The sequence below is a fragment of the Trematomus bernacchii genome, unplaced genomic scaffold, assembly GCF_902827165.1.
Source record: "Trematomus bernacchii unplaced genomic scaffold, fTreBer1.1, whole genome shotgun sequence".
NCBI lineage: Eukaryota > Metazoa > Chordata > Actinopteri > Perciformes > Nototheniidae > Trematomus > Trematomus bernacchii.
The window spans coordinates 2,472,672-3,042,671 of NW_022987609.1; the positions used below are offsets into that span (position 1 = coordinate 2,472,672).

The 570,000-nt window shown below is 39.5% G+C and overlaps 15 protein-coding genes and 2 long non-coding RNA genes across 31 annotated transcripts; 13 read left to right on the forward strand and 4 right to left on the reverse strand.

Annotated features, from left to right (window-relative positions):
• Positions 1-35,206: 35,206 nt before the first annotated feature.
• On the forward strand, positions 35,207-38,701 carry LOC117483479 (3-hydroxyacyl-CoA dehydrogenase type-2-like). The gene is given in 6 exon segments (XM_034131838.1): positions 35,207-35,317; positions 36,072-36,236; positions 37,047-37,175; positions 37,260-37,368; positions 38,269-38,343; positions 38,346-38,701. Coding segments are annotated over 6 exon segments (687 nt in total). The 5' UTR covers positions 35,207-35,221; the 3' UTR covers positions 38,459-38,701.
• Positions 38,702-158,193: 119,492 nt separating this feature from the next.
• Positions 158,194-219,806, forward strand: LOC117483432. 2 transcript variants are annotated; one of them, XM_034131774.1, is made up of 7 exons: positions 158,194-158,346; positions 182,185-182,538; positions 189,120-189,284; positions 189,359-189,457; positions 218,726-218,763; positions 218,845-218,953; positions 219,697-219,806. In XM_034131774.1, the coding sequence occupies exons 1-7, from the start codon at positions 158,307-158,309 to the stop codon at positions 219,699-219,701; spliced, it is 810 nt and encodes a 269-aa protein (XP_033987665.1). In that variant the 5' UTR covers positions 158,194-158,306; the 3' UTR covers positions 219,702-219,806. The 2 variants fall into 2 exon arrangements, with proteins under 2 accessions (XP_033987665.1, XP_033987664.1); XM_034131773.1 differs by lacking the exons at positions 182,185-182,538; positions 189,120-189,284; positions 189,359-189,457; ... (1 more) ...; positions 218,845-218,953; positions 219,697-219,806 and adding exons at positions 159,817-160,164; positions 160,444-160,599; positions 160,673-160,765; ... (1 more) ...; positions 162,674-162,835; positions 163,354-163,745 and having other exon boundaries at positions 158,225-158,346.
• LOC117483430 lies at positions 191,945-204,355 on the forward strand. 2 transcript variants are annotated; one of them, XM_034131770.1, is made up of 8 exons: positions 191,945-191,991; positions 193,034-193,185; positions 201,491-201,683; positions 201,955-202,206; positions 202,280-202,372; positions 203,208-203,245; positions 203,334-203,495; positions 204,019-204,355. In XM_034131770.1, the coding sequence occupies exons 1-8, from the start codon at positions 191,952-191,954 to the stop codon at positions 204,217-204,219; spliced, it is 1,131 nt and encodes a 376-aa protein (XP_033987661.1). In that variant the 5' UTR covers positions 191,945-191,951; the 3' UTR covers positions 204,220-204,355. The 2 variants fall into 2 exon arrangements, with proteins under 2 accessions (XP_033987661.1, XP_033987662.1); XM_034131771.1 differs by lacking the exons at positions 191,945-191,991; positions 193,034-193,185 and adding an exon at positions 199,753-199,819 and having other exon boundaries at positions 201,339-201,683.
• LOC117483435 lies at positions 206,802-208,465 on the forward strand. Its single transcript, XR_004555982.1, has 4 exons — positions 206,802-206,891; positions 207,172-207,502; positions 208,251-208,288; positions 208,380-208,465. It is a non-coding gene; the product is annotated as an uncharacterized LOC117483435 (long non-coding RNA).
• A 1,770-nt stretch (positions 219,807-221,576) lies between the features above and the next one.
• On the forward strand, positions 221,577-257,424 carry LOC117483427 (CMRF35-like molecule 9). Of its 9 annotated transcripts, none has more exons than XR_004555979.1 (9): positions 221,577-221,662; positions 222,719-223,063; positions 223,414-223,758; positions 239,657-239,892; positions 245,084-245,108; positions 245,182-245,280; positions 245,355-245,392; positions 245,474-245,580; positions 245,937-246,531. XR_004555979.1 is itself a non-coding variant. In XM_034131764.1 (9 exons), exons 1-9 carry the CDS (start codon positions 221,623-221,625, stop codon positions 257,218-257,220), a joined length of 1,242 nt encoding a protein of 413 aa, XP_033987655.1. In that variant the 5' UTR covers positions 221,577-221,622; the 3' UTR covers positions 257,221-257,424. The 9 variants fall into 9 exon arrangements, 6 of the variants coding, with proteins under 6 accessions (XP_033987655.1, XP_033987656.1, XP_033987657.1 ...); XR_004555980.1 differs by lacking the exon at positions 239,657-239,892 and adding an exon at positions 244,382-244,552 and having other exon boundaries at positions 223,414-223,596; positions 244,980-245,108; XM_034131764.1 differs by lacking the exons at positions 245,474-245,580; positions 245,937-246,531 and adding exons at positions 256,748-256,856; positions 257,216-257,424.
• Positions 257,425-261,680: 4,256 nt separating this feature from the next.
• On the forward strand, positions 261,681-268,009 carry LOC117483431 (polycystic kidney disease protein 1-like 3). Its single transcript, XM_034131772.1, has 7 exons — positions 261,681-261,749; positions 263,268-263,618; positions 263,899-264,111; positions 264,185-264,277; positions 266,867-266,904; positions 266,995-267,156; positions 267,657-268,009. The coding sequence occupies exons 1-7, from the start codon at positions 261,710-261,712 to the stop codon at positions 267,852-267,854; spliced, it is 1,095 nt and encodes a 364-aa protein (XP_033987663.1). The 5' UTR covers positions 261,681-261,709; the 3' UTR covers positions 267,855-268,009.
• Positions 268,010-269,213: 1,204 nt separating this feature from the next.
• LOC117483411 lies at positions 269,214-282,776 on the forward strand. The gene is made up of 9 exons (XM_034131741.1): positions 269,214-269,254; positions 270,151-270,507; positions 270,771-270,935; positions 271,009-271,101; positions 272,494-272,531; positions 272,623-272,784; positions 276,363-276,462; positions 280,728-281,075; positions 282,592-282,776. Exons 1-9 carry the CDS (start codon positions 269,215-269,217, stop codon positions 282,774-282,776), a joined length of 1,488 nt encoding a protein of 495 aa, XP_033987632.1. The 5' UTR covers position 269,214.
• A 26-nt stretch (positions 282,777-282,802) lies between these two features.
• Positions 282,803-293,014, forward strand: LOC117483436. The gene is made up of 3 exons (XR_004555983.1): positions 282,803-282,898; positions 291,223-291,260; positions 292,928-293,014. It is a non-coding gene; the product is annotated as an uncharacterized LOC117483436 (long non-coding RNA).
• Positions 293,015-295,340: 2,326 nt separating this feature from the next.
• Positions 295,341-298,530, forward strand: LOC117483433 (CMRF35-like molecule 8). Of its 3 annotated transcripts, none has more exons than XM_034131775.1 (6): positions 295,341-295,602; positions 296,069-296,188; positions 296,262-296,360; positions 296,435-296,472; positions 296,554-296,662; positions 297,019-298,530. In XM_034131775.1, exons 1-6 carry the CDS (start codon positions 295,371-295,373, stop codon positions 297,021-297,023), a joined length of 603 nt encoding a protein of 200 aa, XP_033987666.1. In that variant the 5' UTR covers positions 295,341-295,370; the 3' UTR covers positions 297,024-298,530. The 3 variants fall into 3 exon arrangements, with proteins under 3 accessions (XP_033987666.1, XP_033987667.1, XP_033987668.1); XM_034131776.1 differs by having other exon boundaries at positions 296,069-296,182; XM_034131777.1 differs by lacking the exon at positions 297,019-298,530 and having other exon boundaries at positions 296,564-296,623.
• Positions 298,531-303,005: 4,475 nt separating this feature from the next.
• Positions 303,006-336,450, reverse strand: cables2b (Cdk5 and Abl enzyme substrate 2b). The gene is made up of 10 exons (XM_034131837.1): positions 335,760-336,450; positions 316,833-316,928; positions 310,419-310,496; positions 308,300-308,408; positions 307,326-307,494; positions 305,398-305,495; positions 304,801-304,907; positions 304,500-304,619; positions 304,260-304,344; positions 303,006-303,228 (listed from the first exon to the last, which is right to left on the reverse strand). The coding sequence occupies exons 1-10, from the start codon at positions 336,341-336,343 to the stop codon at positions 303,088-303,090; spliced, it is 1,587 nt and encodes a 528-aa protein (XP_033987728.1). The 5' UTR covers positions 336,344-336,450; the 3' UTR covers positions 303,006-303,087.
• A 2,405-nt stretch (positions 336,451-338,855) lies between these two features.
• On the reverse strand, positions 338,856-351,290 carry ccm2l (CCM2 like scaffold protein). The gene is made up of 12 exons (XM_034131931.1): positions 351,044-351,290; positions 348,929-349,096; positions 348,753-348,836; positions 347,755-347,938; positions 345,217-345,453; positions 344,770-345,137; positions 343,014-343,143; positions 342,410-342,473; positions 341,762-341,918; positions 341,090-341,228; positions 339,705-339,852; positions 338,856-339,101 (listed from the first exon to the last, which is right to left on the reverse strand). Exons 1-12 carry the CDS (start codon positions 351,071-351,073, stop codon positions 338,966-338,968), a joined length of 1,845 nt encoding a protein of 614 aa, XP_033987822.1. The 5' UTR covers positions 351,074-351,290; the 3' UTR covers positions 338,856-338,965.
• A 7,748-nt stretch (positions 351,291-359,038) lies between these two features.
• xkr7 (XK, Kell blood group complex subunit-related family, member 7) lies at positions 359,039-422,080 on the reverse strand. The gene is made up of 4 exons (XM_034131857.1): positions 421,485-422,080; positions 364,890-365,089; positions 360,983-361,202; positions 359,039-360,477 (listed from the first exon to the last, which is right to left on the reverse strand). Exons 1-4 carry the CDS (start codon positions 422,078-422,080, stop codon positions 359,670-359,672), a joined length of 1,824 nt encoding a protein of 607 aa, XP_033987748.1. The 3' UTR covers positions 359,039-359,669.
• Positions 422,081-449,597: 27,517 nt separating this feature from the next.
• On the forward strand, positions 449,598-451,668 carry LOC117483388 (galactose-specific lectin nattectin-like). The gene is made up of 7 exons (XM_034131718.1): positions 449,598-449,689; positions 449,898-449,963; positions 450,112-450,130; positions 450,291-450,382; positions 450,473-450,607; positions 451,036-451,147; positions 451,355-451,668. The coding sequence occupies exons 2-7, from the start codon at positions 449,898-449,900 to the stop codon at positions 451,423-451,425; spliced, it is 495 nt and encodes a 164-aa protein (XP_033987609.1). The 5' UTR covers positions 449,598-449,689; the 3' UTR covers positions 451,426-451,668.
• Positions 451,669-462,025: 10,357 nt separating this feature from the next.
• On the forward strand, positions 462,026-483,195 carry LOC117483392 (galactose-specific lectin nattectin-like). Its single transcript, XM_034131723.1, has 7 exons — positions 462,026-462,079; positions 481,428-481,493; positions 481,642-481,660; positions 481,821-481,909; positions 482,000-482,134; positions 482,563-482,674; positions 482,882-483,195. Exons 2-7 carry the CDS (start codon positions 481,428-481,430, stop codon positions 482,950-482,952), a joined length of 492 nt encoding a protein of 163 aa, XP_033987614.1. The 5' UTR covers positions 462,026-462,079; the 3' UTR covers positions 482,953-483,195.
• An 8,136-nt stretch (positions 483,196-491,331) lies between these two features.
• On the forward strand, positions 491,332-509,479 carry LOC117483390 (galactose-specific lectin nattectin-like). Of its 3 annotated transcripts, none has more exons than XM_034131721.1 (7): positions 491,332-491,429; positions 494,943-495,008; positions 495,157-495,175; positions 495,336-495,424; positions 495,515-495,649; positions 496,053-496,164; positions 496,338-496,651. In XM_034131721.1, exons 2-7 carry the CDS (start codon positions 494,943-494,945, stop codon positions 496,406-496,408), a joined length of 492 nt encoding a protein of 163 aa, XP_033987612.1. In that variant the 5' UTR covers positions 491,332-491,429; the 3' UTR covers positions 496,409-496,651. The 3 variants fall into 3 exon arrangements, with proteins under 3 accessions (XP_033987612.1, XP_033987613.1, XP_033987611.1); XM_034131722.1 differs by lacking the exons at positions 494,943-495,008; positions 495,157-495,175; positions 495,336-495,424; ... (1 more) ...; positions 496,053-496,164; positions 496,338-496,651 and adding exons at positions 507,713-507,778; positions 507,927-507,945; positions 508,106-508,194; ... (1 more) ...; positions 508,848-508,959; positions 509,166-509,479 and having other exon boundaries at positions 491,376-491,429; XM_034131720.1 differs by lacking the exons at positions 491,332-491,429; positions 494,943-495,008; positions 495,157-495,175; ... (2 more) ...; positions 496,053-496,164; positions 496,338-496,651 and adding exons at positions 507,402-507,498; positions 507,713-507,778; positions 507,927-507,945; ... (2 more) ...; positions 508,848-508,959; positions 509,166-509,479.
• Positions 509,480-536,605: 27,126 nt separating this feature from the next.
• On the forward strand, positions 536,606-538,667 carry LOC117483389 (galactose-specific lectin nattectin-like). Its single transcript, XM_034131719.1, has 7 exons — positions 536,606-536,700; positions 536,915-536,980; positions 537,129-537,147; positions 537,308-537,399; positions 537,490-537,624; positions 538,053-538,164; positions 538,354-538,667. Exons 2-7 carry the CDS (start codon positions 536,915-536,917, stop codon positions 538,422-538,424), a joined length of 495 nt encoding a protein of 164 aa, XP_033987610.1. The 5' UTR covers positions 536,606-536,700; the 3' UTR covers positions 538,425-538,667.
• A 24,694-nt stretch (positions 538,668-563,361) lies between these two features.
• Positions 563,362-569,383, reverse strand: sox18 (SRY-box transcription factor 18). Its single transcript, XM_034131691.1, has 2 exons — positions 568,593-569,383; positions 563,362-566,841 (listed from the first exon to the last, which is right to left on the reverse strand). Exons 1-2 carry the CDS (start codon positions 568,993-568,995, stop codon positions 565,508-565,510), a joined length of 1,737 nt encoding a protein of 578 aa, XP_033987582.1. The 5' UTR covers positions 568,996-569,383; the 3' UTR covers positions 563,362-565,507.
• Positions 569,384-570,000: the final 617 nt, after the last annotated feature.

Genomic DNA, 570,000 nt, shown 5'->3' on the forward strand with positions numbered 1-570,000 from the left:
CACACACACACACACACACACACACACACACACACACACACACACACACACACACACACACACACACACACACACTTATTTCTCAGAAATGCCACACCATGAAAATGAAAGTTAATCTGCTGGAGTTTTTTTGCACTCATCTCGATAAGATATTATCGAATGTTTATTTTACATATATATGTTTTATCAATAAAGTCTACCAGCAGATGAAGTTCTTTAAAGTAAAAACATTTTCAGTTCAAATTTGTCTTAGTCTGAAGCTCATATTTTGGACCGAAATGTTTTCTTATGTTGCAAGCTTGTACCAATGTCCAAAGTTGTCTGATGCCATTAAATGACACAAAAGAAACACCAAATAAAAAATGGCCAACTTCTTGTTGGTTCTTTAGACAAGAGCCCCAAGAGACATTTTTTTAAGTCTACTTTTTATACACGTTCCGTGCAAATATCATGCACGTAGGTCAAACTTGCAGTTACAGCTGCGTCTTTAAAGTTATGTATGGTTCCCTCCCAAAAAAAATCGTGCACCAAATTAAAATGACCATATCAGTAAACTTATTTATCAATGTTAATGCGTTTGCCAAGCAGTCTTAAGTGGGAGGCTGTGGCTCAGTGGGATAATGCACTGAACTTAGTGCGCTGAACTTCGAATCAGGGGATAGTAAGTTCGAGTCCCACTGCAGTCAGCATGTCGTTGTGTCCCTGGGCAAGACACTTCACCCCAAATTGCTCCTGTGGGGATTGTCCACAGTACTGAATATATGTAATGTCTTAAGCCTTTAAATAAGTATTTCCTGTTAGTGGCGAACACAGCGTTCCACAGAAGCACATAAGCTTTGCAATGTAAAGAATGTGAGTGAAACTCAGGGCTCACATGGCAGGTTGGCTGGAGTACAAGAAAAAAAAAAGGCCTTGAAAACCGAAAGGGTAAGAATTCACTTCTTCAGGTCACGCACACCCATGGTACTTTTACATAATGTTTTATCAATAATTTCTACCAGCAGATGAAGTTCTTTAAAATCACAACATTTTCAGTTGAAAATTGTCCTTGTTTGAGAGTTTGCATAACAAATGTTACTCCTCACCTTAATATAGCACAAGATCATATTGGAGCAGAAATGTTGTCTTAAAAATGGCTAAAAATGGCAAAAAAAACACAAAAGAAACACACTAAATGAAAAATGACCAACTTCTTGTGGGTTTTAAGACAAAAGCCCCAATATACTGTTGTGCTGTTTTATTCCAGGAAAGACAAACAACTTCTAAGTTTAACTATTTATTAAAAGAGAGTAAAAGATATATATTATTTGGCCAAGGACTCCGTCAGGTCATAGAAATCACAGCCAGCAAAGCTGTAATCTGTAACCACTATTTCCGTAAAAAGCCCCGAACCGCATGTGTGAATGCATTTTATTATTCAGGGCTCTGCCCGTACATTTATGATTGGTTGAGACTAGAAGGAGAGAACCGTGGTTAGACTTTGGTCTCTCTGGTTGATGCACAGACTTAGACAAAAGTCTCTTGGCAACACGATCTCCAATCAGCATTCGGTGAAGCTCACACACAGGTCAAGGCCGGAGCGACCTCCTGTTCTCAATAACTCTTTGTCTTCTTACAGTGTCTGCACCTGACCTTGCTACATTTATATTGGAAGCTAAAACTTTCTTCTATGACTTTTCCCTTCGTTTCGTATCCAACCGGATTGTGTCTATTCATTTTTTAGTCATAGCAACATCTCATGAGCACAATAAGCATATCATGTAATAATAAGAATCAGTCTTGTAATATTATATAAAAATAGACTCCACAATACTTTTTTAAGTCTATTTCTTATACACATTGTGTGTGAATATCGTGCACGTAGGTCAAACGTACAGTTACGGCTGCTTCTTTAAAGTTATGTGAGGGCCACAAAACAAAACGATCTTGCACCAAACTAAAATAATCATAACAGTAAACTACGTTTATCACTGTCAATGCGTTTGCCAAACATTCTTAAGCCTTTAAAAAAGTATTTCCTGTTAGTGACGAACACAGCGTTCCACAAAAGCACACAAGCTTCGCGATTAAAAAAATGTGAGTGAAACTCAGGGCTCAAATGGCATGTTGGCTGGAATACAAAAAAAAACACGCCCAATGTGCGTGGACGCTATTTCCTGTTAATGGCAAACAAAGCGTTCCACAAAAGAGCACAAGCTTTGCAGTCTGCCAAGGGGTATATCTTAAAGGTAGGGTAGGTAATGGAGAAACCAGCTTGAGTAAGCTAGAATTTGAAAGTACACAACCGAAAAAAATCTGCCCCTTCCTTCAGACTTCCTTATAGAGCCCCTCGTATGACCTGAGAGAGTTACACCTGTCTAGTTGCTTTGTATGAGATAGATACAAAGCAACAACACAGAGACAAAAAGTAACAAGTGATCCAAAAAGATGGGAAAACAACTACAAACGGTCACAGTGAGACAGATGTGAAGAGCACATAGGATGGTATTAACATAGAATAGCTGGGGTGATTGTCATCTCCAAATAATCTTAAATTGGGTCGCATATGATTTGTTAGAAAATGTAATCTTCGCATTCAATAAAATATTTCGGCACATTTCATCATCCAGATGAGACCCAAAATCTACCCCTGAGGTTGTTTCACTTATACTAAAGCTTGTTGTTCATCATAAATATAACTTATACATTGCTTCCTTTAACCTGTTAAGCCCTGAGCCTGTTTTTCAGGTCTCAGGCTTGAAAATGACATTCCCAGAACAAATGACAATAACTTCCCTTCTAAAAGGGTTAAATTAATAATCTTTTTTTTCAAAATAATGATAAACCTGTGAGTTGGATGTAGAAAAGTCAGAATCAATATAGATGTTTTTTATTTTAAAGAATATTCAGATTTTACATAGTAAAAAACTGTAAATGATAGTGTCTGTCCAAAAATTATGTTTTACTTATAGTGAAAACTACCCTTGGATGATGATAAGGTAGACTAAAAGCTTTAGGAATCCAAAGTACAACATATAATAAGTACCCTGTATCATGATTGATGCAAAACAAGTGACATTTGACCTTTTTAGAGAGGTTTAGCCAAAAACACCCACTTCTGGGGTCATTTGGGTGAAAATGTTTTTTTTCTTCATATCTCTGGAACCCATTGGTCGATTTTGATGGTTGACACCTCTTTCTGACCGTTAGAGCCAATAGAATCGAAGGGGGAGTCCCCCACACACAAACGTTTTGAAGAGAAAATGTGGGGGCTTCGCACTTAATTTTCCATCAGAGTGAACCTATCTCTAGCTTTGACATCTGGAAACGGAAAAGCAGTTTTAATGCTTATGGATTATCAGAAATCATTTAAAAGGGACACAGACACATTAGATTAACCTATGGATTTACTTCAGCAGCGTTTGTATCGTTTTAATGCCATTGAAGACCACTTTGGAGAGACTACAGAGCCAAGGTAAAAATGTTAGCATTTTTAGCTACCTAGCGTCACCTGTTTTGATGTCTGTTTTTGCTTATAACGTCGCAAATACGTATAATTCAGTGGTAATGTCGGTGTCAATCGAATCTGTGTCACCTCACGATGTGAAACGATGTGTTGGATGTGGTGAAAAGATAAATAATAAGGTTTTGTGAGTGATTTTCTGTGCAGTAAGGTGTTAGCAATAGCCGCGTTCACACCAAGTACTTTGCCGTATTTAGTGCCGGCACTCAGAGCCCCGGCACTTATGACCCCAGGGCATTTAGTACAGATCGCGTTCACACCGGAGTACTTTTCCCTGAGGGAAGATTACGTAAATGAGCCGCTGACGTCACTTTGTCTTCTTCTGCTTTGGGTTTACTGGCAGGCAGCAAACAACTTCACGGCGTATACTGCCACCCGGAGTCCCCGGCCGGAAGTCCCCGGAGTTGGGGACTGGCTTCAGTAGAAGCTGCTGGGACTCCCAGCAGCTTCTACTGAAGCCTTCCGAGTAAATCGCCAGAACGCCGACACGTCCTCACCTCCACCGCTCCCATGTTTTGTTTTGTGTTGCCATAAGTTAGTCTCTCTGCGTTTGTGCGCTGGGCGAATGCTAATGCTAATAATGCTAATGCGAGGATAATAAAATGGCGGCTCTACAAAACATTTCAGAGTTGTACAGGCGTGGTTTGCAATTCGCCCAACCAACCAGAACTGGGGCACTTTTTTCCCCCAGGAAAGTACGATCTCTCAGCAGGCACTAAAAATGGGGGTAAAAGTTCCCGAGATTAAGTGCTCTTTTTGGTGTGAACGCGACATAAGGGGTACTAACGGAACTAAACGCGAAAAGTACGGTGAAAAGTACTCCGGTGTGAACGCGGCTATTTTTCGCTCGTTGCTAATTCAGAAGCTCAGTGTTAGCATTGTGGGTTTTCTTTTGAAAAAAAAAAAAATGATCAGTTAGATGAGTTTCTTCCCGTTACATGGATATAAAACATTCATAGTTTTATTAAATGAACATGCCCTCAGACACTGTTTCTTGCAAGATGTTGCGGCAGTGCCCCGGTACCGGGGGTCTCTCGGGCTTAACAGGTTAAAGTTATGTGAGGGCCACAAAACAAAACGATCTTGCACCAAACTAAAATAATCATAACAGTAAACTACGTTTATCACTGTCAATGCGTTTGCCAAACATTCTTAAGCCTTTAAAAAAGTATTTCCTGTTAGTGACGAACACAGCGTTCCGCAAAAGCGCACAAGCTTCGCGATTAAAAAAATGTGAGTGAAACTCAGGGCTCAAATGGCATGTTGGCTGCAGTACAAAAAAAACACGCCCAATGTGCGTGGACGCTATTTCCTGTTAATGGCAAACAAAGCGTTCCACAAAAGAGCACAAGCTTTGCAGTCTGCCAAGGGGTATATCTTAAAGGTAGGGTAGGTAATGGAGAAACCAGCTCGAGTAAGCAAGAATTTGAAAGTACACAACCGAAAAAAATCTGCCCCTTCCTTCAGACTTCCTTAAAGAGCCCCTCCTCCAACACACACGAATGTGCACATGACCAATGAGGGCACGAGATAAGTGTGTGAACGAGATGGAAGGCTGACAGGCAGGTAGGCCATCCAGTGGGTTGAAAAGTTTAAGGTAGCAGTACACGTTTTGGTTTCCTTAGAACAACTAAAATACATTTAAAAAACGTGCAAAAGTCCTATTGCAATTTCAAAGGCTGTCCGAAATAGAAATGATAATTTATATACTATGATGATTGTGAAATATGCGGAAAATATTTCATTTCTATTTCATTGTAATGACCTTGTGACTCAAAATCAGTGCAGAATTGTATTATTACACTGGAGAAGTAGGACACACACCTCTTTTTATTGGAATTTGGTTCATTGTAATTCGTTTTTTAAGGTTTTTGGTCGACAAACACTAATAGCTATTCATGTAACAACATTCATTGTTTGTTCACTATAGAATTGGAGGTGGACTAAAAAAAAAAAAATGGTCTCTTATTTTTCCAGTGTAGTAACAAAATCTGGTATGGATTTGGAGACACTGGGTAAGATTACATGTAAGGTATTGAACTGAACTCATGATCTCAATAATTAAGATGAGTTGTCGTATGACCTGAGAGAGTTACACCTGTCTAGTTGCTTTGTATGAGATAGATACAAAGCAACAACACAGAGACAAAAAGTAACAAGTGATCCAAAAAGATGGGAAAACAACTACAAACGGTCACAGTGAGACAGATGTGAAGAGCACATAGGATGGTATTAACATAGAATAGCTGGGGTGATTGTCATCTCTAAATAATCTTAAATTGGGTCGCATATGATTTGTTAGAAAATGTAATCTTCGCATTCAATAAAATGTTTCGGCACATTTCATCATCCAGATGAGACCCAAAATCTACCCCTGAGGTTGTTTCACTTATACTAAAGCTTGTTGTTCATCATAAATATAACTTATACATTGCTTCCTTTAACCTGTTAAGCCCTGAGCCTGTTTTTCAGGTCTCAGGCTCGAAAATGACATTCCCAGAACAAATTACCATATCTTCCCTTCTAAAAGGGTTAAATTAATAATCTTTTTTCTCAAAGTAATGATAAACCTGTGAGTTGGATGTAGAAAAGTCAGAATCAATATAGATGTTTTTTATTTTAAAGAAAATTCAGATTTTACATAGTAAAAAACTGTAAATTATAGTGTCCGTCCTAACATTTTTTTTTACTTATAGTGAAAACTACCCTTGGATGATGGTAAGGTAGACTAAAAGCTTTAGGAATCCAAAGTACAACATATAATAAGTACCCTGTATCAAGACTGATGCAAAACAAGTGACATTTTGACCTTTTTAGAGAGGTTTAGCCAAAAACACTCCACCTCTGAGGTGATTTGGGTGAAAATGTTTTTTTTTCATATCTCTGGAACCCATTGGTCGATTTTGATGGTTGACACCTCTTTCTGACCGTTAGAGCCAATAGAATCGAAGGGGGAGTCCCCCACACACACTCATTGTGAAACAAAAAGGTGGGGGCTTTGCGCATGTCATTTTGCATTAGAGTGAAGCTACAGTCTAGCTCTGACATCTAGAAACGTAAAAGCATGGATTATCCGTTTTATTGCTCATGGATTATCAGAAACCATTTCAAAGGGACACAGACACATTGGATTAACCTATGGATTAACTTCAGCAGCGTTTTTATCGTTTTAATGCCATTGAAAACCACTTTGGAGAGACTACAGAGCCAAGGTAACCATGTTAGCATTTTTAGCTACCTAGCGTCACCTGTTTTGATGTCTGTGTTTGTTTATAACGTCGCAAATTCGTATAATTCAGTGATAATGAGGGTACCCATCGATTCTGTGTAACCTCACGATGTGAATCTGTGTCATGGATGTGGAGAAAAGATAAATAATAAGGTTTTGTTAGTGATTTTCGGTGCAGTAATCTGTTAGCATTTTTCGCTCATTGCTAATTCAGAGGCTCAGTGTTAGCATTGTGGGTTTTCTTTTGAAAAAAAAAAAAAAAATGATCAGTTAGATGAGTTTCTTCCCGTTACATGGATATAAAACATTCATAGTTTATTAAATGAACATGCCCTCAGACACTGTTTCCTGCAAGATGTTGCGGCAGTGCCCCGGTACCGGGGTCTCTCGGGCTTAACAGGTTAAAAATAAGCTTTTAATGATAAATGTTTACATTTATTTAAGTTCAAACCACTCTAAACACAGGCGAGCAGCAGCAACATGAACGCAGCAGCAGCAGCAGCATTAGCGAGGCAGAGGCAGGCAGATCTGGCAGCTTAAATAGAGCGGCAAGTTTAGGCGAATGTGTTTGGTTGGTTGTAACGGTACGTCCACACGGCAGCGTTGTGTTGAAGCTTGCCGGTGGGCGTGTCTGGCGTGCGACCAACAACCAATCACATTAATCTCCCGCCCCGGACACACAAGCACACGGTTTGATTGGCTTGAGCTTGTACTGGCATATGATCTGATTGGCGGGCACTTCCGTCGACGCTTGAAAAGTTGAACTTTTCTCAACTTTTGAAGCGAGCAACGGAGTTAAAGCGATGCGACGGAACCACAATGCAGTACGGCAAAGCGTGACGTCACCCCATTCAATGTGAATGGGAAGCGTCTCCGTTGAATCACGTGACGCTGCCGTGTGGACGTACCGTAAGAGGGACGAGGCGCGTCACGTGTAAATGTATCATTAGTGCTCGAGTTGACTGTCTGAACTAGCTCGCAGGCTTTGTGCCATTTGTGAGGCCAAGTGATTAACTCTTCAAATTTCCATTCACAAATGGGGCGAAGCCTGTGAGCTAGTTCAGGCAGTCAACTTGAGCACCAATGATACATTAACACGTGACGCACCTCGTCCCTCTTACAACCAACCAAACACATTCTCCTAAACATGCCGCTCTATTTAAGCTGCCAGGTCTTCCTGCCTCTGCCTCGCTATCCTGCTGCTGCCACTGCTGTGTTCACTTGCTATTGCTGCGTTCATGTTCATGTTCCAGCTGCTGTGTTTCATGTTGCTGCTGCTTGCCTGACCCACCACCACCCCAGCTCCACCCCAGCTTCCACCTGTAGGCTCGGGGGATAGTTATCTAATCATCACTCAATGTTCTTTGTAAATCTGTGGAGTGATGAGGCCCGAGCCTAGACGCCAAACTCAAACTATATGCTGCTATAATAAACATATTAAGAAACACGTGAGTTGCCGGACTGAACTGGGTTTAAATTCATTTTTATCGTGTCATCAAAAGAATAACAGGCTAAGAAACATGAATCCATTAGTAGCCAACTGAATGTGCCCCAATACATCTAAGCATTTTATATTTCCAAGTCGTTATGCCCAGTGGCGTTTTTATATGTACAAAAGTGGTGGGGCACAAAAAACTTAGATGTCTATATATAAGCTTCTGCAGTGACGTGCAGTGAGGTTCATGGCTGGTGAGGCACTGGCACTGACTCTTCAGGTTTACAAATATTATATTTTGACCTAAACCAAAATATAATATTATTTTCAAAAGCTTTTTTTTGTCTGATGCTTCGATTAATTTTAAACAGACAGTTCAACAAAAGGATACCCAAAAAATGTAATTTTATCATTTAAATATTGAATTGTTCTCTCTTAGTAAGATCCCATTTTCAATAAAATGGCGGTCTTACCTTGACTTGAAGATGAAGTCCATTTTCCTATCCTTCTGGACAAACATTTCTATTACTTTTTTGTAAAAGTTCTCCTTATCTTCTTGTAGTTTCAAAAGTCTATCATAAATCTAATCCATAGATTTATGATAAAAAAATTATAAAAGTAGGGTAGACATGTGGATGTTATCCGGCTGAACAAAACGTGCATTTATCTAACAGGTACGTTTCCCACAGATCTTATTTCCAGCTATTTTCTAAAATCCTCTGGAGAAATCTCATTGCTTTTTTGTGCTTACTTCCTGGTTTTAGGACGCGCCACTGCAGCTCTCTCGTCTCCTCTTCACACAGCACACTTTTCGCGGGACACGTACTTACAGCCAATCAGCTCTGAATGATTTGAGATGACGTATGGTGGGGATGGTAGCTCCGTGCCCCTCTGGTCATTATTTTTTTACCACACACATTACATTACAAAATACTCTGAGCATGCGCAGTGTAGTTTTTAGAGTCACGTTCACTTCACAGCGAGAGGAAGGGGCATAATCAGGTTTTGTCCCACATGGCTCTAAACAGCTCAATAGGCACACACTGTGACTGTAGACACACTAATTAGAAGAACACAGACTAAAACAGCAATGTACAGACGAATCAGATGATTAAACATGATCTTAAAATATATTTTATATATTTTTTTATTTATTTTTTTGCATTTTTGTAATCATTATTTGTAATACTTTCTGCTGACACTAGGTGGGGCTGTGCCCCTAATGACCAGTCGCCACTGGTTATGCCAAGGATTTCCCATAAACATATTATTCATCTTAGTAATAGCTGGGACTGAGGACATGGGATTACTCAGAAACAGCAGAGCATCATATGCATACAGAGACATCTCTTGTATGTTTTCTTTGGTTGGACACCAGCAACTAAAGTACTAGATCAGATGATCTTGGCTCCATTAGGGGAGAGTGGGGTAAGATGAGCCAATTTTTACTTAAAGGGGACCTATCATGCAAAATGCACTTTTGTACGTCTTTTATACATGAATATGTGTCCCCGGTGTTCCAGGGAACTCACCAAGTGTCAGAAAACACAACCCTCTCTATTTTCCTCCATACCCAAATCTCTAAAAACGGGGCTGCAACGGATGTGATAAAAACTGATCCAGATTTGAACACGTTACTGACGTCAGGACGGTGGCGCTACGGCTATTGGGCCAACTCTCCAGGGGAATGTGGGGTTGGGCACATAAGGGGGGGAACACATCTAGAGTATATGTGTGTGTGTGTGTGTGTTTGTGTGTGTTCGTGTTCGTGTGTGTGTGTTTGTGTGTGTGTGTGTGTGTGTGTGTGTGTGTGTGTGTGTGTGTGTGTGTGTGTGTGTGTGTGTGTGTTTGTGTTTTATCTGATGGTTACTAATTCCTTTTCTTTATGGCGGTCTTGTTTGACCGGGAACACCATGGGTGTTACAAAGTTGACTAAATCATCCAAAATTCAATGAAAGTGGTGATCAGCAATTGTATATGTTCAAATGTCTACTGTGAAGGATATCATAAAGCCTTAATGCAATCGAATGTAAAACAAAAAAGTTATGATTGATGAAAGTAGTAAATCGGTCAGATTTGACCCGAAGACAACAGGAGGGTTAAATACCCAATTTAGTATAATTAACACTTAAACACATCAGCCCGCTAAAGTTGAAATCAACTAACTGTTAATCCTAAATATAGTATATTTCTTCGAGTGAAGAATGCACTTAAAGATGATGTTGCGTACCTGCCATCCTCACGGTTTATTATTCTCTCTGAAAAAGAAAGAGGAAATGTTGGCAGCAGATTAGAGAGAGTGTTTCTCTGTGGGAACCACCTTGTGAGCCTCTCTGCTCACACAGGGTTCAAAGAGTGACGGAAAGAGCAGGGTTTGGGTTTAACACAGGCGTTTATTAGCACCAACACAAAGTGTACAACACGGGTTGCAAAACGTTGCCCGTGTGGGCTCCTCCACAGGTCCTTCGGCGACCTCCCAGGATCCTGCCTACTGCAAGACAGACCAGAACCAGGTTACCACATGCTTTTATTCAGTGATTGATTACCTGATTCCGATCAGCTGTCTGGCCTCCGGCCGAGCCACTCCCTTCACACCAGCAGCCGGCGCCCTAACCACACCCCGCTGCCACATACCCCCACCGCCCGACTCAGGCCGGGACCCCGCCGGCCGCAAGCTGACTCCCCCCCCCCTCCGCCGAGCGAGAGAGGAAATCAGCCACGACCATCTGGTTACCCGGCCTGTGGATCACCTTGAAGTTGAAAGGCTGTAGCGCCAGATACCGGGCGTTGGCATCCTTCATGCGGTGGAGCCACTGGAGCGGGGCATGGTCCGACCAGAGGGTGAAAGGGCGCCCCAGGAGGTAGTACCGCAGGGCGCCGACCGCCCACCGTATGGCGAGGCACTCCTTTTCCACCGTACTGTAGTTCACCTCCCTTTGGGCGAGCTTACGGCTAATGTACAGTACGGGGCGGTCGACCCCCTCCACCTGCTGGGACAAAACGGCCCCCACCCCACTGTTCGAGGTGTCGGTCTGCAACACAAAAGGGAGAGAGAAGTCAGGAGAATACAGAAGCGGCTTACCACAGAGGGCTTTTTTAACCCTCTCAAACGCCAGCTGACACCGCTCCGTCCACTGGACCGGATCTGAAGCACCCTTTCGGGTCAGGTCGGTCAGGGGACTGGTCAGCTCCGAAAAGGACGGGATGAACCGCCTGTAGTAGCCGGCCAGCCCCATGAACCTCCTGACCTCTTTTTTCGTCTTGGGCGCCAGACAGGCTGAAATGGCGGTTGTGTTCTCTATCTGTGGCCGCACCTGCCCGCCGCCCAAGTGGTACCCCAGATACCGTACCTCCCTCCGTCCAACCGCACACTTCTTCGGGTTGGCCGTGAGCCCCGCCTGTCTCAGGGACTCGAGCACTGCCCCCACCTGCTGCATATGCTGCTCCCATGTCTCACTGTGAATGATGACATCATCCAAGTAAGCAGCAGCATATGCAGAGTGGGGACGCAGCACCCGGTCCATGAGCCGCTGGAAAGTGGCTGGAGCTCCGAACAACCCGAAAGGAAGTGTGACAAATTGGTATAAGCCCTACGGAGTGGAGAAGGCCGTTTTTTCCTTAGACTCTGGAGAAAGGGGAATCTGCCAATAGCCCTTGGTTAAATCCAGCGTCGTGTAAAAGCGAGCAGTGCCTAGCCGATCCAGGAGTTCGTCGACCCGGGGCATTGGATAAGCATCGAATTTGGACACCTCGTTCACCCTGCGGTAGTCCACACAGAACCGGATTGACCCGTCGGACTTACGTACCAGCACGACGGGGCAACACCAGTCACTGGTGGACTCTTCTATCACTCCCATCTCTAGCATAGCCTGAAGCTCCGCCTGAACAATTTTCCTCTTGTGTTCAGGCAGCCGATAGGGCCGTGAACGAATGGCCACGCCCGGGGGCGTTTCTATGCGGTGGTGTATGAGAGAGGTGCGCCCTGGCAGCGGGGAGAACACATCGGCAAACTGCCTTTGCAACGAAGCAACGTCTGCTCTCTGGCCCGGTGCGAGATTGTCGCCACAACAGACCGGGGCTAATTTGTTGCTTTTAATGACCTCCGGTCCCAACTCATCTCTCTCAATCACCGTGGTGACCAGAGAAACAGACGCCACCTCCCTCCATGCTTTCAGGAGGTTAAGGTGGTAAATCTGTGTTGCTCCCCCCCTGTCAGAACGCACCACCTCATAATCTACGTCCCCCACTCGTCGTGTGACCACGAAGGGTCCTTGCCACTTGGCGAGTAGTTTAGAGCTAGAGGATGGGAGTAATACAAGCACTTTATCTCCCGGTGAAAATTGTCTCAGTTTCGACCCTCTGTTGTACAGGCGCTGCTGACGTTCCTGAGCCTGGAGCAAATTCTCCCGTGATATCTGCCCCAGTGAGTGGAGTTTTGCTCGCAGGTCCATAACGTACTGTATTTCGTTTTTACTGGTGCTTGGACCCTCCTCCCAGTTTTCCTTAACTAGGTCCAAAACACCCCGGGGCTTCCTGCCAAATAAGAGCTCAAAGGGAGAAAATCCCGTGGAGGACTGGGGCACCTCCCGCACTGCAAACAACAGAGGATCTAGCCATTTATCCCAATTACGACTATCTTCGTGAACGAACTTACGAACCATGTTCTTTAGTGTTTTATTAAACCGTTCCACCAGGCCGTCGGTCTGAGGATGGTAAACACTAGTCCGTATTGAATGGACGCCCAATAGTTCATACAGCTCGCGTAGTGTGCGTGACATAAACTGTGTGCCCTGGTCAGTCAGGATCTCTTTCGGGATCCCGACTCGGGAGATAATGTGAAACAGTGCCTGTGCGACGCTCTTTGCAGAGATATTACGCAGCGGCACTGCCTCGGGATATCGCGTGGCATAATCCACTAGGACCAGTACAAAGCGATATCCCCGTGCACTCCGGTCTAATGGCCCGATGAGGTCCATACCAACTCTCTCAAAAGGCACCTCAATCAATGGTAACGGGCGCAAAGGCGCCCTGGGGGTGGCCGGCGGGTTAACCAGCTGACATTCACGGCAAGATGCACACCACCGCTTCACATCTGCGCGAATGCCCGGCCAATAAAATCGGGCCATTATCCGGTGTAGTGATTTGTCGTACCCTAGGTGACCTGACATGGGGTTATAATGAGCCGCCTGGAAAACCATTTCCCGACGGCTTTTTGGCACCAACAACTGGGTATTTATATCTCCTGTCTGTGTGTCACGGCTCACACGATACAGCCTGTCCCTAACCACCGTAAAGTGTGGGTGAGTGAGTGCTGCGTTTGGGTGTAGCTGGGAGCCATCAATACTCACCACCTGGTCGAAGGCGTGCTGAAGGGTCTCGTCCCTCGACTGTTCGAGGGGGAAATCCTCCAAAGGAAACACCAGCGGGGCCAGAGGGACCTCCGCGGCCCCCTCCGTGTCCGTTTCCCCCTCGACGTCGTCAGCCGCCTCCGACTCTCCACTAAACACAGCACCCAACTCACATTTCCCTGCCGTCCGTGAACGCACCCCCATAGCCCCCGCTAGCTTAGCAAACCCCGGCCAATTCGTTCCCAAAATCAGAGGGTGCGTAAGGCGAGTGCTAACTCCAGCCCTGACTCTATGCTTTTTTCCCTTATAAGAAATTTCCAGCGTCACCTCCGGGTACTGGTGTGTACCCCCCTGTATACATACCGGTATACGGTACGTCCCTTCCAAATCGGGGGAGGCAACTGGCGGTCCCGCAACCCGGACCAGCTGTCCGACCTCCATCAGAGGACACTCCCGTCGGAAGTGGCCGGGCTGCCCGCACCGCCAGCAATCCAGCCCTGGCGTCTGAGGAGCCCCCCGTGGTGCCGGACGACCAGAAGCGTAGGCCGGACCCTGGGGAGAGATAAAAACAGGAGGGTAAGGTAGGGCTTGGGGGTGAAGTGTCGGGGCTGCGGGGTTGGGCCCGTGTGGTGGTGGTGGAGGAAGGGCAGCTGCTCCAGGAAATCTCCTCCTCGGGGCTGGGATGGGTCTGCCCGCTGAGACAGCCGGTGGTCGGGGCTCCTCTTTCACGCTCCGCCGGGGAAGCGAGAGGTGGTCCTCCGCGAGGACGACGGCTGCTTCCAGGTTGGCGGGGCGATGGCACTGGACCCAATTCGCCGTTGAAGATGGCAGGCCGGCGATTAACTGCTCCAGCGCCACCTGCCCGACGACTTCCTCCGCCGAGCGCACCCCCGGCTGGAGCCAGCGGCTCGCTGCATCCAGAAGCTGTTGCGCGTATGAGAAGGGCCGGTCAGCGTCCTCGAAGGGGAGTGCCCGGAACCGGCGGCGATGTCCCTCTGGCGTGCTGCCAAGCCGGTCCAGGATGGCCTTCCTCAGATATCGGTACACATGCCGAGAGGCAGCGGGCAGGCTGTGGGCGGCTAACTGCGCACCCCCAGATAGCAGGGGCAATAGCCGCGCTGCCCACTCCTCCTCCGGCCACCCGCACGCCGCCGCTGTGCCCTCAAAGATGTCCAGGTATGCCTCCGGATCGTCGTGTGCCGTCAATTTCTGGAGGGCAATCGAAGGCGGTCGGGCCGGGTTGGTCGCGGGATCGGCCTCCCGGGCGGCCGGACGCTGCAGCAGCTCCCGTAGGAGGGCCCGGTCCTCGCGCTGGCTCGAGGCGATCCCGAGCAGAGCCTCGCTCTGCTGTCGCTGCAAGGCTGTGGTGGTCTCCTGCATGTGGGCAAGACGTTGGAGGGCCTGACCCAGCGGGGATTCTCCTTCCGACATGAGTCCCTGTTCAGGCGCCACTGTGAGCCTCTCTGCTCACACAGGGTTCAAAGAGTGACGGAAAGAGCAGGGTTTGGGTTTAACACAGGCGTTTATTAGCACCAACACAAAGTGTACAACACGGGTTGCAAAACGTTGCCCGTGTGGGCTCCTCCACAGGTCCTTCGGCGACCTCCCAGGATCCTGCCTACTGCAAGACAGACCAGAACCAGGTTACCACATGCTTTTATTCAGTGATTGATTACCTGATTCCGATCAGCTGTCTGGCCTCCGGCCGAGCCACTCCCTTCACACCAGCAGCCGGCGCCCTAACCACACCCCGCTGCCACACACCTCAACTGGAAACATACTGTTAGTCATGGAAATTAAAATATTATATTAGGTGAAAAATGTTTGTATTCAGTTCTGAATTAGATGCAAACAGCAAACGTATAAATCACAAATTGGTTTATATCATGAGCTATAAATCCTATAAAGCATGTATACATGTTGTTTGCATAATAAACTTGACTAAATAGATAACTTACCTGAAGGAGTCTGCTCGATGTGAAGGAGCTCTGTGTCAACGAGTGAGCAAGAAGTGAACTGGGAGCATGAAACTAATGTCTTTATAAAGAGCTGAAAATGAAAGTGAGTGGACATTTAGTGGGTGGGGTCATAATTAACCGTCCTCCATCCGAAACACAGATATCAAAAAGATTGAAAAAGATAAGTGCATAAAAACAGATAGCAAACAGCCATAGTATGATTCCTGAAAACACAACGTAGGGTCTTTAAAGCAATATAGCCCAACTGACCTTCCTATATTTAGTTTTTGCCTTTAATAAAATGAGTCGATCTCCTCCCTGTGTAACAGAAAGCAAAAGAAAAAAAAACCCGCTTTAGAGAACATTTTTATGATCTTCCAAAAGGGTGGATTTATGTGTTCAATGGTAAATTATTTGCTTAACAAAGACACACAAAATGTATTGTAAAACAAATCAAGCTATTTATATAGTTAATATATTTACATTTACCACCCAAGATGGTCATCATTTTCTCCTGAGTGAAATGTATAAAAAGGAAAAGCTGAATAACCTTTTCTAGTGCATTATAGAGAACATTGACTTTCATATATTCGCTTTTATTTTATTAATTTTTTGTAATTAACTTTCAAATTCAAGACATGTATAGGGAAAGTTGAATGTTAACGTTGCATGATGTTGACTGTGTGTGTGTGTGTGTGTGTGTGTGTGTGTGTGTGTGTGTGTGTGTGTGTGTGTGTGTGTGTGTAGGTCTGTGTGTGTGTAGGTCTGTGTGTGTGTGTGTGTGTGTGTGTGTGTGTGTGTGTGCGCAGCCCTACAAATGAACTGAGATTTCCACACAAATGATCTTTAACAAGTGTGCAGAGCAATGTTGATTTAAAATAGCAATTTGAAGGTCGGAAAAAATGTTTTGTATATATTAATAATTTAAGATTTCAATTAATTCCAGTTTATTTCTGTAGTACTTTCTGTAGTGTCATATATATATATTATGTGTGCCCCAAAGACACACTATGAAATGTAATATGATTCATTAAAACTCTCTGTAATAGACCAATCTATCACCCAAACAGAAACACAAAGACATAGGTTAGTATATTAAAAGTTGTGCAAAAGAAGAAAATAAACTATGTTAGTAAAGCAAAAAGATGTTTTCCTTCATAAGAATGTATTTTATTTCGAGAGCATAACACTTTTAAAATTGGACATACTGTAACTGTAAGCTGTAACTGTAAGCAGGGCCGTATCCAGGATTTGCTAAATACCGAGGTCCAAACATGCTAGGGGGGTTCGGGGGTGTACTCCCCCGTGATTTGGGGGATTTTCATGATCTAGTTAGGTGCTTTTTAAGTCCTGTGGGGGGTCACAAATGGATAATATATTGATTTCAAACCATGTGAGTGGGCTGCAGCATAAATTATTTTGAAAGTGTAATGCATAAGAATCAGTTGATTGTTACTATGAATGATCTGGACATGCAGAAGAGGCTAAAATGATCCCAAAACATTGTCAACATTCATTTTCCATGCCTCTCTCCTTTCCATAACCTGCAGCCTCTCTTCCATCTTCTTTAGTCTCTCTGTCTTCTTCCTGTTCGTTACTCTCTCTGTCCTCTACTCTTTCTCTTTGTTCAATCTCTCCCTCGTTGTTCACTTTATGCTCCTCCTCACTTGTCGCTCCTGCCAGTGAATTAAAAGCAATTCAGCAATTTAGTTAATTTCACTTGTTTGCATTCTTTTTAAAATAAAAATCTGTTTTGTTTGATTCTCAAAAGAGAACAAAGATGTAAGCAAATTGTGTTTTATACAATTGTATGTTATTATGACATCATAACTGCAATAGATGTATGTTGTTAAAAGTATGCCTATTGTCTATATTGTAAATGAAGATAGATAGATAGATAGATGGATAGATAAATAGATAGATAGATAGATAGATAGATAAATAGATAGATAGATAGATAAATATATAGATAGATAGATGGGGTTATTAAGCCTACATTATTTTGTGTGACTGTACCTGCAGTTCCTCCCTGACTTCCATCACTTTCTCTCTCTCTCTCTTTCTCTCTGCCTGTCCTGTCTCTTCCTTACCAAAGCTGAGCTTCGACTGACGTAGTCTTTTCATTATATCTGAGTCAGTGTAAAAAGAAAACAATACAATGTTATATCTTCAATGTTTTACTCAAATTGAAATGAAAGAAAAGCATTACAACGTTTGTTAAAAGGTAATCCTTCTGACATTGGATGAATGTAATTAACTTTAGCTCTCTAGCTAGTTTATTCACGCAATTTAAACCAAAGTAGCCTATAGCTGCAATATAAGTTAGTGTGCATGTTGTCGGATGTCCACTGACTAACGTAGTGCGTTCACACTGGATCTGCTGCTTCATATGATGTCTTGTGAGGAACAGAAACACAAGCAGCCCACTGGACTCACATCTCTAGACCTCATCACTCCTCCGCTGCTCCGATGCAAGTCCGGGCTGCGGTGGTTTGTTGATACATGTCTTCTTCTTCTGTTTACTTTAATCGAGGCTACATAGTTATGCAGCGCCCCCCATTGTCAGTAAATGGAAGTACTACAAAGAACCCCGTTTAGTGCCGTTATTTCACAAGTTTTTTTATACGCAGCTCGGAAATAATTACCGAGGTCCGGACCTCGGTGACCTCAATGGTGGATACGGCCCTGACTGTAAGTCATAGCTTTTTGGAGTAAAAACTACATTTGACTGAGAACTATTGAAAAAGCAACCCGGTATCACGGCAAGAAGACGTATTGTGTGAAAAGAAATCTAAGATGTTGTTTAATTGCTGATATATTTATGATCCATGTCACGTTTTCAGTTTTGGCGGCAGTGCTTCCTGTTTGTCCAGAAGTCTTCTCATTAGGGCTCTATAAATACAGAACTACGGCAGATATGTAATATTTAATGCAGCCGAACCGTGTATTACAATGCCGTTATGTGATGACTTTCAAAGAGAAAAGCAAGCACACTCGGAATAAAGTATTATTTTATTTAAAAAAAATGTTTTCGGATTTCACATCGCATAAACACCGTTTCCCAACGTGCATTGCGGCTAAACCATCGAAATCACCGAGCTGAGGACCTTGCCTACGTCTGTTTCCGGTATTTTTTATGAAGGATGTATTTTGTTATACACACATTCCTTCACATTTTAATTTTAATTGACATTAAAGTATTTAGTCAGGCCTTCTAAAATGTTTTTAAATATAACTACGGTTCTAGTTGAAGAGTTTGTAAATTAACATGAACCGAAGCTGTTGCCTGGCAACGCAATTGCACAATGTCACGTCCGTTAATTCCACATCCAAACACATGGATTAACATTGATTTAATACATTAATGTAGCCTTTGTTTCTGCTAAAAGAGGTGTCGACCAGCTGGGGCAACAAGAAAATCGGCGAAATCGAGTGTGACTATTACAAAAATAAATCATTATTATATTAATATTGACAATAGGCTTGTTTGAGACAAGCGAGACCTGCGCAGACCTGCGCAATTGCGATCAACGTCTTGCTAGTGCGTTGCATGATGGTTAGTCATTTTGTCCGACTTGCTCTGGAGGCTCGCCTACATGAGACGTTGAAATCTCGCGGGACAAAGACGCCCGCAGACTTGAGAGCGAGGCGCGGCGAGGCGGCACAGTTTCTCTCCACGGGCTGCGGAAGCGAAATGCTTGATGGGAAACGACTCGCTGGTATCTCGAGCTGAGCGCTCATTGGTGGTTTTTACCCCGTGCTGGTGATGAAACTCTCCATTGGCTCGGCAAAAGTGTGTTGTTTTGTGTCAGTTTTACGTCGCCACTTCCATTCACATTTTTCATCATTGTTCCACAATGTTTATCATCATTAAATTAATATCTATATATTTGTATACTAAACTTGCACTGCTTACCGTTGTCATACTTTATATATCTTAGCATATTCATACAACACACTGTTCATACTAGGCTAGGCTACTGTGTATATAGTGTATTCATACCCCTCACTGTTTATTCATCATTCAATTCATTCTATATTTTATTCTGTAGATTGTGTACATTACTTTTCACTTTACTGCTTTATGCACTCCTGGTTAGAAGCTAAACTGCATTTCGTTGTCTCTGTGGAGGAAACTTCTGTGTAGCAATGCATGGAGTCACCGACTCAGGAAGGAGACACGGTGAGAGTTGGAGCTTTGATGTCAAAAACTGATGGGTTTATTCAGAGTATTCGGCCGGAGGATTCACATCACAAATCAAAGAGTCAGAGGTTCTGACTACACGGTAGAGTTGCCACGTCAATTCTGAAGAGCCTCTCTCTATGCTAGACCTTTTAACGGGTTCACAGAGAGAAATCAACATCTCTGAAGGAGTAGACTAAACAGCTGGGAACACTGAGCCACCTGCGTCCGACACTCATGGCCTCAAGGATTTCACATCTTAGAGTCCACAAATACCGATAAAGAAGTGCCTCAGTGTTCTCACAACAATTACCCTTCGTGCCAGACAAGTTGACCGGTCACAAACTGGTGACAACAACACATATGGCACCAATGCCTTTCCTTAAAGGAGATAACAGACGTCAGAGTAGATCATAAAACGTCACAGAGCAAAAGGTTAGATATCTAGAAGAATTATTCCTTAACAGTTCCTCTCTTTTTATCATTTTTGATAACCTTAAAACATTAGTCTAATAATAATTCTGGTCAATACTTAAATCAATAGGCGTCTTCAGATTTGAATGTGGTCTCACCTTACATTCAATTACATCACAAAGTAGAATAAGATTGAAACATTCAATCACAATGATTGATACAGGCAATCATAATAGGAAAAATTATCTCTCATCAGTGTTTGGAGCATCTTTTGTCAATAAGCACAATAATGAACACACATAAAACAAAGATACATAATAGCAAAAATATTTGTTTTAAACTAATATCTTTTATCATTTAAACCATTAGTTAATGTCATTTATCAAACTATAAAATCAAAACCAGCTTGCAGCTTAAAGATTTGCTTTAAGGCAATCACTAGTCAAAAGCATTTAAAACGTAGGATCATAAGAGATCCAGCTAAGGCATACAATTCACAGTGGTGATTTGATCAATCTGTAATCTGCAAAGTTGCAGTGTCCTCAATTTTAGGATTACTTTACGTTTACTTCATTACGCTTTAGCCAAGAGTAAGGCACTTAGTCTTAGTAAAATCAATACATTCATTTTAGTCAAGTACATTGTTCAAAATCTGAAAAGGAAAAGTTAGGCAAATATTCAAAGACTTTTGTAAAAACCTGGAAAGGAAGGATTAAACATTCTTAAAACTTTAATTCATACATTTGTAAATGCTACAACTGATCTGTACCAAATTAAGTCTATCAATTATTCTTATTAGCCATATTTACCTGAACATCTACTTATGGTACTTGGAAAGGGTTCTTCTGTGTTTATCTAATGTTGAATATAGAATATCAATTTCTTTAAATTATACTTCTCTAATTTGAGGATCAAATATGCTACATAATTGTTATATGAATTATTATAAATATTTGTTTTGGGCCAAAACTGAAATTAATCCAGTACTTGAAACATCATTGTAGGTCTGTCTGTGCATGGATAATACATTAAAGAGTAGTGTTGTTAAACCTGATCGCTGGATGATTAAGGATATTAACATTATCTGTGATAATATTAGAAATATCTTATTATTCAATACCTTATAATCTGAAAATATTTATTTATTAATTTTGTTTAGTGTGAAAGTGTAATCTGATCTGACAAAATATATTTATCACCACTATTTAACACATGTCTGGTCATTGGAAATATAAAAAAACAATCATTAATTGTACATCTTTAAACATCTGGTCATTCAATTCAAAGTTCATCTTTGTAAGAGAGCTGGAAGACCATGTCCGTCAGTCTTCCTGACTCGTTCTCCTCCTCCCTTTATGACACCGAGTGTCCGGTGTGTAAAGGCATCCTGATACTGTAGATTAGCACTGAGGTGCTGATTGGCTCAAACTCTTCTTCATCAGAGTGCCATATTTCAACCCCCCAATTGCTCTGCTTTTGTGTGGCTCATTCAGTGAGCACTGTAGCTGACCCCCCAGTGAGACGGAGGCTCACCTGCCTGTATTCCTTCTGCTATCTGCTTGAGTGCAACTGCGTATTCCTGATGCATCCAGGTGGGAGAGGTTAGGAAGACATCAAACTCCTCCAAGAAACATGGAACCTTGTATTATAGAAACCTCTGAAGCCCTCGCTCGTCCTGCAGGGTTGTCTGCTAGAGCCCACCGAGCAGAAAGATGAAGAGAAGAACCCCCTCTTATCAGAAAGGTGAAGAGAAGCATCCCATCTCGAACGACCTCGTGCTTCCTTGCACGTGGCTGGGGGTGCTCTCTGCACCCGGAGAGTGTGACCCTCTCTCTCTGACCCTTGGCCTTGAGAGCTGTCCTAGTTATTGGGTTAACACTTGATAGGGATGTTTTTTTCTGAGTGAAGACAACTCAAAGTAATGGATTAGCACATTATCATTTAATTACAAAAACAGGATAGGCCCCTCAGAATTATTTGGCAGCCTTCCTGACACATGCACATTATCATTTTGAAGGTTTGTGTTAGTCATTGAACATGCAAGAATCATATACTCATCAGTCCATAGCAGAGAAATGTTATTGTAAGTTAAAGGTGAGCTTGTCCCTGTGGATATAACCCCTTCTCAATGATTCTAAATGTATATTAATTCACCATTTACCTTTTGATAAAATATTAGTTTATCAGAAATATTTTGTCTCTTCCATAAAACATAGGTTTGAGAAATAAATTACCCAATATAAAATAACTTACTCAATATAATTGACTCTTCCCTCCCTTTTCTTACATATGGTACATATGAAATAATAACTTAGGAGTCTATTTAAGCATGGTATAGTTTATAATCTATTAATCGAGAAGACTCAGTATCACCTGTGTGCAGCTTACAAAAACCATTGTGAGAAACATATATTATGCAGGAAATTGATACATTTGTTGAAAAACAAAGCATATCTGATTTGGGAGGAAAAGTTTCATCCCTTTAACATCTGAGTTATTACTGAAGGCATAGCATGAATGATATGGGTGTCTGAGGGTGTCCTTACTGAGAAATGTCAAACAAAATCAAAACCTTACATTTGAAAACAGGTTTGCATTCCTCCACTTAAGGTGACGTTATCATTGGAAACAATAAAAGCTAATTGTTTTGATGTAGAATCTATATATTGAATTGTTAGAGCAGAACAGAATGGTTGTATTGTAGCCTGAGTTTTGTGCAGCCTTTAGTTTTACCAGGTGGAAACATTGTCTATATAATGTGAATACATGTAGAACTAGACATTAAGAGACCCCTAACATTAGGCCTATTTGAACAATAGTAGGGGCTTTTACCAGCTCGCCAACTTACAGGTATCATAGCAGTATGAATAGCCTTAAAAACAACCCACTCTGCGGTAACGAGAGTCATGTATCTGAACCAAATGCCCTAAGTGAAGCCGTTAGTCTCATCTGACTGACCCAAGGGTTGGTGCTGGTGTGACAGGGAGGCTTCCAAGTGTTCATAGCAGATGTCATGCTTTCAGTTCATGGCTCAGTGGGGGGGAGCAGACCCATGTGAGACAGTCTCAACGGCTGTAATGTTCAGTTTGAGGAGTGTCATTCTCTCTGGGAGCAGGAAATGGTGTCCATTCTCGGATCAGACCATTAATGTCATGTAGAGCAGCCATAGCATCTCTGTGACTGCACTCAGCCGGACTGCAGCAGGGCAGAACTGGGTGACTTTTAGTGAAGCCGTCCAAGGCCATAGACAAAATCGAACCACGTACTAACAAAAGGGACACAAGGTCATCAATGTCTCTCTTTACCTTTGGCCTAATTGTAAAACAAATTAGTGGAAGAAATGTGGAACACTAATCCATCATCATGTGACATTTAGAGTTAATTTAAATAATTACTTATGGGTTGAAGTCAAATGAACATAAACATTAGAACTAAAGTCAGTCAAAATTGGACGTGCACGGATCAGAATCTAATCAATACACCATTTCCCCAGCTCTGTAATGAAAAGGATATCAAGATTACAGATGGAGCGTCTTATTTTGGACAGTTTAAAACGCGAGGGTCGTGATTGGTTCGTGCACGTTCCGTGATGGCCGGCCGGCCCCCAGTCTGACTTGATACCGCCCCCATGATAAATAAATGTAATTATTGTGAAGCCAGCTGCAATGGATCATTGATCCACCAGGGGGTGCAGTGGGGTTCCACACTGGAGTCATGTGTGGAGTCTTCGACAAACTGGATGTACAGTATGTCTGGTACTAATGTATAGCGGATCTTTGTTAAGATCCATATGTCACGGATAGGATCATAGTCTGTGCTAAATAAGACTTGTAATCATTTACAAAACATCACCATGTTGTTATTTAACAAAATAATGTTGTTTAGTCGAAAAAAACGAACGAGCCGGCTCTCCCGATTTTTAATCCTAATTTAATCATCATCATTGATGTTTATGTTCGCCGAATTGACATGAAATCACTGACAAATATGAATATTCTGTATTCAACTTCATTGAAACGATCAGGATGGGTGTTCTTTTTCCCCACAATGACCAAGTCGCTGCAAATTATAACGAAACATTCTGTATTCCTTGCTTACTTCCTTAAACCTTTTCTCCTCCTTATCTCTTTCATGACTTTTTATTTAATGCTTTTGAATGTTTTGAAATGATGAATGTACAGTAAGGCATATTAATCATAGATAACACGGCAGGGGCCGTTACAGTTTGTTTTCATCTGATTTCAAATATTTCAAATGTCTGAAGTTAATAAATACATTCTCAGTGTTCAAGTCAATAATAGTCATATAAGAAAAGTACTGATCTAATAACAGAGATTTTATAAGGACTTTTCAATGTTCGACATCGCTCATGTGAAATACAGTAAACTGGATGTTGTGGTGCCGAGAGACGGGAGTCGGAGGCGGGGTATCAAAAGTACAAGCTAAACTTTTATTTAGCATCTGACCCCCCTCTGAGTGAATACCTGTTAACCTGTTAAGCCCTGAGCCTGTTTTTCAGCTTTCAGGCTCGAAAATGCCACTTACACAACAAAGACTATATCTTCACTTCTAAAAGGGGGAAATTAATAATCTTTTTTCTCAAAGCAAGGTTACATCTGTGAGTTGGATGAAGAAGTGTCAGAAATCAATATTGATGTTTTTATTTTAAAATAAATTCATATGGAACATAGTAAAAACATGTAAATTCTATCTCCGCCTAAAAAAAAACCATTACAGATAGTGAAAACCACCCTTGGATGATGGGTTAGTAGACTAAAAGCTTTAGGAATCCAAAGTACAAAATATAATAAGTACCCTGTATCAAGATTGATGCAAAACAAGATAAATTTGACCTTTTTAGAGAGATTTAGAAAAATAAAGTCCAGGCGGACTCACCTCTGGGTAATTTGGGAACCATCAGTTCCATTTGACCTTTTTCACTGTAAAAATCATTTTATTACTTTGAATTATCACTATAGGTATTCATTCCATCCAAATACAACTGTTGTAAAAAAAAATAAAAAAATAAAAAAAATATACAAAATGAAGTTTGACTCCAACTGGAGCAGATTTATTTAAAACTTTACAATTTAGCATGCCATTCCTCGTAAAATTTTTTTTTGGAAGTGAAGCACAGAGGGACCTCACACTTCCTGCAGTACACAGCTGTCTTCACCTTCTTTTTGCCAGCATCATGGCAGTTCCTGCAGTTCTTCCTGATCCGGACATCTTTCCCATAAAACTTGGGCCCGCATGTGGGGGGTGGTGGGGGTGGTGGGGGTGGAGGTGTTCCAAATTCCAACATTTCTGCAGCAAGCTGCTCCCTGAAAGTCTACTGTGTGTGTGGCTTTGTCCTGCTGGGGTCACTCGTCATTTCCCGTGGTGGAATTTCATCATCAGAGTCACAACGCTCCGGGTTCCGTTCTGGCTGCAAGAGGTCCTCGTCGTCTGACTCAGAATCAACAGGTAACATGTCTGCATCGCTGTCAGCATTAGTCACCATTTCCATTGCCTGTAAAGTCGTAAGCATCTCTTTCCTGCAAGCCATTATTACAAGTATAGAGCAAGTATAGCAAAAGTCCTAAACGCCAATCTTGTAGTCTGCTCCGTTATCTGCTGTCCGCTCTGCGCTCTGGGTGCTGCTGCAATTCCTCTTCTTTACGTAGTAAACACTGCGTAGAGTGTGGTGCGTAATGTGTGTGCCGCTGGGATTCACAATTTATACTTTACGCAGGACCATATCTATGGAACCCATTGGTCGATTTGAGTGATTTACACCTTTTTCTTAACCATTAGATCCAATAGAATCCGATGGGCAGTTCCAAAATCTACGTAAACATTACCATTGCGGAGGTAATAGAGAAACAAAGGAAGCACATCTGAAAGTACAAGCCTTGACTGCAAAACTTTATACCCAGTTTATTGCCATAAATATGATGATGTATTATCAGTAAAAAATTCTACGTGACACAGACACATTGGATTAACCTTGAGCGCCGTTTTTATTCCGTTGAACACAACTTTTGATCACAAATCAAAAAAGGTAAGATGTAATTATTGTAATATTTTTGAAACCGGATGTTGTTTACTTTCTCTTTTCTGGCTGAAAGCTCCGCAAATTCGGGGTCGTACAGTGATGACACTACATGTATGGAATATGTGGAGTCTCAGCTTTAATCGGATATCTTGTTTGTGCAGTTACGATAAGTAATAAGGGCATTTTGAGAGTGAGTGCTGTGCAAAACTCCGTTAGCATTAGTTAGCATTTTTTCGCAAAATGCTAATTCTAAGGCTTGGTATTACTCTTGTGTTTCTTTTAGCTAAAATGGTTCATATCTTCAGTTAGCTGAGATTATTATTATTATGAGAGTGCTACACATTAATAGTTTCATAAATTTAAGAAGCCCTGAGACATTATCTAAAAAAAAAAAAGTGGGAGGGGTCCAATGGGGGGATCGCCGGGCTTAAGAGGTTAAAATAATTGTTAACACAATAAAAATGATAACAAGAAAAGTGTTTTATCAAGATGATGGGTTTCCCTAACGCTCAGAGTCGCAACGCGCTCCTACAAGAGATCGTGATAGCACATTCAGGATTAAATATTACCCGATGTGATGTTTGCTCAAAATGAGACATGCTGTATTTACCACTTGTTGCCTTTGCTGCACAGATGGCACGCAAACAAACATGCCTACAGTATATTTTAATAAAGCTAGACTGTCACTGATTGTTGTTAACAGCTTCAGCTAAGAGCATTTAAAATGTGCATCGATTTACAGCTATTGTTCCCTTTAAATCAGTGTTTTAGAATAATTAACTGTTTCATTATTTGCTTTAACATGCCCACATCATTTTTCAGTTTGCACTCCATCCTCATGAGAATCCCTGCAGCACAAATCTACATTCCTGTAAAAAGCTTATGATACTGACTCTCCGTTTCTTGAGGGAGCGATAAGCCAACTATGTGGATTTCCATTTGTAAACGAAATCAAGTGCCAGCACGAAATCCAAAGGAATTATCAAATTAAATAATAACATGTTCAAAGTATCAATAATGTGTAACATTCCCCAGATATTTTAGACACTCTTCCTTACATTTTTAACAAAACAATAACATAAATTGCAAAATAATTACTGTTTTTCACTCCTTTCACTTTTTGATTCTCTTCCAATCTGAGAAAGTCCTTTCATAACGGAGACCTCTAAACAAAGTCTTGGCTTTCAGAATATTAAACTTGTTTCGGCAAATTTAGATGATAAATACAACTATGAAGCTTGTAACGGCATAATTACTTAAGCGGAGAACGGAGTAAGTTAACGTTACAGCAGGCATAACAACAGCCGGTGTTTATTTTATTATAATATATAGTCGTTACTCATTTGTTTTAAAGCTCAATAAGGAAGATTTTAACTTTCACACACGTTGACCGGCAAAAAACTCTGCCCGGTTCACCGACCCCCCTCTGAGTGAATACCTGTTAACTTAATTGTTAACACAATAAAAATGATAACAAGAAAAGTTCATGTTTTATCAAGATGATGCAGTGCATGGTGCAGTGTAAATGGGGGGCTTATATGCATTTGAAAAGCAATATAAATCACACAGTTCGTATACAATAGGCTTTAAAAGCACCATCGATAACCATTGACCTTCTCCTATTCAAACCAAAAGAGAAAATGCAGATATTACACTCTGAAAAGAAAGGGTAGACATATCTGTACTCTTAGTGCCAAGTAGCTAAGCTATTCATTTGCAGAAATGTAAAGTGATCTATCTAAGGTCTATTCATATTCTTGACGGGAAGAGTTAGTATACAATAGGCTTTAAAAGCCTTCTCCAAATCAAACCAAGATATCTTGGGTCAGTCTTTTCTTCCAAAAAGCTGATATTTAATCCTGAATGTGCTATCACGATCTCTTGTAGGAGCGCGTTGCGACTCTGAGCGTTAGGGAAACCCATCATCTTGATAAAACACTTTTCTTGTTATCATTTTTATTGTGTTAACAATTAAGTTAACAGGTATTCACTCAGAGGGGGGTCGGTGAACCGGGCAGAGTTTTTCGCGCCGGTCAACGTGTGTGAAAGTTAAAATCTTCCTTATTGAGCTTTAAAACAAATGAATAACGACTATATATTATAATAAAATAAACACCGGCTGTTGTTATGCCTGCTGTAACGTTAACTTACTCCGTTCTCCGCTTAAGTAATTATGCCGTTACAAGCTTCATAGTTGTATTTATCATCTAAATTTGCCGAAACAAGTTTAATATTCTGAAAGCCAAGACTTTGTTTAGAGGTCTCCGTTATGAAAGGACTTTCTCAGATTGGAAGAGAATCAAAAAGTGAAAGGAGTGAAAAAAAGGAATTATTTTGCAATTTATGTTATTGTTTTGTTTAAAAATGTAAGGAAGAGTGTCTAAAATATCTGGGGAATGTTACACATTATTGATACTTTGAACATGCTTTCCAAAAAGCTTGTGACAAGATGTTAAGTTAACAGGTATTCACTCAGAGGGGGGTCGGTGATTTATTGCTCTTGGGGCATTAAAAACAAGATTTTAACTTTAGTTTTTTATATAATATCTGCATTTTCTCTTGTGAAAAAACTAAGTCTTAGTTTGGCCATAGTTATTTAATATATAGCGCCATCTCCTGGTTAAACCCTGAAATTGGAGAATAGTGGGAGGGCTTTAACATTCCCACATACTGGTCTTTGGCAGGTCTTAGGCAGGTAACTGGGCTGGTAGTAGGCAGGAAGCTGTATGCTGGTGTCCGAAATAAGATGCCCCATCTGTAGGTACATTACAGGAGTGTTAAAACATCCAAACATGCACACTTATCTTATTCTAGTAGAGATTAGAGGACAGGTCTAATGTTGTGAACAAAAATGATCAAGTCAAAGTTATTTTATTTATTTTATCTTATGTACCACATTTAATTTAATAATTAATCTTAAATTACTAATAACTTTAAAGAAGGCAACAATTTACAATGTGGATAAGGTGACTAACTTATCCAAAGTGTGGTGGGGTGTGTGTGGGTGTGTGAACAGCTTGTCTGCCCAAGGTTAAAACATTTGGGACAGCAGTGAGAATGTTATGAGAAACAATTTGTTGCTTAGACTGAACTCGAAAGAAGCTGAGATTAGAAACATTTTTAAATAAATCAAAACACTTGCACCTTAATTAATACATTTGACATTTAGCTTGAGCTGGGTTCAATACTTTCTTTATGGTATTTAAATTGGGCTCAAGTAGAACCTTTACATGGATTTGGCTTGCAACACAAAGTGATACCGATCTCTGTCTGTTATGATTTGAAAGTCTCATGATTTAAAGTGTAGGCCTGTGAAGGAGAGGCCCTTGGAAAACAACATCTATTTTATTTTTTAACTGTAATTACTTATTGTAAAGAGATTGCAACATTATAATTTTTAAAGAATTGCTCAATTCATTTAACACATTTATTATGCACACGTAATGAAAACGTTGATCCTGGCTTAACCAGCGACCTTTACTCTTTTGTTCATAAGCTCGGTTTCAGAAAACTTGTCAGTAGTTTAACAACTATTATAATTTTAGTAATGTCTATGGAGACCAATTGGTTGATACGAGAAATCATTTGAAGCAGTTTAATAAAGAATGTTAAACTATATTTAAAACTGTAATTAAACTTCAACTTATATTAATTATCTGATTCCAGTGGCCAGTTGGAACAGATAATCAACAAAGTTTCCATTTTGCAGCAACAGCGCAAAAGGTTTCAACAATAATTTGTATTATGTTTGAGTCTAGTTCTGTCTTATCAGCTTTGTTTCGGAATGTGTTCAATACATTACGTTTTTTTTCATTATTACCATACAATACATAGATTTAAGAATAATGAAACAAATAATACAACATTGACCTAAAACAGCAGACAGATTTTGCCACCCTGACCTCCTCAAGCAGGTTGTTTACGACCAGCAGTGATGCCTCTTAGGGTCTCAGGGTGCAGGACGGGGCATAGGGTTTATAAAAGGTCACAAACATATCTTAACATAACAGCAATACAATTTAAAATGTATTCTTAAAGTAATATAATCTTATTTTCTTCTTACACCTACAGCGCACACCTTGAACAGTGTGCTTCGTGTTTACATGTTTCTCTGCACACTCAGATGCAGGACATAAAAACACTCTTTTGCTATTTATTTTCATTTTGCAGCACATCTATACTACCAGAATTTTGCTTTACATTTATATATTATTTATTTTTCTCAAGTCATTTACTTTTGGTGAGTTAACTAAAGCTTAGTTTTTTTTACCCTGGCTATGGACTGATTCATTATTAGTTGTTACAAAACATACACAAGACGGCGGTTAGACAAACCAATATAGACCCCCCGATACAAACAATCAGACAAACAAAACATGAACTCGTAATAAACACCAGTGCGTCAGCAACAGCTCATCCAGCTCAATTTAGTCCGAATTCAAGAGGTTTCAGAGGGGGTAGGGAATTATCTCTCAGTGGGGCGCCTTGACTCGCGCTCCCACCCTTGTATACAAGTCTTAGATCAGTGCCTGGCAGCTGTCCAAGAGCAATAACTAGCTATCCTCTTGCGACCCCACTACTCTGGTCTAGTGGTGCTATGCCCCCCCCGATCAGGAGCGCATAGACTTTTTTCTCCGCTACCCTTTCTATCCAAAACTGCACAGTTAACTGTAGTCCTACTCGACCAGCCTATACACAGGCTATCGTGTTCATCCCAACGATGAAACACAGTTTTGTTCTACACTTGCATGCCACTGCCCACCCGTGATCAATTAGCCTATAATGTTATGTATGCACCCCGGACCGGCACCAGCTCCTCCAGCAATGTAGGGAGCTGTGTCGCATCAGGTAATGCACGCACCTCGCACTTGCCAGCTCGTCGTAAACGGCCACAAGCCACGAGAGTGCCTTTGAAACCATCTTGTTTTTAATAGAGACGGCGGTGGTGTGAGTTAAAGCTATAGACAAAAGCTGTGACTTTCTCCCTCTTTAGTGCACTTCACCAGCCACGCAGATACGGGGAGGCATTTTACATCTCTGCGACTGCCTGTGCGGTACATATGCCCGAGCAGCAAAACATCTCTGCTACTGCCTGTGCGGCACATATGTCACGAGCAGCACACACAGAGGACACACACCCCCGGAGCCGCAGCTGGAACCGTGTTTTTTTTAGAGGCGATAGGGGTAATATCGCTGAAACCCCCAGAATTTCGGCGATTTGTTCACAACAAATCTCTATTTTGCTTTCACACAGAAGTTCCACTTTACAGATGCCCTCATTAAGGTCTTTTTAAACATCTCTGCGACTGCCTGTGCGGCACATATGCCCCGAGCAGCAAAACATCTCTGCTACTGCCTGTGCGGCACATATGTCCTGAGCAGCACACACAGAGGAAATCAGCCAGGTCAGCGTCCCTGGATGATCCCCTGGGGTTAATAGCCCCAAATGTTCACTAACCAAAACGAAACACAGCCGCTCTGCCTTCACAGATAATTTTAGGATACCGTCAATCACAGATTCTGGTAAGGCAATGTCCAAATGTAGATTTGAAATCACACTTACCAGTTCTGAAGATCTGTTGGTATCCTGCCGACAACGCCAATTTGTGGAGGAAACTTCTGTGTAGCAATGCATGGAGTCACCGACTTAGGAAGGAGACACGGTGAGAGTTGGAGCTTTGATGTCAAACACTGATGGGTTTATTCAGAGTATTCGGATTCACATCACAAATCAAAGAGTCAGAGGTTCTGACTACACGGTAGAGTTGCCACGTCAATTCTGAAGAGCCCTCTCTCTATGCTAGACCTTTTAACGGGTTCACAGAGAGAAATCAACATCTCTGAAGGAGTAGACTAAACAGCTGGGAACACTGAGCCACCTGCGTCCGACACTCATGGCCTCAAGGATTTCACATCTTAGAGTCCACAAATACCGATAAAGAAATGCCTCAGTGTTCTCACAACAATTACCCTTCGTGCCAGACAAGTTGACCGGTCACAAACTGGTGACAACAACACATATGGCACCAATGCCTTTCCTTAAAGGAGATAACAGACGTCAGAGTAGATCATAAAACGTCACAGAGCAAAAGGTTAGATATCTAGAAGAATTATTCCTTAACAGTCTCAGTACCTGTAATCTGTGCAATAACAATAAAGTTGAATCTAATCTTGAGCAGGAACAAATATATTTACTTAGTACATATCTGACATTAACGATTAAACACATTTGCCCATTCTTTATCAATCAATCAATCAATCAATGTTTATTTATATAGACCAATATCACAAATGTTACATTTGTCTCAGTGGACTTCACAGTTTGTACAGAATATCAGTATGACAATACGACACCCTCTGTCCTTACGTTTCACATCATACAAGGAAAAACTTCCAGAGAAAACCCCACAGTTTTAAAGGGGAAATGGGAGAAACCTCAGGGAGAGCAACAGAGGAGGGATCCCTCTCCCAGGACGGACAGACGTGCAATAGATGCCGTGTGCATTTATAAATGCAAACCGAGTCAAGCCGAGTCCGGAGGGTGGCGGTATGCACCTGAAAGTTGTTTGAAATCCGCCAAAAAACCGAGAGAAGAAGAAGAAGAAGCCGACTCCGAGGGTGTTTCTCAATCGCGAGTACGCTTGCTGGTAGCACATGTCTGCCGAGCATCTTGCTTCAGAAGCGAGTCAAGAATACTTCCTGGCATTCGTAAAACAAAGTGTGGAACACGCTAGCAAGTGTGCAGGTGTGCGTCATATGAGAGGCCCTGCCTTACATCTTCCGCCACAGATTTGGGGAAATTGGTCCGTGTGCAAAGCATTGTGGGGATTTTAAGACCGCGGAGTCTACTCATGTGCAGCCTCGATATTTCTCCAAACGGAGTACGCCGGGCTCGGTAGATTTCCAAGTATGCTGGAGATTGGAACAGTACTTCGGCGGCACTCGATGACGTAGTATGCTTGAAATAGTGGCTCTGAAGCAGCTTTACTCGCGATTGAGAAACACCCAGAGGGTTGCGGTCGAATACTCCAAAAAAACAGCTCCTAAGTTCTAACCCTATCGTCTATTCCTTGACCTCGGAGTGAAACGTCACGGGGTTAAGGGATAGTGGATAGGAGAATTCAAAAGGATTTAGGAGAAGAGACTGCGGTACTTTAGGGAATCCGACTGCACTTTCACTATCTGACGTGTTTATGATGCGCCAGCCGAGGTCCTAAATGTGCGCCTGCTGCTGTGGGGAAACTATGGAAACTACAGTTTTCTATACAGCGGACTACAACATGGATGTTTAATAAGAACGAGGGACTACTGTAAACTCATCTAGAGACTCTGCACCGTGCTCTGATGCTGTTGTTTTATGCTTTATGAACGGGGACAACAGAGAAACATATTCTTCATGACCAAAGTTGGAATTGAAATAAAAAAAGGAAAGTGAAACTTATGTCACCGTCTCCCTCCGGTCCACATTAATACAAATGATCCCAATACGTATGATTGTATGAAAAGATCTTAAAATCAATACAATGTATTTATTATAAACGTTAGTCCTTAACATCTATCACTGTGTATATCACCATTCAAACATCTTTTAAAAGTGAACAAACCCCACACAGCTCAGTAAAGACTGTGAAATATTGACTTTATTTGATCATTTCAGTAAAAACTAACGTTCATATTTCTCTTTTTGATTATAATACTGATGAACGTTCAAAACAAAGCACTTTGGCAACTTACCACATACGTTTTAAAATGCTTAATAAGCACCGTAACTTTCATGATATCATTTCTCGTTCATAATCGGTTGTTTCCGTGAACGGCCGACTGTTGTGTGACGGCAAATGCCGCGGCCGCAAGGCATTGTGGGGCAGCATTTTCTCCTCTCCTTTCGGTTAGGGAGGTCCAGTGGTTCCTAAGCTAAAGGAGGTTATAAAGGAAGTTTGAAACCTCCTTTCCTTTTAATTTAGAGAATTCGAACGGCACTTATCATGGCTGCCACTGAGGGACTTCCGGGTCATTTCACTCCGTCAGGAAGGTTCCTAAGCTAAATGGACTATTCGACCGCAACCCGGCTCGAGATCGCTAGAATTTGAAAATACACAACCGGAGAAAATCTGCCACTTCCTTATAGAGCCCCTCCTCCAACACACACTAACGCGCACATGACCAATGAGGTCACGAGATAAGTTTGTGCACAGATGGAAGGCTGACAGGCAGGTAGGCCATCCAGTTATTTTAGCCGGGCCGGCTAAAATGATTGGTCGTACTATTTACAGTATTACGGCTTCCACAGATGACATTTTTTTAATGGATTTTTTGTCATTGCTATCGGGATGTTAAGAGCATTCCATGGAATATAACAAAAAGTGTATCTCGAGCCGGTTTTCCTCAAACTTACCTACCCTACCTTTAATATATAAACAACACTTTCAAGATATGAATATCCATTCATCTCTCTTTTCTATAATTATTTATTTGGTGAAACATTATTTAGACTTACTTAAAATATAGAGTACATTTTCAAGCTTTGAAATCATGTACATTTGCCTTATGAAATGAGTAAAAAAGAGATTTAATGAACACAATGTTGGAGTTTTTCCTCATTTTTCAAGCAGAATATCAAATATATGCGCTAAGGTGAAGTGTTAAAAATATCTGACGTGAAAAACATTGAATCATCATCCAAGATATGCATACAGGTGAAGTGTAGACATTTTTACAAGACGTTAAACAAACAAAACATTAGCATTTTCCCCCCCGTTTTTCATGAATCCTCACTATTAATAAGTGACTTTCGATATGATGAAAACTGAATTAGTATTTCTGTATTAGATTTAAAGAATTTAGACCAAATGTTGGATTAAAAACGTCAAATATTCTTTGGTCACAAATGTGTGAATTTAATCATTGCGTTCCTTTTTTCACCCGTCTTCCTCAGTGACCCGTATTTTTCCATATTTTTTCCTAATGATTTTTTTAAAATTTCTTGTGTTTCCTATATCTTCAACCCCCCTTCTCCCGCTGGTCCCTCCATGTGCATGCTGGGTAGGGTATGGTGGGTCTGGTGACGGGCGGTGCGTCGGGTTTGGGCCGGGCCACCGTGGAGCATCTGATCCAGATGGGAGCGTCCGCTGTGATCCTGGACCTGCCCTCCTCTGACGGAGCAGCCCTGGCAGCCAGTCTGGGGGCCCGCTGTGCCTTCGCTCCTGCTGACGTGAGGCCAAAACTTACCAGAAACAATCATTCATTCAAAATCAAAATGCATTTACAATACCATTCAAGTCCTGAGTATTGTTTACATACTTTAAAAATGGTCTGGAGGTGGAATTCAAATGTTAGACTCTTCCTCTGGCAAGAAAAACGACTATATAGAGTGATAGATACATTGTGTATGTTTGTATTAACAGCTATTGCTGAACATTTAATTAATGGTTATTTTAAAACAGTCATTGATTTCATTCATATTTTTATTAATAAAATACGTTTTAATTGCCTCGCAGAACTAGGTTTTTTGCCATGTAGGTTCACGAATACGAAGAATTTGCTTTGGTGTAAAATGGTGCATACATAAAGGGGATTAAAAAGGACTGTTATAACATTTGACAAGAAATATATAAATATTCAAAACAGTATGAGAAATTACACTTAAAAAAAAAAAAAAAATATGTGCAATATATCAGAATTAAAAAGTGGAAGGGCTATGCATTGCATTAATACTGAGTTTTTACGCTCAGCAGAGGGCGCTCACACAACATCCAACACTGTGTGTGTGTGTGCGTGTGCGTGTGTGTGTGTGTGTGTGTGTGTGTGTGTGTGTGTGTGTGTGTGTGTGTGACCTGTTTTTGTTCACAGTTGCTTGCATAAAAATGAAACCAACAAATGTACTTCTTCTTTTGATGCATTTAAACTGTATATATTTACACATGTGTGGTGGGTGATATTAATCTCAGGCTTGATTGAATTGTCAGGTGACGTCGGAGGAAGAGGTGCAGTCGGCCGTGTCTCTGGCCACAGAGAAGTTTGGGAAGCTGGACCTCGCGGTGAACTGTGCCGGCATCGCTGTCGCCATGAAAACGTACAACTTCAACAAGAAGACCGCACACAGCCTGAAGGACTTCCAGCGCGTGATCAATGTAAGATGTACGCAAGGAAGGGATGCATTTAACATAAGTAAAAAGAAAAGTTATATTTCTATTACCCTTTCAGTCGTGGAATGTAGTTAGGTAGATTTACTAAAGCACATTCAAGGTTTATGTAACGTTATACCTCTACTACACTACATGTAGTGGAGACATATTGTACATACTATATTCTACCCTTCTCTCCAGTGAAAAACCTTTATTTTACAAATTTGGTCATTTGAAAAATGTTGCTAAATTGAAGGACAAATGTTTCTGAAATCTCCTGTTGTTTATTTATTTAAATAAACTATAAAAATATAAAAAAATTATAATTTTAGGTTGGAAATTTATCACAGACAACAGGGCTGTTTTTCTATATGATGACCTTTTATAAGACAATAATCCATTACTGCCAGAATGCTCCTTTCCCTATCTTCAGGCTATCGTCAAAGAAAGCTGGATGGTTTGATTCTTTATCCACATTTGATAAATAAAAAAGCCACCACATTATTAAATAAAACGAATAAATACACCATGGTAAAAACATATAGTGCAGTTCTTTTTTTATAAATGAGTGAACCTAATCAACTATTGAAAGAGCCGGAAACATTATCAAATTGTAAGAACTGAAGTGTATATTGCAGATAAGCAGTGGTATTACAGCAGAAATGTATTATGGTCTGTATTGCATGTGTTGGTCTTGTGGCTTTGAATGCAGGACTTTACTATTAGTGAGGCATCTCAAAGTGTTATAAATACTATCACTTGACTAATATCTGAATACTTCCTCCTTCACTAGACTTCTCTTTGTGTTCCCTGCAGGTGAACATTGGAGGAACCTTTAATGTGATCCGTCTGGCGGTGGGGGAGATGGGGAAGAACGAGCCTGATGCCGATGGACACCGAGGCTGCATCATCAACACAGCCAGTGTGGCAGCCTTTGACGGACAGGTACTATCAAACACACACGTCAAATAAATGACTTTGTGTTCGCTCCGATTCTCCTCTTTATTTTGCTCTCCCTCTTCTCTCCAGGTCGGCCAAGCAGCATATTCAGCTTCTAAAGGCGGCATCGTTGGAATGACCCTCCCCATCGCACGAGATCTGGCCCCCATGGGCATCAGAGTCATCACCATAGCACCTGGTTAGTGTAAAATGAAGGTTTGGTTAGAAGTCATGTATTGCTGCCGATTCAGTATCGTTAAAGAGACCCTATTATGCTTTAGGGATTTCCCTTTCCTGTAGTGTGTTATATGTTTCTGTGCATGTAAATGGTCTGCAAAGACTAACATCCTAAAGTTCCCTCCAGAGGGAGTTTCTCTCCCACACTCCCCTCCTGCCTGAAAGGCCTCCATTGGACTCATTTGTTTACTTCAGGAACATAGTGACATCACTATGTAACACTCACACTTCTATAGAGTGGTGCAGGGATGAAGTATTTTTGTAGTAAGCTGCGCATGGGTTCCCTCGACAAAAAAGCAGTAGGATTTCTCCATAGGATTTTTGAATATTGTAAAAAATAAAATCTGTGGAAAACGAACCTGTTTGATAAATGCACGTTTTGTTCAGCCGGATAATCTCCACATGTCTACCCTACCCTTTATAATTTTCGAACCATAAATCTAATCAATAGATTTATGATAGATAGATTTATGATTCGAAAATTATAAAAGTAGTAGCCTACGGAGAAATCCCATTGCTTTTTTGTCGTTGGAACCCATCCGCAGCTTACTTCCTGGTCGGCCTACACAAATACGTCATCCTGCACCACTATTGGCTAGTGCTTCAATACATTGTTCTTGATAGGATAAGGGGCGGGACATCTTTTAAGCAGCTAACCAATCGGAGCAGACTTGGCTCTGGTTTCAGATTAAGGGTGAAAAGAGGTAGTATGAGAAACATTTCTCATACTACCTTTTTGAACATGTATACTTATGTTTTAATGTTCAAAAAGGTCTTAATTTGATCTAATCACAAAGATCACTGATTTTAAACTGACATTTTCTTGGATACTAAAACATGTTCTCTCTTTTTTTTCTTCCAGGTCTGTTTTCCACGCCCCTCCTGGCCGGTCTTCCAGAGAAGGTGCGCTCCTTCCTCGCACGCCAGGTGCCCTTCCCCCCCGCCTGGGAGACCCCGCTGAGTTTGCCCACCTGGTGACGTCCCTGGCGGAGAACCCAATGATCAACGGCGAGGTGATCAGGCTGGACGGAGCCATCCGCATGCAGCCCTGAGATCAGGAGAACATTATTACGTCCGAGTGTCATTGTGTGTTTCTGCCTCGTGCAATTCTGTTGTAGAAAGCTTTCTATAGGACATATAAACTGAATGAACAACTAATTTCTATCATCTTTGCATGTGAGAATGTGTGTAATAAATGTCTGTACATCATTCACATCAATGCAGTACTTTATGAACTTTGGTTGTTTTGTAAACTAATCGAGATAATAAAAAAACCTCAGATGGGTTTGATCTAATGCAAAGTTTCTGTTCTTAATCCTCAAAGATGACATGTTATATTCGCCTACAACGTCTTCTAAATCATACTGATATCACACATTTGCTTAAAATGTAATTTTAGGAGCATTTAATTCAATCCGGGGAAGAATGTATGAGAGTTGCTTATTTAGCATTTTCCATCTTATACTTATTTAAATGTAAGTTAAACAGGTTGTGTACAATCCCCTTGGTGAATGGAGGTACTTGTATGTCTCTGATCTGCATTTCAAGATTTTTTTTTAATCCAACCCTGATTTAAGCGCTGATATTGGGGACGAGAAAACCAAATATTTAAGTTATTAAAATTCAGTGAAGCTCAGTAATGTTGTTTACTGCAGTCTAATATATTGATTTTGATTTGACACGGTTATAGTTTATTTTTCTTCCTTTTTGAGAGGTATTCAAAAGTTCTAAAAGTCATTACATTTCTTCTTTGATAGTGCAGATACCCCGAAGACCCTTTCTGAAGCCAATTGCCCCCCATGTGCTTTTTCAACCAATACAAACATAAAGCTATGGCTGCATTATGTGAAGTTGGCATGTCTGGATTTCAGGTGAATTATCTGATCATCACACCTCTAAAATAATTCAGGGTCCTAAATTGGCATTTTACCTTTTACAAATAAATGACTACTATATGATAAGTAAAAACATATAACATTATTAAAGTAAATGCTTACATTAACACAAAGCTGTGTATGGATTTCTTTAACAGCTAGCATAACAGTTTGTGAACAAAGTCTGCTTCTTATATTATACTGACATCCTCCTGCTAATTATCCATACTAGTTGAAGATGATTACATAAAGAGAGTCATATACTGCAACACAGATACTGTAAGTGACGGTTGCAACGTGTTAACAAAAAATGATGTCACTGATTTCCTTTTGCTTTTTGTCTTAATAAGCATATTATTTTTAAAATATGTATTGTTTAACAATACCATTATAGCTTTATTGTTTATACAACAGTATAGTATTTATAAGGAGTAAAAAAACATTGCTTGAGTGTCAGAGAAGTTTATTGTCAACAAGCCAAGATGAAGTTGATTGGAAGGCATTACATGATGTTGTTGGCAGGAAAAGGAACAATCATATTTGCACTGTAGTTTCATAAAGGTTCCTAATGTCATTATTATATCAGTGTTTTTCATTACATTTAGCTTATGTTATATTAAAGCAGTACACATCTATTATTAAACAATGCTTAATCTGCAGTGAAGTCATACATTTGCACAAGCAAGTCTTAATTATAATTGCGTCAAATAATTGGAACAGAGAGCACAATCATAAAGAGATGCATTTGTCATAAACTTGTCAACACATTCTACCATAATTCAAATTCAATCCCAGTGCCGAACAGAGAAAAGCCCATTTTACGGCCAACAGAGATGCCACAGCCCAGCAACTTTCCCTCTACACTACCAGCACCAACACTGACACCGGTGTCTACTGACAGACCGACTTTAGCTGTCAAAGGACCAGCAGAGGCTGAAGCACTGCCCAGTCCTGCTCTGGCGAAGAGTTCGGCACTGAGAGTCCCTGCAGAGGCCACCGCTCCGACGCTGGCATTGGGCCCTTTGGCCTCAGCTTCAAAAATGCTCCATTCAGCTCGTGCACGACCCACTCCTACAGATGCTGTGGCTCCGGCCTTGGGGATACGTTTACGAGGTTTATTCTCAAATCCAACTGCATACGTGTCGGTATCTGCATAGGTACCTTTAGCAAAAGCATCAGCAGGCCGGTCAAACGTGTTGATGATCTCCAATATTCCAGCTTCATAAACGTCAGCAACCTCTTTCACAACTGCATGAACAAAGAGACATGCATTTCATCTTTATGTTATATAGACGAAACACATATTCAAATATAAGTTCAGATGCTCTTTATGCTTTTAGCGTTACAACATTTACAATATTAACACGTCCTAGCTTTTTGGAGTAAAAACTACATTTGACTGAGAACTATTGAAAAAGACAGAGTGATTCGTTATTTACGTATTAAGGCAAGTACATCTTTCAAACTCCACAAAGTCACATGACATTTTTTTTAATATTTAAAAATCTCCAGATTATTAGACTTAATTAATTGTATGTCTCAGATGAAATGCAATGTTCTTTGTGCAGTGAGTAGTGCTCTTGAATGCAGCTCAACCCTGTGCTCCCTTGAGATCAGCGCACTAATGGACTGAGCCCCCTCCTCTCTCTGTAAGCCTGCCACCCCATTAACTGGCTTCACCCCACCTTAGTTTTGGTTTCTTTTCTTGTACAGACTTTTAATGTTACATCGGTCCTTTATGCCCTTTTAACCCTTGTCTTCGTTCCCCCCCCCCCCCCTTACTTTGGTGTTCGCGGTCAAATTTGACCGGTCCTGTTTTAACTGATAACTAATTATATTAACACAAAAACCATTAATCACCACCAAATTTCATTTAACACCCTTTCAAACTGTAAATATTGTATCAGACTACTGGTATACATGAAAAACTGCAGTAAATATACAAAGAATAGACACTGAACATGTATTGAGTGTGCCAGGTGTGATACATGTGGGGGGATGGGCACATAAGGGGGGGGGGAACACATCTAGAGTATGTGTGTGTGTGTATGTGTGTGTGTGTGTGTGTGTGTGTGTGTGTGTGTGTGTGTGTGTGTGTGTGTGTGTGTGTGTGTGTGTGTGTGTGTGTGTGTGTGTGTGCGTGCGTGCGTGTGTGTGTGTGTTTGCAGGCAGGTGTGATATAGATTTAAATGTGTATTATTGTATAATGGTGTAGTTGCATAGATACTACTAGACTCTATGTTTGTGATGTTGCGACTGACAAAGCATACATCTAGCACCTGTTTCCTCTGCAACAACTGAAGGATTATCGCTCTGCCAGTTCCAGTTATAACAAAACCTTTAGTTTTTCAGCAGTTGGGTTATTTTTATCTGGTGTCATGGATTGACTTTTTTGTGTGAGAAATAAATAGAATCTTGCATCTGTGTTTAAAGTTAAAGGTAGGGTAGGTAAGTTTGAGAAACCGGCTCGAGATACACTTTTTGTTATATTCCATGGAATGCTCTTAACATCCCGATAGCAATGAATATCTTCAGTGCTTTGACAAAAAATCCATAAAAAAATGTCATCTGTGGAAGCCGTAGTACTGTAAAAAGCACGACCAATCATTTTAGCCGGCCCGGCTAAAATAACTGGATGGCCTACCTGCCTGTCAGCCTTCCATCTGTGCACAAACTTATCTCATGCCCTCATTGGTCATGTGCGCGTTCGTGTGTGTTGGAGGAGGGGCTCTGTAAGGAAGTGGCAGATTTTTTCCGGCTGTGTATTTTCAAATTTTAGCGCACTCGAGTTGGTTTCTCCAAAATTACCTACCCCACCTTTAATGTAACAAGTCAAGAGAAAACAGTTGCTACAATTTTTGGGTGAGAAATTGTTTCTGTGTCAGTGTGTGTGTGTGTGTGTGTGTGTGTGTGTGTGTTACCTGGTTCCTCATTTATGGTTTTACAAGTCCTCTTCCTGCGGAATACCAGCACAGACAGTGATGACACGATGACCAGGACGACCAGAGTCAGAGACACATACAGGATCACACCTGTGGTACAAGTTACAGTTACTAGTAAAGTATAACATCTAACACGAAGAGACCCCATAATCCATTTGGTTATTAGGTTATCTTTAGGTGAAGACAACAGGTGAACAGTATTTGCCATATACCTACTGTAGAAATAGAGTACATCTTTTAAAAGCTGGGAATATGATTTAAGGTGAAGCATTTTAAAATCTGATTTGTAATTTGTGTACTCGATGCCAACAGAAATGTACAGATTGTGATTGTAGAAAAAGCATAGAACATTATGATGGAAGAATGTGATGGCCATTCTCATGCTTTTTTATATCTCATAAGTTGTTGAAACGTTATATAGTAATAAACACAGTGTGTGGATGGTTTAAGGGGAGGCTGGTAAAGATGTGGAGCTTTTTCTTAAACAATGCTAAGTGTGTGTGTGTGTGTGTGTGTGTGTGTGTGTGTGTGTGTGTGTGTGTGTGTGTGTGTGTGTGTGTGTGTGTGTGTGTGTGTGTGTGTGTGTGTGTGTGTGTGTGTGTGTGTGTGTGTGTGTGTGTGTGTGTGTGTGTGTGTGTGTGTGTGTGTGTGTGTGTGTTCTGATCCGGATGGTTACTAATTCCTTTTCTTTATGGAGGTCTTGTTTGACCGGGAACACCATGGGTGTTACAAAGTTGACTAAATCATCCAAAATTCAATGAAAGTGGTGATCAGCAATTGTATATGTTCAAATGTCTACTGTGAAGGATATCATAAAGCCTTAATGCAATCGAATGTAAAACAAAAAAGTTATGATTAATGAAAGTAGTAAATCGGTCAGATTTGACCGGAAGACAACAGGAGGGTTAAAAACCCAATTTAGTATGATTAACACTTAAACACATCAGCCCGCTAAAGTTGAAATCAACTAACTGTTAATCCTAAATATAGTATATTTCTTCGAGTGAAGAATGCACTTAAAGAGGATGTTGCGTACCTGCCATCCTCACGGTTTATTATTCTCTCTGAAAAAGAAAGAGGAAATGTTGGCAGCAGATTAGAGAGTGTTTCTCTGTGGGAACCACCTCAACTGGAAACATAATGTTAGTCATGGAAATTAAAATATTATTTTAGGTGAAAAATGTTTGTATCCAGTTCTGAATTAGATGCAAACAGCAAACGTATAAATCACAAATTGGTTTATATCATGAGCTATAAATCCTATAAAGCATGTATACATGTTGTTTGCATAATAAACTTGACTAAATAGATAACTTACCTGAAGGAGTCGGCTCGATGTGAAGGAGCTCTGTGTCAACGAGGGAGCAGAAGTGAACTGGGAGCATGAAACTAATGTCTTTATAAAGAGCTGAAAATGAAAGTGAGTGGACATTAGGGTGGGTCATAATTAACTCTCCACCATCCAAAACACAGATATCAAAAAGATTGAAAAAGATAAGTGCATAAAAACAGATAGCAAACAGCCATAGTATGATTCCTGAAAACATAATGCAGGGTCTTTAAAGCAATATAGCCCAACTGACCTTCCTATATTTAGTTTTTGCCTTTAATAAAATTAGTCGATCTCCTCCCTGTGTAACAGAAAGCAAAAGAGAAAAAAACCCGCTTTAGAGAACATTTTTATGATCTTCCAAAAGGGTGGATTTAGGTGTTCAATGGTAAATTATTTGCTTAACAAAGACACACAAAATGTATTGTAAAACAAATCAAGCTATTTATATAGTTAATATATTTACATTTACCACCCAAGATGGTCATAATTTTCTCCTGAGTGAGATGTATAAAAAGGAAAAGCTGAATAACCTTTTCTAGTGCATTATAGAGAACATTGACTTTCATATATTCGCTTTTACTTTATTAATTTTTCGTAATTATCTTTCAAATTCAAGACATGTATAGGGAAAGTTGAATGTTAACGTTGCATGATGTTGACTATAACACATGACCTTTAACCTTTGATATTATCCCTAACACTAAATCCGAACACATTTGCTTCCTAATGTTGGACAGTACTTTAAAGTAAATACATTCAAAGGGCCCTGTTATGATGTTTGGGGGCTTTCCCTTTCCTGTAGTGTGTTATATAGGTTTTTGAGCATGTCAATGGTCTGCAAAGGCTAAAATCCTAAAGTTCCCCCCCTGCCTGCCTGAAACAACTCCACTGGACTTCTTGGTTTACTTATGTAACACAGTGACCTAATTATGTAACACGGGTGCTTTTATACTTTTATACACATTGTATGTGATAGGCTTAGGGGCGGAACATCTCTAAGCAGGTTGACCAATCACAACAGAGCCGGCCAGCTAACCAATCAGAGCAGACTGGGCTCTGGTTTCAGACATAGGGTGAAAAGAGGTGCTGCAGCACAGGCAGTGTGAGACAAATAGAGCTTTTTGAACATTAAAGCATGGAGACATGTCACAGTAGAGACACTACATATTAATATGAACCTTAAAATGATCATTATACGGACCTGTTTAAAATCTTTCCAGTGAACAGAAGCTGAAAAACCAAGAAATAAGAGTGTGATATGATTGTTAAAATAAACTGTTGAAGTGAAAGTCAAGACTGGACTATTGCAACGCTCTGTATGTGGGTATGGACCAGGCCTCAATTAAACGCCTGCAGCTAGTCCAAAACGCAGCTGCACATTTGCTGACTGGCCACAAAAAGCGTGACCACATCACCCCAATTCTGGCATCACTATACTGGCTTCCAGTTCGGTTCAGAATTGATTTTAAAATCCTTTTATTTGTTTTTAAAGCACTAAATGGGCTGGCTCCGGCCTATATAGCTGAACTCCTCCAGCGCTACACCCCAGCCAGAGCTTTAAGGTCTGCTGACCAGCTGTTGCTGGTAGTGCCCAAGACCAGGCTTAAAACCCGAGGGCACCGAGCCTTCGCAGCAGCTGGCCCTAGGCTCTGGAACACTCTGCCCCTCCATGTGAGGTCGGCCCAGACCCTAGGGGTTTTTAAATCTACACTAAAAACACACTTCTTCTCCCTGGCCTTCTAGTTAGAGCGGAGCACGACTCCTGACTTTTCCTTGTGTTTTTTATATTTTTTTATATATATCTGTTGTAATTTATTGTCTTTTATTGTGATTGTGGTAATGTGTTTTTATTACATGTACAGCACTTTGGCTCGACCAAAAATCGCTTTTAAATGTGCTTTATAAATAAAACTTGATTTGAAACCTTTTTTTCAAAGGTACTTTTTTGCAGCACCGACAGTTACAGTAAACTAAAAGTGAAAGCAAACATTTCTCCTCCGTGCAGTGTGTGTGTGTGTGTGTGTGTGTGTGTGTGTGTGTGTGTGTGTGTGTGTGTGTGTGTGTGTGTGTGTGTGTGTGTGTGTGTGTGTGTGTGTGGGTGTGTGTGTGTGTGTGTGTGTGTGTGTGTGTGCATGAGGCTGAGTTATGATCGGTCATAATAACACAGAATTTGGTGATAGTTTACAGTGAGATTTACTCACATACTTTGGCCATACTCGCGCAGCCCTACAAATGAACTGAGATTTCCACACAAATGATCTTTAGCAAGTGTGCAGAGCAATGTTGATTTAAAATAGCAATTTGAAGGTTGGATATTTGTAAACATTTGTTGTGTATATATTAATAATTTAAGATGTAAATTCATTCCAGTTTATTTGTAATACTTTCTGTAGTGTCATATATATATATTATGTGTGCCCCAAAGACACACCATGAAATGTAATATCATTAATTAAAACTCTCTGTAATAGACCAATCTATCACCCAAACAGAAACACAAGGACATGGGTTAGTATATTAAAAGTTGTGCAAAAGAAGAAAATAAACTATGTTAGTAAAGCAAGAAGATGTTTTCCTTCATAAGAATTTATTTTATTTTGAGAGCATAACACTTTTAAAATTGGACATACTGTAACTCTAAGCCCATATCATCTTATTAAAATAAAAAAAATAACCGTAGATCCGGCCCAACTCACAGTTGTTGTTAACTCTGATGAATGACTTCTGGGAAATTGAAGGCTTTACTTTAAGCCTGTAGCTGCATGAAGTGTAGTACCATGTTCACCCTGTTGCTTTTGCCTGCAGCATTTCATCATTTGCTCTAAACACAAAGGTGAGCTGATGGAAATGTCATCAGTTTTACAGAAATGTGTTCCTTAACTGTAGTGTCAGACTTCTTAAAAGTACAATTATTCAAAACATAAAACCATTGAGATTCAAGTAGTGAAATAAATCATAAAAAACATGAAATACAAAAAAACAGTGCTCAGCTTTGTATTAATGTAAGCCGTCTGCAGCATATACTGCATTTACATATTTATGCTAATTATCTGTACTATTTCCAGATGATGACATATGACAAAGTTACAACTTGTTTTTTATAGAAAAAAGTGATGGTTGAAATAAATTAAAGAATACATAACATTTCCCTGACTTTTGATTTTTGTCTCATTGAGCAAAGTTTTCCCTCAAATATGTATTGTTTTACAATAACATTATAGCTTTATTGATTTATACGACAATATAGTGTTCATTGTACAAAACTGCAACAGTTTTATTAACCTTTTTGTGTCTAGGATCAACATTAGATTGTATCCGCAAGCTGCAGGATGTTTTTTTTTACAAGAGCTCAGAATGAAACTGAAAGTAGGTGGAGTCCCTACTCTGTTAAAAACAACTTTTATTAATGCTTGTTCCAACTGTAAAGTAGCAAGTGATTACATTGGGACAGTAGACCATGCCTTTTAAAGAAAGCAAATGTGAAAATAAAACCTAAATTATAGGTTTTCTTATCTTCTAAAAAGGTGAATTTACATGTTGGATGGTAAACTTTCCTCCACAGAGACACACAGATGGACAAAACATGTCATGTAAAACAAATTCAACTTTTTATATATTTAAAAAGAAAGCCACCCAAGATGGCCATGACTTTCAGAAAGTGGAGTATGACTAAACCCTTTCTGGCAATAATAAAAAGCATTGATTTTGATCATTAATAATCTTTAAAATGTTAGAAATATGGAAAAGTGTAATTTTCGGAGTGTATTTCTGACTGCCCTCCGGTGTTCACACCTGTGGAGCACATTTAGATAAGATAAGATTCACTTTATTGATCCCAATTTAGGAATTTTCAGAAATAGACCATTCTACATGAAAAGTACTTTTAATCGAGGTTGCGGTCCAAACATCATACTTTTTCCTAACTTTTAGTACGTACAGAAGCTGCACTTACAAAGTACGTACTGTTGCATGCAATATGCATACAATTTCCAATATGGCTCTATAATATTAGAGCTAAAAGATGGGTGTGGCCTTAACAAATGAATGGTTAGTAGGGGAGTAGGATGTCGGTAAGGGGGCATTGGCATCTTAACTTTACGACCTGACTCGATTAATCCTGGGTGATCCCATAGGAAAACGTTCAGTAGTCTTCGTTTCTCTTCAGTTTCATAGTGAAGCCTAAATGGTTTCACGAAGCCAACAAGGGAACCTTAAAACTGTGTTATCAAAGATATTAAAAAGTACCTGCAGCTGGTGCAGCTGTTCCCTCCGTCTGCTGCTGATGGGTGGGGGTTTCAGGGGAAGATGATGAGGATGTGAAACTTCTTATGGCGCGCTATGCATGGGGCCCCCTTGAGCGGTTTCCCCGAAGCCCTCTGCAGCAGAGGAAGTGGCACTCCCCTGTCTGTCTTCCTCTTTCTGATATTTGGCATACTGTAAACACACGCACACACTTTACTGTACAGTATTTTATTCTGTTTATTTTTACAGGGACAATGCACACCAATCAACAATATTGATCATTCGAGCAAATGAGCCATCATTGTAAATGTGCCATGTTACAACCGTCCCAGGTGGTCCGTGTTACAACCGTCCCAGGACCACCAGTCATGTTTTCACCCCCTGTGAACCTGCCTGATTGCTAGCTTGAGCCATATTTAGCTAATTATATGTTTAGCTTACAAAACAGTGATTCTAATTATACTAGTTTGGATTCCTAGACATTTGACCTCAAGACAGTATCCAAAAAGTGGGGGGGTACTTTACTGGCATTGATCCGGACCAGTGACCTTGTATAAAGTTCACAAGTGGACCTTTAATAAAAAGTTTGATTACCCCTGCTCTATTCTACCCTTCTCTTCAGAGAAAAACCTGTATTTTACAGATTTGGTCATTTGAAAAATTGAAGGACACATTTTTCTTCGTGGGTTAAGTGAAATCTCCTATTGTTTATTTATATAAATAAACTATAACAAATAATTTTAGGCTGGAAATTAATCACAAAGCTGACAACAGGGCTGATTTTCTATATGAGGACCTTTTTTAAGATTATAATCCATTACTGCCAGAATGCTCCTTTCATTATCTTCGTCAAAGAAAGCTGGATGGTTTGATTCTTTATCCACATTTGATAAATAAAAAAGCCACCACATTATTAAATAAAACAAATAAATACACCATGGTAAAAACATATAGTGCAGTTCTTTTTTTATAAATGAGTGAACCTAATCAACTATTGAAAGAGCCGGAAACATTATCAAATTGTAAGAACTGAAGTGTATATTGCAGATAAGCAGTGGTATTACAGCAGAAATGTATTATGGTCTGTATTGCGTGTGTTGGTCTTGTGGTTTTGAATGCAGGACTTTACTAGTAGTGGGGCATCTCAAAGTGTTATAAATACTATCACTTGACTAAATATCTGAATACTTCCTCCTTCACTAGACTTCTCTTTGTGTTCCCTGCAGGTGAACATTGGAGGAACCTTTAATGTGATCCGTCTGGCGGTGGGGGAGGTGGGGGAGATGGGGAAGAACGAGCCTGATGCCGATGGACACCGAGGCTGCATCATCAACACAGCCAGCGTGGCAGCCTTTGACGGACAGGTACTATCAAACACACACATCAAATAAATGACTTAGTGTTCGCTCCGATTCTCCTCTTTATTTTGCTCTCCCTCTTCTCTCCAGGTCGGCCAAGCAGCATATTCAGCTTCTAAAGGCGGCATCGTTGGAATGACCCTCCCCATCGCACGAGATCTGGCCCCCATGGGCATCAGAGTCATCACCATAGCACCTGGTTAGTGTAAAATGAAGGTTTGGTTAGAAGTCATGTATTGCTGCCGATTCAGTATCATTAAAGAGGCCCTATTATGCTTTAGGGATTTCCCTTTCCTGTAGTGTGTTATATGTTTCTGTGCATGTAAATGGTCTGCAAAGACTAACATCCTAAAGTTCCCTCCAGAGGGAGTTTCTCTCCCACACTCCCCTCCTGCCTGAAAGGCCTCCATTGGACTCCTTTGTTTACTTCAGGAACATAGTGACATCACTATGTAACACTCACACTTCTATAGAGTGGTGCAGGGATGAAGTATTTTTGTAGTAAGCTGCGCATGGGTTCCCTCGACAAAAAAGCAATAGGATTTCTCCATAGGATTTTTGAATATTGTAAAAAATAAGATCTGTGGAAAACAAACCTGTTTGATAAATGCACGTTTTGTTCAGCCGGATAATCTCCACATGTCTACCCTTTATAATCTTCTAATCATAAATCTAATCAATAGATTTATGATTAGAAAATTATGAAAGTAGTAGCCTACGGAGAAATCCCATTGCTTTTTTGTCGAGGGAACCCATCCGCAGCTTACTTCCGGGTCGGCCTACACAAATACGTCATCCCTGCACCACTCTATTGGCTTCAATACATTGTTCTTGATAGGATAAGGGGCGGGACATCTTTTAAGCAGCTAACCAATCGGAGCAGACTTGGCTCTGGTTTCAGACAGGGTGAAAAGAGCATGTATACTTATGTTTTAATGTTCAAAAAGGTCTTAATTTGATCTAATCACAAAGATCACTGATTTTAAACTGACATTTTCTTGGATTATAAAACATGTTCTCTCTTTTTTTTCTTCCAGGTCTGTTTTCCACGCCCCTCCTGGCCGGTCTTCCAGAGAAGGTGCGCTCCTTCCTCGCACGCCAGGTGCCCTTCCCCCCCCGCCTGGGAGACCCCGCTGAGTTTGCCCACCTGGTGACGTCCCTGGCGGAGAACCCAATGATCAACGGCGAGGTGATCAGGCTGGACGGAGCCATCCGCATGCAGCCCTGAGATCAGGAGAACATTATTACGTCCGAGTGTCATTGTGTGTTTCTGCCTCGTGCAATTCTGTTGTAGAAAGCTTTCTATAGGACATATAAACTGAATGAACTAATTTGTATCATCTTTGCGTGTAAGAATGTGTGTAATAAATGTCTGTACATCATTCAGATCAATGCAGTACTTTATGAACTTTGGTTGTTTTGTAAACTAATCGAGATAATAAAAAAACCTCAGATGGGTTTGATCTAATGCAAAGTTTCTGTTCTTAATCCTCAAAGATGACATGTTATATTCGCCTACAACGTCTTCTAAATCATACTGATATCACACATTTGCTTAAAATGTAATTTTAGGAGCATTTAATTCAATCCGGGGAAGAATGTATGAGAGTTGCTTATTTAGCATTTTCCATCTTATACTTATTTAAATGCAAGTTAAACAGGTTGTGTACAATCCCCTTGGTGAATGGAGGTACTTGTATGTCTCTGATCTGCATTTCAAGATTTTTTTTTTAATCCAACCCTGATTTAAGCGCTGATATTGGGGACGAGAAAACCAAATATTTAAGTTATTAAAATTCAGTGAAGCTCAGTAATGTTCTTTACTGCAGTCTAATATATTGATTTTGATTTGACACGGTTATAGTTTATTTTTCTTCCTTTTTGAGAGGTATTCAAAAGTTCTAAAAGTCATTACATTTCTTCTTTGATAGTGCAGATACCCCGAAGACCCTTTCTTAAGCCAATTGCCCCCCATGTGCTTTTTCAACCAATACAAACATAAAGCTATGGCTGCATTATGTGAAGTTGGCATGTCTGGATTTCAGGTGAATTATCTGATCATCACACCTCTAAAATAATTCAGGGTCCTAAATTGGCATTTTACCTTTTACAAATAAATGACTACTATATGATAAGTAAAAACATATAACATTATTAAAGTAAATGCTTACATTAACACAAAGCTGTGTATTGATTTCTTTAACAGCTAGCATAACAGTTTGTGAACAAAGTCTGCTTCTTATATTATACTGACATCCTCCTGCTAATTATCCATACTAGTTGAAGATGATTACATAAAGAGAGTCATATACTGCAACACAGATACTGTAAGTGACGGGTGCAACGTGTTAACAAAAAATGATGTCACTGATTTCCTTTTGCTTTTTGTCTTAATAAGCATATTATTTTAAAATATGTATTGTTTAACAATACCATTATAGCTTTATTGTTTATACAACAGTATAGTATTTATAAGCTTGAGTGTCAGAGAAGTTTATTGTCAACAAGCCAAGATGAAGTTGATTGGAAGGCAGTGACGTTACATGATGTTGTTGGCAGGAAAAGGAACAATCATATTTGCACTGTAGTTTCATAAAGGTTCCTAATGTCATTATTATATCAGTGGTTTTCATTACATTTAGCTTATGTTATATTAAAGCAGTACACATCTATTATTAGATCGCCAAAGCGATCTAATGTTCAAGATGGCGCCTGTGTCGGCTCGCCGCTCGCTCAGCTCTCTACCTTTAGCTATCCTGTTTTTGTTTTATGTTTGTCAGAATGTCTCTGCTCTGCTCGTTTATGATCGCCAAGCTCTCCTCCACCTCAGACCCTCACTGGAGTTGATATTGCTGCCCAAACCTACGTCTGGCAACCATAAATTGTCCCCCCCCCCTCTACTGTCGGATATTCCCACCTACCTGCGCCGGTCGCCCTGCATCCTGCCTCGCCGAAAGCGCTTTCGACGACGGGGAAAGCGTGGTGGTGCACTGGTCCATCTTAAGGCATACCTGACGGCTTCTTCTGTGAATTATCCACGCCTCGGATGTCATGGCCCTCCCGCTGCACGCCATGTGAGGGATCGGTGGATTCGCCCCGTTTTTCCGGAGCTGCGGACTCTGCTGTGCCCACTGGCAGCTCCTCCTGCCCGACTGACTGCTCCCGGCCCGCGCGGCGTTCAACACGCACATCTTCGTCAGCTGAGACGCACTACACCTTCGGCAAGCCCGGAGCGAAAACTTTGCATGGCTTTGCTAAATGCTAGGTCAATAGCAAACAAAACGTTCCTGCTAAACGACTTCTTCACCTCTCGTGAACTGGATTTTATGTTCCTGACGGAGACCTGGGTCCACGCTGGCGAGTATACACCGTTCTCTGAACTTCTTCCTCCTGACTGTACATTCTTCAGCTCCCCCTGTGCCACTGGCCATGGTGGGGACATAGCATCAGTGTTTAGAGCTAGCCTCCAATGCCGAATGCTTCACCCTGTAACTAGCTATGCCAGCTTTGAGTTGCAGCTTTTTGAACTGAACCCGGCCTCGCCTATACTCTGCGCAGTCATGTATCGTCCGCCAAAGTGTAATAAGGATTTCATAAATGACTTTTCTGACTTTCTGTCCGGGATCATGGTGAAATATGATCGTGTTTTGATCTCCGGAGACTTCAATGTCCATGTGTGTTGCGAGTCCAAACCTCTGGTTAGGGACTTTTTAAATCTCCTTGATTCTTTTGGTCTCGTTCAGTCCGTGGCTGGCCCAACACACGAAAAAGGACACACTTTGGACTTAGTATTATCGTTTGGACTGTCTGTATCTGTGGATGAAATATGTGCAGCAACGCGTATCTCAGACCATTTACCGGTTCTGTTTACAACCTACATCCCTTCCGCAGGAGTCGAATCACGTGCCCCGGCGCGTCGTCTGCGTTCGATTAACCCCTTGACTGCCTCACAGTTCTCTGATGTTTTTAATGCTTCTCCGATCTGTAAATTAGATGTGAACTGTGCTTTTAATGCTGATGAGCTTATCTCCATGTTTGACTCGATATGCACACTAATACTGGATTCTGTTGCTCCTTTTACGCTTAGACGCACCAAAGTTCTATCAGAGCCGTGGCTCAATGACTGTACTCACGCTCTCAGACGCGCTTGCAGGCGTGCAGAGAGAAAATGGAAAAAGGATAAACTCCATGTCTCCCTAGAAATCCTTCGTGCTTGCCTTTCTGACTACCAGACAGCAGTCAAAGCAGCCAAAACAGAGCACATTTCTCTGTTAATCTCCAAAAACAGCCATAAACCTCAGGTTCTTTTTAATGTCCTCAACTCTATCATTAATCCCTGTGATGTTTCTTCTATTGTCCCATCGACTACTCTCTGTGATAAGTTTCTTACATTTTTTATTGAAAAGGTATCTGCTCTTAGGCTAGCCCACACTAGTGCTACCCCAGATCCTGCTCCTTTTCTGTGCCCTGCTGTCCTCGACCACTTTGAGCCTGTATCCCTCTCTTCTCTCTCGGATGTAGTCAAGCACCTGCGGCCGACAAACTGCACCTCAGACAGCATTCCCTCTCGCCTTCTCAGAGATGTTTTTGATTCAGTTGGAGCAAGGATTTTATTACTTTTAAACACCTCTCTTACCTCAGGATGTGTCCCAGCTGCCTTCAAACATGCCGTGGTTAAGCCACTCCTTAAAAAGAAAAATCTCGACCCCTCCATTCTCGCAAATTTTAGGCCCATCTCCCAGCTACCTTTTTTATCAAAAGCCCTGGAGCGAGTAGTCTACGCCCAGCTGCAGTCTTTTTTAACCATCCATGGAATCCATGAAAAGTTTCAGTCTGGCTTCAAACCCATGCACAGCACCGAAACAGCCCTTTTAAGAGTTTTTAATGATCTGCTCCTAGCCGCCGACTCAGGTAGCCCAGCTGTCTTGGTGCTGTTAGACCTGACAGCTGCCTTTGACACTGTGGACCATAGCATCCTGTTGTCACGGCTTGAACAGTCCGCTGGCATCACAGGCTCTGCCCTTGCATGGTTCAGGTCCTACCTGACAGACCGTAGCTTCTCAGTGCAGCTAGGTGCCTTCTCCTCTGCCAAAGCCCCTCTTACCTGTGGGGTTCCCCAAGGCTCGATTCTGGGCCCCATCCTTTTTCTACTGTACATACTGCCCCTAGGTTCAATTCTCACAAAACATAACATTCCCTTCCACTGCTACGCCGACGATGTACAGATCTATCTGCCTCCCAAAGCAAATGTCACACACTCACTACAGCAGTTGATGGACTGCTTAGCAGAGATAAAATCCTGGCTGAGCAAAAACTTTCTCAACCTCAACGAGAGCAAGACTGAGGTCATCTTTTTTGGACCGCAACCTCCAGCCTCTCCGGTTGATATTCTGGGCTCCATCAAAAAAAACATCCTCCCCTCGGTCATGAACCTTGGAGTGACCTTCACTAGCACTTTTAAATTCGACAAGCAGGTCAGCACCGTAGTAAAATCCTGCTTTTTTAAAATAAGACTATTGGCCAAAACCAAGTCGTATTTATCTTTTAATGACTTAGAAAGGGTTATTAACGCCTTTGTAACCTCGAGACTGGACTATTGTAACGCTCTGTATGTGGGTATGGACCAGGCCTCAATTAAACGCCTACAGCTAGTCCAAAACGCTGCTGCACATTTGCTGACTGGCCACAAAAAGCGTGACCACATCACCCCTATTCTGGCCTCACTACACTGGCTTCCAGTTCGGTTCAGAATTGATTTTAAAATCCTTTTATTTGTTTTTAAAGCACTAAATGGGCTGGCCCCGGCCTATATAGCTGAACTGCTCCAGCGCTACACCCCAGCCAGAGCTTTAAGGTCTGCTGACCAGCTGCTGCTGGTAGTGCCCAAGACCAGGCTCAAAACCCGAGGGCACCGAGCCTTCGCAGTTGCTGGCCCTAGGCTCTGGAACACTCTGCCCCTCCATGTGAGGTCGGCCCAGACCCTTGGGGTTTTTAAATCTAAACTAAAAACACACTTCTTCTCTCTGGCTTTCTAGTTAGAGCGGAGCACGACTCCTGACTTTTCCGTGTGTTTTATTTTTATTTTGTTTTTAAGATATATCGGTTGTAATTTATTGTCGTTTATTGTGAATGTAGTAATGTGTTTTTATACATGTACAGCACTTTGGCTCGACCAAACATCGCTTTTAAATGTGCTATATAAATAAAACCTGATTTGATTTGATTTGATTATTAAACAATGCTTCATCTGCAGTGAAGTCATACATTTGTCTTAATTATAATTGCGTCAAATAATTGGAACAGAGAGCACAATCATAAAGAGATGCATTTGTCATAAACTTGTCAACACATTCTACCATCAATTAAATTCAATCCCAGTGCCGAACAGAGAAAAGCCAGTTTTACGGCCAACAGAGAAGCCACAGCCCAGCAGCTTTAACTCTACTTGTGTAAGACTAACACTGACACCGGTGTCTACTGACAGACCGACTGTAAATGTCAAAGGACCAGCAGTGGATGGAATACTGCCCAGTCCTACTCTGGCGAAGACTTCGGCACTGGGAAACCCTGTAGAGGCCACCGCTCGGAAGCTGGCATTGGGCCCTTGAATTGGTCCAACAATGACCAATTCAGCTCCTGCATGACCCACTCCTGCAGATGCTGTGGCTCCGTCCTTGGGGATACGTTTACCAGGTTTATTCTCAAGTCCAACTGCATACGTGTCGGTATCTGCATAGGCACCTTTAGCAAAAGCATTACCAGGCCGGTCAAACGTGTCGATCATCTCCTCTATTCCAGAATCATAAACGTTGGCACCCCCTTTCAAAACTGCATGAACAAAGAGACATGCATTTCATCTTTATGTTATATAGACGAAACACATATTCAAATATAAGTTCAGATGCTCTTTATGCTCTCAGCGTTACAACATTTACAATATTAACACGTCATAGCTTTTTCCAGTAAAAACTACATTTGACTGAGTACTATTGAAAAAGACAGTGATTCGTTATTTACGTATTAAAGGTAGGGTAGGTAAGTTTGAGAAACCGGCTCGAGATACACTTTTTGTTATATTCCATGGAATGCTCTTAACATCCCGATAGCAATGAATATCTTAAGCGCTTTGACAAAAAATCCATAAAAAAATTTCATCTGTGGAAGCCGTAGTACTGTAAAAAGTACGACCAATCATTTTAGCCGGCCCGGCAGATTTTCTCCGGTTGTGTATTTTCAAATTCTAGCGATCTCGAGCTGGTTTCTCAAACTTACCTACCCTACCTTTAAGGCAAGTAAATCTTTCAAACTCCACAAAGTCACATGACATTTATTTTAATATTTAAAAATCTCCAGATTATTAGACTTAATTAATTGTATGTCTCCGATGAAATGCAATGTTCTTTGTGCAGTGAGTAGTGCTCTTGAATGCAGCTCAACCCTGTGCTCCCTTGAGACGAAGATCAGGTAATGCTCTTTTCAAAAGCTAAAAAGACACCAGAGCCTGTTTTAGATATTGTAACTATGCAAGGAATAAAACTTGAAGTGGTTACCTGTTACACATACCTTGGTATCTGGCTTGATGACTGTCTCTCTTTTAAACTTCATGTCAATAACCTGCTTAAAAAGCTGAGGGTTAGGCTAGGTTTCTTCTACAGGAACAAGTCCTGTTTCTCGCTCGAGGCCAGGAAAAGGCTAGTCACTGTGACCTTTTTACCTGTGCTAGACTATGGTGATTTGATTTATATGAATGCACCTGCCAATTGCCTGATCAAGTTAGATGCTGCGTATCACAGTGCTCTGAGAGTTGTGACAAACTGTAAAGTATTAACCCATCACTGTACCCTGTATGCAAGGGCTGGTTTGCCTTCACTAACCGTACGGAGGCTCAGTCACTGGTACATTTTTATATACAAAGCCATGTTAGGGAAACTTCCATCCTACATCTGCTCCCAGATCTCACGGCGAATTGTAAGTGGCTACTGCCTGAGATCGCATGCTGTGGTTTTATTAAATGTGCCAACTGCTAGGACTGTCTTAGGGAAGATAGCTTTTAGATGCGCAGCTCCACTGTCTTGGAATAGTCTGCAAATTAAATGGAAACTGAGCAATCTGGTGTCACTAAATGTTTTTAAAGCTCGGTTGGATGCTACTCAATTGGAAACTGTTGGTACCTGTTCATGTGGATAGTTATGTAAATTGTGACCCCTGTAATGATGCTGTATGATGTCCTTTTTGTTGTTGTTTTATGTTTTATGTTTTTATGTGTCATGTGGAACCTACTTGAGCAGGTCTCCCTTGAAAAAGAGATCAATGATCTCAATGGGATACACCTGGATAAATAAAGGTTTGAAAAAATCAGTGCACTAATAGACTGAGCCCCCTCCTCTCTCTGTGGTGAGTAGGGCACTTAAGCCTGCCACCCCATTAACTGGCTTCACCCCACCTTAGTTTTGGTTTCTTTTCTTGTACAGACTTTTAATGTTACATCTGTCCTTTATCCCCTTTTAAACACCCAATTTAGTATGATTAACACTTAAACACATCAGCCCGCCACATTAGTTTGACTAAAGTCAGAAATCAACTGTTAATCCTAAATATAGTATATTTCTTCGAGTGAAGAATGCACTTAAAGAGGATGTTGCGTACCTGCCATCCTCACGGTTTATTATTCTCTCTGAAAAAGAAAAAGGAAATGTTGGCAGCAGATTAGAGATCGTGTTTCTCTGTGGGAACCATCTCAACTGGAAATATAATGTTAGTAATGGAAATTAAAATATTATATTAGGTGAACACATTTTAGTATTCAGTTCTGAATTAGATGCAAACAGCAAAAGTATAGATCACAAATTGGTTTATATCATGAGCTATAAATCCTATAAAGCATGTATACATTTTGTTTGCATAATAAACTTGACTAAATAGATAACTTACCTGAAGGAGTCTGCTCGATGTGAAGGAGCTCTGTGTCAACGAGTGAGCAAGAAGGCAAGGCAAGGCAAGGCAAGTTTATTTATATAGCACCTTTCAACACAAGGTAATTCAAAGTGCTTTACAAAAATGGAAGACATTTTAAAAATGGCATTTAAAATCAGTCATTAAAAAGGAAAGATAATAAAATAAACATTAAAAGAAAAAATACATGGATAAAAGTTAAAAGTTACAGTGCAGTTTAAGATGTGAATAGTTCAATTAAAAGCAGCGGCAAAAAGAAAAGTCTTCAGCCTGGATTTAAAAGTAGTAAGAGTTGCAGCGGACCTGCAGGTTTCTGGGAGTTTGTTCCAGATATTCGGAGCATAATAACTGAATGCTGCTTTACCATGTTTAGTTCTGACTCTGGGGACAGAAAGCTGACCAGTCCCTGAAGACCTGAGGGTTCTGGATGGTTCATAATTTAGCAGTAGGTCAGACATGTATTTTGGGCCTAAACCATTCAAAGCTTTATAAACCAGCAACAATATTTTGAAATCTATTCTTTGACACACAGGAAGCCAGTGTAAAGACTTCAGAACAGGAGTGATGTGATCCACTTTCTTAGTGTTAGTGAGGACTCGAGCAGCGGCGTTCTGAATTAGCTGCAGCTTTCTAATAGATGTTTTAGTGAGGCCTGTAAAGACACCATTGCAGTAGTCGAGTCTACTAAAGATAAAAGCATGGACAAGTTTTTCCAAATCCTGCTGTGACATTAGTCCTTTAATCCTAGATATGTTCTTTAGGTGATAGTAGGCTGATTTAGTAACTGTTTTAATGTGACTGTTGAAACTCAGGTCAGAGTCCATGACTACACCTAGATTTCTGGCTTTATCTGTTGTTTTGAACATTGCAGACTGAAGCTCAGCGCTAACTTTTATACGTTCTGCCTTGGCTCCAAAAACCATTACCTCAGTTTTATCTTTGTTTAATTGGAGAAAGTTCTGACACATCCAGTCATTGATTTGTTCAATGCACTTACTCAGTGTTTGAATTGGAGCATAATCTCCTGGTGAAATTGTTACGTAAATTTGTGTGTCATCCGCATAGCTATGGTAACTTATTTTGTTGTTTTTCATTATCTGAGCCAGTGGTAGCATGTAGATGTTAAAGAGAAGAGGCCCCAAGATGGAGCCTTGAGGTACCCCACATGTCATATTTGTCAACTCAGATGTGTATTTACCTATAGAAATAAAGTTTTTTCTGTCCTTTAAGTAGGACTCAAACCAATTTAGAACTGTTGCCGAAAGTCCCACCCAGTTTTCTAGTCGGTCTAGTAATATGTTGTGGTCAACAGTGTCAAATGCAGCACTGAGATCTAATAATACTAACACTGAAGTTCTGCCACTGTCTGTGTTTAAGTGGATGTCATTGAAGACCTTTACAAGAGCAGTCTCAGTGCTGTGGTTTGGACGAAATCCTGACTGGAACACATCCAAACAGTTATTTAAATGCAAGAAGTTACTCAACTGTTGAAATACTACTTTTTCAATGATTTTACCTAGAAATGGCAGGTTTGATATTGGCCTGTAATTGTTCATTACTGAGGCATCTAGATTATTCTTTTTTAAGAGCGGTTTAATGACTGCAGTTTTCAGGGCCTCTGGAAAAATACCTGAGTGAAGAGATGTGTTTACTATATGAAGTAGATCTGAGGCCATGCAAGGAAAAACATCTTTGAAAAATCCTGTTGGAATAATATCAAGGCAGCAGGAGGAGGATTTCAGAAGTTGAATAATGTCCTCTAAGTTTTTACCATTAATCTGATGGAATTGTGTCATGGTGTTTGAATTGATATTAGGTGGACATAGGGACAAAACATTTGCTGTACCTGATGCAGAGGCACTGACTGCTTGTCTAATTTTCTGAATTTTGTCAGTGAAGAAGGAGGCAAAATCATTGCACGCCCTGGTGGATAGAAATTCAGAGGCTACTGACACTGGGGGGTTAGTTAGTCTGTCTACGGTAGCAAACAAGGCACGTGCGTTGTTTTTGTTTTTGGTAATGATGTCAGAGAAGAAAGACTGTCGTGCGTTTTTCAATTCCAAATTATAAAGGCCAAGTCTCTCTTTATAGATTTCAAAGTGAACCTGGAGATTTGTTTTTCGCCACCTACCCTACTTTTCGACACTCTCTTTTTTCTGTTCTCACGGTCATGGCCTTTCTCCATGGAGATATTTTCTTGCTAATCACTTCCTTTACCTTAGTTGGAGCAATGGTATCTATAACATTTTTAATTTTTGAATTAAAATGATCTACTAGCTCATTTACTGAGATGTTAGCAGGGGCAAGTGTGGATGAGAAATTATGAGTAAACATTTCCCTAGTATTTTCAGTTAAATATCGCTTTGTGGTTACCTCTTTCTGAACATTTTTGTGAACAGAAATAGAGCTCTCAAAGAAAACACAGGAATGATCAGAGAGTGCAACATCAGTCACCACAACCTTTGAGATATTCAGACCCTTTGAGATAATTAAGTCCAGAGTGTGCCCCTTATTGTGCGTGGGCTCCGCCACATGCTGAGTCAGTCCATAGTTATCAAGAACACAAAACAGTTCTTTAGCCCCTCTGTCCTGGGGGTTGTCAACATGGATGTTAAAATCACCAACAATGACTAAACGGTCAAAGTCAATACACACTATAGACAGCAGTTCAGTAAAATCATCAAAAAAGCTTGCACAGTATTTGGGTGGTCTATAGATATTTAGGAACAGAGCTCGAGAGGAGCATTTCAGCTGAAGGGCCACATATTCAAAAGAAGCAAAGTCCCCATAAGATGTCTTCCTGCATTGAAGGGAATCATTGAACAAAATAGCAACTCCACCTCCTTTCTTATGCATTCTTTCCTGACTCATAAAACTAAAGTTGGGAGGGGTTGATTCGATAAGAACAGCTGCACTGTTATTTTGTTCAATCCAAGTTTCCGTTAAAAACATAAAATCGAGATTGTGCTCAGTGATAAAATCATTGATTAAAAATGTTTTTCCTGCCAAAGACCTGACATTTAATAAAGCTAGTTTAAGTTTGTTAAATACACTATCAGTAAAAAAAATTGTGACAAGCTGTGGCTGACATGGAATCACTGCTAAATTTGATAACCTCACACAAACGTTTGAGCACTTCCTGTTTCTAAGCTGATTTACCGCTCTTAATCTATTACCTATCAACACAGATATCGGCAAAGCTACTGGCAGGCAGGGCCCTGGCATGTGCTGGAAAGAGTTGAGAGTGCCATATGCCCTTGAGCCTGGACCCAGCACATATCAGTAAAAGTTTGTTGCGTTTTGTACACACACATCCTTATCAGGCTTCGGAGACTGCAGATGCTTTCTTGAAGGGATGGGAGGTGGTTGACATAGGCACAGTGATGAAGACGGGGGAACTGGGAGCATGAAACCAATGTCTTTATAAAGAGCTGAAAATAAAAGTGAGTTGACATTTAGTGGGTGGGGTCATAATTCCTCCACTATCCGAAACACAATAAAAAAGATAAGTAAATAAGATAGCAAACAGTCATATGATTCCTGAAAACACAACGTAAGGTCTTTAAAGCAATATATCCCAACTGACCTTCCTGTATTTTGTTTTTGCCTATAATGAAACGAGTCAATGATCTCCTCCCTGTGTAACAGAAAGCATGTTACGACCCTGGGTCATTTGTGTGCATATTTTTCCCTCCTGTGTCTGTGTGTGTGTGTGCAAGCAAGTGGTGCCCGTTAGCTGATTAGCTACCTTCTGCATGCTGATTGGTCCACCTGAGGAGACGGGAGCATATTAAGCTGCAGCCGTGCAGTTCCTCGGCCGCTCTCTCTGACTCGACTTCTCCTACTCCCAACACTGTTGCGCATTTATATCTGTCCCGTTGTGCTTTGTTCGCACTTTGACCGTATACCTTGTCCTTCTCTTCTTGCTGTGAGACTTGAGAAAGTAAGCTACTTTACCTGTCTTAGCAGGCACGCTTTATTTTTACTCAGGAGTGCAAAACCCTTTTCTTTGGTTAATTCGTTTTCTCCTGTTTAATGTTAGAGTAGGTAAGAAGCCTGTACGTTTATTTTTGTCTCATTCGTTAGGTAAGATTGTTTTGTTAAAAGGTTTGTTTGTTTTGTGGTTTTGTTACTCCTGTGTGTGTGTGTGTGTATAATTTTGGGTAATTCAAATGACCAAACGCTTACTCTGTCTTGGCGTCCATGTTCTTGGGAGTGGGAAAAGTGGGGAGAGTGCAACTCTGTGCTGCGCCTAGGTTCCCATAGATCTGGGCGTAACAAGCAAAAGAGAATAAAAACAGCTTTTGAGAACATTTTTATGATCTTCTAAAAGGGTGGATTTAGGTGTTCGATGGTAAATTATTTGCTTAACAGAGACACACAAAATGTTATCTAAAACAAATCAAACTATTTATATAGTTAATATATTTATATTTAAAAAGGAAACTACCCAAGGTGGTTATGAAAAAAAAAAGCTGAATAACTTAAACCTTTTCTAGTGCATTATAGAGAACATTGAATTATGTAATTATGTTTTAAATTCAAGATATTTCTAAGGGAAAGTTTAATGTTAACGTTGCATGATGTTGACTATAACACACAACCTTTAACCTTTGATATTATCCCTTACACTAAATATGAACACATTTGCTTCCTAATGTTGGACAGGGGACCTATCATGCTAAATGCACTTTTTTTATGTCTTTTATACATAAATATGTGTCCCCGGTGTGTCAGGGAACTCACAAAGTATCAGAAAATAAAACCCTCTCTCTTTTCCTCCGTACCCAAATCTCTGAAAATGGGGGTGCAACGGAGCTGATCCAGATTTCACTATCAGAAAGTTGCTATCAAAAACAATTCCCAACTGTTTTGGACGTAATATGGTCTTTGTTCACATTAGCATCGCTAACACTCAGAGCTAACCTGTACTGGAGAGAGTTTGTGTAAAAAAGCAGGAAATAAAAAAAGGAATTAACCTTGTGGTAAACCTGAGAGAGAAAAAGCATTTGAGCTCCATACTGTTTCAGAAATATTCCTTGATGTGGTTTAGAACATGATGGCGTTTAATCACGAGAGCATTTAGCTGAGTATCTCGTAGAATTCTGAGCAGGCACAGGGGCCTGTTATGTTGTTTGGGGGCTTTCCCTTTCCTGTAGTGTGTTGTAGGTTGTTGTGCATGTAAATGGTCTGCAAAGGCTGAAATCCTAAAGTTCCCTCCAGAGGGAGTTTCTCTCCCACACACAGTGGAGGTGCTGAATACTAATATGAACATGAAAAAACTAATATGAACATGGAAATGATCATCATAGTAAAATCTTTCCAGTGAAACCAAAGACGGTCAGTTGGACAGCTGCAGTCTGCTGCAGACTTTCTGTGTGTTTCTTTCAATCGTGGTTTTCTGTGCTAATATTGAAAATGTAGCCTCACTTTAGCTAACTCAGTATACCATTTATACAACACATAAGATAAAAGCTCATGAATATTGTATTTTGATCCTGCAGGATTTTGTGATTTGCTCTCTGCTTCATCAAAGCTAAAACAGAAGCTGAACAACCATGAAAATAAGAGTATGATATGATTGTTAAAAGAAGTGTTGAACTTAAGCCTTTTTTTCAATTGTACTTTTTGCAGCACCGACAGTTACAGTAAACTAAAAGTGAAAGCAAACATTTCTGGGAAAGTGAAGACCACAATAAGCCTGTGGCTGCAGTAGTACTTGGCTCAGTGTGTTTGTTGGTATGCTTTTGCATAAAACATTTGCTAATTAGCAGGTAATACAACATGTTAGTTATGAACCAAATAACTTTGAAAATGGTATAAATTATGGCAAGAGTTTTAAATGTTCAAATCACCCTGAGGACGCCATGAATGTGACTTCAAATTCATGGAAATCCTTTTTCAAAAACTTAAAAGACATTTCGGCTAGTTCTGTTTCAATCTTTGTGTGGCACAGTTGACCTTTCTGTATCTTGTTATTGCTTTAAATAACACAAATCAATAATCTCCCTAAAGTATAAACGTAATTCAGTCAGACAACTCACGTGTTTCTTTAACATGTTTATTAGAAGCAGCATATAGTTGAGTTTGGCGTCTAGGCTCGGGCATCATCACTCCACAGATATACATAGCACGATGAGTGATGATTAAATAACTAATCCCCCGAGCCTACAGGTGGAAGCGGGGGTGGAAGCTGGGGTCGTGGTGGGGCAGGCAAGCAGCAGCGACGTAGAGTAGCTGCAGCAAAGCAGCAGCAAGCAATGCATGGAGAGAGATCTGGCAGGTTAAATAGAGCGGCATATTAAGGAGACTCTGTTTGGTTGGTTGTAGAGTGGCAAGGGGCGTTATGTATGAATGCAGCATAAGTGCTCGAGTTGACTGTCTGAACTAGCTCGCAGGCTTCGCCCCGTACAGTAAATGAAACTCTGTATAGTTTTATGCTGAAAAGGGTTGTTTGAGGTGTTCAATTATAACACATTATCTGGACGAGCCTGTAGCTGCATGAAGTGTAGTACCATGTTCACCCTGTTGCTTTTGCCTGCAACATTTCATAATTTGCTCTAAACACAAAGGTGAGCTGATGGAAATGTCATCAGTTTTGCAGAAATGTGTTCCTAAACTGTAGTGTCAGACTTCTTAAAAGTACAATGATTCAAAACATAAAACAATTCAGATTCAATTTTGCCTTTTTGTACTTTAAGTACATTTTGATGCTGAAATCAGGACTTTTACTTGTGTCGGAGTATATTAAGACCATAACATATGTACTCTTACTCAAGCAAAGGAGCCGAGTACTTCTTCCAACACTGACTGTACTGGTACTGACATGTACTTTACTTGAGTGAAGACTGAATATGAAGACATTTGCTTCTTTAAAACTGGACGTTTTTTCAAAGCAATACATCTGTACATTTTACATAGATGTACCTATTTGACAGGCACAGGTATTACATGTCAAAGTCTCTTGGGCTTATTGTCTAAACCTGATGTTTTTCTAAGTGCACTTAGTCAGCAGGATGTAAATATTTCTGCTAATTATCCAAACTTGTTCAAGATGATTACATACTGTATTACACATTTACAAAATAAATGTATAGAAAAACATGTAATTTATTTGTCGTATTTCTGATCATACATATTGTTACTGTTTTGGTTCCCATTTAAATATGTAACACTATTTATTATTTTTATTTTAAATCAAATGCACCTGTTTTAGATAATATATTAATTTTGATAATTTGTAGGTTGGTTGTTTTTTGTATAATTATTGTATTGTTCTTGTGTATTTTATTATATTAACTAGCTATTTATTGTTATTTATTACAGTCAAATACTGTTATGAACACTCTACAATGTATTTATTGTGGTAGTTACCAGAATACATGACACAATGAATCTTTGTAATATATTGATGTCCTCTGGTTTAAATAATCATACCAGTATTTATATGTATGCTGGTCACTTGGAATCCTGGTAAGCTTCCAGCATGGTATATTTAATACTATTATTAAACATAAGCTGGTGATAGGTGTATGCTGGTGACCAACATACAAGCATACAATGCTGGTCACCACTATAGAATGCTTAATATTTGCATTGTATTAATATTTGCACATTTCAATTTTTGTAAAATTTGTATTGAACATTTATTGACACTTTTCAAATGTATGGCATGATTACAGACACTGTTTACCACCTTTCAGCTATTGTGTAAGCACGTAGAAGCATGTCACACAGTATGATCACAAATACATAAACTCTGTTAAAAATCTGTTTTATTCAAAAGTACAGGCTGCATGTGTTCTCAGCCTTGGAGAAACTTGACATGTTTTGGTACATGTGTCTGAACCTCTCTTTAGTGGTTCATTAATAAAACAGATATTTCAACATGTGCCTACTTTGTTCATGTACTGTTGAGGTTAATTTCAGTCGTTGTGTGCTATGATGTATTTACAAAGTGTGAAGAGGAGGCAACTTTAGAATAGGGAAACTGTTCAGGTCAATTAGAGTCAAACTACTAGCCTATTGGTTATGAACAAGACTTCACTTTAAAATAGGGAACATATTCTTAGATAGAAATACCTAATTAGAGTCAAACTACTAGCTTATTGGTTACTTCACTTTAAAATAGGGAACATGTTCTTAGATATAAATACCTAATTTTGAGTTATTTAGACCCAATTAACACTTATAGTTTCATGTCTTGTTACATAATAATAGATCATATTTGTTAAGTGTTATTATGGCAGAATTACTATTCTTGTGGTACTACTGCCTTATTAGGCCCATATTGAGCAGAGCATATTAAGACCAAAACTCATGTACTACAACAACTTCCTTACTTGCAATAAATAAGCACTAATTAGAGGGTTATTGAGGAAAAACTCTCAATTAATGGCTTATTTCTTGTAGAATATGGTCATGTAGAATAAGGCATTAATAAGTGTTTTATAATGACTAATAAAGAGCCAATATACTGCTAATATGTTAATTAACAACTAGTTGATGGTTAATTTTTGTACCTTAATATAAAGTGTTACGCTGTTTTTTTAGAGTGTATTTAGTCAGCAGGATATTTGAAAGTGGACCTATCATGCTATATTTGAATAATACAGTGTAGGACCATACCTATATAAGGCATATTTATACTTTTTTTTTTTTCAAACTACCAAACAGATCATGCATTTTAGCCATGCCTCATTTTGCTCAATTTGACATTTTTTAGCTCTGGATTTGCAAGGGCAGATTCAGTGAGAACAGCACCATCTAGTGGCCTGGCATATGTACTACAGCGTCTCTAGCGCTTTCGAACGGCAATGGCCGTGGCTGTCTCCTCCTGATTGGTGGAGTTGGCCCAATAGCCGTAGCGCCACTGTCCTGACGTCAGGACAGTGTTCAAATCTGGATCAGTTTTTATCAGATCCGTTGCAGCCCCTTTTTTTAGAGATTTGGGTATGGAGGAAAATAGAGAGGGTTGTGTTTTCTGACACTTGGTGAGTTCCCTGGAACACCGGGGACACATATTCATGTATACAACACGTACAAAAGTGCATTTTGCATGATAGGTCCCCTTTAAATGTAAATATTTCTGCTAATTATCCAAACTTTTTCAAGATGATTACATATTTAACATTTACAAAAAAAAATCTATAGAAAAGAATGACAGTTGCAATATATTAAAAAATACATTACATTTCCCTGATTTACTTTAGCTTTTTATCTCAATGAGTATATCATTCTTAAAATATGTATTGTTTTACAATAATATTATTGTTACATTTGTTTATACTATAATACCATCTTACCACCAAGTACCATCTTATCTTATTATTATATTATACATTTATAATTTACTGTGCAAAACTGCAACAGTTCTATTCACTTTTTTGTGTCTAGGATCAACATTAGATTGTATCCGCAAGCTGCAGGATGTTTTGTAAAACACACAAAAAAGTACGAGTGAAAAACAATGCTCGAGTGTCAGAGAAGTTTATTTCAACAAACAATGATGAAGTTGATTGGAAGACATAACATGATGTTGTTGGCAGGAAAAGGAACAATCACACTGTATTTTCAACAAATGTTCCAAAATGTCACTTTTATATCACTCTTAGTTATATTCAAGCAGTACACATCTCTTATTAAAGATTACAATGTTTCATCCGCAGTGAAGACATACATTTTCATTAGCAAGTCTGAATTAAACCGCTTCAAGTTTCCAAAACACCTCAACTTTGTATTGGTTGGATAAGAGAGCCGAATCACAAAGAGATGCATTTGTCATAAACTTGTCTTTACGGTCTACCATAATTTAAATTCAAACCCAGTGCCGAACAGAGAAACGCCCATTTTACGGCCAACAGAGATGCCTGTTCCCAGCACCTTTGCCTCTACACTACCAGCACTAACACCAACACCGGTGTCTGCTGACAGACCGACTGTAGCTTTCAAAGGACCAGCAGAGGCTGAAGCACTGCCCAGTCCTGCTCTGACGAAGGCTGCAGAGGCTCCTACTCCGGTGCTGGCATTGGGCCCTTTGGCCTCAGCTCCAAAAATGCCCCATTCAGCTCCTGCAGATGCGGAAAAACCGGCCTTGGGGTTACATTAATCAAGTTTATCCTCAAGTCCATCTTTATGTTATATAGACGAAACACATATTCAAATATAAGTTCACATGCTCTTTATGCTCTCAGCGTTTACATTTACAATATTAACACGTCATAGCTTTTTGGAGTAAAAACTACATTTGACTGAGAACTATTGAAAAAGACAGTGATTCGTTATTTACGTATTAAGGCAAGTACATCTTTCAAACTCCACAAAGTCACATGACATTTATTTTAATATTTAAAAATCTCCAGATTATTAGACTTAATTAATTGTATGTCTCCGATGAAATGCAATGTTCTTTGTGCAGTGAGTAGTGCTCTTGAATTCAGCTCAACCCTGTGCTCCCTTCAGACGAAGATCAGCGTGCTAATAGACTGAGCCCCCTCCTCTCTCTGTGGTGAGTAGGGCACTTAAGCCTGCCACCCCATTAACTGGCTTCACCCCACCTTAGTTTTGGTTTCTTTTCTTGTACAGACTTTTAATGTTATATCGGTCCTTTATCCCCTTTTAAACACCCAATTTAGTATGATTAACACTTAAACACATCAGCCCGCCACATTAGTTTTGCCAGGCCGGTCAAACGTGTCGATCATGTTCACTATTCCAGATGGATCATAGGAAACATGAACAAAGAGACATGCATTTAATCGTTATGTTATATAGACGAAACACATATTCAAATATAAGTTCAGATGCTCTTTATGCTCTCAGCGTTACAACATTTACAATATGAACACGTCATAGCTTTTTGGAGTAAAAACTACATTTGACTGAGAACTATTGAAAAAGACAGAGTGATTCGTTATTTACGTATTAAGGCAATTACACCCTCCCTGTCTTCGTTCCCCCCCTTACTTTGGTGTTCGCGTTCAAATTGGACCGGTCCTATTTTAACTGCTATTATATTAACACAAAAACCATTAATCATCACCAAATGTCATTTAACACCCTTTCAAACTGTAAATATTGTATCAGACTACTGGTATACATGAAAAACTGCAGTAAATATACAAAGAATAGACACTGAACATGTATTGCGTGTGCCAGGTGTGATCCATGTGGGGGGATGGGCACATAAGGGGTGGGGAACACATCTAGAGTATGTGTGTGTGTGTGTGTGTGTGTGTTTGTGTGTGTTCGTGTTCGTGTTCGTGTGTGTGTGTGTGTGTGTGTGTGTGTGTGTGTGTGTGTGTGTGTGTGTGTGTGTGTGTGTGTGTGTGTGTGTGTGTGTGTGTGTGTGTGTGTGTGTGTGTGTGTGTGTGTTTTATCTGATCCGGATGGTTACTAATTCCTTTTCTTTATGGCGGTCTTTTTTGACCGGGAACACCATGGGTGTTACAAAGTTGACTAAATCATCCAAAATTCAATAAAAGTGGTGATCAGCAATTGTATATGTTCAAATGTCTACTGTGAAGGATATCATAAAGCCTTAATGCAATCGAATGTAAAACAAAAAAGTTATGATTGATGAAAGTAGTAAATCGGTCAGATTTGACCCGAAGACAACAGGAGGGTTAAATACCCAATTTAGTATAATTAACACTTAAACACATCAGCCCGCTAAAGTTGAAATCAATTAACTGTTAATCCTAAATATAGTATATTTCTTCGAGTGAAGAATGCACTTAAAGACGATGTTGCGTACCTGCCATCCTCACGGTTTATTATTCTCTCTGAAAAGAAAGAGGAAATGTTGGCAGCAGATTAGAGATCGTGTTTCTCTGTGGGAACCATCTCAACTGGAAACATAATGTTAGTCATGGAAATTAAAATATTATTTTAGGTGAAAAATGTAGTATTCAGTTCTGAATTAGATGCAAACAGCAAACGTATAAATCAAAAATTGGTTTATATCATGAGCTATAAATCCTAACATAAAGCATGTATACATTTCATTTGCATCATAAACTTGACTAAATAGATAACTTACCTGAAGGAGTCTGCTCGATGTGAAGGAGCTCTGTGTCAACGAGTGAGCAAGAAGTGAACTGGGAGCATGAAACTAATGTCTTTATAAAGAGCTGAAAATGAAAGTGAGTTGACATTAGGGTGGGGTCATAATTAACCGTCCTCCATCCGAAACACAGATATCAAAAAGATTGAAAAAGATAAGTGCATAAAAACAGATAGCAAACAGTCATAGTATGATTCGTGAAAACATAATGCAGGGTCTTTTTTTTAAAGCAATATAGCCCAACTGACCTTCCTATATTTAGTTTTTGCCTTTAATAAAATGAGTCGATCTCCTCCCTGTGTAACAGAAAGCAAAAGAGAAAAAAAAACGCTTTAGAGAACATTTTCAATTCAAGACATGTATAGGGAAAGTTGAATGTTAACGTTGCATGATGTTGACTATAACACATGACCTTTAACCTTTGATATTATCCCTAACACTAAATTCGAACACATTTGCTTCCTAATGTTGGACAGTACTTTAAAGTAAATACATTCAAAGGGCCCTGTTATGATGTTTGGGGGTTTTCCCTTTCCTGTAGTGTGTTATATAGGTTTTTGAGCATGTCAATGGTCTGCAAAGGCTAAAATCCTAAAGTTCCCCCCCTGCCTGCCTGAAACAACTCCACTGGACTTCTTGGTTTACTTATGTAACACAGTGACCTAATTATGTAACACGGGTGCTTTTATACTTTTATACACATTGTATGTGATAGGCTTAGGGGCGGAACATCTCTAAGCAGGTTGACCAATCACAACAGAGCCGGCCAGCTAACCAATCAGAGCAGACTGGGCTCTGGTTTCAGACATAGGGTGAAAAGAGGTGCTGCAGCACAGGCAGTGTGAGAAAAATAGAGCTTTTTGAACATTAAAGCATGGAGACATGTCACAGTAGAGACACTACATATTAATATGAACCTTAAAATGATCATTATAGGGACCTGTTTAAAATCTTTCCAGTGAACAGAAGCTGAAAAACCAAGAAATAAGAGTGTGATATGATTGTTAAAATAAACTGTTGAAGTGAAACCTTTTTTTCAAAGGTACTTTTTTGCAGCACCGACAGTTACAGTAAACTAAAAGTGAAAGCAAACATTTCTCCTCTGTGCAGTGTGTGTGTGTGTGTGTGTGTGTGTGTGTGTGTGTGTGTGTGTGTGTGTGTGTGTGTGTGTGTGTGTGTGTGTGTGTGTGTGCATGAGGCTGAGTTATGATCGGTCATAATAACACAGAATTTGGTGATAGTTTACAGTGAGATTTACTCACATACTTTGGTCATACTCGCGCAGCCCTACAAATGAACTGAGATTTCCACACAAATGATCTTTAACAAGTGTGCAGAGCAATGTTGATTTAAAATAGCAATTTGCAGGTCGGATATTTGTAAAAAAAAATTGTGTATATATTAATAATTTAAAATGTCAATTAATTCCAGTTTATTTCTGTAGTACTTTCTGTAGTGTCATATATATATTATGTGTGCCTCAAAGACACACTAGGAAATGTAATATCATTCATTAAAACTCTCTGTAATAGACCAATCTATCACCTAAACAGAAACACAAGGACATAGGTTAGTAGGCTATATTAAAAGTTGTGCAAAAGAAGAAAATAAACTATGTTAGTAAAGCAAGAAGATGTTTTCCTTCATAAGAATGTATTTTATTTCGAGAGCATAACACTTTTAAAATTGGACATACTGTAACTGTAAGCTGTAACTGTAAGTCATAGCTTTTTGGAGTAAAAACTACATTTGACTGAGAACTATTGAAAAAGCAACCCGGTATCACGGCAAGAAGACGTATTGTGTGAAAAGAAATCTAAGATGTTGTTTAATTGCTGATATATTTATGATCCACGTCACGTTTTCAGTTTTGGCGGCAGTTCTTCCTGTTTGTCCAGAAGTCTTCTCATCAGGGCTCTATAAATAGAGAACTACGGCAGATATGTAATATTTAATGCAGCCGAACCGTGTATTACAATGCCGTTATGTGATGACTTTCAAAGAGAAAAGCAAGCACTCTCGGAATAAAGTATTATTTTATTTAAAAAAAATGTTTTCGGATTTCACATCGCATAAACACCATTTCCCAACGTGCATTGCGGCTAAACCATCGAATCACCGAGCTGAGGACCTTGCCTACGTCTGTTTCCGGTATTTTTTATGACGGATGTATTTGGTTATACACACATTTCTTCACATTTTAATTTTAATTGACATTAAAGTATTTTGTGAGGCCTTCTAAAATGTTTTTAAATATAACTACGGTTCTAGTTGAAGAGTTTGTAAATTAACATGAACCGAAGCTGTTGCCTGGCAACGCAATTGCACAACGTCACGTCCGTTAATTCCACATCCAAACACATGGATTAACATCGATTTAATACATTAATGGAGCCTTTGTTTCTGCTAAAAGAGGTGTCGACCAGCTGGGGCAACAAGAAAATCGGCGAAATCGAGTGTGACTATTACAAAATAAATCATTATTATATTAATATTGACAATAACAACCGACCGTCGGGGTAGCATTTGCTTGTCATTTCCGGGTATATCTCCACTGGTTGGGCCATGTTAACTATAGAGTGGCGAAGTCACGCCCATCTACTTCCGCCCCATGGGACCTTATTTCGGAAAAATAATGTATTGAAGTCAATGGAGAGAAAAAACTTATCTTTCGATCCCGTTTGAATTGTGCCATGAATTACACATATGATGTTTGTCAATCTTAAAAAATCATTTCCATGTCAAAAAAGTCACAGTTTGTCGTAAAACTGTTGAAATATAAGACTATGAAAAATACGTAACTAGAATGACTACAAATCCCAGAGTCGCGTAAGTGATGTCACAATTGTTTTCCTCCACTGAGATAAGAGATAGCTAAGATCAGCGCCATATAGATATAATCTATCTATATGGCGCTGGCTAAAATAAGATAACTTTAACAAGATGCCTGTGTGCTTAGTACCAGGTTGTTATTATACCAGCAATGGGTCTTGCTCGTTCTTTCGCTTCCCGTCTGATGAAAGGACCAGGAGTACTCTGGATCAAGCTAGCTAGTAGCTAGCACATTAGTTAGCATTACAGCCTTGTCATTTTTATTAGCCTTAACATGAAGTAACATTAAGTAACCCACAATGTTAAACAGTAAGAGTAGTAGTCATATTTCGTGAACCCTTTGAAGAGTACTGTCACCGGTGTGATCATTCTATAATACACAATTTAAGCCCGGGGGAGAAATGCTAACGCTAGCGATCTTCTCTACTTCATGCTATCTGCACAAATGGTTGACATTAAACATTAAAACGACCAGGCAGTTCAGAGAGAATCAAAGGAAGGCAGGCAGGCAGCTTTGCATGACATTCTTCAGGACGTGTTTCATTGTGGTGATAGTGAGGGAAGTCAATCGTTTTGTTGACAAGACAGTAGTGACGGCCATCTTGGTGACGTGTGTTGTTGACCAGAGATGTAGTTCATTGAGCGTTTCACACAAACAAATGTGTTACTTCACAGTTTTACGACACATTTTTTTTTTTTTGACTTGCAAAATGATCTTTTAAATTGACAAACATCATATGTGTAATTCGTGGCACAATTCAAACGGGATCGAAAGATAATCTTTCTCTCTCCATTGACTTCAATACATAATTTTTCCGAAATAAGGTCCCATGGAGGTCCACCGGAAGGGGAGGGACTTCGCCACTCTATACCGTGTAACTGTCACGTTTGAAGGGACGAAATCGGGACATCTTCACGTCTCCCAGCATGGTAAATCGTCACATGTTCACGTCTTGCCGTGATACCGGGTTGTGAAAAAGACAGAGTGATTTGTTATTTACGTATGAAGGCAAGTTAATCTTTCAAACTCCACAAAGTCACAGGAAAAAAAGTTCTTAGATTGATAGATTTATTAATTTTATTTCTCAAATGAAATGCAATGTTCTTTGTTTGACTAAAGTCAGAAATCAACTGACTGTTAATCCTAAATATAGTATATTTATTTGAGTGAAGAATGCACTTATAGACGATGCTGCGTACCTGCCATCCTCACGGTTTATTATTCTCTCTGAAAAAGAAAGAGGAAATGTTGGCAGCAGATTAGAGATCGTGTTTCTCTGTGGGAACCACCTCAACTGGAAATATAATGTTAGTCATGGAAATTAAATTATTATATTAGGTGAAAAAATGTAGTATTCAGTTCTGAATTAGATGCAAACAGCAAACGTATAAATCACAAATTGGCTTATATCATGAGCTATAAATCCTAACATAAAGCATGTATACATGTTGTTTGCATAATAAACTTTACTAAATAGATAACTTACCTGAAGGAGTCGATGTGAAGGAGCTCTGTGTCAACGAGTGAGCAAGAAGTGAACTGAGAGCATGAAACTAATGTCTTTATAAAGAGCTGAAAATAAAAGTGAGTTGACATTAGGGTGGGGTCATAATTAACCGTCCTCCATCCGAAACACAGATATCAAAAAGATTGAAAAAGATAAGTGCATAAAAACAGATAGCAAACAGTCATAGTATGATTCCTGAAAACATAATGCAGGGTCTTTTTTTTAAAGCAATATAGCCCAACTGACCTTCCTATATTTAGTTTTTGCCTTTAATAAAATGAGTCGATCTCCTCCCTGTGTAACAGAAAGCAAAAGAGAAAAAAACCCGCTTTAGAGAACATTTTTATGATCTTCTAAACGGGTGGATTTAGGTGTTCAATGGTAAATGATTTGCTTAACAAAGACACACAAAATGTATTGTAAAACAAATCAAGCTATTTATATAGTTGTGAGTGAGATGTATAAAAAGGAAAAGCTGAATAACTTTTTCTAGTGCATTATAGAGAACATTGACTTTCATATATTCGCAGAAAAAGCATAGCATCTCTCCGGCAGAAACAGGAAATGCCGTAACTGTATGTAACAACGGTTTCAAATCAGCATCTCTTAGACAAAAAATGTAAATTAATAACTCAAATAAAACTCCAAACATCTTTCATTGTGTTACTTTTTTGTAAAGATCTTTTAGTTTTAAACCTGATGTTTATAAGCTTCTTAGTTTTTGCAACAGTCTGTAAATATACACAACTTTATAATAAAATGCACACATTTACCTTTTTCTAGACTAAACACAGGTACGATCCTAAGAAAAATATGAGGTTATCATGAGGTTGTTAACATCGCAATTTATCAGTGGATGTTTGCTGGAACTACTTGTAAACAGCGTGTATCCTGACGGACACACACCGATGCAGACTCGCTGTTTGAGGGCTTGATAGCCCACTCCCCCTCCACACCGCTCCACACGTGTTGGTTTGGAACAGCACTTAATGTGGCGGACCCTCCGCGCGAACGCGCAAACGGAGGGGTAGTGTGTAGGGGTAGGGTGTAGGGGTCGGTTTGGGATTGGGCCTTATACACTTTGTATGTGATAGGCTTAGGGGCGGAACATCTCTAAGGAGGTTGACCAATCACAACAGAGCCGGCCAGCTAACCAATCAGAGCAGACTGGGCTCTGGTTTCAGACATAGGGTGAAAAGAGGTGCTGCAGCACAGGCAGTGTGAGAAAAATAGAGCTTTTTGAACATTAAAGCATGGAGACATGTCACAGTAGAGACACTACATATTAATATGAACCTTAAAATGATCATTATAGGGACCTGTTTAAAATCTTTCCAGTGAACAGAAGCTGAAAAACCAAGAAATAAGAGTGTGATATGATTGTTAAAATAAACTGTTGAAGTGAAACCTTTTTTTCAAAGGTACTTTTTTGCAGCACCGACAGTTACAGTAAACTAAAAGGGAAAGCAAACATTTATCCTCCGTGTGTGTGTGTGTGTGTGTGTGTGTGTGTGTGTGTGTGTGTGTGTGTGTGTGTGTGTGTGTGTGTGTGTGTGTTGTGTGTGTGTGTGTGTGTGTGTGTGTGTGTGCATGAGGCTGAGTTATGATCGGTCATAATAATACAGAATTTGGTGATAGTTTACAGTGAGATTTACTCACATACTTTGGCCATACTCGCGCAGCCCTACAAATGAACTGAGATTTCCACACAAATGATCTTTAGCAAGTGTGCAGAGCAATGTTGATTTAAAATAGCAATTTGAAGGTTGGATATTTGTAAACATTTTTTGTGTATATATTAATAATTTAAGATGTCAATTAATTCCAGTTTATTTGTAATACTTTCTGTAGTGTCATATATATATTATGTGTGCCCCAAAGACACACCATGAAATGTAATATCATTAATTAAAACTCTCTGTAATAGACCAATCTATCACCCAAACAGAAACACATGGACATAGGTTAGTATATTAAAAGTTGTGCAAAAGAAGAAAATAAACTATGTTAGTAAAGAAAAGATGTTTTCCTTCATAAGAATTTATTTTATTTCGAGAGCATAACACTTTTAAAATTGGACATACTGTAACTCTAAGCAGGGCTGGACTGGCCATCTGGCATACCGGGCATTTTCCCGGTGGGCCGACGTGCCTTTTGGGCTGACACGTAATTTTTTTTTTTTTCTGAAGTCCCGGCCCATAAGACGGGTAGATTGGCCCTCTGTTTAAAAGTTTTTAGTAATTGACACTGGGCCGGCCCAATCAAATCTTTAATCACCTCCCCCTTTGGGCCGCTCGGTGAGCATCATCAAATCACGCCCCCAGGAGGTGAGCCGGCCGTTGAAGCCAAACTGCCTTTTTTTTCGAGATATTGGTGGTGAGGAAGATGATGAGAGGGAGAGAGATCAGCGCGAGTGAGGAGAGGGAGGAGAACTCGCGGTAAGCAGAAGCTAAGAAAATTAGGAAAATATTATTATTAAGGTTATGATACTCTGTAGTTCTGGAACCCATTAATATCCCCTTGATGAAGCACTAATAAGACAAATATTATAAGAGAAACATTCGTTAGCCTACGAGCTAGTAAGCTGGCTTTTTTAGGTTTTCCCTGGCAAGTTAAAATATAGCTTAATGGGACTCTGATACGTTGTCTCATTGAAAAAATGTCATTATTTTGTTAACCACCATTCATGAACAATTACTGTCAGCTGGCAGCTTGTTTTGTTTAGTTTATTTACTTATGTGGTTATAAGGGCAACAGTGGTCTTTTGGGACCTGAAAAAAATGTTATAGTCAGCTTTTTGTGGTAGTTTTGATTGACAATATATAGAATGAATAATATAGAAATATAAAAAAAAATTGAGGCACACATGTAGTTTTGACCATTAACTGTGTGGTATTGTTATGTCAATGCCTATTTGTATGGACCTCTATCAGGGACCAAAGAGGTCACCTGCATCCTTTTTGACTCTCCCAAAGCCCCCCAACGACACTCACACATGCAAACACACACACACACACACACACACACACACACACACACACACACACACACACACACACACACACACACACACACACACACACACACACACACACACACACACACACACACACACACACACACACACACACACACACACACACACACACACACACACACACCACACACAAACTCCCACCCCGAGGAATGGACGCTGGACATAGTGCCCCTCTCCACAACAAGCATTAATTTTAGTTATTTCAGTCTAGTATATAAGTTACTTTGTGTGTACAGTATATATATACAGTATATATATCTTGCTAGTTGTGTACTTTTGTAATTTATGTGGGATTTCTGTCAAATGTTGCTTCAACTCTCTTTGTACATTTAAATCTCTCTTTCAAACCTATTCTCAGGAAAAAAAATAAAGACAGTGGATAGTATTTTTGGTTAAGCCTGTGTTCCTTCAGTTCTGTGTGCTCTGTGAGGTTCTGAGAAACCAGCCGCCTAAGACTTGCACTATAGCCCCTTGCGTGCGTCAATCAATCAATCACATTTTATTTATATAGCCCAATATCACAAATTACAATTTGTCTCAGAGGGCTTCACAGTGTGTACAGGTACGACATCCTCTGTCCTTAGACCCTTGCAGCGCTCAAGGAAAAACTCCCCAAAACAGACCCCACAATTAACAGTGGAAAGTAGGAAGAAACCTCTGTGAGAGCAACAGAAGAGGGATCCCTCTCCCAGGACGGACAGACGTGCAATAGGTGTTGTGTGTACAGATGAAAAAGGCAATACAATTACAGCGATTCAAAAAAGGATGGAAAAATTAAATGAAAGCATCAATGTATATAAAAAAGATGCCGTCGACTCATCCTGTAGACTCATCTGGTCCTATCTCTATTGTGTTGTCATAGAAAGGGGAGGCAGGGCACTATAGGGTCCCCCCCCCCCTAAATTCACTAGAAGTCATCATTTAAGGGGTTATTTTAAAAACTTTTCTTCTGGGGGGGGCATACCCCCCCAGACCCCCCTATTAGTGCTCGGTCACTGTTCGCTTTGTGAGAGGGTTTGAAGGTCTAATTTCTAATGATTGATAGTTACACATACTTGTGGTATGTATTAGTTTTGTTTGCCCCTGGTACGTAAAAAGGATAATAATAGCGTTTTTTTAAATTATACTGAGTTATTCTTCTTGTCAGGAACCGCTACTATTCGTTTGTTTTATGGATTTGGGCCGGTCTGGGTCTAAATGCCAGGGCCGATTTGCTGTCCCAGTCCAGCCATGACTCTAAGCCCATATCATCTTATTAAAATAAAAAAAAGAACCGTAGATCCGGCCCAACTCACAGTTGTTGTTAACTCTGATGAATGACTTCTGGGAAATTGAAGGCTTTACTTTAAGCCTGTAGCTGCATGAAGTGTAGTACCATGTTCACCCTGTTGCTTTTGCCTGCAACATTTCATAATTTGCTCTAAACACAAAGGTGAGCTGATGGAAATGTCATCAGTTTTACAGAAATGTGTTCCTTAACTGTTGTGTCAGACTTCTTAAAATTACAATTATTCAAAACATAAAACCATTGAGATTCAAGTAGTGACATAAATCATAAAAAACATGAAATACAAAAAAACAGTGCACAGCTTTGTATTAATGTAAGCAGTCTGCAGCATATACTGCATTTACATATTTATGCTAATTATCTATACTATTTCCAGATGATGACATATGACAAAGTTACAACTTGTTTTTTATAGAAAAAAGTGATGGTTGAAATAAATTAAAGAATACATAACATTTCCCTGACTTTTGATTTTTGTAATGTTAAACGAAGACACATGCTGTTAAAAACAACTTTTATTAATGCTTTTTCCAACTGTAAAGTAGCAAGTGATTACATTGGGACAGTAGACCATGCCTTTTAAAGAAAGCAAATGTGAAAATAAAACCTAAATGATATGTTTTCTCATCTTCTAAAAAGGTGAATTTACGTATTGGATGGTAAACTTTCCTCCACAGAGACACACAGATGGACAAAACATGTCATGTAAAACAAATTCAACTTTTTATATATTTAAAAAGAAAGCCACCCAAGATGGTCATGACTTTCAGAAAGTGAAGTATGACTAAACCCTTTCTGGCAATAATACAAAGCAATGATTGTAATGTATTGAATGTGTTTTTAAATGAATATTTCTTCATAATAATCTTTAAAATGTTAGACATATGGAAAAGTGTAATTTTCGGAGTGTATTTTGGACATTTTAAGGCTCCGTACTTTAAAAAACGCCTGCTTATCTGATCAATTTTACATTTGGTCAGTACCTTCTTAAGACCCTGAGGATCAATAGTTTTCTGACTGCCCTCCGGTGTTCACACCTGTGAAGCACATTTAGATAAGATAAGATTTACTTTATTGATCCCAATTTAGGAATTTTCAGAAATAGGCCATTCTACATGAAAAGTAGCTACTTTTAATCGAGGTTGCGGTCCAAATATACTTTTTCCTAACTTTTAGTACATACAGAAGCTGCACTTACAAAGTACGTACTGTTGCATGCAATATGCATACCATTTTCAATATGGCCCCTTATTTTTACCCATTTTTTTTTATATATGTGCTGCGTAAAGGATTGTGAGTAAGAATAGAGGGGAAAGCATTATGGGCTAGAATACTGCAAAATGATACTGGATACATCCTGATAGTTTTGGTTCACTCATTCGACATACTTAATCTTTATTCTGGCATAATAAATGCAAGTATGGGTGTTGGGACGCAGGGTGAGGATAAGGTTAATACTAATGACTTTGTGGATGCAGGAATTTCCCTTGTAACAGACATTAGTCACTCAGGATCTGCGACTGAAATAGAAAGAGTTGCAGTGACTCACTTTTCTTCCATTTGTGGAGGAGAAACACGACACCACTTAACTTAACTTAACAAATAAGGTCAATTAGTGTAGTGTTTTTTTCCCCACAACATCTCAGCAATCGTGGCATCGCAGCAATTGAGGCATTCATTTAAATGTTTTATATATTCAAGTTTCCAAAAGGATGAATCCTCACTGACTTTCCTCTAGCGCCACCATGAGGTTCACATTTATGTTGTTTATTTTTTGTTATCATTTTATGGATGAAATGAACCCAATAGCACCACCACCAGGTCCAAAGTTATGGGTGAACGTTGCTGCATCGACAAAGAGCGATGGATAATAATCTGGGAAAATTCTTCTTAACCAAGGGTTACACACACATTTAGAGACAATAGCCTAAGCACGAGAAACTAGTCATATAAAAGACTTGAAATTGTGACGTCTCTAAGTTCACAGATGCAACACACCTGTTTTTGAATATAAAGTATTAGTTTATTTCCAAACTTTATAACTTGCGTGATCAAATGCGTTTTGCTGCTCCAGAAAAAACTTGATATGCTGGCAAAGGGGGCAAAATGCCTCGTTTGATCGTAAACACTTTTTGTTGTTGTTTTTTTAATTTATTTATTCAAGAACATATGAACACCATATATTTTGTTTACAACATTAGAGGTAGACATTTTTTATTAATGGATATTTTAAAACAGGGATTGATTTCATTCGTTTTTCCACAAGAAATATAAATATTCAAAACAGAATGAGACATTACTCTTAACATTTTGCTTTCATGTGCAATATATCAGAATTTAGAAAGTGGAAGGGCTATGCATTGCATTGCTACTGAAATTACTGAGTTTTTTTTACGCTCAGCAGAGGGCGCTCACACAATGTCCAACTCTGTGTGTGTGTGTGTGTGTGTGTGTTCCAAAATTCAAGCTCCAAATGTATGAAGATTTATGCCAGACCTGTTTTTGTTCACAGTTGCTTGCATAAAAATGGAACCAACAAATGTACTTCTTCTTTTGATGCATTTAAACTGTATATATTTACACATGTGTGGTGGGTGATATTAATCTCAGGCTTGATTGAATTGTCAGGTGACGTCGGAGGAAGAGGGTGATGGGAATTATGGCTCTTTGAAGGGAGCCGGATCTTATGGCTCCCTTCCTTTCAAAGAGCAGTTCAAAAGAGCCGTTCAAAAGAGCCGTTTTTTAAAAGGGGGCGGGGTTACTAGGTTTATCTGCGAAATAATCACCAGGATAATGATTGACTGTATTGCCAGACCTAATGTTAATAATCGGCATTGTAAACATGACACAAGGTGTATTTATAAGGAGTAAAAAAACATTGCTTGAGTGTCAGAGAAGTTTATTGTCAACAAGCCAAGATGAAGTTGATTGGAAGGCATTACATGATGTTGTTGGCAGGAAAAGGAACAATCATATTTGCACTGTAGTTTCATAAAGGTTCCTAATGTCATTATTATATCAGTGTTTTTCATTACATTTAGCTTATGTTATATTAAAGCAGTACACATCTATTATTAAACAATGCTTCATCTGCAGTGAAGTCATACATTTGCACAAGCAAGTCTTAATTATAATTGCGTCAAATAATTGGAACAGAGAGCACAATCATAAAGAGATGCATTTGTCATAAACTTGTCAACACATTCTACCATCAATTAAATTCAATCCCAGTGCCGAACAGAGAAAAGCCCGTTTTACGGCCAACAGAGAAGCCACAGCCCAGCAGCTTTAACTCTACTTGTGTAAGACTAACACTGACACCGGTGTCTACTGACAGACCGACTGTACATGTCAAAGGACCAGCAGTGGATGGAATACTGCCCAGTCCTACTCTGGCGAAGACTTCGGCACTGGGAAACCCTGTAGAGGCCACCGCTCGGAAGCTGGCATTGGGCCCTTGAATTGGTCCAACAATGACCAATTCAGCTCCTGCATGACCCACTCCTGCAGATGCTGTGGCTCCGTCCTTGGGGATACGTTTACCAGGTTTATTCTCAAGTCCAACTGCATACGTGTCGGTATCTGCATAGGCACCTTTAGCAAAAGCATTACCAGGCCGGTCAAACGTGTCGATCATCTCCTCTATTCCAGAATCATAAACGTCGGCACCCTCTTTCAAAACTGCATGAACAAAGAGACATGCATTTCATTTTTATGTTATATAGACGAAACACATATTCAAATATAAGTTAAGATGCTCTTTATGCTCTCAGCGTTACAACATTTACAATATTAACACGTTATAGCTTTTTCCAGTAAAAACTACATTTGAGAACTGAAGACTGAGAACTATTGAAAAAGACAGTGATTCGTTATTTACGTATTAAAGGTACTGTAGGGTAGGTAAGTTTGAGAAACCGGCTCGAGATACACTTTTTGTTATATTCCATGGAATGCTCTAAACATCCCGATAGCAATGAATATCTTAAGTGCTTTGACAAAAAATCCATAAAAAAATGTCATCTGTGGAAGCCGTAGTACTGTAAAAAGTACGACCAATCATTTTAGCCGGCCCGGCTAAAATAACTGGATGGCCTACCTGCCTGTCAGCCTTCCATCTGTGCACAAACGTATCTCGTGCCCTCATTGGTCATGTGCGCGTTCAAGTGTGTTGGAGGAGGGGCTCTGTAAGGAACTGGCAGATTTTCTCCGGTTGTATATTTTCAAATTCTCGCGATCTCGAGCTGGTTTCTCAAACTTACCTACCCTACCTTTAAGGCAAGTAAATTTTTCAAACTCCACAAAGTCACATGACATTTCTTTTAATATTTAAAAATCTCCAGATTATTAGACTTAATTAATTGTATGTCTCAGATGAAATGCAATGTTCTTTGTGCAGTGAGTAGTGCTCTTGAATGCAGCTCAACCCTGTGCTCCCTTGAGACGAAGATCAGGTAATGCTCTTTTCAAAAGCTAAAAAGACACCAGAGCCTGTTTTAGATATTGTAACTATGCAAGGAATAAAACTTGAAGTGGTTACCTGTTACAAATACCTTGGTATCTGGCTTGATGATTGTCTCTCTTTTAAACTTCAGGTCAATAACCTGCTTAAAAAGCTGAGGGTTAGGCTAGGTTTCTTCTACAGGAACAAGTCCTGTTTCTCGCTTGAGGCCAGGAAAATGCTAGTCACTGTGACCTTTTGACCTGTGCTGGACTACGGTGATTTGTTTTATATGAATGCACCTGCCAATTGCCTGATCAAGTTAGATGCTGCGTATCACAGTGCACTGAGATTTGGGACAAACTGTAAAGCATTAACTCATCACTGTACCCTGTATGCAAGGGCTGGTTTGCCTTCGCTAACCATTCACTGGTACATTTTTACATACAAAGCCATGTTAGGGAAACTTCCATCCTACATCTGCTCCCTGATCTCACGGCGAATTGGAAGTGGCTACTGCCTGAGATCGCATGCTGTGGTTTTATTAAATGTGCCAACTGCTAGGACTGTCTTAGGGAAGATAGCTTTTAGATGCGCAGCTCCACTGTCCTGGAATAGTCTGCAATTGAAATGGAAACTGAGCAATCTGGTGCCACTAAATGTTCTTAAGCTCGGTTGGATGCTACTCAATCGGAAGCTGTTGGTACCTGTTCATGTGGATAGTTATGTAAATTGTGACCCCTGTAATGATGCTGTATGATGTCCTTTTGTTGTTCTGTTTATGTTTTTATGTTTCATGTGGAACCTACTTGAGCAGGTCTCCCTTGAAAAAGAGATCAATGATCTCAATGGGATACACCTGGATAAATAAAGGTTTATGCCACCCCATTAACTGGCTTCACCCCACCTTAGTTTTGGTTTCTTTTCTTGTACAGACTTTTAATGTTACATCTGTCCTTTATCCCCTTTTAAACACCCAATTTAGTATGATTAACACTTAAACACATCAGCCCGCCACATTTGTTTGACTAAAGTCAGAAATCAACTGTTAATCCTAAATATAGTATATTTCTTCGAGTGAAGAATGCACTTAAAGATGATATTGCGTACCTGCCATTCTCACGGTTTATTATTCTCTCTGAAAAGAAAAGGGAAATGTTGGCAGCAGATTACAGAGTGTTTCTCTGTGGGAACCACCTCAACTGGAAATATAATGTTAGTAATGTAAATTAAAATATTATATTAGGTGAACACATTTTAGTATTCAGTTCTGAATTAGATGCAAACAGCAAAAGTATAGATCACAAATTGGTTTATATCATGAGCTATAAATCCTATAAAGCATGTATACATTTTGTTTGCATAATAAACTTGACTAAATAGATAACTTACCTGAAGGAGTCTGCTCGATGTGAAGGAGCTCTGTGTCAACGAGTGAGCAAGAAGTGAACTGGGAGCATGAAACTAATGTCTTTATAAAGAGCTGAAAATAAAAGTGAGTTGACATTTAGTGGGTGGGGTCATAATTCCTCCACTATCCGAAACACAATAAAAAAGATAAGTAAATAAGATAGCAAACAGTCATATGATTCCTGAAAACACAACGTAAGGTCTTTAAAGCAATATATCCCAACTGACCTTCCTGTATTTTGTTTTTGCCTATAATAAAACGAGTCAATGATCTCCTCCCTGTGTAACAGAAAGCATGCTACGACCCTGGGTCGTTAGGTCATTTGTGTGTATATTTTTCCCTCCTCCTGTGTCTGTGTGTGTGTGTGCAAGCAGGTGGTGCCCGTTAGCTGATTAGCTACCATCTGCATGCTGATTGGTCCACCTGAGGAGACGGGAGCATATTAAGCTGCAGCCGTGCAGTTCCTCGGCCGCTCTCTCTGACTCGACTTCTCCTACTCCCAACACTGTTGCGCATTTATATCTGTCCCGTTGTGCTTTGTTCGCACTTTGACCGTATACCTTGTCCTTCTCTTCTTGCTGTGAGACTTGAGAAAGTAAGCTACTTTACCTGTCTTAGCAGGCACGCTTTATTTTTACTCAGGAGTGCAAAACCCTTTTCTTTGGTTAATTCGTTTTCTCCTGTTTAATGTTAGAGTAGGTAAGAAGCCTGTACGTTTATTTTTGTCTCATTCGTTAGGTAAGATTGTTTTGTTAAAAGGTTTGTTTGTTTTGTGGTTTTGTTACTCCTGTGTGTGTATAATTTTGGGTAATTCAAATTACCAAACGCTTACTCTGTCTTGGCGTCCATGTTCTTGGGAGTGGGAAAAGTGGGGAGAGTGCAACTCTGTGCTGCGCCTAGGTTCCCATAGATCTGGGCGTAACAAGCAAAAGAGAATAAAAACAGCTTTTGAGAACATTTTTATGATCTTCTAAAAGGGTGGATTTAGGTGTTCGATGGTAAATTATTTGCTTAACAGAGACACACAAAATGTTATCTAAAACAAATCAAACTATTTATATAGTTAATATATTTATATTTAAAAAGGAAACTACCCAAGGTGGTCATGAAAAAAAAAGCTGAATAACTTAAACCTTTTCTAGTGCATTATAGAGAACATTGAATTATGTAATTATGTTTTAAATTCAAGATATTTCTAAGGGAAAGTTTAATGTTAACGTTGCATGATGTTGACTATAACACACGACCTTTAACCTTTGATATTATCCCTTACACTAAATATGAACACATTTGCTTCATAATGTTGGACAGGGGACCTATCATGCTAAATGCACTTTTTTTTATGTCTTTTATACATAAATATGTGTCCCCGGTGTGTCAGGGAACTCACAAAGTATCAGAAAATATAACCCTCTCTCTTTTCCTCCGTACCCAAATCTCTGAAAATGGGGGTACAACGGAGCTGATCCAGATTTCACTATCAGAAAGTTGCTATCAAAAACAATTCCTGTTTTGGACGTAATATGGTCTTTGTTTACATTAGCATCGCTAACACTCAGAGCTAACCTGTACTGGAGAGAGTTTGTGTAAAAAAGCAGGAAATAAAAAAAGGAAGTAACCTTGTGGTAAACCTGAGAGAGAAAAAGCATTTGAGCTCCATACTGTTTCAGAAATATTCCTTGATGTGGTTTAGAACATGATGGCGTTTAATCACGGGAGCATTTAGCTGAGTATCTCGTAGAATTCTGAGCAGGCACAAGCTCCCCCTCCTCTTTTTTTTGTTTCCAAGCTAAGGACCCCGAACATGCAGTTCTCTAACAGGGCTGAAACAGAGGGATATGAGGGATTTCTAAAATGCATCATCTGTTTGGTATTTTGAGCAAAACACATCATAGACATGTTTTTTTATATATTTGTATATATCTGAGACCCATAATATATGCCTAAAAATAGCATGATAGGAGATCTTTAAAGTGGAACATTCAAAGGGCCCTGTTATGTTGTTTGGGGGCTTTCCCTTTCCTGTAGTGTGTTATAGGTTGTTGTGCATGTAAATGGTCTGCAAAGGCTAAAATCCTAAAGTTCCCTCCAGAGGGAGTTTCTCTCCCACACACAGTAGAGGTGCTGAATACTAATATGAACATGAAAAAACGAATATGAACATGGAAATGATCATCATAGGGACCTGTGTAAAATCTTTCCAGTGAAACCAAAGACGGTCAGTTTACAGCTGCAGTCTGCTGCAGACTTTCTGTGTGTTTCTTTCAATCGTGGTTTTCTGTGCTAATATTGAAAATGTAGCCTCACTTTAGCTAACTCTACGTTAGTATATGTTGGTAGTGCGTGAGGCCATATGTACAGATATGTACATGGGACATGAAAACAGTGCATCTCATATTGACAAAAATAAACCTCGCTAACCGAGTTTTCCAAATCACTCTAAAAATAAGCCGTTGTGATACACGTGTAGACAACATCTGCAGAATCATAAATGATCATTACATTGGGGTCATTAAACCATTATTTCGCTAAGATAAAAAACATTAAAGTTTTGGATTTTAGTGTAATTCACAAATGTTCCACCAGATGGTGCCACACACACCCATGGGTATATTAGTGTTTAAAGCCGTGGGAAATGTTTTAATTCAACAGGAGAGGGTAATTCAATTGTTACCCATGGAACAGGGCTGCAAACATGGCTATATGAGTGTTAAAATGCTGTCAAACTGTTTTAATTCAGTCACAATTGTCGTTTTTTGGCGGTGTACATTGGACTCAATAAACATACAGAGTTATGGACATAAATGTGTCAGTATAGACGGGATAATGTACATATTAATAATATTTAATTAGTTAAATGTACAATGAGCTAAAAACAGCAGAATAACTGCTGTTAGCAGGGTCTCAGAGACCCATAGACCCAGAGACCCAGGGTACAGCACCTCACTGTCTTACCCATAAAACAGGGCTCTGATCAGGGCTAAAGTAATGTTAGAAACTGGTGAATCTGTTTAAATGCAGGCAGCAGACTCACTGCTTTTAGCAGGGTCTCAGAGAGCCAGAGTGCCAGGGTACAGCACATCGCTGTCTTACCCAGAAAACAGGGCTCTGATCAGGGCTAAAGTCATGTTAGAAACTGGTGAATCTGTTTAAATGCAGGCAGCAGACTCACTTCTTTTAGCAGGGTCTCAGAGAGCCAGAGTGCCAGGGTACAGCACATCGCTGTCTTACCCAGAAAACAGGGCTCTGATCAGGGCTAAAGTCATGTTAGAAACTGGTGAATCTGTTTAAATGCAGGCAGCAGACTCACTGCTTTTAGCAGGGTCTCAGAGAGCCAGAGTGCCAGGGTACAGCACATCGCTTTCTTACCCATAAAACAGGGCTCTGATCAGGGCTAAAGTCATGTTAGAAACTGGTGAATCTGTTTAAATGCAGGCAGCAGACTCACTGCTTTTAGCAGGGTCTCAGAGAGCCAGAGTGCCAGGGTACAGCACATCGCTTTCTTACCCAGAAAACAGGGCTCTGATCAGGGCTAAAGTCATGTTAGAAACTGGTGAATCTGTTTAAATGCAGGCAGCAGACTCACTGCTTTTAGCAGGGTCTCAGAGAGCCAGAGTGCCAGGGTACAGCACATCGCTTTCTTACCCAGAAAACAGGGCTCTGATCAGGGCTAAAGTCATGTTAGAAACTGGTGAATCTGTTTAAATGCAGGCAGCAGACTCACTTCTTTTAGCAGGGTCTCAGAGAGCCAGAGTGCCAGGGTACAGCACATCGCTGTCTTACCCAGAAAACAGGGCTCTGATCAGGGCTAAAGTCATGTTAGAAACTGGTGAATCTGTTTAAATGCAGGCAGCAGACTCACTTCTTTTAGCAGGGTCTCAGAGAGCCAGAGTGCCAGGGTACAGCACATCGCTTTCTTACCCAGAAAACAGGGCTCTGATCAGGGCTAAAGTCATGTTAGAAACTGGTGAATCTGTTTAAATGCAGGCAGCAGACTCACTTCTTTTAGCAGGGTCTCAGAGAGCCAGAGTGCCAGGGTACAGCACATCGCTGTCTTACCCATAAAACAGGGCTCTGATCAGGGCTAAAGTCATGTTAGAACTGGTGAATCTGTTTAAATGCAGGCAGCAGACTCACTTCTTTTAGCAGGGTCTCAGAGAGCCAGAGTGCCAGGGTACAGCACATCGCTTTCTTACCCAGAAAACAGGGCTCTGATCAGGGCTAAAGTCATGTTAGAAACTGGTGAATCTGTTTAAATGCAGGCAGCAGACTCACTGCTTTTAGCAGGGTCTCAGAGAGCCAGAGTGCCAGGGTACAGCACATCGCTTTCTTACCCAGAAAACAGGGCTCTGATCAGGGCTAAAGTCATGTTAGAAACTGGTGAATCTGTTTAAATGCAGGCAGCAGACTCACTGCTTTTAGCAGGGTCTCAGAGAGCCAGAGTGCCAGGGTACAGCACATCGCTTTCTTACCCATAAAACAGGGCTCTGATCAGGGCTAAAGTCATGTTAGAAACTGGTGAATCTGTTTAAATGCAGGCAGCAGACTCACTTCTTTTAGCAGGGTCTCAGAGAGCCAGAGTGCCAGGGTACAGCACATCGCTTTCTTACCCAGAAAACAGGGCTCTGATCAGGGCTAAAGTCATGTTAGAAACTGGTGAATCTGTTTAAATGCAGGCAGCAGACTCACTTCTTTTAGCAGGGTCTCAGAGAGCCAGAGTGCCAGGGTACAGCACATCGCTTTCTTACCCAGTAAACAGGGCTCTGATCAGGGCTAAAGTCATGTTAGAAACTGGTGAATCTGTTTAAATGCAGGCAGCAGACTCACTGCTTTTAGCAGGGTCTCAGAGAGCCAGAGTGCCAGGGTACAGCACATCGCTTTCTTACCCATAAAACAGGGCTCTGATCAGGGCTAAAGTCATGTTAGAAACTGGTGAATCTGTTTAAATGCAGGCAGCAGACTCACTGCTTTTAGCAGGGTCTCAGAGAGCCAGAGTGCCAGGGTACAGCACATCGCTTTCTTAACCAGAAAACAGGGCTCTGATCAGGGCTAAAGTAATGTTATAAACTGGTGAATCTGTTTAAATGAAGGCAGCAGACTCACTTCTTTTAGCAGGGTCTCAGAGAGCCAGAGTGCCAGCGTACAGCACATCGCTGTCTTACCCAGAAAACAGGGCTCTGATCAGGGCTAAAGTCATGTTAGAAACTGGTGAATCTGTTTAAATGCAGGCACCTGCATTCACACCTCCAGGGCGGAGACCGGGAAAACCAACTCTATTTGCCCGCTCACAGAGCCCCGAAGGACGGACTAGAGACCTCCAGCACCAGTCTGTTTATTTCACACCTCCAGGGCGGAGACCGGGAAAATCACCTCTCATTGCCCGCTCACAGAGCCCCGAAGGACGGACTAATGACCACCAGCGTGTGCCCCTAACAGTGGCACCTCCATAACATTGCACACCGTGAGTCCCCGGGCCCCCGCAGTTAAGCACTCCCCCACGGACTAAACCCAGATATTCACACCCTCCAGAATCTCGTGCCCCTGGTAAGACTAACAAGGGGTGGATTTTGTGGTGGTCTACCGTCCGCCCTTAAGCATCCAACTGCGGACTCCTGACACTCAGACACTTTTCATATTTTTAGGTTACCAAGGGCACGCTTGTCTGGCAGTTATGCACATGGGGTTTTGTCCAAGGCAGTGTGCTTAAGTCAGGGGGCCCGGGGACTCAAGGTGCGCATGGCAGGCCGCCTATGAGCGGCCAAAATGTTTTAATTAACTCGTTATTGTCGTTTTTAGACAGTGTACATTGGACGACATAAACATCCGGAGTTATGGACATAAACGTGTCAGTATAGACAGAACAATGTACATATTAATCATATTTAATTTATTAAATGTACAATAAACTAAAAACAGCAGAATCACTGTTTTAAGCAGCATATCACACTTCCAGGCAGACATACACACACCCAGGGGGGGAAGAGAACACATTGACCCATGAATAAGTGTCTGAATCATGGGCACATTAGTGTTTAAAGTCGGGGAACTGTTTTAATTCAGGACCAGGCTGAAAAGATAACACATTTACCCCGCTAAAGTGTTCAAAACATGGGTATATTAGTGCTCAAACTCGATTAAACTGTTTTAATTGCGGAGGTTTTACGTTTTGGTTCACTCGTCTCACACACCCAGAGTGTTAACAACATTTTTTACAAATTTTATAAATTAGTCTAGAGCTCCATCTATTGTAATTTGAGTGTATTACACGTCTGTCCATGGAACGCGAGTTTTGCGCCATTTGAGTGGAGTAAACTGATATGCAGCTGGAGTAACATGTACATTGAGACGCATTGGGACATATCATCGTCACTTTCAATGTTAACCTTGTACATATGAGGCACAATATGCTTACTCAAGCAAAGGAGCCGAGTACTTCTTCCAACACTGACTGTACTGGTACTGACATGTACTTTACTTGAGTGAAGACTGAATATGAAGACATTTGCTTCTTTAAAGCTGGACGTTTTTTCAAAGCAATACATCTGTACATTTTACATAGATGTACCTATTTGACAGGCACAGGTATTACATGTCAAAGTCTCTTGGGCTTATTGTCTAAACCTGATGTTTTTCTAAGTGCACTTAGTCAGCAGGATGTAAATATTTCTGCTAATTATCCAAACTTGTTCAAGATGATTACATACTGTATTACACATTTACAAAAAAAATGTATAGAAAAACATGTAATTTATTTGTCGTATTTCTGATCATACATATTGTTACTGTTTTGGTTCCCATTTAAATATTTAACACTATTTATTCTTTTTATTTTAAATCAAATGCACCTGTTTTAGATAATATATTTATTTTGATAATTTGTAGGTTGGTTGTTTTTTGTATAATTATTGTATTGTTCTTGTGTATTTTATTATATAACATACTGTTATGAACACTATACAATGTATTTATTGTGGTAGTTACCAGAATACATGACACAATCAATCTTTGTGATATATTGATGTCCTCTGGTTTAAATAATCATATCAGTATTTATATGTATGCTGGTCACTTGGAATCCTGGTAAGCTTCCAGCATGACACGAAGGGCTCTTAAGAACTCAGATGCTCGATTCCATTGCTTTGTAATATGCTTTATTATTAAGATCACAAAGCTTTTCAATATGTCTTCTAGGATCTACTAGAACAATCCATAGATTCTCTAGGTTCGACTAGGTAATGATAACAGGTCTCCGGTAACAGGCATGGATCTGACGATGAGACAAGACGAACCAACACAAGACAAAGGGAGAGAAGGACTATATATACACACACACACACACATTAGGTAATGAGGCACAGGTGGACACAATCAGGGGCGGGAACAACAATCAGTCTGACCGGTGACACACAAAGACAGGAAGTGCAGACACCTGGAAAGATAGAGTAGAGTCATATCAAAATAAGACAGATAGACAAACACTAAAAACAGAACAACTAACAGGATACTAGTGCTAAAACCTTACAGTACCCCCCCCTTTTACGGACGACTCCAGACGTCCCTGAAACCTGAGACCGTAGTCTGTCAAAATCCGTGATCAGAGTTTTGTCGACAATGAAGCTGCCCGGGATCCAGCATCTTTCCTCTAGTCCATACCCTACCCAGTCGACCAGGAACTGTCTCCCTCTACCCCGCTTTCTTTCTGACAGTATCTTTTCCACTGTATAGACGATACCTCCGTCGATGACCCGAGGAGGTGGAGGTGGTGTGGAGGAGGGAACCAGTCTACTCTCTAAAACTGGTTTCAGCTTGCTGACATGGAACGTGGGGTGGACCTTGAGGGACTTTGGGAGACATAGGCGAACAGCAACAGGATTAATAACCTTTGAAATGGGAAATGGACCAACGAACCGGGGAGCCAGTTTCCTGGAGGCGACATGAAGATGAAGGTCCTTGGTGGACAACCACACTCGTTGTCCGACCTTGTATCTAGGAGATGGACGTCGTTTTCGGTACTCTTCATGCGGGTCGCACTTCTCTGCAGCATCTGGCGAACTCCCTTCCATACCCGGCGACAGCGGCGAACCAGAGCATGTGCTGATGGTACGGTAACTTCCTGCTCGAGCTCCGGGAACAATGGAGGCTGGTATCCATGGACACATTGGAAAGGAGAGATTCCGGTGGCTGATGTGGGTAAGGTATTGTGTGCATACTCAACCCAGATCAGATGTTTGCTCCAGGTGGTAGGCTTCTGGGACACCAGGCATCTCAGACATGTCTCCATTTCCTGATTCATCCTCTCCGCTTGGCCGTTTGACTGGGGATGGTATCCGGATGTCAGGCTCACAGTGGCTTGGATCAGGCGACAAAACTCCCTCCAGAAACGTGAAACGAATTGTGGGCCTCGGTCTGAAACGACATCACTTGGGAAACCATGTATACGAAAAACATGGGACAACATGGCCTGTGCTGTTTCTTTGGCAGTAGGTAATTTGGACATGGGGATGAGATGTACCATCTTGGAAAAACGATCAATGACTGTGAGTACTGTGGTATTACCTGCCGAAGGTGGAAATCCTGTCACAAAGTCCAACGCAATGTGCGACCATGGTCTGTGGGGAATGGGCAGAGGTTGGAGAAGACCTGCCGCAGCTTGACGAGATGTCTTGTTTCTAGCACACACAGGACAAGCTGCCACATACTCTGCAACATCCTTCCACATAGCAGGCCACCAGAATCTGTGTTTCACCATAAAAAGGGTCCTCTTGGTTCCAGGATGACAGGAAAGAACAGATGTATGGGCCCAATGAATCACCTGAGAACGAAGTGTCCTAGGAACAAACAGGCGATTCTGAGGACAACCTCTATGGACAGGATTCTCTCCATTAGCCTGTTTAACTTTTGCTTCAATGGGCCAGGTCACACTCCCGATCACCCGGTCTGACCGCAGAATGGGTTCTGGAGTCTTGGGAACTGGCTCAGGATCAAAAACTCTGGAGAGAGCGTCCGGTTTCCCGTTCTTTGAACCAGGTCGATAAGACAGAGTGAAGCTAAATCTGTTAAAGAATAAAGCCCACCTGGCTTGTCTGGAGTTCAAACGCTTTACCCTCCTGATGTACTGCAAGTTTTTATGATCTGTCCATACCAGGAAATCCTGCTCCGCTCCCTCCAACCAGTGCCGCCACTCCTCCAAAGCAATCTTCACAGCCAACAGTTCCCGATTTCCCACGTCGTAATTCCTCTCAGCAGAAGATAGCTTACGGGAGATAGGCACACGGATGAAGTTTATTGTCCCCCGCTGACATCTGAGACAGTATAGCTCCAACGCCATCGTTAGAGGCGTCTACTTCCACCACAAACTGTCGGTTGCGATCAGGTACAGTCAGGATAGGAGCTGTGGTAAACCTCCTCTTCAGATCCATGAAGGATTTCTCTGCCTGTGGATTCCACACAAACTGAACATGGGGAGAGGTAAGGGAATGGAGAGGAGAGGCAATGGCACTGAAATTGCGTATGAAACGTCTGTAAAAGTTAGCAAACCCCAAGAATTGCTGAACCTTCTTTCTGGAGTTTGGCGTAGGCCGATTTGCCACGTCGCTGACCTTTGCTGGGTCCATTTCCATTTTGTTAGGGGAAATCACAAAGCCCAAAAATGACACTGAGTTGACATGAAACTCACATTTTTCGACTTTCACAAACAAATGATTAGCCAGGAGTCTTTGAAGAACAAGGTGAACATGGTTAACATGAGTATTCTCATCTGGAGAAAAGATGAGAATATCATCGAGATATACAAAACAGAAAACATTCAGGAAATCTCTTAACACATCATTAATGAGAGCTTGGAAAACAGCAGGTGCATTACAAAGTCCAAAAGGCATCACCAAATATTCGTAATGTCCCGTAGGTGTATAGAAACCTGTTTTCCACTCATCCCCCTCCCGGATGCGCACAAGGTGATAAGCATTCCTTAAGTCAAGCTTGGTGAATATCTTAGCTCCTTGTAATAGTTCAAATGCCGTAGAGATGAGTGGAAGGGGATATCTGTTCTTAACCGTGATCTGATTTAGCGGACTATAATCAATACAGGGCCTCAATGTCCCGTCCTTTTTCCCCACGAAAAAGAAACCTGCCGCTGCTGGGGATGAAGATGTCCGAATCAAACCAGTTTTGAGTGAATAATCGATATATTCCTTCATGGCCTCCCTTTCTGGCCCAGAAAGAGAGTACAGCCGTCCCTTGGGAATAGTAGAGCCCGACAGAAGTTCTATGGGACAATCGTACGGTCTATGGGGAGGCAATGAAGTAGCTCGTGTCTTGTTAAACACCTCCTTAATGTCTGAATAGCACCCAGGAACTTTAGACAAATCAGGAAAGTCAGAATGTTTAGAAAAAGTGTCACTGTTATTACCTGACCCCTGCTTAAAGTTACTAGATCTGTTACTCAACCCTGTTTCACTGGTTAAACATGAACGAGAGCACTCAACCCCCCACCCTTTCACCTTTCCTGTCTGCCAGTCAACGTGAGGGTTGTGTTTAACAAGCCAAGGGTACCCCAAAATGAGAGGATGTTGAGCAGAGTTAAATAAATGAAAACTAATTTGCTCTCGATGTTCCTGATCTATGACTAATACCATGGGCTCAATGCGATGAGTAACTGTACATAAAAGGCGGCCGTCCAAAGCACTAGCCTCTAAGGGCTGATCTAAAAGTACAACCTTTAAATTCAAACTTTTTGCCAGCTCCCAGTCTAACAAGCTCTCATCAGCCCCAGAATCGACTAATGCATCCTGAGTCATAGTCTTATCCCCAAGTTTGATTTGTACCTGCATTAATTTTCTGACTGGAGAGTCGAAGGAAGTCACTCGGCTCACCAGCGTCTTCCTTCCTGCTGATGAGCCTGATCTTTTGCCGAACAGGCTGCCGAAACATGACCCTGCTGGCCGCAGTAGAAGCACCGCCGCTCCCGTAGACGGCGCTGACGTTCCTCCGGCGTGAGTCTGGCTCTTCCGAGCTGCATCTGTTCCTCCGCGGCGATAGGGGGCGCTGGTCGCTCTGGAGATGAAGTCTGGGAATTCCTCTGCCAAGTGTAGTATTCCCTCGGTAACTCCCGTCTGAAAGGTGGAGTGGATACTGTATTCCTTCTCTTTTCCCGCTGTCTATCAGCTAGACGTTGATCAACCCGGATAGCCATGGCGATGAGCGAGTCCAAATCTTCAGGCAGCTGTAATGGAGCTAACTGATCCTTTATGGGATCCGCTAACCCATGCAGGAAAGCATCAAAGAGAGCCGCCGAGTTCCACCCACTCTCCGCTGCCAGAGTACGGAAATCAATTGCGTAATCCGCCACTCTCCTCTGCCGCTGCTTAATGTTCACCAGGGCTCTCGCTGACTCTCTCCCGGGTGATGTCTGATCAAAAATCTTGCTCATGGTATCCAAGAACAGTCTTACTGACTGACAAACAGGCGAGTACCGGGACCACTCCGCTGTTGCCCAGGCTTCCGCTCTACCCGTCAGATGAGACACAATAAAAGCTACCTTAGCTTGATCGGTGGGAAATGCTGCGGGCTGGTGTTTGAAGTGGAGATCGCACTGTACCAGGAAGGGACGACAGTTTCCAGAGTCTCCGGAGAATTTCTCCGGCGAAGCGAGGCGGATCGTAGGCGAATGCATGGGTACTTGAACGGGGATATCAGCAGACCCGACCCTCGCTGAACCGGAAAACTCTGCCGCAGGAACACCAGGATTTGCCACAAGGTGAGTCAGTATGTCACGCATCTTTTCAGCCAGTAGATTTATTTCTGTTGACACCGTAGCTTGAAAGTTGTCTTGACGAGCATGTAAATCCTGGACCCCTTGGTTAATAGCTGACAGCTGTCTCTCATGTTGATGAAGGAGTGTACCCTGCGCCTGCAGGGCCGTTCTTACTGTTGTAGAATCGGCTGAGTCCATCTTGTTTGGTTGGTTGGTTCTGACACGAAGGGCTCTTAAGAACTCAGATGCTCGATTCCATTGCTTTGTAATATGCTTTATTATTAAGATCACAAAGCTTTTCAATATGTCTTCTAGGATCTACTGGAACAATCCATAGATTCTCTAGGTTCGACTAGGTAATGATAACAGGTCTCCGGTAACAGGCATGGATCTGACGATGAGACAAGACGAACCAACACAAGACAAAGGGAGAGAAGGACTATATATACACACACACACACACACACATTAGGTAATGAGGCACAGGTGGACACAATCAGGGGCGGGAACAACAATCAGTCTGACCGGTGACACACAATGACAGGAAGTGCAGACACCTGGAAAGATAGAGTAGAGTCATATCAAAATAAGACAGATAGACAAACACTAAAAACAGAACAACTAACAGGATACTAGTGCTAAAACCTTACACAGCATGGTATATTTAATACTATTATTAAACATATGCTGGTGATAGGTGTATGCTGGTGACCAACATACAAGCATACAATGCTGGTCACCACTATAGAATGCTTAATATTTGCATTGTATTCATATTTGCACATTTCAATTTTTGTAAAATTTGTATTGAACATTTATTGACACTTTTCAAATGTATGGCATGATTACAGACACTGTTTACCACCTTTCAGCTATTGTGTAAGCACGTAGAAGCATGTCACACAGTATGATCACAAATACATAAACTCTGTTTAAAAATCTTTTTTTTGTTAAAAAGTACAGGCTGCATGTGTTCTCAGCCTTGGAGAAACTTGACATGTTTTGGTACATGTGTCTGAACCTCTCTTTAGTGGTTCATTAATAAAACAGATATTTCAACGTGTGGCGTGTGCCTACTTTGTTCATATACTGTTGAGGTTAATTTCAGTAGTTGTGTGCTATGATGTATTTACAAAGTGTGAAGAGGAGGCAACTTTAGAATAGGGAACCTGTTCAGGTCAATTAGAGTCAAACTACTAGCGTATTGGTTATGAACAAGACTTCACTTTAAAATAGGGAACATATTCTTAGATAGAAATACCTAATTAGAGGCAAACTACTAGCTTATTGGTTATGAACAAGACTTCACTTTAAAATAGGGAACATGTTCTTAGATATAAATACCTAATTTTGAGTTATTTAGACACAATTAACACTTATAGTTTCATGTCTTGTTACATAAGAATAGATCATATTTGTTAAGTGTTATTATGGCAGAATTACTATTCTTGTGGTACTACTGCTTTATTAGGCCCATATCAGAGCATATTAAGACCAAAACTCATGTACAACAACTTCCTTACTTGCAATAAATAAGCACTAATTAGAGGGTTATTGAGGAAAAACTCTCAACTAATGGCTTATTACTTGTAGAATATGGTCATGTAGAATAAGGCATTAATAAGTGTTTTATAATGACTAATAAAGAGCCAATATACTGCTAATATGCATGTTAATTAACAACTAGTTGATGGTTAATTTGTGTACCTTAATAGAAAGTGTTACCGATGTTTTTTTAAAGTGTATTTAGTCAGCAGAATATTTTAAATGTAAATATTTCTGCTAATTATCCAAACCTTTTCAAGATGATTACATATTTAACATTTACAAAAAAAAATGTATAGAAAAAAACGACAGTTGCAATATGTTAAAAAATACATTACATTTCCCAGATTTACTTTTGCTTTTTGTCTCAATGAGTATATTATTCTTAAAATATGTATTGTTTTACAATAAAATTGTTGTTACATTTGTTTATACTATACTATTATATTATACATTTATAATTTACTGTGCAAAACTGCAACAGTTCTATTAACTTTTTTGTGTCAAGGATCAACATTAGATTGTATCCGCAGGCTGCAGGATGTTTTGTAAAACACACAAAAAAGTACGAGTGAAAAACAATGCTCAAGTGTCAGAGAAGTTTATTTCAACAAACAATGATGAAGTTGATTGGAAGACATAACATGATGTTGTTGGCAGGAAAAGGAACAATCACACTGTATTTTCAACAAATGTTCGAAAATGTCACTTTTATATCACTCTTAGTTATATTCAAGCAGTACACATCTCTTATTAAAGATTACAATGTTTCATCCGCAGTGAAGAGATACATTTTCATTAGCAAGTCTGAGTTAAACCGCTTCAAGTTTCCAAAACACCTCAACTTTGTATTGGTTGGATAAGAGAGCCGAATCACAAAGAGATGCATTTGTCATAAACTTGTCTTTACGGTCTACCATAAATTAAATTCAATCCCAGTGCCGAACAGAGAAATGCCCATTTTACGGCCAAAGGTGAAGCCTGTTCCCAGAAACTTTGCCTCTAGTTGTGTAGCACCAACAGTGACCCCGGTGTCTACTGACAGACCGACTGTAGCTTTCAAAGGACCAGCAGCGGCTGAAGCACTGGCCACTTCTGCTCTGGCGAAGGCTGAAGCACTGAGAGTCCCTGCAGAGGCTCCTAGTCCGGCGCTGGCATTGGGCCCTTTGGCCTCAGCTTCACAAATGCTCCATTCACTTCGTGCATGACCCACTCCTGCAGATGCGGAAATTCCGGCCTTGGGGATACGTTTACCAGGTTTATCCTCAAGTCCATCTGCATACTTGTTGGTACCTGCATAGGCACCTTTAGCAAAAGCTTTGCCAGGCCGGTCAAACGTATCGATCATCTCCACTATTCCAGATGGACCAGAAGAAATTGAGGCAGCTGCATGAACAAAGAGACATACATTTAATCTTTATGTTATATAGACGAAACACATATTCAAATATAAGTTCAGATGCTCTTTATGCTCTCAGCGTTACAACATTTACAATATTAACACGTCATAGCTTTTTGGAGTAAAAACTACATTTGACTGAGAACTATTGGAAAAGACAGTGATTCGTTATTTACGTATTAAAGGTAGGGTAGGTAAGTTTGAGAAACCGGCTCGAGATACACTTTTTGTTATATTCCATGGAATGCTCTTAACATCCCGATAGCAATGAATATCTTAAGTGCTTTGACAAAAAATCCATAAAAAAATGTCATCTGTGGAAGCCGTAATACTGTAAAAAGCACGACCAATCATTTTAGCCGGCCCGGCTAAAATAACTGGATGAGCTACCTGCCTGTCAGCCTTGTGTGTGTGTGTGTGTGTGTGTGTGTGTGTGTGTGTGTGTGTGGTGTGTGTGTGTGTGTGTGTGTGTGTGTGTGTGTGTGTGTGTGTGGTGTGTGTGTGTGTGTGTGTGTGTGTGCGTGCATGCGGGGGGGGGGGGGGTGGGTGGGTGGGTGGGTGGGTGTTTGTGTTTGTGTTTTATCTGATCCGGATGGTTACTAACACAATGGTTACAAAGTTGGCTAAATCATCCAAAATTCAATGCAAGTGGTGATCAGCAATTTTATATGTTCAACTGTGAAGGATATCATAAAGCCTTAATGCAATCGGATGTAAAACAAAAAAGTTATGATTGATGAAAGTAGTAAATCGGTCAGATTTGACCTGAAGACAACAGGAGGGTTAAACACCCAATTTAGTATAATCAACACTTAAACACATCAGCCCGCCACATTAGTTTGACAAAAGTCAGAAATCAACTGTTAATCCTAAATATAGTATATTTCTTCGAGTGAAGAATGCACTTAAAGAGGATGTTGCGTACCTGCCATCCTCACGGTTTATTATTCTCTCTGAAAAAGAAAGAGGAAATGTTGGCAGCAGATTAGAGATCGTGTTTCTCTGTGGGAACCACCTCAACTGGAAACATAATGTTAGTCATGGAAATTAAAATATTATATTAGATGAAAAAATGTAGTATTCAGTTCTGAATTAGATGCAAACGTATGAATCACAAATTGGTTTATATCATGAGCTATAAATCCTAACATAAAGCATGTATACATGTTGTTTGCATCATAAACTTGACTAAATAGATAACTTACCTGAAGGAGTCTGCTCGATGTGAAGGAGCTCTGTGTCAACGAGTGAGCAAGAAGTGAACTGGGAGCATGAAACCAATGTCTTTATAAAGAGCTGAAAATGAAAGTGAGTTGACATTTAGTGGGTGGGTTCATAATTAACCGTCCACCATCCGAAACACAATAACAAAGATAAGTAAATGAGATAGCAAACAGCCATAGTATGATTCCTGAAAACACAACGTAGGGTCTTTAAAGCAATATATCCCAACTGACCTTCCTATATTTAGTTTTTGCCTATAATATACCATCATACTATGTGCAATATGTGCTATATGTGCAATATATACATTATATACATATGTCATTAATAACTGTGTAATATATACCTGGCTGCTAAATCCTAAGAACTGTTACAGGATTTGTATTTTGGAAAGTATTTTTTCTTTTACTTTTATTTTTTATATTATATTTTTTATTATATCGTAACTTAGTACTTTTTTCTAACATAGGTAACATTAAGCTGTCTGTGGCTCTTTCCTGCTGTAACGATGCAAATTTCCCCTCTGTGGGACTAATAAAGATATTCTGATTCTGATTCTGATTCTGATTCTGATTAATAAAATGAGTCTATCTCCTCCCTGTGTAACAGAAAGCAAAAGAAAAAAAACAGCTTTAGAGAAAAATGTTATGATCTTCTGAATAACTTAAACCTTTTCTCGTGCATTATAGAGAACATTGAATTATGTAATTATGTTTTAAATTCAAGATATTTCTAAGGGAAAGTTTAATGTTAACGTTGCATGATGTTGACTATAACACACGACCTTTAACCTTTGATATTATCCCTTACACTAAATATGAACACATTTGCTTCCTAATGTTGGACAGGGGACTTATCATGCTAAATGCACTTTTTTAATGTCTTTTATACATAAATATGTGTCCCCGGTGTGTCAGGGAACTCACAAAGTATCAGAAAATAAAACCCTCTCTCTTTTCCTCCGTACCTAAATCTCTAAAAACGGGGGTACAACGGAGCTGATCCAGATTTGCGTCCGATATGACTTAATATCGGAAATGTGGACCCACGGCACTATCAGAAAGTTGCTATCAGAAACAATGCCCGACTGTTTTGGAATAGAAATACGTGAATGAGTAAAGACGGTCTTCCTGGTTGAACTTGCGCTGAGCTTCATTTCAATCAGGAGAGACGGTTTTGATGTAATAATACATATTAGTCAGTACCTTCTTAAGACCCTGAGGATCAATAGTTTTCTGACTGCCCTCCGGTGTTCACACCTGTGGAGCACATTTAGATAAGATAAGATTTACTTTATTGATCCCAATTTAGGAATTTTCAGAAATAGACCATTCTACATGAAAAGTACTTTTAATCGAGGTTGCGGTCCAAACATCATACTTTTTCCTAACTTTTAGTACGTACAGAAGCTGCACTTACAAAGTACGTACTGTTGCATGCAATATGCATACAATTTTCAATATGGCTCTATAATATTAGAGCTAAAAGATGGGTGTGGCCTTAACAAATGAATGGTTAGTAGGGGAGTAGGATGTCGGTAAGGGGGCATTGGCATCTTAACTTTACGACCTGACTCGATTAATCCTGGGTGATCCCATAGGAAAACGTTCAGTCGTCTTCGTTTCTCTTCAGTTTCATAGTGAAGCCTAAATGGTTTCACGAAGCCAACAAGGGAACCTTAAAACTGTGTTATCAAAGATATTAAAAAGTACCTGCAGCTGGTGCAGCTGTTCCCTCCGTCTGCTGCTGATGGGTGGGGGTTTCAGGGGAAGATGATGAGGATTGAAACTTCTTATGGCGCGCTATGCATGGGGCCCCCTTGAGCGGTTTCCCCGAAGCCCTCTGCAGCAGAGGAAGTGGCACTCCCCTGTCTGTCTTCCTCTTTCTGATATTTGGCATACTGTAAACACACGCACACACTTTACTATACAGTAATTTATTCTGTTTATTTTTACAGGGACAATGCACACCAATCAACAATATTGATCATTCGAGCAAATGAGCAAATGACCCCCCTAGCATGTTTGGACCTCGGTATTTAGGAAATCCTGGATACGGCCCTGGTCACAAGTGCACGCCAAAGGACCCTGACCAAGCATCGCTTGAGTTTCTCTCCCACACACAGCAGAGGTGCTGAATACTAATATGAACATGGAAATGATCATTCAACAACCAACTATACCCGGTCCTGCCAAACCACTAGACCACCATCCTGTTACACGGAGCCCGTTTCTTAAACCATGTTAAATGTGTGTGTGCGTGTGTGTGTGTGTGTGTGTGTGTGTGTGTGTGTGTGTGTGTGTGCGTGCGTGCGTGCGTGCGTGCGTGCGTGCGTGCGTGCGTGCGTGCGTGCGTGCGTGCGTGCGTGCGTGCGTGTGTGCGCGCGTGCATGAGGCTGAGTTATGATCGGTCATAATAACACAGAATTTGGTGATAGTTTACAGTGAGATTTACTCACATACTTTGGCCATACTCGCGCAGCCCTACAAATGAACTGAGATTTCCACACAAATGATCTTTAGCAAGTGTGCAGAGCAATGTTGATTTAAAATAGCAATTTGAAGGTTGGATATTTGTAAACATTTTTTGTGTATATATTAATAATTTAAGATGTCAATTAATTCCAGTTTATTTGTAATACTTTCTGTAGTGTCATATATATATTATGTGTGCCCCAAAGACACACTATGAAATGTAATATCATTAATTAAAACTCTCTGTAATAGACCAATCTATCACCCAAACAGAAACACATGGACATAGGTTAGTATATTAAAAGTTGTGCAAAAGAAGAAAATAAACTATGTTAGTAAAGCAAGAAGATGTTTTCCTTCATAAGAATTTATTTTATTTTGAGAGCATAACACTTTTAAAATTGGACATACTGTAACTCTAAGCCCATATCATCTTATTAAAATAAAAAAAATAACCGTAGATCCGGCCCAACTCACAGTTGTTGTTAACTCTGATGAATGACTTCTGGGAAATTGAAGGCTTTACTTTAAGCCTGCAGCTGCATGAAGTGTAGTACCATGTTCACCCTGTTGCTTTTGCCTGCAGCATTTCATAATTTCGAGCAAATGAGCCATCATTGTAAATGTGCCATGTTACAACCGTCCCAGGTGGTCCGTGGTACAACCGTCCCAGGACCACCAGTCATGTTTTCACCCCCTGTGAACCTGCCTGATTGCTAGCTTGAGCCATATTTAGCTAATTATATGTTTAGCTTACAAAACAGTGATTCTAATAATACTAGTTTGGATTCCTAGACATTTGACCTCAAGACAGTATCCAAAAAGTGGGGGGGTACTTTACTGGCATTGATCCGGACCAGTGACCTTGTATAAAGTTCACAAGTGGACCTTCAATAAAAAAGTTTGAGTACCCCTGCTCTATTCTACCCTTCTCTTCAGAGAAAAACCTGTATTTTACAGATTTGGTCATTTGAAAAATTGAAGGACACATTTTTCTTCGTGGGTTAAGTGAAATCTCCTATTGTTTATTTATTTAAATAAACTATAACAAATAATTTTAGGCTGGAAATTAATCACAAAGCTGACAACAGGGCTGATTTTCTATATGAGGACCTTTTTTAAGATTATAATCCATTACTGCCAGAATGCTCCTTCCATTATCTTCGTCAAAGAAAGCTGGATGGTTTGATTCTTTATCCACATTTGATAAATAAAAAATCCACCACATTATTAAATAAAACAAATAAATACACCATGGTAAAAACATATAGTGCAGTTCTTTTTTTATAAATGAGTGAACCTAATCAACTATTGAAAGAGCCGGAAACATTATCAAATTGTAAATAAATTGTAGGAACTGAAGTGTATATTGCAGATAAGCAGTGGTATTACAGCAGAAATGTATTATGGTCTGTATTGCGTGTGTTGGTCTTGTGGTTTTGAATGCAGGACTTTACTATTAGTGAGGCATCTCAAAGTGTTATAAATACTATCACTTGACTAATATCTGAATACTTCCTCCTTCACTAGACTTCTCTTTGTGTTCCCTGCAGGTGAACATTGGAGGAACCTTTAATGTGATCCGTCTGGCGGTGGGGGAGATGGGGAAGAACGAGCCTGATGCCGATGGACACCGAGGCTGCATCATCAACACAGCCAGCGTGGCAGCCTTTGACGGACAGGTACTATCAAACACACACGTCAAATAAATGACTTAGTGTTCGCTCCGATTCTCCTCTTTATTTTGCTCTCCCTCTTCTCTCCAGGTCGGCCAAGCAGCATATTCAGCTTCTAAAGGCGGCATCGTTGGAATGACCCTCCCCATCGCACGAGATCTGGCCCCCATGGGCGTCAGAGTCATCACCATAGCACCTGGTTAGTGTAAAATTAAGGTTTGGTTAGAAGTCTTGTATTGCTGCCGATTCAGTATCGTTAAAGAGGCCCTATTATGCCCTCATTCTGGATGAGCTGCAGAGGTCGGATGGCACATGCAGGTAGACCAGCCAGGAGGGAGTTGCAGTAGTCTAGTGTGATGGGGAACTCACAAAGTATCAGAAAATAAAACCCTCTCTCTTTTCCTCCGTACCCAAATCTCTAAAAACGGGGGTACAACGGAGCTGATCCAGATTTGCGTCCGATATGACTTAATATCGGAAATGTGGACCCACGGCACTATCAGAAAGTTGCTATCAGAAACAATGCCCGACTGTTTTGGACGTAATATGGTCTTTGTTTACATTAGCAAGCCTCACTAACACTCAGAGCTAACCTGTACTGGAGAGAGTTTGTGTAAAAAAGCAGGAAATAAAGAAAGGAACTCACCTTGTGGTAAAACCACAAGAGAAAAAGCATTTGAGCTCCATACTGTTTCAGAAATAATCCTTGATGTGGTTTGGAACATGATATGGCATTTAATCACGGCAGCATTTAGCTGTATCTCGTATAATTCTGAGCAGGCATTAGCTAAGGACCCCGAACCTGCAGTTCTCTAACAGGGCTGAAATAGAGGGATATGAGGGATTTCTAAAATGCATCATCTGTTTGGTATTTTGAGCAAAACACATCATTGACATGTTTTTTATATGCTGAATTGCTTTGAATTCACTGGCAGGAGCGACAAGTGAGGAGTGAGCAAAAAGTGAACAACGAGGGAGAGATTGATCAAAGAGAAAGATTAGAGGACAGAGAGACTAAAGAAGATGGAAGAGAGGGTGCAGGTTATGGAAAGGAGAGAGACATGGAAAATGAATGTTGACAATGTTTTGTGATAATTTTAGCCTCTTCTGCATGTCCAGATCATTTATAGTAACAATTAACTGATTCAAAATAATTTATGCTGCAGCCCACTGACATGGTTTGAAATCGATATATTATCCAATTTGTGACCCCCCACAGGACTTTAAAAGCACCTAACTAGATCATGAAAATCCCGGAAATCTCGGGGGAGTATCCCGAACCCCCCTAGCATGTTTGGACCTCGGTATTTAGGAAATCCTGGATACGGCCCTGGTCACAACTACACGCCAAAGGACCCTGACCAAGCGTCGCTTGAGTTTCTCTCCCACACACAGCAGAGGTGCTGAATACTAATATGAACATGGAAATGATCATTCAACAACCAACTATACCAGGTCCTTCCAAACCACTAGACCACCATCCTGTTACACGGAGCCCGTTTCTTAAACCATGTTAAATGTATGTGTGCGTGTGTGTGTGTGTGTGTGTGTGTGTGTGTGTGTGTGTGTGTGTGTGTGTGTGTGTGTGTGTGTGTGTGTGTGTGTGTGTGTGTGTGTGTGCGTGCGTGCATGCGTGCATGCATGCGTGCGTGTGTGTGTATGAGGCTGAGTTATGATCGGTCATAATAACACAGAATTTGGTGATAGTTTACAGTGAGATTTACTCACATACTTTGGCCATACTCGCGCAGCCCTACAAATGAACTGAGATTTCCACACAAATGATCTTTAGCAAGTGTGTGTAAAATAGCAATTTGAAATACTTTCTGTAGTGTCATATATATGCCCCAAAGACACACTATGAAATTAAAACTCTCTGTAATGGACCAATCTATCACCCAAACAGAAACACATGGACATAGGTTAGTATATTAAAAGTTGTGCAAAAGAAGAAAATAAACTATGTTAGTAAAGCAAGAAGATGTTTTCCTTCATAAGAATTTATTTTATTTCGAGAGCATAACACTTATCAAATTGGACATACTGTAACTCTAAGCCCATATCATCTTATTAAAATAAAAAAAATAACCGTAGATCCGGCCCAACTCACAGTTGTTGTTAACTCTGATGAATGACTTCTGGGAAATTGAAGGCTTTACTTTAAGCCTGCAGCTGCATGAAGTGTAGTACCATGTTCACCCTGTTGCTTTTGCCTGCAGCATTTCATAATTTGCTCTAAACACAAAGGTGAGCTGATGGAAATGTCATCAGTTTTACAGAAATGTGTTCCTTAACTGTAATGTCAGACTTCTTAAAAGTACAATTATTCAAAACATAAAACCATTAAGATTCAAGTAGTGACATAAATCATAAAAAACATTAAATACAAAAAAACAGTGCACAGCTTTGTATTAATGTAAGCCGTCTGCAGCATATACTGCATTTACATATTTATGCTAATTATCTATACTATTTCCAGATGATGACATATGACAAAGTTACAACTTGTTTTTTATAGAAAAAAGTGATGGTTGAAATAAATTAAAGAATACATAACATTTCCCTGACTTTTGATTTTTGTCTCATTGAGCAAAGTTTTCCCTCAAATATGTATTGTTTTACAATAACATTATAGCTTTATTGATTTATACGACAATATAGTGTTCATTGTACAAAACTGCAACAGTTTTATTAACCTTTTTGTGTCTAGGATCAACATTAGATTGTATCCGCAAGCTGCAGGATGTTTTTTTTTACAAGAGCTCAGAATGAAACTGAAAGTAGGTGGGGTCCCTACTTTGGGGGATTTCCACCAATATCCTAGTAATGTTAAACGAAGAGACACATGCTGTTAAAAACAACTTTTATTAATGCTTTTTCCAACTGTAAAGTAGCAAGTGATTACATTGGGACAGTAGACCATGCCTTTTAAAGAAAGCAAATGTGAAAATAAAACCTAAATTATAGGTTTTCTCATCTTCTAAAAAGGTGAATTTACATGTTGGATGGTAAACTTTCCTCCACAGAGACACACAGATGGACAAAACATGTCATGTAAAACAAATTCAACTTTTTATATATTTAAAAAGAAAGCCACCCAAGATGGCCATGACTTTCAGAAAGTGGAGTATGACTAAACCCTTTCTGGCAATAATAAAAAGCAATGATTTTGATCATTAATAATCTTTAAAATGTTAGAAATATGGAAAAGTGTAATTTTCGGAGTGTATTTCTGACTGCCCTCCGGTGTTCACACCTGTGGAGCACATTTAGATAAGATAAGATTCACTTTATTGATCCCAATTTAGGAATTTTCAGAAATAGACCATTCTACATGAAAAGTACTTTTAATCGAGGTTGCGGTCCAAACATCATACTTTTTCCTAACTTTTAGTACGTACAGAAGCTGCACTTACAAAGTACGTACTGTTGCATGCAATATGCATACAATTTCCAATATGGCTCTATAATATTAGAGCTAAAAGATGGGTGTGGCCTTAACAAATGAATGGTTAGTAGGGGAGTAGGATGTCGGTAAGGGGGCATTGGCATCTTAACTTTACGACCTGACTCGATTAATCCTGGGTGATCCCATAGGAAAATGTTCAGTCGTCTTCGTTTCTCTTCAGTTTCATAGTGAAGCCTAAATGGTTTCACGAAGCCAACAAGGGAACCTTAAAACTGTGTTATCAAAGATATTAAAAAGTACCTGCAGCTGGTGCAGCTGTTCCCTCCGTCTGCTGCTGATGGGTGGGGGTTTCAGGGGAAGATGATGAGGATGTGAAACTTCTTATGGCGCGCTATGCATGGGGCCCCCTTGAGCGGTTTCCCCGAAGCCCTCTGCAGCAGAGGAAGTGGCACTCCCCTGTCTGTCTTCCTCTTTCTGATATTTGGCATACTGTAAACACACGCACACACTTTACTGTACAGTAATTTATTCTGTTTATTTTTACAGGGACAATGCACACCAATCAACAATATTGATCATTCGAGCAAATGAGCAAATGACCCCCCCTAGCATGTTTGGACCTCGGTATTTAGGAAATCCTGGATACGGTCCTGGTCACAACTACACGCCAAAGGACCCTGACCAAGCATCGCTTGAGTTTCTCTCCCACACACAGCAGAGGTGCTGAATACTAATATGAACATGGAAATGATCATTCAACAACCAACTATACCAGGTCCTGCCAAACCACTAGACCACCATCCTGTTACACGGAGCCCGTTTCTTAAACCATGTTAAATGTGTGTGTGCGTGTGTGTGTGTGTGTGCGTGTGTGTGTGTGTGTGTGTGTGTGTGTGTGTGTGTGTGTGTGTGTGTGTGTGTGTGTGTGCGTGCGTGCGTGCGTGCGTGCGTGCATGCGTGCGTGTGTGTGTATGAGGCTGAGTTATGATCGGTCATAACACAGAATTTGGTGATAGTTTACAGTGAGATTTACTCACATACTTTGGCCATACTCGCGCAGCCCTACAAATGAACTGAGATTTCCACACAAATGATCTTTAGCAAGTGTGCAGAGCAATGTTGATTTAAAATAACAATTTGAAGGTTGGATATTTGTAAACATTTTTTGTGTATATATTAATAATTTAAGATGTAAATTCATTCCAGTTTATTTGTAATACTTTCTAGTGTCATATATATATTATGTGTGCCCCAAAGACACACTATGAAATGTAATATCATTAATTAAAACTCTCTGTAATAGACCAATCTATCACCCAAACAGAAACACATGGACATAGGTTAGTATATTAAAAGTTGTGCAAAAGAAGAAAATAAACTATGTTAGTAAAGCAAGAAGATGTTTTCCTTCATAAGAATTTATTTTATTTTGAGAGCATAACACTTTTAAAATTGGATATACTGTAACTCTAAGCCCATATCATCTTATTAAAATAAAAAAAATAACCGTAGATCCGGCCCAACTCACAGTTGTTGTTAACTCTGATGAATGACTTCTGGGAAATTGAAGGCTTTACTTTAAGCCTGTAGCTGCATGAAGTGTAGTACCATGTTCACCCTGTTGCTTTTGCCTGCAGCATTTCATCATTTGCTCTAAACACAAAGGTGAGCTGAGAAATGTCATCAGTTTTGCAGAAATGTGTTCCTAAACTGTTGTGTCAGACTTCTTAAAAGTACAATTATTCAAAACATAAAACCATTGAGATTCAAGTAGTGACATAAATCATAAAAAACATGAAATACAAAAAAAAAGTGCACAGCTTTGTATTAATGTAAGCCGTCTGCAGCATATACTGCATTTACATATTTATGCTAATTATCTATACTATTTCCAGATGATGACATATGACAAAGTTACAACTTGTTTTTTATAGAAAAAAGTGATGGTTGAAATAAATTAAAGAATACATAACATTTCCCTGACTTTTGATTTTTGTAATGTTAAACGAAGAGACACATGCTGTTAAAAACAACTTTTATTAATGCTTTTTCCAACTGTAAAGTAGCAAGTGATTACATTGGGACAGTAGACCATGCCTTTTAAAGAAAGCAAATGTGAAAATAAAACCTAAATGATATTTTTTCTCATCTTCTAAAAAGATGAATTTACGTGTTGGATGGTAAACTTTCCTCCACAGAGACACACAGATGGACAAAACATGTCATGTAAAACAAATTCAACTTTTTATATATTTAAAAAGAAAGCCACCCAAGATGGTCATGACTTTCAGAAAGTGAAGTATGACTAAACCCTTTCTGGCAATAATACAAAGCAATGATTTTAATGTATTGAATGTGTTTTTAAATGAATATTTCTTCATAATAATCTTTCAAATTTTAGACATATGGAAAAGTGTAATTTTCGGAGTGTATTTTGGACATTTTAAGGCTCCGTACTTTAAAAAACGCCTGCTTATCTGATCAATTTTACATTTGGTCAGTACCTTCTTAAGACCCTGAGGATCAATAGTTTTCTGACTGCCCTCCGGTGTTCACACCTGTGAAGCACATTTAGATGAGATAAGATTTACTTTATTGATCCCAATTTAGGAATTTTCAGAAATAGGCCATTCTACATGATAAGTACTTTTAATATCATACTTTTTCCTAACTTTTAGTACATACAGAAGCTGCACTTACAAAGTACGTACTGTTGCATGCAATATGCATACCATTTTCAATATGGCCCCTTATTTTTACCCATTTCTTTTATATATGTGCTGCGTAAAGGATTGTGAGTAAGAATAGAGGGGAAAGCATTATGGGCTAGAATACTGCAAAATGATACTGGATACATCCTGATAGTTTTGGTTCACTCATTCGACATACTTAATCTTTATTCTGGCATAATAAATGCAAGTATGGGTGTTGGGACGCAGGGTGAGGATAAGGTTAATACTAATGACTTTGTGGATGCAGGAATTTCCCTTGTAACAGACATTAGTCACTCAGGATCTGCGACTGAAATAGAAAGAGTTGCAGTGACACACTTTTCTTCCATTTGTGGAGGAGAAACACGACGACATCAAACAGCACAACCACAGTGACAATCAGAGGCGGACGTAACCTGGGCCAGAGAGATGGGTTATTTAAGATTAAATAAGAAGTTTAAATGTAATTATACTGCGGTTAACTTAACTTAACAAATAATGCCAATTAGTATAGTGTTTTTTCCCCCACAACATCTCAGCAATCATGGCATCGCAGCAATTGAGGCATTCATTTAAATGTTTTATATATTCACGTTTCCAAAAGGAAGAATCCTCACTGACTTTCCTCTAGCGCCACCATGAGGTTCACATTTATGTTGTTTATTTTTTGTTATCATTTTATGGATGAAATGAACCCAATAGCACCACCACCAGGTCCAAAGTTATGGGTGAACGTTGCTGCATCGACAAAGAGCGATGGATAATAATCTGGGGAAATTCTTCTTAACCAAGGGTTACACACACATTTAGAGACAATAGCCTAAGCACGATAAACTAGTCATATAAAAGACTTGAAATCATGACGTCTCTAAGTTCACAGATGCAACACACCTGTTTTTGAATATAAAGTATTAGTTTATTTCCAAACTTTATAACTTGCGTGATCAAATGCGTTTTGCTGCTCCAGAAAAAACTTGATATGCTGGCAAAGGGGGCAAAATGCCTCGTTTGATCGTAAACACTTTTTGTTGTTTTTTTAATTTATTTATTCAAGAACATATGAACACCATATATTTTGTTTACAACATTAGAGGTAGACATTTTTTATTAATGGATATTTTAAAACAGGGATTGATTTCATTCGTTTTTTCCACAAGAAATATAAATATTCAAAACAGAATGAGACATTACTCTTAACATTTTGTTTACATGTGCAATATATCAGAATTTAGAAAGTGGAAGGGCTATGCATTGCATTGCTACTGAAATTACTGAGTTCTTTTTACGCTCAGCAGAGGGCGCTCACACAATGTCCAACTCTGTGTGTGTGTGTGTGTGTGTGTGTGTTCCAAAATTCAAGCTCCAAATGTATGAAGATTTATGCCAGACCTGTTTTTGTTCACAGTTGCTTGCATAAAAATGAAACCAACAAATGTACTTCTTCTTTTGATGCATTTAAACTGTATATATTTACACATGTGTGGTGGGTGATATTAATCTCAGGCTTGATTGAATTGTCAGGTGACGTCGGAGGAAGAGGGTGATGGGAATTATGGCTCTTTGAAGGGAGCCGGATCTTATGGCTCCGTTCCTTTCAAAGAGCAGTTCAAAAGAGCCGTTCAAAAGAGCCGTTTTTTAAAAGGGGGCGGGGTTACTAGGTTTATCTGCGAAATAATCACCAGGATAATGATTGACTGTATTGCCAGACCTAATGTTAATAATCGGCATTGTAAACATGACACAAGGTGTATTTATAAGGAGTAAAAAAACATTGCTTGAGTGTCAGAGAAGTTTATTGTCAACAAGCCAAGATGAAGTTGATTGGAAGGCATTACATGATGTTGTTGGCAGGAAAAGGAACAATCATATTTGCACTGTAGTTTCATAAAGGTTCCTAATGTCATTATTATATCAGTGTTTTTTATTACATTTAGCTTATGTTATATTAAAGCAGTACACATCTATTATTAAACAATGCTTCATCTGCAGTGAAGTCATACATTTGCACAAGCAAGTCTTAATTATAATTGCGTCAAATAATTGGAACAGAGAGCACAATCATAAAGAGATGCATTTGTCATAAACTTGTCAACACATTCTACCATCAATTAAATTCAATCCCAGTGCCGAACAGAGAAAAGCCCGTTTTACGGCCAACAGAGAAGCCACAGCCCAGCAGCTTTAACTCTACTTGTGTAAGACTAACACTGACACCGGTGTCTACTGACAGACCAACTGTAAATGTCAAAGGACCAGCAGTGGATGGAATACTGCCCAGTCCTACTCTGGCGAAGACTTCGGCACTGGGAAACCCTGTAGAGGCCACCGCTCGGAAGCTGGCATTGGGCCCTTGAATTGGTCCAACAATGACCAATTCAGCTCCTGCATGACCCACTCCTGCAGATGCTGTGGCTCCGTCCTTGGGGATACGTTTACCAGGTTTATTCTCAAGTCCAACTGCATACGTGTCGGTATCTGCATAGGCACCTTTAGCAAAAGCATTACCAGGCCGGTCAAACGTGTCGATCATCTCCTCTATTCCAGAATCATAAACGTCGGCACCCTCTTTCAAAACTGCATGAACAAAGAGACATGCATTTCATTTTTATGTTATATAGACGAAACACATATTCAAATATAAGTTAAGATGCTCTTTATGCTCTCAGCGTTACAACATTTACAATATTAACACGTTATAGCTTTTTCCAGTAAAAACTACATTTGAGAACTGAAGACTGAGAACTATTGAAAAAGACAGTGATTCGTTATTTACGTATTAAAGGTAGGGTAGGTAAGTTTGAGAAACCGGCTCGAGATACACTTTTTGTTATATTCCATGGAATGCTCTAAACATCCCGATAGCAATGAATATCTTAAGTGCTTGGACAAAAAATCCATAAAAAACATTCATCTGTGGAAGCCGTAGTACTGTAAAAAGTACGACCAATCATTTTAGCCGGCCCGGCTAAAATAACTGGATGGCCTACCTGCCTGTCAGCCTTCCATCTGTGCACAAACGTATCTCGTGCCCTCATTGGTCATGTGCGCGTTCGAGTGTGTTGGAGGAGGGGCTCTGTAAGGAACTGGCAGATTTTCTCCGGTTGTGTATTTTCAAATTCTCGCGATCTCGAGCTGGTTTCTCAAACTTACCTACCCTACCTTTAAGGCAAGTAAATCTTTCAAACTCCACAAAGTCACATGACATTTCTTTAAATATTTAAAAATCTCCAGATTATTAGACTTAATTAATTGTATGTCTCAGATGAAATGCAATGTTCTTTGTGCAGTGAGTAGTGCTCTTGAATGCAGCTCAACCCTGTGCTCCCTTGAGACGAAGATCAGGTAATGCTCTTTTCAAAAGCTAAAAAGACACCAGAGCCTGTTTTAGATATTGTAACTATGCAAGGAATAAAACTTGAAGTGGTTACCTGTTACACATACCTTGGTATCTGGCTTGATGATTGTCTCTCTTTTAAACTTCAGGTCAATAACCTGCTTAAAAAGCTGAGGGTTAGGCTAGGTTTCTTCTACAGGAACAAGTCCTGTTTCTCGCTTGAGGCCAGGAAAATGCTAGTCACTGTGACCTTTTGACCTGTGCTGGACTATGGTGATTTGTTTTATATGAATGCACCTGCCAATTGCCTGGTCAAGTTAGATGCTGCGTATCACAGTGCACTGAGATTTGTGACAAACTGTAAAGCATTAACTCATCACTGTACCCTGTATGCAAGGGCTGGTTTGCCTTCGCTAACCATTCACTGGTACATTTTTATATACAAAGCCATGTTAGGGAAACTTCCATCCTACATCTGCTCCCTGATCTCACGTCGAATTGTAAGTGGCTACTGCCTGAGATCGCATGCTGTGGTTTTATTAAATGTGCCAACTGCTAGGACTGTCTTAGGGAAGATAGCTTTTAGATGCGCAACTCCACTGTCCTGGAATAGTCTGCAATTGAAATGGAAACTGAGCAATCTGGTGCCACTAAATGTTCTTAAAGCTCGGTTGGATGCTACTCAATCGGAAGCTGTTGGTACCTGTTCATGTGGATAGTTATGTAAATTGTGACCCCTGTAATGATGCTGTATGATGTCCTTTTGTTGTTCTGTTTATGTTTTTATGTTTCATGTGGAACCTACTTGAGCAGGTCTCCCTTGAAAAAGAGATCAATGATCTCAATGGGATACACCTGGATAAATAAAGGTTTATGCCACCCCATTAACTGGCTTCACCCCACCTTAGTTTTGGTTTCTTTTCTTGTACAGACTTTTAATGTTACATCTGTCCTTTATCCCCTTTTAAACACCCAATGTACCTGCCATCCTCACGGTTTATTATTTTCTCTGAAAAAGAAAAAGGAAATGTTGGCAGCAGATTAGAGATCGTGTTTCTCTGTGGGAACCATCTCAACTGGAAATATAATGTTAGTCATGGAAATTAAAATATTATATTAGGTGAACACATTTTAGTATTCAGTTCTGAATTAGATGCAAACAGCAAAAGTATAGATCACAAATTGGTTTATATCATGAGCTATAAATCCTATAAAGCATGTATACATTTTGTTTGCATAATAAACTTGACTAAATAGATAACTTACCTGAAGGAGTCTGCTCGATGTGAAGGAGCTCTGTGTCAACGAGTGAGCAAGAAGTGAACTGGGAGCATGAAACCAATGTCTTTATAAAGAGCTGAAAATAAAAGTGAGTTGACATTTAGTGGGTGGGGTCATAATTCCTCTGCTATCCGAAACACAATAAAAAAGATAAGTAAATAAGATAGCAAACAGTCATATGATTCCTGAAAACACAACGTAAGGTCTTTAAAGCAATATATCCCAACTGACCTTCCTGTATTTTGTTTTTGCCTAAAACGAGTCAATGATCTCCTCCCTGTGTAACAGAAAGCATGTTACGACCCTGGGTCATTTGTGTGTATATTTTTCCCTCCTGTGTCTGTGTGTGTGTGTGCAAGCAGGTGGTGCCCATTAGCTGATTAGCTACCTTCTGCATGCTGATTGGTCCACCTGAGGAGACGGGAGCATATTAAGCTGCAGCCGTGCAGTTCCTCGGCCGGTCTCTCTGACTCGACTTCTCCTACTCCCAACACTGTTGCGCATTTATATCTGTCCCGTTGTGCTTTGTTCGCACTTTGACCGTATACCTTGTCCTTCTCTTCTTGCTGTGAGACTTGAGAAAGTAAGCTACTTTACCTGTTTTAGCAGGCACGCTTTATTTTTACTCAGGAGTGCAAAACCCTTTTCTTTGGTTAATTCGTTTTCTCCTGTTTAATGTTAGATTAGGTAAGAAGCCTGTACGTTTATTTTTGTCTCATTCGTTAGGTAAGATTGTTTTGTTAAAAGGTTTGTTTGTTTTGTGGTTTTGTTACTCCTGTGTGTGTATAATTTCGGGTAATTCAAATTACCAAACGCTTACTCTGTCTTGGCGTCCATGTTCTTGGGAGTGGGAAAAGTGGGGAGAGTGCAACTTTGTGCTGCGCCTAGGTTCCCCTAGATCTGGGCGTAACAAGCAAAAGAGAATAAAAACAGCTTTTGAGAACATTTTTATGATCTTCTAAAAGGGTGGATTTAGGTGTTCGATGGTAAATTATTTGCTTAACAGAGACACACAAAATGTTATCTAAAACAAATCAAACTATTTATATTTAAAAAGGAAACTACCCAAGGTGGTCATGAAAAAAAAAAGAAGCTGAATAACTTAAACCTTTTCTAGTGCATTATAGAGAACATTGAATTATGTAATTATGTTTTAAATTCAAGATATTTCTAAGGGAAAGTTTAATGTTAACGTTGCATGATGTTGACTATAACACACAACCTTTAACCTTTGATATTATCCCTTACACTAAATATGAACACATTTGCTTCATAATGTTGGACAGGGGACCTATCATGCTAAATGCACTTTTTTTATGTCTTTTATACATAAATATGTGTCCCCGGTGTGTCAGGGAACTCACAAAGTATCAGAAAATAAAACCCTCTCTCTTTTCCTCCGGACCCAAATCTCTGAAAATGGGGGTACAACGGAGCTGATCCAGATTTCACTATCAGAAAGTTGCTATCAAAAACAATTCCCAACTGTTTTGGACGTAATATGGTCTTTGTTCACATTAGCATCGCTAACACTCAGAGCTAACCTGTACTGGAGAGAGTATGTGTAAAAAGGCAGGAAATAAAAAAAGGCACTCAACTTGTGGTAAACCTGAGAGAGAAAAAGCATTTGAGCTCCATACTGTTTCAGAAATATTCCTTGATATGGTTTGGAACATGATATGGCATTTAGTCACGGGAGCATTTAGCTGAGTATCTCGTAGAATTCAGAGCAGGCACAAGCTCCCCATCCTCCTTTTATTTGTTTCCAAGCTAAGGACCCCGAACCTGCATTTCTCTAACAGGGCTGAAACAGAGGGATATGAGGGATTTCTAAAATGCATCATCTGTTTGGTATTTTGAGCAAAACACATCATAGACATGTTTTTTATATATCTTTATATATCTGAGACCCATAATATATGCCTAAAAATAGCAGGATAGGAGATCTTTAAAGTGGATTATTCAAAGGGCCCTGTTATGTTGTTTGGGGGCTTTCCCTTTCCTGTAGTGTGTTGTAGGTTGTTGTGCATGTAAATGGTCTGCAAAGGCTAAAATCCTAAAGTTCCCTCCAGAGGGAGTTTCTCTCCCACACACAGTGGAGGTGCTGAATACTAATATGAACATGAAAAAACTAATATGAACATGGAAATGATCATCATAGTAAAATCTTTCCAGTGAAACCAAAGACGGTCAGTTGGACAGCTGCAGTCTGCTGCAGACTTTCTGTGTGTTTCTTTCAATCGTGGTTTTCTGTGCTAATATTGAAAATGTAGCCTCGCTTTAGCTAACTCAGTATACCATTTATACAACACATAAGATAAAAGCTCATGAATATTGTATTTTGATCCTGCAGGATTTTGTGATTTGCTCTCTGCTTCATCAAAGCTAGAACAGAAGCTGAACAACCACGAAATAAGAGTATGATATGATTGTTAAAAGAAGTGTTGAAGTTAAGCCTTTTTTTCAATTGTACTTTTTGCAGCACCGACAGTTACAGTAAACTAAAAGTGAAAGCAAACATTTCTGGGAAAGTGAAGACCACAATAAGCCTGTGGCTGCAGTAGTACTTGGCTCAGTGTGTTTGTTGGTATGCTTTTGCATAAAACATTTGCTAATTAGCAGGTAATACAACATGTTAGTTATGAACCAAATAACTTTGAAAATGGTATAAATTATGGCAAGAGTTTTAAATGTTCAAATCATCCTGAGGACGCCATGAATGTGACTTCAAATTCATGGAAATCCTTTTTCAAAAACTTAAAAGACATTTCGGCTAGTTCTGTTTCACAGTTGGCACAGTTGACCTTTCTGTATCTTGTTATTGCTTTAAATAACACAAATCAATAATCTCCCTAAAGTATAAACGTAATTCAGTCAGACAACTCACGTGTTTCTTTAACATGTTTATTAGAAGCAGCATATAGTTGAGTTTGGCGTCTAGGCTCGGGCATCATCACTCCACAGATATACATAGCACGATGAGTGATGATTAAATAACTAACCCCCCGAGCCTACAGGTGGAAGCGGGGGTGGAAGCTGGGGTGGAAGCTGGGGTGGAAGCTGGGGTGGAAGCTGGGGTGGAAGCGGGGGTGGTGGTGGGGCAGGCAAGCAGCAGCGACGTAGAGTAGCTGCAGCAAAGCAGCAGCAAGCAATGCATGGAGAGATATCTGGCAGGTTAAATAGAGCGGCATATTAAGGAGACTCTGTTTGGTTGGTTGTAGAGTGGCAAGGGGCGTTATGTATGAATGCAGCATAAGTGCTCGAGTTGACATGTACTTTACTTGAGTGAAGACTGAATATGAAGATATTTGCTTCTTTAAAGCTGGACGTTTTTTCAAAGCAATAAATCTGTACATTTTACATAGATGTACCTATTTGACAGGCACAGGTATTACATGTCAAAGTCTCTTGGCCTTATTGTCTAAACCTGATGTTTTTCTAAGTGCACTTAGTCAGCAGGATGTAAATATTTCTGCTAATTATCCAAACTTGTTCAAGATGATTACATACTGTATTACACATTTACAAAACAAATGTATAGAAAAACATGTAATTTATTTGTCGTATTTCTGATCATACATATTGTTACTGTTTTAGTTCCCATTTAAATATTTAACACTATTTATTCTTTTTATTTTAAATCAAATGCACCTGTTTTAGATAATATATTTATTTTGATAATTTGTAGGTTGGTTGTTTTTTGTATAATTATTGTATTGTTCTTGTGTATTTTATTATATTAACTAGCTATTTATTGTTATTTATTACAGTCAAATACTGTTATGAACACTATACAATGTATTTATTGTGGTAGTTACCAGAATACATGACACAATGAATCTTTGTAATATATTGATGTCCTCTGGTTTAAATAATCATACCAGTATTTATATGTATGCTGGTCACTTGGAATCCTGGTAAGCTTCCAGCATGGTATATTTAATACTATTATTAAACATAAGCTGGTGATAGGTGTATGCTGGTGAGCAGCATACAAGCATACAATGCTGGTCACCACTATAGAATGCTTAATATTTGCATTGTATTAATATTTGCACATTTCAATTTTTGTAAAATTTGTATTGAACATTTATTGACACTTTTCAAATGTATGGCATGATTACAGACACTGTTTACCACCTTTCAGCTATTGTGTAAGCACGTAGAAGCATGTCACACAGTATGATCACAAATACATAAACTCTGTTAAAAATCTTTTTTTGTTAAAAAGTACAGGCTGCATGTGTTCTCAGCCTTGGAGAAACTTGACATGTTTTGGTACATGTGTCTGAACCTCTCTTTAGTGGTTCATTAATAAAACAGATATTTCAACGTGTGCCGTGTGCCTACTTTGTTCATGTACTGTTGAGGTTAATTTCAGTAGTTGTGTGCTATGATCAGTGGCGACTGGTCATTAGGGGCAGGTGGGGCACAGCCCCACCTAGTGTCAGCAGAAAGTATTACACATAATGATTACAAAAAATGGAAAGAGATGCAAAAAAAGAAATTAAAAAATATATAAAATATATTTTAAGGTCATGTTTAATCATCTGATTCGTCTGTACATTGCTGTTTTAGTCTGTGTTCTTCTAATTAGTGTCTACAGTGCCGTTTTGAGCCATGTGGGACAAAACCTGATCATGCCCCACCCTTTCACTGTCAAAGTGAACGGTGACTGTAAAAACTACACTGCGCATGCTCAGAGTATTTTTCAATGTAATGTGTGTGGCAAAAAAAAAAACACCATTGGGGCACAGAGCTGCCATCCCCACCATACGTCATCTCACATCATTCAGAGCTGATTGGCTGTAAGTACGTGTGCCGCGAAAAGTGTGGTGTGTGAAGAGCATGGATGTATAATAAGAGGAGACGAGAGCTGCAGTGACGCGTCCTAAAACCAGGAAGTAAGCTGCAAAAAAGCAATGAGGTTTCTCCATAGGATTTTAGAAAATAGCTTAAAATAAGATCTGTGGGAAACGTACCTGTTAGATAAATGCACGTTTTGTTCAGCCGGATAATATCCACGTCTACCCTACTTTTATAATTTTCGAATCATAAATCTATCGATTAGATTTATGATAGACTTTTGAAACTACAAGAAGATAAGGAGGACTTTTACAAAAAAGTTATAGAATTTTTTGTCCAGAAGGATAGGCAAATGGACTTCATCTTCAAGTCAAGGTAAGACCACAATTTTTTGAAAATGGGATCTTACTTAGAGAGAACAATTCAATATTACATTCAATTACATTTTTTGGGTATCCTTTTGTTGAACTGTCTGTTTAAAATTAATCGAAGCATCAGACAAAAAAAGCTTTTGAAAATAATATTATATTTTGGTTTAGGTCAAAATATAATATTTGTAAACCTGAAGAGTCAGTGCCAGTGCCTCACCAGCCATGAACGTCACTGCACGTCACTGCAGAAGCTTATATATAGACATCTAAGTTTTTTGTGCCCCACCACTTTTGTACATATAAAAACGCCACTGGCTATGATGTATTTACAAAGTGTGAAGAGGAGGCAACTTTAGAATAGGGAACCTGTTCAGGTCAATTAGAGTCAAACTACTAGCGTATTGGTTATGAACAAGACTTCACTTTAAAATAGGAAACATATTCTTAGATAGAAATACCTAATTAGAGGCAAACTAATAGCTTATTGGTTATGAACAAGACTTCACTTTAAAATAGGGAACATGTTCTTAGATATAAATACCTAATTTTGAGTTATTTAGACACAATTAACACTTATAGTTTCATGTCTTGTTACATAAGAATAGATCATATTTGTTAAGTGTTATTATGGGAGAATTACTATTCTTGTGGTACTACTGCTTTATTAGGCCCATATCAGAGCATATTAAGACCAAAACTCATGTACTACAACAACTTCCTTACTTGCAATAAATAAGCACTAATTAGAGGGTTATTGAGGAAAAACTCTCAACTAATGGCTTATTACTTGTAGAATATGGTCATGTAGAATAAGGCATTAATAAGTGTTTTATAATGACTAATAAAGAGCCAATATACTGCTAATATGCATGTTAATTAACAACTAGTTGATGGTTAATTTGTGTACCTTAATAGAACGTGTTACCGATGTTTTTTTAAAGTGTATTTAGTCAGCAGAATATTTTAAATGTAAATATTTCTGCTAATTATCCAAACTTTTTCAAGATGATTACATATTTAACATTTACAAAAAAAAATGTATAGAAAAAAACAACAGTTGCAATATGTTAAAAAATACATTACATTTCCCAGATTTACTTTTGCTTTTTGTCTCAATGAGTATATTATTCTTAAAATATGTATTGTTTTACAATAACATTATTGTTACATTTGTTTATACTATACTATTATATTATACATTTATAATTTACTGTGCAAAACTGCAACAGTTCTATTAACTTTTTTGTGTCAAGGATCAACATTAGATTGTATCCGCAGGCTGCAGGATGTTTTGTAAAACACACAAAAAAGTACGAGTGAAAAACAATGCTCGAGTGTCAGAGAAGTTTATTTCAACAAACAATGATGAAGTTGATTGGAAGACATAACATGATGTTGTTGGCAGGAAAAGGAACAATCACACTGTATTTTCAACAAATGTTCGAAAATGTCACTTTTACATCACTCTTAGTTATATTCAAGCAGTACACATCTCTTATTAAAGATTACAATGTTTCATCCGCAGTGAAGACATACATTTTCATTAGCAAGTCTGAATTAAACCGCTTCAAGTTTCCAAAACACCTCAACTTTGTATTGGTTGGATAAGAGAGCCGAATCACAAAGAGATGCATTTGTCATAAACTTGTCTTTACGGTCTACCATAAATTAAATTCAAACCCAGTGCCGAACAGAGAAACGCCCATTGTACGGCCAACAGAGAAGCCTGTTCCCAGAACCCTTGCCTCTAGTTGTGCAAGACCAACAGTGACCCCGGTGTCTGCTGACAGACCGACTTTAGCTTTCAAAGGACCAGCAGCGGCTGAAGCACTGGCCACTTCTGCTCTGGCGAAGGCTGAAGCACTGAGAGACGCTGCAGAGGCTCCTAGTCCGGCGCTGGCATTGGGCCCTTTGGCCTCAGCTTCACAAATGCTCCATTCACCTCGTGCATGACCCACTCCTGCAGATGCGGAAATTCCAGCCTTGGGGATACGTTTACCAGGTTTATCCTCAAGTCCATCTGCATACTTTTTGGTACCTGCATAGGCACCTTTAGCAAAAGCTTTGCCAGGCCGGTCAAACGTATCGATCATCTCCACTATTCCAGATGGACCAGAAGAAATTGAGGCAGCTGCATGAACAAAGAGACATGCATTTAATCTTTATGTTATATAGACGAAACACATATTCAAATATAAGTTCAGATGCTCTTTATGCTCTCAGCGTTACAACATTTACAATATTAACACGTCATAGCTTTTTGGAGTAAAAACTACATTTGACTGAGAACTATTGAAAAAGACAGTGATTCGTTATTTACGTATTAAAGGTAGGGTAGGTAAGTTTGAGAAACCGGCTCGAGATACATTTTTGTTATATTCCATGGAATGCTCTTATCATCCCGATAGCAATGAATATCTTAAGTGCTTTGACAAAAAATCCATAAAAAAATGTCATCTGTGGAAGCCGTAGTACTGTAAAAAGCACGACCAATCATTTTAGCCGGCTCGGCTAAAATAACTGGATGAGCTACCTGCCTGTCAGCCTTGTGTGTGTGTGTGTGTGTGTGTGTGTGTGTGTGTGTGTGTGTGTGTGTGTGTGTGTGTGTGTGTGTGTGTGTGTGTGTGTGTGTGTGTGTGTGTGTGTGTGTGTGTGTGTGTGTGTGTGTGTGTGTGTGTGTGTGTGTGTGTGTGTGTGTGTGTGTGTGTGTGTGTGTGTGTGTGTTATCTGATCCGGATGGTTACTAACACAATGGTTACAAAGTTGGCTAAATCATCCAAAATTCAATGCAAGTGGTGATCAGCAATTTTATATGTTCAACTGTGATGGATATCATAAAGCCTTAATGCAATCGGATGTAAAACAAAAAAGTTATGATTGATGAAAGTAGTAAATCGGTCAGATTTGACCTGAAGACAACAGGAGGGTTAAACACCCAATTTAGTATAATCAACACTTAAACACATCAGCCCGCCACATTTGTTTGACAAAAGTCAGAAATCAACTGTTAATCCTAAATATAGTATATTTCTTCGAGTGAAGAATGCACTTAAAGACGATGCTGCGTACCTGCCATCCTCACAGTTTATTATTCTCTCTGAAAAAGAAAGAGGAAATGTTGGCAGCAGATTAGAGATCGTGTTTCTCTGTGGGAACCACCTCAACTGGAAACATAATGTTAGTCATGGAAATTAAAATATTATATTAGATGAAAAAATGTAGTATTCAGTTCTGAATTAGATGCAAACAGCAAACGTATAAATCACAAATTGGTTTATATCATGAGCTATAAATCCTATAAAGCATGTATACATGTTGTTTGCATAATAAACTTGACTAAATAGATAACTTACCTGAAGGAGTGTTACGTGCCGCAGTTGGTGCTTGTGTGTGCTTTTGTGTGTGTGTCTCTCTCTCTCTCCCTGATTGTCTCCAGGTGCTCCCAATCCCCAATCAGGGCCTCCTTAAAGGACCTGAGGAAGGCTGCAGTGGCCTCGCTCCTTCTCCTCTGTCTCTGTGTGAGGCCTGTGTTTTTGTGAAGTGTTAGGAGATGTGCTCCAGTTTGTTCGTGTATGGTTTATTTTGGTTTGCTTTGCAAGTTGGCTGGTGAGCCCTTTTTTTATCCATTAAAACCTCACTTTGTGGCTTTATAGCTCAGTTTCCTCTCCTTTTTTCTCTCTCCCGGTTATTTCATATGTTGTTACTAGTGATGACGAGATGAAGCCTCATGAAGCTTTGAAGCTTTCCAGCAAATCGGTTCGCTAAAAGGTTCATCTCATGAAGCTTCATCATGGGCTTCATGTGCTCACAAGACCCCCTGTTGGTGAACAGGTGTAAAACAGCCACATATTATTTGTAATCTTTGACATACTAAAAATACTGGAAATAATGATACAAAAAGGTAAAAGATGTCAAATGTATTTGTCATCCTGTATGAACAGAATTTTACACCAGTAAGTGTTTTAAAATGACTGTATATAATAATAAAAACAATGTGTCAATATAGTATCTTGTTGTTACATCTATACATAAATAAATGTAAATGTCTGCTGCCTTCTATAAAGACAAAAGAAGCAATATATGTTCGAAAACTGGAAAAGAACAAGTGTTTTCCTCTCACAAGGATCACACATCTTGAATCGAATCCCATGGCTTTTTATCTGTCAGAAGCTCGCGCCAAGATCTGAATCGCTTCCTGAAGCAGTCACGTGGTATCGACAAACGAGGCTTCGTTTGTCATCGATGACGTCACTGGCCCCCAAATGATACAAGCCTCGACACAGGCTTCACAGAAAGCTTCGGCGATTACTCGACACACGCTCCGAAGCCTCGGCTTCATCTCGTCATCACTAGTTGTTACTTCCCTCTGGTTCCCCTAGCCCAGTAGAAAACGTAACATGGGGGCTCGTCCGACCTTTGAGACAAAGAGTGAGTATTTGTTTGTTGTTTAGTGTGATTGTGTTTGGTGGTGAGCAGTAGTGTGTGTGTATATAAGTGTAGCATTGGCTGAAGTCTCTTACTGTTGAACAGCTTCCTCAGTTTAGATAGGGGAGTGTCTAGCTGGGCTGAATCAGTCTTTCCTTCAGGCACTCATTTATTATTTTGCCTTTTTTATTTTCGGGGTAATCCTGGGTGGGGATTTAGTCCCTGTTGGGGGCAGGCGTTTCAGGGTTTCGGCCGCTGATGTTTGCCTTTAAAGTCGCCTCGAGCCCGGCACGCTCCAGAAGATAGTTAGGTAAATTGTGGTAGGCAGGATCTGGGGAAGTTTGTTATTTGGAAGACTAGAGTCAATTTTTGTGTAGCATCAGATATATTTGCCTGTTGAGTGAGGTGATTTAATTGTAGCTGGCGAGTAGTTGCAAATTAGTTTGTGTGTTTAGTATGGCCTCCCTTGTGTTGGGTGAGTCCTCTCATACTGGTTCTAAATTAGATGCCAGGTTGAAAGTGAGGTTAGCTCGTCTACAGTGGGAGAAGGAGGAGCGTGAGCGAGATTTTCAGCTCAGGAGGGAGCTGGAGATCAGAAAGTTGGATGCAGACACAGCTTTCAGGATGCGTCAGCTAGAGCTGCAGACAGGTTCAGTGGGGTTCTCTTCGGGTACACAACCATTGTCAGGTTCTGATGCTCCTTTTGATGTTGGTAACAACATTCAGCTGGTTCCAGTATTTTGTGAGTCTGAAGTTGAGTCATACTTTGTTGTGTTTGAGCGCATTGCTGCTGCTTTGCACTGGCCCAAAGATGTGTGGGCCATACTGTTACAGTGCAAGTTAGTTGGTAAGGCTCAGATGGTTTGCTCTTCTCTTCCTGTTGAAGATAGTATTGTGTACGAAAAAGTTAAATGCGCTATTCTCAAAGTGTATGAGCTTGTGCCTGAGGCTTATAGACAGCGTTTTCGTGGCCTAAAGAAAACACCTGGCCAAACTTTTGTAGACTTTGCAATAGAGAAGAGAAAGCTATTCAACGGATGGTGTAAGGCATCAAAGGCTGACGACTTAACTTCAGTTTGTGATCTCATAGTGCTGGAGGAGTTTAAAAACTGTGTCCCAGAACATACTGTTTTAAATGAATGAAAAATAACCTCCTTGCAGCAGGCTGCCACCATGGCGGATGAGCTGGTGTTAATGCACAGTGGTGTTTTGGCTCAGAGCGATTCTCCTCATCGTGTTGGTTTCCGGAAAGCTTGTAACAGGCGTGCCACACATGCTCACTCTGTTTCTCTTCCAGGACCCAAGAAAAAGAGATTGTGTTTCTTTTGTCTTGACCCTGGTCATCTAGTGGCAGAGTGTGTAGCTCGGAAGAAGCAGGTGGCAGCTTCCAAGCGGTCTGTGGAAAAGCCAAGAGACCAGCACCCAGTTGAGATGCGACAGAGTGGTGAGTTCCCGTCTCTGAAGCGGTGGGTGTGGACCTGGCTCAGAGCAATGGGGATCTGTGTTCAGTGAGTGATGTGTGTATTCCATGTGATGTGTGTGTTCCATGTGTTGCTCCGGTGTTGGCTGCTTGTGGGCAGTATAACGTGTGTTTTATGGGGGGGGTGTTACGTGCCGCAGTTGGTGCTTTTGTGCGTGTGTCTCTCTCTCTCCCTGATTGTCTCCAGGTCCAGCCTCTCCCCAGGTGCTCCCAATCCCCAATCAGGGCCTCCTTAAAGGACCTGAGGAAGGCTGCAGTGGCCTCGCTCCTTCTCCTCTGGCTGCATGTGTGCAGCATGTCTCTGTCTCTGTGTGAGGCCTGTGTTTTTGTGAAGTGTTAGGAGATGTGCTCCAGTTTGTTCGTGTATGGTTTATTTTGGTTTGCTTTGCAAGTTGGCTGGTGGGCCCTTTTTTTATCCATTAAAACCTCACTTTGTGGCTTTATAGCTCAGTTTCCTCTCCTTTTTTCTCCTTTGTAGTTACTTCCCTCTGGTTCCCCTAGCCCAGTAGAGAACGTAACAAGGAGTCTGCTCGATGTGAAGGAGCTCTGTGTCAACGAGTGAGCAAGAAGTGAACTGGGAGCATGAAACTAATGTCTTTATAAAGAGCTGAAAATAAAAGTGAGTGGACCCATTAATTGGAGAGTTAATTATGATATAATCATAATTAACTCTCCACCATCCGAAACACAGATATCAAAAAGATTGAAAAAGATAAGTGCATAAAAACAGATAGCAAACAGTCATAGTATGATTCCTGAAAACATAATGCAGGGTCTTTAAAGCAATATAGCCCAACTGACCTTCCTATATTTAGTTTTTGCCTTTAATAAAATGAGTCGATCTCCTCCCTGTGTAACAGAAAGCAAAAGAGAAAAAAAAACGCTTTAGAGAACATTTTTATGATCTTCCAAAAGGGTGGATTTATGTGTTCAATGGTAAATTATTTGCTTAACAAAGACACATAAAATGTATTGTAAAACAAATCAAGGTATTTATATAGTTAATATATTTACATTTACCACCCAAGATGGTCATCATTTTCTCCTGAGTGAGATGTATAAAAAGGAAAAGCTGAATAACCTTTTCTAGTGCATTATAGAGAACATTGACTTTCATATATTCGCTTTTACTTTATGAATTTTTCGTAATTATCTTTCAAATTCAAGACATGTATAGGGAAAGTTGAATGTTAACGTTGCATGATGTTGACTATAACACATGACCTTTAACCTTTGATATTATCCCTAACACTAAAGCCGAACACATTTGCTTCCTAATGTTGGACAGTACTTTAAAGTAAATACATTCAAAGGGCCCTGTTATGATGTTTGGGGGCTTTCCCTTTCCTGTAGTGTGTTATATAGGTTTTTGAGCATGTCAATGGTCTGCAAAGGCTGAAATCCTAAAGTTCCCCCCCTGCCTGCCTGAAACAACTCCACTGGACTTCTTGGTTTACTTATGTAACACAGTGACCTAATTATGTAACACGGCTGCTTTCATACACAAACATTTCTCCTCCGTGCACTTGTCTCTGGAGCCCGGGCAGTGCTGCAGCTCCAAGGCAGAGACACGTTCAACAATGGGTCTGGTTTTCTTAAACAATGCTAAATGTGTGTGTGTGTGTGTGCATGAGGCTGAGTTATGATCGGTCATAATAACACAGAATTTGGTGATAGTTTACAGTGAGATTTACTCACATACTTTGGTCATACTCGCGCAGCCCTACAAATGAACTGAGATTTCCACACAAATTATCTTTAACAAGTGTGCAGAGCAATGTTGATTTAAAATAGCAATTTGAAGGTTGGATATTTGTAAACATTTATTGTGTATATATTAATAATCTAAAATGTCAATTAATTCCAGTTTATTTTTAATACTTTCTGTAGTGTCATATATATATTATGTGTGCCCCAAAGACACACCATGAAATGTAATATCATTAATTAAAACTCTCTGTAATAGACCAATCTATCACCCAAACAGAAACACATGGACATAGGTTAGTATATTAAAAGTTGTGCAAAAGAAGAAAATAAACTATGTTAGTAAAGCAAGAAGATGTTTTCCTTCATAAGAATTTATTTTATTTCGAGAGCATAACACTTTTAAAATTGGACATACTGTAACTCTAAGCCCATATCATTTTATTAAAATTTAAAAAAAAAACGTAGATCCGGCCCAACTCACAGTTGTTAACTCTGATGAATGACTTCTGGGAAATTGAAGGCTTTACTTTAAGCCTGTAGCTGCATGAAGTGTAGTACCATGTTCACCCTGTTGCTTTTGCCTGCAGCATTTCATCATTTGCTCTAAACACAAAGGTGAGCTGATGGAAATGTCATCAGTTTTACAGAAATGTGTTCCTTAACTGTAGTGTCAGACTTCTTAAAAGTACAATTATTCAAAACATAAAACCATTGAGATTCAAGTAGTGACATAAATCATAAAAAACATGAAATACAAAAAAACAGTGCACAGCTTTGTATTAATGTAAGCCGTCTGCAGCATATACTGCATTTACATATTTATGCTAATTATCTATACTATTTCCAGATGATGACATGACAAAGTTACAACTTGTTTTTTATAGGAAAAAGTGATGGTTGAAATAAGTTATAAAATACATAACATTTCCCTGACTTACTTTAGATTTGTGTCTCATTGAGCAAAGTATTCCCTTAAATATGTATTGTTTTACAATAACACTATAGCTTTATACAACAATATAGTGGTTATCGTGCAAAAATGCAACAGTTTTATTAACCTTTTGGTGTCGAGGATCAACATTAGATTGTATCCGCAAGCTGCAGGATGTTTTGTAAAACACATCAGCAAATAAGGAGCAAAAAACATGGCTCGAGTGTCAGAGAATTTTATTTTCAACAAACAATGATGAAGTGGATTGGAAGGCAGTGACATGATGTTGTTGGCAGGAAAAGGAACAATAATTTTGCACTGTATTTTCAGTTCATTATCTATAATCTCACTATTATTTCACTCTTTGTTATATTAAAGCATTTGTCATAAACTTCTCAACACATTCTACCATAAATTAAATTCAAACCCACTGCCGCCCACAGACAAGCCAATTTTACGGCCCAAGGAGAGGCCTGTTCCCAGAAACTGTGCCTCTACACCATCAACACCAACACCAACACCGGTGTCTGCTGACAGACCGAGTTTAGCTTTCAAAGGACCAGCAGTGGCTGAAACACTGAGCAGTTCTGCTCTGGTGAAGACTCCAACTCCCTTTGCAGAGCACATCACTGCGGCGCTGGCACTGGGCAGTTTGGCCTCAGCTTTAACTTTGCCGGCAGTAACTGAATAACTGGCCACTTCTGCATTGACGAAGACTGCATCTCCCTCTGCAGAGGACACCGCTCCGGTGCCGATATTGGGCCCTTTGACCTCAGCTCCAACATTGCCATCTTTAACTCGTACATGACCCAATCCTGCAGATAGTGTCCCACCAGATTCATCCTCAAGAATGCAGATATCTACATAGGCACCTCTTTCAAAATACTCCGTGGTCACAACTGCATGCAAAAAGAGACATACAATTAATATTTTGTTTATTATACATGAAACGCATATTCAAATAATTTCAGATGCTCTTTATGCTCTTAGTGTTACAACATTTTTACAAATATGAACACGTTACTCCTGAAATGTCATTGTAACCAACAGCTTTTTGGAGTAAAAACTACATTTGACTGACAGCTATTTCAATGACACAATGATTCGTTATTTATGTATGAAGGCAAGTTCATCTTTTAAACTCCACAAAGTCACAGGAAAACAAGTTATTTTATTTAAAAATCTCCAGATTGATAGATTTATTAATGTTATGTTTCCAATGAAATGCAATGTTCTTTGTTTGACTAAAGTCAGAAATCAACTAACTGTTAATCCTAAATATAGTATATTTCTTCGAGTGAAGAATGCACTTAAAGAGGATGCTGCGTACCTGCCATCCTCACGGTTTATTATTCTCTCTGAAAAAGAAAGAGGAAATGTTGGCAGCAGATTAGAGAGTGTTTCTCTGTGGGAACCATCTCAACTGGAAATATAATGTTAGTCATGTAAATTAAAATATTATATTAGGTGAACATTTTTAGTATTCAGTTCTGAATTAGATGCAAACAGCAAACTTATAAATCACAAATTGGTTTATATCATGAGCTATAAATCCTAACATAAAGCATGTATACATGTTGTTTGCATAATAAACTTGACTAAATAGATAACTTACTTGAAGGAGTGTTACGTGCCGCAGTTGGTGCTTGTGTGTGCTTTTGTGTGTGTGTCTCTCTCTCTCCCTGATTGTCTCCAGGTGCAGCCTCTCCCCCAGGTGCTCCCAATCCCCAATCAGGGCCTCCTTAAAGGACCTGAGGAAGGCTGCAGTGGCCTCGCTCCTTCTCCTCTGGCTGCATGTGTGCAGCATGTCTCTGTCTCTGTCTCTGTGTGAGGCCTGTGTTTTTGTGAAGTGTTAGGAGATGTGCTCCAGTTTGTTCGTGTATGGTTTATTTTGGTTTGCTTTGCAAGTTGGTTGGTGAGCCCTTTTTTTATCCAATAAAACCTCACTTTGTGGCTTTATAGCTCAGTTTCCTCTCCTTTTTTCTCTCTCCCGGTTATTTCATATGTTGTTACTTCCCTCTGGTTCCCCTAGCCCAGTAGAAAACGTAACATGGGGGCTCGTCCGACCTTTGAGACAAAGAGTGAGTATTTGTTTGTTGTTTAGTGTGATTGTGTTTGGTGGTGAGCAGTAGTGTGTGTGTATATAAGTGTAGCATTGGCTGAAGTCTCTTACTGTTGAACAGCTTCCTCAGTTTAGATAGGGGAGTGTCTAGCTGGGCTGAATCAGTCTTTCCTTCAGGCACTCATTTATTATTTTGCCTTTTTTATTTTCGGGGTAATCCTGGGTGGGGATTTAGTCCCTGTTGGGGGCAGGCGTTTCAGGGTTTCGGCCGCTGATGTTTGCCTTTAAAGTCGCCTCGAGCCCGGCACGCTCCAGAAGATAGTTAGGTAAATTGTGGTAGGCAGGATCTGGGGAAGTTTGTTATTTGGAAGACTAGAGTCAATTTTTGTGTAGCATCAGATATATTTGCCTGTTGAGTGAGGTGATTTAATTGTAGCTGGCGAGTAGTTGCAAATTAGTTTGTGTGTTTAGTATGGCCTCCCTTGTGTTGGGTGAGTCCTCTCATACTGGTTCTAAATTAGATGCCAGGTTGAAAGTGAGGTTAGCTCGTCTACAGTGGAAGGAGGAGCGTGAGCGAGATTTTCAGGAGGGAGCTGGAGATCAGAAAGTTGGATGCAGACACAGCTTTCAGGATGCGTCAGCTAGAGCTGCAGACAGGTTCAGTGGGGTTCTCTTCGGGTACACAACTATTGTCAGGTTCTGATGCTCCTTTTGATGTTGGTAACAACATTCAGCTGGTTCCAGTATTTCGTGAGTCTGAAGTTGAGTCATACTTTGTTGTGTTTGAGCGCATTGCTGCTGCTTTGCACTGGCCCAAAGATGTGTGGGCCATACTGTTACAGTGCAAGTTAGTTGGTAAGGCTCAGATGGTTTGCTCTTCTCTTCCTGTTGAAGATAGTATTGTGTACGAAAAAGTTAAATGCACTATTCTCAAAGTGTATGAGCTTGTGCCTGAGGCTTATAGACAGCGTTTTCGTGGCCTAAAGAAAACACCTGGCCAAACTTTTGTAGACTTTGCAATGGAGAAGAGAAAGCTATTCAACGGATGGTGTAAGGCATCAAAGGCTGACGACTTAACTTCAGTTTGTGATCTCATAGTGCTGGAGGAGTTTAAAAACTGTGTCCCAGAACATACTGTTTTAAATGAATGAAAAATAACCTCCTTGCAGCAGGCTGCCACCATGGCGGATGAGCTGGTGTTAATGCACAGTGGTGTTTTGGCTCAGAGCGATTCTCCTCATCGTGTTGGTTTCCGGAAAGCTTGTAACAGGCGTGCCACACATGCTCACTCTGTTTCTCTTCCAGGACCCAAGAAAAAGAGATTGTGTTTCTTTTGTCTTGACCCTGGTCATCTAGTGGCAGAGTGTGTAGCTCGGAAGAAGCAGGTGGCAGCTTCCAAGCGGTCTGTGGAAAAGCCAAGAGACCAGCACCCAGTTGAGATGTGACAGAGTGGTGAGTTGCAGTTAAGTTCTGCGTCCGTCTGTGACAGTACTGTGGGTGTGGGTGTTCCCGTTTCTGAAGCGGTGGGTGTGGACCTGGCTCAGAGCAATGGGGATCTGTGTTCAGTGAGTGATGTGTGTATTCCATGTGATGTGTGTTCCATGTGTTGCTCCGGTGTTGGCTGCTTGTGGGCAGTATAACGTGTGTTTTATGTGGGGGGGTGTTACGTGCCGCAGTTGGTGCTTTTGTGTGTGTGTCTCTCTCTCTCCCTGATTGTCTCCAGGTGCAGCCTCTCTCCCTGATTGTCTCCAGGTGCAGCCTCTCCCCCAGGTGCTCCCAATCAGGGCCTCCTTAAAGGACCTGAGGAAGGTTGCAGTAGCCTCGCTCCTTCTCCTCTGGCTGCATGTGTGTAGCATGTCTCTGTCTCTGTCTCTGTCTCTGTCTCTGTGTGAGGCCTGTGTTTTTGTGAAGTGTTAGGAGATGTGCTCCAGTTTGTTCGTGTATGGTTTATTTTGGTTTGCTTTGCAAGTTGGCTGGTGGGCCCTTTTTTTATCCATTAAAACCTCACTTTGTGGCTTTATAGCTCAGTTTCCTCTCCTTTTTTCTCTCTCCTGGTTATTTCATATGTTGTTACTTCCCTCTGGTTCCCCTAGCCCAGTAGAGAACGTAACAAGGAGTCTGCTCGATGTGAAGGAGCTCTGTGTCAACGAGTGAGCAAGAAGTGAACTGGGAGCATGAAACTAATGTCTTTATCAAGAGCTGAAAATAAAAGTGAGTGGACCCATTAATTGGAGAGTTAATTATGATATAATCATAATTAACTCTCCACTATCCGAAACACAGATATCAAAAAGATTGAAAAAGATAAGTGCATAAAAACAGATAGCAAACAGTCATAGTATGATTCCTGAAAACATAATGCAGGGTCTTTAAAGCAATATAGCCCAACTGACCTTCCTATATTTAGTTTTTGCCTTTAATAAAATGAGTCGATCTCCTCGTGTAACAGAAAGCAAAAGAGAAAAAAAAGGCTTTCGAGAACATTTTTATGATCTTCCAAAAGGGTGGATTTATGTGTTCAATGGTAAATTATTTGCTTAACAAAGACACACAAAATGTATTGTAAAACAAATCAAACTATTTATATAGTTTATATATTTACATTTACCACCCAAGATGGTCATCATTTTCTCCTGAGTGAGATGTATAAAAAGGAAAAGCTGAATAACCTTTTCTAGTGCATTATAGAGAACATTGACTTTCATATATTCGCTTTTATTTTATTTTTTCGTAATTATCTTTCAAATTCAAGACATGTATAGGGAAAGTTGAATGTTAACGTTGCATGATGTTGACTATAACACATGACCTTTAACCTTTGATATTATCCCTAACACTAAATTCGAACACATTTGCTTCCTAATGTTGGACAGTACTTTAAAGTAAATACATTCAAAGGGCCCTGTTATGATGTTTGGGGGCTTTCCCTTTCCTGTAGTGTGTTATATAGGTTTTTGAGCATGTCAATGGTCTGCAAAGGCTAAAATCCTAAAGTTCCCCCCCTGCCTGCCTGAAACAACTCCACTGGACTTCTTGGTTTACTTATGTAACACAGTGACCTAATTATGTAACACGGGTGCTTTCATACACAAACATTTCTCCTCCGTGCACTTGTCTCTGGAGCCCGGGCAGTGCTGCAGCTCCAAGGCAGAGACACGTTCAACAATGGGTCTGGTTTTCTTAAACAATGCTAAATGTGTTTGTGTGTGCATGAGGCTGAGTTATGATCGGTCATAATAACACAGAATTTGGTGATAGTTTACAGTGAGATTTACTCACATACTTTGGTCATACTCGCGCAGCCCTACAAATGAACTGAGATTTCCACACAAATGATCTTTAGCAAGTGTGCAGAGCAATGTTGATTTAAAATAGCAATTTGAAGGTTGGATATTTGTAAACATTTTTTGTGTATATATTAATTTAAGATGTCAATTAATTCCAGTTTATTTGTAATACTTTCTGTAGTGTCATATATATATTATGTGTGCCCCAAAGACACACCATGAAATGTAATATTAATTAAAACTCTCTGTAATAGACCAATCTATCACCCAAACAGAAACACATGGACATAGGTTAGTATATTAAAAGTTGTGCAAAAGAAGAAAATAAACTATGTTAGTAAAGCAAGAAGATGTTTTCCTTCATAATTTATTTTATTTCGAGAGCATAACACTTTTCAAATTGGACATACTGTAACTCTAAGCCCATATCATTTTATTAAAATAAAAAGAAAAACCGTAGATCCAGCCCAACTCACAGTTGTTATTAACTCTGATGAATGACTTCTGGGAAATTGAAGGCTTTACTTTAAGCCTGCAGCTGCATGAAGTGTAGTACCATGTTCACCCTGTTGCTTTTGCCTGCAGCGTTTCATAATTTGCTCTAAACACAAAGGTGAGCTGATGGAAATGTCATCAGTTTTGCAGAAATGTGTTCCTTAACTGTTGTGTCAGACTTCTTAAAAGTACAATTATTCAAAACATAAAACCATTGAGATTCAAGTAGTGACATAAATCATAAAAAACATGAAATACAAAAAAACAGTGCACAGCTTTGTATTAATGTAAGCCGTCTGCAGCATATACTGCATTTACATATTTATGCTAATTATCTATACTATTTCCAGATGATGACATATGACAAAGTTACAACTTGTTTTTTATAGAAAAAAGTGATGGTTGAAATAAATTAAAGAATACATAACATTTCCCTGACTTTTGATTTTTGTAATGTTAAACGAAGACACATGCTGTTAAAAACAACTTTTATTAATGCTTTTTCCAACTGTAAAGTAGCAAGTGATTACATTGGGACAGTAGACCATGCCTTTTAAAGAAAGCAAATGTGAAAATAAAACCTAAATGATATGTTTTCTCATCTTCTAAAAAGGTGAATTTACGTGTTGGATGGTAAACTTTCCTCCACAGAGACACACAGATGGACAAAACATGTCATGTAAAACAAATTCAACTTTTTATATATTTAAAAAGAAAGCCACCCAAGATGGTCATGACTTTCAGAAAGTGAAGTATGACTAAACCCTTTCTGGCAATAATACAAAGCAATGATTTTAATGTATTGAATGTGTTTTTAAATGAATATTTCTTCATAATAATCTTTATAATGTTAGACATATGGAAAAATGTAATTTTCGGAGTGTATTTTGGACATTTTAAGGCTCCGTACTTTAAAAAACGCCTGCTTATCTGATCAATTTTACATTTGGTCAGTACCTTCTTAAGACCCTGAGGATCAATAGTTTTCTGACTGCCCTCCGGTGTTCACACCTGTGGAGCACATTTAGATAAGATAAGATTTACTTTATTGATCCCAATTTAGGAATTTTCAGAAATAGGCCATTCTACATGAAAAGTAGCTACTTTTAATCGAGGTTGCGGTCCAAATATACTTTTTCCTAACTTTTAGTACATACAGAAGCTGCACTTACAAAGTACGTACTGTTGCATGCAATATCCATACCATTTTCAATATGGCCCCTTATTTTTACCCATTTTTTTTATATATGTGCTGCGTAAAGGATTGTGAGTAAGAATAGAGGGGAAAGCATTATGGGCTAGAATACTGCAAAATGATACTGGATACATCCTGATAGTTTTGGTTCACTCATTGGACATACTTAATCTTTATTCTGGCATAATAAATGCAAGTATGGGTGTTGGGACGCAGGGTAAGGATAAGGTTAATACTAATGACTTTGTGGATGCAGGAATTTCCCTTGTAACAGACATTAGTCACTCAGGATCTGCGACTGAAATAGAAAGAGTTGCAGTGACTCACTTTTCTTCCATTTGTGGAGGAGAAACACGACACCACTTAACTTAACTTAACAAATAATGCCAATTAGTGTAGTGTTTTTTCCCCCACAACATCTCAGCAATCGTGGCATCGCAACAATTGAGGCATTCATTTAAATGTTTTATATATTCAAGTTTCCAAAAGGATGAATCCTCACTGACTTTCCTCTAGCGCCACCATGAGGTTCACATTTATGTTGTTTTTTTTGTTATCATTTTATGGATGAAATGAACCCAATAGCACCACCACCAGGTCCAAAGTTATGGGTGAACGTTGCTGCATCGACAAAGAGCGATGGATAATAATCTGGGGAAATTCTTCTTAACCAAGGGTTACACACACATTTAGAGACAATAGCCTAAGCACGAGAAACTAGTCATATAAAAGACTTGAAATCGTGACGTCTCTAAGTTCACAGATGCAACACACCTGTTTTTGAATATAAAGTATTAGTTTATTTCCAAACTTTATAACTTGCGTGATCAAATGCGTTTTGCTGCTCCAGAAAAAACTTGATTTGCTGGCAAAGGGGGCAAAATGCCTCGTTTGATCGTAAACACTTTTTGTTGTTTTTTTAATTTATTTATTCAAGAACATATGAACACCATATATTTTGTTTACAACATTAGAGGTAGACATTTTTTATTAATGGATATTTTAAAACAGGGATTGATTTCATTCGTTTTTCCACAAGAAATATAAATATTCAAAACAGAATGAGACATTACTCTTAACATTTTGCTTTCATGTGCAATATATCAGAATTTAGAAAGTGGAAGGGCTATGCATTGCATTGCTACTGAAATTACTGAGTTCTTTTTACGCTCAGCAGAGGGCGCTCACACAATGTCCAACTCTGTGTGTGTGTGTGTGTGTGTGTGTGTGTGTGTGTGTGTGTTCCAAAATTCAAGCTCCAAATGTATGAAGATTCATGCCAGACCTGTTTTTGTTCACAGTTGCTTGCATAAAAATGAAACCAACAAATGTACTTCTTCTTTTGATGCATTTAAACTGTATATATTTACACATGTGTGGTGGGTGATATTAATCTCAGGCTTGATTGAATTGTCAGGTGACGTCGGAGGAAGAGGGTGATGGGAATTATGGCTCTTTGAAGGGAGCCGGATCTTATGGCTCCGTTCCTTTCAAAGAGCAGTTCAAAAGAGCCGTTCAAAAGAGCCGTTTTTTAAAAGGGGGCGGGGTTACTAGGTTTATCTGCGAAATAATCACCAGGATAATGATTGACTGTATTGCCAGACCTAATGTTAATAATCGGCATTGTAAACATGACACAAGGTGTATTTATAAGGAGTAAAAAAACATTGCTTGAGTGTCAGAGAAGTTTATTGTCAACAAGCCAAGATGAAGTTGATTGGAAGGCATTACATGATGTTGTTGGCAGGAAAAGGAACAATCATATTTGCACTGTAGTTTCATAAAGGTTCCTAATGTCATTATTATATCAGTGTTTTTTATTACATTTAGCTTATGTTATATTAAAGCAGTACACATCTATTATTAAACAATGCTTCATCTGCAGTGAAGTCATACATTTGCACAAGCAAGTCTTAATTATAATTGCGTCAAATAATTGGAACAGAGAGCACAATCATAAAGAGATGCATTTGTCATAAACTTGTCAACACATTCTACCATCAATTAAATTCAATCCCAGTGCCGAACAGAGAAAAGCCCGTTTTACGGCCAACAGAGAAGCCACAGCCCAGCAGCTTTAACTCTACTTGTGTAAGACTAACACTGACACCGGTGTCTACTGACAGACCAACTGTAAATGTCAAAGGACCAGCAGTGGATGGAATACTGCCCAGTCCTACTCTGGCGAAGACTTCGGCACTGGGAAACCCTGTAGAGGCCACCGCTCGGAAGCTGGCATTGGGCCCTTGAATTGGTCCAACAATGACCAATTCAGCTCCTGCATGACCCACTCCTGCAGATGCTGTGGCTCCGTCCTTGGGGATACGTTTACCAGGTTTATTCTCAAGTCCAACTGCATACGTGTCGGTATCTGCATAGGCACCTTTAGCAAAAGCATTACCAGGCCGGTCAAACGTGTCGATCATCTCCTCTATTCCAGAATCATAAACGTCGGCACCCTCTTTCAAAACTGCATGAACAAAGAGACATGCATTTCATTTTTATGTTATATAGACGAAACACATATTCAAATATAAGTTAAGATGCTCTTTATGCTCTCAGCGTTACAACATTTACAATATTAACACGTTATAGCTTTTTCCAGTAAAAACTACATTTGAGAACTGAAGACTGAGAACTATTGAAAAAGACAGTGATTCGTTATTTACGTATTAAAGGTAGGGTAGGTAAGTTTGAGAAACCGGCTCGAGATACACTTTTTGTTATATTCCATGGAATGCTCTAAACATCCCGATAGCAATGAATATCTTAAGTGCTTTGACAAAAAATCCATAAAAAACATTCATCTGTGGAAGCCGTAGTACTGTAAAAAGTACGACCAATCATTTTAGCCGGCCCGGCTAAAATAACTGGATGGCCTACCTGCCTGTCAGCCTTCCATCTGTGCACAAACGTATCTCGTGCCCTCATTGGTCATGTGCGCGTTCGAGTGTGTTGGAGGAGGGGCTCTGTAAGGAACTGGCAGATTTTCTCCGGTTGTGTATTTTCAAATTCTAGCGATCTCGAGCTGGTTTCTCAAACTTACCTACCCTACCTTTAAGGCAAGTAAATCTTTCAAACTCCACAAAGTCACATGACATTTCTTTAAATATTTAAAAATCTCCAGATTATTAGACTTAATTAATTGTATGTCTCAGATGAAATGCAATGTTCTTTGTGCAGTGAGTAGTGCTCTTGAATGCAGCTCAACCCTGTGCTCCCTTGAGACGAAGATCAGGTAATGCTCTTTTCAAAAGCTAAAAAGACACCAGAGCCTGTTTTAGATATTGTAACTATGCAAGGAATAAAACTTGAAGTGGTTACCTGTTACACATACCTTGGTATCTGGCTTGATGATTGTCTCTCTTTTAAACTTCAGGTCAATAACCTGCTTAAAAAGCTGAGGGTTAGGCTAGGTTTCTTCTACAGGAACAAGTCCTGTTTCTCGCTTGAGGCCAGGAAAATGCTAGTCACTGTGACCTTTTGACCTGTGCTGGACTATGGTGATTTGTTTTATATGAATGCACCTGCCAATTGCCTGGTCAAGTTAGATGCTGCGTATCACAGTGCACTGAGATTTGTGACAAACTGTAAAGCATTAACTCATCACTGTACCCTGTATGCAAGGGCTGGTTTGCCTTCGCTAACCATTCACTGGTACATTTTTATATACAAAGCCATGTTAGGGAAACTTCCATCCTACATCTGCTCCCTGATCTCACGTCGAATTGTAAGTGGCTACTGCCTGAGATCGCATGCTGTGGTTTTATTAAATGTGCCAACTGCTAGGACTGTCTTAGGGAAGATAGCTTTTAGATGCGCAACTCCACTGTCCTGGAATAGTCTGCAATTGAAATGGAAACTGAGCAATCTGGTGCCACTAAATGTTCTTAAAGCTCGGTTGGATGCTACTCAATCGGAAGCTGTTGGTACCTGTTCATGTGGATAGTTATGTAAATTGTGACCCCTGTAATGATGCTGTATGATGTCCTTTTGTTGTTCTGTTTATGTTTTTATGTTTCATGTGGAACCTACTTGAGCAGGTCTCCCTTGAAAAAGAGATCAATGATCTCAATGGGATACACCTGGATAAATAAAGGTTTATGCCACCCCATTAACTGGCTTCACCCCACCTTAGTTTTGGTTTCTTTTCTTGTACAGACTTTTAATGTTACATCTGTCCTTTATCCCCTTTTAAACACCCAATTTAGTATGATTAACACTTAAACACATCAGCCCGCCACATTCGTTTGACTAAAGTCAGAAATCAACTGTTAATCCTAAATATAGTATATTTCTTCGAGTGAAGAATGCACTTAAAGATGATGTTGCGTACCTGCCATTCTCACGGTTTATTATTCTCTCTGAAAAGAAAAGGGAAATGTTGGCAGCAGATTACAGAGTGTTTCTCTGTGGGAACCACCTCAACTGGAAATATAATGTTAGTAATGTAAATTAAAATATTATATTAGGTGAACACATTTTAGTATTCAGTTCTGAATTAGATGCAAACAGCAAAAGTATAGATCACAAATTGGTTTATATCATGAGCTATAAATCCTATAAAGCATGTATACATTTTGTTTGCATAATAAACTTGACTAAATAGATAACTTACCTGAAGGAGTCTGCTCGATGTGAAGGAGCTCTGTGTCAACGAGTGAGCAAGAAGTGAACTGGGAGCATGAAACCAATGTCTTTATAAAGAGCTGAAAATAAAAGTGAGTTGACATTTAGTGGGTGGGGTCATAATTCCTCCACTATCCGAAACACAATAAAAAAGATAAGTAAATAAGATAGCAAACAGTCATATGATTCCTGAAAACACAACGTAAGGTCTTTAAAGCAATATATCCCAACTGACCTTCCTGTATTTTGTTTTTGCCTAAAACGAGTCAATGATCTCCTCCCTGTGTAACAGAAAGCATGTTACGACCCTGGGTCATTTGTGTGTATATTTTTCCCTCCTCCTGTGTCTGTGTGTGTGTGTGCAAGCAGGTGGTGCCCGTTAGCTGATTAGCTACCTTCTGCATGCTGATTGGTCCACCTGAGGAGACGGGAGCATATTAAGCTGCAGCCGTGCAGTTCCTCGTCCACTCTCTCTGACTCGACTTCTCCTACTCCCAACACTGTTGCGCATTTATATCTGTCCCGTTGTGCTTTGTTCGCACTTTGACCATATACCTTGTCCTTCTCTTCTTGCTGTGAGACTTGAGAAAGTAAGCTACTTTACCTGTCTTAGCAGGCACGCTTTATTTTTACTCAGGAGTGCAAAACCCTTTTCTTTGGTTAATTCGTTTTCTCCTGTTTAATGTTAGATTAGGTAAGAAGCCTGTACGTTTATTTTTGTCTCATTCGTTAGGTAAGATTGTTTTGTTAAAAGGTTTGTTTGTTTTGTGGTTTTGTTACTCCTGTGTGTGTATAATTTTGGGTAATTCAAATTACCAAACGCTTACTCTGTCTTGGCGTCCATGTTCTTGGGAGTGGGAAAAGTGGGGAGAGTGCAACTCTGTGCTGCGCCTAAGTTCCCCTAGATCTGGGCGTAACAAGCAAAAGAGAATAAAAACAGCTTTTGAGAACATTTTTATGATTATCTAAAAGGGTGGATTTAGGTGTTCGATGGTAAATTATTTGCTTAACAGAGACACACAAAATGTTATCTAAAACAAATCAAACTATTTATATAGTTAATATATTTATATTTAAAAAGGAAACTACCCAAGGTGGTCATGAAAAAAAAAAGCTGAATAACTTAAACCTTTTCTAGTGCATTATAGAGAACATTGAATTATGTAATTATGTTTTAAATTCAAGATATTTCTAAGGGAAAGTTTAATGTTAACGTTGCATGATGTTGACTATAGCACACAACCTTTAACCTTTGATATTATCCCTTACACTAAATATGAACACATTTGCTTCCTAATGTTGGACAGGGTACCTATCATGCTAAATGCACTTTTTGCATGTCTTTTATACATAAATATGTGTCCCTGGTGTGTCAGGGAACTCACAAAGTATCAGAAAATAAAACCCTCTCTCTTTTCCTCCGTACCCAAATCTCTGAAAATGGGGGTGCAACGGAGCTGATCCAGATTTCACTATCAGAAAGTTGCTATCAAAAACAATTCCCAACTGTTTTGGACGTAATATGGTCTTTGTTTACATTAGCATCGCTAACACTCAGAGCTAACCTGTACTGGAGAGAGTTTGTGTAAAAAAGCAGGAAATAAAAAAAGGAATTAACCTTGTGGTAAACCTGAGAGAGAAAAAGCATTTGAGCTCCATACTGTTTCAGAAATATTCCTTGATGTGGTTTAGAACATGATGGCGTTTAATCACGGGAGCATTTAGCTGTATCTCGTAGAATTCTGAGCAGGCACAGGGGCCTGTTATGTTGTTTGGGGGCTTTCCCTTTCCTGTAGTGTGTTGTAGGTTGTTGTGCATGTAAATGGTCTGCAAAGGCTAAAATCCTAAAGTTCCCTCCAGAGGGAGTTTCTCTCCCACACACAGTGGAGGTGCTGAATACTAATATGAACATGAAAAAACTAATATGAACATGGAAATGATCATCATAGTAAAATCTTTCCAGTGAAACCAAACACGGTCAGTTGGACAGCTGCAGTCTGCTGCAGACTTTCTGTGTGTTTCTTTCAATCGTGGTTTTCTGTGCTAATATTGAAAATGTAGCCTCACTTTAGCTAACTCAGTATACCATTTATACAACACATAAGATAAAAGCTCATGAATATTGTATTTTGATCCTGCAGGATTTTGTGATTTGCTCTCTGCTTCATCAAAGCTAAAACAGAAGCTGAACAACCACGAAATAAGAGTATGATATGATTGTTAAAAGAAGTGTTGAACTTAAGCCTTTTTTTCAATTGTACTTTTTGCAGCACCGACAGTTACAGTAAACTAAAAGTGAAAGCAAACATTTCTGGGAAAGTGAAGACCACAATAAGCCTGTGGCTGCAGTAGTACTTGGCTCAGTGTGTTTTTATGCTTTTGCATAAAACATTTGCTAATTAGCAGGTAATACAACATGTTAGTTATGAACCAAATAACTTTGAAAATGGTATAAATTATGGCAAGAGTTTTAAATGTTCAAATCATCCTGAGGACGCCATGAATGTGACTTCAAATTCATGGAAATCCTTTTTCAAAAACTTAAAAGACATTTCGGCTAGTTCTGTTTCACAGTTGGCACAGTTGACCTTTCTGCATCTTGTTATTGCTTTAAATAACATAAATGAATAATCTCCCTAAAGTATAAACGTAATTCAGTCAGACAACTCACGTGTTTCTTTAACATGTTTAATAGAAGCAGCATATAGTTGAGTTTGGCGTCTCGGCTTGGGCATCATCACTCCACAGATATACATAGCACGATGAGTGATGATTAAATAACTAACCCCCCGAGCCTACAGGTGGAAGCGGGGGTGGAAGCTGGGGTGGTGGTGGGGCAGGCAAGCAGCAGCGACGTAGAGTAGCTGCAGCAAAGCAGCAGCAAGCAATGCATGGAGAGAGATCTGGCAGGTTAAATAGAGCGGCATATTAAGGAGACTCTGTTTGGTTGGTTGTAGAGTGGCAAGGGGCATTATGTATGAATGCAGCATAAGTGCTCGAGTTGACTGCCTGAACTAGCTCGCAGGCTTCGCCCCATACAGTAAATGAAACTCTGTATAGTTTTATGCTGAAAAGGGTTGTTTGAGGTGTTCAATTATAACACATTATCTGGACGAGCCTGTAGCTGCATGAAGTGTAGTACCATGTTCACCCTGTTGCTTTTGCCTGCAACATTTCATAATTTGCTCTAAACACAAAGGTGAGCTGATGGAAATGTCATCAGTTTTGCAGAAATGTGTTCCTAAACTGTAGTGTCAGACTTCTTAAAAGTACAATGATTCAAAACATAAAACAATTCAGATTCAATTTTGCCTTTTTGTACTTTAAGTACATTTTGATGCTGAAATCAGGACTTTTACTTGTGTCGGAGTATATTAAGACCATAACATATGTACTCTTACTCAAGCAAAGGAGCCGAGTACTTCTTCCAACACTGACTGTACTGGTACTGACATGTACTTTACTTGAGTGAAGACTGAATATGAAGACATTTGCTTCTTTAAAGCTGGACGTTTTTTCAAAGCAATACATCTGTACATTTTACATAGATGTACCTATTTGACAGGCACAGGTATTACATGTCAAAGTCTCTTGGGCTTATTGTCTAAACCTGATGTTTTTCTAAGTGCACTTAGTCAGCAGGATGTAAATATTTCTGCTAATTATCCAAACTTGTTCAAGATGATCACATACTGTATTACACATTTACAAAAAAAAAGTATAGAAAAACATGTAATTTATTTGTCGTATTTCTGATCATACATATTGTTACTGTTTTGGTTCCCATTTAAATATTTAACACTATTTATTCTTTTTATTTTAAATCAAATGCACCTGTTTTAGATAATATATTTATTTTGATAATTTGTAGGTTGGTTGTTTTTTGTATAATTATTGTATTGTTCTTGTGTATTTTATTATATTAACTAGCTATTTATTGTTCTTTATTACAGTCAAATACTGTTATGAACACTATACAATGTATTTATTGTGGTAGTTACCAGAATACATGACACAATGAATCTTTGTAATATATTGATGTCCTCTGGTTTAAATAATCATACCAGTATTTATATGTATGCTGGTCACTTGGAATCCTGGTAAGCTTCCAGCATGGTATATTTAATACTATTATTAAACATAAGCTGGTGATAGGTGTATGCTGGTGAGCAGCATACAAGCATACAATGCTGGTCACCACTATAGAATGCTTAATATTTGCATTGTATTAATATTTGCACATTTCAATTTTTGTAAAATTTGTATTGAACATTTATTGACACTTTTCAAATGTATGGCATGATTACAGACACTGTTTACCACCTTTCAGCTATTGTGTAAGCACGTAGAAGCATGTCACACAGTATGATCACAAATACATAAACTCTGTTAAAAATATTTTTTTGTTAAAAAGTACAGGCTGCATGTGTTCTCGGCCTTGGAGAAACTTGACATGTTTTGGTACATGTGTCTGAACCTCTCTTTAGTGGTTCATTAATAAAACAGATATTTCAACGTGTGCCTACTTTGTTCATGTACTGTTGAGGTTAATTTCAGTAGTTGTGTGCTATGATGTATTTACAAAGTGTGAAGAGGAGGCAACTTTAGAATAGGGAACCTGTTCAGGTCAATTTGAGTCAAACTACTAGCTTATTGGTTATGAACAAGACTTCACTTTAAAATAGGGAACATATTCTTAGATAGAAATACCTAATTAGAGTCAAACTACTAGCTTATTGGTTACTTCACTTTAAAATAGGGAACATGTTCTTAGATATAAATACCTAATTTTGAGTTATTTAGACACAATTAACACTTATAGTTTCATGTCTTGTTACATAAGAATAGATCATATTTGTTAAGTGTTATTATGGGAGAATTACTATTCTTGTGGTACTACTGCCTTATTAGGCCCATATTGAGCAGAGCATATTAAGACCAAAACTCATGTACAACAACTTCCTTACTTGCAATAAATAAGCACTAATTAGAGGGTTATTGAGGAAAAACTCTCAACTAATGGCTTATTTCTTGTAGAATATGGTCATGTAGAATAAGGCATTAATAAGTGTTTTATAATGACTAATAAAGAGCCAATATACTGCTAATATGCATGTTAATTAACAACTAGTTGATGGTTAATTTGTGTACCTTAATAGAACATGTTACCGATGTTTTTTTAAAGTGTATTTAGTCAGCAGAATATTTTAAATGTAAATATTTCTGCTAATTATCCAAACTTTTTCAAGATGATTACATATTTAACATTTACAAAAAAAAATGTATAGAAAAAAACTACAGTTGCAATATGTTAAAAAATACATTACATTTCCCAGATTTACTTTTGCTTTTTGTCTCAATGAGTATATTATTCTTAAAATATGTATTGTTTTACAATAACATTATTGTTACATTTGTTTATACTATACTATTATATTATACATTTATAATTTACTGTGCAAAACTGCAACAGTTCTATTAACTTTTTTGTGTCAAGGATCAACATTAGATTGTATCCGCAGGCTGCAGGATGTTTTGTAAAACACACAAAAAAGTACGAGTGAAAAACAATGCTCGAGTGTCAGAGAAGTTTATTTCAACAAACAATGATGAAGTTGATTGGAAGACATAACATGATGTTGTTGGCAGGAAAAGGAACAATCACACTGTATTTTCAACAAATGTTCCAAAATGTCACTTTTATATCACTCTTAGTTATATTCAAGCAGTACACATCTCTTATTAAAGATTACAATGTTTCATCCGCAGTGAAGAGATACATTTTCATTAGCAAGTCTGAATTAAACCGCTTCAAGTTTCCAAAACACCTCAACTTTGTATTGGTTGGATAAGAGAGCCGAATCACAAAGAGATGCATTTGTCATAAACTTGTCTTTACGGTCTACCATAAATTAAAGTCAAACCCAGTGCCGAACACAGTAAAGCCCATTGTACGGCCAAAAGCTAAGCCTGTTCCCAGAAACCTTGCCTCTAGTTGTGCAGCACCAACAGTGACCCCGGTGTCTGCTGACAGACCGACTTTAGCTTTCAAAGGACCAGCAGTGGCTGAAGCACTGGCCAGTTCTGCTCTGGCGAAGGCTGAAGCACTGAGAGACGCTGCAGAGGCTCCTAGTCCGGCGCTGACATTGGGCCCTTTGGCCTCAGCTTCACAAATGCTCCATTCACCTCGTGCATGACCCAGTCCTGCAGATGCGCAAATTCCGGCCTTGGGGATACGTTTACCAGGTTTATCCTCAAGTCCATCTGCATACTTTTTGGTACCTGCATAGGCACCTTTAGCAAAAGCTTTGCCAGGCCGGTCAAACGTATCGATCATCTGCACTATTCCAGATGGACCAGAAGAAATTGAGGCAGTTGCATGAACAAAGAGACATGCATTTAATCTTTATGTTATATAGACGAAACACATATTCAAATATAAGTTCAGATGCTCTTTATGCTCTCAGCGTTACAACATTTACAATATTAACACGTCATAGCTTTTTGGAGTAAAAACTACATTTGACTGAGAACTATTGAAAAAGACAGTGATTCGTTATTTACGTATTAAAGGTAGGGTAGGTAAGTTTGAGAAACCGGCTCGAGATACACTTTTTGTTATGTTCCATGGAATGCTCTTAACATCCCGATAGCAATGAATATCTTAAGTGCTTTGACAAAAAATCCATATGGATCCATGTGGAAGCCGTAGTACTGTAAAAAGCACGACCAATCATTTTAGCCAGCCCGGCTAAAATAACTGGATGAGCTACCTGCCTGTCAGCCGTGGTGTGTGTGTGTGTGTGTGTGTGTGTGTGTGTGTGTGGTGTGTGTGTGTGTGTGTGTGTGTGTGTGTGTGTGTGTGTGTGTGTGTGTGTGTGTGTGTGTGTGTGTGTGTGTGTGTGTGTGTGTGTGTGTGTGTGTGTGTGTGTGTGTGTTTTATCTGATCCGGATGGTTACTAACACCATGGGTGTTACAAAGTTGGCTAAATCATCCAAAATTCAATGCAAGTGGTGATCAGCAATTTTATATGTTCAACTGTGAAGGATATCATAAAGCCTTAATGCAATCGGATGTAAAACAAAAAAGTTATGATTGATGAAAGTAGTAAATCGGTCAGATTTGACCTGAAGACAACAGGAGGGTTAAATACCCAATTTAGTATGATTAACACTTAAACACATCAGCCCACCACATTAGTTTGACAAAAGTCAGAAATCAACTGTTAATCCTAAATATAGTATATTTCTTTGAGTGAAGAATGCACTTAAAGACGATGTTGCGTACCTGCCATCCTCACGGTTTATTATTCTCTCTGAAAAAGAAAAAGGAAATGTTGGCAGCAGATTAGAGATCGTGTTTCTCTGTGGGAACCACCTCAACTGGAAACATAATGTTAGTCATGGAAATTAAAATATTATATTAGTTGAAAACATTTTAGTATTCAGTTCTGAATTAGATGCAAACAGCAAACGTATAAATCACAAATTGGTTTATATCATGAGCTATAAATCCAACACAAAGCATGTATACATGTTGTTTGCATAATAAACTTGACTAAATAGATAACTTACCTGAAGGAGTCTGCTCGATGTGAAGGAGCTCTGTGTCAACGAGTGAGCAAGAAGTGAACTGGGAGCATGAAACTAATGTCTTTATAAAGAGCTGAAAATGAAAGTGAGTGGACATTAGGGTGGGGTCATAATTAACTCTCCTCCATCCAAAACACAATAACAAAGATAAGTAAATGAGATAGCAAACAGCCATAGTATGATTCCTGAAAGCACAACGTAGGGTCTTTAAAGCAATATATCCCAACTGACCTTCCTATATTTAGTTTTTGCCTATAATATACCATCATACTATGTGCAATATGTGCAATATATACATTATATACATATGTCATTAATAACTGTGTAATATATACCTGGCTGCTAAATCCTAAGAACTGTTACAGGATTTGTATTTTGGAAAGTATTTTTTCTTTTACTTTTATTTTTTATATTATATTTTTTCTTATATCGTAACTTAGTACTTTTTTCTAACATAGGTAACATTAAGCTGTCTGTGGCTCTTTCCTGCTGTAACGATTCAAATGTCCCCTCTGTGGGACTAATAAAGATATTCTGATTCTGATTCTGATTCTGATTCTGATTAATAAAATGAGTCTATCTCCTCCCTGTGTAACAGAAAGCAAAAGGAAAAAAAAAACAGCTTTAGAGAAAAATGTTATGATCTTCTAAAAGAGTGGATTTAGGTGTTCGATGGTAAATGATTTGCTTAACAGAGACACACAAAATGTTATGTAAAACAAATCAAACTATTTATATAGTTAATATATTTATATTTAAAAAGGAAACTACCCAAGGTGGTCATGAAAAAAAAAAGCTGAATAACTTAAACCTTTTCTAGTGCATTATAGAGAACATTGAATTATGTAATTATGTTTTAAATTCAAGATATTTCTAAGGGAAAGTTTAATGTTAACGTTGCATGATGTTGACTATAACACACAACCTTTAACCTTTGATATTATCCCTTACACTAAATATGAACACATTTGCTTCCTAATGTTGCACTTTTTGAGGTATTTTATACCTCAAAAAGTGCCCGGTGTGTCGGGGAACTCACGCAGCGTCAGAAAACAAAACCCTCTCTCTTTTCCTCCGTACCCAAATCTCTAAAAACGGAGGTAAAAAGGAGCTGATCAAGATTTGCCTCCGATATGACGTAATATCGGCAATGTGGACCCACGGCACTATCAGAAAGTTGCTATCAGAAACAATGCCCGACTGTTTTGGAAGTAATATGGTCTTTGTTTACATTAGCAAGCCTCACTAACACTCAGAGCTAACCTGTACTGGAGAGAGTTTGTGTAAAAAAGCAGGAAATAAAAAAAGGAACTCACCTTGTGGTAAACCCGAGAGAAAAAGCATTTGAGCTCCATACTGTTTCAGAAATAATCCTTGATGTGGTTTGGAACATGATATGGCATTTAGTCACGGGAGCATTTAGCTGTATCTCGTATAATTCTGATTAGGTACAAGCTCCCCCTCCTCTTTTATTTGTTTCCAAGCTAAGGACATGCATTTCTCTAACAGGGCTGAAACAGAGGGATATGAGGGATTTCTAAAATGCATCATCTGTTTGGTATTTTGAGCAAAACACATCATAGACATGTTTTTTTATATATTTGTATATATCTGAGACCCATAATATATGCCTAAAAATAGCAGGATAGGAGATCTTTAAAGTGGAACATTCAAGGGGCCCTGTTATGTTGTTTGGGGGCTTTCCCTTTCCTGTAGTGTGTTATAGGTTGTTGTGCATGTAAATGGTCTGCAAAAGCTAAAATCCTAAAGTTCCCTCCAGAGGGAGTTTCTCTCCCACACACAGTAGAGGTGCTGAATACTAATATGAACATGAAAAAACTAATATGAACATGGAAATGATCATCATAGGGACCTGTGTAAAATCTTTCCAGTGAAACCAAAGACGGTCAGTTGGACAGCTGCAGTCTGCTGAAGACTTTCTGTGTGTTTCTTTCAATCGTGGTTTTCTGTGCTAATATTGAAACTTTAACCTCACTTTAGCTAACTCAGTATACCATTTATACAACACATAAGATAAAAGCTCATGAATATTGTATTTTGATCCTGTAGGATTTTGTGATTTGCTCTCTGCTTCATCAAAGCTAGAAATACAAGCTGAAAAAACAAGAAATAAGAGTATGATAAGATTGATATCCAAATAACTTTTGAAAATTGTATAAATGATGGCAAGAGTTTTAAATGTTAAAATCATCCTGAGGACGACATGAATGTGATTTCAAATTCATGGCAATCCTTTGACATTTCGGCTAGTTCTGTTTCAAATGTTGTATGGCACGATTGACCTTTCTGTATCTTGTTATTGCTTTAAATAACACAAAAGTATAAGTCTCCCTAAAGTATGAACGTACAAATGAAACTCCATATAACAGTTTGGCTGAGGTTATAACAGTTGGCTGAGGTATTAACTGATAACAAATCATCTGGACAAAATCGTGCCATAAAAAAAAAAGGAATACAATGAATAATATTTTAAAATAAAAACCCGCAAGACAGTCATTACTTTTTCATAAACCGAATAACTTAACCTTTTTAAATGAATGTTAAAGAACATTGTTTTGATTCATTCATTAATTATCTTTTTATTGTCAGACATAAATGAAAGGCGTAATTTATTGTTGCAGGATGTTGACTAAAGCCATTGACTGTTGACCTTTGATTTTATCCCTCATTCCACGAGGAGCTAATAAACAAAGTCAGAAGCTTATTCAGTAAGAATAAAACGTGTTGACCATAAACCTTTTTGAAACAGGTTTATGGAAGGGCGTTTAAAATATACCTTATGCAGTCCTGATAGTTGTTGATAACTCAGATGAATGACTTCTGAGAAATTGAAGGCTTTACTTTAAGCCTGTAGCTGCATGAAGTGTAGTACCATGTTCACCCTGTTGCTTTTGCCTGCAACATTTCATAATTTGCTCTAAACACAAAGGTGAGCTGATGGAAATGTCATCAGATTTGCAGAAATGTGTTCCTAAACTGTAGTGTCAGACTTCTTAAAAGTACATTTATTCAAAACATAAAACCACTAAGATTCAAGTAGTGAAATGAATCATAAAAAACACTGCTTCCATGAATACAAAGCTGTGCACTGTTTTTTTGTATTTAGTCTGCAGCATATACTACATATACACTTACTATTTCCGGATGATGACAAATGACAAAGTTACAAATTGTTTTTTATAGAAAAAAGTGATGGCTGAAATATGTTAAAAAATACATAACATTTCCCTGACTTACTTTTTGTCTCATTGAGCAAAGTATTCCCTTAAATATAAGTATTGTTTTACAATAACATTATAGCTTTATTGATTTATACAACTATATAGTGGTTATTGTGCAAAACTGCAACCCCATGGTACCTTTTAGTTTTCGCCGAAACTATTCCTCTTATTTATTTTTAAATGCACATAGTTAAGTTTACCTTGTCTTTCTAGGACTTTTTTGGTGTCCTCCGCGAACCAGGGTCTTGAAACCAAGACGGCAAAGGTAGGGGACTTTAACCACCTAAGAGGGGACTTCAACCCCACTAATGACTTTACCTTTGGGGGGACTCAACACGAGGCAATTCAAAGTGCTTTACAAAAATGAAAGACATTAAGAAAATGGCATAGTATATTTCTTGGAGTGAAGAATGCACTTATAGACGATGTTGCCTACCTGGCATCCTCACGGTTTATTATTCTCTCTGAAAAAGAAAGAGGAAATGTTGGCAGCAGATTAGAGAGAGTGTTTCTTTGTGGGAATCATAATAATGCTTTTTCCAACTGTAAAGTACACTCTAAAAAGTCATTCAGGGGACCTTTTACCACCACTTAATTAAATGCATGGTTGCAAGATACAAATTTGAATTAATAGATTTAGATAAACATTTTAAGTTGCAAACATTAATTTATAAGTTGTGTTGACGTAATAATGTTGGTAATTACATCAATTTAATATTGTGTGTAATTTAAACTCGGATTTCTGCGTTAATTGACTTAAAACTAAATTCAAGTTGTAGTAAGTAATGCAATTGGCTTGATAACTTAACTCTACACACCTTGAGTTAAGGATTTCAAGTCCACTCCCACTTAACATGCCTGGACAAGTTCTTTCAGGAAGACTGGGTATATATATACATTCACTCCGCAGCTGCATATAATCAGCTCATCACGTGCGTTCTCTTTAACCTATTACATTTCATCTCATTCTGCAGCCAATCACCGTGCTGCAGCCAAACTTTAAAATGGTTCTCCTCTCTCCTGCAGTCAGCTGTGATTTCAGGTTTTCATGCTGCCGCCCGCCTCCTCCCCATCCACCTCCTTTCATCACATCCAGTGCCATGAGAGCTAATCCAAAGACCTCATCACACCTCCTCTTCATCCCATCTCCTCATCAAATCCAGATCTTCAGCATCATCACCAGTGTCTAGACCCCGGGGGGTTCCCAATATGCTCACGGCTGCATTTCCCCCTTTAGATATACGATTTCAGGATCAGGGTCTAATCGCCAAAGACTTAACATTTATCATATGACATGTGTCAATAAATGTTCTTTAAACAAAATGAAGTCTCTCCTGATTGAAATATCATGTGTTGAAATAAACAACTGCAGTTCAAAATAATAAATTGAATTACCCAACATTTTTGTTGTGGAATCAATTAATTTCTTAAAAGGCAAAAACATGAAAAAGCTAAAATAAAAACGATTGAATAAAATATATTTGGAGCAACTTAATTTATAAATGGTTGTCAACTTAAAAACTTGTGTTCACAATGATGGTAATTAAGTATATACAACTTAATTTTTTTTTAAAATAATGTGGTAAAACTAGTTGGAACAACTTGATCTTTGGAGTAATCAACTTAAAAAGTTGTGTTTAAAAACACCTCTGATTGTAGAGGAAAAGCCTTCGCCCCTACAGTAACTGAAATATGTTTGTTGGTTTAACACAATTTCATTAGAAGTTGTCATAACTCAATAAACATCGATGCAAACTGTTGTGTTGATTTTCTTTGTTTCTTTGCATTTGTTTTTAGAGTGTAGCAAGTGAATACATTGGGACTGCAGCCCATGCCTTTTAAAGCTCCCTGTTTAACAGAAATCAAATGTGAAAATAAAAGCTAAATGATATGTTTTCTTATCTTCTAAAAAGGTGAATTTACGTGTTGGATGGTAAACTTTCCTCCACAGAGACACACAGATGGAAAAAACGTGTCTTGTAAAACAAATTCAACTTTTTATATATTTAAAAATATGACTTTCAGAAAGTGGAGTATGACTAAACCCTTTCTGGCAATAATACAAAGCAATGATTTTAATGTACTGAATGTGTTTTTTTAATGAATATTTCTTCATAATACTCTTAATAATTTATAATTTTCTGAGTGTATTTTGGACATTTTAAGGCTCCGTACTTTAAAAAACGCCTGCTTATCTGATCAATTTTACATTTGATCAGTACCTTCTTAAGACCCTGAGGATCAATAGTTTTCTGACTGCCCTCCGGTGTTCACAGCTGTGGAGCACATTTAGATAAGATAAGATTTACTTTATTGATCCCAATTCAATATAAAAAAATAGGCCATTCTACATAAGTACTTTTAATCGAGGTTGCGGTCCAAATATACTTTTTCCTAACTTTTAGTACATACAGAAGCTGCACTTACAAAGTACGTACTGTTGCATGCAATATGCATACCATTTTCAATATGGCCCCTTATTTTTACCCATTTTTTTTATATATGTGCTGCGTAAAGGATTGTGAGTAAGAATAGAGGGGAAAGCATTATGGGCTAGAATACTGCAAAATGCGACTGGATGCATCCTGATAGTTTTGGTTCACTCATTCGACATACTTAATCTTTATTCTGGCATAATAAATGCAAGTATGGGTGTTGGGACGCAGGGTGAGGATAAGGTTAATACTAATGACTTTGTGGATGGAACACGACACCAAACAGCACAACCAGTGACACACACACAACCAGAGGCAGGACGTAACCTGGGCCAGAGAGACGGGTTATTTCAGATTAAATAAGAAGTTTACATTTTATTATACTGCGGTTAACTTAAAAAATAAGGCCAATTAGTGTAGTGTTTTTTTCCCCACAACATCTCAGCAATCGTGGCATTGCAGCAATTGAGGCATTCATTTAAATGTTTTATATATTCATGTTTCCAAAAGGATGAATCCTCACTGACTTTCCTCTAGCGCCACCATGAGGTTCACATGTATGTTCTTTTTAATCATGTTATGGATGAAATGAACCCAATAGCACCATCACCAGGTCCAAAGATGGGATAACAAATGAAAAAAGGGGAAACTAAGGATATATTTCTTAAAGTTTTGATCAAGGAGGAGCTGGATATTTGCTCACCAGAAACTGATGGTTTGAACTGAAGGTAAGACTACGCACTCTGCTACTCCGTGTGTAAGGCTGGTTTGATGAAAAATGTTTTTTATACCGTTTTATTATCAATATGTTTTGTTAGTTTCTTTTTTAAGTCAGTTTTAAAGATTTCCTGTAAATCCACTTTTAATATAGGTCGAAATAGATGGAGGAAAGTAACTTAGAACATTTACTTAAGTAGCCTACTTTACATTTCCACAGCACACATTTCCTCATATAATCTAAAATAGATTTAAGGGAAGATTGGAAACCCAGGCCGTTACAATACATGTGAACTGTTTACGGACATTTTGAATCCAGACTTTTCATTTAAATACTTTTCTGCAGTGTTTCTTTACATTTCAGGTGAATGTTATCACTTAATTCGCAACAATGTACTGTTTAAGATATAAAGAACAGCATTTTCTTGGTGTCATTAGTATTATTACTTCATTGTTTTTTTTCTTTTTTACACCTTTGACATCCTACTTGAATCGAGAAAGGAGCCAACATGTAGGCTACAGTAGGCTTCGTCTTATTTTAATTGAGCTAAAACAGAATTAATGTTGGACCTTTTATTTATAATGTGGACTAGACAAGACTCCATATAAATGTTACTCTGTCAGGGCTGGATGTGTAATATAGCAGCTGTTTGCTAACAACTTCTCCTTCAAGGTGATGTAATGTCAGTGTTGTTTACAAGCTGTTTCTGCTGCCACCAAGCGGCCGAAAGAAGGTATTGCCACAGAAATAGCCTGTCGTATTTGTTGTTGTTGTTCCCATCTCCGACCACATACTGGAAATAAACAATGTGCCTACAGGTACAGTTAATACAAAATGCAAGTTATACAATTAAAACATATCAGTTTCAGCGCTAGACACAAGAAGAAGCTACATTTTCATAATACATTTCGTGACAGGAGGGTTTTACGTTTGCATGAAGCAAGATTTTTTGCATTTTCACAAGACTTGTCTTTGTTTTCAAGAATGTGTTAATCAGATCAGATTAAATTGTATTGATTTTCATCCAGTCTCTTTTCTGTCCCTCTCCCCTCCAAGGTTTTTCCAAAGGGTTTTGGTTGTTTGTGGACCTGTGGTGGTTTTGCTATTTGCTGCTGTATTGCCACTCCACAAAAAGAGAACTAATCATCACTCTGATGGTGAGTAATATATAACACTTTTAATAATAACTGATTCAAGACAGAGAGAAATACTTGAGGCGTTACACTGAGAGCACCAAGACTGAGGGGATTTCTATTTTCTCTTCCTCTCTGTTTGCTGTCACTGTTTGCTTTGAATAGGCTGCCTTTGAACTGTGAAAAATAAAGGAAACAAAAGAGATACAGTGTGACTTCAATGCAGTTTCAAATCATGTTCACTCTCTTCAGACTCATCACTACCAGAAACCCCTTTTACAATTACACAGTGTTTTTGACATGTTTATTGAAAAACATGTGGATTATAGCATATAATGTACCATACAAAAGATTACGCACTCTGTTACTCCATGTTTAAGACTGGTTTGATGACAATGGTTTTTATACCGTTTTATTATCAATATGTTATGTCAGTTTCTTTTTTTAGGCAGTTTTAAAGATTTCCTTTAAATTAACTTTTAGGTCGAAATAGATGGAGGAAAGTAACTTAGAACATTTACTTAAGTACTTTACATTTTCACAGCACACATTGAATAATAACTCATTCAAGACAGAGAGAATTACTTGAGGCGTTACACTGAGAGCACCAAGACTGGGCAGATTTCTATTTTCACTTCCTCTCTGTTTGCGGTCACTGTTTGCTTTTAATAGGCTGCCTTTGAACTGTGAAAAATAAAGGAAACAAAAGAGTTAAAGTGCAAAAACAATGCAGTTTCAGATCATGTTCACTCTCTTCAGATTCATCTCTACCAGAAAGCCCTTTCACAATTACACAGTGTTTTTGGCATGTTTATTAAAAAGTGGATTATAGCATATAATATATGTACACTATAAGCTGCACTGATCAATATTCCTACATCATCATTGGCTCTCTTTTAAAGTGAAACATATCACTCAGACTGACTAACACATAGAGATCTATAGCTCTAGTGTTTTGACAACTTTCAGGTCGTTTAATTTTTCCACAGTACTGGTTTGATCACAGTTTGAGCCTAACTGGTAGACTGAGTGGAGTATTTACTGCCAATAAACCACTTTTTCTGAGTTGTTTGAGGTCAAAAAGGAGCTCAAAGGACATTCATTATTAATACATTAATGTATGTCTGTGTCTGCTGGAGCATAGATGTTTATAGACTAAAAGTGATAATGCTTGAGTGTTGAGATTTTGGCATTTGAACCCAAAACAACAAACAAACGAAATGTATAATATCCTTATTCAACTCAAAATCTTCAGAGTTCGCTCCTTCACTAAAACAGTAGCTTTGGTCAGCTAAGGTTCACAGAAGTAGTGGACATTTTCACAGAGAAAATACATTTCAAAATGTCTACAGAAACCTCTCAAACCACATTGACACACTCCACTTCTCTGTGTGTACTCTCATATGTTCCAAACACTCATATTTTCACCATGACACAATAACACAGCTTCCTCTTATGTATTATCATTTTACATGTTGACAACTTCTGCTTTCATATCCCACAAATACATTTCAAAGAAGGCCTCGACTGTGTTTCCGGTATGTTGTCAATTTGCTGTTAGTCTAGGCCTATATTTATTTTTTTTTCATGTCCAAGCCTCGAGTAAGAAGGACCAATTCTACTGAACTCTCACTCAGACAAAACAAAATATTATTATGTCTACAATCAGATAGAGGTTTCCAGTGAATGCACACAAAAGCACGTCTGTTGATTATATCTGTGCATGATATCATTACCGACTTCTTACCGCACTACACCAGTGATGAAACTAACCAAGTACATTTGCCCAAGTTTTGTACTTAGAATATAAATTCATGTACCATTTCTCACTGAATGGATTCTCTAGACTGAAATACATTTTAATAATTCACGCTGTATGCTGTGATGCTTAATGTTACATTGATTATTTGTTTTTATTGAGGGCAAACATACTTTATACGTATTATTTTGATTCAAATATACTGCAGCAATGGACAATACTCTTAAGAAACACATGACTTGGACAAACGTTGAGCTGACAAAAAATACAAAATTACTCAAATTAGTTAAAAGAGGAATTTGATTGCACTGTAAAGATAAACGTATGCCACTTCATGTTACAAACAAACACAGTTCAAATGTAAATCTCTCTAAAAATGTTCTAGTAAATGACTTGCAGTTAAAAAACTAAAATAAGAAGGGAGGAGAGTTCAGGGCGTGTCGTGTGTTGGGAGGACGGACTCCTCCTTTAGAGAAGTGAACAGTTCCTGCTTTGGCAGCGAAGACGGAAGAAAGCAGCTTTAAATCATCAGAGCCTCAAACATGAACGCCCGTCACTCTTTGATCTGCTTCTTCTTCCTCAGTGAGTACGATCACTTACTGTTCCTGTAAATGTGTCTCTTTTTAACAAGTTATTTTTCTTTCTTATCTTTTTTTTAAATTAACAGTCCGTTAAACTTTATAGTGGACGGTAAACGGCTTCTCTGTTTCCTCACATCTCGTATCAGTTTAACATGTCGTTGGTTTCTGTGGTTACAACAGGACGATATGAGTCACTGTACTGACATACATACTTCTACAATAAGTAAAAGAAGAAATACTTACTTTAACATTCATTAAAACCCAATTTCAGAGTGTATAGATGTTTTACTAATACTGTATATTTTCTACATTTTAATGCTGTTTTAATGATTTTGAGATGTTGAAATTCTAGAATTGTTTATTTCTACTCTTTAATTTATACTTATGTGCAATGCCTTGTTTTGTTTTTTTATGCTGCTGCAACGCAACAATTTCCTCTTATCTTATCTTATTCACATTTTTACAAAGTACAAAAGTATTATGATCCAAATGTACCTGATTTAGTAAAAGTTGGCTTCTTGTTATGCCGAATGTCACATTTCAGAATAATGTGGTTTCATCACTTTAATGTTTAATCTGGTAAAAGTGGAGCTCATTTAAAAATCTCACCAAGGGATCAATAGTTTTATCCATATTTATTAAACTAATAATAATGTATTTGTTGATCATATTTTGTATTTCTAATTTGAGTCTGCAAAGTAACTTAAGTTATCAAATATAGTATAATTAAAGTAAAAGTAGCAGAAAATGAAAATACTCAAGTAATGTACCAGTAGCTCAATATTGCACTTAAGTACACAACTTGAGTAAACGTATTTAGCAACTTTCCACCCCTGGAATTATTTAAATATGTATTTTATTGAGATTACTATTAAGCTTCCTCAATCAGAAATGACCCTATTATCTGAGAGTAACAATTGTTTTTGTTTCTTTTCTTTTCTTCCCATAAATATCAATTTATTATATTTCTTCTGCATTGTTTTCCAAATAAAAATGCATTCCAGTAGTTTTTGTTGTATTTTGGAAGTAACAAATCAGTAATAAATTCACCGGTTGATTCAAGACCCTGTTTACCCTGTTGTGGTTTATTAATAATGACCCTGAACATTATCCCTGACGTATTGTTTATGTTTTGGGTTTGCACCTAATCATAATGTCAGATGTGTGTATCTCTTTGTATTTGCACCCTTTACACTATGGATTGAAAGCAAAGCAATTTCCCTCGGGATAATAAAGTTTATCTTATTTATTCATATTTCTGTTAATATTACAGACTGGTTGAGCTGGGCAGCTCCCAGTGTGACTCTGTGGCTCTGTTAAAGATGTATGTAACTGAAATCAGACTACAGTGTATTACAGGAATCAATCAATCAAAATTGATTTATATATCCCAATATCACACATTTGTCTCAGGGGACTTTACAGTTTGTACAGGAATATAGAAACTATTGACTGCTCTTCTTTCCAACAGCACTGAGGGATGGAAACAGTGGTCTCATTAACGCACAAAACCCCAACCGTACAGAAACTGAAGGAGGAAACATCACAGTTGGATGCTCCTTTTCTTTCTCTGGAGGAAGGAAGCTCTTCTGTAAGGGAAAATGTGAAGAAGGAAACATCCTGGTAGAAACGACCGGAGACTCAGAACAGAGAGGCCGATACAGCATCAGATATGAGGAAGGTTCTCTATTATCTGCAATTCTGTATTCGAGCATCACAAAGCTGACTAAGTCTGACACAGGACCGTACCAATGTGGTCTGGACAGATCTTATCCGCTCCCTGACTCATACCAGGACTTTGAGATCAGAGTTACAGATGGTGAGTTTCTACTGGGAGTTTTGGATTTATCTGTTCACTGACACCTGCTGATGTTTCAAATAACCCAATATGTTTAGTGTTACAGTTATATTTAGAGCTGCATATTTTAAAATGTTCTTTTTTATAAAAAAATAAAACCAGTTCATCTGCTACACATCCAGAACCACTACAAACATTACAGCTAATTTAAATATTGTTGCACAAAACATTAATTACCGCCTTCATTTAACGGAATGATTCTATTTATACATTTATTTAGCATTTCCCTTTGTTTCACAGCTCCAACATCTTCAAAACCAGAAGTGACCCTCCGACCGTTTCCAACATCAGCCTCCACACTGACCACCACTCAGAGTTTAAGCTCCGTACCTTCCTCAGCCTCCCCTGAACGCACCACGCAGCCTCAACTGGGACAGACAGCTCCAGATGATCCGGGTACTTTTAGTTTGTTGTTTGTGTTTATGGACCAGGTAGTATCAGAGTAAACAAAGTCTTCTTCTGCTCTCAGATGTGGTGCTGTACGTTGGTCTGATTCTGCTCGCCATGTTCATCGTATTATCGGTTGCATTGCTGATATTCTGTAGGAAGAGAGCCAGGAAAGGTGAGGCTAAAGGAAACACACGCATCACAATGGCAAAAACAATTGGACCTTTTGCAACTTATTTTGAACACACTGCTCTAAAAGTCAATAATGTTGCTCCATTATTTCCCTTGAAACATCTGTTATATTATGATACAACTATTGATATTTAGATTTAAACATTTGTTATTAGTAATACGCTTTCTCAGGCCCCGCTCACACGGGGCTGTTTGCGTTTATGCACAGTATGCGTATTCAAAAAAGTCTTCCGTTCACATGCATTTGTTTCATTTAACGTGTCTGTTCAAACGAGGCCGCTGGAAACACTGTAGTACATATGCCGGGACTGTAAGTGGCGCTGTAACTTCCGCCAAAATACACCAAAAGCAGCGAAGAAGAGCAGCCCCAGCAGCCCCCGCCGCAATGTTGCCATGGCTACCCTTCTGTTCATGCCCCGCCGTGTATTTAGCAACATGTAGTTCATGTAATTCTCCATGTCCACTTGTTGCTGATGGTTGTGGTAGAGGAGCTGTATATTTTTGCACTAATATCTGTAGCATGGTCAGTAGCAGTAGCACTAGCAGTAGCTACTGACAGGAGGAAGTGTGTGTGGTGATTGCTGGTATTCAGCGGGATATAGTAATTTCCTCAGCATATGGATAAATGCTACGGGGAAGTTAACTGAAAGAAACCGAATCTGTGGATATTGCATCGACCGACGTCTCCGTGGAGAGGACCCGCTCAGAAAAGAGAGATATTCTCTACAAACACCGGGTGAGATCCTCCTTTGTCAATATAATGGATCAATGCATGAAATCTGACTCTGTTTATTTTGTTTAAGGAGTATATTGGGCGTTAACTATTCTGGTTTGCCTTTTATAATATTATTTCATTCAAGAACCCCTTGTGCGTTTAATTAACACAGCTATTTTTGATAGTTGCTACAGCAATGAGCAAGAGAGGTGCTATTTTTTTTTTTTTTCGCTATTTTTTCAGGAAATATTCGTATAGAGGTGATTACACGGACTCGGTTGACCCCCCAGAGCGTTTCGTTTGCAAATCTATCCACCTTGGGACCCGTTATCGTTTGTGGGGTCAGTTTCTATCGGCCTCGTGTAAATAATAGGGCTATACGCAAGAGAAACTATGCAGATACAAGCAGTTTTCTCCTCGTGTAAACGGCGCCTTAATAGCACACTTCTGTGATTTGATTATTTAAATCTGGGCTTTTTTGACAAATGTCGTATAGATCGTTTACTTAAAGATCACTCACTGATTCCGATTGTTTGTCCCTAAAACCTTTTAGTTTTTTTTATTTGTTCTAAATGTTTCAACTTGACTGTTAAGTTTAATGTTTTCTTAAAATGTGTTGTTTAACAGGCTGAGTTTATCCCTGTGTCTGGATCCTCTCTGTTCATGGCACTTCAGTTCCACAGTCAAATTTATAATTAAAAAAATACATGTCTTTGATGCTCCTGAAGACCTCGTCATGTAACTAGGGCTCATTTAGTGTTTACAGCACAGATATGAGGCTGTGGAATTGAAGTGACATGGGGAGAGAAAAAGGGAATTCAGAAACTCTGCTAAACTCAATTTGAATCATTTAGGACAAATACGAAGAAGGAGTCCTTTGGAAAAACAATGTTGATCAGTGGGTTGGTGTTATATACAGGTAGATTCACAGCTCATTCATCTTTTGAGTCTGGTTGCTTTTCAACCCAAAAAGGAGTTCAGGTCTGTCAGCTCAAGTTTTTTCTTATAAAGTTTTGTTTTTGAAGCTCATGAACTGCATTTCTTTCAGAACTACCTTTGGAAACTGAGTATGTTTCTGATACAGAGGTGAGTTTGAGTAAATCTGGGACCTTTCAGATGTATTCATGTTTGTAAAACCAGCTGATATCAATACTAACCTGTTCTCACTTCCTGCAGAATAACCAACTGTATGAGGAGATCAGAGAGGAGGACAGAGGGAGCAGTTCTCCTCCTGTAGAAACATCCACCATTTACTCCTACGCCAAACCAAACCAACCGAACGGAGTCGAATCCACAGACGAGTACAGCTTAGTCACTGCAGCCACTTCTCAGAAGGAAGTAAGTCAGAAGTGTGGGAGGGGTTTAGGTTTTCAGCTACACACACCCTAAATAAACTTGAGAGGTTTTAATTAACAGGTGATGGGTTAGATTTGATCACACGTGACAAAAGCCATCTCTCTATCTCACACTGAAAGACGACAGACAATATGACAAATGAAAACATATTTTATTGTACAGCAGAGGAAACATTTTTATAGAGACACATTTGGTTTTAAACTAACTTAATCTACTTACATGAAGATTGTGTTCATCAAGAGATAAAAGTAACATAAAACAGAAAGAGGAACCAGGCCAGATCACATCTCAATACACAAGCTTCCGTTGATCTTAACAGGAAGTCCTCGGACTGAATGTGGAGGTGTGAGGGGGGAGGAGGAAAAAGTGCCGAATAAAAAAACAGATTTTCGGGTTGATAAAGCAAAAATAGATTTGTACATACAACCAAAAACAAGAAGCAGTACACATCCTGAAATGATGATCATGTGACAAATAAAGTTTTCTTTGTTTTCTTGCAGACTAAAGATGACCCGGGTAATCTCAACTACTCGGAGGTGGATTCTTCCAACAGTGGCGCTGCCCCGCTCCACAGCGCCCCCTGTGGCTACACAGATAACGCCCTCTACTCTGATCCTCGGGTAGCACAGAGCTCCGACGTTAGCCACGCAGAAGACGCTTCACCTGCTCTTTACTCCACTGTTTCTTTACATCAGATGTAGCTTCAAATCTGTCATTTCCAAATGTACTTTCTCAGTGACCGACAGATGAACACAAAGCTGTGTAATTAGGCATTTCAAATGTAATCTGGTAAATAACTTAAAGGTCTCCTATCATGCAAAATGTACTTTTTAATGTCCTTTAGGGATCTCACAAAAGTGTCAGAAAATAAAACCCTCTCTTTTCCTCCGTACCCAAATCTCTAAAAACGGGGGCACAACGGAGCTGATCCAGATTCGCGTCCGATATGGTGTAATATCGGAAATGTGAACCCACGGCCCTATCAGAAACATTGCTATCAGAAACAATGCCCGACTGTTTTGGACGTAAAATGGTCTTTGTTTACATTAGCAATCATCGCTAACACTCAGAGCTAACGCTAGAGAGAGTATGTGTAAAAAAGCAGGACATAAAAAAAGGAACTCACCTTGTGGTATAACCGGCAAAAGAGAAAGCATTTGAGCTCCATACTGTTTCAGAAATAATCCTTGAAGTGGTTTGGAACATGATGGCGTTTAATCACGGCAGCTTTTCTTCTGAGCAGGCATTAGCTCCCCTTCCTCTTTTTTTTTTTTTCAAGCTAAGGACCCAGAATCAGCGTTTCTCTAACAGAGCTGAAACAGAGGGATATGAGGGATTTCTAAAATGCATCATCTGTTTGGTATTTTGAGCAAAACACATCATAGACATGTTTTTTATATATCTTTATATATCTGAGACCCATACATGTATATGCCTAAAAATAGCATGATAGGAGATCTTTAAAAGAACTAAAGTTATTAGAGTTTATTTAAGTTTTTAGATTTAGTTTGAAAATATAAAACCAAAACGCTGTCAAAAAAGTAAATGTATTTAGTTTTTAAAATGTAAAGTATCAGATATTTTTATAAGTTAATGTGTTTCTCTGCATCTGAAGACTTTTGTATATTTTGTTACTGCAGTCAAATGTTGTATTTATTCTGTCTTTTTCATGTATTTATTGTGTTTAATTGATAGCTCTGAGCATTTGAAGAACTGTCAGATTCAAACTTCCCTGTCAATAGCATTTACACATAAATACATAAATGTATATTTTGTTGAAGCTCAGAAAACCTGTAGATTAAATAAAAGAAAATGGACACTCTGGACTCAATGATGGCAAAGTGGTTATTATGACAGCTATACGAATAATTGTACACAAATATGAAATTATTACTGCATTAAGTTACAACCAGGTCCAGTGTTAATGTAAATCCACACATACTTGAACATAATGGAATGAAAAAGTAGAGTTCAGAGTGTTTGGAGGTGGACTCGCATCATTTAGAGAAGTAAAGCAGTTCCTGAAGACAGAAGAGAGGCAGCAGTAAACCATCAGAACCTCAAACATGAACGTCCGGCACACTTTGATCTGCTTCCTCCTCCTCAGTGAGTATTTCTATCAGTCTCTCTTTTGTTTTACTGTTATTGAGCTTTATTTTCTTTATTTAATAACAATCGGTCAACTAAGGTTTGCACTGCATTGTCTTGTCATCATCTCATATCAGTCCAACCACATGTTGGTTTCTGTGGTTAAATATGAAGCTCATAGTTAGTATGAGTGCCTTTTTTAAATGCAGTTTATTACAGGTATTATTTATATCCTCAAAAAAAAGCAATTGGTAATTTGCAGTCAACTATTGTTCTTTTACATTACATTACATTACATTACATTACATTACATTACATGTCATTTGTTAGACGCTTTTATCCAAAGCGACTTACATACATTCAGTACTTTTTGTTTTAAAGTTGCCTTTTCTGTTGTAGAGTAAAGTTATTTTTCTGTCCCTTCAGCCCGAATAACTAGCTTTGTGATACAAATATTAGTTCACTTTATTTGAAGCAGCTAAAGAGGAAGAACTGCAGCAGTAGACATCTTTTAGCGGTCTGTTCACAAACTGAGAGCTGTTGATGTTTTATAAATGCATGTTAAGCATTTCACACTCAGATAGGCAATCAGCAGTGTCATTTTACATGAGAAGTGGTACATTGAAAAATACAACACAAAAGCACGCACACACAGAACATACAGGTTTATACTTCATCACAATAAAACCTTTTTTAAGTTTCTAATCAACATTAAACAGCCTATTTAAAAAAAAATCTCTTCTGCTTTTTAAGTTTGATCTAATATATTCATATTTCTGTTGGATTGAGTTATAACAGACTGGTTGAACTGGGCAGCTCCCAGTAGGATCAATGAATGATTTATGTAACTGTGAAATCAGACTGCAGTGTATTACAGGAATAAAGTTACTATTGACTGAACATCTTTTCAACAGCACTGAGGGATGGAAACGGTGGGCTCACCAACGCACAAAACCTCGACCGTACAGAACCTGAAGGAGGAAACATCACAGTTAGATGCTCCTTTTCTTTCTCTGGAGGAAGGAAGATCTTCTGTAAGGGAAAATGTGAAGAAGGAAACATTCTGGTAGAAACGACTGGAGACTCAGCTCAGAGAGGCCGATACAGCATTGATTATAAGGAAGGAACTTATCCAGTAAGTGAAACAGTTCTGTATGTGAGCATCACAAAGCTGACCAAGTCTGACGCAGGACAGTACCAATGTGGTCTGGAGGACAGACCTTTTATTTTCTTCGACTCATACCAGGACATTGAGATCAGAGTTACAGATGGTGAGTTTTAACCGGGAGTTTTAGATTGATCTGTTCACTGACACCTGCTGATGTTTCAAATAACCCAATATGTTTAGCGTTACAGTTATATTTAGAGCTGCATATTTTAAATGCTCGAATTATTAAAAAAACTGTTAATCTGCTACACATCCAAAAACCACTACAAACATTGGGATATTGTTTCACAAAACATGAATTACCATCTTTATTTAACGGAATCATTTGATTTATTTATTTATTTAGCATTTCCCTTTGTTTCACAGCTCCAACATCTTCAAAACCAGAAGTGACTCTCCGACCATCATCATCAGCCCCATCAGCCTCCACACTGACCCCAACACAGAGTCTGAGCTCCGTACCTTCCTCAGCCTCCCCTGAACGCACCACACAGCCTCAACAGGGACAGACAGTTCTAGCTGGTCACGGTACTTTTAGTTTGTTGTTTGTGTTTATGGACCAGGAAGTGTCAGAGTAAACAAAGTGTTCTTCTGCTCTCAGGTGTGGTGCTGTATGTGCGTCTGACTCTAGTCGTCATGATGTTCCTCGTACTCTCAGCGTCTGTGTTGATATTCTGCAGGAAGAGGGCCAGGAAAGGTGAGGCGACATGAAACCCACAAGCATATAACAAACTAAAATATAACCTTTTCCAACTATTGTGACCACCTGGCTCAAAAACTCTCAATGTTTCTAGATAATGTCCCCTGGTTTATCCACAAAATAAGAACTATTTACATTTAAATTATTTACTTTTATTTCAATGCACTTCATAATTAACTATTTTATCAACTCAATATGCATCTAAATCTAACTTTAGAATTTTTTTGAATGTGATATACACTGCATACAGATCACTGATTCGTTGTTTGTTCGGAAAAAGGCTTGTCGTTTTTTTCTTTTGGTCTAAATGATTAGTCTTGACTGTTTAACTTTATGTTTAATTGTTTGTTTAAACTGAGTTTATGGCCAGTGTTTACCGATGTTTGCCTTTCTATGGTGAATGTGGCTCAGTGGAGGGTGTGCTGGACTTCGAATCATAGAGTAGCAGGTTCGAGTCCCACTGCAGTCAGCATGTCGTTGTGTCCCTGGGCAAGACACTTCACCCCAAATTGCTCCTGTGGGGATTTTCCACAGTATTGAGTATGTAAGTCGCTTTGGATAAAAGCATCTAACAAATTACATGTAAAAATGTAATATACCTGGCACTTTAGTTCCACAGTTACATCTCTTTGTTGCTCCTGAACACACCATTAGTCATGTAACCATTGACATTAGGTGTTGTATTGAGATGTATGAGCAGTTAAAATAAGTTGATCTGCCTTCCCTTACTGCTTGTCTACAGATCCTCCTGTGGAACCTGATTATGGTGTTGACACTGAGGTAAGATGGACATTTATCATGGACATTTCAGATATACTACATTTTCTGAAACCAGCTCATAACAAAACAAATCTATTCTCACTTCCTGCAGGCTAACCAAGTTTATGAAGACGTCAGAGAGGAGGACGGAGGCAGCGGTTCTCCACCTGTATTAATATCTACCATTTACTCCTACACCCAATATATCAAACCAAACGGAGTCGAAACCACAGACGAGTACAGCTTCGTCAATGCAGCCACTTCTCAGAAGAAAGTACGTGTGGGAGGGTTTTAGGTTTTAAGCTTCACACATTTTAGAGGTTATAATTGATAGGTGATGGTTTAGATTTGTTCACAAGCTGTTTCTCCACCTCAAACACAAATACAGCAGTTGATAAATATGGATTGACATTTTTGTTTGTATTAAGCTTTATGACATGGGCTTAGACAAATGGAAAATGTTGTTTCATTGTTAAGAAGAGGAAGTATTTTTGCAGTGGCAGGAAAGAGACAATTGGGGACATTTGCTTAAAGCTCCCATGTCATGCTTTTCCGGTTATTACCCGTCCCCTTGTGTGTTATGAAGTTTTTTATGCATGTAAACGGTGTGCAGAGTCAAAACCCTCAAAGTACACCCTGTAGCGAGTAAAACTCTAACACAAACGCCTCGTTGGAGATACGTCACTGCCCATTTGATTATTCCGGGTACCGCCTGATGTCATGCGGTACCCGGAACGAAATGGACCAATCCCGAAGAGCTATGGCCACACCAGCAGCGGCGTGTTCCTCCTCCAGAGGTTCGAAGAACCGGCATTTCACAGACGAAAGCTTCCAAAACATTGCCCAGTTTGAGGCCGGATATGCACAGCTTGTTTGGACCGTTTGGAGCAGGGGAAGATCTGGGTATACAACCTGTAAGTTTGCATTGTTATTTGTGTATTTATCAAACAAGACTGTTTAAATGTGTAAACTGTGTTGGACTGCTAAGCCATTGACACAGTGCTAACTGTGCTAACTAAGTTGCTAGAGTTTCCATATATCAACTCTAATATCAGCAGATGGCCTTGCATACATGTATCTCATAGCAGGAGAATGTCTGCATTCACACACAAAATACCTATTGACAGTATACTCCGGGTGATTTGCCGTGCGGTCAGTCGCGAAACGTAATTACATTATAGCTGGCGTAGCGTGTATGCAACCGATCTAACACACGGAGCTAGAGCTAGTTTTGGTCGGAAAAACATTTTTGTGATGCTACGTTGCTAGCGTTTAAATATATCAACTACAATGTCAGCAGATGGCCTTACATGTTTGTCATGGCAGGAGAATGTCTGCAGTCACACACACGGAATACTCATACAGTATACTCCGGGTGATTTACCGTACATTGTGACAGTACATATACTGCATGTAGCTAACGAGGCTAGCTGTATGCTAGCGCAAAACAATGTATTCATGCAAGTTACATTGTATGGTAGCAGAATACCCGTATACGATTGCAATTATAAACACGTTATTGCTAGCCTAATATGAACCACTAGCTTTCGTTCATAGTAGTTTTATTACACTGTATTATAGTTGCCTTTCCTCCAAGCTAACGTTCATATCGTGTTAGCTACCAAGGTAAACAAAGCTAGGTTAGCATATTAGCAGGCAAGCTGTTCATTACACAACTAGTACTAACGAATCTAAAACAACTAAGTTTCTCTAATATTTTGTGATTTGCATTTGATTTCGTCCAGCCAGATCCTGGCGGACAATCCATGACGGGGACGGGACTTCTACTACTACTGAGGCCTCGTGCTAAAAGGCACCGCACCGGCTGTGCGCAGGCAAGATGCGAGGAGGAATGGATGATATACCGTGTGTATATATGTATATTTATGTTCATTTTGTACATTTCTAAAAATAAAGTTTAATGGAAATACTTAGTAGGCCTATCCTTTCTTCCCTGAATTCATATATAGCAAACCATGATTTGATTTCTCATCAAACAGTAGTAGTTTATAACGGGTAAAAATAACTTACTCTTTGTTATGAGCGGCTCGTAGGCCACAACGGAAAGACAAGGAGACATACACGAGTTTACAAAACCACGGCACATTTATTGTGGTAAATGCAGAGATAGGTGGTTGAGAGGATCGCAGAGTTAGTCTTCCTGCAGCCGCTTTGGAGAGAGACAGGGGCCGTCGTGTGACTCCGGGCTGCTGGGCTTAATAGCACCTCGGCTCCGGAGGTGTCCGTGATCGTGCTGATTAGCCTCTTCAGCTCCACCCCATCGTAAGACAAAGGCCCTGGGGCCGTCACACTCTTCTATAACAACAGTTAAAAATATATATGTATATAAAATATACGGCTGTACCGACGCCATGATAAGACTGATGTTCCGCTGAGAGCAGCCGGGAAAAGCACTGTTAGACATGGGCGCAGCCTCTCTGGTGGTTGACTAATCAGAACAGAGTGGCCGAGCTGACCAATCGGAGCACACTAGGCTCACAGGGAGGGGGGGGCAAGAGCTCCAACGAGTCGTTTAGTGGAGAAAGTGAATACTGCTGAATACACATGCTTGACAGAGATGCTGTATGCGAAACCAATGTGAGTTTGGAAAATTGCACAGTATAAATCTATTTTAGTATACCTCAACAATGTAATTATGATCAGTGGAAATGGCCATGACATGGGCCCTTTAACCTGTTAAGCCCCAAGCCTGTTTTTCAGGTCTCAGGCTCGAAAATGACATTCCCAGAACAAATGACAATAACTTCCCTTCTAAAAGGGGTAAATTAATAATCTTTTTTCTCAAAGCAATGATAAACCTGTGAGTTGGATGTAGAAAAGTCAGAATCAATATAGATATTTTTTATTTTAAAGTAAATTCAGATTGAACATAGTAAAAAATAAACCATGACTTATAGTGAAAACCACCCTTGAATGATGGGATAGTAGACTAAAAGCTTTAGGAATCCAAACTATAACATATAATAAGTACCCTGTATCAAGATTGATGCAAAACAAGTGACATTTGACCTTTTTAGAGAGGTTTAGCAAAAAAAAAGCCACCTCTGGGGTCATTTGGGTGGAAATGGGTGTATTTGCCGTTTGGTCCCATTGGTCGATTTCGATGATTTGACATCTCTTTTGAACCGTTAGAGCCAATAGAATTGAAGGGGAATGTCCACATACATACACACACACACACACACACACACACACACACACACAAACACACGTTACCATTGAGAAATGAGACGCAGTTTGCCCAAAGCGAAACCTATTTTATGCTCTGAAATCTGAAAACTGAAAAATAGTTTTATTGCTGATGGATTATCAGAAATCCTTTCAAAGTGACAGAGACACATTGGATTAACCTATGGATTAACCTTCAGCAGCGTTTTTATCGTTGTAATGCCATTGAAGACAACTTTTGATCAGAAAACAACAAAGGTAAGACATATTGCTGTGTTGGCTACCTAATGCTACGTGGTGTGATGTCTTTGTTAGCTTCTCATGTCGCAAGTTCAGATCGGTCAGTAATGATACCAATACCTGTCCAATCTGTGCAATCTCAGTTTGCTAATCGATATCTTGTTTTTGCAGATTCGATAAGTAATAAGGGTATTTTAACGTGAGTTCTGTGCTAAGGGTGTTAGCATGTTTTCGCTCAGGGCTAATTCAGATTCTTTGTTATTACCCTTATGTTTCCTTTTGCTAAAAATTGTTAATATCGTCAGGTAGCTGAGTTTCTTCCCGTTAAATGTTTCATATCCATGTAACGGGAAGAAACTCAGCTAACTGATGATATGAACCATTTTTAGCAAAAACAAAACACAAGACTAACGCTGAGCCTCTGAATTAGCCCTGAGCGAAGAAATGCTAACGCCGTTAGCACAGAACTCACGGTATTAAACCCTTATTACTTATCATAAATGCACATCCAACCCATCGATTAGCATCGTGAGATTACATAGATTCGATAGGTATCGGTTTCATCACTCCATGATCAAAACTCGCGACATGAGAAACAAAAAATACATCACAACACGTGGCATTAGGTAGCCAACACGGCAATATGTCTTACCTTTGTTGTTGTCTGATCAAAAGTTGTCTTCAATGGCATTAAAACGATAACAACGCTGCTGAAGGTTAATCCATAGGTCAATCCAGGGGTACTCAAATACAAATCTTAAAGGTCCAAAAAATTCAATAAGACAAAGGTCCGTTTATTACGGTCATTCAAACTTTTAAACAATTGCAACAAGATTCTTAACACGAGGTTGCAAAAACAAAAATAATCTGTATGCAGCAGTTTTCATTGTTATTGTGTCTGTTCTTGATCCCTCAGAGTCGCAGTGTAAGAGCTGCACAGTTATGAATAAAGGCAGCTGCACCCTCTTTCATTCAGCATTCCCATTATTGCTTTATAAATGTCTTGCCCCCTTGTGTGTCCACTGAGGTTCGTCCCAACACATCTTCAACAAACTCCCCCTTTGCCTCATCATAAAAACTCACAAACACCAGCAACTGAGCATTGTCAGTGGTGTCAGTGGACTCATCCACAGCTAAGGAAATGCACTGTGCATTTTTTATTCCATCACAAAGCTGATTAATCAAATCACCAGCCAGTATTTATGTTCTTCTGGTTGCTGTGGAATCTGAGAGGGGGATTTGCTTGATTTAACCTGTTATTTCCTCTTTTTGTTTGCCTTCAAACATGGTCTCCATCACTTCAGTCATGCATTCTTTTATACTTCAGTTATTATCCAGTTGAATGTCCTTACCTACTGGCCTAGTTAAATCAAAGTGGTTACTTTTTTTTGGCTTGGCAGTGTAGTTTTACACACCGTCTTATTTGACTTTCTCAGGACTTAAAACTGTTTTTTGGGGGCAGCCCCCTACAAAGAAAAAAAAATATTTACACACGTAAGGTCATCATCTTAACAGTTGTGTATGCTCATCCGTGAGCAGAGCATCAAGTTGACGAGTCTATTACAGCTGAATGCGGCGATTGCCATTTTGTTCAGCAAAACAACTCACAAAATTAGTAAGATCCAAAGCTTTAGTGCGTTTTGATCAACCCGGTATCACGGCAAGACATGAACATGTGACGATCTACCATGCTGGGAGACGTGAATATGTCACGGTTTCGTCCCTTCAAATGTGACAGTTACACAGTATTGTTAACATGGCCCAACCAGTGGAGAAATACCCGGAGGTGCCAAGCAAATGGTCTACCGCGCCTATTGGTCGGTTTTTATTGTCAAAATTAGATGTTTTTAATTTATTTTTTAATCGTCACACTCGATTTCGCCGATTTTCTTGTTGCCCTAGCTGGTCGACACCTCTTTTAGCAGAAACAAAGGCTACATTAATGTATTAAATCGATGTTAATCCATGTGTGTGGAGGTGTGGATGTGGAATTAACGGACGTGACGTTGTGCGATTGCATTGCCAGGCAACGCAATTTACAAACTCTTCAACTACAACCCTAATTATATTTAAAAACATTTTAGAAGGCCTCACAAAATACTTTAATGTACATTAAAATGTAAATGTGAAGGGATGTGTGTAATGTGGTGATTGATATTATTCACCCACGGATCTATGGGTTGGGGGTATTGTTCCGCACGGACATTTTAGTTAACTGTTGATGTGAAATCCGAAAACATTAAAAAAAAAAAAAAAAAACTTTATTCCGAGCTTGCTTGCTTTTCTCTTTGGAGGTCATCACATAACGGCATTGTAATACACGGTTTGGCTGCATTAAATATGACATATCTGCCGTAGTTCTGTATTTATAGAGCCCTGATTAGAAGACTTCTGGACAAACAGGAAGCACTGCCGCCAAAACTGAAAACGTGACGTGGATCATAAATATATCAGCAATTAAACAACATCTTACATTTCTTTTCACACAATACGTCTCCTTGCAGTATCAATACTAATTCGGCTGACTTTTATATTTGATCCAATTGGTAGATAGGTTATATTTACACCATAACGGTGCACAGCTGATATAAAAGGACTTAAAGGGCCCATGTCATGGCCATTTCCACTGATCATAATTACATTGTTGAGGTATACTAAAATAGATTTATACTGTGCAATTTTCCAAACTCACATTGGTTTCGCATACAGCATCTCTGTCAAGCATGTGTATTCAGCAGTATTCACTTTCTCCACTAAACGACTCGTTGGAGCTCTTGCCCCCCCCTCCCTGTGAGCCTAGTGTGCTCCGATTGGTCAGCTCGGCCACTCGTTCTGATTAGTCAACCACCAGAGAGGCTGCACCCATGTCAGTGCTTTTCCCGGCTGCTCTCAGCGTAACATCAGTCTTATCATGGCGTCGGTACAGCGGTATATTTTATATACATATATATTTTTAACTGTTGTTATAGAAGAGTGTGACGGCCCCAGGGCCTTTGTCTTACGATGGGGTGGAGCTGAAGCGGCTAATCAGCACGATCACGGACACCTCCGGACACTACGGCCCCAGTCTCTCTCCAAAGCGGCTGCAGGAAGACTAACTCTGCGATCCTCTCAACCACCTGTCTCTGCATTTACCACAATAAATGTGCCGTGGTTTTGTAAACTCGTGTATGTCTCCTTGTCTTTCCGTTGTGGCCTACGAGCTACTCTCATAACAAAGAGTAAGTTATTTTTACCCGTTATAAACTACTACTGTTTGATGAGAAATCAAATCATGGTTTGCTATATATGAATTCAGGGAAGAAAGGATAGGCCTACTAAGTATTTCCATTAAACTTTATTTTTAGAAATGTACAAAATGAACATAAATATACATATATACACGGTATATCATCCATTCCTCCTCCTCTTGCCTGCGCACAGCCGGTGCGGTGCGGTGCCTTTTAGCACGAGGCCTCAGTAGTAGTAGAATCCCTTCCCCGTCATGGATTGTCCGCCAGGATCTGGCTGGACGAAATCAAATGCAAATCACAAAATATTAGAGAAACTTAGTTGTTTTAGATTCGTTAGTAGTAGTTGTGTAATGAACAGCTTGCCTGCTAATATGCTAACCTAGCTTTGTTTACCTTGGTAGCTAACACGATATGAACGTTAGCTTGGAGGAAAGGCAACTATAATGCAGTGTAATAAAACTACTATGAACAAAAGCTAGTGGTTCATATTAGGCTAGCAATAACGTGTTTATAATTGCAATCGTATACGGGTATTCTGCTACCATACAATGTAACTTGCATGAATACATTGTTTTGCGCTAGCATACAGCTAGCCTCGTTAGCTACATGCAGTATATGTACGGTCACAATGTACGGTAAACCGGAGTATACTGTATGAGTATTCCGTGTGTGTGACTGCAGACATTCTCCTGCCATGACAAACATGTAAGGCCATCTGCTGACATTGTAGTTGATATATTTAAACGCTAGCAACGTAGCATCACAAAAATGTTTTTCTGACCAAAACTAGCTCTAGCTCCGTGTGTTATATCGCTACGCCAGCTATAATGTAATTACGTTTCGCGACTGACCGGCAAATCACCCGCAGTATACTGTCAATAGGTATTTTGTGTGTGAATGCAGACATTCTCCTGCTATGAGATACATTAGTGATGGGAATTATGGCTCTTTGAAGGGAGCCGGATCTTATGGCTCCGTTCCTTTCAAAGAGCCGTTCAAAAGAGCCGTTCAAAAGAGCCGTTTTTAAAAAAAGGGGGCGGGGTTACTAGGTTTATCTGCGAAATAATCACCAGGATAATGATTGACTGCATTGCCAGACCTAATGTCAATAATCTGCATTGTAAACATGACACAAGGTGGCGCCATATCCATGTCATTCATGTCAGTGAATGTACTTTGAATTTACCCTCTGCATGTGTTAAGTAAATAAAGTTGCCTTGCCTTGAATGAAATTCACGCAACTCTTAATATTAGTAGTGTGTTTTTAAGTGGCGATGGAGATTATTTGTTGACCCTGCTTTAAAGGATATTTTGCCTTTACAAATGGTGCGCTTTATCACTGCCTGGGTTTTGGTTGAAGTGCATCCAAATGCTGCTGCGTTTTCGCGTTTGGCTCATTTTCCATCCGAAAAACACGTCGTCTATCTGTCCAGTACCACTTGTTATGACTTCTCACTCTCGCGTATTCCGTTAAGACCCACCCCACCTAACTCCTCGTGCTGAAACCTACCAATCAGAGTAGGGGCGGGTCTTCACAGAATACGTTTGGGGAACAAAATCAAGCTTTTTAAAAGGCGAGTGAATTTTGGCAGGCAGTGAGTGCGGACCAACTTTGATTGAACGATAAGAAGAACGGCTCTCACCAAGTACGACTCGGTTCCCCTCGTTCGTACCAAAGAGCCGTTCAAAAGAATCGGCTCGTTCGCGACCGACACATCACTAAGATACATGTATGCAAGGCCATCTGCTGATATTAGAGTTGATATATGGAAACTCTAGCAACTTAGTTAGCACAGTTAGCACTGTGTCAATGGCTTAGCAGTCCAACACAGTTTACACATTTAAACAGTCTTGTTTGATAAATACACAAATAACAATGCAAACTTACAGGTTGTATACCCAGATCTTCCCCTGCTCCAAACGGTCCAAACAAGCTGTGCATATCCGGCCTCAAACTGGGCAATGTTTTGGAAGCTTTCGTCTGTGAAATGCCGGTTCTTCGAACCTCTGGAGGAGGAACACGCCGCTGCTGGTGTGGCCATAGCTCTTCGGGATTGGTCCATTTCGTTCCGGGTACCGCATGACATCATGCGGTACCCGGAAGAATCAAATGGGCAGTGACGTATCTCCAACGAGGCGTTTTGGGGAGGTATTTTCTGTGTTAGAGTTTTACACGCTACAGGGTGTACTTTGAGGGTTTTGACTCTGCACACCGTTTACATGCATAAAAACCTTCATAACACACAAGGGGACGGGTAATAACCGGAAAAGCATGACATGGGAGCTTTAAGATATTACTGATTTTCTTTGAATATAAGAATGTAAATACTGAGTTGAGAGAATAGTCAGGGGATTTGGGTGATGGGAGACACATCTATGGATTCAGAATTTCAATAGCTTACTGTTAAATGGTGGATATACCTTTCTGTCTGTGATGTTTTACAAATCAGATATTATAAGTAAAACATGTGAAATAATATAGCAATATCCTGTACAATTATGTGAAAACATGAATAAAACTACACATCTTCAGATGTTATACATACACAAGTGTCCTACACTAATAATACAAAGTTATTATGGCTGTTTGTACCTTGTGTGCACCGCCTAGTGGTTAAAGCACGTTATTGAATTAGTTGTGTATATGATATGTCAATGAACCTTAGAAAATCTTGAAATCTTGAAAGGGATATGCAAAATAGCCATTATATACAGTCTTTAATTAACTATTAGTAGAGAATAACGAGTAATGAATATACTTTATAGGGATCTGCAGATAAATGTTTAGTCTTCTCAAGCACCAACTATCAAATATCTCTCCTGATTGTTGGCACTTGACAATCACCTTTCCCTGAATTTTACTCAGGTGTAACTAAAGCCTGATTTAAGGGTTGTTTATATTTCACATCATTAATCAGAATCTGCAAAGTAACTAAAATAAATGTAGTGGAGTAAAAATACCAGGTTAACCTCAGAATTGTAGTGGAGTAGAATTGCTGTTTTGTTTAGTAATGGATATTGAATATGGAATAAAGGTTTTGACAAGACCTGGTGTGACAATAATCAAAAAGGACATTAAAAGAGCTCCAGATGTTAATGATCTAAACAAAACAGCACACCTGAAATGTATATTTAAATACTTAATTAAGGGCAGTGAATGAGTTTTTTCTGTATGTTTTTCAAATCAGTGTTATACAGTAAGTGTCATAGACAGTGTTACATTGCTATTATTATCCTTAAAATATATGTAAAACAAAACCGCTTATGATCTTTTTATTTGAGTGGTTTACTAATGACAGTTAATTCTGTTTTTGCTATTGATGGTTTCATTTTTGTGAAAAATAATAAAATAATAAAATAATAAAATTCAATAACGTGCTTTAACCACTAGGTGTCCCTTTCTATCAGCTGTGCACCGTTATGGTGTAAATACAGCCTATCTACCAATTGGATCAAATATAAAAGTCAGCCGAATTAGTATTGATACTGCAAGGAGACGTATTGTGTGAAAAGAAATGTAAGATGTTGTTTAATTGCTGATATATTTATGATCCACGTCACGTTTTCAGTTTTGGCGGCAGTGCTTCCTGTTTGTCCAGAAGTCTTCTCATCAGGGCTCTATAAATACAGAACTACGGCAGATATGTCATATTTAATGCAGCCGAACCGTGTATTACAATGCCGTTATGTGATGACCTCCAAAGAGAAAAGCAAGCAAACTCGGAATAAAGTATTATTTTATTTTTAAAAAATGTTTTCGGATTTCACATCAACAGGAGTCCGGTTAACTAAAATGTCCGTGCGGAACAATACCCCCAACCCATAGATCCGTGGGTGAATAATATCAATCACCACATTACACACATCCCTTCACATTTACATTTTAATGTACATTAAAGTATTTTGTGAGGCCTTCTAAAATGTTTTTAAATATAATTAGGGTTGTAGTTGAAGAGTTTGTAAATTGCGTTGCCTGGCAACGCAATCGCACAACGTCACGTCCGTTAATTCCACATCCACACCTCCACACACATGGATTAACATCGATTTAATACATTAATGTAGCCTTTGTTTCTGCTAAAAGAGGTGTCGACCAGCTAGGGCAACAAGAAAATCGGCGAAATCGAGTGTGACGATTACAAAATAAATTAAAAACATCTAATTTTGACAATAAAAACCAACCAATAGGCGCGGTAGACCATTTGCTTGGCACTTCTGGGTATTTCTCCACTGGTTGGGCCATGTTAACAATACCGTGTAACTGTCACGTTTGAAGGGACGAAACCGTGACATATTCACGTCTCCCAGCATGGTAGATCGTCACATGTTCACGTCTTGCCGTGATACCGGGTTGGTTTTGATTCAATGCGGAGTACAGCCAAACTTGACAGTCTCTTCTCTGTCATTGTAGACCGCAAATACCTCATTCCTTCAGTACTTGGGGCTGAATGCTTCTCATTTTGCGCCGTCCTGTTCAAATGAAATCGCCGCCAATCATATTTCCACGCTCGCGCCAGGGCCGGGGGAGGGGTTACAAGACGTGCGTCTTGTGCTGCATTCACTTGCACTCGGACATTAGAGACTTTCTCTCATAAATGTCCGATGAGCCACAACTTTTCTTTCAAAACAAAGCTGCCAACTGGGGTGGCAGCTGGGGTGGCAAGGCCTATTTTTAGGGTGGCAGTTGCCACCCCATGCCACCCCAGTAGGTGAAACCAGGCTACTAGCTACAGTACAGATGCAACTAGATGAGCTGTTAACTCTCGCTCTGACTTTTCTTTTTTTAAACACACACGCATTTTTCCAACCCACATTCCGCAAAGACCCGCCCTACTGTGCCTCTGATTCGCAGACTGTTGGTGGAGGAAAAAAACGCTGACGGGATGCTGAATGTGATTGGACCAATGCGTTGACAGACACACACACAGACAGTGGAACAGTCGTACATACAGAGCGCTGTTTGCAGTGGACATAGCAGAGAATTTTGACTCGTTGCGTTGTGGCGATGTCTCGCAGATAACACAGATAATACAGATAATACAAATGAAAAGTATAATTTGCTCAGAGTCTAGAGACAGTTGTGGTTCGGTCCGGATCCGGACCGGAGTCCGGACTTTGAGGATGCCTGGGTTAACTGATGTGTTTTTAATCAAACTTTACCTCAGTTTATGTTTCATATTTAAAAGGAAAAGCAGGTTTTACCAACAAAACTAAACAAAGAAAGATCTATGTGTACTTTTACATCAAGACAGAAGAGTACCATGAAACAGAAACAGGAACGAGGCCAGTTTGTGCTCAATCCCCAAGCCACAAGCCACAAGCTTCCGTTGATTTGAACAGGAAGTCCTCGGACTGAACGTGAAGGTTTGAGGGGATGTACAGAAATATAGATAGTTTCCATGAAACAATATAGATTTGCAGGTAAAAACTGAATACATGAAGCATTACACATCCTGAAAATGTGCTCACAAAACATGTTGGTAAACTCAAAAACAAGCTCATGTGATAAAGTATACTTTGTTTTCTTGCAGACTAAAGATGACCCGAGTAATCTCAACTACTCTGAGGTGGATTCTTCCAACAGCCCCCTGTGGTGACGCAGATAACGTCCTCTCTGCTCCTCTGGGTGGAAGCGCGCTCTGATGTTAGCCACGCTTCACCTCCTCCGTACTCCACTGTCACTTCAGATGTAGCCAGGGGCGGACTGGCCATCGGGACGTTCGGGACGAATCCCGATGGGCCGGTACTGAAGTGGGCCGGTCGGACGATGTGGGCCGCTCGGATAAGGCACTAGCACCCCCCCCCCGTTAATAATTTACCGAGGTGGGCCGGCGGTACCGAAGTGGGCCGGTCGAGAGTCCCGGGCTGATTTGTAGTCCCAGTCCGCCCCTGGATGTAGCTGTAACTGTTATTGTAATTTATTTGTGGGAATCAACAGTAAACTATCATTCAAAGCTCATATTAGTTAATTGGTTATCTATTTAAAAAATATTCTTCTACAGTGTGTTAGAAAATGTAACACCAAACAGCACTAGCATTAAACATTAAAAGATAACTGATTATTTGTATAATTACATTTTACATTTTATCTGCAGAAATGTATATATTTTTTATTGCAGTTAGATTTTTATATTTATTCTGCATTTATTGCATATTAATATATAGTTGGTGTGATAAGGTGATACCGCTAGTCATCATGAGAACAATAGCTGTAGCATATAAATATGTAAAGATATTTATCCTTGAAACTTTTTTTTTGTATACCTTTTTGCTTTTATAGCATGTGTATAAGTAAAATACATTGAAAACAGGGCAACGAGTCGTGGGCCAGCCTCGCTATGGGTGGCACGCTCCACCAGGTCACCTAGCTAATATTTAACATAATGATCATGACTAAATGATGATTTAACATTGGCCGTTTTCTGGCAGCAATAACCATTATTGTTGTTTCTGCACAACTCACTGAATAATCTTTGTGATTCAAAAAGTTTAACTAAATCAATGAGTTTTAGTTTGTATCATGCAGCGATGAATTTAAATAAGTTATGGTAAGCATGTGAATTATACGCAGAAGAAAAGGGAAATGAACAACATAAAGTAATTCAATATGTTTTTAAGACTAATGCAGACTTCTGAAGAAGAAAGAAATGTATTCACGGATATCTCACAGCATGCATTATGGAGGAGAAAAGGTGCACCAATTTGTAACAGTTAAAGGAATTATCTGTTTTTAATCACAAAATAAAAAATTAGAATCACTAAAAGCTGTGTTTAAAGAATCTTTTTGGAGCCACATTTTTTTTCTCTTTTATTCTCTTAAAACACAAACACTATTAAATAAATGTGAACAACTAGATTTTTGAGGGTGCAAAACTGTCAATGTTTTTATTAATAAATCAATGATGGCCACACATGAGTCATAAGCTAGAGATGTTATAGTAATTCTAACTATTTTTACAAAAGTATTCAATTGATCCTGCAGTAACCTACATCCAGGTGTAGTTTTAATGTAAAATCACACATACACTTGAAGATTCATGTGGGACAAATTAGAGTTCAGAGTGGTGGATGTATTTTGAGCAGAGGGACTGCATCCTTTAGAAAAGTGAAGCACTTCCTGGTTTGTGCAAACAGAAAAGAGGAAGCGGTAAACCATCAGAGGCTCAAACATGAACGTCCGGCACACTTTGATCTGCTTCCTCCTCCTCAGTGAGTACACTAACTAAATATTTCTATCAGTCTCTCTTTTACTTTATTTATTTTTTGTATTTATATTTGGTCAGTTTTAGTTTTCACTGCACTGTCTGGTGAGTGCATCGTCTCATATCAGTCCAAAAACATGTTGTTGGTTTCTGTGGATTAACACAGAGAGTCTTTTTTTTTTAAAGTAGTTCATTACAAATATGAGTTAGTCCCTGAAAATATAAACAAGCCTTTGTGTTTCAGCTCGACAATCTGCAATCAACCATTGTTCTTCTGTGCGGGGTTCTTTGGGTTTATAGTTGCTTTTTGCTGTGTTTAGTCTGTTGATTGGTAACGTTATTTTCTGTTTCATCAGACCGACTGTAGTTGAGTAATAACCACAAGTTGCAACCAAAATAAATCTTAGCAGTAATTTCAGTTCCTCAAGGCCTTTCTTTCATTATTTACACACGCTAACCCACTTTGTTTATTTTATTTAAACCATGAATGAACACTTTGTAATCATGGGAGGGGTAAAAGTAGTAATAAAAGCACCATCTCTCCTCCATTTATAACTATTATAAATCACTTAAACAAATCATTATCAAATTTACTGTAGAATATTACATTTTATAATGTTATCAACATTTTTGGACATTTTAAAATATATTTAAATCTTGATCTTTGGAAATGTGAAGCAGGAGATGTTGTTCATCAGACTGCAGTGTATTACAGGAATATGTTAAATATTCACTGCTCATTTTTTCAACAGCACTGAGGGATGGAAACAGTGGTCTTACCAACGCAAAGATACTGGACCGTACAGAAACTGAAGGAGAAAACATCTCAGTTGGATGCTCCTTTTCTTTCTCTGGAGGAAGGAAAATGTTCTGTAAGGGAAAATGTGAAGAAGGAAACATTCTGGTAGAAACGACCGGAGACTCAGCTCAGAGAGGCCGATACAGCATCAGATATCTGGAAGGATCTTTTCCAGTACTTCCGACAATTCTGTATGTGAGCATCACAGAGCTGACCAAATCTGACGCAGGACGGTACCAATGTGGTATGGACAGATCTGGATCTCTCCCTAACTCATACCGGGACATTTTGATCACAGTTACAGATGGTGAGTTTCTGGGAGCTTTGGATATAACTCCTCCCAGCTGCTGCTGTTTCATATAACCCAACATCTTTAGTGTTACAGTTATATTAAGAGCTGCATATTTTAAAATGCTCCTATTAAAAAACAAAATGTAATCTGCTAAATATCTGATATATACGGAAGAGGATTAGGGCCATATTAATATTTTTTTTAGTTCTGAGAAAAAAAGACAGAATTCGGAATTCTGATTTTTTCACATCCCCAAATGTTTTTTTTCATGTGGCCCTAATCCTCTTCCGTAGGTATTCACCACAAACATTATAGGCTATTTAAAGGGGACCTATCATGAAAAATGCATGTCTTTTATACATGAATATGTGTCCCCGGTGTTCCAGGGAACTCACCCTGTGTCAGAAAACACAACCCTCTCTATTTTCCTCCATACCCAAATCTCTAAAAAAGGGGCTGCAACGGATCTGATAAAAACTGATCCAGATTTGAACACTTTACTGACGTCAGGAAAGTGGCGCTACGGCTATTGGGCCAACTCTCCACCTATCAGGGGAATGTGGGGTTGGGTCACGGCCGGCCATTGCCGCTCGAAAGCGCTGGAGACGCTGTAGTACATATGCCAGGCCTGTAAGTGGCGCTGTAGTCTGCCACAAAAGCAGCGAAGAAGACTTCCCGCGCATGGGGTTACCATGGTTACCCTTCTGTTTATTCTCTGCTGTGGCTTTTTTTCTCCCTCCCCGAGGCAAGCGTTTGCTCCCGCTGCTTTAATTCAATGCAATCCCTCCCCGTCGAGGCAAGCACGGTAATTCTCTCCGGTTAGTCCACCAGCAGATGACAAACACCCACCTCTCCGCCTCTTCCAAGGAACGAGGGGACCGTGCGGCAGAGTTTCAGTTCGGTTTTCTTTCGCCGGTCAAGATGTCCGTTAAAGTTTAAATCTTCCAGACAAAATTTGAAAAGTGCCGGTCAAAGGTCTTCTTTGTTATTTATTGAGCTTTAAAACAAATGAATAACGACTCTATAGGCCTATAATAATATAATAAAACACGGAGGACGGAGATCTATTTTTCTCCCCCTCTTCTGACTTCATCAGAGCACGGCTCCCCTCTCCTGCAGGGGGGCGTGGTCAGCTGCAGCTCACAGAATCAGCCCCGAAGACAGCAAACAGCAAATAGAGCGAAATGAGGCATGATCTGTTTGGTATTTTGAAAACAGAAACGTATAAATATACCTTATATAGGTATGGCCCTACAATATATCATTTACATATAGCACGATAGGTCCACTTTAAATATTGTTTCACCAAACACATGAATTACCTCCTGCATCTAGCTACCGTACGTGATTAGAAATGCTCCGATGCATTTGCAGATACATTTTATTTCAATGACATCTTAGCTTTCTTTGTTCAATCAGTATGTGAAGAAGAAGCCTTCATCACAGTTGGCATAGGGGCATGGTAAAAGGCAAACTGAGGGAAATGCATTAATAACTTTGCTGGACATTGATAAAATAAAACCCAAGTCATTATTTGTTCAAGACAGTTTTATTTGAAGTCATACATAACAATGCTGTGCCAAAGTAACCTGCTTAACCTCTCGTTCAAGGTTGTGAAGTCCAATTAGAGCAACAGAAAACTGCAGCCTTAAGTAGAGGCTCAATCAGTGGAAACACCTGTGCTCAATTGGAGCATACCATGTAGTGCATGGGCACGGGTGACAATTTTCTTCCAAGTGTAAAAGTGTTATTGTTTAAGCTTCTGTGGTCAGAAATGTAGAACATGTTGACCTATTTGATTTATTGTGTTTAATTAGTTTGAACTACATTTTGAATATGTTTGTAGATAAGAATAACAGTAATTAAGGGTATAAATAGTGGATTGTCCTATGGGGAGGGGCTTAACATATATAAACCTCTGGCCACAAGTGTTTTGAGGTTAGTCTGACTGTAGCTGTAGAGCTGGGGTTACGTATTGTAACCCAGCTTCTATGAGTATAGGCGCAGCCCTCTAAGGCTATCGCTATTGGGTAATCCCACTGCACGTGTGCAGCACTGACAGACTTAATCCACGCCCACCTATGACGTGGGCCCCACCTACGGCCTCACTTCCGTATAAATAGGAAGTAGGCCCGACCATCTGCTCCCACGCCAACAGCTTTTCTTCAGCTATTCACGGAGCCAGTGGGGCCCGAACCTTAGAGGGCTGCGCCTATACTCATAGAAGCTGGGTTACAATACGTAACCCCAGTTCTATTTCGTATAAGGCTTCGCCCTCTAAGGCTATCGCTATTGGGTTAAGGGCGAAGCAGGATGTAGTCCACGCCCCACTGGTCCGTCCGTTACCAGGAGCACAAAAAACACACCTACTCAATTTAATAACCCATGTCCATTGCGCCATGCGTAATGGAGCATCACAGTCCCTGGAAATGTAGCATTTAAAATGAATATTCTCCATGAGGGAATGAAGGTGAATACCTGTCGTTATAAAAAGTAGAGACCAAAGTCCCACTTGTTACAACGAAAAAAGAGAGGAAACAGGGCAGCTCTCTGAGTGCCGACAGGCAGGAGAGAGGGCACACAGTTGTGTCCCCGACATTACTCACTCTGACAGGACATTCAGTACTGAGTGTGTCAGAGAGGAATGGGAGACATCCCTCAAATAAAAACGAATAAAAGAACAGGGGGAAGACCAAGATGCAGCAATGCAAATGTCTTCCACTGTCGGTCCTCCGTGCAACACCATAGAGGTTGATACAATTCCTCTGGTGCCGTGCGCTTGATGTTCTCCGGAGGATCCGCCCCAGAGGAGACACAGCCTCACACAGCCAGTGTGACAGGCGTTGTGCAGACAGAGGCTGCCCCATTGAGCGCTCTCTGTAATGCACAAACAGACGCTGGAAACTGCGCAACACAGCCGCGCATGCCGTATAGCATGACATCGCGCGCACGGGACGGAGGAAATGAGATGTGGCTTCCTCCTCTGATGTGTGAGGAGGAGGAAAAAAACCCTCCAAAGTTATCACTCTTGATCTAAAAAAGAGACCTGTGATAATTTTTGGCATAAAAACCAGGCTAGGGCGCAAAACAGCTAAGCTGCCATCTCCTTGGATCTGGAGACATGACGGAGCCACAGAGAGAGCAGACAAATCACTCACCGCTTTTAGCTGATGTCAGAGCCAAGAGCAGAGCTACTTTGACTGACAAGAACTTTTAGGGGGACCTGATCTAAAGGTTCAAATGGAGCTTCTCTCAGTGCGCGTAACACTAAAGCCAAATCCCATTGAGGCGCCAAAGCGCGTGACACAGGTCTGAGTCTCTGTACTCCCCGTAGAAAACGTTTTGTCAGAGGGTGACTAACACCGTGCTGACACCAAACCTATGTGGCAAGATGAAATGGCAGCAGCATATGTTTTGACCTTGCTATAAGCCAGTTCCTGTCCAGCAACAGCTGGAGGAACGACAGCACGTGAGGCAGGGTGACCGTAACGGGGTCCAGGCTTTTCCCTACATGTCAAACGGAACGCTGTCCATTTGGCTGTGTATGATGCTCTGGTGTGTGAAGCAGCTGCGCTGATCATACACCTCCCTGGCGATTTATGTAGGCCGCCGCTGCTTTGTTGTCTGTTCGAATCAACACATGTTGATTGTACCGCAACGGGGCGAAAAAATGCTGGATTACTCTCCATACGGAGAGTAATTCCAGCACGTTTATATGGAGAGACATATGAACCGGCCCCTGTCCCCCCCCTGATGCGACATGCACGTTCCTCAGCCTGCGAGAGATGCGTCTGTGAACACTGCGGTGTGTGACGTCACTCTGCTCAGGGGCACCCCCACTGACAAGACGTGGAGATTTTTCCAATAGGTTAAAACCAAACCCACGGAAGGAGGAATGTACATCATGCGTCTCCTCTGACGCACAGGGTCGATGCGCAGGCGAATAAACCACCTCTGGAGTCTCCTCAAGTGAAGGAGACCCAGGGCGATCACCACGTGACCAGCTGACATCATGTCTAAAAACTGTATCACGGAGAGGGCTGTCACCGCCCCGCGGGGTGTGACGCGCCGGAGGAGAGCTGTCACTTTCTCCCCTCTCCGCTGTGAGAGTCGTGCTCTCATGCGGGCTGAGTTCAATTCCACTCCCAGTTAAATGATAACCTGGGAGGGAAGAAGACAGCTCTTCTTCCATTTGATAATGAAAACCCAGGCTTGACAGATGCTCCAGCACCTGTTTGATCGTCAGCATGGGAAAAGGCCATTCCCTTGTTGAACACTGACAGATCGAGGATGGGTCTCATTCCCCCCGCCCCGTCTCCTTCGGGACCAGAAAATAGCGGGAGTAAAAACCCCTGATTTTCTTCCCCTTGAGGAACCCTGAAAAAGGCTTCCTTTAACAGAGTTCCTGCCGCTCTGCACGGAGCGCGAGACACTGTTCCTGGGATGACAGGGTTCCCTGTTATCCCGTAGAACTGCGGGGGGGAGAGGCGAACTGCAGAGACTACCCTCTGCCCATCCGCCTCTTATCCATCTGTCAACCAATAGGTTTTAAAGACAGCAGATTTATGCAGCGAGCCATGCTGCCTATAACCGAAAGGTTAGGGGCAGCCGGCTTACCCGGTGGGCCTTGCTGCATAATATTAACCATCTGTCCACCAAACACACGCGCCGCCCTCTGAGTAATACTCTGAGAGCGCGCGACATGCTCTGGAAAGTGCTGTAGTTGTCATGGTGACGAGCCACGTCAGAGCCGGCTGCATCTCACACCGGCTCTCACCCTGTCTCTGTTTAGGAGTGTTAAGGCTCGTAAACTGGACATTGAGGCGCGTTCCCGCTCAACCCTGCTGAGGAATGAGCGAGGTGTGTGCAGTGCTATTCACACAGTGCGTAATAACAGCCCTGGGCTCATTACGACCGTGTGTAGTAGGCACATCTGGGACAGAGGAAAAAACCGTGCTGCCTGCTAACCGACAGGTTACTGTAGGAGCATCAGGTTTAAACGTCAAGCCCTGCTATCTAATAACCGCCTGGTTAAATACAGCATGGCTTGTGCCGCGAGCCCTGCTGCCTGCTAACTGACAGGTCACAGCCGGCTCAAACGGCGAGCCCCGCTGTCTGTTAACCGACCGGTTAACCCCAGCTGGCTTATGCACCTCCACACGTTGTATTGCACAGCGGCTCTCATCATGTCTCCGTTTAAGAGAAGGCTCGTAAACCGGACATTGAGGCGCGTTCACGCTCAAACCCGCTTGAGGAATGAGCGGAGGTGTGTGGAGGCATATCTGTGACATAGGAAACAAGCCCGTGCTGTCTAATCAACCGACAGGTTTTTAAAGACAGCCGGTTTGTGCCGCGAGCCCTGCTGCCTAATAACCGATAGGCTATGAGGCAGCCGCTTATACAGCTTTTTTATGTCATCCGGAGGAGAGCTCTCCTGAACCGGGGGAACGGGGAGATCTCATTAGGCGGCTGCCTTTCCGATGATCTCCGGGAGTTCCTGGAGAATACCGCCTATACGGCAGATCTGAGATGGCGGATAGAGGGACCCGGTGACCCGGTGTCAGCCCGGCAGCCGAACCCATAGGCTCGGCTGTCGGGCTGAGAGTCTCCCCCGTCCGGAGGAGAGGGAGGATGGGGCCGGGGGAACCACATGGTGATCCGTGACTGCTGCCCGCCACTCGGATCCAATAAATCAAGGGCTTGATCCACAGAGTAAGACTCCTGGACTAGCCAATCATCCTCAGCCGCAGCCGCGAGAGCGTCCGCTCTCTGCTCTCTGTGGGCCAGAGGGAGACGGACACAATGAGTGCACGACACCTGGGGAGTGAGAGCCGCGTTTGTGTGCTCCCATCCCCGGCAGTACTTACCTGTATCGTCTGTGTAAAGCCGCTTCCTTTCTCCCTGGAGCGAGCCAGCCACAGCCGGTCGTAACTCATATGTCGGGCTGACCCCGAGCCCCCGCCCTGTCTCCCCCGTCCGGAGGAGAGGGAGGATGGGGCCGGGGGAACCCCATGGTGATCCGTGAATGGAGGGGAAGGAGTCGCCTGACTGCTGCCCGCCACTCGGATCCCATAAATCAAGGTCTTGGTCCACGGAGTAAGACTCCTGGACTAGCTAATCATCCTCGGCCGCAGCAGCGAGAGCGTCCTCTCTCCGCTGTCTGTGGGCCAGAGGGCCAGTGCTTCTGCAACGGAGTGCTGAAGAAAAATGGGAGCAGATGGTCGGGCCTACTTCCTATTTATACGGAAGTGAGGCCGTAGGTGGGGCCCACGTCATAGGTGGGCGTGGATTAAGTCTGTCAGTGCTGCACACGTGCAGTGGGATTACCCAATAGCGATAGTCTTAGAGGGCGAAGCCTTATACGAAATAGAACAGAGAGGTACCAGTTATATGTCCTCGACCTGTACGTATATATTGACGTTTGTTTACTTTCTGTAGATCCTTGTTACTTTGTGTTCTTTCAGCATTTTGGCTGTTAATAAAAGCACCTAAGGATACATTTTTTTGTGACTCTAGCCATCTTATTTAATTCCTAGATTTTTCATCTACCCTTTTTGTAACACAGTATCTGATTTGTGTTTTCTTTTTGTGCAAAGCTCCAACATCTTCAAAACCAGAAGTGACTCCCCGACCGTTTCCAACATCATCCCCATCAGCCTCCACACTGACCACCACTCAGAGACTGAGCTTCGTACCTTCCTCAGCCTCCCCTGAACGCACCACACAGCCTCAACAGGGACAGACAGTTCTAGCTTGTCACGGTACTTTTAGTTTGTTGTTTTGTGTTTATGGACCAGGAAGTATCAGAGTAAACAAAGTGTTCTTCTGCTCTCAGGTGTGGTGCTGTATGTGCGTCTGACTCTGGTCGTCATGTTCCTCGTACTCTCAGCGTCTGTGCTGATATTCTGCAGGAAGAGGGCCAGGAAACCCAGAGGTTAGTTTACAGGAAACAAACACGTAACAAAAGCAATCGTTTGGACCTGATCTTCTGGATGTGACTTATTTTAGAAACTGCTGATGAAGTATGTCAATGTCACAGAGGTGAGTTTGAGTAAATCTCAGCATTTGTAATGTTTGTGCAAACAGCTGATATTAATACAAACCTGTCCTCACTTCCTGCAGGCTGACAGAGTGTGAGGAGGTCAGAGAGGACAGAGGGAGCAGATCTCCTCCTGTAGAAATGTCTGTTCTCTCCACTTCCCACTGCAGACACTTCTCAGAAGACAGTAAGCTACTCTGAGATATGACTGAAGCTTTGAGTTCAGAAAACAGTATCTTTGGACTTCAAACGCTAAAATAAGAGTTCAGTCAGACAACTCACATGTTTCTTTATGTTTATTAGAAGCAGCATATAGTTTGAGTTTGGCGTCTAGGCTCGGGCCTCATCACTCCACAGATTTACAAAGAACATTGAGTGATGATTAGATAACTATCCCCCGAGCCTACAGGTGGAAGCTGGGGTGGTGGTGGGGCAGGCAAGCGGCAGCATCAGGAGCATGAACGCAGCAGCAGCATAGCGAGGCAGAGGCAGGAAGACCTGGCAGCTTAAATAGAGCGGCAAGTTAAGGAGAATGTGTTTGGCCGGTTGTAAGAGGGACGAGGTGCGTCACATGTTAATGTATCATTGGTGCTCGAGTTGACTGCCTGAACTAGCTCGCAGGCTTCGCCCCATTAAAGTCAAAGCTTATCATCAGTGTTTGTTTCTCAGTATAACCTGTTGCCTTCTTTTAGAAGTGAAGTTATAGTCATTTGTTCTGGGCATGTCATTTTCGATCCTGAAACCTGAAAAACAGGCTCAGGGCTAAACAGGTTAAGAAACAGGAACCAGTGCAGGGTGGAATTATTTCTAAAGCCACAAGCGCCAGCCACATGCCAAGTTCAGATGTGTGAACAGAGAGAAAGAACTTCCATATAGAAAGAAAGGAGATAAACATTTCACATGAAGCGGCTCCCATGATGAAATCATGATCATTTGACAAAATATAAGAGTAAACTTGAATGGTATAAACCTTTGTTTGTTATCTTGCAGACTGAAGATGACCCGTGTAAACTCACCTGCTTTGAGGAGGATTTGTCCCTCCATGCAGGGCCCTCGCCCCACAGTTCCCCCTGTGGTGATCCAGATAACGTCCTCTACTTCGTCCTTTGGGTAGAAACGAGTTTGGACGGTTTGGACACGCAGAAGACGCTTTTTCTCGAATAATCCTATTTTTTATATATAAAATAAAAAGCAAGTGTCATGTTTGAAGCATCTTTTGGAAGTGTCATTATTTGTATTTTATTAACTACATTAGTGTTTGAACTACAGTAGAAGAAATGAAAACATAAGTGTTGGCAAAAACAAAGTTTAGTGTTAATGTAAAATCACACACAAATTTGAATAAAATGACATGAAAAAGTATACATCGATAATTTACAGAAGTAAAGCAGTTCCTTAAGATATAAAAGAGGCAGCTTTAACCATCAGAGACTCAAACATGAACCTCCTCAGTGAGTTCACACACTTCATATTTCTATCAGTTTCTCTTATTTGACTGTTTTTCTTTATTCATTCAGACGATCACTCAAAATATGCAGCAGATGGGAAACTCATGAGTGGACTCAGTTTTGTCTCACATCAGTCCAGTGTTGATGGTTTATTTGATTACACATGATGTTCAGAGTCTCTTTTCAAATGTAGGTCTTTACAACTTGTACTTGATAGGCTAACGGGCGGGACATCTCTTAGCGCTTGACCAATCACAACAGAGCCGACCAGCTATCAGAATCAGAATACTTTATTAGTCCTACAGAGGGGACATTTACATTGTTACAGCAGAAAAGAGCCAAAGACAGCTTAATGTTACCTAAACATGCATACAAAAACATATAAAAGATAAAAAACAGTTACACAATTTATAAAATACACATCCTGTAACAGTTCTCAGGATTTAGCAGCCAGGGATATATTACACAGTTATTAACGGCATATATATATATTGCACATATTGCACACAGTTGGTGGTTAACAACAAGGAGTGTTATTAGTCTGTGTTGTGGTGTGTGTGTGGGGGGGGGGGGGGTCTACTAGGGGGGTTGTGTGTGTGTGTAACCAATCAGAGCAGACTGGGCTCTGGTTTCAGACAGAGGGTGAAAGGAGGTGCTGCAGCACAGGCAGTATGAGAAAAATAAAGAGCTGTTGGAACATGTAAGCATAGAGACATGTCACAGTAGAGACACTACATACTGATATGAACCTGACAATGAACCCCTTTAAGATATAAACGAGTCTAGTTTTAAGATAACATATACAAACTTGATTATAATGACATGAAGAGTAGAGTTCAGTGTGTGTTGGGGGAGGGGACTCCATCAGTAAAGAAGTAGAGCACTTCCTGGTTTGTGGAGTCAGAAGTGACAGACAGCATTAAACCATCACAACCTCAAACATGAACGTCAGGCACACTTTGATCTGCTTCCTCTTCCTCAGTGAGTACATTAACTAAATATTTCTATCAGTCTCTCTTTACTTTTACTTTATTTCCTTTCTCTATTTATATTTGGTGAGTTAAAGTTTGCACTGCACTGTCTGGTGAGTGCATCGTCTCATATCAGTCCAAAAACCTGTTGTTGGTTTCTGTGGATTAACAGAGTCTATTTAAAAAAAGTAGTTCATTGCAAAAGTTAGTCCCTGAAAATATAAACAAGCCTTTGTGTTTCAGCTTGACAATCTGCAATCAACCATTGTTCTTCTGTGCTGGTTCTTTGGGTTTATAGTTCCTTCTTGCTGGGTTTAGTCTGTTGATTGGTAATGTCATTTTCTGTATCATCAGACCGACTGTAGTTGAGTAATAAACACAAGTTGCAACCAAAATATATCTTAGCAGTAATTTCTGTTCCTCAAGGCCTTTCTTTCATTAACTTTAACTTTGCTAACCCACTTTGTTTATTTTATTTAAACCATTAAACATCTGTGAGCGGCTTAGTTCACAAACTGGAAGCTGTTGATAGAATCGCATACGAAACATTTCACATGCAGAAAGGCGACCAGTCATTTTTGCAAGAACTGCTATGAAATTATAAAACCTTTCTTTTAAAAAACAGCCTTTGCAGACTTTATTATGACATTTTGATACATTTTATTTTGTCCCTGCCGCTGACTATGAAAAAAATAAGCAAAATGCAGCACTGTATTAAATGAAATATTTTTGGCAACCAATAAAAAGCAGGAATTTATTCACCTAAATGAATTGGACAGAGAGTTAATGAACATTTTGTAATCATGGGAGGGGTAAAAGTAGTAATAAAGGCACCATCTCTCCTCCATTTATAACTATTAGAAATCACTTCAAACAAATCATTATCAATTTTACTGCAGAATATTTCATTTGGTAATGTTAACAACATTTCTGGACAATCTAAAATATATTTAAATCTTGATCTTTGGAAATGTGAAGCAGGAAATGTTGTTCATCAGACTGCAGTGTATTACAGGAATATGTTAAATATTGACTGCGCATCTTTCCAACAGCACTGAGGGATGGAAACAGTGGGCTCACCAACGCACAAAACCTCGACCTTACAGGAACTGAAGGAGGAAACATCACAGTTGCATACTCCTTTACTTTCCCTGGAGGAAGGAAGATGTTCTGTAAGGGAAAATGTGAAGAAGGAAACATTCTGGTAGAAACAACCGGAGACTCAGCTCAGAAAGGCAGATACAGCATCAGATATAAGGGAGGAGCTTTTCCAGTACGTGAAACAGTTCTGTATGTGAGCATCACAAAGCTGACCAAGTCTGACGCAGGATCGTACCAATGTGGTCTGTTCAGATCTGCACTTGTCCCTGAGTCATACCAGGACTTTGAGATCAGAGTTACAGATGGTGAGTTTCTACTAGGAGTTTTGATTGATCTGTTCACGAACCTCCGCTGCTGTTCCAAATAACCCAATATGTTTAGTGTTACAGTTATATTAAGAGCTGTATATTTTAAAATGCTCCTATTAAAAAAACTAAACAAAATATAATCTGCTAAATATCTGATATCTACAGAAGAGGATTAGGGCCACCAGAATTCTGAGAAAAAAGTCAGAATTGTCACAGAGGTGAGTTTGAGTAAATCTCAGCATTTGTAATGTTTGTGCAAACAGCTGATATGAAAACAAACCTGTCCTCACTTCCTGCAGGCTGACAGAGAGTGTGAGGAGGTCAGAGAGGAGGACAGAGGCAGCAGATCTCCTCCTGTAGAAATGTCTGTTCTCTCCACTTCCCACTGCAGACACTTCTCAGAAGACAGTAAGCAACTCTGAGATATGACTGAAGCTTTGAGTTCAGAAAACAGTATCTTTGGACTTCAAACGCTAACATAACTAGAGTAAAGTCAAAGTTTAACATCAGTGTTTGTTTCTCAGTATAACCTGTTGCCTTCTTAAGAAACAGGAACCAGTGCAGGGTGGCATTATTTTTAAAGCCACAAGCGATGATAACTCTTTTGAGAAGGAAGTTAAGATGTGTGAACAAAGAGAAAGAACTTCCATATTTCAAAAAAGATGAACATTTCACACGAAGCAGCTCTCAGGCTAAAACGATGATCATGTGAAAAAACATGAAAGTAAACTCTTAAAGGTATCAACTTGTGTTTGTTATCTTGCAGACTGAAGAGGACCCGAGTAAACTCACCTGCTTTGAGGAGGATGTGTCCCTCCGTGCAGGGTCCTCGCCCCACAGCGCCCCCTGTGGTGATCCAGATAACGTCCTCTACTTCGTCCTTTGGGTAGAAACGAGTTTGGACGGTTTGGACACGCAGAAGACGCTTTTTCTCCTCTCTACTCCCCCGTAACTAAATCAGATGTTGCTTCAACTAAATTAATTTGTAGGGTTTTAAATAGTAAACAAAAGCTATTTGGGTTTCACATAGTCTACATTAATAATAATAATAAAGCTTTATTTATATAGCACTTTTCAAAGAACACATGCAGCTCAAAGTGCTTTACAAAATGTCAAGTCAAAGAAAGAAAAGAAAATATTTCCCCTCAGATTATTTGTTAAGAACTTTAAAAGGTACATGCAGCAAAATATAACATGTGATCAGGTTAATCGACACAAGGAGGTAAAATGTATGATAATAAAAATATAATAAAATAAATAATGACAGATCAGACACAAGACAACTAAATCAATGAAACAATATAACATATAAAACCCCACAAAACAAAGTGAACATTTAGGTACAACAGAAAAAAAGAAGAAGATAATGGTTATAAAAATGCCATAATTCTAATAAAGGTTAAAAGGTTAAGAAATAAAAAAGACCAACTTAAAAATAAATATTGCTATTAAAGCATGTTAGATTAATAAAATAAGATTAAATCCTTTAAGACCTATACAATAATGCAGTGCTGCTGTGAACCTGGAAATGTTGAGTACACCAAAGTTTTATGTTAGAAGTGTAAAGTCCCCAGCACATAGAAACGGCCGGGTGCTAACCTGCATATGTTGGGCAATTTGTACATTCAGCAGATGTTGCGTTAACCTGTTTCACGCCTTCCCCCCGGTACCGGGCGGATAAACGCGTCATTTGCAGGAAACAACGTCTAAGGAATCTTAATATTGAATAAAACTATGAATGTGTTATATCCATGTAACGGGAAGAAACTCAGCTAACTGATCTTTTTAATTTTTTTTTTCAAAAAAAACCCACAATGCTAGCACTCAGCCTCTGAATTAGCCTCGATCGAAAAAACGGGACCGACAAAGGCACATAAACTCACTCAGAACTCCCTTATTACTTATCCTAGATGCACAACCAAACACTATTTTTTGGTGTCCTGGAGACACTGAATCTAACGGTGCCCACCTCAACACTCAGTGATAAACATTCGCGACGCTATCAACGAAAGCGTACATCATCACATGTGGAGCCAAGAAGCTAAACATGTAAATATGACTTACCTTGGTCAAAAGTGGTCTTCAATGGCATTAAAACGATAAAAAAACGATGCTGCAGTTAATCCATAGGTTCATCCTATGTGTCTGTGCCTTCTTTGAAATTATTTCTGATAATCCATAAGCAATACAACTGCGTTTTAGTTTCCAAACTCCAGAAGGAGACATTCCTCCAGTTTAGTTTCGCTTTCCACACGCGAAGCGGCAACATTTTTTCTTTACAATGTATGTCTATGTGAGTCTCCTCCTTCGATTCTATTGGCTCTAACGGTCACAAGGGTATGTCAACCAACCAGATCGAGCAAGGGGGGCCAGAGATAGGTCAAATCCACCCAAATGACCCCAGATGGCCCAGTTTTTGGCTAAATCTCTCTAAAAAGGTCAAATTTCACTTGTTTTGCATCAATCTCGATACAGGGTACTTATTATATGTTGTACTTTGGATTCCTAAAGCTTTTAGTCTACTAACCCATCATCCAAGGGTAGTTTTCACTATCTGTAAAAAATAATTTTTGGACGGACACTATAATTTACAGTTTTTTACTATGTAAAATCTGAATTTTCTTTAAAATAAAAAACATTTATATTGATTCTGACACTTCTACATCCAACTCACAGGTTTATCATTACTTTGAGAAAAGATTATTAATTTAACCCTTTTAGAAGGGAAGATATGGTCATTTGTTCTGGGAATGTCATTTTCGAGCCTGAGACCTGAAAAACAGGCTCAGAGTGGAACAGGTTAATAAGCATGAATTACCATTATAGGGGAAACAAGTAAGAAAATGGCTTGGCTGAATTGGACAATTGTGCAGTGGTTTTGGGGTTAATGGAGGAGGCATTTTTCAGGATAAAAAATAGTTGTTTCCATATTTTCACTCCCGGTTGACTGATTTTGATAAATATAGAAAAAGTAATAAAATTACAGTATGTCATATCAATTAAGTAGCAATAATAGTTAATTATGTGTTATTCAAATGTCATAGTATAGAAAATCATAACAAAGTGTTAGAGTACAATACGTACAAATATATTATTACATATCCCTGTTTTTTCTTCAAATTTTGTATTTTAAAAGTTTCTCTTTGATATTATATGTTTTGGCTTTTCCTTTGACACAAATCATCAAGACAAAGTCCTTTCATTTGCAAAAATACTGCAACATCTTGGTTTGTCCTAAAAAATGTCAAAACATTATATATTGTAGTATTTCATAAAAAATACAATAGTTTTAGCATTCGTTTTCATTTTTTTACCTTGTAGGATTGTCATTTTATGCCATAAAAATGTATATTAAGAAATGTTAAGTATGTTATAACGATGTCTTTGCAAATGTTGTGGAAAATGTATTAAAGGGGACCTATCATTCAAAATGCACTTGTGAACGTCTTTTATACATGAATATGTGTCCCCGGTGTGTCAGGGAACTCACCAAGTGTCAGAAAACACAACCCTCTCTCTTTTCCGCCATACCCAAATCTCTAAAAACGGGGCTGCAACGGATCTGATACAGACTGATACAGATTTGAAATTGTTCTGACGTCAGAAACGGGGTGCTCCGCCTATATGGCCAACTCTCCACCTATCAGGGGAATGAGAGGTTGCGTGGCATGGTAACAGCATGGTAACATGACGCTCGTGCCTCGCCCCCCTCCTTTGCAGGGGGGCGTGGTCAGCTGCAGCCCATTTGCCACAGAATCAGCCCTTGCAAAAACAGGGCTGGAATACAGCAAATAGAGCGAAATGAGGCATGGCTAAAATGCATGATCTGTTTGGTATTTTGGAAAAAAAACTTCACAGACATGTTTTATATAGGTATGGCCCTACAATAGATTATTCAAATATAGCATGATAGGTCCACTTTAAACATAAATAAATGTGTAAGCACCGCCTGTGGTGAAACAAGATACATTTAAACTATTCTTCCACAATAATCGCACAATAATTGGGATATAATTTGGGGTTTAAACTATTACAATCATTCAGCATAATTGTCAACAGTTGTCATTAAATATAACTTCCAGACGCTTTCCAATTATAAAGACGCAGACACACGTGAGAGAAAATGACTGGGCAAAAACAATGAATTAGAACAGACGCAGTCATTTCCATAGTTTAATGAAAATAAACTGGACATGAATTGAACATTGGCAGTTTAAACAGTATATGGTCTTCATCTTTTACTAAATGTTACAATAAATATTTCCATCCACTAATCTCCTCCAGCTCTGTGTTGCCATGTTGTGTAACTGACTACACTATAAACAGCTTGGGACAATATGGCCGCTACAAGACACAGCAAACACAAATACATATGAACTACTCTCGTCTAATCTTTGTTGTTTTCAATTATTTCACAACACAAGACATCAACAGCTAAACCCAAAACAGCATAAATAATATTCCCTTTTATTGTCCATACAAAAAAAAATACAGTTTAAAAATGTAAATAACAATGATTAGAAATGGAAGACAAACACTTGGTTAATATTTCCCTTTTACAAACTTACAGTGCTCAAAGAAGAAAACAATGACTTGATAAAAACACAACATGTGAGGTTTAAATAAAGAGCTTGAATTATTGATGTGGCACATTACAGATAAACTCACAGAGGAGGAGGAGGAGGAGGAGGATGAAGGTCAGCTGACAGTATAAAAGCTGCATAGAATCAAAATGACAAATCTCTAATGTAGAGAAGACGACTTTAGGAGATTGTGTGCCGTTCTACTCTCAAGCAGAGCCTTATATTTATCCTTTATAGTGCTTCTTTCAAAGTCTTTCGTATTGCATCAAATGTATTCAAAGGAAGCTCTGTGCTTATTGCCAAAATGTACTTTTCCTTTCAAAGAACAACAGTTTAATATGTGACTCTGCTCTCAGTGCAGATCGTAAAGCATGAGTTCTTCTTCACTTTGTATTCAGAGCAGGAGAGAAAACTGAAAGCGCTGTCTTTAAAATTAATTTAGCAAATGAGCTACAAAACGTGTACATTTAATATTTCTGCATCTTACAAAATGTGCTTCTTCTTAACACAAAAGTTATTTTGGGGCAAACCTTTTTTTTGTGTGTGAACTCCATTAGGCTCTCCTGCTCCAACACTGCAGTTGGTGTTGCTTCACAGTGCAGACAGTCCACAGTGAGTTCATAGAGTAGTCTCTCCATCCTCCTGAAGAAGCTGTTCACTTTTGGCCCTTCAGTGTTAATCAGTGAATTAAGGCTAAAATTAGAATCATCGGTGCCTCACTCCCATCACTCCTGGACATTTACAACACCCGCCTCACCCGCAGAGCACTCAGCATTGTGGGTGACCCCACCCATCCCTCCACCTGCCTCTTCACCCTCCTGCCTTCAGGGAGGAGGTTCCGCAGCCTGAGGTCGAGCACCACCCGACTAAAGAACAGTTTTTTACACCAGGCTGTCAGGAGGCTGAACTCTCTCCCCTCTCTCCCCTCTCTCCCCCATGCCCCCACTGGACTATAACTCCCCACACACTCAGACACTCAATTCCAGCACCAGACACTTTTTTACGCTGCTATCGACAATCTTGCACTATGTACATTCCCTAAGATATTGAAGTGACTGTTATTTTGTATATATTGTTGTGTTTTATCTTAATGTGTGCATATGTGTAAACGTGTCGTTGATTGTATATATAGAGGATATACACATATTTGTATACATATTTGTATTTTGTATTCAGGATGGTTGTGATTATTGTTCTGTCATTCAACAAGTCGTTTTAGATATTATGTTACCAAAATAGCATCCTGAATGTCAACCTAACCATCGTGCCTCTACATTTACTACTAATTTACTCTTAGTTCTTTCCAAAATGTGCTCTATAGACTGAAATACATTTGAATAATTCACGCTATATGCTGTGTTGCTTAATGTTACATTGATTATTTGTTTTTATTGAGGGCAAACATACTTTATACGTATTATTTTGATTCAAAGATACTGCAGCAATGGACAATACTCTGTTCTTAAAAAACACATCATTTACAAAAAAAAAGAATTGCACAAACGTTGAGCTGACAAAAATAATACAAGATTACTAAAATGAGTTAAAAGAGGAATTTGATTGCACTGTAAAGATAAACGTGACATGTATGCCACTTCATGTTACAAACAAACACAGTTCAAATGTAAATCTTCTCTAAATGTTCTAGTAAATGACTTGCAGTTAAAAAACTAAAATAAGAAGGGAGGAGAGTTCAGGGTGTGTCGTGTGTTGGGAGGACGGACTCCATCATTTAGAGAAGTGAACAGTTCCTGCTTTGGCAGCGGAGACGGAAGAAAGCAGCCTTAAATCATCAGAGACTCAAACATGAACGCCCGTCACTCTCTGATCTGCTTCTTCTTCCTCAGTGAGTATGATCACTTACTGTTCCTGTAATTCTGTCTCTTTTTAACAAGTTATTTTTCTTTCTTATCTTTTTTTAAATTAACAGTCCGTTAAACTTTATAGTGGACGGTAAACGGCTTCTCTGTTTCCTCACATCTCGTATCAGTTTAACATGTCGTTGGTTTCTGTGGTTACAACAGGACGATAGGGGTTTGAGTCACTCAGTGGTGAAAGAAGTACTTCTACTATAAGTAAAAGAAGAAATACTTGGTAACATTCATTAAAACCCAATTTCAGAGTGTATAGATGTTTTACTAATACTGTATATTTTCTACATTTTAATGCTGTTTTAATGATTTTGAGATGTTGAAATTCTAGAATTGTTTATTTCTACTCTTTAATTTATACTTATGTGCAATGCCTTGTTTTGTTTTTTTATGCTGCTGCAACGCAACAATTTCCTCTTATCTTATCTTATTCACATTTTTACAAAGTACAAAAGTATTATGATCCAAATGTACCTGATTTAGTAAAAATTGGCTTCTTGTTATGCTGAATGTCACATTTCAGAATAATGTGGTTTCATCACTTTAATGTTTCATCTGGTAAAAGTGGAGCTCATTTAAAAATCTCACCAAGGGATAAAGTTTTATCCATATTTATTAAACTAATAATAATGTATTTGTTGATCATATTTTGTATTTCTAATTTGAGTCTGCAAAGTAACTTAAGTTATCAAATATAGTATAACTAAAGTAAAAGTAGCAGAAAATGAAAATACTCAAGTAATGTACCAGTAGCTCAATATTGCACTTAAGTACACAACTTGAGTAAACATATTTAGTAACTTTCCACTGCTGGAATTACTTAAATATGTCTTTTATTGAAACTACTATTGACCTTCCTCAATCAGAAATGACCCTATTACCTGAGAGACACGATTGTTTCTGTTTCATTTAATTTCTTCCCATAAATATTAGTTTATTATATTTCTGCTGCATTGTTTTCCAAATAAAAATGCATTCCAGTAGTTTTTGTTGTATTTTGGAAGTAACAAATCAGTAATAAATTCACCGGTTGATTCAAGACCCTGTTTACCCTGTTGTGGTTTATTAATAATGACCCTTAACATTATCCCTGACGTATTGTTTATGTTTTGGGTTTGCACCTAATCATAATGTCAGATTTTTTTATCTCATGTTATCCTTTTGTATTTGCACTCTTTACAGTATGGATTGCAACTACTGCAAAGCAATTTTCCTCGGGTTAATAACGTTTATCTTATATATTCATATTTCTGTTAATTAATATGACAGACTGGTTGAGCTGGGCAGCTCCCAGTGTGACTCTGTGGCTCTGTTAATGATTTATGTAACTGGCAAATCAGACTACAGTGTATTACAGGAATCAGTCAATCAAAGTTGATTTATATTGCCCAATATCACACATTTGACATTTGTCCCAGGGGCTTTACAGTTTGTACAGAAATATAGAAACTGTTCAGGAATATAGAAACTATTGATTGCTCTTCTTTCCAACAGCACTGAGGGATGGAAACAGTGGGCTCACCAACGCACAGAACCCCCTCCGTACAGAAACTGAAGGAGAAAACATCACAGTTGCATGCTCCTTTTCTTTCTCTGGAGGAAGGAAGATGTTCTGTAAGGGAAAATGTGAAGAAGGAAACATCCTGGTAGAAACGACCGGAGACTCAGCTCAGAGAGGCAGATACAGCATCAGATATGTGGAAGGGTCTGTATTATCTGTAATTGTGTATGTGAGCATCACAAAGCTGACTAAGTCTGACACAGGACGGTACCAATGTGGTCTGGTCAGATCTCTCCTCTCTGACTCATACCAGGACTTTGAGATCAGTGTTAAAGATGGTGAGTTTCTACTGGCAGTTTTGGATATAACTGTTCGCTGACAGCTGCTGCTGTTTCAAATAACCCAATATGTTCAATGTAACAATTATATTTAGAGCTGCATATTTTAAATGCTCCTTTTATAAAAAAACAGTTAATCTGCCACATATCCGAAAACCACTACAAACATTACAGCTAATTTAAATATTGTTTCACAAAACATTAATTACCGTCTTCATTTAACGGAATGATTCGATTTATACATTTATTTTGCATTTCCTTTTGTGCAAAGCTCCAACCTCTTCAAAACCAGAAGTGACTCCCCGACCTTTTCCAACATCAGCCTCCACACTGACCACCACCCAGAGTCTGAGCTCCGTACCTTCATCAGCCTCCCCTGAATCCACCACCCAGAGTCTGAGCTCCGTACCTTCATCAGCCTCCCCTGAATCCACCACCCAGAGTCTGAGCTCTGTACCTTCCTCAGCCTCCCCTGAATGCATCACGCAGCCTCAACAGGGACAGAGAGATCCAGATGGACCAGGTACTTTTAGATTGTTGTTTGTTTTTATGGACCAGGAAGTATCAGCGTAAACAAAGTATTCTTCTGCTCTCAGGTGTGGTGCTGTACGCTGGTCTGATTCTGCTCGGCATGTTCATCGTATTATCCGTTACATTGCTGATATTCTGCAGGAAGAGAGCCAGGAAAGGTGAGGCTAAAGGAACACACAAGCATCACAAAGGCAAAAACAAATGGACCTTTTGCAACTTATTTTGAACACACTGCTCTAAAAGTCAATAATGTTGCTCCATCGTTTCCCTTGTAACATCTGTGATATTATAACACAACTATTGACATTTAGATTTAAAAATGTGTATTGTTTGATTCAAGTCAACTTGAATACGCTTTCTAAATAGCACACTTCTGTGATTTGATTAATATGTATTTAAATCCTAATTTAAGAAGCTTTTTTGACAAACTGTTGGATAGATCGTTTACTTAAAAATCATTCCGATTGTTTGTTCATAAAGCTTTTTAGTTTTCTTTATTTGTTCTAAATGTTTCAACTTGACTGTTAAGTTGAATCTTTTCTCAAAATGTGTTGTTTAACAGGCTGAGTTTATCCCTGTGTCTGGATCCTCTCTGTTCATGGCACTTCAGTTCCACAGTCAAATTTATAATTAAAAGAATACATGTCTTTGATGCTCCTGAAGACCTCATCTGTCATGTAACCAGGGCTCATTGGATGTTTACAGTACAGATATGAGGCTGTGGAATTGAAGTGACATGGGGAGAGAAAAAGGGAATTCAGAAACTCCGCTAAACTCAATTTGAATCATTTAGGACAAATACGAAGAAGGAGTCTTTTGGAAAAACAATGTTGATCAGTGAGTGGGTGTTCAATACACACAGAGGTAGATTCACAGCTCATTAATCTTTTGAGTCTGGTTGCTTTTTAACCCAAAAAGGAGTTCAGGTCTGTCAGGTCAAGTTTTTTCTTATAAAGTTTTGTTTTTGAAGCTCATGAACTGCATATTTTTCAGAAACTCCTATGGAAACTGAGTATGTTTCTGATGCAGAGGTGAGTTCGAGTAAATCTGGGACATTTCAGATATTCATGTTTGTAAAACCAGCTGATATCAATACTAACCTGTTCTCACTTCCTGCAGAATAACCAACTGTATGAGGAGATCAGAGAGGAGGACAGAGGGAGCAGTTCTCCTCCTGCAGAAACATCCACCATTTACTCCTACGCCAAACTAAACCAACCGAACGGAGTCGAATCCACAGACGAGTACAGCTTAGTCACTGCAGCCACTTCTCAGAAGGAAGTAAGTCAGAAGTGTGGGAGGGGTTTAGGTTTTCAGCTACACACACCCTAAATACACTTGAGAGGTTTTAATTAACCGTTGATGGGTTAGATTTGATCACACGTGACAAAAGCCATCTCTCTATCTCACACTGAAAGACGACAGACGATATGACAAATGAAAACATATTTTATTGTACAGCAGAGGAAACATTTTTAATGAGACACATTTGGTTTTAAACTAACTTAATCTACTTACATGAAGATTGTGTTCATCAAGAGATAAAAGTAACATGAAACAGAAAGAGGAACCAGGCCAGATCACATCTCAATACACAAGCTTCCGTTGATCTTAACAGGAAGTCCTCGGACTGAATGTGGAGGTGTGAGGGGGGGGAGGAGGAGGAAAAAGTGCCATATAAAAAAACAGATTTTCGGGTTGATAAAGCAAAAATAGATTTGTACATACAACCAAAAACAAGAAGCGGTACACATCCTGAAATGATGATCATGTGACAAATAAAGTTTTCTTTGTTTTCTTGCAGACTAAAGATGACCCGGCTAATCTCAACTACTCGGAGGTGGATTCTTCCAACAGTGGCGCTGCCCCGCTCCACAGCGCCCCCTGTGGCTACACAGATAACGCCCTCTACTCAGATCCTCGGGTAGCACAGAGCTCCGACGTTAGCCACGCAGAAGACGCTTCACCTGCTCTTTACTCCACTGTTTCTTTACATCAGATGTAGCTTCAAATCTGTCATTTCCAAATGTACTTTCTCAGTGACCGACTGATGAACACAAAGCTGTGTAATTAGGCATTTAAAATGTAATCTGGTAAATAACTTAAAGGTCTCCTATCATGCAAAATGCACTTTTTAATGTCCTTTAGGGATCTCACAAAGTGTCAGAAAATAAAACCCTCTCTTTTCCTCCGTACCCAAATCTCTAAAAACGGGGGCACAACGGAGCTGATCCAGATTTGCGTCCGATATGATGTAATATCGGAAATGTGGACCCACGGCCCTATCAGAAACATTGCTATCAGAAACAATGCCCGACTGTTTTGGACTTAAAATGGTCTTTGTTTACATTAGCATCGCTAACACTCAGAGCTAACGCTAGAGAGAGTATGTGTAAAAAAGCAGGACATAAAAAAAGGAACTCACCTTGTGGTATAACCGGCAAAAGAGAAAGCATTTGAGCTCCATACTGTTTCAGAAATAATCCTTGAAGTGGTTTGGAACATGATGGCGTTTAATCACGGCAGCTTTTCTTCTGAGCAGGCATTACCTCCCCTTCCTCTTTTTTTTTTTTTTTCAAGCTAAGGACCCAGAATCAGCGTTTCTCTAACAGGGCTGAAACAGAGGGATATGAGGGATTTCTAAAATGCATCATCTGTTTGGTATTTTGAGCAAAACACATCATAGACATGTTTTTTTATATATTTGTATATATCTGAGACCCATAATATATGCCTAAAAATAGCATGATAGGAGATCTTTAAAATAACTAAGTTATTAGAGTTTAGTTAAGTTTTTAGATTTAGTTTGAAAATATAAAACCAAAACGCTGTCAAAAAAGTAAATGTATTTAGTTTTTAAAATGTAAAGTATCAGATATTTTTATAAGTTAATGTGTTTCTCTGCATCTGAAGACTTTTGTATATTTTGTTACTGCAGTCAAATGTTTTATTTATTCTTTTTCATATATTTATTGTGTTTAGTTGATAGCTCTGAGCATTTGAAGAACTGTCAGATTCAAAATTCCCTGTCAATAGCATTTACACATAAATACATACATGTATATTTTGTTGAAGCTCAGAAAACTTGTAGATTAAATAAAAGAAAATGGACACTCTGGACTCAATGATGGCAAAGTGGTTATTATGACAGCTATACGAATAATTGTACACAAATATGAAATTATTACTGCATTAAGTTACAACCAAGTCAAGTTTTAATGTAAATCCACACATACTTGAACACAATGGAATGAAAAAGTAGAGTTCAGAGTGTTTGGAGGTGGACTCGCATCATTTAGAGAAGTAAAGCAGTTCCTGTAGACAGAAGAGAGGCAGCAGTAAACCATCAGAGACTCAAACATGAACGTCAGGCACACTTTGATCTGCTTCCTCCTCCTCAGTGAGTAGTTATATCAGTCTCTCTTTTGTTTTACTGTTATTGAGCTTTATTTTCTTTATTTAATAACAATCGGTCAACTAAGGTTTGCACTGCATTGTCTTGTCATCATCTCATATCAGTCCAACCACATGTTGGTTTCTGTGGTTAAATATGAAGCTCATAGTTAGTATGAGTGCCTTTTTTTAAATGCAGTTTATTACAGGTATTAGTTATATCATCAAAAAAAAGCAATTGGTAATTTGCAGTCAACTATTGTTCTTTTACATTACATTACATTACATTACATTACATTACATGTCATTTGTTAGACGCTTTTATCCAAAGCGACTTACATACATTCAGTACTTTTTGTTTTAAAGTTGCCTTTTCTGTTGTAGAGTAAAGTTATTTTTCTGTCGCTTCAGCCCGAATAACTAGCTTTGTGATACAAATATTAGTTCACTTTATTTGAAGCAGCTAAAGAGGAAGAACTGCAGCAGTACACATCTTTTAGCGGTCTGTTCACAAACTGAGAGCTGTTGATGTTTTATAAATGCATGTTAAGCATTTCACACTCAGATAGGCAATCAGCAGTGTCATTTGACATGAGAAGTGGTACATTGAAAAATACAACACAAAAGCACACACACAAATATATTACTAAATAACAGAACATTCAATACAGGTTTATACTTCATCACAATAAAACATTTGTTCAAGTTTCTAATGAACATTAAACAGCCTATTTAAAAAAAAATCTCTTCTGCTTTTTAAGTTTTATCTAATATTCATATTTCTGTTGGATTGAGTTATAACAGACTGGTTGAACTGGGCAGCTCCCAGTATGAATAATAATAATAGTAATCAATGAATGATTTATGTAACTGTGAAATCAGACTGCAGTGTATTACAGGAATAAAGTTACTATTGACTGAACATCTTTTCAACAGCACTGAGGGATGGAAACAGTGGGCTCACCAACGCACAAAACCTCGACCGTACAGAAACTGAAGGAGCAGACATCACAGTTGCATGCTCCTTTACTTTCTCTGGAGGAAGGAAGATCTTCTGTAAGGGAAAATGTGAAGAAGGAAACATTCTGGTAGAAACGACTGGAGACTCAGCTCAGAGAGGCCGATACAGCATCAGATATGTGGAAGGGTCTCTATTATCTGACTACATTCTGTATGTGAGCATCACAAAGCTGACCAAGTCTGACGCAGGATGGTACCAATGTGGTCTGGACAGATTTTTCCTCCCTGACTCATACCAGGACTTTAAGATCAGAGTTACAGATGGTGAGTTTCTACTTGTAGTTTTGGATTTAACTGTTCACTGACACCTGCTGATGTTTCAAATTACCCAATATGTTCAATGTAACAATTATATTTAGAGCTGCATATTTTAAAATGCTCCTTTTTAAAATTAAAATAAAAGTTCATTTGCTACCCATCTGAAAACCACTACAAACATTACAGCTAATTAAAATATTGTTTCACAAAACATTAATTACCGTATTCATTTAACGGAATGAATCGATTTATTTATTTATATTTTGCATTTCCTTTTGTTTCACAGCTCCAACATCTTCAAAACCAGAAGTGACTCTCCAACCTTTTTCATCATCAGCCCAATCAGCCTCCACACTGACCCCCACACAGAGTCTGAGCTCCAAACCTTCCTCAGCCTCCCCTGAACGCACCACACAGCCTCAACAGGGACAGACAGTTCTAGCTGGTCACGGTACTTTTAGTTTGTTGTTTGTGTTTATGGACCAGGAAGTATCAGAGTAAACAAAGTGTTCTTCTGCTCTCAGGTGTGGTGCTGTATGTGCGTCTGACTCTGGTCGTCATGTTCCTCGTACTCTCAGCGTCTGTGTTGATATTCTGCTGGAAGAGGGCCAGGAAAGGTGAGGCGACATGAAACCCACAGGCATATAACAAACTAAAATATAACCTTTTCCAACTATTGTGACCACCTGGCTCAAAAACTCTCAATGTTTCTAGATAATGTCCCCTGGTTTATCCACAAAATAAGAACTATTTACATTTAAATTATTTACTTTCATTTCAATGCACTTCATAATTAACTATTTTATCAACTCAATATGCATCTAAATCTAACTTTAGAATTTTTTTTAATGTGATATACACTGCATACTGATCACTGATTCGTTGTTTGTTCGGAAAAAGGCTTGTCGTTTTTTTCTTTTGGTCTAAATGATTAGTCTTGACTGTTTAACTTTATTTTTTCTCAAAATTGTTTGTTTAAACTGAGTTTATGGCCAGTGTTTACCGATGTTGGCCTTTCTATGGTGAATGTGGCTCAGTGGATAGTGTGCTGGACTTCGAATCATAGAGTAGCAAGTTTTAGTCCCACTGCAGTCAGCATGTCGTTGTGTCCCGCAAGACACTTCACCCCAAATTGCTCCTGTGGGGATTGTCCACAGTATTGAGTATGTAAGTCGCTTTGGATAAAAGCATCTAACACATTACATGTAATAATGTAATATACATGGCACTTCAGTTCCACAGTTACATCTCTTTGTTGCTCCTGAACACACCATTAGTCATGTAACCATTGACATTAGGTGTCGTATTGAGATGTATGAGCAGTTAAAATAAGTTGATCTGCCTTCCCTTACTGCTTGTCTACAGATCCTCCTGTGGAACCTGAGTATGGTGTTGACACTGAGGTAAGATGGACATTTATCATGGACATTTCAGATATACTACATTTTCTGAAACCAGCTCATAACAAAACAAATCTGTTCTCACTTCCTGCAGGCTAACCAAGTTTATGAAGACGTCAGAGAGGAGGACGGAGGGAGCGGTTCTCCACCTGTATTAATATCTACCATTTACTCCTACGCCCAATATATCAAACCAAATGGAGTCGAAACCACAGACGAGTACAGCTTCGTCAATGCAGCCACTTCTCAGGAGAAAGTAAGTGTGGGAGGGTTTTAGGTTTTAAGCTACACACATTTTAGAGGTTATAATTGATGGGTGGTTTAGATTTGTTCACAAGCTGTTTCTCCACCTCAAACACTGTTAGCAAAATATCACTCGACACCAGGTTGAGAATCAATAATCAGGTACTAATTTATTCTTGCAAGAAGGAGCAGAGTTAAATCACATACAAAGGATATGGTTGAACTCACATACATGGGGTATGTTGCTCACCGGAGCAGCAAAAAACATACATCCAAAATACAGGAGATAACAACAAAGTCGTAAAATCCAGGTGGCACTTGTTGGGTTCAGAATTCCAGAAAAGACAGACAACTTGGGGGGGGGGGGGGGGGGGGGGGGGTGATTTAGTCTATTTATTCCAAAGTCACAGCCACATAAATGAGCACAATAAGCTTATAATGTAATAATAAGAATCAGTCTTTCTAATGTTATATAAAAATAGACTCCACACACTAATATCATCCGCGGGTGTCGGAAAGGTGTCGGGGTCATCTGTGACGTCTTCTGGAAAGCGTCACATACTTCCTTCACGCCTCATAGAAATGAGAGATTTAGAAGACAACAAGTATGTGTCTTCTCATAAATATCAACAACCTGAAATGCCCTGCCTCCTCCTGTCACAAGAAGAGGCAGCTGCAAGGTCATACACAGTGCAGAGTCACACATGATATCAGTGCATTAAAACAACACATAAAGGGGAGACAACAGTATTTGTCCAACAAACACAAATACAGCAGTTGAGAAATATGGATTGACATTTTTGTTTGTATTAAAGGTTTGAGAAACCGGCTCGAGATACACTTTTTGTTATATTCCATGGAATGCTCTTAACATCTCGATAGCAATTAATATCTTAAGTGCTTTGACAACAAATCCATAAAAAAATGTCATCTGTGGAAGCTGTAGTACTGTAAAAAGCACGACCAATCATTTTAGCCGGCCCGGCTAAAATAACTGGATGGCCTACCTGCCTGTCAGCCTTCCATCTGTGCACAAACTTATCTCGTGCCCTCATTGGTCATGTGCGCGTTCGTGTGTAAGGAAGTGGCAGATTTTTTCCGGTTGTGTATTTTCAAATTCTAGCGATCTCGAGCTGGTTGCTCCAAAATTACCTACCCCACCTTTAAGCTTTATGACATGGCCTTAGACACATGGAAAATGTTGTTTCATTGTTAAGAAGAGGAAGTATTTTTTCAGTGGCAGAAAAGAGACGATTGGGGACATTTGCTTAAAGATGTGTTTTTAAACAAACTTTACCTCAGTTTATGTTTCATATTTAAAAGGAAAAGCAGGTTTTACAAACAAAAACTAAACAAAGAAAGATCTATGTGTACTTTTTCATCAAGACAGAAGAGTACCATGAAACAGAAACAGGAACGAGGCCAGTTTGTGATCAAACCCCAAAACCACAAGCTTGAACAGGAAGTTGATTTGAAGGGAGGAAAAAGTGCCGTAAAAAAAAAACAGATTTTCAGTTCGATAAAGCAAAAATAGATAGAGATACAACCAAAAACATGAAGCAGTACACATCCATAAATGATGCTCATGTGACGAATAACGTTGTCTTTGTTTCTTGCAGACTAAAGATGACCCGAGTAATCTCAACTACTCTGAGGTGGATTTTTCCAACAGTGGTGCTGCCTCGCTCCACAGTGACGCAGATAACGTCCTCTCTGCTCCTCGGGGTGGAAGCGCGCTCTGATGTTAGCCACGCTTCACCTCCTCCGTACTCCACTGTCACTTCAGATGTAGCTGTAACTGTTATTGTAATTTATTTGGTGGAATTAACAGCATTAGTTGTTAATCGGTGATACATTTTTTAAATATTGTTTAAAATGTTTACACCCAACAGCACTAACTAATGCGAAAATAAGTAAACATGTTAAGTTTTAACAAGGTTAACAGGAAAGATAAAATATTATTTTTAGAGGTTAATATCATCTGCAAAAATGTGTATATCTTTTTTTATTGCAGTTATATTTTATATTTATTCTGCATTTGTTGCATTAATATATACGTTGATGTGATAAGGTGCTACATCTAGTCATCATGAGAACAATAGTCTTTAACCTGTTTCACGCCTTCCCCCCGGTACCGGGCGGATAAACGCGTCATTTGCAGGAAACAACGTCTAAGGAATCTTAATATTGAATAAAACTATGAATGTGTTATATCCATGTAACGGGAAGAAACTCAGCTAACTGATCTTTTTAATTTTTTTTTTCAAAAAAAACCCACAATGCTAGCACTCAGCCTCTGAATTAGCCTCGATCGAAAAAACGGGACCGACAAAGGCACATAAACTCACTCAGAACTCCCTTATTACTTATCCTAGATGCACAACCAAACACTATTTTTTGGTGTCCTGGAGACACTGAATCTAACGGTGCCCACCTCAACACTCAGTGATAAACATTCGCGACGCTATCAACGAAAGCGTACATCATCACATGTGGAGCCAAGAAGCTCAACATATAAATATGGCTTACCTTGGTCAAAAGTGGTCTTCAATGGCATTAAAACGATAAAAAAACGATGCTGCAGTTAATCCATAGGTTCATCCTATGTGTCTGTGCCTTCTTTGAAATTATTTCTGATAATCCATAAGCAATACAACTGCGTTTTAGTTTCCAAACTCCAGAAGGAGACATTCCTCCAGTTTAGTTTCGCTTTCCACACGCGAAGCGGCAACATTTTTTCTTTACAATGTGTGTCTATGTAGGTATCCTCCTTCGATTCTATTGGCTCTAACGGTCACAAGGGTATGTCAACCAACCAGATCGAGCAAGGGGGGCCAGAGATAGGTCAAATCCACCCAAATGACCCCAGATGGCCCAGTTTTTGGCTAAATCTCTCTAAAAAGGTCAAATTTCACTTGTTTTGCATCAATCTTGATACAGGGTACTTATTATATGTTGTACTTTGGATTCCTAAAGCTTTTAGTCTACTAACCCATCATCCAAGGGTAGTTTTCACTATCTGTAAAAAATAATTTTTGGACGGACACTATAATTTACAGTTTTTTACTATGTAAAATCTGAATTTTCTTTAAAATAAAAAACATTTATATTGATTCTGACACTTCTACATCCAACTCACAGGTTTATCATTACTTTGAGAAAAGATTATTAATTTAACCCTTTTAGAAGGGAAGATATGGTCATTTGTTCTGGGAATGTCATTTTCGAGCCTGAGACCTGAAAAACAGGCTCAGAGTGGAACAGGTTAAGGTGTCCTATCATGCAAAATTCACTTTTTGATGTCTTTTATACATAAATATGTGTCCCCGGTGTGTCAGGCAGTGGCGTCTTTATATGTACAAAAGTGGTGGGGCACAAAAAACTTAGATGTCTATTTATAAGCTTCTGCAGTGACGTGCAGTGAGGTTCATGGCTGGTGAGGCACTGGCACTGACTCTTCAGGTTTACAAATATTATATTTTGACCTAAAAAAGCTTTTTTTGTCTGATGCTTCGATTAATTTTAAACAGACAGTTCAACAAAAGGATACCCAACAAATGTAATTGTATCATTTAAATATTGAATTGTTCTCTCTTAGTAAGATCCCATTTTCAATAAAATTGCGGTCTTACCTTGACTTGAAGATGAAGTCCATTTGCCTATCCTTCTGGACAAAAATCTCCATTACTTTTTTGTAAAAGTCCTCCTTATCTTCTTGTAGTTTCAAAAGTCTATCATGAATCTAATCGACAGATTTATAATTCAAAAATTATAAAAGTAGGGTAGACATGTGGATGTTATCCGGCTGAACAAAACGTGCATTTATCTAACAGGTACGTTTCCCACAGATCTTATTTCGAGCTATTTTCTAAAATCCTATGGAGAAATCTCATTGCTTTTTTGTCGAGGGAAGCCATGCGCAGCTTACTTCCTGGTTTTAGGACGCGTCACTGCAGCTCTCTCGTCTCCTCTTCACACACCACACTTTTTGCGGCACACGTACTTACAGCCAATCAGCTGTGAATTATGTGAGATGACGTATGGTGGGGATGGCAGCTCAGTGCCCCTATGGTCATTATTTTTTTGCCACACACATTAAATAGGAAAATACTCTGAGCATGCGCAGTGTAGTTTTTACAGTCACCATTCACTTAGACAGTGAGAGGGAGGGGCATGATCAGGTTTTGTCCCACATGGCTCTAAACAGCTCAATAGGAACACACTGTAGACACTTATTAGAAGAACACAGACTAAAACAGCAATGTACAGACGAATCAGATGATTAAACATGATCTTAAAATATATTTTATATATTTTTTGATTTATTTTTTGCATTTTTTGTAATCATTATTTGTAATACTTTCTGCTGACACTAGGTGGGGCTGTGCCCCACCTGCCCCTAATGACCAGTCGCCACTGGTGTCAGGGAACTCACAAAGTGTCAGAAAATAAAACCCTCTCTCTTTTCCTCCTAACCCAAATCTCTTAAAACGGGGGTACAACGGAGCTGATCCAGATTTGCGTCCGATGTGAAGTAATATCGGAAATGTGGGCTGGCTTTACACCCACAACCCTATCAGAAACGTTGCTATCAGTAACAATGCGCGACGTGTTTTGGACGTAATATGGTCTTTGTTTACATTAGCAAGCATCGCTAACATTCAGAGCTAACCTGTACTGGAGAGAGTATGTGTAAAAAAGCAGGATATAAAAAAAGGAACTCACCTGGTAACCCCGCAAGAAAAAAAGGATTTGAGCTCCATACTGTTTCAGAAATAATCCTTGAAGTGGTTTGGAACATGATATGGCGTTTAATCACGGCAGAATTTTGCTGTATCTGCAGGCAGAGAGGAGACCTTACTGCTTGCCTTGCCGTTGCCAAAAGGGGGCGTGGCCAGCAGCTACAGTCACAGAGTCAGCAGTTCTCTAATGGGGCATTTCCACCATGGCGTGGAGCGCGGTTTAAGCGTGCCGTGTCGTGCCGGGCCCGTTTTTGGTTGCGCTTCCACTAGGCCTAGTTCCGGCCCGGGGGTACTTTTTCACCTCTTTTCTGGCCCGACAAAATCGTGGTTCTATCGTGGCCAACAAACAGGGCTGAGTCGGGCTGAGTTTGCTAAACTAGAAAGAGAATCGCTGGCAAGGGGGCTACAACTACAACAAGATGAACATATTTGACCGTGATTTAATTGTAATACACGTTTCAAAATGATGCCGAAGTAACAACATACTGATACCGGTTAGTAAAAACCATGAATTAATGCTTTGACAAGTCTGCAGACAGACGGCAGGTGAAAAACCTTTTAAAATCCGTGTTTTCTAAATGGAGATTGGCTAAGCTAACGCAATATATGCTCCGACCGTCCACACTCACAACAACGGCCTATAGACATAAATAAAGCAGCGACTGTATTCGCCATGACACAGGCAGTCTGTGGTTTGTACTTGTTTAACTTTTGTCTAGTTTCTGAACATATATGAGGAGCTGTGAGCTCTGAGTGCTAACAGCTAACGGCTGTGTTGTTTTTCTGGGGTTCTCATTGAAGATGACGTCACGGCTCCGCCTACACTGCGTTACTATAGTAACTACCCCAGTTCCTAAACTGTAATGGAAGCGCAGCATGAAGTGAGCCGGCCATAACAAGGCCCAACGCGGCCTAGCAGTACCGAGCGAGGCCGAGGCCGACCGTGTGGTGGAAATGCGCCATTACAGGGCTGAGGGATGTCTAAAATGCATGATCTGTTTGGTATTTTTAGCAAAACACATCATAGACATGTTTTTTATATATTTTTATACATCTGAGACCCATAATATATGCCTAAAAATAGCATGATAGGAGATTCTTTAGGGTAAAAGAAACTAAACAAAGAAAAGTAATTTGCACATAGATATATAAAGATATGCATCTTCAAAACATTTATTTTGATACCGTATTGCCTTTTATAGCATGTATAGGTAAAATACATTGAAACGGGGCAAAGAGTCATGGGCCAGCCTTGCACGCTCTACCAGTCATTCTGAAAATACCGTCTATTTTTTGGCTGCTGCTTTTGTCTCTCCAGTGTGACCTGAATGTGTTTTACTACACTAAAGCACGTCTTTTTCTGTCTGTGCTAGCTAAGGCGTCCATAATTGAAATATTTAAAGAAATGTATTCTCATATTTTTAACTCTTCTCACACCATCCATTATGGCGGCGCACCAATATGTAACAGTTAAATGAATGATCTGTTATTTATGACAACATAAATAAGAATCAGTAAGAATAATTTCAGAACCTAATGTTATTTTTATTTATTCTCTTAAAACACAAACACTATTAAATACATGTACACAACTAGATGTGTTTCTGAGGGTGCAAACCAGTCAATGTTTTTACTAATAAAACAGAAACATAGGACTCAATGATGGCCACACATGAGTCATTGTAATTATTTTACAAAATGATTACTTAATTCTGCAGTAACCTACATCCAGGTGTAGTTTGAATGTAGAGTTCAGACTGGTGGATGTATTTTGGGCAGAGGGACTGTATCCTTTAGACAGGTGAATCACTTCCTGGTTTGTGCAGACAGAAGAGAGGCATTGATAAACCATAATATCCTCAAACATGAACGTCTGGCACACTTTGATCTGCTTCTTCTTCCTCAGTAAGTATTTCTATCTCTATTGCTTTTACTTTGATTCTATATTTCCTTGTTTCTTTGCAGTCAGTCTTAAAGATTGTGTTTGCATTGTGTTGTTGTTTAGATCATCTCATATCAGTCCAACATGTTGTTGGTTTCTGTGGTTTATCATGTTGGTATGAGTCTGTCAAATGTATGCATGTTAATAAAAAGTATTATCAAGTATCAAATATTCCTATTCTTCCCTGGTTCTATGATTTTTTATTTTGTTGATTCTGTTAAATAGTAAAGTATTATTTCTGTTGCTTCAGCCTATCTGTGGTTGAGTTGAGTGTTAGCTATAAGTTGCTACATAAATATATCTTAGCAGTCATTTCTGTTCCTCAATGGACCCCAGCTTTAGAGCAAGATTTCCAGCAGTAAACATCTGTGAGCTGCTCTGTTCACAAACTGAGAGCTGTTGATATTTAGAAATGCATCCAAAACATTTTACATGCAGAGAAGAAGTCAGTCATATTCACATACAGAGTTTGATATTTAAAATCAAAACATAAAACCTTATGATAAAACATTAAATTATTATTAAAATATTAAAATATTATAATATATATATTGGACCCTGCTGCTGAATAAGATACACAATCTAAAAAGGCAGCACTGTATCAAAAGTCAAAACGTAAAAAGTAGGATTTAAACATGCTGTTAGCTGTTACCATACACACAAGTAAATTTGACCCAGAATTAATGAAAATATAACTATGGGATGAGCAATAGTAGCACTAGTTATAAAAGTACCCTTCTTCCACAAGTTTCAAAATAAAGAAATACACTAAATTATTAAATCTCAATTTAACTGTAGAATATGACATTTTAAAATGTTATAATATTTTTTAACAATCAAAAATGTATAAATTCCTGATCTTTGGGAAAGTGAAGCAGGAGATGTTGTTCATCTGACTGCAGTGTATTACAGGAATAAAGTAACTTCACTGCTCATCTTTTCAACAGCACTGCAGGATGGAAACAGTGGGCTCATCAAAGCACTAAGGTTGCGTTCGAATACTCCAAAAAAACAGCTCCTAAGTTCTAACCCTATCGTCTATTCCTTGACCTCGGAGTGAAACGTCATGGGGTTAAGGGATAGTGGATAGGAGAATTCAAAAGGATTTAGGAGAAGAGACTGCGGCACTTTAGAGAATCCGACTGCACTTTCACTATCCGACGTGTTTATGATGCGCCAGCAGAGGTCATAAATGTGCGCCTGCTGCTGTGGGGAAACTATGGAAACTACAGTTTTCTATACAGCGGACTACAACATGGATGTATAATAAGAACGAGGGACTACTGTAAACTCATCTAGAGACTCTGCACCGTGCTCTGGTGCTGTTGTTTTATGCTTTATGAACGGGGACAACAGAGAAACATATTCTTCATGACCAAAGTTGGAATTGAAATAAAAAAGGAAAGTGAAACTTATGCTCGTCACCCTCTCCCTCCGGTCCACATTAATACAAATGATCCCAATACATATGATTGTATGAAAAGATCTTAAAATCAATACAAATGTATTTATTATAAACGTTAGTCCTTAACATCTATCACTGTGTATATCACCATTCAAACATCTTTTAAAAGTTGAACAAACCCCACACAGCTCAGTAAAGACTGTGAAATGTTGACTTTATTTGATCATTTCAGTAAAAACTAACGTTCATATTTCTCTTTTTGATTATAATACGGATAAACGTTCAAAACAAAGCACTTTGGCAACTTACCACATACGTTTTAAAATGCTTAATAAGCACCGTAACTTTCATGATATAATTTCTCGTTCATAATCGGTTGTTTCCGTGAACGGCCGACTGTTGTGTGACGGCAAATGCTGCGGCCGCAAGACATTGTGGGGCAGCATTTTCTCCTCTCCTTTCGGTTAGGGAGGTCCAGTGGTTCCTAAGCTAAAGGAGGTTATAAAGGAAGTTTGAAACCTCCTTTCCTTTTAATTTAGAGAATTCGAACGGCACTTATCATGGCTGCCACTGAGGGACTTCCGGGTCATTTCACTCCGTTAGGAAGGTTCCTAAGCTAAATGGACTATTCGAATGCAACCTAAGCCTCGACCGTACAGGAAGTGAAGGAGCAGACATCACAGTTGCATGCTCCTTTACTTTCTCTGGAAGAATGTTCTGTAAGGGAAAATGTGAAGAAGGAAACATTCTGGTAGAAACGACCGGAGACTCAGCTCAGAGAGGCCGATACAGCATCAGATATGTGGAAGGGTCTGTATTATCTGACTACATTCTGTATGTGAGCATCACAAAGCTGACCAAGTCTGACGCAGGACGGTACCAATGTGGTCTGGACCGATCTGGATCTCTCCTCGACTCATACCAGGACATTAAGATCAGAGTTACAGATGGTGAGTTTCTACCGGGAGTTTTAGATTTATCTGTTCACGGACCTCTGCTGCTGTTCCAAATAACTGAATATGTTCAGTGTAACATATTATAGTTACAGTGGAGGAAATAAGTATTTGAACGCTTGCAGATTTTGTATTTTCGCCCACTTACAAAGACATTAACAGTCTATCATCTTAATGGTATAGGTTTATTTTAACAGTGAGAACAAGAATATCAAAAAGAAAATCCAGAAATTGACATTATATAAAAGATAAACATTTATTTGCATTTCACTTTGGGAAATAAGTATTTGATCCCCTTGCAAAACATGTGTTAGTACTTGGTGAAGAAACCTTTGTTGGACAGCAAGAGGACAGACGCTTCTTGTAGTTGGTCTCCAGGTTTGTGAACATCTCAGGAAGGATTCTGGTCCACTCCTCTCTGAAGATCTTCTAAAATGATAGACTGTTCATTTCTTTGTAAGAGGGCAAACTTACACAATCTGCAAGGGATCAAATACTTATTTCCTCCACTGTATATTAAGAGCTTCATATTTTAAAATGATCCTATTAAAAAAAACAATAGTTCAACTGCGAAATATCTGATAACCACTAAAAACATTAACAGCTTATTTAAACATTGTTGCACCAAAGACATTAATTACCATGTTGATTTAGCTTTATGATTCGTAATGCTCTGATGCATTTGCAGATACATTTTATTTTGAAGAGATCTTAGTGCAGCGTTCTTTGTCAAATCTGATTTGTGTTTCATTGTGTTTTCTTTGTGTTTCACAGCTCCAACCTCTTTAACATCATCCCCATCAGCCTCCACACTGACCACCACTCAGAGTCTGAGCTCCGTACCTTCCTCAGCCTCCCCTGAACGCACCACGCAGCCTCAACAGGGACCAACAGCTTCAGATGGTCACGGTACTTTTAGTTTGTTGTTTGTGTTTATGGACCAGGAAGTATCAGAGTAAACAAAGTGTTCTTCTGCTCTCAGGTGTGGTGCTGTATGTGAGTCTGACTCTGGTCGTCATGTTCATCGTACTCTCAGCGTCTGTGCTGATATTCTGCTGGAAGAGGGCCAGGAAACCCAGAGGTGAGTTTACAGGAAACAAACACATAACAAAAGCAATCGTTTGGACCTAATCTTCTGAATGTGATGTCTTTTAGAAACTGCTGATGAAGCTGAGTATGTCAATGTCACAGAGGTGAGTTTTAGTAAATCTCAGCATTTGTAATGTTTCTGAAAACAGCTGATATTAATACAAACCTGTCCTCACTTCCTGCAGGCTGACAGAGAGCGTGAGGAGGTCAGAGAGGAGGACAGAGGGAGCAGATCTCCTCCTATAGAAATGTCTGTTCTCTCCACTTCCCACTGCAGACACTTCTCAGAAGACAGTAAGCAAACACTGAGATACGACTGAAGCTTTGAGTTCAGAAAGAAGTATCTTTGGACTTCAAACGCTAACATAACTAGAGTTCAGTCAGACAACTCACGTGTTTCTTTATATGTTTATTAGAAGCAGCATATAGTTTGAGTGTGGCGTCTAGGCTCAGGCCTCATCACTCCACAGATGTACATAGAACATTGAGTGATGATTAGATAACTACCCCCCGAGCCTACAGGTGGAAGCTGGGGTGGAAGCTGGGGTGGTGGTGGGGGCAGGCAAGCAGCAGCATCAGGAGCATGAACGCAGCAGCAGCATAGCGAGGCAGAGGCAGGAAGACCTGGCAGCTTAAATAGAGCGGCAAGTTAAGGAGAATGTGTTTGGTTGGTTGTAAGAGGGACGAGGTGCATCACGTGTTAATGTATCATTGGTGCTCGAGTTGACTGCCTGAACTAGCTCGCAGGCTTCGCCTTCGCCCCATTAAAGTCAAAGCTTATCATCAGTGTTTGTTTCTCAGTATAACCTGTTGCCTTCTTAAGAAACAGGAACCAGTGCAGGGTGGAATTATTTCTAAAGCCACAAGCGCCAGCCACATGCCAAGTTCAGATGTGTGAACAGAGAGAAAGAACTTCCATATAGAAAGAAAGGAGATAAACATTTCACATGAAGCGGCTCCCATGATGAAATCATGATCATTTGACAAAATATAAGAGTAAACTTGAATGGTATAAACTTTTCTTTGTTATCTTGCAGACTGAAGATGACCCGTGTAAACTCACCTGCTTTGAGGAGGATTTGTCCCTCCATGCAGGGCCCTCGCCCCACAGCGCCCCCTGTGGTGATCCAGATAACGTCCTCTACTTCGTCCTTTCGGTAGAAACGAGTTTGGACGATTTGGACACGCAGAAGACGCTTTTTCTCGAATAATCCTATTTTTTTATATATAAAATAAAAAGCAAGTGTCATGTTTGAAGCATCTTTTGGAAGTGTCATTATTTGTATTTATTTTAAGTACATTAGTGTTTGAACTAGAAGAAATGAAAACATAAGTGTTGGCAAAAACGAAGTTTAGTGTTAATGTAAAATCACACACAAATTTGAATAAAATGACATGAAAAAGTATACTGTACATCGATAATTTACAGAAGTAAAGCAGTTCCTTAAGACATACTGTAAGAGAGGCAGCTTTAACCATCAGACTCAAACATGAACCTCCTCAGTGAGTTCACACACTTCATATTTCTATCAGTTTCTCTTATTTTACTGTTTTTCTTTATTCATTCACAGACGATCACTCAAAAATATGCAGCAGATGGGAAACTCATGAGTGGACTCACATTTGGTCTCACATCAGTCCAGTGTTGTTGCTTTATTTGATTACACATGATGTTCAGAGTCTCTTTTCAAATGTAGGTCTTTACAACTTGTACTTGATAGGCTAAGGGGCGGGACATCTCTTAGCGCTTGACCAATCACAACAGAGCCGGCCAGCTATCAGAATCAGAATACCTTTATTAGTCCTACAGAGGGGACATTTACATTGTTACAGCAGAAAAGAGCCAAAGACAGCTTAATGTTACCTAAACATGCATACAAAAACATATTCAAGATAAAAAAAGTTACACAATTTATAAAATACACATCCTGTAACAGTTCTCAGGATTTAGCAGCCAGGGATATATTACACAGTTATTAACGGCATATATATATATATTGCACATATTGCAGACAGTTGGTGGTTAACAACAAGGAGTGTTATTATTAGTCTGTGTTGTTGTGTGTGGGGGTCTATAGGGGGCTTGTTGTGTGTGTGTGTGTGTGTGTGTGTGTGTGTGTGTGTGTGTGTGTGTGTGTGTGTGTGTGTGTGTGTGTGTGTGTGTGTGTGTGTGTAGATAGATAGATAGATAGATAGATCGTACTTTATTGATCCCAAATTGGGAAATTGTTTTTGTTTTTGTTTTGCAGCATATAAGGCATTTTACAATAAAACAAAAATATACAAGAATAGAATAAAATAAGATATAAAATATAAAATATACATGTCAAAATACAAAATAGAAAATATACATACAGATATTATATATATATATACAAATATATATATATTCAAAATATATGGAATTATGGTGTATTAAATATGAAACAGATTATGTGTGAGTAAAATGTACAACGTGGTTTTATTTCTAGAGAAACTATGGAGCAGAGAGTTCTCTTCCAGCCAGAGGTGATTTATTGTACAGTGTTATTGCAGTGTGTGTGTGTGTGTGTGTGTGTGTGTGTGTGTGTGTGTGTGTGTGTGTGTGTGTGTGTGTGTGTGTGTGTGTGTGTGTGTGTGTGTGTAACCAACCACAGCAGACTGGGCTCTGGTTTCAGACAGAGGGTGAAAAGAGGTGCTGCAGTACAGGCAGTATGAGAAAAATAAAGAGCTGTTGGAACATTTAAGCATAGAGACATGTCACAGTAGAGGCACTACATACTGATATGAACCTGAAAAGTAACCCCTTTAAGATATAAACGAGTCTAGTTTTAAGATAAAATATATAAACTTGATTATAATGACATGGAGAGTAGAGTTCAGTGTGTGTTGGGGGAGGGGACTCCATCAGTAAAGAAGTAGAGCACTTCCTGGTTTGTGGAGTCAGAAGTGAGAGACAGCATTAAACCATCACACCCTCAAACATGAACGTCCGGCACACTTTGATCTGCTTCCTCTTCCTCAGTGAGTACATTAACTAAATATTTCTATCAGTCTCTCTTTTACATTTACTTTATTTCCTTTTGCTATTTTATATTTGGTCAGTTTTAGTTTGCACTGCACTGTCTGGTGAGTGCATCGTCTCATATCAGTCCAAAAACCTGTTGTTGGTTTCTGTGGATTAACACAGAGAGTCTATTTAAAAAAGTAGTTCATTACAAAAGTTAGTCCCTGAAAATATAAACAAGCCTTTGTGTTTCAGCTCGACAATCTGCAATCAACCATTGTTCTTCTGTGCTGGTTCTTTGGGTTTATAGTTGCTTCTTGCTGGGTTTAGTCTGTTGATTGGTAACGTTATTTTCTGTTTCATCAGACCGACTGTAGTTGAGTAATAAACACAAGTTGCAACCAAAATATATCTTAGCAGTAATTTCTGTTCCTCAAGGCCTTTCTTTCATTAACTTTACCTTTGCTAACCCACTTTGTTTATTTTATTTAAACCAGTAAACATCTGTGAGCGGCTTAGTTCACAAACTGGAAGCTGTTGATAGAATCGCATACGAAACATTTCTCATGCACAGAGGCGACCAGTCATTTTCAAGAGAACTGCAAAATTATGAAATTATAAAACCTTATTTCTTTTAAAAAACAGCCTTTGCAGACTTTATTATGACATGTTGATACATTTTATTTTGTCCCTGCCGCTGACTATGAAAAAAAGAAGCTAAAATGCAGCACTGTATTAAATGAAATATTTTTGGCAACCAATAAAAAGCAGGATTTTATTCACCTAAATGAATTGGACAGAGAGTTAATGCACATTTTGTAATCGTGGGAGGGGTAAAAGTAGTAATAAAGGCACCGTCTCTCCATGATTTATAAAATGTATAAATCACTTAAAACAAATCATTATCAATTTTACTGCAGAATATTACATTTTATAATGTTATCAACATTTCTGGACAATCTAAAATATATTTAAATCTTGATCTTTGGAAATGTGAAGCAGGAAATGTTGTTCATCAGACTGCAGTGTATTACAGGAATATGTTAAATATTGACTGCACATCTTTTCAACAGCACTGAGGGATGGAAACAGTGGGCTCACCAACGCACAAAACCTCGACCGTACAGAAACTGAAGGAGGAAACATCACAGTTGCATGCTCCTTTTCTTTCTCTGGAGGAAGGAAGATGTTCTGTAAGGGAAAATGTGAAGAAGGAAACATTCTGGTAGAAACGACCGGAGACTCAGCTCAGAGAGGCCGATACAGCATCAGATATGTGGAAGGGTCTCTATTATCTAACGCAATTCTGTATGTGAGCATCACAAAGCTGACCAAGTCTGACGCAGGACGGTACCAATGTGGTCTGGACAGATTTGGAACCGACTCATACCAGGACTTTGAGATCAGAGTTAAAGATGGTGAGTTTCTACTGGGATTTTATAATGTTATCAACATTTCTGGACAATCTAAAATATATTTAAATCTTGATCTTTGGAAATGTGAAGCAGGAAATGTTGTTCAATGTATTGTATACCTGTGGTGTTTATTTTTATTATTGTATTATCTTTGCTTTGTAATGCCTGTTGTAAAATGCCATTATATAATGTGTTTTTACTGTATTTATTCATAAAAAGTCTTTTAATTTGTTTTGTAAAGCACTTTGAATTGTCGCGTACAGAAAAGTACTATATAAATAAACTTGCCTTGCCTTCATCAGACTGCAGTGTATTAAAGGAATATAGTAAATATTCACTCGTCTTTTCAACAGCACTGAGGGATGGAAACAGTGGGCTCACCAACGCACAAAACCCCCTCCGTACAGAAACTGAAGGAGGAAACATCACAGTTGCATGCTCCTTTTCTTTCTCTGGAAAAAGGAAGCTCTTCTGTAAGGGAAAATGTGAAGAAGGAAACATTCTGGTAGAAACGACCGGAGACTCAGAACAGAGAGGCAGATACTGCATCAGATATGTGGGGTCTGTATTATCTGTATATCTGTATGTGAGCATCACAAAGCTGACCAAGTCTGACGCAGGACGGTACCAATGTGGTATGGAGGACAGACCTTTCCTCCCTGACTCATACCAGGACATTGAGATCAGAGTTAAAGATGGTGAGTTTTGATTGATCTGTTCACGAACCTCCGCTGCTGTTCCAAATAACCGAATATGTTTAGTGATACAGTTATATTAAGAGCTGTATATTTTAAAATGCTCCTAATAAAAAACAAAACTAAATATAATCTGCTAAATATCTGATATCTACGGAAGAGGATTAGGGCCACCAGAATTTTTCATGCGGCCCTAAAATCCTCTTCCGTAGATATCCACCACAGACATTATAGGTTATTTAAATATTGTTGCACCAAACACATGAATTACCTCCTGCATCTACTGTAGCTACGGTACATGATTAGAAATGCTCTGATGCATTTGCAGATACATTTTATTTCAATGACATCTTAGCGTTCTTTGTTCAATCAGTATCTGATTTGTGTTTCATTGTGTTTTCTTTTTGTGCACAGCTCCAACATCTTCAAAACCAGAAGTGACTCCCCGACCGTTTCCAACATCAGCCTCCACACTGACCACCACAAAGGGTCTCTTTGTCTCTCAACAGGGACAGACAGCTTCAGATGGTCCAGGTACTTTTAGTTTGTTGTTTTGTGTTTATGGACCAGGAAGTATCAGAGTAAACAAAGTGTTGTTCTGCTCTCAGGTGTGGTGCTGTATGTGCGTCTGACTCTGGTCGTCATGTTCATCGTACTCTCAGCGTCTGTGCTGATATTCTCCTGGAAGAGGGCCAGGAAACCCAGAGGTGAGTTTACAGGAAACAAACACATAACAAAAGCAATCGTTTGGACCTAATCTTCTGAATGTGATGTCTTTTAGAAACTGCTGATGAGGCTGAGTATGTCAATGTCACAGAGGTGAGTTTTAGTAAATCTCAGCATTTGTAATGTTTGTGCAAACAGCTGATATGAATACAAACCTGTCCTCACTTCCTGCAGGCTAACAGAGAGTGTGAGGAGGTCAGAGAGGAGGACAGAGGGAGCAGATCTCCTCCTATAGAAATGTCTGTTCTCTCCACTTCACACTGCAGACACTTCTCAGAAGACAGTAAGCAAACACTGAGATATGACTGAAGGTTTGAGTTCAGAAAACAGTATCTTTGGACTTCAAACGCTAAAATAACTAGAGTAAAGTCAAAGTTTAACATCAGTGTTTGTTTCTCAGTATAACCTGTTGCCTTCTTAAGACACAGGAACCAGTGCAGGGTGGGGTTATTTCTAAAGACAACAGCGATGACTCTTTTGAGAAGGAAGTTAAGATGTGTGAACAAAGAGAAAGAACTTCCATATTTAAAAAAATGAGATAAATTGTTATCTTGCAGACTGAAGAGGACCCGTGTAAACTCACCTGCTTTGAGGAGGATGTGCCCCTCCGTGCAGGGTCCTCGCCCCACAGCGCCCCCTGTGGTGATCCAGATAACGTCCTCTACTTCGTCCTTTGGGTAGAAACGAGTTTGGACACGCAGAAGACGCTTTTTCTCCTCTCTACTCCCCTCTTACTAAATCAGATGCTGCTTCAACTAAATTAATTTGTAGGGTTTTAATTAGTAAACAAAAGCTATTTGGGTTTCACACAGTCTACATTAATAATAATAAAGCTTGATTTATATAACAATTTTCATAGAACACATGCAGCTCAAAGTGCTTTACAAAATGTCAAAAGTCAAAGAAAAAAATTAATAAAAAATATTTCCGCTCAGATTATTTGTTAAGAACTTTAAAAGGTACATGCAGCAAAATATAACATTTTATCAGGTTAATCGACACAAGGAGGTAAAATGTATGATAATACAAATAAAATAAATAATGACAGATCAGACGCAAGACAACTAAATCGATGAAACAATATAAAATATAAAACCCCATAAAACAAAGTGAACATTTAGGTACAACAGAAATAAGAGATAATAGTAATACAAATGCCATAATTCTAATAAAGGTTAAAAGGTTAAGAAATAAAAAAGACCAACGCAAAAATAAATATTGCTATTGAAGCATGTTAGATTAATAAAATAAGATAAAGATCCTTTAAGACCTATACAATAAATAAAACAACATAAAGGTAGGTAAATAATAAAGACTAAAAGAACATTTAAAGTGGGGGTTGCTAATAAAAAGCTAATCTAAAAAGATGTGTCTTTAGCTGGTGTTTATAATACATTTATTTATCAAGTGCTTTTACAGGTTAGTCGAGTTTCCAGCTCACAGAGTGCTGCTGTGAACCTGGAAATGTTGAGTACACCAAAGTTAAAGTGTATATTACGGGTCCCCAGCACATAGAAACTGCCGGGTGCTAACTTGCATATGTTGGGCAATTTGTTCATTCAGCATATGTTGCGTTAATAAGTAGGAATTACCATTATAGCCTATGGGGGAAATAGTTGAACAATTGTTTGGCTGGTTTGGACAATTTTGCAGTGGTTTTGGGGTTAATGGATGAGGCATTCTCAGGATCAAAAATGGCTGTTTCCATATTTTCACTCCCGGTGGACTGATTTTGATAAATATAGAAAAAGTAATATGTCATATCAATTAAGTAGCAATAATAGTTAATTATGTGTTATTCAAATGTAATAGTATAGATAGAATATCATAAAGTGTTAGAGTACAATAAATATATTATTACGTATCCCTGTTTTTTCTTCATATTTTCTATTGTAAAAGTTTCTTTTTGATATTATATGTTTTGGCTTTTCCTTGGACACAAATCATCAAGACATAATACTGCAATACATTTTCGGTATTTCAAATGTTCTGTATGTATAACACATGAAGAATTCTTGACAATAAAGCTGACTTTGAATACTGCAACATCTTGGTTTGTCCTAAAACATTTTAAAACATTATATATTGTAGTATTTCATAAAAAATACAGTTGTTTTAGCATTCGTTTTAATTTTTTACAATGTAGGATTGTCATTTTGCCGTAACATTTGTATTAAGAAATGTTTTAGAGTTAAGTATGTTATAAAGATGTCATTGCAAGCATTGTGGAAAATGTATTAAACATAAAGAAATGTGTAATCACCGCCTGTGGTTAAACAAGATACATTTATAAACTATTCTGCCACAATTATCGCACAATAATTGGGATATAATTTGGGGTTTAATCTGTTACAGTCATTCGGCATAGATTTCTTTTGTTGAGATATTTCATTTTAGAAACTATTTGGCAGCAGATTGGTCAGATGCAATGTTGAAAATGTCCTTACTTTTTTTTGTATACCTTTTTGCCTTTATAGCATGTATAGGTCAAATACATTGAAACAAGGCAAAGAGTCGTGGGCCAGCCTCGCTATGGGTGGCACGCTCCACCAGGTCACCTAGCTAATATTTAACATAATGATCATGACTAAATGATGATTTAACATTGGCCGTTTTCTGGCAGCAATAACCATTATTGTTGTTTCTGCACAACTCACTGAATAATCTTTGTGATTCAAAATGTTTAACTAAATCAATGAGTTTTAGTTTGTATCATGCAGCGATACATTTAAATAAGTTATGGTAAGCATGTGAATTATACGCAGAAGAAAAGGGAAATGAACAACATAAAGTAATTCAATGTTTTTAAGATGCCTTTAAGACTAAGCTGCTCTTACGGGATGAAGATACGTTGAGTAAATTCACAGCGCTCCCTCGGGGTATTCTGAAAATGCCGTCTATTTCTTAGCTGCTGGTTTTGTCTCTCCAGTGTGACCTGAAATGTGTTTTACTAAAGCATGTCTTTTTCTGTTTTGAAATATATTCACAGATTTCTCACAGCATGCATTATGGAGGAGAAAAGGTGCATCAATGTGTAACAGTTAAAGGAATCACAAAATAAAAAATGTGAATCACTAAAAGCTGTGTTTAAAGAATCTTTTTGGAGCCACATTTTTTTTCTCTTTTATTCTCTTAAAACACAAACACTATTAAATAAATGTGAACAACTAGATGTGTTTGTGAGGGTGCAAACCTGTCAATGTTTCTATTAATAAAACAGAAACATAGGACTCAATGATGGCCACATGAGTCATAAGCTAGAGATGTTATAGTAATTCTAACTATTTTTACAAAAGTATTACTTAATCCTGCAGTAACCTACATCCAGGTGTAGTTTAATGTAAAATCACACATACACTTGAAGATTCATGCGGGACAAATTAGAGTTCAGAGTGGTGGATGTATTTTGAGCAGAGGGACTGCATCCTTTAGATTAAGATCAAGCACTTCCTGGTTTGTGCAGACGGAAGAGAGGCAGCGGTAAACCATCAGAACCTCAAACATGAACGTCCGGCACACTTTGATCTGCTTCTTCTTCCTCAGTGAGTATTAACTAAATGTTTCTATCAGTTTCTCTTTTATTTTTACTTTATTTCCTTTTTCAATTTATATTTGGTCAGCTTAAGTTTGCACTGTCTGGTGAGTGCATCATCTCCAAAATAAATCTTAGCAGTCATTTCAGTTCCTCAAGACCTTTCTTTCATTAACTTTATCTTTGCTAACCCACTTTGTTTATTTTTATTTAAACCATTAAACATCTGGGAGCTGCTTAGTTCACAAACTGGAAGCTGTTGATAGAATCGCATCCAAAACATTTCACATGCAGAGAGGCGACCAGTCATTTTTGATACATTTTATTTTGTCCCTGAAGAAGAAGAAGAATTGGTCACACATGCAGAGCACACAGCACACACAGTGAAATGTGTTCTCTGCTTTTAACCCATCCTAGTACCAGGAGTCTAGTACTGGGAGCAGTGGGCAGCTATTGTACAGCGCCCGGGGAGCAATGGGAGTGAGGGGGGAAGGGGGATGTCCGGTGCCTTGCTAAAGGGCATCAAAACTTTTACAATTAGCCAGAGGTGTGGACTCGAGTCACATGACTTGGACTCGAGTCAGACTCGAGTCACCAATTTGATGACTTTGGACTCGACTTGACAAAATCACAAAACACTTGCGACTCGACTTGGACTTGAACACCAATGACTCGGGACTTGACTTGGACTTGAGCCTTCTGACTTGAGGTGACTTGATAATTTAATTCAGAGGTCTCCAACACGCCGATCGCGAGCTGCCGTTAGAAGAGCAGACTCCCGTCGGGGAGAGCAGAATCTCCAGCTGCTGCAACTCTTGCTGAGAATCCATGCAGGCAGGGGCGGGACTTTATTTAGCTGGGCCACCATGCGGCCAATCATGTGAGGACACACTAGGATCATACCATTATGTGAAAGAAGGGTGGGGGGCAGACGCTCCAAAGACAGCAGGTGTAGTGGTACAGGCCAGCTACACAGAGCGACAGGGAGACGGGGAGCCGGATTTAAATGCAAGCGCGTCGGAAAAAGTCAAGAAATTAGCGAAAACCGAAAAAAGAAGCAGCATCTGGCTGCATTTCAATGATATTGGAGAAAGCAAAGCTGAGTGGAGGATTTGTAAAATGAAAATAACCTTCAGAGCAGGGTTTTGTTTTGGTAACCACTCAGGATTTATTGTCAGAGGTGGGAGAAGTTCAGATCTTGTACTTGAGTAAAAGTACCAGAGTGTAGGAATACTCGGTTACAATAAAAAGTCCTGCATTCAAAATGTTACAAGTAAAAGTACAAAAGTATTATCATCAAAATATACTTAAAGTACCACCTGCAGAGGGATCTAGATTCAGGTGTTCTTTTCCCCATAGAGACGCCTCGCTGCACATTATCCCTTGCATAAAAATAGATTGTGGGTCCCTTATAACAGGCTGTACACAGTGGAAATAAACATTCTGGTTACCTCAACATCAGGGATCTTATCAATTAAACTCCTTCTGAATCAAACCATCACGGTAGCCTTACCTTACTTGTTGAGAACACGGCGTGCAAAATATACGGGTCGTGCTGCAGCTAGATTTTCCTGTCCTCTGTTAGAAGGTGTCGGCGACAGACGTGTGAGGAAGAACGGCTTTCCACAGGCTGTTCCATTTTAAGTACTTTATTAATTGTCCAGGGTAGTGAATGGTACATGCAATGGTAATTGGATGGGTGTGGTATCTGTAATATAAAGATAAACAGGTATGAATAAACATGTATCATAGAGGGATAATGACCAGTGACATTGTTACACAGTAAATTAAGTGGATAAAGAAATGGCACAATTAGCTGGCCTATGCTGCCCTCTATTGGCCAAAGGCCGCAACAGAATGGCGATAGAAGTGACACGTTATTACATAAAGTAATTAACTATTATAAACAATCACGCATGAACAACATACAGGAATGCACACAATGAAGTCTCTATAATGACTACAATATAAAGAACACTGCATACATTGGCCCCTGCATCAACTTGGCGTAACATTGTTCATTATGCAGTGTGAGGGAGCATGCCTGGTGCAGCCGCACCTCGTGCTGTCCCATAGTCAGCATGGCAAAGTTAGCGGCTATTGCTAACTGCCTTCTATTGCAGAGTAAGCTCTGTATTATGAACATTAACCCACAAATAACAGAACTAGGTAAGAATATATGCACTTACATTTTCATGCACGCACACGCATGTCCACAACACACAAAATTAACAACACTCTCAATTGTCCGATGCTACTAGTGTCCGTGTGATCCTGCTACGACAACAAGTGCACGTTAGTACTGCAACATGGTTGAAACCATTCGGGCCTATGTTAGGGGGTGCAAGGAATAGTCCAAGTAATGGGGGAGTTTTATACAGCCGCCCCCTAATGTGTGCAGCACATTAGGATCCAGTAAAAATCCCTGTGACTATGATGTATTATCCTCAGCAGGCATCTCCGGCAGTATGATGAGCTTAGCGACCGAACGACGATAGGTGTGCTTTCCTATAGACACGTCTGCCACCCTGATCCTTCCATCAGGGCTCGGCATCACCTGTTTAACCCTGCCTACAGGCCAAAGAGCACGTGGAAGTTGTGCGTCTACAACCATTACCACTTGCCCCACAGTTAAATCCGGAGTGGACTGCTGCCATTTCTGACGCTGCTGCAGGCTTGGGAGGTAACGTTGTGTGAACTGAGTCCAAAACTGGTCTGCGATGACTTGGCTGTGTCTCCATTTACGTCGGCCGAGAAGCTCTCCTGGGCCATATGTTGCCTGAGGGAGAGAGGCATCTCGCCGCCCCATGAGCAGCAGATTTGGAGTAATGGGATCCTCGTCTGCGATGTCAGATGATACGTAGCCGAGTGGCTTTGAATTAAGGATTCCCTCCACCTCGATGAGGACGGTGAGGAGCACTTCCTCTGACACGATCTGACCCTTTAGGATCACCTGGATTGCAGCTTTGACCGATCGAATCTCACGCTCCCAGGTGCCACCGAAGTGTGGAGATAGTGGGGGATTGAAGCGGAAAGTGATACTTTGTTCGCTCAGTTGTTCTTGCAGAGACGGTTCCAGAGCAGCAAAAGCCTCTTGCAGCTCCCGGTTTCCACCTCTGAAGTTTGTACCTTGGTCACTTATTATTTCAAAGGGCTTTCCTCGTCGTGAAATGAAGCGACGCAGGGCCATAAGGAAAGAGTCTGTGTCCATGCTGGCCAGCAGGTCCAGGTGAACACATCTGGTAGTGAGGCATTTGAAGATAATGCCCCAGCGTTTTTCCTGTCGTCTGCCTATTTTGATGCTAAAGGGCCCGAAACAGTCGACACCCGTGGACCAGAATGGCGGCTGGTGCAGACGCAGCCTGGCGGCTGGAAGGTCAGCCATTTTAGGGACGACAGGGTTTCCACGCCATTTTCTGCATTCCAGCCACTGACGTTGATGTTTACGAACTGCCTGTCTGCCTTTCAGTATCCAGTACATCCGTCGCAGCTCTGCAAAGACGCGCTCTGGGCCCGGATGCAGTAGGCGGTGGTCATAATCCTTTATGATGAGCTGGGTGGTAGGATGATCAGGTGACAGCAAGACGGGGTGGAGAGTGTCAGCTGCTAGATTCTCTGCCCTGCGAAGACGTCCGCCTACTCTGATGAGACTCAGACTGGCGTCATATTCTGGTGACAGGTTACTCAGCTTGCTGCTTGTCCTCACTTCCTTCCCGGTTTGTAGAGAATTTACCTCTTCCGGAAAGCTGTCAAGCTGTGCTTGTCTCAGGAGTTGAACTTCGGTGTCTAAGCGCTGTGAGGCTGACATGGATGGGCCGTTGGCTCCGTGTTCCGACTGGTATGTGGTTTGCACCAATTCTGCCCACGTCTGGGGTTGTGCAGTGATAGGCAGAGGGGAAATGTTGACGGCAACGTGAGCGCAGAATGCAGACTTCTTTAACTCACTTTCCTCACTTGTTCTCTGTGAAGGCTGAATAGGCCAACATTCTGGTGCCTGTTTGAGGAAGTCAGGGCCTTGGTTCACCTGACTCGGTGCAGAGAGATCCAGGAGTGTCTTTTCCCCCAGTGTCTCCAAGGCCTCTTTGTCTTGCTTAGATCGAGTGACTTCTCTTTCAGGCCGAAATGGCAGTACATCTAGCTGCCATAGTCTTTCGACGCTGTGTCGCAGGTCTTGAGAGGGAAGAGGGAATGATGAGGTGTGAAGACAGGTGGCTTCAGCGGGCTGATGGAGGAAAGTAGCTGGTCCCTGTATAGCCCAACCAAGCTTTGTTTTTACAGCGACAGGGCTGCCTAGGGGCCCCATCCTGATAGGCGATGTTGGAGTGATAAGCTGTGGGTTGTCTGAGCCTATCAGAAGCATAGGTTGTACACCTTTGAATGCTTTAACTGGAATGTTTCCAAGGTGGGCATACTTCTGCTGTAGAAGATCCATTGGGCAGGATTGCTTACCAAGGTCTAGCTCTTTAGCAGTGAAGGCATGGCTGATGTAATGTCTCACCTGAGGGCATCCTGGTGCTGACACATCAAATGACACAGAGGCTCCCTGCAGCTCAGACACTTCCTGCCTGATAGTGCGAAGTTTGAGGGACTCCTCTGCCCCGTCCAGTTGCAGGTAGTGCACTGCAGATTGGAGAATGATGGTTCTTTCGGACCCATCATCCAGGATAGCATGTGTGGATAGTGTTTTGTCTTTACTGTGGAGTTTCACTGGCACCACCTTTAACATCACTCGGCCAGAGTGTGTGACTTGATCCAAGTAGATGGCGCTGGATACTGTACTCACTGCAAGGACACTTTTATTTGTGCTGGATATAGACTCGTGCAGAATCTGCAGATGCTGATCACCGCAGGTGGCACAAGGTTTCTTCAGAGTGCAGTTGTCAGGTTGATGCCCCCTGCCACACTTCCAGCATCTTTTATTGTCCTTTATCCATGCTGTTATTTGTGTGGATGTCAGCTTGCTGAAGTCCGGGCATGAGCTCAGATAGTGCTCTGTACTACTGCAGAAGGGACAAAAGGGCTTGAAACTTTCCCTTTTCTTGTCTTTAGTTGTCTCTTTCTTCCCAGAAGAAGATGTGTTAGAGTCAGTAAAGCGCTTATCTGGGACTCGATCAGTGCCATAATAAACTGAAGATTGAGGTTTTGAGGGCTTGAATGGTTTCTGCTGCTTGTGCTCTGAATGTGGCTTGTCCGCAGTGTAGCTCTCTGTAGCTCGCCTGGATATCTGGATTGCTTGTGATTTCCTCTCTAACCACACAGCAAGATCAGGGAGTGTGTAGGTGTTAGTAGTGCCACTCTGCAGAATGCCTTTTGTTAAACAATACTCTGCAAAGCTGTCCCTGTATGAGGATGGGAGTTTAGCAAGCAGTCTATCCACATGAGAGCCGCACAAGAGTTCACTTTTAGCTGCTCCATCCAGGCTGTTAAGCAGACCAACAAGGCTATTTACTGACAGAGCAAAGTCCTCAAAGCTCCCTGCATCTCCATATTTCACAGCAGGCGCATTAAGGATGGTGTTTATTTCACCTTGCACTAATTGTCTGGGCTGTCCATAGCGTTGCTGCAGCGCCTGCATGGCCTTGGTGTATGGCATGGGGTCATGGACATACCTCTTGGCTATTTGGAAAGCGCTGGGGAATTTGAGATGATCTAACAGCACTTGGAATTTATAGTCTTCAGACAGGTGATAGTGTGGACCTAATACCCCATCTAGCCCTTTCTTCAGCAGCAGGAAATCACTCTCTTTCCCAGTCGTGAAACTGATTAGCTTGGGCCGCGGAATACCATATGAGGAAGATATGGCCATCTCCATCAAGTTTGGCATATGTGCCGCTGGCTGGGACTGAGTGTGCATAGGCACATTATTATGAACTGGCTGGAGAAAAGAGTTTGGATAGCTAGTAGAGTCATGCAGATGCGTATGGAGAGCTGAGTGCGGAAACGCATACTGTTGGCCAGCCGCCTGACTGGGATGCTGTGATTGGAGAACAGGAGGCTGCCCCAAAGGAAGTGAGTTTATGCTGGGAATCATAGCAGGCCCGTGCCGTGGGTCCTGTATAGGATTTGGATGTGCCTGAGGAGGAGCAGGTTGCCAAACAACAGGAGACGGAGGTGATGGCCATGCAGTTGAATGTGCTGGAGGCTGCTGCTCCCTGTACTGCTGTTGCTGTAGCAGAGGTGGATATGGTAGGCCAGCTGGAGCCGATCCAGGCCGTGGCACCAGAGGGGGATGCATAGCTGGGACAGGCATTTGAGGAGAGGGGACTTGATGTCCTGGGGAAACAAACCCAGGAGGCAGTTGGACTGGAGCTTGTGATGGACTGAGGAGGGATGCTTGATGCTGACGAGGTGGCTGGAAAGAGAAGGAATGTACATTTGGAGGCAATGTGTGGAACACAGCAGGTAATGACTGCATCGAGGTAGGTGATGTAGGTGGAGGCATATCCACACGGCCTTCATCAGTGATGATTGCAGGTCGTCTGATGTCTGAATAGAGGAGAGGCGGACCAACAGCACGTCCAGGCGTAAGCTGGTGAGCATGTGGCGTACCCCTACCGGGCTCCATCGACATCTGTAGTGTGCTCTGTAACATCCTGACCTGCTGCTGTACATCCCATACACACTGTTCCATTCTGCGTAATCTGTCCGTTTCATGGTCTTCTCTCATTTCAGTCCAGCGTCGTTCTGGTGAGGATGTTTGATAGTTCAACCCTGGTTGATAGTCAACGTAGCTGCTTTGTATGTACTCTGACGTAGGGGGAACAAGCCGTTGGGGTGGATGAGCCAGAACATAGTCCTCTAGATGTCCTGGGACCCTGTGGGTCCGTCTAGGACGAGCACCTTGCTCCTCTTCCTCATCATGATGTCGTGATGTCGCCATTAGGAAAAGCTGTCAACACATTCCGGCTCGAAGGACCATTTGTTGAGAACACGGCGTGCAAAATATACGGGTCGTGCTGCAGCTAGATTTTCCTGTCCTCTGTTAGAAGGTGTCGGCGACAGACGTGTGAGGAAGAACGGCTTTCCACAGGCTGTTCCATTTTAAGTACTTTATTAATTGTCCAGGGTAGTGAATGGTACATGTAATGGTAATTGGATGGGTGTGGTATCTGTAATATAAAGATAAACAGGTATGAATAAACATGTATCATAGAGGGATAATGACCAGTGACATTGTTACACAGTAAATTAAGTGGATAAAGAAATGGCACAATTAGCTGGCCTATGCTGCCCTCTATTGGCCAAAGGCCGCAACAGAATGGCGATAGAAGTGACACGTTATTACATAAAGTAATTAACTATTATAAACAATCACGCATGAACAACATACAGGAATGCACACAATGAAGTCTCTATAATGACTACAATATAAAGAACACTGCATACATTGGCCCCTGCATCAACTTGGCGTAACATTGTTCATTATGCAGTGTGAGGGAGCATGCCTGGTGCAGCCGCACCTCGTGCTGTCCCATAGTCAGCATGGCAAAGTTAGCGGCTATTGCTAACTGCCTTCTATTGCAGAGTAAGCTCTGTATTATGAACATTAACCCACAAATAACAGAACTAGGCAAGAATATATGCACTTACATTTTCATGCACGCACACGCATGTCCACAACACACAAAATTAACAACACTCTCAATTGTCCGATGCTACTAGTGTCCGTGTGATCCTGCTACGACAACAAGTGCACGTTAGTACTGCAACATGGTTGAAACCATTCGGGCCTATGTTAGGGGGTGCAAGGAATAGTCCAAGTAATGGGGGAGTTTTATACATTACTGATCCCTCTTACAATAGAAGAAAACACGTTACTTTACCAGCAGAGAGAAAATAGATTATTACAGTATTAATGTGACTAATAAAGAGCAGTTTGATTATTAAGTATTATTCTGTTGATCGATGTCATTACATTTGGTGAAAAGCACATAATGACTTGTTTAAGACTCGTTTTGTCAAAGTTTAGGACTTGGACTTGACTTGAACTTGCCCATCCTGACTTGAGACTTGACTTGGACTTGAGCACAAAGACTTGAGACTTGACTCGGACTTGAGCGCAAAGACTTGAGACTTGACTCGGACTTGCAAAACAATGACTTGGTCCCACCTCTGCAATTAGCAGAGGATGGTTCCTGCCGCTGACTATGAAAAAAAGAAGCAAAATGCAGCACTGTATTAAATGAAATATTTTTGGCAACCAATAAAAAGCAGGATTTTATTCACCTAAATGTATTGGACAGATGAACATTTTGTAATCATGGGAGGGGTAAAAGTAGTAATAAAGGCACCATCTCTCCTCCATTTATAACAATTATAAATCACTTAAAACAAATCATTATCAAATTTACTGCAAAATATTACATTTTATAATGTTATCAACATTTCTGGACAACCTAAAATATATTTAAATCTTGATCTTTGGAAATGTGAAGCAGGAGATGTTGTTCATCAGACTGCAGTGTATGACAGGAATATGTTAAATATTGACTGCACATCTTTTCAACAGCACTGAGGGATGGAAACAGTGGTCTCACCAACGCACAACACCTCGACCGTACAGAAACTGAAGGAGGAAACATCACAGTTGCATGCTCCTTTACTTTCTCTGGAGGAAGGAAGATGTTCTGTAAGGGAAAATGTGAAGAAGGAAACATTCTGGTAGAAACGACCGGAGACTCAGCTCAGAGAGGCAGATACAGCATCAGATATGTGGAAGGGTCTGTATTATCTAACGCAATTCTGTATGTGAGCATCACAAAGCTGACTAAGTCTGATGCAGGACGGTACCAATGTGGTCTGGACAGATCTTTTCCTCTCCCTGACTCATACCAGGACTTTGAGATCAGAGTTACAGATGGTGAGTTTCTGGGAGTTTTGGATATAACTCCTCCCAGTTGCTGCTGTTTCAAATAACCCAACATGTTATACAGTTACCTTTCATGCATGAATTATGAAAGCCTCACTCAGGATTTTTTTTACCAAGTGTTTTTTATTGCTCTTGGGGCATTAAAAACAAGATTTTAACTTTAGTTTTTTTTTATCTAGTTTTTTCAAATTTAGGTCCACTCAGGTGGACATATAAAACATTTTTTGGACAGTTTGCGTTAAAGTCTAAACTGAAAACTTTTACATTTGGAAAAAATGATAAATAAAGATGTGCAAACTTAAAATTACATTATAATAACTTAAAGGGGACCTATCATGCAAAATGCACTTTTGTACGTCTTTTATACATGAATATGTGTCCCCGGTGTTTCAGGGAACTCACCAAGTGTCAGAAAACACAACCCTCTCTATTTTCCTCCATACCCAAATCTCTAAAAAAGGGGCTGCAACGGATCTGATAAAAACTGATCCAGATTTGAACACTGTCCTGACGTCAGGACGGTAGCGCTACGGCTATTGGGCCAACTCCACCAATCAGGAGGAGACAGCCACGGCCATTGCCGTTCGAAAGCGCTGGAGAAGCTGTAGTACATATGCCAGGCCTGTAGGTGGTGCTGTTCTCACAGAATCAGCCCTTGCAGAAACAGGGCTAAAAAAGTGCAAACTGAGCGAAATGAGGCATGGCTAAAATGCATGATCTGTTTGGTATTTTGAAAAAAAAAAAGTATAAATATGCCTTATATAGGTATGGTCCTACACTATATTATTGTAGCATGATAGGTCCACTTTAAGTATATATATTTAAGGCCCAAAAAGATATTGCAAATTAAGTATTTTCAAGAAGAACAGTAGCAGTAACAGTATGAAGTTTAGTTGAAATATAGCCAGTGATGCATGACGTCCACTGTAGTGGACAGGCGAATAATCATGATTTCCTGCAAACATAAAATCAATACTTTGACAATTTATGAATTATATCATTCCTTAGTTGTTACTTGATGTCACCAAATGTTTTATATCTGCAGGGAGCGCTTTCCATGAAAGGATTGGCAGGATATCGGCAGGTGACTTGGTCCATCTGGCTTTCTGTCGTTCATCTTGGTTTAGAGATATTTATCATGCACTTTCACTGACTTTCCACTGAGTGGCAGTGTATGGGATGATGCAATAGGGTCCTATGTAGTGGCTGATGGTGCAACTATGCAAAAAAAAACATGCATATACAAGAAAACACCTTTTGAATAGCTGTCCACTGTAGTGACCTCTATGCGTGAAAGGGTTAAGAGCTGCATATTTTAAAAGGCTCCTATTAAAAAACAAAACAAAATGTAATCTGCCAAATATATGATAACTACGGAAGAGGATTAGGGCCACATGACAAAAAAAATGTGGGGATGTGAAAAATATATAAATTTATTTGTTTTTAGTTCTGAGACAAAAGTCTGAATTCTAGTCGACAAAAAAAAATCGGTTATAAAAAAAATTAAAATTAATTTAGCTCAATGTACTTCCGGGTCAGTTCGGCAACACAGAAATCACAACAATGGAGCGGTTCATCGATTTTTACTTTGAGCTTGGCCTAAAATATAAATAACATCAGTGCTTGGCAATAGGCACGGGTTTCACATAAGTGAAAGACACCTCAAGAGAACACTCAGAGCGAGGGGACATGCACGTCGCAAAGCATACTCTGAGCTGAGTTATTGACAGATTCGAATTTTGCGGATCAATAACTCATGAACATAACGTTGTAAAAATACAAACAACATGACTTTACAGAATAGCAAGGTAGACAACGAGCTACAGAGTCGTTTTTATCAGAACAGTTCGATACGCGCCGTCATCCGAGCTAAACTTCAAGAATTGGTCACAATCTGCAGCTGGAGGAGAGAGAGGAGTGCTTAGGGACCGTCTACAAACTGCAACGCCGAAAATATATACTCATAGAAAATTCATTGCGTTCTTCCGAGTAAATCGCCAGAACGCCGACACCTCCTCATCTCCACCGCTCCCATGTTTTATTTTGTGTTGCCATAAGTTAGTCTCTCTGAGTTTGTGCGCTGGGCGAATGCTAATGCTAATAATGCTAATGCGAGGATAATAAAATGGCGGCTGCACAAAACCTTTTGGGAGTTTTACGGCGCGTGGTTTGCAATCCGCCCAGCCAATCAGACATAGGACCCTTTTTCTCCCACGAAAGTACCTGCTCTCTAGCAGGGACGAAAAACTGACGGAAAAGGGGGTAAAAAGGTTCTCATTAACTAATTTTTGTTCCGGATTTTTTTGGTGTGAACGCAACATTTCGGAACTATATCGGAACTAAAGTGGGAAAAGTACTGCGGTGTGAACGCGCCTATTGAGCTAAATGAAAAGTTTTACGAGAACATTTATTTTTTCAACCAATTTTTTTTTCTTCTCCATGTCCCCTCCATAATATTATAAGAAAAAACAAATCAGAATTCTGACTTTTTCTCCCAAAATATATTTTTTTGTTTTGAGAAAAAAGTCAGGATTCAGAATTCAGATTTTTTTTTCATGTGGCCCTAATCCTCTTCCGTAGATATTCACCACACACATTATAGGTTATTTAAATATTGTTTAAACACATTCATTACCTCCTGCATTTAGCTACCGTACATGATTAGAAATGCTCTGATGCATTTGCAGATACATTTTATTTCAATGACATCTTAGCGTTCTTTGTCCAATCAGTATCTGATTTCTGTTTCATTGTGTTTTCTTTTTGTTTCACAGCTCCAACATCTTCAAAACCAGAAGTGACTCCCCGACCGTTTTCAACATCATCCCCATCAGCCTCCACACTGACCACCACTCAGAGTCTGAGCTCCATACCTTCATCAGCCTCCCCTGAACGCACCACGCAGAGTTTAAGCTCCGTACCTTCATCAGCCTCCCCTGAACGCACCACGCAGAGTTTAAGCTCCGTACCATCATCAGCCTCCCCTGAACGCACCACGCAGCCTCAACAGGGACCAACAGCTTCAGATGGTCACGGTACTTTTAGTTAGTTGTTTGTGTTTATGGACCAGGAAGTATCAGAGTAAACAAAGTGTTCTTCTGCTCTCAGGTGTGGTGCTGTATGTGCGTCTGATTCTGGTCGTCATTTTCATCGTACTCTCAGCATCTGTGCTGATATTCTGCTGGAAGAGGGCCAGGAAACCCAGAGGCGAGTTTACAGGAAACAAACGTATAACAAAAGCAATCGTTTGGACCTAATCTTCTGAATGTGATGTATTTTAGAAACTGCTGATGAGGCTGAGCATGTCAATGTCACAGAGGTGAGTTTGGGTACATCTCAGCATTTTTTATGTTTGTGCAAACAGCTGATATGACAACACATTCTCACTCCCAACTCAGCCTATGTTGACGTTATGTCAGGATCCCTTGGCGTCACTATCAAACGCAGTGGGGGCCCTTTAGCGTCAATATTCAACTATCAGGGAGTCCCCATTGACTTGCATAGAGCTCCCTGAACGTTGGTAATAGACGAGTTGGGATCGCGGAGAAATGCTCTCCGCAGATCCATTCTCACAGTGTTTATCAACCTTTTTCTTACTCAATATCAAGCCACCCTTATTGTTTGTACTTCTTTATTTTAATTGAATAATGTAGGACTTTTGTTGCTGTCAGTTAGGGAGAGAGTGGGGGCTCAGAAAACTGAAATCTGTATTGTTTCATCGTTTTTTCCTTCTAATTTTGTATTCTTTTCTAAACCACACACTGTTATTTGCTCAACAATAAGACACAATTATCCTTGTGTTTATTTATTTGTTTGATTGTATAATGTCGGACTTTTGGAGTCCGTCAGGACCGACAGTCAGAGCAGCTCATTCGAACACAGGAAGCTGTATTTTTAAAATAAGAGTTCATTTTAATATTATGTTTGATAATATATTTTGTATTAACTAGACCACTGGGTCATGTTAAGATCATCTTTTCTGTCGGTTTGGTGTTACAAATATAAAAACAATATATGTGTGTATAATAAAATACATCCATCATAAACTAAACTGGAAACAGCAGTATATTTTATTGTGTTAACACTGTAAACTTGACAGTTTTTTAACCCGCCTAGTGGGTAAAGCACGTTATTGATTTTTTTTGTTGATATGTTATATTCGATGAAAACATACAAATATTAGAGTAGATACACATTAGGGGGAAAGTAGAAGGTCAATGATAGAAATATTGAACAGAAAATATCAAGAAGATACTGTTGTGATCTCTTCAATAAAACAGTTTAGTGCCGGATGTACAAAGATATTAATATGAGGATGTGCAAAACAGACAAACTAATAAGGCTTTATTCAAACATTAAAGAATACTTTAGGTTAAGGTCTTCTTTTAAATAAGAAAAAAGCTTTGGGGGTATCTACAGATAAATATTAAGCCTGACAAAGTACTTAACGTCTAATATATTGCATAGTTTGTTTTGGGACTTGACAATCAACTTTCCTGCAATGTTAACTATGTTGAAGCACTTATTTTAACTGGTATTATACATATTAATTATACTCTTATAAGATGTATGTAGATAGAATAAGAAATGTGCAGAATATGACAATTCAATGATGGAGGTACACACATATCGATAGATGTATTGTAATGCCCTATAACTGACAGCAACAAAAGTCCGACATTATTCAATTAAAATAAAGACGTAAAAAGAATAAGTGTGGCTTGATATTGAGTAAGAAAAAGGTTGATAAACGCTGTGAGAATGGATCTGCCGAGAGCATTTCTCCGCGATCTCAACTCGTCTACTACCAACGTTCAGGGAGCTCTATAGAAGTCTATGGACATCCCGAAAGTTTAAATTTGACGCTAAAGGGCCCCCCCTTGCCTTGAAAGTGACAACAGGGACCCTGACATAACGTCAACATAGGCCGAGTTGGGAGTGAGAATGTGTTGGATATGAATACAAACCTGTCCTCACTTCCTGCAGGCTGACAGAGAGTGTGAGGAGGTCAGAGAGGAGGACAGAGGGAGCAGATCTCCTCCTGTAGAAATGTCTGTTCTCTCCATTTCCCACTACAGACACTTCTCAGAAGACAGTAAGCAACTCTGAGACATCTTTCTTCTTTGTGAGACACATTTAAAAAAAAGTGTTCTAAAAATGGTTAAACATCAGTACATGTTGTAGTATCCTGCTGCCTTCTAAGAAACAGGAACCAAGCCAGTGTAGGGTTATTTTTATAGCCACAAGTTTCAGTTCTTTTGAGGATTAAGTCATTAATGTGACTCAATTGTAAAGCAAGAGAAATGCTGTTTTAAAGTTCCATGTTTAAGAAACCTTTTACATGAAGCAGCTTCAAAGCTGAAATGATGCTCATGTGACAACTCCAAAATCTGTTCAAAACCACAAGCGTTCGATCTTTTGAGAAGGGAGGTCAGATTTGTGAACAGAGAGAAAGAACTTCCATATTCAATTTTATTTTGATTTTGAAAACATTTATTTTATTTCTTGCAGACTGACGATGACTCAAGTAAACCCACCGGCTCAGAGGTTTCCCAACATTACAGCTTCCTCGCTCCACAGCGCCCCCTGTGGTGTGTTTCAAGACTATATTTGATGTGTTCATGTGATAGCTCTAACCATTATCAAAACAATGGCCTGACAAATAGAAAAACCTGTCAGTAGTGATTTACACACACATATGTAAATATATACATTTATTTAAAGATTATTTTTTTAAGAATTTGGCTTTGTGTTACATGTATAGACAGATATATTGAAGAGAGAGGGGATGACATGCAGCAGACATTTCTTCATTGTTCATGCTTTACCTCCTAGCACGACTTATGTGGAAAAAAAGATGCATAACTTTTAAATGATTTATATTAAAGGAATGATTTAAAAAATAAATACAAAATAAACAAATTAAGAAAAATGGTGATGTGTTTAAAGATGTTGTTTATAGCAAGTTTTATAAATACAACATTATGTATTTTTCAAACAAGAAATGTTGTAATTGAAGCTAGTAACCTGGTAGATTTGAAAAAAGAAAGAAAATGGTCTGATTGGACGAAAACGAGTTGATATGATAGTCATACACGTTATTTTACAAAACACTAACACAACATGTTATGATTGACATGAAGTTACAACAAAGTCTATTTACATTTTTTAATGATACACAAAAAATGAACTTATTGGCATGAGAAACTAGAGTTCAGAGTGTTTGGAGGAGGACTCTCATCATTTAGAGAAGTAAAGCAGTTCCTGAAGACAGAAGAGAGACAGCAGTAAACCATCAGACATGAACGTCCGGCACACTTTGATCTGCTTCTTCTTCCTCAGTGAGTAAATTAACTAAATATTTCTATCAGTCTCTCTTTTATTTTTACTTTATTTGTTTTTTGTATTTATATTTAAAGTTTGCACTGCACTGTCTGGTGAGTGCATCGTCTCATATCAGTCCAAAAACCTGTTGTTGGTTTCTGTGGATTAACACAGAGAGTCTCTTTAAAAAAAGTAGTTCATTACAAATATGAGTTAGTCCCTGAAAATAGAAACAAGCCTTTGTGTTTCAGCTCGACAATCTGCAATCAACCATTGTTCTTCTGTACTGCTTCTTTGGGTTTATAGTTGCTTCTTGCTGGGTTTAGTCTGCTGATTGGTAACGTTATTTCCTGTTTCATCAGACCGACTGTTGAGTAATAACCACAAGTTGCAACCAAAATAAATCTTAGCAGTAATTTCAGTTCCTCAAGGCCTTTCTTTCATTAACTTTACCTTTGCTAACCCACTTAGTTCATTTGATTAAAACCAGTAACAAACGCATCATAATGTTTCACATGCAGAGAGGCGACCAGTCATTTTCACGAGAACTGCTAAATTATGAAATTATAAACCTTATTTGCAGACTTTATTATGACATGTTGATACATTTTATTTTGTCCCTGCCGCTGACTATGAATAAAAAAGCTAAAATGCAGCACTGTATTAAATTAAATATTTTTGGCAACCAATAAAAAGCAGGATTTGATTCACCTAAATGTATTGGACAGAGAGTTAATGAACATTTTGTAATCGTGGGAGGGGTAAAAGTAGTAATAAAGGCACCATCTCTCCTCCATTTATAACAATTATAAATCACTTAAAACAAATCATTATCAAATTTACTGCAAAATATTACATTTGATAATGTTAACAACATTTTTGGACAATCTAAAATATATTTAAATCTTAGGAAATGTGAAGCAGGAAATGTTGTTCATCAGACTGCAGTGTATTAAAGGAATATAGTAAATATTCACTCGTCTTTTCAACAGCACTGAGGGATGGAAACAGTGGGCTCACCAACGCACAAAACCTCGACCGTACAGAAACTGAAGGAACAAACTTCACAGTTGCATGCTCCTTTCCTTTCTCTGGAAGAAGGAAGATGTTCTGTAAGGGAAAATGTGAAGAAGGAAACATTCTGGTAGAAACGACCGGAGACTCAGAACAGAGAGGCCGATACAGCATCAGATATGTGGAAGGATCTTTTCCAGTAAGTGAAACAGTTCTGTATATGAGCATCACAAAGCTGACCAAGTCTGACGCAGGACGGTACCAATGTGGTCTGGACAGATCTGTACTTTTCCCTGGCTCACACCAGGACTTTGAGATCAGAGTTAAAGATGGTGAGTTTCTTCCGGGAGTTTTGATTGATCTGTTCACGAACCTCCGCTGCTGTTCCAAATAACCGAATATGTTTAGTGTTACAGTTATATTAAGAGCTGTATATTTTAAAATGCTCCTATTAAAAAACTAAACTAAATATAATCTGCTAAATATCTGATATCTACGGAAGAGGATTAGGGCCACCAGAATTCTGAGAAAAAAGTCAGAATACTGATTTGTTCACATCCCCCCTTTTTCTTTTTCATGTGGCCCTAATCCTCTTCCGTAGATATCCACCACAAACATTATAGGTTATTTAAATATTGTTGCACCAAACACATGTGCTCTGATGCATTTGCAGATACATTTTATTTCAATGACATCTTAGCGTTCTTTGTTCAATCAGTATCTGATTTCTGTTTCATTGGGTTTTCTTTTTGTGCACAGCTCCAACATCTTCAAAACCAGAAGTGACTCCCCGACCGTTTTCAACATCATCCCCATCAGCCTCCACACTGACCACCACAAAGGGTCTCTTTGTCTCTCAACAGGGACAGACAGCTTCAGATGGTCACGGTACTTTTAGTTTGTTGTTTGTGTTTATGGACCAGGAAGTATCAGAGTAAACAAAGTGTTGTTCTGCTCTCAGGTGTGGTGCTGTATGTGCGTCTGACTCTGGTCGTCATGTTCATCGTACTCTCAGCGTCTGTGCTGATATTCTGCTGGAAGAGGGCCAGGAAACCCAGAGGTGAGTTTACAGGAAACAAACACATAACAAAAGCAATCGTTTGGACCTAATCTTCTGAATGTGATGTCTTTTAGAAACTGCTGATGAAGCTGAGTATGTCAATGTCACAGAGGTGAGTTTGAGTAAATCTCAGCATTTGTAATGTTCGTGCAAACAGCTGATATGAATACAAACCTGTCCTCACTTCCTGCAGGCTAACAGAGTGTGAGGAGGTCAGAGAGGAGGACAGAGGCAGCAGATCTCCTCCTATAGAAATGTCTGTTCTCTCCACTTCCCACTGCAGACACTTCTCAGAAGACAGTAAGCAAACACTGAGATATGACTGAAGCTTTGAGTTCAGAAAACAGTATCTTTGGACTTCAAATGCTAAAATAACTAGAGTAAAGTCAAAGTTTAACATCAGCGTTTGTTTCTCAGTATAACCTGTTGCCTTCTTAAGAAACAGGAAACAGTGCAGGGTGGGGTTATTTCTAAAGACAAAAGCGATGACTCTTTTGAGAAGGAAGTTAAGATGTGTGAACAGAGAGAAAGAACTTCCATATTTAAAAAAAGATGAACATTTCACACGAAGCAGCTCTCATGCTTAAACGATGATCATGTGAAAAAACATGAAAGTAAACTCTTAAAGGTATCAACTTTTCTTTGTTATCTTGCAGACTGAAGAGGACCTGTGTAAACTCACCTGCGTAAACTCACCTGCTTTGAGGAGGATGTGTCCCTCCGTGCAGGGTCCTCGCCCCACAGCGCCCCCTGTGGTGATCCAGATAACGTCATCTACTTCGTCCTTTGGGTAGAAACGACTTTGGACACGCAGAAGACGCTTTTTCTCCTCTCTACTCCCCTGTAACTAAATCAGATGCTGCTTCAACTCAATTCATTTGTAGGGTTTTAATTAGTAAACAAAAGCTATTTGGGTTTCACACAGTCTACATTAATAATAATAATAAAGCTTTATTTATATAGCAATTTTCATACAACACATGCAGCTCAAAGTGCTTTACAAAATGTCAAGTCAAAGAAAAAAAAGAAAAATATTTCCCCTCAGATTATTTGTTAAGAACTTTAAAAGGTGCATGCAGCAAAATATAACATTTTATCAGGTTAATAGACACAAGGAGGTAAAATGTATGATAATAAATAAATATTGACAGTTCAGACACAAGACAACTAAATCGATGCAATAATATAAAATATAAAACCCCACAAAACAAAGTGAACATTTTGGTACAACAGAAAAAAAGAAGAAGATAATGGAAATAAAAATGCCATAATTCTAATAAAGGTTAAAAGGTTAAGAAATAAAAAAGACCAACTTAAAAATAAATATGGCTATTGAAGCATGTTAGGTTAATAAAATAAGATTAAATCCTTTAAGACCTATACAATAATACAGTGCTGCTGTGAACCTGGAAATGTTGAGTACACCAAAGTTTTATGTTAGAAGTGTAAAGTACGGGTCCCGACCCCAGCACATAGAAACTGCCGGGTGCTAACTTGCATATGTTGGGCAATTTGTACATTAAGCAGATGTTGCGTTAATAAGCATGAATTACCATTATAGGGGAAACAAGTAAAAAAATGGCTTGGCTGAATTGGACAATTGTGCAGTGGTTTTGGGGTTAATGGAGGAGGCATTTTTCAGGATAAAAAATAGTTGTTTCCATATTTTCACTCCCGGTTGACTGATTTTGATAAATATAGAAAAAGTAATAAAATTACAGTATGTCATATCAATTAAGTAGCAATAATAGTTAATTATGTGTTATTCAAATGTCATAGTATAGAAAATCATAACAAAGTGTTAGAGTACAATACGTACAAATATATTATTACGTATCCCTGTTTTTTCTTCAAATTTTGTATTTTAAAAGTTTCTCTTTGATATTATATGTTTTGGCTTTTCCTTTGACACAAATCATCAAGACAAAGTCCTTTCATTTGCAAAAATACTGCAACATCTTGGTTTGTCCTAAACAATGTCAAAACATTATATATTGTAGTATTTCATAAAAAATACAATTGTTTTAGCATTCGTTTTCATTTTTTTACCTTGTAGGATTGTCATTTTATGCCATAAAAATGTATATTAAGAAATGTTAAGTATGTTATAACGATGTCTTTGCAAACGTTGTGGAAAATGTATTAAAGGGGACCTATCATTCAAAATGCACTTGTGTACGTCTTTTATACATGAATATGTGTCCCCGGTGTTCCAGGGAACTCACCAAGTGTCAGAAAACACAACCCTCTCTATTTTCCTCCATACCCAAATCTCTAAAAACGGGGCTGCAACGGATCTGATACAGACTGATACAGATTTGAAATTGTTCTGACGTCAGAAACGGGGTGCTCCGCCTATATGGCAACTCTCCACCTATCAGGGGAATGAGAGGTTGCCGTGGCATGGTAACAGCATGGTAACATGATGCTCGTGCCTCGCCCCCCTCCTTTGAAGGGGGGCGTGGTCAGCTGCAGCTCATTTGCCACAGAATCAGCCCTTGCAAAAACAGGGCTGGAATACAGCAAATAGAGCGAAATGAGGCATGGCTAAAATGCATGATCTGTTTGGTATTTTGAAAAAAAAACTTCACAGACATGTTTTATATAGGTATGGCCCTACAATATATTATTCAAATATAGCATGATGGGTCCACTTTAAACATAAATAAATGTGTAAGCACCGCCTGTGGTGAAACAAGATACATTTAAACTATTCTGCCACAATTATCGCACAATAATTGGGATATAATTTAGGGTTTAAACTGTTACAGTCATTCAGCATAATTGAGACTTAACTGTCAACAGTTGTCATTAAATATAACTTCCAGACGCTTTCCAATTATAAAGACGCAGACACACGTGAGAGAAAAATAACTGGGCAAAAAGAATGAATTAGAACAGACGCAGTCATTTCCATAGTTTAATGAAAATAAACTGGACATGAATTGAACATTGGCAGTTTAAACAGTTTATGGTCTTCATCTTTTACTAAATGTTACAATAAATATTTCCATCCACTAATCTCCTCCAGCTCTGTGTTGTCATGTTGTGTAACTGACTACACTATAAACAGCTTGGGACAATATGGCCGCTACAAGACACAGCAAACACAACTATACATGAACTACTCTCGTCTAATCTTTGTTGTTTTCAATTATTTCACAAAACAAGACAACAGCTAAACCCAAAACAGCATAAATAATATTCCCTTTTATTGTCCATAAAAAAAAAAATGTAAATAACAACAATGATTAGAAATGGAAGACAAACACTTGGTTAATATTTCCCTTTTACAAACGTACAGTGCTCAAAGAAGAAAATAATGACTTGATAAAAATACAACATGTGAGGTTTAAATAAATGAATTATTGATGTGGCACATTACAGATAAACTCACAGAGGAGGAGGAGGAGGATGATGAAGGTCAGCTGACAGTATAAAAGCTGCATAGAATCAAAATGACAAATCTCTAATGTAGAGAAGACGACTTTAGGAGATTGTGTGCCGTTCTACTCTCAAGCAGAGCCTTATATTTATCCTTTATAGTGCTTCTTTCAAAGTCTTTCGCATTGCATCAAATGTATTCAAAGGAAGCTCTGTGCTTATTGCTAAAATGTACTTTTCCTTTCAAAGAACAACAGTTTAATATGTGACTCTGCTCTCAGTGCAGATCGTAAAGCATGAGTTCTTCTTCACTTTGTATTCAGAGCAGGAGAGAAAACTGAAAGCGCTGTCTTTAAAATTAATTTAGCGAATGAGCTACAAACGTGTACATTTAATATTTCTGCATCTTACAAAATGTGCTTTCTGTGTGCACCCCATTAGGCTCTCCTGCTCCAACACTGCAGTGCAGATGAACCCAGACTCCAAAACACAACACACACTTTAGAGAAACACACACACGAGAGAAAAAACATCAGTGGAAGAACGTTGATGTGAAACCTCAAGAAGAAGAATCATATTTTTAATGATCTTAATTATGTTTGACTGTTTAAAGTATGATTCTTCATCTGGAGGATTAAGAGCAATACATTAACTTCAGTGACTCTGTCAGTTTTTAATATACAATATCATACTTCACACATTTATTGTAGAAAAATATTATTATTACCCATGTACTTATAAGTCATAAAATAAAGAGTCAGGATTGTGAAGCAACGAGGCAAAGTGCAAAAACAACAGAAGCTCCAGAGTGTCGTCTCTCCTCCGATATTAAGAATAGTTTGAGAAGAAAATATACACTTTGTTTTGGATCTTATTTATCTAATATGGAGCAAATACACACACACATCTTGTTAGAGGTCTCTGTTAGGTTAAATATGTGTCCCTTTATGATACAGTACAAAAAATAATGAATAATGTTTGAGTGAAAAGTATTTTTTCTAAGGTATTTAACTTTTTGGTTGGTGTTGCTTCACAGTGCAGACAGTCCACAGTGAGTTCATAGAGTAGTCCCTCTCCGTCCTCCTGAAGAAGCTGTTGTTGCCCTTCAGTGTTAATCAGTGAATTAAGGCTAATATTAGAATAGATGTCGATTATTGTTCCGTCAATCAACAAGTCGTCAAGTAGCTTATGTTGCCAAAATTGCAGCCTGAATGTCAACCTAACCATCGTGCCTCTGCTGCTGCGTGACATCAGCCGAGATGCGTTCAAGAAAATAGATAATAGATGGATCAATAATAATATTTCCACTTCTTTAGCTCTGCATCTGAAGAAGCCTTTAGAACAGGCTTGCAATGCAGACAAAGGGACACAGTGTTTATGCGATCTCAAAGTAGCAAACAAGAACAGATTATCTTTTTTTCAGGATGCCACGGTAACGTCAAACAACACAGGAAGCTATCGCTGCAGCAGAGACAGAGACAACTGTTTCATCTGGAAACTTCTCCTCATCATCACAGCTTTTTAAAAGTGTGCACTGCCTCTCTGCAGCCACTAGAGAGAGCAGCTGTCTCCCTATAGCTCTCAGAACAAGAGAGGAGGAGGGCGACAACATACTGAAGACAAACCAGCAGTCACTATCAGACAGACAGGCGCCCTGAGGCAAGGCACTTCTCAATGTGTGATAAAGTAAAGCAGGCCGATGTGAATCTTCCCTTTCATAAAATCCAGTATGATAAGGGCTCAGCAACATGTCAAAAATATACTCGTATATATGAGAATACGAAATATCGTCTGTTCCTGATTTTAAAGGCTGAATTACATTAAAGCGATGTATTTTTCTGAAGTTATTAGACTGTTCTAGCAACTGATTTTAGCCACTTAGTCATTATATTCACAAAACTGATGATTATTTATCAAAATGTTCCTTATGCATATATACATACATAGATATCGATGTATTTGATCAGGATTATCGTGACTTGATTACTGATTAGATTTTCTCCACAGTATGATCAGGGCAGTGAATAAGGGACTGAGTCATGTTGATGAATCAGGATCATGTTCAGAGAGAGTATGTAAGATCAGGAGTGCTGACGCCATGTCATTAATAACAATCCAAACAACATCCTTCTCCAGCAAGAAGCCGAGAAATGAAAGGAAGGATTGGAAACAGGTGTCACCTCAGAGCTGCAACCTTTCTCCTTATGGCCTGAATTGAACGCCTTTTACTGATTTTACAGCTTTAAAAAAATACAAGGATGTTGGCAATATCTTAGATACAGTTGCTGAATTAACTCAGTAGTAGATATACATGTTGTTATGCAGTTCAATGATTGTCGAATGCCTACAAATGTGTGTTAAGTGACTTTCCGCACATTTCATTGGTGCAACTTCTTAATTATCACAGTCTCACTGACTTTGGGACACAGTGCTTCAGAGGGAGTCAAATCCAAACTTCACACATCTCAATTAAGGAGGGCAAAAATGCGTGTTAGATTTTTTGTTGTTGAGATATTTCATTTTAGAAACTATTTGGCAGCAGATTGGTCGGATGCAATGTTGAAAATGTCCTTAAAAATTCTAGTACTTTTTTTTGTATACCTTTTTGCCTTTATGGCATGTGTATAGGTCAAATACATTGAAACAGGGCAAAGAGTCATGGGCCAGCCTCGCTATGGGTGGCACGCTCCACCAGGTCACCTAGCTAATATTTTACATAATGATCATAACTAAATGATTATTTAACATTGGCAGTTTTCTGCTAGCAATAACCATTATTGTTGTGTCTGCACAACTCACTGAATAATCTTTGTGATTCAAAAAGTTTAACTAAATCAATGAGTTTTAGTTTGTATCATGCAGCGATGAATTTAAATAAGTTATGGTAAGCATGTGAATTATAAGCAGAAGAAAGGGGAAATGAACAACATAAAGTAATTCAATATATTTTTAAGATGCCTTTAAGACTAATGCAGAGACTTCTTCCAGGGTGAAGATAAGTCGAGTAAATTCACAGACTCTCGTCACAGCGCTCCCTCGGGGTATTCTGAAAATGCCGTCTATTTCTTAGCTGCTGCTTTTGTCTCTCCACTTGAAATATTTAAAGAAATGTATTCTCATATTTTTAACTCTTCTCACACCATCCATTATGGAGGTGCACCAATATGTAACATTTAAATTAATTATCTGTTATTTATAGGGTTGCAAAATTCCGGGAATTTTCAAAGCTGGAAACTTTCCTTTCAATTTATGGGAATAAACTGGGAATTTTCAAAATTGAAGGTTGGCTCTTCATAGGGAACTTAAATATAGTTGGGGAAAGTATATTTTAGCATAATCTTGACTAAAACAAACAGATACCAGTACACTTGAATATCCATGCCATAGCACACTGCTTACTGCATGGCTATTGAGACCACACAAAGGTTCGCAACAGGCTCACAAATGTGAGAGTGGAACAACTGGTTGGCATTCGGGCAAACCTAAGGCTCTTTGAGCCTGACACAGAGCCATCCTCAACAAGGCTGGACAGTGACACTGAAGAGGAAGACTCAGAGTTGGATGTTGATGAGGCCCAGGAAGAGCCCGTTGACTGAAAGGGTTTAGCAAAAATGCAGAGGATTGCTTGAAGGAAGGTTTGCATGTTTAATGGGACTTTTTGGAGGGAGAAGGGCTCTTTTCATTTAACATTTTGAATGGGACTTTGTGGGGATTTTTGGATGGGGGGTGCATTTTTGTTCATTTTTTAATGAGTGGGGTTGGGGGGGGATGAGTAATATTTAACTCAACATTCCTGTTTTCGTTCTTCAATGAAACAAATAATTGTTCAATAAAATAATTAAAACTTGTTCTGTTCTACTTAAAAAATAAATAAATAAAAATAATCTGTTGAAATGTTTTTTGTTTAAAGGGGACCTATCATGCAAAATGCACTTTTGTACGTCTTTTATACATGAATATGTGTCCCCGGTGTTCCAGGGAACTCACCAAGTGTCAGAAAACACAACCCTCTCTATTTTCCTTTCTAAGAGTTAGAGAGAGAGAGAGATGCTGAGCTGCACCGTGCAGCGATCAGCTGATACGGAGCATAAAGAGATAGAGCTGTGGTCCGCGGGGCTCGGCCTCCGCCTCCTGTCCTCACAATTCTTATTATTCCCGGGACCGGACAATTGTTATTTGTTCTTACTCTGAACCGAGTTTTGCTTCCCAACCCTACCACTGTGCTACACGTCCCGCCCGCCCCGTAACAGTACAGAAAGCGGCGAGATGCATTTCCTTAGGAATCGACAATCAGAACCGAAACTAACAATTATGGGCGAAAAACGTTACTTGTCCGTCCGATATTATAAATAACACGTCCCGGACGATCGGACGTGTGCGTTTTCGCACACTGCTGAGAGCTGATGTTGCCGCTCGCATAAAGTTAGCTGAAATTAACCAGCTAGATTTCACCGGAAGCTCCGTTACACTCTATATGAAAAATACGTTTATTGCCATAAATGTTATGATGGGTTATCAGTAATCATTTCAAAGTGACACAGAGACATTGGATTAACCTTCAGCAGCATTTATATGTGTTTTAATGACCTTGAACACAACTTTTGATCAGAAAACAGCAAAGGTAAGACGTATTTGCCGTTTTGGCCCCGTAAAGTGGCTTTCGCTGCCGTGAGTTTTGGTCGCACAGTGATGATACTTATACCAGTGGAATCTGTGGAATAACAGCTTTCATATGATATCTAGTTTGTGCAGATAGCATGAAGTATAAAGTATCGCTACCGTGAGTTATGTGCTAAGTGCGTTCAAATGTTTTCGCTGAGTGCTGATTCAGACGCTTGGTGTTAGTCTTGTGTTTCGTTTAGGTAGAAATTGTTCAGTTAGCTGAGTTTCTTCCCGTTAAGTGGGTATGACACATTAATAGGTTGTTAAATGTTAAAGGTCCCATGTCATGCTTTTCCGGTTATTACCCGTCCCCTTGTGTGTTATGTAGCTTTTTATGCATGTAAACGGTCTGCAAAGTCACAAACCCTCAAAGTACACCCTGTAGCGAGTGAAACTCTTAACACATTGTCTCCCATTTTTTTCTTCCGGGAACCAAGTGACGTAACAACGATCCAAATGGACCAATTGGCTCCGCAGATTTCTCAGCCTGGACTCAGCCTGGAACCAGGAAACAACACCAGCAAGCCAGCTCACACTGTCCGCTCCAGCAGCGAGCCCGGCAACGTCCCGCCCACACGGCACCCAGACCCCACGCAGCATTCTCATCTGTCAGTGCTGGTGTCATTTTCTGGTTGCTAACGCCATTGTAACACATAATCACTGATGTTCTGCTGTAACGGTGGTAGACTCATCAGAACAGAGTGGGCGAGCTGACCAATCAGAGCACACTGGGCTCACAGGGAGGGGGGTGCAGGAGCTCCAACAAGCCGTTTAGGACAGAGAGTGAATACACATACTATACAGAGATGCTGTATGAGAAACCAATGTGAGTTTGGAAAATTGCACAATATAAATATATTCTAGTATACCTCAACAATGGTATTATGATCAGTAGAAATGGCCATGACCCTGAGACACAGTTTCGTGAATATTGTTGTGTTTGTCGGCGGGGGCAATCGGGCTTAACAAAAATGTCTGTTCTCTCCACTTCCCACTGCAGCCACTTCTCAGAAGACAGTAAACAACACTGAGATATCTTTCTTCTTTGTGAGACAAATTAAAAAAAATGTGTTCTAAAAATAGTTAACATCAGTGCATGTTGTAGTATCCTGCTGCCTTCTAAGAAACAGGAACCAAGCCAGTGTAAGGTTATTTTTATAACCACAAGTTACAGTGCTTTTTAGGATTAAGTCATTAATGTCACTCAATTGTATCATCATTTCATCATTTAGAGAAGTAAAGCAGTTCCTGAAGACAGAAGAGAGGCAGCAGTAAACCATCAGAGACTCAAACATGAACGTCAGGCACACTTTGATCTGCTTCCTCCTCCTCAGTGAGTACATTAACTAAATATTTCTATCAGTCTCTCTTTTATTTTTACTTTATTTCCTTTCTCAATTTATATTTGGTCAGTTTAAGTTGCATCGTCTCATATCAGTCCAAAAACCTGTGGTTGGTTTCTGTGGATTAACACAGAGAGTCTCTTTTAAAAAAGTAGTTCATTACAAAAGTTAGTCCCTGAAAATAGAAACAAGCCTTTGTGTTTCTGCTCGACAATCTGCAATCAACCATTGTTCTTCTGTGCTGGTTCTTTGGTGTTATAGTTGCTTTTTGCTGGGTTTAGTCTGTTCATTGGTAACGTTATTTCCTGTATCATCAGACCGACTGTAGTTGAGTAATAAACACAAGTTGCTAGAAAAACATATCTTTCAGTTCCTCAAGGCCTTTCTTTCATTATTTGCACTCGCTAACCCACTTAGTTCATTTGATTACAACCAGTAACAATTGCATCACAACATTTCTCATGCAGAGAGGCGACCAGTCATTTTCACGAGAAGTGCAAAATTATGAAATTATAAAACCTTATTTGCAGACTTTATTATGACATTTTGATACATTTTATTTTGTCCCTGCCGTTGACTAAGGAAAGAAAAGCTAAATGTAGCACTGTACCAAAATGAAATATTTTGGCAACCAATAAAAAGTAGAATTACATTCACCTAAATGAATTTCACCCAGAGTTAATGAACACTTTGTAATCATGGGAGGGGTAAAAGTAATAATAAAGGCACCATCCCTCCATGATTTATAAAATAATTAACACCTAAACGAAATCATTCTCCATTTTACTGTAGAATATTACATTTTATAATGTTATCAACATTTTTGGAAAATCTAAAATATATTTAAATCTTGATCTTTGGAAATGTGAAGCAGGAGATGTTGTTCATCAGACTGCAGTGTCTGACAGGAATATAGTAACTTTTGTCTGCTCATCTCTCCAACAGCACTGAGGGATGGAAACAGTGGGCTCACCAACGCACAAATACTCCGTACAGGAACTGAAGGAGGAAACATCAGACTTGCATGCTCCTTTCCTTTCTCTGGAGGAAGGAAGATCTTCTGTAAGGGAAAATGTGAAGAAGGAAACATTCTGGTAGAAACGACCGGAGACTCAGCTCAGAGAGGCAGATACAGCATCCAATATGTGGAAGGGTCTCTATTATCTAATGTAATTATGTATGTGTTCATCACAAAGCTGACCAAGTCTGACGCAGGATTGTACCGATGTGGTCTGGTCAGATCTCTCCTCTCTGACTCACACCAGGACTTTGAGATCAGAGTTACAGATGGTGAGTTTCTACTGGGAGTTTTGGATTTATCTGTTCACGAACCTCCGCTGCTGTTTCAAATAACCGAATATGTTTAGTGTTAGAGTTATATTTAGAGATTCATATTTAAAAAAATGATCCTTTAAAAAAAGAAATATCGGATGAGCACCACAAACATTACAGCTAATTTAAATATTGTTGCACCAAACACATTATTTACCTTCTTGATTTAGCTTTAACATGTGTAATGCTCTGATGCATTTGCAGTTACATTTTATTTCAGTTACGTCTTAGCGTTCTTTGTCAAATCAGTATCTGATTTGTGTTTCATTGTGCTTTCTTTTTGTTTCACAGCTCCAACATCTTTAACATCAGCCTCCACACTGACCCCCACAAAGGGTCTCTTTGTCTCTCAACAGGGACAGACAGCTCCAGCTGGTCACGGTACTTTTAGTTTGTTGTTTCTGTTTATGGACCAGGAAGTATCAGAGTAAACAAAGTGTTCTTCTGCTCTCAGGTGTGGTGCTGTATGTGCGTCTGACTCTGGTCGTCATGTTCATCGTACTCTCAGCGTCTGTGTTGATATTCTGCTGGAAGAGGGCCAGGAAACCCAGAGGTGAGTTTACAGGAAACAAACACATAACAAAAGCAATCGTTTGGACCTAATCTTCTGAATGTGATGTCTTTTAGAAACTGCTGATGAAGCTGAGTATGTCAATGTCACAGAGGTGAGTTTGAGTAAATCTCAGCATTTCTAATGTTCGTGCAAACAGCTGATATGAATACAAACCTGTCCTCACTTCCTGCAGGCTAACAGAGAGTGTGAGGAGGTCAGAGAGGAGGACAGAGGGAGCAGATCTCCTCCTATAGAAATGTCTGTTCTCTCCACTTCCCACTGCAGACACTTCTCAGAAGACAGTAAGCAAACACTGAGATACGACTGAAGCTTTGAGTTCAGAAAACAGTATCTTTGGACTTCAAACGCTAAAATAACTAGAGTAAAGTCAAAGTTTAACATTAGTGTTTGTTTCTTAGTATAACCTGTTGCCTTCTTAAGAAACAGGAACCAGTGTAGGGTGGAATTATTTTTAAAGCCACAAGCGATGATAACTCTTTTGAGAAGGAAGTTAAGATCTGTGAACAGAGAGAAAGAACTTCCATATTTAAAAAAAGATGAACATTTCACATGAAGCAGCTCTCATGCTTAAACGATGATCATGTGAAAAAACATGAAAGTAAACTCTAAAAGGTTTCAACTTTTCTTTGTTATCTTGCAGACTGAAGAGGACCCGAGTAAACTCACCTGCTTTGAGGAGGATGTGTCCCTCCGTGCAGGGTCCTCGCCCCACAGCTCCCCCCTGTGGTGATCCAGATAACGTCCTCTACTTCGTCCTTTGGGTAGAAACGAGTTTGGACGGTTTGGACACGCAGAAGACGCTTTTTCTCCTCTCTACTCCCCTGTTACTAAATCAGATGCTGCTTCAACTCAATTAATTTGTAGGGTTTTAATTAGTAAACAAAAGCTATTTGGGTTTCACACAGTCTTTATTAATAATAATAATAATAATAATAATAAAGCTTTATTTATACAGCAATTTTCATACAACACATGCAGCTCAAAGTGCTTTACAAAATGTCAAGTCAAAGAAAAAAAAGAAAAATATTTCCCCTCAGATTATTTGTTAAGAACTTTAAAAGGTACATGCAGCAAAATATAAAATATTATCAGGTTAATCGACACAAGGAGGTAAAATGTATGATAATAAAAATTAAATAAAATAAATAATGACAGATCAGACACAAGACAACTAAACTGATGAAACAATATAAAATATAAAACCCCACAAAACAAAGTGAACATATAGGTACAACAGAAAAAAAGAAGAAGATAATGGTAATAAAAATGCCATAATTCTAATAAAGGTTAAAAGGTTAAGAAATAAAAAAGACCAACTTAATAAGAAATATTGCTATTGAAGCATGTTAGATTAATAAAATAAGATTAAATCCTTTAAGACCTATACAATAATACAGTGCTGCTGTGAACCTGGAAATGTTGAGTACACCAAAGTTTTATATTAGAAGTGTAAAGTACGGGTCCCCAGAACATAGAAACTGCCGGGTGCTAACCTGCATATGTTGGGCAATTTGTACATTCAGCAGATGTTGCGTTAATAAGCATGAATTACCATTATAGGGGAAACAAGTAAGAAAATGGCTTGGCTGAATTGGACAATTGTGCAGTGGTTTTGGGGTTAATGGAGGAGGCATTTTTCAGGATAAAAAATAGTTGTTTCCATATTTTCACTCCCGGTTGACTGATTTTGATAAATATAGAAAAAGTAATAAAATTACAGTATGTCATATCAATTAAGTAGCAATAATAGTTAATTATGTGTTATTCAAATGTCATAGTATAGAAAATCATAACAAAGTGTTAGAGTACAATACGTACAAATATATTATTACATATCCCTGTTTTTTCTTCAAATTTTGTATTTTAAAAGTTTCTCTTTGATATTATATGTTTTGGCTTTTCCTTTGACACAAATCATCAAGACAAAGTCCTTTCATTTGCAAAAATACTGCAACATCTTGGTTTGTCCTAAAAAATGTCAAAACATTATATATTGTAGTATTTCATAAAAAATACAATAGTTTTAGCATTCGTTTTCATTTTTTTACCTTGTAGGATTGTCATTTTATGCCATAAAAATGTATATTAAGAAATGTTAAGTATGTTATAACGATGTCTTTGCAAATGTTGTGGAAAATGTATTAAAGGGGACCTATCATTCAAAATGCACTTGTGAACGTCTTTTATACATGAATATGTGTCCCCGGTGTGTCAGGGAACTCACCAAGTGTCAGAAAACACAACCCTCTCTCTTTTCCGCCATACCCAAATCTCTAAAAACGGGGCTGCAACGGATCTGATACAGACTGATACAGATTTGAAATTGTTCTGACGTCAGAAACGGGGTGCTCCGCCTATATGGCCAACTCTCCACCTATCAGGGGAATGAGAGGTTGCGTGGCATGGTAACAGCATGGTAACATGACGCTCGTGCCTCGCCCCCCTCCTTTGCAGGGGGGCGTGGTCAGCTGCAGCTCATTTGCCACAGAATCAGCCCTTGCAAAAACAGGGCTGGAATACAGCAAATAGAGCGAAATGAGGCATGGCTAAAATGCATGATCTGTTTGGTATTTTGGAAAAAAAACTTCACAGACATGTTTTATATAGGTATGGCCCTACAATAGATTATTCAAATATAGCATGATAGGTCCACTTTAAACATAAATAAATGTGTAAGCACCGCCTGTGGTGAAACAAGATACATTTAAACTATTCTTCCACAATAATCGCACAATAATTGGGATATAATTTGGGGTTTAAACTGTTACAGTCATTCATCATAATTGAGACTTAACTGTCAACAGTTGTCATTAAATATAACTTCCAGACGCTTTCCAATTATAAAGACGCAGACACACGTGAGAGAAAATGACTGGGCAAAAACAATGAATTAGAACAGACGCAGTCATTTCCATAGTTTAATGAAAATAAACTGGACATGAATTGAACATTGGCAGTTTAAACAGTTTATGGTCTTCATCTTTTACTAAATGTTACAATAAATATTTCCATCCACTAATCTCCTCCAGCTCTGTGTTGTCATGTTGTGTAACTGACTACACTATAAACAGCTTGGGACAATATGGCCGCTACAAGACACAGCAAACACAAATACATATGAACTACTCTCGTCTAATCTTTGTTGTTTTCAATTATTTCACAACACAAGACATCAACAGCTAAACCCAAAACAGCATAAATAATATTCCCTTTTATTGTCCATACAAAAAAAAATACAGTTTAAAAATGTAAATAACAATGATTAGAAATGGAAGACAAACACTTGGTTAATATTTCCCTTTTACAAACTTACAGTGCTCAAAGAAGAAAACAATGACTTGATAAAAACACAACATGTGAGGTTTAAATAAAGAGCTTGAATTATTGATGTGGCACATTACAGATAAACTCACAGAGGAGGAGGAGGAGGAGGAGGATGAAGGTCAGCTGACAGTATAAAAGCTGCATAGAATCAAAATGACAAATCTCTAATGTAGAGAAGACGACTTTAGGAGATTGTGTGCCGTTCTACTCTCAAGCAGAGCCTTATATTTATCCTTTATAGTGCTTCTTTCAAAGTCTTTCGTATTGCATCAAATGTATTCAAAGGAAGCTCTGTGCTTATTGCCAAAATGTACTTTTCCTTTCAAAGAACAACAGTTTAATATGTGACTCTGCTCTCAGTGCAGATCGTAAAGCATGAGTTCTTCTTCACTTTGTATTCAGAGCAGGAGAGAAAACTGAAACCCCTGTCTTTAAAATTAATTTAGCAAATGAGCTACAAAACGTGTACATTTAATATTTCTGCATCTTACAAAATGTGCTTCTTCTTAACACAAAAGTTATTTTGGGGCAAACCTTTTTTTTGTGTGTGAACTCCATTAGGCTCTCCTGCTCCAACACTGCAGTTGGTGTTGCTTCACAGTGCAGACAGTCCACAGTGAGTTCATAGAGTAGTCTCTCCATCCTCCTGAAGAAGCTGTTCACTTTTGGCCCTTCAGTGTTAATCAGTGAATTAAGGCTAAAATTAGAATCATCGGTGCCTCACTCCCATCACTCCTGGACATTTACAACACCCGCCTCACCCGCAGAGCACTCAGCATTGTGGGTGACCCCACCCATCCCTCCACCTGCCTCTTCACCCTCCTGCCTTCAGGGAGGAGGTTCCGCAGCCTGAGGTCGAGCACCACCCGACTAAAGAACAGTTTTTTACACCAGGCTGTCAGGAGGCTGAACTCTCTCCCCTCTCTCCCCTCTCTCCCCCATGCCCCCACTGGACTATAACTCCCCACACACTCAGACACTCAATTCCAGCACCAGACACTTTTTTACGCTGCTATCGACAATCTTGCACTATGTACATTCCCTAAGATATTGAAGTGACTGTTATTTTGTATATATTGTTGTGTTTTATCTTAATGTGTGCATATGTGTAAACGTGTCGTTGATTGTATATATAGAGGATATACACATATTTGTATACATATTTGTATTTTGTATTCAGGATGGTTGTGATTATTGTTCTGTCATTCAACAAGTCGTTTTAGATATTATGTTACCAAAATAGCATCCTGAATGTCAACCTAACCATCGTGCCTCTACATTTACTACTAATTTACTCTTAGTTCTTTCCAAAATGTGCTCTATAGACTGAAATACATTTGAATAATTCACGCTATATGCTGTGTTGCTTAATGTTACATTGATTATTTGTTTTTATTGAGGGCAAACATACTTTATACGTATTATTTTGATTCAAAGATACTGCAGCAATGGACAATACTCTGTTCTTAAAAAACACATCATTTACAAAAAAAAAGAATTGCACAAACGTTGAGCTGACAAAAATAATACAAGATTACTAAAATGAGTTAAAAGAGGAATTTGATTGCACTGTAAAGATAAACGTGACATGTATGCCACTTCATGTTACAAACAAACACAGTTCAAATGTAAATCTTCTCTAAATGTTCTAGTAAATGACTTGCAGTTAAAAAACTAAAATAAGAAGGGAGGAGAGTTCAGGGTGTGTCGTGTGTTGGGAGGACGGACTCCATCATTTAGAGAAGTGAACAGTTCCTGCTTTGGCAGCGGAGACGGAAGAAAGCAGCCTTAAATCATCAGAGACTCAAACATGAACGCCCGTCACTCTCTGATCTGCTTCTTCTTCCTCAGTGAGTATGATCACTTACTGTTCCTGTAATTCTGTCTCTTTTTAACAAGTTATTTTTCTTTCTTATCTTTTTTTAAATTAACAGTCCGTTAAACTTTATAGTGGACGGTAAACGGCTTCTCTGTTTCCTCACATCTCGTATCAGTTTAACATGTCGTTGGTTTCTGTGGTTACAACAGGACGATAGGGGTTTGAGTCACTCAGTGGTGAAAGAAGTACTTCTACTATAAGTAAAAGAAGAAATACTTGGTAACATTCATTAAAACCCAATTTCAGAGTGTATAGATGTTTTACTAATACTGTATATTTTCTACATTTTAATGCTGTTTTAATGATTTTGAGATGTTGAAATTCTAGAATTGTTTATTTCTACTCTTTAATTTATACTTATGTGCAATGCCTTGTTTTGTTTTTTATGCTGCTGCAACGCAACAATTTCCTCTTATCTTATCTTATTCACATTTTTACAAAGTACAAAAGTATTATGATCCAAATGTACCTGATTTAGTAAAAATTGGCTTCTTGTTATGCTGAATGTCACATTTCAGAATAATGTGGTTTCATCACTTTAATGTTTCATCTGGTAAAAGTGGAGCTCATTTAAAAATCTCACCAAGGGATAAAGTTTTATCCATATTTATTAAACTAATAATAATGTATTTGTTGATCATATTTTGTATTTCTAATTTGAGTCTGCAAAGTAACTTAAGTTATCAAATATAGTATAACTAAAGTAAAAGTAGCAGAAAATGAAAATACTCAAGTAATGTACCAGTAGCTCAATATTGCACTTAAGTACACAACTTGAGTAAACATATTTAGTAACTTTCCACTGCTGGAATTACTTAAATATGTCTTTTATTGAAACTACTATTGACCTTCCTCAATCAGAAATGACCCTATTACCTGAGAGACACGATTGTTTCTGTTTCATTTAATTTCTTCCCATAAATATTAGTTTATTATATTTCTGCTGCATTGTTTTCCAAATAAAAATGCATTCCAGTAGTTTTTGTTGTATTTTGGAAGTAACAAATCAGTAATAAATTCACCGGTTGATTCAAGACCCTGTTTACCCTGTTGTGGTTTATTAATAATGACCCTTAACATTATCCCTGACGTATTGTTTATGTTTTGGGTTTGCACCTAATCATAATGTCAGATTTTTTTATCTCATGTTATCCTTTTGTATTTGCACTCTTTACACTATGGATTGCAACTACTGCAAAGCAATTTTCCTCGGGTTAATAACGTTTATCTTATATATTCATATTTCTGTTAATTAATATGACAGACTGGTTGAGCTGGGCAGCTCCCAGTGTGACTCTGTGGCTCTGTTAATGATTTATGTAACTGGCAAATCAGACTACAGTGTATTACAGGAATCAGTCAATCAAAGTTGATTTATATAGCCCAATATCACACATTTGACATTTGTCCCAGGGGCTTTACAGTTTGTACAGAAATATAGAAACTGTTCAGGAATATAGAAACTATTGATTGCTCTTCTTTTCAACAGCACTGCGGGATGGAAACAGTGGGCTCACCAATGCACAGAACCCCCTCCGTACAGAAACTGAAGGAGGAAACATCACAGTTGCATGCTCCTTTTCTTTCTCTGGAGGAAGGAAGATGTTCTGTAAGGGAAAATGTGAAGAAGGAAACATTCTGGTAGAAACGACCGGAGACTCAGCTCAGAGAGGCCGATACAGCATCAGATATGTGGAAGGGTCTGTATTATCTAACGCAATTCTGTATGTGAGCATCACAAAGCTGACTAAGTCTGACCCAGGATTGCACCAATGTGGTCTGGACAGATCTTATCTGCTCCCTGACTCATACCAGGACTTTGAGATCAGAGTTACAGATGGTGAGTTTCTACTGGCAGTTTTGGATTTATCTGTTCACTGACACCTGCTGATGTTTCAAATAACCCAATATGTTTAGTGTTACAGTTATATTTAGAGCTGCATATTTTAAAATGCTCTTTTTTATAAAAAAAAAAACAGTTAACAGTCTGCTACACATCCAGATCCACTACAAATATTACAGCTAATTTAAATATTGTTGCACAAAACATTCATTGCCGTCTTCATTTAACGGAATGATTCGATTTATACATTTATTTTGTATTTCCTTTTGTTTCACAGCTCCAACATCTTCAAAACCAGAAGTGACTCCCCGACCTTTTCCAACATCAGCCCCATCAGCCTCCACACTGACCACCACTCAGAGTCTGAGCTCCGTACCTTCCTCAGCCTCCCCTGAATCCACCACGCAGAGTCTGAGCTCCGTACCTTCCTCAGCCTCCCCTGAACGCACCACGCAGCCTCAACCGGGACAGACAGCTCCAGCTGGCCACGGTACTTTTAGTTTGTTGTTTGTGTTTATGGACCAGGAAGTATCAGAGTAAACAAAGTATTCTTCTGCTCTCAGATGTGGTGCTGTACGTTGGTCTGATTCTGCTCGCCATGTTCATCGTATTATCGGTTGCGTTGCTGATATTCTGCAGGAAGAGAGCCAGGAAAGGTGAGGCTGCAGGAAACACAAGCATCACAATGGCAAAAACAAATGGACCTTTTGCAACTTATTTTGAACACACTGCTCTAAATGTTGCTCCATTATTTCCCTCGAAACATCTGTGATATTATAACACAACTATTGACATTTAGATAAAAAAAATGTTTTGTTGTTTAGGTCAAACTTTAATTAGCTTTCCAAATAGCACACTTCTGTGATCTGATTAATATGTATTTAATTCCTAATTTAAGAAGCTTTTTTGAGAAATGGTTTGCACTGTATAGATCGTTTACTTAAAAAGCAATCACTGATATTGTTTGTTAGTCCGTAAGGCTTTTTAGTTTCTTTATTTGTTGTACATGTTTCAACTTGACTGTTAAGTTTAATGTTTTCTCAAAAGGTGTTGTTTATCAGGCTGAGTTTATCCATGTGTCTGGATCCTCTCTGTTCATGGCACTTCAGTTCCACAGTCAAATTTCTAATTGAAAAAATACATGTCTCTGATGCTCCTGAAGACCTCGTCAGTCATGTAACTATAGGGGTCATTCATTTAGTGTTTGCAGTAAAGATATGAGGCTGTGGAATTGAAGTGACATGGGGAGAAAAAGGGAATTCAGAAACTCCGCTAAACTCAATTTGAATCATTTAGAACAGGGGTATTCAACTAAAATTCAACGAGGTCCAGTTAGAGAAAATCTCGCCATGCAAAGGTCCGGAACATCGAAATATCTAACTTGCTTTATGAATTAGTGTGATATATATTGAAGTAGCCTGTAGCTGTATCAACGTCTGCATGTCATCAACAACTGACTGCCAATCAGATAAAGAAAGTACAATTCAAAAACAACAATATTTATTGTCAATTAACATTGAACTATACAGATATACAGTAAATACTGTGGATATGTGTAATGTTCCTCTCGGGCTGCATTTAAAAATAAAATAGAGAAATAAATAAAATAGCTTTGTTAACCGTTTCACATCATGACTTAACAGTTTCAGACGATTATAGAACATATCAGTCTTTACACATCATAACAATTGAACAGTTTTAAAGTTTCTCTTTCTTTCCCTCTTATATTGCAGTCCCTCACTCACTTTTCTTTAATTCAGTGCGAGAATTGAGCTTGAGCTTGTCCTGCCAGGAGTTTAAATCTGGGCTGAAATGGTGTCAGGGCCATTCTCATACACACATGCAGGTGCTCATTGGTTAGCCTCGGTTAGCCTGCGCTGGAACGATATTTAGTTTTAATTTTGATCCTGGTGGACTGATCATATTGGGCTCTGAGACTGCTTATTTTTTGTGACCTCAGTTCTGACTTGAGAGGGAATGTTTGGTCAAACACTTTGTGTTTTGTCTCATAGTGGCGTTTTGGCACTTTTAATCAGGGTTGGGAGGGTTACTTTGTAAATGTAATCGGTTACTGAATACATGGCTCTGAAAGTAATCCGAATACAGTTACGTGTCTTAAAAAAGTAACGTATTCAGATTACTTTTGGAATACTTTCTTTTTCCATAACAGATGGGTATGTTTTGGTGAACAGGAGACACTTATTTTACTGTTTTAATGGCTTATCAAGAGCACAACTCAAACACAACATCTTTGGGTCATTCTGGACAGCTCCCTCTCATCTGCACCCCACATAAAAAACATCACCAGGACTGCATTATTTGTACTCTCTTAAACCTTTCCTTAGAATATGTTATGAATTGTCAGGTGTCCTTGGGTGCTTTGAAAGGCGCCCCTAAATAGAATGAATTACTATTATTATTTATTATCTGAAACGACGTAATAACTTTTAAAACTGTTTCCAGTCACTTGCCCCATGCATTCAGCAGCAGCAGGCCATTCACTTTGATTTGATCCCGTTATGAAATGTCATCATTTCGACAATAAAGAAATGCTACATAAACGTTATCTTGCACATTTTATCGAACCATCTCCGTTTCTATATATTTTAAAAGAGATCTCTCTCTCTGATCTGCGTGCGGGGGCGGGGCCTCACAGACATGCTGCAGCGTTGTGCAGTGTGCACACAGTTCTGCTGGTAATGAATATTACATTTTATGAGGAAACTTTTCCACCAATAATTCCAAAAAGTATTCCAAAATGTATTCACATTCACCGCTTCTCTCCCTGTATCGCTAATTATTCTATTCACTCACTTTCCTCTCCGCTTCTCTCTGCCGCTCTCTCGTCTCTTCTTCTGTGTTTCTCCCCCTGTATCGCTCACTCGTCTCTTTCGCCCCCTGTCGGCGGCAGTTAAAATAGAATCGCCCCGTCAAAATTGAAATCCCCTATTAATGTATTGATTATAGGTCCGGGTCCGTATAGGTCGGCGTCTGGGTCCGGATCCGGACCGCGGTCCGCCTGTTGCCGACCCCTGATTTAGAACAAATAAGAAGAAGGAGTCCTTTGGAAAAACAATGTTGATCAGTGAGTGGGTGTTAAATACACACAGAGGTAGATTCACAGCTCATTCATCTTTTGAGTCTGGTTGCTTTTTAACCCAAAAAGGAGTTCAGGTCTGCCCAAAATCTTAAGTTTTTTCTTATAAAGTTGTGTTTTTGAAGATCATGAACTGCATTTCTTTCAGAACCTCCTGTGGAAACTGAGTATGTTTCTGATGCAGAGGTGAGTTCGAGTAAATCTGGGACATTTCTGATGTATTCATGTTTGTAAAACCAGCTGATATCAATACTAACCTGTTCTCACTTCCTGCAGAATAACCAACTGTATGAGGAGATCAGAGAGGAGGACAGAGGGAGCAGTTCTCCTCCTGCAGAAACATCCACCATTTACTCCTACGCCAAACCAAACCAACCGAACGGAGTCGAATCCACAGACGAGTACAGCTTAGTCACTGCAGCCACTTCTCAGAAGGAAGTAAGTCAGAAGTGTGGGAGGGGTTTAGGTTTTCAGCTACACACACACTAAATAAACTTGAGAGGTTTTAATTAACAGGTGATGGGTTAGATTTGATCACACGGGACAAAAGCCATCTCTCTATCTCCCACTGAAAGACGACAGATGATATGACAAATGAAAGTGTTTTTTATTGTACAGCAGAGGAAACATTTTGAATAAGACACATTTGGTTTTAAACTAACTTAATCTACTTACATCTATGAAGATTTTGTTCATCAAGAGATAAAAGTAACATAAAACAGAAAGAGGAACCAGGCCAAATCATATCTCAATACACAAGCTTCCGTTGATCTCAACAGGAAGTACTCGGACTGAATGTGGAGGTATGAAGGGGGGGGGGGGGGGGGGGGGGTTGATAAAACAAAAATAGAATTGTACATACAACCAACAACATGAAGCAGTACACATCCTGAAATGATGAACATGTGACAAATAAAGTTTTCTTTGTTTTCTTGCAGACTAAAGATGACCCGGGTAATCTCAACTCGGAGGTGGATTCTTCCAACAGTGGCGCTGCCCCGCTCCACAGCGCCCCCTGTGGCTACACAGATAACGCCCTCTACTCAGATCCTCGGGTAGCACAGATCTCCGACGTTAGCCACGCAGAAGACGCTTCACCTGCTCTTTACTCCACTGTTTCTTTACATCAGATGTAGCTTCAAATCTGTCATTTCCAAATGTACTTTCTCAGTGACCGACTGATGAACACAAAGCTGTGTAATTAGGCATTTCAAATGTCATCTGGTAAATAACTTAAAGGTCTCCTATCATGCAAAATGCACTTTGTAATTTCCTCTAGGGAACTCACAAAGTGTCAGAAAATAAAACCCTCTCTCTTTTCCTCCGTACCCAAATCTCTAAAAATGGGGGCACAACGGAGCTGATCCAGATTTGCGTCCGATATGATGTAATATCGGAAATGTGGACCCACGGCCCTATCAGAAACATTGCTATCAGAAACAATGCCCGACTGTTTTGGACGTAAAATGGTCTTTGTTTACATTAGCATCGCTAACACTCAGAGCTAACGCTAGAGAGAGTATGTGTAAAAAAGCAGGACATAAAAAAAGGAACTCACCTTGTGGTATAACCGGCAAAAGAGAAAGCATTTGAGCTCCATACTGTTTCAGAAATAATCCTTGATGTGGTTTGGAACATGATGGCATTTAATCACGGCAGCTTTTCTTCTGAGCAGGCACAAGCTCTCCCTCCTCTTTTCTTTTTTTCAAGCTAAGGACCCAGAATCAGCGTTTCTCTAACAGAGCTGAAACAGAGGGATATGAGGGATTTCTAAAATGCATCATCTGTTTGGTATTTTGAGCAAAACACATCATAGACATGTTTTTTATATATCTTTATATATCTGAGACCCATACATGTATATGCCTAAAAATAGCATGATAGGAGATCTTTAAAAGAACTAAAGTTATTAGAGTTTATTTAAGTTTTTGATTTAGTTTGAAAATATAAAACCAAACCGCTGTGAAAAAAGTAAATGTATTTCGTTTTTAAAATGTAAAGTATCAGATATTTTTATAAGTTAATGTGTTTCTCTGCATCTGAAGACTTTTTTATATTTTGTTACTGCAGTCAAATGTTGTATTTATTCTGTCTTTTTCATATATTTATTGTGTTTAATTGATAGCTCCGAGCATTTGAAGAACTGTCAATTTCAAAATTCCCTGTCAATAGCATTTACACATAAATACATAAATGTATATTTTGTTGAAGCTTAGAAAACTTGTAGATTAAATAAAAGAGAATGGACACTCTGGACTCAATGATGGCAAAGTGGTTATTATGACAGCTATACGAATAATTGTACACAAATATGAAATTATTACTGCATTAAGTTACAACCAAGTCAAGTTTTAATGTAAATCCACACATACTTGAACACAATGGAATGAAAAAGTAGAGTTCAGAGTGTTTGGAGGTGGACTCGCATCATTTAGAGAAGTAAAGCAGTTCCTGTAGACAGAAGAGAGGCAGCAGTAAACCATCAGAACCTCAAACATGAACGTCAGGCACACTTTGATCTGCTTCCTCCTCCTCAGTGAGTATTTATATCAGTCTCTCTTTTGTTTTACTGTTATTGAGCTTTATTTTCTTTATTTAATAACAATCGGTCAACTAAGGTTTGCACTGCATTGTCTTGTCATCATCTCATATCAGTCCAACCACATGTTGGTTTCTGTGGTTAAATATGAAGCTCATAGTTAGTATGAGTGCCTTTTTTAAATGCAGTTTATTACAGGTATTATTTATATCCTCAAAAAAAAGCAATTGGTAATTTGCAGTCAACTATTGTTCTTTTACATTACATTACATTACATTACATTACATTACATTACATGTCATTTGTTAGACGCTTTTATCCAAAGCGACTAACATACATTCAGTACTTTTTGTTTTATAGTTGCCTTTTCTGTTGTAGAGTAAAGTTATTTTTCTGTCCCTTCAGCCCGAATAACTAGCTTTGTGATACAAATATTAGTTCACTTTATTTGAAGCAGCTAAAGAGGAAGAACTGCAGCAGTACACATCTTTTAGCGGTCTGTTCACAAACTGAGAGCGGTTGATGTTTTATAAATGCATGTTAAGCATTTCACACTCAGATAGGCAATCAGCAGTGTCATTTTACATGAGAAGTGGTACATTGAAAAATACAACACAAAAGCACGCACACACAGAACATACAGGTTTATACTTCATCACAATAAAACCTTTTTTAAGTTTCTAATCAACATTAAACAGCCTATGTTTTAAAAGATCTCTTCTGCTTTTTAAGTTTGATCTAATATATTCATATTTCTGTTGGACTGAGTTATAACAGACTGGTTGAACTGGGCAGCTCCCAGTAGGATCAATGAATGATTTATGTAACTGTGAAATCAGACTGCAGTGTATTACAGGAATAAAGTTACTATTGACTGAACATCTTTTCAACAGCACTGAGGGATGGAAACAGTGGGCTCACCAACGCACAAAACCTCGACCGTACAGAACCTGAAGGAGGAAACATCACAGTTAGATGCTCCTTTTCTTTCTCTGGAGGAAGGAAGATCTTCTGTAAGGGAAAATGTGAAGAAGGAAACATTCTGGTAGAAACGACTGGAGACTCAGCTCAGAGAGGCCGATACAGCATTGATTATAAGGAAGGAACTTATCCAGTAAGTGAAACAGTTCTGTATGTGAGCATCACAAAGCTGACCAAGTCTGACGCAGGACGGTACCAATGTGGTCTGGAGGACAGACCTTTTATTTTCTTCGACTCATACCAGGACATTGAGATCAGAGTTACAGATGGTGAGTTTTAACCGGGAGTTTTAGATTGATCTGTTCACTGACACCTGCTGATGTTTCAAATAACCCAATATGTTTAGCGTTACAGTTATATTTAGAGCTGCATATTTTAAATGCTCGAATTATTAAAAAAACTGTTAATCTGCTACACATCCGAAAACCACTACAAACATTGGGATATTGTTTCACAAAACATCAATTACCGTCTTTATTTAACGGAATCATTTGATTTATTTATTTATTTAGCATTTCCCTTTGTTTCACAGCTCCAACATCTTCAAAACCAGAAGTGACTCCCCGACCGTTTCCAACATCATCCCCATCAGCCTCCACACTGACCACCACTCAGAGACTGAGCTCCGTACCTTCATCAGCCTCCCCTGAACGCACCACACAGCCTCAACAGGGACAGACAGTTCTAGCTGGACACGGTACTTTTAGTTTGTTGTTTGTGTTTATGGACCAGGAAGTATCAGAGTAAACAAAGTGTTCTTCTGCTCTCAGGTGTGGTGCTGTATGTGCGTCTGACTCTGGTCGTCATGTTCCTCGTACTCTCAGCGTCTGTGTTGATATTCTGCTGGAAGAGGGCCAGGAAAGGTGAGGCGACATGAAACCCACAGGCATATAACAAACTAAAATATAACCTTTTCCAACTATTGTGACCACCTGGCTCAAAAACTCTCAATGTTTCTAGATAATGTCCCCTGGTTTATAAACAAAATAAGAACTATTTACATTTAAATTATTTACTTTTACTTTAATGCACTTCATAATTAACTATTTTATCAACTCAATATGCTAATCTAAATCTAACTTTAGAATTTGTTTGAGTGTTATATACACTGCCAACCCAGTCTCACGGCATTTCGTGTTATTAGTCACGAAATTAATTTAATCTATTGATTCGTGTTCACCAACACGATTTTCACCTTTTTTTCGTGTCACACAGAACGATTTTAAATGCAATGTATTTCTATTGGTAGTATGTTTCGTGCCTGCAACACGTCTTTTTGTCCGGTCGGGTCTTGGAAGACCAGAAGCTGTGTGGTTCATAAAAACATGTTCTTACTCAATATCTTACCCTAAGCCTAACCCTATCCCTTTTATTTTAAATTGTATAATGTCTTGTATTGTTTTTTTGCCGTCAGTGAGGAAAATAAATGGGGCTCAGAGCCTCAGAATACTGAAATCTGTATTTTATGTCATCTTTTTTTCCTTCTAATTTGTTATTATTTGGTGCAGGCACGAAACATACTACCAATATAAATACATTGCTTCTAAAATCGTTCTGTGTCAGAATACTTAAATCTGTATTTTTTTTAATGTCTTTTTCCTTCTAATTTGTTATTATTTACATTGCTTTTAAAATCGTTCTGTGTGACACGAAAAAAATGGCGAAATCGTGTTGGTGAACACGAATCAATAGATTAATTTCGTGACTATAACACGAAATGCCGTGAGACTGTGTTGACACTGCATACTGATCACTGATTCGTTGTTTGTTCGGAAAAAGGCTTGTTGTTTTTTTCTTTTGGTCTAAATTTAAATGATTAGTCTTGACTGTTTAATTTAATTTTTTCTCAAAATTGTTTGTTTAAACTGAGTTTATGGCCAGTGTTTACCGATGTTTGCCTTTCTATGGCGAATGTGGCTCAGTGGGTAGTGTGCTGGACTTCGAATCATAGGGTAGCAAGTTTGAGTCCCACTGCAGTCAGCATGTCGTTGTGTCCCTGGGCAAGACACTTCACCCCAAATTGCTCCTGTGGGGATTGCCCACAGTATTGAATGTATGTAAGTCGCTTTGGATAAAAGCGTCTAACAAGTAACATGCAATAATGTAATATACATGGCACTTCAGTTCCACAGTTACATCTCTTTGTTGCTCCTGAACACACCATTAGTCATGTAACCATTGACATTAGGTGTTGTATTGAGATGTATGAGCAGTTATAATAAGTTGATCTGCCTTCCCTTACTGCTTGTCTACAGATCCTCCTGTGGAACCTGAGTATGGTGTTGACACTGAGGTAAGATGGACATTTATCATGGACATTTCAGATATACTACATTTTCTGAAACCAGCTCATAACAAAACAAATCTATTCTCACTTCCTGCAGGCTAACCAAGTTTATGAAGACGTCAGAGAGGAGGACGGAGGGAGCGGTTCTCCACCTGTATTAATATCTACCATTTACTCCTACGCCCAATATATCAAACCAAACGGAGTCGAAACCACAGACGAGTACAGCTTCGTCACTGAAGCCACTTCTCAGGAGAAAGTAAGTGTGGGAGGGTTTTAGGTTTTAAGCTTCACACATTTTAGAGGTTATAATTGATAGGTGATGGTTTAGATTTGTTCACAAGCTGTTTCTCCACCTCAAACACTGTTAGGAAAATATCACTCGACACCAGGTTGAGAATCAATAATCAGGTACTAATTTATTCTTGCAAGAATAAATAGAGTTAAATCACATACAAAGGATAAGGTTGAACTAACACACATGGGGTATGTTGCTCAACGGAGCAGCAAAAAACATACATCCAAAATACAGGAGATAACAACAAAGTCGTAAATCGAGGTGGCACTTGTTGGGTTCAGAATTCCAGAAAAGACAGACAACTTGGGGGGGGGGTGATTTAGTCTATTTATTCCAAAGTCACAGCCACATAAATGAGCACAATAAGCTTATAATGTAATAATAAGAATCAGTCTTTCTAATGTTATATAAAAATAGACTCCACACACTAATATCATCCGCGGGTGTCGGAAAGGTGTCGGGGTCATCTGTGACGTCTTCTGGAAAGCGTCACATACTTCCTTCACGCCTCATAGAAATGAGATATTTAGAAGACGACAAGTATGTGTCTTCTCATAAATATCAACAACCTGAAATGCCCTGCCTCCTCCTATCACAAGAAGAGGCAGCTGCAAGGTCATACACAGTGCAGAGTCACACATGATATCAGTGCATTAAAACAACACATAAAGGGGAGACAACAGTATTTCTCCAACAAACACAAATACAGCAGTTGAGAAATATGGATTGACATTTTTGTTTGTATTAAGCTTTATGACATGGCCTTAGACACATGGAGAATGTTGTTTCATTGTTAACCTCTTAAGCACGGCGGTCCCCCCATTGGACCCCTCCCACCTTTTTGTTTTCGAGATAATGTCTCAGGGCTTCTTAACATTTATGAAACTATTAATGTGTAGCACCATATTAACGGGAAGAATCTCAGCTAACTGAAGATATGAACCATTTTTACCAAAACAAAACACAAGTCTCATAAGAAGCGTCTAAATGACCCCTGAGCGAAAAGATTCTAACGCACTGCGGCACACAATTCAAGATAAAGATACCCTTATTACTTATCGTAGCTGCACATACAATATAGCCTATTAAAGCTGAGACTCCACTGATTATTTAGGTATAGTATCATCACTGAGCGATCCGAACTTGTGACAGGGGAAGCAAACACAGACATCACAACACGTACCTTTACGGAGCTTTTACGGCAGATCATCTCACCGTAGCTGTCAATTAGGTCAAAAGACGTGTTCAATGGCATTCACCTGTTCCACTCTGAGCCTGTTTTTCAGGTCTCAGGCTCGAAAATGACATTCCCAGAACAAATGACCATATCTTCCCTTCTAAAAGGGTTAAATTAATAATCTTTTCTCAAAGTAATGATAAACCTGTGAGTTGGATGTAGAAGTGTCAGAATCAATATAAATGTTTTTTATTTTAAAGAAAATTCAGATTTTACATAGTAAAAAACTGTAAATTATAGTGTCCGTCCAAAAATTATTTTTTACAGATAGTGAAAACTACCCTTGGATGATGGGTTAGTAGACTAAAAGCTTTAGGAATCCAAAGTACAACATATAATAAGTACCCTGTATCAAGATTGATGCAAAACAAGTGAAATTTGACCTTTTTAGAGAGATTTAGCCAAAAACTGGGCCATCTGGGGTCATTTGGGTGGATTTGACCTATCTCTGGCCCCCCTTGCTCGATCTGGTTGGTTGACATACCCTTGTGACCGTTAGAGCCAATAGAATCGAAGGAGGATACTTACATAGACACACATTGTAAAGAAAAAATGTTGCCGCTTCGCGTGTGGAAAGCGAAACTAAACTGGAGGAATGTCTCCTTCTGGAGTTTGGAAACTAAAACGCAGTTGTATTGCTTATGGATTATCAGAAATAATTTCAAAGAAGGCACAGACACATAGGATGAACCTATGGATTAACTGCAGCATCGTTTTTTTATCGTTTTAATGCCATTGAAGACCACTTTTGACCAAGGTAAGTCATATTTACATGTTTAGCTTCTTGGCTCCACATGTGATGATGTACGCTTTCGTTGATAGCGTCGCGAATGTTTATCACTGAGTGTTGAGGTGGGCACCGTTAGATTCAGTGTCTCCAGGACACCAAAAAATAGTGTTTGGTTGTGCATCTAGGATAAGTAATAAGGGAGTTCTGAGTGAGTTTATGTGTCTTTGTCGTCCCGTTTTTTCGATCGAGGCTAATTCAGAGGCTGAGTGCTAGCATTGTGGGTTTTTTTTTGAAAAAAAAAATTAAAAAGATCAGTTAGCTGAGTTTCTTCCCGTTACATGGATATAACACATTCATAGTTTTATTCAATATTAAGATTCCTTAGACGTTGTTTCCTGCAAATGACGCGTTTATCCGCCCGGTACCGGGGGGAAGGCGTGAAACAGGTTAAAACGAAATGCTACAACTGTTGATCCATAGGTTGATAATGTACCTGTTCCTTTTAAAAAATTATTTATAATCCATAATTCCATTTTTTATGTAAAAATCGGAGCGGAAAAGTTAGCTGCTAATGGTAGCCACCAGAGTGTATGCAGCTTCCGGTTTTGGTAACGCGTCACTCTCACTCCTTATTTATTAACGTGTTGGTGTGTATATAACTTTCCCTCGATTCCATTGGCTCTAGCGGTTATAAAGACATTTCATTCATCAGAATCGAGCAAGGGGGGCCAGAGATAGGTCAAATCCACCCAAATGACCCCAGAAGTGGGGTTTTTTGGCTAAATCTCTCTAAAAAGGTCAAATTTCACTTGTTTTGCATCAATCTTGATACAGGGTACTTATTATATGTTGTACTTTGGATTCCTAAAGCTTTTAGTCTACTAACCCATCATCCAAGGGTAGTTTTCACTATAAGTAAAAAAATATTTTTGGACGGACACTATAATTTACAGTTTTTTACTATGTAAAATCTGAATTTTCTTTAAAATAAAAAACATCTATATTGATTCTGACTTTTCTACATCCAACTCACAGGTTTATCATTACTTTGAGAATAAAGATTAATAATTTAACCCTTTTAGAAGGGAAGATATGGTCATTTGTTCTGGGAATGTCATTTTCAAGCCTGAGACCTGAAAAACAGGCTCAGGGCTTAAGAGGTTAAGAAGAGGAAGTATTGGCAGTGTGGCAGAAAAGAGACGATTGGGGACATTTGCTTAAAGATGTGTTTTTAAACAAACTTTACCTCAGTTCATGTTTCATATTTAAAAGGAAAAGCAAGTTTTACAAACAAAAACTAAACAACGAAAGACTAGATCTATGTGTACTTTTTCATCAAGACAGAAGAGTACCATGAAACAGAAACAGGAACGAGGCCAGTTTGTGATCAAACCCCAAAACCACAAGCTTGAACAGGAAGTTGATTTGAAGGGAGGAAAAAGTGCCGTAAAAAAAAACAGATTTTCAGTTCGATAAAGCAAAAATAGATAGAGATACAACCAAAAACATGAAGCAGTACACATCCATAAATGATGGCCATGTGACGAATAACGTTGTCTTTGTTTCTTGCAGACTAAAGATGACCCGAGTAATCTCAACTACTCTGAGCTGGATTCTTCCAACAGTGGCGCCCCCTGTGGTGACGCAGATAACGTCCTCTCTGCTCCTCGGGGTGGAAGCGCGCTCTGATGTTAGCCACGCTTCACCTCCTCCACTGTCACTTCAGATGTAGCTGTAACTGTTAATGTAATTTATTTGGTGGAATTAACAGCATTAGTTGTTAATCGGTGATACATTTTTTAAATATTGTTTAAAATGTTTACACCCAACAGCACTAACTAATGCGAAAATAAGTAAACATGTTACATTTTAACAAGGTTAACAGGAAAGATAAAATATTATTTTTAGAAGTTAATATCATCTGCAAAAATGTGTATATCTTTTTTTATTGGAGTTATATTTTATATTTATTCTGCATTTGTTACATTAATATATAAGTTGATGTGATAAGGTGCTACATCTAGTCATCATGAGAACAATAGCCTTTAAGGTGTCCTATCATGCAAAATTCACTTTTTGATGTCTTTTATACATAAATATGTGTCCCCGGTGTGTCAGGGAACTCACAAAGTGTCAGAAAATGAAACCCTCTCTCTTTTCCTCCGGACCCAAATCTCTTAAAACGGGGGTACAACGGAGCTGATCCAGATTTGCGTCCGATGTGAAGTAATATCGGAAATGTGGGCTGGCTTTACACCCACAGCCCTATCAGAAACGTCGCTATCAGTAACAATGCGCGACGTGTTTTGAACGTAATATGGTCTTTGTTTACATTAGCTAACATTCAGAGCTAACCTGTACTGGAGAGAGTATGTGTAAAAAAGCAGGATATAAAAAAAGGAACTCACCTTGTGGTAAACCCGCAAGAAAAAAAGCATTTGAGCTCCATACTGTTTCAGAAATAATCCTTGAAGTGGTTTGGAACATGATATGGCGTTTAATCACGGCAGAATTTAGCTGTATCTGCAGGCAGAGAGGAGATCTTACTGCTTGCCTTGCCGTTGCCAAAAGGGGGCGTGGCCAGCAGCTACAGTCACTGGGTGTTTCTCAATTGCGAGTACCAGTGGCGTCGCCTGGCCTGGGCATCCGGGGCTTTAGCCCCGAATGTTTTTTCTGTAGCCCCGGACAATTCTCCCTCAATAATATAATACATTAACCGTGCTTTACGTGAACCTCATCATGACACAAGAGAGGACGGCAGCACTGTAATTTCCCGTGTTCAGTGAATGCAACAGAGGCATGACACCAGACCAATCAGAGAGTTGCATGGAAATAAACGTGTGCTTGTGTCATTCAAGCTCGGCTCTGTGTGTGTGTGTGGCAATAGCGCATTTAGTGTGATAGAGAGAGAGAGAGGGAGAGAGGGGGAGAGAGGGACCGGTGTCAGCATGGACCGTGTTGTTAGCATCTGGTTAGCTAGCTGCACTAACGGACATAAGGAGCTGTTTGTTCCACAAGAAGCTGGAGGAGAGTCCTCTCCTCTCGGACTGAGAGACTCAGGTGAGCTAAAGGACTGTCTGAGTGTTTAGATAGTTAACTTTAGTCTAAGTTATCTCAGTGGGTCTCAAACGGTTTGGTCACAAATTATTCAAAAGATTATTTCCGTGGCACACCTTCATATGATCATTATAGTTATTAAAAAAAAGAGAATAAAGGAAAAACAGTTATGAAATACTATATGGCAGTAAAACAAGAATAGAGTTTAAAAGGGGAGTGATTAGTAAAATATCCATAAAGAAAAAGTACATCTGTTTACAGTTCTGCTTCATATGGGTGTTGAGAGAGGTATCCATAGATCTCTTCATGTTGCTCTCAAAGTGCACCAGATTGATGCATTTAACTTCAATATTTAAAAAAAAATCTTCCCGGGGGAGCATCCCCCCGGACCCCCCTAGAGGAGGTGAGCCCCCCACTCATAAAAAATACCACTTTACCCCTGCCTATATGCCTGAGCTGATTATCGAGCCTTCATTGTAACAGTCGCGGGTGTATGTGTGTGCGTGTGGGGAGTGTTGCAGTAAAAAATGCCACTGTAGTGCCGCCGCCACTGTGGGCTAAGCCCCGAATGTTTTCAGGTCCAGGCGATGCCCCTGGCGAGTACGCTTGCTTGGTAGCACATGTCTGCCGAGCATCTTGCTTCAGAAGCGAGTCAAGAATACTTCCTGGCATTCGGAAAACGAAGTGTGGAACACGCTAGCAAGTGTGCAGGTGTGCGTCATATGAGAGGCCCCGCCTTACATCACAGATTTGGGGAAATTGGTCCGTGCGCAAAGCATTGTGGGGATTTTAAGACCGCGAAGTCTACTCATGTGCAGACTCGATATTTCTCCAAACGGAGTACGCCGGGCTCGGTAGATTTCCAAGTATACTGGAGATTGGAACAGTACTTCGGCAGCACTCGATGACGTAGTATGCTTGAAATAGTGGCTCTGAAGCAGCTTTACTCGCGATTGAGAAACACCCACAGAGTCAGCAGTTCTCTAACAGGGCTGAAACAGAGGGATTTGAGGGATGTCTAAAATGCATGATCTGTTTGGTATTTTAAGCAAAACACATCATAGACATGTTTTTTATATATTTTGATATATCTGAGACCCATAATATATGCCTAAAATAGCATGATAGGAGATCTTTAGGGTAAAAGAAACTAAACAAAGAAAAGTAATTTGCACATAGATATATAAAGATATGCATCTTCAAAACATTTATTTTGATACCTTATTGCCTTTTATAGCATGTATAGGTAAAATACATTGAAACGGGGCAAAGAGTCATGGGCCAGCCTTGCACGCGCTACCAGTCATTCTGAAAATACCGTCTATTTTTTGGCTGCTGCGTTTGTCTCTCCAGTGTAAGCACGTCTTTTTCTGTCTGTGCTAGCTAAGGCGTCCATAATTGAAATATTTCAAGAAATGTATTCTCATATTTTTAACTCTTCTCGCACCATCCATTATGGAGGTGCACCAATATGTAACAGTTAAATGAATGATCTGTTATTTATGACAACATAAATAAGAATCAGTAAGAATAATTTCAGAACCTAATGTTATTTTTATTTATTCTCTTAAAACACAAACACTATTAAATACATGTAAACAACTAGATGTGTTTCTGAGGGTGCAAACCAGTCAATGTTTTTACTAATAAAACAGAAACATAGGACTCAATGATGCATGGCCACACATGAGTCATTGTAATTATTTTACAAAATGATTACTTAATTCTGCAGTAACCTACATCCAGGTGTAGTTTGAATGTAGAGTTCAGAGTGGTGGATGTATTTTGGGCAGAGGGACTGTATCCTTTAGACAGGTGAATCACTTCCTGGTTTGTGCAGACAGAAGAGAGGCATTGATAAACCATAATATCCTCAAACATGAACGTCTGGCACACTTTGATCTGCTTCTTCTTCCTCAGTAAGTATTTATATCTCAATTGCTTTTACTTTGATTCTATATTTCCTTGTTTCTTTACAGTCAGTCTTAAAGATTGTGTTGCATTGTGTTGTTGTTTAGATCATCTCATATCAGTCCAACATGTTGTTGGTTTCTGTGGTTTATCATGTTGGTATGAGTCTGTCAAATGTATGCATGTTAATAAAAAGTATTATCAAGTATCAAATATTCCTATTCTTCCCTGGTTCTATGATTTTTTATTTTGTTGATTCTGTTAAATAGTAAAGTATTATTTCTGTTGCTTCAGCCTATCTGTGGTTGAGTTGAGTGTTAGCTATAAGTTGCTACATAAATATATCTTAGCAGTCATTTCTGTTCCTCAATGGACCCCAGCTTTAGAGCAAGATTTCCAGCAGTAAACATCTGTGAGCTGCTCTGTTCACAAACTGAGAGCTGTTGATATTTAGAAATGCATCCAAAACATTTTACATGCAGAGAAGAGGTCAGTCATATTCACATACGGAGTTTGATATTTAAAATCAAAACCTTATGATAAAACATTAAATTATTATTAAAATATATATATTGGACCCTGCTGCTGACTAAGATACACAATCTAAAAAGGCAGCACTGTATCAAAAGTCGAAACGTAAAAAAGTAGGATTTAAACATGCTGTTACCTGTTACAATACACACAAGTCAATTTGACCCAGAATTAATGAAAATATAACTATGGGATGAGCAATAGTAGCACTAGTTATAAAAGTACCCTTCTTCCACAAGTTTCAAAATAAAGAAATACACTAAATTATTAAATCTCTATTTAACTGTAGAATATGACATTTTAAAATGTTATAATATTTTTTAACAATCAAAAATGTATAAATTCCTGATCTTTGGGAAAGTGAAGCAGGAGATGTTGTTCATCAGACTGCAGTGTATTACAGGAATAAAGTAACTTCACTGCTCATCTTTTCAACAGCACTGCAGGATGGAAACAGTGGGCTCATCAAAGCACTAAGCCTCGACCGTACAGGAAGTGAAGGAGCAGACATCACAGTTGCATGCTCCTTTTCTTTCTCTGGAGGAAGGAAGATCTTCTGTAAGGGAAAATGTTACGAAGAAAACATTCTGGTAGAAACGACCGGAGACTCAGCTCAGAGAGGCAGATACAGCATCAGATATGTGGAAGGGTCTCTATTATCTGACTACATTCTGTATGTGAGCATCACAAAGCTGACCAAGTCTGACGCAGGACGGTACCAATGTGGTCTGGACAGATCTTTCCTCCCTGACTCATACCAGGACATTAAGATCAGAGTTACAGATGGTGAGTTTCTACCGGGAGTTTTGGATTGATCTGTTCACGGACCTCTGCTGCTGTTCCAAATAACTGAATATGTTCAGTGTAACTGTTACAAAGTGAGGTGCAGGTGAAAGAACGATACGTGGAAAGAGGGTTTTCTTGCAAAAATAGACAGGCGTTTTATTCTCAGCCTTCCACATTATTCCACAGAAACAAAAACTGCATGCCTGGTGCTGCATTCACCAGCAAGGAACAAACACCAAATGCCCCCTCCCCTCTCTTCCCAACCACATTTATAGGAGACTGCCCGCCTTCCCAATCCAACCTGGCCAATCAGGTCATGGTTCTGAAAGCGGACTGAAGGGTTAAATACAAAATTAAACACTGTGGTCTACATTTAATACAATCCTAAAGGCTTAAGTAAATTCATAATTGCATCAACATAAACATTGTACCTTCAGAAACAACAAGTTCTGCTTAAAACGGATAGTTTTTAACCTAATTGACACTCATAAAATCACTCATTTCCTGACCAATCACGTCCAAGACTCCGCCTACTCATAGGGCACACATAAGGAGTACTTTGGAGGCGTGCTCCCCCTTTGAGCAGTGACACAAAATGGCTTCCAGGTCTGAACAAAGGAAATGGTGATTACTTTGTGATTGTGTGTTTTACAGACTGACAAATTAATCTAGATGCCCTTTACTAGTTTTTCTATGTAAACTGTTTTTATAACTTTAACTGAAATAAAGACAACTCTGAAGAAACATGTACTACCTTTCTTAACAAACAAATTGTTAAGCCAAAATGTTAGTGAGGGAGTGTGTGCGCTTCATCACAGTAACATATTATAGTTACAGTGGAGGAAATAAGTATTTGATCCCTTGCAGATTTTGTATTTTCGCCCACTTACAAAGACATTAACAGTCTATCATCTTAATGGTATAGGTTTATTTTAACAGTGAGAACAAGAATATCAAAAAGAAAATCCAGAAATTGACATTATATAAAAGATAAACATTTATTTGCATTTCACTTTGGGAAATAAGTATTTGATCCCCTTGCAAAACATGTGTTAGTACTTGGTGAAGAAACCTTTGTTGGACAGCAAGAGGACAGACGCTTCTTGTAGTTGGTCTCCAGGTTTGTGAACATCTCAGGAAGGATTCTGGTCCACTCCTCTCTGAAGATCCTCTAAAATTATAGACTGTTCATTTCTTTGTAAGAGGGCAAACTTACACAATCTGCAAGGGACCAAATACTTATTTCCTCCACTGTATATTAAGAGCTTCATATTTAAAAATGATCCTATTAAAAAAAACAATAGTTCAACTGCGAAATATCTGATAACCACTAAAAACATTAACAGCTTATTTAAACATTGTTGCACCAAAGACATTAATTACCATGTTGATTTAGCTTTATGATTCGTAATGCTCTGATGCATTTGCAGATACATTTTATTTTGAAGAGATCTTAGTGCAGCGTTCTTTGTCAAATCTGATTTGTGTTTCATTGTGTTTTCTTTGTGTTTCACAGCTCCAACCTCTTTAACATCATCCCCATCAGCCTCCACACTGACCACCACTCAGAGTCTGAGCTCCGTACCTTCCTCAGCCTCCCCTGAACGCACCACACAGCCTCAACAGGGACAGACAGCTCCAGCTGGTCACGGTACTTTTAGTTTGTTGTTTGTGTTTATGGACCAGGAAGTATCAGAGTAAACAAAGTGTTCTTCTGCTCTCAGGTGTGGTGCTGTATGTGCATCTGACTCTGGTCGTCATGTTCATCGTACTCTCAGCATCTGTGCTGATATTCTGCTGGAAGAGGGCCAGGAAACCCAGAGGTGACTTTACAGGAAACAAACACATAAGAAGCTGGGGTGGTGGTGGGGGCAGGCAACGAGCATCAGGAGCATGAACGCAGCAGCAGCATAGTGAGGCAGAGGCAGGAAGACCTGGCAGCTTAAATAGAGCGGCAAGTTAAGGAGAATGTGTTTGGTTGGTTGTAAGAGGGACGAGGTGCGTCACGTGTTAATGTATCATTGGTGCTCGAGTTGACTGCCTTAACTAGCTCGCAGGCTTCGCCCCATTAAAGTCAAAGTTTAACATTAGTGTTTGTTTCTTAGTATCACCTGTTGCCTTCTTAAGAAACAGGAACCAGTGCAGGGTGGCATTATTTTTAAAGCCAAGCGATGATAACTCTTTTGAGAAGGAAGTTAAGATGTGTGAACAGAGAGAAAGAACTTCCATATTTCAAAAAATATGAACATTTCACACGAAGCAGCTCTCATGCTTAAACGATGATCATGTGAAAAAACATGAAAGTAAACTCTTAATGGTATCAACTTGTGTTTGATATCTTGCAGACTGAAGAGGACCCGAGTAAACTCACCTGCTTTGAGGAGGATGTGCAGGGTCCTCGCCTCACAGCGCCCCCTGTGGTGATCCAGATAACGTCCTCGACTTCGTCCTTTGGGTAGAAACGGGTTCAGACGGTTTGGACATGCAGAAAACGCTTTTTCTCCTCTCTACTCCCCTGTTACTAAATCAGATGCTGCTTCAACTCAATTAATTTGTAGGGTTTTAATTAGTAAACAAAAGCTATTTGGGTTTCACATAGTCTACATGAATAATAATAATAATAAAGCTTCATTTATATAGCACTTTTCATAGAACACATGCAGCTCAAAGTGCTTTACAAAATGACACAAGTCAAAGAAAAAAAAATGTCCCCTCAGATTATTTGTTAAGAACTTTAAAAGGTACATGCAGCAAAATATAACATTTTACCAGGTTAATAGACACAAGGAGGTAAAATGTATGATAATACAAATAAAATAAAATAAATAATGACAGATAAGACGCAAGACAACTAAATCGATGAAACAATATAAAATATAAAACCCCATAAAACAAAGTGAACATATAGGTACAACAGAAAAAAGAAGATAATAGTAATACAAATGCCATAATTCTAATAAAGGTTAAACGATTAAGAAATGAAAAAGACCAACGTAAAAAGAAATATTGCTATTGAAGGATGTTAGATTAATAAAATAAGATAAAATCCATTAAGACCTTTACAATAAATAAAACAACATAAAGGTAGGTAAATAATAAAGACTAAAAGAACATTTAAAGTGGGGGTTGCTAATAAAAAGCTAATCTAAAAAGATGTGTCTTTAGCTGGTGTTTATAATACATTTATTTATCAAGCGCTTTTACAGGTTAGTCGAGTTTCCAGCTCACAGAGTGCTGCTGTGAACCTGGAAATGTTGAGTACACCAAAGTTAAAGTGTATATTACGGGTCCCCAGCACATAGAAACTGCCGGGTGCTAACTTGCATATGTTGGGCAATTTGTTCATTCAGCATATGTTGCGTTAATAAGTAGGAATTACCATTATAGCCTATGGGGGAAATAGTTGAACAATTGTTTGGCTGGTTTGGACAATGTTGCAGTGGTTTTGGGGTTAATGGATGAGGCATTCTCAGGATCAAAAATGGCTGTTTCCATATTTTCACTCCCGGTGGACAGATTTTGATAAATATAGAAAAAGTAATATGTCATAACAATTAAGTAGCAATAATAGTTAATTATGTGTTATTCAAATGTCATAGATATAATATCATAAAGTGTTAGAGTACAATACGTACAAATATATTATTACGTATCCCTGTTTTTTCTTCATATTTTCTATTGTAAAAGTTTCTCTTTGATATTATATGTTTTGGCTTTTCCTTGGACACAAATCATCAAGACATAATACTGCAATACATTTTCGGTATTTCAAATGTTCTGTATGTATAACACATGAAGAATTATTGACAATAAAGCTGACTTTGACTTTGAATACTGCAACATCTTGGTTTGTCCTAAAACATTTTAAAACATTATATTTTGTAGTATTTCATAAAAAATACAGTTGTTTTAGCATTCGCTTTCATTTTTTACAATGTAGGATTGTCATTTTGCCGTAACATTTTTATTAAGACATGTTTTAGAGTTAAGTATGTTATAACGATGTCATTGCAAGCATTGTGGAAAATGTACTGTATTAAACATAAAGAAATGTGTAAACACCGCCTGTGGTTAAACAAGATACATTTATAAACTATTCTGCCACAATTATCGCACAATAATTGGGATATAATTTGGGGTTTAATCTGTTACAGTCATTCGGCATAGATTTTTTGTTGTTGAGATATTTCATTTTAGAAACTATTTGGCAGCAGATTGGTCGGATGCAATGTTGAAAATGTCCTTACTTTTTTTTGTATGCCTTTTTGCCTTCATAGCATGTGATGTGTATAGGTCAAATACATTGAAACAGGGCAAAGAGTCGTGGGCCAGCCTCGCTATGGGTGGCACGCTCCACCAGGTCACCTAGCTAATATTTAACATAATGATCATAACTAAATTATGAATTAACCGTGGCCGTTTTCTGGCAGCAATAACCATTATTGTTGTGTCTGCACAACTCACTGAATAATCTTTGTGATTCAAAAGTTCAACTAAATCAATGAGTTTTAGTTTGTATCATGCAGCGATGAATTTAAATAAGTTATGGTAAGCATGTGAATTATACGCAGAAGAAAAGGGAAATGAACAACATAAAGTAATTCAATATGTTTTTAAGATGCCTTTAAGACTAATGCAGAGACTTCTTCCAGGATGAAGATAAGTCGAGTAAATTCACAGACTCTCGCCACAGCGCTCCCTCTGGGTATTCTGAAAATGCCGTCTATTTCTTAGCTGCTGGTTTTGTCTCTCCAGTGTGACCTGAAATGTGTTTTACTAAAGCACGTCTTTTTCTGTTTTGAAATATTTAAAGAAATGTATTCACAGATTTCTCACAGCATGCATTATGGAGGAGAAAAGTAATCTTTTAGCACCAATTTGTAACAGTTAAAGGAATTATCTGTTTTTAATCACAAAATAAAAAATTAGAATCACTAAAAGCTGTGTTAAAAGAATCTTTTTGGAGCCACATCTTTTTTCTCTTTTATTCTCTTAAAACACAAACACTATTAAATAAATGTGAACAACTAGATGTGTTTTTGAGGGTGCAAACCTGTCAATGTTTTTATTAATAAAACAGAAACATAGGACTCAATGATGGCCACATGAGTCATAAGCTAGAGATGTTATAGTAATTCTAACTATTTTTACAAAAGTATTACTTAATCCTGCAGTAACCTACATCCAGGTGTAGTTTAATGTAAAATCACACATGAACTTGAAGATTCATGCGGGACAAATTAGAGTTCAGAGTGGTGGATGTATTTTGAGCAGAGGGACTGCATCCTTGAGATTAAGATCAAGCACTTCCTGGTTTGTGCAGACGGAAGAGAGGCAGCGGTAAACCATCAGAACCTCAAACATGAACGTCAGGCACACTTTGATCTGCTTCTTCTTCCTCAGTGAGTACATTAACTAAATGTTTCTATCAGTTTCTCTTTTATTTTTACTTTATTAACTTTTTCAATTTATATTTGGTCAGCTTAAGTTTGCACTGTCTGGTGAGTGCATCATCTCCAAAATAAATCTTAGCAGTAATTTCAGTTCCTCAAGACCTTTCTTTCATTAACTTCATATTTGCTAACCCACTTTGTTTATTTTTATTTAGACCATTAAACATCTGGGAGCTGCTTAGTTCACAAACTGGAAGCTGTTGATAGAATCGCATCCAAAACATTTCACATGCAGAGAGGCGACCAGTCATTTTTGATACATTTTATTTTGTCCCTGAAGAAGAAGAAGAATTGGTCACACATGCAGAGCACACAGCACACACAGTGAAATGTGTTCTCTGCTTTTAACCCATCCTAGTACCAGGAGTCTAGTACTGGGAGCAGTGGGCAGCTATTGTACAGCGCCCGGGGAGCGATGGGAGTGAGGGGAGAAGGGGGATGTCCGGTGCCTTGCTCAAGGGCACCAACACTTTTACACTTAGCAGAGGATGGTTCCTGCCGCTGACTATGAATAAAAGAAGCAAAATGCAGCACTGTATTAAATGAAATATTTTTGGCAACCAATAAAAAGCAGGATTTTATTCACCTAAATGAATCTGACCCAGAGTTAATGAACATTTTGTAATCATGTAGTAATAAAGGCACCATCTCTCCTCCATTTATAACAATTATAAATCACTTAAAACAAATCATTATCATATTTACTGCAGAATATTACATTTTATAATGTTATCAACATTTCTGGACAATCTAAAATATATTTAAATCTTGATCTTTGGAAATGTGAAGCAGGAAATGTTGTTCAATGTATTGTATACCTGTGGTGTTTATTTGTATTATTGTATTATCTTTGCTTTGTAATGCCTGTTGTAAAATGCCATTATATAATGTGTTTTTACTGTATTTATTCATAAAAAGTCTTTTAATTTGTTTTGTAAAGCACTTTGAATTGTCGCGTACAGAAAAGTACTGTATAAATAAACTTGCCTTGCCTTCATCAGACTGCAGTGTATTAAAGGAATATAGTAAATATTCACTCGTCTTTTCAACAGCACTGAGGGATGGAAACAGTGGGCTCACCAACGCACAAAACCCCCTCCGTACAGAAACTGAAGGAACAAACATCACAGTTGCATGCTCCTTTACTTTCTCTGGAGGAAGGAAGATGTTCTGTAAGGGAAAATGTGAAGAAGGAAACATTCTGGTAGAAACGACCGGAGACTCAGCTCAGAGAGGCAGATACAGCATCAGATATGTGGAAGGGTCTGTATTATCTAACGCAATTCTGTATGTGAGCATCACAAAGCTGACTAAGTCTGATGCAGGACGGTACCAATGTGGTCTGGACAGATCTTTTCCTCTCCCTGACTCATACCAGGACTTTGAGATCAGAGTTACAGATGGTGAGTTTCTGGGAGTTTTGGATATAACTCCTCCCAGTTGCTGCTGTTTCAAATAACCCAACATGTTATACAGTTACCTTTCATGCATGAATTATGAAAGCCTCACTCAGGATTTTTTTTACCAAGTGTTTTTTATTGCTCTTGGGGCATTAAAAACAAGATTTTAACTTTAGTTTTTTTTTATCTAGTTTTTTCAAATTTAGGTCCACTCAGGTGGACATATAAAACATTTTTTGGACAGTTTGCGTTAAAGTCTAAACTGAAAACTTTTACATTTGGAAAAAATGATAAATAAAGATGTGCAAACTTAAAATTACATTATAATAACTTAAAGGGGACCTATCATGCAAAATGCACTTTTGTACGTCTTTTATACATGAATATGTGTCCCCGGTGTTTCAGGGAACTCACCAAGTGTCAGAAAACACAACCCTCTCTATTTTCCTCCATACCCAAATCTCTAAAAAAGGGTCTGCAACGGATCTGATAAAAACTGATCCAGATTTGAACACTGTCCTGACGTCAGGACGGTAGCGCTACGGCTATTGGGCCAACTCCACCAATCAGGAGGAGACAGCCACGGCCATTGCCGTTCGAAAGCGCTGGAGAAGCTGTAGTACATATGCCAGGCCTGTAGGTGGTGCTGTTCTCACAGAATCAGCCCTTGCAGAAACAGGGCTAAAAAAGTGCAAACTGAGCGAAATGAGGCATGGCTAAAATGCATGATCTGTTTGGTATTTTGAAAAAAAAAAAAGTATAAATATGCCTTATATAGGTATGGTCCTACACTATATTATTGTAGCATGATAGGTCCACTTTAAGTATATATATTTAAGGCCCAAAAAGATATTGCAAATTAAGTATTTTCAAGAAGAACAGTAGCAGTAACAGTATGAAGTTTAGTTGAAATATAGCCAGTGATGCATGACGTCCACTGTAGTGGACAGGCGAATAATCATGATTTCCTGCAAACATAAAATCAATACTTTGACAATTTATGAATTATATCATTCCTTAGTTGTTACTTGATGTCACCAAATGTTTTATATCTGCAGGGAGCACTTTCCATGAAAGGATTGGCAGGATATCGGCAGGTGACTTGGTCCATCTGGCTTTCTGTCGTTCATCTTGGTTTAGAGATATTTATCATGCACTTTCACTGACTTTCCACTGAGTGGCAGTGTATGGGATGATGCAATAGGGTCCTATGTAGTGGCTGATGGTGCAACTATGCAAAAAAAAACATGCATATACAAGAAAACACCTTTTGAATAGCTGTCCACTGTAGTGACCTCTATGCGTGAAAGGGTTAAGAGCTGCATATTTTAAAAGGCTCCTATTAAAAAACAAAACAAAATGTAATCTGCCAAATATATGATAACTACGGAAGAGGATTAGGGCCACATGACAAAAAAAATGTGGGGATGTGAAAAATATATAAATATATTTGTTTTTAGTTCTGAGACAAAAGTCTGAATTCTAGTCGACAAAAAAAAATCGGTTATAAAAAAAATAAAAATTAATTTAGCTCAATGTACTTCCGGGTCAGTTCGGCAACACAGAAATCACAACAATGGAGCGGTTCATCGATTTTTACTTTGAGCTTGGCCTAAAATATAAATAACATCAGTGCTTGGCAATAGGCACGGGTTTCACATAAGTGAAAGACACCTCAAGAGAACACTCAGAGCGAGGGGACATGCACGTCGCAAAGCATACTCTGAGCTGAGTTATTGACAGATTCGAATTTTGCGGATCAATAACTCATGAACATAACGTTGTAAAAATACAAACAACATGACTTTACAGAATAGCAAGGTAGACAACGAGCTACAGAGTCGTTTTTATCAGAACAGTTCGATACGCGCCGTCATCCGAGCTAAACTTCAAGAATTGGTCACAATCTGCAGCTGGAGGAGAGAGAGGAGTGCTTAGGGACCGTCTACAAACTGCAACGCCGAAAATATATACTCATAGAAAATTCATTGCGTTCTTCCGAGTAAATCGCCAGAACGCCGACACCTCCTCATCTCCACCGCTCCCATGTTTTATTTTGTGTTGCCATAAGTTAGTCTCTCTGAGTTTGTGCGCTGGGCGAATGCTAATGCTAATAATGCTAATGCGAGGATAATAAAATGGCGGCTGCACAAAACCTTTTGGGAGTTTTACGGCGCGTGGTTTGCAATCCGCCCAGCCAATCAGACATAGGAACCTTTTTCTCCCACGAAAGTACCTGCTCTCTAGCAGGGACGAAAAACTGACGGAAAAGGGGGTAAAAAGGTTCTCATTAACTAATTTTTGTTCCGGATTTTTTTGGTGTGAACGCAACATTTCGGAACTATATCGGAACTAAAGTGGGAAAAGTACTGCGGTGTGAACGCGCCTATTGAGCTAAATGAAAAGTTTTACGAGAACATTTATTTTTTCAACCAATTTTTTTTTCTTCTCCATGTCCCCTCCATAATATTATAAGAAAAAACAAATCAGAATTCTGACTTTTTCTCCCAAAATATATTTTTTTGTTTTGAGAAAAAAGTCAGGATTCAGAATTCAGATTTTTTTTTCATGTGGCCCTAATCCTCTTCCGTAGATATTCACCACACACATTATAGGTTATTTAAATATTGTTTAAACACATTCATTACCTCCTGCATTTAGCTACCGTACATGATTAAAAATGCTCTGATGCATTTGCAGATACATTTTATTTCAATGACATCTTAGCGTTCTTTGTCCAATCAGTATCTGATTTCTGTTTCATTGTGTTTTCTTTTTGTTTCACAGCTCCAACATCTTCAAAACCAGAAGTGACTCCCCGACCGTTTTCAACATCATCCCCATCAGCCTCCACACTGACCACCACTCAGAGTCTGAGCTCCATACCTTCATCAGCCTCCCCTGAACGCACCACGCAGAGTTTAAGCTCCGTACCTTCATCAGCCTCCCCTGAACGCACCACGCAGAGTTTAAGCTCCGTACCATCATCAGCCTCCCCTGAACGCACCACGCAGCCTCAACAGGGACCAACAGCTTCAGATGGTCACGGTACTTTTAGTTAGTTGTTTGTGTTTATGGACCAGGAAGTATCAGAGTAAACAAAGTGTTCTTCTGCTCTCAGGTGTGGTGCTGTATGTGCGTCTGATTCTGGTCGTCATTTTCATCGTACTCTCAGCATCTGTGCTGATATTCTGCTGGAAGAGGGCCAGGAAACCCAGAGGCGAGTTTACAGGAAACAAACGTATAACAAAAGCAATCGTTTGGACCTAATCTTCTGAATGTGATGTATTTTAGAAACTGCTGATGAGGCTGAGCATGTCAATGTCACAGAGGTGAGTTTGGGTACATCTCAGCATTTTTTATGTTTGTGCAAACAGCTGATATGACAACACATTCTCACTCCCAACTCAGCCTATGTTGACGTTATGTCAGGATCCCTTGGCGTCACTATCAAACGCAGTGGGGGCCCTTTAGCGTCAATATTCAACTATCAGGGAGTCCCCATTGACTTGCATAGAGCTCCCTGAACGTTGGTAATAGACGAGTTGGGATCGCGGAGAAATGCTCTCCGCAGATCCATTCTCACAGTGTTTATCAACCTTTTTCTTACTCAATATCAAGCCACCCTTATTGTTTGTACTTCTTTATTTTAATTGAATAATGTAGGACTTTTGTTGCTGTCAGTTAGGGAGAGAGTGGGGGCTCAGAAAACTGAAATCTGTATTGTTTCATCGTTTTTTCCTTCTAATTTTGTATTCTTTTCTAAACCACACACTGTTATTTGCTCAACAATAAGACACAATTATCCTTGTGTTTATTTATTTGTTTGATTGTATAATGTCGGACTTTTGGAGTCCGTCAGGACCGACAGTCAGAGCAGCTCATTCGAACACAGGAAGCTGTATTTTTAAAATAAGAGTTCATTTTAATATTATGTTTGATAATATATTTTGTATTAACTAGACCACTGGGTCATGTTAAGATCATCTTTTCTGTCGGTTTGGTGTTACAAATATAAAAACAATATATGTGTGTATAATAAAATACATCCATCATAAACTAAACTGGAAACAGCAGTATATTTTATTCTGTTAACACTGTAAACTTGACAGTTTTTTAACCCGCCTAGTGGGTAAAGCACGTTATTGATTTTTTTTGTTGATATGTTATATTCGATGAAAACATACAAATATTAGAGTAGATACACATTAGGGGGAAAGTAGAAGGTCAATGATAGAAATATTGAACAGAAAATATCAAGAAGATACTGTTGTGATCTCTTCAATAAAACAGTTTAGTGCCGGATGTACAAAGATATTAATATGAGGATGTGCAAAACAGACAAACTAATAAGGCTTTATTCAAACATTAAAGAATACTTTAGGTTAAGGTCTTCTTTTAAATAAGAAAAAAGCTTTGGGGGTATCTACAGATACATATTAAGCCTGACAAAGTACTTAACGTCTAATATATTGCATAGTTTGTTTTGGGACTTGACAATCAACTTTCCTGCAATGTTAACTATGTTGAAGCACTTATTTTAACTGGTATTATACATATTAATTATACTCTTATAAGATGTATGTAGATAGAATAAGAAATGTGCAGAATATGACAATTCAATGATGGAGGTACACACATATCGATAGATGTATTGTAATGCCCTATAACTGACAGCAACAAAAGTCCGACATTATTCAATTAAAATAAAGACGTAAAAAGAATAAGTGTGGCTTGATATTGAGTAAGAAAAAGGTTGATAAACGCTGTGAGAATGGATCTGCCGAGAGCATTTCTCCGCGATCTCAACTCGTCTACTACCAACGTTCAGGGAGCTCTATAGAAGTCTATGGACATCCCGAAAGTTTAAATTTGACGCTAAAGGGCCCCCCCTTGCCTTGAAAGTGACAACAGGGACCCTGACATAACGTCAACATAGGCCGAGTTGGGAGTGAGAATGTGTTGGATATGAATACAAACCTGTCCTCACTTCCTGCAGGCTGACAGAGAGTGTGAGGAGGTCAGAGAGGAGGACAGAGGGAGCAGATCTCCTCCTGTAGAAATGTCTGTTCTCTCCATTTCCCACTACAGACACTTCTCAGAAGACAGTAAGCAACTCTGAGACATCTTTCTTCTTTGTGAGACACATTTAAAAAAAAGTGTTCTAAAAATGGTTAAACATCAGTACATGTTGTAGTATCCTGCTGCCTTCTAAGAAACAGGAACCAAGCCAGTGTAGGGTTATTTTTATAGCCACAAGTTTCAGTTCTTTTGAGGATTAAGTCATTAATGTGACTCAATTGTAAAGCAAGAGAAATGCTGTTTTAAAGTTCCATGTTTAAGAAACCTTTTACATGAAGCAGCTTCAAAGCTGAAATGATGCTCATGTGACAACTCCAAAATCTGTTCAAAACCACAAGCGTTCGATCTTTTGAGAAGGGAGGTCAGATTTGTGAACAGAGAGAAAGAACTTCCATATTCAATTTTATTTTGATTTTGAAAACATTTATTTTATTTCTTGCAGACTGACGATGACTCAAGTAAACCCACCGGCTCAGAGGTTTCCCAACATTACAGCTTCCTCGCTCCACAGCGCCCCCTGTGGTGTGTTTCAAGACTATATTTGATGTGTTCATGTGATAGCTCTAACCATTATCAAAACAATGGCCTGACAAATAGAAAAACCTGTCAGTAGTGATTTACACACACATATGTAAATATATACATTTATTTAAAGATTATTTTTTAAGAATTTGGCTTTGTGTTACATGTATAGACAGATATATTGAAGAGAGAGGGGATGACATGCAGCAGACATTTCTTCATTGTTCATGCTTTACCTCCTAGCACGACTTATGTGGAAAAAAAAGATGCATAACTTTTAAATGATTTATATTAAAGGAATGATTTAAAAAATAAATACAAAATAAACAAATTAAGAAAAATGGTGATGTGTTTAAAGATGTTGTTTATAGCAAGTTTTATAAATACAACATTATGTATTTTTCAAACAAGAAATGTTGTAATTGAAGCTAGTAACCTGGTAGATTTGAAAAAAGAAAGAAAATGGTCTGATTGGACGAAAACGAGTTGATATGATAGTCATACACGTTATTTTACAAAACACTAACACAACATGTTATGATTGACATGAAGTTACAACAAAGTCTATTTACATTTTTTAATGATACACAAAAAATGGACTTATTGGCATGAGAAAGTAGAGTTCAGAGTGTTTGGAGGAGGACTCTCATCATTTAGAGAAGTAAAGCAGTTCCTGAAGACAGAAGAGAGACAGCAGTAAACCATCAGACATGAACGTCCGGCACACTTTGATCTGCTTCTTCTTCCTCAGTGAGTAAATTAACTAAATATTTCTATCAGTCTCTCTTTTATTTTTACTTTATTTGTTTTTTGTATTTATATTTAAAGTTTGCACTGCACTGTCTGGTGAGTGCATCGTCTCATATCAGTCCAAAAACCTGTTGTTGGTTTCTGTGGATTAACACAGAGAGTCTCTTTAAAAAAAGTAGTTCATTACAAATATGAGTTAGTCCCTGAAAATAGAAACAAGCCTTTGTGTTTCAGCTCGACAATCTGCAATCAACCATTGTTCTTCTGTACTGCTTCTTTGGGTTTATAGGTGCTTCTTGCTGGGTTTAGTCTGCTGATTGGTAACGTTATTTTCTGTTTCATCAGACCGACTGTTGAGTAATAACCACAAGTTGCAACCAAAATAAATCTTAGCAGTAATTTCAGTTCCTCAAGGCCTTTCTTTCATTAACTTTACCTTTGCTAACCCACTTAGTTCATTTGATTAAAACCAGTAACAAACGCATCATAATGTTTCACATGCAGAGAGGCGACCAGTCATTTTCACGAGAACTGCTAAATTATGAAATTATAAACCTTATTTGCAGACTTTATTATGACATGTTGATACATTTTATTTTGTCCCTGCCGCTGACTATGAATAAAAAAGCTAAAATGCAGCACTGTATTAAATTAAATATGTTTGGCAACCAATAAAAAGCAGGATTTGATTCACCTAAATGTATTGGACAGAGAGTTAATGAACATTTTGTAATCGTGGGAGGGGTAAAAGTAGTAATAAAGGCACCATCTCTCCTCCATTTATAACAATTATAAATCACTTAAAACAAATCATTATCAAATTTACTGCAAAATATTACATTTGATAATGTTAACAACATTTTTGGACAATCTAAAATATATTTAAATCTTAGGAAATGTGAAGCAGGAAATGTTGTTCATCAGACTGCAGTGTATTAAAGGAATATAGTAAATATTCACTCGTCTTTTCAACAGCACTGAGGGATGGAAACAGTGGGCTCACCAATGCACAGAACCCCCTCCGTACAGAAACTGAAGGAACAAACTTCACAGTTGCATGCTCCTTTTCTTTCTCTGGAAGAAGGAAGATGTTCTGTAAGGGAAAATGTGAAGAAGGAAACATTCTGGTAGAAACGACCGGAGACTCAGAACAGAGAGGCAGATACAGCATCAGATATGTGGGGTCTGTATTATCTGTATATCTGTATGTGAGCATCACAAAGCTGACCAAGTCTGACGCAGGACGGTACCAATGTGGTCTGGACAGATCTGTACTTTTCCCTGGCTCACACCAGGACTTTGAGATCAGAGTTAAAGATGGTGAGTTTCTTCCGGGAGTTTTGATTGATCTGTTCACGAACCTCCGCTGCTGTTCCAAATAACCGAATATGTTTAGTGTTACAGTTATATTAAGAGCTTCATATTTTAAAATGCTCCTATTAAAAAACTAAACTAAATATAATCTGCTAAATATCTGATATCTACGGAAGAGGATTAGGGAAACCAGAATTCTGAGAAAAAAGTCAGAATACTGATTTGTTCACATCCCCCCTTTTTCTTTTTCATGTGGCCCTAATCCTCTTCCGTAGATATCCACCACAAACATTATAGGTTATTTAAATATTGTTGCACCAAACACATGAATTACCTCCTGCATCTAGCTACTGTACATGATTAGAAATGCTCTGATGCATTTGCAGATACATTTTATTTCAATGACATCTTAGCGTTCTTTGTTCAATCAGTATCTGATTTCTGTTTCATTGGGTTTTCTTTTTGTGCACAGCTCCAACATCTTCAAAACCAGAAGTGACTCCCCGACCGTTTCCAACATCAGCCTCCACACTGACCACCACAAAGGGTCTCTTTGTCTCTCAACAGGGACAGACAGCTTCAGATGGTCACGGTACTTTTAGTTTGTTGTTTGTGTTTATGGACCAGGAAGTGTCAGAGTAAACAAAGTGTTCTTCTGCTCTCAGGTGTGGTGCTGTATGTGCGTCTGACTCTGGTCGTCATGTTCATCGTACTCTCAGCGTCTGTGCTGATATTCTGCTGGAAGAGGGCCAGGAAACCCAGAGGTGAGTTTACAGGAAACAAACACATAACAAAAGCAATCGTTTGGACCTAATCTTCTGAATGTGATGTCTTTTAGAAACTGCTGATGAAGCTGAGTATGTCAATGTCACAGAGGTGAGTTTGAGTAAATCTCAGCATTTGTAATGTTCGTGCAAACAGCTGATATGAATACAAACCTGTCCTCACTTCCTGCAGGCTAACAGAGAGTGTGAGGAGGTCAGAGAGGAGGACAGAGGCAGCAGATCTCCTCCTATAGAAATGTCTGTTCTCTCCACTTCCCACTGCAGACACTTCTCAGAAGACAGTAAGCAAACACTGAGATACGACTGAAGCTTTGAGTTCAGAAAACAGTATCTTTGGACTTCAAATGCTAAAATAACTAGAGTAAAGTCAAAGTTTAACATCAGCGTTTGTTTCTCAGTATAACCTGTTGCCTTCTTAAGAAACAGGAAACAGTGCAGGGTGGGGTTATTTCTAAAGACAAAAGCGATGACTCTTTTGAGAAGGAAGTTAAGATCTGTGAACAGAGAGAAAGAACTTCCATATTTAAAAAAAGATGAACATTTCACACGAAGCAGCTCTCATGCTTAAACGATGATCATGTGAAAAAACATGAAAGTAAACTCTTAAAGGTATCAACTTTTCTTTGTTATCTTGCAGACTGAAGAGGACCTGTGTAAACTCACCTGCGTAAACTCACCTGCTTTGAGGAGGATGTGTCCCTCCGAGCAGGGTCCTCGCCCCACAGCGCCCCCTGTGGTGATCCAGATAACGTCATCTACTTCGTCCTTTGGGTAGAAACGACTTTGGACACGCAGAAGACGCTTTTTCTCCTCTCTACTCCCCTGTAACTAAATCAGATGCTGCTTCAACTCAATTCATTTGTAGGGTTTTAATTAGTAAACAAAAGCTATTTGGGTTTCACACAGTCTACATTAATAATAATAATAAAGCTTTATTTATATAGCAATTTTCATACAACACATGCAGCTCAAAGTGCTTTACAAAATGTCAAGTCAAAGAAAAAAAAGAAAAATATTTCCCCTCAGATTATTTGTTAAGAACTTTAAAAGGTGCATGCAGCAAAATATAACATTTTATCAGGTTAATAGACACAAGGAGGTAAAATGTATGATAATAAATAAATATTGACAGATCAGACACAAGACAACTAAATCGATGCAATAATATAAAATATAAAACCCCACAAAACAAAGTGAACATTTTGGTACAACAGAAAAAAAGAAGAAGATAATGGAAATAAAAATGCCATAATTCTAATAAAGGTTAAAAGGTTAAGAAATAAAAAAGACCAACTTAAAAATAAATATGGCTATTGAAGCATGTTAGATTAATAAAATAAGATTAAATCCTTTAAGACCTATACAATAATACAGTGCTGCTGTGAACCTGGAAATGTTGAGTACACCAAAGTTTTATGTTAGAAGTGTAAAGTACGGGTCCCGACCCCAGCACATAGAAACTGCCGGGTGCTAACCTGCATATGTTGGGCAATTTGTACATTAAGCAGATGTTGCGTTAATAAGCATGAATTACCATTATAGGGGAAACAAGTAAAAAAATGGCTTGGCTGAATTGGACAATTGTGCAGTGGTTTTGGGGGTAATGGAGGAGGCATTTTTCAGGATAAAAAATAGTTGTTTCCATATTTTCACTCCCGGTTGACTGATTTTGATAAATATAGAAAAAGTAATAAAAGTACAGTATGTCATATCAATTAAGTAGCAATAATAGTTAATTATGTGTTATTCAAATGTCATAGTATAGAAAATCATAACAAAGTGTCAGAGTACAATACGTACAAATATATTATTACGTATCCCTGTTTTTTCTTCAAATTTTGTATTTTAAAAGTTTCTCTTTGATATTATATGTTTTGGCTTTTCCTTTGACACAAATCATCAAGACAAAGTCCTTTCATTTGCAAAAATACTGCAACATCTTGGTTTGTCCTAAACAATGTCAAAACATTATATATTGTAGTATTTCATAAAAAATACAATTGTTTTAGCATTCGTTTTCATTTTTTTACCTTGTAGGATTGTCATTGTATGCCATAAAAATGTATATTAAGAAATGTTAAGTATGTTATAACGATGTCTTTGCAAACGTTGTGGAAAATGTATTAAAGGGGACCTATCATTCAAAATGCACTTGTGTACGTCTTTTATACATGAATATGTGTCCCCGGTGTTCCAGGGAACTCACCAAGTGTCAGAAAACACAACCCTCTCTCTTTTCCTCCATACCCAAATCTCTAAAAACGGGGCTGCAACGGATCTGATACAGACTGATCCAGATTTGAAATTGTTCTGACGTCAGAAACGGGGTGCTCCGCCTATATGGCAACTCTCCACCTATCAGGGGAATGAGAGGTTGCCGTGGCATGGTAACAGCATGGTAACATGATGCTCGTGCCTCGCCCCCCTCCTTTGAAGGGGGGCGTTGTCAGCTGCAGCTCATTTGCCACAGAATCAGCCCTTGCAAAAACAGGGCTGGAATACAGCAAATAGAGCGAAATGAGGCATGGCTAAAATGCATGATCTGTTTGGTATTTTGAAAAAAAAACTTCACAGACATGTTTTATATAGGTATGGCCCTACAATATATTATTCAAATATAGCATGATGGGTCCACTTTAAACATAAATAAATGTGTAAGCACCGCCTGTGGTGAAACAAGATACATTTAAACTATTCTGCCACAATTATCGCACAATAATTGGGATATAATTTGGGGTTTAAACTGTTACAGTCATTCATCATAATTGAGACTTAACTGTCAACAGTTGTCATTAAATATAACTTCCAGACGCTTTCCAATTATAAAGACGCAGACACACGTGAGAGAAAAATAACTGGGCAAAAAGAATGAATTAGAACAGACGCAGTCATTTCCATAGTTTAATGAAAATAAACTGGACATGAATTGAACATTGGCAGTTTAAACAGTTTATGGTCTTCATCTTTTACTAAATGTTACAATAAATATTTCCATCCACTAATCTCCTCCAGCTCTGTGTTGCCATGTTGTGTAACTGACTACACTATAAACAGCTTGGGACAATATGGCCGCTACAAGACACAGCAAACACAACTATACATGAACTACTCTCGTCTAATCTTTGTTGTTTTCAATTATTTCACAAAACAAGACAACAGCTAAACCCAAAACAGCATAAATAATATTCCCTTTTATTGTCCATAAAAAAATACAGTTAAAAAATGTAAATAACAACAATGATTAGAAATGGAAGACAAACACTTGGTTAATATTTCCCTTTTACAAACTTACAGTGCTCAAAGAAGAAAACAATGACTTGATAAAAATACAACATGTGAGGTTTAAATAAATGAATTATTGATGTGGCACATTACAGATAAACTCACAGAGGAGGAGGAGGAGGATGATGAAGGTCAGCTGACAGTATAAAAGCTGCATAGAATCAAAATGACAAATCTCTAATGTAGAGAAGACGACTTTAGGAGATTGTGTGCCGTTCTACTCTCAAGCAGAGCCTTATATTTATCCTTTATAGTGCTTCTTTCAAAGTCTTTCGCATTGCATCAAATGTATTCAAAGGAAGCTCTGTGCTTATTGCTAAAATGTACTTTTCCTTTCAAAGAACAACAGTTTAATATGTGATTCTGCTCTCAGTGCAGATCGTAAAGCATGAGTTCTTCTTCACTTTGTATTTAGAGCAGGAGAGAAAACTGAAAGCGCTGTCTTTAAAATTAATTTAGCGAATGAGCTACAAACGTGTACATTTAATATTTCTGCATCTTACAAAATGTGCTTTCTGTGTGCACCCCATTAGGCTCTCCTGCTCCAACACTGCAGTGCAGATGAACCCAGACTCCAAAACACAACACACACTTTAGAGAAACACACACACGAGAGAAAAAACATCAGTGGAAGAACCTTGATGTGAAACCTCAAGACGAAGAATCATATTTTTAATGATCTTAATTATGTTTGACTGTTTAAAGTATGATTCTTCATCTGGAGGATTAAGAGCAATACATTAACTTCAGTGACTCTGTCAGTTTTTAATATACAATATCATACTTCACACATTTATTGTAGAAAAATATTATTATTACCCATGTACTTATAAGTCATAAAATAAAGAGTCAGGATTGTGAAGCAACGAGGCAAAGTGCAAAAACAACAGAAGCTCCAGAGTGTCGTCTCTCCTCCGATATTAAGAATAGTTTGAGAAGAAAATATACACTTTGTTTTGGATCTTATTTATCTAATATGGAGCAAATACACACACACATCTTGTTAGAGGTCTCTGTTAGGTTAAATATGTGTCCCTTTATGATACAGTACAAAAAATAATGAATAATGTTTGAGTGAAAAGTATTTTTTCTAAGGTATTTAACTTTTTGGTTGGTGTTGCTTCACAGTGCAGACAGTCCACAGTGAGTTCATAGAGTAGTCCCTCTCCGTCCTCCTGAAGAAGCTGTTGTTGCCCTTCAGTGTTAATCAGTGAATTAAGGCTAATATCAGAATAGATGTCGATTATTGTTCCGTCAATCAACAAGTCGTCAAGAAGCTTATGTTGCCAAAATTGCAGCCTGAATGTCAACCTAACCATCGGGCCTCTGCTGCTGCGTGACATCAGCCGAGATGCGTTCAAGAAAATAGATAATAGATGGATCAATAATTATATTTCCACTTCTTTAGCTCTGCATCTGAAGAAGCCTTTAGAACAGGCTTGACATGCAGACAAAGGGACACAGTGTTTATGCGATCTCAAAGTAGCAAACAAGAACAGATTATATTTTTTTCAGGATGTCACGGTAACGTCAAACAACACAGGAAGCTATCGCTGCAGCAGAGACAGCAGTGACGGTTTCATCTGGAAACTTCTCCTCATCATCATCACAGCTTTTTTTAAAGTGTGCACTGCCTCTCTGCAGCCACTAGAGAGAGCAGCTGTCTCCCAGAACAAGAGAGGAGGAGGGCGACAACATACTGAAGACAAACCAGCAGTCACTATCAGACAGACAGGCGCCCTGAGGCAAGGCACTTCTCAATGTGTGATAAAGTAAAGCAGGCCGATGTGAATCTTCCCTTTCATAAAATACAGTATGATAAGGGCTCAGCAACATATCAAAAATATACTCGTATATATGAGAATACGAAATATCGTCTGTTCCTGATTTTAAAGGCTGAATTACATTAAAGCGATGTATTTTTCTGAAGTTATTAGACTGTTCAACTGATTTTAGCCACTTAGTCATTATATTCACAAAACTGATGATTATTTATCAAAATGTTCCTTATGCATATATACATACATAGATATCGATGTATTTGATCAGGATTAACGTGACTTGATTGATGATTAGATTTTCTCCACAGTATGATCAGGGCAGTGAATAAGGGACTGAGTCATGTTGATGAATCAGGATCATGTTCAGAGAGAGTATGTAAGATCAGGAGTGCTGACGCCATGTCATTAATAACAATCCCAACAACATCCTTCTCCAGCAAGAAGCCGAGAAATGAAAGGAAGGATTGGAAACAGGTGTCACCTCAGAGCTGCAACCTTTCTCCTTATGGCCTGAATTTATCGCCTTTTACTGATTTTACAGCTTTAAAAAAATACGAGGATGTTGGCAATATCTTAGATACAGTTGCTGAATTAACTCAGCAGTAGATATACATGTTGTTATGCAGTTCAATGATTGTCGAATGCCTACAAATGTGTGTTAAGTGACTTTCCGCACATTTCATTGGGGCAACTTCTTCATGATCACAGTCTCACTGACTTTGGGCCACAGTGCTTCAGAGGGAGTCAAATCCAAACTTCACACATCTAAAGTAAGGAGGTCGAAAAAGCGTGTTACATTTTTTTTTAAGAGATATTTCATTTTAGAAACTATTTGGCAGCAGATTGGTCGGATGCAATGTTGAAAATGTCCTTAAATCTTCTAGTAAGAATTTGTCTTTCCTAATTGATTTGAAAAACCTGAAGTAAACTTTTACGTATTATTTCGTTGGGCCAAAAGCGGCTCACATCCTCAACTGCAGAGATTTAACAAAACACAGCTTTGTAAAAACTCTACAACAACTCCAATTGAACTTAAATGATCAAATTCTGTTGTACAAGTTTAAACCAGCAACCTTTCAGAGAGCGTGTCCAGCAAAGTCTCCATTACTAAAATCTCTGCTAAGCAAGTAAACCTTAGGAAAAATTAAATAAAAACCATAATGAGTTGAACCCAAGTGCCTTAGTGCCTCTGATCCAGGCATGGTGACGCCCGTCCATTACAGTCAGTGGGTGTTTCTCAATGTCGAGGACGCTTGCTTGGTAGCACATGTCTTCCGAGTCACTTGCTTCAGAAGCGAGGCAAGAATCCTTCCTAGCCTCGGAAAACGAAGAATTGTGGAACAGGCTAACAGGTGTGCAGGTGTGCGTCATATATGCGAGGCCCCGCCTTAAATGGAACGCGATTTCCGCCAAAGATTTGGAAATTGGTCCGTGCGCAAAGCATTGTGGGGATTTTAAGACCGCGGAGTCTACTCATGTGCAGCCTCGAAATTTCTCGCTACGAAGTACGCCGGCCTCGGTAGAATTCCAAGTATGCTGGACATTGGAACAGTCCTTCGGCGGCACTCGATGACGTAGTATGCTTGGAATAGTGGCTCTGGAGCATCCTTCCTCGACATTGAGAAACACCCAGTGTGTCTCTGCTACGCCTGCTTCACCAGCTTCCTGAAATGAGGCATGACTTTGCTCTCAGGGAGGTACAGCGCCATCTCCAGGGCGACCAGGATGGTGAACTCAAAGGTTATGAGCTCCCTCCTGCTGATCCTGAAACGCTCCTCCAGCTTCTGCACACATAGAGAGAGAGACACACATTTATATATTTGTTGATACAGTAGGTACAGTATAACTCGATATAAAATACATTATGTAACAATGGCAGCAGTTAGCAGATATGCTAATATACAATACATCAATATTCCCTAGGAAAGTAAGAAAGATAGAAACCTAACGAGTAACACTACACAAGTACAGATATACAATACATAAGTTAACACAACATGACATAATGGCTCTTTGAGTTTGACTTTGGCAATTCATGTTTTTCGGTTTTATTCGGCTTTAAACTGATGAATGTTGTGCCTTTGATAATTAGTCAAGTGATGCTTCTGTGCTGCCACATTTCATAAAACAGAAGTGCAGTGTCATGTGTTCAGTTTTCTGATCGTAGCATCATTTCTACATTTGACTCTGAAATCCTACAGTTTATTTTAAGGTCTGTTCAAATTAAAATGCACTGGTACCGCCTACAGGTTGTGGCTGTGTAGCTCTTTTGACCTTCTTACGTAACCGTGTTCCTAAAAAGTAGCACAAAACTGTTTAAGCTTTTATACAATTCAAACTACAGTAAGTGGTATTATATATACAGTACTATTAAAAAAAACGAATTTTAGGGTATTTTAATTTGGCGCTGCGCAGTAGCTAAACATATTTTTACACTAATTTGAAAAGTAAATTAAATGCCGTGCTGTAATTACACAGTAAATACAATTGAGTAAATAGAGGTATATAAATGGTAAATTGCACGACTAATAGAAATAAAAAGAGAGAAATATTTAGGAAAATGATCTGCTTATGCGTGTGTGAAGTGAGTCAATAGGTATGAAGGACAGCAGCTGTCAGGCTCTGCAGGAAGTTTTCTGTTCAGGTGAATCAGCCTCACAAACACCTGAGCAGGAGCAACATGAGCTGACAGAGCGCTAACCCCCATGATGTGTGTGTGTGTGTGTGTGTGTGTGTGTCTGTGTGTGTGTGTGTGTGTGTGTGTGTGTGTCTGTGTGTGTGCGTGTGTGTGTGTGTGTGTGGGTGTGTGACTCACATCGATGAGGTGTTTGACCTCCTGTTTCTTGAGGTCACTGCTGATCTTAGCAGCCAGTAGGAGGCAGGCCGCTGACACCAACTTCCTGTGAAACAACAACAGTGATCGGAAACATGAGTTTGACCCTTTCCTGATCTGACATCAAAACAAAGTTGAATCATTTTCACAGGAAACAAGTATAACACAGCTACATTACAACATGCAGTTCTTGTGTTATGTGAGGATCAGATGTTGAGGCACCTGTTCTGTTTATTGAGTCGACCCTGCAGCACCAACTTCTCAAAGTAGACGAAGGACATGGCGATGGTGACGGGCTGCAGGCCGCAGTCCTCCCCCACCACCCTCATCTCTCTCTTCAGACTGAGACACAAACAGTCACAAAGTTACATTTTTGTATAATACAATTCTGTACAGGAATTCTAGCAAAGCGCAGACGGGCTTACAATGCGTACCACAATACATTTAATGTATTCTATTGTTATTTCTAAAACTTTTAGATTCCTTTAAAAAGTATAAAGTCGGTTCATTTCAAATGCTTTACCTGCGTATCTTGCTGAGGGTGAGTTTAATGTGAGGATACTTCTCCTTAAACGTCTCGTTCATGTCTTTCTTCAGATCAGAAGGTTTGACGTATTCTATTACCGTCGTCTGGAGGGTAAAAGATGACACAGACACACACATTGAAACACACACAAACACAAACACCAAGATCAATGGCAGTCATACCTCAGCCATAATCTTCAGTGATGGATTTAACAGTTACGATATAGCGTGTGTGTGCCTGTGTGTGTGTGTGTGTGTGTGTGTGTGTGTGATTCCATGGTTTATAATTCATCTGGAGGGATAAAACTAAGCTCCTGCCTATGGTATAATTATGCTGATGTAAAAAGCTGTGTGTGTGCATGCGTGTGTAAGTGTGTGTCTTTTCTCAGCTGGATTATTCTGTCCTCTGAGGTCTATAATCCTCTCTCCTCCTCCTCTCCTCTCTCTGTCTCCCTCTCCTTCACTTTCTCACTTTGCTCATTGAACACTTGAATGACGGTGTGATTTAGCTCTGAATCTACATTGTCATTATTGGACACAGCTATATAATTAGGTTGAAGCTTATAAAATATATCTTTTCTTAATGTCTTCTTACCATGTAGGAGGCGAAGATCAGCACCCGCTTGTGTTTCCCACACGGCCACTGGGGGTCACTGAGGAGGTTGGGGTCGTAGTCTGTTACATCTTCCAGACCTGAACAACACACACACACACACACACACACACACACACACACACACACATACAGAGTAAAGTCAGTGGAATTACTGTACAATAACATATAAAAATCAGAAATCACAGCAGTCTGTGAGTGGGAGGGGAGTGATGTAGGCACCAGGTTTGACAAAGAAGAGTAGATAAGTGTGAAAAAATAAAATATCTGCTGGTCTGCTTTTTTCCTCAAACTATCATTTTACACAATACAAGTCTATACTTATATAACACCATATGATATTCAAGATGATATGTTTTTTTGCTGTACTGTAATATACAATATATCAAGTTATCCTGTATTACATCTTCATATAAATTAGCCTGAGAAAGCATGGGAAAATAGGAAAATAAATAAATGTATCAATATAATCTGTAGCTATCTAGATACTGCTTGTTTTTTTAACTTTCTGTGTTTAATACTTTGATTGATATTAATATCATAACTCTAGGTGTCAATTATTGTTTATCTTCCCTAAAGAGCTTAGAAGTCCAACACTGAACAAGTTAGGTGGACTATTGAATCTATTGATTGATTAGTATGAATATATCATTGTCTCTTATGACAGATCTCTGCTTCCTTTCTGAGAGCCAGAGAGAAAGATGATCAAAATAATTAAATCAGATATTTCTCAGTGATGTGTTTAGCTTAGCATAAAGACTGAAAGCAGGGGGAAACGCTAGCCTGGCTCCACTTCAAACAAGTCTATAGATACTTTGTATTAAATGTTGTTTTACGATATGGCATTTAATTAATGTAGGAAGTACAATTAAACTTCACATAAAAACCTGGAAGTCCTGACCGCGTGGTGCAATTGAACATTTTACAGTTTCATAACTCAGAACAAAACCTTGTGTGAGCAAACTAACACAGGACATGTGACCACTGCCGCTTCGAGAGCCTGAGAGACTGAAGAAACGTCACAAGACTAAAAATATAAACTGCTATCAACATACACACTAACACACAGACACAGACACACACACACACACACACACACACACACAAGACGCTATTCAGATGTAATTCTGAAACACACTCACAGCTGTGTTGTGTTAATGAACGGTTCTGCATTCTGAGAGGTACAGAGGCTAATAGAGGGCTGTGTCACTGCATGTGTGTGTGTGTGTGTTTGTGTGCATTTATAGATAGCACACACATGAGACACAGCATGTACATACACACATGTTTAAAATATAAAGAAGCCCTTCCAGCACAGCTGTAGATACTCCTTCTTCTTCTTCTCTCTCTGGTCTCATCGCTTCAACCTGTGTTTTTTTTCTCTTCCTCTCTTCACATCCTTCCTCTTCATCTGAATTTTCATTCTTTCTCTCTGCAGTAACAAACACGCCCTTCTGCCTCTAATTCCTGTATCAATAAGGGCTGCACGATATAGGTGTTATGCCAGAAAAATGTTGAACATCGCCAAAATGATATTACTTGCAATATATTAATACAGAGACTTTAGTGTGCTCTGTTCTGGCTTTCTCCTGCATGAACAACTGCATTTTGAATTAAAAACAAAAGGGGGAATTGCAGAACAAAAAATGCATGGAAAATAAATAATAATGTTGTTCTTATACTCTCTTAAAACTAACAAAACCAATAAAACAATATATTGTGCAGTCCTAGCATCAATGTTCTCTTACTAAGTCTAAATGCAATTACCCTATCCACGCCTTGATTTGACTTAAAGAGTTGAAATAAATCCAATGCTAGGGAAACAGTGTGTGTGTGTGTGTGTGTGCGTGCGTGCGTGCGTGCGTGCGTGCGTGCGTGCGTGCGTGCGTGCGTGCGTGTGTGGTTGTTACCTAAGTCAAGTCCCACGGTGCTGTTCAGCCGGCTGGGGGGGGCGCTCCTGCCCGGCATGCTGTGTGTGCTCCTGGAGACGGGGATCTGCAGCGTGAGGTCGCAGGACGACGCCGGCTTCTGCCTCACCAGGGCGTTGGTGGGGTACAGGAACTGGGCGTAGGACACCGACTGAGAAAGATGGAGAAATAGAATAATTAACTACATCTTAAAGGTGGGGTAGGTAAGTTTGAGAAACCGGCTCGAGATCGCTAGAATTTACAGTACTAAGGCTTCCACAGATGACATTTTTTAATGGATTTTTTGGCAAAGCACTTAAGATATTCATTGCTATCGGGATGTTAAGAGCATTCCATGGAATATAACAAAAAGTGTATCTCGAGCCGGTTTCTCAAACTTACCTACCCCACCTTTAAAGGTCACCTATTATGCAAAATCCACTTTTTCATGTCTTTTATACATCAACATGTGTCCCCTCTATGTAAAGAGATTCTGAAAGTTTCAGGAACAAAGATTCGCTCACTTTTTGTCCTGATCCATTTATATAAAAACCTGTCTGAAAATGAGCTGATCAGATTTTGGCCACTTTATGATGTCATAACGATTTGTTGGCTTGTGTAACCATTAGCCAATCACCAACCAAGGTAACCCCCCCCCACCTTATCACCTGAATCTCCTCCTAGAGCACCATTGTGTTCTTTTTAACCAAATATCTCTCAGAGGGGCGTGGGGAGGGGCTCCTTATTTTCATCTAAAGTAACAGACAGAGAATCAGCACTTTTGAAACAGGGCTGAAACAGAGGGGATTATGGGATGCTGCAATGATCTGTTTGGTGTTTGGAGCCAAACACTTCAGAGACATGTTTTGTATTTATCTGAGACCTATAATATATTGATGAAAAACAGTATAATAGGGGACCTTTAACACGTGAAACTCTCTTTGATGATAAAAACATATACGTGTGTGTTGACCCACCCTGCCGTAGGGGTCCAGCTGGAAGCCCTCCAGCCCCGGCAGCATCTCCAGAGTGGTGGAGATGTTCCCCGACGAGTGTCTCCTCCTGGTGTGGTTTAATGTCGGGTCACTGCAGGGAGAAAGATGGTACTTACGATACGATAATACTTTAATGGTCAGATCAAGTCTGACATTTGACTTGCATCACAGCAGCTCCATGTGTAACATCAACACAGACAAATATCAAGACACAATACATGAAAAACAAACAACAAACATTTAACATAACAGCACAATCACTGAGAGAAAACATGCTCAAAGACCCTTTAGCAGGCATTTGATCTGGGATTCAGCTCTGTGTTTACTGTGAGGATTGACTGGAGCACAAAGGAGTGCTTCAGTCTGACCTTAGTGAATCGCGGGACCCTGTATCTCCCATTATATGGTAGCTGTTCATATTCGCTGTTCAGAACATGGTTTGGGTCCGAGATGAGTTGTACTTAAAGGTAGGGTAGGTAAGTTTGAGAAACCGGCTCGAGATACACTTTTTGTTATATTCCATGGAATGCTCTTAACATCCCGATAGCAATGAATATCTTAAGTGCTTTGACAAAAAATCCATAAAAAAATGTCATCTGTGGAAGCCGTAATACTGTAAAAAGCACGACCAATCATTTTAGCCGGCCCGGCTAAAATAACTGGATGGCCTACCTGCCTGTCAGCCTTCCATCTGTGCACAAACTTATCTCGTTCCCTCATTGGTCATGTGCGCGTTCGTGTGTGTTGGAGGAGGGGCTCTGTAAGGAAGTGGCAGATCTTTTCCGGTTGTGTATTTTCAAATTCTAGCGCACTCGAGCTGGTTTCTCCAAAATTACCTATCCCACCTTTAATGTTGTGTTAATTATAACATGTGAGTTTAACTTTATATTTGACGTGAATCTTTACCCTGCTTAACACATCCACACAGATCTTATGCTAGTCTGCTTTTACCTGTCGTTCCTCTATGATGTCACTGTACCGCGCCCATAGTGCTTTAATACTATTGGTTATCTGACAGTACAATAACACTACATTAACAGCGACTAGAGTCGTTCCCGGCAGTAAGTTATCCAGCAGGGATTTACATTTCTAGACTGTTTTGAATGCTAATCCGTTCATTTTGAATATAGTTTATAATATTTTGCGATCTGTTTGATAAATAACAGGCTATAAAGACTAGCAGCACCCATACTCATCTGAGACAGACAGAATGATGCAGATATACATGTTTTTACAAAGTTTTTCCTTCCGCCCGGGACAGAGTTGGACATGTGGTGTCCTGAGAGGGAAAGGTCAAAGGTCACTTCCCAACCACAGCCACATTTACTCTCACAGTCTCAAACCACAGCATCAGAAACAAGATAACACTGGAAATTAGATGCCCGAGCGCACTTCCTCTTCCGACCAGTGTTTCTCACGCTGCCTGAAGAACTGAATGTGTGTGTGCGTAGAAAAGAGATCAAGGAGGAAGTGTACGTGTGTTCATAGTTATCTGTGTGATAATCCTTTTTCCTGTGTATCAATACTTACTATGATGTGCATGTGTGGCGTGAATGTGACGTGATACTAAGCATGCATAAGGGTTCTGGTATCAAAACGTCTGAAATTGTGTGTGTGTGTGAGTGTGTGAGAGTGTGTGTGTGTATACATGATAGAGAGAAAGGGATAAGCAGAAGTTTACATAGCTGTAGTAACATCTGTATTTTCAGCTGTGTGTTAATACAGTATCTGAGTATGTGTGTGTGTGTTAGAGTCAGAGAGAATAGGAAAACATGATTAGTGTGTCTACGGAGACTTGAGCGCTTATCTATGGGGAAGTTTATGTCGGATTATATCAGTGTGTGTGTGTGTGTGTGTGTGTGTGTGTGTGTGTGTGTGTGTGTGTGTGTGTGTGTGTCAGCAGTTTGAAAGCCCTCAGGACAACTGGGGAGCCTCTAATGCACATGGGGAAATCTTGTTGCCCGCTCAACTATCTTCTCTCTCCCTTTTTTTAGTCCGCCTGTGAGGAAATCACATCTCTCCCTCCCCTATCGACGATCTAAAAGTGTGTGTGTATGTGTATATGTGTGTATGTGTGTGTGTGAGTATATGTGTGTATTACCTGAGGTAGAAGCTCTCTCCGTAGGGCAGAACAGAGAAGGCAGCACACAGAGATCTCTTCGCACAGATAAGCACGATCCTGAAAGACGAACAAACATAAGTGGTAACGTTATTATAACATCTGTTCGGTTGACTGCTGAGAAAAAAAAGAATCACTCGGCACATTGCCAAGCTTTTTTATCACACTTTTATAGCCAATTAAACACACAGAAACCAACCAAAGTAGGGCCGTGCTATTAATTAAAGCAACATTACGACTCTCCAACCAACATAAATGTCTTCATTCATCCCATTGATGGAGTAGTTACATAACAGGATAAACACATTTATTTATGTGGAGGCGTGTGGTGCAGTGGGTTGTGTGTTAGTGTTGGGATCAGGGGGTCACAGGTTCAAACCCCACTGCAGTCAGCATGTCGTTGTGTCCCTGGGCAAGACAATTCACCCCAAATTGCTCCTGTGGTGATTGTTCACAGTATTGAGTATGTAAGTCGCTTTGGATAAAAGCGTCTAACAAGTAACATATAATGCAATGTAATTTATAATGTCAAATATTTAGAAAAAATTGCAATATGTGGAATGGAGCACATTTAATTTTACAATTTGAATAAAAACATTATGAATAATTATCTTACAACAATATAATTATGTTGAATGGAGATTATTTTTTTTGTTTACATTTTAATGGCAATACTAATTTTGACACTTATTTAAGGTTATGCATTCAAATCATTATATTGTTTTGATCAAAATGTATTCGATTTAGTTTCAGTTTTGTAATTTTTTTCATTTTACCTTTTATTTTAATCACAATCTCTGCTGTTGTTTTTAATCCACTGACCAGATGTTTGTTTTGGTCGTTTAATAGTGAAAATCTTTTGGTTTTTTCCCAGGTTCACACTCAATAAAAGTGTACTGGAAACATGCGAGACATCTGGCGGTACCTCACAGAGTAATTACGTGAGCATTTATTCACAAGGTGGAAAACATTGAGGAACTGAGCTCTGACAAGAAGTAAAAATGTCAAAACACACACTCGACACGTTCCTAATTGACCCAAGTGTTCCACCTGCACCTTTATCCAGACGCTGCATAATAACAACATGGTTTAATGGAGTTTCGATGGGATAGTGTGCGTGTGTGTGTGTTTTAATTGCGTATCCTCTGGAGTATAAACCCCTGTGAAGAAGAGACTGCACGTTGCTCGCCTGCTTTGTGTCTCAGAGGAACATGTTCACAGTCATTATCTTTGGCTCAGGCACCAAAGAGACTGGGAGGTGATTCGCAGTGTGTGAAAACATAAACACACTTACCCTTGAGTGTATCGTGTTTGTGATGATGAATCATTTATACACACACTCCTTCATATTTATGTATATATACGGTATATGGAACCACTATCAGACCTCATCATTGACCTTGGGTTACCCTGACGGCACTAAACAATAAAAACAGGCCACACATTGAGAGAGAACCGAGGTTAACCAAAGATATAGGGAGGCTGTGGCTCAGTGGGTAGTGTGATGGACTTCGAATCAGGGGATAGCAAGTTTGAGTCCCACTGCAGTCAGCATGTTGTTGTGTCCCTGGGCAAGACACTTCACCCCAAATTGCGCCTGTGGGGATTGTCCACAGTACTCAATGTATGTAAGTTGCTTTGGATAAAAGCATCTAACAAATGACATGTCATGTATTGTAATATAACATCAAGTCAATCTGGAGACTGTCAGAGTGGACAGCAACAGAAGAAGTTGCAGCCAAATCAAACTGCAGTTAATCAGAAGACTGGCAGAGAAAGCAGCAAATCAACCAAAGTAGTTACATAACCTGGATTATACAATATGAGCAAATAAAACCCAAGCTTAAAAAGGAGCAAACCCAAATCGTATAACTAATATGGAGCCTGCACTCTTACACAAGTTGATTGATGCCATTTTTCTTATTAGAGGGGTGCAGTGATGAGATGTTTGCGTACTCCAACCGGGGAGTTAGCAACGCAAGGGGTCCCTCGACAAAAGGCAAAGGGATTTCCTGTTGGATTTTGTAAAAAGGCAGAAAATAAGCTGTGTGTCCAACAAACATTTATATTTTACACATTCTGCTCAGCAGGATAACTTCTAACTATTAACATCACTTTGTGATTTTTGAAGCCTGAATACAATTGACAAAAATAAAAAGCTACGTAATGCTATATATTAACTAGATCACGGTCGAATGGCTGTGCGTCACCAGCGCTGAGTCAAAGGCCTCAGCGTGAAAACGTTTAGTAGTCTCATTAAGTCACTTGTTTAAAACCGCTGTTTCTGTGACACATCAAAGTTATGGACATTCACAAGTGGGATATTTATTGTTGTGTTTTATGTCGTATACACGTGGAAAGCTTAACAAGGCCTTATTTCAAAAGTCAAAGTCAACTTTATTGTCAATCTCAAAATATGTTTGTACACACAGAAAGATCGAAAAAACCAGAGGTATAAAAAAACACACATTAAAATACAAGAACAAACATTTTGTCAGTGGTCTTCTGACCTCAAACACGTTAAAAAACCATTGACTTCAAAGGAACAGGAAAGTGGTCAAATGCTAAGTATTTGCTGGATTATAGGACTCATTACTGCATCACTCTATTTTGTAGGACTGGGATAAGGATATAATTCAAGAACATTTGGGAGGCAGGGTGTGAAAGGGGATCATTTCTTGCTCATATTTATTTTATATTAAAATAGTTGGTAATAAAAAAAGTCCCACTGTTACAGAGTTATAAAGAAGAAAGACAATAGATACAGTTCATTCAAACACTAGATGTTTTTACAGGCATTAAGAGATTCTCCTCACCATACATTTTTAATAAGGATCAAACTGAATGGAGGATTCAATATGCTTTCATCTCAACAGAAAGATGTTGTGGCTGTTATTCAAAATACCAGGAAGTAGAAGAGTTTGATAAACTGATATATAATTAAACAGGAAACTACAAATAAACTAAATGAAGTGCTGTGATTCACACGAGCTGAACATAAGCTTTTCTGCTGGAAATGTGGACATCAATATGAGAAATTCACACACACACACACACACACACACACACACACACACACACACACACACACACACACACACACACACACACACCACACACACACACACACACACACACACACACACACACACACACACACACACACCACACACACACACACACACACACACACACACACACACACACACACACACACACACACACACACACACACACACACACACACACACACCACACACACAACACACACACACACACACACACACACACACACCACACACACCATTTCCCTATGATGCATGGGAAAGTGAAGGGCAGGAAGTCGCCAGGGAGGTCATTGGAAATCATCACAACAGGCCGGCTGGAGGCATGACTCTGCTGGGGATTCTGTCCGCAGCCATTTATGACCACACATTTCATAACAGTGGGGAACCTTAAGGAAAAACACCAGACACATCCCACTGGGAACATGGCCCAAGGGTTGCAACTACTGAGCTAACTGCACACAAATACCAAGAAAATAGGGTCAAACATCCTGAGACATTAAGGGAAAAGTCTTTTGTAATTCAGCTCAACATCCATACACAAAATAATTCAGCATTCACCAACAGGAAACGCTCAGTACACAGGATGTATGATAGAGCAGTGTTATTTTTAACCGTAGGCTGTCTTTGTTCAGTTCTTTAACAGATTAGGCTTTTTGCATCCCAGTCACAACATGTCTAAGTTTGGAATTATTGTTTTTAGTTAGCGTTTTTGTCTGGTCAACGTGACCGGTAAGATTTCAGTTTACCAGATAAATGGGAACATTATGGATAATCAGTATCTGTGTTTATTATTTAGCTTGAAAACAATTGATCAAGAAGGCTTTATAAAGAATGACATCATCAAGACATGTAGATTTATATTTTATAGACAACACACAATTAGAGCTTCAGTTCTCTTTTACTTACTTTTATTTAAATTGTCCAAAAATAACTTAGATTTTTTTTAATTTAGGTGCAGTATTAAAAGTGTTTCCATGTTAGCTAAATGTATTGATATACAGACAATATTCAACGTACTGTACATTCAATTCTACGTGCTACGTTGAAGCTGAAAAACTGCAACAGTCACACTTGATGATCCTTTAAATATCCCCAACAACCCAACATAGCATTCAGACCAGTTTGTGAGGCAGCAGAGCTCTAACATTAAATGTTCTCTGAACGCTGCCCTCTCTTCTGCGTGATGACATGGTGACAAACACCAGCTCTGCCGCTTTCAGCTGCATCTATTCTAAAACAATCTGGACTCCGTCTATAATTATCTGATGAGAATGCCTGCGTTCCTTTGACCCAGAGGTCGGATTTATACACCCTTCAAGGAAGGACGAAAATAGAGAACAATAGAGGAACGATTAGACATCAACACTGTCCAAAAGAGAAACCGGCAGCCTTCCTCTCCACCTGTGGAGTAAAAGCTGCACACTTCTGCATGTCAGCAGAGTCTGTGAAGGTTCATGGTTGAAGACACCGAGGCACAGTGGAAAACTGGAAGTATGAACATTATAACCTTGACATAAATCTTACAAACAATTACCTCAAATAACTACAAATAGAAATTGTGATATTTTAGGTAAGTGAATATGTTTGTGGTTTGATTTCATATTTGGGTAATTTTTTTTATTTGACATGTTCAGGCTAATACAAGAGGGAACATAGGAGAATGTAGCTATAAAACTGCACCTCAGACAGCATTCCCGCTCGCCTTCTCAGAGATGTTTTGGAATCAGTTGGTGCAAGTATTTTATTACTTATAAACACCTCTCTTAGCTCAGGATGTGTCCCAGCTGCCTTCAAACATGCCGTGGTTAAGCCACTACTTAAAAAGAAAAATCTCGACCCCTCCATTCTCGCAAATTTTAGGCCCATCTCCCAGCTACCTTTTTTATCTAAAGCTTTCATCTAAACTTTCTCAACCTCAACGAGAGCAAGACTGAGGTCATCTTTTTTGGACCCCAACCTCCAGCCTCTCCAGTTGATATTCTGGGCTCTCTCAATAAAAACATCCTCCCCTCTGTTATGAACCTTGGAGTGACCTGCACTAGCACTTTTAAATTCGACAAGCAGGTCAGCACCGTAGTCAAATACTGCTTTTTTTAAATAAGAGTATTGGCCAAAACCAAGTCGTATTTATCTTTTAAAGACTTAGAAAGGGTTATTAACGCCTTTGTAACCTCGAGACTGGACTATTGTAACGCTCTGTATGTGGGTATGGACCAGGCCTCAATTAAACGCTTACAGCTAGTCCAAAACGCAGCTGCACGTTTGCTGACTGGCCACAAAAAGCGTGACCACATCACCCCTATTCTGGCCTCACTACACTGGCTTCCAGTTCGGTTCAGAATTGATTTTAAAATCCTTTTATTTGTTTTTAAAGCACTAAATGGGCTGGCTCCGGCCTATATAGCTGAACTCCTCCAGCGCTACACCCCAGCCAGAGCTTTAAGGTCTGCTGACCAGCTGCTGCTGGTAGTGCCCAAGACCAGGCTTAAAACCAGAGGGCACCGAGCCTTCGCAGCAGCTGGCCCTAGGCTCTGGAACACTCTGCCCCTCCATGTGAGGTCGGCCCAGACCCTTGGGGTTTTTAAATCTACACTAAAAACACACTTCTTCTCTCTGGCTTTCTAGTTAGAGCGGAGCACGACTCCTGACTTTTCCCTGTGTTTTTTTTTATATATATCTGTTGTAATTTATTGTCTTTTATTGTGATTGTAGTAATGTGTTTTTATTACATGTACAGCACTTTGGCTCGACCAAAAATCGCTTTTAAATGTGCTTTATAAATAAAACTTGATTTGATTTGATTTGATTTATAAATTCAGTGTTTTAAAAGGATCAGAAATGATAGCAGCAACCCTTATCCTGCACTTTTGCGATTTGTCAAGGAGGAAACAGTGCAGGAGATATTGCAAACTGACAATGCAGGGTCAAAGTCAAAACATATTTTAAAAAACTGCTAAATGTACATATGTAACCAGGTAAATTGCATTAAGAAGGTATTCAATGTTTTTGTTTGTTTGTTTCATTTTATTTTTCCCCTTAATAGGCAGTATACACAATCCTAAGCCAGCTGGCCTGACCTTGCTGTGTTTAGCTGTTTTTCTGTAACTCTACACGCTGCTCAAATGTGTGCTACTTTAACTTCAATTATACATACTGTACAAGATGTATAAATATAAGTTATTGGACCCACCACTTCATTACTCGACTTATCAGAGGATTAGATAAAAATACATTTTGATAATGTTCAAATAACTTATTTTATCTTAAACATTAAACTGATTTTGCTTGTGTGTCCATCTGTAATGTCAGAATGATGAGTGTGTCCCACCTGCTGCCTCTCGTGTCGTACTGTTTCATGTTTTTGATGAAGTGGGTCTTCTTGGTGTGCCGAGGTCTGGGAGAGCCACCAGAGAGGTTACGAGTCCTGCAGAGAGACAGACACACAGAGATTAATGAAGTGTATCACTCTCATTTCAGTCACATTTCAGAAAGATGCTAGAGAAGGCATTTGAGTTAAGCACACACACTTCAATGTAAGCCTGAAATCAAATAAAACATAGTGTCTAAAGCAGAAAATCAGCATACAACGACTCCTCAATCAGAATGGGCACTTTCTTATTACAGGTGTTAGCAACAATACAGGAAATGTGTGTGTGTGTCTTTGTTTGTGTGTGTTTCCCTGCAACTGTCTGCTGAAATCAGGTTGTGACACTCTGTCGAGCTTGTGGATTAAAACAGACCGTGACGTGAAAGCAGGCCAAGGAGCTAAACTCACTGACATCACAGCAGTTAGTTACATAACATTACGGCATCTGCATAGAGACACTCACACACACACACACACACACACACACAGCTTATATGGCACCTCCACAGCCACAAATGTCATGTCATGCATTAGACACACTCCCATTTCTTTACTTATAGCACACATGCATAATCCCAAAGCACATTCTCCACACATACTGTAATTGTGCACACATGTATTACCACCACACACAGAAACACTCTCCTCATATTCTGTAAATGCTTTCAGGAAACCATTTCTGTGACCAACTAAAATGTATCTTATATTTTATATGTGTTGTTTAAATCATCACCACCATACAAGAAGTTGTGCACCCCCCAGAAGCCTTCAGTGCTACATCCAGACATTTGCATAAATATTATATACCAGGTCAAACATTGTTTAACACAAAGCCAGTAAAAAGCATAATTTCCGTCGAATAAGTAACAGTAGATATTACAATCTTATTTTAATAAAACTTCAAGTGGTAATTATATCAATTATTGACTGATTCAATACATATTTTATTTGTATAACTGTACACTGCACAAGGATAAAGACAAACAACCTACATCAAAAAGATGGAGCTATTTTAGGTCATAATAATCCTATTTCTTGTGAAACAAAAACATAAATAAGGTGTAAATAATCACAAAACAGGCAATATAACCTAAATATGGAAATGGGGTTGATTCATTACAGCATGATAACCTAAGTACACATAATATGCAGTGTCATATAACTATATTCATACTATAAAAATAATACATTACTGAGGCACGTGCAATAACACAGCACTTAGATTTAAACAGAACACATCAAAAGTGAATTGGAACCCAAACCCCAGAGGGAACCAGAGGACCTTCTGCTCACACACACACACACACACACACACACACACACACACACACACACACACACACACACACACACACACACACACACACACACACACACACCACACACACACACACACACACACACCACACACACACACACACACACACACACACACACACACACACAACACACACACACACACACACACACACACACCACACACACACACACACACACACACACACACACACACACACACACACACACACACACACACACACACACACACACACACACACACACACACACACACACACACACACACACACACCACACACACACACACACACACACACACACACACACACCACACACCACACACACACACACACACACACACACACACACACACACACACACACACACACACACACACACACACACACACACCACACACACACACACACACACACACACACACACACACACACACACTTTTATTTGTATGGCTGACCTGGTGATTCCAAACCACATTGACTTTAAATCAACACACACCTTTGTCTGTCAGTCAGTCGTTAGTAACCTTAACTCTTCCCCATTTTGCTCTGCCTTTGCTATCATGTGAAATAAAAGTGTTCTCATCATTTTAACAATTTGGCCAGTCACCACTGTATTGTTTGTACCTGATCGTTAGACACTTCAGTATAAAGTTGCGAAAAGTTTTTTGTGGATGTGTACTCATTCTCTTTTAATCATTATTTGTGCAGCGCTTCAGCTTAAAGTTAAGCTTCATTACACTATTACTCATAATATAATACTTTTTGTAGAATGAGATTCCATAAAAAATAGACAAATGATTATACTTCAATCCATATTAATTGTATTTACTTGCACTATTTGTTCTGTTTTATTGTGTTGCACTGTTGGAGGAGCCTGTGACCTAAGATTTTCATCGACAACACTACACTGTAGCTATGTACGTATGACACATAAAAGCCTTGAACCCATAGACTGTATATATAGAGCTTGAACCTTGATGTCTGTTGGCATTAAGAATTTAAAAACCAACATTTTCACTGCAGTCAAAAAACTGTTGTCTCTCCTACTTGCAGCACACAACACCTTCAGGGCTGTCTAGGAACAAAATAACAGCAACGACAATAGATTACATAATCACAGTAACAAAAAGATCTATTCCCTTTTAATTTAAGGGTAATCAAATATGGCGAAGAGTTCTAAATCTTCATTCCTAAACTTTATTATAATCAAAGTTCGGTAGAGCCCTTATCCAACCATCATGCTCTTGTTTCCGAAACACAGAGAGTAACAACAATCCTCATTCTCTGTGGGTCCCTGTCAGCACTAAGGGAAATATGTAAGAAATAGAAGGAAATGTGCTGATGGAAACTACGCACAGCGTGAAATTAAGAAATACATCCTTCAGATCTGGAAATGAACACCACAACACGATGTCAGCAGCATGAGTCAGCTTACTCTGGATAAAAATACAGATGAAAAGTACGCAGACCATTACAGTCTCGACTTCACTTATTATTAGACACTCTAGTATTATTAAAACAATGAAAGTATACACATAAATCTATATATAGTCTTATGATTTTATCTTTTGAAGTTACTGTAGCCATGGTCACTTAATGGAATCTTCTCAGCGTTCCATTTCCACAGAAACCATCATTCCGGAATGTCGTGGAATGTTTCTATTGTGTGGGAATGGAAAGAGCTCATTAGCCAAAAATACCCCGAGCGGATGAAGGTGATCATGATGATGACAGTAGCTGGAGTTTCATGTAAAGACACATATGGCAGATTGAGTTGATAGAGAGTGGCACATTTAGGGTCACATTGGCTCTGAAGTTGGAGTGCCTTTGAGCGTAATGCTGCAGCAACCTGACCTTTTATTTTGACATCCGTAATGTGTTTTGTCTCATTTCGTGCAACCACCCTTACATAAGCAGGAAGTATACAGGGCTGGTTGTTGTTAGGACCTTAGTTATTAGATATTTTGTGCTTTGAGATATATCAGCATATTTGTAAACCAAACATCTGTTATTGATGATCAAATTAAGTCAGCTTTTGCAAATGGGGAATTCTGCTTGAACACAAGCAGCCACAAAAAAACCTCCCCCAAAATAAATGGCGACACATTGGAAAAATGTATTATATAAATCAGGACCTATCTGACCAGATTTAAGTAAACACAGATGAGACATTCAATGCTGACTCTTAGTGCTTGGACCATAGATTGTAAATAAAATCTGTTAGTGTGTGGACTACGGCTTTGAAACCTTGACTTTGTCATTTTGGACGTCACCGTTTTGAGTATTGGCCTTTGCTATCTTGATCTTTTTTTACAACCAAAAGCTTAAAGCTCCCATGTCATGCTTTTCCGGTTATTACCCGTCCCCTTGTGTGTTATGAAGGTTTTTATGCATGTAAACGGTGTGCAGAGTCAAACCCTCAAAGTACACCCTGTAGCGAGTAAAACTCTAACACAGAAAATACCTCCCCAAAACGCCTCGTTGGAGATACGTCACTGCCCATTTGATTCTTCCGGGTACCGCATGATGTCATGCGGTACCCGGAACGAAATGGACCAATCCCGAAGAGCTATGGCCACACCAGCAGCGGCGTGTTCCTCCTCCAGAGGTTCGAAGAACCGGCATTTCACAGACGAAAGCTTCCAAAACATTGCCCAGTTTGAGGCCGGATATGCACAGCTTGTTTGGACCGTTTGGAGCAGGGGAAGATCTGGGTATACAACCTGTAAGTTTGCATTGTTATTTGTGTATTTATCAAACAAGACTGTTTAAATGTGTAAACTGTGTTGGACTGCTAAGCCATTGACACAGTGCTAACTGTGCTAACTAAGTTGCTAGAGTTTCCATATATCAACTCTAATATCAGCAGATGGCCTTGCATACATGTATCTCATAGCAGGAGAATGTCTGCATTCACACACAAAATACCTATTGACAGTATACTCCGGGTGATTTGCCGGTCAGTCGCGAAACGTAATTACATTATAGCTGGCGTAGCGATCTAACACACGGAGCTAGAGCTAGTTTTGGTCAGAAAAACATTTTGTGATGCTACGTTGCTAGCGTTTAAATATATCAACTACAATGTCAGCAGATGGCCTTACATGTTTGTCATGGCAGGAGAATGTCTGCAGTCACACACACGGAATACTCATACAGTATACTGTACTGTGATTTACCGTACATTGTGACCGTACATATACTGCATGTAGCTAACGAGGCTAGCTGTATGCTAGCGCAAAACAATGTATTCATGCAAGTTACATTGTATGGTAGCAGAATACCCGTATACGATTGCAATTATAAACACGTTATTGCTAGCCTAATATGAACCACTAGCTTTTGTTCATAGTAGTTTTATTACACTGCATTATAGTTGCCTTTCCTCCAAGCTAACGTTCATATCGTGTTAGCTACCAAGGTAAACAAAGCTAGGTTAGCATATTAGCAGGCAAGCTGTTCATTACACAACTACTACTAACTAATCTAAAACAACTAAGTTTCTCTAATATTTTGTGATTTGCATTTGATTTCGTCCAGCCAGATCCTGGCGGACAATCCATGACGGGGAAGGGATTCTACTACTACTGAGGGTGCTAAAAGGCACCGCACCGACTGTGCGCAGGCAAGATGCGAGGAGGAGGAATGAATGATATACCGTGTGTATATATGTATATTTATGTTCATTTTGTACATTTCTAAAAATAAAGTTTAATGGAAATACTTAGTAGGCCTATCCTTTCTTCCCTGAATTCATATATAGCAAACCATGATTTGATTTCTCATCAAACAGTAGTAGTTTATAACGGGTAAAAATAACTTACTCTTTGTTATGAGAGTAGCTCGTAGGCCACAACGGAAAGACAAGGAGACATACACGAGTTTACAAAACCACGGCCACATTTATTGTGGTAAATGCAAAGATAGGTGGTTGAGAGGATCGCAGAGTTAGTCTTCCTGCAGCCGCTTTGGAGAGAGACTGTGTCCGGAGGTGTCCGTGATCGTGCTGATTAGCCTCTTCAGCTCCACCCCATCGTAAGACAAAGGCCCTGGGGCCGTCACACTCTTCTATAACAACAGTTAAAAATATATATGTATATAAAATATACCGCTTGTACCGACGCCATGATAAGACTGATGTTACGCTGAGAGCAGCCGGGAAAAGCACTGACATGGGCGCAGCCTCTCTGGTGGTTGACTAATCAGAACGAGTGGCCGAGCTGACCAATCGGAGCACACTAGGCTCACAGGGAGGGGGGGGCAAGAGCTCCAACGAGTCGTTTAGTGGAGAAAGTGAATACTGCTGAATACACATGCTTGACAGAGATGCTGTATGCGAAACCAATGTGAGTTTGGAAAATTGCACAGTATAAATCTATTTTAGTATACCTCAACAATGTAATTATGATCAGTGGAAATGGCCATGACATGGGCCCTTTAACATGTTAAGGTGACTAAATTGTTGTAATTCTGTTTTATAAAAGGCGAACATACAGTACTGTAATACAATTGTAAGATGAAACCAAGCAGACAATACTGTCAATCACAAGGTAGCCACACCCTAAACATACAGAGCTTTAGGGCTATTTTAGACTGAATGGATCCATCATTTACAAAACTAACAGCATTTTTTATTGAAATAGACATTAGACTTAAGACCATAAACTTATTAGGAGTGTGTTTGATTTGGTAATTAATTAGGTGAAAAGCCTTTACTTTTTCTCATAGACTTCTAAACAATCTTCTTCATTTTGCGCCCTGGTTAGTCACCCCCCGTTGTGAAGGCAAGTGTAAAGGCACTTCTACATTGGCTTCCCTTTTCATACCTACAGGTTGATCCCTGGCTCGTACCAAACGCAGCCCCACTCACAAGGTTACAAGACTGAAGACTGAGCAGTGTCCTTCAGTGCTGTACTAATTTCATTTTCCAACTCATCTCATGTCAGCAACAAATCACAATTAGGACATAACAACATGTTGGTTAAGACCAAAAACAAACACCCACACCCCCTTAGGATCATGCAGTTCTTCAGCAGTGACTGACATTCAACAGGATTGGTATATAATAGCAAATGCTACACTGCCTGCTACCTTCGACTTATTTTCTTAGCTTGTATGCTTATGTTGTTAAAACGCTGTAATCATAAACATCAACAAATTCTAGATAAGAGTGCCAGACTTGACGTCAGTGTTTTCCCAGTGTTCCTTGAACCTGTCCCAGTATCTGAGCTGTGGATCTCGGCCTCATTATCTGACCAGTGGCCCTTTTTCCATGAGAACCAGCCTGCTACATCTCTCTGGGATGTTGTGGAAAGTTTCCGTTCTGTGGGAACGGAAAAATCCAGTCTGCTCTGTCCCTCCCGAGCAGGGTGATGATGATTGGTGTACGGATACCCTACTTTTAGACTTGGGAAGATTTAGTAAATATATGACATCATTCTTTAAAAAAATTGTATACCTGTGCCATTAGACTTAAATTCAACGGGCCCAAACTAAAATAGCAAAGCTTTCAACACTGCAGTCACATTAGCTGAGGAACCTTTCCACAAAATGACAACAAAGGACACACAAGGCTTAAGCAGGTAAGAGCTCTGCCTTCCGGAAAATATTGAGGTTGCTTTCCAACAAAGAAAAGCATGAATAAATGTATAATAATAAAAAAAGAAGATATGTTTCTTCCTGAAGGTATAAAGATCATCAATAATACTTACAGTATTTAATTGCAGTACAATTACTTTGACAGTCTAGATCAAAATATAATCAGAAACTATCACAATATATTATTGAACATTAAGCTTGTCGGAAGTAGCTACATTTAGACTTATCGAAGCTACAATAGTATAATAACTTTAAATGCTACTTTGACTTAATTAATAGATCTGAATACTTCCTGCGCCACTGACTAATAGTTCTTGATTTAAATATTAAGGAACACACCACTGCTGTATGTTTCATTATGATTTGAAATTCAGACGGCAATGACTTTCAAACACCAGCTCTATTTAAATTGCACAGGAACCCAGGGCCAGCTGCAGGCCTGTTTTCTGGGGACTGAAGTGATGGAGCTTTCTGGGACGCTGAGTCATTTTATTCAGTTTGAGTCATGAACAACGACTAATAATAGCTTGTGTTGTTTTATCTCAAAATAGGGCCAACATAGTCTGACAGAAAACTGTATGATTAAAATAGTTTGAGATGAAAAACATTTGCTGGATGTTTTTATTCTGTACTTCTATGGCCTGATCTCTCCTGTTCCCCTTTTCTTCTCATGCTGCATTTTCTCTCTGGCTATATTTTATTCTGTCACATAAATCACATCATTTCTCCCTCCCTCGTTTCTAGTCTGTCTCTGTAAATCTGTAACTCTGTTAGTTGCACAGATACAAAATAACCACACTGAACACACATAAACTATTCATACAGACAAATATTTATATAAAAAAAAGAGTGTCTTTAATAAATCTGCCAACATGTATAGCTCAACATGATATTAAGCTGATGTTTGTTGCTGGTATTTGAAGTTTTTCTACTTTTAATATGTAATATGGGTATTAAACAGTTGCTATGAGAGGTATTAAAGGTGGGGTAGGTAATTTTGGAGAAACCGGCTCGAGATCGCTAGAATTTGAAAATACACAACCGGAGAAAATCTGCCACTTCCTTACAGAGCCCCTCCTCCAACACACACGAACGCGCACATGACCAATGAGGGCACGAGATAAGTTTGTGCACAGATGGAAGGCTGACAGGCAGGTAGGCCATCCAGTTATTTTAGCCGGCCCGGCTAAAATGATTGGTCGTGCTTTTTACAGTATTACGGCTTCCACAGATGAATTTTTTTAATGTATTTATTGTCAAAGCATTTAATATATTCATTGCTATCGGGATGTTAAGAGCATTCCATGGAATATAACAAAAAGTGTTTCTGAAATAAATTACATACCCCACCTTTAAGATACAAACAGATATCCTCTACTCCTTAATTTGAGCTAGTCTCAGAATTGTTTCCTGACGATTTCATTAGTCATACTAACAACTCAAACCACAAATATATATGATTTTCATCCTTATTACCTGGACAATTAAAGTGGACTCAAATGCAGAGTTAAATATAAATAAATGATGTCATTGCAACTCTATCATCTGCCTACACTTATGCATTTCTCTTACTCTCTGCTGTGAGCTTCAGATCATGTTAAACCACAGTCTGTCACATCACTACAAAGAAAATGTCAGATTACCCAGGAAGTCTGAAAAACGAATAATGTAATCAGTGCCAATTTCAGATCTGAGCACTTTCTGCATCCTCATCACTCCCTTCCGTTATTGTCTCAAACACATCTCACTTTATTTTTCAATCACAAGAGTTGCGAAAGGCAGCATCCCCATTTGTATTAAGGCTTACTTAAGATGTTTCCAAATCTTTACCCATACTCTGACGTAATTAAACTGGAGTATTGTTGTTTTAGGAAAGTTGAATATCTTACAACCCTATATCTATCCCCCTAACGTGACCATCATAGCATAGACAAGTACCAGGAAAAACGTAAGATCTTCTTTAAAACAAGATATCAATTAAGAGTGACACTATGTTAAGGATCTCCAAACCCAGACACAGCAGCGTGGCGTCATACCAAATATATTCTGTACTGAATAACATCTTTGTCCTTCTGTGTCCTGCTTTGTCCGAAAGGATCAATGATATTTGCTCTAGTTATGTATTGAAGAGCACACTGACAGCAGCTTCCTCCTCACATACAGCCTCCACTGATCAGAGGAAGAGTGGCTTAGCTCAGAATACACACACAGACTTACACACACATACACATACACACTCCTGGCTTTAATCAACACACACTGGCTTAATCTTTCTCTACAGATCTCTTACTGTTTCTTGTCTGTAGGGACAAATCAATATTAATGAAGGTCCTCTACCATGTTTGTTTCAGACACACCTCAAAATGAAATAGGTTGTTTTAGTAGCAAAATGTATGCATTGTTTTACCCACTGTGAACAATTGAAACCCCTTATACACTGAACCAAAACATATTGAGTCTGTCTGCTGTGTTTGAGTTATACACCATGGTTTAAAGTGTAGCAATAGTAGGTTTGACCCTTTTTCAGACCAGCTCACCTTCAGCTGAACCCAGGCTCGGACTACAAGAGTTTTGAATCCATTTATTTGTATACTTTTTTTCATGCATACATGCACGTCGTTTATAGCACAAATATTGTTTTCAAAATCCTCATATTAATGAGGAGGTGACCAATCTAATTTGTTTGATTAGAACTGGTAAAACAGACCTTATTACTCGCTGCTATATAACATGTGCAATATTATTATTATTATTAATAATATGCTATGATAACGTGCAATAAGGTATCTGCCACTACGTTTTATTTTTTGCACTACTAAATACTGGTAATAATAATTACATTAATGATGTGTCCGTCTATGTTTTCTGTAACACACACACACACACACACACACACACACACACACACACACACACACACACACACACACACACACACACACACACACACACACACACACACACACACAACACACACACACACACACACACACACACACACACACACACACACACACACACACACACACACACACACACCACACACACACACACACACACACACACACACACACACACACACACACACACACACACACACACACACACACACACACACCACACACACACACACACACACACCCACACACACACACACACACACACACACACACACACACACACACACACACACACACACACACACACCACACACACACACACACACACACACACACACACACACACACACACAACACACACACACACACACACACACACACACACACACACACACAGTAAGAACAGTCTGTCCTCTCCATAGATTACATGGACTTCACACTGAGACACACACACCGTTTTATATCTTAAATCATCAGATTAAGAGACTCTTCTGCTTCTTCTTAGCAAAAAAAGAAACCTCCTTCATTACACATGAGTCATTTTCTCCGTGTTTCCTTCTTCACATTTATTTCTGAATTAAAACACAAAAAGGCACTTTTTACTGTTGATGTTATTGGTGGCTTTCACACCTAAAATACTTGGTTCAGTTTAAATTAACAAGGTGCTTGGAAGGTTTGGTTTGGGGATGTTTAAAAGATGTCAGTCGCACTGTGGTGCTTCTGTTGTGGTGTGAAAACAACCAGATGGTATATATTGTATAGGTTATGATTTAAGCACAATTTCAAAAGCTAAAGTACTAATAAATCCATCTGCTGCCAGTGAACTGTTCAGGAATCGATGGTATAAACCATCTGTACATATATTTAAGCAACACACAAATGTGAATCAGAAGCAGTTCAAACTCAAATGTGTTTCCAGAGAATTCCCACATTTGAGAGACTTTTTTATTGATAAATGACTTGATTATTTATTGGTGATTATTTTTCTATTGATTGGCTAACATACTGCTGTATCTCTGACCTCTGTGTGACTGACAGACACCAGACTAAGCTGCACCTGCAGAGTGTATCTGTGATGGATCAACATGTATAATCCAGCTCTGTTCACAAAACTATTATAATCCTAATGTGATCAACCTGAGTAAGGTGTTTATGTGACGGACCAGATTAATTCAACCTGGTTAATGGAATTATCAGTTTATCTACAGTAAACACACTGTATCAATATGAAACTAGGTTCAGATGACTTTATTAGAGCAGTAGTGTCTCTTTATCAGCCTGTTGGGGACACTAAAACATCCACAGAGAAAATTATTCTGAAAACTGGATGTGACTGAGTGTGTGTGTGTGTGTGTGTGTGTGTGTGTGTGTGTGTGTGTGTGTGTGTGTGGGGAACAGTGATGTGAGTAGAGCAGAAGTGTCCCTTTATCAGCCTGTTGGGGACACTAAAACATGCACAGAAAAAATTATTCTGAAAACTGGATGTGACTAAGACTGTGTGTGTGTGTGTGTGTGTGTGTGTGTGTGTGTGTGTGTGTGTGTGTGTGTGTGTGTGTGTGTGTGTGTGTGTGTGTGTGTGTGTGTGTGTGTTTGTGTGTGGGTGGGGGGGAACAGTGGTGTGCATCTGGCATCTAACTAGACCACACGAGCACATTGTGTGTATTAATCTTCAGAGACAGGGTCAAACATGGTCATGTTTTTTTGTGTAGATAATCATAAACACATTTTTCGCCTCAGCAGATTAAAACAGTTGGCCTTGGTTAGCTGGAAGCGTTTATGAGCCTCGATGACATCACATATGATCCTTTATGCAAATAGAGTCAACAGAATCATAAAGTGATGCTAACACCTTCTTTGTGTGACTGCCTGTAATAAACCAAAAAAGAAAACAGTCATATCAGTTTAAACAACTTTCCAAAATACTTTCTGAATGATCTGTTTAAGTTAATAGACAGGTGAGGGGGAAATGCGTCTCCTTGATTCAGCCACATTCTAAAAACATAGTGTGTTCTGAGAGAAGAAAAGAAAGGGATGGATCATGTGTGTGTTATGGGTGTGGAGGGAGTGGGGTTCAGCTCTGTTGTCATTAGAAAGGCATGCATATTTATGCACACACCCTGACTAACACACACACCAAGCCATACAGATGATGTCAGTCAGATGTATCTTCTTTGGGTTTGTGTATGTGTGTGTGCGTGCGTGCGTGCGTGCGTGCGTGTGTGTGTGTTTTCGTCCATAGGGTGTGTCTAATCTGTGTTTCATGTTGAATCTGATAAGGGTTCTGCTTCAGGAAACCAGTTCAGTGCAATGTTTCCAACTCGCATTAAATCAGTTTTGACAGTGAGTTTGAGAGAAACAGGGGAAGGAGTTTGACGAAAAATATATGATCAAAATCAAGAGGAAATGTCTCTGCTAATGCATGATTGTTAGACTGCAAAACGACGCTACTATTGCTACTTTAGTAGACAAAATACTGCTTAACAAATACTGAAGCAGTTGTGTGATCACAGAACATGATGCTGGACATTTCAAGGTTGATTTAGCGAGAACATGGTAATGAAAAAGATAATCTGTACAGTGAAATCTGTGGAACCTCTGAAACCTTTGTTGTGTCATAACAGTTGAGCCCATGTGTGAGGTGGAGAGATAAAGAAAAGCTAAAGATAAGGAGAAGAAAAGCAAACATTGCCTTCTTTTGGCACACAGTTCACACACCAGGATGTTTTGTTTTATGAAATCTGAAAACAGGGAAGTAAGATCTGATCAAGTGGCGACTCCAGACGCATCCTAAAGCCAAGTGTGAACAGACTTACTTAAAGCTGTCCAGTGTTGATCAGAGTACAGAAAACGCATGTCAACGTCAACTCTATGTAGTAACTTGCCTACAGTAAATCTTCTGCTGGCAGCAATGAAGTAATAATCAGGGGTAAACAATGTACTCTACATTTCCATTTGTCCGTTTTCAAAAATACCTACTGACCTGAGATGTATGCGACTATAAATGTACAAAAAAATAGAATGAATATGAATTAATGTTCTCACAATAAAATTCAACTGTCTTGCTGTTTTTCCTGCTTTTGTGAAGCTTGTGATGATCTACTCTAGTTCATTTTATAGAGGTTATTTATGAATTATAATTGTATGATTTAGAAATTAGAACTAACTCTACACTGCATTTCATTCTAACATTTAACTTTACTTATTTAAAAAAAATATATATATATCTGATTTAATGTTTATCAGAGATGTGCAAGTCTCCCTTCAGGTGAGAGTGCATTAGATACACTATTTAACGTTTGGGGGTATTAGTTGAGTTAATGCAGCTCAGCAACAATTGAAGCATGGTCTTTATTGTCCATGTAACTGCAGGTAAGACGCTGGAGTGTGTAGGAGCTGGTTCTGGTAAATTAATGATGTGACTAAAGAGGATAATATGCTGGAGATGTTCTGCTTATTATAACACCATCTCAGCCCCTGTAAAACTGTGAGATTTAGTTTCTCATGTGGTCATTATTTACTTAGTAAATCTTAGTCATGCTGACCCAAACTTCTTCTTCCTCTTTCTTTGTTTAGGTTTATCGGACATTAACTGCTCTTACGGTTTCCCCATTGGCAATAAAGGAACCCCTTGAGAGGCTGAGAGAAACCTTGACGCAGACAGAGAAGCTGAAACTAATCCAGCAGACAAGTCTTCTGGGCCTGATGTCATCAGGGGAAATGCCAAATCCTAATTTAAACAGGGAACAACCCTTATTACATCAGTCGAGTCCTCCACAGTCTACGTCACTGAGTCCATGAGGTCATTCGGGGAACACATGAGCGTCGCAGAGGAAGGCCAGCCAAAGTACCTGACCGGGTGTCCTCCCCTGGCTGACAGGTGTGTGTTCCCCTGGCACAGGAGCAGAGCTCTGCGTCAATCACAGACTGAACAGTGCATGGTCACAGATTAACTTTAATCAACCGTCTGCCCATCCAGTCAGTGGCTCATGGTGACAGAGGTCATGTTTTTTGTTGAGTTTGTTGGTTTGTCAGCAGGATTATGAAAACAACTGATGCCTTATTTCCATTAAACTGTTTTACTGTTGAAACAGCCTTGTGGAGGTCTGTGCTTCCCCAGTGCCCTTTCAATATTAACAGTATGTTTCCATGGGGCTCATACTAATGCTGTACAACGCACACTTCTGCACTTTTAATTTGACAGACCAGCTAGTCAATGTGGTAAAAAAATACACAACACAGATATTGGTACAGCTCATCTCATAATCAGTTTAAGTTAGCTTGTGGTACTTCTCTTTTCAATTTGATAGTGTATTACTTTTATGTTTACAATTTATTCTGCGCCAGACAAGGTGGTACAGTTCTGATACAGAGTACTGCAGACTAAGTAACATAATTACCGTTTAAAGATTTGATTTTCAAACATGAAAAGTGGCCAATGCAACTCAATTGTGTATCTCATTGTCTTGTGTTGACACTAAGATGTTCTCTCCTGACCCAAAATGCAGTACCAAAGTGCATGTGTGTGTCCTTTAAAGTGTTTGAGGCTCTTGTCTTCTTCTTGAAACGTCTAAATGTTCACTGTTCAGTTTAGTTGAAACATCACATTGTCCCGAAAATACCCGAGTGCAACAGTGAATAAGAACATCCTGCATGTCTCATGAACTGTGAATTCTCTGCTGTCTCTTTGTAGCACTTCTCTCACACATGAAACCATTACATAACATAACATCACGGGCTTCTTGTAAACTAAACAGCCTTGAAACTGATGGTAATTTGTTGACCTCATTTTAAAGTGCAAAAAAGCAAAAGATGCAGATTTACTCGAGGCGCGGAGGCTCGAAGTTTTGAGCCAATTTGAGTACTTTACCAGCCAAGTGTTCTCACTCTCACAAGAGCATCAGTTAAACAGCTCAACGGTGTGCGGTGCGTGTGTGTGTGCGTGTGTGTGTGTGTGTGTTTATTCGTAGGCTAATGAAGCAGTTGGCTGGCTGATTAGCTGGTTGGTTGTCTGCCGAGCATCTTGCTTCAGAAGCGAGGCAAGAATACTTCCTGGCATTCGGAAAACAAAGAGTGGAACAGGCTAGCAAGTGTGCAGGTGTGCGTCATATGAGAGGCCCCGCCTTACATTTTCCATCACAGATTTGGGGAAATTGGTCCGTGCGCAAAGCATTGTGGGGATTTTAAGACCGCGGAGTCTACTCATGTGCAGCCTCGATATTTCTCCAAACGGAGTACGCCGGGCTCGGTAGATTTCCAAGTATGCTGGAGATTGGAACAGTACTTCGGCGGCACTCGATGACGTAGTATGCTTGAAATAGTGGCTCTGGAGCAGCTTTACTCGCGATTGAGAAACACCCTGAGCCTTGTTTCAGACAGAGAGGCTAAACAGAGCGTGACTGATGATCATATTTGACGACGGCCAAACTCATCACACCAGGAAGTGTGTAGGTGAGGAGAAGGCTGCTGTTAAATTCAGCCACTGCAGTCACAGTCACAGTAACCACAGGAAACAGCCACAGAACGACCTTTAGCTCAAATGCATTCTCAAATCACCTTCACATTTCAAGCAGCTAGCTAGGTCTTGGTGAAAGTCTTATCACCTTAGAGAACTGGGGTCAAAAGTAAATTGGAGTAAAAGTATTTCAACATTAATAAATAAGTATTGCAATGAAAACCAGCTGCTGTAATTATGACAAAACTGAGTCCTTATACCATATTCTTGTTTTATGGAAATTAGCACATTATATTTGAGATTGTTATCCAGAATGTGATTAATGTGAGTCAAACTAATACATCTGCAATGTTGTCGGCCTATATTTCCTGACCACAATTACATTTCTACAGTATATACCAAACCACCATTTCCTTATTTTGTCCGCAAAGATGCAGTCGATGTTTTGTAAAAAAATCGACTTATATATAAATCTATTTATACTTAAATAAATATGACGATCATTCGATGGTTCTTGTTTCTTAAATAAGATAATATCCTGCTTTTACTTCATTTAAATCACTGTATATTGAGCATCTTTGGGATTTTGGAATGTAAGGAAACAAGTCAATTAAAAACTGAAACTGTTTTTTTTTTTAGCATTTTCTGAAATGTTATGCCCTCACCCAATATTTGCTCTGTTCATAAAACCTTTGAAGTTCCTCACACTGAAAATGATCCTTGTCACAAACCAATACATCGTTTTTGAACCACATTCATTAGAAACAATGACAATAACCACCTTGGCATGAATGACTGTAGCATCACATTAACCAGACAAAATTAAGTCTCACAGCAGGAACTGCGGAGGACAGGTGCCGCCGTCCGACTGCTGAGCTTTTAACTGCCGCTAATTACCCGGCCTGTTGTTAGGTGGAAATAGGTTAAGCAGTGTTTATCTCTGCGGGGCTGACATTCTCGGGGTTTGATACGCTGCCAACATGGTGACTAATCTGATCCATCAGCATTCACACAACCACTGCAAGTCTGAACCCCTGCCAGATGGCTACGCTCCATACACACACGCTCTGTTATTACGAAACCACATTTTAACACACTTATTATACAACATTAATGAGTGTTATACTCTTTTTCTGTTGCCTCTTTTTGATCTGAGCCAGCTCATATCTTTATATCTTAGCCTGAATTTCTAATCACAAAAAATACAAAGTAACCTGCAGTAAACACCCAAAGAAAAGATCATGCTGGGTTACTACAGTATGCTACACAAAACAGATGATTTCATTTGGTCTGTTAGTGGTTTTTAACCGCCTCCAGGTTCACTTCCCCTCTACAAGCCACCAGTTACTCTGGCATGCTACTTCTAAAAATTGCGTTTCCTTTTTGACTGCATATACAACCAGGCTCAAAGTTAATACAGAGAGTACGATTGGTTGTATAAAGATGATAGATGTTTAAGATATCAGAAGAGGCCATTCCTTATCTTACCTATTCAAGCAATGTTTAGACTGATGAAATACATGTTTTAGGACCATTTATGGTAGTAAGCTTTGAGAGACTTTTTTGTTAGTCCCTCCTAGGTGTATGTTGTAATGTTACAAAATAATACATATAAATCTAGTACACACATTTTAAATACTATCTGCTTTGTTCAGCACCCCTAATCTCAAGCTTCAGATAGATTATAAGGTTGTCCAATTCCAAATATCTCTGTTATTTCATATAATATGGTATTTTAACTGTTTGTGAATAAACCGAAACTGAGCTGTGGTTTCAAAGAGGGGAAGTGGATTTTACCGCTATAGTGTTTAGCCCAACTATCTTATACATTCTGATGGTACTTTAATGTATTTCTATAAGATACACTTAGAGGGGAATCTGCAAGTAAACTATTATCATTTAAATGAAACACAGAAATAAGCCAAAATGCATATTCTCTTTATCAGTATAACAAATCAACAAGAAATGCAGATATATGATCAGTACAGCCTTAAGTGACCATGGTGCATAGATGTCATATTTGAAATATAAAACACCAACACATAACTGTGAGGTGTATAACACAAAACCATTCTTGGTCTATATTGACACAATAGTCGTAAGTTATGAAATGCATGCATGAAAGTATTTGACTACAACAAAGAGCACTAAAATAATCGGACACATTTGATGATACTGCCAACGTCAATAGTTCCTCAAATGTGATGACTTTTCTAACATAATGAGACATGTTAAAGACTAAAAGATTAATAAAGAATACGACATAATAAAATAAATCAAATAATTGTTTGTTGGACTTTTTCTAAAATAAATACACAATAAAATAACAGACAAATGATTTTAAACGAGACAACGTCTGATCCGAAGAAGAGAACAAGACCATAGAAAATGGCACAGCACTGTAATAACGGTGTTTTACATTCAAAACACAATTAAGTCTTTATTCCACGAGGCTATACCCAGTGGTTTAACCGTTCGGTGTGTCTATCCCATAATTACTGTTTCATTCTGCAAGGACAGCAGCATCGAGGGAAATGAGCACAGGGCAACAAGATCCCCATTTACAAAAGCTGCCATGAATATTTTTCTTGTAGCTATAAAGGTGATCCTGAACCTTTAATAATCCACTCCACCTACCTCCCAAAAATTCAACTGGCATTAGTCATGTAATTCCTAAGATCTTGCCCTTAGCCTTCATGACCTGAGCTTGTGTGGGCTGTAAGACATGCCTACAGTAGATGTTCCCTTTTAGCTCCAGGCAGGCAGGCAACAGTAAGAGTGGGTAATATAGAGGATAAGAAAAGGTATTATTTTATAGAAATGTTGAATCACGACGACGGACACTATTTAACTACACTTAATTAAACCCGACTATGGTTTGATAATGATCCTTGATCTCAAAAGGCACCTTGATTTAAAGCATTCAATCAAGTGTCAAACCGTCCCTCAGCACGTGAATAGGAGTGTTATTCTCTGAACCAGAGTTAAATTAGACCTGACCACCCTGACCCAGTCTAACTTTAGACAGTGGAGGAATGTCACAAGGTACTTTAACACAAGTATTGTACTTAAGTACTATTTTGACATTCTACTTGCATATTTCCTTTATGCTACCTGTACTTCAACTCAAGTACCATTTTCAATTCAGGACTTATACGTGTAATGGAGTATTAGTGTTTCTACTTTTACAAAAAAGTGAAACATCTGAGTACTTCTTACACCACTGCCAAGTGACAGGTGATGTGGGAGCTGATGACAACTGTCTATACCAGAAACTTTTAGGTAACATTGAGACACTCAAACTCATCACAGCTGTTTTAAGACGGGAAAGTACTCAGATCTTGTATTTAAGTAAAAGTAGAAATACCAGAGTGTATGAATACTCTGTTACAAGTAAAAGTCCTGCAATTAAAATGTTACTCAAGTAAAAGTACAAAAGCATAGGCATCAATACTTAAAGTATCGAAAGTCAAAACTCATTATGCAGATTGGTTTAGTTAACATTGAGACATTCAAGCTGCTGTTAGAAGGTGTAAACAAAGTTCAACGAAACAACAGTCTGACTCGGCAGTCAAGCCCACCAGATAAATTGACATAAACAAAGCCGTGTGTCACTCACCTCTGTCGCGGCTCTGAGGACACAGAGTTACAGCTTTGTACCGACAGAAGTGTGGAAGACTTCCGCGGTCCCAGAGGCGACGGCAGGAGGCTGGCGTTGGACGGGGACGCGGAGAGCAGGTTCCCAGGCGAGGGGAGCAGGTTCCCGGCCGAGGGGACCGAGCCTCTGCGGCACTGCAGCAGCCCCTCCGCGCTCCCCACATCGTTAAACCCCGAGTCCGACGGCAGGACTAGGATAGGCGGTATGTTCAATAGTCCTGTCCTCGGTCCCATGGAGGGATTGACGTTCCCGCAGCTCACTGCCGTTGCCAACCTGGAGAATGTTCCGTATCGGCCGCCCATCTCCGGGCACAACCCGGCCGCCGAGTCCGCTCCCTCAAAGTCGGTCTCTTTGTGGCTTCCTCCATGCTCGTCTGAATTACTATGCACTGGCCGTCCGTCCAGTGAGATGTTACTAAGAAATAAAAGAGCTGCTTGTCTCCGACGAGAGTTCTCCCGGTTCCTCCGACTGTGTTCCCTGTTACCGTGCGTCTTTTTGGCCATCATCGCAGCGCTGTGCTGGGGACAGGCAGCAGCCGCCGCCATGGTCTCCGTCCCACGGAGGAAGAGTCAAGTGGAGGATGAGCTCCAGACCTGCAACTGTCAAATCTCTTTTACCCGGCGAGACCACGTTACGCCCTCCTCAGATCTCATTGGTCCAGGAGGGGAACGTGATGACGTATGAAGCTAGATATTTGACACGCTGTAACAAAAATGTACAAAAATGTAAACACACTGATCATACATAGTAAAACGTACAATCATAACATATTTTATTTATTGAATAAAAATATCTTTAAAATGTATTTGAAAAATTACATTTTCTTTTAACAATTTTAAAAGCAATAAAAAACATTTTTTTAAAGCTGAAAACTATGTTTCAAAAATAGCCTACCATTATATGGCCAACATTTTTTTTACATGGGGAAGCCATGTTTTGTTTTTACCACTTTACCACTATCAGGGATTGAAGTAGACACATGTTACCTAGTTGGATAACCAACTGCGATTAGGTTTGGCCTGTATGAATTGCAAGAGGAAAGCCAGGCAATTGGAAAAGGTCATTGTGATTCATTATGAATTGTATTATTCTTTAGATTTGTGACTATATTTGTATTCTTTGAAGTAGTGTTAATATAATTGTTCTGTTTTGCGCAGTGCCTCTGTAAGTCCTGCAGTATCAGGGCTGCCAATGCATTACCTGAGCCATCACTGCAGCTCTAACTGACAGCAGCTTTGTTGAACCCTCAGTGGATTTTCTCTGCACTGATCCCTGCAGTGACACTAGGCTGAGTGGCACCTGGCCAGCTCAGCAGGACGACCACACTGTGAAGTCTGACTGTGATCCTGCTAAATATAACCTGTACACACATCACTGTAATCCCAGTAAACTGAGTTTTGATACTTTACATTCACCTCCTGAACCCTTTCACCTGCAGAGCCTGACATTTAACCACAACTGGAAATCCCAAAGTGACATCATACAATTCAGTTTGATCACACTGGAAAGTATATATTTTTTAAAATGTGCATGATGCTACATGTATGTTTAAACCATCCCTCCCTCCATTATCTGCAGCTCATCATGTAGAGTATGGCAAAGAGGGAGGAGGGGCTTTGTATTCAGGCTCCAAACTATTTCAGGGGAGGCTTGGCTAATTGAAGAAAAAAATAGCATTGCTTATCAAAAGAAAATTGCATAGAACAGCCTAAATGTGGATAGTTAAAGAGATAACTCAGTTGAGAATAATTGTACAGTTTTTTCCACTTCCCCAAATTCAGATTTAACACGTTGCCAGTCAATAAAAGAGATGACAGACAACAATACACACTCACTTTACACCTACGGGCAATTTATAGTCACCAATTAACCAGACCAGAAACCCCAACCTTGCTGTTGATATAAAAAGCTCCATAATAAAGCTTTTCTAGTAACGTTTTTGAGTTGATCTAATCACACACACACGCACAACCTTTGACCTTGAATCAACAAATGGCTGCAGCCTGACAAAAACAATTCTGTCAAAACATATTTAGTATTTTGAATGTATGGGTTGTATCTCGTTATCTTACTGCCTCTTTCTATCGTTTCAACGAGGACTCTCCATGATATATATAATTTACGTAACAGTTTTTAAAAAATAATTTATTTGCAGTGCGTGTGATCCAGATATCCAGGTCACAAGGTTAAAACCAGCTCTTTGTAAAAACCTCTGGCATGTTTACAGTGATGTGTCTGCTGCTGGTCAATTGTACTCTGTTCATGATGAGTTCATTTAAAATCAAATGCACACAGCGTCTAGTGACTCTGTTACATAATGAGGGCGAGCAGACTCAGATGACTCGGGTGAAGCCCATGGGGGAACTGACTCTCCCTCTGTGATGTTCCGTTAAGCTGGCAGAGGAGAAGACCGGGGGGCAACACAGAAGCAGTGCACCATGGGAAGTGGTGATGCTGACGCCAGGATAACGGGTCAATGCAGCATTGGGAGAGAGAGCGGGGGACACAGAGGGAGGGAGATATTTTAGATGTTTTTTTTTAATTTTTTTATCATTACTAACACATCTATCTATCTATCTATCTATCTATCTATCTATCTATCTATCTATCTATCTATCTATCTATCTATCTATCTATCTATCTATCTATCTATCTATCTATCTACTGTATATATCCATGTATCTGGTTCCAAACATTTATTTAAATCCTTTTTGAACTATAAATTCTGCCTCACAATGGAGCTTTTTACTCAGTAGCAAAGAGGGTTATAGATATTTTGTCTTTAATTGCCTCCATGTGGACAGTTTTAGGTATTACAACCACTACAGAACATAACGTATTGTAGCAGATTTGTAAACACTTAATTAAATCATGGTTTATGTGTGAAATCATATAATCTGCCCCTACTGTCTGATACATTGAAAATGAACTGTTTTTGTATTAATTGAGTTTAATTTAATAAATACAGCTTAGTTTTCTTTGTCGTACTGTATTTTCTGTGCATGGAGCAGGAATTGCATATTAAACATCAACATTAAGAAGGGTGCAACTGTCAGACAATTTATATTTACAGTTTATTGCCTATCAATAGAGAACACGAGCTGCCCTGATCTTGCAGAGAGTTTGAAAACGGTCTGAATTTGACTGGGAATCAGAGTCTCCCTCCATCAGAGGTAGTAATCTTCCTCCTCGATGTCTGCGTGTGTGTCCTGGAAGCCGAGCGCCTGGATGTCGTGGGTCATGTCTGTAATGCGTCGGTTGAATTCCTGAGATCCTGAAGCCAGAGAGCCGTTATCATACATGCTGAGGGAACAAAAAAAAACAATTATCTCAATTGTATCTCCCATCTCTAACTACTAAATAATGAAATGTCCAGGTGTGAGAGGGCTTTTGCATCAAAGTAAGAGAAATCAGGACCAAAAGCTATCATTTAACAATAACCCAACATAAAACATAATGTCCCCCAAAAAACGAAACCAAAAGCTTTTGACTAACACGATAATGTCGCTACAAAAAGGGCGATAAAGCAATCAGAATTCATCGTTTTTTGTAAATTGTTAATGGCTAGAACATTACATTGTGAGGACACAGCAACTTTAACCACTATGTTAAAAGACAAACATATGTGTATTTGTCCTTTCACAACACATAAATACAAATAAAGCATAAATAGCTGTAAATCACAGTGGTCACATTTTTATTTTGGCTTTAAATATAAATGCACTGTACTGTCCTCAAACCTTAGGTTGGTGCTGTCTTTTGATAAAAAATCATCAAAGTGCACCATGTAGATAAGCCATGATAGAATGTGAGACAGCAGTTTGTTTGTAGAAATGACCTCAGACCAAACATGACCGAGACTCAAATCTTTCAATAGCGAATCACAACCAATCCTAACCTACATACCCTCTCATGGCCGTAGCCGACGTGTTGCTCATGCTGCGTTTGATGCGTCCGAAGCTGTCGGTTAAAATGCCTCCCTCCCTGATCCCGATGCTCTCCAGGAAACTCTCTAACACCCCGACGTCCTTGTCTGGGATGAAGGGACGCATGCCTGGAAAAACAGGGATAAAGAGTCAGATATTTATTTTCAGTATTTATTCATTCATATATTTATTATTACTTATCTCATTCTGTACTTTTCTCTGCACTTTACTGCATTATGGTTAAAGACTCAACTTCATTTTGTATATCGGTACTAAAAGGTAATATAATCTTAAACTTATAAAAAACGTAGTGATATTCCAAACATGACATTCAATCAATTGTGTAACTCCCATCAGTTGTACAAACTGATGGGAGCACAATGCCTTGTTGTAGGGACCTGAAGGACAGAGACAGAGAATAACATCTGAAGGTTCTTTTTTGTTTTGGAATCTGCTCTAAGAAGACCATGTGTGCCAAGGGATGCACAATACTGTTTTTAGGATTTGGACATTGCTGACTCCTAGTAGTATTTGAAATTGCTCCTGTGGGTATTGTCCACACCACAGTATTGTACGTCGCTTTTGATAAAAGTGTCTAATAAGTAACATGTAATGTAATGTAATGTAAAGCGCGTTGAACACCAGGAAGTGCGCTATATAAATACCATGATATTGTCGGAGACAGAAATGTTAGCCTTTGCAGACCATTTACATGCACAAAATCCTTTTTAACACACAACAGGAAAGGGAACCCAAAAAAAGCATAATAAGTCATACATTTCCACACACATAAACTTATGAAATGAGAATCATGAAGTCTCTGTGCTTCAAAACCTGCTCAGTGACTTTGCTGTTTTTTATTTTCATCCCAACCGTTTAAAATCATTATTACACACCGGCACACTGGGCATTAACAGGGTGTGTGGAGATAAACACCACACATCAACCGCTCTCTCTCACGCTCACTCACAAACAGGAAGTTGTGGTTTCCACAGAGGAAGTGGGTCAGAGCTGAATTTGTTGCGGTAAACACACATACAGTAAACTCATCCACACATAAACACACGTACACACACACACACACACACACACACACACACACACACACACACACACACACACACACACACACACACACACACACACACACACACACACACACACACACATCAATAATATATATAGTTCACACTCATTCTTATCTCTGCAACACAACCAAATAAATAATATAATAAGCAGGTTGTGGCTTTCTGCTGATTTGCAGTCAGTTAATGAGCTCTGTGTGTGTGTGTGTGTGTGTGTTTGTGTGTTTGTGTGTGTGTGTGTGTGTGTGTGTGTGTGTGTGTGTGTGCGTGTGTTTCTCACCCATCAGCAGGAACTTGCGGTTGTCTCCGTAAAGTTGTAGCAGCTCGGAGCAGAAGTGATCGATGTTTGATCCCAGCCTATATTCTCTCAGCAATACCGCAAAGTGCTGCAACTCCACAGGACTCAGCTTATTACGCAGCTAACACACACACACACACACACACACACACACACACACACACACACACACACACACACACACACACACACACACACACACACACACATACACACACACACACACACACACACACACACACCACACACACACACACACACACACACACACACACACACACACACACACACACACACACACACAAACACAAAGTCAATATATTTTTCTTTTTTTTCATTCAAACAGTCAATAAACACAATGTAGCTTGCCATCTGTCCCTGCCTATGAAACCTACTTTAGTTACAGGAAATGGCCCATTAACTCTACTGTAGTAGCTAAAAGGCAAAAAAATCTATTATTAAAATTGACAAATATAAGATAGCTGCAAGCTGCATTTAAAGCCACACTGTGTTAGTATATTACCTTCAAATATATATATATTTTTATCATAAATTAATCCTTGGAGCGAAATGTACTTCGCTTGTTTTTCCTTTGTTGTGGGAGACAAAAGGGAACTTTGGCCACTGAAGCAATGCACACGCACACACACTCACAGTGATCATGTACTCCTGCATCAGCAGCAGGGCGGGGTTAGTGTCTCCTCCGTCACTGGCTTCAGCGAGACTGCGATGGGAGTCCTGCAGCGAGAGAGACGAGCTCTCACTGTATGTCTCACTGTAGTACGGCTCAAAGGCCTCCTGGGAACCATCACTGAGAGAGAGGCAGAAAGGTGGTGGTATAACATCATTATCAAAGAACTATCAGTATCACCTAACATTGAAACAGTAATGGATTGATGGTGATCAAATGTCAGTCACTTAGTCAATATGGACTGTGCTATGTGTCAATTAACTGTCCTCAATATTTGATTTTGAATATTCATTGCCTGTGGACATTGTACCTGTTCAATGTCAACAAAATAATTCAATTTAATTAATCATACAGTTATCAAATAGTCCACTGGGCTTTTTTTGTGAAGTTCCATACATTCCTCCTTAATCACAAAAAAATGGGCCTTCTGCTTTACTTAATAAACATTCTCTGTTTGGGTATTACAACCAAACTAATGACAAGAGAAGTAACTGGATTATCCAATGTAGTTAAAGTTTTCAGGACTGCATTTTAAGATGGAAATGTCCAAATATTTAGGACATTTCATGAATTGAAGACACTGTATTCATCTGAATATGGATGTTACTCACTATGAGCTGCAGCAGCTAAACTCTGGATCATAACTGTAGGACACGTCAGTGAGACAGCTGTCACCTGCACAGAGACAAACACAGACAAACAAAGCATTTCCTTTATACTTTACACCTTCTGATCAAGTTAGCTTTAGTCTTAAGCCTTTTTATCATCCATATAGACACTGCAATGTTCATTAAATGTCGATGCAAACAACATACGGATGATATAAAGAAGCTGACCATAGAAGCCTACCAGTAGTGGAGTAAAAATACAACCTTTTCAGAACATGTGATGTTATTGTTGAATTTTAGGACTTTGGCACACATTGATGTTGGAGACAAAAACAATGTATGACTTGATGACGTGTAGTTGTAGGTCAGGATGCTAATGTAGTATGTGTTACGCTCAACAGACGTCTTAGTCTTTAAGCTAACATGAGCAAAAGAAACTGGAACTTAACAAAACCTCTAATCAGATTATCTGAAAAAGATAAAGAAATGTCTAGCAAAGAGCTCCCATAAAATGAAAATAACTCATAGTACATGACAATTAAAAGAAAAGAGCGAATGTTGAAGTCCCCAAAGGTATATTTCTTTCTTTGTTGTGCTTGTCACTCACTCCTCTGCAGCCAGTATCGGTCCGGCACTGTGTGATGAAAGCCGGCTCTGTCCACACACTCGATGGTCTGATGGCCGTAAATGATCTGGAACATCTGACAGATCAGAGAGCAGTACTCCTCTGCAGCTTCCTGCACAAACACACACACAGACTTGTCATCCCACTGCAATAGTAATCACAATAACAGCTATGTCTTCTGGAATATGTCTTCATTAAATCCTGATTTTCCACCAGCCTTTTGTCTGCTGAGTTAACTACACATGTTTTACTGTGTGAGAAGCTTCACTGCAGTTCCTGCATGGATTGGTCCTTTGTTCAAGTGCACATAAGTGATGAGATTTTACCCAGCAACCCCCTAAAGCCAAGCAGTCTGGGAGACAAAAGGGAACATTGGCCACTGAAGCTATGCACACGCACACACACTCAGACACACACTCACAGTGATCATGTGCTCCTGCATAAGCCAAATTAACAATGAAACTCTTAAGATGCCAATCCAAACAAACTACTGCTCTGAGGACAAGAACACGCACGCATGCACGCACGCACGCACGCACAGAAACACACTTACACAAATACAATGACAAAGCTACTCTGTTGTGATACAACAGGTTATGCAACAACACAAAGTCTCAGTACAAGTGTGTTTGTGTGTGTCTAAAAGTATTGCCACTTCTTTTCAAGGAGCCAAGTGATTAGTGAACCCCACTGTGTTTTGTCACTGTTGTTATTTTTCTCCAGCGAATGTCCACAGTGATGTTATGAACTCAGCAGTTCCATGGGTGGTTTTTGCTTGGAACAGCATTTTACTCCTATTGGATGGATTATTGTCAGTTAGAATCAGTTGCAATGAGGTAATCCCTTCCTTTGCATATAGCATCACCAACAAACAGGTAATTACCCCTTCTTTTACAAAACTAATACCAATAGCGACATTCCCATTATCTTTACTTAAAGTGGACCTATCATGCTATATTTGAATAATATAGTGTAGGACCATACCTATATAAGGCAAATTTTATACTTTTTGTTTTTCAAAATACCAAACAGATCATGCATTTTAGCCATGCCTCATTTTGCTCAATTTGACATTTTTAGCTCTGTTTTTGCAAGGGCAGATTCTGTGAGAACAGCACCATCTACTGGCCTGGCATATGTACTACAGCGTCTCCAGCGCTTTCGAACGGCAATGGCCGTGGCTGTCTCCTCCTGATTGGTGGAGTTGGCCCAATAGCCGTAGCGCCACCGTCCTGACGTCAGGACAGTGTTCAAATCTGGATCAGTTTTTATCAGATCCGTTGCAGCCCCTTTTTTTAGAGATTTGGGTATGGAGGAAAATAGAGAGGGTTGTGTTTTCTGACACTTGGTGAGTTCCCTGGAACACCGGGGACACATATTCATGTATAAAAGACGTACAAAAGTGCATTTTGCATGATAGGTCCCCTTTAAAGTCAAAAGATAAAGTTCAGTGGGCTTTCTTTCCCTTATTTTCAGTTTTTATGCTATAGGCTAAATGTCTACCGGTCCAGCTATAGGTCTATACTTAACACACAAATATGAGTTAAAGTTATGGATGATCTCATCGAACACATAAGGCAAATTTCGCAAAATGTACTATTCCTCAGCTTACTGAAATGTATTGACAGCAAATTTAAGGTCATGGAACATCATTTTTAGCAGGAACTTGAATACAATTGAGTAATAAAGTGAGGTATGAAGTTCTTGTGTAAAGTGACTTTCATCAGCAGTGCCCCACCCTGTTCTCCACGGCCAGGATGACCAGGTTGCAGTAGGCGTCTGGGCAGGGCGTCGGCTCCAGCGGGTTATGGTTCCTCCTCTCCCAGCTGCCATAGCTCTTCCCCCTTTCCCAGCTTCCTGTGCAGGCCTGCCGTCGCTCCCAGCTCCCCCCGGCACCACCTCCCCTCCTCTCCCAGCTCCCACCTCCTCCTCCCCCATGCCTTTTCTCCCAGCTACCTCCACCTCCACCTCCTACTCCCACTCCCCAGCTCCCGCTCATGGGTCTTGCTCTGCGGTTCTCTAAACTCCCTCCTGTTTTACGTGTCTGCTGCCTCCTCTCCCAGCTACCTCCCACTCTCTTCCTCTCTAAACTGCCTCCTCCTCCTCTTTCTCACTCCTCCCTCCTCTTCTCCTCTTCCTCCTCCTCCTCTTTCTCCTCCTCTTTCTCCTCCTCCTCCTCCTCCTCCTCTTTCTCCTCCACCTCCTCCACCCCCCCTCTCCACATTTGGATTTTTGTCGTGGTTACTTCTGGATAATGAAGGCCTCCAGTCGACTCCACAGATTGTGTGCCGTCGCTCCATCGTGCCCCCTGCAGGTCGAGGGTCCGCGTTGGAGCTCATGGTTTGACGTCGGCTGTCTACGCCCGTTGGCTTTTTCCTGTCCAGGCTGTCGTCCCCAGCAACCACTGTGTCCACGTTCAGACCTGTGGGACGAGGGTTCAACATGTGAACACTATCTTTGTCATAGAAAAGCTAGTCCATCCTACCAAACTTTGCCTGTAAAAAAACCAAAAAAAACCTGGAAGAATCCATAAATTAACCGTTTGCTAAAACAGCACCTCAATAACAATTGGTTTCTTTTTTCTTTGTCCTTTAAAACCAAAAGACATAGAGCAAAGATTAAGGAATGGACTGAACTTTGTGTCTTGTTGAGATCTCCATATTAGGTTGAATACTTAAAACGAAAGTTAATTATAATCAAATACAACCCAAAATGAAAATGCTTCATATTTTATGATTTTCTATATTTACAGTATAAACAAAGTGGTTTGTTAAGTTGAGTGTAAGACCTATTATGGTTTATGAGGTGTCACTGATAAGAGAGGAGAGACAGTTTCTTCCCTCTTCCCTCACAGCAGTACACAGGGAGGGGGACTCCTGACTTTTTGGAGAAAGACTGAGGCCCCAAAAAGGTGTTTGTGCCATAGCCGAGAATACTATTTTGCAAGTCCTGCACACTAGAGGCCATGCCCAGTTTCCACAAATATGGGTATGGAGGAGGGGTCTTTAGGTTTTTCTGTCCTGTTTCGAGCATAAAAACACTAGTACAGAGGGAGCAAACGAGAGAGAGAGAGAGAGAGAGAGAGAGAGAGAGAGAGAGAGAGAGAGAGAGAGAGAGAGAGAGAGAGAGAGAGAGAGAGAGAGAGAGAAAGAGAGAGAGAGAGAGGGGGGTTCCCCAGGTATGCTCTCTCCCGGTAAAGCTCTCTCCCTGAGAGCTGGGTTTTCCCTCGGTAAGGTTCTCTCAAACTTGGTAAATATTGCTTACATTTCTGTTTATTGAATGCTGAGTAAATTGTTGGATGAAAGTTTGAAACTGTTAGATTCCACTGACCGTTTACGAGGAACTGCCTCTGAATGTTTTCAGGCTATAGGTGTGAATGTTAGTCCCGCCGATCCGTGAGGAGATTCCTTTGGATTATGTTGGAAGACTTTAATGTCTAAACTATGAATTAAGGTTTCAGATTAGAAAATGACCACAGTATGATATGTTTAGTATGATTGTAATGTTGTAACGAGAGAAGGTACACATCCTGTACAAGTGTGGACCATTTTTCTTCAAATAAACTGATCCCACCTTTTGGATTGGGACAACTTAAAAGACATCTGCGCTCTCCTCTCCTGCTTGAAGGGTAATAAATGCACATTTGCCACACACACTTAGGTAGGGCCACACCTCATTACTGATACCAAAATCCTTCGGGATCGCTTAAACAGATTTAGCGGGTCGTCTGAATTGAAACAGCAGTTCATTGAACCTGGTTCTTCAGGAGTTAATAGAGGTGAGACCTTGCTGATCGTTGGTGGATCTGAGCCAAACAGTAAACTTACATAGACTCAATAACTTCTGTTAGGTCAATTAGTAGGTCTGAGTAATTTGCCGGAATAAATTATCAGGCCTCCCGACCCCAAGAGTCTGTAAGCAAAAGTTAGCATGCAGAGTTGACTATAGCTTACTACAGAAAACTAGCATTACTCTACAAAAGGCAAGGGGCATTCTAGGGGCATTACTAGCAAGATGCTAGTCATATCAGAGCAAAGAGTAATGATGGCGTCTCTGTCCGTTTCAGCATTTGGACGGGGGCAATTTAAGTGTTGCGTTTTAGAAACTCATTGGTGAATCAGGATAAAGAAAACTACTTTCCGTTAGCCAAATTACCTTCATGTTGTAATTAAGTAAGAATATACCCCTGTCTATAGTCAAAGTTATACACTAAAATATTGTGTCAAACTTATTCAAGATTTGGCTACATTCTTTTTTGTCAGCTGAGAAGTAGAAGCATTGTTAAAACATCCTGAGTGCCCATTGATCATAAAGTAAGTGACAGTGATTGGTCCTCAGGTGTGTCCATTGACTGTCACACAAGCAACTAATGCATATCCCCCCCTCCCCATAAGTCAATGTGTTTCAGTCTGAATTGGCGCTTTTTGGCATCAAAACGCCGTTATTAAAGTCTCTCTGGTTTTAGACAGATGATGTTAGCATAGCAACTGAAGCTCATCTGACTGTTTGTTGTTCTGTTCACTTTGCCCCTGCCCCTGCCTCCGACGTAAGCGTGACGTATTTGGTTCTCGGTTCTTAACGGGCAGTCAAGTGAGGCCATTGTTTTGGGGCCAACAGCCGGCCCATGGCGGTGGAAACAGGAAGAACCGGTGCTTGATCGGGCACTAACTCCGAACTGGCCCAGGCTGTGCTTTGGTGGGAAAGGGGCATGTATGGTCCTCACCTGTCTTGAGGACCAGCAGGTGCAGCGCGTCGTCCCTCAGGTAGGAGGCAGCAGCGATCTCATGTGTGGGAATCCTCACCATCAGCTTCTCGTTGTCTCTCCACGTCAGCAGCAGACAGCGCGCAGACAGACTCAGAATACAGTCCTGATCCACGCTGGTCTTCAACGGCAGCACCTTCAACTGCTACTGACCAACACACAGAGACACATGGTCTTAGATTGTTGATTAAGGAAGACTTTGTTAAATCACACTTTGACATGGTCTCACTTGAGTTTTGATGAGTGCTGACATATTCTCTTACACTATTTTATCTGTTTTATTTGTTTTATATCCTCATTTTGCACTGTTGGAGGAGCAGTGACATACGTTTTTCATTGCCATATCTACACTGTAGCTAATGTGCACATGAAAATAAAACCTTGAATTGAATTAAATTACTGTTTAACTAACCTTGGCTGTTGTCAATCACTGCTTATTGATCATTAAGCCTGGGAGAGCTAAGCTTATAATACATGAATGATCCCTTACTTTAGCTGCTAACAGGTACAATTATTTCTTATTAATTCTGGAATATATTGTGTATTCATCACCAACATCACCAGTGACTATTTATAAACTGGTTAATGATTAATGTCAGATAGCATATAGGCCATATATTATTGATTACTTACACCAAAAATGAAGGTAGGTCTATGAATAGGTGCACTAATACAACAGTGATTAAACAGTGATTTTAAATTGGCTTGTCATGATTAACGTCAGTGATTAAGGTTAAATAAAGGGGATAAGTAAGAGCATATTGATTACTTGGTTTATATTAGTTAATATCCATTGATTTTATTTATTAGTTATAGATCAGTGGTTAGTTATTGATAATTGATTGATTGCTAACCCCGGCTGTTTTAAGTTATAGATGCTGTCCATCACTCAGAGGTGTTTAATTATTGATCCCTTACCTCAGCAGTGATTATTTACAGATAAATAATTGATTACTGACCCTGGCTGTGTCGAGGAGTTGCAGCAGCTCGTCTCGGCTCGAGGGGTTCAGTGAAACCGACACCCAGGTCAGGTGACCGAGGAACTGAATTGAGAGGACAAAGGTGAAGCAATTATCAGGAGGTCAATAATGACTTAAGTATGTTCTGATTTATCGTTGCGTATCTCAGGTTCTACCTTGACCTCCTTCTCGATGTAGTCGAAGATCAGCCTCTCAGGGTGGATGAGGTAATCGGGGGGGTAAAGAGGGACGGTGTGCAGCGGGCGCCGGTAAATGCTGCCTCGATCCAGCTGCCTGCGACCAGATTTTGACCAGACAAGCCGCTTAATAGGAGAGACAAAGCTCTGAGGAGAGAGAGAAGAAGAGATAGACTTGGGGACATAGTGGAAGATAGGATAAGACGATATTTAGATATATAAGATAAACAGATGATTTGGTGGATCCAATACTTTGGTTCAAAGTAATATATTTCACAGTAAGTAGAAGGCAACCACGCACACTTGCTTTGTCTCCTTTGTGGTGCAGGGAATGAATTACTCCAGAGGTTCAATATCAAAGAAGTTAATGGAAGTGACATTTCAGTAACATGCCCTTACTTAACACATATAAAACATCTGGCGAAATAAACTAAATCAATGTACTGTAGAGGTGAAATGTGTGTGTGGAAATGTACTTTTACACAACAACTCCTGTCATAATTTTCTTACAATTATCTGTGTAGTGTGTGTTCTACCAGAAACCCAGAATAAAAATATCCAACTAAAATGTAGCATAATAGGCCCCTTTAAATGTTAAGTTTCACTGATTGTAACTCTCCTAAAGTTACTAAATTATTAATATACTGTTTACACACTTTAGTATTCTGGCTTTAACTTTCCAGCAGTCTCGGAAAGGGTGTTTTGGGTTGAATTTAAACTAGAACATCATTCAAAATGTTGAATTGATTTGTATGGCACACATGACTCAGTGTGTGAGTGTGTGAGTGTGTGTGTGTGTGTGTGTGTGTATGTGTGTGTGTGTGTGTGTGTGTGTGTGTGTGTGTTTGTGTGTGTGTTACTGCAGCACGTCCCCTCGGCTGTTCGTAGAGTGATTGACAGGTGAGCAGTGATCTCTGACAGCTCCCTGCTGAGACGCACTGTCAACACAGCACACACTGTTAGACACCTGCTGACTGACACACGCAATCACACATTAATTAACTGTGGCTGGAGGGAATGAGGCGAATGGACATTATCACACATACACACACTGAATAAAAAGAGGAAATTAGTTTGTTATGGAATTTAAACTGTGTCTTGTCTTTCTTTTTGAAGAACAAGGGCAGATTTCTCAAAACGAGGCTGCTTTCTGATGAACATCTCTGGACTCAGCTGAATTTAAATGTAGGACAGAAAATATTTTTAATGAGTTTTGCTCTTCCTCTCGTTCCTGTGAGGTTTTTGAAACAGAAAGAGGTATTTAATTGGATTTTGTGATGAATTATTGTAACAACCTGCGCATGTCAAATAAGTTGCTGTAGAGCTAGTTAATACTGCCGTGTTTGCTTTCTCTTCTTCTTTGTATAACTTACAATTGTTCTCCCTATTTAATAAAGGTTTTTCTTTTAGATGTTATGTGTCTGCTTCTCAAAACTTGAAGCAAGCTGACCACATTTAAGGTTATCATCGGTAATACTGTAGTACAGCATGTGCAGTATGCTGCATGTGTACGTCATCATGCAGAAACCATGTCAGGTCAGGTAAGAAAACATGGCTTGGGAAATCATTTTTAAGAAAAACATTTGTACTTTGAACAAATGATTATGTTTGCATTAGCTCTGGTTCCTTCAAAGGTCACCACAGCCAAGAAGAGTTTACTATTGGTCAAGACTACTCATTTGAATCTCATAGTTTACCAAAACGCAACGCAAAAGATTCACACAGATTTAAATCACCCTCACAAGTGAACACACATGCCAACAGGATGCATTTCAATTAACAGATTTTGCCACAAAATGTTTTAAAATACCTTAAGCTCATTTTATTTTTTTACATAGGATTTCTTGATAGGTTAGGGTCAATTACAGTGAAACTGTTAAATAATCCACTGTGTGCATCTACTCTAGCTTGATTGGTTTATCCTAAGTTACAGTAACATCTAAACATCTACTGCTTCAAAATAATACAATCCCAATGTGCAGTGGGATGATGAAATCGGACTAGACTTCCTCTGGAGAAAGTTTAAGAACAAGTCACCCACTTCCAAATGATGGAAAAGTGGAAAATGCTGAGACAGAACAGAAGAAAGTGTACCTTCTTGGATTTCTTGGGTTCATAGTCCATCACGGTTTGGTCTCCCCTCTGGGTAAGATGAGTCCTGTAACTGCTCACTCTCTTCCTGAATGTATTTATTTTGTTTCAATTTGCCTTTTGATGTCTTTGGGTCTGTCTCTCAGTTTGTTTTTCCATTGTGTCTTCTGTGTCTCCGTCTCTCTCCAATCATGTTATTTAAGCCTCCGTCTCGTCTGCTTCATTCTTGTTCTTTCTGTTTCTACACTGATTGTTCTTTTGAGACCTCTCCTGGGGCAACACACACACAGACACACACACACACACACACACACACACACACACACACACACACACACACACACACACACACACACACACACACACACACACACAAAAGAGAAGGGAACAGGAAGCTGAGGAAGCTCACTTCCTGTCCGAGAGGAAACTCCACCAGAGACTGATAAGGCCCATTCTCTCTCTGCACTGTACTCATGTTCGCTACATAATTTCAGGTGATTGACTTAAAAAATAGTTATGTGTTGTTAACCCTTTTTAATTTGTTGACCAACAATCCCGAAAATGTAGTTTAAAAACGCAAACGACTTTGATTTACTGTTTTACTAAAAGTGGGGTTGTGGAGCTTGTCAATAATCTGTGAATATCAATGGGGAGAAACACTTCTGCGTCTGTTCAGTGGGCCACATAACCAAGTAAACCCAGAAGTTACAAAACTTACTTGGCATATGCAAAGCGAGACATACTTGAATAGTTGCTGACAAACAATTTAAAAACTGATCTACGGCTCTCTGAACAGAACATGTCGTGCTTCAGAAACATGTGAATTCTAGTCACAACACAATCAGTGATTTTGTCATTTAGGAGGATTTACTCTTTGGCACTAAAGGAGTTATTTTTAGAATTTTAAATCTTCAGTTGCAGTAGGCAGGTTTGGCCACAGGAAGGCAGCACTGCGACACAAACTGACTGGAGGAAGAAGAGGAGGAGGAAGAGGAGGAGGAAGAAGGGGGAAATACATATTTCTTCACAGTGGGACACTGATGGAGGCAGACGAGATGACATCAAACATGTGACCTTTCTTACCACACACACACACACACACACACACACACACACACACACACACACACACACACACACACACACACACACACACACACACACACACACACACACACACACACACACACACACACACACACCACACACACACACCTATTGTCAGGGTAACCGCGGTTGGAGGACTTAACGGCTTAACGATCGTCCAGTTACCTTGGCAACGGGAGACAAAGATGGGGCATTTATCTTTTGAACGTTTTTTTTTTCTTTTCCTCTCTCTCTCTATCAAGAAAGTTCTGCTCTTCTCTTGGATCTTCACCAACTCTTAAGTAACAGATAAACTACAATAAAACATGATTTTAATGACATAACACAAATACATGATTCAACAATCAGACCAATTCAGCCAAACTGACAGGCTTGGTATTGTGCATATCATTTTATACATATTTGGGAAAATGCTGTCAAAGCCTATAGCTTTAGCAGTGTTTCCCATGGCAACAGTTAACTGACATCTAAGAGCCAGTGTTGCTCGGAAACAAACTGTCAACGTCAGGGGCAAACTACTAACTGGAGTTTATCCCAATGTATGCAATACGATACAATCTTCTCCTTCAATTTGTTTACACTTTCATGCACTTCTTCAAGATATTTTAGCAACACATCTCTGCGTGATCAGGTCCTATCGCATGATGTCTCAGCTGGCAAGCGTTTTAGCATCTATTGTTATTAAAATAAACCAGTAAGTTCATTTCTACAGTAGTATATTTGTTTCTTGTCTTCTGAAAGTTAGTTTGGCTACACACACATGTCATACTCATACCAAATAAATGCACATACACATCAGTATACATGTACAGTACTCACCTGCTCTTGATGTTCTCGCTCTCTTTGTGCACACACATCAATCAGGCTTGTGTTAACTTCAAAGAACACCAGACCTTAAAAAGTGTTGGCGCTGCGTGAACTCTGTGTGTGTGTGTTTTTGCAAGTGTGTGTATTGGAATATTAGTGAATTTATGCATGTACTTCTGTGTGTGTGTGTGTGTGTGTGTTTGGCACATCAGTGTTAACAGGGAAGCAACATCCTTAAGAGACCGCAAGTCCAAACATATACATGAGGTCTGACACTAGAGGATGTAAACATGGAAGAGATGGCAGGTGGAAGCAGTGAGGAGGAGAAAGTGAGGGAAAAGATGGAGAGGAAAAAATGGAGGAATAAAAGTTGGAAGTAAAAGGGGCTAAGGGGAGATAAAGATCAAATAAGGGGGAGGAAGAAGAACACAGGTGACGAAGGAAGAAGAAGAGGAAGTCCGGTAAAAAGGGATGAAGACTTGAAAGAAGTGAAGGATGGAAAATAAGGAGCAAGGGAGGAACTAATGAAGGTGGAATGCAACAGCAATAGCAGACAGACTAGATGATGCAATAAAACAAAACAAATGTACAATTTGATGGAAATCAAAGGAAGGCATTAGGAAATGACTAAACAAGGAAGGAGGGATGAGACAGATGAATCAAAAAGGATGACAATGAAAAGAATCAAAGATCGAGAGAAATACAGAAATACCATAATGGTTGTGGACGGAGACATAAATAAATAGAAAATATGTGATACAAGAAGTAAGGAGGAATAAAGAACTGAAGGGCTGATGGCAGAATAGTTTAAGGAGGTAGTGAGAGGAAAAACAAGTTAGAACAATTGGGGGAAAAATGAAGAACAAATGGATTAAAGTGTGAGGGACACTCAGCTCTGATCCCCTTCTGCCAGCTAGTCAATGAAAAAAAGAGAAGAAAACAGACTGAAAACAGTGAAATGACAGAAAACAACAACAACAAAAAAACACGTACAGTAGAGGAGAAGAAATATAGAAGAAGGATGGATTGTTGTTTGGTTGCTGGATCTCCAGAGACGCCGGCCAAATAAATACCAAACCCTCAGGATGGATGATGCTGATGCAAGAAAGAGAGATCAAAGGATATTGGTTTGTGTTGTCGCGAAAGGAGGGCTGACAAGAAAGAAGAGAAAGGGGGCGGGACATTCAGAGGAGAAGGTTGGTGGAGCTCCAGCTTCAGTTTCAGCTCCAGCTTCAGTTTCAGCTCCGCCTCGCTCCGGTTTCACACCTGAAACTCCTCGGTACAGTCCAAACATACAGAAAACCATGGTGGGTAACAGAAATGATCCTGTCCCAGTGGAGATATAATGTTGGACAAGAGTGAGGGGGGTTTCTAGAACCTGTTGGATTAAAATTAAGTAACAAAGACAATTCTGAATTTTAGATCAATCTAAGTTTGGCAACTATAGCGCATTGTTTCATGAGTGTAACAATGTCAATCGAGCACCAATAAACTGACGATTCGTACAAATTGTTCTGTCAAGTTTTTGCTCACAGACAGGTAACTGAAAGTGATTGGCTGAGACGCCTGTCAAGCCAACCCCTAAATATCATGCTTTAGGCCTAACAATCAAAACAAGTAATCACTGAAGTGGTAAAACCTTTTCTAAAAAGCATACCTGGACATGCAATAGCTTGATTTATATTGCCTGTTCATTAACATCATGTATTCAATGGTAAAATAATGATATTTTTTTATGTTTAAAATTTAACTATTTTGTTCCTGGAAGTATAAAAACAACATATGTTTTACATTGATAGTCTGCATTGGCATCTTGATTTGTTATGGCACCAAACCTGTTTTCCAGAAATTACAGTTATTCACTTTTCCACAGCATATACACTTTGAAGGAACGAAATGCTGCCCAAAGCATGTTTTTTTTATCAACATAATAACAAAAACAACACATTTACAACACATTTAGTTAATTTTGCAAGTCACGAAATGTGCCAATTGTTTTCCCAATTGCAAATCCTCACACAATACTCCTTTCATTGGATTCAAATGTTACATTATTAAAAGCCAAATAGGTAACAATGTAGTAAACGTACAAGTTCAATTTATTGAGTAATTAGTTACTGTCCCATCTCTGGCCGTGACAGACAACGCAGACACAGCGGTGGATTTCGACGGCTGTTCAGCCATGTTTACTACAGTTTTGTTCCCATCTACAGTTATCAGCACAGCTTGCTGAGTTTTTTTATTTTTTTATAACAGCGTCATAGATATTTTCACCACTGGTTTATTTTTCTGCTCGATCACTCAGAGGATGTTTAAGCAGCATTATCAAAAGAACTTAGAGCACATCCTCATACTGTACATACTGTACATACAATACATACATACAAACCAAAGCACACGTACTCATACATACACATCCTAGTTTAGCGCCACTCTGGTATATACAGATATATAGAATGAGTTAAAAAAAAATCTATTTTCAGTTTTTACATCTTAATATAAGAGTCATACCAAAGACATGGCCACCGAGTGAGTAAACAATAGATAAATAGATATAAAACAAATACAAAAATAAATAAACATAAATACTTGCATCAATTAATAAAAGATGAATTGAGTTTTGAACTCACTTACTTTTTAACATGTTTTTGTTCAAGTTGATATACAGTATAACCAGCGCACCACTTTTAACGGTTATTTTACCTCAACGACAAAGGACTGATTTATTACCCAATCAGAGAAAGAGAAGCTTCGCCCTTGGCCTCAGACTGGGTAGTTCACATATGCATTATCTGTACATTATCATGTTTGACATGACATAATCAGTGTCGACATAGAGGCGTTGTTTTCAGCACCATTAACATTGCAGTGACTGTCACCACTGTACCAACATCCACAAGTTCAGGTAGGACACAACACTGTCAGGATAATACAACTATAATTACCAAGTTATTACCAATATTCATTTTTTATTTGTTATCCTGATTTCTGATATTCCCGTTACCACCAAGCAGAGTCAAAATGACACAACAGTTTCCCATGCGAAGGAGACCCACATCTGTGTGAGGAGAGCTTATATACTGTAGACCTTTTGTCCTTGCCTTCATTGGGAATAACATCCACAAACGTGTTGAGGGACAGAGCGTTTATACACTTGCTTCTAACAATGCATACGTTTGCATGATGGTCACACTGTATACCCAGTGATCCTTTAAAGCATCAATCTGCAAGATGCAATTGGAAACATGAACAGTGCAGGCAGGGCAGCAGGTTTTGAAGACAATCTAAAAGGATATTAACTGTTGAGTAGCATACTTTATTTCATAGCGTAATGACGTTGAACATAAAAAAAAACGTTCAAAGGAGATGTTCTGTGAGCTGGAGAAGATTCACACCTAGCATATACACGTTTTAATTCCCTAGGTAGATTTAAAATCATGTAGGTAAGTTTATGAATAATTATCATGCCCGACCTCAACCCTGCTTGCATCACAGCTGCTTGTTAAAAAGCAAGTATATAAACTGCTCTCAAACCCCGTTTCCAATGCATGGTATGGCTTAATTCGATTCAACTTGACTTTTGGAACCAGGCGTTTTGTTTTTAGTTTTGTAGATCAGCTGTTGTCCGTAGTGACACACGGGAGACTCGTTGAATTTCGATTGAGTGAAAAAAATTGCTATGACGGTACTTTGTTGCAACACGCTAGTGCTGTTTCTTTCAAACCAATCAGTGGTCTGCAATGATGTAACGTCAACTTGTAGTATTGCCGTATGCATGAAACCCCGGCTGAGCTGGTACCAAGTATTGTCTTCAACTTTCCTTATGGCAAACCAAAAATAAGTGAGTGGATACAAGTAGAGCCATACCATATAGTGGAAACACTGCTTAGTGATTTGCTCTTCTCATTAACCTCAAGTACATACGTTTGAAAATGCTTTGCTTGGGAGTCTTTGACACATCCAAATATACATACGCATCATCAGCATAAAAGGGATAATTACACCCGCACTGGATACTGCACTGTTTGAGTTTTGAGATCTTTATGACCCACAAAAGTAAACTACGTTGCCCAAATCATGTTCTTGTTATTCGCCGTCAGGTCGGAGTTGGCGAACAGATTTATACGTGCTTGTTGTTGAGCTAATTTTCTCAGTTTTTACACTTAAAATGTTGATGGTAAGCCTGCACCAAGTTTGAAAAGGGTGAGGGAAGTGTCAACATTTAAGTTGTAATGCCATTTTTAGTCATTGTGCTTGATAGCAGATTGTTATGACTGTGCCATAATCTTTTTGGGATTTGTGCTCGTGTCAGTCAACCCTGAAGTGGTAACCCCCTGAACATTGGCATCTTCTAAATGCTTGATGGTATGTGATGTAAGAATCTTGGTAATTCAGCAACTAAGTTTGATAAACAAATCATTTCATGAACTGAAATCATACACTGTCCATTGCATCTTCAAACGTGTTTAGATGAACATGCTTTTTTGAGATAAAACCAGGATCACATGGGGAATGTAATGTTCTTGGGAGAAATGCTTTTGAGTGCATTGCTAAAAATGCTAACACCTTCTGCTGCCTTTATCTAAAACAATCACAACATTGGTTTAAATGTTTCTGGGATGGACTTAAAGAACTCCCACACCATAACAAATCACAAGTCACCTTAAATGCACAGACTAACGCTAAAGGCTTTTAAAGAAAATAATGTATTTTAGAATAACTTCAAAGAGAGACTGCCAAAGAGAAATCTGATGTGTAATATGAGAGAGGACACATTAGCATTGAGGCTAGTGTTTTGTGTTTTCCTTCACTACTGGTGCTGACCATGCTTGACTTTCTCAGCACCTCCATGTAGCTGCTTCCAAATAGTAACACATTCACACTTTTAAACTTCAACCTCTGAAGTTAGTTGCAGATAAGCTCCACTGAATTAGTTCAAGTTGTGGCTCCTCTCTTCATGGTATCACAACCCTAACCCTTTCAATCACAGTTTAAAAGGAGCAAAGATGGTTTCTCATATCAGTTTTCAGTCAGTTGACAGATGATGTCACTCAAACCTGAATCTGCCAATATCGACGTTGAGTCAAAGGCCTGTATATGGTTTTCGTTTTGTAAACAATGTCACCTCTCAAGAAGCGCAAACCATTGTCAACTTTCTATCTGTAACAACATATAGCAGCTTTTGCCAACTTGCTAGCCTTTAAAAGGCAATCCTGGTTCTTTGCATCTTTGAGCTGTTGTTATCAATTTTCTTGTGTTAACTGCTTACTAGATGAATCCTAGTGTTTTTTGGATGCATCCACGTTTTAACAAACTTTTTCGAGTCCTCAAGGTTTGTTGACATGGTTAAGCTAATTTCATCAGCTTCTGTTCTGTCCAAAAACAAAACACTGGAAAATGTTTTCATAGCATAATGAGGTTGTTCATGATTCCCTTCATACCTCTACATTAAATGTTTTCCAAGAAAAATGGACGACATTTAGACTCTTACGAGTAAATGACGCTTCTTCATCCAAACGTCATTCATCACCTAACTATAGCTTATTATAATAGCTTATATCTGACATCTGTATTTATTCTACTATACATCACAGGCCTGTTTGTGGTGAGTTACAGCATGCCATATGATGGGAGCCATTGCAGAAGTCATCCACTTTACATCCAGTCCAGATTTATTTCCCCAAACAAGTCCTTTCTCAGGTTGTGGGGACAGAGCAGCTGGGATGTAAACAGTAGGACTTTTGCGATGGCTTTTTTTTTCAATCACATATGGATGGGTGACCATTATCACTTGAGGCTTTTTTAGAAACCATATGGACTTGTGAGTCGATATTTAATGGGTTCTCTTGGTGTCATGAGACTAAAGTTAAATGTATGAGAGTACATTTCTCTTTAGACACCACCAACAGAATGCTTGAAGGTTTGTTACCGAAGTTTGCGAGGGACATGCAACCATTTGAAACAGGATGGTACACAAATGTAAAATGTTATCCCTTTCTCCTTGCTAAATAACAAACAATAATCGATACAAAATCTATAGACTCAATTGACATTGAATTAGAAATTTGGAGGTACAAAGAAATCTAGACGCCTTGGCTAAAACTGGGCTAAATGTGGTTGAAACAAGACATCTAAAGCAATATGTTTTGGGTATATATTATATTGGGTAGTGAGCCCCAAATGTAGGTCATTGTCTGAGTTGCCATCAAACCAAATGATTGCATGTCCCGAGCAAAGCCTCTAAAAGTTCCCTGGTAAGTCTCTGTAGGCTCTCTGTGGCCCACGGCTCATGTTCATGCAGCAAACTGTTTCTCAGATATATCAAACTCCACAACTTCATCGCTCTCAAGTCCTTTTACTCCTTGTTCTGACCATGCAGGATGAAACTAAATCTAACATTCCTTGGTCCCAGGATGAGAGATTACATTTCTCACCAAAGATTATCCCAGTTCAGTGTTTCTCCATTTACTTCCTACGACTCATTCATGCTACGTACTCCTGGACTGCGCCCTAAGGGGGAGAGCTTTGGTCCCAGATTGCGCCTCACATTTTACAATCAAGTTTTGACAACCTCTTTTTTGAATGAAGAGTTACCCACCACTCTGTGTGTCCTTTAACATGCTGCTCCTGGCATAGGTTGTCCTGGGATGAGAACTGATCTCTCGGCTGAGCCTTGGTCCCAGACTTCACTTTTAAGTTTAAAGCCCCTGCTGGCTTAGACAGTTGTCTCATATTCTAACACCTCTTTGCTGCCCATCATGCTACACCTGTACTGTATCCTGGGGCTGACGGCTGACGTGGTCTCCAATATCAGAATGGTCTTGCGGAGGCGCCGATCAATAAAGTGTGCATCCCAGGCTGGGTATCGCTTCCTCGGTAGGTCAATCCGGATCACAGGGCCTTCCTGGGCGCGGGATGATGAGGAGGTCCTGTGAAGGAGTGCAGGAGAGGATGAAGGGGAGGGACGTACCTGGAAGACAGGAAGGCAACTGTCCCTGTCTCGGTCCTTGTCTCTCTCCCCTGGAACCGGCTCCCCCGTGTCTTTAGTCCTGGGGAGGGTCCTCGGAGGGCTGGTAATAACCATGTCGGTTTGCGACCCTTGAGATGGGGTGATGCAAGAATCAATCACTCCCACTACGCTTCCCGCACCCACCACACCCTCGTCCACACACCCTCCCCACTGCGAGCCCAGCACTGGCCCATCAGGGTGCAGCCAGCAGTAGTACACCAACATGAAGAAGGTTCCCAGGGCGAAGCTGCAGGCCACCAGGCACACCACCACCAGGGCGGAGGAGTCGGAGGTTTGCTGGCCGCGGTACGTGTACCAGGCGGCGGTCAGCGCCACGTTTTCTGCCAGCGTCACAGAGTAGTAGACGGTCATACGAAAGCGACTCTGGCCCTCTTTGACATTAAACCAGCAGAAGATGTAGATGATGCCCACCACCATGTTGTAGATGATCTCCTCCCACTTGGACATGCAGAAGTCGGTCTCACCTTGGATGATCCAGAAGGTCATGACACACCTGAAAGACAAAACTGTAGTCAGCTCCTGTGATTTTTATAATGACAAGAATAATGTGTTTACTTTGATGTAACTTCAAAAATACTTTTAATGACTTTGAGGTTACACTAGTTTCACAAAGCCAGGCCATTCCTCATCTCAAAGTAGATGAAGTCTTCCTCCAAACATTATTATTTTAGCATTTATTTTTGTTGTTGTTCTTGTGTTTCAACATCAAATAATTGTTCAGTATTTCATAAATTCCATTGCTCTTAAGGCCCCTAATTTGGAAAGAGTCTGCATAAATAAATAATCTCCTACTTCTGCTGGTAAACCTGCTGTTAAGATACAAGATGGCAGATATGTGTTAAATGTCAATTCAGTCAATGTTCGCAGAAAATCATTAACTCATTAACTCAAAGGATAAAAAAAACCTCTGATATCTGTTAAAAATGTGATATAAAGTGTTAATTCTAAACTTGTCATTGTGGACCCAGACTCTTTGCATGAGGTCACTTAGGGCGCACCAGTGGCTGACGATGAATATGCCAAAGTAGAGCTGGAAGACGGAGGCGAAGAGGGCAAAGGCCACAGTCCTCGCCCCGATGGTGAAGAAGTGCCACAGCATCTGGGTGATCACGGCCTTGTAAGACATCGACAGCTTGTCGTCGCGGGAGTCTCGGAGAACCTTCTGGTACGAGGCGATCATCCAGGCCAGAGAGACCAGGGAGGCCGAAGCCGAGAGACCTGCAGACACACAGGAAGAGAGAGACAGAGGAACAAATGATGAGGCAAGGAGGGGAGAGACACAAATAGAAATACATTTGCGTGATGAAGGGGGAAATGAAAGAAAGAAAAGGAGATCATTGGCAAAATCCACTTGACATGAAACACCAAAAAGAAATACATGATACCATAATTGTGCAAAAGTGTCTCCAACACTTGATTGATGGGCTGTCAACTCTAATCAGTGACATTGTTAGACGGAATTATATCCAAAGTTTTGCAGATATATTGGTATTTTACGTGTTGGCCAATCAGTAACAAGGAAAATGCAGTACACAAGTACAATATATTTGTAAGGTAGATGATGCAAGTGAGTCCTTGGGGAAAAAAAACCTTGGGAAGACCATGACAAACATGATAATAACTCAGGGTCAACTTACATGCTTTACATGCTCATTCAGAATGACCCAGACCAGTCTCTACTGAAGTCAGACGATCGTCAGCCCGCACATGTAACTGCGAGCCGCCCAGAGCGCAGATTAATGCATTAAACATTCATGGTCGTTAATCATGCAGTTTTGTCTCAAATTAGTCATGAATCACTCGAGAAGGCATTACAATTTGAGCAGGGTAAGAGCTGCACCGACTTTGCATTTTAATGTAATTTTCAGGACCCTGTTTTTTTTTAATGAAAACACCAAAGAGAAGTTGAATATTGCTCGCATGTTGAAACTTACTGATATTTGAGTTAGATATTTACCAAAACTATTGAAAACCAGTTTCAGCTTTGAAAACGACTAGTTTTTAGGTCAAAATGGTGTCTTTTAACGGGAAAAAAGTACTTCTGCAACTATGTACTTTTCCTTTATTCATTTTCTAATGGCCACATTTTTTCTTGGGATTTAAGTGTGTTTGTCAACTCCAGCTTATGCTCTTTGAGAAAAATATTTATATATTTTTTTTTTTAAGAACGCAGAAATACAACATAAAAAGTGTTGGAAAGCACGTTTTAAAAGTGGGTTTATTTCACAGTAGGTTGCACTTCATCATTGAGTTATTGGTTGCATATTTTTTAATTGTGTTTTAAGGATTGTGATGCAGGACATTTAGATAAGACATATTGTACCAACATCATTCAGGAACAATCTTGACTTTCACAAAAACATAATTGTCTTACATGTTGCAAGCACATACAAACAATCCCCTCCTGCTGATATTAACATTGATAAACCCGACCTACGTGTACAAGTTAGACACATTACATGACATAATTCCAGGAGTGCAGCTTGAGAAAACATATTACAGCAGCTACACAATAAAATAACCCAAAACCAAGAGGATTATGGGTAGAAAAAGACAGATGAAGCCTTTTTGCTTGGAAAGCCCAACATATCTCAACACTTGCAGAAACTGGAACCAGCACATGTTAAGGATTTATACTTAACAGATGACACATAATTAATTGGCAGTACAGATAGTTTATTAATTTTTGGATGATGAATAAATCAATCAGCCAAATCAGTACCGAGAGGATGCAATGTGTGTAGGGCAGTCTGTATTGTTTAATGGACGTGCCAACATTTAGAAACATTATGTCTATTAACAGATAGTAGGTAACCATCAGGCTTGGGGAGTAACCGATTACATGTAACTGGATTACGTAATCAGGATACAACAAATGCATTCCCTTACGTCTCTATTGGACTCCTCCTTTTACTTCTGTAACATATTGACATCAATATGATTAGCGCTCCAAAACATTGTACATGATAGGCTCAGGGACGGGACATCTCTTAGCGGTTGACCAATCACTGCAGAGCCGGCCAGCTAACCAATCAGAGCAGACTGGGCTCTCTCTCAACAGAGGGGAAAAAGAGGGTTATGGCTAGAAAGGATCCGTCTTGTGTAAAACTCTCGCGAGAGTTTGCAAGTCACGTGGCTGAATGTTTACGTTTGGCAGGCAGCCTTTCAGTTACGATCGTTAACATCAGTGGGCCACAGCAAATGATGGTGAGAAGCTAAACTATCTATTAATTATGTCAATTACAGGGAGTGTGATTGTGGAAATAGGGTGTTAGCGGTCTTGCTGTTCAAAGAAGAATGACAACACTGGAAATCACCAACACTATGGTTTATTTTTTATTCACAGGCAAGTCAACGTTGTCGCAGTAAAAGTCCCAAGATAGCTCCTGGTGCAATAAAATGTTCCCTTTCAGTGTTTTACTATTATGTCTGATGTTTCTCTATTAATATTGCTGCTGCATTAATGTGTATGTTGCATGTTACTGCTGTAGATGTGTTTCCGAGCCGCTCCGATTACAACGAGAGTTACAACGAGAACGTGACGTCATATTTACACAAGACGGATCCTTTCTAGCCATAACCGAAAAAGAGGTGCAGTAAAAATAAAGAGAGACAAATAAAGCACTTTTGATAAAAAACACAAATATTAACCTGAAAATAAGCATAATAGGGCCCCTTCAAGTTAAAAACATATTGATATTTATTGTCTCTTTTATTTATTTGCATCGCATTTGACCTTGAGATAATCCAGAAGTAATAAAAAGGATTCAGGTTACATTACTTTTGTATCTTGATACTCAGATTAGGTTACTGATAACATCTTTAAACAGGTCATTAGTTATTGTAATGGAATCGTTTTTTTAAATAACCCTCCCAACTATTGTTACCGTAAATAGACCTCAAATTGTGTGTGTGTCGATATTTCCTGTGAGCACTATAAAGGCAGAGATGGAGTAGAGAGAAAGAGAGGAAATGAGGCAAGATCATAATCAACCCTTATTTTCAAATGTCACATGGAGAGAGATCATATCTTCAGGAAGAGTTAACAAATAATTACTTTATCATACCCCCGGGGGAGAGCTGCTGCCAAAAAGTGAGGCTAATTTTAGCCACATTACAGCATGTAATGTAGCTTCCATAAAGCTATTATGCTACACAGAGTGTTGTCAGCCACTGTCCCTGGTGTCCTCTCGTATCATTTTGGTGTTGAATAACTAACAAATTATGCATATCTCTCAGTGTGTAAAATGTGTTTTTGTCACAGATGTGTTTGTGTGTATTTGTGTAGCCTTTGTATATGTCCTGCAACTGTTTCTACTTTACAATTCAAATATGTGTCCGACTCTTCACTTCTCTGCCTCAAGGTGTGTGTGGAATGCTGGGAGGGTTGACTGTTTGTGTGTGTGTGTGTGTGTGTGTGTGTGTGTGTGTGTGTGTGTGTGTGTGTGTGTGTGTGTGTGGTTGTGAGTGTGATAGAAACAGAGAGTTTTCATCAAAGGCCAAGCTTCTTGTGTATCTTGCAAGGAATGCATAAATAAAGCATAGACTATCCTACTGATATCTGCCCACCACACACACACACACACACACACACACGCACGCACGCACGCACGCACGCACGCACGCACGCACGCACGCACGCACGCACGCACGCACGCACGCACGCACACACACACACACACACACACACACACACACACACACACACACACGCACACACACGCACACACACACACACACGCACGCACAATATCAGCATTTTACTCAAAACATTCATTGTCGTAAAGTGGTTCAAATAATCTGGTTTGTTTAATCCCTTGTTGCTCAGTCTGACTTCATTATAGTGATATTGATAACTGATGTGTCACACCTCTCACAGTGGGACAGGAAGTGTGTGTGGCTCACCTTGCAGAGGGTGCACGATGTTCCCGTGGATCATGATGCTGAGCTGCAGGACGAGCTGCGGGGCGGACTTCAGGAAGGCTTCCAGGAGCCGCAGCATGGTGATGTCGGCGCTCTCGAACATCAGCCGCCAGTGGAAGTGGTGGAGCGGCCCACTCCTGTGCCAGCGGCTCTGGGCTCCCAGGTAGAGGGCGTGGATGTACCTGAGGGCGACAGGAGGTCATGTTTAATAATGGTGCTTGTGCTCTTTCTTTCTTTAATCACTCAAGCGTCTCCATGTATCAACATTTCAGTTTTCAGGATGTTTCCCAGAGATTTCCAAAGGGGAAATGTGTACATTAATCTTCGCCCCCACGATTTCTTTATTTTTATTTTCTGTTGCAATTTGAACATTCAGATCTTCTTCATGCAGAAAAAACTCTTTCAAACACAAAATAATATAGACAAATCTCAGAATCTGCAACATGGGACCAAACTGAAAAGCCATTGGCAGCCATATGCATCTTCTGTTAGGAGAGATGGCGAGTGGCATTCACAGTGGCCAATCAGAGTGGTAATCAAACCGGATACGTCACACGGGATGAGGGTTCCCAACCAACCAGAATTGTTTAAACTAAGGAAGCAGCGTAATTCATATACCGATAGCAGCACCGTTTGTCCAGCGGCTTAACGGTATACCAATACCGTCCAATCAGGTACCGGTACTGACTTAGTACCGGTTCTCGATACCCATCCCTAATCATGACTAACAGTGAGAATCTCTGTTAACTCTAAGAGTATTGAATAATGATGTTTACATAGTGTCTATATTAAAGGTAGGGTAGGTAAGTTTGAGAAACCGGCTCGAGATACACTTTTTGTTATATTCCATGGAATGCTCTTAACATCCCGATAGCAATGAATATCTTAAGTGCTTTGACAAAAAATCCATAAAAAAATGTCATCTGTGGAAGCCGTAGTACTGTAAAAAGTACGACAAATCATTTTAGCCGGCCCGGCTAAAATAACTGGATGGCCTACCTGCCTGTCAGCCTTCCATCTGTGCACAAACTTATCTCGTGCCCTCATTGGTCATGTGCGCGTTAGTGTGTGTTGGAGGAGGGGCTCTATAAGGAAGTGGCAGATTTTCTCCGGTTGTGTTATTTCAAATTCTAGCGATCTCGAGCCGGTTTCTCAAACATACCTACCCTACCTTTAAGTAGGAATCATAATAATCAAATAAATATATAATATTATAAATATATAATATAATGTAGTTATACATTTTTAAAATCCAAGGTACAAAGTGCCTCATAAAGGCAGTACAATTTAAAACTGAAAAGTCCTAAATCATGTTTTATAGAAGAAAAAACGATTTGGTGCATATAGTATAAAACCAATATAGTGTGGAAAAAGTTAATAGGGAAAAAAACAAGATTTTTAGTGGAAATAAAGGAGAGTGAAAAGGAAATTATATCAAGTAAAATCAGAAAGGCTCTCAGATAAAAGGATGTTTCAAGAAGGGACTTAACGGAGATCAGTGACACCGACCTGTTTCCTCGGGCAGATTGTTCCAGAGCCTCGGGGCCCCGACTGTAAGCACTCTGTTCGCTTTAGTCTTTTAGCTGGGCCCTCAAGAACAAAACACGATGAGAAACCTCAGCTGGAGGATCTTTTTATTTTATTCAACACCTCGGAGAACTCATTGAAGGAGAACTATAATGCTCAATCAGCAGCAACAGAAGAATACATTGCTATATCAATAAAAAGAAATACAAGCAAATACTGTAATGGTCAATAAGACAAGCAATTAAACCTTTTATGTTATGTCATTTTAAGTTTTATTCAAGCATACTCCAATTATGTGGGACAGAGTAACACACAAAGCAGATCTTCTTAACTCTCAGCTTCAGATCTGAGACGCATCAAGAGCTTGCTTCAGGTACATCTCTCCAGGTAAACAGTAATATGGTTCTTGGGACATTCACCAGATTGTTTAACTGCAAGTCTTCTACTGCATCTACAAGTGTTTTCACAGGGACGTTGAAGATGTCTGGTGCTAAGGTTGATAGAAAATTGAACAATAATAGATGTGGAACCAAACAATTAGGGAAGGGAAGAAGATCACTCTACAAACTCAAAGTATGTACCAGCGCACAAACACAGAGGCCATTCAGAGCTTTACGAATAATCAATACGTTTCATGAATCCAATAATCTTCAGATAACTTTGTATATTCAAAGGAACTGGGAGAAATATCGAACAAGCAAATACAACCAAACTGAAACTGTACTTTAGTTGATGTGACTCTTTAAAAGAAAGAGAAAATAAAACATTTCGACGCAAAATTATTTTCTTGCAACTTTTTTCAAATGTAGGAGATTTACATTTTCCAGTACCGTTACGTGTGCACCCTCGGACTTCCATAATACAGTCTGCTGTGCCTGTATGTACACAGGGAGTCATTTTATTATATGATTGTGATAAACAAAATAATACCACTCAGCGAGGCTTTCTTCTTATAAAAATGGTCTGCTTTACTTGCATAAAGAGCAGCAAACTTCATTTAAAGGAGAGGTGTCATGGCCATTTCCACTGATCATAATTCCATTGTTGAGGTCTACTAAAATAGATTTATACTGTGCATTTTTCCAAACTCACATTGGTTTCTCATACAGCATCTCTGTAAACTACTTGTATTCACTGAATTTCACTATCTGCCTTTCACGGCTCGTTGTAGCTCCAAAAGCTCCAGCCCCCACCCTCCCTGTGAGCACAGTGTGCTCTGATTGGTCGGGACGTTGTGAATCGCGCTGAACTCCGTGGAGGTGTTGTTTCCTTGTTTAGGATACATAGCGAAACACAGCCAAATTCATCCTGAGCACACACAAACTCACATCCGAAGTAAAAACAATAAGTGTGGCTTGATATTGAGTAAGAAAAAGGTTGATAAACGCTGTGAGAATGGGTCTGCAGAGAGAATTTTGCCGCGATCCCAACTGTCTGTTATCAGCCTGCAGCCAGGGAGGAGAAATCAGCAGAGCTCCCTGCTCCCTGCACACAGATGTGTGTGTGAGGAAGTCCGTGGATTGGTCAATTTGGACCAATCAGCGGGGGCTTAACGTAACGGCTCCGCGGACGTAACGTAACGGCTCTTCGGGATTGGACCATTTCGTTCCGGGTACCGCTTGACATCATGCCGTACCCGGAACGAAATGGAAGAATCAAATGGACAATGACGTATCTCCAACGAGGCGTTTTGGGGAGGTATTTTCTGTGTTAGAGTTTTACTCGCTACAGGGTGTACTTTGAGGGTTTTGACTCTGCACACCGTTTACATGCATAAAAACCTTCATAACACACAAGGGGACGGGTAATAACCGGAAAAGCATGACACCTCTCCTTTAAACACAAACAGTGCAAACAGTTTGTCTAACAGTATAACCTCTGAATGACAAACAGGAGAAAATGTGAATCCTCAGAACACTTCTCCTGGGAGATTAAAACACCTCTGAATGTTGTGTGTTTCTCCAGGGAGACACCTCTACCCTCACCTGTCACTGTTCAGCTCTGATGTGCTTTTGTTTTCTTGTTTCTCTGTGTCAGAGACGCTAGTGGTTGCCGGCTTGCAGCGGGTCAACAGGCAAATGCTGGAGAATAATGTTTCGGAGAGTAATGTGGATGTGAGGAGAGAAGGGGCAAAAAGATCCGGATGAAACTGTTTGTTGGGGGTTTTATTTTCACCTGCTGGTGCAACAAGAGGTCTGCATTAAGGAGACACTGCTGTCCTTCAGAAACAGGAGAGCAGTTCAATGCAAAAACAGAAGAGAACTTTTGGGACTTTAGGTCTGTATGATGACAAGCCAGGGCAGTGAAAAACACAAACGACCACTATTTGTGCTGTGGATTTTGCAGAAGTAACCACAAATCATTAACACATCTTGCAGGAAAACACAGCAAGTATGTACATAAGTAAAACTAAATCTTTATTCTATTTGTGTTTTAAGTTAAATCACTCCACCACCAACCTGAGTAGTTATAAGATAATTGAACCTGTCAGTGCAGAAACAAATATGTTTACAGTTAATTTAGTTTGCTTCTACCTTTGCGTCTTTTTATTTAAATTGATTGATTCTATAGAATAAATATTTGTATATTATCAAGATATGTTAAAACAGTGATAATTGAAGGGATATGTTAGAATACAAATACAAGTGTTTTTTTTATTATTAAAACAAACTTAATATTCATATTTGTTTTCCTCTTTAGGACTTTAAAATATAACAACTTGGTGAGGTAAATTGCTTATAACCAAAAACCCCAAGAAGACATTGCCTAATTTAACAGGGACACGTCTTAGATGGATAGATAGATGCAAAAAATGCCTGCTGAAGGGATGAATGTATAGGAAGGAGTGATGCATCATGGGAGAGAAAGGATGGCAGACAGTAGTAGTGCAGCAGACGAGTTGTGGAGGAGAAATGGAGCTCGCTGGAGGAAACTGAGACTACACTCACTTCCTGCACTTCTGCATCCCCAAGCAGATTTGACATAGAGGGGTAAAAATAACACACACACACACAAACACACACACACACACACACACACACACACACACACACACACACACCCACACCCACACACACACACACACACACACACACACACACAGACACACACACACACACACACACACACACACACACAGAGAGAGACACACACACACACACACACACACACCACACACACACACACACACACACACACACACACACACACACACACACACACACACACACACACACACACACACAAACGTCAGCATATATGACGCTGTTCGAGCCTGCAAAATACAGACAAGAACGGATACATGTGTATGCAGACAACATTTCTGCACACCTACACACCCACACACACACGCACACACACACACACACACACACAATCACACACACACACACACACACACACACACACACACTGACAGGCAGCCTGGAAATCTGTAGCTCTGCAAATTATTTGCTGTCCAAGCACTGCTGGAGCACGCCTCCATTCAATCCCTATGTCTCTCTGTCTTTCTGTCTCCATCTTCACCTCTGTATCTCTCAATGTGTCCCTCTCTCTTCTTGTGTCTCAATCTTTTATCTCTCATCTCTTTATTCATCCTCCCTTTCTGTTTGTTTTGTCATGTTCTGCTGTTCTGTTAGCGTTACTGTCGCAGTGTTAGTGGGTCAGTGGGTCCACCACTCTGGTCCGGACTGAAATAACTCAATAACCTTTTGATAGATTGCCATGCATTTTTAAACAGAAGCTCAAGTTCCCTATTGGCTGAAATATTATAAACTGATTTGACGTCTTTATCTGTATGGCGTTTTTCATACACAAGGTGTGAATAAAAGCTGCTTCCATACTCCCATTTTATTTTGGGGGACTTTTGGAATTTTTAAATAGCCAGCTGAAGAGGATCTTAGGGCTCGACAAAAAATCAGTGATATATGAGGGTGCAAAACCATTTAAAGCTTTATAAACCATACCAACTATAACATAAACACAGCTATGTTATAGATAGATAATTAATACTATTTTGCAAAATGTATCTTTTATTTGATCTTATTCTAAAATGGAGCAACTGTCACAAAACCCAATGTCCACCTGGTAAAGAGAGTATTCAGATTCTCATTAGCCTGCTGATCTTTTAGCTAACAATTAGTACAGAGTAGTCACCATTTATTTCCAATATCTCTTTTTTATTTCTCCGTTATTGTCCTTTAAAACTTGATGCTGCTATTGTCAAGACAGATATTTGTTTTTTAAACAATCTTTACTTCTGTATCTGTGTTGTTGACACATTTCCTTTCACTTTTTTTTAATCTGTTTTCTCTTTTTCTGACTCTTCTTAAAGGTAGGGTAGGTAAGTTTGAGAAACCGGCTCGAGATCGCTAGAATTTGAAAATACACAACCGGAGAAAATCTGCCACTTCCTTACAGAGCCCCTCCTCCAACACACACGAACGCGCACATGACCAATGAGGGCACGAGATAAGTTTGTGCACAGATGGAAGGCTGACAGGCAGGTAGGCCATCCAGTTATTTTAGCCGGGCCGGCTAAAATGATTGGTCGTGCTTTTTACAGTACTACGGCTTCCACAGATGACATTTTTTTATGGATTTTTTGTCAAAGCACTTAAGATATTTATTGCTATCGGGATGTTAAGAGCATTCCATGGAATATAACAAAAAGTGTATCTCGAGCCGGTTTCTCAAACTTACCTACCACACCTTTAAGTATTTATTTCATCCATAACTTTTCTTTCAGTGTTATATATTTTCTCTCTCAATTAATATTCCTCTTTCTCCCTTTTTCTGCCTCCTTTCCTTTTCTTGTTATCTCTCATTTTGTTTCTCAATCCAATTTCATGCAGCTATTGTCTCTCTGTCTCTCTCCGTCCAATTTATTTGTTTCTTCCCTCAGGCGTTTTTCTGCCTCCAGCCTCTAATCTATAAAATCTATATAAATACCTCTTTTCTCTACTTCTCCCTACCTCCGTCACTCCTTTTTTCTCCTCCTCATGTTTTCTTACTTTATCCTCCTCCTCCTTCCTACTACTGTTTCTCCTTTCATTTCCTCTCATCTTGTTCTCTTCCTCTTCTCTGCTCTCGAACCAAAACTCTACTATCTACAAGGCCACAGTCGGACCGCTGAGACCCTGAACTGTGTGAGAGCTTGTCTCTGTGTATGTGTGTGTGTGTGTGTGTGTGTATAAAGAGTCTTTGAAAAATTGCTGCCAAGTGTGCTGGTGAGCCAAGAATGAACCCAAGGAGAGCGGCTCACACACAGAAGAAATTGAACTGTTATACACACTTAATTTAAATCTACTAAAGTGAATTTCACAGGTCAACAGTTGAAACAGCGATCTGCAGCAAAGAGGAGACGGAGAGATTTGCAATTTAAATGAAATCACCAGAAGAAGCAGCTTTCGACATCAGTGCAGGTTAATTAGGAAGCAGTGTAATTCCAGATAAGTGAGGAAGTGAAACTGAGTAATTTGACTGTCCAAAATGTGAGGGATGTGTACTTTTTCAGGGAAATATTTTGAAGGTTTTATTTCACTAAATATATCTGAGATCTTGAGTTACTTTTTTATTATTGATTGTTGCTGAAAAACATATGAAAAATCTGATAAATCCATACCAAAAATAAATTGTAATCCTATACAAACATAAACTTAAATGCATCCTAAACCAGCAACAACAGTAAAGCCATGCTTTTAGCTTAATGCATTGGTAATAATAACGTAATGACATAATATATTATAATATGACGCAGTCACAGGTTCCACGTTGCTACCTGGAGTATTTATTTTATTTGATTTGTTATTACATTTTCCTGATTATACTTATTAACTGCAATATAAGTTACATTTCTTTTGTTAGAGTATTTCAATTTTGTTGAACTAATACTAATATTTTTTTGAAGAACATTTTCCTGACAAGACTTACATACTGCAAGAAAGGTTAAATAAAAAATTGTACTACTTGCTGATAAAATGGTCCTAATACTTCTCTGAACACAATGTGTGTCCCTTTGCTCTAAAAGATCTGACGGTTGAGATGGTTCAGTTTGAACCAGTTTGAGGTTTAAATTGTTGTTTCTCTTGTTGAAAGGGATTGAGAACTTTAATCTAAGTTCTGCTGAGAGGACGAGGACGAGGGGAAAACAAGACAATTGGCTTATTGAAGTGGAGGTTTGAAGATCTGAGCAAACAATACAGAGGCAGATGAGTGAAACATTGTGAGGGGCTGTGGCAGTGGAGGTGGTTATATCTGTAGCAGTGGTAATAAGAGTATTACTTCACTGTTTTCTACAGCGCTTGTTCAAATGTCTAAAAGTACCTTGGGGGCTGTGTGTTATATGACTGGTATCTGTAAGGAGCAAAAGTCACACGTTCAAGTGCGAAATGTTTGACTGTGACACCCGATACAGCTGCTCATATCTGGGGAGTATTGTGTCTTCAATAAAAAGAGCAAACCTTTGCTTTTACCATAAAGAGTTTGGTTTAGGGTATACGCACTATTATAATTGATTAAGGGAATATCTGCTGAAGAAAGTATGCACCAAGCTGAAAACGTGTAGGTCTAAAAGGTAAAGCCAAAGCACAAGTGCCTAAAACGTGCATTCTTTCAAATGGCCATTCTTTTCTATCTGCAGTGGTTGCCAAAATAAGACTGATACTATATAGAAGTCTATGAGAAAATGATCCGACTTCTCACTTGATTTAATACATCAGTAATCATCTTCCTAAGGAGTTTATGGTCGTAATTGCTAGATTCAAGTCTTTGTACATTTTGAGTAAAGTAGAGGAAAATGGACTGAATGCTTTAGGGCGTGGCTACCTTGTAAATTCATAAGTTGCTACTATGACTTATTAGCTGTTTAGGGCTGTTACTGTATTAACCATATTTGTTGTTGCTTTTAACACACTGTCCAAGACTTGTATAATAATGATTACAATCAGGATTATAATACTTCATTTTACTGCTAAAGCCTCAATTCTCAGGCCACCATTTTCTTAGTCATTACTGCTCAGTGACTTGAATTGATCAGCAGAAACAGTAATGAATGATTTGCTTACCCTGGGGAATGAATGAGACTAATAATAACTAACATGATAATGGAAGTGGATAGTTAACACCAGGAGGCTGTTACAATGTGGAAACACTCAATTATTTCCTATTGATTCATTTTGTATCTACTCTTTACCGAACTAATGACATCTCTGTATGGTTTCTGATGTTATAAATCTCCATCTTAACATCAGTGACATCGCTGAAAGTCAGGCCCTTTCTGCAAATCCTCCAACGACGGGGGAGAGAGGAGAGCAGGGGGGAGGAAATAGAAAAAGAGAGAAAGAGAAGTGCGCCTGCAGTTGATCACAGACCCGCCCCCTCGTCAGTCTCTATGGCGATAAATTGGTACCGGCAGCAGGCTTTTAACAAGCCGCTGATCTATCAGCTTGACTCAAACACTCCACTGCAAATTTCAATATATCCTGCAAATCTTTTAGCAGTTAACGGGAGGAGAGAGAGAGATTTTTAACCTTCGTCACTTGTCTGAAGAGACTCTCAACCGACCCATTATTACGCCCGCAATCAGTGGCATTTCTTTTCTCTCTATGCGTGTGTACATATACATACACACACCATGATCAAATGTCTCTTATGAAACACACAGTGCTGGCTCTTACTTCTGATTGGCTGAGGCACGTTGGAAGATGTTGTGCAATAACAAAAAATAAATAAGTGCTGCAGTGCTGGATGTGGAGTTTCCTTCCTTCAGACCGGCAGCTCGCTCTGGGCTATTATTACGGGGTGCTACTGTATGATCACTCTGATGTAGGCTACTGATGCTGCAGCTGAAGTTATAGAATAAAGTGTATGGTTATTTTTTACAACAATTACATGCACACATTACGGTCTTTGGTTAAAATCCTTTGAGCTATACTTGGTCAAATCTACCTTGAAAAGAGAGAAACTTCAAGGTTTTATGATGGTGCCCCCTTTTCTTTAGATTCATTTGAAGGAATACTTGTTATATTACTATTCTATAAAGCATTGGCGTCAATGTTGAATCATAAAGTAGAACAGATTACCAACGAGCCACAGATTCTCATCCACAACCAAAAATTAGCTTTCCTGCTTTAGTTGACCTCTTATAGACAAACATGAACACAGGTATTGTAGCTTTGTTAATTAACTACCACCCAAACAGTCATCAGGGTAAAATAGCTATAGTCAGTTTGCAGGCTAAAGAGGTGCTTAGCTGCAGCATATAAAGCTCAGCACGTGAACAAACCTTCAGTTGTAACTTCAAATATCAGTTCACCTGCAGTTAGCATGTTAACCCATTAGTGGGGGTGAACATATGTCATGTTATCCGTGTAGTATTAGCATTGTAGCTCGTTAGTCTGTTACAAGCCATTCAAACACATACTGTGCCCTAAAGCCTGCAGTCAGGAGAACACAATAAGGGGTGGCACAGGAACAGACATTTAAGTGGTGATTGTTCATCATAAGTTGTGGCCATGTTTGAAATATATTTCTTTCCAAATCCCAAAATGCCTTGTAGTAAAAGCCCTATACATGTAGTAGTAATATATGCTTAAATGTGACTCAACAGAGCCAATGACCTCCAGAGACATTTTGTAAGTTTAAACCAAAGCAGAGATAAGCAATAAAACCAATTTATATTCATTTAAGTTTCCCTTCTTCTCTCCTGTGTGTCTCCTGTGCACAGAGCATATCAAGTATAGCAAAATGATTTCATTCAGACAAATTAGGCAAATCCACAAAGTCCTCATTAGCGGGTCGATGCGTGCATTTAGTCTCACTTAATGGTTGGTTTGTTTCTACCTGCAAAGCGTTTTTTTTAAACCAGCTTTAAAGTGGGTAAATATTTAAAAATTGCAGTGGTGAAATGAAGCCACAGAGGCATACGTTAATGTGTCAGCATCATGGCAGAGCACGAGCCGTTCCCCCCCGGCGGAGATGAGAAGCCCCCTGCAGTGGGTGGATGGAGGTTAGAACAGTCAACCTCCTGCTAGTCTGTGAATAATGCAGCTGTCAAAAAGCTCAAAATTAAACACATTGAATACACACAGGACAGCCCCGGGCTCTGCTCCACTGTGCAGCACACACACATGCACAAACACACACAAGCATACATCTGTGTACACTACATACACATAATGCAAAAAGCACATTGTTTACAATCAGGCCGACACACACAGCCATCTTTAATCCCTTAGATGCACATTAACACACATTTGCATTTACTAATATAAATACACACACACACATACACATAACGAACTAAATGTGCTGTCATACAATTTAACAAGTTGAATAAATAATATAGGCTATTTGGTTCCACCAGAGTGCGTTTGGTGTTTAAACACTTTGAACTTTATTTAATTTGCTGATTTGTTCTAGATTAGTTATTTCACTTATTAATAAAAAGGGTCACTATTCTGTTTTTGAGACTAAGCCACTATTTATTTTATTGGGTTAATTAAGCATTCTGTAATGATGACAGAACATGATAATGTTACAAATTTGCTAGCTAGCTAACAGCGGCAATTGGCACTTGCCGGTCAAAATACCCACTCTGCACAAGTGTTGAAAGTGAACGACATGGCAGTAACGGTAATGGACTGCATTTGAAGAGCACTTGAGCAGTCTTTATGACCCCTCAAAGCACTTTAACATACAAGTCAGCATTCACCGATTGACACACATTCATACAGAGGCAGGGGCTGCAATGTGAGGTCCCACATACTCAAGGAAACTATTTTTTTGTATATGCACACACATTCACACACTGTCCATCGGGAGAACTGTGGGGTTAAGTGCATTGCCCAAAGACACATCGACATGTTGAACGAAACCCAGAACGACCACCACACTACATCGAAGCCACAGTCGCCCAGAGTGGACTAAGCCAAGCATCTGAACCTAGAAACAGCATTAGTTATAAAATGTATACGACTTTGTTGATTTATCGAATAATTGATTTTATGCACAGACCATCAGAATTGTGAAAGGATCATGTTGTGGGAAACGGTATTTCGATCTCTCTGTCTGTACACACAAACTGAAAGATTGACAATAAAGTTGACTTTGACTTATCTTATGTTTCCCAGAAATGTGCTGAAAACGTTTATTGACATAAGTAATTCAACATAAAAAACTATTGTACAAAATCAATTACTAATCACTTCAAGAAATTCTGGTGGACCAAGAAAAAACGATTGTGGGTGGAGATGGGATCTCTCTTTGAGCAGCCGTTGCTGAATTTAGACATTTAGAGTCCATTAACACACTGTATGGAACCTCGGAGTACACACTAAACTCCTTACAGGCCACGACATGTGTTGTTAGGTCCCAGCTACGTTTTACATGGATGTAAAACCTGCAGACTTTAAACTGACAAGGAGCCACACAGGACCTGATATCCAGTTCATAGTGTCCTCTGGTTTTGAGGGATTTAGCCGATAGATCTGTACACTGAGCGCAGAGAGGTTGAGCCACTAACAGTGAGTGAGTGTTTGTATGGAAGCCCACACAGAGCAGAAATAATGTCTCCTCTCTGTCTGTGTGGAGCTCAGCTGTCAACACCGACCTACTTAGCCTGCCACACTGAGAAACCCGGCACAGAGAGAGAGGACGTGAGATTATGGGAGAGTGTGAGGGGAGGAGAGGGGGAGAAAACTGGAAAAGAAACAGAGAGAGGAGAAGGTTATGAGATTATGTGTGAGAAAAAGGAGGGTTAAAGGATAGACAAATGCACAAGGAGACTGAGAAGGTGAAACAAAGTGAAAGACTGACACAGAGACAGGAAGCTAGGACATGATGTTTGTGTGTGTGTGTGTGTGTGTGTGTGTGTGTGTGTGTGTGTGTGAGTGTGTGTGTGTGTGTGCGTGTGTGAACGACGAAGGTGAATGAGCATCGATCGCTGCTGCCAAAGCTGCCGAGCCGCTGATCAGATAAGATCCCGTCGAGCGCTGGAGTGTTTAATTGGGAATTGTGTGTGTGTGAAACGGGCGATGTTATCACTTAACTCAAGGGCTCAAGTTTGATCTTTTATCTCCCTTTCTCTCCCTCACTCTCTTTCTCTCACACGTCATTCAGGAGATGAACCAAATTCAGAGCCGTCGTTCTGCCGTGTGACGACTTCAAGGAGAAAACGAGGCGGGGAGGAAACAGTAAAAGAGGAAGGAGAGGGAGGTTTAGATATGTAATATAAGGAAACGTAATCGAAAGAGGTTTATGATGAAGAAAGAAATAAGAGTTTGGAAAGTAGTAGAACATGAGAGTAAGAGGAGAGCAGAGGAGGGAAGGTGAGATTAAAAGGGAGACGGTATAACAGAGAAAAGACAAGAATAGAGAAAAAATAGGAAAGGAAAGAAGGAAAGATTGGAATAAACAGGACACACAGTGAAACTAAATGTGAAACTAAATGTAAAACTAAAGGGTGATAGAAAACATTTGGGGAAAAGGGGGAGAAAATAAAGTAGAAGATAAAAATGACAAAAGACGTAAGGGAGGAGGAATGAAACATAATTGAAATAAATCAAATGATACCAAAGGAAGAAGAAATACCACAACATCAAAGGCCTAGGGAAGAGGAGAGAAAGGTGGCAAGGAACAAAGAAAGAGGTGATGAAGGAGCGAAGAGGAATAGAAAGGAGAGGAGAGGAAAGGGGGAGAGGGGATGTGAGGAGATTTATGGCGTGAAGCTGAGGTAATGAAGGGAGAGAAGAAAAGGTAATGGAGGGAGATTGATTGATTGATTGATTGAAAAGTTTATTAACAGCTTGTATATTGGGTACAGTACAGTACAGCTCAAAACATACAATTGTTAAGGGGATGCAGACCAGAGAAAGACTTTCGTCTTGTTTACATCAGGGTCCCCCATTTCCAATTCATCATAAAGAGAGAAGAAGAGGAAGAGAGAAAAGGGGAATGGAGGAGGAGGTGATCGGTGAGCTGCTGCCTGCACTGATCAATCACTGTTTATGGAACGATCAGAGGAAGAGAGAGGAGGATGGATGGAGAGGGAGAGATATTTATTACGGAGAGAGAAATGAACGATAACGGGACAGAGAAAGGGAGATGGATGCAGAGTCAAATTCCAAAATGTTTTTGTCTTCCCTTCTTTGCTTATTTCTGTTTGTCAGAAGGCCTTTCACTCTCTATCTTCCTCTCAATCATCATCATGTAAATCCCTTGCTCTGTTTAAATAGGTCTGCTGCTGAATGACGGCTGTTTGTGGGATGAACAATGGGGGTGTCTATGCAGCTTTACAAATGGCAATACATGTGGTTTAGGTCAACGCAGCTCTCTAGGTTGTTGGATATACAGAATTATAAACTCTTCATTCAAAATACCTCCAAGCAAGTAAACACATGTTGGATTGAAGGGGCACTATACCTACTGTATGGACCGGGACTTTAACACCCCCCCCCCCCCCCACACAGACACAACAAATCCAGCATCAGTCACTTTTTACGCTGCTATGGAAAATATTTTACACTCTCATTTGCACTATGTACATCATCTTTTTTTATATATACCCTGCTTACTTTTGAAGTAAACGGTTATTTTGTGTTTTTTTGTAATTATTGAGTGATCTTGCATTTTAAAGGTCCCATGTCATGCTTTTCCGGTTATTACCCGTCCCCTTGTGTGTTATGAAGGTTGTTATACATGTAAACGGTCTGCAGAGTCACAAACCCTCAAAGTACACCCTGTAGCGAGTAAAACTCTAACACAGAAAAGACCTGTCTATGCTGCCCCAGAACGCCTCGTTGGAGATTTCTCCTTTTCCATTGTTTTCTTCCTGGGTTCTGTGACGTGTGAATACCCAAATCAACAACAAATGACCGGATTGGCCCAAATGGACCAATCCGCGGAGCACCTCACACACCAGGATCCCTTGGCTAACTAACAGGGAGTCCCATTGACTTGCATAGAGCTCCCTGGTTGGTAATAGACGAGTTGGGGTCTGCGGAGAAATGCTCTCCGCAGACCCATTCTCACAGCGTTATAAACCTTTTTCTTACTCAATATCAAGCCACACTTATTGTTTTTACTTCGGCTGTGAGTGTTTGTGTGTGCTCAGGATGAGTTTTGCTTGTTCTCGCTGTATCGCCGACCTGGAAACCTGTCCGCTCCTCGCAGCAGCGAGCCTCGCAACGTCCCGACCAATCAGAGCACACTGGGCTCATAGGGAGGGGGGGGCAGGAGCTCCAACAAGCCGTTTAGGACAGAGAGTGAATACACATACTTTACAGAGATGCTGTATGAGAAACCAATGTGAGTTTGGAAAATTGCACAATGTAAATCTATTCTAGTATACCTCAACAATGGAAATATGATCAGTAGAAATGGCCATGACATGGGACCTTTAATGTGCTATTTTATACCTCGGGACTGTGGGAAACAGTATTTCGATCTTTCGGTGTGCACAAACATATTTTGAGATTGACAATAAAGTCGACTTTTACTTTGACTTGACTTTGATGGCACTTCCATTCATTTGAGGCAACAGCGAGAGAGACAGAAAAAATACAGACAGAGATATCTGATATGTCCTTTTTATTTCACCCTTTCCTTCCTTTTCTATATCCTATCCTTTACTTCTCTCCTCTCCTCTACTTCCTTTTTGTCTTTCAGCATCCTTCCGTCCTACTTCTAATTCCCTATTTAATTCCATTCCTTTCCTTTCCTTTCCTTTCTACCTCGTCCCCACAGATTTTGAAGGTCATTACTTTCAGAACATTTCATCAATAGGAATTTGAGTTTCTGCTCGGCCTCCTGCAGTTACGGGTCAGCCCAAAACATTCCAACAGTCCTTCCCAGTTCTCAGCAGATGAACTGAGTGCTCCCTTCCCTCTCATCCTGCAGTTCCTCCGCAGCTCAACCAGGTTTATTAAGAGCAGTTCTTCAGCTTTTTAATCACACTCATCTAAAAGCTGCTTGTACAAACTGCCTTACATGAAAAGAGCAGGAATGAAGGGAATTAAATTAAACTAATCTCACAAGAACCCAAAATAATTAAAAAGATACAACAGTTACATAAAGAGGTAGGAAATTAAAAAAGCATAAAAAAACGAATTACTTCACATAAAAAGATACTTTGAAGTTAGTCTTAAGAAAAGATAAAAAAAATGATTCTCACAACAAAAGCCTTAATTCTTCCACTGTTGTTTATGGATATATAATCCTTATATTCTTATTTTCTTCACTGTATCCCAATTTCTCTGTGGCTATTTCCCCCCAAACAAAACAAACATAAAATCTTATAATCACTTATCTTCTATAACGAGTTTAATTACCCTTAAAACAGCTAAACTCTGTTACAGACTCTTTTTTAGTGATCTTTAATATTAATTGACTTAACAGTCAAGGCTGTCAGTTTTGAGAAGGAAAAGAGTGAAAGCTGCTTGTTATTCCACAAAGAAAACACCAAGGTCGAGCACCTTGTCAGGATTTTAAAGAAAGTTCTGGCAGATAAAACGATTAAAAGGCTTTTCAGTTAGTTGGGACTACATTTCTGTTATAACTTGAGTGATGAATTGGCCACTTTAACTGTCAGTCCTGCATTCACAGTTATGATCAAAGCATTAGATATTTGTGATCGTATTTTTTGCTGCAAAAGGGCAGGAATATCATTTTTAGCAGCAGGTATTCATTATTGAAGGTTTTGGCTTATTGCTCCATTTTAAGTCAGATAATTACACTGAGACGATGTAAATGAGACAAGGTACATTACAACGAATCATCAATAAATTGGACCTTGAACTTGTCTAAAAATAAAAAAATGAAACGGTGTTGACGTTTAGTAGTTTATTTAGTGGGGAGTTTGAGTCGGGTATTTACTGAAGTATTTTATGTCGTAGAACAAAACGTGACATTCTAGTAAGCTTGTGTTAATTTCAGGCTAACACTCACAAACACGTTCAAAAAATAAACTTTGATTTGAGTTTGAGGACTCATTACTGCACCACTGTGTTAACATATTTGTGATACCACACTTCGTTATCAATTGATTGATTTTTTTTTTGTGTCCATAGCTCAGCTGCAGGATTGTAAACAATATATTATTATTTGATAAATTCACACAATTTAAGTCATTTCATTCATACAAAGATTCCCTGTAGGGACCACTTTCACAATTAAATAAACATTATGAATGTTTATGCGAAAGCCATCAGCAGACAGGAAGTGGGCTTCTGGGCACGCAGGCGGTTGCCATGGGTGCTAATCGGAATCGGAATGTGTTCTCTTGTTCTACACTGTCAGAAATAAAGGTACAGTACAGGTACATTTTTGTTCTTTAAGGTACAAAAGATACAAATGTGTACCTGAAAGGTACAAATAGCCTTGTCACTGGGGTGGTACCCTAAAGAGACACATTTGTATAATTTCAGAAGGTACATTTATATGTACCTATGTAAAAGGTACATATTTGACCCTTGAGGTACATACAAAGGTACAATGTACAAGGGTACAACTTTGTACCCATAGTTTTTGTACTTTTATTTGTACCTTTAGGGTACCACCCCAGTGACAAGTGTTTGTACCTTTTTAAGGTATTTTTCGTACCCTTTTTTCTGAGAGTAGAACTCTAGAACCTTGTCTGTTAGGGTTAAACAGCCACTGGTGAGTCATTTCAAACAAAACCAACTTCATAAAAAAACGATATATGGATGGAGGAGGACCTGGCAGACGAAAGACAAAGCTGGGAAACGGGAAAATGAAAAAGTAGCGACGGGTGAGAAGAGAGAACTGGAGGATCTGTGTCTCATGATGAAGCAGAAGAGCAGAGGTTTCCTGTCCTGCAGAAAGACAGTGGACAGAAACGCAGCGCTGCAGAAAATGAAAAACTAAATGCAGGAGACGCTGAAAAACAAAGTGAGAGGGGAGCCGGCCGTCACAACAAGGGCAGCCGGAGAGGAGACGGAGGAGAGGGCTGAGAACAACAGGAAGAAGGAGGGGTTTCTGAGCCGGATGCACAAGAAACAAAGTGACAGCTACAGAACTGAGGAGAGGGCTGCTGCTGGCTGCTCCATTCAGCTGAGTGGTAGCTCCCTCTTCCTCCCCCCTTCACATGCCCACTCTCCCTCCACCCCAAACTCCTCCTCTATACCTCACCTGCTTCCTTTGTAGCTCATCCCTCCTTGACATACCTCATCACCTCCATCTACCTCCCTCCCTTCCCTCATCTACCTCCCTCCCTTCCTCCATGTACCTCACCTTCCTCCATCTTCCTCACCTTTCACCCCTTCTTTTCAAATAAACAATGAAAACAAATGTTGCCTCTCTCAATAGGCTTTGCTGTATTAATACAAGTATATGACATGATGGTGACTGTTACAGTTTGTTTTTTGTATTAAATAATTAAATAAATCGAGTAGTGTTAATGTTGTCTATGGGCTTATCATTGTTTGATTTCCGTTATGAGGCGACTGTTGTTGACCTCATTTCAGTTGGTTGAGAAAAGTCACTGCAACACAAATGTATTACGTGCCAAAATACGTTGCACTTCTTTCTCTGAGATATTGACGTACTGATTGTTAGGACTGTGATCAACCAAAGACAATCTTTGTCAACTGATAATTTGCTTTGTCAATTAACCACAGGGGTGAAGGGGTTCTCCATTTCTTGATTAACAAAATCGGCAAAATACAGCGTTTTCTCATTTACGTCAATATACATCTTAAATTGGAGCAACATTTAGTGGGAATGTCTCCGTTTATGCTTTCTCGTTATTACATGTTGTACAAAATGTAAGTCTTTTAATTTAAACACCATTAGTTTGTGGTTGTCAATAGGTTCAAGCTTAGAAATTGTAAATTAAAATGATGTGACTGCAGGTTAAGGCAGTTTGAACCGCTTCTCCTGCTGCGTCACCTTCTGCAGACACACAGAAGAAGAAATACAAATGGTGGGTTGTTCTCGATCGCAGTGTGTGCTTGTGTGTGTGTGTGTGTGTGTGTGTGTGTGTGTGTGTGTGTGTGTGTGTGTGTGTGTGCTCTGTGTGTGTGTGTGTGTGTGCTCTGTGTGTGTGTGTGTGTGAGAGAGATGGAGTGTGTGCGGTGTCTAGGACTTGCTTTCCAATATAGCTTTTCCCAACACGGCGCTACCATGGTTACGCAGGGATATGAGGCACCACGGAAACAAACAGACGTTTGAACACGCTCACTGCTGATCACCTGGCTGTTGTTTTCTCTCTTTCTCATACATACACACACACACACACACACACACACACACACACACACACACACACACACACGCACGCACACACAGGCACACACAGAGCTATAAATATCCATGTGCCACTCAAAGTGAATCAGTTGTCTATCCCCAAGCTGCTGTCCCACATAGCCACTCAACTGAAGTGTGTGTGTCGGTGTGTCGGTGTGTGTGTGTGTGTGTGTCGGTGTGTGTGTGTGTGTGTGTGTGTGTGTGTGCGTGTGTGTGTGTGTGTGTGTGTGTGTGAGAAAGAGAGAGAGTGAGAAAAAGTGTTATTTTAAGTTGTGCGTTAGAACGACGGAGCGAGGGGTAGAGATTCAGGGAGAAGAAGAAAGAGGGCGTCTGTGTGTGTTAGAGATTGTGTGTATTGTGGTTGCGATGCATATTTGTGTGTGGGTGTGTCAGAATAAACATTTCACCCCCCTGCCAGTGATGCAGGAACCCCCTCGGCCAATAAGTAATGAGTAAACAAACACAGCGCCCCCCTCAGGCCAATCAGAGCAGCTTTAGGAAAGCCAGAAGGAAGTCAGAAGGAGGCTCTGAAGTCTCAGATAAACTGCTCGACATAACGCCAATTAAACCGTCGGCTGTGGCTCCCCCTCAGGCCAATCGGTGCAACACTCTGAAAATGCTGGAAAAGAAAGAAGAAAAGATTCCTGGAGTATATCAGTCCAAAACATCCAAGTGAAAGTGAAAGGAAATTCTGAAAAAAATATATATATATTCCTCTTCCTCAAAACAGCTCATTGACTATCTGATCCAGCCTATTTGCGTCTACCTTAATTCAAAACCAACACAGATTTCTTTCTTTGTTGTCTGGAGACTTGGATGCTCAGATTCTGCCTCATCTTTCTTTTTCCAAAGCTTGTTTTGAAAAATGGGCTTTTTAGATTTTAGTCTACTTCTTTACTTTGAACTGTAACTGGGGCTACAGTACATTGTGATTGACATGTTTGGTACATTTATGGCGCGTTTCCACTACAGCGCGGAGCACGGTTTAAGAGGGCTGTGACGTCAGCGGCCCGTTTTTGGTTGCGTTTCCACTTGGCCTAGTACCGGCCGGCGGGTCCTAATTCACAGTTTTTCTGGCCTCATAAAATCGTGGGTCTAGGGCCTTAGGTATCTCTTTCTTTGTCTCATACTTGAACATTTTACAGTGTGTTTTCACTTCATTAAAGGTAGGGTAGGTACATTTGAGAAACCGGCTAGAGATCGCTAGAATTTGAAAATACACAACCGGAGAAAATCTGCCACTTCCTTACAGAGCCCCTCCTCCAACACACACGAACGCGCACATGACCAATGAGGGCACGAGATAAGTTTGTGCACAGATGGAAGGCTGACACGCAGGTAGGCCATCCAGTTATTTTAGCCGGGCCGGCTAAAATGATTGGTCGTGCTTTTTACAGTACTACGGCTTCCACAGATGACATTTTTTTATGGATTTTTTGTCAAAGCACTTAATATATTCATTGCTATCGGGATGTTAAGAGCATTCCATGGAATATAACAAAAAGTGTATCTCGAGCCGGTTTCTCAAACTTACCTACCCTACCTTTAAGTACATTTTGGGTGTTTATCAAAGTATTTTTCAATGTCCTATTGTACTTAACCCTAACCCTCTTGCTATCATTTCTGGTTGCAAAAACCAACATGGCGACAACCAAGAACGAAGAGCTGAAAAAGCCAAACCAGTTGACTTGACTGTAGCTTTTTCCACCCCTTCTAGCTACTAAATAATGCTAAAGGAATATTTGATGGTTTTGTTCAAGCACAAATGCCATTAAAAACATTGTTACCCATGGATTAAGAAAATAAAAAGGAGCAAGGTTGTGTATAAGTGTGTGGTGCCTTCATGTAACGTAGTACAACAACATGCAAACCTGGTTTCTTCTTAAAAGTAATAATGTACAATTAGTGGCTCATTCTAAATCCTTATAAGAAGATTCTACTTTCCTACAGCCCATGAATGCACCGCAGCAACGACTACAGGTGTCAGGCGCAATCACACAACCAGCCTGAAGCAGAGTTTTCAAATCGAGTGAATGTTGGAGATTTATCTTAGAAAACACGGTTATCAGATTTGAATGAGGTTATAAAAGAGTGAAGAGGAGGAATTCAACGTTTCTGAAGCCGAGAGCTCAGCGGCACCGGAGGGAGGCCGCTTGAAAGCAGATGTGTTAAATATCTAAGATATACACTCAGGAAGTCTGTAGTACTCAAGCACAAGTCATATTTCCTGCCTCAAACACTCTTTGTGGGACATTTTCATTTTGTTCACCAAATAGACCTCTATTATGTCTTTTGTGGAGAAATTCCACGGGTGAAACCTTTGAGATGCTTGGAAACACACACAACTGAAAACATCTCCACACACACACACACACACACACACACACACACACACACACACACACACACACACACACACACACACACACACACACACACACACACACACACACACACACACACAATGCTAAGACCAGGCACAGATGCTCATACACTAACAGCAGAACCAAACTCACAGAAACACACAGCTCAGCATGCATCGCAAAATATTATTCCCCGCCCACCCCTCCCCAAACAGTCACCATGGATACTGACCCACATTTAATCCAGCATCGAGATGTGCTGCTCATTTACATTCACGTCTAATAAATCCTCAGCGCCCAAACATGCCGTGAACCTGCAGTGCGTGAGCTTTAGATGTTCGCTTTTGTTACATTTAGAAAACACCTGAAACATTAACAATGGCTTTATTCTGTCGTGAAGTTATTCAAGATTGAAAAGTATACTTATATTTCCTTCTCTGTTTATATGCTGTTTTGGTAGCTTATTTCTTGTTTTTGTATAATACCAGATAGTTTAATGATTACTGTAACAAAAATGGTGTGTTGAAATGTTACATGAAGTGTGTCAATTGTAACATCTAATCTCTTTAACTTAGAGTTTTATTTGACATCTATGTATTTGATTAGTACTGTAACTGACTGTGTGATATGCAACTTGGCAATGACTCTTCAGTAACATTACATTACATGTCACTTGTTAGGCGCTTTTATCCAAAGCGACTTACATACTCAATACTGTGGACAATCCCCACAGGAGCAATTTGGGGTGAAGTGTCTTGCCCAGGGACACAACGACATGCTGACTGCAGTGGGGTTTGAACCTGTGACCCCCTGATCCGAACACCAACGCACAATCCACTGCACCACACGCCTCTTAACATAAATAAAGGACGTTTATTACAAAGTATTGCGTGGTGAAATGTGACATTACATGTACTGCTAGGGGCTTTGTTATAAGTTGCTCTCATTTTAACATCTTATCTCTTGGATAAAGTGTGTTTAATTATTGTCTATATATAAAGCAGGTATAACAAATAACAGAAAGTGGTGTTACAAATGTTTTTCCTAGATTTTGTTTTTCAGCAGGTGTTGCTTTATTTCAAACTCTGCCGATTTGGTTTTGGAAACAAACGCGTGAAATGTTCAGCCAGGATTAGTGTAGGCGTTCTGGTGGCTTCAGTGTGATTCGGTTGTTATAAAAAGAAAGCAACAGTTGCAACAGCAATGATATCGGACGAAAAGCGGTTATTTAAAAAAAAAAAATGAAGCTTAAGACACACTAAGAGTCAAACATCTTTCCCCTTTAAATGTTTTATATCTAGATGACACACTATTTTCTACAAACACACATCTCAGTTTGAAATCCTCCCCTCTGTACCACACATTCCCTCACACCACACACACACACACACCACACACAGACACACCACTATAATCTGCTGTGTCAGCTCCAGCACTAAACACAGTGCAGTGATAGAAGATGCCATTAAACCATTAATAGCCCGCTGATTATTTCTGCTCATCTCCTCTCTGTTGTTCTGCTTCTGTCTGAATGTTTCTTCGTGTTTGTGTTGCTGTGGGAAATGATCTGTCAGCTGTGTGTATCTTCAGCAAACTGAGTGTTTCTGCATATTCTTATCATGGTTAACAGATCAATCAACTTATCAGGTATTTGTTCTGCCTCTCACCTACTACAGCTTCTATTAGAAAACCAAACAGCTTTGTGCAGATTTACTGTCTTTAACTTTGACTTTTAATCAATTATTGCACAAGTGGTCCTATTTATTACATTTGTGAATTGTTGAACATTCAAACCTAAGTTCCAGATTTAGACCATAGCTTTGTGCCTGGGGCTTTTTAAGTCCGGACAACATTTGAGTGTATTACTGACAAAGGTTTTGCAGCCCACACAAAACTATTTCTACCAACAGACACAGATATTTCTTACAGACAGTCTGAATAGAGAAACTGAAGGGCAACACAAAGACGGAAAGGCCATGACTCAAGTTGTGTTGCAGAGCAGGATTTGAGAAAACATGACAGATACATATATCTACATGAACAACATGTTTTTTTGCCAATTTGAAAAATGCAACTGCAAAATCTAGATGACATATTGAATGAATTGTACAGTGTGCAAAGAGATGAAGCAAAGAAAACCTAAAACTGAGATGGACTTGATTAGTGCTGGAAAATAAATGAGCCAAATTACTCAGATACTGTCTTAAGGTACTCTTCTGAAGTACTTCAACCTAAGTATTTCAATTTTAAAATGTTCAATTGTGCTACATTTCAGATAGATATTGTACTTTTTACACCACTGACTGCTTTAGTTAGTTTGCAGATTCAAACACTTCCTCCGATACTTGTTGTACTGGATTCAAAATAAATTGTCTTGAATATTTCTTATTTATCTCAGAATAAAATGTTGATGATGCAATGTTCCCATGTTCTCAGAAATCAGCTCATATCTTTGCGATGACTACAATTTCATCACAGCCGAACATAACTGGTTTAGAGACAAAAGAAGAAGAGCTCAGACAAGAACATCAGCGTTTCACTTTGTGATTAAAGTTTCCTCGCTGTAACTTCTCCACTCCCACGAGAGCGTCTGTGCTGCAGCTGAAATCTGGCCAGATCACAGCTGGAGGTACACATTGCCTCTCCGAAAAAATACAGAATCAGATTTTTCTGAAAGGATGGAAGAAGGCGGGATGAGATGGGAAGGAATGAGGGAGGAGACATAGGAAGTGGGGCATATGTCTGAAGGAAGGAGCAGAGCGCGGAGGAGGGGGGTTTCTAATTTGAGAGGCGAAATGAAGGGGATTGTGCGGAGAGACAGGTGAAGAAGAGACGGGAAAAAGACAGATGGGGTGCGAAGGAATGTGATAGCAAAGCATATGCATAAACACTCCATGCATTGTTCTCCAGAATGCACCGTGGATTTTCCTTTGCACCTTCACACATTTTCTCACCTTCTTCCATCTCCTTTTTCTCTCCATCCACCCACTTGTGCGCAAAAAATATACCCCCATACTCATTTTACCTCCCTTGATCACTTACAAGCACACACAATTCACACACACACTCACAAAAACTCACGGATGAGTGAATGAGCCGAAAAGAGCTCTTATCGCTGCAGCAGCTGCCAGTCCATTCATATCTGTATACCAACTCTGAATGACGCTAATGAGCAATACACACTATGAATAGACCAGGGTGTGTGTGTGTGTTTGTGTGTGTGTGTGTGTGTGTGTGTGTGTGTGTGTGTGTGTGTGTGTTTGTGTGTGTGTGTGTGTGTGTGTGTGTGTGTGTGTGTGTGTGTGTGTGTGTGTGTGTGTGTGTGTGTGTGTGTGTGTGTGTGTGTGTGTGTGTGTGTGTGTGTAATACTGTAAGAAGCACACATAATAAATAGGTGTGTAATGCTGTAAATATGTTTGTATGTGCATGCACTGTGACATCATGTGTTTTTGGTAATATGTAACTGTGTTTGTGTGTTTGTGTGTGTGTGTGTGTGTTTTCCCATATGAATACACACAATAAGTAATCACAGAAAGAGGATGTGGATGACTCAAACGAAGGGGGAGAGAAGGTATGAGATGCTGGAATTTACTTTAAGCCATTTTACATACGGAGAAACTAACCAAAAGCACTTACTAATATACATTTGTTTTAAATAATGAATTGATCTGTTATGTACTGTAAGAGACCAATTTAAAGATCTGAATGGAATGTTTTATAATAAATAAAACATAAAATAAAATGACAAAAACAAGTGGGTCTGATTTCATCAAGAATATTCATAAACCCAACCAAACAGATTTAAGTTAGGCCGATGATAAAGTAAAGTGTAGGATATTCAAACTTCTCATATATTTAGAAAGAGAGCTAAAGTTATTCCCTGTGACTCAGCAAATGTTCTCATTTAACATTTGTTCCATCCACGTTCCGGTTTAATGAAGTTACAATCTTCTGCGGCACTTAATTGCTTTCGAAAATTCAACCCTGTGTGATTTTTTTGTCAAAATAAAACTGAAAACCCTAACTCGCCACAAAGATGACAATGCGTTGTCTTCTTCCATCCACACTGCTCGCTTCTAATGTCATCTCTTCAACTTGTTAGATATCATTTTGATATCACATTGAGCCACTTAACCACTCTGTCTGTCGCACTTTGGATGTTTAACTCACATTGTGAACAGTTTTTACATTCGTATATTTGATAATCAAAATATAGGTTATTTTTGATGTGGATGACTTGTCTGAGCCTCCCTCATCAAATCAATCCGGCAAATTTCAAGTTATTGCTTTTCTTTTTAGGACACAGTTAGATGTGCGCTTCTGGCTCACAGGTGTTTCTGAGAGGTTTTGACTTTCACCTGGCTGACAACATCCCACAGAACCCGCGGGAGGAAGATGAGCGAGGGACAGGATGATGCAAACAGAGAGAAAGAAGAAGCGGAGCTGATAAATAAACCAGAAATGTCACGGATAATTTATCAAGTGGAAAGTTCTCTATGGTAAAACAAATCATGGGGAAATGGCTTTTATCAGCTTTAATCAGAGGAAATACAGTCTCTAACAACATCAAAACATACAAAAGAATCTCCTCTACGAGTGTGTGTTTGTCTGTCTGAGTGTGTGTGTTTGTCTGTGTGTGTGTCTGTGTGTGTGTGTGTGTGTGTGTGTGTGTGTGTGTGTGTGTGTGTGTGTGTTTGTCTGTGTGTGTGTCTGTGTGTGTGTGTGTGTGTGTTTGTCTGTGTGTGTGTGTGTGTGTGTGTGTGTGTGTGTGAGAAGGTTTTTCTGGCTGCGTTCCCGGTAAACAAACTGTGGTCAAGCGAAGGTAATTACAAATAAAAAACGTGTTAAGAGCAAATCACGCCCTTTGCATTTCCGTAACTCACACACACCACACACACACACACACACACACACACACACACACACACACACACACACACACACACACACACACACACACACACACACATCTGCCTCACTTTGCAATTCTTCATCTGTCAAACACGCTTGTATGGATGTAACATGTCTCTCTCTTGCACACACACACACACACAGTTCATTGATTTCCATTGTTTCATCCATCCATCTTTCTGACAGTCACTCCTCCCCTCCTATGACTCAACTCCCCAATGTGTGTGTGTGTGTGTGTGTGTGTGTGTGTGTGTGTGTGTGGTGTGTGTGTGTGTGTGTGTGTGTGGTGTGTGTGTGTGTGTGTGTGTGTGTGTGTGTGTGTGTGTGTGTGTGTGTGTGGTGTATGTGTGTGTGTGTGGGTGTGTGTGTGTGGGTGTTTGTGTGTACATTTGTAAATCTGAGGGGTCTTGTTTGTTCAGGATTCTCTGAAGACATTTCTGACACAGTGAAGTGGGTTGCATTTCTTTGTGATGACTGACAGGTTGATTTGGGGTTGTGTGCGTGTGTGTGTGTGTGTGTGTGTGTGTGTGTGTGTGTATGTGTGTGTGTGTGTGTGTGTTTGTGTGTGTGTGTGTGTAGCACGTGTAGCTGCATCTCTTCATTAAAGCTACATTTAAATCTGAATAAATGTGTTTATAATGTCGCGACAAGGGGTATTGTTGGTGTTACAGAGTGGTAGGATTTTTTAAGAGTCTAACAATCAATATGTTTTATTTCAGCAATCAATCAAATCTCTACATCAGTGTTGTTTGGTCTTCTAGCAAACAACCCATCATCAACATCTATGCAGCTCTGCTGAGTTTTTTAGCCTTTTTTTTAGCTCGGTGCTTTAGCTTTACGGCACATTTACTGTTTGGTTCAGCATCAGCGCTCTCATCAACCTCATTCCCAACAGCAGGCAGCTGTTTTTCAGGAAGAAACCCTCGGATAAATCCCCCGTACGCTCCCTGAGCGCTGAACATAGTGGAGCATTTAGTAGCTGAACAGACAGATATTTCCCTCAAGGGTTGGAGGAGAACAAACCAGAGCCCACAGGAGAGAGAGATCTGGATGTATATGTGTCTGATATTTACAAACACGACTCCAAATGTGCAACATAATAATCTGAAATGAATAACGTCGGGAATAAATACAATTCTTTACACATGACAAATAGATGCTAATGTTGCGCTGTGTTTGCTGGATGTCTAAATTACAAATAATCCTTTCTTTCCTTTCTTTTATTCACAAAAAAAGTAACAGCTGTCACGAAACCCCTGGGATTATAATGGGGATTTCTGATTCTTAATATTAGTACACCATGCTGGCAGATCCACATACTGTATCAGGTGAAACTGTGCAGATGAAAGATATTTTCTTTCCTCTTATGGCCAAAAAATGATCAATTTATTATTTTGAGGATGCATTAAATGTGTTTAAACTACAGACAAAATGTACATATCATCACCTCAAAAATAAGGGCAATAGCAAACATGCACAAAGCAACATCTACATTTTGACACCTTGATTTCCTGGTTAGAAATACTGCCCTGATTTAGATTCAATCTTTTTTTTTTTTAAATATGTATTTGTAATATAAATAGTCTGCAAACTTGGGGCAAAGGTAACTGAAATACTTTACAGTGCAATGCAATCCAACAGAGCAGATGTACCACTGCTGTTATTTCTTTAGGGAGAATCATACTGTGTGTGTGTGACAGAGTGTGATACTGCTGACAGAGGAGTATCTGTAGCCAGGAGTCACATCCTCTGGAAAATGTCACTGTTTGACCCGTGAACACACACACACACACACACACCCATACACACACTATGGCTATACTATCGACCATATCTTTTATTCACCTCTCTGTCTTTTTTATATTCTACCTTGCACTCTAGTTTTTTCATTCCTCTCTTCAAACACACACACTCATCCGCGGACCCTCGTCCTTTTTACAATCCATCTTCCTGCTCCATTTTCTTTTACCTACTTCATTTTTCCCTCGTCTATCCCTTCACGTCCTCCTTTTTATGTCATTCTGTGAATTACGTACACTCGTTTCCCGCCTCGCTCCTTCGCTGTCTTTTTATTCATCTTCCCGTTTGATCTCCTGCTTTGTATTCTGGATGTGACTCTTACTCAATCTCTCTTTTTCCACCCTCCGTCTGTCTTTCCTACTCTATATTTTCTCAGTCTCTCTGGCTTTCTCACTGGTATTTCGCTCTTCATCATCTTGCCCTCTCTCTCTCATCAGTGAGCAGACGGCTTGGTTTTGATGAGGGAGATATAAATGTCAGGTTGTGTTTCTGCAGGGAAGATGGGCTTCAGAGCGAACATGACAATACCAGCCTTAATAATGCCTTAGGTCAGAATCTAAGGGGTTTCTCTGCACTCCTCTCAGGGCCTCCACCCAAAGAGGAAAGTCATATACTCACATCATCACATTAAAGAGTCCCTATTATGCTTTTTAGGGAAGGTTTCTGTGCATGTAAATGGTCTGCAAAGGTTAAAATCCCAAAGTTCTCTCCAGAGGGAGTTTCTCTCTGAAATGTCTGTTATATTGGTAGATTTTGTAAATTATTATGACACTCATATCTGCTGAATGTTACATATTGCTGACATATGGATACTGTTTGAACAAAGTTTAGATTTGGAGTGGACTCTCCTGCGGACTTGTGGTTTGAGGATTTGGACAGACTTCACGGTTATTCACCCATAAAGTGAGCCAGTCTGCAAATGTGTGGCGGTGCGGATAACTGGATTCAGCTCTGTAACCTTGGAGCAGAAAGTTAAAATAGATTATTTAAAGAAGACGGGTCAAAATATAAAGTTTCTTTTTTGGAACATTTTAGTCTGGAGATGTAAAGTGTTGTATAGTGTGTCATATAATTAGTGTAATGCTGGTTTCTATGGATATTTCCATTTAAATGCCTAATTTAGAGTATTGTTTGTACTTGAGATTTGAATGTGCATTTATTGGTTTCTGTTATTTGTAAAATGCTTGTAGACACTTGTGAGTAAATGTCTTTCATTGAAGAGTTTTGCTTTCATTTGAGTGTAAGAGTGGAGTTTGTGTGCTGATTGTTTAACAATATTCAGTACATTTAAATCAGAACAAAATGGCTTTTGTGGGACCAACACCTTGACTGTTAGACAGTCTTTTTTATTATGACTGGTTGGAGAGTTTAGGTGACACATGGTCTTATTAGGCGCGTTCACACCAGAGCACTTTTCCCCGTACTTTTCCCGTTTAGTTCCGTTAGTACCCCTTATTTTGCGTTCACACCAAAAAGAGTACTTAGTGCCGGGAACTTTTACCCCCACTTTTAGTGCCTGCTAGAGAGGTGGTACTATCCTGGGGAGAAAAAAGTACCAATTTCTATTGGCTGGGCGAATTGCAAACCACGCCCCGTAAAACTCTGAAAAGTTGGGAGTCCCAGCAGCTTCTACTGAAGCCAGTCCCCAACTCCGGGGACTTCCGGCCGGGGACTTCGGGTGGCAGTATACGCCGTGAAGTGGTTTGCGGCCTGCCAGTAAACCCAAAGCAGAAGAAGAAGAAGTGACGTCAGTGGCTTCATTTGCGTAATCTTCCCTCAGGGAACTTATTCCGGTGTGAACGCGATCTGTACTTAGTGCCCTGGGGGTACTAAGTACTATATTTATGGTTGATAAAATGATGAACCTGTTTGAGAACAAATCAGATTTACATCTAACCATCTTTCCAAACTTGAGTCTCTTTGAGTGTAGATTAATGACAGTTTCAAACTCTTAAACTTACATTTAAACTCTGATCAATCCTTACATTTCAAATAATGTTTTCATACAGTATTTTAAGTGGATGAAGTAAAATATGTAAGATCCCAGAAGGTGGAAACTAAAAGTGATATAAATTCAATAAGACTATACAATTCCCTCAGGTCATGCAGGAAGCAGAGAGACTTCAGTAAGCGCTGTGTTAAAAAAACAGAAGGAAAAAGGAGTGAATATACAGCGATGTAAAAGAGCTTAATCAGCAAACAGCCCGCGGTGGACAGAGCTCATATGGGAAATTGTGATGTTGCTAACGGCAACCATCTCTCTCTCTGTGTGTTTGAATCAAGATAAAAAGACAACATCCACGTAGCGCCCCATGAGGCTGTAATAATGAGACCGTAGAAAACAACATGCTTCTGTAGGCATATCCACGGTCGCTATGGAAAAACCTGTCTGCTAAATGACATGCAATATTGCTCTAAAACTATTATTGGATAGATGAAAAATGAACAAACAACTGCTATACTACATTCATTAATATAGTGGGATGCTTAAAGGTGGGGTAGGTAATTTTGGAGAAACCAGCTCGAGTGCGCTCGAATTTGAAAATACACAGCCGGAGAAAATCTGCCACTTCCTTACAGAGCCCCTCCTCCAACACACACGAACGTGCACATGACCAATGAGGGCACGAGATAAGTTTGTGCACAGATGGAAGGCTGACAGGCAGGTAGGCCATCCAGTTATTTTAGCCGGGCCGGCTAAAATGATTGGTCGTACTTTTTACAGTACTACGGCTTCCACAGATGAATGTTTTTTATGGATTTTTTGTCAAAGCACTTAAGATATTCATTGCTATCGGGATGTTAAGAGCATTCCATGGAATATAACAGTGTATCTCGAGCCGGTTTCTCAAACTTACCTACCCTACCTTTAACAACACAACAGATTATACCAGGAGGTGCTTTATACAAATCAAATCACAACTGGCAGACAAATCTTGATCAACTGCGTTAGCCTTAAGCACGTTAAGATGCTACAATGCAAACAGTTAGCATGCTAACATTCAACATGTGCAGTTTCAAAGTTCATTCTTGAAACTTAAAGCCAACATGGATGATAAGTTCAGTTATCAGTTATAGTTAAAAAAAAACGTAAAAGTTGAACATATACATCAATTAAAACTGGGCAACCTCCAGACTAAATCGACCCTGAGATGAGAATGTTCTTTTCTTATTTATTTGATTTAGTGTGTTACTTTGTTAGCATTGAGGTTATGCTACAGCATATATCATTGTTTTCCTTACTTGCTTTTCAGTACTAGAATTATGTTAAACTTCTCAGAAATGCTGTCAGTTACTCCCAGCGTAGATTATAAATATAAGGTTGTGTCTTCATAACAACTCTGAAAGCTTCTGATAAGGTAGGAATCACTTTTTAATTTAAGTAAATGGGTCATCCTGGCATCCCTTTATAAGAAATATAATCCCTAACAATTTAAGACATTCAGGCAACAAATCAACTCCATTTGAGCTGTCAATGTGACAAACTGCAGAGTGCAGCTCCCACAGGATGGCTTTTGTTTTTGAGTCATTTCTCTTCGACAGGTCTTTAAATCATACTTTAAAAATGTCATTTTTAAAAGAAAGAAATCCAGTTCTCTATGCTTGTTTTGCATCTGTGAAAATCAGAGTAATTTCTAGCAACTTTAAAAAAAACAATAGCCGCGTTCACACCAAGTACTTTGCCGTACTTAGTGCCGGCACTTAGTGCCCCGGCACTTATTACCCCATATAGGGCATTTAGTACAGATCGCGTTCACACCGGAATAAGTTCCCTGTGGGAAGATTACGCAAATGAGCCGCTGAGGTCACTTCGTCTTCTTCTGCTTTGGGTTTACTGGCAGGCCGCAAACCACTTCACGGTGTATACTGCCACCCGGAGTCCCCGGCCGGAAGTCCCCGGAGTTGGGGACTGGCTTCAGTAGAAGTTGCTGGGACTCCCAGCAGCTTCTCCTGAAGCCTTCCGAGTAAATCGCCCGAACGCCGACACTTCCTCATCTCCACCGCTCCCATGTTTTATTTTGTGTTGCCATAAGTTAGTCTCTCTGCGTTTGTGCACTGGGCGAATGCTAATGCTAATAATGCTAATGCGAGGATAATAAAATGGCGGCTCTACAAAACATTTCAGAGTTTTACGGGGTGTGGTTTGCAATTCGCCCAGCCAATCAGAACTGGGGCACTTTTTTCCCCCAGGAAAGTACCATCTCTCAGCAGGCACTAAAAATGGGTGAAAAAGTTCCCGGCACTAAGTATTCTTTTTGGTGTGAACGCGACATAAGGGGTACTAACGGAACTAAACGCGAAAAGTACGGGGAAAAGTACTCCGGTGTGAATGCGGCTAATTATAGGTTTGATGGTTTTGTTTTTGTTGGAAGACGACACCTTTTTTCCTCTTGTTAATGTACAGAGTCTGTTTCCCTGAACGGAGAGTTTATTTCTACAGACATCTGACACAATGTGGACAGCTCTTACTTCCCAAAGCTGTACAACCCAAAGTTCAGCATCACTTTAATGGTCTTTCTCCGGGGCAGGAGCGCAGTGTTCCTCATTGTTTCTCATTGTTCCTCCCTTCTTCGCTCTGAGGATTTGAACCTGTGACCTTGACCTCTGGGCTGTTGTCGCCCTCAGTTCCCGGCTGCAGGCTCAGGCTGTTATCTCTGCTCTGAGTGCACAGAGGAATACGAAGAAATGGGAACATCGTGACCCGCAGCGGAGAAACCAAAGTCTAACTGGCTCGTATCACTCCTATGGCACTCACTGCAAGGGATTATGAGAAATTGGGACATTTTATTGTTTCTGCTCCAATCATTTCTTTATCTACTCGCCTTCCTCACCCTTCTGTCCTTACTCTTGTTTTCAACTCTCTCATCTCCAATTTTCTCCGTATTTTAATTATTTCCCATTTCCACTTCTTCTCTTGATCTGTCTCCCTCACCTCCTCTTCCTCACCGTCATCCCTCGCTTCATATCTTAATTGCTCAGCCCACAGGAGGACACACAGAGGCCGGACTCCCTGCCGGCTGTATCGTCAGCACCAGTTTTATTGCAAGGAGCGAATATGAAAAGAGAACAGAGAGAAACAGAAAGAGAGAGACCTTTGTTCCTCTTTCAGCGTGCCCTCCCAGCAGGCTTCACTTATACCAACAGCTACTGCAGCGCGGAAATAAAAGTTGCTTAATGCCTCCCAATTTGGAGGCTCGCATTCAAAGAATGTGACACTTTCAACTCATGAAAAGCGACAGGAGTTACGCGGTCGCAGACATTTGGCGACTCTTTGATAATGAGGCAGAACAAGTAATTATGTTTTATGACAAAGGAAGTCAGGAAATGTTTTATAAGAACTTGTTTTTCAAAGAAAATGCAAATCCGCTCTCTGTTGGTAAAGTTGTGTAGCAAACAAAGTAATATACATTTGTTCTCCCTGTGGCGGTCTAATCAGTTTTCTTTTTTTCCATTACAGCATAAACAGTAGACGTACGGATTTCTTTCAAAAGACAAATGTAGTTGTTGTAAAATGTATGTATGTTTGTTACTATTGCTGTCATGTCCGTATGTATGTTGATGTTCCAGGAGAGCAGCAGGTATATTGGCACATCATGCCTGTTTAACGTGACCTTTACTTGTGTCAAATGATGCAACACTACTCATTATGAGTTTGTGTGACTGGTGTGTTTTAAAGTGTGCATATTATGCTAATTTACAGGTTCATATCAGTATGTAGTGTCTCTACTGGGACATGTCTCCATGCTTTAATGTTCAAAAAGCTCTTTATTTTCCTCACACTGCCTGTGCTGCAGCACCTCTTTCACCCTCTGTCTGAAACCAGAGCCCAGTCTGCTCTGATTGGTTAGCTGGCCGGCTCTGTTGTGATTGGTCAACCGCTTAGAGATGTCCCGCCTCTTAGCCCATCACGAACAATGTGTTGGAGCTAGTGTTAATTTCGTTGACTAAAACTATGACGAAATATATTCGTCAACGACCTTTTTTTCCATGACGAAAACGAGACGATGACGAGACGGCACCGACGGCAGTAAACAATAACTGTAACGAAATCATCATGCAATATCGTTGACGAAAAGTGACGAGACGAAAATGTAGTTTACTAAATAAAAACTATGCCAAAATCTCTCTTTACTTTCGTTGACGAAAAATGAGGAGACGAAATATTATCAAAGATAACGTTACTTCTCTGATAGTCAGTTATTCTCCCAGCAGTTCAATTTCCGGTGCTGCGGCTGGGTGCAGCAGCTGTGTGTCTGTGCCACGCGCGGCGGTACATTTGAAATACACCGGACAGCGGCACACTGTGAACTGTCAGGAAGACTCGGGTCTAACTCATGGTCTAACTAACCTTATTTAACAGAAAATAAAATGGCAACAACAGGGATTGGGAGCAGTGGTCGCTCGCGTTAACCGAATACCCCCCCGTCAGCGCGAGTGAGTGATACATTGTGCACTCGACGGGTAATAATGGATTATGACGGAAATGTTACGATCTTGTCTGTCAAAATGACTGACAACGAAAAAGTATAAAGCCACCACTGCTTGGGAGAAAGAAACAATGTGATATTTGGGCCCATTTTCGCTACAATGAGGCTGAGAAAAAAAGCGAATGCATTGTTTTATCAGAAGGGAAGCAATGTGGCCATAACACAGCTGGTAAAAACACCACAAACCTGACCAGATACTCTCTGCAAAGCTGCATTCTTAATCATTCAACCTGTGTTTTTCATCAAATAAGGACAAGATATAATCTTATTGTGAAATAAGTTTGACTAAAATGACAAATTATTGGTTTTGGCTAGACTAGTTTGACTGAAATGTTCAATATAATCTGATGACTAAAAAAGACTCAACAGTTTTCATTGACAAAAAGTAGACTAAAATAATTAGTTTTCTTCGACTAAAATAAGACTAAAATGCTCAGACTTTTAGTCGACTAAATCTTGACTAAAATAGTTACTGTTTTAGTCGACTAAAATAAGACTAAAATGCTCAGACTTTTAGTCGACTAAATCTTGACTAAATAAAAACAGGATGAAGGTGACTAAATATGACTAAAACGAAAAAGGAAATTTAACACAGGACTATGACTAAAACTAAATAAAAAAATAGCTGACGAAATTAACACTAGTTGGAGCGCTATCGAATAGAAGTGAGAGTGTCACAAAGTGATGTAACGGAGGGAATTGGGGGATTTTAGCCTTTGCAGACCATTTACATGCACACAAACCTAATCAGCAGACTACAGGAAAGGGAAACACCCAACACACAATACTGCCCCTTTAACAGAAGATCTGCATTTCTCATTGTCATTCTAAACTCAGAATAGAGGGATTTAAGTGTTTTTGTTTACCAGCTTTACTTTTTTTGTTTGTAGTTTTTGTGTTTTTAGCTGTCATTGTTTGCATGGACTAAAAAAAGAGAGAGCTTTTTTCCTCCGTCCTCTGTCAGATGTAATCTTCTTTCTTCCTCTGTTGTTTTTCCCCTTTTAGATCGGTCTTATTTATTGTTTTCTCTTGTGTATTCTCTGGGTTTGGTTTATTTTTCTAGCTGTTGCACTGTGATATGTTATATAAGGTTTTTATGACAGACACTGTTCTGTTTGTTTGTTTGCAGTTTGAATGAAGACGTGAGCCTCTAATTCATCAAGCACCTGTCTCCGTTTGTGTTGTAATTGCATTCGGGGATTACGACTGTGTGTTTGTGGTTTGTATATACGTGTGTGTGTGTGTGTGTGTGTGTGTGTGTGTGTGTGTGTGTGTGTGTGTATGTGTGTGTGTGTGTGTGTGTGTGTGTGTGTGTGTGTGTGTGTGTGTGTGTGTGTGTGTGTGTGTGTGGGGGGGGGGGGGAGGGGGTAATCTGAAATGCATGCATTCAGGTGTACTTTAATGTAATTGGCTTTTTTTCTGTGTAATAATGGACTGACCACTGCATGTAACATATATCACACACACACACACACACACACACACACACACACAAACACACACACAAACACACAAACACAGTCAGGTCAAGCCCTCTACTCAAACATGTTTTGTTATTTCTGTGCAAACGTCCCCGCAGACAGAAGTTAAAAAAACAAGAGGAGACATGACAACAACAACAAGACCAAAACAAATCAAGCCAACAAAAAAAGGAAGAGCAGATATGAAATATTGATGTAACAGGAGGGAGTTAAGGTGAGAAGAGCAAGGAAGCTCAAACATATTGCTCATTGTTTTGTCCCTGAAGAGAGTTGGAGGGAGAAGAGGAATGACCAAAGAAAAGGAAAACAATAACCGAGCAGAAGAGAACAGAAGACAAAAACAGCTAAATGCATTATATTAAATACTTGCGTTAAATGTAAACTTCCCGTTTAATTTGAGTGTGTAAACTCAAAAATGGTTTCTTTGTTGAGTTCAGCACACACCATTTTACAGGATTTGTAAAGCAGCCCCGGTTTTAAATTATATAATAAGAACATGTTGTTAATAATCTTATTTTGCCAATTGCTAAATGTTTAATTTAAGTGCAAGAGTAACCCCCCTGCACAAAAAGGGCAGCAAATTGGACCCAGGCAACTACCGCCCTGTTTCTATACTTACCTCCATCTCGAAAGTCATGGAAAAAATAGTATATTAACAGGTCGAAAAGTACCTCGCGGAAAAGAAACTAATCTATGAATTTCAATCTGGCTTTAGAACATCCCACTCCACTGACACATGCCTTCTTTATTTGAACGACCACATCAAACAAGAGGTGGACGAGGGTAAATACTGCGGCATGGTGATGCTGGACCTACAAAAGGCTTTCGACACTGTCAATCACCCCATTCTGATTGACAAGCTAAAAGCAATTGGTTTTGATAAACTATCGGTAAGCTGGATGCAATCCTACCTGGAGGGGAGAGAACAGATGGTGGAGGTAAACGGTACTCTGCCCCCCCCCCCTCCCAGTGAGCTGTGGTGTTCCACAAGGAAGCATATTAGGTCCGTTACTGTTCCTAATTTATGCAAATGACATGTCATCAGCATGTGACTGCAACTTGTTCCTGTTCGCGGACGACTCAGCCCTGCTGGTCTCTGACAGGAGCAGATTGCAGGTTGAAAAAACCCTCAGCTCCGAGCTCGGCAGAATCTGCACCTGGCTCGCCGATAATAAATTATCATTACACCTGGGTAAAACAGAGTCCATTCTCTTCGGTTCGAAACATAATCTCAGCAAATCCGACGACTTCTCAGTTGCAGTGGGTGACATTATTGTCACAAGTAAGAAGGAAATTACATACCTAGGATCTATTCTTGAGGCAAACCTCTCCTGTGACAAAATGGCATCCAATGTAATAAAAAAAGTCAATCAAAGAACTAGATTCCTATACCGGATCTCCTCTCTGGTAAACAAAAACACCCTGAAAACTCTGGCAGGAGCACTCATTCAAGGGTACTATGACTATGCTTGCACGTCATGGTACCATAGCATCTCCAAGGCGCTAAAAATAAAACTTCAAACATCGCAAAATAAACTGGTCAGACTACTGCTTGACCTTTCATCTAGAACCCACCTCACCTCTGCCCACTTTGACAACCTAGGATGGCTTAGAGTAGACGACAGAGTACAGCTACTTGCAATGGGCCTGGTCTACAAGATCCACTACACCTCTATGGTACCCATGTACATGTCAACATTCTTCCCAAAGGTCAAGGAATACCATGATCATAACACCAGAGGGAGCTCCACAAATCATGTAAAACCCAGATTTGGCACAAAAAAGGGGGAATATACGTTTCGCAATTATGCCACATCAAGGTGGAACGCTCTTCCCACAACTGTAAAGGAAAGTAAAACTATACTTACCTTCAAAACCTCTCTTAAAGAGCACCTTCGGGGGAGAGCATTGCAAAACTGGCCCCGGTAATGGTACAAATCTCAACCTGTCGTACAATGGACAGCTTCCCCCCCCCCATCTATGTATATACTCGCATTTTAGACTCTGTTACTAACTGTATATCTGTAGACTTGGTATGTCTTAAATGTCCGGTTAGGATGTATTAGAACGAAATCTAAAATGAAAATTGTAAATAAGCCATCTGTATGTAAAAAACCACCTGTATGTAAATTGTAAATAAGCCATCTGTATGTCAAATATGTCTTATATGTCTTAAATGATATGATGAATTGGAAATGGGGGACCCTGATGTAAACAAGACGAAAGTCTTTCTCTGGTCTGCATCCCCTTAAAACAATTGTATGTTTTGAGCTGTACTGTACTGTACCCAATATACAAGCTGTTAATAAACTTTTCAATAAATCAATCAATAATGCTGATGAAACAGCACATTACATTTGTTGTCAATATTATTTTTTATACTATTCACTTGTAGCAAGTCAAACATAACTACACTTGTTCATGGTCATGAAGCACGCACATTACTGGGTGTCTGCAATGACTTAAAAGCAAAAGATTGACAGTTATTGAAAACCACAATTAATGTTGTACCGTAGTACGGTGAAACACACAAGCTAATTCACAAGAATGTCTTTGCCTATGAAAAGAATCCAGGTGTTTTCTTACCACATCAAAAACAGGGTTGTTAAATGCAGGGTTATTGTTGACACCTTGACAGCTGCACAATGATAACCCCTCAGCTCCTTTTATTTGCCAACAATTCTGAAATGATAACTTTAAATAACAAGGAGCAGATAGAAATAGAGTCTCAATGTGTCTGAATTCTTGTTTCTCAGTAAGGATATCCAGCTTTATAAAACAAGAACATACTCAAACTGTGAAATGAATGTCCATGTTACATGAATGAGACTCCACATCATGGACTCTGAAGTGAAGTCTCCATTAGCTCATATCTCTGTGTTTCCTTCTTTCCTTTTGTATTACCCCCCTGACAATCATGTCTCCTCTCTTTAGCCTCATATCCATCCCTAAATCCAAGAGAGAGAAAGAGACACAGATGAATCAGGGCGGTTCAAAAAGAGGTTAAGTTCTCAGTTAAAGGATATTTTCCTCTTTTCTTGTGGTTTCATTAGTTTGCCTTTTCCCTCAATCCCTCTGTTCTGTTTCTCTCTTTACCTCCTCTGTCTCGCTCCATAATGAAACATGTTGGTTGGTTTTTATTTAAGAAGCATCAAACTGTAGCTCTGTTTCCCCCCCTGCCTTTTCATTTTCCATTCTTTTCATTATTCCACAGTCATTTCCACTATTGATTATAAGCTATTTCTCTTTTCCTTTCCCCTCATCTACAAAGCGGCTTCATTAGCAACACATTCTCACACTCATTATTTCTCTTTTAAATGAAAGGACGTCTGAAATCACACACAAACACCAGCCTCCACAGAAGTATTTTGTCTGTCAAAATTGCAGACATGTCTCTTTTCCCTCTTTCACCCGGCGAAGTACAAAACACGAGGGAACAAAGAGAGACAAGTAGAGAGGGAGGGGAGAGGTGAAAGAGGGAGACAGATGGACATGTAGAGAGAGAGAGGAGAAAACAAGACAGAATGAAAATGTCAGATTTGATGTTATTGTCCACATGTCAGGATTTGCAATCTACAGTGGGTTTGATTGACAGAGGAGGGGGGGCGGTACTTGTTGTTTTAGAGCCAAAACAAAAGAAACTCGCCGGCAGAGAGCTCAACCTGCCGCTGCACGATCCTCTACATATTAGACATGTTGTCAATCTGAAACACTTCCATGATGTGATGGAAGAAAATACATTGTTTAAGTCAGACTTATGTCAACTGACAAACATCATTAACATTTCCAAGTCTGGCCCAACTATTAAAAACATGTAAGACAGCCCAAGACAAAAACAAATTAAATATCTGTATACTTTTGGTCTTAGCACGACATTCTATACAAGTCATTTGGATCAAAAATGTTTAAGATTAACAGCTATTTATGTAAACTACAGTGAGAAACAATAACATTTTGGTCCAGCCATTTCAAGAATATATACCTAATCCATAAGCAACACTTCTTTAAAGTTCATGGTAAATTTCCCTAAAACTTGTAAGAGTTAAGAAGTCAAATCTGAGGCTAGAATAACCTCTGATAAGGACTTTAAAGGCTTGAATTATGAAAAAGAAAAAAAGCTCAAACATTAAGAAAAAGTGACGGCTCCTTGACAAGAAAAACTTGCTCTTAAAAAGAAATCGTTTGCCCTTGTTTGACCGAGCTGACAGACTTTAAACACCGGATCAAATTCCCTTCAGAGATTCTGACAAATTCTGATAAATGTACTTTTTAGAACAGAATAAGGGGTTCAATAGATTCATAAGAATTTTCATAACTCTTATATTTGAAGCGTTCCTATTATGCTTTTTTGGTTTTCCCTTTTACCGTAGGTTGTTATATAGGATTTTGTAAATGGTCTGCCGAGTCTAACATTCCCCATATAAATGCCTCTATTGGACTCCTTTGTTTACTTATGTAACATAGTGACATCACAGTGTAACACTTGCGCTTTTATTGGTTAGCGCTCCAACACATTGCACGTGATAGTTTAAGGGGCGGGACATCTCTAAGCTGTGTACCAATCACAACAGAGCCGGCCAGCTAACCAATCAGAGCAGACTGGGCTCTGGTTTCAGACAGAGGGTGAAAAGAGGTGCTGCAGCACAGGCAGTATGAGAAAATACCTTTTTGAACATTAAAGCATGTGAACATTCAAGGTTCAAGATTCAAGGTTCAAGGCTCAAGGCTTTTATTGGTCATGCGTCATAGCTACAGTGTAGTTATGACGATGACAATCTTAGGTCACAGGTTCCTCCAACAGTGCAACACAATAAAACTGAAAAAAATAGTGCAAGTAAATACAAAAAGAAAAATTGTAAAAAAGTGAAATAGTGGAATAGTGCAATAAGAGTCTGTATGCAAGTAATATGATATATTAGATACATCATTTCTAAATTGCAGCCAGATTAATATTGTGGAACATGTCACAGTAGAGGCACGAAATACAAAACCTAAAATCAGCATAATAGGGACATTTTAATTGGACTGGAATATGAGAAGAGGAGAACAGTTTCAATCAAGATAGTATTTTGAAAAGGTTAAGAATAATTCAAACAATGTAATGGTGTGTAAAAAAACATACCATATTCTTCTATAAGCTTGTTTTTACTATTTTCTCTACTGAAGGAAAAGTTGATATACTTTCCTTTACAGTTGTGCTCGAGGCGTACAGACTCTACAGAGAACTGGACGAGGCCTGGCGAGTAGAGAGCTGAGGCTTTGAACTTCAGGAAGGTTAGTGATTGATTTATCAGGCTTGTACCTTCAGAGCCTCATTTCTCATTACAAACAGGAGAGGGCTGATCAGACTGGAGTTTAAATCACAAACAAACACCTCAAAGTATAGTTCAAATGACTGCAGGCTGAAATAGCTGTACTTAAAAACCGTCAGTTTACCTACAATATGCTGCTTTTTGATTATTCAATTGTTGATTTACAGCGGTATGTTTTCTATGTTTTATTTCAGAATTGCTGCCAACATTTATTCATTGATATATAAACAGGTCTGATAAAGATAAAAAAGCACATAATTCAGGGATGAACATGCTGTCGACTCCAACATAAACATGTCATTGGAAGAAGATAATCACAAGTGTTTATGAAACCGCACACTTAACCCATGAAAATATAATGAAGGATCTTTTATTAACACTGACAGGAGAAGTGTGTTTCAGCCCCTCATCAGGCTCATGGTAATGAGTAGCATGTCAAAGGTTTAAAAACACACCCACGTGTTGGTGCAGTGATCAGGCAGACGAGTGTGTAAAATATGCTATAACTGCAGACAATCAATATGGGCTCAAATGTCATAAAACATGTATTCATAAATATAGCAATACGCATAGGAAATAAAACAGCATTACTCATGGGTGGAAAAAGAAAAATCCTGTCAGTGCTAATAAAATATCTTTGTTTAGTTCTTATACTGCAAACACTTATTATTTTCTGATGAAACATGATGTTGTGCTGCCTGAAAGCTGTTTCCCTCGTGCAAAAAAACAACCGAGCCAAAGACTGCTTGCTTTATATACAGAGTCAATAATTGAGACTTAATCTTCCTGTGCCAGAGACGGAAGAATGTTCCGGGAATATTTCAACAAACGTGGAAGAGACCACTGCAGTTTGACGGTTTGTTGTGTGTGGATTTAGATATATTTTTCAGATTGAATGTGAAACAACAAGATAACTGCTCCAAGCAACAACTACCGTAGCATCTATTTAGACTGAAAGTGATTCAGTCCATCAGAGGGAATTGAATTGGTTGCAAAAATTGTCATATTGTATAGAAGTCTATGAAAAAATGATCCATATTCTCACTTGATTTATTACCTCAGGAAACAACAGAAACACAAGTCTTACATGCTAGTGTAAAGTCTTCTTCAATAAAGCATGATGTTCATTTTGTAAATGATGATCACATTTAGAATAAATTCATTCGAATAAGATTAATGCAGCATATACATAAGGGCGTGGCTACGTTTAGGCCTCTACCAAAGGGTTGTCTCCTTGTTTTTATCTTGCAACATTAAACATTTCAACAGTGTTTTCAGTTCATGAAAGTTCATTTTAACGTTTTGGTCGCCTTAAAATATCTTGTTTAGCATTATACTGTAGTTAGCTCCACCCTTTCTTGTCACTTCTAGTTGCAATAAACCAAGTTGGCAAAGGCCAAAATGTCAAACTTAAAGCTTCAAAATGGTAAGACATAAATAGGGGACCTTGTTCACCTCTCATAAACAGTATGTGGATATATACAGTAGAGGGGCTAGCAGAAGTACTAGGAAAAAAATCACAGAATCACCCAAATCAGTAGTATACAATCTCTGGGGACCATGCATTTCCGTAATAAATGTCATGTTAATTCACCATATAGGCATAGCTTTTGGTACATTGCAGTCTGCACAAAAGTTGTCCATGCTGATGGCTTAGCTACATTTGAATGCTCATGTATGGACTATATTTGGCTAAGATAATCATATGTGACCCCGAGACTGTGACCCTAAAAATCTTTGCATCTTTGCATCTTTTCAGTCACAATCTGGGACATTCACATTTCTACGTTATATAGTAAAAACCTCTCTGTAGACACATCTACAGAGAGTTAGATTCAGTTTTGTCTTTCTCCTGAATTCTTACACAAGTGTTATGCAAAATTAAATATTATACATCCGTCTGATGTTTGTCTGAGAATATGCTCAAAAACTGACGGCCAAACACTTGAGTCAGAATTTCCGGCTGCTTGCACAAAAGACTCACTGGTAGTGTTACATCAGATCCCTCTCATGTTTTATTTGGTGAACAGGAGTGTACGCATATCTAATAGATGGTTTAGTGTGCCACAGGTTGCAGGCCTGTTGATTTATGTTCAGATCATGGTAAGGACAGTTGGTAAAGTCATACAGCTCCGGTTATCTAGCAACAGTTTTTTTTTAAGTGGATTAAGTGGATATTCTTTTTGTATATTTATGTTTTTGAAGACATTTATTATTTTCTGTATAATATATATGGCCTAATTTCTCCTTTTAATTTCTCTTTAGGTGTTTAAATATGCATTAATAAACCAAACCTGATTCCTTGTCTGTGAAAACAAACATGCAGCATTCTCATGGAAAGTGTTGAAGCCCCAAATGGAAACTCTTTGATGATCTGGTAACATGACAACTCTTATTATTAAAGCAGTCAAAGAAAGGGTACATGGATATCTTTATCAAATATCAAATTGATACTAAAATCCTGAAATCTAAAGGGACTGGAACACTGCATGTAACTGTAAGGGCCTAAAAGGGTCCTTAACACAAACATGTCTTCATCTTTGGAGTTGTTTCCACACACACACACACACACACGCACACACACACATGTTCAGAAGAAGATCCAGGGAGACAGATCAGAGAGTGTGAGAGTTCAGAGAGCTCGGAGAGAGAAAACTAGAATCCACAGCGATACAATAGCTCCTCTGGGCTTGGAACATAAAGTTCACACACTCGGGGAGAACGTGTCTGAATGTTTTTGTACGAATGAAAGCAAGAGAGAGACCAAAAGAGGAGGAACAAGATGTGTGTGTGTGTGTGTGTGTGTGTGTGTGTGTGTGTGTGTGTGTGTGTGTGTGTGTGTGTGTGTGTGTGTGTGTGTGTGTGTGTGTGTGTGTGTGTGTGTGTGTGCACCTGCAGGGGACACGCTAATAACATGCATCAGTGAAGCGCGCACAGAGATAAACTAACAAACCCTCTGCAGGCCCCAGTCCATGTTCTGTCCTAGATTACACCATCTATCTATACATCTATGTCTATCTAATATATATCTAATTTATCTTACCATCCATCTTAATCCATCACCAGTTTTCTGTTGATGATATTCAGATTGATATGCTAAAACCACGAGGGGGAATATGGAGGTTAAGATAAAACGGGTAAATACCAAAACCAAAAACAGACATGGAGTGAAAGTAGAATTTTCTGAGGCTACGACTGATCTTTATGCATCAGTAAGTCACTGATGACATGTATTTGAGTGCCATTTAGCTGGAACGACAAATGGAGTCTTGATGATTGCTAAGATATGCAGTGACTTTATCGGTTTATTTCACAGCATGGTCATCGTGTGCCACACACATCCATAGAGTGATGCAGTAATGAGTCCTTAAACCCAGACAAGACTTAAGATGTCAGCACTTCTGGATCCCTCGTCTTGAAGTTATCATTTTTTTGAACATGTTCTTGGTTAGAAGACTCAAAGAAAATCTGTGCATTACAAAAATTCAAAATCTTGCCAAGTATATTCGTCTAATATCCAGTCAGAATATGTCTTTACACCTGATATAGGACATAATAACTTCAGAAGTAACACTGCAGTGAGATATCGGGTCTTGTTTTTAGACAATGCATCATCTTGTTAAGTCAAACTATCTTATTTTGAGTTGTATCTCAGATGAAACACACATTTGTTTACATATTTATTAGAAAATCACCAACCAACATCAGAAAACAGAAAACTTTTGAGCATTTGCAGCTTAAATTGTAACACAACATTTCCTGATTCTGGTCAAATATAGTTCACCATTAGTTCTCCCAGCTAATTACAAGATCTGATTCATCTAAATATCCCTTCTTATTTCAAGAAATCTTACCAAGCTAATTTTCACTTGTTCTATTGGCAGATGTTTGTACTTATTTCAAGTGTAAACAGCTTGTTTTCATTATTGTTTAACTTGTTTTTGGAGCAGCATTTTTTCCAGTGTGGTTAACCCAAGTTACAGCGCCAAGCTAAGACAACTACTCTCCCTCCGTCTTGCCTTACCTGACTCAAACCATAAAACTCTTATAAAATACAGTCTGCTTTTCCCAATCCACCAATCCATGATGAAATGGAGATATTCTGACTAGGCAGTTAATTTGGAGCTAAGAGCTGTAATAAAAAGAAATAAACTTCCTTGGTCCCTGAGGAGAAACTGGGTCATTACGGCAGCGCTGAGGCTTGGAGCGAGCAGCGAGGGGTTCACTGTTCAGGACGCTGGCAACTCTGCTGAGGGTGGTTATACACTGAGACTTGTGGATAAACCAGTGAGAATTATGGGGATCTATTTGGGTTGTATTCATGTACCGTAGTATCTATCTATCTTTATACACTGAAAAGGGTTGTGAAGCTTTACCTTAATGCCAGGGCATCAAATACCCAATGCTACAAAGCACCTTAACGCACAAAAAGTAAACAGAAGAAGCATTAAAAGACAAACAAGGGAGTAACAAAGCACGGTTATGTGTACCAATAAAGGATTTGTGAACTGATCTGAACAAACAGGACTTTCACATAGCATTTGTGTCCCAAGAGAAACAAAAGGCTGAGTTATATTTGCTGACGTTGTCATGTCATGTAGATGTCATGTTAATGTATCATAGTAAGTAACATCATGAGTAGCTTTTTTTTTAACCCAAATTTTTTTCTCAATGCAATAAAGTTGTTTTAAACCTTACCGTAAATGTGCTGTGTTACAAAGATGATTAGGTGGCAAATGTCTGGCTCAAGTTTTAACCCAAAAGGCTGCCCCTAGCATCAATGTGTATAGCCCAAGTGGCAAATTATGACAAGTAGCTGGTCCCCATGGTCATTGTTAGATAAAAACTGTTTTCCCCATTTCTTTAAACGCACAGAAGAGCACAATCAGCTTTCAGTTGGGCTCTTTATTTAACTTTGTACACAATGCTGCTTTTGATAGCTCTATATTTACTTAATTGAGGCCAAAACATTAGAACATTTTGGAAAAACACATTGTTCCCCCTCAATGAGTTTCTGTCAAATAATCTTTCATTTGAAACCCACCCTGCCTCTGCTTTAATTAGTTATCAGCTGTCTTTAGTTTCCTCAGTAATAGGCTGTTTGCACCAGTGCGGTTTCAGGGGACTGCATGTCACAACACAAAGGACTGATGATATATTATGAAATGAGAATTAACATATTTTCACAATGTAATAATTAGTGTGTAGGCTGCTGTGGTGGTGCAGGAACTGTCAATGTAATGGCTGCAGGTTTGGTATGGAAGAGTTTTAGTTCACATTAGTGAGTGTTGTTCACATTCTGTGTCTGTAAATAGTCACATACTTCAATGTGTGTGTGCGTGCGTGTGTGTGTGTGTGTGTGTGTGTGTGTGTGTGTGTGTGTGTGTGTGTGTGTGTGTGTGTGTGCCCACCTGCAGGGCACATGCTAATAACATGCATCAATGCAGCACAAGCGCCAACTGAGCATGTGCAAGATGTCCTACATTCAGCACACAAACACCTTCAGACGATGTTGAAGGGGAGCTGAGAAGCATGTGTCAGACTTTTCAAACTTTTAATCGTCACCCACCCCCACCTGAGATGATTTTGGGATAACAGCTGAAAGCGAAAGCAGAGAGACCTAGACTGTAAACATAGAGAGAGAGAAAGAAAAAATGCCTCATCCCCATTCACACACACACACACACACACACACACACACACACACACACACACACACACACACACACACACACACACACACACACACACACACACACACAGACACACGCTCTGGAAGTGTGATTGACAGCTCCCTCAAGGGCTTCAGTTAATTATTCAGCTCAGTCTGACGGACCGACAGACAGGAGCGCATACAGAGAGACAGAGCATCAGTCAGAGAGGAAGACAGGCACGCAGACAGACACACAGGCAGGCAGAAACATCATCAAAACTTCCCTCCAGGCATATTTTTATTCATAATCAATAACTCTATTGAATTTTACATAAACCTATGTGCAATTACAGTTTTCCAGGATTTTAAATTATTAAAGAGACACATTTGGAAATTCTGCTCATTCACCTGCTGCTGGCCACCACGAGGGAGAACAGTTTCAACTCTACATCAACAAAAAACATCTTGTACTTTAACGCATCACAGCCTATATACACAGTCTATGATCACAGCCAATAACTTAAAGGGGACCTATCATGCAAAATGCACTTTTGTACGTCTTTTATACATGAATATGTGTCCCCGGTGTTCCAGGGAACTCACCAAGTGTCAGAAAACACAACCCTCTCTCTTTTCCTCCATACCCAAATCTCTAAAAACGGGGCTGCAACGGAGCTGATACAGATTTGAAATTGTTCTGACGTCAGAAACGGGGAGCTCCGCCTATATGGGCAACTCTCCACCTATCAGGGGAATGGGGGATTGGGCCACGGCCACGGCCAATGCCGCTCGAAAGCGCTGGAGACGCTGTAGTACATATGCCAGGCCTGTAAGTGGCGCTGTAGTCTGCCACAAAAGCAGCGAAGAAGACTTCTCACAGAATCAGCCCTTGCAAAAACAGGGCTGGAAAACAGCAAATAGAGCGAAATGAGGCATGGCTAAAATGCATGATCTGTTTGGTATTTTGAAAAAAAAACTTCACAGACATGTTTTATATAGGTATGGCCCTACAATATATTATTCAAATATAGCATGATAGGTCCACTTTAAGTGCTGCTGTTGCTCCCTATTAAAAGTATTTCAAAAGTGATTATGGCTTGAGGATTTTATTGTGAAGCAGATGCAAGTTGTTTTCGTTGTTGGTGCAGAAGTTTTAGATACTGAAATGTAAAGCTGGAAAGTTGCAGTTTGGCATAATCTCAACCAAAACCTGTTCTGTTCCTCCAGGTTTCTTTAATGCAAAACAATCAATGTGAATAATCCCTGCAGTAATTCAGTTGTAAGATTGATCTAATTGAGTATTTCAGGAAAATCCAGGCAACATGTCCTCATAGAACAGTACATATTGTGTCTCATGCAAAGTCATTTGTTGTATGTTTTCTACAAATGTTTAGATACTTGACCAGTTAGTGCGCCCAGGGGAAGCTCCATGGCCAAAAACACTTACATTAGGAGATATACGTGCTGCAGTTTCAGAAACAAACTTGAAAAAAAATGCTGCAAATATAGAAAATGCTGCACGAACACATTGGTTATGTTTAGAAAAATATTATGTTTCTGTTCCATTAACTGTTATGTAACTTAAGGGAATTGGCTTTATACAATAGTTAGGTAAGTTACGTAACAAAAGAATGACACAGCAAGTCAGATTTGACTTTTGGTTTCACCCAAAGCACTAACACTGGTCTCAAGTCCTGTGTTTGTTTGACCCATCCTTCCAGTGTGACCTCCTGCAAACACAGACAGTGTCACTCTGTGTGATGTTTGCAGAAAACACAGAGTATTACTTTTCCCTGGTACAAACCGTGAGTGAGAACAGCCTGATGCGGTACAACTGCACTTCACAAAATAACAGCAATCCACTTAAGTGTCTGTTATGATCCATCTGAAATCAATTCAAACCTCAAACAACTTCATGAGAAATACCTTATGACGGTCTTATTTTCGCAGCATTTACTCTCTAGTTGTGTAATGCTTCAGAACAAGCTCCACCACTTCAAACATCCACACTACATTTCAAATGTTCTGCCTGAATTAAACCATCAGTAATACAACAAAAACTAATCACTGGCTAAAGGAGCTCAATCAGTGTGGTATTCAGAGAGGACACACTCCTTCACAGGCTAAATGCAGGGCACACAGTCCTCACCCACAACCAGTTATTACAGAAGCCAAGAAAGACCTTCCATTGTTTCTGTGATTATTAACAATGTTTAATATGCATTAAAAAAAGACGTTCATAGTCGGCTCAGCTCACTAAATGCTCCGATTTACTTCAGTGCTTTCAAAAAATAGGTTATCTATTCTAAAACCACCAAACCTTTTCCCGTTCTTCTGCATTATAGATTACATTTAATACAACTTATTGAAGAACAACAACTAAATGAATGTGTAAAAAATAAATGCTAATATTTTCTTATTGCATACTGTATGTAGTGCACTCAGATCTTGTACTTGAGTAAAAGTAGAAGTACCAGAGTGTAGGAATACTCTTTAAAAGAGCTGGTAAATGACCAGAAACAGAAGAATTGTCATGTTTTGAAAAGTGTGTCCACAAGTTTATTTTTCAAATATCAGTATTTTTGCTCAGTCTGAATTTGATTTAGACCTCCACAATATAACATCTGCTCTTATGTGATCTCAGCCTGGGATGAATGCTTCATGTTTTAAAAAAACACGCCATAAATATGTCATTATATCCATATTATAAAAAGGTAAAATATCTGTCAGGAGGACCTGCTATCAGATTTTTTTTTATTCTCATTCTGCCAACCGGCCTGCCAATCGCTAGTTCTCTAAGTGACAGGCCCCCAAATTAAAATGAAAGTAGGAGCAATAATCACTGAGTCACTTCATTTGTGAATGAACAGTGGAGCAACCCCTCAATGAACACCCACACACATTTGAATGATTCAGCGTATTGAGCTACTTTGAGGCTGCCAGTTAGCCACTCGCGCTGATTATTAGCCGCGGCCGGACGGACACGACTAACAGTCAGACCACCTGGGCTGAGTGACCATTTGGAACCGATTCAATTACTTCTGGGATTGATTGATCTGGTCTGGCACAGGCAGGGGCCAATTCGATTGTCCTAAAAACTGCAACGCTGGCCGACCATTAAACTGCAGGCCAGAGACTGAAGCTGATAGTCAGTCTGTCCTCCTGTCTGTCCATCTGTCTTTACACTAGGCTTCCTGTGTTTCTGATTGAATTCCTCTAATACATCTTATAATACCCTAAAAAGGGAATGTCTTCATTGCATATGTTTTTAGCAGATACAAATAATGGGAATGCCTCTCTGTATAAAAAGTTAACACAAACTACATACTCCAAAATGATCATATCATTTGATCATATTATGCTCATTTTCATGTTCCTATTTGTATGTTGTGCCTCTCCTGTGACATGTCTCCATGCTTTAATGTTCAAAAAGCTCTTTATTTTCCTCATACTGCCTGTGCTGCAGCACCTCTTTTCACCCTCTGTCTGAAACCAGAGCCCAGTCTGCTCTGATTGGTTAGCTGGCCGGCTCTGTTGTGATTGGTCAACCAGTTAGAGATGTCCCGCTCCTATAATTTACAATATGTTGGAGCGCCAGCCAATAAGTGTTACGTATGATGTCACTATGTTACGGAAGTAAACAAAGGAGTCCAATGGATCCAAAACGTTCTTCGCCAAACAGAAGCAAATGTTATATTCTGCACTTTGATTATGGGATGTGAAAAGTAGATACTTGCAATTATTGCAGGCATGATTGTGCCTTAAAACAATTTCAACAAAAACTAAACACTGTAACCTTCAATAAGGGAGGATTTATTGTAGATCCGAACGACTGAAAGCGTTTTTCATAATCCTTTGTAAACATTTAAAGCAAAACATCAATTGATAATTGTATAGTGTATGAAACTTAACAAAGGGCTAACATCACTCCTTGTGTGAAGCCGTTTTCTAACAAAATGCTTCATCAGCATCAGTGAGACGTTTGCTACAATTCCCAGAATGCCTTTCAACAACCCACAGATAAAGAGATGTGACCTTGCTGCTTTTCAGCTGTGGATTTTAAATGTAGATGGAAAAAGCGATATCAACAGCGGAGCGCGAGTCTCCAGTCGGGGAAAGGTGAGTCGACCTTGAGTCTAACCTGTCTTTATACTGCAATGCATTATGGGATTTATCCTGGTCCTGTGGCTCTGAATGCTGGTCTGTGTTTCTCCTATGAGATAAACTTGAATTCATTATTGTAATATTCAGGAGGGGAAATAAAACAAAGTGTAATCCCTACTAGCTCGTGTGTTTCTTTATTAGTATGTATAAGGATTATCCCTTAATGACTGACAGAGAGATGCAAGACAAAGAAAGAAAGTCAGCCAAAACAGGGATTATTCTTCTACCCAGTGATTTAAATACTATACAAACAAGGGCTTAGTGGATATACACTGAAACCTCTAATAGAAACTATTATAATTTCCGTGTTTTAACTTTTCTATAACAATCTTAATCCGAAGATGTGCTAAAATCCAAGCCCACAAGGTCAGTGTTCACCATAAACTAAAGATTAAAACAGGATATGCAACATCTTCTCTAATTTATACTTTTCCAGGAAAACAACATTTGACTTTTATAAGGATGCAACTAGAATGTACTTTTACTTACAATGATTATCTAAATTAATAGTTTGATCTTTTAATAGCACAATTCAAAAATGCCCAAAGTAATATGCTCAAAACGTTAATGTTATCCAATCATCACACATTTTAGGATACAATATAGGAAAAGCTGGCAGACTTTTAGATAATTTTGTGCAATGTGCATCATCCAATGACATTACTGTCAACAGTGTGCTTTCAACTTGAGGACAACAGTTTGGGGTAGTTTCCTGTTCCAGCATCACTGTGCCTGGTGCACTACAGAGCCCATGAGAAACGCCTTGCTTGCACAGATCGCAGAGATCAGCTCCATCCTCCACCTTTGGGATGAACTGGAAGTCTGACTGAGAGCCGCCCTTATCTCAGAACATCAGCACTGAACCTCACTATTGCTCTTGAGGCTGAATGGCAGCAAATCCTTGCAGTCAGTTTACTAAAATGGAGAGCCAGAAATAAAAAAAGGGTGTAATCTTCAGGGGTTCACATACCTTTGACAAAATAGGACTTTTGTGAGTACCTTCTTAAGACTCTTCAACTGGTAAAAAATCTATTAATGTGAGTATTTTCAGATTTTCTATCTAAATCTCTTTTGAGGTTTGACTTCACTTCTTGGTTGGTGATGATTGTAGTCAGACACGTTGTACAACCAACCATCCATCCCAGTCCTCTCCCTAAACTATTTGTGCGTCTGCAACAGCTTAACAATGCAAACTGTTTTGCTACTGAAAGACAATAATTATTATTGACATTGACAAAAGGTAGTTTGTCAGAGAAATACACATTTACTAAAGCAGAGAGAAAAGTCTCTGCAAAACATGATGGGATTGTGGGCAGACAGTGCAAGGCAAAATCTGAATACTTAGATCTCTTGTGTTTTAAATAAACAAATGCAATTTACAACCTGATATTTGACTGAACTACGCTCTAATGAAATGCAACTATTTGTAAATGTGACACAAAAAGAATCTTACATCAAATGCCAGACAGGTTAACGTTATTTTGACTATTTTTCATTTTGTATTAGCATTTGTCTTTTTTCTGTATTTGCCAAGCAGCTAGGATGTAAAATAATAATGTTATCTTTAGGGATGTCCCGATCACCTTTTTTTGCTCCCGATCCGATTCCGATCATTTGATTTTGACAATCTGCCGATACCGATTTTTCCCGATCCGATCTTTATGCAATGCATTAAGAGAAAAAAAAGGTAACAGATAACGGCTGGTCATCCAACGCGATGAATTCAGCTATCTTGGCTGTTATTTTTTTGGCCTTTTCACTGTTCTGGGGCAGTTTCTCTTTCCTTTTAAAAGTCTCTGAAAGTGTCGGTTGTTTCAGTGCCGTTACCTGAGTGGCCGCTGTGTACTCGTCGTGTTGTTGTTGGTGTTTGTATTAGATTGGTCGTGTTGAACGTAGCTCTGTTCTTTCCACCACGCGGAACCTCCGCCTTGCAAACATTGCATCTGGCTGTTACACTGCCTTCGCTTTCAATTTTATAATACTTCCAAACTCCTGACATTTTCTCTGTCCCGACTCCCGAGTCACCAGCTGAACGTAGCCTCTCGTTAGCTTACTGCTACTATTAGACACTGCGCCCACTGTTGCCAGATTTGAGAGAAATAAGCAACCAGGTCTATGAAAACAAGCCCAAAAGAAGCAACACATACATGATGTTGTGTAATTTTAAACCAAAACTAAGGCCTCAGGATGACTTTAAGATGTGAACATGGTCATTTTTGTTTTGTAACATTAAATAAAATTATTAAAAAAAATTATTAAAAAAAAAAAAAAAAAAAAAAAAAAGATTCCGATCCCCGATTTTTTTCTCCCGATTCCGATCTTTTGAAAATCACGTGATCGGCTCCGATCCCCGATCACGTGATCGGATCGGGACATCTCTAGTTATCTTATAGGGGATTGACAGAGCTAACATATAGCTATGATATAACTATTCAAATGCATTTTACCTATATGATTCAAACTGTGAGATTTGACTTGTTGAAGAAGTCATGTGGTCCAGATGTGAATTGAGACCTTCTACTTTGTTTGCGATGTTTAAATAGTTAATAACATTGGATTTGAATCACAAAGGAGGACACAATAATCTGCGATGGGGATGTTCGGCTGCAGGTGAAACTCTAAAGCATTTCCACAGGTGCTAAGTAAATCTCAGCTCATTAAATGTAAAACCAGAGTCTCAAATCCCAGTCAAACCAAACTCTGTCAAACTCTCCCGGCTGCAACATTAAAACAAACTCATTCTCATTCTCTGGCTCTCGGCATCTTATTGTTGTTCATTAATGCAGATCATTAACGAGTCTGCATGTAATTATACTCGTGCAAATTCCCAAATGCTCTATTTTTGAATTAGTTGATGTAACATCTTGTAAAATATTTAGTTTTTTTGGCTTCTTCTGCCTTCACAGAGAGGTCAGGAGACAGCTGCAGCCCGGAGCAAAAGGGCTCAAGGACGCTCATCTACTCTCCCTGAGAAGTGATTTCAATTCTCTGAGGGGTTAAAATCACTACAAACATAACAAGAGGCGTTTTATCTCTTCAATCCCGCTTTTGTTTTTTAAATGTTTTTTAAGCAGGGCATTTATTCTTGTTTTGCTCCACTGAGTTAGACTTTTAACCCTCTGATAAAGGAGCTTAAAACAACAAGTCCGGTTCAAAAGGTACCGACAGCTTGCTCTCTACATGTTTAAACAGTGTTTTTGTCCCATCATTGTGTGGTTACAAAGACAGTAACTATTACAAACTTGATTGCCTTAAATACACCAACTCAGGATAAATGGATCATGTAATGGTCAATGACTAAAAGCCACCCTATTGTGCTTTTTGGGGTTTTTGCTTTCCTGTGTGTTATATAGGTTTTTGTGCATTAAAATCCCAAAGTTCCCTCCAGTTACCCCCCCCCCCCCCCTGGAACGCCTCCATGGACTCCTTTGTTTACTTCTGTAACATAGTGACCTCACTATGTAACACTTGCATATTGTACATTGGCTAAGGAGCTTTTTGAACATTCAAACATGGAAACATGTCACAGTAGAGGCACTATATACAAATATGAACCTGAAAATGAGCAGAATCAAGCTCCTTTGAGTTTGAAATGTTAGCTTTCATGCTGCAAAGAATTAGACTGAATATGACAAAACATGGGGGACAGTGGTAAAGTACTTCATTTTACTGCAAACATATAAAGAAAATAGGAAGGGAGAAGATATAAAAGGGAAGGAGGGCACAAACAAGCAGAAAATAAAAGCTTCCTGCTGAACTGCTGCCGGAAAATATCATATTCAATAAAAAAAGAAAATCATTACTCACGCTGCACATTGATTTAAAACTAGCTGGTGACTACTTGGGTGTTTTTTTTTTTTTTAATGTACTGCAGAGGGTTGCATTGTTGTTCGTGAATCTTGTAAAGTAGTACAGCGTTACTCAAGTCTGTTCTGGACTCATGGGCTTTTTTAGTAAGTTAAAGTATACTTGTTCTTCAGAAAATTAAACTGTATTGTCTCTGTTTTTTTTGTAAGGTGTCTATAGCCAAAAATGTTTGGAGCTACTGGTTTCATCTTTAGAATTTAATTGTATTTCAGGAGCTTGTGTTGTAGCGGCGTCACATAGCTGCTTTGGAAGCGCCGCCTTTTTATTTAAGTGATTGGTTGTTTCATGTTTGTACTAGTGGGGTTTCAAATGTGATGGCACATGCATGGGGTACTCTTTTCAAAGATGTGCCTGTTGTCTGTGTTGTTTTAAAACGTGTGTCATAATGGATCCGTTAACTTGAACTGCAAACCAAATGTTCCCATGGGTACAAATAAAACAACCTGAACCTATCACATGTTTGTATCTTACCTGTTAAAGTGAAAAGTATAACCCAAATAAATGTAGAGAAGTAAAATAATCAATCATTCGTTCTTTATATGTATAATACCATTTTGAGAGTTGCTATCAAGACATTTAAGCAAATTAAGTATTTTCTGTTTCCTTAACCAACACTATTACATACACCAAAGGACTGAACAGTTAACTAACTATGAACATTTGGTCTCAGTCGAGAATGATTTCAGAAACTGCTCAGACTTTAACATAAGTGAATTTGACTAACAGCCCGGCTGCTGCTCATAATACTTTACTCTGTTCATTATGGTTAACATTATTGAATATTTTTAGTACAAGTTGCAGTTGCTATTTCTGTCATTGTATGCTTATAATGGATATTTTAATTTCATTTGTTTAATATGCATGTAGACTGTGGTTTCATGCTATAACATGCGGGTTAACTGACAACCTGGTGATGTCATTAATGTTTCACAATGTTTGAAGTTGACTCAAAATCAAGTAAACTCGGCTCTTAAGCAATTACAATTAAAGAAAAAACACCTTAAAATTGGGGGGATGGACACAGTTTAATGCACAGGATAGGAAATCAGTTTGGATGTATTGTGGGAGGAATGCTGCTTTAAAGATTTTGCCCGTGGATGCTCTCATTTTACATTTGATCAATCTGCCTGCGTGTGGAGGAAGAAAAGATTCAGTTTCAAGAACATGACAAGCAGCCAGATGAGGAGAAGAGGAGCACAGAGCTAATATTCCTGTCAGCATGTCCGGACAGAGAGAGAGGAACCACGGGAAGAACTGTGTGTCAGACCTCAGAACAGAATCTGTCACAGCCAGGACGAGAAGGGCAGATGGACGAAACGCCTCATGGGAGAGGAATTCATATTTTTACTATCACTGTTGTAAGTGATGTGTGAATAAAACGAATTCAGCATTGTGGCAAAATACTCTCACTCTGTCCCGATCGATTTCTGCACATTTCTGTCACCAGTAGGACAGGTAATATTTTGGGGGATCAGCGCACACACATGCACATTGCACATAAAAGGGCATCGACGTGCACACACATGTAGCGAGCACGTACACACACACATCCAGACCACTATCCAGCTTGGAAGACAATGCTCACATGTGCACACATTAAACACACCAGCACGTATACGCTCACACACACACACACACACACACACACACACACACACACACACACACACACACACACACACACACACACACACACACACACACACACACACACCCCTCTTGTTCCCCACAGCACCCCAGCGGTCCTACCTCCAGACTTGACCCAGCTGCAGGACGTGGAGCACGGCTTGAAAGACCCACATGCAGACGATGCAGCACCTCCGGGGGCCCCCGACTCTCCCTGCCGTCGCAGGCGGAGCAGAGGCTGTATAAACCGGGGTAGCATTTGCCGCGTTCCCCGCTGCCGCGCTCCCGCCGCGCTGGTCGCTGTCCTTGGTGCTCAAAGTGTCGCTCGCCGTGGCCGCGCCGCCTGCCGCCACCGCGCCGCTCCCGTTGCCGCTCGCCGCTCCATCCCCGCAGCTCAGATCCGAGTAGTCATACATGAACCACCTGAAACTCAATATCTGGACCACAGCGGAAGGCACCACGACGAAGACGAGCGTCAAGCCGAACCACCAGTAGTCACCTCTCAGGTAGTAGTCGGCGGCCAGCCACAGGTCGGTCGCGCCGTCGGAGAAAAAGACGAGCAGCGCGCAGAGCACCCAGCAGCAGTCCAGCACCGTGTACGGCTTCCCGCCCAAGGCGCTGCAGCGGGGCCGGGCGGCGGGGATCCCCGGCTCCGAAAGGCTCCTGGGCGTGTTGTCATCTTCCACAGACACCGCTGCTCCATCCGACTTAGCGGCCATGTTGGTTAGGATAGGAGAGAAAGACAGAGAAAAGAGGTGGGGATACGGGAGAGAGAGGGAGGGAGAAGGGAGGGGAGGGGGCTGGCTGTGTGCAGGGGAGAGAGAGCGAGAGAGATTACATCATAACTAGCCTCATCATCAGCCAATTAATTGCGAGGTGTCATTACTAACAGGGCTTTTAACACCATGGCACCAGCAAGATGTTTGCAGGACATACAGCATCAAGGATATTCCTGCTAAACATTTTATCACCTGCAGTTTTTAGTTTTTGTTCCTGTCATTAAAACCTCTGTTACATTACGCTGTCTCTGCAGCAGCAGATGACAGGACTGTTGTTATAAACTCATATGTGAAGAGGGTTTTATAAGCTGCTCGTGCTGAGTATCAGTTTCTGACTTGGCACCTTCACTTGTCATTTTTTACTATGAATGTAGTAAACCTGTGAACGTCTTGCATCCTGTGCATGGGTTTCTTGGCTCCTCCTGCATGATGAATCTCCCTTCAGACAATAAATGTTCAAATGTGCTGTCCGCATACTTAAAATAATGTGCCCCACATTTAAACGATGAGAAATTGCAAGAAAAAGCAATCTGCAGTTTCATAAAAGTAGCTCTAGTCAGACAGATAATTTCACATAAGCTTTTCTCACTGGAACCGAAAGGTTAAAAGGTAACAACACGGTGTTTCCCCTATACTCTTATCTTTGTGCATAATATTAAAGGTACATTTTATTTCTTCAGGGGAAAAACCCTTGTCTGCATGTTGCGATCACAAGAACACAAAGAGAGAGAAAGATTTATTACAGTACATATTGGTTATTTTCATTAATGCTGCCGGTAGACTAGTTATGGTTCAAGTGAACATAAATCACACTTTGTTAATAAGTCTGAAATATGTACCTGCAATTTAAGCATTAATGAAGGAGATAACAAACATGACACTTGGATTGTTCTACATACTGTAGTAAGCTGATTTCTTAGGTTTATGGACAAAAAGAGATTAATCTAAGAAAACAAACATCACAAGGTAAACCACAACACTCCATTATCAGTATCTGAATTTGATGATTTAAATAGATGTTTGTTCAACCTAGGAAAACAGTATTCACATTTATGAGGAATTTAACGATCCTAAATGTGTTCATTGTGAGACCAAAATCAACATTTTGGAACTCTTTTTTGAACTTTTTACCTTCCCCATCCCAGCCTTTTGGCTCTACTGAACAATCATTTTTTTTGTGTTTTGTGTAGATGTTTCCTAGCAAGGACGTTTTGGTTTGAATCAACCCCTAATACACAGGGAAACAACACATTAATTAAAAAGAGGTCACAAACACAGTTTAGTCAATATGTACAGTTTCTCTTAAAGAATACATTAAGGTGTTTTCATTTGCTGAAACAGCTGGTCCTTGTAGTTTTTATCAAACAATCAGCAGTGGATCACTCCACATTTAGTGCTCTGGTGTATACTTGTGGCAGCAGGACATTGTGATGGATTGAGTCAAAATAAACTACAGTGTGTGTTTATGGTAATGAAGCAACATGTTACCCAGTGTGGCTGTTTTAATTTCTGGACAACAATAGCTCTGTGGCACAGAGGAGGAACACAACACCTGTTAGTTTGATCTCTACATTGTTGTTTGTCAGAACACTATATCATACTACTAGTCCTTCAAGAGTTCATCATTATCAGCTGTTATAGGAGAGATGTTCATTTCTCAGTATCCTCTCCTCGTCTCAGCTGTTCCCAGACTCTCTCTATGCACAGACTGCCTGTGTTTTAGTGTCCGGGCCTTTTCTAATTGTAACGAGGCAGTGATGCATAAAGCTGACAAGACACAGAGCAACTGGTCTGTTTACAGCAGTGACCGTACTAATTGAAAAGATCCTATAAACTGTGAGCAGAATAGGCAATGAAACTCTTTGGTGAATTACGGCTCTGCGCTTCACTGCCCGCAATGAACCAATCAGCTGCTGTGTTTCCCCACCAGGACAGGGTTTATCTGAGGGGGGGTCAATCCAAAATGTCTGTGGAACAAGATATAGAGCCCAGATCCTAAAAGAAGAATAAGTCTATTAGCCACTTGGTACTCCTACATATTTCATTCATTTAAATGGTCAGAACAACAGAGACTAAATGTACTCCCCATGATGTGTTTCAATGCCTCAGAGCTGTTGAATTCCAAGCTGGAGTTGTTCTGGCTTTTGTTTGACGACAAAAATGTAAAACACACACATTTGTCAGAATATTTTCTTTGATAACCGCTGCCCATTATGAGTTGGAGACTAAGGGGAGCTAATTAGAGATCCCAGATCATCACGGCTCCGACTCACTTTAGAAAAACAGAGCAGAGATTATGCATGGCAGAGAAAACGCTGTCACATTCAAACCACAATTATAGAATTTAAAGTTTTATGAAAGGTTTTCCATTAAACAACCCTGAAATAAAACCATATCCGTTTCTAGTTCCGCAGAAAATTCTTAATCACTCCTAGGTTAAGGGAAACATTCCTGAAGCCACTTTAAACATGTAGATATATCTCTGGACTTTAATTGTGTCATATCAATCTACATCTCCAACAGCTCATACATGAACTAGAACGTGCGTGCAGTGGAAAAACAGGGCCCTAACAGTTGATATTTTGGTATTCTCCATTTCACCTAGTAATATGTATTGTGTGAGCAGAGAGAACACTTCTTAAAGACAGTGCCTAATACATTAGCTAATACGGCAATGCCATCCTCTGATGGTATTTTACCTCAAGTTGTTCAAATTCTTTATCAAATTTACAATTTATGAAAAAACTAAAAGTGAAAGACACATTTCATTTGAGGCTTTTCTGCTAGGTACTGTGGTTCACTAAGCTTTAGCATTAACCATATCAAAAGTACGGTGGCTGAGAAGTGCAAACGACAATTACAAAGTGTGAAACACTTTAACAAAGCTTGAGAAGACATTTACTTTTTATAAAACAAATTTACATTTTATAAAACAAATTTACATTTTATAAAACAAATGTACATTAGCGAAACACTTTTACCAAAGAAAAAACAATTTAACATTAACAAAAACAAATGAACAAGATGCGAAACACTTTTACAAAGCCAGAGACACATTTACATTTTATAAAACATAATAACATTTTATAAAAACAAAATTACATTAGCGAAAAACTTTTACAAGAACTGAGACAAATTTACAAGTCTCGAAACAATTTAACATTTCCCGAAACACTTTAACATTTCTCGAAACAACCCTTCTCTTGCGTTTCGGGTCAAAAGTGACCGAGTGACTTTGTTTTTGATCATAAATATTGTGTTTTTCATCCAATTGCCTCAAGATCGATGATCACCACTTGCATTGATTTTTTTAGTGATTAATTCAACAGTGAAACACCCATGATGTTTTCGGTCAGAATTGACCGCCATAGAAAATGAATGGGTATGAGTGTATTATGTCCAGTATAAATTTCACTAAAAAATTCTTATCTTAAAATCATTTTATCCCTCATCCAATATAGCAGAATACATGAATTATTATAAGTGTTTCGGCAAATGTTAAAGTGTTTCGGGAAATGTTAAAGTGTTTCGAGACTTGTACATTTGTCTCAGTTCTTGTAAAATTGTTTCGCTAATCTAAATTTGTTTTATAAAATGTAAATTTGTTTTATAAAATGTAAATTTGTCTCAAGCTTTGTTAAAGTGTTTCACACTTTGTAATTGTCGTTTGCACTTCTCAGCCACCGTACAATGTTCCTTTAACAAAATACTTTCCAGTTATGATTTACATTTTAAATCACTGAAAAAAACTCTTTGCATTGGTGACATCACAGTTCATAAGCTGCAAATGATGCAGATGTCACATAAACTGTGTATATTTAATATACAACTTATTTATAATTTAGACACTCCTGAATTAGGTTGTGAATTATGGTAATGTGGAGACAGACGTTTTTACAATGCCTCTTTACTCTCCAATCAGACCTGTGTGTTTATTACATCATTTTTACAAAAGCGATTGTGCCTTTAATTAAAGCGCCCTCATCAGGCGGGTGAGAGTGAATCCCCCGAGTCCTCCTGGGAGTTGCAGTTCTCTCCCTTCAGCTTCACCTGAACTCACACTCTGTCTCTGTTTCGCTCTCAGGCTGCACATTCCTGACAAATGAGGGTCATTATAAGTTTGAGAGCGCGGGGAGCTCATTAGAGGTCTCAGATCAGTGCTGCCGCTGCTGTGATACACTTTAGTGAATACACAGACTCTGAGCTGCAGAGCGACTCCCAAAACATCTGCACCAGCACACCACTGTTTCTAAAGTAAGGATTTTCACTTCCTGAATTTCTTGGTAATTGAAAAGTAGCAGGTTTGAAACCAAAGCTGCAACCGAAATAAATAACAACAACTTGATGTTCACTTATAATTTAGCCCACATGCTGATTTGCCAGCAGTGACGTTTCTGTGATCACATGAGCAGACTGAAGAGCCAGGAGCTTTTATTTTCAACATCTGTCAGAGGATTAGGAGGAAGCAGAAGCTCCCACAGTCATTAAAGGAAAGCAAGTTCATAAAACTCACTTCTTTAAAAGGATTTATTACCTGGAGAACTTCATGGAGTCTGCTGAGTGAGCACTGATCTAAGGCCCCTCACTATCCCAAAATGTCAGCTTTCTCACAAAATCACTTCATTTGCAGTTTCTAACCATGAATGGTTGTAATCCAATTAATGGTTTGGTATGTGTAAATGCCTGAAGGCTGCATGGCCATTTCAAACTGATCCAATCAGATCAGATCCTGTCTCAATACCTCTGAGGGCATGTCCAGATTTTCTGAGATTTTCCTGATTAATCTAGACGCTAAAGTTATTAATGTGTCCATTTTGGCTCCATGGTTTTACTGAATAAAACATGAGAAGTGATGATCACAATCAGCTTTAACTTCTTTCTTTTTGAATTCAGGAGGTGGCTATTTTTCATACACATTATACCAAATTATTCTGCAATAGGCAGGGTTGATTTTAGTTTTACTCAAGGAGAAAAACATTGAACATGTAGTGATATATGTTATTTTTGAAAGTTAGGTGCAGCTGAATGACTCACATTTGTATAAGCATAGCAAATGAATGGATGGTTTACTTGTTTATGCAAGTACTGTATCTCAACACCAGTGAAAGTAAGTGTATATTGCTTCACTGTTTCCCGAGGTAAAATGAATAATAGATTGTGAAACCTAAGCTGTACCTCAAATCATAGAACATTAAACAATCCTTCAATATCTGCAGAGTTGTCCAATTGTTTATTTAAAAGTAACAGATATTGTTTTACCAGCAGCCACCAGTTTGGCATCCATATGTGAACAGAATATAAACTGCTGAGTGGAGAGCTGTCCATTAGCTCGGCCCCATCAGCTAGCTCCGCTCATTACTGCCCCTTCACCCTCATAAATCCATCCGCCGGACTGTTCTGCCTCCTCATCAGAGAACATCCAGTGTGAGCAGGCTGCAGGCTTCTGCTGCTCAGACTGCTCATCTTATAGCTTTTAAATTATTAGCCTGGGTCTAACAAACACGGGCAGAAAGCTTCCTCTGCAAAACCCAAACCCAATTTAAAAACCTAGTCTTTCTTTTTTTGGATTGGTCTCGTTTCTTTTTGCAAACTACTAGTAAATAAATCTATCAACCATTTGCCAAATGTTAAGTATTAACTGTACTTTGGTTAATTCGAAAAGTTATATAAGGTCACTTAAAGAGTACTCAGCTTCAAGCTGGAAACAATGTTCAGCACTGACATCAGAGGCTTTCCTGACTGTTGACTGGAAGACAATAAAGCCCACAACCCCAAAATGACTAAAGGTAAGACACAGTAACAGATCCATACAGTGACTGTGATAAATCTGCTCATTTTCTTTCTTTACTTCTAATGATTTGCATGTTAACTTTTCTAATGTTAACAGATGTCTTCAAATCTTTTGGGATTTTTTTCAAATTAATTGTTGAGAGAATACAAAATCTCCAAATCAAACCTATATTGTCAAATAGAAGAAGAAACAAATACTTAAATAAATATACAAATACATAAAGAAAATAATGAATAATTTAAAGCTGTGCGTTATAATGACGTGCAAAGTGAAGCTAACTCATGAAATATTTTACTTTATCAAAACTAAGGCAAACAAAAAACTTTTTCTTTGCCCCTTACCTTTCAGATAACAGCCGGAGATATGTGTAAAACAGTAAATAATAAATGCACACTCAGGGCTGACCTGCACGACTGCTTAGAATTCAGCTGGACAACAAATCATTTGAAAGGGTTGAAAAAAAGAACCACTGTGCTTGACTTCAGTTTCCTGGAGGCAATAATATCTAATATTTAACACAGTTATAAATATGATTTACACAGCAGAGAGCCGAAGGTGGAGAAAACAACGCAACGCAACAACAGAGTGTGAATACTGTGAGGAGAAGAGATCACAGACGGACAGACAGACAGACAGACGGACGGACGGACAGACAGACAGACAGACAGACAGAGAGACAGAGAGACAGAGAGACGGACGGACGGACGGACGGACGGACAGACAGACAGACAGACTCGCCTGTTGTCTGTGCGCGAGTCTGTGTTTGCTTTCTCAGAAACCGTCCTGGGAACACAGACGTATTTCAGGAATCTGCTCACTCTACAGGAATCCATGTTCACTGCCTGCTGTCACTGTTAAATAAACAAACAGTGAGTAATCCATTTAGGAAAAAATCTAAGAATTCAATAAGCCTTTTGTTTAGGACCCGCATTATCATAAAGCAACATGAGCTTTTAATGATGAGTTCCCCTGTGGTTATTGATGTCTTAGAGTGTTCATTAAATATACATTCTGATAGTCTTCTTATTTATGGTATCATGATAATCTAACTGTTATTCCTTAAAAGTCATATCCAACTGACTAAATGCTAAGTAAGAACTATAGAGCAATTAAAAAAAATAAGTAAATTATAGACCAAAGCCTGTTAAGCACCAAGCCTGTTTTTCATGTTTCAGGCTCGAAAATGACATGCCCAAAACAAATGACTACAACTTAACTTCTAAAAGGGTTATATGAATAATTTCTTTTATCAAAGCAAGGGTACATCTGTGAGTTGGATGTAGAAATGTCAGAATCAATATAGATGTTTTTTATTTTAAAGAAAATTCAGATTTTACATAGTAAAAAAACTGTAAATTAGAGTGTCCGTCCAAAAATTCTTTTTTACAGATAGTGAAAACTACCCTTGGATGATGGGTTAGTAGACTAAAAGCTTTAGGAATCCAAAGTACAACATATAATAAGTACCCTGTATCAAGATTGATGCAAAACAAGTGACATTTGACCTTTTTAGAGAGGTTTAGCCAAAACCACCCCACCTCTGAGGTGATTTGGGTGAAAATGTTTTTTTTTCCATATCTCTGGCCCCCCTTGGTCGATTTGGATGGTTGACACCTCTTTCTGACCGTTAGAGCCAATAGAATCGAAGGGGGAGGCCCCCACACACACACGTTGTGAAGAGAAAAGGTGGGGGCTGCGCACATGTAATTTTGCAGCAGAGTGGACCTATCTCTAGCTCTGACATTTGGAAACGAAAAAGCAGTTTTATTGCTTATGGATTATCAGAAATCATTTCAAAGAGGACACAGACACATCGTTTTAATGCCATTGAAGACCAGTTTTGACCAAGGTAAGCCATGTTAGCGTTTCTAGCTACCTAGCTCCACATGTTCTGATGTACGCTTTCGTTTATAGCGTCGCAAATGTTTATCACTGAGTGTTGAGGTGGGCACCCCCAGATTCTGTGTCTCCAGCTGATGCAAAACGAGGGGTTGGCTGTGCATCTAGGATAAGTAATAAGGGAGTTATGAGTGAGGTTAGGTGAAGAGATAGGTTACATTTTTTCGCTCGTGGCTAATTCAGAGGCTGAGTGTTAGCATTGTGTTTTTTTTTTTGAATTTTTAAAAAAAAGATCAGTTAGCTGAGTTTCTTCCCGTTACATGGATATAAAACATTCATAGTTTATTAAATATTAAGATTCCTTAGACGTTGTTTCCTGCAAATGACGCGTTTATCCGCCCGGTACCGGGGGGATGGTGCGTAACAGGTTAAACCTCTCTATCAGCTGCTGATTACACACCACAATAAGTGTTACACAGGATAGATACAATACTAATAATTTAACCTTTTTCAGTTATAAATATAAAGGGACCTTCACGTCAATCCAGTTATTAGCTTTGATAAACAAGTTGACTGAAAGACCAACATTGTCAATCTGACATATTTAGGAAGCATTATTTGACATCATTTTCCTTTACAGTTTAGCCGCAGATTATGTGTTAAACTAAGGTGGAACCTCCTTGGATATAAAGCAGGTGAGCACTGATTGATTCCCATGTAAAACCAAAATGCATCACAAAAGGATTTTTCTTCTGGATTCATGGTTCGAGAACTGCAATAAGTGTTTATATTGTGCCAAACAAATATTTTAAATAAAAAAACGAGTTGCATATAGAAGATGATAATCAATTCATGTTTTCTTTCTATGTAACGTGATGAAAGAAAGCAGGAGTTTGGGTTGCTGCTGTTTCACCAGAAAGTAATTTTTCATTAAAGCGATGGCTGTAAGGGAGATTCTCCACCGTAACAGGAAGGATGTCTGCAGAGGAGACGGCTCTCCAGTTTCTCCTTCTTTTTGTGAAGTGACAACTGCAGTGTTTCACCGCTCCTCGTGTACATGGGGAGGAGAGCAGAAAGGCCAGCAGCACAGTGTTAATGTTAGGTTCAGAGCAGACATGCCGGGTTGTATCCTCACAAGATCATACCTCATAGCCTCTGAATGTTGGGGGGTGTTTGGGATAATATGCTTCTATCTTTATGAGGGCAGGTTATCATTTTTTATTCCTTCAGGGTGTAAGTGAGCGCATTTTGTCGTGGCCTCAAATGTTAAAGTTACGGTTCGATTTGAGCAGCAACTAAATATTATTATTTATATTATCGGACAATTGATTGTTTTCTTTGAAGCAAATAATTATTTGGTCTACAAGATGTCGGAAAATAATGAAAGCCATTTATAATGTCTTTAAATTGCTAATTTTGTGTCTTGTAGTCCCATACGCAACAATAATCAGAAACACGTCCAAACACAAAGATGTGTTTGGGGGTGTTTCTGTATGCCATAGAAGTCCTCACAAGTATAGAGGACTACGTTTGTGTGTGTGTTTATGCAAGTGTGTGGGTGTGTGTGTACAGTTCGTCTAAAGAGTGGGAGTTTGTGCAGCATGGCAGCTGCCGTGTTCACTTTCTGTTGTTTAATCACATGCTGCTCCGAGTGCTCACACACACACAAACACACACACACACACACACACACACACACACACACACACACACACACACACACACACACACACACACACACACAGACACACACACAGTCCAGCTGACTGGCCTTCGAGAGCTCACTGTCTCACCACTGATTCACAAAGGCATGCCGGAAATAAACAATGAACACAGAGGATAGAGCGAGGTAGGGAGAGAGAGACCAGAGGGGGAGGGATGGGTGGGAGGGCAGGGGGAGGATGTGGGATCCTTTTAATCCCATTATAACGTTTATATTAAGAGGAGTAATTACTCAACCCTTCATTAGGAATTTGTTCTTCCTGAGACTCGCTGCAGGGCTGAGAGGACTAAAGAGCAGAGCTGCAGCCGTCCACACACACAGCGCCGCGGCTGTGTTTACACACTCAGGGACAAATGCATTGTTTCCACATTCTGAGGCGTGCAGGCATTAGTGCAAATAGCTTGTGCAAAATATTAAGTGGAGACAATAAAAGAGTATTGCGTATAAGCTAATCATCACCGACATAAATAGATCCAAAAACATGTATGTGTTATTAAAAGACATAGGTACTCTACACAGTCAGGAAGCATGACAGACTAAATGCAAGGCTGAAGTTCTCCTTTTTTCAGATTTTCCCACAAAAAACTATATGAAACCAAATGAGCTTAAGATATGTTCTCAGTTGAGTGTGACACATTCTTGCTGACAGTTGCGGCACAGTGCTTTTTAACTATGTTGGACATGTGGACATTATAGCCAATCAAAATACATGTGCACATGTTGCTTCAGGTACCAGTGAGACGGTGAAATACGAAGCAGAGGCCAGTATTACACAAAGCTCTATATACTGTAGTTTGAAGGCTTTTCAAACACCAACACACTACATGGGATGAACTCGACAAAGTGACCACAGCGACAATTATTTCCTCCTCCATTGTGACCATCTGCAGGTGAAGACACACTTTCTTTTCATGTTTGGAAATAATCCTCTTAATGTGTGATAGCACATATCTGATTTGCCCATGCCACTTCTTCACCAAAAAGTTAGCCTGCATTTATTTATGGCAGATGCTATTTGCACCCGGGTGTCCGTAGCTAACAATGCTATTTACACCCGGGCTACACATTAGATACTATTTGGATGTATAGGTATTTATGGAAATGTTTATTTGTGCTTCTGTGTCAAATTGTAATTACCCTATGGTGGATGTATAAAGGCACATCTTATCTCAGAATCAGAATACCTTTATTTCAATCAGGAGAGACGGTTTTGATGTAAGAATACATATTTATTGCCAGAAATACACAAATGAATGTAATGGAGTTTTGGCGATTAGGCCCCGTTGTGCAGGAGTATCATTCGGGAGGGGAGAACCGATCCGATGAAACCCCCCGGGGTCTAGACACTGGTGGTGGTGAATGGATAGTTGGGGTCGGTCTGAAGGGGAGTGGCTTAGCTTGACCCTGGATTCAGAGGGACAGGAGGTGAAAAGGGGTGGAGGAGGGTTGCGACGAGTCACCTGAAATGACGGCTGTCAGAGGGGGGAGAGCAGATTTAAAAGGTTTAGCAGAGCGCTATGATAGGCTTGTGGGAATAGAGCGAAGTGATTGGTTAAGCTGGGGAGTGACGCCCCCGATCACTTATTCAGAGGAGAGAGAGAAGTAAAATAGAAATAGTAAATGAAGAGTAAAGACGGTCTTCCTGGTTGAACTTGCGCTGAGCTTCATTAGTCCCACAGACGGGACATTTACAGGGTCTCTGCATTTGACCCATCCTAGTGTTAGGAGCAGTGGGCTGCCATTATGTACGGCACCCGGGGAGCAGTGTAGGGAACGGTGCCTTGCTCAGGGACACCTCGGTAGCACTTGGTCTTTCCGGGACTTGAACTGATGACCTTCCAGTTGCCAAGCCAAGTCCCTATGGACTTTGCCACCACCGCCCCTAAGCACTGTAGCTATTTACACCCGGGTGTTGTACTGTATGCATCTCTTCTTGCTCTTTCTGCAATTGCTTGGTAAGGTTACCTGAACATCAGGAACAAAAAACACCTGTGTTATATTGTGAACATGGCTGTAAGGTAATAAATGTCCCACAGACCCCACTGATGAAAGGATGTTAATTATCTGCCACAACAGTAGGAAGGAAGTTATGAGACGTGATGAATTTTAGTAGGTTTATTTACAAAATACCACAACAGTAAACAGTGACTAAAAAATCAATTATGTAATTGTGCCCCAATCAGTGAATTTAATATGTACCCCCTGAGGCTCTTCGTGTGGTCCTGCTGGACGCTGGCAGGATCTGCGTCTTTTAGCAGGGCTTCAGCATTCTGAAAAACACAATTAAACATTTATTTACAATATACAGTAGAAATTCATTTTACAAATGATTTCATGCGCCACCCTTGTGTGGCTTTAAAGGGGACCTATCATGCAAAATGCACTTTTGTATGTCTTTTATACATGAATATGTGTCCCCGGTGTTCCAGGGAACTCACCAAGTGTCAGAAAACACAACCCTCTCTCTTTTCCTCCATACCCAAATCTCTAAAAACGGGGCTGCAACGGAGCTGATACAGATTTGAAATTGTTCTGACGTCAGAAAAGGGGTGCTCCGCCTATATGGGCAACTCTCCACCTATCAGGGGAATGAGAGACCGCTCGAAAGCGCTGGAGACGCTGTAGTACATATGCCAGGCCTGTACGTGGCGCTGTAGTCTGCAACAAAAGCAGAATCAGCCCTTGCAAAAACAGGGCTGGAAAAGAGCAAATAGAGCGAAATGAGGCATGGCTAAAATGCATGATCTGTTTGGTATTTTGAAAAAAAAACGTCAAAGACATGTTTTATATAGGTATGGCCCTACAATATATGTTTCAAATATAGCATGATAGGTCCACTTTAAGTTGAACCAACAAACAAACAAATGGACTAAATAAAAAGGCACTTTGCTTTTAAAAACAGTACTTTCCATCAGCACAAAAAGGCCGCAGCTGGAACCATCCTGCTGTTTGCCAATCGGGACTTTTTGTAGGGTCCATCCATCCAGACACTCCCCTGTTGAAGCGCCTCTCTCCTTCATGAAGTTTCTAATAAATAAATAAAATAATATTTATTAATTAATCAAAAGACTAACATTAGTGAAAACATGTAATTGGCTTTACTGATTATACACTATCAATAGGAGTAAATATACCTTGACTACTATGGTATGACTATATTGTACAAAGTTATAGTGGGGGTGCCAAATCCTGCAGCACCAAAACCTGGTCTGCCACATGTGGAAGCCCCTCTTTAGTTTTTCACCTGCTGAGCCCAGCGTAAAATGCTTTTGTGTGCACAAACTAGAGGGGGACAGCAAACACCAGCTTGACTTTGTTTACAGTATGACTATCTTGGACAAAGTTATAGTGGGGGTTCCAAATCCGGCAGCACCAACTTAAAGACAAGAGCTACTCACAATACTCATAAAACTTTAATCTAAAAAAAACATGACTGTGTTAAGAGACTCATTGTGTCCAGCAACACCTTGCTTTATATTCCTACAGTTACACATACCTCCCAGAGCAGTGCTCAATGAGTGTTTGTTATCACGCCACTGCCTTGCCAAAGTATCTGTCAGTTCCTTTATGTGTAGGTGTTTACAACATTAGATAAAAGAGGCAGGAACGCATTGATTTTGAGTTCATAAAAAGCAGTGGGATTCCTGGGGATCATAGAGTAAAAACAGTATTTGTGTCAATGATGTAGGGAAAAGACGAGTGTTATTCTTAACATTTAAAGCAATAACAACTGAGCTTATTTGATTCATAGTTTAAACGGATACGACAAATGTTTATCACCCAAGTCTGCAGCATCCTTCATGAAGCGTTGTTATTCTAATAGCTTTTACGGTTGATGCGAGCACTCACATTGTAAATGAGCCTTAGACAGCAGCAGCAGGCAGCTATTTTCAGCATACAAGCTCTGAAAAACACACTGTTTTTTGTTACACTATACCTTCCAAATACCAAACAGCACAGATTTAAAGTTAACGATAAGCTAGTGGGGAAAGTGAAACCTCTAGAAGCCACATGGGCCTATTGTTCACAGGGATTAGTGGGAACCAAACAGAGGTAAAATGAGAGTAAACATTAGACTTACATTCAACAGGTGTCTACAAGCTCCTCTCCAAGGGTAATTAATTGTTAACGCCATATTTGTAAAATAAATAGGAACTTTCATCAAACCTACTTAGTTTCAGTGCTAAACTGCAGGTACACCCAAGTGGTAAATCACCAAGTGCTAAATATTTTTTCAAATTAGGGAAAAGTTTACTGAGGCAGGAACATAAAATCACTAAGGGTTGTTCAGCTTTCTCTCTTAAAACTGCTCTGTGACAGTGAGCCATTTGTGCAGATTTAACGTCACCAGCATATGAAACGTGCTTCAAAGTTTGGACCTTGCAACATGCAAAGTCTATAACCTCAACAAGTTATCAAAATCATATCCATAATCCCTTTGTCACACACAGCACCACCCCTAACACTTGGTATGATCCATGACATCAGTGATGACATCAGCAAGGGCATATAAACAGGAAGTGTTTGAATCAGAATAAAACTATTCTGGAGGGAAATTAAGTTTAAAATATATATTTATAGAACCATAAGAAATTGAATACAAAGAATCAGTCACCTGTAGACTCCTGGACAAGATTTAAAGGTAGGTTACAAAGACAACTCTGTAATGAACTATATTGAAACTGAATTACACTTGTCTTGCTATTGAGCACATTTCACAGTAAAACTTGGTTATTTGTGTTATTTGTAAGAGATGCAAATATGGACAAATGATGCGCTTTCACCCAGTTTGTTACAAATCTTTTTCGTTGTCCACCAACGGTAGGTTTCGGATGTTGATGCCTTACATATTCAGCTGAATATACATATAGTCGAGGATTTTGTGTATATGTTTTTTTGTTTGCGTTTTTATTAGTTTCCAATCATTTTTGATGTATTCCTTGCCCATTAGAACAACTGATAATCACTGACTATACATTTACACACATACACAAACTCATACATTTTAAGTTTATGAATTGTACCTTGTTTGTTTGCTTCTTGACACTATGGCAAAACACTATGGAGTTACCCCAACATGAGGTAGAAAATAGCATCCCCTGATGCTGTTTTAATTATTGTAACTTGTACTTCTTAAAATGGATAGTTGTAAAGAATTGTTAACTTCAAAATTAGAGATACATGAAAAAACATGTGATAACTCATCCATTTTAGAAACTAGACCTGTGCTAGGGGCATCTCAACTTTTAGGGGTCATATTTCCTTTACGAATAGGTGCAGATTCTAGGAAATTCCTTTCTGCATCTTTTGTCATAGGGCTTGATACATCTGGGCTTTTCTGTCTGTCTAAAGAGTCTAAACTGTGAGTAAATCCACCGCTCACTGTCTGCGAGCTGATTGATGTTTCCACCGGGGGGCTCTGTGATTGAGAGCCACCACTGACTCACAACACTGATCCCATATTAAACTCTGTTGACTTGTTGTGCTGCACTATAAATAATTTAAGTCATGCTGCTTCATCAACAGCACTTCATGTACTCCTTAAAATGATATGAGTTGTAAGAAAAGAGCGGGATTGATTCACTGAGACACTGTCAGATGGAAACACAATGAAGGCTTCTTAGATGTGTCAAATCAATCGGGCAGGGACGAGGACGCCATGGAGGTCTTGTTTTTATTTTCTCCAAAACATTGCCTTTTGGCAAAATAGCATGTTGGCTAACTTAGCTTTAATCTAATACTGATTGACAACATTTTGCAATTTTAACATGACCATTTTGTTAAGCATGTTTTTTGTTTAAATCATTTTTAGTTTAAGATTATTCCGGTTTACTCATTTACATAAACCCATAAATTTCTTATTTTATGAATTGTACGTTGTTCTTTTTCTTTATAATCTTGAGACTATATGGCCATATTGCCCTTGACACTGATTTCATTGATTGATTGAGAGATGAGCAAACATGAAATACTGTAGATGGAATTGTATGACCCTAAGGTGAAGTAACTTCACTTCAGTAATATATTTTTACTGAAGCCTATTTTTCGCACATTTGTAAAATGTAAACTAAAGATATGTATAATAATTTGATTTGTTTTCCCCTCTTGGTATATGCTTTGTCTTAGGAAATTATCATTAAACAAGTTGCTCAATATGCCTAATTATCCTTCTAAGTGTTCTAAGCCAAGTATATAGAATGCCTGTTTGGTTTGAGAAAGAGTGTGAGAGTGTCTGACGCTGTTGGACCTGATTAATGTCTGAATACTGAGACAGGATGATGAACTGCTCACCGTTGAGAAGCAGAAGCTGCTTGGTTTCGGATTGATCTACCTTCTTCTAGTCTATAACACTTTATTATTTTCTCTTGCTTGGGGCTGCTTGTTTCGCAGACTGATTGAGCCTTTGTTTAGCATGGATGCTGCTATTGAAGCTACAGTCTGAAAAGTAATGGCGTTCCACATCATTCAACGTCAGAGTCTGCAGGAAACCTGCCTCTGATGATGGGGAATTTGAGAATACGTTTGGTGAAATAAATTACTTTCCTGGTTTAACCTGCAGAATATTTCTACAATCAGAGTTTCATGCTTGGGAATGTTTTGTTGATGTAATTCCTGTCAAAAACAGACAGAGACAGTGTTTGCACAATTTCCCCAAAAACTTGAGCTACCAACAGATTGGACTTAGAAAAGATGTGTCAGTTTTAAATGGCAAAAATGTTCCTCTCTAAACCTGATTAACTGTACTGAATCCTCCAACAAAAATGTTCCCTGATCCTTTCAATTATTCAGCTTCTGCAACGAGGATGAATTACTCTCCCAATCTCAGTCTCCAAAAATGGCAACAGACTCATTATGGTTTAAATGGACCTGCTACAAGAAGGATGAGAGGGAAGAGGAACATGATGGAGAACTGGCTGTGTGGAAGGCTATTTTTAATATCTCATATATTGTACTATTTTTGGTGCTGGATATTTATTTTTTGGAGAATTTCTTTTCAGCAGTTTTGGTTTCAAATCCACAACGCTAAATAATAATACAATAAAATGACAGCACATCGTTTAAAAAAAGAACACCCCATGACAAATAAGATATTTGCATGAATTAATGACCTCTTTCGTGGGTCTTTTGTCCCACATATTTAAACGCCTCCATTGGATTCCTTTGTTTACTTCTGTAACATAGTGACATCACTCTTGAGTCACACTTGAGTTTCTATTGGCTAGCTCTACAACACATTGTACGTGATAGGCTAAGGGGAGGGACATCTCTCAACGGTTGATCAATCACAACAGAGCCGGTTAGCTAAGCAATCAGAGCAGACTGGGCTCTGGTTTCAGACAGAGGGTGAAAAGAGGTGCTGCACCACAGGCAGTATGAGAAAAATAAAGAGCTTTTTGGACATTAAAGCAAGGAGACATGTCACAGTAGAGGCAACAAATACAAATATGACCCTTAAAATGAGAATAATATGCACACTTTAAGTGTCTATAAAGTAAGCTGAATCCTAATGCTGTGGATCTAACAAAAGGTAATTTTAAAAGATTCCCTTCTGGGAGTTGGCATCTGTAAGTCATGCAAGCGTTTGCATTTACTTTCTTTGTGAAGGTGTTAAGCATAACACCAGTAAGTATTACCATGCAAATGACTTATATCTTCTAATGCCTGATAATCCAAAACAAAATATGAGGAAGGCTTTCTGACGCTGCCATGTGCCACAGAGACAATTTGTGAGAAGTCAGAAGTGCTGCTCAGCCAGAGTTCATTAAAAAAACTCCTGACGATGTGTTTCCCCCTGCCAACGCTCTCCCCGATACTTTAATATCACTTACAGTTGTTTATTTATGACCCGAATCCCCGTCTGTGTTCTTAGCTTAATTACTTTGGGGTTAAGTGTAATCACTGATGGAGAGGCTGGAGACAGGAGAGAGATGCAGTGAGAGAAAATGAAGGTGAGAAAGAAATTGTGAGGGAGGTAAAATCGAGGCCCAGTGGGAAGGAAACGAGATGAATAGGGGACACTGAGGGGCAAAAACAATTACATTTTGACTACAAAAAGAAAAAGAGGAAAATTAAGAGGTGTTATGAGGCGTTAAAGTGAAGTGTAATCATACGGTGAGTGGATGATCATTATAATCACAGAATCATAATCAACTCAAAACGACTGTTGGGTTTGAGACACTACAGATGGTGGATTAATATGATACTAAATTAGATGTAATTTCCTCATGTGTGATTATGTTTTGTTTGATAATTATAATGTCCCAAATGTTTATCCCTTTCAGATGGCCTTGCTATTTCTGTGTAATGATTAATCGTAAAACACAACAGTTAAAGGTCCCATGTCATGGCCATTTCTACTGATCATAATTCCATTGTTGAGGTATACTCAAATAGATTTATATTGTGCAATTTTCCAAAATCACATTGGTTTCTCATACAGCATCTCTGTATAGTATGTGTATTCACTCTCTGTCCTAAACAGCTTATTGGAGCCCCCCCCCCCCATGAGCCCAGTGGCCGTCTGCGAGACAGCGAGACACAGCGAAACCCAGCCCGAAACCAGCCCAAACGCACACACACCCGCAGCCTGGCTGGGAGTTTGTGTGTGTGCTCACTCAGCCTCGCCACGTCCCGCCGTCTCAGGGAGGAGAAATCGGCGGAGCTGCAGCTGGAATTTATTTTTGTGTGTGTGAGGAAGACTTAACGTAACAGCTCCGCGGACGTAACGTAACGGCTCCACGGATTGGTCCATTTGGACCAATGGGTCCATTTGGGTATGGGCACGTCACTGTACCCAGGAATAAAAAGAGATATCAGACCTGTCTATGCTGCCCGAGAACGCTTGTTCTCGGGCAGCATAGACAGGTCTTTTCTGTGTTAGAGTTGTACTCGCTACAGGGTGTACTTTGAGGGTTTGTGACTTTGCAGACCGTTTACATGCATAAAAACCTTCATAACACACAAGGGGACGGTTAATAACCGGAAAAGCATGACATGGGACCTTTAAACTCATGGCTCAAATCTCCCATTTTAACTGAATGGGTTGCATCTTTTCCACTAATGCTGATTTTACACCATTCATCAACATGTCATTGAGCGGCCCGACCAAGCAAGGAGGCAGAGGCAGAGAGTTCAAATACAACCCGGTGTGGGCATTTATTCATCGTTGTGGTACATGATACACAGCCTCAATATGACTGTCTCACGTGAACACAGTCACCAGCAACAAGGATCTCACACACAGACAGACTAACAGGAAAACAGAACCTAAATGATTTACACACAGGACTAATCAAACCAACAAGACACAGGTGAGGAGGGAGGAGAAAACACAGGGCACCAGGTGAACACAATCACCAGCAACAGACAAAACGGGAGGGGGAACACTTTTCAAACTAAAACAGGAAAGAGAGACAGACAAACTAAAACCTAGACAGATCGTGACAAATAGATGCATAAATTACATATATTCACATGCTTCCTGTGCAATGTTTTAGCGTGGAACAAATTAATATGCTTCGCCAATAATGAAGCTACTGCATATCCTACGTAACGGAGGCCGAGATCTACGGCCCCAGAGATCACCTCCGTTACAGTGTCATCCATGTGATTTAGGAGTCAGAGCTAGTTTTTATTTATCCTTGGTCATTGAACTCCATTTTGACCCATCTTTTAAAGGTATTGTCGACGTTTTTTGAGGAGCTGGGAGCCTGTCAACACAGGAAAACGTGAAAACAGAACAGCAGCTTTCTAGCATTTCTTTTAATTCCTTCTTGGTGGAGCGATAGTGAAAAAGTCCTTTTTGTTATGCAATGTTAAAGGGGGAAAGGATGACACCCTTTACATAGTGGCCTCTGTACTGAACATAGTGCCAATGTAACCTCCTAACTCACATACACGGTTATCACTTCAATTACTCTCAGCGGTCAATTGTTTCCTAACAATAACATCTCCTTTTAAGGATGGGGGTTAAAAAACATCCATCTCTCCAAAACGTATATGAGCAGTCCATTATTAGACAGGCACAAAATATCGTGTCTGATCCCAACCACATTCTCCACCCAGAATTCCAGCTCCTACCTTCTGCTAAAGAGATTCAGGGTTCCCAAGAGCAGGCTGAACCGCTATAAGCAGTCATTCCTGCCTATGTCCATTAAGCTTCTTAACACTCACATGTAATGTTATAAACATTTAAATATTGGCCATTAGGATTGTGCAATAGGTCACCATTGTCAATAGGTGCGCCTCTGTATTGTGTTTGTGCAAACGGTGTATGAGTGATGATATGTTAATGTATTTTAATGTTTGTATACGTACATGTATGTGGAACTGCAGGACAGAGTCCAGAACACATTTCCTTACAGGGACAATAAAGTATATTGAATCATTTCGTATGATGGCTTGCCAAAAGTCAAAATATAGGAAGCACATCATTTGATATGCCGCAGAGTTCTTTAACGCCTCTGTGCCCCTGACAGCCCTTTCTCAATATAACTTCTGACCATGACAGACATAAATCATGAGAATTACATTTCAGTGTCATTGTAACAGCATGTCAATTACCTTAAGTCAACATGGGTGTGGAAGGATGTTCCAATGATTTGCTTTGACTGTGGCGTTGGCATACTGTCACTGTTATCATTTGGATCACAGTGATAACTTTAATAATCCCTTTAATGGTTACTTGAGTGATCCACTACTATCTCACTACTAGCAATAAGCAAAAGTAAACACCTGGATTAAACCAAAGTCAGATGTATTTAGAAATCTTCAGGTCAGGCTTTTGAGCAGATTCAGGTACCTCTCCTTGCATGCCTTTCTCAACCTTAATCCACTAGCTAATGAGACTTTTCCCATTTTTCCTGATTTAATATCAAGACCAGACTTTCCCAAGTTGACCGCTCATCAAATCAAATCAAATCAAACTTTATTTGTCCGGGATCTTAAGCCGGGACCTCTCACCTGGTGTCAGGGGTACATCCCATAACCGAGCCAGACAGCTATCCCCCCAATACTTAGGTCGCATTCACACCTACTGTAATAGTCCGCTTTTCTGGTGAGCACCAGACGACAGTTTGTTACATTGTTTCATTTTTCAGAAGGTTCGGTTTGCGTTCACACAGGGAAAACTCAAACAGACTATAAACTTTAAACACAAGTCATCTGCACGGAAATCCTGTTCAACAATTGGTCAGACATTAAGGGGATTTTGAAGACATCCGCGTTCTTGTGACTCGTAAATACTACACTTCCTGTGTTTTGGTGCGGACTGCGTTCACACCAGCGATGAACCGCTCCAGCGGTCGGATACCACCTCTTTTAAGTGGACAGGAGTCCAGTTGTTTAGTTCACTTCAGAGGTCTCGGACTGCTTTCACATTAACCCAAACAAACCGCACCAAGGGGGTAAACGCACCAGGGTTTGATTCAACTGGACTATACAAGGCTGGTGTGAATGCGACCTTACATGCTGTCAAACTAATTACACCGGACTTTACCTCTAGCCGAGTGCTATTTTACTTTAAGGAACTGAGGCTACACTACCCACATTACAAATGGTTAAATAAACTGTCCTATAACAACGTGTTCCTCTGCGCATGATAGTTGGAGCATTAGTTGCATGGAAACTAACAGAAACCAAAGTAGCATTAATGTTTATTTAAAGCCAGTTCATTTGATGTCATGCCGTTTTTTGTGTCTTTTCCTGGCCTACGCTTTAATGAAGCGTGCAGCAGATGAGCTCTGGGAATTCCCGGCCAAACAAACACTCTTGTTTGCTTTGGGTGTATCTTGTTTTATAATCCAAGTTAATATAATATACATACTAGGGGTGTAACGGTATCCGTATTCGGCCCGAACCGTCACGGTTCGGACGTCACGGTTCGGCACATGCAGTCACACGACGAGTAGCCTACGCCTTTTTTTTATGAGTGGGAAAAAAGTCTGTCACTCAGTATCCATTACACTATATATAATCCAGGGGGCGGTATTGCACCTAAAAGCTGTTTGCCAGCCGCCCTTAAACAACAAATGAAGAACAAGAAGAAAACACAACAAAACTAACAAAATACAAGAAGAAGAAAAGTTAGTATGGCGATTTCAGATAACACACAGGAGCTAGAAGACCCACCTGCTTCTTTTAAATCAGCTGTGTGGGAACATTTCGGGTTCCCTTTGGACTACAATAACGATGGAGTGCGAGTGGTGGATCGGACGAGGGCGGTGTGTCGGTGTTGTACAGCGGTGCGGTATGCTAATGGTAACACATGCCAAACATGCTAAATCATATCAGAAGGCATCAGCCAGATTTGCCAATCACCGGAGCCTGGCAAAAGACAACAGCAGTTCAACAGCTTATCCCTGCTGTTTTTAAGAAGCTAATAGACATGAAAGCCGAATTCGACATCAGCCATTATAGATAATATGGCCATCTGACTGTGTGTGGTACTGTTTGTGGTTTGTTTTTATCTGTGTAATACAGTTAATTATTCAAAATGTTAGAGTTCCTTATTTTTATACTGAAACTTGCACTACTGTTCAAAAATAAATAACAACAAACCTGGAATTATGCATTTGGGACTTTATTTAGCTTTTTCTTGTTATACCGAACCCGTACCGAACCGTGACCCCCAAACCGAGGTACATACCGAACCGTGAATTCTGTGAACTGTTACACCCCTAATACATACAAATAATACCAACCAAGGCTGTGACCCATGAAGCTGAGGTTATGTAGTATAAAAAACACTGTGTGCTCTGCATGTGTGACCATTAAAGAGGGTTTCAACCCTCCGATTCTATTCTATTCTATTCTCTATTCTATATTAAGATAAGTTGAACATAACTCTTACGTTTTTAATTATTATAAATTAATCTTGCATGGGATCGAACCAGCTGTGATGCAACATTTGGCGAGGGGTGCAAGTGTGGAACATGGGCAATGGTGATCCTTAAACTAAGCCTTTATTTTGATTTCAAAATACACATTTGTAAAGCTCTGTCACTGCTTCTTGCACAGTTGCAATGCTATCGCAGTGACAATATCTGTCTGCTTTATTTTACACACCTGGCAAAGTTCTTAAAACCCCTTCTGTGTTAGTTTAGACAGAAGTGTCACAGGTTTACATTTGTCAGGTTGAAAGACTCACAATGTAAAACAATACCAGTGTTGATGTTAGCACAGGTAAAATAATCTCAATCAATAAAGGTGTGGTGACATGATGCTGTCTTGTGTTTGGAATCTTGCTGCTTGCCTGTCTCAAGAAACGACAAGAATAATCAACATGTCTCTGCAATCCGGTATTTTCCATTCTGCCTTTTAAAACAGCTTTGGTCAAACCTCTGCTCTCTGATTTAACTAATTACAGGCCTATTTCTAATCATCCTTTTCCTTTTGTGAGTCATTTTTAATTTGGTAATTTGCTGTTTTAAAATGGCAAGCAAATGACTTCATGTTAGATTCATGTGTCTTGGAGAACCATGTGCAGTGCTTTGTAAAAAAAGTGCCATGTTAAATTTAAAATTGGGTGCCAGGCTGAAAATGTGTAAGCTTTAAAAAAAAAAAAAAGTGTTAAGAATGAAAGTGTTTCCAAAACAAATCTAACTTTTTACCCAAAGGAATGAATAAGAAATCTATGCAACATCACCTTACTTTGAGGTCATAATGACTCGGCATACTTTAACGGAGAAAATTGGCTAAAGTTAAAATGGCAATCCAGACTCTCAACTTTATTGGACTAAAAAGGTTTTTAGATGGACTGGTTTTCCTAGGTGCATATGGGAAAGGATCTATAGAGCTAGAGTGTGTGACATCATGACCCACATTTTAGAGGGTCTCCAAAATCTTAAACCTGCTCCATACCCATAATACTCAGTCTTTTCACTATTTTTAGATGATTTCAGTGTTTTCTCAATGTCTCAATTTCCGACTAGAAAACTGGGTGGGACTTTATGGCCCAGTTTTAAATTAAATCCTAATTTAAGGACATGATCAACTTTGTTTCTATAGGTAACTACATAATCTGAGTGGAAAGATATGACATAAAAATAATAATTATTCATTACATTTATTTTACCTATTTTTCCGAATGCTCAAAGCGCTTTACAATACATATGACGCATATCAGACATGTACCTCTTCTCTTTCTCATCTGCATGTTTCCACTTGCTCAGATAAAGGAAAACAATACAATAAGTTACCATAGCTATGCAGATCACACACCAATTGATATAACCAATTCACCAGGGGACTATGATCCTATTTCAGCACTAAGTAAATGCATTGAACAAGTTAATGACTTGATGTGTGAGAACTTTCTTCAATTAAACAAAGTTTAAGTTGTTTTTGGAGGCTAAGAGGAATGGATCATTCTGAATGATTTGTTCCCCCTTAAAAGGTCTGCCCTGGCTTAATGACACTACCAGAGCCCTAAGGAGGGAGTGCAGAAATCAGAACGGAAGTCGAAGTGTGATAGGCTTCAAATTTCCTTTGACATTTTAAGAAACAATCTTCTCAAATACAAGGGAGCAGTTAAGGCTGCGAGAGTAAAATACTTTTCCAATCTAATTTCAAACAACTCCTAAAATATCAAGTTAATGGTATTAGCTTAGACATGTCTGCTAAGTGTTAATAATTGTTTGATTTCTTCAATAGCAAGGTTGAGGATATTAGATTGAACATCATTCCCCCCCAGCCGTGACCTAGCCATCTCGCTAATCTGTTCTTCGAAACTGGACTGCTTTCAACCCATCACACTACCCTCACTTACAAAGATTGTTGCCACCATGAAACCTTCAACCTGGCCTCTTGACAGTGTCCCGACTGCCCTCCTGAAGGATGTCTTCGACACTACCGGCCCCAGCATCCTCTCCATTATCAACAGCTCTCTGGCAACTGGTACCTTTCCAACCTGCTTCAAGCATGCAGTAGTCAACCAATCTAGACCCCACCCTGCTTAGTAACTACCGACCTATATCTAAACTTCCATTCCTCTCAAAGACTATTGAAAGGTATAGTTTTCACTCAATTACAGCCCTACCTACAGCAAAATAAGATATTGGAAATATTGTAGTACGGTTTTATGCCCCACCCTCTCACAGAGTATGCCTTGTATAAGTATAATGTATAATGACCTGCTCCTCTCTGCTGACTCCGGTGACTGTGCTATCCTGATTCTTCTTGACCTCAGCGCGGCATTCGATACAGTGGATCATGACATCTTAATACACTGGGTGTTTCTCAATCGCGAGGATGGTTGCTTGGTAGCACATGTCTTCCGAGTCACTTCCTTCAGAAGCTAGGCAAGAATCCTTCCTGGCATTCGGAAAACAAAGAGTGGAACAGGCTAGCAAGTGTGCAGGTGTGCGTCATATGAGAGGCCTCGCCTTACATTTTCCGCCACAGATTTGGGGAAATTGGTCCGTGCGCAAAGCATTGTGGGGATTTTAAGGACGCGAAGTCTACCCATGTGCAGCCTCGAAATTACCCCCAAACCAAGGACGCGGCCTCGGTGGAATTCCAAGTATGCTGGACATTGGAACGGTCCTGCTGCGCCACTTGATGACGTAGCATCCTTGAAATATTGGCTTGGAAGCCAATATCCTCGCGATTGAGAAATGGCCACTGTCTCCACTACGAGGCTGGTATTGATGGCACTGCCTTGGACTGGTTCGCATCCTGCCTCAAAAACAGAAGCTTCTCCGTCAACGTGGGCACTTTTTCTCCACCCCCTGCTAGTCTCCCCTGCGGTGTCCCACAAGGCTCCATCCTAGGTCCAATTATGTTCTCTATTTACATGCTTCCTCTTGGCTAAATCATTCATATTACAATATTTCCTTCCAATGTTATGCGGATGACACACAGCTTTATCCCCCCCTGAAACCAAACGATCAATCCAATCTTAAGAATCTCATTAGTTTAGTTAGTGAGGGTTTTTGTTTGAGTTTTGGTTTCAGAGGATAGATATAGAGATAGGCCTGGTTTTGTTATACTTGTTTATTTTGTTTGGCACGATCTTCTTTGTCTCTTCCTCCTCCTCACACAAAGAGTATTTATGTTCAGTTATTTGTTATACAAGGAATACAACTTTTGTTAACCTTTACGCTGACTCCCTCATTTCATTGGTTGTTGTGTGTTACTGTCTCCAGGTCCCCTAGACCTTAGTGGGGACGTAACAATTGCATTGAGGACATTAAAGGTCCCATGTCATGGCCATTTCTACTGATCATATTTCCATTGTTGAGGTCTACTAGAATAGATATAAATTGTGCAATTTTCCAAAATCACATTGGTTTCTCATACAGCATCTCTGTATAGTATGTGTATTCACCAGGTATTCACTCTCTGTCCTAAACGGCTTGTTGGAGCACCTGCCCCCCCCTCCCTGTGAGCCCAGTGTGCTCTGATTGGTCGGAACGTTGCGAGGCTGCTGCGAGCTGCTGCGAGGAGCGGACAGGTTTCCGGGTCGGTGATACAGAGAGACACAGCGAAACTCATCCTGAGCACACACAAACACTCACAGCCGAAGTAAAAACAATAAGTGTGGCTTGATATTGAGTAAGAAAAAGGTTTATAACGCTGTGAGAATGGGTCTGCGGAGAGCATTTCTCCACGATCCCAACTCGTCTATTACCAACCAGGGAGCTCTTTGCAAGTCAATGGGACTCCCTGTTAGTTAGCCAAGGGATCCTGGTGTGTGAGGTGCTCCGCGGATTGGTCCATTTGGTCATTTGTTGTTGATTTGGGTATTCACACGTCACAGAACCCAGGAAGAAAACAATGGAAAATTAGAAATCTCCAACGAGGCGTTTTGGGGCAGCATAGACAGGTATTTTCTGTGTTAGAGTTGTACTCGCTACAGGGTGTACTTTGAGGGTTTTTGACTCTGCAGACCGTTTACATGCAGAAAAACCTTCATAACACACAAGGGGACGGTTAATAACCGGAAAAGCATGACATGGGCCCTTTAAGGGATGGATGGCACAAAACTACTTGCAGCTAAAGGAAACCAAGTCGTCCTTTTCGGCCCCCCTGACTCATTCAAAGCATATACCAACAGTCTTGGCAACCTGTCCGCCCTTGTCAAAAACCTTGGTGTGATATTTGAATCTGCCTTTAAGTTTGACGAACAGTTCGATATTACCCCCATTCTGGCCTTTCTCCACTGGCTGCCAGTGTGCTTCAGGATTGATTTTAAACGTCTCCGGTTTGTGTATAAAGCCCTAAATGGGCAGGGCCCTTTCTATGTTGCAGACCTCTTAATCCCGTATTCTAGCTCCAGGTTCCACAGGTCGGCTAACATGGGGCTCCAGGTTGTCCCACGCTCCAAACGTAAACTCAGGGGCGACCGTGCCTTTTCTTTTGCAGCCCCAAGACTGTGAGCAGCATCCCCCTCCCTATCAGATCGGACCCCTCCATTGACTGCTTTAAATCCAGGCTAAAACATACTTTTATTCCCTAGCGTTTGACTCCCTAGTTGGCTGATAGTGCCTATGCCTATGTATTTGTTCATATGAGCTGTGTGTATTAATGTTTACACCAGTGTTTCTTTTAATTCTTTATTTTATGAAAGGTTGTGTTGGCTACCTGCTCTGTTCTGTACAGCACTTTGGTCAGTGTGGGTTGTTTTTAAATGTGCTTTGTAAATAAGGTCAGCTGCAACTCTCACTTCTTTTAAAATCTAGACTGAAGACTATTATTTTTTGCCACTGCTTTTCATGAAATAACCTATTCATATCTTAAACTAAATTGTTATTTTTATTTTTGTATTGTATAGTTGTATTATTTTATTTAAGCTGGTTATATTTTTATTTTAATCACTTGGCTCTTTCATGACTGTTTTTAAATATATTTAAATGTCATTTTATAATGGGTTTCTGCTGCAGTTTATCTTAATGCTCCTCGTGCTTTTGTCTGTGTTGAAACAAGCTATCTAAATAATAGCCTTGCCTTGCACAGTTTAATTTACTGTAGCTACAGCAAAACAAATAACCTGGTCCAAAAAACACTAACATTTCTTATGAAACAGTCTAATATTTAATCAAGGCTGTGTCAATATGTAATTTGTTATGTCTTATGACAATCAAGTGTAAGTGTATACCCTCTAGATAAGGTATATAAAGAACCCTAACCCTTCCATGACTATCACGACTCACCTGCTGCAGCTGCAAGTACTACTTCATCTGATCATCACAGCAAGGTAAGGGTTTAGTTCTTTAGGTTGTTTTAAAAATAAAAACTGTAAAAGTTAGACTCTACACCTTCTATACAATTAATTAAGGATACAAATTAAATGTTATGAAGTTGTGAGCGCTGCAAGGGGAACTCTGGTAAAAAAAGTTAAATGTACTCAAGGTACTGTAAGTTATTGTAAAATATAAAATGTAAAATGTCTGATCCTTACACAGATGGCATCTGTTGTCTACTGCATCGTGCTCCTCTGTTTGACCAGTGGACTGTGGATGGAGGCAGAGGTAAGTAATGTTTGTTATGCGTAGCTAAAGAAAATACGGAAGTAATTAATACAAAATAATAGACTATATTTATTAAGATCATTGTTCAATGGCTTAACTATGAATTATAACCTGGTCATTCCTAATAATGTGTTCTTTACATCCACAGGCAAAAGCTGAGGAAAAAGGTTGGTTGTTATTTTAATAATAGAGTCAAAATACAGCATCCAACAATTTTTGACTGCAGCCAAATTAAGATGGCATCCTATTGGACATCATCTGTATACTGCATTCATTGCTTCTCTTGCTCCCTCAATTTATTAAGTATTAATTGTATGACAATTCCAGATTGCGATGAGAACTGCCCCCCTGGTTGGACTAAGCATGGCTCTCGCTGTTTCATCTGGAAGAATATTCGAACGTACTGGTTTTCTGCTGAGGTACTCAAAATGACAACAATATTGCAGTAACTGGCACACTTAATGTTTGGCATATTCTCAAAAACGACTGACTTTGTTTCCCCTCCATAGAGATATTGCATTTCCATCGGAGGGAATCTGGCTTCTATCCAATCGACCCACGAGTACAACCAAATCCGACAGTTGGTGAGAAAAGCTTCAGGCAGCAATCTAAATGTTTGGGTTGGAGGCCATGATGCTGTTCGGGTGAGTGATTTATGTATTATGTTGTTGTATCAAAGATATAAGCACTGCAACAATGTTGACCCTGAGATTATTGACTTAATTGTGCGTGTAAACTCCATTATAAGAAATACTTTTACAGCATAAAGCTTGGCGAAACCAACAATAAGCCACCTTTTTTAATCTCAAAACTTTAGGCGGACTGCCGATAATAAAGTGGGGGCATGTAGTGCATGTCACTTACCGTTTAATGCCCTTAGACTTTTTAATGAAACAGGTCGATTTATTAGTCTCTCTGAAAAAATTGTTCTTACTGCACCAAAACCAATGAGAGCTTTTTTGCCCTGGGTTTTTGCATCTCAGGCTACATACAGGCTATCTTGTCCTTTGGTTTATTCAGCCTGAGAGGAAGACATCAGTCAGAAAATTACTTGTAATGTTTTTTATCTCAGGAGGGAGTGTGGCTGTGGAGCGATGGCTCTAAGTTTAGCTTCGGAAGCTGGGGCAGCGGGGAGCCAAACAACCATGGACGAAAGGAACACTGTATGGAGATTAACTATGCAGGTAAAAAATACGCTGTTATGTGTTGTCCTCTTTATTCATCGTACAATCTTTTAAGGATTAATTTTATTTTATTTATAATTATAAAATAAAGCTAATCATTCCTTTTAAAGTGCTTACTAAAAACATGAAGTTACAATACATCTTTGCTTGTGTTTTATTATATTCATCTTATAAATCTATTAATTTTTGTGTTGTCTTTGTCTACAGGTAGAAACTATGTCAACGACATAAATTGTCTCGACGCACAAACCTTTGTCTGTTCCTCCTCCCTGGAATGATGATGTCACATCTTCAGTCAGGATGTCACTCCTAGCAGGATGTCAGGCCTCGATGACATCACTGTTTTGAAGATTTATCGACACTTCTGATTCACTTTAATATTTAATCAATAAACTGATTCACCCTGCTAAGCAATATTTCGGTTTAACACCAGTCTGTCCTGAACATGTATTTCTCTCTCTGTACTATGATGCTGAAGCTGACCAGCAATCCAATCAATTAAAGCATAACTGAAAGCTCAATTTTTCTTTATTTCTTGTTTTCTACATTTTTCATAAACCGGTGATGGTACTGTTATTTGATCGTTTTCTCATTATTTGAGAACCTTCAAAGTAATTGGGAAATATTGTTCATTTCCACTCAATACTATGAGTGACATTACAGTCTCCTTATTTCACAGCTTAGTTCAATACTTTATTCTTATTGGTCAATTTCGACAATAACGTCTGTTATCTTTTAAAACAGTATAACATTGCTAAGGAGGCTCTGACTATACTGATGTCCAATATTCAGAAAAAAGTTCTATCAATTTAACGTCAGCTGTGGCCAAAAAAAATAACATACCATACTACATCATCATGAACACCATGCAATACTTTTTGAGCATTCATGTTTATATTTGTGGACAATACAACATTCTGCATTCATGAAGGCTGAACTGTCCGCAGGTAAAACATTTTTAAAAAACTCAAAAACCTCCCAAGGTAAGAAACGTTTTTGAAACCCATAGGGAAATTCAGGTGTTAAAGCATGAAAAGAATAAGAGTGAAACACAGGTCGGTACAGAGTTCGCACAGGGATAATAAGAATAAATATAAGAGTAAACATAGAAGTAACAGTTTGATAGAAATAAGAACTATAACATGAGGTAAAACACTGGACAGCTGAATATCTGAATGTATACAGATATGAGTAAAGATATTCTAATATATACTACCAGTCTCAAGTTTGGACACACCTTCTCATTCGAAGTTTTTTATTTATTTAAATTTGTTCTACATTGTAGATTTATACTGAAGACATCAAAACTATAAAAGAACACATATGGAATTATCTAGTAAACAAAAAAGTGTTAAAAAAAAACAGAATATGATTTATATTTAGCTGGCATTAGCAGAATGCTGTGGTAGCCATGTTGGTTAAGTATGCCTTGAATTCTGAATAAATCACCAACAGTGACACCAGCAAAGCCGCCCCACACCATCACACTTCCTCCTCCATGCTTCCTGGTGGGAACCACACATGCAGAAACCATCCGCTCAGCTTTTATGCATCTCACACGACACGGCGGTTGGAACCAAAAATCTCAAATTTGGACTCATCAGACCAAAGTACAGATTTCCACTGTCTAATGACCAATCCTTGTGTTTCTTGGCCCAAACAATTATCTTATTCTTCTTGTTAATCCTCAGTAATGGCTTCTTTGCAGCAATTGGACCATAAAGGCCTGATTCACGAAGTCTCCTCTGAACAGTGGATGTGGAGACTGTCTGCTAATTGAGCTCTGTGATAATTTATGTGGGCTCTAATCTGAGGTGCTTTAATTTGCAGTTTCTGAGGCTGGTAACTATGATGTATTTATCCTCTGCAGCAGTGGTAACTCTTGCTCTTCCTTTCCAGGGGGGGTCCTCATGAGAGTCATAGCGTTTGATGGTTTTTGCGACTGCACTTGAGGATACATTCAAAGTTCTTTACATTTTCCAGATCGACTGGCCTTCATTTCTTAAAGTGATGATGGACGGTCGTTTCTCTTCACTGAGTTGAGTCGTTCTTGCCATAATATGGATCACAACAGTATTCAAATAGGGCTCTCCACTGTGCACTAACCCTACCTCTGCACAACACAACTGATGGTCTCAAACACATTAAGAAGCAGGGCCGCCCGCCCCTGGCCAACTTGTGGCCCCACACAAAGTTATGTGATGAGGCGTGATCTGCGTGTAGGGAGGGGGCGGGCCTGTTAAGAAGGCAAGTAATTCCACAAATTGACTCTTGATCTTTTTAGATCTGTTTTAGCAAGGGCTGATTCTGTGAGCAACAGCACCATCTACAGGCCTGGCATATGTACTACAACGTCTCCAGCGCTTTCGAACGGCAATGCCGTGGTTGTCTCCTCCTGATTGGTGGAGTTGGCACAATAGCCGTAGCGCCACTGTCCTGACGTCAGGAAAGTGTTCAAATCTGGATCAGTTTTTATCAGATCCGTTGCAGCCCCTTTTTTAGAGATTTGGGTATGGAGGAAAATAGAGAGGGTTGTGTTTTCTGACACTTGGTGAGTTCCCTGGAACACCGGGGACACATATTCATGTATAAAAGACGTACAAAAGTGCATTTTGCATGATAGGTCCCCTTTAAGTTACCTTGAATGTTGCATTGTTGTTGATGCCAGACATGCTGGTCTGAGTTTTTCAGAAACTGCTGAACTACTGGGATTTTTACGCACAACCAAAGGGATTACAGAGAATGGTCAGAAAAAAGGAAAATATCCAGTGAGTGGCAGTTCTCTGGGCGCAACATTCCTTGTTGATGCCAGAGGTCAGAAGACAATTGCCAGACTGGTTCAAGATGGCCATTAGGATTGTGCAATAGGTCACCATTGTCAATAGGTGCGCCTCTGTATTGTGTTTGTGCAAACGGTGTATGAGTGATGATATGTTAATGTGTTTTAATGTTTGTTTTCGTACATGTATGTGGAACTGCAGGACAGAGTCCAGAACAAATGTCCTTACAGGGACAATAAAGTATATTGTATCATTTCGTATGACGGCTTGCCAAAAGTCAAAATATAGGAAGCACATCATTTGATATGCCGCAGCGTTCTTTAACGCCTCTGTGCCCCTGACAGCCCTTTCTCAATATAACTTCTGACCATGACAGACATAAATCATGAGAATTACATTTCAGTGTCATTGTAACAGCATGTCAATTACCTTAAAGCTCCCATGTCATGCTTTTCCGGTTATTACCCGTCCCCTTGTGTGTTATGAAGGTTTTTATGCATGTAAACGGTGTGCAGAGTCAAAACCCTCAAAGTACACCCTGTAGCGAGTAAAACTCTAACACAGAAAATACCTCCCCAAAACGCCTCGTTGGAGATACGTCACTGCCCATTTGAGTCTTCCATTTAGTTCCGGGTACCGCCTGATGTCATGCGGTACCCGGAACGAAATGGACCAATCCCGAAGAGCTATGGCCACACCAGCAGCGGCGTGTTCCTCCTCCAGAGGTTCGAAGAACCGGCATTTCACAGACGAAAGCTTCCAAAACATTGCCCAGTTTGAGGCCGGATATGCACAGCTTGTTTGGACCGTTTGGAGCAGGGGAAGATCTGGGTATACAACCTGTAAGTTTGCATTGTTATTTGTGTATTTATCAAACAAGACTGTTTAAATGTGTAAACTGTGTTGGACTGCTAAGCCATTGACACAGTGCTAACTGTGCTAACTAAGTTGCTAGAGTTTCCATATATCAACTCTAATATCAGCAGATGGCCTTGCATACATGTATCTCATAGCAGGAGAATGTCTGCATTCACACACAAAATACCTATTGACAGTATACTCCGGGTGATTTGCCGGTCAGTCGCGAAACGTAATTACATTATAGCTGGCGTAGCGATCTAACACACGGAGCTAGAGCTAGTTTTGGTCAGAAAAACATTTTTGTGATGCTACGTTGCTAGCGTTTAAATATATCAACTACAATGTCAGCAGATGGCCTTACATGTTTGTCATGGCAGGAGAATGTCTGCAGTCACACACATGGAATACTCATACAGTATACTGTACTGTGATTTACCGTACATTGTGACCGTACATATACTGCATGTAGCTAACGAGGCTAGCTGTATGCTAGCGCAAAACAATGTATTCATGCAAGTTACATTGTATGACCGAACGTAGCAGAATACCCGTATACGATTGCAATTATAAACACGTTATTGCTAGCCTAATATGAACCACTAGCTTTTGTTCATAGTAGTTTTATTACACTGCATTATAGTTGCCTTTCCTCCAAGCTAACGTTCATATCGTGTTAGCTACCAAGGTAAACAAAGCTAGGTTAGCATATTAGCAGGCAAGCTGTTCATTACACAACTACTACTAACGAATCTAAAACAACTAAGTTTCTCTAATATTTTGTGATTTGCATTTGATTTCGTCCAGCCAGATCCTGGCGGACAATCCATGACGGGGAAGGGATTCTACTACTACTGAGGCGTCGTGCTAAAAGGCACCGCACCGACTGTGCGCAGGCAAGATGCGAGGAGGAGGAATGGATGATATACCGTGTATATATGTATATTTATGTTCATTTTGTACATTTCTAAAAATAAAGTTTAATGGAAATACTTAGTAGGCCTATCCTTTCTTCCCTGAATTCATATATAGCAAACCATGATTTGATTTCTCATCAAACAGTAGTAGTTTATAACGGGTAAAAATAACTTACTCTTTGTTATGAGAGTAGCTCGTAGGCCACAACGGAAAGACAAGGAGACATACACGAGTTTACAAAACCACGGCACATTTATTGTGGTAAATGCAGAGACAGGTGGTCGAGGGGAGAGGGTCGCTCAGTTCGTCCTTCTGCAGCCGCTTTGGAGAGAGACTCCGGGCCGCTGGGATTAATAGCACCGGCTACGGAGGTGTCCGTGATCGCGCTGATTACCCTCTTCAGCTCCACCCCACCGTAAGACAAAGGCCCTGAGGCCGTCACACTCTTCTATAACAACAGTTAAAAATATATATGTATATAAAATATACCGCTGTACCGACGCCATGATAAGACTGATGTTACGCTGAGAGCAGCCGGGAAAAGCACTGACATGGGCGCAGCCTCTCTGGTGGTTGACTAATCAGAACGAGTGGCCGAGCTGACCAATCGGAGCACACTAGGCTCACAGGGAGGGGGGGGCAAGAGCTCCAACGAGTCGTTTAGTGGAGAAAGTGAATACTGCTGAATACACATGCTTGACAGAGATGCTGTATGCGAAACCAATGTGAGTTTGGAAAATTGCACAGTATAAATCTATTTTAGTATACCTCAACAATGTAATTATGATCAGTGGAAATGGCCATGACATGGGCCCTTTAAGTCAACATGGGTGTGGAAGCATGTTCCAATGATTTGCTTTGACTGTGGCGTTGGCATACTGTCACTGTTATCATTTGGATCACAGTGATAACTTTAATAATCCCTTTAATGGTTACTTGAGTGATCCACTACTATCTCACTATAGCAATAAGCAAAAGTAAACACCTGGATTAAACCAAAGTCAGATGTATTTAGAAATCTTCAGGTCAGGCTTTTGAGCAGATTCAGGTACCTCTCCTTGCATGCCTTTCTCAACCTTAATCCACTAGCTAATGAGACTTTTCCCATTTTTCCTGATTTAATATCAAGACCAGACTTTCCCAAGTTGACCGCTCATCAAATCAAATCAAATCAAACTTTATTTGTCCGGGATCTTAAGCCGGGACCTCTCACCTGGTGTCAGGGGTACATCCCATAACCGAGCCAGACAGCTATCCCCCCAATACTTAGGTCGCATTCACACCTAATAGTCCGCTTTTCTGGTGAGCACCAGACGACAGTTTGTTACATTGTTTCATTTTTCAGAAGGTTCGGTTTGCGTTCACACAGGGAAAACTCAAACAGTCTATACACTTTAAACACAAGTCATCTGCACGGAAATCCTGTTCAACAATTGGTCAGACATTAAGGGGATTTTGAAGACATCCGCATTCTTGTGACTCGTAAATACTACACTTCCTGTGTTTTGGTGCGGACTGCATTCACACCAGCGATGAACCGCTCCAGATTTCACTTTTAAGCGGTCCGATACCACCTCTTTTAAGTGGACAGGAGTCCAGTTGTTTAGTTCACTTCAGAGGTCTCGGACTGCTTTCACATTAACCCAAACGAACCGCACCAAGGGGGTAAACGCACCAGGGTTTGATTCAACTTGACTATACAAGGCTGGTGTGAATGCGACCTTACATGCTGTCAAACTAATTACACCGGACTTTACCTCGAGCCGAGTGCTATTTTACTTAGGAACTGAGGCTACCCTACCCACATTACAAATGGTTAAATAAACTGTCCTATAACAACGTGTTCCTCTGTGCATGATAGTTGGAGCATTAGTTGTATGGAAACTAACAGAAACCAAAGTGGCATTAATGTTTATTTAAAGCCAGTTCATTTGATGTCATGCCGTTTTTTGTGTCTTTTCCTGGCCTACACTTTAATGAAGCGTGCAGCAGATGAGCTCTGGGAATTCCCGGCCAAACAAACACTCTTGTTTGCTTTGGGTGTATCTTGTTTTATAATCCAAGTTAATATAATATACATACAAATAATACCAACCAAGGCTGTGACCCATGAAGCTGAGGTTATGTAGTATAAAAAACACTGTGTGCTCTGCATGTGTAACCATTAAAGAGGGTTTCATCCCTCCGATTCTATTCTATTCTATTCTCTATTCTATATTAAGATAAATTGAACATAACTCTTAAGTTTTAAATTATTATAACTTAATCTTGCATGGGATCGAACCAGCTGTGATGCAACATTTGGCGAGGGGTGCAAGTGTGGAACATGGGCAATGGTGATCCTTAAACTAAGCCTTTATTTTGATTTCAAATACACATTTGTAAAGCTCTGTCACTGCTTCTTGCACAGTTGCAATGCTATCGCAATGACAATATCTGTCTACTTTATTTTACACACCTGGCAAAGTTCTTAAAACCCCCTCTGTGGTAGTTTAGACAGAAGTGTCACAGGTTTAAATGTGTCAGGTTGAAAGACTCACAATGTAAAACAATACCAGTGTTGATGTTAGCACAGGTAAAATAATCTCAATCAATAAAGGTGTGGTGACATGATGCTGTCTTGTGTTTGGAATCTTGCTGCTTGCCTGTCTGTCTCAAGAAGCGACAAGAATAATCAACATGTCTCTGCAATCCGGTATTTTCCATTCTGCCTTTTAAAACAGCTTTGGTCAAACCTCTGCTCTCTGATTTAACTAATTACAGGCCTATTTCTAATCATCCTTTTCCTTTTGTGAGTCATTTTTAATGGCTGTTTTAAAATGGCAAACAAATGACTTTATGTCAGATTCATGTGTCTTGGAGAACCATATGCAGTGCTTTGTAAAAAAAGTGCCATGTTCAATTTAAAATTGGGTGCCAGGCTAAACATGTGTAAGCTTTAAAAAAAAAAAAAAAGTGTTAAGAATGAAAAAACAAATCTAACTTTTTCCCCAAAGGAATGAATAAGAAATCTATGCAACATCACCTTACTTTGAGGTCATAATGACTCGGCATAGTTTAACGGAGAAAATTGGCTAAAGTTAAAATGGCAATCCAGACTCTCAACTTTATTGGACTAAAAAGGTTTTTAGATGGACTGGTTTTCCTAGGTGCATATGGGAAAGGATCTATAGAGCTAGAGTGTGTGACATCATGACCCACATTTTAGAGGGTCTCCAAAATCTTAAACCTGCTCCATACCCATAATACTCAGTCTTTTCACTATTTTTAGATGATTTCAGTGTTTTCTCAATGTCTCAATTTGCGACTAGAAAACTGGGTGGGACTTTATGGCCTAGTTTTAAATTAAATCCTACTTTAAGGACATGATCAACTTTGTTTCTATAGGTAACTACATAATCTGAGTGGAAAGATATGACATAAAAATAATAATTATTCATTACATTCATTTTACCTATTTTTCCGAATGCTCAAAGCGCTTTACAATACATATGACGCATATCAGACATGTACCTCTTCTCTTTCTCATCTGCATGTTTCCACTTGCTCAGATAAAGGAAAACAATACAATAAGTTACCATAGCTATGCAGATCACACACCAATTGATATAACCAATTCACCAGGGGACTATGATCCTATTTCAGCACTGAGTAAATGCATTGAACAAGTTAATGACTTGATGTGTGAGAACTTTCTTCAATTAAACACAGTTTAAGTTGTTTTTGGAGGCTAAGAGGAATGGATCATTCTGAATGATTTGTTCCCCCTTAAAAGGTCTGCCCTGGCTTAATGACACTACCAGAGCCCTAAGGAGGGAGTGCAGAAATCAGAACGGAAGTCGAAGTGTGATAGGCTTCAAATTTCCTTTGACATTTTAAGAAAGAATCTTCTCAAATACAAGGGAGCAGTTAAGGCTGCGAGAGTAAAATACTTTTCCAATCTAATTTCAAACAACTCCTAAAATATCAAGTTAATGGTATTAGCTTAGACATGTCTCCTGCTAAGTGTTAATAATTGTTTGATTTCTTCAATAGCAAGGTTGAGGATATAAGATTGAACATCATTCCCCCCCAGCCGTGACCTAGCCATCTCGCTAGTCTGTTCTTCGAAACTAGACTGCTTTCAACCCATCACACTACCCTCACTTACAAAGATTGTTGCCACCATGAAACCTTCAACCTGGCCTCTTGACAGTGTCCCGACTGCCCTCCTGAAGGATGTCTTTGACACTACCGGCCCCAGCATCCTCTCCATTATCAACAGCTCTCTGGCAACTGGTACCTTTCCAACCTGCTTCAAGCATGCAGTAGTCAACCAATCTAGACCCCACCCTGCTTAGTAACTACCGACCTATATCTAAACTTCCATTCCTCTCAAAGACCATTAAAAGGTAGTTTTCACTCAATTACAGCCCTACCTACAGCAAAATAAGATATTGGAAATATTGTAGTACGGTTTTATGCCCCACCCTCTCACAGAGTATGCCTTGTATAAGTATAGTGTATAATGACCTGCTCCTCTCTGCTGACTTGCGAGGCTCGTTGCGAGGCTCGTTGCGAGGCTCGTTGCTGCTCGCCGCTGCTGCGAGCTGCTGCGAGCTGCTGCGAGGAGCGGACAGGTTTCCGGGTCGGCGATACAGAGAGACACAGTGAAACTCATCCTGAGCACACACAAACACTCACAGCCGAAGTAAAAACAATAAGTGTGGCTTGATATTGAGTAAGAAAAAGGTTTATAACGCTGTGAGAATGGGTCTGCGGAGAGCATTTCTCCGCGACCCGAACTCGTCTATTACCAGCGTTCAGGGAGCACTATGCAAGTCAATGGGGACTCCCTGTTAGTTAGCCAAGGGATTCTGGTGTGTGAGATGCTCCGCGGATTGGTCCATTTGGGCCAATCCGGTCATTTGTTGTTGATTTGGGTATTCACATGTCACAGAACCCAGGAAGAAAACAATGGAAAATTTGAAATCTCCAACGAGGCGTTTTGGGGCAGCATAGACAGGTCTTTTCTGTGTTAGAGTTGTACTCGCTACAGGGTGTACTTTGAGGGTTTTTGACTCTGCAGACCGTTTACATGCATAAAAACCTTCATAACACACAAGGGGACGGTTAATAACCGGAAAAGCATGACATGGGCCCTTTAAGGGATGGATGGCACAAAACTACTTGCAGCTAAAGGAAAGCAAGTCGTCCTTTTCGCCCCCCCTGACTCATTCAAAGCATTTACCAACAGTCTTGGCAACCTGTCCGCCCTTGTCAAAAACCTTGGTGTGATATTTGAATCTGCCTTTAAGTTTGACAAACAGTTCGATATTACCCCCATTCTGGCCTCTCTCCACTGGCTGCCAGTGTGCTTCAGGATTGATTTTAAACTTCTCCGGTTTGTGTATAAAGCCCTAAATAGGCAGGGCCCTTTCTATGTTGCAGAACTCTTAATCCCGTATTCTAGCTCCAGGTTCCTCAGGTCGGCTAACATGGGGCTCCAGGTTGTCCCACGCTCCAAACGTAAACTCAGGGGCGACCGTGCCTTTTCTTTTGCAGCCCCAAGACTGTGAGCAGCATCCCCCTCCCTATCAGATCGGACCCCTCCATTGACTGCTTTAAATCCAGGCTAAAACATACTTTTATTCCCTAGCGTTTGACTCCCTATTTGGCTGATAGTGCCTATGCCTATGTATTTGTTTATATGAGCTGTGTGTATTAATGTTTACACCAGGGTTTCTTTTAATTATTTATTTTATGAAAGGTTGTGTTGGCTACCTGCTCTGTTCTGTACAGCACTTTGGTCAGCGTGGGTTGTTTTTAAATGTGCTTTGTAAATAAGGTCAGCTGCAACTCTCACTTCTTTTAAAATCTAGACTGAAGACTATTATTTTTTGCCACTGCTTTTCATGAAATAACCTATTCATATCTTAAACTCAATTGTTATTTTTATTTTTGTATTGTATAGTTGTATTATTTTATTTAAGCTGGTTATATTTTTATTTTAATCACTTGGCTCTTTCATGACTGTTTTTAAATATATTTAAATGTCATTTTATAATGTGTTTCTGCTGCAGTTTATCTTAATGCTCCTCGTGTTTCTGTCTGTGTTGAAACAAGCTATCTAAATAATAGCCTTGCCTTGCACAGTTTAATTTACTGTAGCTACAGCAAAACAAATAACCTGGTCCAAAAAACACTAACATTTCGGATGAAACAGTCTAATATTTAATCAAGGCTGTGTCAATATGTAATTTGTTATGTCTTATGACAATCAAGTGTAAGTGTATACCGTCTAGACAAGGTATATAAAGAACCCTAACCCTTTCATGACTATCACGACTCACCTGCTGCAGCTGCAAGTACTACTTCATCTGATCATCACAGCAAGGTAAGGGTTTAGTTCTTTAGGCAAGGCAAGGCAAGGCAAGGCAAGGCAAGGCAAGGCAAGGCAAGTTTATTTATATAGCACCTTTCAACACAAGGTAATTCAAAGTGCTTTACAAAAATGGAAGACATTTTAAAAATGGCATTTAAAATCAGTCATTAAAAAGGAAAGATAATAAAATAAACATTAAAAGAAAAAATACATGAATAAAAGTTAAAAGTTATAGTGCAGTTTAAGATGTGAATAGTTCAATTAAAAGCAGCGGCAAAAAGAAAAGTCTTCAGCCTGGATTTAAAACTAGTAAGAGTTGCAGCGGACCTGCAGGTTTCTGGGAGTTTGTTCCAGATATTCGGAGCATAATAACTGAATGCTGCTTTACCATGTTTAGTTCTGACTCTGGGGACAGAAAGCTGACCAGTCCCTGAAGACCTGAGGGTTCTGGATGGTTCATAATTTAGCAGTAGGTCAGACATGTATTTTGGGCCTAAACCATTCAAAGCTTTATAAACCAGCAACAATATTTTGAAATCTATTCTTTGACACACAGGAAGCCAGTGTAAAGACTTCAGAACAGGAGTGATGTGATCCACTTTCTTAGTGTTAGTGAGGACTCGAGCAGCGGCGTTCTGAATTAGCTGCAGCTTTCTAATAGATTTTTTAGTGAGGCCTGTAAAGACACCATTGCAGTAGTCGAGTCTACTGAAGATAAAAGCATGGACAAGTTTTTCCAAATCCTGCTGTGACATTAGTCCTTTAATCCTAGATATGTTCTTTAGGTGATAGTAGGCTGATTTAGTAACTGTTTTAATGTGACTGTTGAAACTCAGGTCAGAGTCCATGACTACACCTAGATTTCTGGCTTTATCTGTTGTTTTGAACATTGCAGACTGAAGCTCAGCGCTAACTTTTATACGTTCTGCCTTGGCTCCAAAAACCATTACCTCAGTTTTATCTTTGTTTAATTGGAGAAAGTTCTGACACATCCAGTCATTGATTTGTTCAATGCACTTACTCAGTGTTTGAATTGGAGCATAATCTCCTGGTGAAATTGTTACGTAAATTTGTGTGTCATCCGCATAGCTATGGTAACTTATTTTGTTGTTTTTCATTATCTGAGCCAGTGGTAGCATGTAGATGTTAAAGAGAAGAGGCCCCAAGATGGAGCCTTGAGGTACCCCACATGTCATATTTGTCAACTCAGATGTGTATTTACCTATAGAAATAAAGTTTTTTCTGTCCTTTAAGTAGGACTCAAACCAATTTAGAACTGTTGCCGAAAGTCCCACCCAGTTTTCTAGTCGGTCTAGTAATATGTTGTGGTCAACAGTGTCAAATGCAGCACTGAGATCTAATAATACTAACACTGAAGTTCTGCCACTGTCTGTGTTTAAGTGGATGTCATTGAAGACCTTTACAAGAGCAGTCTCAGTGCTGTGGTTTGGACGAAATCCTGACTGGAACACATCCAAACAGTTATTTAAATGCAAGAAGTTACTCAACTGTTGAAATACTACTTTTTCAATGATTTTACCTAGAAATGGCAGGTTTGATATTGGCCTGTAATTGTTCATTACTGAGGCATCTAGATTATTCTTTTTTAAGAGCGGTTTAATGACTGCAGTTTTCAGGGCCTCTGGAAAAATACCTGAGTGAAGAGATGTGTTTACTATATGAAGTAGATCTGAGGCCATGCAAGGAAAAACATCTTTGAAAAATCCTGTTGGAATAATATCAAGGCAGCAGGAGGAGGATTTCAGAAGTTGAATAATGTCCTCTAAGTTTTTACCATTAATCTGATGGAATTGTGTCATGGTGTTTGAATTGATATTAGGTGGACATAGGGACAAAACATTTGCTGTACCTGATGTAGAGGCACTGACTGCTTGTCTAATTTTCTGAATTTTGTCAGTGAAGAAGGAGGCAAAATCATTGCACGCCCTGGTGGATAGAAATTCAGAGGCTACTGACACTGGGGGGTTAGTTAGTCTGTCGACGGTAGCAAACAAGGCACGTGCGTTGTTTTTGTTTTTGGTAATGATGTCAGAGAAGAAAGACTGTCGTGCGTTTTTCAATTCCAAATTATAAAGGCCAAGTCTCTCTTTATAGATTTCAAAGTGAACCTGGAGATTTGTTTTTCGCCACCTACGTTCAGCTTTTCGACACTCTCTTTTTTCTGTTCTCACGGTCATGGCCTTTCTCCATGGAGATATTTTCTTGCTAATCACTTCCTTTACCTTAGTTGGAGCAATGGTATCTATAACATTTTTAATTTTTGAATTAAAATGATCTACTAGCTCATTTACTGAGATGTTAGCAGGGGCAAGTGTGGATGAGAAATTCTGAGTAAACATTTCCCTAGTATTTTCAGTTAAATATCGCTTTGTGGTTACCTCTTTCTGAACATTTTTGTGAACAGAAATAGAGCTCTCAAAGAAAACACAGGAATGATCAGAGAGTGCAACATCAGTCACCACAACCTTTGAGATATTCAGACCCTTTGAGATAATTAAGTCCAGAGTGTGCCCCTTATTGTGCGTGGGCTCCGCCACATGCTGAGTCAGTCCATAGTTATCAAGAACACAAAACAGTTCTTTAGCCCCTCTGTCCTGGGGGTTGTCAACATGGATGTTAAAATCACCAACAATGACTAAACGGTCAAAGTCAATACACACTATAGACAGCAGTTCAGTAAAATCATCAAAAAAGCTTGCACAGTATTTGGGTGGTCTATAGATATTTAGGAACAGAGCTCGAGAGGAGCATTTCAGCTGAAGGGCCACATATTCAAAAGAAGCAAAGTCCCCATAAGATGTCTTCCTGCATTGAATGGAATCATTGAACAAAATAGCAACTCCACCCCCTTTCTTATGCATTCTTTCCTGACTCATAAAACTAAAGTTGGGAGGGGTTGATTCGATAAGAACAGCTGCACTGTTATTTTGTTCAATCCAAGTTTCCGTTAAAAACATAAAATCGAGATTGTGCTCAGTGATAAAATCATTGATTAAAAATGTTTTTCCTGCCAAAGACCTGACATTTAATAAAGCTAGTTTAAGTTTGTTAAATACACTATCAGTAAAACATTTTGTGACAAGCTGTGGCTGACATGGAATCACTGCTAAATTTGATAACCTCACACAAACGTTTGAGCACTTCCTGTTTCTAAGCTGATTTAGTCTATTACCTATCAACACAGATATCGGCAAAGCTACTGGCAGGCAGGGCCCCGGCATGTGCTGGAAAGAGTTGAGAGTGCCATATGCCCTTGAGCCTGGACCCAGCACATATCAGTAAAAGTTTGTTGCGTTTTGTACTTTAGGTTGTTTTAAAAATAAAAACTGTAAAAGTTAGACTCTACACCTTGTATACAATTAATTAAGGATACAAATTAAATGTTATGAAGTTGTGACCGCTGCAAGGGGAACTCTGGTAAAAAAAGTTAAATGTACTCAAGGTACTGTAAGTTATTGTAAAATATAAAATGTAAAATGTCTGATCCTTACACAGATGGCTTCTGTTGTCTACTGCATCGTGCTCCTCTGTTTGACCAGTGGACTGTGGATGGAGGCAGAGGTAAGTAATGTTTGTTATGCGTAGCTAAAGAAAATACGGAAGTAATTAATACAAAATAATAGACTATATCTATTAAGATCATTGTTCAATGGCTTAACTATGAATCATAACCTGGTCATTCCTAATAATGTGTTCTTTACATCCACAGGCAAAAGCTGAGGAAAAAGGTTGGTTGTTATTTTAATCATAGAGTGAAAATACAGCATCCAACAATTTTTGACTGCAGCCAAATTAAGATGGCATCCTATTGGACATCATCTGTATACTGCATTCATTGCTTCTGTTGCTCCCTCAATTAATTAAGTATTAATTTCATGACAATTCCAGATTGTGAGAACTGCCCCCCTGGTTGGACTAAGCATGGCTCTCGCTGTTTCATCTACAAGCCTCATACATTGGACTGGGCTTCTGCTGAGGTACTCAAAATGACAACAATATTGCAGTAACTGGCACACTTAATGTTTGGCATGTTCTCAACAACGACTGACTTTGTTTCCCCTCCATAGAGACATTGCATTGCCATCGGAGGGAATCTGGCTTCTATCCAATCGACCCACGAGTACAACCAAATCCGACAGGTGGTGAGAACAGCTACAAGGACTAATCGAAATGTTTGGGTTGGAGGCCATGATGCTGTTCGGGTGAGTGATTTATGTATTATGTTGTTGTATCAAAGATATAAGCACTGCAACAATTTTATTTTGCTCCAATCTCTACTGGTTTGTATATTTAAGTAAACAATGGATTGAAATGGCTTTGTGAACATTTGACTACCACCCTGAGATTATTTACTTGGTTGTGCCTGTAAACTCCATTATAAGAAATACTTTTACAACATAAAGCTTGGGAAACCAACAATAAGCCACCTTTTTTAATCTCAAAACTTCAGGCAGACTGCTGATAATAAAGTGGGCATGTGGCGCATGTCACTTACCGTTTAATGCCCTTAGACTTTTTAATGAAACAGGTCGATTTTGTCCTTTGGTTTATTCAGCCTGAGAGGAAGACATCAGTCAGAAAATTACTTGTAATGTTTTTTATCAGGAGGGAGTGTGGCTGTGGAGCGATGGCTCTAAGTTTAGCTTCGGAAGCTGGGGCAGGGGGGAGCCAAACAACAAAGGAGGAAAGGAACACTGCATGGAGATTAACTGGAGAGGTAAAAAATACGCTGTTATGTGTTGTCCTCTTTATTCATCGTACAATCTTTTAAGGAGAATTATAAAATAAAGCTAATCATTCCTTTTAAAGTGCTTACTAAAAACATGACGTTACAATACATCTTTGCTTGTGTTTTATTATATTCATCATATTCATTGTCTTTGTCTTCAGGTCAAAACTATGTCAACGACCAATCTTGTCGCGACAGGCGAGCCTTTGTCTGTTCCTCCTCCCTGGAATGATGATGTCACATCTTCAGTCAGGATGTCACTCCTAGCAGGATGTCAGGCCTCGATAACATCACTGTTTTGAAGATTTATCGACACTTCTGATTCACTTTAATATTTAATCAATAAACTGATTCACCCTGCTAAGCAATATTTCGGTTTAACACCAGTCTGTCCTGAACATGTATTTCTCTCTCTGTACTATGATGCTGAAGCTGACCAGCAATCCAATCAATTAAAGCATAACTGAAAGCTCAATGTTTCTTTATTTCTTATTTTCTACATTTTTCATAAACCGGTGATGGTACTGTTATTTGATCGTTTTCTCATTAGTTGAGAACCATCAAAGTAATTGGGAAATAGTGTTCATTTCCACTCACTATTATGAGAGACATTACAGTTTCCTTATTTCACAGCTTAGTTCAATACTTTATTCTTATTGGTCAATTTCGACAATAACGTCAGTTATCTTTTAAAATAGTAGAACATTGCTAAGGAGGCTCTGACTATACTGATGTCCAATATTCAGAAAAAAGTTCTATCAATTTAACGTCAGCTGTGGCCAAAAAAATAACATACCATACTACATCATCATGAACACCATGCAATACTTTTTGAGCATTTATGTTTATATTTGTGGACAATACAACATTCTGGATTCATGAAGGTTGAACTGTTCGCAGGTAAAAAAACAAAAAAAAACTCAAAAACCTTCCAAGGTAAGAAACGTTTTTGAAACCCTTAGGGAAATTCAGGTGTTAAAGCATGAAAAGAATAAGAGTGAAACACAGGTCGGTACAGAGTTCGCACAGGGATAATAAGAATACATATAAGAGTAAACATAGAAGTAACAGTTTGATAGAAATAAGAACTATAACATAACATGAGGTAAAACACTGGACAGCTGAATATCTGAATGTATACATGAGTAAAGATATTCTAATATATACACTACCAGTCTCAAGTTTGGACACACCTTCTCATTCGAAGTTTTTTATTTATTTTAATTTGTTCTACATTGTAGATTTATACTGAAGACATCAAAACTATAAAAGAACACATATGGAATTATCTAGTAAACAAAAAAGTGTTAAAAAAAAACAGAATATGATTTATATTTAGCTGGCATTAGCAGAATGCTGTGGTAGCCATGTTGGTTAAGTATGCCTTGAATTCTGAATAAATCACCAACAGTGACACCAGCAAAGCCGCCCCACACCATCACACTTCCTCCTCCATGCTTCCTGGTGGGAACCACACATGCAGAAACCATCCGCTCAGCTTTTATGCATCTCACACGACACGGCGGTTGGAACCAAAAATCTCAAATTTGGACTCATCAGACCAAAGTACAGATTTCCACTGTCTAATGACCAATCCTTGTGTTTCTTGGCCCAAACAATTATCTTATTCTTGTTGTTAATCCTCGGTAATGGCGTCTTTGCAGCAATTGGACCATGAAGGCCTGATTCACGAAGTCTCCTCTGAACAGTGGATGTGGAGATTGTTTGCTAATTGAGCTCTGTGATAATTTATGTGGGCTCTAATCTGAGGTGCTTTAATTTGCAGTTTCTGAGGCTGGTAACTATGATGTATTTATCCTCTGCAGCAGTGGTAACTCTTGCTCTTCCTTTCCAGGGGGGGTCCTCATGAGAGTCATAGTGTTTGGTTTTTGCGACTGCACTTGAGGATACATTCAAAGTTCTTTACATTTTCCAGATCGACTAGCCTTCATTTCTTAAAGTGATGATGGACGGTCGTTTCTCTTCACTGAGTTGAGTCGTTCTTGCCATAATATGGATCACAACAGTATTCAAATAGGGCTCTCCACTGTGCACTAACCCTACCTCTGCACAACACAACTGATGGTCTCAAACACATTAAGAAGCAGGGCCGCCCGCCCCTGGCCAACTTGTGGCCCCACACAAAGTTATGTGATGAGGCGTGATCTGCGAGGGGGCGGGCCTGTTAAGAAGGCAAGTAATTCCACAAATTGACTCTTGATAAGGCACACGTGTTAATTGAAAACCATTCCAGGTGACGACCTCATGAAGCTGACTGAGAGAAGCCAAGGGTATGCAAAGCTGTCTTCAAGGCAAAAGGGGGCTACTTTGAAGAATCTAAAATAAAAATCATATTCTGAATTTTTTAACACTTTTTTGTTAACTAGATAATTCCATATGTGTTCTTTCATAGTTTTGATGTCTTCAGTATTAGAAACAAATTCAAATAAATAAAAACCATTGAATGAGAAGGTGTGTCCAAACTTTTGACTGGTACTGTATATGTATATATATATATATACACACACTCACTAGCCACTTTATTATGTACACCTTTACAAATGCTCGTTAACGCAAATATCTAATCAGCCAATCACATGGCAACAACTCAATGCATTTAGGCATGTAGACATGGTGAAGACGGCCTGGTGAAGTTCAACAGAGGATCAGAATGGGGAAGAAAGGTGATTTAAAGTGGACCTATCATGCTATATTTGAATAATATAGTGTAGGACCATACCTATATAAGGCATATTTATACTTTTTTTTTTTTTAAATACCAAACAGATCATGCATTTTAGCCATGCCTCATTTTGCTCAATTTGACATTTTTTTAGATCTGTTTTAGCAAGGGTTGATTCTGTGAGCAACAGCACCATCTAGAGGCCTGGCATATGTACTACAACGTCTCCAGCGCTTTCGAACGGCAATGCCGTGGTTGTCTCCTCCTGATTGGTGGAGTTGGCCCAATAGCCGTAGCGCCACTGTCCTGACGTCAGGAAAGTGTTCAAATCTGGATCAGTTTTTATCAGATCCGTTGCAGCCCCTTTTTTAGAGATTTGGGTATGGAGGAAAATAGAGAGGGTTGTGTTTTCTGACACTTGGTGAGTTCCCTGGAACACCGGGGACACATATTCATGTATAAAAGACGTACAAAAGTGCATTTTGCATGATAGGTCCCCTTTAAGTTACCTTGAATGTTGCATTGTTGTTGATGCCAGCAGTGGCGGCGCCAGGGTATGGCTGGGGTAGGCTACAGCCATACCAATAAATGGCTTAGCCCCACCTTAGCCCCACCATGAAAAGTGATGCAAATTCAATTAAATAATAAGCGAAATGCTAAATGTTGAGAACACGGATTGCGAAAATATACGGGTCGTGTCCACAGCACACAAACTGATCCTGCTGTAACAACAAGTGCACGTTACTGATGCAATATGGTTGAGACCATTCGGGCCTATGCTATAAGAGGGGTGCAAGGAATAGTCTAAGTAGTGGGGGAGTTTTATACACTAAAGGTGTGGAAATTCTCTGGCGTTATAATATCAGCGCGGCCGTGGTCAGATCAAAATGCCTCCGAATGCAATTTGAATAGACCTACAGCCAATCAGAGCAACGCAACGTTGGATCTGCGTCATGCCTTATTGATTGAGATCAATCGAAACCGCCATTCAGTATCCCCATTGGATCTTCAACGTGTACTATCATACGTCACGTTCACAGTGATCCCTTTTTATTTACTACAAGACAAATGTGCCGTTTTATTTCATACAGTTCCATTTTGATTGAGACAGGGAAATAATCTAAACCTCACGCGTGGCGTTTCACTGTCAAGGGGGGCGATATAGCGTGTATGTAATTACATTGCAAATACTGATTTGAGCACCACCACTGTATGGGTTAGCCCTACCATAGATTACCCAACAAAAATGCTCTGGCGCCGCCACTGGATGCCAGACAGGCTGGTCTGAGTTTTTCAGAAACTGCTGAACTACTGGGATTTTCACGCACAACCATAGGGATTACAGAGAATGGTCAGAAAAAGGGAAAATATCCAGTGAGCGGCAGTTCTCTGGGCGCAACATTCCTTGTTGATGCCAGAGGTCAGAAGACAATTGCCAGACTGGTTCAAGATGGCCATTAGGATTGTGCAATAGGTCACCATTGTCAATAGGTGCGCCTCTGTATTGTGTTTGTGCAAACGGTGTATGAGTGATGATATGTTAATGTGTTTTAATGTTTGTATACGTACATGTATGTGGAACTGCAGGACAGAGTCCAGAACAAATTTCCTTACAGGGACAATAAAGTATATTGTATCATTTCGTATGACGGCTTGCCAAAAGTCAAAATATAGGAGGCACATCATTTGATATGCCGCAGCGTTCTTTAACGCCTCTGTGCCCCTGACAGCCCTTTCTCAATATAACTTCTGACCATGACAGACATAAATCATGAGAATTACATTTCAGTGTCATTGTAACAGCATGTCAATTACCTTAAGTCAACATGGGTGTGGAAGCATGTTCCAATGATTTGCTTTGACTGTGGCGTTGGCATACTGTCACTGTTATCATTTGGATCACAGTGATAACTTTAATAATCCCTTTAATGGTTACTTGAGTGATCCACTACTATCTCACTACTAGCAATAAGCAAAAGTAAACACCTGGATTAAACCAAAGTCAGATGTATTTAGAAATCTTCAGGTCAGGCTTTTGAGCAGATTCAGGTACCTCTCCTTGCATGCCTTTCTCAACCTTAATCCACTAGCTAATGAGACTTTTCCCATTTTTCCTGATTTAATATCAAGACCAGACTTTCCCAAGTTGACCGCTCATCAAATCAAATCAAATCAAACTTTATTTGTCCGGGATCTTAAGCCGGGACCTCTCACCTGGTGTCAGGGGTACATCCCATAACCGAGCCAGACAGCTATCCCCCCAATACTTAGGTCGCATTCACACCTAATAGTCCGCTTTTCTGGTGAGCACCAGACGACAATTTGTTACATTGTTTCATTTTTCAGAAGGTTCGGTTTGCGTTCACACAGGGAAAACTCAAACAGTCTATACACTTTAAACACAAGTCATCTGCACGGAAATCCTGTTCAACAATTGGTCAGACATTAAGGGGATTTTGAAGACATCCGCGTTCTTGTGACTCGTAAATACTACACTTCCTGTGTTTTGGTGCGGACTGCGTTCACACCAGCGATGAACCGCTCCAGATTTCACTTGCAAGCGGTCCGATACCACCTCTTTTAAGTGGACAGGAGTCCAGTTGTTTAGTTCACTTCAGAGGTCTCGGACTGCTTTCACATTAACCCAAACGAACCGCACCAAGGGGGTAAACGCACCAGGGTTTGATTCAACTTGACTATACAAGGCTGGTGTGAATGCGACCTTACATGCTGGCAAACTAATTACACCGGACTTTACCTCTAGCCGAGTGCTATTTTACTTAGGAACTGAGGCTACCCTACCCACATTACAAATGGTTAAATAAACTGTCCTATAACAACGTGTTCCTCTGCGCATGATAGTTGGAGCATTAGTTGCATGGAAACTAACAGAAACCAAAGTGGCATTAATGTTTATTTAAAGCCAGTTCATTTGATGTCATGCCGTTTTTTGTGTCTTTTCCTGGCCTACGCTTTAATGAAGCGTGCAGCAGATGAGCTCTGGGAATTCCCGGCCAAACAAACACTCTTGTTTGCTTTGGGTGTATCTTGTTTTATAATCCAAGTTAATATAATATACATACAAATAATACCAACCAAGGCTGTGACCCATGAAGCTGAGGTTATGTAGTATAAAAAACACTGTGTGCTCTGCATGTGTGACCATTAAAGAGGGTTTCATCCCTCCGATTCTATTCTATTCTATTCTCTATTCTATATTAAGATAAGTTGAACATAACTCTTAAATTTAAAATTATTATAACTTAATCTTGCATGGGATCGAACCAGCTGTGATGCAAAATTTGGCGAGGGGTGCAATTGTGGAACATGGGCAATGGTGATCCTTAAACTAAGCCTTTATTTTGATTTCAAATACACATTTGTAAAGCTCTGTCACTGCTTCTGGCACAGTTGCAATGCTATCGCAATGACAATATCTGTCTGCTTTATTTTACACACCTGGCAAAGTTCTTAAAACCCCCTCTGTGGTAGTTTAGACAGAAGTGTCACAGGTTTACATTTGTCAGGTTGAAAGACTCACAATGTAAAACAATACCAGTGTTGATGTTAGCACAGGTCAAATAATCTCAATCAATAAAGGTGTGGTGACATGATGCTGTCTTGTGTTTGGAATCTTGCTGCTTGCCTGTCTGTCTCAAGAAACGACAAGAATAATCAACATGTCTCTGCAATCCGGTATTTTCCATTCTGCCTTTTAAAACAGCTTTGGTCAAACCTCTGCTCTCTGATTTAACTAATTACAGGCCTATTTCTAATCATCCTTTTCCTTTTGTGAGTCATTTTTAATGTGGTAATTTGCTGTTTTAAAATGGCAAACAAATGACTTTATGTTAGATTCATGTGTCTTGGAGAACCATGTGCAGTGCTTTGTAAAAAAAGTGCCATGTTAAATTTAAAATTGAGTGCCAGGCTAAACATGTGTAAGCTTTAAAAAAAAAAAAAAGTGTTAAGAATGAAAGTGTTTGCAAAACAAATCTAACTTTTTACCCAAAGGAATGAATAAGAAATCTATGCAACATCACCTTACTTTGAGGTCATAATGACTCGGCATACTTTAACGGAAAAAATTGGCTAAAGTTAAAATGGCAATCCAGACTCTCAACTTTATTGGACTAAAAAGGTTTTTAGATGGACTGGTTTTCCTAGGTGCATATGGGAAATGATCTATAGAGCTAGAGTGTGTGACATCATGACCCACATTTTAGAGGGTCTCCAAAATCTTAAACCTGCTCCATACCCATAATACTCAGTCTTTTCACTATTTTTAGATGATTTCAGTGTTTTCTCAATGTCTCAATTTCCGACAATTAGAAAACTGGGTGGGACTTTATGGCCAATTTTTAAATTAAATCCTACTTTAAGGACATGATCAACTTTGTTTCTATCGGTAACTACATAATCTGAGTGAAAAGATATGACATAAAAATAATAATTATTCATTACATTTATTTTACCTATTTTTCCGAATGCTCAAAGCGCTTTACAATACATATGACGCATATCAGACATGTACCTCTTCTCTTTCTCATCTGCATGTTTCCACTTGCTGAGATAAAGGAAAATAATACAATAAGTTACCATAGCTATGCAGATCACACACCAATTGATATAACCAATTCACCAGGGGACTATGATCCTATTTCAGCACTGAGTAAATGCATTGAACAAGTTAATGACTTGATGTGTGAGAATTTTCTTCAATTAAACAAAGTTTAAGTTGTTTTTGGAGGCAAAGAGGAATGGATAATTCTGAATGATTTGTTCCCCCTTAAAAGGTCTGCCCTGGCTTAATGACACTACCAGAGCCCTAAGGAGGGAGTGCAGAAATCAGAACGGAAGTCGAAGTGTGATAGGCTTCAAATTTCCTTTGACATTTTAAGAAACAATCTTCTCAAATACAAGGGAGCAGTTAAGGCTGCGAGAGTAAAATACTTTTCCAATCTAATTTCAAACAACTCTTAAAATATCAAGTTAATGGTATTAGCTTAGACATGTCTCCTGCTAAGTGTTAATAATTGTTTGATTTCTTCAATAGCAAGGTTGAGGATATTAGATTGAACATCATTCCCCCCCAGCCGTGACCTAGCCATCTCGCTAGTCTGTTCTTCGAAACTGGACTGCTTTCAACCCATCACACTACCCTCACTTACAAAGATTGTTGCCACCATGAAACCTTCAACCTGGCCTGTTGACAGTGTCCTGACTGCCCTCCTGAAGGATGTCTTCGACACTACCGGCCCCAGCATCCTCTCCATTATCAACAGCTCTCTGGCAACTGGTACCTTTCCAACCTGCTTCAAGCATGCAGTAGTCAACCAATCTAGACCCACCCTGCTTAGTAACTACCGACCTATATCTAAACTTCCATTCCTCTCAAAGACTATTAAAAGGTAGTTTTCACTCAATTATAGCCCTACCTACAGCAAAATAAGATATTGGAAATATTGTAGTACGGTTTTATGCCCCACCCTCTCACAGAGTATGCCTTGTATAAGTATAATGTATAATGACCCGCTACTCTCTGCTGACTCCGGTGACTGTGCTATCCTGATTCTTCTTAACCTCAGCGCGGCATTCGATACAGTGGATCATGACATCTTAATACACTTGGTGTTTCTCAATCGCGAGGATGCTTGCTTGGTAGCACATGTCTTCCGAGTCACTTCCTTCAGAAGCTAGGCAAGAATCCTTCCTGGCATTCGGAAAACAAAGAGTGGAACAGGCTAGCAAGTGTGCAGGTGTGCGTCATATGAGAGGCCCCGCCTTACATTTTCCGCCACAGATTTGGGGTAATTGGTCCGTGCGCAAAGCATTGTGGGGATTTTAAGGACGCGAAGTCTACCCATGTGCAGCCTCGAAATTTCCCCCAAACCAAGGACGCGGCCTCGGTGGAATTCCAAGTATGCTGGACATTGGAACGGTCCTGCTGCGCCACTTGATGACGTAGCATCCTTTAAATATTGGCTTGGAAGCCAATATCCTCGCGATTGAGAAATGGCCACTGTCTCCACTACGAGGCTGGTATTGATGGCACTGCCTTGGACTGGTTCACATCCTGCCTCAAAAACAGAAGCTTCTCCGTCAACGTGGGCACTTTATCTTCACCCCCTGCTAGTCTCCCCTGCGGTGTCCCACAAGGCTCCATCCTAGGTCCAATTATGTTCTCTATTTACATGCTTCCTCTTGGCTAAATCATTCACATTACAATATTTCCTTCCACTGTTATGCGGATGACACACAGCTTTATCCCCCCCTGAAACCAAACGATCAATCCAATATTAAGAATCTCATTAGTTTAGTTAGTGAGGGTTTTTGTTTAAGTTTTGGTTTCAGAGGATAGATATAGAGATAGGCCTGGTTTTGTTATACTTATTTATTTTGTTTGGCACGATCTTCTTTGTCTCTTCCTCCTCCTCACACAAAGAGTATTTATGTTCAGTTCTTTGTTATACAAGGAATACAACTTTTGTTAACCTTTACGCTAACTCCCTCATTTCATTGGTTGTTGTGTGTTACTGTCTCCAGGTCCCCTAGACCTTAGTGGGGACGTAACAATTGCATTGAGGACATTAAAGGTCCCATGTCATGGCCATTTCTACTGATCATATTTCCATTGTTGAGGTCTACTAGAATAGATATAAATTGTGCAATTTTCCAAAAGCACATTGGTTTCTCATACAGCATCTCTGTATGTGTATTCACCAGGTATTCACTCTCTGTCCTAAACGGCTTGTTGGAGCTCCTGCCCCCCCCCCTCCCTGTGAGCCCAGTGTGCTCTGATTGGTCAGGACGTTGCGAGGCTCGTTGCAAGGCTTGTTGCTGCGAGCCGCTGCTGCGAGCTGCTGCGAGCTGCTGCGAGGAGCGGACAGGTTTCCGGGTCGGCGATACAGAGAGACACAGCGAAACTCATCCTGAGCACACACAAACACTCACAGCCGAAGTAAAAACAATAAGTGTGGCTTGATATTGAGTAAGAAAAAGGTTTATAACGCTGTGAGAATGGGTTTGCGGAGAGCATTTCTCCGCGACCCGAACTCGTCTATTACCAGCGTTCAGGGAGCACTATGCAAGTCAATGGGGACTCCCTGTTAGTTAGCCAAGGGATTCTGGTGTGTGAGATGCTCCGCGGATTGGTCCATTTGGGCCAATCCGGTCATTTGTTGTTGATTTGGGTATTCACATGTCACAGAACCCAGGAAGAAAACAATGGAAAATTTAAAATCTCCAACGAGGCGTTTTGGGGCAGCATAGACAGGTCTTTTCTGTGTTAGAGTTTTACTCGCTACAGGGTGTACTTTGAGGGTTTTTGACTCTGCAGACCGTTTACATGCATAAAAACCTTCATAACACACAAGGGGACGGTTAATAACCGGAAAAGCATGACATGGGCCCTTTAAGGGATGGATGGCACAAAACTACTTGCAGCTAAAGGAAAGCAAGTCGTCCTTTTCGCCCTTTCTATGTTGCAGACCTCTTAATCCCGTATTCTAGCTCCTGGTTCCTCAGGTCGGCTAACATGGGGCTCCAGGTTGTCCCATGCTCCAAACGTAAACTCAGGGGCGACCGTGCCTTTTCTTTTGCAGCCCCAAGACTGTGAGCAGCATCCCCCTCCCTATCAGATCGGACCCCTCCATTGACTGCTTTAAATCCAGGCTAAAACATACTAGTTTTAGCTAGAATACTAGAATAGTGATGCGCCGGTGACGATGGCCGCATCGTCTTTGTGCTCCTCTCCAACTTTGCCCATTTTCGTATTTTCGTATTTTGTACATATTTCTTTTACTTTTGCCGTTTTACTTTTAACATGGTTCGCAACATGCTAGCCGACCGCACCTACTCTGCCATACAATATAGCAGAGAGGAACTTTTCCAATTGCGAAACTTCGTGGACAATATTAACCCTCCGACAGACAATGGAGATTCACCATGGCTACCTGTTGCTGTTCTACCTGAGAGACGCAAGAAGAAGACAAAGCGGGGATGCCGGGCCGGGTTGCTGGTCAGACTGAGGAAACGTGAGAATCGGCCCCCTCTTCCGAGTATTCTTCTGGCTAATGTTCAATCCATTGAAAATAAGCTAGATGAACTCAGAAGCCGGATTGCTTTTCAACGGGACATTAAGAACTGTAACGTGTTAATTCTCACTGAGACTTGGCTCAACCCCGCTATCCCGGACTCCGCTATTGTCCCTGACGGATTCTCTATTTTTCGTCAGGACCGGACTGCAAACTCGGGGAAAAGTAAGGGAGGCGGTGTGTGTGTAATGACTAACAACAACTGGTGCTCAGATGTGAAGATTATTTCATCGGACTGTTCCGCACAGCTAGAGCACCTCATGATCTCATGTCGGGCCTTCCATCTGCCGAGGGAATTCACATCTGTTGTGATAACAGCAGTGTATATCCCGCCGCAGCCACTCGCCGACAACAACACGGCACTCGATCAGCTGTTTGGGTTTATTGATAAAACCGAGACTTCACGGCCAGATGCGGCGTTCGTTGTGGCCGGAGATTTCAAACACCGCCAACATGAAGAAGGTTTTGCCAAAATATTACCAACACATCAACTTCCCGACGCGCGGGGGAAACATACTGGACCATGTTTATTCCCCTTTCCGGAATGGATATAAGGCTCTCCCTCGCCCTCCCTTCGGCAAATCAGACCATATCTCACTACTGTTGTTGCCTGCTTACAAGCAGAAACTTAAAAGGGACAGACCGATAACAAGGACAGTACAACGATGGAGCGAGGAGTCAGATTCAGCACTGCAGGATTGCTTTGCATCCACGGATTGGAGTGTGTTTGAGGACAATAACATCAACACACACACGGACACTGTCATCTGCTACATTGGGAAATGCATCGATGACGTGGTACCGAAGGTTTCTGTACGGACATTCCCAAATCAAAAGCCCTGGGTAAACGGTGAGGTGCGCGGCAAACTGAAAGCGCGCACTCTCGCGCACACAGCGGGAGATTTGGAGGAGTACAGGAAGTCTAGGTATGATCTCCGGAGAGCAATAAAAAATGCAAAGAGACAGTACAAAGACAAGGTGGAATCTGACTTCAAAGGCTGTAACACTAGGAATATGTGGGCGGGACTAAGGACAATGACTGACTACAAAGGAGCAGCGGGGGGTGCTGCGGGAGTGTCTGCGTGCGCATCTCTCCCAGATGAGCTAAACAGTTTTTTTGCACGCTTTGAGAGCAGCCAGGCTGTGGAGGTACAGAGGGACCAGGAGCTACACTGCCCTTTTGTTTTAAATAGGGCAGATGTGTGTAAATCCTTTAAAAGGGTTAACCCACACAAGGCTCCTGGACCTGATGGCATCCCTGGCCGTGTTCTCAGGGTGTGTGCAGTTCAGCTGGCAGAGGTGTTCACAGACATCTTCAACAGGTCCCTGCTGCAGTCTGTAGTCCCCACATGTCTTAAACACTCCACCATCATTCCTGTCCCCAAAAAGACAATCATCACCTGCCCCAACGACTACCGCCCAGTAGCACTCACCTCCATCATAATGAAGTGCTTTGAGCGGTTAGTCAAATTATTCATCACCTCCTCCCTCCCTGAATCTCTGGACCCCCTGCAGTTTGCCTACAGAGCAAACAGGTCCACAGACGATGCCATAGCCCTCACCCTCCACACTGCCCTCTCACACCTGGACCCGAAGAACAGGAACACATATGTGAGAATGCTGTTCATTGACTACAGTTCAGCATTCAACACCATTGTGCCCTCCAAGCTGGCCATCAAGCTCAGAGACCTCGGGCTCAACAGCGCCCTCTGTGACTGGATCCTGAACTTCCTGACGGGCAGACCCCAGGCAGTGCGGGTGGGAAATATCACATCCTCCACCCTGATTCTCAACACCGGTGCCCCTCAAGGCTGCGTGCTCAGCCCTCTCCTCTACTCCCTGTTCACCCACGACTGCGTGGCCACACACAGCTCCAACACCATCGTGAAGTTTGCTGATGACACGACCGTCATCGGCCAGATCACAGACGATGACGAGACGGCGTACAGAGAGGAGGTCGAAAACCTGACATCTTGGTGCCAGGAGAACAACCTCCATCTCAACATCAGCAAAACAAAGGAGCTGATTGTGGACTACAGGAAGCAGCAGGGAGAGGGACACGCCCCCATCGCCATCAATGGGACTACGGTGGAGAGAGTCAAAAGCTTCAGGTTCCTTGGGGTCCACATCACTGAGGACCTGACATGGTCTCTTCACACCACCACCATCACCAAGAAAGCTCGACAGCGGCTCTTCTTCCTCCGCAGGTTGAGGAGGTTCAAAATGGATTCCAGGATACTCTGCAACTTCTACAGGTGCACGATAGAGAGTATCCTCACTGGCAGCATGACGGCCTGGTACGGCAGCTGCACCGACCTCGATCGTAAGGCTTTACAGAGGGTGGTGAAAACTGCACAGCACATCACCAGGACGGAGCTGCCATCCATGGAGGACCTTTACTCCCAGCGGCTCAGGAAGAAATCACTACGGATTATCAAAGAACCCCATCACCCCAGCCACAAACTGTTCTTTCTGTTGCCGTCTGGCAGACGTTACCGCAGCATCCTGGCAAGGACAAGAAGATTCGGAGACAGTTTCTTCCCGCGGGCAGTGAGACTGTTAAAAAATTGAACTGTTGAAACAACTTCAAACATTCAACTGCTACTCAGTAGTATGTATCTAATACCTAATATATATATATCATTCCAATAACTTGTATATAGACTCATACTGCACTATTCCACATCATAACTTTATTTCATTTTTATAACTATTATTATTTTTGTATTGCTCTTGCTCTTATTGTTATTATGTTATGTTATTATGTTGCATTGTTGGAGAAGCCTGTGACATAAGATTTTCAACTGCATAATTACTCTGTAGCTATGTCAGATTGACAATAAAGAACCTTGAACCTTGAACCTTGAACCTTGAACTTTTATTCCCTAGCGTTTGACACCCTATTTGGCTGATAATCCCTATGCCTATGTATTTGTTCATATGAGCTGTGTGTATTAATGTTTACACCAGTGTTTCTTTTAATTCTTTATTTTATGAAAGGTTGTGTTGGCTACCTGCTCTGTTCTGTACAGCACTTTGGTCAGCGTGGGTTGTTTTTAAATGTGCTTTGTAAATAAGGTCAGCTGCAACTCTCACTTCTTTTAAAATCCAGGCTGAAGACTATTATTTTTTGCCACTGCTTTTCATGAAATAACCTATTCATATTCACATCAATTGTTATTTTTATTTTTGTATTGTATAGTTGTATTATTTTATTTAAGCTGGTTATATTTTTATTTTAATCACTTGGCTTTTTCATGGCTGTTTTTAAATGTCATTTTATAATGTGTTTCTGCTGCAGTTTATCTTAATGCTCCTCGTGCTTTTGTCTGTGTTGAAACAAGCTATCTAAATAATAGCCTTGCCTTGCACAGTTTAATTTACTGTAGCTACAGCAAAACAAATAACCTGGTCCAAAAAATGAACTAACATTTCTTATCAAACAGTCTAATATTTAATCAAGGCTGTGTCAATATGTAATTTGTTATGTCTTATGACAATCAAGTGTAAGTGTATACCGTCTAGACAAGGTATATAAAGAACCCTAACCCTTCCATGACTATCACGACTCACCTGCTGCAGCTCCAAGTACTACTTCATCTGATCATCACAGCAAGGTAAGGGTTTAGTTCTTTAGTTTGTTTTAAAAATAAAAACTGTAAAAGCTACACTCTACACCTTGTATACAATTAATTAAGGATACAAATTAAATTCAACTTTATGAAGTTGTGAGCACTGCAAGGGGAACTCTGGTAAAAAAAGGTAAATTTACTCAAGGTACTGTAAGTTATTGTAAAAATATAAAATGTAAAATGTCTGATCCTTACACAGATGGCATCTGTTGTCTACTGCATCGTGCTCCTCTGTTTGACCAGTGGACTGTGGATGGAGGCAGAGGTAAGTAATGTTTGTTATGCGTAGCTAAAGAAAATACGGAAGTAATTAATACAAAATAATAGACTATATCTATTAAGATCATTGTTCAATGGCTTAACTATGAATCATAACCTGGTCATTCCTAATAATGTGTTCTTTACATCCACAGGCAAAACCTGAGGAAAAAGGTTGGTTGTTATTTTAATTATAGAGTGAAAATACAGCATCCAACAATTTTTGACTGCAGCCAAATTAAGATGGCATCCTATTGGACATCATCTGTATACTGCATTCATTGCTTCTGTTGCTCCCTCAATTAATTAAGTATTAATTTCATGACAATTCCAGATTGTGAGAACTGCCCCCCTGGTTGGACTAAGCATGGCTCTCGCTGTTTCATCTGGAAGAATATTCGAACGTACTGGTTTTCTGCTGAGGTACTCAAAATGACAACAATATTGCAGTAACTGGCACACTTAATGTTTGGCATATTCTCAAAAACGACTGACTTTGTTTCCCCTCCATAGAGATATTGCATTTCCATCGGAGGGAATCTGGCTTCTATCCAATCGACCCACGAGTACAACCAAATCCGACAGTTGGTGAGAAAAGCTTCAGGCAGAAATCTAAATGTTTGGGTTGGAGGCCATGATGCTGTTCGGGTGAGTGATTTATGTATTATGTTGTTGTATCAAAGATATAAGCACTGCAACAATGTTGACCCTGAGATTATTGACTTAATTGTGCGTGTAAACTCCATTATAAGAAATACTTTTACAGCATAAAGCTTGGCGAAACCAACAATAAGCCACCTTTTTTAATCTCAAAACTTTAGGCGGACTGCCGATAATAAAGTGGGGGCATGTAGTGCATGTCACTTACCGTTTAATGCCCTTAGACTTTTTAATGAAACAGGTCGATTTATTAGTCTCTCTGAAAAAATTGTTCTTACTGCACCAAAACCAATGAGAGCTTTTTTGCCCTGGGTTTTTGCATCTCAGGCTACATACAGGCTATCTTGTCCTTTGGTTTATTCAGCCTGAGAGGAAGACATCAGTCAGAAAATTACTTGTAATGTTTTTTATCTCAGGAGGGAGTGTGGCTGTGGAGCGATGGCTCTAAGTTTAGCTTCGGAAGCTGGGGCAGCGGGGAGCCAAACAACCATGGACGAAAGGAACACTGTATGGAGATTAACTATGCAGGTAAAAAATACGCTGTTATGTGTTGTCCTCTTTATTCATCGTACAATCTTTTAAGGATTAATTTTATTTTATTTATAATTATAAAATAAAGCTAATCATTCCTTTTAAAGTGCTTACTAAAAACATGAAGTTACAATACATCTTTGCTTGTGTTTTATTATATTCATCTTATAAATCTATTAATTTTTGTGTTGTCTTTGTCTACAGGTAGAAACTATGTCAACGACATCAATTGTCTCGACGCACAAACCTTTGTCTGTTCCTCCTCCCTGGAATGATGATGTCACATCTTCAGTCAGGATGTCACTCCTAGCAGGATGTCAGGCCTCGATGACATCACTGTTTTGAAGATTTATCGACACTTCTGATTCACTTTAATATTTAATCAATAAACTGATTCACCCTGCTAAGCAATATTTCGGTTTAACACCAGTCTGTCCTGAACATGTATTTCTCTCTCTGTACTATGATGCTGAAGCTGACCAGCAATCCAATCAATTAAAGCATAACTGAAAGCTCAATTTTTCTTTATTTCTTGTTTTCTACATTTTTCATAAACCGGTGATGGTACTGTTATTTGATCGTTTTCTCATTATTTGAGAACCTTCAAAGTAATTGGGAAATATTGTTCATTTCCACTCAATACTATGAGTGACATTACAGTCTCCTTATTTCACAGCTTAGTTCAATACTTTATTCTTATTGGTCAATTTCGACAATAACGTCTGTTATCTTTTAAAACAGTATAACATTGCTAAGGAGGCTCTGACTATACTGATGTCCAATATTCAGAAAAAAGTTCTATCAATTTAACGTCAGCTGTGGCCAAAAAAAATAACATACCATACTACATCATCATGAACACCATGCAATACTTTTTGAGCATTCATGTTTATATTTGTGGACAATACAACATTCTGCATTCATGAAGGCTGAACTGTCCGCAGGTAAAACATTTTTAAAAAACTCAAAAACCTCCCAAGGTAAGAAACGTTTTTGAAACCCATAGGGAAATTCAGGTGTTAAAGCGTGAAAAGAATAAGAGTGAAACACAGGTCGGTACAGAGTTCGCACAGGGATAATAAGAATAAATATAAGAGTAAACATAGAAGTAACAGTTTGATAGAAATAAGAACTATAACATGAGGTAAAACACTGGACAGCTGAATATCTGAATGTATACAGATATGAGTAAAGATATTCTAATATATACTACCAGTCTCAAGTTTGGACACACCTTCTCATTCGAAGTTTTTTATTTATTTAAATTTGTTCTACATTGTAGATTTATACTGAAGACATCAAAACTATAAAAGAACACATATGGAATTATCTAGTAAACAAAAAAGTGTTAAAAAAAAACAGAATATGATTTATATTTAGCTGGCATTAGCAGAATGCTGTGGTAGCCATGTTGGTTAAGTATGCCTTGAATTCTGAATAAATCACCAACAGTGACACCAGCAAAGCCGCCCCACACCATCACACTTCCTCCTCCATGCTTCCTGGTGGGAACCACACATGCAGAAACCATCCGCTCAGCTTTTATGCATCTCACACGACACGGCGGTTGGAACCAAAAATCTCAAATTTGGACTCATCAGACCAAAGTACAGATTTCCACTGTCTAATGACCAATCCTTGTGTTTCTTGGCCCAAACAATTATCTTATTCTTCTTGTTAATCCTCAGTAATGGCTTCTTTGCAGCAATTGGACCATAAAGGCCTGATTCACGAAGTCTCCTCTGAACAGTGGATGTGGAGACTGTCTGCTAATTGAGCTCTGTGATAATTTATGTGGGCTCTAATCTGAGGTGCTTTAATTTGCAGTTTCTGAGGCTGGTAACTATGATGTATTTATCCTCTGCAGCAGTGGTAACTCTTGCTCTTCCTTTCCAGGGGGGTCCTCATGAGAGTCATAGCGTTTGATGGTTTTTGCGACTGCACTTGAGGATACATTCAAAGTTCTTTACATTTTCCAGATCGACTGGCCTTCATTTCTTAAAGTGATGATGGACGGTCGTTTCTCTTCACTGAGTTGAGTCGTTCTTGCCATAATATGGATCACAACAGTATTCAAATAGGGCTCTCCACTGTGCACTAACCCTACCTCTGCACAACACAACTGATGGTCTCAAACACATTAAGAAGCAGGGCCGCCCGCCCCTGGCCAACTTGTGGCCCCACACAAAGTTATGTGATGAGGCGTGATCTGCGTGTAGGGAGGGGGCGGGCCTGTTAAGAAGGCAAGTAATTCCACAAATTGACTCTTGATCTTTTTAGATCTGTTTTAGCAAGGGCTGATTCTGTGAGCAACAGCACCATCTACAGGCCTGGCATATGTACTACAACGTCTCCAGCGCTTTCGAACGGCAATGCCGTGGTTGTCTCCTCCTGATTGGTGGAGTTGGCCCAATAGCCGTAGCGCCACTGTCCTGACGTCAGGAAAGTGTTCAAATCTGGATCAGTTTTTATCAGATCCGTTGCAGCCCCTTTTTTAGAGATTTGGGTATGGAGGAAAATAGAGAGGGTTGTGTTTTCTGACACTTGGTGAGTTCCCTGGAACACCGGGGACACATATTCATGTATAAAAGACGTACAAAAGTGCATTTTGCATGATAGGTCCCCTTTAAGTTACCTTGAATGTTGCATTGTTGTTGATGCCAGACATGCTGGTCTGAGTTTTTCAGAAACTGCTGAACTACTGGGATTTTCACGCACAACCAAAGGGATTACAGAGAATGGTCAGAAAAAAGGAAAATATCCAGTGAGTGGCAGTTCTCTGGGCGCAACATTCCTTGTTGATGCCAGAGGTCAGAAGACAATTGCCAGACTGGTTCAAGATGGCCATTAGGATTGTGCAATAGGTCACCATTGTCAATAGGTGCGCCTCTGTATTGTGTTTGTGCAAACGGTGTATGAGTGATGATATGTTAATGTATTTTAATGTTTGTTTTCGTACATGTATGTGGAACTGCAGGACAGAGTCCAGAACAAATGTCCTTACAGGGACAATAAAGTATATTGTATCATTTCGTATGACGGCTTGCCAAAAGTCAAAATATAGGAAGCACATCATTTGATATGCCGCAGCGTTCTTTAACGCCTCTGTGCCCCTGACAGCCCTTTCTCAATATAACTTCTGACCATGACAGACATAAATCATGAGAATTACATTTCAGTGTCATTGTAACAGCATGTCAATTACCTTAAGTCAACATGGGTGTGGAAGCATGTTCCAATGATTTGCTTTGACTGTGGCGTTGGCATACTGTCACTGTTATCATTTGGATCACAGTGATAACTTTAATAATCCCTTTAATGGTTACTTGAGTGATCCACTACTATCTCACTATAGCAATAAGCAAAAGTAAACACCTGGATTAAACCAAAGTCAGATGTATTTAGAAATCTTCAGGTCAGGCTTTTGAGCAGATTCAGGTACCTCTCCTTGCATGCCTTTCTCAACCTTAATCCACTAGCTAATGAGACTTTTCCCATTTTTCCTGATTTAATATCAAGACCAGACTTTCCCAAGTTGACCGCTCATCAAATCAAATCAAATCAAACTTTATTTGTCCGGGATCTTAAGCCGGGACCTCTCACCTGGTGTCAGGGGTACATCCCATAACCGAGCCAGACAGCTATCCCCCCAATACTTAGGTCGCATTCACACCTAATAGTCCGCTTTTCTGGTGAGCACCAGACGACAGTTTGTTACATTGTTTCATTTTTCAGAAGGTTCGGTTTGCGTTCACACAGGGAAAACTCAAACAGTCTATACACTTTAAACACAAGTCATCTGCACGGAAATCCTGTTCAACAATTGGTCAGACATTAAGGGGATTTTGAAGACATCCGCATTCTTGTGACTCGTAAATACTACACTTCCTGTGTTTTGGTGCGGACTGCATTCACACCAGCGATGAACCGCTCCAGATTTCACTTTTAAGCGGTCCGATACCACCTCTTTTAAGTGGACAGGAGTCCAGTTGTTTAGTTCACTTCAGAGGTCTCGGACTGCTTTCACATTAACCCAAACGAACCGCACCAAGGGGGTAAACGCACCAGGGTTTGATTCAACTTGACTATACAAGGCTGGTGTGAATGCGACCTTACATGCTGTCAAACTAATTACACCGGACTTTACCTCGAGCCGAGTGCTATTTTACTTAGGAACTGAGGCTACCCTACCCACATTACAAATGGTTAAATAAACTGTCCTATAACAACGTGTTCCTCTGTGCATGATAGTTGGAGCATTAGTTGTATGGAAACTAACAGAAACCAAAGTGGCATTAATGTTTATTTAAAGCCAGTTCATTTGATGTCATGCCGTTTTTTGTGTCTTTTCCTGGCCTACGCTTTAATGAAGCGTGCAGCAGATGAGCTCTGGGAATTCCCGGCCAAACAAACACTCTTGTTTGCTTTGGGTGTATCTTGTTTTATAATCCAAGTTAATATAATATACATACAAATAATACCAACCAAGGCTGTGACCCATGAAGCTGAGGTTATGTAGTATAAAAAACACTGTGTGCTCTGCATGTGTAACCATTAAAGAGGGTTTCATCCCTCCGATTCTATTCTATTCTATTCTCTATTCTATATTAAGATAAATTGAACATAACTCTTAAGTTTTAAATTATTATAACTTAATCTTGCATGGGATCGAACCAGCTGTGATGCAACATTTGGCGAGGGGTGCAAGTGTGGAACATGGGCAATGGTGATCCTTAAACTAAGCCTTTATTTTGATTTCAAATACACATTTGTAAAGCTCTGTCACTGCTTCTTGCACAGTTGCAATGCTATCGCAATGACAATATCTGTCTACTTTATTTTACACACCTGGCAAAGTTCTTAAAACCCCCTCTGTGGTAGTTTAGACAGAAGTGTCACAGGTTTAAATGTGTCAGGTTGAAAGACTCACAATGTAAAACAATACCAGTGTTGATGTTAGCACAGGTAAAATAATCTCAATCAATAAAGGTGTGGTGACATGATGCTGTCTTGTGTTTGGAATCTTGCTGCTTGCCTGTCTGTCTCAAGAAGCGACAAGAATAATCAACATGTCTCTGCAATCCGGTATTTTCCATTCTGCCTTTTAAAACAGCTTTGCTGCTCTCTGATTTAACTAATTACAGGCCTATTTCTAATCATCCTTTTCCTTTTGTGAGTCATTTTTAATGGCTGTTTTAAAATGGCAAACAAATGACTTTATGTCAGATTCATGTGTCTTGGAGAACCATGTGCAGTGCTTTGTAAAAAAAGTGCCATGTTCAATTTAAAATTGGGTGCCAGGCTAAACATGTGTAAGCTTTAAAAAAAAAAAAAAAGTGTTAAGAATGAAAAAACAAATCTAACTTTTTACCCAAAGGAATGAATAAGAAATCTGTGCAACATCACCTTACTTTGAGGTCATAATGACTCGGCATAGTTTAACGGAGAAAATTGGCTAAAGTTAAAATGGCAATCCAGACTCTCAACTTTATTGGACTAAAAAGGTTTTTAGATGGACTGGTTTTCCTAGGTGCATATGGGAAAGGATCTATAGAGCTAGAGTGTGTGACATCATGACCCACATTTTAGAGGGTCTCCAAAATCTTAAACCTGCTCCATACCCATAATACTCAGTCTTTTCACTATTTTTAGATGATTTCAGTGTTTTCTCAATGTCTCAATTTGCGACTAGAAAACTGGGTGGGACTTTATGGCCTAGTTTTAAATTAAATCCTACTTTAAGGACATGATCAACTTTGTTTCTATAGGTAACTACATAATCTGAGTGGAAAGATATGACATAAAAATAATAATTATTCATTACATTTATTTTACCTATTTTTCCGAATGCTCAAAGCGCTTTACAATACATATGACGCATATCAGACATGTACCTCTTCTCTTTCTCATCTGCATGTTTCCACTTGCTCAGATAAAGGAAAACAATACAATAAGTTACCATAGCTATGCAGATCACACACCAATTGATATAACCAATTCACCAGGGGACTATGATCCTATTTCAGCACTGAGTAAATGCATTGAACAAGTTAATGACTTGATGTGTGAGAACTTTCTTCAATTAAACACAGTTTAAGTTGTTTTTGGAGGCTAAGAGGAATGGATCATTCTGAATGATTTGTTCCCCCTTAAAAGGTCTGCCCTGGCTTAATGACACTACCAGAGCCCTAAGGAGGGAGTGCAGAAATCAGAACGGAAGTCGAAGTGTGATAGGCTTCAAATTTCCTTTGACATTTTAAGAAAGAATCTTCTCAAATACAAGGGAGCAGTTAAGGCTGCGAGAGTAAAATACTTTTCCAATCTAATTTCAAACAACTCCTAAAATATCAAGTTAATGGTATTAGCTTAGACATGTCTCCTGTGTTAATAATTGTTTGATTTCTTCAATAGCAAGGTTGAGGATATAAGATTGAACATCATTCCCCCCCAGCCGTGACCTAGCCATCTCGCTAGTCTGTTCTTCGAAACTAGACTGCTTTCAACCCATCACACTACCCTCACTTACAAAGATTGTTGCCACCATGAAACCTTCAACCTGGCCTCTTGACAAAGTCCCGACTGCCCTCCTGAAGGATGTCTTTGACACTACCGGCCCCAGCATCCTCTCCATTATCAACAGCTCTCTGGCAACTGGTACCTTTCCAACCTGCTTCAAGCATGCAGTAGTCAACCAATCTAGACCCCACCCTGCTTAGTAACTACCGACCTATATCTAAACTTCCATTCCTCTCAAAGACCATTAAAAGGTAGTTTTCACTCAATTACAGCCCTACCTACAGCAAAATAAGATATTGGAAATATTGTAGTACGGTTTTATGCCCCACCCTCTCACAGAGTATGCCTTGTATAAGTATAGTGTATAATGACCTGCTCCTCTCTGCTGACTTGCGAGGCTCGTTGCGAGGCTCGTTGCGAGGCTCGTTGCTGCTCGCCGCTGCTGCGAGCTGCTGCGAGCTGCTGCGAGGAGCGGACAGGTTTCCGGGTCGGCGATACAGAGAGACACAGTGAAACTCATCCTGAGCACACACAAACACTCACAGCCGAAGTAAAAACAATAAGTGTGGCTTGATATTGAGTAAGAAAAAGGTTTATAACGCTGTGAGAATGGGTCTGCGGAGAGCATTTCTCCGCGACCCGAACTCGTCTATTACCAGCGTTCAGGGAGCACTATGCAAGTCAATGGGGACTCCCTGTTAGTTAGCCAAGGGATTCTGGTGTGTGAGATGCTCCGCGGATTGGTCCATTTGGGCCAATCCGGTCATTTGTTGTTGATTTGGGTATTCACATGTCACAGAACCCAGGAAGAAAACAATGGAAAATTTGAAATCTCCAACGAGGCGTTTTGGGGCAGCATAGACAGGTCTTTTCTGTGTTAGAGTTGTACTCGCTACAGGGTGTACTTTGAGGGTTTTTGACTCTGCAGACCGTTTACATGCATAAAAACCTTCATAACACACAAGGGGACGGTTAATAACCGGAAAAGCATGACATGGGCCCTTTAAGGGATGGATGGCACAAAACTACTTGCAGCTAAAGGAAAGCAAGTCGTCCTTTTCGCCCCCCCTGACTCATTCAAAGCATTTACCAACAGTCTTGGCAACCTGTCCGCCCTTGTCAAAAACCTTGGTGTGATATTTGAATCTGCCTTTAAGTTTGACAAACAGTTCGATATTACCCCCATTCTGGCCTCTCTCCACTGGCTGCCAGTGTGCTTCAGGATTGATTTTAAACTTCTCCGGTTTGTGTATAAAGCCCTAAATAGGCAGGGCCCTTTCTATGTTGCAGAACTCTTAATCCCGTATTCTAGCTCCAGGTTCCTCAGGTCGGCTAACATGGGGCTCCAGGTTGTCCCACGCTCCAAACGTAAACTCAGGGGCGACCGTGCCTTTTCTTTTGCAGCCCCAAGACTGTGAGCAGCATCCCCCTCCCTATCAGATCGGACCCCTCCATTGACTGCTTTAAATCCAGGCTAAAACATACTTTTATTCCCTAGCGTTTGACTCCCTATTTGGCTGATAGTGCCTATGCCTATGTATTTGTTTATATGAGCTGTGTGTATTAATGTTTACACCAGGGTTTCTTTTAATTATTTATTTTATGAAAGGTTGTGTTGGCTACCTGCTCTGTTCTGTACAGCACTTTGGTCAGCATGGGTTGTTTTTAAATGTGCTTTGTAAATAAGGTCAGCTGCAACTCTCACTTCTTTTAAAATCTAGACTGAAGACTATTATTTTTTGCCACTGCTTTTCATGAAATAACCTATTCATATCTTAAACTCAATTGTTATTTTTATTTTTGTATTGTATAGTTGTATTATTTTATTTAAGCTGGTTATATTTTTATTTTAATCACTTGGCTCTTTCATGACTGTTTTTAAATATATTTAAATGTCATTTTATAATGTGTTTCTGCTGCAGTTTATCTTAATGCTCCTCGTGTTTCTGTCTGTGTTGAAACAAGCTATCTAAATAATAGCCTTGCCTTGCACAGTTTAATTTACTGTAGCTACAGCAAAACAAATAACCTGGTCCAAAAAACACTAACATTTCTGATGAAACAGTCTAATATTTAATCAAGGCTGTGTCAATATGTAATTTGTTATGTCTTATGACAATCAAGTGTAAGTGTATACCGTCTAGACAAGGTATATAAAGAACCCTAACCCTTTCATGACTATCACGACTCACCTGCTGCAGCTGCAAGTACTACTTCATCTGATCATCACAGCAAGGTAAGGGTTTAGTTCTTTAGGCAAGGCAAGGCAAGGCAAGGCAAGGCAAGGCAAGGCAAGGCAAGTTTATTTATATAGCACCTTTCAACACAAGGTAATTCAAAGTGCTTTACAAAAATGGAAGACATTTTAAAAATGGCATTTAAAATCAGTCATTAAAAAGGAAAGATAATAAAATAAACATTAAAAGAAAAAATACATGAATAAAAGTTAAAAGTTATAGTGCAGTTTAAGATGTGAATAGTTCAATTAAAAGCAGCGGCAAAAAGAAAAGTCTTCAGCCTGGATTTAAAACTAGTAAGAGTTGCAGCGGACCTGCAGGTTTCTGGGAGTTTGTTCCAGATATTCGGAGCATAATAACTGAATGCTGCTTTACCATGTTTAGTTCTGACTCTGGGGACAGAAAGCTGACCAGTCCCTGAAGACCTGAGGGTTCTGGATGGTTCATAATTTAGCAGTAGGTCAGACATGTATTTTGGGCCTAAACCATTCAAAGCTTTATAAACCAGCAACAATATTTTGAAATCTATTCTTTGACACACAGGAAGCCAGTGTAAAGACTTCAGAACAGGAGTGATGTGATCCACTTTCTTAGTGTTAGTGAGGACTCGAGCAGCGGCGTTCTGAATTAGCTGCAGCTTTCTAATAGATTTTTTAGTGAGGCCTGTAAAGACACCATTGCAGTAGTCGAGTCTACTGAAGATAAAAGCATGGACAAGTTTTTCCAAATCCTGCTGTGACATTAGTCCTTTAATCCTAGATATGTTCTTTAGGGGATAGTAGGCTGATTTAGTAACTGTTTTAATGTGACTGTTGAAACTCAGGTCAGAGTCCATGACTACACCTAGATTTCTGGCTTTATCTGTTGTTTTGAACATTGCAGACTGAAGCTCAGCGCTAACTTTTATACGTTCTGCCTTGGCTCCAAAAACCATTACCTCAGTTTTATCTTTGTTTAATTGGAGAAAGTTCTGACACATCCAGTCATTGATTTGTTCAATGCACTTACTCAGTGTTTGAATTGGAGCATAATCTCCTGGTGAAATTGTTACGTAAATTTGTGTGTCATCCGCATAGCTATGGTAACTTATTTTGTTGTTTTTCATTATCTGAGCCAGTGGTAGCATGTAGATGTTAAAGAGAAGAGGCCCCAAGATGGAGCCTTGAGGTACCCCACATGTCATATTTGTCAACTCAGATGTGTATTTACCTATAGAAATAAAGTTTTTTCTGTCCTTTAAGTAGGACTCAAACCAATTTAGAACTGTTGCCGAAAGTCCCACCCAGTTTTCTAGTCGGTCTAGTAATATGTTGTGGTCAACAGTGTCAAATGCAGCACTGAGATCTAATAATACTAACACTGAAGTTCTGCCACTGTCTGTGTTTAAGTGGATGTCATTGAAGACCTTTACAAGAGCAGTCTCAGTGCTGTGGTTTGGACGAAATCCTGACTGGAACACATCCAAACAGTTATTTAAATGCAAGAAGTTACTCAACTGTTGAAATACTACTTTTTCAATGATTTTACCTAGAAATGGCAGGTTTGATATTGGCCTGTAATTGTTCATTACTGAGGCATCTAGATTATTCTTTTTTAAGAGCGGTTTAATGACTGCAGTTTTCAGGGCCTCTGGAAAAATACCTGAGTGAAGAGATGTGTTTACTATATGAAGTAGATCTGAGGCCATGCAAGGAAAAACATCTTTGAAAAATCCTGTTGGAATAATATCAAGGCAGCAGGAGGAGGATTTCAGAAGTTGAATAATGTCCTCTAAGTTTTTACCATTAATCTGATGGAATTGTGTCATGGTGTTTGAATTGATATTAGGTGGACATAGGGACAAAACATTTGCTGTACCTGATGTAGAGGCACTGACTGCTTGTCTAATTTTCTGAATTTTGTCAGTGAAGAAGGAGGCAAAATCATTGCACGCCCTGGTGGATAGAAATTCAGAGGCTACTGACACTGGGGGGTTAGTTAGTCTGTCGACGGTAGCAAACAAGGCACGTGCGTTGTTTTTGTTTTTGGTAATGATGTCAGAGAAGAAAGACTGTCGTGCGTTTTTCAATTCCAAATTATAAAGGCCAAGTCTCTCTTTATAGATTTCAAAGTGAACCTGGAGATTTGTTTTTCGCCACCTACGTTCAGCTTTTCGACACTCTCTTTTTTCTGTTCTCACGGTCATGGCCTTTCTCCATGGAGATATTTTCTTGCTAATCACTTCCTTTACCTTAGTTGGAGCAATGGTATCTATAACATTTTTAATTTTTGAATTAAAATGATCTACTAGCTCATTTACTGAGATGTTAGCAGGGGCAAGTGTGGATGAGAAATTATGAGTAAACATTTCCCTAGTATTTTCAGTTAAATATCGCTTTGTGGTTACCTCTTTCTGAACATTTTTGTGAACAGAAATAGAGCTCTCAAAGAAAACACAGGAATGATCAGAGAGTGCAACATCAGTCACCACAACCTTTGAGATATTCAGACCCTTTGAGATAATTAAGTCCAGAGTGTGCCCCTTATTGTGCGTGGGCTCCGCCACATGCTGAGTCAGTCCGTAGTTATCAAGAACACAAAACAGTTCTTTAGCCCCTCTGTCCTGGGGGTTGTCAACATGGATGTTAAAATCACCAACAATGACTAAACGGTCAAAGTCAATACACACTATAGACAGCAGTTCAGTAAAATCATCAAAAAAGCTTGCACAGTATTTGGGTGGTCTATAGATATTTAGGAACAGAGCTCGAGAGGAGCATTTCAGCTGAAGGGCCACATATTCAAAAGAAGCAAAGTCCCCATAAGATGTCTTCCTGCATTGAATGGAATCATTGAACAAAATAGCAACTCCACCCCCTTTCTTATGCATTCTTTCCTGACTCATAAAACTAAAGTTGGGAGGGGTTGATTCGATAAGAACAGCTGCACTGTTATTTTGTTCAATCCAAGTTTCCGTTAAAAACATAAAATCGAGATTGTGCTCAGTGATAAAATCATTGATTAAAAATGTTTTTCCTGCCAAAGACCTGACATTTAATAAAGCTAGTTTAAGTTTGTTAAATACACTATCAGTAAAACATTTTGTGACAAGCTGTGGCTGACATGGAATCACTGCTAAATTTGATAACCTCACACAAACGTTTGAGCACTTCATGTTTCTAAGCTGATTTACCGCTCTTAATCTATTACCTATCAACACAGATATCGGCAAAGCTACTGGCAGGCAGGGCCCCGGCATGTGCTGGAAAGAGTTGAGAGTGCCATATGCCCTTGAGCCTGGACCCAGCACATATCAGTAAAAGTTTGTTGCGTTTTGTACTTTAGGTTGTTTTAAAAATAAAAACTGTAAAAGTTAGACTCTACACCTTGTATACAATTAATTAAGGATACAAATTAAATGTTATGAAGTTGTGACCGCTGCAAGGGGAACTCTGGTAAAAAAAGTTAAATGTACTCAAGGTACTGTAAGTTATTGTAAAATATAAAATGTAAAATGTCTGATCCTTACACAGATGGCTTCTGTTGTCTACTGCATCGTGCTCCTCTGTTTGACCAGTGGACTGTGGATGGAGGCAGAGGTAAGTAATGTTTGTTATGCGTAGCTAAAGAAAATACGGAAGTAATTAATACAAAATAATAGACTATATCTATTAAGATCATTGTTCAATGGCTTAACTATGAATCATAACCTGGTCATTCCTAATAATGTGTTCTTTACATCCACAGGCAAAAGCTGAGGAAAAAGGTTGGTTGTTATTTTAATCATAGAGTGAAAATACAGCATCCAACAATTTTTGACTGCAGCCAAATTAAGATGGCATCCTATTGGACATCATCTGTATACTGCATTCATTGCTTCTGTTGCTCCCTCAATTAATTAAGTATTAATTTCATGACAATTCCAGATTGTGAGAACTGCCCCCCTGGTTGGACTAAGCATGGCTCTCGCTGTTTCATCTACAAGCCTCATACATTGGACTGGGCTTCTGCTGAGGTACTCAAAATGACAACAATATTGCAGTAACTGGCACACTTAATGTTTGGCATGTTCTCAACAACGACTGACTTTGTTTCCCCTCCATAGAGACATTGCATTGCCATCGGAGGGAATCTGGCTTCTATCCAATCGACCCACGAGTACAACCAAATCCGACAGGTGGTGAGAACAGCTACAAGGACTAATCGAAATGTTTGGGTTGGAGGCCATGATGCTGTTCGGGTGAGTGATTTATGTATTATGTTGTTGTATCAAAGATATAAGCACTGCAACAATGTTATTTTGCTCCAATCTCTGCTGGTTTGTATATTTAAGTAAACAATGGATTGAAATGGCTTTGTGAACATTTGACTACCACCCTGAGATTATTTACTTGGTTGTGCCTGTAAACTCCATTATAAGAAATACTTTTACAACATAAAGCTTGGGAAACCAACAATAAGCCACCTTTTTTAATCTCAAAACTTCAGGCAGACTGCTGATAATAAAGTGGGCATGTGGCGCATGTCACTTACCGTTTAATGCCCTTAGACTTTTTAATGAAACAGGTCGATTTTGTCCTTTGGTTTATTCAGCCTGAGAGGAAGACATCAGTCAGAAAATTACTTGTAATGTTTTTTATCAGGAGGGAGTGTGGCTGTGGAGCGATGGCTCTAAGTTTAGCTTCGGAAGCTGGGGCAGGGGGGAGCCAAACAACAAAGGAGGAAAGGAACACTGCATGGAGATTAACTGGAGAGGTAAAAAATACGCTGTTATGTGTTGTCCTCTTTATTCATCGTACAATCTTTTAAGGAGAATTATAAAATAAAGCTAATCATTCCTTTTAAAGTGCTTACTAAAAACATGACGTTACAATACATCTTTGCTTGTGTTTTATTATATTCATCATATTCATTGTCTTTGTCTTCAGGTCAAAACTATGTCAACGACCAATCTTGTCGCGACAGGCGAGCCTTTGTCTGTTCCTCCTCCCTGGAATGATGATGTCACATCTTCAGTCAGGATGTCACTCCTAGCAGGATGTCAGGCCTCGATGACATCACTGTTTTGAAGATTTATCGACACTTCTGATTCACTTTAATATTTAATCAATAAACTGATTCACCCTGCTAAGCAATATTTCGGTTTAACACCAGTCTGTCCTGAACATGTATTTCTCTCTCTGTACTATGATGCTGAAGCTGACCAGCAATCCAATCAATTAAAGCATAACTGAAAGCTCAATGTTTCTTTATTTCTTATTTTCTACATTTTTCATAAACCGGTGATGGTACTGTTATTTGATCGTTTTCTCATTAGTTGAGAACCATCAAAGTAATTGGGAAATAGTGTTCATTTCCACTCACTATTATGAGAGACATTACAGTCTCCTTATTTCACAGCTTAGTTCAATACTTTATTCTTATTGGTCAATTTCGACAATAACGTCAGTTATCTTTTAAAATAGTAGAACATTGCTAAGGAGGCTCTGACTATACTGATGTCCAATATTCAGAAAAAAGTTCTATCAATTTAACGTCAGCTGTGGCCAAAACAATAACATACCATACTACATCATCATGAACACCATGCAATACTTTTTGAGCATTTATGTTTATATTTGTGGACAATACAACATTCTGGATTCATGAAGGTTGAACTGTTCGCAGGTAAAAAAAACAAAAAAAAACTCAAAAACCTTCCAAGGTAAGAAACGTTTTTGAAACCCTTAGGGAAATTCAGGTGTTAAAGCATGAAAAGAATAAGAGTGAAACACAGGTCGGTACAGAGTTCGCACAGGGATAATAAGAATACATATAAGAGTAAACATAGAAGTAACAGTTTGATAGAAATAAGAACTATAACATAACATGAGGTAAAACACTGGACAGCTGAATATCTGAATGTATACATGAGTAAAGATATTCTAATATATACACTACCAGTCTCAAGTTTGGACACACCTTCTCATTCGAAGTTTTTTATTTATTTTAATTTGTTCTACATTGTAGATTTATACTGATGACATCAAAACTATAAAAGAACACATATGGAATTATCTAGTAAACAAAAAAGTGTTAAAAAAAAACAGAATATGATTTATATTTAGCTGGCATTAGCAGAATGCTGTGGTAGCCATGTTGGTTAAGTATGCCTTGAATTCTGAATAAATCACCAACAGTGACACCAGCAAAGCCGCCCCACACCATCACACTTCCTCCTCCATGGTTCCTGGTGGGAACCACACATGCAGAAACCATCCGCTCAGCTTTTATGCATCTCACACGACACGGCGGTTGGAACCAAAAATCTCAAATTTGGACTCATCAGACCAAAGTACAGATTTCCACTGTCTAATGACCAATCCTTGTGTTTCTTGGCCCAAACAATTATCTTATTCTTGTTGTTAATCCTCGGTAATGGCGTCTTTGCAGCAATTGGACCATGAAGGCCTGATTCACGAAGTCTCCTCTGAACAGTGGATGTGGAGATTGTTTGCTAATTGAGCTCTGTGATAATTTATGTGGGCTCTAATCTGAGGTGCTTTAATTTGCAGTTTCTGAGGCTGGTAACTATGATGTATTTATCCTCTGCAGCAGTGGTAACTCTTGCTCTTCCTTTCCAGGGGGGGTCCTCATGAGAGTCATAGTGTTTGGTTTTTGCGACTGCACTTGAGGATACATTCAAAGTTCTTTACATTTTCCAGATCGACTAGCCTTCATTTCTTAAAGTGATGATGGACGGTCGTTTCTCTTCACTGAGTTGAGTCGTTCTTGCCATAATATGGATCACAACAGTATTCAAATAGGGCTCTCCACTGTGCACTAACCCTACCTCTGCACAACACAACTGATGGTCTCAAACACATTAAGAAGCAGGGCCGCCCGCCCCTGGCCAACTTGTGGCCCCACACAAAGTTATGTGATGAGGCGTGATCTGCGTGTAGGGAGGGGGCGGGCCTGTTAAGAAGGCAAGTAATTCCACAAATTGACTCTTGATAAGGCACACGTGTTAATTGAAAACCATTCCAGGTGACGACCTCATGAAGCTGACTGAGAGAAGCCAAGGGTATGCAAAGCTGTCTTCAAGGCAAAAGGGGGCTACTTTGAAGAATCTAAAATAAAAATCATATTCTGAATTTTTTAACACTTTTTTGTTAACTAGATAATTCCATATGTGTTCTTTCATAGTTTTGATGTCTTCAGTATTAGAAACAAATTCAAATAAACAAAAACCATTGAATGAGAAGGTGTGTCCAAACTTTTGACTGGTACTGTATATGTATATATATATATACACACACTCACTAGCCACTTTATTATGTACACCTTTACAAATGCTCGTTAACGCAAATATCTAATCAGCCAATCACATGGCAACAACTCAATGCATTTAGGCATGTAGACATGGTGAAGACGGCCTGGTGAAGTTCAACAGAGGATCAGAATGGGGAAGAAAGGTGATTTAAAGTGGACCTATCATGCTATATTTGAATAATATAGTGTAGGACCATACCTATATAAGGCATATTTATACTTTTTTTTTTTTAAAATACCAAACAGATCATGCATTTTAGCCATGCCTCATTTTGCTCAATTTGACATTTTTTTAGATCTGTTTTAGCAAGGGTTGATTCTGTGAGCAACAGCACCATCTAGAGGCCTGGCATATGTACTACAACGTCTCCAGCGCTTTCGAACGGCAATGCCGTGGTTGTCTCCTCCTGATTGGTGGAGTTGGCCCAATAGCCGTAGCGCCACTGTCCTGACGTCAGGACAGTGTTCAAATCTGGATCAGTTTTTATCAGATCCGTTGCAGCCCCTTTTTTAGAGATTTGGGTATGGAGGAAAATAGAGAGGGTTGTGTTTTCTGACACTTGGTGAGTTCCCTGGAACACCGGGGACACATATTCATGTATAAAAGACGTACAAAAGTGCATTTTGCATGATAGGTCCCCTTTAAGTTACCTTGAATGTTGCATTGTTGTTGATGCCAGCAGTGGCGGCGCCAGGGTATGGCTGGGGTAGGCTACAGCCATACCAAGAAATGGCTTAGCCCCACCTTAGCCCCACCATGAAAAGTGATGCAAATTCAATTAAATAATAAGCGAAATGCTAAATGTTGAGAACACGGATTGCGAAAATATACGGGTCGTGTCCACAGCACACAAACTGATCCTGCTGTAACAACAAGTGCACGTTACTGATGCAATATGGTTGAGACCATTCGGGCCTATGCTATAAGAGGGGTGCAAGGAATAGTCTAAGTAGTGGGGGAGTTTTATACACTAAAGGTGTGGAAATTCTCTGGCGTTATAATATCAGCGCGGCCGTGGTCAGATCAAAATGCCTCCGAATGCAATTTGAATAGACCTACAGCCAATCAGAGCAACGCAACGTTGGATCTGCGTCATGCCTTATTGATTGAGATCAATCGAAACCGCCATTCAGTATCCCCATTGGATCTTCAACGTGTACTATCATACGTCACGTTCACAGTGATCCCTTTTTATTTACTACAAGACAAATGTGCCGTTTTATTTCATACAGTTCCATTTTGATTGAGACAGGGAAATAATCTAAACCTCACGCGTGGCGTTTCACTGTCAAGGGGGGCGATATAGCGTGTATGTAATTACATTTCAAATACTGATTTGAGCACCACCACTGTATGGGTTAGCCCTACCATAGATTACCCAACAAAAATGCTCTGGCGCCGCCACTGGATGCCAGACAGGCTGGTCTGAGTTTTTCAGAAACTGCTGAACTACTGGGATTTTCACGCACAACCATAGGGATTACAGAGAATGGTCAGAAAAAGGGAAAATATCCAGTGAGCGGCAGTTCTCTGGGCGCAACATTCCTTGTTGATGCCAGAGGTCAGAAGACAATTGCCAGACTGGTTCAAGATGGCCATTAGGATTGTGCAATAGGTCACCATTGTCAATAGGTGCGCCTCTGTATTGTGTTTGTGCAAACGTTGTATGAGTGATGATATGTTAATGTGTTTTAATGTTTGTATACGTACATGTATGTGGAACTGCAGGACAGAGTCCAGAACAAATTTCCTTACAGGGACAATAAAGTATATTGTATCATTTCGTATGACGGCTTGCCAAAAGTCAAAATATAGGAAGCACATCATTTGATATGCCGCAGCGTTCTTTAACGCCTCTGTGCCCCTGACAGCCCTTTCTCAATATAACTTCTGACCATGACAGACATAAATCATGAGAATTACATTTCAGTGTCATTGTAACAGCATGTCAATTACCTTAAGTCAACATGGGTGTGGAAGCATGTTCCAATGATTTGCTTTGACTGTGGCGTTGGCATACTGTCACTGTTATCATTTGGATCACAGTGATAACTTTAATAATCCCTTTAATGGTTACTTGAGTGATCCACTACTATCTCACTATAGCAATAAGCAAAAGTAAACACCTGGATTAAACCAAAGTCAGATGTATTTAGAAATCTTCAGGTCAGGCTTTTGAGCAGATTCAGGTACCTCTCCTTGCATGCCTTTCTCAACCTTAATCCACTAGCTAATGAGACTTTTCCCATTTTTCCTGATTTAATATCAAGACCAGACTTTCCCAAGTTGACCGCTCATCAAATCAAATCAAATCAAACTTTATTTGTCCGGGATCTTAAGCCGGGACCTCTCACCTGGTGTCAGGGGTACATCCCATAACCGAGCCAGACAGCTATCCCCCCAATACTTAGGTCGCATTCACACCTAATAGTCCGCTTTTCTGGTGAGCACCAGACGACAATTTGTTACATTGTTTCATTTTTCAGAAGGTTCGGTTTGCATTCACACAGGGAAAACTCAAACAGACTATACACTTTAAACACAAGTCATCTGCACGGAAATCCTGTTCAACAATTGGTCAGACATTAAGGGGATTTTGAAGACATCCGCGTTCTTGTGACTCGTAAATACTACACTTCCTGTGTTTTGGTGCGGACTGCGTTCACACCAGCGATGAACCGCTCCAGATTTCACTTGCAAGCGGTCCGATACCACCTCTTTTAAGTGGACAGGAGTCCAGTTGTTTAGTTCACTTCAGAGGTCTCGGACTGCTTTCACATTAACCCAAACGAACCGCACCAAGGGGGTAAACGCACCAGGGTTTGATTCAACTTGACTATACAAGGCTGGTGTGAATGCGACCTTACATGCTGTCAAACTAATTACACCGGACTTTACCTCTAGCCGAGTGCTATTTTACTTAGGAACTGAGGCTACCCTACCCACATTACAAATGGTTAAATAAACTGTCCTATAACAACGTGTTCCTCTGCGCATGATAGTTGGAGCATTAGTTGCATGGAAACTAACAGAAACCAAAGTGGCATTAATGTTTATTTAAAGCCAGTTCATTTGATGTCATGCCGTTTTTTGTGTCTTTTCCTGGCCTACGCTTTAATGAAGCGTGCAGCAGATGAGCTCTGGGAATTCCCGGCCAAACAAACACTCTTGTTTGCTTTGGGTGTATCTTGTTTTATAATCCAAGTTAATATAATATACATACAAATAATACCAACCAAGGCTGTGACCCATGTAGCTGAGGTTATGTAGTATAAAAAACACTGTGTGCTCTGCATGTGTGACCATTAAAGAGGGTTTCATCCCTCCGATTCTATTCTATTCTATTCTCTATTCTATATTAAGATAAGTTGAACATAACTCTTAAGTTTAAAATTATTATAACTTAATCTTGCATGGGATCGAACCAGCTGTGATGCAAAATTTGGCGAGGGGTGCAATTGTGGAACATGGGCAATGATGATCCTTAAACTAAGCCTTTATTTTGATTTCAAATACACATTTGTAAAGCTCTGTCACTGCTTCTGGCACAGTTGCAATGCTATCGCAATGACAATATCTGTCTGCTTTATTTTACACACCTGGCAAAGTTCTTAAAACCCCCTCTGTGGTAGTTTAGACAGAAGTGTCACAGGTTTACATTTGTCAGGTTGAAAGACTCACAATGTAAAACAATACCAGTGTTGATGTTAGCACAGGTCAAATAATCTCAATCAATAAAGGTGTGGTGACATGATGCTGTCTTGTGTTTGGAATCTTGCTGCTTGCCTGTCTGTCTCAAGAAACGACAAGAATAATCAACATGTCTCTGCAATCCGGTATTTTCCATTCTGCCTTTTAAAACAGCTTTGGTCAAACCTCTGCTCTCTGATTTAACTAATTACAGGCCTATTTCTAATCATCCTTTTCCTTTTGTGAGTCATTTTTAATGTGGTAATTTGCTGTTTTAAAATGGCAAACAAATGACTTTATGTTAGATTCATGTGTCTTGGAGAACCATGTGCAGTGCTTTGTAAAAAAAGTGCCATGTTAAATTTAAAATTGAGTGCCAGGCTAAACATGTGTAAGCTTTAAAAAAAAAAAAAAGTGTTAAGAATGAAAGTGTTTCCAAAACAAATCTAACTTTTTACCCAAAGGAATGAATAAGAAATCTATGCAACATCACCTTACTTTGAGGTCATAATGACTCGGCATACTTTAACGGAAAAAATTGGCTAAAGTTAAAATGGCAATCCAGACTCTCAACTTTATTGGACTAAAAAGGTTTTTAGATGGACTGGTTTTCCTAGGTGCATATGGGAAATGATCTATAGAGCTAGAGTGTGTGACTCATGACCCACATTTTAGAGGGTCTCCAAAATCTTAAACCTGCTCCATACCCATAATACTCAGTCTTTTCACTATTTTTAGATGATTTCAGTGTTTTCTCAATGTCTCAATTTCCGACAATTAGAAAACTGGGTGGGACTTTATGGCCTAGTTTTAAATTAAATCCTACTTTAAGGACATGATCAACTTTGTTTCTATCGGTAACTACATAATCTGAGTGAAAAGATATGACATAAAAATAATAATTATTCATTACATTTATTTTACCTATTTTTCCGAATGCTCAAAGCGCTTTACAATACATATGACGCATATCAGACATGTACCTCTTCTCTTTCTCATCTGCATGTTTCCACTTGCTGAGATAAAGGAAAATAATACAATAAGTTACCATAGCTATGCAGATCACACACCAATTGATATAACCAATTCACCAGGGGACTATGATCCTATTTCAGCACTAAGTAAATGCATTGAACAAGTTAATGACTTGATGTGTGAGAATTTTCTTCAATTAAACAAAGTTTAAGTTGTTTTTGGAGGTAAAGAGGAATGGATAATTCTGAATGATTTGTTCCCCCTTAAAACGTCTGCCCTGGCTTAATGACACTACCAGAGCCCTAAGGAGGGAGTGCAGAAATCAGAACGGAAGTCGAAGTGTGATAGGCTTCAAATTTCCTTTGACATTTTAAGAAAGAATCTTCTCAAATACAAGGGAGCAGTTAAGGCTGCGAGAGTAAAATACTTTTCCAATCTAATTTCAAACAACTCTTAAAATATCAAGTTAATGGTATTAGCTTAGACATGTCTCCTGCTAAGTGTTAATAATTGTTTGATTTCTTCAATAGCAAGGTTGAGGATATTAGATTGAACATCATTCCCCCCCAGCCGTGACCTAGCCATCTCGCTAGTCTGTTCTTCGAAACTGGACTGCTTTCAACCCATCACACTACCCTCACTTACAAAGATTGTTGCCACCATGAAACCTTCAACCTGGCCTGTTGACAGTGTCCTGACTGCCCTCCTGAAGGATGTCTTCGACACTACCGGCCCCAGCATCCTCTCCATTATCAACAGCTCTCTGGCAACTGGTACCTTTCCAACCTGCTTCAAGCATGTAGTAGTCAACCAATCTAGACCCACCCTGCTTAGTAACTACCGACCTATATCTAAACTTCCATTCCTCTCAAAGACTATTAAAAGGTAGTTTTCACTCAATTATAGCCCTACCTACAGCAAAATAAGATATTGGAAATATTGTAGTACGGTTTTATGCCCCACCCTCTCACAGAGTATGCCTTGTATAAGTATAATGTATAATGACCCGCTACTCTCTGCTGACTCCGGTGACTGTGCTATCCTGATTCTTCTTAACCTCAGCGCGGCATTCGATACAGTGGATCATGACATCTTAATACACTGGGTGTTTCTCAATCGCGAGGATGCTTGCTTGGTAGCACATGTCTTCCGAGTCACTTCCTTCAGAAGCTAGGCAAGAATCCTTCCTGGCATTCGGAAAACAAAGAGTGGAACAGGCTAGCAAGTGTGCAGGTGTGCGTCATATGAGAGGCCCCGCCTTACATTTTCCGCCACAGATTTGGGGTAATTGGTCCGTGCGCAAAGCATTGTGGGGATTTTAAGGACGCGAAGTCTACCCATGTGCAGCCTCGAAATTTCCCCCAAACCAAGGATGCGGCCTCGGTGGAATTCCAAGTATGCTGGACATTGGAACGGTCCTGCTGCGCCACTTGATGACGTAGCATCCTTTAAATATTGGCTTGGAAGCCAATATCCTCGCGATTGAGAAATGGCCACTGTCTCCACTACGAGGCTGGTATTGATGGCACTGCCTTGGACTGGTTCACATCCTGCCTCAAAAACAGAAGCTTCTCCGTCAACGTGGGCACTTTATCTTCACCCCCTGCTAGTCTCCCCTGCGGTGTCCCACAAGGCTCCATCCTAGGTCCAATTATGTTCTCTATTTACATGCTTCCTCTTGGCTAAATCATTCACATTACAATATTTCCTTCCACTGTTATGCGGATGACACACAGCTTTATCCCCCCCTGAAACCAAACGATCAATCCAATATTAAGAATCTCATTAGTTTAGTTAGTGAGGGTTTTTGTTTAAGTTTTGGTTTCAGAGGATAGATATAGAGATAGGCCTGGTTTTGTTATACTTATTTATTTTGTTTGGCACGATCTTCTTTGTCTCTTCCTCCTCCTCACACAAAGAGTATTTATGTTCAGTTCTTTGTTATACAAGGAATACAACTTTTGTTAACCTTTACGCTAACTCCCTCATTTCATTGGTTGTTGTGTGTTACTGTCTCCAGGTCCCCTAGACCTTAGTGGGGTCGTAACAATTGCATTGAGGACATTAAAGGTCCCATGTCATGGCCATTTCTACTGATCATATTTCCATTGTTGAGGTCTATTAGAATAGATATAAATTGTGCAATTTTCCAAAAGCACATTGGTTTCTCATACAGCATCTCTGTATGTGTATTCACCAGGTATTCACTCTCTGTCCTAAACGGCTTGTTGGAGCTCCTGCCCCCCCCTCCCTGTGAGCCCAGTGTGCTCTGATTGGTCAGGACGTTGCGAGGCTCGTTGCGAGGCTTGTTGCTGCGAGCCGCTGCTGCGAGCTGCTGCGAGCTGCTGCGAGGAGCGGACAGGTTTCCGGGTCGGCGATACAGAGAGACACAGCGAAACTCATCCTGAGCACACACAAACACTCACAGCCGAAGTAAAAACAATAAGTGTGGCTTGATATTGAGTAAGAAAAAGGTTTATAACGCTTTGAGAATGGGTTTGCGGAGAGCATTTCTCCGCGACCCGAACTCGTCTATTACCAGCGTTCAGGGAGCACTATGCAAGTCAATGGGGACTCCCTGTTAGTTAGCCAAGGGATTCTGGTGTGTGAGATGCTCCGCGGATTGGTCCATTTGGGCCAATCCGGTCATTTGTTGTTGATTTGGGTATTCACATGTCACAGAACCCAGGAAGAAAACAATGGAAAATTTAAAATCTCCAACGAGGCGTTTTGGGGCAGCATAGACAGGTCTTTTCTGTGTTAGAGTTTTACTCGCTACAGGGTGTACTTTGAGGGTTTTTGACTCTGCAGACCGTTTACATGTATAACAACCTTCATAACACACAAGGGGACGGTTAATAACCGGAAAAGCATGACATGGGCCCTTTAAGGGATGGATGGCACAAAACTACTTGCAGCTAAAGGAAAGCAAGTCGTCCTTTTCGGCCCCCCTGACTCATTCAAAGCATATACCAACAGTCTTGGCAACATGTCCGCCCTTGTCAAAAACCTTGGTGTGATATTTGAATCTGCCTTTAAGTTTGACAAACTTGTTGATATTACCCCCATTCTGGCCTTTCTCCACTGGCTGCCAGTGTGCTTCAGGATTGATTTTAAACTTCTCCGGTTTGTGTATAAAGCCCTAAATGGGCAGGGCCCTTTCTATGTTGCAGACCTCTTAATCCCGTATTCTAGCTCCTGGTTCCTCAGGTCGGCTAACATGGGGCTCCAGGTTGTCCCATGCTCCAAACGTAAACTCAGGGGCGACCGTGCCTTTTCTTTTGCAGCCCCAAGACTGTGAGCAGCATCCCCCTCCCTATCAGATCGGACCCCTCCATTGACTGCTTTAAATCCAGGCTAAAACATACTTTTATTCCCTAGCGTTTGACACCCTATTTGGCTGATAATCCCTATGCCTATGTATTTGTTCATATGAGCTGTGTGTATTAATGTTTACACCAGTGTTTCTTTTAATTCTTTATTTTATGAAAGGTTGTGTTGGCTACCTGCTCTGTTCTGTACAGCACTTTGGTCAGCGTGGGTTGTTTTTAAATGTGCTTTGTAAATAAGGTCAGCTGCAACTCTCACTTCTTTTAAAATCCAGGCTGAAGACTATTATTTTTTGCCACTGCTTTTCATGAAATAACCTATTCATATTCACATCAATTGTTATTTTTATTTTTGTATTGTATAGTTGTATTATTTTATTTAAGCTGGTTATATTTTTATTTTAATCACTTGGCTTTTTCATGGCTGTTTTTAAATGTCATTTTATAATGTGTTTCTGCTGCAGTTTATCTTAATGCTCCTCGTGCTTTTGTCTGTGTTGAAACAAGCTATCTAAATAATAGCCTTGCCTTGCACAGTTTAATTTACTGTAGCTACAGCAAAACAAATAACCTGGTCCAAAAAATGAACTAACATTTCTTATCAAACAGTCTAATATTTAATCAAGGCTGTGTCAATATGTAATTTGTTATGTCTTATGACAATCAAGTGTAAGTGTATACCGTCTAGACAAGGTATATAAAGAACCCTAACCCTTCCATGACTATCACGACTCACCTGCTGCAGCTCCAAGTACTACTTCATCTGATCATCACAGCAAGGTAAGGGTTTAGTTCTTTAGTTTGTTTTAAAAATAAAAACTGTAAAAGCTACACTCTACACCTTGTATACAATTAATTAAGGATACAAATTAAATTCAACTTTATGAAGTTGTGAGCACTGCAAGGGGAACTCTGGTAAAAAAAGGTAAATTTACTCAAGGTACTGTAAGTTATTGTAAAAATATAAAATGTAAAATGTCTGATCCTTACACAGATGGCATCTGTTGTCTACTGCATCGTGCTCCTCTGTTTGACCAGTGGACTGTGGATGGAGGCAGAGGTAAGTAATGTTTGTTATGCGTAGCTAAAGAAAATACGGAAGTAATTAATACAAAATAATAGACTATATTTATTAAGATCATTGTTCAATGGCTTAACTATGAATCATAACCTGGTCATTCCTAATAATGTGTTCTTTACATCCACAGGCAAAAGCTGAGGAAAAAGGTTGGTTGTTATTTTAATTATAGAGTCAAAATACAGCATCCAACAATTTTTGACTGCAGCCAAATTAAGATGGCATCCTATTGGACATCATCTGTATACTGCATTCATTGCTTCTGTTGCTCCCTCAATTAATTAAGTATTAATTTCATGACAATTCCAGATTGTGAGAACTGCCCCCCTGGTTGGACTAAGCATGGCTCTCGCTGTTTCATCTGGAAGAATATTCGAACGTACTGGTTTTCTGCTGAGGTACTCAAAATGACAACAATATTGCAGTAACTGGCACACTTAATGTTTGGCATATTCTCAAAAACGACTGACTTTGTTTCCCCTCCATAGAGATATTGCATTTCCATCGGAGGGAATCTGGCTTCTATCCAATCGACCCACGAGTACAACCAAATCCGACAGTTGGTGAGAAAAGCTTCAGGCAGCAATCAAAATGTTTGGGTTGGAGGCCATGATGCTGTTCAGGTGAGTGATTTATGTATTATTTTGTTGTATCAAAGATATAAGCACTGCAACAATGTTGACCCTGAGATTATTGACTTAATTGTGCGTGTAAACTCCATTATAAGAAATACTTTTACAGTATAAAGCTTGGCGAAACCAACAATAAGCCACCTTTTTTAATCTCAAAACTTTAGGCGGACTGCCGATAATAAAGTGGGGGCATGTAGTGCATGTCACTTACCGTTTAATGCCCTTAGACTTTTTAATGAAACGGGTCGATTTATTAGTCTCTCTGAAAAAATTGTTCTTACTGCACCAAAACCAATGAGAGCTTTTTTGCCCTGGGTTTTTGCATCTCAGGCTACATACAGGCTATCTTGTCCTTTGGTTTATTCAGCCTGAGAGGAAGACATCAGTCAGAAAATTACTTGTAATGTTTTTTATCTCAGGAGGGAGTGTGGCTGTGGAGCGATGGCTCTAAGTTTAGCTTCGGAAGCTGGGGCAGCGGGGAGCCAAACAACCATGGACGAAAGGAACACTGTATGGAGATTAACTATGCAGGTAAAAAATACGCTGTTATGTGTTGTCCTCTTTATTCATCGTACAATCTTTTAAGGATTAATTTTATTTAATTTATAATTATAAAATAAAGCTAATCATTCCTTTTAAAGTGCTTACTAAAAACATGAAGTTACAATACATCTTTGCTTGTGTTTATTATATTCATCTTATAAATCTATTAATTTTTGTGTTGTCTTTGTCTACAGGTAGAAACTATGTCAACGACATAAATTGTCTCGACGTACAAACCTTTGTCTGTTCCTCCTCCCTGGAATGATGATGTCACATCTTCAGTCAGGATGTCACTCCTAGCAGGATGTCAGGCCTCGATGACATCACTGTTTTGAAGATTTATCGACACTTCTGATTCACTTTAATATTTAATCAATAAACTGATTCACCCTGCTAAGCAATATTTCGGTTTAACACCAGTCTGTCCTGAACATGTATTTCTCTCTCTGTACTATGATGCTGAAGCTGACCAGCAATCCAATCAATTAAAGCATAACTGAAAGCTCAATTTTTCTTTATTTCTTGTTTTCTACATTTTTCATAAACCGGTGATGGTACTGTTATTTGATCGTTTTCTCATTATTTGAGAACCTCCAAAGTAATTGGGAAATATTGTTCATTTCCACTCACTACTATGAGAGACATTACAGTCTCCTTATTTCACAGCTTAGTTCAATACTGTATTCTTATCGGTCAATTTCGACAATAACGTCTGTTATTTTTTTAAATAGTATAACATTGCTAAGGAGGCTCTGACTATAGAGTGGCGAAGTCACGCCCATCTACTTCCGACCCATGGGACCTTATTTCGGAAAAATAGTGTATTGAAGTCAATGGAGAGAGAAAACTTATCTTTCGATGCCGTTTGAATTGTGCCATGAATTACACATATGATGTTTTTCAATCTTAAAAAATCATTTCCATGTCAAAAAAGTCAGTTTGTCGTAAAACTGTTGAAATATAAGACTATGAAAAATACGCAACTGGAAAGACTACAAATCCCAGAGTCGCGTAAGTGATGTCACAATTGTTTTCCTCCACTAAGAGATAGCTAAGATCAGCGCCATATAGATATAATCTATCTATATGGCGCTGGCTAAGATAAGATAACTTTAACAAGATGCCTGTGTGCTTAGTACCAGGTTGTTATTATACCAGCAATGGGTCTTGCTCGTTCTTTCGCTTCCCGTCTGATGAAAGGACCAGGAGTGTCTGGATCAAGCTAGCTAGTAGCTAGCACGTTAGTTAGCATTACAGCCTTGTCATTTTTATTAGCCTTAACATGAAGTAACATTAAGTAACCCAAAATGTTAAACAGTAAGAGTAGTAGTCATATTTCGTGAACCCTTTGAATAGTACTGTCACCGGTGTGATCATTCTATAATACACAATTTAAGCCCGGGGGAGAAATGCTAACGCTAACGCTAACGCTAGCATCGACGATCTTCTCTACTTCATGCTATCTGCACAAATGGTTGACATTAAACATTAAAACGACCAGGCAGTTCAGAGAGAATCAAAGGAAGGCAGTCAGGCAGCTTTGCATGACATTCTTCAGGACGTGTTTCATTGTGGTGATAGTGAGGGTAGCATGGATGTGGAGGGTAGTCAATCGTTTTGGTGACAAGACAGTAGTGACGGCCATCTTGGTGACGTGTGTTTCTCTGTGAGACCAGAGATGTAGTTCATTGAGCGTAGCACACAAACAAATTTTACGACACTTCTTTTTTTTTTTGACTTGCAAAATTATCTTTTAAATTGACAAACATCATATGTGTAATTCGTGGCACAATTCAAACGGGATCGAAAGATAATCTTTCTCTCTCCATTGACTTCAATACATAATTTTTCCGAAATAAGGTCCCATGGAGGTCCACCGGAGGGGAGGGACTTCGCCACTCTATACTGAAGGACCATGTCTAGTCATTCCAATATTCAGAAAAAAGTTCTGTCAATTTAACGTCAGCTGTGGCCAAAAAAATAACATACCATACTACATCATCATGAACACCATGCATACTTTTTGAGCATTCATGTTTATATTTGTGGACAATACAACATTCTGCATTCATGAAGGCTGAACTGTTCGCAGGTAAAAAAAATTAAAAAAAACTCAAAAACCTCCCAAGGTAAGAAATGTTTTTGAAACCCTTAGGGAAATTCAGGTGTTAAAGCATGAAAAGAATAAGCGTGAAACACAGGTCTGTAGAGTTCGCACAGGGATAATAAGAATAAATATAAGAGTAAATGCAACCCAAATGTCCCGTAGCCTCTCTGAACACCCTGGGACTCTGCGTTGTGTTTATTATTGGTGATGGGATGTTATGCAGAGGGGAGGAAAACAAGACACAGTAGATCGGATTGCGGTGGAGACGCTGAGTAGTGATTTATTTATCCCAATGGCAGCTCTTCTGACACACCTTTCATGGAGTGAATACAAATTAGCGCCATTAGCTACATGCTAACAAATACAACAACCAAATTAACAGACAAAACATAAACATCTCACTCCCAAACATACACAAACGGGTAAATAAACATTTAAACTAACCCATTAATTAAAGAAATGGAATGTTTGGACGTTTTTAACGTTATAATGTGTAAAATGATTTGCCACAATTAACACTGCTCACCTTTCATGGAGTGAATACTGTCACTACCCGATCGGTCCACCTGCCCGATCTGTACTGCGCATGTGCGAGATGGTCCGCCACTACATACGGCAACTCTAATAGGACACTTGACACAGTGGCTTTTGGCAAAGCAGAAAAATAACTGATAGAGATGAGTTATTGTTATTACAAAGTGACTTCACTATTATTTAACAACTCTTTTTATTGGGTTCTTTTATTTGGGGTTAAGTACATTGTCAGAATAAGTGAGAAATGGATTTAACTTCTGTTAGACAGCTATATGCCATACATTTTTGCATACATTCAGAGTAAATATTTATTCAGTATGATACCTGTCCAACAGAAGTTAAATCCATTTCTCACTTATTCTGACAATGTACTTAACCCCAAATAAAAGAACCCAATAAAAAGAGTTGTTAAATAATAGTGAAGTCACGTTGTAATAACAATAACTCATCTCTATCAGTTCTTTTTCTGCTTTGCCAAAAGCCACTGTGTCAAGTGTCCTATTAGAGTTGTCCAATATGGCGGACCATCTCGCACATGCGCAGTACAGATCGGGCAGGTGGACCGATCGGGTAGTGACAAATACAAACATTAGCGCCAAGATGGCGGCCGCACCCAGAACAACAGGAGAAATACGGTGTCCCACAATGGACAAAAAACAACAATTTGCTGCGCAACAGTAACACCTAGTGGCCTGTCAAATTTGGACTCATCAGACCAAAGTACAGATTTCCACTGTCTAATGACCAATCGTTGTGTTTCTTGGCCCAAACAATTATCGTATTCTTGTTGTTAATCCTCGGTAATGGCTTCTTTGCAGCAATTGGACCATGAAGGCCTGATTCACGAAGTCTCCTCTGAACAGTGGATGTTGAGACACATTGTTAATTGAAAACCATTCCAGGTGACGACCTCATGAAGCTGACTGAGAGAAGCCAAGGGTGTGCAAAGCTGTCATCAAGGCAAAAGGGGGCTACTTTGAAGAATCTAAAATAAAAATCATATTCTGAATTTTTTAACACTTTTTTGTTAACTAGATAATTCCATATGTGTTCTTTCATAGTTTTGATGTATTCAGTATTAATCTACAAAGTAGAAACAAATTCAAATAAACAAAAACAATTGAATGAGAAGGTGTGTCCAAACTTTTGACTGGTACTGTCACACACTCACTGGCCACTTTATTATGTACACCTGTACAAATGCTCGTTAACGCAAATATGTAATCAGCCAATCACATGGCAACAACTCAATGCATGTAGACATGGTGAAGACGGCCTGGTGAAGTTCAACAGAGGATCAGAATGGGGAAGAAAGGTGATTTAAGTTACCTTGAATGTTGCATTGTTGTTGATGCCAGACAGGCTGGTCTGAGTTTTTCAGAAACTGCTGAACTACTGGGATTTTCACGCACAACCATAGGGATTACAGAGAATGGTCAGAAAAAAGGAAAATATCCAGTGAGCGGCAGTTCTCTGGGCGCAACATTCCTTGTTGATGCCAGAGGTCAGAAGACAATTACCAGACTGGTTCAAGATGATAGAAAGGCAACAGTAACTCAAACAACCGTCCTGTCAGATAAGAACAGGAAACTAAAAGGCTACTATTTGCACGGTCTCACCAAAACTGGACAATAGAAGATTGGAAAAATGTTGCCTGGTATGGCGAGTATCGATTTCTGCTGCGACATTCGGATGGTAGGATCAGAGTTTGGCATAAACAACATGAGAGCATTGATCCATCCCGCCTTGTATCAATGGTTCAGGCTGGTGGTGCTGGTGGTGTAATGGTGTGGGGTATATTTTCTTGGTATACTAAAAAAACGGACTTTTTGGTGTAGTAAAATATATTTAATTTACTGTCATACATGGTAATATCAAGATTCACAAAGAACAATAATTTCTTAAGTACAATTTTAAATCTGTATACACCTTTTATTCATGTAATACATTTACAGTGTGGGTGGAGTAAGTTTTATTATATATTTACTCATATTTAAATGATTTATAGTCACTGCTCATAAACCTTAAAATACTAAGTAAATGTTAATCTAAAACCATAGTAGCTGTTTGAATCTGCGCATGCGTCTTGACAAGACAAGACACCCGCGATTTTGGACGACGGTTCAGTTAGGTTTGCACTTTGCAGGCTGTAGAGAGATGGGTAGACATGTGGAGATTATCCGATTGAACAAAACGTGATCCGTCTCTTAAATGTGTGTCAACCACAGACAATTTAGGGAAGCTAGTTCAAGCTTTCAACTCGAGCACCAATTATACATTGACACATGACATGCTTTACCCCTTCGTACAACCAACCAAACACATTCTCCGTAATCTGGCGCTCCATTTAAACTCCTCTGCCTCGCTAATGGTGCTGCTGCTCTGCTGCTGCTCTGCTTCTGCACCGCTGCTGCTGCTGCTTTTCTGCCCCATCGCCCCCCAGCATCCTCCTGTAGGCCCCGTGGGAAAGTTATTTAATCATCAATGCTGAATGTTTTATGTAAAAAGTATTTGCGGGAAGTAATGAGGCCGGAGCGTAGATGCCAAACTCAAACTATATGCTGCTGTTAATAAACATTTTAGGGGTTCGTTATGGGATTTTCTTCCCCTATCTCAGATTATTTGGGAATTTTTTCATATATTTCAAGAACGACTTAAGATATACAGGTGAGGGGGGCAGACAGAGGAGTTGCCTTGCAATAAATGGCCGCTGGGACTGATTATCGATCAGCCATTTCCTTTTCTCTGTTTTATATCACTGAACATGGACCATATTTGGATTCTGAGTCCCACAAAACAAGACATTTTAAAATATCAGCTTTTGGAAATTGCAATAAGTGAAGGAAGCTCTTTTTGATTGTCCTCCCAGACCCCAAGGGAGTCTGTGTAGTTTGCATAGACGGGGAACGTTTAAGTTTCCCCTCTGGCCAGTGCTGCCTGCTGTAATTCATACTGGTTTCACTGGTGTCTGCGAATACACAGATGTCTGTTCCTCTACTGATGCAACAGCTCGTACTCCCAGACTCCCAACAATGAGCCAGCGCTGCTTCACCTGCCAAAGCAATAAGCTATACATGTCCCTCCTCGGAGCCTCATGCTTTAAAACCAATAAACCATGAGCAGAGTAAAATGAAATGGGCGATTCAGGGAGAGCATACACCCGAGTCTATAATCAATAAAGATGAGAGACTTAAAATACCTAGAGTCGGGGACTTTGAACTTCAGAAGAGCTTGTCCTGGGAAAACAATTGGCAAGGAGTGTGCCTTCTTTTATTTGCATTTAAAGTGGTAATGTCAGGTACTTGTGTTGTTTCATATTGTATTCTTGTTGCGATGAGGTTCATTGCTGTTACTACACTGAACTCCCCGACGGTCATTCGCAGAGGTGGGAGTAAGTCCTACATGTGCAAGTCATGAGCAAGTCTCAAGTCTTGACCTACAAGTATCAAGCAAGTCCCAAGTCACTGTGGTGAGAGTCAAGCAAGTCAAGTCAAGTCATTGCTCAGGTCAAGCAAGTCAAGTCAAGTCATACAAAATTCTGATGAATAAGCCCAGTTTCCCCATTTAAATCAGTTAAAAGACAGTGGCTATGAAAATGGATTTAACCCACACTATGATCTTCATTACATACACAGTTAATCATTTGAAATCTAATTTAGACCGATGACAATCATATTAGATTCATATTAACCCTAGAACTGCAGACAATATAGCTAGGACTCAATCAAAAAGTCTGTTCAAAAAGGCAGAATTCCAGGTAAGAAAATCATATATTGGCATTACACATATTTAATTTAAATGTCTGTTAACACTAGAACCGCCAACAGCGTCAGCACCTGTCATTTTCAAATCATTTCATTTGTTCCTCTTCATCATTTCCTTATAAACTAAGTAGGACGATTTAAAACTCACTTAATTGGGTTAATTTAGAAATTGCTTCAGTTTATCATCATAACAGATCAAAACGTTCAGATTCATTTTACAATAAATCAAGGAATGATGCACTTCTACAAACAAAAACAACATAATTAAAACATTTAAACAAACTACTAAAAGTAGAAGATCTACATTATTCAACAGTTTACAGTAACTTCTGATAATAACACAGGGGAAATAAACGAGGCATCTCTTTTCCTCTCTCTCTCTCTCTCTCCCTCTCCCTCTCCTGACAGCCCGTCAGTATCGGGGTTAGTCAAAATGAATCCCTTGGCGGTTCTAGTGTTCATTTACCGTTTTGTCTTCTCTTTGCAATGCTTAATCGATTTGAAACCAAGTCTAACGTAGCTTAAACGTAACGTTAGCTTTCAAGCTAACACAACACATGCACGCACCTTTCTCTGTGGGTTTTTTTGTAGTGACGAATGAAGTTGGATGTTGTGGTGGTCGTGTCACTGATCTTTATGCTGCAGACCCTGCATACCGCTGATCTCTTCTTATTAGCGTCATCGACAACATAATCCTTGAATCCAAACGTCACTATTTGTGGAGTAATTAGCCTCTGCCATGTTAACTGACGCTCCTACCTGCCGTCTAGTGGGTTGCCAGGTTTGCGCGCACGGCGCTATAATCACCCAATCACGTTTTCGAAAAAAACTAAACGTAATATCTCACTACAAAAACAAACCCAAATATTTAATTGTAAACAGTCAAGTCCTTTCAAGTCATCTGTCTCAAGCTTAAGTCAAGTCTCAAGTCATGAATACCAAGTCAAAGTCAAGTCAAGTCTTTTATCAATGTTAGTCAAGCAAGTCTCAAGTCAAAAAATATGCGACTCGAGTCTGACTCGAGTCAAGTCATGTGACTCGAGTCCCCACCTCTGGTCATTCGTCAAACTATACTCTTCCTTCTGTTGATGCAGTTTTTGAGTAATTTGAAGTTGGTTTTTAACAGTCTTTTGCTACAATGACTAAGAGGACTTATATCTTCATAACATCTACAGAAAATAAAACGTCACTGAAACAGGAACAATTAAAGCTTAATATAGAATGTTAAGAATTAATGAATCCCTTATCATTTATATTTATAAAAGACCAACACTTTTGCTAATAAGAATCATAGCTACAATATTTGGCCTGTTTGTCAACAGACTGTTTTTTTGGGGACCAATTGCATAAAAGCCTATATAACACACTATAAGCCCCAAAAAGCACAATAGGGCATCTTCAAAGTAAGGGTTCTTCACACTGTTATTGCATCCCAATATTGCACTTCACCCTTATTGGGAAAGACTGTTAGCATGTTCAGCAGTTCCCAGGATATTTCTCCTGAAGATCAAAGAAAGTGATGCCCTTGCCGTTTGCGTCACATTCACTCTGACGAAGCTGCTGGTCAAATGGCTCTCTGTAAGAACATATTCTTCACAATATCCTTTACACATGTGTATTTAATGTGAATTAATACACATCTATACTGTATTTTTTTTCGTATACTTTATGCAGGCTTGCACAGTTTTAAACATGTGTGCTGTTTCTGCTGCTGCACTATAACCATCAGAGGAGGAGACAAGAAAGAGGGAAAGACGGAGGACAGAGAAACAGAGACAGCACAATAATAGAGAAGGAAGAAGATTTCAGGTCGAGCAAGGCGTCAGGAAGGTAGAGAGAAAGAGAGGGGTGACATCACACAGATGGGTGAGGTAATGTCTGAAACAGAAGCTGAACGGGTAAAGCAGCAAGCCACGTTTCAGATCCATCAGAGCCGCTCAAATACAATTATACTTCTAATTAAAACATCTGAAACTGAAAAAATTATATAAAGCAATGCAAACTGTGAGCACTGACATCTGTTTTACAAGGTCATTGACATTTAAGTCCTGTGTGGCTGGTCAGTTAATTTCTATGTCAAAGAAAGCTGAGGGGAATTAGGAGGATATTGATGATCTTGTCATTTTATCCCCTTAAGTATTGCTTTTTTCCCTCCTGAACTAACTTCTTGAACAGAAAGGAATAACAAAGTGAGGCTTGTATAGTGAAATATTACTGGTGCACCTGCACATTTAAAACAAGAACAGCTAATCTTAATTATTAAAAAAAGGTAGAAAATAAAACACAATAATACATTTTGTACATAACCTTCTAAAACAAGTTTGGTGCAAGCAGGTCATCACCATCCAGCTGCTCGATTGATAATTAGACTCATCTAGGGAACAGACACATTTTATTAACTGAAAGGATTTTCTCCATGTCTTTCAAAATAGTGAACACATCTGGCTGGAAAAAGAGGATATTAATTAACTGGCACTCATCCAGCCTTGCTAGATATAAAAATAAGCAAACAATGTTACCTGGTGTTTGCTTTGTGCAATACCTCCTCTGTTACCCTATTTTCTACATTTGCAAACTTCTTCTTCGTCTATTCAGGGACAAAATACCCAATTTACCTAATAATTGTCAAGGTTTAAAAGTATGTTAAACAGCTTTGACACTCAGTGACACGGAGGCTGTCTGCAGACCTATCTGAGGTACGATGATGTCATTTAAGCTCAGGTGACACCAACACAACTGAGTCTCAGTCCTCTAACAGGACAATGGTGGGCCTTGTTAAAACTAAATGAAGCTATAAACAATAAAAGAGAGAGAATGGGTTAAAGAAGACATATTTGGACATAGAGTATAACATGTGTCTTGTCTATCCTTTTTACTTCTGTGTTCACACTGTCAGTGTCTCTCTCTGACAGATGCTATTCTGCTGCCATCTGCTGTTTATAGCCTGTAATTACACCTAACCAAAGTCTGTTAGCTGATGAGATGCAATGATAAATCATTCAAATTAACAAGCAAATACCCAAGGTATTATACCAAGGGGGCTACAACTTCAACAAAATGAACATATTTGCAAAATTAACATATTTGACCGTGATTTAATTGTAATACATGTTTCAAAAATGATGCCGAAGTAATAACATACTGGTACCGGTTAGTAAAAACCATGAATTAATGCTTTGGCAAGTCTGCAGACAAGACGGCAGGCGAAAAACCTTTTAAAATGCGTGTGTTCTAAATGGAGATCGGCTAAGCTAACGCAGTATATGCTCCGACCGTCCACACTCACAACAACGGCCTACAGACATAAATAAACCAGTGACTGTATTCGCCATGACACAGATAGTCTGTGGTTTGTACTTGTTTAAAGGGGACCTATCATGCAAAATGCACTTTGTGATGTCTTTTATACATAAATATGTGTCCCCGGTGCGTCGGGGAACTCACGCAGTGTCAGAAAATAAAACCCTCTCTCTTTTCCTCCATACCCAAATCTTTTAAAAACGTGTGTACAACGAACGGATACAGATTTGCTGCCGATATGACGTCAAATCGGCAGCGGACCTACAGATGGAGCCTCTTATTTTGGACCCCAGCATACAGCTTCCTGCCGACTGCCAGCCAGTTGCCAGCCAGTTGCCTGCCAAAGACCAGTATTCAGGAATGTTAGGCCCTCCCACTATTCTCCAATTTCAGGGTTTAACCAGGAGATGGCGCTATATATTAAATAACTAAGACTTCGTTTTTCACAATAGAAAATGCAGATATTATATAAAAAACTAAAGTTAAAATCTTGTTTTTAATGCCCCAAGAGCAATAACATCTTGTCACAAGCTTTTTGGAAGAAAAAGACTGACTCAAGAGACCTGTAGTTGACTAATTACAGGCCTCAATAAAGTTCTGCCATTGGTTGTGAAAAACAACGGTGGACATAGTGGAAAGTGAAATTGACATTGTCGAATTTAATAAAAATACAAAATAATGTATCTGTGTACGTGTTTTACTATGTGATCTGCACTTATCAAACATCTAATTAAGGCGAGACACCCCAGGTGAATAGGGTATTTTTAACTTAAAGATATCAGCTAAATATTTCTCCAGTTAATTACTTACAATAAGGCAATTGTTTTTTGTATTACAAGTTTTCTGAAATAGCATGTTTAAATATCCAAATGAACCATTATCTCATGAAATATGCGCATATTTTAACACATTTCAGGAACCGAAATCTGAACTTTGGATAAAGCCAGGATCAAAATTATTGTTTCATTTTGTAGTCATATTAGTATCTAAGGCTTTTACAGAAGGGATTTTGGATATCTCTTTGTATCACTCCATAAATCAGAAAATACTGTCAACAGCCCTAAAATATCAATTTTCACCATGTTTTTAGGTATAAAATGTTATATAATTCAGGCTATGAATTATATATGACCAAACCCTTCTGTAAAAGCCTTCATAATATTGATAGGAATATAACTGGAAGGTTTGGTGTATGTAACTGCTGAGTGATTCTACAATTTAGGGTACATTCCATGTCCATTGATGTCCATTGATGATAATTATAATTATTCTAACTATTTTCTTCAAAAATATCATATTTTGCCTATTATTGGAAAGCATGTTATAATATCACACAAACATTATGTGCATCCTATGCTTTATTTAGCTTGAAATGTGTCATGATGTTCTTAAATTGTCAGTTTTTGCTATGTCCGTTTTTCAGTTGAGGGTGTCTTGGATTCAAAATAATGAATAAAAACCATTAAAGTAAATTTAAAAAATGATTCATTTATTTCAAAAGTCTAAATACTAAAGAATAATAACATATTTTTAATTGATTTCCCCCTTTAAATAATTTAAATATCTTAATATATGAATGTCCGCAAAAGTTCTGTCAACTATGTTACTAACAGAACTTCCCCCTTTAACTCAAAAATTGTTTGTCCCAATACCATGTCACCAGCATCACATGATGCCATGTTCCTCTTTGGCAGACATTTTGAACACACTGTGGTGATTGTCCTCTACATTTTTACAATATTTTATGTATAATAGCACATGGTCAATTAATATACTCATTGACAATCAACAATGTTACGTACATTGTTATGGTTTACAATTGTTTAATGATTTTAATTCAATTATATGTGCAAATGTGATGTTAACCTGTTCAAGAAAATGACATGTGGTCATCCAGGCAAGGCCTACCATTGAAATGATGGGTCAAAATAGGGAAATTGTCAACTAGGTTACCTGTCAACTGAGTTACCCAGTACTGTAATAACTGTAGTAACTTAGTTGACAGGTAACCTAGTTGACAATTTGTACGACATGTAGACGTCATTACACATCATTATCAATGGAATTTTGCACTTCTGCCTTGAAATTAACATAGTGCTGATGGTTAATAATGTGTCCAGTCAACTATGTTATCTGCGTCAAATGTTTGACTTTCATTGTCAACTATGTTGCACCTCATTTTTTCAAATTTAAAATATCTAAAATAGTGCTTCTGATATTCTTTATAGTATAATGTATATCTACACAGGTTGGAGTTTTACATGACATCTCTTAAAACTATCAAAATGACCTGTATGGTAGTTTTATAATACAAAATATCCCTAAACTTAATGACAGTGCTGAACATATCACATGAAAAAACAAAACTTTAATACAATTATTTTTTAAACTTTAAAAAATCTTTGGATATATGGTAGAATAGACTCAAGAGCCTTTCACATTTGATTTTACTTGAAGTGCAGGACTTAATCAAATGATTGTAATGACATCAAGTTTGTCCGTAACATAGTTGACAAACTGAGTAGTGAAAACATCCTTTCCCTTAAAATAAAAAAATATATAAAAATGTTTAAGCTTTGCAACTAGTGGATATGTTACACTGAGGAATATACTAACTTGAACCACTGATTGTTCTATCTATACATTTTATTTGGCATTAGTAAATAATTATGCACATTTACAGATATTTTACATGATATGAGTGATAACACGTGTTATAAGGGCTATTTCGCACAATAGGTGTGCCTTGAGATTTTTACTTGTCCTTTGGTGTGCCTTGGGCATAAAAAGTTTGGGAACCACTGCTGTAGAGAAATGTAAACGTTCACCATCCCCCACCCGCCTACTGTATGTTGCTTTTTGACATGTAAATGGTTAACTACCCCCCTCTGAGTGAATACCTGTTGTACCTGTCCGGGGCTAAGCCCATAGGACGATGCTCTGATGTCATCACCCTCGCACATTGGTCATATGTTTACAAAAAACGATGTTAACACTTTCTCGTTCTTAATATATGCTATATTTAGGGTCGATATGTGTTGAATTTACTTTAAAATAGCAGATCACTGTGATTCACTTCTCCGCGGCTGACAATTCACGAGCGTCTAACTCTCTCCCCCCTGTGAAGAGATATCACAGGGGGGGGTTGGGACACACACATTCCGATGGCCAATTCGTTTTAAACAAAGAGTGGGGTGGGGGCTGGTGAACGGTATGGTCAATGTTTGTAAACACTGTGACATTTTGACTTTATTTGATCATTTCAGTTAAAAACTAACGTTCATATTTCATATTACTGTTTTGCCTGGCTGGACCTGTAATTTACAGGAAAGGAGTGCACGCTACTAAAGAGACACGCTACCATAGAAACCAAACAATGGTGTTGCTGTATTGAAGTCCGAGTGGAAACAGTCATATTTGGAGCGTTATGTTAGAATGAAACAGCGAGGTCGTGACTCACAAAAAAAAAGTGTTACTTCACTAACTGTAAGCTTGTCACTCAGAGTAACCTACAGTTAACTTAACTGTTGGAAAAGAAAGATCAGAGTTAGGAGTGTGAACACACAGCTGAGAGCTGCCGTTTCATTCTGACTGTTTAAAAAACGGTAACAACGGACTATTTTTCTTAGCGGATGCATGTAAATTTAAATCAATACATAGAACTATGTTTTAAATCAATAAAAATATTTTCTAAATCCATAAAAGCATTTTAATTAATATTGGGAGTCATGTCGTTACTTTGTTGAGAATGTGGCCATGTAATAAGCGGGATAATTTGCAGCGACTTGGTCATTATGGGGAAAAATAACACCCAGGGATCAAGATCCCTCCGCGACGCAGAGGGATCAGTAATTTTTAGTGAATTACTGAGTTTAGGCACGTTAATAACATTTTAATGAAGTTGAATACAGTATATTCATATTTGTCAGTGATTTCATGTCAATTCGGCAAGGCAAACATAAACGATTAAATTAGGATTAAAAATCGAGAGCCGGCTGCTGTTCGTTACGGTAACCCAACTAGGACACTTGACACAGTGGCTTTTGGCAAAGCACACAAAGAAAACAAAAAAAACCGAGAGAGATGAGTTATTGTTATTACAACGTGACTTCACTATTATTTAACAACTATTTTTATTGGGTTCTTTTATTTGGGGTTAAGTACATTGTCAGAATAAGTGAGAAATGGATTTAACTTCTGTTAGACAGCTATCATACTGAATAAATATTTATGCAAAAATGTATGGCATTAATAATGTATATCTAATTACATTTAAAAATGTATGGCATTAATAATGTATATCTAATTACATTAACTGTGAATGTCTTTCATTTTATTTAAAATGAAATAAAATTACATAAAACATTTTCCATAAAAAAGTTGATTCAAGAACAAATCAGTACTTTTCTTATATGACTATTATTGCTAAATTTGAAAGGTCTTTACCAGCTTTGGAATTATATATATATATATATATATATATATATATATATAGCACCTTCTGCCATCCCATCTCTACTGACATATGGATCTTAACAAAGATCCGCTATACATTAGTACCAGATATACTGTACACGGACATTTTAGTGAACCAGACCAGCTGTTTCCGCCGGGTCTTCGCTTCCCGGGCATCACGTTGTTTACAAGTGTGTTCAGATGCTAAATGACAAGTGCAAGTGACAATTGTTGTCGTCTTCTCTGTGAACGTTTTTTTCTCCGTTATTTTTGCCATTTTCAGATTTAAATTTCGAGCGGAAAGCTAACCAGGAAGTAATAATTACTTAAGCGGAGAACGGAGAAAGTAAACGTTACAGCAGGCATAACAACAGCCGGTGTTTATTTTATTATAATATATATCATTTGTTTTAAAGCTCAATATATAGTTCTATCCGTGACATATGGATCTTAACAAAGATCCGCTATACATTAGTACCAGATATACTGTACACGGACATTTTAGTGAACCAGACCAGCTGTTTCCGCCGGGTCTTCGCTTCCCGGGCATCACGTTGTTTACAAGTGTGTTCAGATGCTAAATAAAAGTTTAGCTTGTACTTTTGATACCCCGCCTCTCGGCACCACAACATCCAGTTTACTGTATTTCACATGAGCGATGTCGAACATTGAAAAGTCCTTATAAAATCTCTGTTATTAGATCAGTACTTTTCTTATATGACTATTATTGACTTGAACACTGAGAATGTATTTATTAACTTCAGACATTTGAAATATTTGAAATCAGATGAAAACAAACTGTAACGGACCCTGCCGTGTTATCTATGATTACTATGCCTTACTGTACATTCATAATTTCAGCCGGAGGTAGGTGGTAGGCGTTGCGGAGGAGCAGATTGCGAGTGAGGTGCCTGTTCTAAACGAACTATTCCAGCTGTTATAAAGCATTAAATAAAAAGTAAGCAAGGAATACAGAATGTTTCGTTACGTAACTTTGTTGAGAATGTGGCCATGTACATGTAATACATGGGATCATTTGCAGCGACTTGGTCATTGTGGGGAAAAATAACACCCATCCTGATCGTTTCAATGAAGTTGAATACAGAATATTCATATTTGTCAGTGATTTCATGTCAATTCGGCGAACATAAACATCAATGATGATGATTAAATTAGGATTAAAAATCGGGAGAGCCGGCTCGTTCGTTTTTTCCGACTAAACATCTATTATTTAGAAGTTGATTTCACATGACTCCAGTGTGGAACCCCACTGCACCCCCTGGTGGATCAATGATCCATTGCAGCTGGCTTCACAATAATTAAATGTATTTATCATGGGGGCGGTATCAAGTCTGACTGGGGGCCGGCCGGCCATCACGGAACGTGCATGAACCGATCACGACCCTCGCACTTTAAACTGTCCAAAATAAGACGCTTCATCTGTACAGAAAGTTGCTATCAGAAACAATGCCTGACGTGTTTTGGACGTAATCTCGTCTTTGTTTACATTAGCAAGCCTCGCTAACACTCAGAGCTAACCTGTACTGTAGAGCACATGTGTTTAAAAAGCAGGAAATAAAAAAAGGAACTCACCTTGTGATAAACCCGCAAGAGAAAAAGCATTTGAGCTCCATACTGTTTCAGAAATAATATTTGCTGTGGTTTAGAACAGGATGGCGTTTTATCACAGCAGAATTTAACTTTATCTCCGGTAGAATTCTGATCAGGCATTAGCTCCGCCTCCTCTTTTTTTTAATTTAAAGCTAAGGACCCAAAATCCGCATTTCTCTAACAGGGCTGCAAAAGAGGGGTTTGAGCAGTATGAGGTATGGCGGCAATGGGTGAACTGTTTGGTATTTTAAGCAAAAAACTTCACAGACATGTTTTGTATAGGTATGGCCCTACAATATATTTTTCCAATATTGCATAATAGGTCCACTTTAACTTTTGTCTAGTTTGTGAAAGGATATGAGGAGCTGTGAGCTTGAGTGCTAACAGCTAACGGCTGATGTTGTTTTTCTGTGGTTCGCATTGAAGATGACGTCTCGGCTCCGCCTACACTGCGTTACTATAGTCACTGCCCCAGCTACTAAACTGTAATGGAAACGCAGCATAAAGTGCCTAACAAGGCCTAACAAGGCCTAACTATACCGTACTAAGCCGAGCGAGGCCCTGCAATGGGAATGCGCTATTATATATTATATACAACAAAAATAAGATTTGTTTGTGTTTCCTGCATTTTTTGATTAATATATTTCAGAGGGTGTTTTAGGTTATTAATTGTTCTGCTCAGAGGGAGAGTGTAGCATCTCTGTAAAACATGGACATGAGGGATGTCTAAAATGCATGATCTGTTTGTATTTTGAGCAAAACACATCAAAGACATGTTTTTATATATTTGTATATATCTGAGACCCATAATATATGCCTTAAAATAGCATGATAGGTGCACTTTAAAGGGGGAAAGGACGACTCCCTTTACATAGTGGCCTCTGTACTGAACATACGGTAGTGCCAATGTAACCTCCTGACTCCTAAAAGTCTGTCCTTAAAGAGTCCTCATACAAACTGTTATCACTTAAATTACATCTCAGCGGTCGATTGTTTCCTAACAATAAAATCTCCTTTTAAGGACGGGGGTTAAAAAACATCCATCTCTCCAAAACGTATATGAGCAGTCCATTATTAGACAGGCACAACAAATCATGTCTGATCACATTCTCCACCCAGAATTCCAGCTCCTACCTTCTGCTAAAGAGATTCAGGGTTCCCAAGAGCAGGCTGAACCGCTACTGTATAAGCAGTCATTCCTGCCTATGTCCATTAAGCTTCTTAACACTCACATGTAATGTTATAAATATTTAAATATTGGCCATTAGGATTGTGCAATAGGTCACCATTGTCAATAGGTGCGTCTGTGTATTGTGTTTGTGCAAACGGTGTATGAGTGATGATATGTTAATGTATTTGAATGTTTGTATACGTACATGTATGTGGAACTGCAGGACAGAGTCCAGAACACATTTCCTTACAGGGACAATAAAGTATATTGTACCATTTCGTATGATGGCTTGCCAAAAGTCAAAATATAGGAAGCACATCATTTGATATGCAGCGGCGTTTTTTAACGCCTCTGTGTCCCTGACAGCCCTTTCTCAATATAACTTCTGACCATGACAGACATAAATCCTAAGAATGACATTTCAGTGTCATTGTAACAGCATGTAAATTACCTTAAGTCAACATGGGTGTGGAAGCATGTTCCAATGATTTGCTTTGACTGTGGCTTTGGCATACTGTCACTGTTATCATTTGGATTACATTACATGTTAGACGCTTTTATCCAAAGCGACTGACATACTCAATACATGTCGTTGCCCAGGGACACAACGACATGCTGACTGCAGTGGGGTTTGAACCTGTGCTCCCCTGATCTGAACACCAACGCACTAGGCCACTGCGCCACACGCCTCCCTGGATCACAGTGATCACTTTAATAATCCCTTTAATGGTTACTTGAATGATCCACTACAATCTCACTACTAGCAATAAGCAAAAGTAAACACCTGGATTAAACCAAAGTCAGATGTATTTAGAAATCTTCAGGTCAGGCTTTTGAGCAGATTCAGGTACCTCTCCTTGCATGCCTTTCTAAACCTTAATCCACTAGCTAATGAGACTTTTCCCATTTTTCCTGATTTAATATCAAGACCAGACTTTCCCAAGTTGACCACTCATCAAATCAAATCAAACTTTATTTGTATAGCCCAATATCACAAACCACGTTTGTCTCAGTGGGCTTTACAGATTAAAAACAAACAACAACATTGTATATGATAGAGTTACAGCTAAATGAGAAGACAAGATAGTGTGTGGAATAGAAATAAAACTAAATAAAATAAGATACAACAAAAGACAATAAAAATGACCAGAGTCCAGTTGTTTAGTTCATTTCAGAGGTCTCGGACTGCGTTCACATCAACCCAAACAAACCGCACCAAGGGGGTAAACGCACCAGGGTTTGATTCAACTGGACTATACAAGGCTGGTGTGAATGCGACCTTACATGCTGTCAAACTAATTACACCGGACTTTACCTCTAGCCGAGTGCTATTTTACTTAGGAACTGAGGCTACCCTACCCACATTACAAATGGTTAAATAAACTGTCCTATAACAACATGTTCCTGTGTGCATGATAGTTTGAGCATTACTTGTATGGAAACTAACAGAAACCAAAGTGGCATTAATGTTTATTTAAAGCCAGTTCATTTGATGTCATGCCGTTTTTTGTGTCTATGCTTTAATGAAGCGTGCAGCAGATGAGCTCTGGGAATTCCCGGCCAAACAAACACTCTTGTTTGCTTTGGGTGTATCTTGTTTTATAATCCAAGTTAATATAATATACATACAAATAATACCAACCAAGGCTGTGACCCATGAAGCTGAGTTCATATATAAACACAATAGGCGCTTTCACACCGGAGTACTTTTACCCGTACTTTTCCCGTATAGTTCCGATAGTGCCTGGAATTTTGCGTTCACACCAAAAAGAGAACTTAGTTCAGAGAACTTTTACCCCCATTTTCAGTGCCTGCTAGGGAGGTGGTACTATCCTGGGGAGAAAAAAGTTCCAATTTCTGATTGCGCAGAGGCATGACAGGAGGAAAAATGGTTTTGAAATATCATAATTTGAAAAATTATTGATTCGAAAATAATATGATAGAGTACAGTACAATTACGTCTGGGTCTCTGTGTTTCATTCAAGCTTGGCTCTGTGTGTGTGTGTGGAACGAGCCATTTTGTGTGCGTGCGCGAACGAGAGAGAGAGAGAGAGCGCACCGGTACCGGAGATCAGATTAGCTTCTGGTGCTAGCGAGCTATGCTAACGGATATAAGGAGCTTTTTCAACAACAAGGTGGAGGAGAGTCCTCTCCTGTCAGACTGAGAGGCTCAGTGAACTAAAGGACTCTCTGAGTGTTTAGATAGTTAACTTTAGTCTAAATGATGTCAGTGGCCGGGTCTCAAACGTTTTGGTCACGATTAATGTAAACAATTATTTACGAGGCACGCGTTTATATGATCATTATAGTTATAAAAAAATAAGAGAATAAATGAAAAACAGGTATGAAATACTATATGACACAAATATAATAATATAAAAAAAAGTAGTAAATCTGTTTACAGTTCTGTTTCAAATGGGTGTTGAGAGAGGTATCCATAGATCTCTTCATTTTGCTCTCAAAGTGCACCAGATTGATGCTTTTTACTTCAATATTTAAACAAAAATCTTCCCGGGGGAGCAAGCCCCCGGATCCCCCTATGTTAGGTCCACTCCCCACTTATAAAAATAGCACTTTACCCCTGCTTACACCTATATGCCGTGAGCTGATTATCGAGGCTTCATTGTAACTGTTACGGGTACACTGTGTATGTGCGTGGGGAGTGTTGCAGTACAAAATTCCACTGTAGCGATAGCGGTACATTAATGGGAAGCCCTAAATGTTTGAGCAACCTCTATGAAACGTCAAGCTACCCCACAGCACCCCCAAAATAAATCTCTGGCGCCACCACTGAGCCTGCAACCACAATTTGAAGAAATGTGCAGTGCCAAACAGGCTCATTGCAGCCACTAATGCTGTGATAAGACACACTTTTTTTCCAAATATCAGCATTTTCTTTCTTTTAACTATTTGTGTTGGGGGAGCCCGATTTTATTTTTCTCCAAAGGGGGGGCCTGACAGAAAAAGTTTGATAACCACTGGACTAACTTATGGCAACAAAAAAAACATGGGAGCGGTGGAGTGATGAGGAGGTGTCGGCGTTCTGGCGATTTACTCGGAAGGCTTCAGTAGAAGCTGCTGGGAGTCCCTGCAGCTTCTACTGAAGCCAGTCCCCAACTCCGGGGACTTCCGGCCGGGGACTTCGGGTGGCAGTATACGCCATCAAGTTGTTTGCGGCCTGCCAGTAAACCCAAAGCAGAAGAAGAAGAAGTGACGTGTTGATCTGTTCGTTGTTCTCGAGTCCAGGAGGAAGTTAAAAAGAGACAATGTAGTCCCGGAAAAGTTGAAATGGGTAATTTAATGAAATTAACGTGGTTTTCAAACAGACAGAGCAAAGTCAGAACACAGCGCCGTGTCGGAGAAGGAGGAAGGAGAGAGGCCGATTCTACAGTTGCAGTCGAATAGTCCAAAAATCAGCTCCTAACATCTAACCCTATCGTCTATTCCTTGACCTCTGTGTGAAACGTCACGGGGTTAAGGGATAGTCGATAGGAGAATTCAAAAGGACTTAGGAGAAGAGACTGCGGTACTTTAGAGAATCCGACTGCACTTTCACTATCCGACGTGTTTATGATGCGCCAGCAGAGGTCATAAATGTGCGCCTGCTGCTGTGGGGAAACTATGGAAACTACAGCTTTCTATACAGCGGACTACAACATGGATGTTTAATAAGAACGAGGGACTACTGTAAACTCATCTAGAGACTCTGCACCGTGCTCTGATGCTGTTGTTTTATGCTTTATGAACGTGGACAACAGAGAAACATATTCTTCATGACCAAAGTTGGAATTGAAATAAAAAAGGAAAATTAAACTTATGCTCGTCACCCTCTCCCTCCGGTCCACATTAATAAAAATGATCCCAATACGTATGATTGTATGAACTATGAAAAGATCTTAAAATAAATACAAATGTATTTATTATAAACGTTAGTCCTTAACATCTATCACTGTGTATATCACAATTCAAACATATTTTAAAACAACCCCCACACAGCTCAGTAAAGACTGTGAAATGTTGACTTTATTTGATCATTTCAGTAAAAAATAACGTTCATATTTCTCTTTTTGATTATAATACTGATGAACGTTCAAAACAAAGCACTTTGGCAAGTTACCACATACGTTTTAAAATGCTTAATAAGCACCGTAACTTTCATGATATCATTTATCGGTCATAATCGGTTGTTTCCGTGAACGGCCGACTGTTGTGTGACGGCAAATGCTGCGGCTGCAAGGCATTGTGGGGCAGCATTTTCTCCTCTCCTTTCGTAAAGGGAGGTCCAGTGGTTCCTACGCTAAAGGGGGTTATAGAGGAAGTTTGAAACCTCCTTTCATTATATTACATTGCATTGCATTTAGCTGACGCTTTTATCCAAAGCTTTCCTATCATCTAGAGCAGTGGTTCTCAACCTGTGGTACGCGTACCACTGGTGGTACGCCAGCTCCCGCTAGTGGTACGCGGAGGAATCTGACATATACAAAAAAATAATAATAATACAATTATTATTTATTTATTTAACCTTTATTTAACCAGATGAAAACATTGAGACCAAATCTCATTTACAATGCTGACCTGGCCAAGAACACAGACATATAAAATACAGAGAACACAACTAAGTAAACAAAAAGACGAAAAGCAGTCACTACATTGGCACATTTGGGACAGTAAGGTACACTACTTATTACTGCAAGAGCAGCTGGTGGTAAGGACCTCAGACAACTTCAATTTAAAACAGGCTATAGGGACAAGTGCCATCAGTTTGAGGCTTGATTGAATAACATTAATTAAAAAATAAATCATACTATCAAAATACTACAACGAATGAAAATAAGCTTGAGATAATTGAAACTGTGGTTTAAATAAGTTCTAATAGGCTATTGTTGTTTTTAGATTTAGAAACAAACCTTTTTTTTATTTTATTTTTCTGGCATTGCTAATGACGACCATACTACCCACGAACGATTAGCGAACGTTGCAAGCAAGCTAAAGAAAGAAGAAAGCTGAATGATGTTGTGAGAGAGGTACAGAGGAGAATATTACCAGCGAAAGTCAACAAGTGAATGAGGAGGAGGACAGTCATCAACCGAGCACAAGCGCAGGCTCCGCCAGCAACGCAAAAGTGATATGCACAGCCACAACGCTGTGATGGAGGAGAGAAGTGACTCAGGAAGAAGGCATTTGCGCAAAGAATGGAGAGAAGGCTGTGACCGAGGTCAAAAGCTGAAAAAGCACACACTTGTCCTTAATTGTTATCTTTTTTCCTTTCTTTTTTACTTTGCCACCACAGAAATGGCAATAGCAAATATCAGCAGACTGAAGATTAGCTATTAGCCCTTCGGCTCATCTGCTCCTGGAGGCTTTCATTATTATTGTGGAACTGAATTCCCAATACGACATTCACACTTTGGTATTTGGTACATGTATGTACATTTGTTGTGTGAGAATAAGTTATTATTTTGTTCTTTTTATTCTCACTTGTGGTGTGTGAGTGAGTGAGTGAGTGAGTGAGTGATGAGTGAGAGAGAGAGAGAGAGAGAGAGAGAGAGAGAGAGAGAGAGAGAGAGAGAGACTGCCCTTTGTACATGTAGCTGTGGCTGACAATAAATAATGTTATTATGAATACATTTGCCTCTGAGTCCTGCATGAACTGTGCATCGACTGTATTTTAACATTGGTCATATGGTGGTACTTGGAGAGACAACTATTTTCTCAAGTGGTACTTGGTGTAAAAAGGTTGAGAACCACTGATCTAGAGAATTCGAACGGCACTTATCATGGCTGCCACTGAGGGACTTCCGGGTCATTTCACTCCGTTAGGAAGGTTCCTAAGCTAAATGGACTATTCGACTTCAGCCTACATGTCCCGTGTGTATATCCGATTCCTGGCTCCTCCTCTCATTGGCTGCTTCGACGATGGGGGGGGTCTCCCTCCACTCGTTCTTCTGTGTCTGATATTCCGTAAATAAAAGGATTTAGACGTTGTGTGTTTATTGTATAACTCCACACGCCTTTTCTCCTCGTATTCTCATTCATGACTTTTTATTTAATGCATTTTAACGGCTGTAATCATTGATAGCGTGAAGCCAGAAGTGACGTCATGTAACACCGGGGCTTGTCCATCAATTCATTTCATTTCATTTCAAACCTTTATTTATCCAGGTGTATCCCATTGAGATCATTGATCTCTTTTTCAAGGGAGATCAATAAAGCTTTTCAAAATAAAACTGTACATTCATTTAACATTCAGCAATAACGTTAGCCACAAGCCAATGCTAACCGGAAATGAAGTATTTTCAGAATAAAACAGTTTTAAGTTTAGAGCATATTTAATCTAAAATACGCCATATAAACATTCATTTTAATTTCTTACAGACGTCAGCGGCTTCATTTGCACAATCTTCCCTCAGGGAACTTATTCCGGTGTGAACGCGATCTGTACTTAGTTCCATGGGGGTACTAAGTGCTGGGCACTAAGTACGGCATTGGGGTGAAAGTGGCTTATGTAACAAATGTTAAGATAAATTGAACTTAATTCTTAAGTTTTAAATTATAATAAATTAATCTTGCATGGGATTGAACCAGCTGTGATGCAACATTTGGCGAGGGGTGCAAGTGTGGAACATGGGTATTGGTGATCCTTAAACTAAGCCTTTATTTTTATTTCAAATACACATTTGTAAAGCTCTGTCACTGCTTCTTGCACAGTTGCAATGCTATCACAGTGACAATATATGTCTGCTTTATTTTACACACCTGGCAAAGTTCTTAAAACCCCTTCTGTGTTAGTTTAGACAGAAGTGTCACAGGTTTACATTTGTCAGGTTGACAGACTCACAATGTAAAACAATACCAGTGTTGATGTTAGCACAGGTAAAATAATCTCAATCAATAAAGGTGTGGTGACATGATGCTATCTTGTGTTTGGAATCTTGCTGCTTGCCTGTCTGTCTCAAGAAACGACAAGAATAATCAACATGTTTCTGCAATCCGGTATTTACCTATCTGCCTTTTAAAACAGCTTTGGTCAAACCTCTGCTCTCTGATCTAACTAATTACAGGCCTATTTCTAATCATCCTTTTCCTTTTGTGAGTCATTTTTAATGGTTGTTTTAAAATGGCAAACAAATGACTTTATGTCAGATTCATGTGTCTTAGAGAACCAAGTGCAGTGCTTTGTAAAAAAGTGCCATGTTAAATTTAAAATTGGGTGTCAGGCTGAAAATGTGTAAGCTTTAAAAAAAATAAAAACTGTTGTGAAAATAACTTTTTTCAAAAATGAATTTTTGCAATTAAAAGAAGGTGGATTAAGTTGCAACACAAATCTAACTTTTTACCCAAAGGAATGAATAAGAAATCTATGCAGCATCACCTAACTTTGAGGTCATAATGATTCGGCATACTTTAACGGAGAAAATATTCAAAGTTAAAATGGCAATCCAGACTCTCAACTTTATTGGACTAAAAAGGTTTTTTGATAGATGGACTGGTTTTCCGAAAATCACATTTTAAATCTCATGATTTAAACACCTGGATTAAACCAAAGTCAGATGTATTTAGCAATCTTCAGGTCAGGCTTTTGAGCAGATTCTGGTACCTCTCCTTGCATGCCTTTCTCACCCTTAATCCACTAGCTAATAAGACTTTTCCCATTTTTCCTGATTTAATATCAAGGCCAGACTTTCCCAAGTTGACCGCTATTACAAATCAAATCAAACTTTATTACTGGAACCATAGATATATATATATAAAGGCTAGATGGCTCAAGGGGGAGTCGCTAGCGTAGCTCACCGGTGGCCATCTTGCCACAGTCAACAACTTATGCTACAGCTGTTGTAAGGTGATTGATCTGCACAAAAATACTCTTAAAGGTAGGGTAGGTAAGTTTGAGAAATCGGCTCGAGATCGCTAGAATTTGAAATAACACAACCGGAGAAAATCTGCCACTTCCTTATAGAGCCCCTCCTCCAACACACACGAACGCGCACATGACCAATGAGGGCAAGAGATAAGTTTGTGCACAGATGGAAGGCTGACAGGCAGGTAGGCCATCCAGTTATTTTAGCCGGGCCGGCTAAAATGATTGGTCGTACTTTTTACAGTACTACGGCTTCCACAGATGACATTTTTTAATGAATTTTTTGTCAAAGCACTTAAGATATTCATTGCTATCGGGATGTTAAGAGCATTCCATGGAATATAACAAAAAGTGTATCTCGAGCCGGTTTCTCAAACTTACCTACCCTACCTTTAACTCGCTGAAATCTTGACTGATTTACAAACGGTTTGGTTTACTATAAACGTTATTAGCATGGCTATGATACAGGAGACAACAAGACATGTTGAAAGTCCATGATTATAATTATAAGTATGCAGTATCATAACTACATATTTGATGTTTATAACAAACCAAACCGTTTGAAAATTGGTTGAAAATTGAGCAAGCTATGGTTATTTCAATAGTGCACCATAGACATAATGTTATGAATGAGCGAGCTGCCTGTGGCAAGATGGCCGCCATGTGGCAACGTCGGTCTCCATTGGCCAGCAGCGCGGGTGAGTCATCTTGTGTTTATATATATCTATGACTAGAACCGCCAAGGGGTCAATTTTACCCGCAGCTGTTTTTTGGTTGTATGTAACTTTTTTTCAATAAAATATTAAAGTCTCCCAGTCCGTGACTTTTCCTGAAAGTGTGTTATGTAGCACCCTCTGTTGTTAAAATGTTTCAATATGAAGTCAGATTGAAAAAATCGCAGATAAAATTGCCATTTATACCTATATCCGCCAGCGGGTAATATTTACCTCATGGAAAATGCGGCGTAAACAGGACGTGTTGCTATAGCAACTCCTTTTGTCTACTGTGGTTCCTTATAGATAGAGAGATAGATTGAGAGAGAAATAGATAGATAGATAGATAGATAGAGAGACAGACAGATAGATAGATAGTTATAGATAGATCGATAGATAGAGAGAGATAGAGAGATTTGTACAACAAAACACAAGTCTAACACCAAGCGTTTAAATCAGCACTGGTAGCATACTTGCCAACCCTCCCGATTTTCGCGGGAGACTCCCGATTTCATTGCCCTCTCCCGGTTTCCTCCCGGGGTCATATTTCTCCCGCATTTCTCCCGATTTCTGACAAAATCAGATTTACTCAGGACTGTTTCCACTCGGACTTTAATACAGCTACACCATTGTTTGGTTTCCATGGTAGCGTAGCGCGCGCAACTGAAAGTCTGAGAGGGTGAGGAAGATAGTCACAGCAAACAGAACAAGAATCGACAATTCTACCCTCTGCTCACTCCTTTCCTGTAAAATACAGGTCCAGCCCACACATATGGTGCTACAGGCCGCAAGGCAGTGCACTTACAACTACAATAAGCATGTTAATGTTAATCTAATACAGCTCCGGCGATCCACTAGCACCCCCCGCCCCCCGCGGTGGTTTTGGAAATGCTCCCGATTTCTGAGGTCTCAAGGTTGGCAAGTATGACTGGTAGCGATATTTTATACTTCATGGTATCTGCACAAACTATATAATATGAAAAGCTGAGAGTCCACAGATCCTATTGGTATAAGTTTCATCCCTGTGCGATCAAAACTCACTGTTCTACATCATAAATAAAAGAACATTGTACCTTGAAAATCAATAGCGGGTACATTTGACCCGTTGGCGGTTTTAGGTATACAGCGACCTCTGGCGGTTCTAGTGTTAAGTTTGACGAACAGTTCGATATTACCCCCATTCTGGCCTCTCTCCACTGGCTGCCAGTGCGCTTCAGGATTGATTTTAAACTTCTCCAGTTTGTGTATAAAGCCCTAAATGGGCAGGGCCCTTTCTATGTTGCAGACCTCTTAATCCAGTATTCTAGCTCCAGGTTCCTCAGGTCGGCTAACATGGGGCTCCAGGTTGTCCCACGCTCCAAACGTAAACTCAGGGGCGACCGTGCCTTTTCTTTTGCAGCCCCAAGACTGTGAGCAGCATCCCCCTCAGATCGGACCCCTCCATTGACTGCTTTAAATCCAGGCTAAAACATACTTTTATTCCCTAGCGTTTGACACCCTATTTGGCTGATAATCCTATGCCTATGTATTTGTTCATATGAGCTGTGTGTATTAATGTTTACACCAGTGTTTCTTTTAATTATTTATTTTATGAAAGGTTGTGTTGGCTACCTGCTCTGTTCTGTACAGCACTTTGGTCAGCGTGGGTTGTTTTTAAATGTGCTTTGTAAATAAGGTCAGCTGCAAATCTCACTTCTTTTAAAATCCAGGCTGAAGACTATTATTTTTTGCCACTACTTTTCATGAAATAACCTATTCATATCTTAAACTCAATTGTTATTTTTATTTTTGTATTGTATAGTTGTATTATTTTATTTAAGCTGGTTATATTTTTATTTTAATCACTTGGCTTTTTCATGGCTGTTTTTAAATGTCATTTTATAATGTGTTTCTGCTGCAGTTTATCTTAATGCTCCTCGTGTTTCTGTCTGTGTTGAAACAAGCTATCTAAATAATAGCCTTGCCTTGCACAGTTTAATTTACTGTAGCTACAGCAAAACAAATAACCTGGTCCAAAAAATGAACTAACATTTCTTATCAAACAGTCTAATATTTAATCAAGGCTGTGTCAATATGTAATTTGTTATGTCTTATGACAATCAAGTGTAAGTGTATACCATCTAGACAAGGTATATAAAGAACCCTAACCCTTCCATGAATATCACGACTCACCTGCTGCAGCTCCAAGTACTACTTCATCTGATCATCACAGCAAGGTAAGGGTTTAGTTCTTTAGTTTGTTTTAAAAATAAAAACTGTAAAAGCTACACTCTACACCTTGTATACAATTAATTAAGGATACAAATTAAATTCAACTTTATGAAGTTGTGAGCGCTGCAAGGGGAACTCTGGTAAAAAAAGTTAAATTTACTCAAGGTACTGTAAGTTATTGTAAAAATATAAAATGTAAAATGTCTGATCCTTACACAGATGGCATCTGTTGTCTACTGCATCGTGCTCCTCTGTTTGACCAGTGGACTGTGGATGGAGGCAGAGGTAAGTAATGTTTGTTATGCGTAGCTAAAGAAAATACGGAAGTAATTAATACAAAATAATAGACTATATTTATTAAGATCATTGTTCAATGGCTTAACTATGAATAAAAACCTGGTCATTCCTAATAATGTGTTCTTTACATCCACAGGCAAAACCTGAGGAAAAAGGTTGGTTGTTATTTTAATTATAGAGTGAAAATACAGCATCCAACAATTTTTGACTGCAGCCAAATTAAGATGGCATCCTATTGGACATCATCTGTATACTGCATTCATTGCTTCTCTTGCTCCCTCAATTTATTAAGTATTAATTGTATGACAATTCCAGATTGCGATGAGAACTGCCCCCCTGGTTGGACTAAGCATGGCTCTCGCTGTTTCATCTGGAAGAATATTCGAACGTACTGGTTTTCTGCTGAGGTACTCAAAATGACAACAATATTGCAGTAACTGGCACACTTAATGTTTGGCATATTCTCAAAAACGACTGACTTTGTTTCCCCTCCATAGAGATATTGCATTTCCATCGGAGGGAATCTGGCTTCTATCCAATCGACCCACGAGTACAACCAAATCCGACAGTTGGTGAGAAAAGCTTCAGGCAGCAATCTAAATGTTTGGGTTGGAGGCCATGATGCTGTTCGGGTGAGTGATTTATGTATTATGTTGTTGTATCAAAGATATAAGCACTGCAACAATGTTGACCCTGAGATTATTGACTTAATTGTGCGTGTAAACTCCATTATAAGAAATACTTTTACAGTATAAAGCTTGGCGAAACCAACAATAAGCCACCTTTTTTAATCTCAAAACTTTAGGCGGACTGCCGATAATAAAGTGGGGGCATGTAGTGCATGTCACTTACCGTTTAATGCCCTTAGACTTTTTAATGAAACAGGTCGATTTATTAGTCTCTCTGAAAAAATTGTTCTTACTGCACCAAAACCAATGAGAGCTTTTTTGCCCTGGGTTTTTGCATCTCAGGCTACATACAGGCTATCTTGTCCTTTGGTTTATTCAGCCTGAGAGGAAGACATCAGTCAGAAAATTACTTGTAATGTTTTTTATCTCAGGAGGGAGTGTGGCTGTGGAGCGATGGCTCTAAGTTTAGCTTCGGAAGCTGGGGCAGCGGGGAGCCAAACAACCATGGACGAAAGGAACACTGTATGGAGATTAACTATGCAGGTAAAAAATACGCTGTTATGTGTTGTCCTCTTTATTCATCGTACAATCTTTTAAGGAGAATTATAAAATAAAGCTAATCATTCCTTTTAAAGTGCTTACTAAAAACATGACGTTACAATACATCTTTGCTTGTGTTTTATTATATTCATCTTATAAATCTATTAATTTTTGTGTTGTCTTTGTCTACAGGTAGAAACTATGTCAACGACATAAATTGTCTCGACGTACAAACCTTTGTCTGTTCCTCCTCCCTGGAATGATGATGTCACATCTTCAGTCAGGATGTCACTCCTAGCAGGATGTCAGGCCTCGATGACATCACTGTTTTGAAGATTTATCGACACTTCTGATTCACTTTAATATTTAATCAATAAACTGATTCACCCTGCTAAGCAATATTTCGGTTTAACACCAGTCTGTCCTGAACATGTATTTCTCTCTCTGTACTATGATGCTGAAGCTGACCAGCAATCCAATCAATTAAAGCATAACTGAAAGCTCAATTTTTCTTTATTTCTTGTTTTCTACATTTTTCATAAACCGGTGATGGTACTGTTATTTGATCGTTTTCTCATTAGTTGAGAACCTTCAAAGTAATTGGGAAATATTGTTCATTTCCACTCAATACTATGAGAGACATTACAGTCTCCTTATTTCACAGCTTAGTTCAATACTTTATTCTTATTGGTCAATTTCGACAATAACGTCTGTTATCTTTTAAAACAGTATAACATTGCTAAGGAGGCTCTGACTATACTGATGTCCAATATTCAGAAAAAAGTTCTATCAATTTAACGTCAGCTGTGGCCAAAAAAAATAACATACCATACTACATCATCATGAACACCATGCAATACTTTTTGAGCATTCATGTTTATATTTGTGGACAATACAACATTCTGCATTCATGAAGGTTGAACTGTCCGCAGGTAAAAAAAATTAAAAAACCTCAAAAACCTCCCAAGGTAAGAAACGTTTTTGAAACTCATAGGGAAATTCATGCGGATGACACACAGCTTTATCCCCCCCTGAAACCAAACGATCAATCCAATATTAAGAATCTCATTAGTTTAGTTAGTGAGGGTTTTTGTTTAAGTTTTGGTTTCAGAGGATAGATATAGAGATAGGCCTGGTTTTGTTATACTTATTTATTTTGTTTGGCACAATCTTCTTTGTCTCTTCCTCCTCCTCACACAAAGAGTATTTATGTTCAGTTCTTTGTTATACAAGGAATACAACTTTTGTTAACCTTTACGCTGACTCCCTCATTTCATTGGTTGTTGTGTGTTACTGTCTCCAGGTCCCCTAGACCTTAGTGGGGACGTAACAATTGCATTGAGGACATTAAAGGTCCCATGTCATGGCCATTTCTACTGATCATATTTCCATTGTTGAGGTCTACTAGAATAGATATAAATTGTGCAATTTTCCAAAATCACATTGGTTTCTCATACAGCATCTCTGTATAGTATGTGTATTCACCAGGTATTCACTCTCTGTCCGAAGCGGCTTGTTGGAGCTCCTGCCCCCCCCTCCCTGTGAGCCCAGTGTGCTCTGATTGGTCGGATCGTTGCGAGGCTCGTTGCGAGGCTCGTTGCGAGGCTCGTTGCTGCTCGCCGCTGCTTCGAGCTGCTGCGAGGAGCGGACAGGTTTCCGGGTCGGCGATACAGAGAGACACAGTGAAACTCATCCTGAGCGCACACAAACACTCACAGCAGAAGTAAAAACAATAAGTGTGGCTTGATATTGAGTAAGAAAAAGGTTTATAACGCTGTGAGAATCGGTCTGCGGAGAGCATTTCTCCGCGACCCGAACTCGTCTATTACCAGCGTTCAGGGAGCACTATGCAAGTCAATGGGGACTCCCTGTTAGTTAGCCAAGGGATTCTGGTGTGTGAGATGCTCCGCGGATTGGTCCATTCTCAAAAACGACTGACTTTGTTTCCCCTCCATAGAGACGTTGCATTGCCATCAGAGGGAATCTGGCCGATCCGATCGACCCACGAGTACAACCAAATCCGACAGTTGGTGAGAAAAGCTTCAGGCAGAAATCTAAATGTTTGGGTTGGAGGTCACGATGCTGTTCAGGTGAGTGATTTATGTATTATTTTGTTGTATCAAAGATATAAGCACTGCAACAATGTTATTGTACTCCAATCTCTGCTGGTTTGTATATTTAAGTAAACAATGGATTGAAATGGCTTTGTGAACATTTGACTACCACCCTGAGATTATTGACTTAATTGTGCCTGTAAACTCCAAGAAATACTTTTACAGCATAAAGCTTGGGAAACCAAGTCACCTTTTTTAATCTCAAAACTTCAGGCAGACTGCTGATAATAAAGTGGGGGCATGTAGTACATGTCACTTACCGTTTAATGCCCTTAGACTTTTTGATGAAACATGTTGATTTATTAGTCTCTCTGAAAAAATTGTTCTTACTGTTAACTAGCACCAAAACCAATGAGAGCTTTTTTGCCCTGGGTTTTGCATCTCAGGCTACATTCAAGGTTCAAGGTTCAAGGTTCTTTATTGTCAATCTGACATAGCTACAGAGTAATTATGTAGTTGAAAATCTTATGTCACAGGCTTCTCCAACAATGCAACATAATAACATAATAACAATAAGAACAAGAGCAATAGAAAAAGAAAAATAGTTATAAAATAAAGTGATGATGTGGAATAGTGCAGTACGAGTCTATATACAAGTTATTGGAATGCATACATACAGGCTATCTTGTCTTTTGGTGTATTCAGCCTGAGAGGAAGACATCAGTCAGTAAATGACTTGTAATGTTTTTATCTCAGGAGGGAGTGTGGCTGTGGAGCGATGGCTCTAAGTTTACATTCGGAAGTTGGGGCAGGGGGGAGCCAAACAAACATGGACGAAAGGAACACTGTATGGAGATGAACTATCAAGGTAAAAAATACGCAGTTATGTGTTCTCCTCTTTATTCATCGTACAATCAATTTAACGTCAGCTGTGGCTAAATAACATACCATAATACATCATCATGAACACCATGCATACTTTTTGAGCATTCATGTTTATATTGGTGGACAATACAACATTCTGGATTCATGAAGGTTGAACTGTCCGCAGGTAAAAAAAATTAAAAAACCTCAAAAACCTCCCAAGGTAAGAAACGTTTTTGAAACTCATAGGGAAATTCAGGTGTTAAAGCATGAAAAGAATAAGAGTGAAACACAGGTCGGTACAGAGTTCGCACAGGGATAATAAGAATAAGAGTAAACATAAAAGTAACAGTTTGATAGAAATAAGAACTATAACACGAGGTAAAACACTGGACAGCTGAATATCTGAATGTATACAGATATGAGTAAAGATATTCTAATATATACACTACCAGTCTCAAGTTTGGACACACCTTCTCATTCGAAGTTTTTTATTTATTTTAATTTGTTCTACATTGTAGATGTATACTGAAGACATCAAAACTATAAAAGAACACATATGAAATTATCTAGTAAACAAAAAAGTGTTAAAAAAAAACAGAATATGATTTATATTTAGCTGGCATTAGCAGAATGCTGTGGTAGCCATGTTGGTTAAGTATGCCTTGAATTCTGAATAAATCACCAACAGTGACACCAGCAAAGCCGCCCCACAGCATCACACTTCCTCCTCCATGCTTCCTGGTGGGAACCATACATGCAGAAACCATCCGCTCAGCTTTTATGCATCTCAAACGACACGGCGGTTGGAACCAAAAATCTCAAATTTGGACTCATCAGACCAAAGTACAGATTTCCACTGTCTAATGACCAATCCTTGTGTTTCTTGGCCCAAACAATTATATTATTCTTCTTGTTAATCCTCAGTAATGGCTTCTTTGCAGCAATTGGACCATAAAGGCCTGATTCACGAAGTCTCGTCTGAACAGTGGATGTGGAGACTGTCTGCTAATTGAGCTCTGTGATAATTTATGTGGGCTCTAATCTGAGGTGCTTTAATTTGCAGTTTCTGAGGCTGGTAACTATGATGTATTTATCCTCTGCAGCAGTGGTAACTCTTGCTCTTCCTTTCCAGGGGGGGTCCTCATGAGAGTCATAGTGTTTGATGGTTTTTGCGACTGCACTTGAGGATACATTCAAAGTTCTTTACATTTTCCAGATCGACTGGCCTTCATTTCTTAAAGTGATGATGGACGGTCGTTTCTCTTCACTGAGTTGAGTCGTTCTTGCCATAATATGGATCACAACAGTATTCAAATAAAAATATACAAGGTGGGATGGATCCATAAATAAAAATCATATTCTGAATTTTTTAACACTTTTTTGTTAACTAGATAATTCCATATGTGTTCTTTCATAGTTTTGATGTCTTCAGTATTAATCTACAAAGTAGAAACAAATTCAAATAAACAAAAACCATTGAATGAGAAGGTGTGTCCAAACTTTTGACTGGTACTGTATATATATATATATATATATATATATACACACACACTCACAAGCCACTTTATTATGTACACCTGTACAAATGCTCGTTAACGCAAATATCTAATCAGCCAATCACATGGCAACAACTCAATGCATTTAGGCATGTAGACATGGTGAAGACGGCCTGGTGAAGTTCAACAGAGGATCAGAATGGGGAAGAAAGGTTATTTAAGTTACCTTGAATGTTGCATTGTTGTTGATGCCAGACAGGCTTGTCTGAGTTTTTCAGAAACTCCTGATCTACTGGGATTTTCACGCACAACCATAGGGATTACAGAGAATGGTCAGAAAAAGGGAAAATATCCAGTGAGCGGCAGTTCTCTGGTCGCAACATTCCTTGTTGATGCCAGAGGTCAGAAGAGAATTGCCAGACTGGTTCAAGATGATAGAAAGGCAACAGTAACTCAAACAACCGTCCTGTCAGCTAAGAACAGGAAACTAAATGGCTACTATTTACACGGTCTCACCAAAACTGGACAATAGAAGATTGGAAAAATGTTGCCTGGTATGGCGAGTATCGATTTCTGCTGCGACATTTGGATGGTAGGATCAGAGTTTGGCATAAACAACATGAGAGCATGGATCCATCCCACCTTGTATCAATGGTTCAGGCTGGTCGGGGTGGTATTAAAGGTGTGGGATATATTTTCTTGTTATACTTTGGGCCCTTAAATACAAATTGAGCATAATTTAAACGCCACAGCCTACCTGAGTATTGTTGCTGACCATGTCCATCCCTTTAGGACCAGAGGGTACCCATCTCATGATGGCTGCTTCCAACAGGATAACGTGCCATGTCACAAAGCTCAAATCATCTCCAACTGGTTTCTTGAAAATGATCAGTAAAATGAGCTGCAACGCCTGAAAAAAATTCCTGGCTTCAGATGTTTCTATTTTCTTCAAAAACTGGGTGCTGACTGTCTGCTGTTGGGGTTTTTTGCCAAAATAGAATTGTTGTTGTTTTACTTTTTTCTGTGAAAAACAGCTGTTGCTTGAAACCAGGTTAATGAGTGAAAAGAGAACCATAAAGTAAGTGTGCTGTACAAGTAAAATTGAAACTAAAGATATTTAGGGAAGCTAGTTCAAGCTTTCAACTCGAGCACCAATGATACATTGAAACATGACATGCCTTACCCCTTCGTACAAACAACCAAAGAAATTCTCCGTATCTGGCGCTCCATTTAAACTCCAAGATGTATCATCTCTCCCTCTGCCTCGCTAATGGTGAGGCTGCTCTGCTTCTGCTGCTGCTGCTTTTCTGCCCCATCGCCCCCCAGCATCCTCCTGTAGGCCCCGTGGGAAAGTTATTTAATCATCACTGCTGAATGTTTTATGTAAAAAATATTTGCGTGGAGTAATGAGGCCGGAGCTTAGATGCTAAACTCAAACTATATGCTGCTGTTAATAAACATTTTAGGGGTTCGTTGTGGGACTGAAAATAGTAAATGGGATTTTCTTCCCCTATCTCAGATTATTTGGGATTTTTTTTCATATATTTCAAGAACGACTGAAGATATACAGGTGAGGGGGGCAGACAGAGGAGTTGCCTTGCAATAAATGGCCGCTGGGACTGATTATCGATAAGCCATTTCCTTTTCTCTGTTTTATATCACTGAACATGGACCATATTTGGAGTCCCACAAAACAAGACATTTTATAATATCAGCTTTTGGAAATTGCGATCAGACCCCAAGGGAGTCTGTGTAGTTTGATTGTCCTCCCAGACCCCAAGGGAGTCTGCTTATATTTGCATAGAAAGGGAACGTTTGAGTTTCCCCTCTGGCCAGTGCTGCCTGCTTCACTGGTGTCTCCAATAGTACAGATGTCTTTTTCTCTGCTGATGACAACTCGTACCCCCAGACTCCCAACAATGAACCAGCGATGCTTCATCTGCCAAATAAATAAGCTAAACATGTCCCTCCTCGGAGCCTCATGCTTTAAAACCAATAAACCATGAGTAGAGTAAAATGAAATGGGCGATTCAGGGAGAGCATACACCTGAGTCCATAATCAATAAAGATGAGAGACTTAAAATACCTAGAGTCGGGGACTTTGAACTTCAGAAGAGCTTGTCCTGGGAAAACAATTGGCAAGGAGTGTGCCTTCTTTTATTTGCATTTAAAGTGGTAATGTCAGGTACTTGTGTTGTTTCATATTTTATCCTTGTTGCGATGAGGTTCATTGCTGTTACTACACTGAACTCCCCGACGGTCATTCGTCAAACTATACTCTTCCTTCTCTGTTGATGCAGGTTTTGAGGCATTTGAAGTTGTTTTTTAACAGTCTTTTGCTACAATGACTAAGACGACTTATATCTTCATAAGATCTACAGCAAATAAAACATCACTGAAACAGGAACAATTAAAGATGAATATAGAATGTTAAGAATGAATGAATCCCTTATCATTTATGTTTAGAAAAGATCAACACTTTTGCTAATAAGAATCATAGCTACAATTACATTACATTACATGTTACTTGTTAGGCGCTTTTATCCAAAGCGACTTACATACTCAATACTGTGGACAATCCCCACAGGAGCAATTTGGGGTGAAGTGTCTGGCCCAGGGACACAACGACATGCTGACTGCAGTGGGGTTTGAACCTGTGCTCCCCTGATCCGAACACCAACGCACAACCCACTGCACCACACGCCTCCCCTACAATATTAGGCTTGTTTCTTAACACACTGTGTTTTTTGTAGACCAATACATGCACAAACACCTATATATAACACACTACAGGAAACAGAGACGACACGAATAGAGAAGGAAGAAGATTTCAGGTCGAGCAAGGCGTCAGGAAGGTAGAGAGAAAGAGAGGGGTGACATCACAGCAGATGGGTGAGGTAATGTCTGACACAGAAGCTGAACAGGTAGAGCAGCGAGCCACGTTTCAGATCCATCAGAGCCGCTCAAATACAATTATACTTCTTTTTAAAACATCTGAAACTGAAAACATTGTATAAAATAATGCAAACTGTGAGCACTGACATCTGTTTTACAAGGTCATTGACATTTAAGTCCTGTGTTGCTGGTCAGTTAATTTCTATGTGAAAGAAAGCTGAGGGGAATTAGGAGGATATTGATGATCTTGTCATTTTATCCCCTTAAGTATTGCTTTTTTTGCTCCTGAACTAACTTCTTGAACAGAAAGGAATAACAAAGTGAGGCTTGTATAGTGAGAAAGTACTGGTGCACCTGCACATTTAAAATCAGGAGAGGCTAATCTTAAGTATTAAAAAGGTAGAAAATAAAACACAACAATACATTTGTTCACAACTTTCTATAACAAGTTTGGTGCAAGCAGGTCATCACCATCCAGCTGCTCGATTGATAATTAGACTCATCTAGGGAACAGACACATTTTATTAGCTTAAAGGATTTTCTCCATGTCTTTCAAAATAGTGAACACATCTGGCTGGAAAAAGAGGATATTAATTAACTGGCACTCATCCAGCCTTGCTAGTTATACAAATAAGCAAACAATGTTACCTGGTGTTTGCTTTGTGCAATACAGTACATGTACCTCTGTTACCCTATTTTCCAAATGTGCAAACTTCTTCTTCGTCTATTCAGGGACAAAATACCCAATTTACCTAATAATTGTCAAGGTTTAAAAGGCTCTTAAACACTTTTGACACACAGTGACACGGAGGCTGTCTGCAGACCTATCTGAGGTACGATGATGTCATTTAAGCTCAGGTGACACCAACACAACTGAGTCTCAGTCCTCTAACAGGACAATGGTGGGCCTTGTTAAAACTAAATGAAGCAATAAACAATAAAAGAGAGAGAATGGGTTAAAGAAGACATATTTGGACATAGAGTATAACATGTGTCTTGTCTATCCTTTTTACTTCTGTGTTCACACTGTCAGTGTCTCTCTCTGACAGATGCTATTCTGCTGCCATCTGCTGTTTATAGCCTGTAATTACACCTAACCAAAGTCTGTTAGCTGATGAGATGCAATGATAAATCATTCAAATGAACAAGCAAATACCCCCACTGGATTCATAGTAGAAAGAAAAAAAAACACATGCTTCAGCTATCCTTATTATTTATTTTGACAGACGTGGTGTGTTCACTGTCCCTAGTCAACTTGAATGCTGAGCTGTTGCACAAGGCTAACCTCAGTTTAGGGGACATACTGTAGGAGGGTGCTGGCTCTTGTCACTGTGCCACTGTGAATAATTACATAAATATCAAGTCCAGTATTCACTGTGGTCGATGTAGCCTGGGTTCGATCCAACAATTTGTTTTGTTTGTTTAGAGACTGCAGCTGTGTTTGATTTGAGTAATGGAGGACCATAGCCTTGTACAGAGTATGTTATATATTAAAGAAAAAGAAAAAAAGATTTGTTTGTGTTTCCTGCATTTTTGTATTAATTTATTTCAGAGGGTGTTTTATGTTATGAGTTGTTCTGCTCAGAGGGAGAGTAGAGCATCTCTGCAAAACATTATATCTGTATACTGGTATGCTCCTGTCCTATTCACAAAGACCTTCATGTAAAGGTTTGATTTATATCGCTTTTAAGATGGTTTGAAACTATTTAATGAAAATACTTTTCTTCAAGGTCACTGTGGTGGTTACTTATGCTCACTGTAGTTTTCCCAGGGAAAGGCTGTGAGGCAAAGTTGCCGTTATTAGATACTGGGCGTTAATAAGAAGGCTCCACTAAGTTTTCATCTACCTGACATACAACATACCTGACTAAAAGCAGGCAACTTGAATTAAAAACACATTAGGAATTAGTTTTCATATCAAGATTTCGAAAAATATCTCCAATATGTTTTAGAGATAAGGAAACATATTGACTTCTTGCTTCACTGGTTGTTTTTTATGTACTAACCCCTGTGTTTTGGAGAATACATCAACAAACAATGCATTGAGCAAAAGTGCCTTTGTGCCTGCTCATAGTTAGCATGCCTTCTGTGGAGGGCTGCCCTCCGGTCTCTTGCGACTATGGCTTAAAGCGGAAGGCAGCTGGAAGTTGGAAAATGTGCATAGATCAAGGTGGGATGGCTAATTGGATTGTAGGCTCGAGCACATTGAACAGCTTCAAAACATACTGTACCTGAAAATGTCAACATCTGTCTGATGATACTGAGAGGTGTAGTACCTATTCTTCATCACCACTGCTAAAAAAACATCAACTGTATTGATTGATGCAGTAACACAACTTTGTTCACACTGACACGGTCTGAAGTAATTTGGCATCTATTAATCGACGCTGTAGTGCACAAGATGCATCATTACATCAGTACAATTTTGAGGTACTTTCATGTTATGCTACTTTAACATGTATTGCACTTATCAATCCAATAGTTAAAGTTAGCTTATACAGATTCAGATTATTAGCAAATTCAAAATACAAAATTGTCTCCGCCTTTACCAGCTGTGAGAACCTCTTAATGCCTCTTTATTATCATAACACATTAATGTAATTACGCTATAAAAGTACTTTCATTTTGGTACTTACGAAAATATATTTATGCCAATGCTTTTGTACTTTTCTTAAGATTCTGAATGCAGGACCTTTACTTTAACAACATATCTTTACATTTTAGTATTGCTACATATACTTGAGCATACAATCTGAGTCTGCTGATCAGCTGGTGTTTGGGCTTAAATATAAATAAAAACAATGGGGGGCCACTGCTTCATAAGCTGCCAATATGTAATGCTTTTATGCATTGTCCCTTGACCTTTTTACCTTCTTTTAGAAATAGGATGCAGCCAAAAAAAAGTGTGCTTGAAATGAACATCTGTTCAGTTAGTAATATTATTTCTCTTTGTGTGTGAAGCAAAGTGAAACACCTGTTATAAAGCGCTGGGGGTTTCCCTCTCTAACAGGATGTTTGGAGCTGAGAACAGGAGGTCTGAAATGTTTCTCCACCATTTTCTCCATTTCCTTCTCTTCTCTCTATTGTGCTCACCCTCTTACACCCCTGTGCCATCCACCATGTCAACAATACCGTTGACACTTTGACAGAACAATCCCAGCATTGTGTTCACAGTTCAGCTGAGACAGGCAGAAAGTTAGTGTGTTTTCACCCAAACTTCACTATTTTCCCTTGTTGAGTTTCTTTAAGCCTTCTGATTTTGAAATGCTCACTTTAGGTGTGATTTATAAACACACTCCAGCCTCAATGTTGTCAAAGTTCATTCTATCCATCCAGCTGCAGACGACTCAAACACAGTCATCATGCTCTGTTTGGTTTGGATGAGATTTAAAATCTGCTCACTGTCACTATTGGGTCGTCACACTGGAAGATGCTGCCTGTATGTGCTTCAGCGTGTGTGAGAGAGAGAGTTTACACAATTCTTGAAGACATTTTGAAATTCATTGTTTAAGGACCATTTCAGAATAAGAATTTAGTCTAAAGCCATTTTAGACCATGGTGAAGAGAGTATAACGTTGTTCTGTTTGCTTTCTTAAGATGATGCATATCAAACAATGTGTTAGTCTTTTTTTCTCTAAAGTTTGCTATCATTTGTTCTGAAAAGCACCCGATTCCTCTTTACATTGCCAGAAGATTCATGAAGTCTGAAGACTCTTTGTACGTCTTTCAGAAAAAGAGCAGGCTTAGCTTGTCTTAGATAAACGCTTGTTTAACTCAAAAGATAAGGGTCAAAAGCAGAAAGGCAACACAAGCGAACTTACCCCAAGGGAAAGCCAGTCCTTAGATCAGGTTGGCAGTAAAGATAGATCCAGGATCAAGAGATCAGATTAAAAACTCAGACAACCAAACAGTGAATGAGTGGAAATGGGTTGGTCATACACTGGAGAGCTGATGAGGGAGAGTGGAAACAGGTGAGCAGGTGACTGTGACAGGAAGGAGAGTCGGAGGCCACCTGGCGGATGGATGGGGAACGACAATGGAGAATGGGAACTGGCTGGAGACAATGCAACATGAATAACATTAAAACAACAAGACAGACTATATGGAATAGTTTAGAAATCAATGGAAATGCTTAACCAAAACCATAATCTAAATCAGAAATGAATGGGAGATGTTGGAAATAAGGCGGTAGTGAAATATTGGACTGAAGTTATAATTTGTTGTAGGGTTCTGTCTCGAGAGGTTGGAGTGATGGTCCTTCGGTGCCCTACTTTGGTCCGGACTAAAATATCTAATTTGTATTGCCGTGACATTCTGTAGAGACACTCATTGTCCCCAGAGGATGAGGAGGATTGCAACCTTATGTTTTCTCCAGAGACACCTTAAGATCTTTTGTGAAAAGGAGGGTACACTCATAGTTCTATGTCAGATATCGTCAGACAACTTGAATTGTAAAACTGTAAAATATAAAGGACCTAAATGAGTCCATCTTCAGTCTCACATATGGTGCAGTTTGAAAGTGAAGACTCCAGGTTCGCTCTGTGGTCTGGTGGATCTCTTGGCTTTAGCAAAGTAGCAATAAGAACCTGGATCTTTCTTGAAGCTCTTATGGCTTCTAACCCAGGGTTTCAGATGGGACCAAACCTGAGCAAACTACTGGTTAAAATAACTTGAAACACTCCAAAACCAAACAGTGTTTAAGTCATCTGGTCTGGAAGAGTGAAGTGTGCTGAAGTTAAATATCTGAGCCAGTAGAGCACTAGAGTTTATCTTAGAACTTGAGGAGGTCTTATTCTTATTTTATATTGTATTTCACATGAAACAAACAGCAGCTGGAGGTTATAATCACTGAGCTGCGGTTTCAAGCCACACATAGTATCCTGGACTAAAGTGAGACACAAATGCACATGATGAAAACCATAGTTGATGATTTATGATATCTTGACTTATGACTTATCTTATGAGGTTTGCTGTATTTGATCAATTAATACTGGAACCCTCCTTCTTTGTTATAGACAGTTTGACTTTCACACCAAGGATTCATGACTTCCTGACTAAGTTAATATCTTTCTCAAAATAAAACAAACAAACAATTAAAACAGGGTAAATCCAGCCTTTTTTCTTGATAAAGTATTGCTTTTAATCAATCCAACAGCGCCCAGTCGGCTGGCCAGCAGACAGTGTTGAGTCCCTGCTGGGGGAATGAAGCTGACAACAATTATTGAAAATAAATATATGTTTCAAGACAATCGCCACGTTTTTATCACATAAGTGCCTGAGTAAGTATTCTATTAAACACTTGATGAATATTTGTATGCAGCTGTTTGTTCTCTGCTGAATCGCTGTTAGCCATAACAGCTTCATGAAAGATCCAAGTTTTTATTGGTGCTCGTCTGAAGCCAAGAGAAGCAGCCGGCACACATTCAGAACCACGGCTCGTCCCAGTGAACCAACATCAGAGACAGGCTTCCAGGTTTGCTGGGTTTCAGGTTTGCTGAACCAAGAACTGTTTTTTCTTACAGCTCAAGTTACACCCCAAAGTACCATACAAATATTCAAATACTTACATCTACATGATAACAGAAAATGCAGGCTGCAGAATAATATTGCTGTCTCTTATAGTCACCTCTTTCCTTTCCTGTTGCTATGGTTTACTGGTATGTACTGTATTTGTTTTTAGTTTAGCCAATGGTGTAAATGTCTATAACACAAGTAAAAAAAACATTGACTTGTAAACTGGACTTTACCACAATGTATACAAAACATGATTCAGCATATTCAATTCAACACAAATAAATAAAGGGCAGAACATTATAAAACAATGAAGAGAAAATGTGGCTCGCCGCTCACTTGACATTATTATTATATAGAAAAATGGAAAAGAGTAAAATGATATACACTTTACAAAGAAGGCAATATGATGTGTAGCCTAAACTTTGCTACCATTTGAGTCAGCACTGTTTTGTAAACATCAAGACAACAAGGTTACAAGGGTTCAACAGAGGTAGAAATAAATGCATCAATCATTTTTGCCTTCATTCCTTCCTCATCCATGTCCTTCCTCCTGAAGGAAAAAAGAAGCAATGTGCTAAGCTGTGTGTGTGTGTGTTTGTGTGTCTCTCTGTGTGTGTGTCTGAGTGTGTGTGTATATATATGTGAGGGACACCTTGACCTTATCCATGACTCGTCCTCTCATCCGGCTGTTGATCACACATCTGATGTTACTGCTGCTCCTTACTACTGCTTCCTGTTACTTCGTGTGTGTGTGTGTGTGTGTGTGTGTGTGTGTGTGTGTGTGTGTGTGTGTGTGTGTGTGTGTGTGTGTGTGTGTGTGTGTGTGTGTGTGTGTGTGTGTGTGTGTGTGTGTGTGTGAGTTCAGAGGATAACAGGAAATGACATCATATATTTAGACTGTACATAAAGATGAAATATGTGTTTTTGACAGAACGACCAAAACGACAGAGAAGCAGTTACGATAGATTCTTTTCTTCTCGCATTTTCACACATTTTTGCACGTTTTAAGGGAATATTTTAAATACTTGTTACTCATTATTGCTCCTCCAACAGTGCAACACAATAAAAACTGAAAAAATTGTGCAAGTAAATACAAAAAGAAAAATAGTAAAATAGTGAAATAAGAGTCTATATACAAGTGATTGGAATATGATATGTTAAATAAATCATCTCTAAGTTGCAGCCAGATTAATGTTATGGATGTTGTTTCAAAAGTAAAAGTAAATAAAAGGAATATGTGAAATTTGTAGTATCTAGACGACAACATCTCCTTGGTGCTATTTTCTGTCTTGTCCTCGTCCTACAGATCTGGTTCTTACTGTACGGCTCTTTGCTGCTAAAGCAGAAATCAAACCTGTGATGAAATGTTCTCTGTCCAGAAACCTGGAAGCTCCTCTCAGCCGCTGAGACTTCGAGGTCTCCTGGGAGGCGATTCGGTTCCAGCAGTTTGGGCTGGTGGTTCTCGTGGCCTCGGACACGACAGTTAGGAGGTTCAGACGGGGTTTTAGGGTTTGAGGGTTTGGACAGTCAGGATGGGAGGCTTGTACTGAAAGGTTGCTGGTTTGAATCTGTACAACAGCTGGGGACACCTGGGAGAGTGTGTTTAAAACCTCATGAGGACAGAGCCCGAGGAAAACAAGAAATTATATAATCTACAGGAAGAAAATACACATAATATGGAATATAAGTTTTGGGATACTGAGTAAAAAGACAGAGAAGAATAGATAAACTAGATGGCTACAGTGGTTAAGGATTTTTTTATTCATACTTTCATTTTCTCTGATTCGTCGTCGGCCTTTATTAAAGGGCACTGTGAGTATTTTAAAGGACAAGTACTTTTTAATTAACTCTTGTTAAACTATTATTTATAGTTGGTTATTTTTAATGCTGAAGTTTTGATAGTTGGTTTGGCATTTCAAAATAAAAAAAAGGCTCCTAAAATAAGAATATTGGCCTTTTCCCCCTCAATTAAGTTGATGACAGAGGATGCGTTAAAATAATATGATTAAATAAAACATCTACTGCCAAATGTTGAAGGGACATACACATACCATCGCGAATGATCGAACACTTACACTAAAATGTGTAAAAAGCCCCAAGAAAATTATAGTATAGTACACCATGTTCTGTGGAATATTTCCTACTATTTACTCTGGACACAGCACTTTTTGCAGGATTCAGGGCCCAGATTATCTTGAAATATTACAGCGCACAGAGAGAGAAAGGATTATGCAGCAGAAAAAGACAGAGAGAGAGAGAGAGAGAGACAGAGAGAGCGAGCTATGGACAGACAGAGAGAGAGAGCGAGGTGCCCCTGTCACCAGTGGGTAACCACACACTTCATCCCATGGCTCCAGACACACACACACACACTGAGGCCAATGATATGTTGGGAAACGTAGTGAGGGGGAAACCTGAGAAGGGGAAAAATGACCAAAGAAGAAAAACAATAACAAGAAAGACCAAAAAAGATGGACGCCTTGTCTCTGTGTCACTGTTTTCTGCTTCGTCTCTGTGTTACTCTGCCAGACTGTCTCTATTACAGTAAATACTGTGTTTAGGGTTATTTATTGTCATTGTATGACACAGGGTTGCACAATCAAATGTAGAAATAATCCTCTTCATGCTGTTACATAAGGAAAACAAAAAATAAAACGAGTATGGAGGGTGAGTTGTAATAATTCCATTTAATGCTTTCTCTCTCTGTTAAAGTAAGAGACTGGGGAAGTTTACCCTTTTTACATTTCCTTAAAATACAACTTTTTAAAGCTTTTTATCACCAGATTGGAAATTGTTCGATGAGCATGACCTCAAACCTTTCACTTGAGTCTCTTTTGTAAATTCAACAAATACTTTTTTTGGTTTTGTTGATCAATATGAAGTCTAATCGTTGTCTATCATAATGTTTTTAAGCCTAATCTTAAAGGTAGGGTAGGTAAGTTTGAGAAACCGGCTCGAGATACACTTTTTGTTATATTCCATTGAATGCTCTTAACATCCCGATAGCAATGAATATCTTCAGTGCTTTGACAAAAAATCCATAAAAAAAGGTCATCTGTGGAAGCCGTTGTACTGTAAAAAGTACGACCAATCATTTTAGCCGGCCCGGCTAAAATAACTGGATGGCCTACCTGCCTGTCAGCCTTCCATCTGTGCACACACTTATCTCGTGCCCTCATTGGTCATGTGCGCGTTCGTGTGTGTTGGAGGAGGGGCTCTGTAAGGAAGTGGCAGATTTTCTCCGGATGTGTATTTTCAAATTCTAGTGATCTCGAGCCGGTTTCTCAAACTTACCTACCCTACCTTTAACCAAAGCATAATAACACTTATATTTTCTTCGTGAAATAATGTGACACAAAAGTGACATGTATGCATATATTATGAATACAATAGTAGGATTTGATAGACATACAGACAAATATAGAGCATTTACAATGATGATTTACAGTATATAAGGGTATTCAGATTAGACTGAAATGGCCAAAAAATGACTCCTTTTCTTTGGATATATTTAGAAATGGTTGTGACTCAGTCTCTTTTACCTATCTATTTTTGTAAGTAACAACAGGGTGTGTATGTCAAACTATTGAACGCACCAATCTGATTCAATACAATATAACTTCTAGTCCTTAGCTTGCTCTCCCTTTTTATAATGTTTCCCCTTTTTAAGTTTTTCTGTCTATAATCATTTCCATTCTACATCTTCTCAACATTTTCATCTCCATCACTTTTAATTTTTCTTTCAATTTCCCACACTCTTTTTCTCTCTGTCTGCTGCTAACGCTTACTACGGCGTCATGCTGGGTCACCACTCTCTCCACACACACACACACACACACACACACACACACACACACACACACACACACACACACACACACACACACACACACACACACACACACACACACACACACACACACACACACACACACACACACACACACACACACACTCCCACGCGGCGTCAGTGCCTGTTATAGTGACAACGCCGCGGACAAAACCAACAACAGACAAATATATAAAAGTGGGCTGAAATTCCATTTCATTTGAGGAGATTTCCACATCAGCGCTGCTCTCATAAACCCAGTGTTTAGACATGCATGTAGGTTTAGGGAAACCAGGGTTGCCAGAAAGATAAATAGACTGAATTATAACAGAAACTTTTGGAGCCACTCTTCCCCAAATAGCATGGGTACTTTTGTAATGGGTTTAAAAATAGATGTTTGAGACCACAAAGAGCCTGACGTCCCTAAAAATGTCCTCAACTGTACTCACACAGACTGTTGTCTCTCATTTGGGTTTCATTTTTCTCTTGTTTGCGCCACTGTTCCCATGCATTTTTTTTAACATAACTGTTTCTCATCTTAAATGTTGTAAGTTGTTTTGAAAGGTAGCAACGGGACAACAAGAGAGAGGAAAATAGGGAAAGATACAATCTGAAACAGGCAAGACAGAAAAAACTAATTAGGGAACAAAAGCACAATTTGAGCAGGATGGATATAAGTATAAACTTACAAACATTTGTTTTTTAGTGGGGAAGGAGAAAACAAATACATAGATGTTCATTTTATCATAACACTTCACGCTTCATTTGCTCAAAATGCTAGAAAAGTTTTAGACCCTGTGAACAAGTTTTAATAAAAACAAATAACACACAGATCTAAACCTCAACAAACAGTTTACATGAGTAAGTAAGTAAACAGCCACATGCTCAATAAACCAATTAATTGATTTTATTGATTTAAATATGCATTTAGTTTTTGTATTTATTTCCTTTCCAATATTTAAAATCACTCTGCTCTTTTTATTTTTCACAATTGTTGTTATTATGTTCTTGTATCAGATAAACTGTATCATGCATTTTCTCAATTTCTCATCTTTAATTCATTTTTCATTTGTTATGTGTTATTTGTCAAAGTTCATTCTGTCTTTAAAATTGCAAAACAAAGAGCAAAACAAAAGTGAACACTCATTTTAAGACAAATGACTAACTAGAGTAGAATAAAAACGTTTTCTTCTGTCTCTCTGCTGACTCAGATTCCTCGCCCTCTGATTGGCTGCTTTGACTGTTTCCACGGTGATAACTGGGTTCCACCAGTGAAGGTTAGTGGTCAGGCCTGCCTGGGATCTGAACCCGCAACCCACAAGCCCTTCAAAGCCAAGGCCACCAAACCAGCAGACCGCAGAGGTTTAACACCCACACCTTGGCTCCCACTGAGGGGGAGAGGAGGGAGATAGTGGGGAGGAAGAGTATGGGTAAGGCTGGAGAACAGAGAAACAATACGTGAGGAAAGTGAGGAAAAGTAAGACAAATCAATAAAAAGGGAACTTCATCACTCTAATGATCTCTTCCACGTCCCACAGTGATTGGTCAGGTGTCAGGAGTTCAACTTTCTAAAGCTTTCACATTGCAACCCCAAAAAATGTCCTTGACGAGAGACTTTCCAGAAGTTAGGGGACCTGTGTAATCATGAACTCAACAATAAAAACATGGTTGGGATTAGGGAATGGCCCTGCTTAATCACACATGTTTGCATTCTGGAAATGAGCAAGGAGTTTCAACGTTTCGTGGACCCACAACCTCAACTTTGTCCTTAAGATTTTTGGGGGCCTTAGGTCAGGTGACATAAGACGGCAAATCACTCTTCAAATCACAAAGTCACTCTTTTGTTCCTGTCATAATTTCACACACACCAGATCAAGTGGGTCACTTAAACATACTGTTTTCTTCTGGTCAGGACAGTCTCCCTTCTCAAGTTTACACATTGTGTAAAGTGAAGCTGGATTATTTGTTGTCTGTGTCTTTAGAGGCTACATGTAGTCAGGGATATTTCAGAAGTTTCACAAATTATACACAGACATGTACGGAAGACTCCACTGCATTACCTTTTCAGTTCTTCAACAAATCTCACATTTGTCCTTATTTAAATGAAGGGTTTCATCCATCAAACTTTTTCACATACAGTAGCTTAAGAGGAAGAGACAAGAGGAAGGACAAGGAGAGACAGGAACACTGACCGAGAGAGAAGGAAAGCTAATAAAAGAAGATGAGGAGATGTGGGGAGTTGCCTTGGTGTCTATTAAAAGTAAAGTCAGGGTCATTCTGTCTTTCCTTTGATTTGTTCAAATAGACCAACTGTCATCAGGTTACACTCAACATGAACACAATTCATCTTCCTCCCTGGCCGGAAACTTGAATCCCAGAGTTTGAATCCACCGAGGCTGGGAAGATATTCAAGTTATTGTCCTTGACCTGACTTTTAATGATTTACTTTCATGTTCTGAACTTTTATTATACAGCTATTATATAAGTGTTCTTTTCAAATCTTAGTGCTTTATATAGTTTGTATAAGGTCAAAGAGTTTTCCCCTGACCTCATACAGTGTTGCCAACATTATTACAAGCTGTTCAACCTCCTCTCCATTCTTGTCCCCAACAGCCCCTCTGACAGGAAGTGAACGCAGAGCTACTTCCTTCAGAGTCAGGAAACAGGAAGCAGTGGGAGTATGGAGGAGAGCTGGCATCCTGCAGCAGGGAGGGAAAGAGACCCCCCCCCCATGACATCATGTAGTCCACACAGAGCCATACAGAAATGGCCAGGTATGTACACAGCCAGAGTCACTAAGCCTGGTGACCAAGAGGTTAAGTGTTACAAATTAACTTAATTGGATTAGCTGACCAAAGCCATACCCCACATTACTATTGCTATGGTTGCCAAGCTTAACATTTTAAAATGTTTGACATAAAATGGATTGTTTAATTCACAAACAAGCAGACAAAGGGTGCCTTCATATCTCAAATTATACACAGTACACTTAAATGAGAGCGTTGTTGTTCTAAGAGACAACACTGTCTATTTATCCTAGCTAACATTAGGACTTAGAGAAAATGTGAGCTAGTTAACTATAGATTATTGTTAAGTTGTTTTGCTCAAATATAATCCACACATTCACAGCACATTACGTTGCCGCTCGCTCTGAGAGTGAGCTGCTCTGAATATTCGAACCGTACTTTCCGAAAGCGCTCCGGTTCAGTTTGTGCCAGAGTGCGCTCTAGGGTGGCTATTTACCTAAATGCAGCTTTCCATAAAAATGTGATACGTCTGAGTTTGCCAAAAGGACAGTTGTTAGCAGCTCATCAATTGTTGCTTTGTACTGTAATAAGTTCGCTAAACTTAAAACTGTCTAAAACTACCTGAATGACTATTATGAAGATAATACATCTGCAAAGACTCTAAGGAATCGATAGGAACATACACAATATATCGTGCAAATTCAGTGATTTGCATTGATGTCAAAAATTACTTATAAGAACAATTATGGGATCAAACATCCCCAAGAACAACCACCTTCCCTGCATTTTACATAAGCATCTGTCCTGCAGTAGTTTGAATGTTTCTGACGCAGAACTAGTGATACAAATACATAGCGTGGCATCCGTTCCCTCGACTTACATTTATATAAAAAAAAAAATACAACTAGTTAAAATGTCTACTTTTCTGTGTCTGATTAAGTGAGTGAAAAAGTGTCCCAGATGTGAACAACATGTGTATGAAAAGTTGCCTGGAAGACTCATGTTCCTGCAATCAAATGATCTCCTGTTTTATATTAATATAAAGATTACCATATGATTCATCTGGCTAAAATATGATCTTCTTACAAGAACCTTAATTAGAATTCTTTAATCATTCTGTCAAATCTAAATCAAAAACAGATATGTTTTTATGTCAATAGATTTAAAGAGAAAAAAAATGAAATATAAAAAGTAATTTACAGACAAAAGTAGACAAAATAACTGCCTAAAAACACAGAGTGTGTCTCAACTGTATCTGCACACACACACACACACACACACACACACACACACACACACACACACACACACACACACACACACACACACACACACACACACACACACACACACACACACACACACACACACACACACACACACACACACACGCACACACACACAAGTCATTATTTTATGTACTGCCCAGCGGTCAAAGTCAAAGTGGAAATTCAAACACACATGTGTAATACATGAAAAGTGTTGGACACACACACATCTGTATGCGCACACGCACACAAGCAAGCTTGCACACACACAAAACACACTCACACACACAGATGCACAAACTTCCACACAAAGAGGTTGAAAGTTGCACAAACTCACAAACACATTTACAGCGTGAACCAACCAGCTGTCATCTAACATCAGAGTCTGTAAAGATCACACACACATGGAGAACCGCAGACACACACACACACACACACAAACACACACACACAGAGTCAGTGAGACAGTGTGTAGTTGTGGTGACTGATCTGACATCCTAACCACATGTGGCCAATAAAGCGCCGCAGAGACAGAAAGAGTCGGGAAAATCCCTCCCTCTCTATTCTGACTCTCTGCCATAGTCTCTCTCTCTTAATCACTCTCTCTCTTTCTTTCTTTCAAACACATGGATGTTCAAATTCCTTTCTCTCAGCCTCTCCACGTATTTCTCTCTGTATTTTCCCTCAGTGTCTATCTCCATATGCGTATTTAATGTCCATACTCGGACCCTCCATGAACTTACACTGTGAGCAAAATAATTTAAAGAATCCCTATTAGGCTTTTTTAGGATGTCCCTCTCCTGTAGTGTAATATAAGGCTTTGTGCTTGTGAATGTTCTGCAAGGACTTAAATCCCAAAGTTCCCTCCAGACGGAGTCTCTCTCTTCCTGCCTGAAATGCCTCCATTGGACTCCTTTGTTTATTTCTGTGACATAGTGACATCACCATGTAACACTCGCACTTCAATTGGCTAGCGCTCCAACACATTGTACGTGATAGGCTAGGGCGGGACATCTCTAAGCGGTTGACCAATCACAACAGAGTCGACCAGCTCACCAATCAGAGCAGACTGGGCTCTGGTTTCAGACAGAGGGTGAGAAGAGGTGCTGCAGCACAGGCAGTATGAGAAAAATAAAGAGCTTTTTGAACATTAAAGCATGGAGGCATGTCACAGGAGAGGCAGAAAAGGCAACCAAACAGTGTCACATAAAACCGACAAAGACTGATGTGAAAGTTGTTTGTCTGTTTGCCAAATTATTTAAAGTTTTAAACACACACACACACACACACACACACACACACAGACACACACACACACACGCACGCACACACGCATGCACGCACGCACGCACGCACACACACACACACACACACACACACACACACACACACACACACACACACACACATTGTGCACACCCTGGAAGCTCACGTGTGTTCATTTCCAGCAGGGAAGAGGGGAATCCAGCCCTCTGTTATCTTTTCCAGACAGAGTAACAAGCAGCGGGGTGAGGTGTTCCCACAAAAATATACATTTCTTCCTCCTCTCTCTCTCCTACTCTCTACACACACACACACACACACACACACACACACACACACACACACACACACACACACACACACACACACACACACACACACACACACACACACACACACACACACACACACACACACACACACACACACACACACACACACACACACACACACACACGGAGGCCCACACACCCTTTCCGAACATCCCAAACTTCCACAGGAGTTTCCTCCTCGTTGCTCACATTCCTGTCAGTTACCTCAGCAACACACACCCCGAGTACAGTAAATGACCCGGTGTAGGAAAACACACACACTCTACACACCACACGCTATCCTCAGTTTGGTTTTTACAGCCCAGTTAAGGCACCTACAATAATCTGTTAATTGAATCTTATTGGAAAAAAGAGGGACAAACTGCCGGGAAGGAACAAGGGAAAGACTGGGTAAAAAGATAAGACGGATCAGAAATAGAGACAATAATTAAGTAATTTGTTAGAGAAAGGGAAATAGGAAAGGGATAGAATATGTGTACAAAATAGTAAATGTGATGACAAGATAATGTATGAGTTAAAATTACGAGAGAAAAAAGTTAGAGGTAAATATGATGATGGGTAAATTGGATAAAAATACAACGAAGGAGATGGAGTGACATTTTTATTGCAAAATGTGAGAACGTTTTCATTAAGACGGAAAAAAGGAGAAGATGGAGTTAAAGATTCTAAATTGGTATCAAAAAGAAAATAAACAGAAACAAAATGAAACTAAGAGTGACGAAGCAAAGGAAGAATGCGTAGAAAAAGGAAAGGTGAGATGAAATGAACTTCAAAGGAAAACAGGATGACAAATATAACGGTGGCAGGAAGAGATGGAGAGAGGGTACGACAGAAAGAATCAAGAGTCAGGAATCAAACTCGTGGGAAAGAGAAGAGAAAAGCAGAAAAAGAGAACATTACAGTGGCTTGGGGGCTGAGAATAAAACAAGGCCAACTGACACAAAAAAGAGAAGAAATCAGACTGTCAGAGAAGACAGCATACGGGAACAGTTTTTCCTTGTTCTAAATGTTTTCTTTTGAGTCCGTCAGCGGTTTGTTATGGGGGGGGGGGGACTGTCCCACCGAGCCAAACTCGTTTAGCGTTGGATCTGAACCCTGAGAGGACAGAATCAGAGCAGATCACAGAGACTACAGCACCACACAAACACTGAGGTGATTGTCTTTCTGTCTAACCCACGTTTTTTCATCTTCTCCTCCTTTTCCCACCCCCTACTCTGTCTCATCTTCCTCATTTTCATCCAACTACCAGAAGACATGAAGAGCAGATTTCATGCTTTCACTGCTGAAATTGTACAACTGTTTACACGGCAAAGACTGCGTTTGTTCTGGAAGATGCTCCTAATTTGTAGGTATGATTATGAATATGGACGTCATCTTCCTTCAAACAGTAGCTATAGCTTCTTGGCATAATAACCACAGAAAATGGCAATAAAATGAGAAGAACAAACCTACTAGTTAACCGCCTGTAGCTACCAGAAGCAACACATTGGTGTCAACCTTAAACAATGTACCATGCTATCATGTTAACAAATATGTGATTGCCCAATATCAATAGATAAATGATGTGAAACAAGATGGCATTTTTGTTGAATTATCAGGTCACTATTATTAGGGCAGTGTTGGCACCAAATGACAAAATGTGAGCCAGAATGGCCTGTTAATGTTGCATGAGTTGTTGGGGTTGCAGCCCTGGGCTCATTATGGTTTATATGGCTCTCGGACAAACATCAGGCCAGAATTATGCCAGTGGATATGGTATAAGTAAAGTGTGCTTTATTGATATGAAAACCACATTGAATGGAAATATTCTGGAGGGTTTGTGTGCCTCATCACACACATATCCTCAAAGATCAGCCTGATGAGGTGTCTGTAACTCTGGGATCTTCTCTAGAGATGCAAAATTCAGATCTGTGTGTTTTCTCAGTGGCCCAAAGATGAGATCGAAAGGTGGACGACTATTAGAAAAGTAGCAGGAAGGAGCCATGACTGTAAACAGGACGTCTTCAAGGTATTCAATCAAACTATTACTAAAACGTACTAAACTAACTCAGTGTGTTATCTAGATTTATTCGTATTTCATCAGACAAAATTATATATAGTTTGGTTGTGTTGTCAAGCTTTCCGACGTGAATGTGCCAGACTAAATCTCTTTGGTTAAAGCTATAACAGAAAATGGGTATCTTTTTAGTTTCATTCAGCCGAACGTGTTGCTCTAGAGACTTGCACCCAAAGGGAAACTTTAAAAGAGTTTATTTTGCAACATTATTTTATATAACAGAATGGATCCATTTACAGCAAACCCACATTTCTCCAACACAAACACAAACAAAGCCATTTTCTACAGAAAATATATAAATGATCCCTGGCAGACAGATTTAGAAGCATCAACGTGACACTTCTGGGAAAATCCTGGTTTTAATTTGTCGTTCTTTGTTTTAATCACAACATCTTGGGTGTTTTGTTTTTTTCTTCAGATAATTATTACCAAAAGCCCCAGAGTTATTGCACGACTCCAAAAAACGCCTGTCTCTCTGATGTTCTTTGTGTGTCACAGTAAATTAAAATGGAAACAAGACTCTGTTTAGTGTCAACAGAGAAGAATGTCTAATGCAGATGTAGAAGTATTTTTTTTAATACTCACAGCTTGAACTGCTGCTTCTCTGTGGCTCCTTCTTTTAGAGGAATTTTGGGGGAAATCCACTCTGTTTCAATCAATGGTGGCCACAAGGAACAGTGTGGTAAATATAACTGGTTTCACTCTTCAAGATTCATGATTTTGTTCTACTGTTTCATGTGAAAAAAAAGAGAATTGTCTGTAGTCTAATGCAGAACAGATGCAGGATAAATCCTTGAAGAGAGCCTTCTGTTCTTAACTCCCACTGTATACACAAATATTAAAAGATGGATGCTACATGAACACATACAGAGAGACCTCTACAGTGGCTACAACTTTTATTTATTTTTTATTTTTCAGCACAAAACAAAACCACAAATTCATGTTAATATCCAGCCGTTAACATTGGTCTGAGGGCTTGCTAAAGTCACCGGTAGAGCAAAGTGAAACATGAAAGATAAATAAAGATCTTCACAATAAAACATTTTCTTTGAAAGCAAGTATGCAACATTACGGTTTAAACAATAAAAGAAAACACACTGTCCAAGGGTTTTATATTCAAAGCATCTATTAATTAAGGAATAGTTCGACATTGAGAAATATGCTTATTTACTTTCTTTCCAAGACAGTAAGCAGTGGAAAACAGTTAGCCTGGATCAGTTCAAATAGTTGAATTAAAGAACAAACAGGAATATGCAATTGACATGTTCTGTTCTACGGAGAGCTATGTTAGCTGCTATATACTAAAGAAGTTAGTTGGCAGACCTTTTCATTTGGAAGAAACTTAGCTAGCTGTTTGCACCTGATAGCTATCTTTATGCTAAGCTAGGCTAATCACCTCCTGGCTTTAGCTCGGTATTTAACACGCACAAGAGTGGTATCAATTTTCTAATTTAGAAAGCAAATAAAATGTCAACTTATTCCTTAAAGACAAATTCATAAAACATAATCTAGTGTATTAAAACAAAACAAACACAGTCCTTTCTGTACAAAACCTAAAATTATGGACATTCTGATCTTTTATAAGTAGTGTTCCTTCTATACAGCTAAGACATTAAACCCAGTGCAAAGAGAACATTTCATAGTCTCAATTTCTCCTTCACATACTGCCAAAAGGCACAGCATCTATATATATATACAGTAAAAGGCTACGTATAAAAAACGTTACCCATACATCAAAAGACCTTACATGTTAAAGGGAAATGAAGATGCATTGATTGGAGAATATCAAGACCTTAGACCTGATGAGTTAAAAAGTAAAGGTGCTTCCAATCCCACCAGATTTATTCCAATGGCACTTCATTTGTAAAACACAATATTTGTATTTATAGATTAAATTACACTTTTTAACATTTAAAAAAAGGCATTTTGTCAAAACAATTGATTTGCATGTTATACCAGTGATGCTAACTGGTTAAAAGGAATCATCTTGGAATCATCAACATGTTTGTGCTTGCCATGGAGCAAAGCAATTTAAGACTTGGAGATTTTGGCATGGATTTGAACTTGAGGCCCTGTCATGGAAGGAGACAGAGAGGGAATGGCATATATCACGGTCAGAAAATACCCGACTCGGCTTGTAAAACACACTGAACGTTTGTGGGAGACATCAGTGGTCTGCTCTGGGTCCGTGGCCAAGGCTTTCCCGAAAACGCTGGGAGATATGTGGAGGCTGGACCAAGTCTCTTTCCAGTCTTTTTCTCTCTGTCCATCTCCCACATTTCTTCTTTACTGTCTTCACATTCCCATTTAAAAATTGAGATGATAAACCTAAACTCTATGAAGTTCAGTGGAGATGAATATCTGTCTGGTCCTGAGATGAAATATAAAATATATGAGATGATCTTGAAATTCCGACTTTTCTGATGACTAGAGTTCAGACTAGAGTGCAATTAAATAAATCACGTTGCTTGCATAATCTTCATGTAGTAAGTAGAGTGTCACCAGAAAGGGTAAAGAGAAACAAAAGCCATGAAACAGGAAATAGAAAGAAGGCACTTCAACTAAGACAAGCACTTGTTGATATACAGCCCTGAATCCTTCAGACAATAAAATAATTTAGCCTACATGTCTTAAATGTATTTAGCTATTGATAAAGGTTCCAGTTTTTTAGCATTACACATGCTAACACAGACCTAGCACTTCTGATAAGTAAGTGAAAACACAATGCTCCTTAAGGGGCTTTCTGTTTACTGTATCTGCCCAGCACAAGTACTGTAGGCCTCTTTTGTAATTAGTTAACATACTAAACCTCCCAGACGTTAACTAGTTGCACAAGCCTGTGGTGGTCAAGAAAAGCTGGTTAGCTAGCCAGCCAATATTTGAGTGATAAGCGAGGCATGACAATGACTAAGAATATGAGCCAAAACTAATCCCAACACAGCTTTCCTGTAACAATGGTTAACATAAACCAAGTCCAACTGTGCTGGTTGAAAGGAGGTACTATGACAACTGGCTCATGGTGTATTTATCCAGTGATACAGGCACTGTAATAAACAGCACTACTGGCATCAGAGAGAGCCGTTATAAGAGGGCTGCTCCCATCATCACACACACCAGCACTACTCAAAAGGCTACTAACATCCCTGTTAATAATACTGCTGCTGTTCATGCTACTCGCTACACTACTGCTACTGCGCCCACTCAGAACTTTGGACACACTACCAGAGCCCCCACTGCACCCGTAGGCCTCCTCTCGGTTCCTCCCTACATTTACATACTGGTCAAATTCATGCCTGTCCACCTCGGACCAAAACTCAGCAGAAGAAGACCCCAAATGGCAGGAGGACTCAGGATTTGAAGGGTCTAAGTGCAAAGGAGGAGGGAAGGTTGATGTTTGCAAGGAGGAGGATGAGCAAGAAGAAGGAGGAGTTTCAGGAGGAGGTGAAAGTTGCCCCAGGTGAGAGGGCATGTAATAGGCAGCATTTGGAGCGCTGTTCCCATACACCTGGCTGTAGTAGCTGACTGAAGCAGTAGGTTGATGTTGGGTTTGGTGGGATTTGATCGGCTCAGGGAGGCTGATGGAGGGCTGTGGGTAGGAAACAGGGGAGGAGGAGTCGGATAGAGCTGGGGGGCATTTCACTGGACTCCTCAAGGCGATGTGATTCAACCTAGAGCTCATGCCTGAGGTCATATTTGACTCAGCAGAACTCATTCGAGAATCGACCCTGGAGCTTCTACCTGGACTCAAACTGGAGTTCAAACACGTGCTGGCACCAACACTCATTCCTGAACTCTGACTGTGTGTCGCTGCATTTATGGAGTTGTGGTGACTGTGGTTGTTGTAATTATGGCTGTAATGCTGGTTATGAGGGTTAGGGTGGTGGTGGTAGCCACTCCAACCTCCCATCCCTGCCTCTTCCTGCATATGTTGGGGGAAAAACACAGATTCCCCAGCCCCATCTTCCAGAACATCTAGAGGGGACATCTCTGGGGTGGGCAGGCCGTAGGTCTCCAGCTCGAGGTGTCCTGGGGCGTGGAGGTCCCTGAAGTGCCCAAGAGAGTGCAGGAGGTGGTGGGAGTGATGGTGATGGCTATGGTGGACGCCTAGATGTCCATAAGGAGAACCTCCAGAGTGACCGTCATCTCCCAAGTGTCCCAATCCGAGGCCTGTAGCCCCGCCCTGGGCTAAACTGTGAAGCAGAAGCCCCGGCTCAACACGCTTCAATTTTTTGGTGGTCTTTTTGCGGCGAGGCCTGTACTTGTAGTTCGGATGGTCCTGGAGGTGCTGGACACGAAGACGTTCTGCTTCCTCCACAAATGGCCGCTTGTCTGGAGCACTCAGGGCCTTCCAGGCCTGACCTGAAGAGTGAGAAAAACATTGCCTTGAGCAAAGAAGGAAGTAACTCAAGAAAAGGATTGCTATTTATCTCTCTGACATTTATTATTTAAATCAAAGTCATCATCAACACAAGACAGTACATTGCTTGCTGCAAGTCAATATTATATTTCTAAATTCAATTATTTTGGCCAACACAATATTATTAAATAGTAAAAAATATCTTCTACCAAACTTTCTGACATATTCAAATGGTTCGAAATATCCAAAGAACTGTCCAAAAGAAGAAGAAGCCAAAACCCCAGCAAACTTTTTTGGAACTGGAAGCAGTAAAGTGCCAACATTGTTGCGTTGAAAGGGGGAAAGTATTTTCAAAACCAGTAAAAAAACGTTGGTGTTGTTTGCATCCTAATGAATACTATGTGCTAAATGTAACACTGGAAGTACAAGGACTGCAGTATACACATTTGGGTTTCTGCAGTTCTAATTAGCACCTGCTTCTTCCTGAAGCTAATTCAATCGCATAATCACTCACAGTGACAGAAGCCTTTGCAGCCTTACAGCCTTAAAGACGTTTCACACACATTTAGGTCTGATCTAAAAGATGCACAGACACATACATTGCTGTGAATCACAGCCGTTTATTTGATGTATTTATACATTCATAGAAACGTCAAGGTTTATATTTTAGAGGCTCTGGACATTTCAATCTCCTCAGCAGACTTGGGTTGCAGAAATAAGTTTAATTGTGTGACAATGTATGAATTTGAGGCAAGGTAATTCAAAACAGCATGTTGCTCTCGTGAGAAACATCAAACAAAGCAGTAAAAACTGTATCACATTATCTTCTTACTTTGATGTGCTATTCTGAATGCGTTTAAGATTATGGTGCAAATTCAATGGAATAACACATTTTTAGATGGGTATTCAACATTATTCAGTCAATGGCAATCAATTCTTAATCAAATAACAATGCATTAAAATAATAAAGCATTTGAAATTGGCAAAAATTGGTACACATTCTTACACACATGCATGGTGATGCACTGTAATCCCTGACCACGACCTACAATAGCCTCCTCTTATATTCATTTTAAATTATAGTGGTGTTTATTCGAAATAAAATAAAGATGAATAAATATTCAAAATCTCAAACGCTACACATCAGGCAAAAGGTGGTAATAAAAGGTTATTAGTTTCCTCAGTAGAAGAGAATAGTTTGTATAGACAGCAGAGAACAGATGTGGAGATTAAGACATGAAATATCTCACTGCAAGTTTTGAATAAGAACATCAACTAAACTCATACTTATTTTTATACAAAAATGATATATATTCTAACATTATGCTCTTTATTTTTGTATTATTGGCATTACTGGGTCTATTTTGACTCAGACAGGTCAGGTCTGTCCCACAGAGCTGTAAATAAATGTCAAATAACTTCCACATATTGTTATATTATTATTACATACCTAAAAGTCACTTTATAAAACTTTAGTTGGATATGTTGGTTCACGCAATTAACTGGTCAAGGCCCCGTATTAGAATAAGAGGGTCAAGATCATCTAATCTCTGAGATGCTTTCAATAAATTGTGTCCTGATGTATCGGTTATGATACTTCACCAAAGTTAAAATAAATGCAAAGAAATGAATTTACAAAGGTCTGTTGATTCTCCAAATACTCTCAACTTTAAAAAGCTGCTACTGGATTTCACTTGTAAGTTTACCCTGGAGAGTTTAGATCTACATAAAGAGTGAGGGTTCTCAGTCTTACCGAGCATCTTGCTGAGCACGGCGTTGTGCAGGTCAGGGTTCTGCACGGCCAGACGCTTCCTCTCATCTTTGGCCCAGACCATGAAGGCGTTCATGGGCCTGCGGATTCTCTGCTCCCCACCCACAGCCTTCCCATCGGCCAGGCCCGCCGACACACCTGCCGGGGTCAGGTCCGGACTCTGTGCCCCTGAGCTGGAGGTCAGAGAGATCCTGGGCTCTGTTCTCCTCAGGGTCACGGCTCCAAGGCCTTCAGGAGAGCTGCAGTCCCCGGAGAGGCTCTGCTCAAAACCCATCTCAGAATCAGAGGCAGGGCTCGGGGTCCCGGACGCCCAGGGGCCCCCGAGAGTCATCCGGCTGGCATGCAGAAGAGTCTCTCTGGACAAGCTGGTCTCGGTTAAATTCATTCCAGAACCGGGCTTGGATTCAACTTTTAGTCCCTCTGAAATTCTGCAAACGTTTGTCTCAGTTTGTTTGGTTGCAAAGTTCTGGAGAAAAATTGCAGCTTGAATTGTTTCAGATGACAAAGAGAAAGATCAAGAGAGGAATTTGATGGATTTGGAGTACAAATCCCAAAGCAAAGCATCGAGATCTGAGAGGAGGGAGAGGACGAGGAAGAAAGAGAAAACAAACAAAGTTGTGGTGCAGGATATTCCCCGAAGAAAAGGTCCACAATGACTCTGCCTCTTTCTTTTCTTCACTGTGTTTTTGTTCTCAAAAGACAACAGCTCTTGTTTGGAGAGTGTGGATTCAGCGGTTTGTCCAAAGCCTGGTTCCCCTCGGTCACATGGGCCGTCCCACTCACTGTCTCTGTCTGTGTGCCCTGTTTGAAAGTTTTGAAACTTGTGGCCAGATTTAACCGACCCATGCTGAGTATATATACCCCGCCCTGACCAATCACATAAATATATAGCCGGGGATTTAACCAATGAGACGCCAGGCGGGCGCGAGAGGAAGGGACGAGTGTGTGCGGGAGACAGAGCAAAGGAGGGAGGGGGCAGGTCCAAGCCTTGCCTCCCCCTCTTTCCTCCACCGTGACCGCCACCCTTTCCTCCCCCCTGAAGCTTCACACTCACACACACACACACACACACACACACACACACACACACACACACACACACACACACACACACACACACACACACACACACACACACACACACACACACACACACACACACACACACACACACACACACACACACACACACCCTGTCCGCCTTTACAGTGAGATGTAATCAGAGAGGTTCCATTGTTTCTGCCCAACTGAGACTGGAGCTTCTCATACACACACGAATACACACATTGAGGACAAACACGCATGCAAACTGTAGCTCACACACATTCACACACATATGCATACATACTGTATGTGCACACAACACACAAACATGAAACACATGCACACA

Excerpts from the sequence above, each read along its gene's own strand:
- LOC117483432 (XM_034131773.1), top strand. The coding sequence starts at position 158,307 with ATGAACGCCCGTCACTCTTTGATCTGCTTCTTCTTCCTCA. Across the intron at positions 160,165-160,443 it reads TGAGATCAGAGTTACAGATG|CTCCAACATCTTCAAAACCA; the intron begins GTGAGTTTCTAC and ends TTTGTTTCACAG. Across the intron at positions 160,600-160,672 it reads GACAGCTCCAGATGATCCGG|ATGTGGTGCTGTACGTTGGT; the intron begins GTACTTTTAGTT and ends TTCTGCTCTCAG.
- LOC117483430 (XM_034131770.1), top strand. The coding sequence starts at position 191,952 with ATGAACGTCAGGCACACTTTGATCTGCTTCCTCTTCCTCA. Across the intron at positions 202,207-202,279 it reads GAGAGATCCAGATGGACCAG|GTGTGGTGCTGTACGCTGGT; the intron begins GTACTTTTAGAT and ends TTCTGCTCTCAG. Across the intron at positions 203,246-203,333 it reads AGTATGTTTCTGATGCAGAG|AATAACCAACTGTATGAGGA; the intron begins GTGAGTTCGAGT and ends CACTTCCTGCAG.
- LOC117483427 (XM_034131764.1), top strand. The coding sequence starts at position 221,623 with ATGAACGTCCGGCACACTTTGATCTGCTTCCTCTTCCTCA. Across the intron at positions 245,109-245,181 it reads GACAGCTTCAGATGGTCACG|GTGTGGTGCTGTATGTGCGT; the intron begins GTACTTTTAGTT and ends TTCTGCTCTCAG. Across the intron at positions 245,281-245,354 it reads GAGGGCCAGGAAACCCAGAG|AAACTGCTGATGAAGCTGAG; the intron begins GTGAGTTTACAG and ends GATGTCTTTTAG.
- LOC117483431 (XM_034131772.1), top strand. The coding sequence starts at position 261,710 with ATGAACGCCCGTCACTCTCTGATCTGCTTCTTCTTCCTCA. Across the intron at positions 266,905-266,994 it reads AGTATGTTTCTGATGCAGAG|AATAACCAACTGTATGAGGA; the intron begins GTGAGTTCGAGT and ends CACTTCCTGCAG. Across the intron at positions 267,157-267,656 it reads CAGCCACTTCTCAGAAGGAA|ACTAAAGATGACCCGGGTAA; the intron begins GTAAGTCAGAAG and ends GTTTTCTTGCAG.
- LOC117483411 (XM_034131741.1), top strand. The coding sequence starts at position 269,215 with ATGAACGTCAGGCACACTTTGATCTGCTTCCTCCTCCTCA. Across the intron at positions 269,255-270,150 it reads GATCTGCTTCCTCCTCCTCA|CACTGAGGGATGGAAACAGT; the intron begins GTGAGTATTTAT and ends TCTTTTCAACAG. Across the intron at positions 276,463-280,727 it reads CGTCCTCTCTGCTCCTCGGG|CACTGCAGGATGGAAACAGT; the intron begins GTGGAAGCGCGC and ends TCTTTTCAACAG.
- LOC117483433 (XM_034131775.1), top strand. The coding sequence starts at position 295,371 with ATGTTCTGTAAGGGAAAATGTGAAGAAGGAAACATTCTGGTAGAAACG. Across the intron at positions 295,603-296,068 it reads TGAGATCAGAGTTAAAGATG|CTCCAACATCTTCAAAACCA; the intron begins GTGAGTTTCTTC and ends TTTTGTGCACAG. Across the intron at positions 296,473-296,553 it reads AGTATGTCAATGTCACAGAG|GCTAACAGAGAGTGTGAGGA; the intron begins GTGAGTTTGAGT and ends CACTTCCTGCAG.
- cables2b (XM_034131837.1), bottom strand. The coding sequence starts at position 336,343 with ATGGCGGCGGCTGCTGCCTGTCCCCAGCACAGCGCTGCGATGATGGCC. Across the intron at positions 308,409-310,418 it reads GGAGAGAGCTTCTACCTCAG|TGACCCGACATTAAACCACA; the intron begins GTAATACACACA and ends TTCTCCCTGCAG. Across the intron at positions 304,908-305,397 it reads TGATCTTCGCCTCCTACATG|ACGACGGTAATAGAATACGT; the intron begins GTAAGAAGACAT and ends TTTACCCTCCAG.
- ccm2l (XM_034131931.1), bottom strand. The coding sequence starts at position 351,073 with ATGGACTATGAACCCAAGAAATCCAAGAAG. Across the intron at positions 342,474-343,013 it reads CCGATACTGGCTGCAGAGGA|GTGACAGCTGTCTCACTGAC; the intron begins GTGAGTGACAAG and ends GTCTCTGTGCAG. Across the intron at positions 339,853-341,089 it reads CCGCAAGTTCCTGCTGATGG|GCATGCGTCCCTTCATCCCA; the intron begins GTGAGAAACACA and ends CTGTTTTTCCAG.
- xkr7 (XM_034131857.1), bottom strand. The coding sequence starts at position 422,080 with ATGGCCGCTAAGTCGGATGGAGCAGCGGTGTCTGTGGAAGATGACAAC. Across the intron at positions 365,090-421,484 it reads CAGCTGGGTCAAGTCTGGAG|GTACATCCACGCCCTCTACC; the intron begins GTAGGACCGCTG and ends TGTCGCCCTCAG. Across the intron at positions 361,203-364,889 it reads CATCGTGCACCCTCTGCAAG|GTCTCTCGGCTTCGGCCTCC; the intron begins GTGAGCCACACA and ends GTGTGTCTGCAG.
- LOC117483388 (XM_034131718.1), top strand. The coding sequence starts at position 449,898 with ATGGCATCTGTTGTCTACTGCATCGTGCTCCTCTGTTTGACCAGTGGA. Across the intron at positions 450,383-450,472 it reads CGTACTGGTTTTCTGCTGAG|AGATATTGCATTTCCATCGG; the intron begins GTACTCAAAATG and ends TCCCCTCCATAG. Across the intron at positions 451,148-451,354 it reads TATGGAGATTAACTATGCAG|GTAGAAACTATGTCAACGAC; the intron begins GTAAAAAATACG and ends CTTTGTCTACAG.
- LOC117483392 (XM_034131723.1), top strand. The coding sequence starts at position 481,428 with ATGGCATCTGTTGTCTACTGCATCGTGCTCCTCTGTTTGACCAGTGGA. Across the intron at positions 481,910-481,999 it reads CGTACTGGTTTTCTGCTGAG|AGATATTGCATTTCCATCGG; the intron begins GTACTCAAAATG and ends TCCCCTCCATAG. Across the intron at positions 482,135-482,562 it reads GAGGCCATGATGCTGTTCGG|GAGGGAGTGTGGCTGTGGAG; the intron begins GTGAGTGATTTA and ends TTTTTATCTCAG.
- LOC117483390 (XM_034131721.1), top strand. The coding sequence starts at position 494,943 with ATGGCTTCTGTTGTCTACTGCATCGTGCTCCTCTGTTTGACCAGTGGA. Across the intron at positions 495,425-495,514 it reads TGGACTGGGCTTCTGCTGAG|AGACATTGCATTGCCATCGG; the intron begins GTACTCAAAATG and ends TCCCCTCCATAG. Across the intron at positions 495,650-496,052 it reads GAGGCCATGATGCTGTTCGG|GAGGGAGTGTGGCTGTGGAG; the intron begins GTGAGTGATTTA and ends GTTTTTTATCAG.
- LOC117483389 (XM_034131719.1), top strand. The coding sequence starts at position 536,915 with ATGGCATCTGTTGTCTACTGCATCGTGCTCCTCTGTTTGACCAGTGGA. Across the intron at positions 537,400-537,489 it reads CGTACTGGTTTTCTGCTGAG|AGATATTGCATTTCCATCGG; the intron begins GTACTCAAAATG and ends TCCCCTCCATAG. Across the intron at positions 537,625-538,052 it reads GAGGCCATGATGCTGTTCGG|GAGGGAGTGTGGCTGTGGAG; the intron begins GTGAGTGATTTA and ends TTTTTATCTCAG.
- sox18 (XM_034131691.1), bottom strand. The coding sequence starts at position 568,995 with ATGAATTTAACCGAGACCAGCTTGTCCAGAGAGACTCTTCTGCATGCC. Across the intron at positions 566,842-568,592 it reads CGTGCTCAGCAAGATGCTCG|GTCAGGCCTGGAAGGCCCTG; the intron begins GTAAGACTGAGA and ends CTCACTCTTCAG.